Source organism: Plecotus auritus (genome assembly GCF_963455305.1).
Source record: "Plecotus auritus genome assembly, chromosome: 2".
In the NCBI taxonomy this organism is placed as follows: Eukaryota; Metazoa; Chordata; class Mammalia; order Chiroptera; family Vespertilionidae; genus Plecotus; species Plecotus auritus.
The window spans coordinates 73,608,857-74,185,572 of record NC_137771.1 but is presented as its reverse complement, the minus strand read 5'-3'; the positions used below and the strand labels follow the sequence as shown (position 1 = coordinate 74,185,572).

General features: G+C 40.6%; 5 protein-coding genes and 4 pseudogenes across 25 annotated transcripts in view; 4 read left to right on the top strand and 5 right to left on the bottom strand.

Annotated features, from left to right (window-relative positions):
* The window catches only part of FNBP1L (formin binding protein 1 like), a 141,880-nt gene extending 45,924 nt beyond the window's left edge, over window positions 1–95,956 (bottom strand). For 2 of the 4 annotated variants that reach the window (XM_080655666.1, XM_080655665.1), the window contains exons 1-3: window positions 95,462–95,956; window positions 32,629–32,744; window positions 259–312 (exon numbers count right to left, since the gene is read on the bottom strand). In XM_080655666.1, the coding sequence (XP_080511792.1) occupies window positions 259–312; window positions 32,629–32,744; window positions 95,462–95,485 (194 nt within the window). In that variant the 5' untranslated portion in view covers window positions 95,486–95,956. The remainder of the gene's footprint in view (window positions 1–258; window positions 313–32,628; window positions 32,745–95,461) is intronic. The other 2 variants (XM_080655664.1, XM_080655663.1) reach the window with 1 other exon arrangement.
* Window positions 95,957–105,198: 9,242 nt separating this feature from the next.
* Window positions 105,199–105,664, top strand: LOC308242557 (ubiquitin-ribosomal protein eS31 fusion protein-like; annotated as a pseudogene). The gene has a single exon. The product of its transcript is annotated as a ubiquitin-ribosomal protein eS31 fusion protein-like (transcript).
* A 43,493-nt stretch (window positions 105,665–149,157) lies between these two features.
* On the bottom strand, window positions 149,158–173,426 carry DR1 (down-regulator of transcription 1). The gene is made up of 3 exons (XM_080658167.1): window positions 172,500–173,426; window positions 159,828–159,991; window positions 149,158–151,233 (listed from the first exon to the last, which is right to left on the bottom strand). The coding sequence occupies exons 1-3, from the start codon at window positions 172,717–172,719 to the stop codon at window positions 151,087–151,089; spliced, it is 531 nt and encodes a 176-aa protein (XP_080514293.1). The 5' UTR covers window positions 172,720–173,426; the 3' UTR covers window positions 149,158–151,086.
* Window positions 173,427–256,595: 83,169 nt separating this feature from the next.
* On the bottom strand, window positions 256,596–381,873 carry CCDC18 (coiled-coil domain containing 18). 12 transcript variants are annotated; one of them, XM_080658133.1, is made up of 30 exons: window positions 381,637–381,871; window positions 380,852–381,028; window positions 378,469–378,604; window positions 377,779–377,953; window positions 365,364–365,525; window positions 364,017–364,123; window positions 360,386–360,514; window positions 350,218–350,314; window positions 347,609–347,730; window positions 346,410–346,701; window positions 341,127–341,251; window positions 339,687–339,847; window positions 333,743–333,966; window positions 331,848–331,958; window positions 331,242–331,373; window positions 325,361–325,495; window positions 325,126–325,203; window positions 320,100–320,216; window positions 316,432–316,599; window positions 312,642–312,784; window positions 304,504–304,667; window positions 304,067–304,280; window positions 299,363–299,462; window positions 294,557–294,673; window positions 292,958–293,101; window positions 291,218–291,421; window positions 283,308–283,445; window positions 274,518–274,718; window positions 269,463–269,930; window positions 256,596–256,745 (listed from the first exon to the last, which is right to left on the bottom strand). In XM_080658133.1, exons 3-30 carry the CDS (start codon window positions 378,600–378,602, stop codon window positions 256,731–256,733), a joined length of 4,377 nt encoding a protein of 1,458 aa, XP_080514259.1. In that variant the 5' UTR covers window positions 378,603–378,604; window positions 380,852–381,028; window positions 381,637–381,871; the 3' UTR covers window positions 256,596–256,730. The 12 variants fall into 12 exon arrangements, with proteins under 12 accessions (XP_080514259.1, XP_080514265.1, XP_080514263.1 ...); XM_080658139.1 differs by having other exon boundaries at window positions 333,743–333,963; XM_080658137.1 differs by having other exon boundaries at window positions 381,668–381,832.
* On the bottom strand, window positions 278,044–281,814 carry LOC308242589 (archaemetzincin-2-like; annotated as a pseudogene). Its single transcript has 2 exons — window positions 281,791–281,814; window positions 278,044–278,682 (listed from the first exon to the last, which is right to left on the bottom strand). The product of its transcript is annotated as an archaemetzincin-2-like (transcript).
* Window positions 328,631–330,679, top strand: LOC308242588 (prohibitin 1-like; annotated as a pseudogene). The gene is made up of 2 exons: window positions 328,631–328,654; window positions 329,779–330,679. The product of its transcript is annotated as a prohibitin 1-like (transcript).
* A 245-nt stretch (window positions 381,874–382,118) lies between the features above and the next one.
* Window positions 382,119–400,821, top strand: TMED5 (transmembrane p24 trafficking protein 5). Its single transcript, XM_080656966.1, has 4 exons — window positions 382,119–382,489; window positions 393,688–393,785; window positions 397,230–397,413; window positions 400,475–400,821. The coding sequence occupies exons 1-4, from the start codon at window positions 382,301–382,303 to the stop codon at window positions 400,691–400,693; spliced, it is 690 nt and encodes a 229-aa protein (XP_080513092.1). The 5' UTR covers window positions 382,119–382,300; the 3' UTR covers window positions 400,694–400,821.
* A 19,270-nt stretch (window positions 400,822–420,091) lies between these two features.
* On the bottom strand, window positions 420,092–500,337 carry MTF2 (metal response element binding transcription factor 2). Of its 3 annotated transcripts, none has more exons than XM_080655659.1 (15): window positions 500,019–500,337; window positions 453,987–454,185; window positions 453,791–453,872; window positions 446,382–446,477; window positions 446,068–446,168; window positions 445,531–445,679; window positions 443,448–443,543; window positions 442,508–442,576; window positions 441,054–441,177; window positions 430,984–431,051; window positions 428,926–429,096; window positions 425,047–425,152; window positions 424,869–424,921; window positions 424,652–424,756; window positions 420,092–422,780 (listed from the first exon to the last, which is right to left on the bottom strand). In XM_080655659.1, exons 1-15 carry the CDS (start codon window positions 500,021–500,023, stop codon window positions 422,423–422,425), a joined length of 1,782 nt encoding a protein of 593 aa, XP_080511785.1. In that variant the 5' UTR covers window positions 500,024–500,337; the 3' UTR covers window positions 420,092–422,422. The 3 variants fall into 3 exon arrangements, with proteins under 3 accessions (XP_080511785.1, XP_080511786.1, XP_080511787.1); XM_080655660.1 differs by having other exon boundaries at window positions 453,987–454,100; window positions 500,019–500,271; XM_080655661.1 differs by lacking the exon at window positions 420,092–422,780 and adding an exon at window positions 423,003–423,029.
* Window positions 466,289–468,255, top strand: LOC308242587 (RAF proto-oncogene serine/threonine-protein kinase-like; annotated as a pseudogene). The gene has a single exon. The product of its transcript is annotated as an RAF proto-oncogene serine/threonine-protein kinase-like (transcript).
* Window positions 500,338–576,716: the final 76,379 nt, after the last annotated feature.

Here is a 576,716-nt window from a genome sequence, read left to right as displayed (position 1 = left end):
AAATTACTCAAGTGAGGTCTTAGTCTACATCTTACTTGGAAACCCACACATCAACTATTCTAGATAAGTATTATCAAGTCTCAATATGAAAGTATTTATTCTTATAGAAATAATAGTAATTCCCTTGCATAAACATTGATTTTTTTAAGACAAACTTTACAAGATCTTTATGAAAAGCTAACAGGATATTTACTTTACCAAAAAAAAAAGTGTTTTTAAAAATTTTAATATGCAATAATAAACAGGTATATAATTTACCTTGGTTCTTCATCTTTGGAGGAACGTTTGGGACAGTACTTCTTAACCAAATTTCTATAGAAAAAAGATTTTTTAAAATTTATAAGACATATTGTTGTTGAAATTGAAGTATTCTAAAGGTTTCCAATTTCATTAAAGAATTTAATGATATAAAACAATTAAGAGCAACATATCTACTACATGAACATATTTGATCACTGCTTATAATTTTAAAAATACACCTGTAGAAAAAAAATCTCTGTGTTTATATAAGTATAACAAGTTGGTTGATTATGCTATTAAATAAAAAAAGAGCCCTGGCCAGGGTGGTTCAGTTGGTTGGCATCCTCCCTGGGACTGAAAGACTGTCCATTCAAGTCCCAGTCAGGGCACATGTCTGGGTTGCAGGCTCAATCCCAGGTAGAGGGCATGCAGGGTGGGGTAAAAGTAGGTTCACAGTTGTTCATATGGCAATACAATAATTAATAAATAATAACAAGAATAAATTGTGTTTCGTGTACTCACAATTGGATACCTACTTTTGCCCCACACCCTGTATGCAAGTGTGAAGTATTTGGGTTGCTCCTGAAATAAAAATATGTTAGACAATTCATCTCTCTGTCCCCTTACTAGCAGTTTCCCTGGGCTATTTCTTTTCCCCAGAAACTTTTCCTCTCTTTTTCCAGAGATTCTCCAAGTAACCAACTATAATAGCAGTTTGTACATAAGGCATGCTTTTTAACTGGGTGTTATAAAACAGGAATTAATTGAAAGGAAGTTTTATATGCATACAATACATATTATAGAAATTATAATAGATGTCATAGACATGCTGGTACTTTTGATGTGTTTCATCCATGTTTTCTAAGTACCTTAGGATCGTGCACTCTGGAATACAGAGAATTAACATTGTTTCTTCAGTGGTCTGAGAAGGCTCCTAAATGTAATGAGCTTCTCCAAAGATTACCATGTTATTTATATACTAGAGGCCCGGTGCACAAAATTCGGTGCATGAAATTCGTACACGGGGAGGAAGAAGGGGGTTCCCCTCAGTCGAGCCTGCACTCTCCCCAATCTGGGACCCCTCAAGGGATGTCCGGCTGCCGGTTTAGGCCTGATTCCAGGGATCAGGCCTAAACCGGCAGCCGGACATCCCTCTCACAATCTGGACTGCTGGCTCCTAACTGCTCACCTGCCTGATTGCCCCTAACTGCCCCCCTCTGCTGGCCTGATCACCCCCAACTGCCCCCCTCTGCTGGCCTGGTCGCCCCCAAATGCCCCCTTCTGTCAGCCTGGTCGCCCCCAACTGCCCTCCCCTCTGCTGCCCTGGTCCCCCCACACAGCCTGCCATTCAGTCATTTGGTTGTCCCTCACTAACACCCTGCCAGCCTGGTCGCCCCACGCAGCCTGCTGTTCAGTTGTCAGTCCAGTTGTTTCAGTCGTGATGACCCCTGGCCTTTTATATATTAGGATACCAGTATAAGATATCTCAAAAAAATTTAAAGGTTGAAAATCATCTCTATAGATTTCCAACCTATCAACATTTTGAGGCACTCTGAGTTCTAATTACTATTTAAAAGGTGATCAATATATTTATTTGTAAAATGGGATATAAATCATACTATCTATATCTTCTAGCAGAAGGGTAATATTAGATACATGAGACTAGATAATACCTCTTTTTTAAAGCCCTCCCTGAATCTAACAGTTATTAGGCTTAGGAATTGCCAGGCCCCTATTTGTGGGCCTCAGTTAAGTGATCCAGAGATAGAAAACTGAATCTAGCTGGGCCAAAGAGTTCTCTTCCTGGAGTTTTTAAGTCTTTGGACTTGATTCAGCTTTGAGGCCAGTAAGAGAGCTGAATCTGAGACATAAACCTTGCACTGTTGGTGACTACGTTTTCTGCCAAATGAAGAAAGCCAGCCTCTACTGAAAGAATAAAGCCAACCCACCAAAAGAAGCCAAAAGAAGAAAGAAGTAGACAACAACAGCAAAGGGCTCTGGCTGTGTTTCAGACACTGGCTTTTTTCTCTGTGACCCAGCTGTACCAGGCCTTTCAACAGCTTGACTATTCAACTTCTTAAGCTCAATTAAAAAATCAAATCCATTAAAAGAAATCAAATCAAATAAAATTTTCCTATTAATAAATTTCCCATTATGTTTATACTAGCTCACATTGGGTTTTCCATCACTTACAGCCACATATCTTCTCTCATATAGTGGAAAATTAAATGTAAAAGAGATCCACACATAGGCACCACTCCTGCTCACAGCCTCTGTGCCTTGCTCTGCTCCAACATGCCCTACAGAGACCAAGCAGTACATGGAGTCTCTGACTGCTATTTTCCAGATTCATGCTGAAAAGGATGGTTAATAGCTACAAACTCTCCAAGACTGAGTTCCTAACCTTCATGAAGATAGAACTGGCTAACCTTCACAAAGAACCAGATGGACCTGTGACTTTGATGTCATGATGAAGAAATTGGGCCTCAACTGTGATGGGCAGCTAGATTTCCAAGAATTTCTTAATATTATTAGCAGCCTGGTAGAACCTGCCATGACTCTTTTACCCATCCCCAGCAATATATTTCAGGAGACCTGGGAGCTAGCCTCTGACCCACCTGCCCTTTCCTTCCAGCCTCCAGGTCATCATCTCCTCAGACCACACATACCTGAGCCCAGCATACCCACCAGCCCATGCAGGCCCCTCCTATGGCTAGTAATAAAACATTATCGGTTTCTAAACATACACACACATCAGCTCTCCACATACAAAAGAATGAAGGTGTACCCTTCTCCTTACCTCACACCACATATAGAGATTAAATCAAAACCTAAGAACTAATACTATAAAACTCTTAAAAGAAAACACAGGAGGAAAGCTTCATGACAGGATTTGTCAATGTTTTCTTAAATACAACACCAAGAGCACAGGCAACAAAATAAATAAATAAATATTGTTAAATTGGACATCAAAATTTAAGACTTCTGTGCATAAAAGTCCACAATCAACAGAGTAGCAAGAAAACCTATCAAATTGGAGAAAGGATTTACAAATTACATATCTGAAAAGGGATTGAAATCCAAAATATATATAGAACACCTAAAATTCAATAACAACAAATAATCTGATTTAAAAATGGGCAATGAACTTAAATATAATTTCTCCAAAGATATACAAATGCCAACAACCATGAAAAAAATTATCAGTATCACTAATCACCAGAGATAAATGCAAATTAGAACCACAATGAGATCTCCTACATCCATTAGGATGGCTACAAAAAAGAAAATAACAAGTGTTGGCTGGTATGTGGACAAATTGAAACTCTTGTTCATTACTGGTAGGGATGCAAATTAGTTCAGCCACTGCAGAAAACAGTATATAGTTCTTCAAAAAATTAAACACAGAATTATGATCCAACAATTCCTCTTCTGGGTATGTACACAAAATAGTTGAAAGCAGAAACTCAAACACACACACATTTGTACACTCATGTTCACAGCATCATTATCCACAACTAGAGGCCCAGTGCACAAAATTCGTGCACGGGTGCAGTCCCTAGGCCTGGCTGGCAATCAAAGCATGAGTGTCTGGTGTGGAAGGGCAAGTCCCAGCTGACCTCTGGGCCCTGAGCAGCACCTGGGCCCCGAGGCCCCCGTGAGTCCCCCCTCCACCTGAGTCATGACGCCCGAGTCCTCACATGGAGTTGCAGTGAGCCAAGCCAGACGCCATGGGCCAGGGCACAGCGTGGGCCTCTGGGCTGCCCAGAGGCATGGCACAGAAGCCAGGCCGGCCTTGCAGACTGGCTCCTCCATGAACCCACAGGGAGCCTGACCAGCCCCTGCAGTCCCAACAGCGGCCTGGCTCACCCACATGGTGAGCAGCATGGGTGCAGGGCGGGCTCCTCGCAGGCACCCGGCACCTGAGCGTGGGGGCTTCCCCGGCGCGCGAGTGCTGGCGTCTTGGGGAGTGTAGCAGGCGGAGTGAGAGCAAGCTCAGCAGACACCCTGCATTCTCACCACACCTCCATTCCCGTCACCCCCGCCCCCAGGTATCCAGCAAGAGGTCGCAGCCCCCCACCCAGGTGCCATGGGAGGTTGGTCGTCGCCACCCATTCCCGGTACCCTGTCCCAGCCCAGGGCCTGGCCAGGATCAGGAGATCAGGGCCTGCCAGCTGCTGTCTGCGGGACAATTCATTGGAGCCAGGCCCCCCGCCGACCGGCTCCCTCGGCACCTGGAAACCTGGCGGCGGCCCCGCTCCCTGCCGCCACCACTGGTCACCATCTGCGGGATGATCAGCAGGGTGATCGGGCCCCTGCTCGCACCTACCTTGGCCTGGCACCACCTGCTCACCTGCTCCACCATCATGCCGTCACCCCATTCTCATCAGGGCCCATCGGGGCAGGCAGCACCTCCACTGCTGCCCACTGCCAGCGCTGCTTCGCCAACGCCTGCCATGTTCCGCACTGCCCTCTGGCGGTCAGCGCACATCATAGCAAGCGGTTGAACACCTGGACTCTTGGTCGAATGACCACCAGAGAGGACAATTTGTATATTAGGCTTTTATATAGGACTAGAGGCCCGGTGCATAAAATTCGTGCATGGGGGCAGGGGTGTCCATCAGCCCGGCCTGTGCCCTCTCGCAATCCAGGGCCCTCAGGTAGGGTCCCTAGGCCTAGCCAGCAATCAGGGCCTATCGGGGCTGTCCTTCCACTGGCTGCCGCAGCTGGCCCCGCCCCTGCCGCTGCCACTGCTTGCCATTTTTTCAGCGCTGTCCCCTCTGCGGGTGACAGGCGTTAGGTGCGATTGCTTGGCTGGCCTGGGCCTCCCTCTGCGGGGCAATCGCTGGCCGTCCCCACACACCCACCACAGCGCCACTAGCCGGTTAGCTTAGGCCTCCCTCTATGGCTGCTGGCCTGGGCCTCCCTCTGCGGGTGATCAATTGTGGAGACCCCCATTGATTGCCTCGCAGAGGGTGGCCTCGGCCTCCCTCTGCAGGGTGATCGTGGAGGGATGGCAGGGCCCCTCCAACCAATCACATTGCACCTGCCTTGGCTGGCCTGGCACCAGTGCATGTCAGAGCATGGTTGTCCGGAAAGTCGTCTGGATGGTTGTTCTGCTGTTTGGTCATTCAGTCTATTTGCATATTACGCTTTTATTATTATAGATATATATGTAGTATTTTTTGTTTATTCATCTGTTGATGGACATTTCGGTTGTTTCTGCCTTTTGGCTATTCTATATAATAAAAGCCTAATATGCAAACATTCCCTCGGTCCGTCGTTCGACCGAGACACCAGGAGTTCGACTGCTCGCTATGATGTGTACTGACCACCAGGTGTGGCATGGTACATGGTGGGCATCAGCGATGTGGCACCCAAGTGGGGGGCTGCAACCTCTCGCCGGCTACCTGAGGCATGGGGCCGGGGACGGAGGTGCAGTGAGAGAGCGGGGTGTCTGCCGAGCTCGCTCTCATTCCCCCTGCTAGCCTCCCCTGGGACTCCAGAGCTCGCACGCCGGGGAAGCCCCCATGCACAGGTACCGGGCGCCCACAAAGAGCCCACCCCGCACCCATGCGGCATCTTCCAGGTGAGCCTGGCCACTGTTGTTGGACCACAGGGGCCGGTTGGGCTCCCCATGGGTTCACGCAGGAGCCCGTCTGCAAGGCCAGCCGGGAAAGAGCGCGCTGCCTTCCCAACTTCCATGCGGTGCCACTGAGCAGCCTAGAGGCCCATGCTGTGCCCCAGCCCGTAGCATCGGCTGCACTCACTACATCTCCACATGGGGACTCAAGCACTGTGACTCAGGTGGAGGGGGGCGCGTGAGGGCCCAGGGGCCCAGGTGCTGCCCAAGGCCTAGAGGTCAGCTGGGACCTGCCCTTCCATGCTAGACACTCACACTTCGATGGCCAGCCAGGGACTGCACCCATGCACGAATTTCGTGGACCGGACCTCTAGTAATGGAATAAAAAGGAAGGAAATTCTGACACATGCCCAAACATGGACAAACTCTTAAAACATTATGTTTAGTGAAATGTCAGTCACAATAATAATAATAATAATATCTACATATATAAAAGCGTAATAGGCAAATCGACCAGATGGCGGAACGACCAGTTTCTATGATGCACACTGACCACCGGGGGTAGATGCTCAGTGCAGGAGCTGCCCCCAGCCCACAGGCCCTGATCGCCCAATGGGCAACCCCTTGGTCCCTCCCCCTGGGCTGGCAGGCTCCGATCGCCCAATGGGAATGGGGAACCGGGGTGGATGGTGGAAGATGCGGGTGGTTCCAGGCCAAGGTAAGTGCAATCGCCCCGCCGGTCGCCACACACACAGAGGGTGACTGGCATCGGTGGCAGGAGGTGGAGCCAGCTGCTGGCAGCCTGGGAAGATTGGCCCTGATCATAAGCCAGGCCTAGAGACCCTACCCGTGCATGAATTTCATGCACCGGGCCTCCAGTCTTATATAATAAAAGCCCAATATGCAAATTGTCTCCTCGGACAGTCATTTGACTAAGGAGTTCCACTGGGAGACCTGGGAGTTCGACTGCTCGCTATGATGTGTGCTGACCGCCAGGAGGTGGCGCCGAACATGGCAGGCGTCAGCGACACCTGGCAGCAGGCGGCAGTGGAGGCACTGCTGGCCCAGATGGGCCCCTATGAGAGCGGGACCACGGTGGGATGGTGCAGCAGGTGAGCGGGCGGCGCCAGGCCAAGGCGCGTGCAAGCAGGGGCCCGCCTTCCCACACCAGACGCTCGCACTTCAATTGTGGCCAGGCCTAGGGACTGCACCATGCATGATTTTCGTGCACCAGGCCTCTAGTAATAATAATAATGTATAATTTCACATATGAGTTACCTAGAGCAAACAAATTCATAAAAACAGAAAGTAGAATTGCTGGGGGCTGAAGGAAGAAGAAAAGGGGAAGTTGTTATTTAATAGGTACAAAGCTTCAGTTTTTCAAGATGATTAAGTTCTGGAGATTGGTTGTATAACAGTATTAATATACTTAATGTGACTGAAATGTACACTTAAAAATGATCGTAGGCAAATTTAATGTTAGGTATATTCTACCACAATTTTTAAAAGTTAACTGTTTTTAAAAAATGGGTTACTACAAGTGATATTAGATTTGTTTTTTAAAGGGACAGGCTTCATCCCCAATTGCTATACTTTTACCAATGGCAGATGCTGAAATAGACAGATGATAAGAAGAAATAAAAGGAGTTAAGTATTTATGCCTGAAAAACCTAGGAGAAGAAAACCAAACAAACATCTATGGACAGGAAGATAAACAAAGCTAATATCTATTCTCATTTCTTAAATGCCAGTTCCCAATTTTGCCTTATCTTTAGCATGTCAAAAGCTACACTGTACCTAAAATGTAAATGGGATTATGCATATATAGTATCAGCTTCCTAGTCTATACTCAAAGAGTATATGGGACAATTCACTGCTACTTAGGATGTGACAGGCATAACAATGTGGTTTCTAGGCAACTGCAGATCTTTCAGAAGAATATTTTCAGCCCTAGCTGGTTTGGCTCAGTGGATAGAGCGTTAGTATGTGGACTGAAAGGTCCTGGGTTCGATTCTGGTCAAGGGCATCGAACTCTTCCTCTCTTAGAGAGAGAGGAAGGGAGAGGGATAGAGAGTAAAAAACAATGATGAGACAGAAACATCTCACTGCAGGCTCAATCCCCGGCCCCAGTTGGGGTACATGTGGGAGGCAACCAGTTGATGTGTTTCTCTCACATCATGTTTCTCTCTTTGTTTCTCCCCCTCCCTTCCACCCTCTTTCTAAAAATCAATGGAAATATGTCCTTGAGTGAGGATTAACAACAAAAACAAAAGAATATTTTTAGGTATGTTCAAGGAAACAGAAATTTTGTTCTGAAAATTGATAACTTCTTGATCGGGGTTGATCTCCAGTGGGGGCCCTGCAGGAGGCAGCCAATCAATGATTCTCTCTCATCATTGCTGTTTCTCTCCTTCTCTCTTTCTCTCTCCCTTCCTCTCTGAAATCAATAAATATATATATATTTTTTAAATGATAACTTCTGTTTTACTTCTAAATATATTCTTAAAGAGAACTATATAACACCTTCACAGTACTAGAATCAACTAAGCAGCTAAATCTGTCTGATTTGCCTATATTTTATATACATACTAGAGGCCTGATGCACAAAATGTGTGCAAGGGGCTCGGCCCTCACAGCCACGGCAGCTTGCCTTGGCCCTTGTAGCAGCCCTAGCTTCGTCCGGAAGGTTGTCCAGAAGGACGTCCAGAAGGTTGTTCGGCTGTCAGGTCTAATTAGCATATTATGCTTTTATTATTATAGATAAAATGATGAAATAAACATTTACCTCATTTTACTAACGGCTACACAATTGAAATGGCTACAAAAAATAATTTGGAAATAAAACCATTCAAAGCATTATGAGAGAAGAAATTAACTAAGTGATCTATCTATACAGCCAATACCATTTAACAACCAAATTATGTTTTTTAGCTGTTTAAACAATATTGTCTTTAAGGCCTTTTCATTGGAAAGCTGGCTATCAAAATATTTAATACAATTGATTAGAAACTATTTTCTTTTGTAAGAACTTTATGTTTGCCTGGCCCATGCGGTTCAATTCCCAATTAGGGCACATGCCTGGGTTGCAGGCTTGATCACCAGTTGGGGGGCAGGCAGAAGGCAGCCAATCAATGTTTCTGTTTCATCAATGTTTCTAACTCTCTATTCCTCTCCCTTCTTCTCTCTCTAAAAAATCATTATAAACGTATTTATTCTTTTAAAAGAGCTTTATGTTTTTTACTTGTTAGGTTCTGCTTCATCATCTAACCTAAGAAAACATACACAACAATCAGGAATAGGCTTTGCAATTCTTTTTTTTTTTTTTTTTTTTTTTTTAAATATATTTTATTGATATTTTACAGAGAGGAAGGGAGAGGGACAGAGAGCTAGAAACATCGATGAGAGAGAAACATCGATCAGCTGCCTCCTGCACACCTCCCACTGGGGATGTGCCCGCAACCAAGGTACATGCCCTTGACCGGAATCAAACCCGGGACCCCTCAGTCCGCAGGCCGACGCTCTATCCGCTGAGCCAAACCGGTTTCGGCGCTTTGCAATTCTTGATGCAGTGATGGGCTTGAGTGTCTTTACTAGTAAAGTGGTAGAGTTCGCTGGTTGAATCATTACACAAAAGTTTTCTGTTGGATGCTGACTACAAGACAGGTACTCTACGGGCCATAGAAATATCATGGTAACAAAGATCATCAAATTATTGTGAAAATTAAATGAGACAGTGGCATATATAAACTGAAGATGACACTCAAAAGCCAGTTGTTGCAAATGTAGATAAAAAGACAGCTAAAATATTCTAATAACTATATGAAGTCCAATCTAAACATATCATAAAGGTATAGAGCTATATGACATTAAAGAAAGGTATAGTTATATGGCATTAAAGAAAGGTTCTCTAATTACCATGCTCTTTGTTTCCTCAAGAGAAAATATCTGAGTTAGAAGAATATTAAAGGCAAGAACCAGAGAGAAGTAAAGTAACATTAGGCCATTCCTAATTCCAATTTAGAATAGGTTATAGGTTATAGGAATAATGAAAGTAAAAAGTATTTTTTTTTAATTCTCATAATTAAAAATTGAACACTTTATAAATGAGGCTTTAAAACACCCAGAAGTATTCTTAATATCTCTTAAGAAGAAAATTAAAATAAATAGGGCTTCTTGAAAGGTTCATTGCCCGGTCGGTGTGGCTCAGTGGCTGAGCATCGACCTATGAACCAGGAGGACACAGTTTGATTCCCAGTCAGGGCATATGCCCATTTGTGGGCTTAGTCCCCAGGATAGGACAAGCAGGAGGCAGTCGATCAATGATTATCTCTCTCTCCCTCTCCCTTCCTCTCTGAAATCAAGAAAAATATACATTTTTTAAAAGGTTCATTTTTACATTCCCTCCTGAGAAAAAACATTTTCTTAAAAGAAAGGATTTCTAAAGTATTAACAATTTTTAATATGTTCTTATCTTTATGGAAAACATACAACTAGATCTAAATTTATGGAGAACATAATTTACATTTTAATCAAATTTCTAAAATTGATATATTATAAACAGATGTGTTAGAAAATGTTATGAAGTTTTTAGATAACTTATTCTTTCCTGTAGTAAAATATTCTAGACATCCAAAAATGCCTCTGTGTAACTAGACACTAATGATAGGGGGAAAAATCCTCTTGAGGATTATTCATTGTTCCTATGCTGAGAGGCATGTAAAAATACCAAGAGCTCAGGCTATGCCGGATTTGAATTTAGCTAGCTGTATCTTCACCTCTCTGTAACTCAGTTTCCTAATATATAAAACAATACTGACATACATTAAACTAAAAAGTTTTGGCACAGCAAAGCAAATCATTAACAAAACAAAAACACAACCTACTGATTGGGAGAAAATATTCAACAATGATGTATCTGGTAAGAGGATAATACCTAAAATTTAAAAGAACTCATAAAACTCCATACCAAACAACAACAATAAAACAATACAATTAAAAATGGACAGAGGACCTGAATAGACACATCTCCAAAGAGGACAGAGAGGACAGAGAGATGGCCAATAGACTTATGAAAAGACTAGTGACCCAGTGCACGGATACGTGCACATTGAAAGGAAATTAATTAGAAGGTGGCCGGCGGGGAGGGACTGGGTGAGACTGGCTGGACATGCCCTGGAGCCACCCTCCCACAGTCACTCCCCAGCCAGCCGCACCTGGGATGGCTCCGTGGATTGAAAGGCCATGGCTCGAAAGGCATCTGCGGAGTGAGCGGGGTCCCTCTAGCAGGTGGGGTCCCTTGGCCTGGCCTGCGGTGATCAGGCCAAAACTGGCTCTCCGACATCCCCCAAGTGGTCCTGGAGTACAAGAGGGCAGTCTGCAAAGTTGCTGTCATACAGGGTGTGAAAGGCAAACGCACGTGTGCAGTAAACCAGATTTGGGGCCGACAGTGCCCCAGCAACAACATAACCCACAGCCGAAGGTGAAATTCTGCAGCCCCACGAGGAATCGGGCTCCCTCCTCTCTGGTTTCAGGATGTGTCACCTGAGAACTGCCGCTGCCAAGTCACTGCAGCTCCGCAGCTCCTGCATTGAGCGCCTGCCCCCTTTTGGTCAGTGTGCATCATAGCTACCAGTAGGACGGAGGGAGGGACACTTAGCATATTAGCCTTTTATATATATAGATGCTCAACATCACTAATTAGAGAAATGCAAATTAAACCACAATGAGATATCACCTCACACTCAACAAGTGTTGGTGAGGATGCAGAGAAAAAGGAACCCTCGTGCATTGTGGGAATTCAGATTGGTACAGTCACTAGGGAAAACAGTATGAAAGTTCCTCAAAAGATTAAAAATGGAACTGCCTTATGACCCAGTGATTCCACTTCTGGGAATTTATCCCAAAAAATCTGAAACACTAATTCAAAACAACATATGCACCCTATTTTCATTGCTGTGTTACTGACAATAGCCAAGAGAAGGCTGTAACCCAAGTGCCCATCAATAGATGAATGGATAAATAAATTGTAGTACATATGTACAATGGAATATTACTCAGCCATTAAAAATTAAAAAAAGAATGAGGCCTAGCTAATTTGGCTCCATGGATACCATGGATAGAGTGTCAGCCTACGGAATGAAAGGTCCTGGGTTCGATTCTGATCAAGGGCACATGCTCAGGTTGTGGGCTCAATCCCCAGTAGGGGGCATGCAGGAGACAGTCAATCAATAATTCTCTCTCATCATTGACATTTCTCCCTCTCTCTTCCTCTCTGAAATCAATAAAAATATATGAGGGGGGGGATGAAATCTTACCATTTGTGAGAACATGAATGGACCTAGAGGGTATTCTATTAAGTGAAATAAGTCAGACAGAAAAAGTCAAATACTCTATTATTTCACGTATGTGTAGAATCTAAATTAAAAAAAAAGAACAAATAAAACAGACTTACAGACGCAGAGAATTAACTGATAGTTGTCAGAGTGGAGGGGTTTGGGGGATGGTTAAAAAGGTGAAGAGATTAAGAAGTACAAATTGGTAATTACGAAATAGTCATGGGAATGTAAAATACATGGAATAGAGTCAATAATGTTGTAATAACTATGTACGGTGCCAGGTGGGAGCTTAAATTATCGGGGAGATCACTTTGTAAACTATATAATTTTCTAACCACTATGCTGTATGACTGAAACTAATATAAAGTAATATTGAATGTCAACTGAAATTGAAAAATAAAATTAAAAAAAAATTTAAGAACCTTTTTGCAAAACATAGTGACATTTTATTGGGTTTTATGAAAAAGAAATGTATAAATATGTGTACAAAACACTCAGAATACCATTGAAACATTAAATGCTATACAAGTATTAAGCAAATACCAAAAAAGTGCTTGCTCTACGTCAAGCATTGTTCTAGAAGCTAGAAATAAGCAGCATACAAAATAAGCAAAAATCTCTTTCCCCTGTGGAGTTTACATTTTGGTAGGGGGATTATATTCTAGAATTAAGAGGCAAAAATTATTCAGTCAATAAATCATCTGATTTGAACACCTAGACAGGCACCCAGGCAGGCTGAGTAACAATCTAATAGGAACTGATGGAAATGAAAGCGTTTCCACAGAATCAAATTCTTTGAAGAAATTTAATCTAAACTCCAAAATATAGGGAACAGTACCTCCTGTCTATATTCAAATGCCACTATTAGGGTTTAATACATTAAGCAGTTGATCAAAAAACTCAGGGGAGACCATAGTAGTAGAGAGTTAAACAATGACAGACCAAAGAATAAAAGCTTCTTTCTGCACAGCAAAAGAAACCATAAACAAAACAACAAGAAAGCCCACTGCATGGGAGAACATATTTGCCAATGCTATTTCAGATAAGGGTTTAATCTCCAAAATTTACAGAGAACTCATACAACTTAACAAAAGGAAGATAAACAATCCAATCAAAAAATGGGCAAAGGACCTAAGTAGAGACTTTTCAAAAGAGGTCATACAGCCAAAACCGGTTTGGCTCAGTGGATAGAGCGTCGGCCTGCGGACTGAAAGGTCCCAGGTTCGATTCCGGTCAAGGGCACGTAACTTGGTTGCGGGCACATCCCCAGTAGGAGGTGTGCAGGAGGCAGCTGATCGATGTTTCTCTCTCATCGATGTTTCTAACTCTCTATCCCTCTTCCTTCCTCTCTGTAAAAAATCAATAAAATAAAAAAAAATAAAAAAAGAGGTCATACAGAAGGCCAGGAGACATATGAAAACATGCTCAAAGTCACTAATCATCCGAGAGATGCAGATCAAAATGACAATGCAGTACCATCTCACACCGGTCAGAATGGCTATCATCAACAAATCAACATATGACAAGTGCTGGTGAGGATGCAGAGAAAAAGGAACCCTCGTGCACTGGTGGTGGGAATGCAGACTGGGGCAGCCACTGTGGAGAACAGTATGGAGTTTCCTCAAAAAACTAAAAATGGAACTCCCATTTGACCCAGGGATCCCACTTCTAGGAATATATCCCAAGAAACTAGAAACACCAATCAGAAAGGATATATGCATCCATATGTTCATAGCAGCACAATTTACAATAGTTAAGATTTGGAAACAGCCTAAGTGCCCATCAGCAGATGAGTGGATTAAAAAACTGTGGTACATCTACAAAATGGAATACTACACTGCAGTAAAAAGGGAGTTCTTACCATTTGCAACAACATGGATGGAGATGGAGAGCATTATGCTAAGTGAAATAAGCCAGGCAGAGAAAGATAAATATCACATGATCTCACTCATTTATGGACTATAATGAACAACATAAACTAATGAACAAAAACAGATCCAGAGACAGAGACAGAGAAGCATCGATCAGACATCAAACTTTAGAGGGAAGGTAGGGGAGGGTGGGGGTAAGGGGCAGAGATCAACAACAGGACTTGTATGCATGCATATAAGCCTAACCAATGGACACAGACATCAGAGGGGTGAGGGCATGAGTGGGAGGGTGGGGGGTAAAGGGGGGATAAGGACACATATGTAATACCTTAATCAATAAATAAAAATTTAAAAAAAGAACCCAGGGAACTCACCTTTGTATTCACTTTCTGAAAATGGGAATTACTTTTTTTTTAAATTATCTTAAGTTTTACATATGTCTCCTTTTTCCCCAATTGACGCCCCCACCAACCATTCCCATCCCGGGCAAGCCCCCACCGCCCCAGTGTCTGTGTCCATTGGTTATAGTAATATGCATGCATACAAATCCTTTGGTTGCTCTCTAACCCACCCCCGCCCCACCTCCCCTGCCATTTGTCTCTGGATCTTTTTTTTTTTTAATATATTTTATTGATTTTTTACAGAGAGGAAGGGAAAGGGAAAGAGAGTTAGAAACATCAATCAGCTGCCTCCTGCACATCCCCTACTGGGGATGTGCTCGCAACCAAGGTACATGCCCTTGACCAGAATCAAACCTGGGACCCTTCAGTCCGCAGGCTGACACTCTATCCACTGAGCCAAACCAGTTAGGGCTGGATCTCTTTTTGTTCATCAAATTATGTTGATCATTATATCCCACAGATGAGTGAGATCACGTGGTATTTATCTTTCTCTGACTGTTTTATTTCACTTAGCATGATGCTCTCCAGTTCCATCCATGCTGTTGCAAATGGTTAAGAACTTCTTTTTTACAGCAGCATCGTATTTCATTGTGTAGATGTACCACTGTTTTTTAATCCACTCATCTGCTGATGGGCACTTAGGCTGTTTCCAAATCTTAACTACTGTAAATTGTGCTGCTATTAACATAGGGGTGCATATATCCTTTCTGATTGGTGTTTCTAGTTTCTTGGGATATATTCCTAGAAGTGGGATCACTGGGTAAAATGGGAGTTCCATTTTTAGTTTTTTGAGGAAACTCCATACTGCTCTCCACAGTGGCTGCCCCAGTCTGCATTCCCACCACCAGTGCACGAGGGTTCCTTTTTCTCTGCATCCTCGCCAGCACTTTGTTGTTGATGACAGCCATTCTGACAGGTTTGAGATGGTACTGCATTGTCGTTTTGATTTGCATCTCTCAGAAGATTAGTGACTTTGAGCATGTTTTCATATGTCTCTTGGCCTTCCTTATGTCCTCGGTTGAAAAGTATCTATTTAGGTCTGTTGCCCATTTTTTGATTGAGTTGTTTATCTTTCTTTTGTTAAGTTGTATGAGTTCTCAGTAAATGTTGGAGATTAAACCATTATCGGTGATAACATTGGCAAATATGTTCTCCCATGCAGTGGGCTTTCTTGTTGTTTTGTTGATGGTTTCTTTTGCTGTACAGAAGCTTTTTATTTTGATGTAGTCCCATTTGTTTATTTTCTCTTTAGTTTCCATTGCCCTGGGTAGAATCAACATCATTAAAATGTCCATACTACCTAAAGCAATCGATAGATTCAATGCACTCCCCATTAAAATACCATCGGCTTTATTTCACAGACCTAGAACGAACTCTCCAAAAATTCATCTGGAATAAAAAAAAGACCCCAAATAGCCGCAGCAATCCTGAGAAAGAACAAAGTTGGATCTCAAAACCATATATCAAGCTGTATTACAAAGCCACTGTTCTCAAAACTGCCTGGTTTTAGCACAAGAACAGACATATAGATCAATGGAATATAACAGAGAACCCAGAAATTGATCCAAACCACTATGCCCAATTAATATTTGACAAAGGAGGCAAGAACATACAATGGAGTCAAGACAGTCTCTTCAATAAATGGTGTTGAGAAAATTGGACAGATACATGCAAAAAAAATGAAACTAGACCACAACTTACACCATACACAAAAATAAACTAAAAATGGATAAAGGACTTAAACATAAAACAGGAAACCATAAAAATATTAGAGGAATCCACAGGCAGCAAAATCTCAGACATATGCCCTGGGTTCTTCTGAGACTAAAGAGTGACACAGAAACAGAAAATTCTGATAAAGAGGCATGAGAAAGTAAAGGCTAAATAGAAAATAGAGACTGGTATTGCTTGGCTTATTCTATATCTAAGCCTACCCCTAGATATATGGAAAAGCTTTTAGTAGAACAACCATCTCATCACAATGATGTATCATTGACCCTTGAACAATGGAGGTTTGAACTGTAAGGGTCAACTGAACAAAGTCTTCATATAAGTAAACTGGCACAATAAATGGTCAACTGTGTATGATAGAAAGCAGTACTTGGTCAAAGGTACAGATTATGGGCAGAAATCCCAATTTCTGAACTAAACCAAGTATTAGATTTACAGATAACTCAATTATTTTACTCATTCAATTTATATTCACTCAGCTCTAGAGATACCATCTATGTTGCCAGGCTTGGCAAGGGTATAGAACTGAACAAAACATCAAAAGCTACTTGGAAAGGGGAATTCAAGAGGGCAGCAGAGAAAGTGGATGCTATACTCACCTCCTCCCAGAACCAACATGGAATTACACTAAATTATAGAACAATCATCCTGAATAACCACCTGAAGAGAGAAGTCTTATAACCAAGGATTTACAGAAGAAACCACATCCAGACCGGTAGGAAGGGTGGAGACACAAAAAGGGCTGGCCCTGCTCCTACAAGCAGCTGTTGAAGTTCCTGAGGTATACCTCAGCTGCAGGGGTCCTCCTGAGAACCATGAGGTCTAAACCCCAAGCTTAGCTCCCCAGCCCAGAACACCAGAGCTGGGAAGAGGTGCTCACATAATATCTGGCTGTGCAAAGCAACGGGATTTCTTTCTGCCAGGAAGAGGCAGGATTCACTGGAGAAAAAGGCACCCTCTTTAAAGGGCCATTGCAAAATATCTCATTTTTAGCCACTCACCCCAAGCTCCCATGGAGGGAGGGCAGAGCGGACTAGAATTGCTTGAGGACAATCTGAGGTTTGTGTCTCTTAGGGGGGGTTGGAGGGGGGGCTGGGGCGGCCCGAAGGAGCCACCAGAATCCCTGTGCTGAATCATTCTCCCATACCACAGACGCCATCTCTCTTGGGTGGAGCACTCTCCTCCAGGTGGCATGGAGGGAGGGGGGACCTTAAACTGTGAAGTGTAAGCCCTGAGGAATACAGCCAGAGGCTCTTTCAGTGACTGAACTTGACAGGCAGCCAGCAGGCAGAGGCAGATAGAGCCAGATCTCATCAGGGTGCCTTGGGACTTTTGCTTACCAGCCGCCAGGTCCCCTGCTGCTAAAAGCCAGCCTTGGTGCACAGTAGAGGCAGGCACAAACTGTGGATCACAGGTAACTCCAAACAGGTTGCCAAGAGCCAATAACAGGCCAAGTCTTACATTGGCCTGCACCACAGTCCCTCCCAAGAGGGCAAGAACCAACACACCCAATGACTAGCTTTGGACAAAATCAGAACAAGATCCAGTAAGTTTCACAAGTAGCATATCCAAAGGGAGATCTCAGCAGGCAGCAGACCTTGATGAGGTGAATTCTGACTCCTGTGGTCAGCACCTGCACAATAGCTCACACACCATGGTCAGGGTTGTACCTCACAGTCAGCCAACCTGAGGGTCGATTCCACACAGGAATGGGCCAATAGCAATAATGACTCAATTACAACAGGAGGACCCACATAACCCACCACATGGGACATTCCTGGAGCATCCAGCTCAGGTGACCACGGAGACTGCACCACTGGACCCTACAGGACACCTATTACATAAGGCCACCCCACCAAGATTGGGAGTCCTAGCAGATCTATCTAATACCTGGCACACAGAAACAAACACAAAGAGGCAGCAGAAATTGGGAGACAAAGAAACAGACCCCAAATGAAAGAAGAGGAGAAATCTCCAGAAATTTGAAGGAATCATGCTACCTGATATCTAACTTTACAAGGACACAGTAATCAAAACCATATGGTACTGGCATAAAAACAGACACATAGGTCAATGGAATAGAGAGCCCAGAAATAAAACCATGCCTGATAGTCAATTAATACTTGACAAAAGAGGCAAAAACATACAATGGGGTAAATATAGTCTATTCAATATAAGGTGCTGGGAATATTGGACAGATACATGCAAAAAAAAAAGAAAAAGAAAAAGAAAAGAAAGAAACTAGACCACCCTTTTATACCATACACAAGCATAAACTCAAAATGGATTAAATACTTAAATGTGAGACTCAAAAATCATAAAAATCCTAGAAGAAAACATAGGCAATAAAATCTTGGACATTTCTTGTAGCAATATTTTTTGTAATATATCTCCTTAGGCAAGTGACACAAAAGGAAAAATAAACAAATGGGACTACATCAAACTAAAAAGTTTTTGCATAGCAAAGGAAACCATCAATAAAATGAAAAGACATCTCACTAAATGGGAGAACATATTTGCCAACCATACATCTGATAAGGGAATAAGAACTTATAAAACTCAATACCAAAAACCAGAGAGAGGGAATAATGGCGGCGGAATAGACAGACGTGTTCCGAGCCTTGTCCCGGAGCAGAAAGAAAGAATAGCTGAGGATCGCACAAGGAGTGTTTGTTGGCTGGTTGGGAGACAGCTGAATTCCAGAAGGAGGTGGGGGACTGCTGAACGGGGTTCCCCTGACCTGGCAGCACCAACTGTGGCTGGGTCCCCTCCCGGAGCTGCGGGGTTGGACGCGGAGTCTGCGCCATCTTGATCCGGAAAGTGGAGCTTATCTGAAGCCTGAGAATCCACAACGGCGGCACCCCAGGAACAGCTGCGAGCCCCAGAACAACGCTCCCCAACTGGCACAAGCACACGGGTTCAGAGGAGCTCTACACTCCACCACGGAAAGGTCAGATTTCGCCTGGGATAAGGTGAGGTCTCTGGTCCCGGCAGGAGAGAGGAACGCGCGTTTTGCGGGAGCTGGAGGACCAGGGAAGTCTGTGCCTAGAAAAATCCGTGGCTGTAGGGGCTGGCGTGATCTGTGATTGTGGAAAGGGGTCCTCAGAGCTGCTAAGAGAAGGGCACTCTAAAAAGCAACCCATTTTGATCTGAAGTGCAGGGACACCCTAAGAATTTCAGGCAGTCCAGACTTACGCGCAGCCCCTGCGTTCCCTGGGTGCCTGGGCTTACGCGGAGTCCCGGAGTACGCACAACTGGGCTTTTTCCTCTTGAAATTCTTGCTTCTGATTACTAAGCCCAATACATAGGATCACCCAGTTGGGGACACCCTGGGAGACTGCAGGGGAAGGTTGTTTTTCTGGAACCTGGGGATCGGAGCGGGGAGTGACCATCAGAGAGTCAGCTCTGAGGCAGACCACTCCCACAGGCCGGTGACGAGTGCCACAGGGAAAGAAGGCTCTAACACTGCCTAGAGAGGCCATAGATAGACCCGGAAGTTAATCCAGAAACACTGCCACCCAGGGGCTGAATCACAAATCGACTCTTGTGTAATCAAAAATAAAGGAATACGAGAAATTAAGACACACCGCCTGCTTAAAATCAGGACTGGCTTACAACACCGAAGAGCAGTGGATCGCAGGGAACTGCAATACTGTCTGGACTGAGAAACAGGCGTGCCAAACAGAAAAACAGAGGAAGTGAATGACCTTCACTACTTCACATTTTATTTTTACCTTTTATTTTTTTATTTATTTTATTTTTTTTTATTTTCATTTTTTGCATCTTTTAATCAAGAAACTTTTTTTTTCTTTTTTCATCACTTGATTTTACCTTTTTAATGATTACATTTTTATTTTCAATCCGTATTATTACTACTGCTATTTTATCTTTTTTTTTTTTTTTAAAGTGTCATTTTATTTTCTCTTCATTTTATTTTGGGATTAGGGTTCTACATTCTATTTTTATCTTTCCTTTAGCATCGTTTTACTCTATCTCAACTCTACCTTTAGGCCATCACTCTCTTCCTAACCTCCCCCTTTTCAGTGTCCTGTTTATATTACCCTTTTACTGCTTTAGATTTTCCCTATTCTTTCTGTTTACCCCTTGTTAAAATTTCACCCTACTTACATATCTAATCTCCAATCCTCTGCTCCAAGTCCACATACACCTCTCCCTTCGCTGTCTGAGCTATCCATAAACTTGTCCTTCTCTCTGTCCTTTTGTTGTTGTTTGCTTGAATGTAGATTATATCCAATTTTTATGCTTTTTTGTGTGATTGTTTTGCTTATTCTTCTTTTGTTTATTTTTTTGTTTGTTTTGTGCTTCAGCTTTCCCTTGCCTCACTCCATATTAGTTGGTGTGGTAGTTTGTACTAATCCCCAGGCACTTGTTGCTGGCATTTGCTGGGATTAGTGATTGTTCTATTGGAGTTTTATCCCCAATATATATAGTCTGTTCCCCTTTCTCTCTTAGTCACTTTCTTGTCTCTCTTACTTTTTTTTTTTTCTCTTTACTTTCCCTTTTCCCAATTTCATTTTCACACTCCTTTTTTCTTTTTTTCTTTCTTTCTTTCCTTTTTCCTCTTCTTCTTTCTCTCCTATCACCTAATTTGCCTTTCTCTGGTGGTCACCTTTATTGGAGGTTATTAATATCGTGAATACATTCCTGTTCAGTGCCTTGTGAGTTGTACCTGGTAGTGCTGTATTTTGTGCCTTTAAATCAACCCAGGAGAGAGAGAACTACATAACCAGACACCCAGAGAAGAGAGACCATGGGGAGACAAAGAAGCAGCCCGCATATGAAAGAAAAGCAGGCATCACCAGAAAAGGAAGTAAACGAAATGGAGGCAAGCAACCTTCCAGAAAAAGAATTCAGAGAAATGGTCATAAGGTGGCTGAAAAGAATGGAAGACAAATTCGACAATATGAGCAAGAACCAAGAGGAAATGAAGAAGAACCAAGAAGAAATGAAAAATGACATCGCGGCTGTAAAGAACTCAATAGAAAGCATCAAGAGTAGACTAGAAGAAGCAGAGGACCGCATCAGTGAGCTAGAAGACAAGATGGAAAAAAATACCCAAGAAAAGCAACTTCTAGAAAAAAAAATTAAAAGGCAGGAGGAGAGTCTAAGGGAACTTTGGGACAACACGAAACAAAACAACATCCGCATAATAGGGGTTCCAGAAGGAAAGGAAGCTGAGCAAGGAATAGAAAACCTCTTTGAAGAAATAATGACAGAAAATTTCCCAGATATAGGGAAGAAAAAACACACACAAATCCAAGAAGCTCACAGAGTCCCAAGCAAAATGAACCCCAAAAGACCGACACCAAGGCACATTATAATTAAATTGGCAAACACCAATGACAAAGTAAGAATCTTAAAAGCAGCAAGAGAGAGACAGAAAGTTACATACAAAGGAACCCCCATCAGACTAGCAACTGATTTCTCAACAGAAACTCATCAGGCCAGAAGGGAATGGAATGAAATATACAAAGTCATGCAAAGGAAGGGTCTGAATCCAAGAATACTGTACCCAGCAAGGCTGTCAATCAAAATTGAAGGTGAAATCAGGAGCTTCACAGACAAAAAAGGACTAAGGGAATTTATTACCACCAAACCAGCAATGCAAGAAATGCTAAAGGGTCTGCTGTAAAAAAAAAAGAAAGAAAGAAAGAAAGAAAGAAACAGGAAGCGAAGAAGTAACACAGGGGTAAAGAATAGGAATGGCAACAAATAAGTACCTATCAATAATAACTTTAAATGTAAATGGATTAAATGCCCCAATCAAAAGACATAGGGTAACAGATTGGATAAGAAAACACGACCCATATATCTCCTGTCTACAAGAAACCCACCTCAGAAAAAAAGACGCACACAGACTGAGGGTGAAGGGATGGAAAAAGGTTTTCCAGGCAAATGGAACTGAAAAAAAAGCTGGGGTAGCAATACTTATTTCTGACAAATTAGATCTCAAACTGAAGGCCATAACAAGAGATAAGGAAGGCCACTTCATAATACTAAAGGGAGCAATCCAACAAGAAGAAATAACTCTGGTAAACATATATGCACCCAATACAGGAGCACCCAAATACATAAAAAAACTCCTGGAGGATATCAAGGGAGAGATTGACAGCAATACAATCATAGTAGGGGACTTTAATACCCCACTATCACCACTGGACAAATCCTCTAAACAAAACATCAGCAAAGAAACATCAATCCTAAATGACTCACTAGACCAGATGGAATTAATTGACATCTTCAGAACATTTCACCCCAAAGCCACAGAATATACATTCTTCTCAAGTGCACATGGGACATTTTCAAAGATAGACCATATGTTGGGACATAGGCAAAGTCTCTTCAAATTCAAGAAGATAGAAATCATATCAAGCATCTTCTCAGACCACAGTGGCATAAAACTGGAAATCAACTACAATAAAAACAACCCAAAGAAATCAAACACATGGAGACTAAACAGCATGCTATTAAACCATGACTGGGTTACCAGAGAGATCAAAGAAGAAATAAAAAACATCATGACAACAAATGACAATGAAAACACTACAATCCAAAATCTATGGGACACAGCGAAAGCAGTCCTGAGAGGGAAGTTCATAGCTCTACAAGCCTACTGCAAAAAACAAGAAACAGGGGTAATAAATTACCTAACCCAACAACTCAAAGAGTTAGAAAAAGAGCAACAAGAAAAGCCCAGTGTAAGCAGAAGGAAGGAAGTAATAAAGATCAGAGCACAGATAAACGACATAGAGACCAAAGAAACAATACAAAAGATCAACAAAACCAAGAGCTGGTTCTTTGAAAGGATAAACAAGATTGATGAGCCTCTAGCCAGGCTCACCAAGAAGCAAAGAGAGAGGACCCAAATAAACAAGATCAGAAATGAAAGAGGTGAAATAACAACAGATCCCTCCGAAATACAAAGGATTGTTAAAAAATACTACGAACAACTCTATTCCAACAAACTGGACAACCTGGAGGAAATGGACATATTCCTAGAAAAATATAACCTTCCAAAACTCAATCAGGAAGAATCTAAACAGCTCAACATGCCAGTAACTATGGAAGAAATTGAAGCAGTCATCAAAGAGCTTCCAGCAAACAAAAGCCCGGGGCCAGACGGCTTCACAGGAGAGTTCTACCAAACATTCAAGGAAGAACTAAAACCTATCCTCCTCAGACTATTCCAAAAAATTCAAGAGGAAGGAACACTTCCAAGCTCCTTCTATGAAGCCAGCATCACCCTAATACCAAAACCAGATAAAGACAACACAATGAAGGAGAATTACAGGCCAATATCCCTCATGAATGTAGATGCCAAAATCCTCAATAAAATTCTAGCAAATAGGATCCAGCAGTACATCAGAAAGATCATACACCATGACCAAGTAGGATTTATCCCAGGAATGCAAGGATGGTTCAATATCCGCAAATCAATAAATGTGATACATCACATAAACAAATTGAGAGATAAAAATCACATAGTCATATCAATTGATGCAGAAAAAGCATTTGACAAAATCCAACACCCTTTCTTGATAAAAACTCTCAACAAGGTGGGAATAGAAGGATCATACCTCAACATAATAAAAGCTATATATGATAAACCCACAGCTAACATCATACTCAATGGGCAAAAACTAAAACCATTTCCCCTAAGAACAGGAACAAGACAGGGATGCCCACTCTCACCACTCCTGTTTGACATAGTACTGGAAGTATTAGCCACTGCAATTAGACAAGAAGAAGAAATAAAAGGCATCCAAATTGGAAAAGAAGAAGTAAAGCTGTCCTTATTTGCAGATGACATGATATTGTACATAAAAAACCCGAAAGACTCCATCAAAAAACTAACAGACTTAATAAATGAATTCGGCAATGTAGCAGGATACAAAATTAACACCAAGAAATCTATGGCATTTCTATACACCAACAATGAACTTACAGAAAGAGAGACTAAAAAAGCAATCCCATTTTCCATCGCACCAAAAAAATTAAGATACTTAGGAATAAACCTAACCAAGGAGGTAAAAGACCTATATGCGGAAAACTACAGGACACTGAAAAAAGAGATAGAGGAAGATGTAAACAGATGGAAGAACATACCATGTTCATGGATTGGTAGAATCAACATCATTAAAATGTCCATACTACCCAAAGCAATCTATAGATTCAATGCACTCCCCATTAAAATACCAACGGCGTATTTCACAGACCTAGAAAGAACTCTCCAAAAATTCATCTGGAATAAAAAAAGACCCCGAATAGCCACAGCAATCCTGAGAAAGAAGAATAAAGTAGGAGGGATCTCAATACCAGATTTCAAGCTGTATTACAAAGCCACTGTCCTCAAAACAGCCTGGTACTGGCACAAGAACAGACATATAGATCAATGGAACAGAATAGAGAATCCAGATATCGACCCAAACCAATATGCGCATTTAATATTTGACAAAGGAGGCATGAGCATACAATGGAGTCAAGACAGTCTCTTTAATAAATGGTGTTGGGAAAATTGGACAGATACATGCAAAAAAATGAAACTAGATCACCAACTTACACCATACACAAAAATAAACTCAAAATGGGTACAGGACTTAAATATAAGACGGGAAACCATAAAAATACTAGAGGAATCCACAGGCAGCAAAATCTCAGACATATGCCAAAAGAACTTTTTCAGTGATACTGCCCCTAGGGCAATGGAAGCCAAACAGAAAATAAACAAATGGGACTACATCAAAATAAAAAGCTTTTGCACAGCAAAAGAAACCATCAACAAAACAACAAGAAACCCCACTGTATGGGAGAACATATTTGCAAATGGTATCACTGATAAAGGTTTAATTTCCAACATCTACAGGCAGCTTATACAACTTAATAAAAGGAAGATAAAGGATCCAATAAAAAAATGGGCAACGGACCTAAATAGAATCTTTTCAAAAGAAGACAGAAGGAAGGCCAAGAGACACATGAAAACATGCTCAAAGTCACTAATTATCCGAGAGATGCAAATCAAAACAACAATGCGATACCATCTCACACCTGTCAGAATGGCTATCATCAACAAATCAACAAACGACAAGTGTTGGCGAGGATGCGGAGAAAAAGGAACCCTCGTGCACTGCTGGTGGGAATGCAGACTGGTGCAGCCACTGTGGAGAACAGTATGGAGTTTCCTCAAAAAACTGAAAATGGAACTCCCATTTGACCCAGTAATCCCACTCCTAGGAATATATCCTAAGAAACCAGAAACACCAATCAGAAAGGATATATGCACCCCTATGTTCATAGCAGCACAATTTACGATAGCTAAGATTTGGAAACAGCCTAGGTGCCCATCAGCAGATGACTGGATCAGAAAACTATGGTACATCTACACAATGGAATACTATGCTGCCGTAAAAAAGAAGGAATTACTACCATTTGTAGACACTTGGATGGAATTAGAGAACATTATGCTAAGTGAAATAAGCCAGTCAATGAAAGAAAAATACCACATGATCCCACTCATTTGGGGATAATGAAAAACATTATAAACTGATGAACAAAAAGATAGTTACAGAGGCAGTAAAGCATCAAACAGACTGTCAAATTACAGGGGTAAGGTTAGGGAGAGGTGGGGGAAATAAGAGATCAACTGAAGGACTTATATGCATGTATATAAGAGTAACCAACGGATGCAAAACATTGGGGGGTGAGGGCATGTATGGGAGTGGGGTGGGGGTGGGGGGCAATGGTAAGATATGTACACATATAATACCTTAATAAAAATTTGAAAAAAAAAAAAATACCAAAAACCAAACAATCCAATTGAAAAATGGGCAAAGGACCTGAATAGGCACTTTTCCAAAGAGGACATTCAGATGCCCAATAGACATATGAAAAAATGCTCCAAGTCACTAATCATTAGAGAAATGCAAACTGGAAACACAATGAGATATCACCTCACACCTGTCAAAATGGCTATCATCAATAAATCAGCAAACAAGTGTTGGTAAGGATGTGGAGAAAGGGAAAGTTAGTGCACTGTTGGTGCAAAGGTAGATTGGTGCAGGCACTGTGGAAAGTAGTATGAAGATACCTCAAAAAATTTAAAAATAGAACTACTGTATGACCCAGCACTTCCACTTCTGGGAATTTATCCAAAGAAACCTGAAACACTAATTTCAAAGAATATATGCACCCCTATGTTCACTGCAGTGTTATTTACAACAGCCAAGATTTGGAAGTAGCCGAAATCTTGGAAGTATCCCATCAGCAGATGAGTGGATAAAACAGCTATGGTACATTTACATAATGGAATACCACTTGGCCATAAAAAAAGAAGGAAATCTTACCCTTTGAGACAGCATGGATGAACCTTGAGAGTATTATGCTAAGTGAAATAAGCCAGTCAGAGAAAGACAAGTACCATATGATTTCACTCATAATGTGGAATCTAATGAACAAAATGAATTATCAAGCAAAATAGTGGCAGACTCATGGACAGAGAGCAGGCTGACAGCTATCGGGGGTGGGAGGGTGAAGGGGTGGAGGGATTGAGCAAAGAAGAATTTAAAAAAGAGAAAAAACTAAAAAATAAAGGTATTTGGAAAGATTTCTGCTCTTGTTAAGATAAGAGTAGCTTTTAAGGTTTCTATCGTCCAATCTATTTCTCTTCTAGTATACCACACTGCCACATATTTAAACCAGAAAGACATGATCTGGGGTGGCAGTAGGGAATATCATTTCACATAACAATCTTTACGATAGCACTTAATACCATAATTATTTTTACTAAAAAATAAAGTGACGCCTATGTATAAAGAACTTTTTTTTAACTTAGAAATTTTAGTTTATCTCTGCCATACAAATATAATAAATTTATTAAAGGAATGACTGAGTTCAGTTTTTTATGTCTACAAACATAAAACACTCTACCAAGTTATCTTAAATCAGTTTATCATCAATCAAAATGGACATGACTCAATTGTGTATAGCTATGTCTTTAAACATAATTAGATGCTTTATTTTCTATTTATTACCATCCTCAAACCACTACCAAAAATCAAGGTAAAATTAAACCAAAGCCATCAAAATAGACAAGTAGATGAGAAGAAAATAAACTGGGAACACCAAAGGCTGAAAAACTTTAATATCTTGTAATACAGGGTGGGGCAAAAGTAGGTTTACAATTGTTTATGTGGAAAATAATACAATAATAAATAATAATACAAGAATAAACTCGGAGTTTCCCATACTCACAATTGTAAACCTTTTGCCCCACCTTGTATGTTTAAAATGTAAATGTTTAACATTCTGAATACAGATATTATTTAAGAGGAAAAATAGCTGCCTCGCATGAAAGAAATTGTCCTCTGCGTAGTATAAACAGGAGGGAGTTAACCAAAAGAATCTTTTCCATTAAAGAAGAGGAAATAAACAAGGGAAACCTCTTCCCTTTGGACAAAAAAAAAAAAAAGGTACAAATCACTGATCTAGAGCATCTGTGCATAATAAACTCTACTTTCTCACCACAAAATTATATTTTTCATATAATATAATTGCAGATTCTAGCCACCTCTGCTTCAGTGAAGTGGTGCTCAAATATTTTTTTGCAAGTAAATGAAAATTATAATGATTGTTATCAGTCACAAAACAGAGAGAAAGGCAAACAAGTCTGTCACTTGATTAGAGTCCTATTACTTTGGTAAAAGCTTGGCCATCCTGAAACCCTGAAGCCTGAGTTATTCTGGACAGTTAAATATTCCAGACTGCTGAAATTTTACCTTCTAAATTACCAATTTGTTCTTTTATAATTTGTTGTAAGATTCTCTATTGAAGTATGCCACATTCTTTGCTTAAAAACAAATGTTTTAAACTACAAAAATAACACAATTGTTTAAAAGACTTCAATAATTCAAAAGTGTAAATAAAAAAAGTTCCTTCCCTTACCATCCCCCACTCCGATTCCCCAGGGGTAACTGCTATAAAACAATTTGGGTGTATCCTGTACTTCTTGAGAATACATACAAATTTTATACATAATTTGTATTCAAAAACTACAGTAAGCAAGCAGATTTGCTATACATTCAGTTCTAAAACTTGCTTTTTACAATAATAGATTACTAGTAAATAGCCTTTTAAGTTTAAATATACTAGTATACCTGATTTATTTAAACTGCATATTCCACAGTATTTTTCATCATTCCCTTACTGACAGGTACTTTAGACTGGAAACTCTTTTTAATCTGTTAATATTTTCATCTTTTTTTTTTTAATATATTTTATTTATATTTTACAGAGAGGAAGGGAGAGGGATAGAGAGTTAGAAACATCGATGAGAGAGAGACATCGATCAGCTGCCTCCTGCACACCTCCCACTGGGGATGTGCCCGCAACCAAGGTACATGCTCTTGACCGGAATCGAACACGGGACCCTTCAGTCCGCAGGCCGACGCTCTATCCACTGAGCCAAACCGGTTTCGGCTATTTTCATCTTTTTTATTGTCATTTCACACTGCCATCACTGTATTGCCTAAAGTATTTCTTCTCCTCACTTCTACTGGAAGAGTTAGAATCCCAAGAACTTACTGTGCTAGAATTGGGATCAAATTTAAAATTAAATGAAGAAAAATTTTTGTTGTTCACATGTGAATACAATTTTGATTGCTATTTTAACTTTACAGAGGTCCTTAATGCTTCTAGATTCTTGAGGGGTAAAGTTCCAAGAGTGTAACTTCTGGACAGGTGAAATATCATCACTATTATTATTAATACTAGAGGTCCGGTGAACGAAATTCATGCACGGGGGGTGTGTCCCTCAACCCAGCCTGCACCCTCTCCAATCTGGGACCCCTCGAGGGATGTCCAACTGCCCGTTTAGGCCTGATCCCGGTAGGATCGGGCCTAAATGGGCAGTCGGACATCCCTCTCACAATCCAGGACTGCTGGCTCCCAACTGCTCGCCTGCCTGCCTGCCTGCCTGCCTGCCTTCCTGCCTTCCTGATTACCCCTAACCGCTTCTGCCTGCCAGCCTGATCACCCCCTAACCACTCCCCTGCCAGCCTGATGGATGCCTAACTGCTCCCCTGCCAGTCTGATTGCCCCTAACTGCCCTCCCCTGCAGGTCTGGTCACCCCTAACTGCCCGCCCTGCAGGCCTAGTCCCCCCGAACTGCTCTCCCCTGCAGGCCTGGGTCCCCCCCAACTGCCCTTCCCTGCAGGCCCAGTCGCCCCCAACTTCCCTCCTCTGCCAGCCTGGTCACCCCTAACTGCCCTCCCCTGCAGGCTTGATCGCCCCCAACTGCTCTCCCCTGCAGGCCTGGGTCCCCCCCAACTGCCCTTCCCTGCAGGCCCAGTCGCCCCCAACTTCCCTCCTCTGCTGGCCTGGTCACCCCTAACTGCCCTCCCCTGCAGGCTTGATCGCCCCCAACTGCCCTCCCTTGCAGGCCTGGTCCCTCCCAACTGCCCTCCCCTGCTGGCCTGATCACCCACAACTGCCCTACCTTGCAGGCCTGGTCCCTCCCAACTGCCCTCCCCTGCTGGCCTGATCGCCCACAACTGCCCTCCCTTGCAGGCCTGGTCCCTCCCAACTGCCCTCCCCTGCTGGCCATCTTGTGGTGGCCATCTTGTGTCCACATGGGGGCAGCCATCTCTGACCACATGGGGACAGCCATCTTGAGTGTTGGAGTGATGGTCAATCTGCATATTACTCTTTAATTAGAATAGAGGCCTGGTGCACGGGTGGGGGCCAGCTGGTTTGCCCTGAAGGATGTCCCGAATCAGGGTGGGGGTTCCCTTGGGGCATGGGGCAGCCTGGGCAAGGGGCCTGTGGTGTTTTGCAGGCCAGCCATGCCCCTTGGTGACCCAAGCAGAGGCCCTGGTATCTGGGATTTATTTATCTTCTATAATTGAAACTTTGTAGCCTGGAGCGGAGCCAAGCCTCCTCCTTGCTCCACGGTTGCAGCCATTTTTGTTTGGATTTATTTATCTTCTATAATTGAAACTTTGTAGCCTTGAGTGGAGGCCTGGGCCTGCCTGGGTGTGCGGAAACCTTGGTTTTCTCCTTTGCCGGGGAAACCCAAGCCTCCTGCTCACTCCATGGCCGCAGCCATCCTGGTTGGGTTAATTTGCATAGTCACTCCTGATTGGCTGGTGGGCGTGGCTTGTGGGTGTGGCAGAGTGATTGTTAACTTGCATATTACTCTTTTATTAGATAGGAGGAGGATACTAATAAGCTCTCTGTTTATATTCTCAAATGGGAAATACCTGCTTTAAAAAAACAAACAGAGGAAGCCAATGGATGAAGAAATTAACATGATGCCACTCTTTCAGTAAATGTCCTAATAGTATGTGCATCATTATAAAAACATCTACATATATAAAAGGCTAATATGCTAACTGTCCCTCCTACCATCCAACCAGTCTCTATGAAGCACACTGACCACCAGGGGGAAGACGCAGGAGCTGCCAAGCTGCAGTGACTTGGCAGAGGCAGTCCTCGGGTGACACATCCTGAAACCAGAGAGGAGGGAGCCCGATTCCTCACTGGGCTGCACAATTCCACCTTCGGCTGTGGGTTATGTTGTTGCTGGGGCACTATCGACCCCAAATCTGGTTTACTGCACACTTGCGTTTGCGTTCCAAACCCTGAACAACAGCAACTTTGCAGAGTGCCCTCTCTCACTCCTAGACCCCTCAGGGGATGTCGGAGAGACAGTTTCGGCCCAATCCCCGCTGGCCACGCCGAGGGACCCCACCTGCCAGAAGGACCCCACAGATGCCCATCGAGCCACAGCACCACCCAAGGTGCGGCTGGCTCCAGGGCATGTCTGGCCAGTTTTTCCCAGTCCCAGCCCCACCCCCCACCCCCACCCCCACCACCTCCTAATTAATTTCCTTTCAATATGCACAAATCCATGCACCGGGTCACTAGTTATTAATAATCTATTCATCATACTTGTCTAATTTCATCCCTAAACTAAGTCGGTTGATTGTATAAACCACTACTATGGTAGTTTATCATGTGGTTTCTCATGCAACTATCAATCCCTTCCTTCTGCTATCCACTATCTTAAATTTCTCTTGGGTAACTAGCCCTCCCCCATCATTAGCTACAAATCATTCTAATTATTCTCACCCCAGTGAATTGTTCAGGATAAGCATATAACCTAAACAGGGTTAGCATGACAAAAGGAGAAACCTTTGCTGGGACTTCTGGAAAAAAGAAACTAATACAAGCTTGCACTCTGCTTTCCTTCTATCACCCTCTTCTCCCTTCCTCCACTTTTTTCCTTCCCCCACCCCTATCCTCTCTCCTTCCCCAAATGCACAACAGAGGGGGAAAAAATCATTCCTCACCAGGATGTAAGGATATAAAGATATGAAATCTAGAGCTAAGAGGGCAAAAGTGATGGTACTACTGAATGGAACCTGAGGATAAAGGCAGCAAAGGGGAGGTAGAATCCAAAACTGGAACCTGGCCACATTTGACCTCAGAATCAAAATATGCCTGGAATTTTTAGTCATGTGCTCCTGTTTAGGTTGGATTTTCTGTCAGTTGAAATATAAAGAATCCTAACCCCTATCCCTAGAACCTTATACTGCTTTGTGTCTAGTCTTCAGACTTCAAGTACCATTTCTATTAAATAAGTTCCAGCAAAACTACTTGTCAAATTGTGGTCCGACAATGATCTTCTGCTATAACAAAATGTTGAAATTAATTCCATTTGTTTTAAGACTAAAATTTTCCCTTTAAAACTTTTATCTTCTGGCACATATTCCAAAATCAATAACATATATGATTTTTGACAGAAAGAAACTCAGCTAAGCATATTCAATTTCTAAGTCATAGAAACTTTAAAAAAATGAGAAACTGAAGAAATCTTCAATAGAAAGATTACGAAAGCAAAAAACTACGAAGGAATAAAACTGTAAAGAATAGAATTTATACCAGAAATTTTTTTTTCTACTGGCATTTTGCTTCCTGACTTTAGGATTTTAAGTATCTTTTGGAAAGAAGCTACTTATGATTTAATTAAATTGGTAATTACCTAATTCAATCTACTTCAGTGAAAAACAGAATTTAACTTCTAGTATAACACATTTACCTAATATCCAACTATTTTTATTTTATTTATTTTTTTGTTAATCCTCACCTGAGGATATTTTTTCCATTGATTTTTAGAGAGAGTGGAAGGAAGGGAGGGAGGGAGTGGGGTTGGGGGAGAGAGAGAGAGAGAAACATGAATATGAGAGAGACATCAATTGGTTGCCTCCAACACATGCCCCAACTGGGACCGAACCTACAACCCAGAGACGTGTCCTTGACTGGGAATCAAATCCGTGACACTTCGGTGAGTGGGCCAACACTCTAACCACTTGAACCACATTGGCCAGGGCACACACAACTATTTTCACATGTAAGTTCACTTCTGAGAATTGAAAAAAATTTTAACTTACCTCAATTGTTTCGCATAGTTCTGTTCAATTTCTATCCTCTCTTTAACAAATTTGGCATATCTTTCCAAGAAGTCAATTCCCCATTGTGTATGCTTGTCTAAGCTGTCGAACTGATCCTAGAAAAGGAAGGTAACATCACAGTAAAAAATCTAATTTTATCCACAAATGCTTTAACCAGCTTCTAATATTCATCCAGAGAAGCAATGAAGTAAAAGAGTGAAAACCTAGGCTCTTCTGTGGGTCCCCACCCACTGCATCCTTTAAGACCTAAACAGAATGAAAATAGCATGAGTCATGCTACTTTATGGCTGAAGGCCTTTACACATGTGGTTCTCCCTAGCTGCAACACCCAACCCTAGTCACCTTTTTGCACTCTTATTCCTCTGTTGAGCGTCAGTTCAGATACTCTATCCTCCAGAAAATGGCCCTAAACTCATAGACTGGGATAAGGGGCCTTTGTCTGGGTCCCAAGGCTCACTAAAAATTCCTTTATTTTTCACTTGACATACTATATTGAGGGCAAGAACCATGTATTACTCAACTCTGAGTTACCAAGATATTAGCACCATGGTTTGCCTGGTACCACAGCAGGCATTCAATGAAAATTAGCTGAACAGAATCAAATTATTATCTGTGTTCATATTCTGGGCTCTGTACTTATCAGATGTCTGACCTTAGGCAAGTTACCAAGGCTGTTTGAACTTTTTCCATCTTAATATGGGAGTCCCATCACCAACCTCAACAGGATTATAGTGATGTCATTAAATGTTCTGAAATGCAGTACACACAATATAATACTGTACTAATAAATCTTACAAGGTCCCTTCAATTCTCAAAAAATTCCCTTCTACCTGTTGCCTAAGAAACCATCATTTCCTATCCCTTAAGAATAATCTCCAAATTAATAACATGGTGCTGTCTCCCTCACCCACAACGCAAGTCTAAAATGCTGATAAAAGATTCAAATATCATTTCTTTCTATATTCTAGTTTTTCTTTCCTAAATCACCCATGGTTTAATCACATTTGTTATTTACCCATGAATTTCCAAGTCTTTGCTTTTTGTCTCTTTCCCTATCCTTATTTCCTTAAATCATATTAAAATTCCACTGGTAAAAGTAAATACTCTCTAAACAGCAGCAATACAATTAATCTGCCTATTACAGTTTGGTATTACCACTCTAATTCTATTCTTTCATACAATTTTTTCAATATCACCTGCTTCCCAAGTAGACTTGAAAATAGCAAGAGGATGCACTGCTCAGTAAACTTAATATGGAATTCTCTTTCAAATTTAAAAACCCCAGCAAAAAAAAAAAAAAAAAAAAAAAAAGAATAGTCTGAAGTTGAAATAATCATCCTTCATTTTTCTGAAATGTTCAGTTTCTTGCTAATCATTTTCCTCATCAAATTTTATATTATACTTCTCTATCTTCTAGATGAAATCTCCAAATTTATTACAACCCTCTCCTCTATCAGTAAAAAATATGAACAAATACTTCTATTAGAGAGAGACAAAATGGCGGCGAAATAGACGGACGTGTCCTGAGCCTTGTCCCGGAGCAAATAGAGTGAGCAGCTGAAACAAGTGGAATTCAGCCCAAATTGGCAAAGGAGACGCAGCTGCCCAGGACACTGCAACCATGTGAACAGCAGACACATGAGCAGCCCGCTCCTGTCCAAGGAGGAGCAGCCCCGCGAGCAACCTGCCACAGGCCTAAGAGCAGCAGCTTCATGTGACCTGCTCCTGTCCAAGGAGCAGCAGCTGTATGAGCAGCAAGTTCCCCCATCTGAGGAGCAGCAACCACGGGAGCAACTTGCCCCATCCGAGGAGCAGCAGCCGCTTGAGCAGCCCACCCACTACTGAGGAGCGGCAGTCCCACGCAGCCAGCCTTCCTCTGAGGAGCAGCAGCTGCGCGCAGCTCACACCCTGTACCTGTCCGAAAAGCAGCAGTTGTGCCACATGAGCAGTCAACCACCTTCCAAGGAGCAGCAGCTGTAAAAACAGCGCACCCCCTTCCGAGGAGCAGCAGCTGTGTGAGTAGACTGTCCCTTTCCGAGGAACAGCAGCCGCACGAACCACCTGCTCCCATCCGAGGAGCAGCAGTTGTGTGAGCCACCTGCCCCCATCCGAGGAGCAGCGCCTGTGTGAGCAGCCCACCCCCTTCTGAGGAGCAGCAGCCACACGAGCAGCATCCCCGCATCTGAGGAGCAGCAGCCACATAAGCAGACCGCCCACATCCAAGGAGCAGCATCCCTGTGCAGTCTGCACTGGTCCGAGGAGCAGCACCCACACGCAGCCTGCACCTGTCCGACGAGAAGGAGCCGGGTGAGCAGCCCATCCCTGTCTGAGGAGCATCAACAGCACGAGCAGCTCACTCCCACGCGAGGAGCAGCAGCTGCATGAGCAGACCGCCCCCCATCCGAGGAGAAGAAGCTGCACAAGCAACCCGCACAAGGAGCAGCAGCCCTGCAAGCAACAGGCCCCTGTCCAAGGAGCAGCGGCATCACGAGTAGTCCGTAACACCTGAGGAACAGCAGCAGCACGCAGCCAGCCCCCATCTAAAGAACAGCAGCCACGCAAGCAGTCCGCCCCTACCCAAGGAGCAGCAGCCACGTGAGCAGCTGGCCCCCATCCAAGGAGCAGCGGACACAAGCAACCCATCCCCATCCGAGGAGCAGCAACCTCATAATCAGCCCACCCCCGTCCAAGGAACAGCAGCTATATGAGCAGCCTCCCCCACCACCCAGAGGAGGCAACACTGTTGCGAACAGCACCCACCAGAGGAGCCGCTGCCAACTGAGAAGTAGCTGCTACCGTAACTGCCCAAGGAGCAACCACAGCCAGAGAAGCCACTGCCACCCAAGGAGCAACCCCTGCACAGCTCGACATTTAGATCAGTCGGTGAGACCCAAAATGGGTAGACAAAGATACCCCCAAAGTAAAGAAAAGGAGGACTCACCAGAAAAGCAGCTAAGTGACACAGAGGCATGCAATATGTCAGAAAAAGAATTCAGACTAAGGGTCATAGAGTTCGTAAACCGGATGGAAGAAAAAATCCATACCTTATGTAAGAATCATGAAGAAATGGATGAAAAAAATCAACAACTTATGTAAGAATCAAGAAGAAATGAAGAGTAATATAGCTGCAATAAAAAACACCATGGAAAGTTTCAACAGTAGACTAGGAGAAGCGGAGGACTGAATTACTGAACTAGAAGACAGGCAAGCAAAACACAACCAAACTGAATTGCAACTGGAGAAAAAAATTAAAAGACTGGAGGAGAGCCTAAGGGAGCTATGGGAAAACATGAAACGAAGCAACATACGAATAATAGGGGTGCCAGAACAACAGGAAGAGAAACAAGGGTTAGAAGAACAATTTGAAGAAATAATGTCAGAAAACTTCCCTGATGTGGCAAAGAAAAAAGTCACACAAGCACAGAGAGTCCCAAACAGGATGAACCCAAAAAGAGCCACACCAAGACACATCATAATTACGATGGCAAATATTGAGGACAAAGAGAGAATCTTAAAGGCTGCAAGAGAGAGACAGAAAGTTACATGCAAGGGAGCTCCCATTAGATTATTAAATGATTTCTCAACAGAAACACATCAGGCCAGAAAAGAATGGAAGGAAATTTACAAAGTGATGCAAACCAAGGGACTGAATCCAAGAATACTCTATCCAGCAAGGTTATCATTCAACATTGAAGGGGAAATAAGGAGCTTCACAGACAAAAAAAAAAAAAAAAAATGGTAAGGGAGTTTACCACCACCAAGCCAGCAATGCAAGAAATGCTAAAGGGACTGGTGTAAAAAGAAGAAATACAAAGGAAAGAAGGAACACAGACACAAAAAATAAAAACGGCTACAAATAAGTGCCTTTCAATAATAACTTTAAACGTAAACAGACTAAATGCTCCAATCAAAAGACATCGAGTGGGTGAATGGATAAAAAAACACGACCCATATATATGCTGTCTACAAGAGACACACCTCAGAAAAAGGGACTCAGACAGACTGAAAGTGAAGGGATGAAAAAACATCTTTCAGGCAAATAGAAATGAAAAAAAAAAAGCTGGGGTAGCAGTCCTTATTTCTGACGAAATAGACCTCAAAGTAAAGGCCATAACAACAGATAAGGAAGGCCACTTCATAACAATAAAGGGATCATTACAACAAGAGGATATAACCCTGATAAACATATATGCACCCAATGCAGAAGCACCCAAATACATAAAAAACCTCCTGGAAGATATCAAGGGAGAAATTGACAACAATACAATCATAGTAGGGGACTTTAATACACCACTGACATCACTGGATAAATCCACTGGACAAAAAATCAGCAAACAAACAGCAATTCTAAATGACTCACTAGATCAGATGGACCTAATTGACATCTTCAGAGCATTTCACCACAAAGCCACAAAATATACGTTCTTCTCAAGTGCACATGGGATATTTTAAAAAATAGACCACATATTGGATCACAAACAAAGTCTCCCTAAATTCAAAAAGACTGAAATCATATCAAGCATTTTCTCAGACCACAATGGCATAATATTAGAAATAAACTACGATAAAAACATTCCAAAAAACTCAAACATGTGGAAGCTGAATAGCATGCTATTAAACAATGATTGTGTTATCTATGAGATCAAAGAAGAAATTAAAAACATCCTGGAGACTAATGACAATAACACAACAATGCAAATACTATGGGACACAATGCAAGCAGTCCTGAGAGGGAAGTTTATAGCTCTACAGGCCTATTGCAAAAAAAAAAAAAAAGAAGAAAAAGAAAAAATGGTAATAAATCATCAAACTCAACAACTGAAAGAATTAGAAAGAGAGTAACAAGAAAATCCCGCAGTGAGCAGAAGGAAGGAAATAATAAAGATCAGAGCAGAAATGAGTGACATAGAGAACAAAAAAAAAAAAAAACAATACAAAAGATCAATGCAACCAAGAGCTGGTTCTTCGAAAGGATAAACAAGATTGATGAACCTCTAGCCAGGCTCACCAAGAAGCAAAGAGAGAGGACCCAAATAAACAAAATCAGAAATGGAAGAGAAGAAATAACAACAGACCCCACCAAAATACAAAGGATTGTTAAAAAATACTACCAACAACTTTATTCCAACAAATTGGACAACCTGGAGGAAATGGACATATTCCTAGAAAAATATAACGTTCCAAAATTCAATCAGGAAGAATCTAAACATCTCAATAGGCCAATAACTATGGAAGAAATTGAAGCAGTATCAAAAAGCTTCCAGCAAACAAAAGCCCGGGGCCAGATGGCTTCACAGGTGAGTTTTACCAAACATTCAAGGAAGAACTAAAACCTATCCTCCTCAGACTATTCCAAAAAATTCAAGAGGAAGGAACACTTCCAAGCTCCTTCTATGAAGCCAGCATCACCCTAATACCAAACCAGATAAAGACAACACAATGAAAGAGAATTACAGGACAATATCCCTCATGAACGTAGATGCAAAAATCCTCAACAAAATTCTAGCAAATCGGATCCAACAGTACATTAGAAAGATCATACACCATGACCAAGTAGGATTTATCCCAGGAATGCAAGGATGGTACAATAGCCACAAGTCAATAAATGTGATACATCACATAAACAAATTGAGAGATAAAAATCACATAGTCATATCAATTGCTGCAGAAAAAGAATTTGACAAAATCCAACACCCTTTCTTGATAAAAACTCTCAGCAAGGTGGGAATAGGAGGATCATAACTCAACATAATAAAAGCCATATATGACAAACCCACAGTTAACATCATACTCAATGGGCAAAAACTAAAACCATTTCCCCTAAGAACAGGAACAAGACAGGGATGCCAACTCGCACCAATCCTGTTAGACATAGTACTGGAAGTATTAGCCATTGCAATTAGACAAGAAGAAGAAATAAAAGGCATCCAAATTGGAAAACAAGAAGTAAAAGTGTCCTTATTTGCAGATGACATGATATTGTACATAAAAAAACCGAAAGATTCCATCTAAAAACTACTGGACTTAATAAATGAATTCGGCAATGTAGCAGGATACAAAATTAACGCCAAGAAATCTATGGCATTTCTATACACCAATAATGAACTTACAGAAAGAGACTAAAAAAGGAATCCCAACCAAAACCGGTTTGGCTCAGTGGATAGAGCGTCGGCCTGCGGACTGAAGGGTCCCGGGTTCGATTCCGGTCAAGGGCATGTACCTTGGTTGCGGGCACATCTCCAGTAGGAGGTGTGCAGGAGGCAGCTGATCGATGTTTCTCTCTCATCGATGTTTCTAACTCTCTATCCCTCTCCCTTCCTCTCTGTAAAATATCAATAAAATATATATTTTAAAAAAAAAAAAGGAATCCCATTTACCATCGCACCAAAAAAATTAAGATACCTAGGAATAAACTTAACTAAGGAGGTAAAAGACCTATACGTGGAAAACTACACAACACTGAAAAAAGAGATAGAAGAAGACATAAACAGATGGAAGAACATACCATGTTCATGGATTGGTAGAATCAACATCATCAAAACGTCCATACTACCCAAAGCAATCTATAGATTCAATGCACTCCCCATTAAAATACCAACGGCATATTTCACAGACCTAGAAAGAACTCTCCAAAAATTCATCTGGAATAAAAAAAGACCCCAAATAGCCACAGCAATCCTGAGAAAAGAAGAATAAAGTAGGAGGGATCTCAATACCAGATTTCAAGCTGTATTACAAAGCCACTGTTCTCAAAACTGCCTGGTACTGGCACAAGAACAGACATATAGATCAATGGAATAGAATAGAGAATCCAGAAATCGACCCAAACCACTATGCTCAATTAATATTTGACAAAGGAGGCATGAACATACAATGGAGTCAAGACAGTCTCTTCAATAAATGGTGTTGGGAAAATTGGACAGATATATGCAAAAAAATGAAACTAGATCACCAACTTACACCATACACAAAAATAAATTCAAAATGGATACAGGACTTAAACATACAACGAGAAACCATAAAAATACTAGAGGAATCCACAGCCAGGAAAATCTCTGACATATGCCGAAGCAATTTCTTCACTGATACTGCTCCTAGGGCAATGGAAACTAAAGAGAAAATAAACAAATGGGACTACATCAAAATAAAAAAGCTTTTGCACAGCAAAGGAAACCATCAATAAAACAACAAGAAAGCCCACTGCATGGGAGAACATATTTGCCAATGATATCAACAATAAGGGTTTAATCCAGCCGTGGGCAAACTATGGCCCGCGGGCCAGATGCGGCTGTTCTATCCGGTTCTCTTGCTCTCCCCTCCGCTCCTTTACTTTGAATTTATATTAGTTCACACAAACACTCCATCCATGCTTTTGTTCCGGCCCTCCGGTCCAGTTTAAGAACCATTGTGGCCCTCGAGTCAAAAAGTTTGCCCACTGGTTTAATCTCCAACATTTACAGGGAACTCATGCAGCTTAACAAAAAGAAGATAAACAACCCAATCAAAAAATGGGCAACTGATCTAAATAGACACTTTTCAAAAGAAGACAGAAGGAAGGCCAAGAGACATATGAAAACCTGCTCAAAGTCACTAATCATCAGAGAGATGCAAATCAAAACAACAATGCGGTACCATCTCACACCTGTCAGAATGGCTATTATCAACAAGTCAACAAATGACAAGTGCTGGTGAGGATGCGGAGAAAAAGGAACCCTCGTGCATTGCTGGTGGGAATGCAGACTGGTGCAGCCACTGTGGAGAACAGTATGGAGTTTCCTCAAAAAACTAAAAATGGAACTCCCATTTGACCCAGTGATCCCACTCCTAGGAATATATCCCAAGAAACTAGAAACACGAATCAGAAAGGGTATATGTACCCCCTTTGTTAATAGCAGCACAATTCACCATAGCTAACATTTGGAAACAGCCTAAGTGTCCATCAGCAGAGGAGTGGATTAAAAAACAGTGGTACATCTACACAATGGAATACTACACTGCGGTAAAAAAGAAGAAATTCTTACCATTTGCAACAACATGGATGGAGATGGAGAGCATTATGCTAAGTGAAATAAGCCAGGCAGGGAAAGATAAATATCACATGATCTCACTCATTTGTGGAATATAATGAACAACATAAACTGATGAACAAAAATAGATCCAGAGACAGAGAAACATCAATCAGAACATCAAACCTCAGGGAAGGTAGGGGACAGTGGGGGTAAGAGGGAGAGATCAACCAAAGGACTTATATGCATGCATATAAGCCTAATCAATGGACACAGACAACAGGGAAGTGGGGGCATGAATGGGAGGTGGGGGGTAATGGGGGAATAAGGACACATATGTAATACCTTAATAAATTAAGAAATTTAAAAAAACCCTTCTATTATAAGTATACTAGAGGCCCGGTGCATGACATTTGTTCACTGGGGAGAGATGGGGGGTCTCTCAGCCTGGCTTGTGCCCTCTGGCAGTCCGGGACCCCTCAGGGGATGTCCGTCTAACCCGCAGGCGGACATCCCTTGAGGGGTCCTTAGCCCTGCCACGCAGGCAAGAGAGGCTCCCGCCACCACCGCTGCACTCGCCAGCCGTGAGCCCGGCTTTTGGCTGAGCAGTGCTCCTCCTGTGGGAGCACACTGACCACCAGGGGACAGCTCATGTGTTAAGCGTCTGCCCCCTGGTGGTCAGTGCGTGTCATGGCAACCAGTCGTTCTGCAGTTCAATTTGCATATTAGTGTTTTATTATATAGGATTTCTAAATTATATACACTATACTATTAAATTATAAATAATGAAATCCACAAAAAAATGAAGTAAACATTATTTTTAAACCTCATTTTAAACATTATTTTTACTTATTTAACAAACAAAAGCCTCCCTGCCATGACTTTTTAAAATACTAACAACAATTTAGTGAGAGCAATGAGTGACTATGACTCATTATTTCTAAAATCTTGGTTTAATTCTTAAAGGCAAAACAATCCGAAGGCCTTGGCTTTAAACGGTGATATTTAGTTTCTAGTGGTTGTCACAGGCTGGGAAACAAATGACACCTCACAGAAACATAAAGAGCTAAGTGGAAAAGTTCACTGTTGACTGCATTTTCCAATTCCTTTATCAACCTTATCCACCAATGTGGAAAGGTTTATGTTCAAATTTGTTAAAATATGCTAGTAAATGTCCGTGATGTCAGTCTGTGATTTTTACAAACTAATCAGAAAACATGGCATCTTTACATTTTTAATAAATATGTTCAAACTCCACTAATACTGACTGTGATATAATTTTATGTGTCGATTTGGCTAGAGCACGCTGCCCAGATACCTGGTGAAATATTATCCTGGGCCCAGCGGCATGGCTCAGTGGTTAAGCATCAAAACCTAGGAACCAGGGGGTCATGCTTCGATTCCCAGTCAGGGCACATGCCCGGGTTCTGGCTCAATCCCCAGTGTGGGGCTTGCAGGAGGCAGCCAATTGATGATTCCCTCCCTCTCATCATATCTCTCTCTCTCTCTCTCTCTCTCTCTCTCTCTCTCTCTCTCTCTCTCTGTATGTATATGTATGTGTATATATATATATATATATATATACACATACACACACACACACACACACACACACACACACACACACATATATATATATATATATATATATCTCTTTCTCTCTCTCTCTCTCTCTCTTTTCTTCTCTGAAATAAAAATATGTTTAAAACATGTATGTATTATCCTGAATGTTTCTGTGAAGGTATTTTTTAGATGAGATTAATATTTAAATTGGTGGATTTGGAATAAAGCAGATTACTCTCCATAATGTAGGTGGGTCACCATCCAATCAGCTGAAGGCCTTACTAGAACAAAGACCTTTCCCCTGCAAGAAGCAATACTGCCAGGTGACTGCCTTTAGGCTGGAACTGCAACTCTTCCCTGGACCTACACTGCAGAGTCTGGATTTGCCTTGTGAAAATGGGCAACCCAAACTTTATAAATCAATATCTCTCTGTCTATTTACACACACTCATATACACACACAGAACTCTGTTGGTTGTTTCTCTGGAAAACTCTAATACATGAACTTTAAAACAAGTAAAAAATTTCTGTACAAGTGTTTTAAGTGTGCAGATATAATATTTGTAGGTGACACATTTTCAGCAACAATATTATATAATGCTGGATGCATTTCCAAACATTCATCATCAAAATCCTTTCTGCGTAGCTCAAGTTTCTTTGGAAAAGCAACTATCCGCTCGCTATTAAAAGTTCCCTTTTATCTTGAAGGAACAAATTTAATTTTCTCAAAAATACCTGCTAGGAAAGCATATTACTAACAATCACTTATTAAAGAAAAGGTCAACAAATTTGGAACAGCCAGGAGATAAAGAGCAAACCTGTGTGAAACAAAGATTTTCAATGGTCCGTCCCCATTTCATTTGGGAATACTGTAAAAAGTCTATTTACTGAGAGGGTTAACTTGAAATGCAGGCAGAGAGGGCAGGAGTCCAGTGGGGAAAAAGGCAGGTGGGACATAGGCAGGGGCAGACATGACCACAGGAACCAACCAAGCAGAAACAATAAAATGTTTCTGGACTCAAAGTGGGAGGCATGGGAAAACAAGGGAAGGCCTGCAGCAACAAGGTGAACAAATGCATAGAAACAGAGAAAGTTTAGCATAGGAACAGAGAAAGAACACATAGAAACAGGGCAAGTTCAGGTCCGTTACTGGGCAAAAACAACTGAGGGAATCAATCAGGTGACAACACAGGTAGACCTAGAGCAGGCTTGTAGCAAATATATACCCCTAGTCTACAAGGCTTTAACGGGCAGCCCATTATTGGGTCCTCCTCCCCTCGCAGGGAGTCTGAATCTGCTTGTAATAAATTTTCCACACTTTTGATTAAATCTTCTGGTCTGCGGAGCTCATTCTTTGGTATTGTGAGACACGACCCTGGGAAAACACCTTGGCTCACCATTCTAGTTATCACTACTATATCTTAAAGGTTATTTTTATAAAAGTAACCATAATAAAAATATGCTGTAATAGTCTCTGGACTTCTGGTTTTAATTTTCTTTGATTATCTATAAGTAAGTGAATAAATTGCAACCATATCCCAATTTCCTTTTTAAAATTCCAGTCAACATATGCTTTCTTCATGGTTATTTTTTTTTTTTCATAAAACACTGTCATTTACTGTTGAGAATAAATATTCTTTTTTAAAAATACATATATCTTTATTGATTTCAGAGAAGGGAGAGGGAGACAGAGATAGAAACATCAATGATGAGAGAGAACCATTGATTGGTTGCCTTCTACATGCCCCACACTGGGGACCTAGCCTGCAACCCAGGCATGTGCCCTGACTGGGAATTGAACCATAACCTCCTGGTTGATAGGTTGAAGCTCAACCAGCCAGCAATACTGGCCAGGTGAGAATAAATATTCTTCAACACAACTTTCCTTTAGTGGTTCACAGGAAAGTTCTAAATATACTTCATTATTGAAACAGAATCTAGCAATTATTATAAGGTGAGATGTTAGAAACATCTGTACTTTAATCAAACTGTATAGCAACTTTCCAACATAATTTTCCCTAAAAGAATTTTTTTTCTTTTATATATATTTTTATTAAGGTATTATATGTGTACATATCTTACCATTGCCCCCCCCCACCCCACTCTAAGAAATTTCTTTAGGGGTGTTATCAATGAGACTTCTAAACAATATTTGTTGAGAACATTAGTTTGTCACCATGTTGTTTTACATATATTACTTTTACAACAAAAGAGCAGGTGTCTTTCTTTTTCTTTTTCTTTTAAATTCTTTATTGTTTCAAGTATTGCATAAGTCTCCTTTTTCCCCCATTGACCTCTCCCCAACCACCCCCACGCCCCAGCACATGCCCTCACCCCCCTACTGTCTGTCCATTGGTTATGCTCATATGCATGCATACAAGTCCTTTGATCTTCTTATTTCCCCCGCTCCCCCTCACCCCCCACCTTCCCTCATAGGTTGGACAGTCTGTTCAATGCTTCCATGACTCTGGTTCTACTTTTGTTCATCAGTTTATGTTGTTCATTATATTCCACAAATGAGTGAGATCATATGATATTTATCTTTCTCTGATAGACTTATTTCGCTTAGCATAATGCTCCAGTTCCATCCATGCTATTACAAATGGTAATAATTCCTTCTCTTTTAAAAAAAAATGTATTTTATTGATTTTTTACAGAGAGGAAAGTAGAGTGATAGAGAGTGAGAAACATCGATGAGAGAGAAACATCAATTCAGCTGCCTCTTGCACACTCCCCACTGGGGATGTGCCCGCAACCAAAGTACATGCCCTTGACCGGAATCGAACCTGGGACCCTTCAGTCCGCAGGCCGACGCTCTATCCACTGAGCCAAACCGGTTAGGGCAATAATTCCTCCTCTTTTACAGCAGTGTAGTATTCCATTGTGTAGATGTACCAGTGTTTTCTTATCCACTCATTTACTGATGGGCACTTAGGCTGTTTCCAAATCTTAGCTATTGTAAATTGTGCTGCTATGAATATAGGGGTGCATATATGCTTTCTGATTGGTGTTTCTGTTTTCTTGGGATATATTCCTAGAAGTGGGATCCCTGGGTCAAATGGAAGTTCCATTTTTAATTTTTTGAGGAAACACCATACTGTTTTCCACAGTGGCTGCACCAGTGGAACCCAGCAGTGCAAGAGGGTTCCTTTTTCTCTGCATCCTCACAAGCACTTGTTGTTTGTTGATTTGTTGACAAACAAACTTGTCGTTTGTTGAGTTCTGACAGGTGTGAGATGGTACCTCATTGCTGTTTTGATTTGCATCTCTTGGATGATTAGTGACTTTGAGCATGTTTTCATGTGTCTCTTGGCCTTCTGTATGTCCCTCTTTCGAAAAGTGTCTACTTAAGTCCTTTGCCCATTTTTTGATTGGATTGTTTATCTTCCTTTGAGCAAGTGTATTTCTAACAACATGCTGTCTTTCACTAAGCTGGAAATTTCAAGAGGATTACAGCACACTCATGTTCATAGCAGCATTATTCACAATAAACAAAAGGTGAAAGCAGCTGATGTGTTCATCAACAGATGAACCAACTAAATATGGTATATACATAACAAACTATTACTCAACCTTAAAAAGACTATTCTGACACATGCTACAACATGGATGAACTTTGAAGACATTATGCTAAGTGAAATAATCCAATCACAGAGGACAAATACTGTATGATTCCATTCATATGAACTACCTAAAGTAGTCAAAAGCACCTAGAGACAGAAAGTAAAAAGTTGGGAATCTCAGAGGGAAGGCAGGGGAGAGTGGGTGGGTGGAAGGTAATCAACCAAAGACCTTGTATGCATATATGCATAGTCCATGTACACAGACAAAAGGATGGCACTAGAGGGGGTCAATGGAGGGAATTGGGGACATATGTAATACTTTCAACAATAAAGAGTTATTTTTAAAAAAAGAAGAAGTAAAAAGAAGGTCCCAAGGGCTGAGGGGAGAATGAGTTACTGTTTAATACAGTGGTCACCAACCATTCGGACCTCACAGACCACCAGTGGTCCATAGACCACCGGTTGGCAACCACTGGTTTAATGGGTAGAATTTCCATTTGTTAAGATGAAAAAAGTTCTGGAGATGCATGGTGATGATGACTGCCCAACACCATGAATATACTTAATGTCACTGAACGGTACACTTAAAATGGTTTTATGTTATCTATATTCACCACAATAAGGGGGGACGCTCCCAAACATTAATAAAATCAGTTAAATTTAATATATTATTATCACATGATTTTAAACATCACTAAAAAACTGCAGATGCATGATCTAAATTTTATTTTTCAAACTCTTGCCAACTATGATGGCTTCATATTACTATTATCTGATATCATAGGACACAAAATATATTCAGGGCAAACTTCATTACTAATAGTAACAGATCAGTGGCCATATTTTAAGTTACTTCTCAATTTCCTGAGGGAAGTCCACCTCTAAATGATTATATAGTCACTGTATTTCTTTTCTTGATAAACAAACATTGTTTGTATTTTCTCAAACATATTAAGATGAGAAGCATCAGGCTTGCCATTTCCTATTATTTGCCTAGGTGCACATTATATTTAATCAGTGGTATCTTTACAGGAAAATTTAAGTCAAAGACAAGACTCCAGTGTCAATTCATATGTAAAATACTAGTAAAGTGGCACATTTCTTATATTTAGATAACATATATAAATCAAAGTTATAAGCTCTTTTCTCCTCTGATTTCAGTGGATCACCTTATGTGCTCTCCTTTTAAGATGCCTGCTAGGCCGGTGTGGCTCAGTAGTTGAGCATCTTCCTATGAACCAGAAGGTCACAGTTCATTTCCCAGTCAGGGCACATTCCCGGATTGCGGGGTTTGATCCCCAGTGTGGGACGTGTGGGAGGTAGCCAATTGATGATTCTCTCTCATTGATATTTCTATCTCTCTTTCCCTTCCACTCTGAAATCAATAAAAATATATTTAAAAAATTAAAAAAATAATTAAAAAAGAAATATAAGGCTGAAAAAAATGGATGGTTACTGGGGAGCTTTGATAAAAGAACAAATTAAAAATATCAAAGCTAGAAATTGGCTAATACAAACACACCCTTAATTCTTAAACTCCCAGCCTTTCTTTAGTGGGCATACCATTAGTGATCAAAATAACATCTCCAGTAGAATGAGAGAAGATGCCTGGAGACTGAGGAATTATTTTTACCATCACAAAATAAAGCAGAAAGCTCTTAAATAAAAAATAAGAATCACAATCATTAAACCTTAGGTCTTCAAAGGTAATAGCCTCCAATCCCTTTAGTTTCAAAGCCTGAAATCGTATTTCTCCCTACTCCATGCCAGCCAATACTTCGGACTGTGAAAAATGTCAGGGGAGACTCAAGACAAACTAAAGTAAAACGAAGCAATCTTCTGAGAAGATCTATGGATTAGAAATAAGTAAGAACGTTAGGTCGTCAAAATAGGCAACTTACCCTTACCCCATTCTCTCTGCCTTTCACACTGCTCTTATTTCTATGGAATGATTCCAGATTACTGTCTAGGTCCAACTTCTTCCATTTCATTGCCTTGATTATTCCCTCAGTTCCTTTTCCAACACATTCATTCTAACCACAGTTTCTGTGAAATATATCTCCCATTTTATCGTCTCATATTTAAATTTAAGAAAGTTCTTATTTTCTGTTTCCTTTAGAATTATTTTTTAAATTTGTAAAGTGTTTAAAGTTATTTTACCTTATTCATTTGGGGACATAAGAAAAACATTTTAAATTAAAGCTGGCATTTTTTTAAAAAAAAATTAAAGCTGGCATAAAAATAACTATGTATTTTAAAAGTTATAATTTTTTTTAGAAGTCACTATTTAATATTCAATCCTTGTGTTTCTAAATACTTTGACACAGCCTTGCATCCAAATGAAGTCCCAATAAGGTATTTTTGGTATAACACCAAAGGTCGCAACTGTTTAAAAAAATACTTTCTTCACTAAAAAGCAGAATAATGACTTTGCTGTCCTAGTTTGGTCTTACTCTATGTCTCTGCTTTGCTGCCAAAGTTTCTCCAACACTTCTGAATACCGAAGTGCTGCCAAAGACATTTTTAAGATCTAACACAAATGACTTTTCTCAGTCTTTGATTCATATGGGACTGTAGAAACTTTCTTTGTGTTTAAGTTTCATGGAACCAAGAAATCAATTTACAACTCAGGATCAACAACATCTACCGCCAAAGTAAATTGAGGAATATTTTAAGTTTTAAAAAGTCAACTTATTAATTACTTGCATGTTTCCTCATGGTTTTGCTTTTTTTTAAAGACAGATGCAAACTTGTATATTTAAGAAACTCACTTGCTATCTTAACTTTTCATTAAAATTTTAATTAAATTCTAAATTAAGCTTTTAGTTACTTCAAAATCTATCCAGGTGCTCCTTCCAATATCCTACTGCATATTATTTTTATTTCTCTTCCCATGACTTTCTCCTCTACTCTACCACCATTGTCATTAGCAATAACTACAAGGAGGTGTTAGAGGCTTAAGGGGGGAAGGGGGGAGTGATGGGGGGGGTTTCCCTTCCCTCTTTTGCATTTATAATTTAAATCATAAGCACCAAATATATGACAAGACAAAAATAATACAATTCTTCAACTTCTCCAAGTATGGTTATAAATGAATACACAAAAGGTCTTACTCAATAGAGCCATGTCTCTTTAAGGCAATGATTTAGCAGGTCATAATAGATTACACATACAGAATGAAAAATAACATAAGAAGATGATGGTGAAACTATGAGAATGTGCCTCTCAAATTTCTAACCACAGGAAGCAGAGCTGACAGGGCTGCAGTTGCTCCCACATAGTGACTGAGAAAGGCAGGGATACAAAGACAGATCTGGTTCAGGGAGTCCAAGGACTCTTCTGACAAGTGAATCTGGCTCAAGGTCTCCCCAAAAGCCTTGCCAAACTCTCCTTAAAATTTCCCTGCAACCAAAGATACTCCTACTCAATCTTCCTTCCTCCCTCTCTTCCTCCATCAAGGTCAGACTTGGCTTGTGGTCTTATAGCTTTTTCTGCCTCTGGCTCCCTCTCCATTTCCTCTCTCAGGTATTACCTCTAATGAGTTCTTGGTTTAATCCCATTTGGGTGGCTATTTCTCAGAGAACCCAAATTAGCACATCTGAAATTTCTTTAAATGCAACAAATTTAACTTAAATCTTTGGGAACAAAACCCCATCTCTGCAAATCAAAGGGGTACTTTATACCATGTTTCTAATAAGGTTAACAAACAAAATGTCACTGGATAAAGCAAGAGGGAGGATATACAAATTTGAATACAATGTAACTGCTTCCAGTCCTCTACCTTGCTCTTATTCTCAAACAGCAACAAGCTAAAAGTCCTTCAGAAAGTAAGATAGGAAATGAACCAACACAAACAAGATCATTTGGGACCTTCTCTCTTCAGTTAAGTGTCACTTAGGTACAATTCTTCACCATCTCTACTTTTGTGCTTTTTTTCTGATAGTACAACAAACTAAATAACATTTTCACAAACCTTACCCAGGCGTCCTCAAACTACGGCCCACGGGCCACATGCAGCCCACCGAGGACATTTATCCGGCCCGCCGGGTGCGGCTGCCTGTCCTGTTTAGCAGCTGACTCATCCCGGGTCCGCAGTGCGCATAGGAATTTGTTCACAGTTTTTTTTTAAACTATAGTCCAGCCCTCCAACGGTCTGAGGGATAGTGAACTGGCCCCCTGTTTAAAAAGTTTGAGGACCCCTGCAGGCTTACATTGTATTTTATGTTATTAAAACTTTTGGATCTCACTTGTCCCACTATGGCAGGGCTTTAATGAATGTGCTAAAAAAAGAATTTGAAGTCAAGGTTAGAGTTCTACTGTAGGTGTGTAAAGTTACCTTTTAATTCATTAAAAATCTAAAATCAAAAAATTAAATTTACTATTATTCAAAGTCATGTGCTCTTTTGTAAAGTAGAAATTAAATGGAGATATAATTCCAAATATGAAGCTACAATAAAACAAAGATATTTCTAAACACAGAATTTAGAAGTTGATTAGTTAGGTCAACCGATGCCCATGATTTTTTTCCCTTTTTAAAAAATTTTTAACCTGTAGAGGTTTTACTAATCCTTACAATGTCATTTTTTAAATTGTAATGAAATACACATAACATAAAATCTACCATCTTAACCATTTTCAAGAGTACAGTTCAGTAACAAGTACATTCACACTGCTGTGTAACCATAACAACTATCCATCTCCATGATTCTTTTCATCTTGTAAAGCTGAAACTTTGTACTCATTAAAAAATAACTCCTGGTGCTCTCCTCCCTTCAGCCCCTGGCAAACACCATTCTACTTTCTGTCTGTAATTTTTACTACAATCATGTATTGTTTAAAGATAGAGATACATTCTGAGAAATGTGTCATTAGGTGACTTCATCACTGTGCAAACATCATAGAGTGCACTTACACAAACTTAGATGATGTAGCCTACTATACACCTAGGCTCTATGGTACAGCCTATTGCTCACAGGCTACAAACCTGTACAGCCATTACTATACTGAATACTTCCAGCAATTATAACACAATGGTAAGCATTATGTATCTAAACATATCTTAAAGTCGAAAATGTACAATAAAAATAGTGTGAAAGATAAAAAATGGTACACGTGTATAGGGTACTTACCATGAATTGAGCCTGCAGAATTGAGAGTTAATCTGGGTAAGTATATGAGTGGTGAGCAAATGTGAAGGCCTAGGACATCCTATATAATAAAAGTCTAATATGCTAAGTGTCCAGTCATCTGGTCGGCCATTCAACCAATCAAAGCGCAATATGCTAATGATATGCTAAGGCCGCTCAACTGCTCACTATGATGTGGACTGACCACCAGGGCACAGACAGTGGACCGGTCGACCAATCACTATGATGTGCACTGACCACCAGGGGGAAGATGCTCCGACCAGTAGGTGAGCTTGCTGCTAGAGTCCGGCCAATCGACTGAGAGAGATGGGCCAGAAACACCCTGGAGCCCTCCCACAGTCCCTCCCCGGCTAGCAAACCTCCCACATCCCTCCACAGCCTTGATCGTGCACCAGTGGGGTCCCTCAGCCTGGCCTGTGCCCTCTCGCAATCCAGGACCCCTCAGGGGATGTCGGCGAGCCAGTTTCAGCCCAATCCCACAGATTAGGCCAAGGGACCTCACTGGTGCACGAATTCATGCACTGGGCCTCTAGTTACTTTATAAACACTGTTCCACAAGCCCTGTCCCTCCATCCCTCCAACAGGCTCAGAAACAGAACATTGAAGCTGTCAACACTGCTCCATGAAGAGGGATGTGGGCTGGAGTGAATGGAAATATCGAGGAGAAACTGGCTGGGCAAGGTTTAGATCACACTGTAATAGTGACTATCAGAGGGAGGGAGGGAAAGTTGACCTGAGGATCAGTAGGAATAAGAAATCAAGATGGAGACATAAAGGAATACAGGGGATTGTCATGGCAGTGTCGTTTTGGCTACTGCATTTTGGAGCAGTGGTCAGATTAAGGAACTTGTGTGGTATTCATTTTAAAAAGGGATGGGAGTTTAACGTGAAGAAGATACAGAACTGGGGACTCAATTATTTTGACTTTGGAAAGTTTTTTTGGTTCCATTGATCCTATCTGGCAGAAAAATCTCTCTCTAGCATTGAATTGATGGGAAAAAATAAAACTTATCTATGCTTCATATCATTCTAAGCACAGAGACAGACAGTCTCCACACTGTCAGGGAAAGCTTTTACAGAAGTGGCAGTGGTCCTTAATACTTGTTAAGGTGGCTCCTGGGGACCTGTGCCCTTGTATAGGATCTTAGGTCCTCAACAAAGTTTATAGCAGTGTACTCTGAAGACCATCATGCTAGAACTGGAAGGGCTGTAGTGCCCTCTGCATATGTAGTGCTGGTGGGACAGGGCTCCTCTGTGCTAAACAGGTCAGTGGCTGATTAGAATGTAATCTGTGCACTCAAAATTGAGGTGCTCTGAGAGGAAATCTATTCCCAAACCCCACAAATATTGCTACGGTCGGAGAAAAACAAGAAATTCCTCCTGAACCACATAATCTCCTATTTCTTATAGAAAACTCAGCCCAGCCAGTGTGGATCAGTGGTTAAACATCGACCTATGAACCAGGAGGTCATGGATTGATTCCCAGTCAGGGTACAGGTCTGGGTTTTGGTCTCAATCCCCAGTAGGGGCATGCAGGAGGCAGGCGGATCAATTACTCTCTTTCATCACTGATATTTCTATCTTTCTTTCCCTCCCCCTTCCTCTCTCTGAAAAAAATTTTTTAAAAAAATCAGCTCCAGCCCTGACCGGTTTGGCTCAGTGGATAGAGCGTCAGCATGCAGACTGAAAGGTCCCAGGTTCGATTCCGGTCAAGGGCACGTAACTTGGTTGCGGGCACATCCCCAGTAGGAGGTGTGCAAGAGGCAGCTGATCGATGTTTCTCTCTCATCGATGTTTCTAACTCTCTATCCCTCTTCCTTCCTCTCTGTAAAAAATCAATAAACTATATTAAAAAAAAAATCAGCTCCATAATAATCTTATGGGGAAATCGTTTAAAATGTGCTCCATCATTATGTGGCACATGACTACTCTGAGTGCCTTATATATAAATGGAATCATACAGTATTTTCTTTCTTTTTGCGACTGGGTTAACTTAGCATAATGTCCTCAAGGTTCTTCCATACTGTAACATCTGTCAGAATTTTCTTCCTTTTTAAGGCTGAATAGTATTCCATTGTATGTGTATACCAGTGTGCTTATCCATTCATCTGTCAATGGACATAAGTTGTTTTTACCTCCTGGCTATCTATACTAATAAAAGGGTAATATGCTAATTAGACTGGATAGATCAGACGTCTTCCAGACGTCCTTCCAGACAAAGCCGGGGAAGCTGCAAGGGCCAAGGACAGGCAGCCGCAACGGCTGCACAGCAGCCGGCAGTGGCAGCAGCAGCGGGGTGATGGGGGCGGTGCCTTCCCCTGATCAGCCCAGTTGCCTCCCACAGAGGGAGGCCAGACCATTGGTAGGACATCCCCTGAGGGCTCCCAGACTGTGAGAGGGGGCAGGCCAGGGTGAGGGACCCCCCCCCCCCACCCAGTGCACGAATTTTTGTGCACCGGGCCTCTTGTCCTATATAATAAAGGGTAATATGCAAATTGATCCTAACAGCTGAACGACCAGGACCAACCGGTCGCTATGACACACACTGACCCCCAGGGGGCAGACGCTAAACCAGGAGCTGCTCCCTGGTGGTCAGTGCACTTTCACAGGGTGAGCGCTGCTCAACCAGAAGCCGGCTCATGGCCAGCCAGCACAGTGGTGGTGTCGGGAGCCTCCCCCACCTCCGCAGCAGCGCTAAGGATGTCAGACTAATGGCTTAGGCCAGGAATGGGCAAACTTTTTGACTCGAGGGCCACAATGGGTTCTTAAACTGGACCGGAGGGCCGGAACAAAAGCATGGATGGAGTGTTTGTGTGAAGTAATGAAATTCAAAGTAAAGGAGCGGAGGGGAGAGCAAGAGAACCGGATAGAACAGCCAGATCCGGCCCGTGGGCCGTAGTTTGCCCACGGCTGGCTTAGGCCCACTCCCCACAGGCCTAAGCTATTGTCAGACATCCCCTGAGGGCTCCTGGGTTGCCAGAGGGATGTCTTACTGCCAGCTTAGACCCGATCTCCCAGGAAGCCATCAGTCAGACATCCCCTGAGGGGTCCCAGACTGCAAGAGGGCATAGGCTGGGCTGAGGGACCCCTCCAGAGTGCATGAATTTTCGTGCACCAGGCCTCTTAATTGTGAATAATGCTATGGACACAGATGTGCAAATATCTCTTCAAAACCCTGCTTTGAATTCTTTTGTTTATATATCAGAAGTTGAGTTGCCAGATCATACATAATAATGCTATGGTTAATTTTTGAGGAACTTCCATACTGTTTTTTGCAGTGTCTACCATTTTATATTCCCACCAACTATGCACAAGGGTTCCAATTTCTCCACATCCTTGTCAACACTTATTACCTTCTGTTTTTCTTACAGCCACCCCAATGATCTGTCATTTTGATTTGCATTTCTGTAATGAGTAGCAATCTTGAACATCTTTTCATGTATTATTGGCCATTTGTATATCTTCTTTGAAGAAATATCTATGCAAGTCCCTTGCCCACTTTTTAATGGGTTGGTTTTTTTGTTTGTTGAGTTGTGGGAATTATTTATATGTTCTGGATGCTACTCTCTATTCAGATATATGACTTGCAAATATTTTCTCCCATTCTGTTCGTTGCATTTTCAATATGCTAGTATTATAGTGTACTTCAATGCATAAAAATTTAAATTTATTTATTTAAAGTTTATTTTCTATTGTGGGCTATGCTTTTGGTATCAAATATAAGAAATCACTGCCATGAAACTTTTCCCTTATATTTTTGTCTAAGAGTTTTATAACTTTAGCTATTACATTTAGATCTTTGATTTATTGCTCATTTCGAGTTAATTTTTATGCATGTTGAAGGTAAAGGTTCATCTTCATTCTTTTACATGTGAATATCCAATTTTCCCAACACCATTAGTTGAGAAGATTCCATTAAATGGTATTGATACTTTGTTCAAAATCATTTGATCATATATGTGAGGGTTTATTCTAGGCTTTCTATTGTGCACCATACATTAACTTTGTAATAAGTTTGACATCAGAAAGAGTGAGTTCTCCAACTATGTTCTTCTTTTTTCAAGATTATTTTTGCTATTCAGTGTCCCTTGGGGAACCATATGAATTTTAGAACTGATTTTTTTCTATTCTGCAAAAAATTTCATTGGAATTTTAAATTACATTGAATCTGTAGATCACTTTGGGTAGTATTAAGATCTTAACAATATTAAGTCTTTTTCAATCCATGAACATGGATGTCTTTTTCATTTACTTGTGTCCTTTTTCTTTCAACAGTGTTTTGCAGTTTATGATAGATAAGTCTTTCACCTTCTTGGTCTGGTCATTTATTCAAATATTTTATTAATTTTTATGTAATTATAAATGGTACTGTTTTCTTAATTTCCTTTCAGATTGATTTTTGCATGCTGATTTTGTACCCTCCAGTTTTACTGAATTTATTAGTTCTAAGTTTTGTGTGTTTCTTACCTTAAGATTGCATGATCTGCAAACAGAGATAATTTTACTTCTTCTGAGGAAAAACTGAAGAAATAAAATTGAGTCATTACAGTCAAGCTGCTAAATTATTAAAATTAAGTAGTCTGAGCCATGAGAAAACAATTCCATTCTTGCTTTAACTAGTCTGGGAACTTAAACTTTTTAACTCTTCAGTTGTGCCTGTAGATACACAGATATATAAATCCTACAGATAAACCTCTGATAATCCTTTGAACAAAAAGCATGTTCATGTAGCTAGACCACCTGACATCCATCATCCATATCGCCTGACATATGACTGATAACCATTTTGAACTAACCCAAGGGCTAAAAATGCAGAGCTGATTTCTACTCAAGAATGTGACTTTTACTATAAAAACTTTCAGCTTTTCTTTTTTCTTTGGAACACTCAGGATATTGCCTAGTTGCCTTCCCAATTTGCAAATTCAAAGAACCTTAAATAAATCTTTATCATTTATTTCTAGCCAAAGCCTCCTGGATCTTTTGTGCTCAGTAGACACTTTCAGATTTGGATATCTTTTATCTCTTTTCTTGCATAATTGCTCTGGCTAGGTAGAATTTTGATAGAGAAAATTTGCTGACTTCTATGCTGAATAGAAGTGGCAAGAGCAGGCACCCTATGTTGCTCTTAGAGGAAAAGCTTTCAATCTTTCACCATTGAGTATGATAGCTATGGGTAAGCAGATAAATTTTAAATTGGGTCCTAAAAGATAGGTAGAATATAGACACCTACATATAAGAAAGAAGGGCATTCCAGGAAAAAGAAACTACAAATTAAAAGCAGAAAGAAAAATATTTTCCAACGCTTCTGTTAAAATCAGCCAAGATCAAAAAAGACAGCATCACCTAAGTCCATACTGTTCATTTTCTAAAAAGTAACAAAGGTGGCTATCAAAAATAAGTATGTTGCCCAGCCTGTGTGGCTCAGTGGTTGAGCGGCAACCTATGAACCAGATCATGGTTTAATTTCCAGTCAGGGAATGTGCCCAGATTGTGGGCTCAAGTCCTGTTGTGGGGCATGCAGAAGGCAGCTAATCAAGGATTCTCTCTCATCATTAATGTTTCTATCTCTCTCTCCCTCTCCCTTCCTCTCTGAAATCAATAAAAATACATATTTTTAAAAATAAGTATGTTATTGTCCAATTCTCTCTGTCCTTGTCAATCAAATTATATGATACATTAAGTTGCAGAAATCCTTTGTGTTACAAATCTACAAATGAACAAGACGTATATTACTAACTAGTGATAAAACCCTGTGGGATGCAAGAGCATGAACTCTTTGCTGTTAGCAAATGCCCTAAGTTCAATAGAGAGACTATCCTTTTCAAAAGTAGCCACCTTTTTAAGAAAAAAAAAAAATCTGGTTTATTTCCAAAATAATTTCACTAGGTAGTTCTTTGATAAGTCACACTGGAGGGGTTTTGGGGGGTTTTTTTTTGTTGTTTTTTTTTGCTACAAATTTCTAAGAACAGATCATGTATAAAGCTTGATATAAAATATTTCCAAAAAGATGACAAATTTTTAAAATACTTATTCCATATACTTCCAAAACAACTTTATTCATTAAAGTTCTCTTTTCTCTAAATACTTAAATCTAAAGCATAGTTTATGCAGTTCATTTTTTAATTTTCTTTTTTATTGTAAAATATATCAAACCTACAGGAGTGTATGGAATAAATATGCACAGTTTCTATTACAAAACTATTTTCTGTATTTATTTCATTTAATGCTAAAATACTAATTTTAGTGCCATTATTATTTATTTTGGCATTTACTTCAATTACTATTGAAATGTTAATTTCAATAACAGTGTTTTAAAGTGTTCAGAATTCGTAACTACTTTTTAAAAATATCAGTAAAACTTGCCCTGGCCAGTGTGCTCAGTGGTTAGTATCAGCCCATGCACCAAAGGCTCACTGGGTTTGATTCCCTTCTCTTTCTCCCTCCCTCCGCCTCTCTCTCTCTCTCTCTAATATCCTCATTCTATTTCAGGAGATATAGTAGCTCTACCTAATACACAGAAACAAATGGAAGCAGCCAAAATATGGAGAAAAAGAAACATGTCACAAATGAAAAAAACAGAAGAAATCTCCAGAGAAAGAACTAAATGAAATGGAAGCAAGCAGACTACTAGACCAGTGGTCCGCAAACCACGGCTCACGAGCCACATGCGCTCGTTGGCCCCTTGAGTGTGGCTCTTCCACAAAATACCACGGCTTGGGCGAGTCTATTTTGAAGAAGTGGCGTTAGAAGAAGTTTAAGTTTAAAAAATTTGGCTCTCAAAAGAAATTTCAATCGTTGTACTATTGATATTTGGCTCTATTGACTAATGAGTTTGCCAACCACTGTACTAGACAGAGTTAAAAACAATGGTTATAAGGTTGCTCAAGGATCTTAATGACAGCTTCAAGGGACTTAGTGAGAATTTCAAGGATATTAGAATTTCAAAGAAATTAGTGAGAACATCAAAAACATGAAAAAGGACCAGTCAGAAATGAAGGATACACTAACTAAAATGAAAAATAGTTTACTGGGAATCAACAGTAAAGGATGCTGAGAATCAAATCAGCAATTTGGAATATGAGGCAGTAAAAATCACCCAATCAGAAAAGCAAAAAAGAAAAAAGAATCCAAAAATTTTAAGATAGTATAAGGAGTCTCTGGGACAACTTCAAGCGTACCAATATTTGCATCATGGTGGTGCCAGAAGGAGAAGAGAGAGAACAAGATATTGAAAACCTATTTGAAGAAATAATGATAGAAAACTTCCCGTACCTGGTGAAAGAAATAGACATAAGTCCAAGAAGCACAAGGAGTCTCAAACAAGAGGAATCCAAAAGGTCCATACCAAGACACATCATAATTAAAATGCCAAAGATTAAAGACAAGTGAGAATCTTAAAGGCAGCAAGAGAAAAACAGTTAGTTACCTACAAGGGAGTGCCCATATGACTGTCAGCTGATTTCTCAACAGAAAATTTGCAGGCCAGAAGGGAGTGGCAAGAAATATTCAAAGTGATGAACAGCAAGGATCTACAACCAATAGCACTCTACCGAGCAAAGCTATCATTTAAAATTGAAGGTCAGATAAAAAGCTTCACAGACAAGAAAAACCTAAAGGAGTTTATCACCACCAAACCAGTACTACATGAAATGTTGAAAGGTATTCTTTAAGAAGAGAAAGAAAAAAATAAAAGATAAAAAATATGAACAATAAAATGGCAATAAATACATATTTATCAACTGAATCTAAAAATCAAAATAAACAAGGAATCTAATGAACAAAATAAACTAATGAATAAAATAGAACCAGAAACATGGAAACATGAAGCAGACTGACAAATCTTGGGGGGTGAGGGATGGGGGGGAGGGGGGAAATTAACCAAAGAATTTATATGCATATATGCATTACCCATGGACATAACAATAGGGTGGTGAAAGCCTGGAGTGGGTTGGGAACCAGGTGTAGGGGGACAATGGGGAGAAAAAGGGGGACATCTGTAATACTCTCAACAATAAAGATTTTAAAATAAAAAAATAAAATCTCCTCAGATGAGGATTAACAAAAAATTTTTAAAAATCAGTAAAACTAAAGCATTTAAAATATATATTATAAATATAAAATTAGATATATTAAATGGCAAATACAAATTTATAAAATATGAATATGAACATACATGGTTATTTTAACATAATCTAGCATATGTAATAAAATATTCTATAATAAAACTAAATTGATGGCCATTTAATTACAAAACCTAAAAATAAAATAAAGTTTCATTTGACCTTTTCTTGAAAAGTAATATTCCACTGAAAGACCTAGTAGCATCTTTTTTATTGTGCATATTCTTAGGCAAAATTCTCCAGTATATGCTAATACACTCTCTGTTGGAAGGCACAGTTAGAAGATAACTATAAACTAGGACCACATATTTTCCTCTGATGCTTTACCCTTCAAGTAATCTCATCTCTTGCAATCTTCGGAGGAAATCTTTTCAACAGTCTTCTGTTTTCTTAACAGAGACTAAGATCTTTTTTACTGATAGAGATCTATAGCTTTTAGTTCAAACCAGCATTTTTGGTTTGGTCTTTATCTCCTTTAGTTTCAGCATGGATAGATGCAGGTTCCAACACAGTGACCTATATCATTTTTAGTACTTTTCATGTTCATATTCTACTTATTCAGAAAGTCTATGAATTAAATTATAATTATTCTTGCTATAGAGCTACGCTTTATCAATTTTTCTCCTTTCTCTTGAAAATTATGAAGTTACAGAAGAGTGAACTTTGTTTAGTTTGAAATTCTAATGTAGAATATACGTATAACTAGCTGGGCACATCTCAAGATGCAAATGATTCAGGTTTTTTAAATTCCAAAATAAATGCATTATATTAACAAAAATAGTAGTATATCAATACATTAAAATAGCACATGGTACAGCAGATCAAAGATCAATACTGCAATAACAATGCATGAAGAGCATGTTCACTTAAAGCATCTATTCAGCTTTTAGTAGACAATAAGCTCTTAGTATCTATTTATAATTCTTTGTATCTCCCATCTACCTCAGTATCATTTACTAGTTCTTGATCTCTGAGCTTCAGTTTCCACAGCTGTAAAACTGAACTCTAAAGTAAGAATATTAAATGAAATTTAAATAAGTATTCAATGCAGTGCTTAACACTGGTGGCCATTATTCATTCATTTAATTAAACAAGTGAATACATGTTGAGTTCGGCACTTGGGATACAATGTGAGTAAAAATATACTTAGTGGGAAGGAGAGTTATTAATCAAATAAAACACAATTTCTCTTTAATTTTATTGGCTAGTACTCCCAGAATAACATTAAATACAGTAATGATAGTTAAGTTTTTAGCGGTCAGATTCATATATCTGAACCTGGATCAACATACAGGTGTTATGTCTTCACAGCAACGTCAACATATGAATGCTGTATATCAAGAAAATTAAAGAATAATTGTTCTCAGTAGCAGTCCTTTAAAATAACGTGCTCTGAGAACAATTAAAGTGATTTTATTGATCCAAGATAAATTTGCATACTATCAGAACATATCTGTTGTGTGAAATAAGATACGTTATGTATGCTATCTAACATCTTCCTTGTTTAATTCTACAATTTCATGATAGCATGATAGCATCCATATTGATGTTCCCATCATCCCACCTGTCCCTCTCATTTCCCAGATCTTTGCAATTTTGGGATCCTACTGATTTTTATGTTTGTCTCACGTTAGCCTCTCTATTCAGCACTGCTCTGCTTCCCAAATCTCAAACTTGAGCTCACGGTCATTCAGAGGTTACTTAAGGATAAAGCTAGGACTACTACTTTAAGTCTAGTTTTCTTTATACTATACTCTTTTGCCCTGGCTCAGAATCCCTGGTCATCTTTCCTTGTAGTCCTTGCTACCTACTATCCTGGACCACTTCCTGTCACTGTTCCTCGGCCCTCATACCAATAACACAGTATCATTTTCCTGGAGCTGACATTTTTTTATCCTTTGTCCTGAGAACAGAGAACATGAGTAGCAAAAAAGAGAATCGAGAACAGAGACAGTCTTTATGTATATAAATTCACATTTTAATATAAAAATTACCTAGAACAGTGTTAATAAGCATTGTTTTGCACAGTCTCTCTTTGATTACTTAACTTTCTAACCCCCCTGGGCTCATTTTTCTTTTTACTCTAGTCTCTTTCCCTTTCCCGTGTTTTATACTCTTGATCAACTGCATGATCACAATTTTAAATATGAAATCTAATCATAGGCCTTTATAGCTAGAAAGGACTTCAAAGATTAGCTTCTCTATTTACAGATGAGAAAACTGAAGCCTAGAGATTAAGTTATTTGCCCACGGTAACAGAGCTGAATCAAGTATCCAGATGTCTTAGTTTTTCCTGTTTTGCTCCTTCAAATCAGTACTCTTAGTTAAGTAAGTGCTCTAGGACTGTACTTACTATTTAGAGAGCAAATGGGCTTCCTGGCTCTAATCTAATCTGAAAAGATACTTAGTTGTTGGTGTATTCATGGGAATAACTCCAAAGAGTGAGCTCATACTATTCTTAGCATATAATTATGGTTTAAATACTGAGGTAATTTAGCTATATCTGTATATGCTCTATTATATTTTGGAAGAAGCAAAACTGACGCAGACAGAACTTTTGTGGTTCATTTTCAGAAGCACTATTGGAAAACCTTAATATTTATAATTAAGAAATTAGAATTAATGTTGGTATTAAAGTAAACTTTTATATGACATACAGAAGTATTATACATTAATCAGAAGAGTCTCTAGGATTCAAAGCAGGAATATTCAGCAAATATGTACATGACTTAGCTATTCTTTATTCTTTCTTGTATGCAATACAGTACTGGTGGGATGCACTGGGTAAAAGAGAAATGGTCAAGTAAATGAATTATCTTGTACATTAACATAAACAGGGCACTATTAATAATACACTTTAAATTTACATTGCCTCTCTGTCCTTTCATATTTGGTCTATGTCAGTGGTCGGCAAACTCACTAGTCAACAGAGCCAAATATCAACAGTACAATTGAAATTTCTTTTGAGAGCCAAATATTTTAAACTTAAACTATATAGGTAGGTACATTGTTATTAACTTAATTAGGGTACTCCTAAGCTGGCCTTTGCTAAAAACGTCCTCAATCTGATTGAGGTACACTCAAGGGGCCAAAGAGCCGCATGTGGCTCACGAGCCGCGGTTTGCCAACCACTGGTCTATGTGATTCTTATTTCAGCATCAGTAACTACCTTGTGAGCAGGTAGAATAGCTGCTACTAGCTGTCATTTCCATATACTATTACTATGCATAGTATTCTGAATGAATACACAATTTCAGACTTTTTGAAAGAACTTCACATTAAGACTGATTCTTTTTTACTCCTAAAACAACACTGGAGTAAATCTTATACTATACATGAAGATGTACTTACAAGTATTATATCTATGAAATGAAAGGAAGACTATTAAAATTCTTACCTAGACATTTAATGTCTATAGCAAAATCATTTTAAAAAATAATGGTTTGCTGCCAAAACCGGTTTGGCTCAGTGGATAGAGCGTCGGCCTGTGGACTGAAGGGTCCCGGGTTCGATTCCGGTCAAGGGCATGTACCTTGGTTGCGGGCACATCCCCAGTGGGAGGTGTGCAGGAGGCAGCTGATCGATGTTTCTCTCTCATCGATGTTTCTAGCTCTCTGTCCCTCTCCCTTCCTCTCTGTAAAATATCAATAAAATATATTTTAAAAAATAAATAAATAAATAATGGTTTGCTAATGTGAAATAAATCATATTAGGATAGTAAAAGGGCCTTTCTTTTTCTTTGTTGTGGCCTTCCACAATTTATGAGAAGCAGCTGGTAATTAAACCCGAAGATTGTTAACTTTGTTTCAAACAGCCCCTGTTCAAACTGCAAGAGAATATAAGTTACTCTCAAGGCTACATTCTTGCATGCATACTCCTCCTCCCTGCTATTTTTACAATTCAGGGATAATTTGCACCAAGAAGTCTCTAGTTAGTTCCCTTCCCCCGTCCTCTTCAAACAAGACTCTTTTGAACTCTTCTTAACTTTTTACTATAAGCATGTTTTAGAGACTTTGGAAAAATACTAATAAGACACCTCCCTAAGACATCTGCCTGGATTGTCTCCTGAAGAACTAACAAAGACAAGCCCCCTGATGTCTCCTCAATTTCAGCCAAAAAATCCTCCTCCCTTCCTTGTCACCTAGCAATAGCAGCCAAGGCTTAAAAAGGGGGCCCAGCTTTTGTTCTTTGCCTTTGTATTGATTAGCAATGCACTGGCCCTTTCCCTTGAGGAACATAAACTTCCTCTTTCCATCTATCTCTTCTTTTAGTTGTGAACTAGAGGCCTGGTGCATGTATTTCGTGCCCACGGGGGGGGGGGGGGGGACGTGGAGGGGGGCCTCAGCCCAGCCTGCACCCTCTCCAATCAGGACCCCTCAGGGGATGTCTGACTGCCAGCATCCCTCTAACAAGGCATCCCTCTAACAATCCGGGACCACTGGTTCCTAACTGCTCACCTGCCTGCCTGCCTGATCACCCCTAACTACCCCCCCAATGGCCTGGTCACCCCCAACTGGCCCCCCTGTTGGCCTGGTCACCCCCAACTGCCTCCCCGGCCAGCCTGGTCACCCCTAACTTCCCCCCCCCCCGCTGGCCTGGTCACCCCTTACTGACCCCCCTGCCAACCTGGTTGCCCCCAACAACCCCCCCAGCCTGGTCGCTCTTCACTGCCCCCCCCTGCTGGCCTGGTCACCCATAACTTCCCCCCCTGCTGGCTTGGTCGCCCCACGCAGCCTGCTGTTTGGTCATTTGGTCGCCCCTCACTGCCCCCCCCCCCCCCCGCCAGCCTGGCCGCCCCACACAGCCTGCTGCTCAGTCATTTGGTCGGCCCTCACTAACCCCCTGCTGGCCTGGTCGCCCCACGCAGCCTGTTCGGTCATCCGTTCAGTTGTTTTGGTTGTGACAGTCGCTTAGGCTTTTATATATATAAATTCTTTCACAGCCCACGTCACGGGCCAAAAACCCTAACACATCATATATTTGGAATAACAATAAAAAGATATATTAGGAAAAAAGTATACACATGGAAGAATTTTAGCAGCTAAGAAGAGATGGAAATAAGGCAAACAAAAATATTTCAGTGTAACAATGTGTTTTTCTGGTAGATTTATATGCAAATGAAATAGACTGAAATTTTACATATAGACTAACACTTTCCCTTTTTTTTCTTTTTTCAATGTATTTTCCTGTCTATTTCCAAAAAGGATTGAGGAGAATTACTAACAATTATATCAAATTAGACCATTTATTCATAGCTAGCAAGTAAATATAGTAAGGTACTTAAAAAGTATTATAAGTGGACATCAGTCTGTTACTTTTTGTTGTATTGCCAGCTCAGAAGAAAAATGTTTTGAATCTCAATTTATCTTGATTTTTTACTATGCCTTCATCTTAGCACAGGAATATAATTACAAGTTTGTAAGTGTGACTTAATAAAACTGGTTAAAAATTTTTGACTGCTCTTCTTTCATCCCACAATTAATGGGCCATTAGTTTCCTTAATTTTTCCTCTTAAACATTCTTAAATATTTCAAGTATCCATACTGTTCCTTTCTAATGATGTTAAAACCAAATGAGTATTGATAAGGCCAATAGTGGTAATAAACATTAGGTTTGTGGTATACCTTCACTAAAATATCCAGGGAGTATATCCAACAAAAGAATGTCTGAGATTTTTAGCAAAAAATAATAATAATAATTAACACACATGGACCTCTGAGGCATATCTAATTGCTTTTATGAAATTAAGAAGTGCCAGCCTGTTCGATACCCAGGTTGCAGGAGGCAACCAATCAATGTTTCTCTCTCTCCCTTTTCCTTCCCCTCTCTTTAAAAAATCAATGAAAACATAGAAAGTAGAAAGAAATTAAGAAGTATATTCTACAATATGGAGGGGCACTTACAAAAGGGGAAGTTTCAAGCTGCTTATTGGTTATGCACTTCCACTGCAGCATTTATGTGGAGAGTTTCCATGGTAACAAAAGTAATATTAATAACATCATACATACATTGGAGGTAGTGATCAGGATTATGAATTTTTTTTCACAATTCTACCTTAACCATTATTTCCACTTGTGCCAACTGGAAAGAGAGTCTGGAAATTTTATTATGCGCAAACGCTGAAGAAATTTAATAAGTTGCTCCCTTAAGTTGGGTTTCAAAATTAGAAGGCCATTAAAGACCCAACTTGCAGGACCCTCAAGGTTATCAGTAAGAAAATATAAAGTATGGAGAAACTTTATATGCATTATCCCATTTAATCTTCAACCACAACCCTATTATATACAGAGAAATGGGTTCTCAGAGGTTAAGTGATTTGAAAGGTACAGAATTAGAAGTCTTTCCAGTTGACACTGCAGGAAAAAGACAAAAGCTACTATTGATTTGTCAAGGTATTCAGACTTAGGTTGGCAAATGCATGAAGCAAGTGGCTACTAGACGTTTATTCATTTCTCCTTGTGAATTGTCCTGAGTTCAGTAAAACCATAACTGTGAAAAACTGCAGTGCTTTGAAGGGAAAATAAAAAGATTTAAAAGTGTTACAAATTTTGACGAATGATTCAATGGCAATGGCAGTCTTTGGAAAGCAAACCTCAGGATATATCTGAATCATCAAGTGTCTTTCCTGTCAGTGTGACTGTATGAATCAAAGAAAATCTGAGTCAAAATTAAACTTCCCATAAGAAATAGGATTTCTGAGATTTTTTGAAAAGCTATATAAATCTCAGAACTCCCCAGGAATTTCTGAATGGCTAAATTCTGTGTAATTTTTGCATCCACTTTGCTTGAAAGTACATTTCTCTTTCATAAAATTGTTGAAATAAAAGCTGAAAGTTGCACTAGCTAAATCTTAGCATGGATTTGGGCCCTAATATAATGCTGTAGTTCTTGATGATAGTTAAACCTATGAAAAGTACTGACTCTCTCACTTTTCTATGAATAGAGTTGATTGCATTTTACTGCTTTTAAAATTACTAAAAATTCCTTTATTTGACTGACAGTCTAAATGCCATCATTATTATTAACAAATTAATAACCTATACTCATTACTTTTTTTAACATGAGGTGGGGGAGCTTGAATGCCCCTGCAATAGTGTCCAAGTTATAAAGCATAGGACATAGTATGAAGCTATCTGCGATGGAAAGCAAGAAGAGTGAACAGCCAAGTAAACTGGCCCCTCGGATTTGTTACTTGACCTGGCTGTTAAGTGGCTAGGCTAAGGCAAGGAGCTCCTGGACTTTTGAATTTCACAGACCAGTACAATTTCAAATTAAATTTTGGAGACTGACAAAAAAATTGTCAACCTTGTGTTTGTTTTAACCTCTTTACTTTAAAAAATAAAGTACATCAATTACTGCCTCCACTCACCATCATTTTATAAAACAAGCAATTTAATACAACCCCCCAAGAAAAGATAAAATCTCAGACAATATAAGATAGTTCTTTCAATTAGCATAATTAGTATCTTATTTTTTTAAAAACCACCACATATTTATTTTATGCAATATTAGTGGAATATTTGTTGTGGGACCTGCATCTGAGAATTAATAGTCCAAAGCAAAGATTCCAAACATTGATCCTTAGATAAGAAACACCTAAGGAGCTTTAAAAATAATGAATCCTGGGCTTCCTTCCAGATCTATGGACTCAATCTCCGGGGTTAGATGCCCAGGAATTTTGAGGTAGAGTTGAGTTTGGGGACAATGATCCATAGTACATATAAATTTTAGAATGATTTAGGCAGTTCTTGGTAACAGTGATGTTAAATCTAGTCCACCTGGGCAAAAAAAGTTCCAGGTAGAGTGTTTTAGGAAATCAAGTAGAGTTGTGCTTGGGGTTCAGATGTCTATTTATTTGCAGATGTACTAAGAACAGTAGATCTCACCTCAAAGGATAAAGTGTACTAAGAACAGTGGTTATGTCAGGATCTGGAGTGTTGGTAGGAACTAGGAACGTAGTAAGGCCACAGTTCTCCAGGGGGATTAAGATACTAAACAGGCAAGATAACCAGTAAGAAACTAAAGCAATACATAGGTTTTTACCTGGGACCACCATGGCATATGCAGTGTTGTTAGAGTTAATAACTCTCATAGCACAGGTTTGGAGAATATGATATATTCTAAACCCTGTGACTTTAAATATCTGTAAGAATAAGCTAAGAGAGTGCTTGGCACAGTATTTATGCATAATAAATGCTCAATAAATGTGTTGGATAAAGTCAATTTTACTTCAGAACTATTTTTAAAACTGTACTTTTCTTCTCTTGGAAAAGATTTTAAAATTTAGGAAAATGTACACAGTTAACCATAGGATAGAGTAATAGGTTTAATGTCACACACATGATTTCAGCACAGGAACCTTTTCCTTGCTGAAAAAAACATTCAAAATAAAAGTAAATAATACACATCTCTTTGTCAGTCATCAAGAGAACAATATTGTGTATGATTTTTTTAAGTCCCCAACATTTGAATACAGTTGACATTAAGTTTTCAATAGCAGATTTACTTTCCAAATGTTTTTCTTGTTGATTTATATATTAACTAGAGGCCTGGTGCACAAAATTCGTGCACTTGTGGGGGGGGTGTCCCCTCAGCCCGGCCTGCACCCTCTCACAATCCGGGAGCCCGTGGGGGATAGCCGGCAGTCGGACATCCTTAGCGCTGCTGCAGAGGCAGGAGAGACTCTTACCACTGCCGCTGTGCCCAGCTCAGGGCTTCTGGCTGAGTGGTGCTCCTGCTGTGGGAGCACACTGACCACCAGGGGGCAGTTCCTGCATTTAGCATCTGCCCCCTGGTGGTCAGTGTGCATCATAGCAACCGGTTGTTCCGCCATTCAGTTGATTTGCATATTAGCCTTTTATTATATAGGATTTTTTTTTTTTCAGTTTACACCTGTTCATTTTGAGAGACCTCATTGGCAGATGAAGGGTAATCAAAGACTGAACATTTGGGCAGGGCTGGGCTGGAAGGGGTCATGGGAAAAAAGGGGGACATCTGTAATACTTTCAATAAAAATAAATTTTAAAAAAATAAATAAATAAAAGTCAGGCAGAGAAAGAAAAAAACGAACCTAGATTGAACATTTGCTACCAGTGACACATACAGGAGATAGACTAACACAGTAGTCTAGAGTTCAGCTCCTATAGCCAGACTATCCGGGTTTGAATCCCACTCCCACCTCCTATTGGCTCTTCAACCTTGTCCAAACTACTTAGTCTGTGTGTCTCACTTTTGTCATCTGTAAAGTAGAGGATAATAATAATACCTACATAGTACAGTTTTTATTAAAAGTAAATGAACATGTGTAAAGTATATATAGTAAATGATATGTTACTTTTACTAATTTGGAACAATCAAGTACTAACATAGAATGAACAAGCAAGCTGTATCACACATTGAATATATCAAAAATCCTGATCTTATCCTACATAATAAAAGGCTAATATGCAAATTGTCCACTCGACCGGGAGTTTGATAGGGAGTTCAACCAGGGGGCAGGGCTGGCCGGCCAACCACCCATGGCCCTTCCCCCCGGCCAGCCCAGCACGATCGGCCCCAATCAGCCTTATTGGGGTGGGCCGGCCAGACCCCACCCATGTATGAATTCATGCACCGGGCCTCTAGTTTTAAGTTTGAAAGATTTTTTTTAAGGTGGCATGTGCCCCAATTCTTAATTTAAAAATGCTATCAGATGAGGTTAATGGTGGAAAAAGCAAGCTATCATGGCCTGAACATCTATACACGTTCTTAGTGGATATGCCAAAAATGCAAGGCCTTGACTGCTCTTTACTGGAGGACCTTTTGATTTTTAACTTTTCAAAGGAGTTTTGTGTTGCCTGGCCAGTATGGCTTAGAAGTTGAGCATCGACCTATAAACCTGGGTGTGTGTGGGGGGGAGGTGTGCAGGAAGCAGCTGATCAATGATTCTCTCTCATCATTAATATTTCTATCTCTCTCCTCCCTTCCTCTCTAAAATTAATAAAAATGTATTTTTAAAAAGAAAGAAAAAAAGGAGTTTTGTGTTGTCATCTATGATATAAATTTTTGAGAAGGAATGATTGTCCTTCCTTAAAACTATAGGTACAGATTATAGATTAGATGCTGCTAACCCTCTTACAAGGCATAGGTCTGCTCCCTATCTGCTTCAACAAAGAATTTTCCAGCCCAAATGTTAATACAGCCAAGGTTAAGAAACCCTGGTCTATGCTTCTTCTGAAAAGTACATTAGTAATACAGAGACTAGAAGCCCAGAAACTATTTGAAAACTACGTAGAACAGGAATGCTCTGAAGAACTGACCTGGGTGGGAAGAGAAGGTGAAAGAAGCCAGGTATGTCCTTTATCAGCCCTCAAAGACTTAAAAGACACATACATAATCAAGATGAAGCCAAGAGTGTTTTAAGTTAAACTTTAAAGGATGAAAAATGGGGGTGATGAGATTCTGGGTAGCATGCTAAAAAGATGACAGCTGCCAAAACCTGAAACAGGAATGAGCACTGAATGTTAAGAAACACTAGTTAAGAGAGACTCTTGACCCCCATGATGAACATTTTTGGTACAAGGAAAAAGAATCTGAGCATTTTAACAGTTTTAAAATTGTAATATATCCAGGTAATATTTAATGTTTCTGCCTCAGATAAAGCTTATGGGGACTGGGGGGAAATGTTATTTATAAACACGACAACAGGCCCAAAATGGAGTCACTTATGCTAATCCCCACATCACCAAACCAAGACTTTTGGCTCTACCAGAAATGGAATCTTAAACCAGTCAATCAGGAATCGCCTGATCAGCATTAGTCAGGTAACCTGCCTGAAAGACCCTAGCCATCCCCTAAAAGAGAGTGACCTTGCAATAACCAGTCAGCTTCCTGTCTAGCATAACTTATTTGTTCCTGCTCCCTTCTGCCTATGGAAGTCTCATACTGTACAGCTCACTGGAACTCCTTTCTATGTGCTAGATTGGATGCTGCCTGGTTGAAGAACCACTAAAGACAGTAAGATCTTTAAAATTTACTCCGTTTTTTAAAAGAAAAAAGAACTCTTTGGCATTCTTTAATGTACTGAATAAAAGTAATCTTAGTACAGTTAGCACTCTGTAGGAAGTCTGATTACTTAGTTACTGCTGAGGAGCCAAAGCAGATACTTCTTTTCATGAAAGTCTTAGAAATAAAAATAACCAATAAGAATTAAGTCCCCATTTCTAATATAACATCAAAGTTGAGAGGGTCAGTGTTGAGTAGTCTACTCAATCTATAATATCACTTTCTTGTCAGCATGATTAACTCCTTTGTCCTTCTCTCATTTTGCTGTACTTCTAATAAAATCCCAACCCTGGTTATTTCCAGTTGTCTACTTCCTCTATGTGCCCATAATCCAGTTAGCTGAAGGTGGTTAGAGAAAAATAGCCATCCATACTGCTGGGTCTTATTTTTTAATTTTTGGGCACAAACTCATGATAGCTTTTAGGGTTGTCCTTCAATCCTATTACGTTTTCCTGGTCTGTTCACTGTCCCACTCTTCATAATGACTATTTGCTACTTCCATCTTTCCTTTTCCTCATTCTTAGCTATTGATTTAGATTTTATTGACAGGGAAAATTGAAGCAATCTATAAATAACTGCCATATCTTCCCATCATTAAACCATCATCCTGTATTCTGCCTCCCCTGTTCCATTGGTCCCTGCTCCTAAGATCAACTCCTTCATATATGCACTTCTGAATTATACCTTCTCCTGTGTTATAGTTTTCCCTTTCCTCTAGATCTTTTTCATTCATAAACATCATCCTATAACATCATTGATGCCAAAAAAAAAAAAAAAATACGACAAAAGCAAGAAAGTCACACCCTAGCCAGTTTGGCTCAGTGGATAGAGCATCAGCTTGCGGACTGAAGCGTCCTGCGTTTGATTCCGGTCAAGGGCACATGCTCAAGTTGCAGGCTCGATCCCCAGTAAGAGGTATGCAGGAGGCAGCTGATCAATGATTCCCTCTCATCATTGATCTTTCTCTCCCTCTCCCTTCCTCTCTGAAATAAAAAAATATATATATTTTAAATATATATGTATATATATGGGGGGGTCCTCACCACAAAATGCTCTAGTGTATATTTTCTATAAAGACATTCTCCTACATAACAAAAACATAACCATCAAAGTAAGTAAATTAGCCCTAACCGGTTTGGCTCAGTGGATAGAGTGTCAGCCTGCGGACTGAAGGGTCCAAGGTTCAATTCCGGTAAAGGGTATGTACCTTGGTTGCGGGCACATCCCCAGTAGTAGGTGTGCAGGAGGCAGCTCATCAATGTTTCTAACTCTCTATCCCTCTCCCTTCCTCTCTGTAAAAAATCAATATATTAAAAAATAAAATACTTTTTAAAAAATAAGTAAATTAGCATGATACAATAATATAATTCTCAGACCCCAATCAAGTTTTCTTAATTGGTCCAACAATGTCCTTTACAACAACAGGACTAGGTCTAGAATGATATATTACAATTATTGTCATGTTTCTTTATTCTCCTTCAATCTGTAAAATTTCCTATCTTTCCTTATCTTTTATGATTTAGACCCGTTTGCAGGTTTCAAGCCAGTTATTTTATAGAATGACCATCAATTTGTTTGTCTGATCTTTCCCCAGGATTAGGATGCATGATTTCCAGCATTTTTTTTAATATATTTTATTGATTTTTTACAAAGAGCAAGGGAGAGGGATAGAGAGTTAGAAACATCGATGAGAGAGAAACATCGATCAGCCGCCTCCTGCACACCGGCCACTGGGGATGTGCCCACAACCAAGGTACACGCCCTTGACCGGAATCGAACCTGGGACCCTTCAATCCGCAGGCCGACGCTCTATCCACTGAGCCAAACCGGTTTCGGCGATTTCCAGCATTTTTTGACAGGAAATGATTCGGTGTCCTTCTCTTTGCATCCAACCAGGTGGCACATAACTTCAAGTAGTCCCATTACTGCTGATGCTAACTGATCACTTGATTAAAGTGGCAACTGGCAGGCTTCTCCAGTGTAAAGTTATTACTTCCCCTTTGTGATTAACTATGAAGCTATGAAATATCTTCTTCCTCATCGAACTTTCAACTTATTCATTTATTTTTTTTATATCAGTATGGACTCATGGGTTCCTATTTCATCCATGGATTATCATTCATAATCATTACTATATATTTTTATGCTCAAATTGTCTCACATTTGGCCAGGGGGAGCCCCATTAAGCTGGTATCTGTTCTTCACATGTCCTTATCATTCTTTGAGCACTTCCTTACTTTCTGACACAAGATATTTCAGGCTCATCTTAAACTTTTCTTGCCCTAGAAATCAGCTATTGTCTTCAAGTAATTCTGGTTCCTTTTACTGGAGAAAAATATTTAGAAGCCAAAATTTGATCACTCATTGCTATTGGTGACCACTACTCCAAGGCCCTCTAGATTACATGTATACACACATACACTTGATAAGTAGGTAGGTAGACAGATATATATATATACACTAGAGGCCCGGTGCATGAAAATTCATGCACTGGTGTGGGGAGTCCCTCAGCCCAGCCTGCCCCCTCTCACCGTCAGGGAGCACTCAGGGGCGGGAGGCGACCCAGCGATCAGGGGAAGGCGACGCCCCCATCACATCTCTGCTGCTGCCACTGCCAGCAGCGCAAGCCTTGGCCAGCCTTGGTTACCTGAGCCTCGGGCCAGCCCTGGGCGGCTGGGCCGCCGCCATCCAAGGCTTGCCTGCACCTCAGCCAGCCCTGCTTGCCTGAGCCTCAGTCAGTGGGGGGTACAGGAGGACCCAAGGCCCCTAGCGGGGCTGACGAGACCCTGACAGCAGGCACACGGAGCAGGTCTGATGGTCAATATGCATATTACCTCTTTATAATATAGGATTCACATACACACACACACACACATATCCATCAGTTCACACCAATATCTCTAATTCTAATCTAACACCACCTTTCGATTTTTGTATTTCTCCAAAGTGAAAAACCTGGCTCCCTTTATCCTTAACATATTTATTTACTCATTTAAATGATTCCCACTATGCAACCAATCCCCCATTGCTGCTGCTGCTACTGCTGCTGCTGCTACTCCCAATCTTCCTGGCTGTACTTCGTCATAGTGACTTTTTAGACTGCTGCTGCCACCCACTTCTCTGACACACTGCATTGGGCAGATACCACTACGCCCTCTATGACTCTCCCCCTCACTCCACCTGGGCTGCGCTACCCTGAATCTGGCTGCTCTCCTGCATGAATGTCCTCATCATTCCACTTGGGCATTCAATATATTACCAGAGGTTATTATTGCCACTGTCCCCACCCTCCCACATAGTCATCCTCCTCATCCTACTTACGTTCTAACACGCCACACTGAGCATGCCATCCCCTCAAATGGAGATTCCTAACCCCACTCAGACTCTGACTTAATATTACAGGTCACCCTTCTGCACACAAACCCTCCTCAAGACTCAGGTTCTAATGTTCTGCTCTAAACCATCACAGCTTCCAACCCAGTGAGGAAACGAACCTTGTCCAGCCTCACCTGATATTGTTCAGAAGTTAGAGGGAGAAGGAAAAGCTCCTGACATTCGCCTTAGATTCTATTTTATAGTCCCCAACTATCACTTCCCCACTTACCCCTAACTGGAAGAATTCTTAATTCATACAGTTTCCTAATTCTAGAACCAAATTGAATTTGTGTGTGTTCTAGACATCTTCAAAAATAAAGTTTCGCCCAACCGGTGTGGGTCAGTGGTTAAGCACAGACCTATGAACCAGGAGGTCAGAGTTCAGTTTCGGGTCGGGGTACATGCCAGGCTGCGGCTTGATCTCCAGTAGGGGGCATGCAATAGGCAGCTGATCAATGATTCTCTCTCATCATTGATGTTTCTATCTCTTTCTCCCTTTCCCTTCCTCTCTGAAATCAATAAAAATATTTTTAAACAATAATAACAAAGTTTCTCACAATTAAATAATTAGGTTATCTGTGTCTATCAATGGTACTTAGAATTATAAAAAGCATTTAATCTAATTATAGAAACAAAAGGTAGGATGTTAAAAACATGTTATTATCTTAATACATCTTTAGCTTTCTAGGATAAAAATGCTTTAACCACAAAATGCACTAATGTAGGATATGGTTACAGTAAGATGTCTAAAATAGAAATATGAGTTTTTCAATTTAGAGCAAAGTATTTGCTGTCCATCTGCCTTTATTGCTCAGGAAGACTATGATTCTCAGTTTTACAGTGCATGATCTCTTCCTTTAAATTCACTTCTATTTCTATTTAGAGCATTTTTCCTTTGCTCTACTCCCATGTCTGAGAAGCAGTAATAGCTCTGTACTATGATTTATTTTTGTGTTAAATAGTATTTAAAAATCTGATAAGAGCTAGAAAAGCTTTATAGCATCAAGTGCCCAGAGAAGTTTGTAAATGAACATATGCAGCCTGTTATTTTGTAGATTAACATCTTTTCCTATCATGTATTTAAGATAAAAATCTTAGTTGGTGGTAACATAAATAAACTTAAATGGGTTTACATTTGCCTCAGAATTTTTATTCCAACAGATAATTCAACAGTTGTTGCTTATAAATAATTTGTAGTGAGACAGCATATTCTCATATTTATACATGTGTTTCAGACTCATTCATTCATTTTTCATTTATTCCCCAAGGATACACTCATCCTATCTAATAAAAGAGTAATATGCAAATTAACCATCACTCCGCTACACCCACAAGCCACGCCCACAAGCCAATCAGGAGCGAATATGCAAATAAACCCAACCAAGATGGCTACGGCCACAGAGAGCAGGAGGGAGGCTTGGGTTTCCCCGGCAATGGAGGAAGCCAAGCTTTCCGCCTGCCCTTGCCGGCCCAGGCCTCCACTCAAGGCTACAAAGTTTCAATGATAGAAGATACATAAATCCAAACAGAAATGGCGGCAGCCACGGAGCTGGAAAGAGCAGGAGGCTAGGGTTGCCCCCCAGTGATGGAGGAAGCCAAGCTTTCCGCACACCCTGGCTGGCCCAGGCCTCCGCTTAACGCTACAAAGTTTCAATTATAGAAGATACATAAATCCCAAAAGAAATGGCTGCCGCCACAAAGCAAGCAGAAGGCTTGGCTCCGCTCCAGGCTACAAAGTTTCAATTGTAGAAGATAAGTAAACCCCAGATACCAGGGCCTCCGCTTGGGTCGCTGGGGGGCGTGGCCGGCCTGCAAACCACCACAGGCCCCTCGAATAGGCCGCCCCACGCCCCAAGGGAACCCCCACCCTGATCCGGGACACCCTTCAGGGCAAACCAGCTGGCCTGCACCCACGCACCAGGCCTCTATCCTATCTAATAAAAGAGTGATATGCAGATTGACCATCACTCCAACACACAAGATGGCTGCCCCCAGGTGGTCAAAGATCCTGGCCCCATGTGGACACAAGATGGCCACCACAAGATGGCCAGCAGGGGAGTGCAGTTGGGAGGGACCAGGCCCGTAAGGGAAGGCAGTTGGGGGCGATCAAGCCTGCAGGGGAGGGCAGTTAGGGGTGACCAAGCTGGCAGAGGAGGGAAGTTGGGGGCGATCAGGCCTGCAGGGAAAGGCAGTTGGGAGGGACCCAGGCCTGCAGGGGAGAGCAGTTGGGGGGGACCAGGCCTGCAGGGGAGGGCAGTTAGGGGTGACCAGGCCTGCAGGGGAGGGCAGTTAGGGGAAAACAGGCTGGCAGGGGAGCAGTTAGGCATCAATCAGGCTGGCAGGGGAGTGGTTAGGGGGTGATCAGGCTGGCAGGCAGAAGTGGTTAGGGGCAATCAGGAAGGCAAGGCAGGCAAGCAGTTGGGAGCCAGCAGTACTGGATTGTGAGAGGGATGTCCGACTGCCCGCTTAAGGGCAGTCGGACATCCCTCGAGCAGTCCCAGATTGGAGAGGGTGCAGGCTGGGCTGAGGGACACCTCCCCCAGCCCCCGTGCAGAAATTTTGTGCACTGGGCCTCTAGTCCTGTATAATAAAAGCCTAATATGCTAATTGTCTGACCGTTCATCTGACCGTTTGACCAGTCGCTATGATGTGCACTGACCACCAGGGGACAGACGCTCAAACCAGCTTGCTGCTGGGGTCTGTGAATGGGACTGGGCCAGACAGGCCAGATGGGCCGGACACGCCCTAGAGCCCTCCCACGGTCCCTCCCCAGCCCCAATCGTGCACCAATGGGGTCCCTTGGCCTGGCCTGCGCCCTCTCGCAGGACAGGCCAAGGGACCTCACCGGTGCATGAATCCATGCACCACACCTCTAGTCTTATATAACAGTAAACCATCTACTTCTCTTCATCTTCCCTGGTATCACTCTATTCCAAGCTACCTTTCTTAGGATACTGTAGTAGCCTTTTTACTGGTCTCTCCCTGTCCTTTCTAGCTGTCCTCTAATCTATTTTTCACATTGTAGCTTGAGTGAGCTTTTCAAAATGCAAGTGATCATGTTGGGCAATAGAGTGCAATTGTTAAGAGCAATAATTCTGGAGCCAGGCTGCCAGGGTTCAAATCTAGACTGCCATTTATCAGCTGTATCACCTTGGACAAGACACTTAACCCCTCCACCTCAGTTTTCTCATCTATGAAGTGGAGATGTCAATATGTATATCTTAAGTGGGTGTAAGGATTTAAATGAACTAATAAATTAAGTACTCTGCGAATAAGAGCCTGACTCATCAACCAACATGTCTTTATCCGTATTTGTTTTGTTTCATTCATACTGGTGGGATTTTTGTTGTATTTGGTTTTTCCCATTTGAAAAAGGACCTCACACCCTGATGTTTGAGGGCCTTTGCACATGCTATACCCCAAATTCACTCTTCTGTCCTCTCACACACACCTGTTGCCTACTAGCTCCTAATCCTTTTTCAGATCTCTGTTAACATCCTTTCCACAGGGAAACCCTCCCTGAACCCAGTGGTGGGTTAGGTTTTTAGGTTGATATCATCTTAAAGAACTTTGATCCTGTCTTTCATTCCTTTGTGTGACTATTTGATTAATAGAGCTCCTTTCTATCATGCCTGTTTTTTGCTCACATTATATCCTTAGTGCTTAGCTCAACACTCAATCATTTACTGAATTAAATGAATGAATAATAGCTATCATCTGTGCCAGGTATTGTGTTGAGTTTTTTATATATTATCTCATTTTGTCTTACCTGATGGTAGGTATTAATAACTACTATTTTACAAATGTAAAAAGTAAAGTTCAGGGTTTAAGAGCTACTAAATGACACGAGGCCAGGTGGGAGACTTACAGTCTACTAAGAAATAAATAAATGCTTTAAGTGAACCCTGAGGAAATTACATACTATTTGTGCATTAGTATTACGTTGGTGTTTGATCTGATATGTCACATGATGTTTTAATGCACTAACATATTAACACAATTAAACAAGAAAAAGAATGTAGAGGTATAAATATTGCAAAAAGAGAAGGCAGAGTATCACTACTTGCAGATCTGATACCCACAGTACCTGGAAAATTCAACAAAATGACTGAAAAACTACTACACACCAAAAAAGAATAATTCAGTGGGGTAGTAAGATACAGAATTAATATGGAAAAATTAGTCACTTTAATATATTTAACTACCACCCAGCTGGTGTAGCTCAGTGGCTAAGCGTCGACCCATGCACCAAGAGCTCACCAGTTGGATTCCTGGTCAGAGCACATGCCCGGGTTATGTGCTCAATCCCCAGTGGGGATCAGCCCTGCCTCTCTCTTTCTCCGAGAGGTCAGCAGTTCAGCCCTCGCCCACCCAAGCCTGCTGTGAGTACAGCCTAGCATTCGGTTGTCTCTTCGGTCGTTTTGGACATTACAGACCCTGGCTCTTTATATATAGATATCTTTATTAAACTCTCCTCATTTAACCCTTTTGAGTACGCTATTTCCTATCAGAGCACTGACTAATCCAATGTCCACTGCGCAAAACTGAAGACAAGACATTCTGATAAGTGTGGCAATTTCTATAAGGCAGCACCAGACATAGTGCTTCCTACAAAGTAAGTCATTCACTAATATCTGTTGAATACAAGAATGACCCCAATGAAGGGTTTAGAAATTGTTGGGTAAATCAGATTCCATTACAGGCACTTAAAAAAAAAAAGGAGGAGGGTTTGAAGGCACAAAAACCTGGGTTCAAGTTTAGCTTTGTGTGACTAAAGTTAACCTTTCTTATTAGTTTCATCTTCTGTAAAATAAGACTATCACCACTTACTTCATTGAATTGGCATGAAAATAAAATAACACCTACCAAAGTGCCATGCATACAGACACATTCCAAATTCTAAGTTCCTCTCTTTTGCAAATTCAACTCTTTCAAAAAGATGTTTGGCCAGAATTATATAAAATGCCTCAAAATTACTTGTTCACTTACTTCTTAAGACTTTTGTTTAAAATGACATAACACAGTAAGATAAAATAATTTTAAAGAGATGAGGAAAATGATAAAGAGATAAAAATAAGATACCAAGAATGAATCTATAAACAAAATGCAGAAAAAAATACCAAATACTTGCTAACAGTTTACCAGAAATCTGACTGTAAATTTATTAACAGCAAGTTCAAACTAGGAAATGCAAATACTGTAATCATAGCAAACAGTTTCTACACAGTAAAAAAACTTAAGAGAAAGTTCTCCCAGGAGCCTCACAGAGAACAAAGTCCTCATGGTAAACTGACCACTTGTTAGGACCTTCAAAAATATAACTTCTGCACATACACTGAGGGCTAGGTTCTCAACAAAAGCAATTCGATAAAGGTAGTCTAACATCCACAGTAAGAATGAAGGCTCTGAATACAGAAAGACCTGGGTTTATATCCTCGTTCTACCATCTACTACAAAGTAGTTTCAGATAAGACACAACCTTTCTGAGCCCTCCAGAGTGAGATACACTGACTCAAATACACTAAGTATTCAGCGAGCATTAGATTATTCCTAGTAGTATACTAAAAGCAATTCAATTGGAATAGAAAAAGGATATGATGCACTCCAAGTAGAAGGCATTTTCTAATGTCCTGATTTAACCTAAGTATAGATTTTAGAACATGAAAGCAATGGTTCTCAAACCTTGGTATTATCAGAATCATCTGTGGTTATTTTTCAAAAATACAAATTCCTGGGTCTCATTGCCAGAGAGAGCCTCATTCAAGAGGTTAGAGTAGGCTTGGGAGAGTTTGTTTTGTTCTTACTGCTTTTTAATTCCTGAGATGATTCTAATTATCATCCAGATTTGAGGATTGCTAATAAACAACATTTCTCAGCCAGTGTTAACCACAGTCACCAAAGAAATCTTATAAAATTCCATATGGCTGACCAGCCAACAGCCCCAGAACTTAATGAATCAGAATCTGCAAACCACGCTGGCCAAGTGACCAAAAGCTAACTGAAATAAGAGAGGAGTTACTGTTGTTGTTCGATTAAAGGGTATAAAAATCTACAAAATAGCCCTGGTCAGGTGGCCCAGTTGGTTGGAGTGTCGTCCCATACACCAAAAAGGCTGTGTGTTCAATTTCAGATCAGGGTACATACCTATGTTGTGGGTTCAATCTCCAGTCCAGTTGAGAATGGGAGGCAACTGATCGATGTTTCTCCCTCTCTCTAAAATCAATAAACATATGCTCAGTGAAGATTTAAAAATATCTACAAAATAAGTCAATAACCTCTGGACTATCAGAAGTTGAATGTAGGGATGATCAACATTTTACCTAACAAAGAAACAATTAAGATAAAAAAAAAAACTAGGTTCTCGGACTCTCAGGCAGAGACTCCGGACCCGGGGAAGGCGGAGGACTGAAAGCGCGCAAGCGCCAGTGCGCACAAAGGCTGCAGAGGTTGCCACAGGCTTTCCCTAGTGGAAGGGAGTCGGAGATTCCTGACTCCACTGGGCCCCAGTTCTGACTGCACTGAACCCCGGTTCCAGGCGAGCCCCTGGGGACCCATGCTCTTGTGGGGGGAGTCTGGACTCTCGGGCAGAGACTCCGGAGCCGGGGAAGGCGGAGGACTGAAAGCGCGCGCGCACGTGCGCTAGTGTGCACAAAGGCTGCGGAGGTTGCCACAGGCTTTCCCTAGTGGAAGGGAGTCGGAGGTTCCTGACTGCACTGAACCCCGGTTCCAGGCGAGCCCCTGGGGACCCACGCTCTTGTGGGGGGAGTCTGGACTCTCGGGCAGAGACTCAGGAGCCAGGGAAGGTGGAGGTCTGAAGGCGCGCACATGAGCGCAAGGGTAAGGCTGAAAGGAAGCCAAGACTGAGACTCCACCCCATCCAAGCTGAGCACAGAGGCTATTGCAATTTGGCAAGTCTAATCCTATAAGGCTGTCTCCAGCACCGAACTTCTCCCAGCATAGACACAGCTGATCCTTACAGCCAACTGGCCTGGAGGTCAATTCTTCCCAGTGATACCAACAACAATCAAGACTTAATTACAACAAGGCTGTACACACAGTCCACAAAGGGGTGCACCAAGAGTGTCCACCTCAGGTTAACTGGGGAGGCAGACCCACTGGGCCATATTGGAAACCTACCACACAAATCTACCTTACCAACTCAGGGAAACAATGAAAATGCGGCGTCCAAGAATCAGATCACAAACGAAAGAAATGGAGGAAAACAAACGACTGGATATAGAATTCAAAACCACGGTTATAAGGCTTTTTAAGAATATCCTAGAAAAGGCCGATAAATATAACGAGACCCTCGAAGATATGAAAAAGGACCAACTAGAAATTAAACATACACTGAGTGAAATAAAAAATATTATACAGAGACCCAAAAACAGACAAGAGGAACACAAAAATCAAGTCAAAGAATTGAAACACAAAGAAGCAAAAAACACTCAACCGAAAAAGCAAAAAGCAAAAAAAAAAATCCTAAAAGTTGAAGATAGTGTAAGAAGACTCTGGGACAACTTCAAGCGTACCAACATCAGAATTATGGGGGTGCCAGAACAAGAGAGAGAGCAAGATACTGAAAACCTATTTGAAGAAATAATCACCGAAAACTTCCCCCACCTGGTGAAAGAAATAGACTTACAAATCCAGGAAGCCCACAGAACCCCAAACAAAAGGAATCCAAAGAGGACCACACCAAGACACATTATAATTAAAATGCCAAGAGCAAAAGACAAAGAGAGAATATTAAAAGCAGCAAGAGAAAAACAGTTAATTACCTACAAGGGAGCACCCATACGACTGTCAGCTGATTTCTCAACAGAAACTATGCAGGCCAGACGGGAGTGGCAAGAAATTTTCAATGTGATGAATAGCAAGAACCTACAACCAAGATTACTCTACCCAGCAAAACTATTATTCAGAATTGAAGGGAAGATAAAGAGCTTCACAGATAAGAAAAAGCTAAAGGAGTTCATCACTGCCAAACCAGTATTATATGAAATGCTGAAAGGTATTCTTAAAGAAGAGGAAGAAGAAAAAAGTAAAGAGAAAAATTATGAACAACAAATACATATCTATCAACAAGTGAACCTAAAAATCAAGTGAATTAAAAACCCGAGGAACAGAATAATCTGGTGAATATAATAGAATCAGGGGCATAGAAAGGGAGTGGACAGATAATTCTCAGGGGGAAAAGAGTATGGGGGGGTTCATAAAGTGACTGGACAAAAATCATACACCTATGGATGAGGACAGTGGGGGGGAGGTAAGGGCAGAAGGTGGGGTAGGAACTGGGAGGGGAGCTATGGGGGGAAAAAGGAGAAATAATTGTAATATGAATAAAGATTTATTAATAAAAAAAAAAAACTAGGTTCTCAATCTGGATAATAAAGTCAAACAACTAAGAGGGGAAAAAATGGAACTTCTATTAACATAACTAACATTCTATCTATAAATGAGTAAATAAGTGCCACTGCAACATTTCTAATCTTGCATCACTAAAAAAGAATATTGCTATTATTCTTCTTAGAATAAAACTGAAGAACCAAAATATCTTCATTACAAGCATTAATTAAATTCTGCAATAAAATTTAGAATTCAAAAGGTCATATATCAATTATGCAGAAGGCTTTCATTATTTTTAAATATCTCCTAAACCTCAACTCTCCTGGCCTTTCATAGCTGAAATACTTTAGTAACATAAGAAAGCCTCTATCTAGATAATGAAAAGCGCTGCCATCAGCCCTAGCCAGTTTGGGTCAGTGGATAGAGGGTCAGCCCTCGACTGAAGGGCCTGGGTCGAGTCCCTTCAAGGCATGTACCTTGGTTGCAGGCTTGATCTCCAGCCCTGATCAGAGCCCATGTGGGAGGCAACCAATCGATGTATCTCTCTCACATGGATGTTTCTCTGTCTCCACCCCTCCCCTTCCACTCTCTCTAAAATTCAATGGGAAAAAAAAAAAAAAAAACGAAACACAATGAAGTACCACTTTATAACCACTATGATGGTTATAATCAAAGTCAGATGATACCAAGTTCTGGAAAGGATGTAAAGAAATCAGAACCTGCCGAAACCGGTTTGGCTCAGTGGATAGAGCGTTGGCCTGCGGACTGAAAGGTCCCGGGTTCGATTCCGGTCAAGGGCATGTACCTTGGTTGCAGGCACATCCTCAGTGGGAGGTGTGCAGGAGGCGGCTGATTGATGTTTCTTTCTCATCGATGTTTCTAGCTCTCTATCCCTCTCCCTTCCTCTCTGTGAAATATCAATAAAATATATTTAAAAAAAAAAAAAGAAAGAAAGAAATCAGAACCATATACTGCTGGTGGGTATATAAAATGCAGAACAGTCTGGGAGTTCCTCAAACAGTTAAATATAGTTACCATATGACCCAGCAATTACACTCTTAAGTATATGCCCAAGAGAAATAAAAACATATGTCCACACAAAAACTTATCCACAAATGTTCACAGCAGTATTATTCACAATAGTCAATAGCAGAAACAACCCAAATATCCATCAACTGATGAATGAGTTAATAAAATGCAGTATATGCATAAAAGGAAGCATTATTCAGTACAAAAATAGAATTACTAATATACTCTATGCTACAACATGGATGAATCTTGAAAACATCATGCTTATTGAAAATTGCCAGCCCTGGCTGGCGGGCTCAGTGGTTAGAGCATCGGCCCAAGCACTGAAGGGTCATAAGTTCAATTCCCAGTCAAGGACATGTACCAGGGTTGCAGGTTCGATCCCTGGCTCATGTGGGAGGCAACCAATCGATGTCTCTCTCTCACATCGATGTTTCTCTCTCTCCCCATTCCTCCCCTCTCTTCCTCTCTCTCTAAAAAGCAGTGGAAAAAATATCCTCAGATAAGGATTTTTTAAAAAGAAAGAAAAATGCCAATCACAGCTCTCTGCTCCTTCTGTTCAACAGACAGCCACATCTTCCTGCACAGGGCCATCCGTAACTCTGAGACAGGATGGTGAAGGTCAGAGTGAATAGAAATGGCCCTATTGAGTGCCTGGTCACCAGGGCTGCTTTTAACTCTGGCACAGTGGATGTTGTCACCATCAATGACCTCTTCATTGACCTCAACTACATGGTCTACATGTTCCAGTATGATTCTACTCATGACAAGTTCAAAGGCACAATTGAGGCTGAGAATGGGAAGCTTGTCATCAATACAAAGTCCGTCTCCATCTTCCAGGAGCAAGATCCCACAAATATCAAATGGGGTGATGCTGGTGCTAAGTATGTTGTGGAGTCCACTGCTGTCTTCACTACCACGGAGAAGGCTGGAGCTTACTTGAAGTGGGGATCTAAGAGGGTCATCATCTCTGCCCATTCTGCAGATGCCTCCATGATTGTGATGGGTGTGAACCTTAAAAAGTATGACAACTGCCTCAAGATTGTCAACAATGAATGCTTCCTGCATCACCAACTGCTTGTCCCCTCCTGGCCAAGGTCATCCATGACAACTTTGGCATTGTAGAGGGGCTCCTGGCCACAATCCATATCATCACTGCCACCCAGAAGACCATGGATGGCCCCTCTGGGAAGCTATGGCATGATGACTGAGGGGCTGCCCAGAACATCATCCCTATTTCTACTAGTGCTACCAAGGCTGTGAGCAAGGTCATCCCTGAGTTGAATGGGAAACTCACTGGCATGGTCCTCCGTGTCGCCACCACCAATGCGTTGGTTGTGGATCTGACCTGCCACCTGGAGAAAGTTGCCAAATATGATGACATCAAGAGGGTAGCAGGTATCAGAAGGCCCCCTCAAATGCATCTTGGGCTATAGTGTGAACTAAGTTGTCTCCTGCGACTTTAACAGTGACACCCACTCCTCTATCTTCGATGCTGGGGCTGGCATTGTCCTCAAAGACCACTTTGTCAAGCTCATTTCCTGGTATGACAATGAATTTGGCTACAGCAACAGGGTGGTGGACCTTATGGTCCACATGGTCTCCAAGGAGTAAGAGCCCCCTGGACCACCAGCCTCAGCGAGAGGAAGAGAGGCCCTCAGCTTCTGGGGAATCCTTGCCCCAAATCAATCCTCCAACACACTGAGAATCTCCTGACCTCCAGTGTCCATGCCAGATCTGCTAAATAAGGGGAGGGGCTTAGGGAGTCCTACCTTGTTGTACACCATCAATAAAGTTCACTGTACCAAAAAAGAAAAAGAAAAATGCCAGTCACACATACCGTATGATTCCATTTATATGAAATGTCCAGAATAAGCACATATTTTGAGGAAGACTAGTGGTTTCCTAAAGCTAGTGTTGGAGGAGAAAGGGAAATAGAGTGTGACTCCTAATAGGTACTGGCTATCTTTTTAGGGCAATAAAAAGTCACAGAAAAAAGACCAGTGGTCAGGGTTAGGAAGGAGGGAGGAATGAGTAGGTAGAGCACAGAAGACATTTAGGGCAGTGAAAAATTACTCTGTATAATATTGTAATGGTAACTATATGTCATTACACATTTGTCTAAACCCATGGAAAGTATAACGCCAAGAATGAACCCTAATGTAAATTATGGACTTTGGGTGATAATGATGTATCAATGTAGGTTAATCAATTATAACTCTGGTGTAGGATGTAGATAATGGGGGCAGGAGACATATGGGAAATCTCTGCCTTCTGCTCAATTTGTGAACTTAAAACTGCTCTTTAAAAAGTAAATGAAAAAAAATCATTGGTTGGAGTGGTGAGAGATGAGCAGGTATAGGCAAAAGGGAGTAAATTTTTTTATTGTAGTAAAATCATCAACACAAAATTTACCATCTTAACCATTTTAAGTTTACAATTCAATGATATTAAGTACATTCATATTGTTGTACAACCATCAACCATCATCCATGAGCAGAATTCTTTTCATCTTCAAAACTGTAACTCTATACCCATTCATCAGTAACTCATTCCCCCTTCTCCCAGCCCCCAGCAACTGCCATTCTACTTTCTATGAATTTGACTACTCTAGGTACCTTCTATAAATGGAATCATCCAGTATTTGTCTTTTCGTGACTGGTTTAATTTCATAATTTTGAATAATGTCTTCAAGGTTCATCCATATTTGCAGCATATGCCAGTATTTCCCTAATTTTTTAAGCCTTAATAATATTCCATTGTATCTACACACCATTTTGATTATCCATTTATATGTTGACAAATTTCTGGGTTACTTCTACCTTCTGGCTACTGTGAATAATGCTATGGACATAGATGTACAAATATCTCTTTAAAACTCTGCTTTCAGGCCACAGAGGATTTTTAAGAGATGAAGCTATTCTATATGATCTTGGAATGGTAGACACATGGCATTATACATATCAAAACCTACAGAACTTCACAGCTCAAAGAATAAATCTTAAGGCATGCAACTTTTTAAAAAATCATTGAGAAAGTAAAAGGATCCCAAGAAAGAATACAGATTATGTTAAGAAAATATAACTATATTACAAACGCATGGAACACCTCACTTAGGAGGATGAGGGAAATGTTGCTGACCTAAGAAACTTTGAAAATGAGGATTATGTAAGACTAAAAGAAAAAGGAGCTACAATTAAGTACTGTACTCTAGTTGATAATGTTGGTTCCCAGGGACTATAAGTTAATAACTTTGATATTGCTATAAATATATACTGAAAAGGAACAAGTAAGCAACTGGATATCAGTTGAAGGGAATTAAGAATGGGACTTTGCCCAGCCGGTGTGGCTCAATGGTTGACCGTTGACCTATAAACGATTCAATTCCTGGTCAGGGCACATGCCCGGATTGCAGGCTCCATCCCCACTGGGTGTTGTGCAGGAGGCAGCCAATCAAAGATTGTCTCTCATCATTGATGTTTCAATCTCTCTCCCCGTCTCCCTTCCTCTCTGAGGTCAATAAAATATATATACAGGCAGTCCTCGGGTTATAAACTGGTGAATATAATAGAATCAGGGGCATAGAAAAGGAGTGGACTGACAATTCTCGGGGGAAAGGGGTGTGGGGAGTGCGGGAAGAGACTGGACAAAAAGCATACACCTATGGATGAGGACAGTGAGGGGGAGGTAAGGGCAGAGGGTGGGGAGGGAACCGGGTGGAGGGGAGCTATGGGGGGCGAAAAGAGGAACAATTGTAATAATCTGAACAATAAAGGTTTAAAAAAATAATAAAATAAAATGCTGGAAACACACACACAAAAAAAATAATGTATCACTATTGGTTCATTAATTGTAACAAATTACATTAAATTGTAACCGTCCTAATGTATCAATTTAAAGAGGGGGAGGAGAGAAAAGTAAGTGCTCTTAACTCTCTGGAGGCAATTTTATAGCTTGGTATTTGTTATATTTAGGTGACTAAGAGACCTGGGTAATTATAGGATATCTTTATTGTTTCCAACATGCAGCAAATCTTTCCACTTGCAAAATAAACTTCTGGACTTATTTTAGGACCCTTTCATCAGTCCCTGCAGTGCCTTCACTCAGTCTGGGGTAAGGTCAACTTCACCACATCCTGTCCAACTGGACACTTGCTCAAAACTCTCATCTGTTCTGGCAGGTGACACCAGCATGGTATGGTGTATCAAGCAAGCAGCAGCCCACAGATTCCAGCGAAGACACATAAACCCTTCACGACCAGGCCTCTTGAAATGATGATAGACTGTGTTAGACCCCTAAAGGCCTCGTCTCTAAAATATCTGCTCTGTCCCTTATATTATGGCCTTTTCTTAACTCCTATGCTATCATTCACATATACAGAGAAGATATATCCGTATCTTCCACAAAGCCATCATTAACTCATTGGGGACAGAAACTATAAATGCTATGTTTTGGGGTGCATTCTTCCTTTCTAATAGAATCCTGATTTTGTGCAAGTGGCAAAGTGCCCAACTTTGAACAGTGAGACCTAAGGAGAAGTTTGTTGTGGAGAGTCTAAGAAAGCTTTAGCCTTCCCAATAAACACACAGATACAGCTGATGTTCCTCTCCCCTTCTCCTCGCCCTTCCCCCACCCCCCACCCCATAAATACAGATATAATGGTTGGAGCTGCACCACCTGGCAACCCTGAGGGAAAGTCCAAAACAGCTGCACAGATGCTGAACCTGTTAGTGTTGAGTTCATAAACCCATACCAGTGACTGCCAACTTCCAAATTTCTTGTTATATAAGACAAATAAATTATTTTCTTAAGTACCTGTTTTTTAAAAAAATCAAGTGCGGCTCCCAACACCATAAACAGCCATGATAAATGTGACTTCAAAAGAAATACTTCAAAAGAAAGACTATAGTACACCTCAGAAAGAATAGTACATCTCCTTTCACAACAGGACTGGGAAAGAGGTAGGGGATCTGAACAATTCCAGGGTAAAAATCACACAAAATTCCTTAAAAGGACTAAAAATTTTATGCAGGTAGACCTTAATCCTGGTAAACATCTTTTCAGGTCCTGGGGTCACTAAATATGCAAGGAAAGCCTCTAACACGAAAGACAGAAACCAAAACTCACAAGGGGGGGGGGGGGGGGCGGGAGGAGGAGGGGAGAAGCACCTTGGAGGCTATAGGTATTATTTAAGAATAAAAAAACTAAACACAAAAAAATGAAAAAATAAAAACTGTATTTGAGACCTAAATAGACACTTCTCCAAAGTAGACATACAATCCTACCCTGGGATCCTGAGTCAAGGCGTAACTAATAATAAGTATTTTTATTCCATGAGAAACTTAGTCCATAAATCAGCCAATAATACTAGTAATTAAAGCAACACTGGGGGGATCAAAACTGCATTTTCGCAATGAACACCTCTCAACCTCAGAAAAAAACACTGAAACTAAACTGATATAAAAATATTAAGTCATAGTTAAGAGGCAAAGGGGGGAAATGGTATAAAACAAATTGCAGGAATAACATGTTAAAAAATAAAAATGATTTCAGAACCAGTAACATATTATTAAAGGAATCAACATACTTCTAATATTCTTGCAGAGGTAATCAAATCAATACAACTTTCATCTCCTGAAACCCAGGGATTCCACCTAGTACTACCGAAGGATTCAGAAGCGATAATCCCTTCTGCTTAACAAAGATTCCCTTCTGTGGATTTTTAAAGGTCTAAAAGTTGAGTTCATTACATGCTAATGCATAACTATGCATTCTCTCTCTTTCTCTGAGTTCATTATATGCTAATGCATAACTATTCTCCCTGTCTCTCTCTCTCTCACACACACACACACACATACACTTCATGAATTTGAATAAAGCATTCCCCCAGATGAACCTCTTAGCCTGGTCCCATTGTACACTCCATCACTACTTTCTTTCAGGCATCCTACACTCAAATTCAAGCCAACCCTAACCACTATACTTAATCAGTCCAGCAAACATTTACTGAAGATCCTGGTAGTGTTAGGCTCTATGCCATGCAGTGTGCTGAGCTGAGGATACAGCAATGATTCAGACAATGAATAAGCAATGAGTAAGACATGATCTCTGCCCTCTAGGAACTTCTCAGGAATCCCCATATACAAACCCTCCCTATTCCAAATATCTTTTTGGTATGTCTGATATACTGTACATAGCCTGAACTAATATGTAGAATAGTTTTTGCTTTCTAGAAAACAAAACTTTTATATAACCTTTTCTTACTAGTTTTTAAATGCTGTAGGGATGAGTATTTCCCCCAAAACAGAATTTTTCATTTTTGATATTGGGCCGAAAATGTGTAAGGACTATAGATTATTAAATAAGACACCAGCCGAAACCGGTTTGGCTCGGTGGATGGAGCGTCGGCCTGCGGATTGAAGGGTCCCAGGTTCGATTCCGGTCAAGGGCATGTACCTTGGTTGCGGGCACGTCCCCAGTGGGAGGTGTGCAGGAGGCAGCTGATCGATGTTTCTCTCTCATCGATGTTTCTGGCTCTCTATCCCTCTCCCTTCCTCTCTGTGAAATATCAATAAAATATATTAAAAAAATAAATAAATAAATAAATAAATAAATAAATAAATAAATAAGACACCAGTCCCAGCCAGTTTGGCTCAGTGGATAGAGCCTTAGCCCACAGATTGAATGGTTCCGGGTTCAATTCCGGTCAAGGGCATGTACCTCAGTTGTAGGCTTGAGGCAACCAATCTATGTTTCTCTCTGTCTCTCCCCTCCATTCTCCCTAAAAATCCATGGAAAAATAAAAATTATTTTTTAAAAAAATAAATAAGATACCACTTGTAGGTACACATTGAAGATGCTCATAATTATAAACTATTACTATTCTCTTGTCCTATGTTCTGCCTGCAAACATGAGTTAATATATAGGAAAAAGTAGGTAGAGTAGGTTTTAAGTTTCCAGCCAAACCCACATTTTACAGACTGGGGGAAGGAAAAAGAGTAAATGTTTTAAGATAAAGGCAGGGAAGGGAAATGGAAATGAGAGTTTTATGGAAGTAGCAATGCAGATGAGATACTGGTTAGTGGTAGCTCTCCAGCTCCCACCTTATTATAGTCAGAAGAGAATGGTGTCATAAAAAGGTTTCTTGAAACTCTCACCCTCAAATAACAACATCTGTAATACATTTGTAATGTTGAACATGGCAATTTCTACCAACAAAAGGAAGGTATACCATGACCATTTTCCAAAGATTTGAATGTGTAAGAAATAACAATAATATAAGGTGGTAGTCCCATAAGAAAGCTAGCATCCAGAGTGTCTGGAGGGAGGGAGTTGATAGAAACTGGTTAACAGAGACATTCTGTACAGTAATATCAATGAAGCGAAGAATTTGGAGTTAAAAGAGTAATATCATCTCAAAATAACTCTAGGGCTATAATAAGCCTTCATAAATCTCACCATGCATTGCACAATGCTTCCCTATAAAAACACAAAACTTTTATTTTTTAAATTAAACTGAATTCCTACAGCAGTTTCATAGTCTTTAAAAAAGCAATACAGCCCTAACCAGTTTGGCTCAGTGGATAGAGCGTTGGCCTGTGGACTGAAGGGTCCCAGGTTCGATTCTGGTCAAGGGCATGTACCTTCATTGCGGGCACATCCCCAGTAGGAAGTGTGCAGGAGGCTGCTGATTGATGTTTCTCTCTCATCAATGTTTCTAACTCTCTATCCCTCTCCCTTCCTCTCTGTAAAAAAATCAATAAAATATATTTTAAAATATATATTTAAAAGCAATACAGTTCACATTGATAAAGAAGTTTTTTTTTGTCAACCTCCTTTAGATAAGTGCATTCTAAAAAATTTGAAGTAAAATTAAGTGAATATTACAGACGTGGTCTAACCATTATAGAATACAATAGGACCCAATTCCTTTGTTCTAGACAAATCTATTAATGTGGCCTAACATTCCACCAGTTATTTTGGCAGACAAATCCCCAAAGTTATCAGTCAGATACATTCACAAGAAGAACTACTTTTAGGTCAGTTCATCCTTCTCCAAACAGTAAAAATTTTTTTTTAAATATATTTTTATTAATTTTTTACAGAGAGGAAGAGAGAGGAGAGGGATAGAGAGCTAGAAACATCAATGAGAGAGAAACATCAACCAGCTGCCTCCTGCACACCCCCCACTGGGGATGTGCCCGCAACCAAGGTACGTGCCCCTGACCGGAATCGAACCTGGGACCCTTGAGTCCGCAGGCCGACGCTCTATCCACTGAGCCAAACCGGTTTCGGCCAAACAGTAAAAATTTTTAACCCAAGTACTAAAACTTAGCTTTATCATTCTGCTTTCATCTTGTTTAGACCTTCATGAACTGTTATGTAGACCACCTATTTTATCATCACCTGCAAAGCTTTGGTACCACAAAGACTTCTTCCAGGATGTACTTTTAATCAGCAACCAATATTGTAGGTAATGCAAGGAGCTGTTAATTCAATTGGGCAAACATGCACGCTTGTCCTACAAGCATTGTTTTAGCCAGTGAAAACAAAGAAAACTAACTGTGCCTACACTCAAAAACTCAAAAGTCTAGCCCGGCTGGTGTGGCTCAGTGGTTGAACGTCAACCTATGAACCAGGAAGTCACGGTTTGATTCCCGGTGCAGGCTCGATCCCCAGTGTGAGGCGTGCAGGAGGCAGACAATCAATGATTCTCTCTCATCATTGATGTTTCTATCTCTCCCTCTCCCTTCCTCTCTGAAATCAATAAAAATGTTTTTTTAAAAAAACCTCAAAAGTCTAGTACACTTACAATATAAGTGTTAAAAAGAAGTGCTATATAAAGTGCTATGAGGACAAAGATAAGAAATAATTAAAGGGTTAAGACTGGGGTGTTATTTAAAAAATCCTCTGAATCTACGATCCAATCTACATTTTCAATTTCTTCCGAAAAGTCATGAGCGTTCTTAAATACACTTCACTAACAATACAACAAAAATAATGATGGTATTTAAATTATACACTCTTAAAACTAAGAGCCAAAAATCTCAGACCAGGAAACTAAGTCATAAAAAAAAAGGTTTATTAAGCCCCTATATATTAAGTTAGATACTTAAACCTACTCTCTAACTTCCAGGCTAGTCACCTCCTTTCCCTTGGGGGGCAAATTTACAAATAAATCATGATATGAATATGATGTGCTCCGCCACATTTTTTCTTATCTATATATACACTCATAACTGTACATGGACTTTTTTTGTTGTTGAACTTTAACTGGCTTCTCAAAAACAATTAAAAAGCCATTTCCTAATAAGTAAACTTTCTGACTAAACACAGGACTTCTCCAATTTCTAATTTTCTTATTTGTAAGCAGAGCTAATAATTACAACATCTGTGCTTTGTGGAGTCATTAATACATATTTGGATTATTTTTAATTCAATCATTCTTCCTGTGATAATAAAGAAATCAACACAATAAACAATGCTTAAGATGCTACCTAATAATTACATTGCATCCTGAAGAAAGGAAGACACTGCCCACTCTGTTTGCTATTACCCAGAACACAGAACAGTATCCACCTTATTTAAAGACTCATTCAGAACACTAGAAATTCCTTAAAACACAGCTCAAATTTATTATCAGTTCATTCATATCCCTTCACAACTACACATCAAAAGTCTGACACAACCCACTTGGCCTATCACTATTAGTTCTGTCCCATAGAATCAGTATTAGAGTGGCTAATGTATTACTTTTTTGTTTTGTTTTTCATTTTAATTTACTACTTTATTCTCAATTTTAACATGAGACTTAAGAAGCATTAAGACAGCAATACAACTACAATGAATATTATAAGAAACTTAGCCCAGCTGGTGTTGCTCAGTGGTTGTAGACCTATGAACCAGGAGGTCACAGTTCAATTCCTGTTAGGGCACATGCCCGGATTGCATGCTCAATGCCCGTTGGGGGGTGTGCAGGAGGTAGCCAATCAAAGATTCTTTCTCATCTTTGATGTTTCTCTTTCTCTCCCTCTCCATTCCTCTCTGAAATCAATAAAAATGTATTTTTAAAAGAAAGAAACTTAAGTTTGAGTGCATAACTACATATCATTTTTTCTAACATGGTCTCTCAACAATTAAACCTTCCTGACAGTAATGCAATCCTAAACATGAAAACTGGTTTTTAAATTTGAAATTTCAACAGAAATTTCCCAACCTCAAATTCCTCAATGGCAAGAGCACAGTATAGTTATTTGTTACAATCCACTGGAAGCACAATATCCTTTTTTCAAAACTGAGAACAATAAAAACAGGAAGTCTAGCCAAATTTTTCTAAGGTCTCTTCTGGTCCCAATAGTTCTCTACACCTACTTCTACTTATGGAAGGTTTAAGCATCCATTTGATATTAGTTGATTCCACATTATTTAGTTCCTAATAAATGTTTCCCTCAAATCCTCAAACCACTAAAAAAATTTAAAACATGGAGATTAAATTTTAAGAGAAAATTTTTAAATATTTTTTAAATTTCCAAAAAAGATACTAGAACAGAAATTCCCATCTCTTCTACAGTTTACCTTTTCAGATTGATATTAAAATGCTGAAAATACATAACTAAATGATAGAAGAAAGTGGGGGGGTCGGTAATTGCTTCTGAATGTATATTCTTAAATTTTAAAAATGTTTTAACTTTATTTTTTAGAGAGATGGAGAGGAAAGACGAGGGGGTTGGGGAGACAAGACAGACAGAGAGAGATAACCTACAGGGGGATCAAACCCACAATCTTAAGTATGTGCCCTTACTGGGAATCAAATCCACCCCCTTTATGGTGTATAAGGGACAACGCTTTAACCAACTTAGCCACACTGACAAAGGCTAAAAAAAGTTTAAAACTGCATTTTAGTGTTCACTAAAATATTACATTGTGTCTCCTTAAAACTGTTTTTCTATAAATGTGATACAAAGTGATTTTTTTAAACAAATTAAGAGTTAAGTCTACATGATATCCCTCCACTGTTTTCCTTTGTGTACTTTTAAAAATCTGAAACTTGGTCATTCAATTATATAAAAATAAAAGTATTTTCTAATTATAAAAAATGGAAAATAAAACTATACCCATCTCCTGTAATTGATGGCATACTATAATATCGAAGGTACCAAACACACACTATAATCAATTATAGAATGTACAACACCAAAAGGAAAAGACCAGTAACACCTGAGAATCTAACCAAAGTAAAGGTAATTCCTTTAGCCTACAAGTTTCCCCAATATAAGAAAAATTAATGCTATCTAAGAAACGAAATGAAGAGGCTCCTGAGGTGTTTTCTCCTGGGTGGTGTTTACAGGCTAAGCACTTATCCACAACGTAACAGGGGCTTCCAGGGCTAGCTCAGCAGGTGTTCAACCAGATGCTTCTAAAGTCTCTTCCAGTTCTAAGATTCCTAACCTGAAAATGTAAAATAATAATAATAATAATATAAAACATCTGTCCCTTCAATTTACCAACCTGCCCTCATTTCAATCCTAAATGCACGTATGGATACTAAAAAGTTCTTTCTCCCCTTTCTCTGCAGTGATTTCACGAGATCCTCGTTAACAAAAGGCACGGAAAATATGCACAGGTGGGATAATAGGGGCGTGGCTGAGGCGGGCGGCTCCCGGGACGGCGCCCCCACGCCCCGTTCCTCGCCGCACCTGAGCAATCACGGCCCTCCACACCTCCACCCCCTCGCGGGGGCGTCGCGAGCGAAATCTGCGACCTATTACGGTCCACTCGCACCTTGGCCAGACACGGGGCATTGTCTGGAGGTTACAGCGCCCGAGAAAGGCGATGAAGAAAGAGACAAAAAAGAGGGAAAACCTGCAAGAATACAGAACACCGTTAGGGGAAGTAAAGCCCTCGGGAGAGGTACGCTCCTCTGGGAAAAACTGGCTTCCCTGGCCATCACTCAATTTAATTCAGATCCCAAAAGCCGCCCCCTCGGCCCCAGGTAGCGGGCGAGGTGGCCCGGCGGCAGTCCCCGGAGCTGCGGGGTCCGGAGCTCGCGGACGGGCGACGGAGCCGGGCTGTGGGCCGGGCCTGACTGGCCGGAGGCCGGGCTCCGAACAAAGCCGCGCGACTCCCCTACCTGGGCGCGAGCGGCGGGCGGCTCCCCGCGCGGCCCGGCCCGGCGACGCCCTCGCCCCGGGGACCCCCGCCCGTGCGAGGGGCAGCAGCGCGGGCCCCCTCCCCGCCCGCGACCAGCGCCCCTTCGGGACAATGGGGACCCCTCCCCCGCCTCCAGGCGGGGAGATACAAAGGCTGAGCAGCGCGGCCGGCGCGCGGCCAGGCGCCGGGAAAGTGAAGGCGGAGGAGGGCGAGGGCGCGGGAGCCCACGGGCCGCTCCCCCGCCGTCCAGGGCGCTGCCCCGGCCCACCGGCCGGCGGGGGCTCGGGGGGAGCGCGGACGCGCAGCCCCTCCGACCCCGGCCGAGAGGGCTGCACACAAAGGGGAGCGAACCCCCAACTCCAGCGCCAGGGGCGGGGCCGCCCGCTGGGCTCCGGCCGCCGACAGTCCGCGGCACCCACCCCGCCCGCGCCCTCGGGGCCGGGGCCGCGCGCCCCTCTCCACTCACCCACAGCTCCGTGCCCCAGCTCATGGTGGAACCTGCTGCGACCCGGCCGTCTGGCTGCCCGCTCTCCGTCCGTCGGCTCCGCCGTCAGTCTGCACGCCCTCCACTAGCTGGCCGGCGGGCTCGCGGCTGCTGCTCTGCCTCCGAAGGTGCCGCCACCGCCAGGCTCCCCAGTGAGTGAGAGAGAGTGGACGGGAGCTGCGCCGCCAACGCCGCGTCCCCGCCTCCCGGAGCCGGCAGGGAGGGGGCCGAGCCGAGGGAGGCGGGACGCGAGAGGGGAGGGGGCGGGGAGAGGGGAGGGGGCGGGCGCGGTGCACCCTGGGATCGGGGCGGACCCGCGCTCTCCGGCCGCCGCGGGCGGGGTCCTGCGGGTCAGCCACCTGCCCGGCTCCGTGTGGGGTCCCTCCCGCCCGCACCTCGGGTCGCGGACAGCCTCTCCGCCGATGCCGCTCGGATCCCCGTGTCCAGGTTGGAAAGGGAGAGAAGGAAACGACACCCACCGCCCTTCTCTGCCCCGAGCCACTTTAGAGGAGGCAGCTCCAGGCACCCGCCCTTCCTGCCTCTTCTCCCCTTGGGAGAAACCCTGGCAAGGAAACCTCTTCCAAATCCTTGGGTTTAGACCGTGGAGAGTTGTGTTGACTATATAAGAAAAACGTCTTTATGGTTAAGGTGATCTTGGGAATCACTAAAATGTGTAGCGGTTGAGTATCAACTGTGAATGCAATGTGCCCCTGATTCTATTTTTAATAAAACATTTTCATTTTATAAGCTCTGTCGGGAAATCATAAAAAGAGGCGGATCTTTCAGCATTCTTTGGATGTTGCCATGACACGAGAGGGGAGACAGGGACAATGGTGTCAAGCTCTCACCTGCAGAAATGAGAACGCAGCTTGCCCGTTTTCTGAAATGGGCACCTTGTGGTTGGGGATGGATTGCAAGGGCGCCAGATGCCTCCCCAGTGGTGCAAAGAACCTATTCAGACTTCACATATCTCTCATTCAGAGTGTCAGAACCTTGGAGGAAGGTCCACCATTTCCTTCTTCCTTTGTGGAGTTGCTCCCCAGCCTTTCTGAGCAATCATTAACTGCAGTCAGCAAGTTTGGATGTGCTGTTAGATATCTAACCTTAACAACTCCCTAACATGCTTTAGCATTAATTGCTCGTCTTCTAGACACACACACTTTCAATCCAGTCACTAGTAGAATACTCCTCAGTGTGTCATGATAGATAGCAGAGTGTCTTAAGTTCTTCCTAAAAAGGAATCCTCATACACTGCTCGTGGGAATGTAAATTGGTACAGCCACTATGGAAAACAGTATGGATGGTCCTCCCACAATTAAGAATAGAGCTACTGTATGGTCCAGCACTTCCCCTTCTGAGTGTCTGCCCCCCAAATTGTTTAACACATCTATAATAATAAAAGGGTAATATGCTAATTAGACCAGATGTCATTCCAGGCGAAGCAGGCAGCCGGAACAAAGCCGGTCCCAGGTGCCAGAGGGAAGCCAGTGCCAGCAGCAGGAGAAGGAAGGCCTACTCTTGCACAAATTTCGTGCATCGGGCCTCTAGTTTATTCATAAAGATGTATGTACTCCTATGTTTATGGTAGTCAAGTGTCCTTCGATGGATGATTAAAGAAGATGTGGTAGGGTGGAATACTACTCAGCCATAAGAAAGGATGAAATACTGCCATTTGTGACAACATGGATCTTGAGAGTATCATGCTAAGTTAAATAAGTCAGACATGCCCTGGCCGGTTTGGCTCAGTGGATAGAGCATTGGCCGGCAGACTGAAGGGTCCTGGGTTTGATTCCAGTCAAGGGCATGTACCTTGGTCGCGGGCACATCCCCATTAGGGGGTGTGCAGGAGGCAGCTGATCGATGTTTCTAACTCTCTATCCCTCTCCCTTTCTCTCTGTAAAAGATCAATTAAAAAAAATAATAAGTCAGACAGAAAAGGACAAGAACCATATGCTTTCACATGTGGGATATAAAACAGCAACAAACCAACTAACAAAACAAACTCATAGACACAAACAACAACTTGGTGTTTACCAGAAGGAAGGGTGGGTGGGGAGAGAATGAAAAGGGCAAAGCGGGTCAAATACAAGGTGAGGAGGGAGACTATATTTTGGGTGGTGAGGACATAGTACAATATACAGATGATGTATTATAGAATTGGCCCTTGAAACTTTTGTTAATTAACCAATGTCACCCCAATAAATTTTTAAAATAAAAAAGTAAATAAGAAAAAGACAATCTCCCTGCCAGCGTGTCTGCATTTGAAACTCCTCCCCTAGGGCCTGCTCAGGTGCCCCAATGTCTTCACTTCAACCTTTGTCCCTGCATAGCTGTGCTCCCTCTTGGGGTTGAGGCAAATAGCCTGAGCCCTCCTGACAGTCCAGCTAACACTCTTGCTCAGTTCTTTGTTGCCCTTCTCTGAGATGAGCTTGAGCATACAAATACCCTCTTCCAAATGGGTTATGGCCAAATTTTAAATGATTAAATATGCCAATATTTTTCTGCATTTCTTCTATTTCACATAGAATTTCTTTATGGTTATTTGTATCACCTGACACTGCTGTCCACCTCTGCTCTCCCTTCCTCTCACTCCTAGACATCATGAAAGTAATTAGCAATTACAAGTAACATTAGTAATGGAAAATATATTTATTAAATGGATGTATCATTATTTAGAACCATTCCAAAACTAATGTTAAACCAAAACCTTAGAGACCAAAGGTTTTCCTGAAAGTGTTTATTGAGCCATATGCTAGCCAGAGAAAGAGCCAGGTCCTGTGGCATGCACGCTAAGCCACTAGCATCAGGGCTAGATGGAGAAGACAAACGGTCCACAGTCCTGCGGTTGACCGGGACTTTTTTATACTGTGGGTTTGAGGAAGAACAATGTAAGTTGTGTGAAAGAATTTATATTGGCCATCTATTATGCGGGAGGGGAAGGTGAAGCTGGGAAAGTACTGGGATAGTGATTGGTTGCTTCTGGATTGGGTGTGTGCAACAGTCGGGAAAGTTCAAGGGTAAGCAGAATGCCATGGCATCTAGCAGTCCCCTATTCTTTCTAGATAACTGCTGAGATAACTGCTTGAGAGTTGATTCAAAGTTTCAACATACATCCAGGAATGTGTGCAGTCTTTTGTTAGCTTTGGCCTGCAGGCTGCAGATGAACTATTCTGACTCACCCACCCTATGGCCTGCTGTAATTTAGAATACCTCAGGTTTTTGTTTTTCTTTCTTGTCTCTAAAATTTATTGAACCTGAATATTGTCATAAAACTTAAGACATATGAAGTACAATTTAAACCTAAATTACATACCTTCCCTTCAAAAAGTAAAATAATGTACTATACATATTAAAGATTATCCTCAACCATACACAATTTACACAATACCCAAATGGAACAGAAAGTCTTATCTCCTAAATGAACATTATATATATATATATATATATATATATATATATATATATACACACACACACACACACACACATATACATATATGTGTGTGTGTATATATATATATATATATATATATATATATATACATTTTATTGATTTCAGAGAGGAAAGGAGAAGGAGAGAGAGATAGAAACATCAATAATGAGAGAGAATCATTGATCCGCTGCCTCCTGCACACCCCCCACTGGGCATGTGCCCTTGACCAGAATTGAACCCGGTGCTCCATCCACTGAGCCAAACCAGCCAGGGCTAGATGAACATTCTTCTTCCAAAGTTTCTAAACAGAACTCCACACTTAGAACAGTTAATTTCTCTGTAAAAAGTTAGGTCTTGGGACACCAAACTCAGATAAAAATTTCTGCTATCCTACATAACTAAGATTTAAGTATAAATCATATAACCAACTTAAATTAATATCTTTTAAATATTTCTATATTAAAATTCACTATTTCAATAAAATCTTTAAGCAAATTGATTAGAAAGTGAAAGCTAGCACAACGAAAGAATAAATATGTTTTATAGTATATTTTGTCACAACAAACAAATTAATCAGATTTCAAAGTATTTCTTTTTATAGTAAACCCGTAAAATATTATAGGGGCATCCAGAAGGGTTTTGCACACACATACATACACATATATAGTCACATACACAAATATATATAATCAGTATGGCAGTTTATAAGACTGTTGATTTTTTACATAATCAGAATCTATTGGGTATGAAATTATATTTATTTATATATATGACTTATTCTTTACAGACCCATGACAAGGCATTTTGGGAGCAGTGCAAACACATCATTTTTATTTCTAAAAAATGTAAAACAGCACTTCCTGTTCCGTCCTGGGATCCACCTTGAGAACTGGGGACAAAAGGAACCATTTATCCAACTTGGATTCTGGAACTTATCCCTGCCAGGAATACAGAAGATGAAGAGCAAAGAAGGAAGTGAAGAGAGGCCAACAACTTCACAGTGACAGCAGAGGGATGCTATCAGGGTAGCAAGATTAGAGTGTCTCCTCTCCTCCTGCCCCCGCCCCAAAGAAAAAGCAGGCAAAGGGTGTGATGACCTGTTCCGCATGGCATGGCAGTCATCTTACAGCCAATGAGAAATAGATGGCTTTTGTTTTTTCAACAAAGCAAATATTTCTCCCACATCAGACTGAAATGCACCTCCCCGGCATGTGCCTAGAATTCGTATACGGAAGAGTGACCTAAAAACGTGACTAAATTCATTTCAGCCTGTCAATCAAAGATTGTCATCTTGACCTCAGGAGCCACTCAGTGAGAGCCATTTCCTAGAATTCTCATGATTCTAAAAAGTCTCCCCTTAGGTTACTTGGAAAATGAGTTCAAAAACCTTCCTGTCTACAATGATTCCAAATGAGTGGGGTCATTTTCCAAGTATTTATTTGCCTAATTGTGTATGGCTAGTTTTCATACTTGTTTGCTTCCTTTTAACACAATTTTTTGAATGCCCACCAAATGCCAAATATCATTATTGCAAGGCCCTGGGGATACTACAGTGTCCCAAATGTATATTCACAGCTTCCTGAAATTCCTGATCTAGTGGAGGATAAAGACAAGTCTACAGGGGAACTATAATATACTGCAAGCAACTATGTGATGGGAGACAAACGCCCATATGGGCTTGCTTTTTGCTTTCTGATCCTTCATTCATTAAAAGCCAGCAAGTACCTGGAGAATGCAAAATCATTTCATGATTAGCTACAACCAATTTATAAGAATAGCAAGGTGAAATTGCTATTCTAATTTGTATAACACATCCAAAGCCAATCGTCAAATATGTTTAAACTTTCTGCTTCCTAGGATGATCTGCTCATTGTTCTCTACACATATAGATGGTATGAAATTGCCCACACTTAAAATGTTTTAAAAATATCGTTTGAGTGGTTCACCTCCCTGACTTATAAAAAAAGAAAAGAAAAGAAAGAATTAAAAACTACAACCCAATTTTCTTTTTTTTTTTAATAAATCTTTGTTGTTCAGATTATTACAATTGTTCCTCTTTTTTTCCCCCTATAGCTCACCTCCACCCGGTTCCCACCCCACCCTCTGCCCTTACTCCCCCTCACTGTCCTCATCCATAGGTGTACAATTTTTGTCCAGTCTCTTCCCACACTCCCCACACCCCTTTCCCCTGAGAATTGTCAGTCCACTCCCTTTCTATGCCCCTGATTCTATTATATTCACCAGTTTATTCTGTTCATCAGATTTTTTATTCACTTCATTTTTAGATTCACTTATTGATAGATATGTATTTGTTCATAATTTTTATCTTTACCTTTTTCTTCTTCTTCCTTTTCTTAAAGAATACCTTTCAGCATTTCATATAATACTGGTTTGGCAGTGATGAACTCCTTTAGCTTTTTCTTATCTGTGAAGCTCTTTATCTGCCCTTCAATTCTGAATGATAGCTTTGCTGGGTAGAGTAATCTTGGTTGTAGGCTCTTTCTATTCATCACTTTGAATATTTCTTGCCACTCTCTTCTGGCCTGCATAGTTTCTGTTGAGAAATCAGCTGACAATCATATGGGTGCTCCCTTGTAGGTAATTAACTGTTTTTCTCTTGCTGCTTTTAATATTCTCTCTTTGTCTTTTGCTCTTGGCATTTTAATTATGATGTGTCTTGGTGTGGTCCTCTTTGGATTCCTCTTGTTTGGGGTTCTGTGCGCTTCCTGGACTTGTAAGTCTATTTCTTTCTTCAGGTGGGGGAAGTTTTCTGTCATTATTTCTTCAAATAGGTTTTCAGTATCTTGCTCTCTCTCTTCTTCTGGCACCCCCATAAGTCAGATGTTGTACACTTGAAGTTGTCCCAGAGGCTCCTTACACTATCTTCATATTTTTGGATTCTTTTTTCTTTTTGCTTTTCCGGTTGGGTGTTTTTTTGCTTCTTTGTATTTCAAATCTTTGACTTGATTCTTGCGACCCTCTAGTCTGCTGTTGGATCTTTGTATAATATTTTTTATTTTAGTCAGTGTATGCTTAATTTCTAGTTGGTCCTTTTTCATGTTCTTGAGGGTCTCACTAAATTTATCGGCCTTTTCTAGAAAATTCTTGAAAAACCTTATAACTGTGGTTTTGACCTCTATATCCAGTCATTTGCTTTCCTCCATTTCTTTCATTTGTGACCTATTTCTTTGTCTGCATTTTGGCTGCTTCCCTGAGTTGATAGAGTGGCTTTGTGTGCTAGGTGTCCTATAGGGCCCAGTGGCTCAGCCTCCCCAGTTACCTGAGGTGGACACTCTTGGTGCACCCCTTTGTGGGCTGTGTGCACAGTCTTGTTGTAGTTAAGCCTTGATTGTTGTTGGTTATCACTGGGAGGAATTGACCTCCAGGCCAATTGGCTGTGAGGATCAGCTGTGTCTACGATGGGAGAACTTCTGTGCTGGAGACACCCTTATGGGGTAAGACTTGCTTCAGTGGGGCTTTTGTGCTCACTGAGTCTGCCCCTGAGTGTGTCCCTTATGGATCTGAGGAGTTGTAATCTGGATGGTCCCACTCTGACCACTGGGTACACTGGCTCTTGGATCTCCAAGGAGGTGCTAATTTAGCCTCTGCCTGAGGCCACCCAGCAGGAGCTATGGAGAGATCTGCAGATTCCTTTTTTTTGTTTGGGTTTTGAAGGTGACCAGATGAGGTCCAGCTGTGAAGCAATGCAAGCTGCTGCGGGGCCTTGGGCCTTATTTTGATGTTCTGGGTCTCACTGACTCAGCTATAGTTTGTTAGGTAAGTTTAGAATTCAAAGGACCAGGCCATTCATATGCAAAAGCCTCTGCACTCAGCTTGGATGGGGCAGAGTCTCAGGGCAGAGCAAACAGCAATGGCTGACCTTCAGCCCTGCCCTAAGAGGCCCCTGGGTCTCAGTGTCCCACAGTAATCGCTGCAAGCACCTCTGAGAAAAAGCCGCCCTCGAGTTCCGCCCGCTGCCAGACAGTCTAGTTTCTCCCTGTATGAATCTGGGTCCCCAGAGTCTCACCCGGAACTGGAGTTCAGAGCAGTCAGGAGCTTGTGTCTCCCTGTGGATTGAAAAAGCCAGCTGCGTCCTCAGTTGCCAGCCCTTTCCGCGCTCACCTCTGTACCTCTGCACTTCTGCAGCTCCTGTGAGTCTCAGTGTGCTTTTCTCTTTCCTTCTATTGTAGAATTTCCACTCAGCCAGCCTCCCTGTGGTTCCGGATGATGTCCGTTTTGTCTTTTAGTTGTAGTTTTGAAATTGTTGTGCAAGGCAGCAGTTCAGGTGTTTACCTATGCCGCCATCTTGGTTTCTCCCACAACCCAATTTTCAAAATCAGTCCACACAAATATCATGCTTAAAGATGTCCCTTATGATGTTACTTATAATACAAGAAATTGGGAAGTCCATTAATAGTAGAATTGTTAAGTAACAATTACATAACAATTAAAGAAATATAAAACACTTTCACTGACTTGCAAAAGAAATGCTTCTGATGCTAGGAAAAGGCAGAGCACAAAATAAAATTTTATTTTATTTATTTATTTTATTTATGGAAGTTTTTTGTTTTTTTTTTAATCGTCACCCAAGGATATTTTTCCATTGATTTTTAGAGAGAGAGTGGAAGAGAGAGGGACAGACAGACAGAAATAACAGCTTGACAGAAACACGTTGATTGGTTGCCTCCTGCAAGCACACCAGGGCCCGGCCTGGGGAGGAGCCTGCAACCAAGATACCTGCCCTTGAGCAGAATCAAACTCAGGACCCTTTGGTCCGCAGGCCAATGCTCTATTCACTGAGCCACACTGGCTAAGGCTAAAATGTTATTTTAAATTTTTTATTTTTAAAAATAAAGTATAACAAAGACACCAGAATGTGAACAAAGGTCCCTCTGCGACATTGAGGTAGCAATGATTCAGCAAATGAGCTTAGGTGTCAGAGACTTTCAGATCAAATCCTGGCTTCACCACTTTCTGTTTGACTTGCTTTGAGAAAATTAGTATTCTCTCTGAACCTTGCTTTCCTTTTCTGAAAAATTAAGGCTCATGGCAATAAATGCCTCGTAGGACTGTTGTAAGAAACTTTTTAAAAATATATTTTTATTGATTTCAGAGAGGAAGGGAGAGGGAGAGACAGATAGAAACATCAATGATGTGACAAAATCATTGATTGGCAGCCACCTGCACACTCCCCACTGGGGATCGAGCCCACAACCTGGGCATGTGCCCTTGACCAGAATCGAACCTGGGACCCTTCAGTCCACAGGCCGAAGCTAGGGCATAAGAGATTTTTAAAAATAATCCAAGTAAAGAATACATAATAAATGTTTAACAACGAAAAAAGGTAAAACATAACAGCATCTTGAAAGCAAAATCTCTTTAGTATAACAGCAATCTATTATTAATTTATTCCAGGTGCTATCTCCAATCATATTTTGCATCATTAAGTGATACAAACTTCTGCCAAACCAATTATCTCATACCTTTTTGCTACTTTACCTATTTTGGCAACCTACTACTACATAGTTTCTATTTCATGTTATATATTTTATAAGGTACTCAACATTAAGAGAGAATCGAGGAAATATTATTCTAGCTTTCTCCACATATTTTGACAATGGAGCCATCTAGTGAGTAAAATTGAAAGAGTTCAAATTGCACAGGCTCATTAGCAATTTTTAAAATTATTAGTATGTATCTTTTTATTAATTATGGGAAATAAACTTTTACTTAAACTCTCTCTTCAGACATATGTTTGAACTCTAGGATATGCCATCGAAATGCTACATTTTCTTGAAGTTTTATCATGTACTGATTCAAATGTAAGTCTCTTATAATTTCTTTGTTATAAACATTTAGCAGATTAGCCTTCCAGTTTCATTGTTTTTCTGCATACTAGTAAGTTCCCTCATTAAGTCAGACTGTGAAACATAGTTGTTCACTGCTGCCTTCTGGAATATAGAATAATTTACTAGTCCAAATACATCTACCTCCAACAATAAATCGAACTCTTAAAATTAAATTTTTGCAAAAGTTTATTCTATATATAAAGTTAGTAATTTCTGAAGCACTTTTTTGAAAAGTATTTCCAAAGAAAAAAATGAAGCTCTACATAAACTTATTTGAAGTGTAGAAAGCTTTTTTAAACATATATGTATCAATGTCTCATCTATAAATGGTTACCAATCAAACAGAATTTCCACTATTGAGAGGAAAACAATCTCTAGCATAAATAATAGCAACTCCTTTTTTTTTTTTTTTTTCAATCTGCCATCTGCCGTCCAAAATGCAGATTTTTGAGAAAACCCTTACGGGGAAGACCATCACGGTTGAACCCTCAGATACAATAGAAAATGTAAAGGCCAAGATCCAGGATAAGAAAGGAATTCCTCCTGATCAGCAAAGCCTTATCTGTTGCTGGCAAGCAACTGTAAGACAGAAGTACTTGGTCTGACTACAACATTCAGAAGGAGTCCACTCCATCTTGTGTTGAGACTTTATGGTGGTGCTAAGAAAAGGAAGAAGTCTTACACCACATATAGATGGTATGAGATTGCCCACAGAAGAATAAGCCTAAGAGAAAGAAGGTTGACATACCACAAAGTGGATGAGAATGGCACAATCAGTCACCTTCGTTGGGAGTGGCCTTCCGATGAATGTGGTGCTGGAGTGTCATGGCCACCCACTTTGGCAGACATTACTATGGCAAATGTTGTCTGACCTATTGCTTCAACAAACCAGAAGACAAGTAATTGTATATGGATTAAAGAAGACATGAACTAAAAACAATAAAAAGCAATAGCAACTCCTTTTTTGTCATTCAAATATCTTAGGCCATTAAAATTCAAACTATACTATCGGTGTCCACAGATAGAATTATCTCCATAGGTAGGCCAGAATCAAGCGAAAACTATTTTAAGAAGATTTTAATGCTTCAAACGGAGCACCAGAATGGACACAGGGTCATACTAGATTCCTGACCCACGGCAGCCAAGTGAAGAATGCGCTGGCCAGTTAACAGACATCACTGCTTCCTGCATCGCCAGTTTTCCTAACCAAGAACTGGGAGCAATTCAAGCCTTTAAGAGCATAGTTAATCAGGGGTCTTCAAACTTTTTTTTTTAAAAAAAAATAAATCTTTATTCAGATTATTACAATTATTTATCCTTTTTCCCCCCATAGCTCCCCTCCACCCCTTTCCCACCCCACCTTCTGCCCTTACCTCCCCCCCACTGTCCTGATCCATAGGTGTATGATTTTTGTCCATTCTCTTCATGAACCCCCCATACCCCTTTCCCCCTGAGAATTATCAGTCACTCCCTTTCTATGCCCCTGATTCTATTATATTCACCAGATTATTCTGCTACTCAGGTTTTTAATTCACTTGATTTTTAGGTTCGCTTGTTGATAGATATGTATTTGTTGTTCATAATTTTTCTCTTTATTTTTTCTTCTTCCTCTTCTTTAAGAATACCTTTCAGCATTTCATATAATACTGGTTTGGTGGTGATGAACTCCTTCAGCTTTTTCTTATCTGTGAAGCTCTTTATCTGCCCTTCAATTCTGAATGATAGCTTTGCTGGGTAATCTTGGTTGTAGGTTCTTGCTATTCATCACATTGAAAATTTCTTGCCACTCCCGTCTGGCCTGCATAGTTTCTGTTGAGAAGTCAGCTGACAGTCGTATGGGTGCTCCCTTGTAGGTAATTAACTGTTTTTCTCTTGCTGCTTTTAATATTCTCTCTTTGTGTTTTGCTCTTGGCATTTTGATTATGATGTGTCTTGGTGTGGTCCTCTTTGGATTCCTTTTGTTTGGGGTTCTGTGGGCTTCCTGGACTTGTAAGTCTATTTCTTTCACCAGGTGGGGGAAGTTTTCTGTCATTATTTCTTCAAATAGGTTTTCAGTATCTTGCTCTCTCTCTTCTTCTGGCACCCCCATAATTCTGATGTTGGTACGCTTGAAGTTGTCCCAGAGTCTTCTTACATTATCTTCAACTTTTTGGATTTTTTTTTTTGCTTTTTGCTTTTTCAGTTGAGTGTTTTTTGCTTCTTTGTATTTCAATTCTTTGACTTGATTCTTGTGTTCCTCTATTCTGTTTCTGGGTCTCTGTATAATATTTTTTATTTCAGTCAGTGTATGTTTAATTTCTAGTTGGTCCTTTTTCATATCTTCGAGGGTCTCGTTATATTTATCGGCCTTTTCTAGGATATTCTTAAAAAGTCTTATAACCGTGGTTTTGAATTCTATATCCAGTCGTTTGTTTTCCTCCATTTCTTTCGTTTGTGATCTGATTCTTTGACCCCGCATTTTCACTGATTCCCTGAGTTGGTAAGGTAGATATTTGTGCTAGGTTTCCAATATGGCCCAGTGGGTCTGCTTCCCCAGTTAACCTGAGGTGGACACTCTTGGTGCACCCCTTTGTGGACTGTGTGTACAGCCTTGTTGTAATTAAGTCTTTATTGTTGTTGGTATCACTGGGAAGAATTGACCTCCAGGCCAGTTGGCTGTGAGGATCAGCTGTGTCTATGCTGGGAGAAGTTCGGTGTTGGAGACAGCCTTATAGGATTAGACTTGCCAAATTGCAATAGCCTCTGTGCTCAGCTTGGATGGGGTGGAGCCTCAGTCTTGGCTTCCTGTCAGCCCCGCCCCTGCGCGCACGTGCGCTTTCAGTCCTCCGCCTTCCCCAGCTCGAGTCTCCGCCTGAGAGTCCAGACTCCCCCCACAAGAGCGTGGGTCCCCAGGGGCTCGCCTGGAACCGGGGTTCACTGCAGTCAGAACTGGGGCACAGTGCCGTCAGGAGCCTCTGACTCCCCTCCACCAGGGAAAGCCCGCGGCAACCTCCGCAGCCCTTGTGCGCACTGGCGCGGGCGCGCTTTCAGTCCTCTGCCTTCCCCAGCTCCCGAGTCTCCGCCCGAGAGTCCAGACTCCCCCCACAAGAGCGTGGGTCCCCAGGGGCTCGCCTGGAACTGGGGTTCACTGCAGTCAGAACTGGGGCTCAGTGCAGTCAGAATCCTCTGACTCCCTTCCACTAGGGAAAGCCTATGGCAACCTCCGCAGCCTTTGTGCGCACTGGCCCGCGTGCGCCTTCAGACTTCTGCCTTTCCCAGCTCGAGTCTCCGCCCGAGAGTCCAGACTCCCCCCGTAAGAGCGTGGGTCCCCAGGGGTTCGCCCGGAACTGGGGTTCAGTGCAGTCAGAACTGGGGTTCAGTGTGGTCGGAGGCTTCCTTCCCCCTTCCGCCAGAGGAAGTCAGCCAGGCTCTCAGCCGCCCTTCCTCTCTGCGTGCACAAAGCCCCTTTGCCGTACCTCCAATTCTCTGTGAGCTATTCTCTTTCCTTCTAGTTGTAGAATTTTCACGCAGCCAGCCTTCCTGTGGTTCTGGATGGTGTCCGTTCTGTCTTTTAGTTGTAGTTTTGAAATTGTTGTGCGAGGCAGCAGTTTAGGTGTTTACCTATGCCGCCATCTTGGTTTCTCTCCCGTCTTCAAACTTTTTAAACAGGGGGCCAGTTCACTGTCCCTCAGACCGTTGGAGGGCCGGACTATAGTTAAAAAAAAACAACTATGAACAAATTCCTATGTGCACTGCGGGCCCAGGACGAGTCGGCTGCTAAGCAGGACAGGCAGCGGCACCCGGCGGGCCGGATAAATGTCCTCGGCGGGCCGCATGTCGCCCACGGGCCATAGTTTGAGGACGCCTGGCGGTGGTTCACTGAAGAAAAAGAGAGAAAACCACTTACTATTAATTATGTCTTTGTGGATTCTACTCTCCGTTATTGAATCCAGTTAAAGCATTTCTATAATTGCTCTAATGAAACTTGGCAAAAAGTAAAGGAAATTCCATGTAAATTAAATGGAATAGATCTGTTTAAAGAGTCAACTCATTTCCACCCCTCTATGATGATAGGTTCTTTCCCACCAGTTATTATAGAACTGTGCAACTTTAAAAGCATTTAGGTATTTATTTATGTTTATTTCTCTTTAGGGCCAGGAGACCAGGTACAATAAAAGCTACAGATTTTCTCAGGTGTTTATTATACCTTCCCAAACTCATTCAAAATTTCTATTAATTACAAATTTTAAGTATTACTTTCTTTGTTTTGTGGGGGCTTTTTTAGGGGGGGTGAAGGGGTTGTGATGACAAATTTCAAGATATACACATCAATTAGCAGAAAGAACACCTAGCTATTTTCTTTGTATGAAATCCAATCAGGTGTATCATATGCACTTACAGAAATAAAACCAGCTTTTACAGGCTCACAAAAAACAATTGTTAAATTTTCAGGAATTTTGCAAACATTTTAAAAAATAGAGCTTTATCACAGTGCGAGTATTTACACCATGAAAATTGGCAAGTGCTACAAAGCAGGGTAACAGTGAAAGAAACGAAAATATACCTTTAGCTACTAAAAGAGATCAATTCTGAAATGGAATGATAAAATTTAATTTTATTGAATTTATTCAGATGTATTTGGAATATTCAGGATCCAACAGGATCATAATATTTTCATTTCCAATGATCATACCCTTTATGGTAATCCTTGCTTCTAGTGTCTTCATATTAAGATTCTAATGTGTGTAAGTCTTGTCATTTAATATTTATTATGTATTTTACTTAAAAAGTCATAATCATAATTTTCCATCCTCCATGTCAGGATTTTACACTACCTATAAGTCAATGCTTTATAATTATTTTGTTGATAATAAAGATGAGTCAAATCAGTGGTCGGCAAACTCATTAGTCAACAGAGAGGCAAACCGTGGCTCACGAGCTGCATGTGGCTCACGAGCCGCAGTTTGCCGAGTTAAATAATCTCATCTTTAAGTAATGAAAACTTGTCTCATCTCTAGGCTGGTTCTCTTTATCCTTGTCCAAATCTAGTTAAGATTTTAATGCTCATTTTAAATATCAAAACAGTTCAGACTTTAGGTATTTTTAATTCTTTGGAAGTAAAATAATCTTTATGTAAATTCAATATATTTTTTATTTTCATCACCACTTCATTATAACAAAACAGCTTTATCCCATTAGATGAAATAGCAAGGTAAAGCCACTTAATTGAAAAAAGACCACAGATTATTTGGCTTTAGTGTGAAGAGCCTGGTCCTGCCATTGTAATCTAAGTCATCTGTACTACAAGGCATTCTAAAGAGAATTAATTGGAATAGCTTCCACTGAATCAAAATTTTCTGTATGGTTGCCATATTTAGAAAATAAAAATAGAGAACTCCTAGTTAAATTTTAATTTCAGATATTGCAAATAACACATGAGACATACTTATACTGAAAAATTGTTTGCTTTTTTATGTGAAATTCAATTCAACTGGACATCCTGTGTTTTATCTGGCAACACTCAATTCTCAGGGTGATCTTAGATTAAATATTCTATCAGTGGTCGGCAAACTCATTAGTCAACAGAGCCAAATATCAACAGTACAATGATTGAAATTTCTTTTGAGAGCCAAATTTTTTAAACTTAAACTTCTTCTAACGTCACTTCTTCAAAATAGACTTGCCCAGGCCGTGGTATTTTGTGGAAGAGCCACATTCAAGGGGCCAAAGAGCCGCATGTGGCTCGCGAGCCGCGGTTTGCCAACCACTGCTCTAGGTCAAGGACACTAAACCAAATGAATTAAGACCAGGGGCTTCAGGGGGTTGGTGAACACCTAAAATTGGATGTAAAAGACTTGTGTGTATAGCTTTTCTGGGGAACAAAAGCATAGGTTTTAACAAAGAGTCTGTTTCAAAATCTTTTGGAAAGCTTGTAAAAAATTTGTGCCTGACAAAGCTGACAACAGCGCTGCAGAATGCTATTACTTTTGTTTCACAGGGGGAGGAACTTTTGACTATGCATTTATGTGCACAGAATACCTCTGGAAGGCCACCCAAGAAACTGGAAGTCATGGTTACCTCTGGAGAGGGAAACTAGAAGACTGGAATGAAAAGAAGTCTTAGTTTTCACTATTACTCTTTTGTACCATTTAATTTTATGACATTATCCATGTTTTGTCTATTTAAAAATACAAAACTAACAACAGTGCCTAAGCCTCACTTTAGGCCTCTTAAGTCAGAATTTCTAAGGTTTTAGTGTTTGGGCCACAATGTGTGTTATGTCTATTTGGTTCTTTTTTTTTTTTTTTTTAACGCCGTAGTGCATTTTGAATATACATCAAAATCACTCACACACTGTTCTGTGGCATTTGCCGAAATACACACACACACACACACACACACACACGCACGCACACACACACACACTACACACACATATACACACATACACACACACACACACACACACACACATACATACATAATGCCCCGTATTTCCCAGGGAAGACCCATAAAATGAATTAGTCACTTCAGCTATACTGGAGTAGTTCTGTGTAGAACTGACATGGAGTGATTCAAACCAGATCACACTCAGGGGTGGTGAGACAGGAAATTGCTCAGTGTTTAAGTTGAAGGCTCAGGAGAGTGGTCCCCTAATTAATGTTTGTGGCCACTATATTATGCCACAGAGCATTTGATTATATAGTTGTTTATCCCTCTATTTAATAACCTGCCTTTTCGGCACTTCTAGTGGGTGGGGCCAGGATTAGCAATGACCTGACACTCCAGGAAATTGTCCCTTGTGTTCTGGCATCATAGGAATTTGCCTGCCTGGTTCAAGGAGATAGCCCCACCTGTTCACAATTTACCTCATCCTATCCACTACCCAGCAGGTATCATATCATCAGTGTTCAAGGAATGACTGCAATTCCTCGTGACTAGACCTGCCAACAGGAAACATGCACCCAGCTGAGTTAGAGCACTACCTGGGTCATTTTTCTGAAGTCACTCTGAAAAAGTGTCTCACCTTTACACATGCTTCCCTTCATTTCAGCCAAACTGTCAGGAAAGAACTTCTCATAGGCAAACATACAACTGAGAAAAAAACGTTTTTTTAATTCCCTTTTCTAGTGTTCTATTTCTGGTCAGTTGTATCTATTGTGCCACAAATCACATGACTGTACTACAATGTATGCAACGCATTGCGTTTCAGTCACACAAAAAACTCTGGACATTATGAACCTGTGTCCTAGAAAATAGAGTCTGATATTCCTCTTTCTCTTTTAAAAAAATTTTTATTATATATATATATATATATATATACACATATATATTTAAGTCTTTATTGTTGAAAGTATTACATACTTATATGTCCCCTTTTTCCCCCATTGACCCCTTCTAGCCTGCCTCTGCCTTTTGCCCCAGGCCTTCACCACATTCCCTTTTTTTAAAATATGTTTTTATTTGATTTTAGAGAGACAGAGAGAGAAAGAGAGAAACATGGTTAAGAATAAGTGTTTATTTCACTTATTCTTTGGAGGATAGTAGTCCAAAATATCACTTGATAATCCTAAATATTTTCTTGGTTGCAAGGACCCAGGATGATAAGCCTAAAATCCTTAAGTTGGTTATTTTTAAGAAAAAGAAATGTTACAGAATTGTGAATTTTGTGTTTCCTAATGTCAGCATGCAAGAACCTTTACAATATGGCCTCAACCTCTCCTCCCATCTCCTACCTCTCCCTGCCATTGTTCCTAAACTCCAGCCATACCCCACTGCACAGGGTTCCATGACTGCCCAGGCGCTCGCTCATGCCTCTGTGGGTGTGCTCCTCTCCATCTGCTTAACTCTTCCCAAGGATGACTGAGACGTCACCCATGAATCTCACTCTTCTTTTCCCTCCTAACTCTGAATTTGGTGCTGCTTTCTATCTTCTTATCATTCGTGGTATCCACCTCTCATTAGACAGCAATTCAAATAGTATTTTAACTTGTCTCCTTTGAGACAGACACAGAATAGATACTTAATATTTAATAAATTAATATCAAATGTTCTCAGATAATAAATAAAAATTCACGTTCTACATAGCTTTAAAGTGATGTAGGTAAATCATATTTCTGGGATTGATTTTCAGATTCTTTTACCTCAAACACCTACTTTCTCATTTTTAGCTTATTTGCTTTCAAGTTACTAATAAACTAGAATTAAAATATGACTTAAGCCCTAGCTGGTTTGGCTCAGTGGATAGAGCATCAGCCCAGGGACTAAAGGGTCCCAGGTTCAATTACAGTCCAGGCACATGCCCAGGTTGCGGGATCGAACCCCATTAGGGCGCGTGCAGGAGGCAGCCAATCAATGATTCTCATCATTGATGTTTCTATCTCTCTTTCCTTCTCCCTTCCTCTCTGACATCAATTAAAAACAAAGATTAAAAGAAAAAAATTATAAAAAATATGACTTAAGAGGAATCTTAAAATGAAAATTATTTATGAAATAATGTTTTTTTAAATATATTTTATTGATTTTTTTTTACAGAGAGGAAAGAAGAGGGATAGAGAGTCAGAAACATCAATGAGAGAAAAACATTGATCAGCCGCCTCCTGCACACTCCCAACTGGGGATGTGCCCGCAACCAAGGTACATGCCCTTGATCGGAATCAAACCTGGGACCCTTCAGTCTGCAGGCCGATGCTCTTTCCACTGAGCCAACCCGGTTAGGGTTGAAATAATGTTCTTAATTGTACTCTTTTTTGTACAGAAAAATAATTAGCAATGGCTATTTTAGATGTCTAAAAAAAAAAAAAATTCTTCCTCCCCAAACCGGTCTGTACAGGCCTTCCTCACTTTACGCAAGAGATACTTCAACCAAATAAAGTCAATTTAAAAAAATAAAATTTAAATTTAAAAAATGCACAGAAAATATTTTGTTTTTTTAATTTAATTTAATTTAATTGTTTAAGGTATTACAAATAGTAGTACATATGTCTTTTTTTTTCTTCACACTGACCTCCCCCTGGCCTCCCCTACCCCTCAGCACTTGCCATCCTCCCCCCACTCCCCAGTGTCTTGCGTCTGTTGATTGTGCTTATATGCATGCAAACAAGTTCTTCGGTAGATCTCTTACCCCCACAGCTCTCCCCTACATTCCCACTGTAGTTTGACAGTCTGTTTGATGCTTCTTTGCCTCTGTCTATTTTTGTTCAACAGTTTGTAATGTTCTTTATTATCCATAAATGAGTGAGATCATGTGGTATTTATCTTTCACTGACTGGCTTATTTCACTTAGCATAGTGCTCTCCAGATTCATCCATGCTGTTGCAAATGATAAGAATTCCTTCTTTTTGAGGAAACCAAGATGGCGGCATAGGTAAACACCTGAACTTGCTGCCTCCCACAACCACTTCAAAACTATAACTAAAAGACAAAATGGATATCATCCAGAACCACAGGAAGGCTGGCTAAGTGGAAATTCTACAACTAGAAGGGAAGAGAAAAGCACACTGAGACTCAGAGGAGCTGCGGAAGTAAAGTGCAGAGGTACAGGGGCGCGCCCACAGAGAGGGCTGGCAACTGAGTACGCGGCTGGCTTTCTCAATCTGCAGGGAGACACAAGCTCCCGACTGCTCTGAACTCCAGTTCCGGGTGAGACTCTGGGGACCCAGACTCATTCAGGGAGAAACTAGACTGTCTGGCAGCGGGCAGAACTCGAGGGTGGCTTTTTCTCAGAGGTGCTTGCAGCGATTACTGATTACGGTGGGACACTGAGACCCAGGGGCCTCTTAGGGCAGGGCTGATGGGAAGTCATTGCTGTTTGCTCTGCCCTGAGACTCTGCCCCATCCAAGCTGAGTGCAGAGGCTTTTGCATATGAATGGCCTGGTCCTTTGAATTCTAAACTTACCTAACAAACTGCAGCTGAGTCAGTGAGACCCAGAACATCAAAATAAGGCCCAAGGCCCCGCAGCAGCTTGTATTGCTTCACAGCTGGGCCTCATCTGGGCACCTCCAAACACCAAACAAAGAAAAGGAATCTGCAGATCTCTCCATAGCTCCTGCTGGGTGGCTTCAGGCAGAGGCTAAATTAGCACCTCCTTGGAGTTCCAAGAGCCAGTGTACCCAGGGGTCAGAGTGGGACCATCCAGATTACAACTCCTCAGATCCATAAGGGACACACTCAGGGGGCAGACTCAGTGAGCACAAAAGCCCCACTGAAGCAAGTCCTGCCCCATAAGGGTGTCTCCAGCACAGAAGTTCTCCCATCGTAGACACAGCTGATCCTCACAGCCAATTGGCCTGGAGGTCAATTCCTCCCAGTGATAACCAACAACAATCAAGGCTTAACTACAACAAGACTGTGCACACAGCCCACAAAGGGGTGCACCAAGAGTGTCCACCTCAGGTAACTGGGGAGGCTGAGCCACTGGGCCCTATAGGACACCTACCACACAAAGCCACTCTCTCAACTCAGGGAAGCAAACAAAATGCAGAGACAAAGAAACAGGTCACAAATGAAAGAAATGGAGGAAAGCAAACTACTGGATATAGAGTTCAAAACCATAGTTATAAGGTTTTTCAAGAATTTTCTAGAAACCGCCAATAAATTTAGTGAGTCCCTCGAGGATATGAAAAAGGACCAACTAGAAATTAAGCATACATTGACTGAAATAAAAAATAATATGCAGAGATCCAACAGCAGACTAGAGGGTCACAAGAATCAAGTCTAATATTTGAAATACAAAGAAGCAAAAAAACACCCAAATGGAAAAGCAAAAAGAAAAAAGAATCCAAAAATATGAAGATAGTGTAAGGAGCCTCTGGGACAACTTTAAGCGTACCAATATCTGAATTATGGAGGTGCCAGAAGAAGAGAGAGAGCAAGATATTGAAAACCTATTTGAAGAAATAATGACAGAAAACTTCCCCCACCTGAAGAAAGAAATAGACTTACAAGTCCAGGAAGTGCAGATAACCCCAAACAAAAGGAATCCAAAGAGGACCACACCAAGACACATCATAATTAAAATGCCAAGGGCAAAAGACAAAGAGAGAATCTTAAAAGCAGCAAGAGAAAAACAGTTAATTACCTACAAGGGAGCACCCATACGAATGTCAGCTGATTTCTCAACAGAAACTATGCAGGCCAGATGGGAGTGGCAAGAAATATTCAAAGTGATGAATAGCAAGAACCTACAACCAAGATTACTCTACCCAGCAAAGCTATCATTTAGAATTGAAGGTCAGATAAAGAGCTTCACAGATAAGAAAAAGCTAAAGGAGTTCATCACCACCAAACCAGTATTATATGAAATGCTGAAAGGTATTCTTTAAGAGGAAGAAGAAGAAAAAGGTAAAGATAAAAATTATGAACAACAAATACATATCTATCAACAAGTGAATCTAAAAATGAAGTGAATAAAAAATCTGATGAACAGAATAAACTGGTGAATATAATAGAATCAGGGGCATAGAAAGGGAGTGGACTGACAATTCTCGGGGGGAAAGGGGTGTGGGGGTGCGGGAAGAGACTGGAAAAAAATCGTACACCTATGGATGAGAACAGTGTTGGGGGGTAAGGGCATGGGGTGGGGTGGGAACCGGGTGGAGGGGAGCTATGGGTGGGGGGGAGGGGGGAAGGAACAATTGTAATAATCTGAACAACAAAGATTTATTAAGATATGAAAAGTAAAATAAAATGCACAGAAATTTTTGTAGATTTAAAAAATTAATAAATCCCCTCAAAGCTCTTTTGAAATTGCACATTAAAAATGTCATCACTTGCCGAAACCGGTTTGGCTCAGTGGATAGAGCGTTGGCCTGCGGACTGAAGGGTTCCGGGTTCGATTCCGGTCAGGGGCACGTACCTTGGTTGCGGGCACATCCCCAGTAGGAGTTGTGCAGGAGGCAGCTGATCGATGTTTCTCTCTCATCGATGTTTCTAACTCTCTATCCCTCTCCCTTCCTCTCTGTAAAATATCAATAAAATATATTTTTAAAAAAATGTCATCACTTAGTTATAATTTTTTAAATTGTTCAGAAATCCAGGTTAAAAGAAACTCTTTAAAAATTAATAAGAGGAATTCAAAAAGACCAAAGTAAGCATGCCTTTTTTTTAAAAAAAAAAAATCTTTATTGATTTCAGAGAGGAAGGGAGAGGGAAAGAGAGATAGAAACATCAATGATGAGAATCATTGATTGGCTGCCTCCTGCACCTCCCCCAATGGGGTTCAAGCCCACAACCCATGCATGTGCCCTTAACCGGAATCGAACCCGGGACCCCTCAGTCCGCAGGCTGATGCTCTATCCAATGAGCCAAAACAGCTAGGCTAGCATGACTTATATTCCTGGCCAAAAAAAAAAAATCCTCAGAGGTGAGTCAAGTACTTATTAAAGAGTGAATAATCCACAAAAAAGAAGCAAGCTTAAGGCTGATTTTATTTTGTAATATATTTTTATTGATTTCAGAGAAGAAGGGAGAGGGAGAGAAAGATGGAAACAATGATGAGAGAGAATCAATGATTGGTTGCCTTCTGCACTCCCCACACTGGGGCTGAAGCCCGCAACCTGGGCATGTGCCCTGACCAGGAATCGAACTGTGACCTCCTGGTTCATAGGTCGATGCTCAACCACTGAGACACGCTGGCCAGACAGGATTCATGTTTTTTGTGAGTTTTTTTCCATCTTTTACCATGCCCACTACGAAGAGGTAGCAGTAGGAACACTTGATTATATATTATTGTGTTTGTTCGCTAAAGGTTGAATGTGTTCATGTTCTCCCAGCTTGAAAGTAACATCCTCAGAGGTTTGGATCAGGTCAGTCACAAGGCAGATTAATACAAGCTTTGAGGTTGATTAATTGATTTTAAAGTGTCAGCAGGATCATCGCTAAACCTACATAATCTGCTTGACTTCAGGCAAATTGTTTATCCTTTACTTTAAATTCCCCCAAGAAAGAAGAGTTTTAAACTCTCCAGAAAATGTAATACATTTTGGATAATGATAAAACTATTCCATTATAATAAAATGTGTTTGGGTTTTAGACCATCAACTGTCTACATATTAAGTAATTTTAATGGGATTTTTATTGGCTTTTAAAAAAAAAAAAAAAAACTCTACCAAATAATGAACTTTGCTAAATATGGACATGTTCTCCTTTACACAAACCTGACACAGCTTTTAAAAGTCTGAACATAAAACCCCTGTTCACAGTACAAAGTAGGAAAGCTACAGCCTCTTTAACCAGCCGTGCGACATCACCTGGATGCCCACATGGGAAAAAATGAATCTTTAACCCTACCTCATACGATACACAATATTCAATTCCAGGTGGATTTCAGCTCTAACTGTGAAAATTATTATAGTGAAACTTCTATAACAAAACATACGAAATTATCTTCATGACTTGCTGTAGGGAGAAATTTTTTAAACAATATACAAAAAGTACTAACCATAAAGGAAAAAAATTGATAAATTAGAGGACATTAAAGTTCATCAAAAAGTGCTTTTCAGAGAATGGAAAGGCAAGTCCAGAATGGGAGAATAAATTAGCAATACTTATACCCAACAAAGGACTCATATCTAGAATATGTAAAGAACTCCTAATAAGATAGACCATATGATAGAAAATCAGCAAAATGCAAGAATCAGCACTTCACATAAGAAAATATTCAAATACAGTAGTCTACAAATATATTAAAAAGTTATAAAACTTATTAGCTATCATAGAAATGCACATTAAAGCCCTTAATGAAATATTGCTACAGGTCCATCAGAATGGCTCAAATAAAAAGATTGGCAATGCCAAGTGTTGGTAAAAAATATGGAACAATGGACATTCTCACACACTGCTGGTGAAAATTACAATTGTTACAATGTTGAAGAATTATTTGGCATTATAACATACTATATGACCCCCAAATTCTACACACACACACACACACACACACACACACACACACACATTCAGCCCTAGGTCGGGGTGTTCAGTGGTTAGAGCATTGGCCTGCGCACAGAAGGGTCTTGGCTTCGATTCCCAGTTGAGGGCACGTACCTGGGTTGCAGGTTCAATCCCTGACCCAGTCAGGTATGTGTGGGAGGCAACCAATCGATGTGTCTCTCACATCCATGTCTCTCACTCCCACTTTCTCTAAAAATCAATGGGAAAAATATTGGGTGAGGATTAACAACAACAACAAAAAGTAATACATTCATATGTGCACCAAAAAGGCATGTGCAAGGATGTTCATAGCAGCAATTATTTGTAATAGCTAAATACTGGAAACAATATCTATAAGAAAAGTAACAAAAAATAGAGTGAAACAAGCCAGACACGAAAATATATAATACATAAATACATTTATAAAACTTCTCAAAACAGGAAAACCTAAATTATAATATTAGAAGTGAGGATAATGTTCATCCCTGGGGAGAAAGATGGGGGTAATGATTGGGAGGGAGCATAAGGGGGTCTTCTGAGAAAATGGTAATGTTCTTCTGAGATAATAGTAATGTTCTTCCATTTTGTCTGGGTGATGCTTACACATGTTTTTTGTTTTTTGTTTTTATTTTTTTTTTTGTTTTTCTTTAGTGATTTTTTTTTTACAGAGGGGAAGGAAGAGGGAAAGAGAGTCAGAAACATCAATCAGCTGCCTCCTGCACACCTCCTACCAGGGATGTGCCCGCAACCAAGGTACATGCCCTTAACCAGAATCAAACCTGGGACCTTTTAGTCCGCAGGCCAATGCTCTATCCACTGAGCCAAACCGGTCAGGGCATGTTTTTGCTTTTTGATGATATTTCAAACTGGTGGCACTTAGATTTGTGCATTTTTTAAATATATATTTTTATTTATTTCAGAGAGGAAGGGAGAGGGAGAGAAACATCAATGATGAGAAGCATTGATCAGCCGCCTCCCGCAGGCCCCCTACTGGTGATCGAGCCCATAACCCGGGCATGTGCCCCTGACCGAAATCGAACCTGGGACCCTTTAGTCCGCCGGACTATACTCTATCCACTGAGCCAAACCGGCTAGGGCAGATTTGTGCATTTTGTACACATGTTATACTTAAAAAGGAACTGATCTCTTCAGGGTACTTATTTACCTTGTAAAATAGCTCGTTTCCAAAAGGAAGGTTGGATAATTTATAATGTCTTTCAATATTCACAAAACTTTTCAGAAACATGCCTATGGAATAACATAAACTGTACCTGCAAACCATTAAACATCAGGTAAGGAGTTTAATCAATGCATTAGTTTTGACTGCCATCTAATGGCAACAATGCTGCACTACACAGAAACAAACAACCTTTCCCCACAGTGAGCAAAATTTGCAGAACTGCTTTTCTGTAGAATTTATCACCTGCAAATATTAGGTAAATATTTGGATGCGATATAAATATCAGCTGCAAGATTAGTACATGTAAATATTTAGACATGTTATAAACATTATGGCATTCAGTTAGGATTGTTAAATCTGAAATAAAATAAAATAGAATTTTCCATTTATTTGTATAAGAAGTTCATGATCCTATTATCACTTTTATTCTTTCTCCACCATATTTTACAGTCCTTACAGATTATATCCACTTAGTGCAGCAAATATCAGGCAAGAATACAATATATATTCCTGTTACCATGAAAATCCAAAATGAGAAATAGATTTAGCATGTATAATTCAATGCCTTAAAAACAGTATAAGCAGAGAAACCAAGATGGCGGCATAGGTAAACACCTGAACTTGCTGCCTCCCACAACCACTTCAAAACTACAACTAAAAGACAAAATGGACATCATCCAGAACCACAGGAAGGCTGGCTGAGTGGAAATTCTACAACTAGGAGGGAAGAGAAAAGCACACTGAGACTAAGAGGAGCTGCGGAAGTAAAGTGCTGAGGTACAGAGGCGCGCGCGTGGAAAGGACTGGCAATTGAGGACGTGGTTGTCTTTTTCAATCGGGAGGGAGACACAAGCTCCTGACTGCACTGAACTCCAGTTCCGGGCAAGACTCTGGGGACCCAGACTCATATGGGGGGGAAACTGGACTGTCTGGCATTGGGCTGGAACAGGAGGGTGGCTTTTTCTCAGAGGTGCTTGCAGCGATTACCGTGGGACACTGAGACCCAGGGGCCTCTTAGGGCAGGGCTGAAGGTCAGCCATTGCTGTTTGCTCCGTCCTGTTGATTCCCTGAGACCCCGCCCCACCCAATTTACAACCCACCGCAGCTGTGCACAGAGGCTTTTGAATATGAATGGCCTGGCCCTTTGCAATCTAAAATTACCTAACAAACTGCAGTAGGGTCAGAGAGCCCCAGAACTTTCAAAAGAAGGCCCAAGACCCCACAGCAGCTTGTATTGCTTCACAGCTGGGCCTCATCTGGGCACCTCCAAACACCAAACAAAGAAGAGGAATCTGCAGATCTCTCCATAGCTCCTGCTGGGTGGCCTCAGGCAGAGGCTAAATTAGCACCTCCTTGGAGTTCCAAGAGCCAGTGTACCCAGGGGTCAGAGTGGGACCATCCAGATTAGAACTCCTCAGATCCATAAGGGACACACTCAGGGGGCAGACTCAGTGAGCACAAAAGCCCCACTGAAGCAAGTCCTGCCCCATAAGGGTGTCTCCAGCACAGAAGTTCTCCCATCGTAGACACAGCTGATCCTCACAGCCAATTAGCCTGGAGGTCAATTTCCCCCAGTGATACCAACAACAATCAAGGCTTAACTACAACAAGACTGTGCACACAGCCCACAAAGGGGTGCACCAAGAGTGTCCACCTCAGGTAACTGGGGAGGCTGAGCCACTGGGCCCTATAGGACACCTAGCACACAAAGCCACTCTCTCAACTCAGGGAAGCAGCCAAAATGTGGAGACAAAGAAACAGGTCACAAATGAAAGAAATGGAGGAAAACAAACTACTGAATATAGAGTTCAAAACCATGGTTATAAGGTTTTTCAAGAATTTTCTAGAAACCGCCAATAAATTTAGTGAGTCCCTCGAGGATATGAAAAAGGACCAACTAAAAATTAAGCATACACTGACTGAAATAAAGAATAATATACAGAAATCCAACAGCAGACTAGAGGATTGCAAGAATCAAGTCAAAGATTTGAAATATGAAGAAGCAAAAAACACTCAACCAAAAAAGCAAAAAGAAAAAAGAATCCAAAAATATGAAGATAGTGTAAGAAGCCTCTGGGACAACTTTAAGCGTACCAACATCAGAATTATGGGGGTGCCAGAAGAAGAGAGAGAGCAAGATATTGAAAACCTATTTGAAGAAATAATGACAGAAAACTTCCCCTACCTGGTGAAAGAAATACACTTACAAGTCCAGGAAGCACAGATAACCCCAAACAAAAGGAATCCAAAGAGGACCACACCAAGACACATCATAATTAAAATGCCAAGGGCAAAAGACAAAGAGAGAATCTTAAAAGCAGCAAGAGAAAAACAGTTAGTTACCTACAAGGAAGTACCCATACGATTGTCAGCTGATTTCTCAACAGAAACTATGCAGGCCAGACGGGAGTGGCAAGAAATATTCAAAGTGATGAATAGCAAGAACCTACAACCAAGATTACTCTACCCAGCAAAGCTATCATTTAGAATTGAAGGTCAGATAAAGAGCTTCACAGATAAGAAAAAGCTAGAGGAGTTCATCACCGCCAAACCAGTATTATATGAAATGCTGAAGGGTATTATGTAAGAAGAGGAGAAGAAGAAAAAGGTAAAGATAAAAATTATGAACAACAAATACATAGCTATCAACAAGTGAATAAAAAAATAAAGTGAATAAAAAATCTGAAAATCAAGTGAATAAAAAATCTGATGAACAGAATAAACTGGTGAATATAATAGAATCAGGGGCATAGAAAAAGAGTGGACTGACAATTCTCGGGGGGGAAGGCGTTTGGGGGTGCGGGAAGAGATTGGACAAAAATTGTACACCTATGGATGAGGACAGTTAGGGGGGCGTAAGGGCATAGGGTGCGGTGGGAACTAGGTGGAGGGGAGCTATGGGGGGGAAAAAGAGGAACAACTGTAATAATCTGAACAATAAAGATTTATTTTAAAAAATAAAAATAAAAGCCAAAGACCTTCCAGGAGGTCCAAGTATAAAAACAAAAAAACAAACAAACGAAAACAGTATAAGCGATGCTCAGTACAAAGCATTGAATAATGTACTGCTTAAAGGAGTCTACTTTGATTGTAGCTTTTCCATGGATTTTTAGAGCAAGGCCTATGTGACATGTTACTAAAGTCTATCCTAGAAGTAACATGCACTACAACTAAAAGAGAAATATAAAGAGAAAGGTATATAATTCAAAGGCAAGAATTCTAGGTGAGAATATGCACTTTTGAGCCTCAGGTATTGACTAGATACTTTTTAAAGCAAAGAATATTTTTTCTAGGCAGAACCCTCTGAACAAATCTTTAGATAGATAACTAGCAACCTTTTTGGTGGAAAACTAAAAAATGGAAAGTTGGAGAAGAGGAAGTTTTAGTTATATTTATCCTAGCACCCTACTCCTTATCAAATCTAGTTTGATTACCAACTAGTCAAGATGAATGGAGTTTTATCCTCCAGCAAAATGCCTTAATCCTTTATAATTAATCCAAACAGAACTAATCAATTGGTTTTTGTTTGTATTAACAGCTTTATTGAGGCATAGCTGACATATAATAAACTGTATATATTTTAATATGTAAATTTATTAAACCATCACAACAATCAAGATAATGAATATATTCATCAACCCCAAAGTGCCCATGTGACCCTTTGTAACCCAAACCTTCCCCACCATCCTGCTCCATCCCTAGGCTATCACTGATTTGCTTCTGTTCATTGTAGATAAATTTGTGTTCTAGAATTTTATATAAATGGATCATGATGTATGTACTCTTTTATTGTCTAGCTCCTTTTACTCAGTGTAATTATTTTAATTCATCTATGTTGTTGTTGCATAAATAATTAATACCTTTTTGTTGTTGAGTAGTGATCCATTTTGTGGGTATAGCACAATTGGCTTATTCTTTCACTTGTTGATGAACATTTAGATTATTTTTTATTTTGCAAATAAACGTTGTAAATATCTACACTAATAAAAGAGAAACATGCAAATTGACCATCACTCTACTACGCCCACTAGCCAATCAGAGCAAGTATGCAAATTAAACCAACAAAGATGGAGGTTAATTTGCATATGCAGGCGCAGAGCGGAGACTGAAGACAACGTAGAAGGAAGAGGGAGGGAAAGCGGACAGCGGGGCTGCGGCAGCCTCGGTGGGCTTCGCTCCCTTCTCCACTTCGCTCAGGCCGCAGGAAGTCCTATTCTTGCAGGAATCTTCCTGAAAGGGCCTCTAGTTATGAATAAAGCCACTCTAAACATATGTGTAAAAATATTTATATGAATATACTTTCATCTGGGGGGATGATTATTTAAAAGTGTTTGCCAGAATGATGATGACCCACTAAAGTTGTTCATGTCCTGATCCCTGAAACCTGGGTATGTTACCTTATATGGCAAAATGTACTTTGCTGATATGATTAAGAATCTTGAGATGGGGAAAGATTATCCTAATTAGTGGGCCTAATGTCATCACAAGCATTCTTGAGAGGGACGCAGTAACGTTAGAAGATGAAGTGGCAATGGAGCAGAGGGACAGAGAACGAGATGGGAAAATGCTATGCTGCTTGCTTTGAAGATGGAGGATGGGGCCATGAGCCAGGGAGTGCAGGCAGCCCAAGAAGCTAAATTAATTCTTGCCTGGAGCCTCCAGAAGATAGTAGAGTTCTTGTATATCCATCATCCAGTTTCAGTTTCCCTAATTTTACATCATTGCAGTGCCTTTGTCAAATCTAAGAAACCAATGTTGGTACACTGCTATTAACTAAACTACACACTCCATTCAGAGTTCACTGGTTTTTCCTTTACTGTCCTCTTTCTCTTTTCCAAGACCCATCCAAGATATCACACTCCATTTAGTTGTCATTTCCTCTTAGTCTTTTCTGTGAATTGTGCAAACATTCTTTGTTTTTGACAACTGTGGCAATTTTGAGGTAAGACATTTTTGTAGAACGTCTCTCAATTTGGAATTATCTAAGGTTTTTCTAATAATTAAACTAGGGTTATGTGTTTTTGGAAAGCATACCCCAGAAGTAAAGCACTGTCTCATTAGATCATATCATGGTGTACATGATATCTACTGGTGATGTTATCCTTAGTCCTTTGGTTAGTTTGGTAGCTGCCAGGTTTTTCCATTGTGAAGTTACCTGTTTTTTTTTTTTTTTTCATTCCATACTCTATTCTTTGGAAATGAGATGCTAAATCCAGCCCACACCCCAAGCAGGGAAGGCGGTGAGTAAGGTCCACTTCCTGAAGGGGGCAGTATTTCCATAAATTATTTGGAATTCTGTTGGAAACATTCATCTTTTCTCCCTTATTTATTTATTTCAATAACTTATCTATGTCAGTATAGACTCAAACATGTGTTATATACTTTGGGCTATAATACAATACCACATTATTTTGTTGCTCATATTGTTTCTTCAGTTTGATTCTTGGGTCACTTTAACATGCTCCATTATTTATTTCTTTTTTGAGCATTTCCATACTTTCTGGTACTACAAGATGCTCTAGGCTCATCTTGTGTTTCTCTGCCCCAACCCTCAAATCAGCCATTTCTCAAGGAGCCCTGATTCCTTTTAGTAGAGAATGGTATTTAGAAACTAAGATCTGAGTGTTAAGAGTGCTCATTGCTACTAGTTCTTGCTCATTTTAAAGTTAATGTTGTAAAATTTTTCATTATATTATTTTAAATAATTGTAAAAGACATATATTCTATGGCATTTTATTTTTTTATTTTTATTTTTTGAGATTTTATTTTTATTTTTTATTTTTTTTAAATAAATCTTTATTCAGATTATTACAATTATTTCTCCTTTTTCCCCCCATAGCTCCCCTCCACCCATTTCCCACCCCACCTTCTGCCCTTACCTCCCCCCCACTGTCCTCATCCATAGGTGTATGATTTTTGTCCATTCTCTTCATGAACCCCCCATACCCCTTCCCCCTGAGAATTATCAGTCCACTCCCTATCTATGCCCCTGATTCTATTATATTCACCAGATTATTCTGTTCCTCAGGTTTTTAATTCACTTGATTTTTAGGTTCGCTTGTTGATAGATATGTATTTGTTGTTCATAATTTTTCTCTTTACTTTTTCCTTCTTCCTCTTCTTTAAGAATACCTTTCAGCATTTCATATAATACTGGTTTGGTGGTGATGAACTCCTTCAGCTTTTTCTTATCTGTGAAGCTCTTTATCTGCCCTTCAATTCTGAATGATAGCTTTGCTGGGTAGAGTAATCTTGGTTGTAGGTTCTTGCTATTCATCACATTGAAAATTTCTTGCCACTGGCCTGCATAATTTCTGTTGAGAAGTCAGCTGACAGTCGTATGGGTGCTCCCTTGTAGGTAATTAACTGTTTTTCTCTTGCTGCTTCTAAGATTCTCTCTTTGTCTTTTGCTCTTGGCATTTTAATTATGATGTGTCTTGGTGTGGTCCTCTTTGGATTCCTTTTGTTTGGGGTTCTGTGGGCTTCCTGGACTTGTAAGTCTATTTCTTTCACCAGGTGGGGGAAATTTTCGGTCATTATTTCTTCAAATAGGTTTTCAGTATCTTGCTCTCTCTCTTCTTCTGGCACCCCCATAATTCTGATGTTGGTACGCTTGAAGTTGTCCCAGAGTCTTCTTACATTATCTTCAACTTTTTGGATTTTTTTTTTTTGCTTTTTGCTTTTTCGGTTGAGTGTTTTTTGCTTCTTTGTATTTCAATTCTTTGACTTGATTCTTGTGTTCCTCTATTCTGTTTCTGGGTCTCTGTATAATATTTTTTATTTCAGTCAGTGTATGTTTAATTTCTAGTTGGTCCTTTTTCATATCTTCGAGGGTCTCGTTATATTTATCGGCCTTTTCTAGGATATTCTTAAAAAGTCTTATCACCGTGGTTTTGAATTCTATATCCAGTCATTTGTTTTCCTCCATTTCTTTCGTTTGTGATCTGATTCTTTGACCCCGCATTTTCACTGATTCCCTGAGTTGGTAAGGTAGATATTTGTGCTAGGTTTCCAATATGGCCCAGTGGGTCTGCTTTCCCAGTTAACCTGAGGTGGACACTCTTGGTGCACCCCTTTGTGGACTCTGTGTACAGCCTTGTTGTAATTAAGTCTTTATTGTTGTTGGTATCACTGGGAAGAATTGACCGCCGGGCCAGTTGGCTGTAAGGATCAGCTGTGTCTATGCTGGGAGAAGTTCGGTGCTGGAGACAGCCTTATAGGATTAGACTTGCTAAATTGCAATAGCCTCTGTGCTCAGCTTGGATGGGGTGGAGTCTCAGTCTTGGCTTCCTGTCAGCCTTGCCCTTGCGCGCATGTGCGCTTTCAGTCCTCCGCCTTCCCCAGCTCGAGTCTCCGCCTGAGAGTCCAGACTCCCCCCACAAGAGCGTGGATCCCCAGGGGCTCGCCTGGAACTGGGGTTCACTGCAGTCAGAACTGGGGCTCAGTGCAGTCAGGATCCTCTGACTCCCTTCCACTAGGGAAAGCCTGTGGCAACCTCCGCAGCCTTTGTGCGCACTGGCCCGCGTGCGCCTTCAGACTTCTGCCTTTCCCAGCTCGAGTCTCCGCCCGAGAGTCCAGACTCCCCCCGTAAGAGCGTGGGTCCCCAGGGGTTCGCCCGGAACTGGGGTTCAGTGCAGTCAGAACTGGGGTTCAGTGCGGTCGGAGGCTTCCTTCCCCCTTCCGCCAGAGAAAGTCAGCCAGGCTCTCAGCCGCCCTTCCTCTCTGCGCGCACAAAGCCCCTTTGCCGTACCTCCAATTCTCTGTGAGCTATTCTCTTTCCTTCTAGTTGTAGAATTTTCACTCAGCCAGCTTTCCTGTGGTTCTGGATGGTGTCCGTTCTGTCTTTTAGTTGTAGTTTTGAAATTGTTGTGCGAGGCAGCAGTTTAGGTGTTTACCTATGCCGCCATCTTGGTTTCTCTATTCTATGGCATTTTAAATAACAGCATTTAAAAATATGCCTGTGATTTTGTTCTTTTAATTGTACAGAAAAAAATGAATCTGCGTATCTTAGCAATTTGATATCTACAATTATGTCACAGACTGATTAGATGTTTACCCAACCTACCTCCTCTTCTTCATGGGCACAAAGTATCCCTTGAAGTTAGATGTGGCCATCGAGACTGAATTCTGGATAACAGAATGCGAATGGAAGTGATTTATGTCCCTTCCAAACCTGGCCCATGAAGACTACCGATGTATGATCTGCATGCTGCTCTCTCTCTTCCCCATCTACCAGCTGGAGGTTGAGTGACTACACTGAGCAAAGATCTCCCTCCTCCAACAACTGCCCTCACATTACAACCTCTCTCCCCACCAACTATTAGATTTTTATGTAAGTTAGAAATTTATACTTAAGACCCTAAGATTTAGTGGTTTGTCTGCTTTAGGAGGTAAGAGTCCCTTAACTAATATAAAATGAAAATCACCCATTTAAAAAATGTATGAACAAATTCTTCTGTGTAACAAAAAGAAATTATAGATTACTTTTTGTCTTTGAACTCATTACTATTCCACTTCTCCTACAGTTCATTATCCTAATATATTTTATGATTGAAGGACTTTCATGGGTTTACCCTATCATACTCTTCTGCAATAAAAATAAGCACATAACATTTCATTATAAAAAGCATGTTTCCTCTGATCATAAGGCTCTAAGTATTTAAAAATTTTTCTTTTGTATATATTTATCATTCTAATAATATCAGTATAAAACTTAAGATAATAAAACTATATTATACATTTTCATGAATAATTATTAAACATGCAAGTCCAATTATATTAAAAATGCATTGTTTAATGAGTTGGATAAGCCTATTTTCATTTCTTTCTGTTGATAAATATAACTTACTTCTAGAATGAGAGAGGATTCAACATCAATCCTATTCCTGGTTTTGTTATAATAGATTTAAGCACTAAGAACCCCGTTTGCATAAATAAGTAGTTGGGAATGGAAAGTCTTGTCATAGCAATGTCACTAAATTCTTTGAACTTCTGAGTTATGTAAAAAAAAATCACATAATGATCTATCATCAAAAATCATTTTTACTGATTTCTTGCAGACAACTCAATTAGGCTCTCCTTTAAATTATTTTAAAGAAAAACAATTAAGGCCACCTGACTTGCAAAAGGATTTGCTACCTGTCATTCACTCTCTCCCCATCAACACTATTCAAATTTCCTCTTTTTATCACATGGAAAATTTTAACACCCGAGGAAATGAATCTAGAAGAATTTGAGATGTGAGAAAGGTTTATTTTTGTAAAATGGGAAAAGAACAATGGTGAAAGGGGAAATGGAGCATATAAAAAGCCTAAAAGTCTAATGGACTAATTGGGTATAGTAGATATTCCTGATCTAGGCAGGAAAAGTTTGAGATTCAGTGACTCGTTGACCCCGAGGTTAAGTGTCTTAATAGTGTATCATCAGATGCATGCATGTGAGTATCAGAGTCCAGGAAAGCAAGAGTCCAAATCCAGGAGGGTCAGTAAAGGCAAGAACTGAAGGATTCAGCTGGTGAGTGGTATTATGTGTCCCACTAAGAAAAGGAAGTGGCACACAGATGCTGGGAGGTTCAATTACATAGGAAGGTTGTGGGGAGAGGGGACTCCTGACACACTAGGCTGGTGAGGCCACAGCTCCCTGGGCTGTTGGGCCATCTGTAAAATGTGTTTGATCCGGTTCATTGATTGGCTCTATCCCAAAAGAGCAATACAAGGGTAGCTTCCAGATCCCAGCCATCTTGGCTACTGTGAAAACACTTTTAGGCCAACCTATGACTAGAAAGAATAGCTTAAGGAGAAGTATTTTAAAACTAAAAATATTTTTGATAGATATTCTCTAAAATGAAATTATTTATATCCAATTACTCCAGGCAGCCCAATAGTTTCATTATTTAATTTCATTACTTAGATGTACAATGAAAATGCTTTTACTACAAAATATTTACACAATGTTAGTGCATTTAACTCCCATATACCCAACAACAATTTAAATATTTATTGTTTTATCATTTTGTTTCATCTGTCCCTTTTATAATTTTTCAGTGCCAAAGTATTTTAAGGCAAATCTCAGACAGCATTTCATCCTCCTGTATTTCAGTATATTTTAAAAAAAATTTTTTTATTGATTTTTTAGAGAGAGGGAGGGAGAGTGACACAGAGAGAAACATTGACGTGAGAGTAGAACAACTATCGGCCGCCTCCTGCAGGCCCCCTACCAGGGATTAAGCCCGCAACCTGGGCTTAATTTGAACCAGTAACCTTTTGGTGCATGCAATGATGCCCAATCAATTGAGCCACACCAGGCTAAGCTCAGTTTACATTTTAAGAGAAAGGTCATGTTTTTACATGACCACAATACTGCCATCGCACTGTAGCAATTGGTGTCACTGATTTCTGTCTTATCACCGTGGCCATTATCATTTCAGTGTATGTTCTTTGCCTGAGGGCTTTCTCTGGCCACCAGAGCCTGTTCTGCCTGCACAGAGCAGGCCAGAATGGCCAGGGAATTCCCCACCCATTCCCCACCCTCCCTCCTGATGGGAGTTGGTGTGTAAGTACTCAGTTCCCTTGGCATGGGGGCGTGGAGATGAGCTCTGTGGTGTATTCTACAGCATTTCCCAAAGAAGGCCAGTGAGATTAAGCTCCACTTGCCCACAGTGGTTAACCTGCTTAATTGTGTTGCTTTTATTGGTTTTCATTTCTTCCTCATCTCACTTCCTCCTCCTCTTCCATTGTTCCCTGGGATCCCCTCTCAAATATACTTAGTACACAGTTGGTCGAAACTTTAAGAAAAAGGACCCCCCGCCCCTTTCTTTTGGGAAGGGTCAGGTCTGTTCTTATTTAATACTAGAGGCCTGGTGCATGACATTCGTGCACTCAGGAGTGGGGGTTCCCTCAGCCTGGCCTGAGCCCTTTCACAGTCCAGGAGCCCTCGGACGTCCTTAGTGCTGCTGTGGAGGTAGGAGAGGCTCCCGCCACCACTGCTCTACTCGCCAGCCATCAGCCCGGCTGTGGCTGAGCAGCACTCCCCCTGTGGGAGTGCACTGACCACCAGGGGGCAGTTCCTGCGTTGAGCGTCTGCCCCCTGGTGGTCAGTGCACGTCATGGCGACCAGTCGTTCCACTGTTTGGTCAATTTGCATATTACCCTTTTATTATATAGGATCATACAAGGGGACAATAAAAGCAAAGGTATTTATTCTTGTTACTGACACAGTAGTATTGTGTACTTACTAGGTTATTGTTCCTCAGAAGAAATGCAAGTTTTAGATAATCATAAATAGTTTGTTGAGTTTATACATAATATGCTTAGTTGTGGAAAGTTCATGATTTAAACTTTTTTTTTTATATATATATTTTATTGATATTTTTACAGAGAGGAAGGGAGAGGGATAGAAAGCTAAAAACGTCGATGAGAGAGAAACATCGATCAGCTGCCTCCTGCACACCCCCCACTGGGGATGTGCCCGCAGCCAAGGTACATGCCCTTGACCGGAATCGAACCCGGGACCCCTCAGTCCGCAGGCCGACGCTCTATCCGCTGAGCCAAACCGGTTTCGGCCATGATTTAAACTTTTAATTGAATTAAGATCTTTTTTGTTATAACCTTATTAATGTACATAGATATTTCCTTGTATCCAAATGGCCTCTACGAAGAATTATCCAATTCAGACAGCATAGGCCAGGGGTGGGCAAACTTTTTGACTCGAGGGCCACAATGGATTCTTAAACTGGACCGGAGGGCTGGAACAAAAGCATGGATGGAGTGTTTGTGTGAACTAATATAAATTCAAAGTAAAGGAACGGAGGGGAGAGCCAGAGAACCGGATAGAACAGCCGGTTCCGGCCCACGGGCCGTAGTTTGCCCAAGGCTGGCATAGGCACTGCATTCCATTGGCTTCACTTGGATTTTTTGTTTTCTTCTTCTCTGTCCCCTACAGCCTGGCCCACTCTCAGTGTCACTTTGCCTCATGGCATAGCGTATCATGGGTAGGATTGGCCAGGATGAAGAGAATGGCAGCATAAATAGCCTCCTCTCACCTACTCCCACTTGTCATCAAAGCATCAGCCGTGATCCTTATCCTATTTCCTCAAAATGAAAGACCTACCCTTAGCATATGTGCTTAGATTTGCCTTTTCCTATAAAAGATATAAATAAAAAAGAAAAAGTAGGGAAGCAAAAGCGGTAACTTTATGAACAGTTTCTACCAGAAATCAGGTAACTTAGTAAAACCTGAGAACAGGATTTCTCAACCTTAGCACGATTGACATTTTGGGTCAGTTCATTCTTTGTTGTGAGAGGCTATCCTGTGCCTTGTGTGCAGCACCCTAGCTTACACCAGTTAGGTGCCAGAAGCACATCCTCCCCACCTTGTGACAACCCCAAAATGCCTCCAGGCATTGACAAATGTCCCCTGAGGGGCAAATCACTCCTATTGAGAACCCCTGCCTTAGAACATCTAAGTATTTACTTTTAGGATAGGGTATTGGGGAAAGACTGGACTGAACCTCTTTGGGAATGAAAATGTGGTATCAATGGAAAAAGACAAAAAGAAATAAATTGCTTTGGAGAGAATAGGCCCAGGATTAAAATGTATTTTCTAGCCCTAGCCAGTTTGGCTCAGTGGATAGAGCGTCAGCCTGTGGACCAAAGGGTCCCGGTTTCATTCAATCAAGGGCAAGTACCTGGTTGTAAGCCCTGGCCCGGGCCCTGGTTGAGATGCATGCAGGAGAATCAATCGATGTGTTTCTCTCGCATCAATTTTTCTCTGTTTTTCCCCTTCTCTTCCACTCTCTCTAAAAGATCAATGGAAAAATATCCTTGGGTGAGGATCAACCAAAAAATAAAAATAAAAATGTATTTTCCACAAAGTCAGATCTTAAAGGTGGCTCTCGACTTTACATCTGCTGATCCATTCACCCTCTAAGATCCCAGTCCAATTCTTAAAAATCTCAGTGCTTTCACCTAGAGATCCTAGCCACACCCAGTTTAAGATAAATCTGGTATACTGTATTATTACTATACACATTTTTTAACAGCATGCTATTTTTTTAAATTGTTTTTATGTGGTTAAATATAAAATTTACCATTGTAATAATTTTTAAGTGTCTGTTCAGTGGCATTAGATACATTGATATTGTGTAGCCATCACCACTTTCTCCAGAATTTTTTCATTATCCCAAACTGAAACACTGCACTCATTAACTCCCCATTCTTCTCTCTCCCCCAGCTCCTGGTAACCACTATTCTACTTTCTGTCTCTGAATGAGGCTATTCTAGGTACCGCATGTAAGTGGAATCATGCAGTATGTGTCCTTTTGCATCTGGCTTATTAGCATAATACTTTCAAGGTTCATCCATGTTGTAGCATCTATCAGAACATCATTTGTTTTTAAGGCTGAATAGTGTTCTTAGTATGTATAGGCCATATTTTCTTTACCTATTCATTTGCCAGTGAATAAGTTGCTTCCACCTTTAAGCTATCTATATATATAAAAGCCTAAGCAACTGTTATGACCGAATGACTGGAATGACCAGTCGACCAGTCGCTGTGATGCGCACTAACCACCAGAGGGTTATGCTCAATGCAGGAGCTGCCCCCTGTTGGTCAATGTGCTCCCACAGCCAGCTTCCCACAGCCCCTCCCTCCGGCCAGCCAACCTCCCGCAGCCCCTCCCCCCCGGCCAGCCAGCCGGCCCCCACATCAGCCCTGATGGGAGAGGGCTGGCTGGCCAACCTCCTGCAGCCCCTCCCCCATCCAGCTGGCCCCCCGATAGGCTCCAATTGCCGGCCAGGCCGAGGGACTCCACCTGTGCACGAATTCATGCACCAGGCCTCTAGTTGTGAATAATACTGTTAGGAACATGGGTGTACAAATACTGTTTGGTCCCTAACAAGCATGTCTTTCTGAGTGTACAGATTTATATATTGAGAACTGAAACAAGGAAAGCAGTATGATATGAATCTATATAATAAAAGCTTAAGTTTTTAATATATCACAGAACAATCAGAATGACCAGTCACTATGATGTGCACTGACCACTAGGGGGCAGACGCTCAACACAGGAGCTGCCCCCTGGTGGTCAGTGCACTCCCACAGGGAGAGCACTGCTCAGCCAGAAGCTGGGCTCACAGCTGGCGAGCGCAGCGGCAGTGGCGGGAGCCTCTCCTGCCTCTGTGGCAGTGCTAAGGAGCAGCGAACTGAGTGGTAAGGAGCAGTGAGCAGGCAGGCAGTAAGGAGCAAGGGGTCCTGGACTGCGAGAGGGATGTCCAACTGCTGGCTTAGGCCTGCTCCCTGTGGGGGGGCGGGCCAAAGCTGGCAGGCAGACATCCCCTGAGGGGTCCTGGACTGTGAGAGGGTGCAGGCCAGGCTGAGGGCCTCCCCTCCCCCAGTGCACGAATTTTGTGCACTGAGCTTCTAGTGTATATATAAAGACATTATATAATCCTACATAATAGGCTAATATGCAAATTGTCCCCTCAGGAGTTTGACCACTCGCTATGACGTGTGCTGACCACCAGGGGGCGGCATGGAGTGGAGGACGGTCCCAATTGGCCCTGATCGCCGGCCAGGCCTAGGGACCCTACCCGTGCACAAATTTCGTGCACCAGGCCTCTAGTATATAATAAATGTGACATGAACAAAAGTGATCAACACTTTGTACTAGATCTTTAATATGTTATTTCATTTCTTCCTCACCTCTGTGGGGTAGTTATTGATAGTCTAGGGTGGCAGACTGGTAATAGATATACCATTAAAGATAAAGACATACACAATGCAATATTTTCTTTATAAAATTTCCTCTTATGCATAATGTAGTGAGTTGGAAAATAATATAGTCCATGGCTATTTCCTTTCAATTTCATATTATCTAATAAGTTTGCTTTTGTATACTTTATATGAATAGCACTTGTTTATCAGTGACATGGAATTAGTGGAGCTAGAAGAAGGAGATCTGACTAAAAAACTTTTTAGTTGAATTGAGAAGGGTTTTTTGGGAGAGGGGTTTGTGTGTTTTTGTTTTTATATGTTTTTATTAATTTCAGAGAAGAAGGGAGAGGGAGAGAGATAGGAACATCATTAATGAGAGAGAATCATCAATTGGCTGCCTCCTGCATGCCCCCTATTGAGGATCAAGCCTGCAACCCAGGTATGTGCCCGGGCCTGGAATCAAAACATGACCTCCTGGTTCATAGGTCAATGTTCAACCACTGAACAGCATTGGCTGGGCTGAATTGAGAAGATTTTATTGGGGACTTATGGATGGAGGGAGAGAGTTAGTATCAGAAAGGATATATCTAGTGATGGAAGAAGAAATTATGCTTGCTGTTAAGGCAGCTAAAGATCCTCAACTACTAGGGGAAAATATGGCAGACTCAAAATTGTTTCGCTATGGAAGTATCTTCTAAATAAGTTTGCTTCCTTTATTGTGCCTATAAAAGATACATTAACTTTATATTTATGTAATTAATAAACTTCTAGGATCCATGTAGTAAGGTGTAGTAATATAGTTAAAAAGAGATGATAATAATAGTTATTTCAGAAGCAGTTATTTGGTGTCTTACACAGCATAGGGTGTTTGATAAGTCTAATAGTATTAGATTAAGATATGCTATTGAAATATACATATAATAGTAGCCCTTATAAAATTTGGTCTGTCTATTATAAACACTTTCCAAATAAACAGAAGTTAAGAGAAATTAAGTAATACAATAACCTCTAGCAATTGGAGGCATTAGAATTTGAACCCCAATCTAAGTAGTTCTAAGGACTATGTTTTTTTTCTACTACGTTCTGCTTCTCCCCCAAAAGTACTCTGAAAACACTGGGATGAATCTTTATGCCTTTATTTGAAGGTTATTTAAAAAATTATAAGCCTGCCTGAGGATAGCAAAATTGTGTGCTACTGCAAGATAATTGTAGACCTCACTCTAAGGAAGCAAAGGTAATGTCTGGTAATATTTTTAGCTTTCTATTTCTGCCCACTGTTGCCCAAATGAGTCACTAGTCTCTCAGTGTTATGCAGAATATGAACTATAGTTATAGAAGCTATTTCATAAAGTTGATTTATTGCATAAGCTTTATATGTGACTTTTTTTGCAGTCAAAATGCTTGAAAGCTTATTGAAAAAAAAAAAGGGACCTGGAACAATATCTCACCCCCCTCAATCCAGGGGGATTTTTGGAAGGCTTGAGTTGGAGTTATAGCCCAGTGGAGAAACAAGTGACCCTTATAGTCTCATCTGATATATCGAACACAAGATAAATTATTTTGCATTAAGAAAACAAAAACCTTCAAATCTATCCCCTTCCCCCAATTCCTCCTGTATTACAGCTGAGAAAACACACACACACACACAAACACACACACACACACACACACACACACACACTGGCCTGGAATTAGGTTCTAGAATTTCATCCTATCCAAATGTTGCAGAGTTTTGGATTTTGGGTGGAGTGAGCTCTCAAAAACCAAGGCCAAATCAAAATTTTTAATTGCAAGACCCCTATTTCTTCATAACCTAATAACAAACTATTATGCAAATAGGAATCAGGATTTGGTAGCTGTGACCCATTATTTTTTGGTGTTTTTTACATTTATCAGGATAACATTGGTCAACATGAACATTAGGTTTAGCTGACATCTAGAGCCTTCCCAGATGTCCCCAATGCATAGTAAGTAATCCCTCTGAGCAGTCTATGCCTGTAGTATTTCTATTTTTGTAACTCTCATTCCTTATTACAATTTGCTTACATTTTTGTCTGTGAGAGTATCTTAGGGGAAAGTAGTAATGATGTCATCTCTATCTCTAGTAACTTATATAGGGTGTGGCAAAAGTAGGTTTATGGTTCATATGGCTAACAATCTAGACTAATAAAAGAGTAAGATGCAAATTGGCCGTACCTTCGCGACACCCACCAGCCAATCAGGAGTGAGTATGCAAATTAAACATATGCAAATTAACCCAACAAAGATGGTGGGTTAATTTGCATATGTAGGCACCAAGCGGCCAGGGGTGGGATGCTTGCGTCGTTGCCATGGTAATGGCGCAGGCGTTCCACACAGCCCCAGCTGCTCCGGACCTCTGGGCAGCGTGGGAAGGCAGAAAGGCGGCTCCAGGATGGAGCAAAAAGGCAGCTCCAGCCGGAGTGAAGGCGGTGCCAGCAGCCAGGGGAAGGAAGGACCATTCTTGCATGAATCTTTGTGCATCGGGCCTCTAGTACAATAATAATATAGGAATAAACTGTTTTGCATACTCACAACTGTAAACCTATTTTGCCCCACCCTGTATAGAATGGTTTTTGCAATTGAACTTACAAGTATCTGCTTGTGGTCAGTACTGATTTAGCCTGGTGTTCCATATCATCTGTTCCAGAATTTCAATGTAGGGCCTAAAACAAGGGCGACGCTTAGTGAATATTCAATGGTGATACTAATAGAAAGGAGAAAAATTGCATTTCAAGTACTCTATTTAGGAAGAAAGGACCACATATGAATCATTTAGTAAAAATTTTCAGGAAAATTGGTATTTACTCCTGAAAATTTTAAACTTCTCTGGAAAAAATAATTTTCCCAATATAGCATACTCTTTGGTTCTAGGAATGCCAGATAAAATGTTACACCATATAATTAGAAAAAATGGAAGTTACTTGAGGTATTTTAAGTAAGGAGAGATTTAATATAGGAAATTCAAATTTTTGGAAAGGCTGGTGGAGCAAAAGGAGGTGTTGTTGCCCAGTGATGCGGACAATAGGAAGGTGCATCTTCTCGTGGAACCTTCATTTGCAGAATTCAGCTCATGCAAAAACCCTTACTGCCCATGGCTTAAAGGAATTGTGCTCCTCTGGCCCCATGCTCCCAGTGCATGTTTGGCTACCTGAGTGCCATTGGACCTACTGCAACAAGAAGGTGCAAAACTCTTCTGGTGCCACCACTACCTGGCCTAAAAGATAGTTTCTATGTCCCTTTAGCTTTCCAATCTCTTGCACATGCCTGCAGTTGGCAGAACCCTAAGCAGGAACCTTGCTGGTAACGGAGTCTGAGGAAATTTCAGGTTTCCCAGCCACTGCAATACAGTAACAGGGTGGGAATGATGCTGAACACTTCACTATCTGGAACACACATTATAAACATAGCTTACAAGAAGAATATTGGTAATTATAGCTGCCATCAAAGTTCTGCCCAGACGGGAGTTTTAGGATAGAATAGTTTCCATCTCATGCTTTTAAATATTTAATATAATACATAAGAGCTTTTTAAAACGATTGTCTAGAATTGGTTCTGCTTTTAGAGTACTAGGTGACCTTATTGAGTTTTTGGCCTTAGTTTTCTTACTGGTAAATTGGAAAACTTAACTGATTTGGCAGACTTTCAAAGGAACAGTAGTAGAAGCTCTTTAAGCCTGTTAGATAGGGGGAAAAATATGTGTACATACAAATGTGTGTGTGTAAATGGGTAGTAAATTATGTGACAAAAAGAATACTGTCCTTTGTGAAAACTGATTTTTTTTTTCTGCCCAGTAACTGTATGATTTTAGTCGTATATTGGCCAAAAGTTGAAATACAGTTCCACTAAAGTTCATTAGGCATTGGCACTGTGCTGAGAACTAGAAACACAAAGATACACATTATGTACTCCAATTCAGTCAATATTTATTAAACATCTATCCACTAGGTACTGGGACTACCAAAATGAATAAGGCCAGATTCTTTCCTAGGAGATCCTCATAATCCACGGGTAAAGACTGATAAGAAAATACTGCAAGATTATGATGTGTTGATAAGAAATTGGCAGTAATGACCAAAAAAATTGGTGAAATTTTAAAATTTTATTCACAATAAGGAAGTTGGAGTCTACTTAAAATTGCTCAAGAAGATGCTATGTAGAGGGGGGAAATACTGAATCTGGAATAAAAAGATCTCAGGCAGTTAGAACTAAGGGGTTTTGGTCTTTAAATGTATGTAAAATGCTCACTTTGGGAAATGCTGAAAAGTAGTTTTAAAAGTCATATATAATCTCACCAGAAAGACAATCACTGGTAACATTTTGATGTATTCCTTTCTAGTCCAAGAGCACCTTTAAAATATATATAAATAAAACCCCCAAATGGAAGCATGTAAGTGCACAAGGTATGAGAGAGAGAGAATCCATTTGGGCCAGGTATTTCACAACCATCTACCCAGTCACTCAATCAGAAGCATCCAACTACTGTCAGAGTAATCCTGAAACTAATTTAATCATTCCTTTGAAAGAAATCCTTCAATTGCTCCCCTTAGATTTTAAGATTGAGTGTCATTTTCTTATTTTAGCATACATGGTCCTTTACTATCTAGCTCCCATTCACCTCACTAGCTAGACTTCTCTCCTGCTACCCCGAAGGTCGGTGCATGTCTGGGAGGCAACCAATAGATGTGTCTCTCTCATCAATATTTTTCTCTGTCCCCCCCCTTCCCGCCCCCACTTCCACTCTCTCTTAAAAAAATAAAACAAGCCCTAGCCGGTTTTGCTCAGTGGATAGAGCGTCAGGCTGTGTACTGAAGAGTCCTGGGTTTGATTCCAGTCAAGAGCATGTGCCTGGGTTGCAGGCTCCATCCCTAGAAGGGCAGTGTAGGAGGCAGCTGATTGATGATGTTTCTCATCAACATTTCTCTCTATCCCTCTCTTTTCCTCTCTGTCTCTAAAAATCAACAAAAACATACTAAAAAGAGCAAAAATACTCACAGGTTGCTTTTCAAGATGCTGCAATCTATTCGGTTCACCCACTGCACCATGTACAGTATCTCTAACAGCATTTGTCATGCTGTCCTGAAATTATTGGCATTTTTATCTCTTATTCAACTCAACAAGTATTCCTTGAGATTAGGGATTATATATCTTAAAGTTCCTGCTTCTATCACAATACCCATCATTATAAATAATCCTATATAATAAAGAGGTAATATGCAAATTGACCTGCACGCCCCCACAAGATGGCTGCCTACGACCAGGCTGGCAGGGAGGTTAGTGAGGAACGACCAAACAACTGAACAAGCAGGCTGTATGGGGCGACCAGGTCGGCAGGAGGGTTAGTGAGGGACGACTAAACAACTGAAGAGCAGGCTGCGTGGGGTGATCAGGCCAGCGGGGGGGGGGGGGGGGGGGGCGCGCAGTTAGGGGCAATCAGGCCAGCACGCAGAGGCAGTGAGGGGTGATCAGGCCGGGGGGGTAGGGAGGCAGTTAGGGGTGACCAGGCAGGCAGGCAGGTGAGCAATTAGGAGCCAGCGGTCCAGGATTGTGAGAGGGATGTCCGACTGCCGGTTTAGGCCTGATCTCCGGGATCGGGCCTAAACCGGCAGTCGGACATCCCCCAAGGGGTCCCGGATTGGAGAGGGTGCAGGCTGGGCTGAGGGGACACCCCCCATGCATAAATTTTGTGCACCCGGCCTCTAGTGTTGTTATAAATAACTAGGAGCCCAGCGTTTGAAATCACGCGGCGCTGCCCTGCCTTGACACCCGAATCCTCCGCGCAGAGCTCCAGCACGCCTGGCCCAGCCCCCAACCCCTCTGGCCTTCTCTGGCCGCTTCAAGCCCCGCCCTCAGTCCCTCAAGTTGCCTTGGGCTGGTCCCGCCTTCTCCGGGCACCTCTCCGCTTCGGCCCCATCTCCGGAGCAACGTGGCGGCTCCACCCCATCATGGCACCAGAGGAGAGCGTGGAAGCTTCCTGCCTGCTGCGCTGTGCTCCTTCCCCTGGCAGGTGGGTGGCGGGGCGCTCTGAGTGCGAGCAGTGGGTGGCGAAGGACTGGTGAGGGGGCCGCTACGGGCTTTCACCCTCGCCCTCCCCGGCACAGGATGGTCCCACCTCCTCCAGGTGCCGCTCCGCTTCTGCCCCATCTCCGGAGCAACGCCCCACCGCGCACGCACAGGCAGCCTCCTGCAATCAGTCGTTACGCATTACGGTATCCTGACCATTAGCATATTAGCTCTTTATTATTATGATGGTTGAAGGAATTAATGTAAATTAGTATAAAAAGGGGCTGGTAAAGATTTTTTTACTTAGTAATCTTAAGGAAACACATTTAGGGATTGTAACATGTTGTTAGTTGCCTACTCAACTGCCATTTCCCTTATTTTTTGTTATGAAAACCCAAGTTTCAGTGTAGCAGTATAAACCCAGGATATAAGCCACCAGTTTATGGTCATTTGTTACAGCAGCCTCAGGAAATAATACAAACTGGAAGTCAGTTCTTCTGTTGGTTACAAGCCAAAGATAATACCACACATAATTACCCTGTGTGTGTCTGTGTGTTGATCACTTTTAAAATCTATTTTCTTAACAACTTTCAGGTACAGTTGAACCTTGAACAACAGGAGGGTTAGAAATCTGTGGGTGACTTTTGATTCCCCCAAAATTTCAGTTGTCTCTTGGAACCCACAGGGGATTTAGTTCCAGACCACTCATAGATACCAAAATCCTTGCACCCTGAGTCCCTTATATAAAATGGTGTGGAATAATGGATACAATTGGCCCTCTGCATCTGCGGCTTCCCAACCAAGGCTCAAAAATATTGTCTTCAATCCAAGATTGGTTGAATCTGTGGATGCAAAACACACTGAAAGTTTCTAAAGCTAACTTCCATTACAGGAAATAGAGGAGATAAAGGAACACAAGGAAGTAAACAGACAAGTCCACAATGTGGGTGATTCAACAAGGCAACTAATCTGGTCTCTGCAATCAAGTCAATGGCATGAAAAAAGAGGTGAGGGAGAAGAGAGTAGGCTAGATTAAAAGAGGCTTTAAGCCCTAACCCAGTGGTTGGCAAACTCATTAGTCAACAGAGCCAAATATCAACAGTAGAACGATTGAAATTTCTTTTGAGAGCCAAATTTTTTAAACTTAAACTTCTTCTAATGCCCCTTCTTCAAAATAGACTCGCCCATGCCATGGTATTTTGTGGAAGAGCCACACTCAACGGGCCAAAGAGCCGCATGTGGCTCGTGAGCCACAGTTTGCCGATCACGGCCCTAACCGGTTTGGCTCAGTGGATAGAGCGTCAGCCTGTGGACTGAAGGGTCCCAGGTTCGATTCCGGTCAAGGGCATGTACCTTGGTTGCGGGCATATCCCCAGTAGGTAGTGTGCAGGAGGCAGCTGATCAATGTTCTAACTCTCTATCCCTGTCCCTTTCTCTCTGTAAATGAATGAATGAATGAATGAATGAATAAATAAATAAATAAGGCTTTAAGAAACAACCAAATGCAATATGTTTAAAAATCTGATTTCAACAAACCAACTATTTAAAAGATAGCTTTGAGAGGAGAAACCAAGATGGCGGCATAGGTAAACACCTAAACTGCTGCCTCGCACAACAATTTCAAAACTACAACTAAAAGACAGAACGGACACCATCCAGAACCACAGGAAAGCTGGCTGAGTGAAAATTCTACAACTAGAAGGAAAGAGAATAGCTCACAGAGAATTGGAGATACGGCAAAGGGGCTTTGTGCGCGCAGAGCGGAAGGGCGGCTGAGAGCCTGGCTGACTTTCTCTGGCGGAAGGGGGAAGGAAGCCTCCGACCGCACTGAACCCCAGTTCTGACTGCACTGAACCCCAGTTCCGGGCAAACCCCTGGGGACCCACGCTCTTACGTGGGGAGTCTGGACTCTCGGGCGGAGACTCGAGCTGGGAAAGGCAGAAGTCTGAAGGCGCACGCGGGCCAGTGCGCACAAAGGCTGCGGAGGTTGCCACAGGCATTCCCTAGTGGAAGGGAGTCAGAGGATCCTGACTGCACTGAGCCCCAGTTCTGACTGCAGTGAACCCCAGTTCCAGGCGAGCCCCTGGGGACCCACGCTCTTGTGGGGGGAGTCTGGACTCTCAGGCGGAGACTCGAGCTGGGGAAGGCGGAGGACTGAAAGCGCACATGCGCGCAAGGGCAAGGCTGACAGGAAGCCAAGACTGAGACTCCACCCCATCCAAGCTGAGCACAGAGGCTATTGCAATTTAGCAAGTCTAATCCTATAAGGCTGTCTCCAGCACCGAACTTCTCCCAGCATAGACACAGCTGATCCTTACAGCCAACTGGCCCGGAGATCAATTCTTCCCAGTGATACCAACAACAATAAAGACTTAATTACAACAAGGCTGTACACACAGTCCACAAAGGGGTGCACCAAGAGTGTCCACCTCAGGTTAACTGGGGAAGCAGACCCACTGGGCCATATTGGAAACCTAGCACAAATATCTACCTTACCAACTCAGGGAATCAGTGAAAATGCGGGGTCAAAGAATCAGATCACAAACGAAAGAAATGGAGGAAAACAAACGACTGGATATAGAATTCAAAACCACGGTTATAAGACTTTTTAAGAATATCCTAGAAAAGGCCGATAAATATAACGAGACCCTCGAAGATATGAAAAAGGACCAACTAGAAATTAAACATACACTGACTGAAATAAAAAATATTATACAGAGACCCAGAAACAGAATAGAGGAACACAAGAATCAAGTCAAAGAATTGAAATACAAAGAAGCAAAAAACACTCAACCGAAAAAGCAAAAAGCAAAAAAAAAAAAAAAATCCAAAAAGTTGAAGATAATGTAAGAAGACTCTGGGACAACTTCAAGCGTACCAACATCAGAATTATGGGGGTGCCAGAAGAAGAGAGAGAGCAAGATACTGAAAACCTATTTGAAGAAATAATGACAGAAAACTTCCCCCACCTGGTGAAAGAAATAGACTTACAAGTCCAGGAAGCCCACAGAACCCCAAACAAAAGGAATCCAAAGAGGACCACACCAAGACACATCATAATTAAAATGCCAAGAGCAAAAGACAAAGAGAGAATCTTAAAAGCAGCAAGAGAAAAACAGTTAATTACCTACAAGGGAGCACCCATACAACTGTCAGCTGACTTCTCAACAGAAACTATGCAGGCCAGACGGGAGTGGCAAGAAATTTTCAATGTGATGAATAGCAAGAACCTACAACCAAGATTACTCTACCCAGCAAAGCTATCATTCAGAATTGAAGGGCAGATAAAGAGCTTCACAGATAAGAAAAAGCTGAAGGAGTTCATCACCACCAAACCAGTATTATATGAAATGCTGAAAGGTATTCTTAAAGAAGAGGAAGAAGAAAAAAGTAAAGAGAAAAATTATGAACAACAAATACATATCTATCAACAAGCGAACCTAAAAATCAAGTGAATTAAAAACCTGAGGAACAGAATAATCTGGTGAATATAATAGAATCAGGGGCATAGATAGGGAGTGGACTGATAATTCTCAGGGGGAAAGGGGTATGGGGGGTTCATGAAGAGAATGGACAAAAATCATACACCTATGGATGAGGACAGTGGGGGGGAGGTAAGGGCAGAAGGTGGGGTGGGAAATGGGTGGAGGGGAGCTATGGGGGGAAAAAGGAGAAATAATTGTAATAATCTGAATAAAGATTTATTTAAAAATAAATAAATAAAAGATAGCTTTGATTCAGTCAGGGAAATCTGAATATTAAACCTGGGTATTAGATGACACCAAGGACTTACTGTAAGTTTGGTGAAGTGGGTTTCTCACTGAGTTCTCCCACAGGCTGAGACAAAGATTCAATTGCAAGTACCCCGAAAATAAAACATCCTCCGAAAATAAGACCTACTTACAGGTTTCCTTCTGAGTGAAATATAAGGCATCCCCCGAAAATAAGGCCCCCAGGCTCTGTCTCAGAATGAAAATTAATTTACCGTAAACTGGTTGCTAGGGCCGCCCCGACTGGCGTCTAGCAACCAGTGACGTTACGCGGAGTCCTGATGTCACTGCTGTGTGGAGGCGGAGTGGAAGTCAGAGTGAGCGTTGAGCGTGGGGCGGGAGAGAGGAGACTTTCACAGATGCGTGTAGAACAGGAGGATTAGAGCGGATGGGATGCGGCGAAGGTGGTGAGTGCTGGTCTGTCTCTGGTGACACTACCTGATGCTCGCGGCCGCCTTCATGATGACTGAAGGTTCTCAGTCAGTGGCAGACCCTGCTCCAGCCCAGATCCAGGCTACAGCAAGCCCAGTGACAGTCCCCAGGCAGGCCCCAGGGGGTAAATGTCTGATAAAGGGGTAGGGGGGATGTCTGGTGAAGGTGTTCAGTGGCACAGGGGTGGGGGGAGGGGGATCACTTAAAATGACACAGGAGGATCAGAGGGGGCAATCAAAATGACACAGGAGGATCAAAAGGGGTTACTAAAATGGTAATCCCCCCTCTGATTCTCCTGTGCCATTTTGATTCCCCCCTCTGATCCCCTCCGTGTCATTTTGAGTGATCCCCCTCCCCCAACCTTGATACCCCAATTCCTTTTTTTTTTACCTCTAGAAATGAGCGCAAAAAGTAAAAGCTACTCCGTGGAGTACAAGAAAGGAATCGTGGAAGACTCTTGGGGCCAAAATCTTACTGCTTTCTGCAAAGAGAAGATGTTGAGTATTCGATTGGCCCGAAAATGGCGAGCAGAGTATGGTAACCTCATTGAACAAGTGGACAAGGGAAATGCTAAAAAGCACAAGTGTGGATCGGGTCGGCAACCATTATTTTCCGAGCTGGAAGACCTGATCTGTGAATGGGTTGTTGACAGGAGAGCAAAGGCTTTGGTTGTGAATAGGGCTCAGATTCAAGAATTTGCCCTTGCAATGGCACCGCAGTTTGACATAGCCCCCGAAGACTTCAAAGCATCACAACACTGGCTGGATAATTTCCTTCAGCGAAGTGAACTGTCTTTAAGAAGATCTACAACATTGTTTAGGTTGGAAGATACTCAAGTTATTAAGCAAGCACTTGCATTCAAGTCCTTCATTGATGATGCTGACTTCTCTAAATACAATCTTTCCAACATGATTGCTATGGACGAAACTGCAGTGTTTATGGGCCAATCATCTCAAACAATTGAACAGCGGGGTGCCTCCTTAGCGTACATTCCCTCCACTGCTTACGAAAGTGCACGTGTTTCCTGTATTTTGGCAATTCATCTGGATGGCACTAAAATCCCACCTTTAATCATTTCTAAGGGCAAGAAGGAAAAGATTGAACGTGTTTGGGGCATTTTTATTCTTGAAACTGAAAAAGCCTGGGCCACACAAGCAGTTATAAGGAAGTGGGTCGATTTAATGCTGCCGCTTATTATGTGAGGGAGCCAAAGAGGTCTGCTAGTCTGGGATGCAGCCAGCACTCACCGCGCTAAAGACATGAAGACATTTCTTCACCAAAGAAAAATAGATCAGATAATGATTCCCGCAGGAATGACGGCCTATCTCCAGACTCTTCATATTGCAATAAACAAGCCATTCAAAGACAATTTGTACATGGAAATTAATGACTACATTGAAAATAGAATGGAGAGAAATCAGCGTGGAAACTTTGTGAAACCTAAACTGCAAGAAGTTGTGACTTGGGTGAAGAATTCATGGGAGAAAATCACTGACAGTTGCATTGCAAATGCACTGCGAGCAGGCTACCTTGACAAGAAGTACTCATTTAAAGACAGTGCTATTGCTAAACATGAGAGATTTGGTCCACTGATTCTGAAAGAAATGGAGTTACAAGAAATTCACCAGGAAATTCAGGAATTGGATTGTTATGATGATGTTCCAGAAGATGATGACATGATTGTCATTGAATAAATGAGTAAATTCTTGATACTGTAGGATTCAGTTTGTCTGGTTTGTGTTGACAACTACCATACTACCATACCGTATACAGGTAATAAATTTCCTTTATTTTCATTTAACAATAAATGTGTACCATATTCTTCTTCATGGAAAAATAAGACATCCCCTGAAAATAAGACCTAGCGTGTCTTTGGGGGCAAAAATTAATATAAGACACTGTCTTATTTTTGGGAAACACGGTAGGGGACCATAGGGGACATTTTATTATTGAGCACAGTCATAATTATTATTATTATTATTATTATTATATTATATTACTATTTTTATTAAACTTCCCCCTACTGATAAGTGGGGGGGGGGGGGGGTGGAGGCAAAATAACTAAAAAAAAAAAAATAAAGAACATATCTGCTGTAGCAAGTATAACTTATTTGGTATAATTTTGGTATTTTGAGAAATCCATAAACATTCTTAGGCTACTAAACAATTAGTAATTCATTATTATGGTACACATTAAAATGGTGTCTTCTCACAAACATTTTGGAAAAGTGACAAGTACACACTAAAACTGAATATATGGCCCTAACTGGTTTGGCTCAGTGGATAGAGCGTCGGCCTGTGGACTGAAGGGTCCTAGGTTCAATTCTGGTCAAGGGCATGTACCTTGGTTGCGGGCACATCCCCAGTAGGGGGTGTGCAGGAGTCAGCTGATTGATGTTTCTTTCTCATCGTTGTTTCTAACTCTCTATCCCTCCCCCTTCCTCTCTGTAAAAAATAAATAAAATATATTTAAAAAAACCCACTGAATATATGCATACCCATGACCCAATAATTCCACTCCCAGGTATGTATCAATAGAAATGCATATATATACTCACCAAAAGACATAACAATGTTCTTCACAGCATTATTTATAATAGTTCAGAACTAGATATTCTTAAAGTGCCCACCAATGGTAGAATGAATAAATTTTGGATATAATAAATGGATAAATTAACGGAATACTATTCAGCAATTAAGATCAACATCAAATATATGCTTCAATATAAATGAATCTCACTCTTGAGGTTGAATAATGGTCTCTAAAGATATCCAGTACCTAATCCCTGGAAGCTGTGAATGTTATCTTTTATGGCAAAAAACGACTTTGCAGCCCTAGGCTGTTTGACTCAGTGGAAAGAGAGTTTCAGCATGCAGACTGAAGAGCCCCAGCCGGTGTGTATGTGTTTGTGTGTGGGGGGGGGGGGGGGGGGGGCGGGGAGGGAAAAGGGAAGTGTGGGCGCCAACCAATCGATGTCTCTCTCTCTCATAGATGTTTCTCTGTCTCTCCCCCTCTCTCTTAAAAAAAAAAAAAATCAATGGAAAGAATATCCTGGGGTGAGGATTAACAAAACAAAATGAAGACTTTGCAGATGTGATTTAAATTATGGATTGTGAAATAGGCAGATTATCATCCAGGCGGGCCCTAAATGTGGAGACAGGAAGATTTGACTATAAAAGTGATGTTGAAAGCAGAGGCTTTGAACATAGAGGAAGGGGCCACAAGCCAAGGAAGACAGGCAATCATCATAAACTGAAAAAGGCAAGAAAACAGATTTTCCACTTACCACCTCAATTCAGCAACCAAATCTGGTTTTATACACTGACTTTGGCCTAATGAAACTGACTTTGGACCTTTGATCTCCAGGACTGCAAAAAAATAAATCTGTGTTGTTTTACATCACTAAGTCTGTGGTAATCTGTTACAGTGGCATAAGGAAACCAGTACACTTACAAATTATAATGAGCAAAAAACCTGTATATTACATGATTGCATTAATCTATGGTTTTATTAGTCTGAATAGTAGTTAATTCTGAGGAGGAAGAAGAAGACAATGTTAAGATAGGAGCAAGAGGCCCTAACCGGTTTGGCTCAGTGGATAGAGCGTCGGCCTGCAGACAGAAAGGTCCCAGGTTCAATTCCGGTCAAAGGCATGTACCTTGGTTGCGGGCACATCCCCAGTAGGAGGTGTGCAGGAGGCAGCTGATCAATGTTTCTCTCTCATTGATGTTTCTAACTCTCTATCCCTCTTCCTTCCTCTCTGTAAAAAATCAATAAAATATGTTTAAAAAAAAAAAAGATAGGAGCAAGAGGAAGGCTCTCGGATGCTCATAATGCTCTGTTGTCTGGGTCTGAGGGTTAGCAATGAGAATGCTTAATTTGTGAAAAACCTTACTTGTGAATTCCTCTATATGTATGGTATGTTCAGTTTTAAAATTGGTACCTTTTCAACATTTAAAAATCTGATAATCTGCTGGGAAAAAACCCAACAAGATTTATATTCAAGGAGGTGGGGCAAACACTTACTAAAGAATAACTTTATTTCTCAAGAATACTAAAGATGTTTCTCTCTCTAAAAGATTTTTTAAAATATCAACAGACAAAATAGTGACTTTTAAATGTTAAAAAAAAGCTAAAAGTAAAACATTGCTTACTTAACTTTTGATATCTAGAACCTAGGACTGTAAATTACAAAAATACAGTAAAACCACATTTTCTTAAATAACGGTAAACAAAGGAGAAAGTCAGGTACTACTTACTTAATGATCAAAATGTGTTTTGGGCCTAAGATTCTTGAAACTAGTAAAAATGTTAGTAACAGAAATCTCCTGTCATTTGTCTGTATAGATCATTAAATATAAAAACAATTTATAAAACACATCAGAATTTTATTGCTTGAAGAATACAGCATATGAAATCACAAGAATGTCCAAATGCAAAATCACTAGGCTTCAAACATATAATACATTATCAGATGCAGTAAAATATTAATTAACCTGAACTCTGCATCAGAAAAAAAAGGTGTGGAAAAATATCTAAGTTGTTTACTTAAGAAACAGATACACTTAAAATAGCAAGTATAAGGATGTTACAGTACAAATTAGAAAAGCCAACACTTATTAACTTACTGTGTCTTAGACTAGACTACCTTTGGTACTTAAACTTTAAAAAAACACACAATCCCTTCTATGTTGTCCAAAGCACATCATAGATACAATGTCAACTTCAACTTAAAACATTCTGCAAAATTAACCTTTTTTGTGGCATGGAGAAGTGTATTTAATAAATGTATAACAATATTTCACTTTTCCTAAAAGTGCAAAATATGATCATTAAGAAATCTAATACTTGTAAACGTTATTTAGCTCTCCAATTAAAATTGAAATCCTGACAGCCACAAATTATCCTTGGGCTTGGTGAATATAGAAATTTAAATAGTTTGGCAACTGACAAAGGAATTTAGATTAGATTACCTCATACAATCTTAAGTGGCCTTTTCCATTGTTTCCAAAATACAAACAAGATGCCATTTCTTCAACACACTGGATTCCTATATAAATCACCGTCATACTTTATTTATGAGAACCAAATTAAAGCTTCCTCCCTTTTAATGAGCAGGTTGAAACTACTTTTTATGTTTCATATAGGGCTGATTAGTTATGACATGCTTTTTAAAACAAAACAAATCAATTTTTAAAGCTATCACTCTAAGATGGAGATGATGTCATTTCAAAAGGAAGCATTGGACACTGTAGGCCATCTAGTAAAAAAAATGTAAGAATAATGTGAAAAACAAACAAGTAAACTATAAGTTAAATTACAAAAAAACCCTCTTTTACAGCAAGCATGCCCATTAACTTTCCTTTCCCCCAGCAAAGGTTTGAATATTCATTAACCTCAGTTAAACCAATAGAACCTAAGCAATTGTTTCACAAGTTCCAATAAACATGGATGGACTAAGCAAGTAATACTACTGACAATTAATGGAGTGAAATAGTAAGAATCATGACAGTCCTCAAAATTGGGCAGTCTTTGAAATGTAATAGTGTAGCTTAAGATGAATTATGCCATAATAAAACCATAGGTTTTACCTCTACATAAAACAAAAATGAAATAAAAAACATGACCCACCAAATTTATACACTACTATGGAACATACCCTTCCTAGTTTTTGAATGTCTTGTTTTGAAATTCTTTCAAATAAGTATATTTATCCGAGCATATGTGTGTGTGTATGTATCTATGTACATAGATATATACACACACACACACACATATATGTAGCCTATATATATATACTCATTTTAAAAGACAAAAAAACACATACTACAGAAATGAACTCGTTCTTTTTAACCAATCTGGTCTAATGCCTACTGTATTACACAGCACCCCCTCCCCCAATAATTTAATATTCCCAATTTTTAGTTTAGTTAAAAGGGCAGAGGAAATGAAAATACAGATTTAGAGTTTCTGTATAAATTTCACTGTATTTTTATAAAGTTGAAGTTTTCTGTAACACTGTTTATTGATCAATAAAGGACTCACTGCTATCTAAAATCTCATAAACACCATTAAAAATTCAAAATTGATATTATACTGAACCTTAAATTTTCAATTGTTCAAAGAGACAGTTTTCACATGAATAGCACACAATAGATGAAAATCAATAGCAGACATCCCTAGGGTACCAGTGGCAAGTCCATCAAGATGCATACAAAATTACAGATAAGCATTTCTTTCACTGTTTTCTTGTGCAGGGAAAACATTTATAGAGGAAACAGAGCCTCAGCTGGTGAATTTCAGATATCATCATCATCTTCTTCATCCTGAGAAGATCCTGCCTGGTTAGATGCACTGGCTGAGGCAGCAGCGAGCTGCGCTTGTTGGGCAGCTTGCTGCATTTGAAGCCATTCCTGCTGGGCCAGTTCTGCTTGTTGCTGTCTAGCCTAAACACCAAAAACATAAGAACAAGTAATTTTTTAAAAACCCATAGAATACACACTTTAGTTAATTGCAAACTTAGTCATTATCAAATTTAGATATTTCCCAACCACTATATAACTGTTGTACATCTGGAGAACAGGAACTCTTTGAGATTGGTTCTCTTATAGATAGTCCCCCCTCTATGTCACATAATTTATGCTTTGGTTCAATTGAAGAAGCTGAAAATGTAGACAGGAAAATCACAATATTCTCTCTTTGATTCTTTTACCTGTATTTCTCTTTTTCTTTTGTTTCACTTGATTCTTCTGTCCTCTCAACTTACAATTTAAAAAAAATTTTTTTATTGATTTCAGAGAGGAATGGAGAGGGAGAGAGAGACAGAAACATCAATGATGAGAGAGAGTCATTGATTGCCTGCCTTCTGCATGCACCACACTGGGGATCGAGCCCACAACCTGGGCACGTGCTCTGACCGGGAACTGAACCGTGACCTCCTGGTTCATAGGTCAACACTCAACCACTGAGCCACGCTAGCTGGGCTCAACTTACCATTTTAATGTAAACATTTTGTAATCTACAAATTTCTTTCTTTAGTTTAAAAGTTCTCTACTACAGTGCCCCCAACTATTGGGGAAAAGTACTATACATGAATGCAATAGCTATCTTGATATTTCTTTTGAGTTTCTATCACAGCTAGTGATATATACATCTCTTTTTCTGTCCCTCTCCTTCCTCTATTAATATACACAAGCACACACACTACATACACAAAACACATATGCACACCCTTCCCATATGTGGAAAGACACTTACCAAGAACTCAATTTAAATGGGATAGTTAGCCCTAGCCGGTTTGGCTCAGTGAATAGAGTCAGCCTGCGGACCAAAGGGTCCCAGGTTTGATTCCGGTCAACGACATGTACTTTGGTTGTGGGCTCCTCCCTGACCCTGGCCCTGGTTGAGGTTCATGCAGGAGGCAACCAATTGATGCGTTTCTCTCACATCGATGTTTCTCTCTGTCTTTCCCTCTCTCTTCCACTCTCCCTAAAAATCAATAGGAAAATATCCTCGGATGAGGATTAAGAACAACAACAACAACAACGCGATACTTAAAATCTATTCATTTGACATATCTATCCTCTATAAAAACCACAGGATTTTAGAAACCAAGATGTATATGCAGCACATGCATTGTTGCCAACAGCTAAGGCTCCTTCCCAATTTAATTTTATCCATTAGCAGAAAAACCACATGAAGAAGGGAAAAAAATAAATGTTATTGAAAAGATCATATAATTTCCCATTAAATGCTACCAAACAAAATGCTATTTCTCCCTCTATGACTTTTCTCATAATTGTTTCTTAAGCCTGGCTCATAGCCTTCTTACACATGGCTAATTCCCAGTCATCATTTAAAACACAAATCAGTTGGTCTTTCTTGACCCTTCTAGATCATATTTTGTCCTCTATTTCATATGCCATAATTCTCTTTGCATTTCCATACTTTGTTCTCTAATTACCCAAGCAAATATCTATTTTCTCCACTACACTTTAGAATAAAGACTTTTTTCATATTCACTGATTATATACATATTGGTAATGTGTATATATATATATTTTGTTAGTCCTCACCCTGGATGTTTTTCCATTTTTCTTTTAGAGATAGTGGAAGAGAGAAACATCAATGTGAGAGAAACACATCAACTGATTGTCTCCTGCATGCACATCGACCAGGGCCCGGGCTGGGGAGGAGCCTGCAACCAAGGTATGTACCCTTGACTGGAATCGAATGCAGGACCCTTTGGTCTGCAGGCCAATGTTCTATCTACTGAGTCAAACTGGCTAGGGTGGTAATGTGTATATTTTCTTGAGTGAATGTTTTGTGGGAAAACAATGACCAACATAACCTCTATACTTCTAACTTTTCTTAATAATCTATCATGAACTTATTATCCAAACATTTCTAGAGTAGAATTCTAATCAGTTCATTGTTATACTTTTAAAAATAATTTAATTGTTACCATTTAAGTCCAAATTTCTCAGCCTGTAGTTCAAGGTCCTCCAAATTACTGCATGACCCAATCTATCCCTCTAATCCTTTTTTGTAACATGCACCTTGTACTCAAAAACAAAACAAAAAAACAAGCCTAGAACATATGTTTCCCAAACATACACCATCCCTCACATTTTCACTATCTTTACTCATGTTGACATTCATTCTATTTGAAATTTCTTGATTTTCACCTACTAAAATTCCACTCTTCCTTCAAGTCAAACCGAAATGCTATTTTTCCACTAAATTTTTTTCCTATTCCTCCAGTATCAATCAGGATCTAATCAGGAGATAAAAGTAACACTAGTTAGGAAAACAGAAAGAATGTAACATGAAGGATTATTAACCAAGTATAAAGTTGGTAATTAGGTAAATGAAAAGGCAAGAAAAATACCCACTAAAGTATAATGTAGTTGGCAACTATAGAGAGCAGTCACCAACCTTAAAATGAGGGGGGAAAGGGAAAAGGCTGGAATTTTTAAAACTTGGGAGCTTAGAGGAGCAACCCATGGAAGTGAAGTTCAGATCTCTGAAGAAGGGGCATTGATTGGAGGAGGGCTCCAAAGTTTGAGACTCACATCCTTGATGAAGATGAATATTCAGGCTGTTTATTTAAGAATTAGAAACACAGCAAACTAGATTCAATTTGTGCTACAGGGAAAAACTGATGTAGCCAGAATGAAGCAGCATTGCTAGGTTGTACAAAGAAACTCGAAATTAATAGGAAGTAAAAGAACGAAGCCCAAGTGCTGCCTTCCTCCTCCAGCCTAGCAATCTCCCTAACTGGCAATGAGAGTCTAATAGTAGTCAGCTAGAAAAGCAGAAATATGGTTTGTAGAGCACTAAGCCCTGTCACAGAGCATAGAAAGGGAGGTTTCAGTCTGAGACAACTGCTTAGTAATTGGCAAACTCACATATCACAAAACTGAATATGACATCTCTGTACCTGGGATCTCTTTATATCTTCCTCATGAGACTGGTCAGCCTCACATACAGTTGTTAGTGTAGGAAATTACAAACCAGGTATACTAATAACTACTTTTCCCATTTTTGTGAATATGGAAAATAGGTATTCTAACACACAGGCATATTTACTTCTATGGCAGGAATACTCAGAGTTCAAAACAGACTAAGAGTGCTTCACGAAAAACATTTTAAAAGTTCGTAAGAAAATTGTAGGGCAAAACAAATGTGTGAATTTATCAAGAATGCTCTGTGTGGCCTAATCAACTACAAATATGTATAATTTCATAGCATTGAAAAAATTCAAATATTATCAAGTCTCTACACAGGTTTTATTGCAAAGGTGCATGGTCTCAAAGTTTATTCAATATCTGTAAAGACATGTACTGGTTATACTAAAAATTTAACTGATATGAGGTATCATGCCCTCATGTCAGCTCCCATACTTTTCTCCCTAAACATAAAAGCAGTCCTATGCCTTTAAAATTATTATTGATTGATAAATTTTATTTGTATTCATTCCCACAAATTAAAATTTCCAATGGTATTCTAATTTCCTTTTACCTTCTTGCCTCTTACCCAATCCATCCCAACTATTTTCATCCTAAAATGGGAGTGTGAAAGAGGTAAGTAGGCATATACTTCCAAATTCATTTCTTCTTTTGGAAATTGTCATTATGTTTTGAGATTCTCACTCTCACATACTAATCTTGATTTTTAATGTTTCCCCCTTTCCAAATATTTGCTACTAGCAGTGAAAGACAGCTTAAAATGAGGCTTTATGTATTTCAAATAAAGTCAAAAGGTGAAGTAAAATATAAGTGATGAAAAAGATGCTGTATTTACTTATCAGTTCCTTTCAGATTTAGAACTTAAGTACTTTATGCTCTGAGGAAGAAGTACTAGGCAGCTGCTATAATTTTACCTCTCTGCTAATTTTCCTCATTAGAGCAAAGAATCATCACCCATATATCAGAGCAAAGAATCATCACCCATATATCAGAGCAAGAAAAAAGGTGATAAGGAAGGGGAAATAAAAAACAGATGACAAGGAGAGGGAGGTGAAGACAGATATGGCAGGCAGTCAATTATTTCTTTCATTCATATTTTTGCCTGGAAAGGATAAAGCATATTCCACTTAAAAATTTCAAAATAGCCCTAACCAGTTTGGCTCAGTGGATAGAGCGTCAGCCTGCGGACTCAAGGGTCCCAGGTTCGATTCCGGTCAAGGGCATGTACCTTGGTTGCGGGCACATACCCAGTGGAGGGTGTGCAGGAGGCAGCTGATTGATGTTTCTCTCTCATCGATGTTTCTAACTCTCCCTCTCTCTTCCTCTCTGTAAAAAATCAATAAAATATATTTAAAAAAATTTTTTCAAAACAAATTTAAGTAAACAAAAGGATGGTTAAAACATTAGCATGGTATTATAGAAAGAGCACAGGTTTTAAAGTCAGAAGATATGAGTTTTAATTGAGAATCCAATACTTTCTAATTGTATGAACTTACTGGTTTTATTTAACTCAATCCTCCCTAATAAACTAAACTCCATAATGATAGAAACTATGTTTTTTTTGTATAATGGTATAAGCCTAGCACCTAGCTCTATGCCTGGTAAATTGTAAGGTCATTAGTAAATATCTGCAGAACAAATGAATAATTTCATGCAAGTTTCTCCATCTCTGAGTCTGTTTCTTAATGTATAAATGGATATAATAACATTTATATTATACATAAAAACTCTACCAAGTATGTAAAGTGTCTAGCAGAGCATGTTTTTCCTTTCATCAAATATTTAACTTGGCACCCTTCAGTGGTTCTCAACCTTTCTAATGCCATGACCCTCTAATACAGTTCCTCATGTTGTGGTGACCCCCAACCATAAAATTATTTTCGTTGCTACTTCATAACTGTAATTTATGACCCACAGGTTGAGAACCGCTAGCAGGGTCGCCTAAGACCATCGGAAAACAAATATTTTTGCGGCCCAGCCAATATAACGCTATGTAAGAAACGTTTTAATAAAAATTTCATAACTTAACTTTTACAATATCCTGGTATACATAATTATTAATAACGAATTACAACGTTTGCTAATGGCTGATTACTATAATTGTATTGCATTCATTTCCCTTATGCACCTTAAGTGCAGGTGCACCATTTCTCTCCACTAATACTAGCAGTGAATATTTATTTTAGCATCCGACTGCCACATCATTAGTCTTATACTGACTTGTTTGGTGTGTGCAACAGGAAATATTTTGCTTTCGGAGACCAAAAAAAATATGTTTATTTGCGTTACGCTTATTAATTTGGGCAGTTATTCAGTGTCTGGTAAGGTAATGTTCAAGAAAAAAATATTAATTTTTATTAAAGTTTTCTATTATTTTATGTTAACAATTACTCATTTATTTCAGCCCTTTGTATTCAGCATATCTCTATCAAAATAAACCTATGTTTCTATGAAAATTGAAGCTTTTGTTTTTTTATGGCCCACATAAACTTAAACCTTGTTTATATGGCCTGTGTTAGCCTTTGAGTTTGACATGCTTGTTCTAGAGCAGTGGTCGGCAAACTCATTAGTCAACAGAGCCAAATATCAACAATACAACGACTGAAATTTCTTTTGAGAGCCAAATTTTTAAACTTAAACTTCTTCTAACGCCACTTCTTCAAAATAGACTCGCCCAGGCCATGGTATTTTGTGGAAAAGCCACATTCAAGGGGCCAAAGAGCCGCATGTGGCTCGCGAGCCGCAGTTTGCCGACCACGGTTCTAGAGTAAGAGGAAAGGGTAGAGAAAGAGAAAGAAATAGCGATGTGAAAGAGAAACACTGATTGGTTGCCTCCCAAACTCGTCCCATCTGGGGATCGAACCCGAAACCTAGGTAGGTGCCCTGACTGGGAATTGAACTTGCCACCATTTAGTGCACGGGATGATGATCCAGCCAACTGAGCCACCTGGCTCTGGCTAATGTTTTTTTTAATCATTACTCCTTTGTTACCTTACATTCATATGGATTATAATACCGTTTGTGTTCACGCCTGCCTCAAAGGCTCGTCCTCTTTAGTACTTATAGATTTTACCAATATAATGGTATGTAAGAAACCATGGTAAAATCTTTAAATACTATAGGTTGTTCTGAGGATTAAATAAAGTAATACAGTTAAATTACTTGGCAATATGATTAATACATGGTTAGAACTCAATAAATATGTAGTAAGCTTTTATTCTCTTATTAGTTTAAATCAGTGGTTCCCAACATGGGGCACACACCCCACAGGGGGGCAATTTGATATTTAAGGGGGGGTCAACTGGAGAATGAGTTATTAACAGTGAATTTCTTATGGTTCTAGAGGCCTCATATCTATACTAATCTATATTAATAAAAGCCTAGGTGGCCCTTGCGTGTGACATCGTCACAAGATAGCCGCTACAAGATGGCCACGTGCACAGCAGAAGCAGGGCCCAGTGGCCGCTCTGTGCGGTGAGGTCTGGGGATTCTGAGGCCCCGTGTGGCACGAAGGAGGCAGGTCCCGGCAGAGGAGGCAGGTCACGGCAGGGGAGGGCAGTTGTGAGCGATCGGGCCAGCAGGGGAGGGCAGTTGTGGGCGATCGGGCCAGCAGGGGAGTAGTTAGGGGGAGATCAGGCTGGTAGGCAGGCGAGAGGTTAGGAGCCAGCGGTCCCAGATTATGAGAGGGATCCCAGATTGGAGAAGGTGCAGGCCAGGCTGAGGGACCCCCCACCCCGCCTGTGCACGAATTTTGTGCAGCGGGCCTCTAGTATAGTATATAAACATACATTGTGACATATTTATGCACTTCAGTTCTCTGTATTTTAAAACTTTATTTGCTATTTTTTCCATATATATACTAGAGGCCCGGTGCAAGAAATTTGTGCACGTGGGGCAAGTGTCCCTCAGCCCAGCCTGCACCCTCTCCAATCTGGAACCCCTTGGAGGATGTCCGACTGCCAGCAGTCAGACATCCCTCTCACAATCCGCGACTGCTGGCTCCTAACCACTTGCCTGCCTACCTGTCTTATTGCCCCTAACCACTCTGCCTGCCAGGCTGATTGACACCTAACCACTTCCCTGCCAGCATGATCGTCCCCAACTGCCCTCCCCTGCTGGCCCGATACCTCCAACTGCCCTTCCCTGCTGGCCTGATCACTGCCAACTGCCTTCTCCTGCGGGGCTGAGGGGACTGGGGGACTCCGGCTGGATGAGGCAGGGCTGAGGGGACTGAGGCTGGATGAGGCAGGGCTGAGGGGACTGGGGGAATGAAGCTGGATGAGGCGCACAGTGCCTGCCGGCCCCCTAGCAGGACTGAGGGAACTGGGGGACTCGGGCTGGATGAGGCGGGGCAGTCAATTAGCATATTCCCTCTTTATTGGCTGTGGGTGCTGCCATCTTTGTGAGGGCATTACAGTCAATTAGCATATTCCCTCTTTATTAGATAGGAACAATTTCTTAGTGATTTCTTCCTCAGTACTTCAACTGTCCTTTCATTCTTTTACTTTTGTGCCATATTCTTTGGAAGCTTGTTTAGACCAAGTTAATGGCCTTTAGGCTTCCTCCATGTGAATAGAAATTCACTTTTTGAATAATAAGTATTATATGTCACGGGGGGGGGGGGGGGCTTAGGATTTTAGAGATGCTTAGATAGGGCATGGCCAAAAAAAGGTTGGGAACCACTGGTTCAAATGTTGACTGGTGTCTAGTGCCTGATAACACTTAAAATTCAAATGCTTTTGGTATAAACCAAGTTGGTTGTTATTGATTGCAAAGAGCTCAGCTATGGTACTAATCTGGAATAGCTTACCTAAAATGATACTTCCCAATTCCAATGGTAACTACCGTAACTGGTAGGAAATCTATTCAACCCAAAACTGCCTTACAATTTCAAATGAGAGGCCAGGTCTTAGTAGGGAAAAAAACAGCCTAACCTTCTCCCCTGCTTTTAAAAAAATATTAGTATTTGGGTGCTAATCTTTCACAGTCTGGGTATTAGACCTGTACCAAGCAAGAGAAGTTTTCTTCCTTTTTCTGCTCCACTGGCACACTTCAAAAATTTTTTAAGATTAGAATGTTTTAAAGGTATATTAAAGATCTAATTTAAGTGCAAAGTAGATATTAATCACATTTTCTTTATATGCCACTCATCATAGATTTTAAAAAGAGTATTTTCTCATCAGCCCATCATTTTATTTATTTATTTATTTTTTCAGCCCATCATTTTAAATCTTAAAAATGTTTAGGTCTACTTTTCATGCTTTGAATAGTCATTCTGTCTGAAAAAAAAAAAAATCAGAGTAAAATCTCAGTAGTTATTTAGAGTTGTTTTTTTTAGAAAACAGGTTGCTGCAAATATTTACCTTTACATGAAGTAAATAACTGGCCAAATAGACTCAAACTGGCCATGTCTACTAAATATCAGACCCCATGATTAAGTAAGTAATCAGCCACAGAAAGAAAATCCTGCGAGGTAAGTTGATTTAGGAAATTATTTCAGAAACCAGTCTGATTTCTATTAGCAAACAGCATAGGATTCAGATGACAATAATTTAAAATGAATTACTTACTTTTGCAAACAATTCCTGTTGCTGTCTCAATAACTCTTCTTCAGGAATGCCAAGGTTTTCCAAACGAGAACTGGCCTTTCTTCTTTTTAATGCTACAGTCTTGCATTCTTGTAAAACTTCTTTTACTTCACTGATATAAGAGCCAAAGCCCAAACTTTCTAGGGCTAGGGAAATAAAAATATGAAAGAATGATAGTATAAGCTTCTACATATGAAACTTTAAGTTTTTGTTTTGTTTTTGAGGAGGAGGTGGTTGTTTTCTAATAATTTTACCTATCTTTCAGTTGCACAGCAATTATCTAGATGACTATGATAAAGTATTTTGTCAAACTTCTTAATATTAGATTGCAAATTAGCTAAAACTTAAGAACAGGCCTTCCCTTTTCCCTTTCTTGCTGACTAAAAACCAAAGCATTTCCTGTAAGAAAAAAAAAAAGTCAAATGTAAGAACATGTGGTTTTAGTAACAAAACATTTTTCCTATGCCACTCATAGTAAATCAAACACCATTAAGTCAGTCACTTTCTCAAAGAAGACCAGAAAAGCAAATATTTGAAATATATTTGTTAATAACATTTTTTGTGCCATTTGGCTTAGAAAGAGTAGGCTTTGATAACACATGTTCTAAATTTCAGTAGGATAGAATAAAAGAGTAGATAAGTTCTTTTGTCCAATATACCAGCAGGAACTATTTTAAGCAAAGACACTCAAACTGCGAAGTTTAAGAAATACTGGTGGAAATAACTTATGAAATTCAGCATTTATATTGAGCCAATGAATTTCCCTTGAAAATAAAACTTAACAGGAAGCATTCTTAAAACATTTCATGTGGTGTGGCAGAAAAACTGGGATAAAGGACAAGTATAAGGATAAAAGAAGCATTTAACAAAAAATTCTTTTTTCAAAGCCTAATGAGGCAGGCAATTGAGGCTGTCTGGTTCCTTTAGCCAGGCAGTCCCTTAACCTTCTCTTTCACGGGAGGGAGGAAGGGGGAGAAGAGAATGGGGGCTTTTTTTTTTTCACATTTTGAAATAAATTTTTTACAAGAAAATACACTCTCTAAATGCTTTCTGTAACTCAGAAAGACAAGGCATGAAATTTCCTTTTGGCTCATAGTGTTTAGAATTACATTGTATAGTGCTACATGTTGATCAAAGCCCTAAAGACATATTTTGTTTTCTGAGCCAATGATGAAATAGAAGTAGTGAAAAACACAGTAAATAAACTTAATTTAGTTCATCAGTTCTTGTAGTCTTTTAACAATTATGATGAACCAGGCTGCCCTCAATAAATATGCTCTAAATTCTACCTTCAGGGATTTGCTCTTCAGGGAGGATATCAAATATACCTTTACAAATCCACATTCCCATGTCAACTGTGGTTTTTTTAAGGCATTTTAAATGATTTCAACTTTAACTACTTCAATTAAACTAATTTCATAATTCTTCTATAAAAATAATCTGATGGGGGGGGAAACCAAGCTGGCAGCATAGGTAAACACCTAAACTGCTGCCTCGCACAACAATTTCAAAACTACAACTAAAAGACAGAACAGACATCATCCAGAACCACAGGAAGGCTGGCTGAGTGGAAATTCTACAACTAGAAGGAAAGAGAAAAGCTCACAGAGAATCAGAGGAGCGGCAAAGAGCTGAGGTACAGAGACGCGCACAGAGAGGAAGGGCGCCTGAGTGCCTGGCTGACTTTCTCTGGCGGGAGGGGGAAGAAAGCCCCCAACTGCACTGAACCCCAGTTCCGGGCAAAACCACATGGACCCAGGCTCATACAGGGGGAGTCTGGACTGTCAAGTAGACAGAAAGGCACATGGAGACTCGGAGAACCAGGGGAGCCGCGGGGGAGAGGGGTCTGGAGGTGCGCACGCGCACGAGTGCTCGCAGAGAAGGCTGAATGCAGAGGTTGCTGCAGGCATCCCCTAGCAGAAGGGAGTCGGAAGCTCCTGACTGCACTGAACCCTAGTTCTGACTGCACTGAACCCCAGTTCCGGGCAAGACCCTGGGGACCCACGCTCTTACGGGGGAATCTGGACTGTCAGGTGGAAAATCAGGGGAGCCGCGGAAGGCAGAGGTCTCGAGGTGCGTGCACAAGGGCAAGGCTGATGGGAAGCCAAGACTGTCTGCTCCGCCCTGCGACTCTGCCCCATCCAAGCTGAGGACAGAGGCTTTTGCAATTTTGCAAGTCTAATCCTATAAGGCTGTCTCCAGCACCGAACTTCTCCCAGCATAGACACAGCTGATCCTGACAGCCAGTTGGCCTGGAGGTCAATTCCTCCCAATGATACCAACAACAATCAAGACTTAACTACAACAAGGCTGTACACACAGTCCACAAATGGGTGCACCAAGAGTGTCCAAGGTTAACTGGTGCACCAAGGTTAACTGGGGAGGCCGACCCACTGGGCCATATAGGAAACCTAGCACACAAAGCTACCCTACCAACTCAGGGAAGCAGTGAAAATGCAAAGACAAAGAAACAGATCACAAATGAAAGAAATGGAGGGAAACAAACAACTGGATATAGAATTCAAAACCACGGTTATAAGGCTTTTCAAGAATATCCTAGAAAAGGCCGATAAATTTAGCGAGACCCTCGAAGATATGAAAAAGGACCAACTAGAAATTAAACATACACTGACTGAAATAAAAAATATTATACAGAGACCCAGAAACAGAATAGAGGAACACAAGAATCAAGTCAAAGAATTGAAATACAAAGAAGCAAAAAACACTCAACCGAAAAAGCAAAATGAAAAAAGAATCCAAAAAGTTGAAGATAGTGTAAGAAGCCTCTGGGACAACTTCAAGTGTACCAACATCAGAATTATGGGGGTGCCAGAAGAAGACAGAGAGCAAGATACTGAAAACCTATTTGAAGAAATAATGACAGAAAACTTCCCCTACCTGGTGAAAGAAATAGACTTACAAGTCCAGGAAGCACACAGAACCCCAAACAAAATGAATCCAAAGAGGACCACACCAAGACACATCATAATCAAAATGCCAAGAGCAAAACACAAAGAGAGAATATTAAAAGCAGCAAGAGAAAAACAGTTAATTACCTACAAGGGAGCACCCATACGATTTTCAGCTGATTTCTCAACAGAAATTATGCAGGCCAGACAGGTGTGGCAAGAAATATTCAAAGTGATGAATAGCAAGAACCTACAACCAAGACTATTCTACCCAGCAAAGCTATCATTCAGAATTGAAGGGCAGATAAAGAGCTTCACAGATAAGAAAAAGCTAAAGGAGTTCATCACCACCAAACCAGTATCATATGAAATGCTGAAAGGTATTCTTTAAGAAGAGGAAGAAGAAAAAAGATAAAAATTATGAACAACAAATACATATCTATCAACAAGTGAACCTAAAAATCAAGTGAATTAAAAATCTGAGGAACAAAATAAACTGGTGAATATAATAGAATCAGGGGCATAAAAGGGAGTGGACTGATAATTCTCAGGGGGAAAGGGTATGGGGGGTGCAAGAAGAGACTGGACAAAAATAGTACACCTATGGATAAGGACAGTGGGGGGAGGTAAGGGCAGAGGGTGGGGCAGGAACTGGGTGGAGGGGAGCTATGGGGGAAAAAAGGAGAAAGAATTGTAATAATCTGAACAATAAAGATTTATTAAATTAAAAAATAAATAAAAATAATCTGATGGCCCTAGCTTGTTTGGCTCAGTGGATAGTGTTGGCCTGTGGACTGAAGGGTCCTGGGTTAGATTCTGGTCAAGGGCACATGCCTGGGTTTGGGCTTTATCCCCAGTAGGTAGCGTGCAGGAGGCAGTCCATCGATGATTCTCTCTCATCATTGATGTTTCTATCTCTCTCTACCTCTCCCTTCCTCTCTGAAAACAATAAAAACATATTTAAATAAATAAATAAATAAAAATAACCTGATACCATAAAGTAGAGTCTATTACTTGAATTTTAACTAAGGCAACTTTCCGACCCTACCTTGCCACCCCAAAAACTTCAGTAACACATTATTCTGAGTTTTGTATATCAAATTAACTGCTGTATAATTCTTGGCCTCAGGAAGCTTGGGGTATAGTGAAAAACTAAGTGAAGATTAGGCAGCCTTCATTTTTCACTTGAACTAATAGTTTACTTTTTAAGTGTCAAAGCTAGATGCCAACATTTTTATCTTTTTTCGTTTTAAAAAAAATAGTTTTTATTGATTTTTAGAGAGGGAGGGAGGGAGAGGGCGAAGGAGAGAGAAACATCAATGTAAGAACAGAACCTTGCCGAAACCGGTTTGGCTCAGTGGATAGAGCGTCGGCCTGCGGACTGAAAGGTCCCAGGTTCGATTCCGGTCAAGGGCATGTACCTTGGTTGCGGGCACATCTCCAGTGGGAGGTGTGCAGGAGGCAGCTGATCGATGTTTCTCTCTCATCGATGTTTCTAGCTCTCTATCCCTCTCCCTTCCTCTCTGTAAAATATCAATAAAATATATTAAAAAAAAAAAAAAAAAAAAAAAAGAACAGAACCTTGATTGGTTGCCTCCTGCATGCCCCCTACCGGGAACTGAACCAACAAACCTTTCAGAGCACAGGACCACGCCCAACCAACTGAGCCACACTGGCAAGAGCCTTTTTTCTCCTTTTAAGGCACAAGCAATGGCAGTGTATTTTCAATAATATTGGCTGGAGACAAAATCAAAAGAAACCAAGTGAATGGTTTATGATATCCTGCCACATTCTAAAGAACATCTTACCACCTTAGCCCTACATCAAAGACCTCCAGGATCTAGCTCCACCAACCTTTCCAGCTTTACTTCGCCATTACTAAATTCCTGCATACTTCTACTAAATCTGTCTGCTCGGTGTTTCCCAGCAGACACCAGTTTTCCACATTTATGTTGATGGTAATGCAGTCAAGGCCTAGATCAAACTCCATCTTCAAACTAAGCTTGCCTGATCCTCCTAGACAGAGTATTCTTCTCCTTTTGAAATCAGATAGACATAGAATTTAAAACTTAGTTGTCACTGCATTTGTATTGCATAATCTTGGATACGTTACTTAATATCTCTAAGCTTCAGTTTTCCATCTCTAAAATGAGAATGGTATTTATTCCATATCTTTCTACAACCAGAAGCAGTATAGTGGTTAAGCATGCAGGCCCTAAATCTGCCAGGGCCTGACCCCCAGCTCTCATATTAGCTGTGTGACCCTACATAACTTCCTTCACCTTTGCCCTTAAAATAAGAATAACAGTATCTACATGTCATCAGATTAGACTGCTGTGAAGAATAAATAAATAGATATAAAGAGCTTAGAACAGAGGTTGGCCCGTTGATAAAGCAAAATAAAATATTCACTATTATATCTGCATTAGTTCTAGGGTTGTAGGAATCAACCAAATAACTAATCTAAAGGATTTAACACACTGTCTACTACCTAAGAGTAGTTTAACTGACTTGGACTATGTATTATTATTCTTTATTTTTTCTCTTACATTTAAAAGAGTCCCCTAATAAGGATATAGGACCTAAATATACAGTTATGCATTATCACACCTATGTTCAAGTTGAACAAGGATATTTATAATATAAAATATTAAATTTACAAAATTAACAAATCAACACAATGGAGAGATACCTCTTTGAAACGTCATAAATTACCAGACTAGACATTTAAAAAAATTCATTCCAAACTACCTTTAACCACGGAGGGTTTGGGTTAAAAATTAACAAAAACAACTCACCTTTAAAAACATCTAAGGTTGAGAACACTGCTTTAAAAAAAATTGCAAGTAAGTCCTAGGTTAATATTTAATATTTATTATTCAATGAGCTGCTATATACAAATATTGTACTCACAATAAAACAGTTTAACAGGAGCAGCTATAAATTTAAAAACTGAATTTACTTTTAGCAAATATTTAAATATATTTAGGATACTATATTAATAACTGGATACAGTATCTTCTAAACCGGGAGATACTTTACATCATTTCTTATCATGTAACAGTAATCATTCCCATTTTACACAAAGTAGAATCCTAAAGGAATTAGGGCAGTGGTCGGCAAACTCATTAGTCAACAGAGCCAAATATCAACAGTACAACAATTGAAATTTCTTTTGAGAGCCAAATTTTTTAAACTTAAACTTCTTCTAACGCCACTTCTTCAAAATAGACTCACCCAGGCCGTGGTATTTTGTGGAAGAGCCACACTCGAGGGGCCAAAGAGCCACATGTGGCTTGCGAGCCGCAGTTTGCCGACCACTGAGTTAGGGGAATGGCTCTTAAGAAGGGTTACAATTTATGGTTATAAGCAGGCTGTTCAATGTACAACAGTACCATATCTAAGGAAGGTCATCCTATCTAATAAAAGAGAAATATGCAAATTGACCGTACCTCTGCTACACCCTCAAGCCACGCCCACCGATCAGGAGCGAGTATGCAAATTAACCCAACCAAGATGGCTGCAGCCATGGAGCGAGCAGGAGGCTTGGGTTTCCCTGGCAATGGAGAAAGCCAAGCTTCCTGCACACCCTGGCCGGCCCAGGCCTCCGCTCAAGGCTACAAGTTTCAATTATAGAAGATAAATAAATCCCAACAAAAATGGTTGTGGCCACGGAGCGAGCAGGAGGCTTGGTTTTCCCCAGCGATGGAGGAAGCCAAACTTCCTGGCCAGCCCTGGCCTCCACTCAAGGCTACAAAGTTTCAATTATAGAAGATAAATAAATCCCAGACACCAGGGCCTCCGCTTGGGTCACTGGGGGGCATGGCCAGCCTGCAAACCACCACAGGCCCCTCGCCCAGGCCGCCCCACATCCTAAGGGAACCCCCATCCTGATACAGGACACCCTTCAGGGCAAACCAGCTGGCCCCCACCCATGCACCAGGCCTCTATCCTATCTAATGAAAGAGTAATATGCAAATTGACCATCACTCCAACACACAAGATGGCTGCCCCATGTGGTCAAATATGGCTGCCCCCATGTGGACACAAGATGGCCAGCAGAGGAGGGCAGTTGGGAGGGATCAGGCCTGCAGGGGAGGGCAGTTGCGGATGATCCGGCTAGCAGGGGAGGGCAGTTGGGAGGAACCAGGCCTGCAAGGGAGAGCAGTTGGGGACAAGCCTGTAGGGGAGGGCAGTTAGGGGTGACCAGGCTGGCAGAGGAGGGAAGTTGGGCCTGCAGGGAAGGGCAGTTGGGGGGGCGACCCAGGCCTGCAGGGGAGGGCAGTTAGGGGTGACCAGGCCTGCAGGGGAGGGCAGTTAGGGGTGACCAGGCCTGCAGGGGAGGGCAATTAGGGGTGACCAGGCCTGCAGGGGAGGACAGTTAGGGGCAATCAGACTGGCAGAGGAGCAGTTAGGCATCAACCAGGCTGGCAGGGGAGTGGTTGGGGGTGATCAGGCTGGCAGGCAGAAGCGGTTAGGGGCAATCAGGCAGGTAGGCAGGCGAGCAGTTGGGAGCCAGCAGTCCTGGATTGTGAGAGGGATGTCCGGCTGCCCGTTTAGGCCCAATCCTACCGGGGCAGTCGGACATCCCTTGAGGGGTCCCAGACTGGAGAGGGTGCAGGCTGAGCTGAGGGACACACACACACCCCCATGCACTAATTTCGTGCACTGGGCCTCTAGTTAGGTATAAACAGAATAGATTTGTATGTTTATAAAATAGTGTTATAATTTACATGTTAAAATCTGTGCCTTTTCTAGCAGATGGTGATAACGGTTTTTAAGGTAGGTATATCATTTTCTAATATGTACAAAGGGACTTTATGGAATGTTAATGGTCCTGGCTCTAAGGATCTCAGAGTAAAATCCAAAAAATAATAATAATCTTTAAAAAATTTGTGGGTAAAACACACACATCATTTGTTCCTCAGAGGTCTGGCTACTACCCTCTGTTATTTATCTTAAAACTATGCCCAGGAAAGTACATGGTATATTAGGGGGAAAAAAATCACTTAGCACACTTTTCAATTTGAAAGACATATGTTAATAAGATACCCACTTAGAAAAAAAAGTAAAAACTTCCACCGCCAATAATACTTATAATACAGCTTATCTTATTTCAATCCTGAAAAGTTTAATTTTAACAAAAATTTGTTTGAATTACTTTATACTTCACAACATAATGCATGTTTTTCATTTAAAAAACATAACAACATTCTCTGATTTTTGTATTTTATTTTGTTTGTACGTTGCGGGGAGGAGTGTCTGTGTAATGTAATTCACTTAAAATACATTAAAAGGATGTAGCCAAATCGACATTTTGGCTCACAAGCCAGGCAAGGTTTCTGAAGACCCTTAAGAACTATGTCCTCTATGGTATCATAACTCCTGGAAATCTGAGACAATGAGAATGATGGCAGAGCAGGCATTAAGTATCATTCACCTTTATATCCTTAGCAGTATCTAGCACAGTGCCAAGTACATAGTAGTATTCAAAAGTAATTGCTGGGTGGCAGAAAAAAACAAAACATATACTAGTATCAATTTTAAGAAAAATAATAAAATCCTAACTTGAAAAAATAATGATTATATACTGTGCAACGCAAATTACATGTTGTCTCTTAGGAAAAAAATATCCGCATGGACGATTATTTAGGCAATATAGTATCATTCTCATTTTCATTATTATTACAACTTCTCTGCAATTACTCAGGTCCCCTGATTTCAAAACTCCTTCACATCCACTTTCCAAAATAGACTGTGGTTTAGACTTTAGAGCAAAGCTACTCAAAGTGTGGTCTGTTTATGCCAGAATTGCTTGTAATGGTCTGTGATGAGTTAAGTATGGAAAAATCAAAGTAAGCATTTAAGAAACTTCATAGCAAAACTGTAACTTTGTGGTGATAGATGTGTTAACTAACCTAATTGTGGTAATCATTTCAAAATATATACATATATCAAATCGTTACATTGTACAACTTAAACTATGCAACGTTATAGTCAATTATATCTCAACAAAAGGGAAAAAAAAGAACCTTTATAGCAATTTGACAGAGTAATTTTATGTCTATTGACTCTAACAACAAAAAATAAATTTTTTATTTATACCTTTTTTCTTATTTTTCTAGTGATCCATTTTTATTGTATTTTACAAAAGTACCAGTATGAACCTTGGCTGGTTTGCTCAGTGGTTAGACCACTGGCCTATGGATGGAAGGGTTGTGGGTTCCATTCCCAGTCAAGGGGATGTACCTCCACTCTGGGTTCCGGTTCAATCCCCAGCCTTGCTGGGGCATGTGCAGGAGGCAACCAATTGATGTGTCTCTCTCACATCAATATTTCTCTCTCTCTTTCCTCCACACCCCTCCTCCCTCCCTTCCACTCTGAAAATCAATGGAAAAAATATCCTCAGGTGAGGATTAAAAACAAACAAACAACAACAACAACAAAACCCCACAGAAAAGTACCAGTATGAGAGGGACTAGAATTTTTAAAAAGACACTCAACATAGCTTACAGCAACTCAAATGCTGAAGAAGCAAATCCTCAAACTTTTACTACTTTCAGTTTCTATTCTCATAAATGTGAAAAAAATGTAGCAAGAGATTAAAAATGCAGAAAGAAAATATTATCACTTAAAATATTCTTACACTCTGGCTTTACAAAAGGTATGATGTATGGTTAAACATAACAGACTTTCAGCTTTATATTTTAACTAGAGGCCCGGTGCACAAAATTCACGCATGGGTAGGGTCCCCAGCCTGGCTGGCGATCAGGGCCTATCAGGGCCTATCAGGGCCTTCTGGCTGCCGGCTGGGGCCTTCCTTTGTTCCGTGCCACCCCCCTGGTGGTCAGCGCACATCATAGCAAGCAATCAAACTCCCAGTCTTCCAGTCAAACTCCCAAGGGGACACTTGGCATATTAGCCTTTTATATATATAGAAGATCAGAAATACTACATGAATTTTTAAAATTATTATTGTAGCATATTTCATAAGATTCTCAACCTTGACTGATTCTCAATAATTGCAAGTTATACCTGAAACTATTAAGTATTATTTATACATAAATGGGGAAACACTTAAGAAATTTCCCAAAGGTGAAAAACTTTCCATTGTAGAACTTGCAACTCTTGACTCTCAATGTCTATTCTTTCCATAATGTAACAGAACATGTTAGAACTCATTGAAGAATTTGTTCATTGAAACCAGCAATGGAATATGAGGAGCACCTTACAATTCCCTCTATTTGTGTATCTGTGATCTTCAATACCAAGTCTACTTTCTAAACTCAAAATAAGCAAGACATTTAGGAAAATATTTTAATATAACTTTATAGTTATAGTATTTTAAGTTATAGTATTTCACATATTTACATAATTTCAATAAAATTACTTCAACTTTACTTGAGTCTTACAGAACTGACTCAAGCAAAGTAGCAAGTGAACAAGTGAGATGTCCTGAAGCAGTCTAGTTCATTAAACTTATTAAAATTCCAAACTTAAAACAATTATGCTACTTTAAAATGTATATTACTATTCCACTTAGATATATCTTACATTCCTAAATAATCAGTGCTGACAGAAAGTGTAAAAAAATGTGTCTACCGTGACTTACCTAGCTTTCCAGTTAGTCTGTAAAAATGCACTTAAAACACCTAAAATATATACACATTAAACGTTTCTTTAAAAAAAATGTAACCACTTAAGCAAAAAATATATATTTAAAATGATTAAGAAATCTGAAACTAATATGAGATTATAAATGTATAAAATGTAAACATCTAACTGGGGAAAATTTTGGGCAAAAATGTAGGTCCTTATCCACTAAACAATGTCAATGTTACAAGAAGAAATAGGTAAATTTATAAGACTATAACAGGTCCATACATGATTTTTAAAAAATTAATACATCATATTCAGTACGCAAAGGAAAATGTTTTCATTGGAACTTTCTGACTTATGTGGTAAACTGAATTTATCATATTCCAAAGTTGAGGCATTTAACATACTGCTTGCTACAGCTGCACTTTTATTCCATCATGTCAATCAGAAATCTAAATATATCCTAGAAAAGAATAAACTCTACCCAAGAAGAGGTTGTAATGTGTTATTAGATTTTTGGAATGATCCCCACTTCTGTGGTGTAAAACAAATGTTTAAGGAGATCCTTTAAAATTTTTTTTGCAATTTTCATTAGAAAGGCAATGTTGATAAAAGATCATTTTTCTTTTTTTATGTGTTGGATAATCTTGTGAAGGACTTTTGACAACAATTGCACATACAATATAAAAATAAAAACACAAGAGGGAAAATAGACAATTTGACTTTCCTTAACTTGCCAGGGTATCCAGCACACCAAACAAATAGAAAAAAAATAGTTGCTTAAAAATGGAATATGATTTTTCCTAGGGATCTATTTTCTCCTTATATACTAAAGTGGAAATGGCAGAGTATATTTTAAATCTACCTCCCACACGTATCATTTAATCCTCTTGTCAATATTGACAGTAAAATACTGGAGTATATGAGCAGATGTGTTCTCTACTTCAGAATAACAGGAAAGTCACCCTTTAAAAAGTGAAATTATAACAATAAAATGGCAGGCAGCCACTTGTCTACCGAAATGATTAAAATTAACCATTAAACTTATTACTTCTTTTCTGACTTCAAAAGCAATCAAGAAATTGACAGGATTTTAATTGGATTATTATAAGGGGCAAGCTATCACTTCAAATTGAACGCAACTTTTGCATAAGAGTATATGTAAGTACTTCCCAAGACATTATGACCAGTAAATGTCTCTCCATCCCTGAAACAATCAGAATATGATCTCTCAAATCCCTATTACTTTTCAATTTAAGAGAGAAGAAACTGTTGAAACTTTCAGAAATGTTGTTCAATATAAGTTTAAGTGTATACAATTAAACAGTAATGGCAGCAGGAAAAAATAGGGAAATGTTCCATGAAAAAACATCTCTTACAATCTATTAATACAAGCTTTAAAAATGTATCTCCATAGAACAAAGGAAGCTATATAGAAGGAAAATTAAAGAAAAGTAAGAGAAAAAGAAAGAAAAGAGAGGGGGGAAAAAAGAATATTCACCCTTTCTTACAGAATAGAACTGGAGTTCTTTGGTAACTTCTTGATTAATGGTAGGACCATCAAACAACTTTCAAAGCAGGAAATATACTCTTTCATTCACCACCAATAAACTTCACAACATTCGTGTGAAGAATTTTTTTACTCATGCGGTTAGAAAATTCAACTTTTCCTCTACATTGGTAAAGAGATTAGTGGGAAAGGGGTGCTGTCCCCACTCATTCTTGAGGTTCCTGTCTTAATTTTAATTTTCCGAGGGATCCCTTCTGGGTTCCTTTCTCCGTTGTCATGATCTACTGATCTACGTTTCACTTTAGGCCGGCAATTTCTCACTTGTCAAGTCTAGGTTCCACTTTAGGCAGGCAAAATTCTTGTTCTTGCTTCGGCTTACCTGGTTGTATGCAAACTGAGACTAATACTTTACCTTTGGGTATGTTAGCTGACCCAAAAGCTTGCAGTCCTTATTTGTACTCGCTGGATGAAAAGTACCACGGGAAAACTACCTAGGGATTTTCTCCGGCTCCGGCTACCTCCATGCCCGCGTGGCCTTTTCATTTTCCAGTACCGAGCAGGGAAGAGGAATGAGGGCTTTGACGTGAACGGGTCACGCGACTGTCATTTAAACAAAATCCCACACCTAACACTTACCTTGAATGACATGCTCTGGAGAAATGGTCTTCTTTTCCGATTTGTTGCAAATCTCATTGGCTTCAGAAGATATAAGGTGAATGAATTCAGTGCAGCAGTTCACCACCAGCTCCCGGGCATCGTTGGCCACCCGAACATTGGGGAGAGTCTCTTTGATCATCTTATTGATAGCAGCTCTGGGTATAGTCAGATCATCATCGTTGCCAGATGAGGAAGCCATCGTCTCTTCCTATCTCTCGCGCCTCGACTTTAAAAAACTCCCCACTTCTGGTCCACTACTCCACAAAGGTTTTTCAAAAGGCCGCCCTCGGAGTGATCCAGGGGCGCTGTGAGAAGAGGTGCAGAAAATGAAGGGGGGAGGGCTGGCACCGGAGGACGAGGTACACCCTGTGTGAGATTCAGGGCGAGGTTGGGAGGAAAATCGGGGGGCTGAGGGTTCTGGGGCCAGCACTGCCCAAGTCGGGAAGGGAAAGTGAGGTGGTTGGGGATTTGAGCACCAGGAACCACCTCCGTGTATCCCCAGAGAGGAGGGCGCTGTCGCCCAACCGGTCTCCAGCGGCGCCGGAGCACAGGAAGGTCCAGGGACACAGGCTTCGCTGCGGTACCGAGCGGACACACAGCGGGCTGGGCACTAACGAGCCGGAGCCGCCGCGGCCGCCGCCGCCAGCAGCCGTTGCCGCTGCCTCGGCCAAACCATCCTTCGGACACCACGCCGCCGCCTCACAACATGTCGGCCGCGGCCGCTGCCAGAACCCGGGCGGGCGCCTGGAAGCAACTAGGGATAGAGTCAGGCACAAGGGAAACGGCACTGGGGGCCGCCGTGGCCGTTTAGCCCGAACGCAGATCGTGGAAGCCGAAACCGCGGCAACGGTGGTCCCTCAAGAGGCCAGAGAAGGTTTGTGGGAAGCCTTTCCCGACACCCTTTGCGCTACCGGAAGCCTCTCCTCCAGGCCCCCTCCCTTCCCGATCAAGTTCCGGGAGTGACGGAGCCCTTCCCCCACCCGCGCCTTCCCGCCCATCCGCGCGGCCCCCACTTCCTCCTGCCGCGGTCCCGGCACGCGCTCTGGTCCCGCGCCTTCCCGGGGGCCGTGGCCGGGCGGGCGCGCGCCTCGCGGTCCCGGCGCCCCGAGCACGCGCCTGTTGGCGACTGCCGCGTGGGACAGAGCTTGGCGGGCGGTAGGGGTCAAACAGCTGACGCCTCAAACCGTCTCCTAGCCACGTTCCGGGACAAAGGGGCGCTGGCTTTCGTTAAAAGAACTCTCTTTGCTGTTCCTCAAAGAGCCCGAATTGGGATTGAACAGGAATAAGGCCTGGACTCTAGAATGAGCTGTGGGGAAAGCCCGTGTGTCTCCTGTCTGCACGGTCCATGCGGAAAGCTTTTGATGGTACCTAGAAGACGTGATTGGGGTCAAAGCTTCCTGTGGTCCTCCACACAGTTTCGTTTTATGGGAAACAAAGCATGCAGAGCAGTGACTTGCCCTCCCATGGCTAATCCGGAAACTAGAAATGTGATACAAATGGAAATGATGTGTACCGTGCAATGAGCCATATGAAGAGGTTCCAACTTGGCCATTATACATGGTGTGTTGCGCGTAGGCTTCTGGAGGGGAAAGTATGTGAAAGTATCTAAGCAGCTCTGAGTTTTGCTTCTGTCCAGGGTGTCTAGCAATGTCAACGCGTATTAAGTTCTTCACAAAAACTGCATTATTTTTTTAAAAATTAAGTTTGTCATGCTGTTATTTGCAGGAAGAGCCTATGTTATAAATCAGTTTTGGCACTATTAGTTAATTAGATACTTTGTTCCTGATACATTGGACAGCACCACGCTTATTTGAAATGTTTTCTTAAACTAGTTTAACAAAGACTTTAGATGTATCTCCAGAAGATCTTGGTTAATTATACTGTTTTGTTTTTGTCTTTATTTTTTAAAAATATATTCTATTGATTTTTTTTACAGAGAGGAAGGGAGAGGGATAGAGAGTTAGAAACATCAATGAGAGAGAAACATCCATCAGCTGCCTCCTGCACACCCCCTACTGGGGATGTGCCCGCAACCAAGGTATGTGCCCTTGACCGGAATCGAACCTGGGACTTTTAAGTCCTCAGGCCGATGCTCTAGCCACTGAGCCAAACCGGTTAGGGCTGTCTTTATTTTTAAAACTTTTATTTTTTTATTTTTATTGATTTCAGAGAGGAAGGGAGAGGGAGAGAGAGATAGAAGCATCAATGATGAGAATCACAGATTGGCTGCCTCCTGCACACCCCCTACTGGGGATGGGGCAGCAACCCAGGCATGTGCCCTTGAGCAGAATTGAACCCAGGACCCTTCAGTCCATAGGCCAAGGTTCTATCCACTTAGCCAAACCAGCTAGGGCTTGTTTTTGTTTTTCATTTAGCATTTTCTCCAGTACACTTGCCAGTTCTTTAATTTCTAAAGTGCAAACTCTGTTCAATGCTACTAAGTTTAACCAAACCCAAAATTTTTTGATGAAAAAAACATTAAAATTTTCTTCAAAATAGGCATGCCCAGGTTTTCAGCTAAATTTACAATAATTTATAACATTTGTAATTTGAAGCTTAACATTTTAAAAAAAGCAAATAATACTGTCCTTTTTGTTCATTTGTCATTGCTAATACACCAGTTGCTAGTTTGTGGTAATATAAATTTTAAAAATAACTTACAGCCCGGCTGGTGTGGCTCAGTGATTGAGCATCTACCTATGAACCAGAAGGTCACAGTTCAATTCCAGATCAGGGCACATGCCTGGGTTGCAGGCTTGATCCCCCCATAGGGGGCGTGCAAGAGGCAGCCGATCAATAATTCTCTCTCATCAATGTTTCTATCTCTCCCTCTCCCTTTCTCTCTGAAATCAATAAAAAAAATATATTTTTAAAATATACTTTTATTTATTTCAGAGAGGAATGGAGAAGGAGAGAGAGAGAGAAACATCAATGATGAGAGAGAATCATTGATAGGCTGCCTCCTGTACGCCCCTTACTGGGGATCGAGCCCACAACCCAGGCATGTGCCCTTGATCGGAATCAAACCCAGGACCTTTCAGTGCGCAGGCTGACCACTCTATCCACTGAGCCAAACCAGCTAGGCCCTAGCTGCTAGGGCAATAAAAATATATTTTAAAATAAATGAATAACTTACATCTATTATATACTTTTTTTGCAATTAGCACTGTGCTAAGTACTTTTATTTAAGTACTTAAGTATTATCTCATTTAATCCTCAGAGCAACCTTACTTGATAGATACTGTTTTAATCTCCATTTTATAGATAAGAAAGGTAAAGCTGGGAAAAGCTAGGTAACTTCCCTAAAGTCAATATAGCAGTCAAGCCCGGCTGGTGTGGTTCAGTGGTTGAGCATTGACCCATGAACCAAGAGGTCCCTGGTTTGATTCCCAGTCTGGGCATATGCTAGGGTTGCAGGCTTGATCCCCAGTAGGGGGCATGCAGGAGGCAGCCTATCGATGCTTCTCTCCCACTGATGTTTCTATCTCTCTCACTTCCTCACTCTCTAAAGATCAATAAAACATATTTTAAAAAATATAGCCTCCCCCCCCCCCCCCCGCAACCCCGCATGCAGCACACAATAGATACCTGACATTCCTGTTGTGGAGAACACATCCCTTGTGCCCATATGGCTATGGCTATAGCCATGTGGGCCTCCACACGTGAACTATTAGACTTTAATTAGTTTGGATGTTAAACAACTCCCGACTGTAACATGGAAAGGAAGCTCTGGACCCTGGCCTGCTCCTAGAACCCTAGCTGTACCTTTTCCAGAACTGGCTTCTCCCAATAAACTTTGGTTCCATTAAGTACACACACACACACACACACACACACACACATACACTAGAGGCCCGGTGCATGAAATTTGTGCACTTGTGGGGGGTCTCCCTCAGCCTGAATTGTGAGAGGGTGCAGGCCAGGCTGAGGAACCCCACCAGTGCACAATCGGGGCCGGGGAAGGACCACTGGAGGGCTCCAGGGTGTGTCCGGCCCACCTCAGTCCCAATCAGCTGGACCCCAGCAGCAAGCTAACCTGCCAGTCAGAGCTTCTGCCCCCTGGTGGCCAGTACACATAATAACAACTGGTCGACCAGGTGACTGTCCCCTGGTGGTCAGTGCACGTCATAGCGAGTGGTTGAGCAGCCTTAGCATATCATTAGCATATTACACTTTGGTTGAACAGACGACTGGACAGTTAGCATATTAGGCTTTTATTATATAGGATATATGTATACTAGAGACCTGATGCACAAAATTTGTGCAAGAGTAGGCCTTCGCAGCCACGGCAGCTGCCTGGATCCCTCCCTTGCAGCCGCAGTGGCTGCCTCGATCCCGCAGCTGTAGCCCTGGCTTTGTCCGGAAGGTCATCTGGAAGGACGTCCAGTCTAATTAGCATATTATGCTTTTATTTTATATATATACATATATATATATATTTTTTTTTTTCCCCAAGATAGTCCAGGTTCTGTTGCAAGGACAAATAACCCCCAAATGGTCATTTCATTCTATGGGTTCATGCTGAGTCTGCAAGAGGATGTATCATACAGTAATCATTAAAGAATCCATTGAAGCTGTTGGGAAGAAGTAGTGAAGGAGGTGCCCTGAAATATAGACTTTTGAAAGACGAGAGAAAGGAAGGTAATATTTGGTGTTCAAAGTAACAATATGAAGTTGTGGAGAGAGAAATTGTTCTAGGAACAGTGAGGAGAGCGCCTTAATAGAAGTAAAGCATTTGTGTTTATAGTAGTGAGAGAGAAATATGAGAGCCAAATACATGAGGCAGCAGAAGTCATGAGTTAATAGAAGCTGAGAGATATAGAGAGGGAGAGGAGAGAGATGTCAGTAGGTTGTAACAAGAGCAATAGAAGCAAAGTGAGAAGCTTTAGGCCTCAAAAAAATCATATTAGCCCTAGCCAGTCTGGCTCAGTGGATAGAGCGTCTTCCTGTGGACTGAAGGGTCCCAGGTTCGATTCCGGTCAAGGGCACATGCTGGGGTTGCGGGCTCAATCCCCAGTGGGGGGCGTGCAGGAGGCAGCCGATCAATAATTCTCACTCATCATTGATGTTTCTACCTGTCTTTCCCTCTCCCTTCTTCTCTGAAATCAATAAAAATATATATAGTTTTTTAAATATCGTATCAGAGAAATTCAACAAAACTGGATCACTAGAGTATTGGTGTATTCTGCTTTTGAAAGAGACAATAGGCAATCATGAAACAGTCTCCTGTGCTGTACTTCCTGTGCATCTTCATAATATTCTTCTAAAATTCCCATTGTTATTTTATTTTATTTTATTTTTTTTTACAACTTGAAAGAGCCCAACTTATTCAAGGGCTTTAGCTTCAGCTCTGGGTGTGATCCCTACTCTGCCACTTAACTAACTTGGGCAGGGTATTTAAGCTGTGTCTTGTTTTACTCTTCTATAACATAAGGATAAGAAGATCTACTTCACAGAGGTATTTTTAAGTTCAAATGATATAATGTATATAAAGGATTTAGCCCAGGTCCTAGACCTAGCCTGTTGGCTCAGTGGATAGAGTGTCGGCCTGCGGACTGAAGGGTCCCGAGTTTGATTCCGGTTAAGGGCACATGCTTAATCCCCAGTAGGGGGCATGCAGGAGGCAGCTTAATCCCCAGTAGGGGGGCATGCAGGGGATGTACATTGGTTGCGGGCACATCCCCAGTGGGAGGTGTGCAGGAGGCAGCTGATCGATGTTTCTCTCACATCGATGTTTCTAGCTCTCTATCCCTCTCTCCTCCTCTCTGTAAAATATCAATAAAATATATTTTAAAAAAATAATAATTCTCTCTCATCATTGATGTTTCTATTTCTCTCCCTCTCCTTTCCTCTCTGAAATCAATTTTTTAAAAAAGTATTTAGCTCAGAATTTAAACGCTAAGTAAATAGTGGTGGTTGTTTTAAAATAATCGTTATTATACTGGTAATTATTACTCCTAAGGGTGGAATAAAGGGATTGAAAAGAAAAGTGATTCCAGAAACTATTTCAGAAGGTATTGGAAGTACCTGATAGTTTGGATCCCAATTAGTCAAAGATACAGATGAGTCAAATACATTTATAAGATTTTTATCCTCAAAAACTGGAATTAGGGAATAAGGTAGTGTCAAAACCAGCAAAATTGAAAGGGAGCTGTTTAGAGAAGTGCTTGCATTTGCATGTTTCAGTTTGAGGCAATAGTAGGCACTTAAGAAAGTGACATAGGCAGTAGAAAAAGATAGGCAGCATCTGATCCCTACATTCATTCAACATCCAAGTGTCTGCTGTCCTAAGCATGGTGTGGGAGAAATAAAGATAAGTGTGACATCCTTCTCATTTTCAAAGACCCTACAACCTGTTGGGAGAATCCTATATAATAAAGAGGTAATATGCAAATTGACCCTCATGCCATCACAAGATGGCTGCATCTACAGTGAAGGCGGGGTTCCATAACACAAGATGGCTGTGCCCACAGCGCAGTCAGGGTTCCCGTAATGAGGTGTAATGAGTGATCAGCAGGGACCTGAGGCTGTGTGGTGCCAGGCCAGGGCAGGAGACCTGAGGCTGTGCCCCCTGCCCAGTGGGGCTTGACGGGGGACCTCAAGGCATGCCCCAGCCCCAGTGCCGGGCCGGGGAACCTCAGGCCACGCCCCCCACCCTGGCGCCAGGCCGGAGGACCTGAGGGTGTGCCAGGGGATCTGACGCTGTGCCCCCTGCCCAGCATGTGCCAGGAGACCTGAGGCTGCACCCCTCACCTGGCAGGGCTTGACAGAGGACCTGACGCTGCACCTCCCACCCAGCGCCGGGCCAGGGGACCTGAGGTTGCGCCCCCTGCCCGGCAGGGCTTGACAGGGGTGGGGTCGGCCAGGTCTGGATCTCACCCAATGGGGGTGGGGCCAGCTGGGTCTGGGTCTCGCACGATTTAAAGGGGCGCGCAGGTGGGCGGGGACTTGACTCTGGGTCCCACGGCATGCCCCAGACTCTGGCAAAAGGAAGATTTTCATATACATTTTATTAATTTTCTTTCATCTCTGACACTTCTATTATGGAGAAAGGGCAAATAGCAATATTAAAATATTTCCTCTAATTAATTCCCTTTTAATGCGCACGAATTTTGTGCACCGGGCCACTAGTCACAATATAAACCAGAAGGAAATAACATACTGTGATAAACATAAGCTAAGAGTGTGCAGAGGAAGGATTAATTTACACACCAATTGTGAGGTACAGAGGGCTTTAGGGAGGACTCAACATTTTAACTGAGCCTTAAAGATTGAGTAGAGCCCTGGTCAGGTAGCTCAGTTGGTTCAAATGTCATCCCAATATGCCAAGGTTGCCAGTTTGATCCCCCCTCAGGGCACATACAAGAATCAACCAATGAATACATAAATACGTGGAAAAACACATCAATGTCTCTCTCGCAAATCAGTAAAAAAAGATTGAGTAGAATTTTGATAGAGAAGGAAAGAATATGCAACTTTAATCTTGTGACCAAGAACAAGTTACTTAATTTATCTATTTCAGTCTTTTTATCTATACAATGGAGATGCCCTTTGTGCTAATTTGATGGATTTATAAGATATTGGCTATTATTATCTACACTAATAAAAGAGAAACATACATATTAACCATCACTCTGCTATGCCAACCCACACCCATCAGGATCGAGTATGCAAATTAACCCAACCAAGATGGTGGCCGGCCACAGAGCTGGAGCAAGCAGGAGGCTTGGGTTGCCCTGGCAATGGAGGAAGCCAAGCTTCCCGCCTGCCCTGGCCGGCCCTGTCCTCCGCTCAAGGCTACAAAGTTTCAATTATAGAAGATAAATAAATCCTAGATACTTGCTTCCAGCTGGCTCTGGCCTCCACTCAAGGAGGCACTGGAAAAAAAAAAAAAAGAAAAAAAGGAGGGGCTGGACCTTGGGTCGCCAGGGGGTGATTAGGCCAGGATGGGACAGCAGGGACCGTTGGGGGTAAGCAGACCAGCAGGGTGGCCAGTTGGGGATGAGCAGGCCGTCAGTGGGGATCAGTTGGAGGTGATCAGGACAGTGGGGGGGGGTTAGTTTGGAGTGAGCAGGCCAGCAGGGGGGCAGTTGGGGGCGAGCAGGCCAGCGGGGGGGCAGTTGGGGGTGATCAGGCTGGTGGGGCGGCATTTGGGGGCGAGCAGGCCAGCAGTGGGGGGCAGTTGGGGGCGAGCAGGCCAGCAGGCGGAGTGGTTAGGGGCAATCAGGCAGGCAGGCAGGGGAGCGGCTAGAGCCAGCAGTTCCGGATTGTGAGAGGGATGTCCGACTGCCGGTTTAGGCCTGATCCCTGTAAACCGGCAGTAGGACATCCTTTGAGGGGTCCCAGATTGGAGAGGGTGAAGGCCAGGCTGAGGAACATCCCCCCGGCCCCTGTGCACGAATTTTGTGCACCGGGCCACTAGTTAATTCAGTAAAAACTTATTGAGTATATTGTAGCAGGCATTGCATGTACAAGATAGACATAATTCATGCTCATGGATCTTTCAATAAAAAGGATCTATAGTGAGCCATAAAATAAAAATAGTAATGTGTGGCCACACATCTACCTCTCTCGTCTTATCTTATGAACATAACAATGATTGTGAACTGAAGAGGATAGATCAGGAAAGAAAACAAGTCTGGAATAATCAAAGTTTTAAAAGAAAGAGTTTTGTCTGGTTTTCTTTTTACTTTTTTAAAATATATTTTTATTGATTAGAGAGAGGAAGGGAGAATGAGAGGGAGATAGGAACATCAATGATAAGAGAGAATCATTAATCGCTGTCTCCCACATGCCCCACACTGGGGATTGAGCCCACAACCTGGGCATGTGCCCTGACCAGGAATTGAACCGTGATTTTCTGGTTCATAGGTCAGTGTTCAACCACCCCCACGGATGCGTGGGCTTGCCTGATTTTCTTAAGCATAGGATGTAAGTCTGGATTTTACAAGAAAAGTGGAGGGAATATCAAAAGATTCTTATCACAGAATAGGATGTTAGTTGGTGAATTGAGAAATGATCTGTGAGAGACCTGTGGAGATGGAATGTAGATATTCTCAATATGCTGTAGAAAGCATGATTAAAGGGAATGAAGGAAGAAACATTAAAAGAAAATTATCTGCATGTGCTGATTAGAGAACAGCCACACTTTGTAATATGAACCAAGAGATAAAAGCAAATTTGTCGGGGGGGGGGGGGAGGGGGGAAATCAGCCTTTTTTCAGGCTAAATTCCCTGCCACCTGGCTTGTTTTCTTCACTGTAAATGAGCACTGGGAAAAGAACAGGCCTTAGGAATTCTGCCCAAGCAATTTACAGACCCTTTTCTTGGTAATCACTCTGTAGCTCTTTTTTTCAGTCAGGTTCACAGGATTTAATCTTGTAGGTAAATAGTGTGATAGCAAATATTATTTTTAAAAGTGTCTTAGAATGTCTGTAGGAAAAGAAACAGTGATTATATCTATGTATCTCAATTAGAGTGACCTAACATAAAATTCTGCAGATTTTCCCTATGAGCATGATTTTGTAATTTGACCTAAATAACTGTCAGAGTTAAGGCCAATATTTGCCATAATAAGATAGTACATAGATTACTTGACCAATTATAATATTTTCAGGAGTACCAAATGATAAGTGGCTTAATTGTGGCTAAATCACAGGCAAAGTGGATGAGAAAAGTCATTGTTGCCAAGTAAATCCCAGTTTACAAGGTTCATCATCAAACCTATCATCTTTACTAAAACTAAATGTAAAGTTATTGTTTAGATCAGAAATAAATATTTTCTTGATTTTTGTTGTTGTTTAAGATAAAGGGACATCTAAAGCACAAAGATACATCCAGCATTCTGTGTTTGCAGTTTCAATTTATTTTAAAAAATATATATTTTATTGATTTCAGAAAGGAAGGGAGAGGGAGAGAGAGAAATAGAAACATCAGTGATGAGAGAGAATCATTGATCAGCTGCCTCCTGCACACCCCCTACTGGGGATTGAGCCCACAACCTGGGTATGTTCCCTGACTGGGTATTGAACCGTGACCTACTGGTTCATAGGTCGACACTCAAACACTGATCCATGCCAGCTGGGCATTAGTTTCAATTTAAAGGATAGCAAAGTTCATTTCAATTTCCATGGTGTAATTATTTTGACTATATTGGAAAAACATAAACCAAAAAATTTAACTTTTAGCTCCATACCTGGTTACAAAAAGTTTGTCATGTATATGAAATTTGTGAGCATTTTAAATTCATAAATAATGTATAGCTTCTGAATGATAAAAATGTACATTTATGTATATATCATACATCATCCATATAGCTTATTGACTTATTGAGCAAAATATGATAATAAAATGTGCCATTACAGCCCAGAAACATAGCGATAAAATATTTAGATCAGAATATCTAACAATACAAATCTGTTAGTAATATTGTTATAAAATATTTATAACATTCTTTGATTTAAAAAAAGCCAGAAAGAGCAACTTCAGGAGAAACCAAGATGGCGCCATAGGTAAGCACCTAAACTGCTGCCTCGCACAACAATTTCAAAACTACAACTAAAGACAGAACGGACACCATCCAGAACCACAGGAAAGCTGGCTGAGTGAAAATTCTACAACTAGAAGGAAAGAGAAAAGCTCACAGAGAATTGGAGGTACGGCAAAGAGTCTTTGTGCGCGCAGAGGGAAGGGCAGCTGAGAGCCTGGCTGACTTTCTCTGGCGGAAGGGGGAAGGAAGCCCCCGACCGCACTGAACCCCATTTCTGACTGCACTGAACCCCAGTCCCGGGCGAAACCCTGTGGACCCAGGCTCATACAGGGGGAGTCTGGACTGTCAGGTAGAGAGAAAGGCACCCGGAGACTCAGAGACCTGGGGGAGACCCGGGGGTACCCCGGCGTGTGCCAGTGTGTGCAAAGGCTGCGGAGGTTGCCACAGGCTTTCCCTAGCAGAAGGGAGTGGGAAGCTCCTGACTGCACTGAACCCCAGTTCTGACTGCACTGAACCCCAGTTCCGGGCGAGCCCCTGGGGACCCACGCTCTTATGGGGGGAGTCTGGACTCTCGGGCAGAGACTAGGGAGCCGGGAAGGCAGAGGTCTGAAGGATCATGCGTGCCAGTGCGCACAAAGGCTGCGGAGGTTGCCACAGGCTTTCCCTAGTGGAAGGGAGTCAGAGGCTCCTGACTGCACTGAGCCCCAGTTCTGACTGCACTGAACCCCAGTTCCAGGTGAGCCCCTGGGGACCCACGCTCTTGTGGGGGGAGTCTGGACTCTTGGGCGGAGACTCGGGAGCCGGGGAAGGCAGAGGTCTGCGCGTGCGCGCAAGGGCAAGGCTGCCGGGAAGCCAAGACTGTCTGCTCCGCCCTGAGACTCCACCCCATCCAAGCTGAGCACAGAGGCTATTGCAATTTGGCAAGTCTAATCCTATAAGGCTGTCTCCAGCACCGAACTTCTCCCAGCATAGACACAGCTGATCCTTACAGCCAACTGGCCTGGAGGTCAATTCCTCCCAGTGATACCAACAGAAATCAAGACTTAATTACAACAAGGCTGTACACACAGTCCACAAAGGGGTGCACCAAGAGTGTCCACCTCAGGTTAACTGGGGAGGCCGACCCTCTGGGCCATATAGGAAACCTAGCACACAAATTTACCCTACCAACTCAGGGAAGCAGTGAAAATGCGGCGTCAAAGAAACAGATCACAAAAGAAAGAAATGGAGGAAAACAAATGACTGGATATAGAATTCAAAACCACGGTTATAAGGCTCTTCAAGAATATCCTAGAAAAAGCCGATAAATATAATGAGACCCTCGAAGATATGAAAAAGGACCAACTAGAAATTAAACATACACTGACTGAAATAAAAAATATTATACAGAGACCCAAAAACAGACTAGAGGAACGCAAGAATCAAGTCAAAGAATTGAAATACAAAGAAGCAAAAAACACTCAACCGAAAAAGCAAAAAGAAAGAAGAATCCAAAAAGTTGAAAATAGTGTAAGAAGACTCTGGGACAACTTCAAGCGTACCAACATCAGAATTATGGGGGTGCCAGAACAAGAGAGAGAGCAAGATACTGAAAACCTATTTGAAGAAATAATGACCGAAAACTTCCCCCACCTGGTGAAAGAAATAGACTTACAAGTCCAGGAAGCCCACAGAACCCCAAACAAAAGGAATCCAAAGAGGACCACACCAAGACACATCATAATTAAAATGCCAAGAGCAAAAGACAAAGAGAGAATATTAAAAGCAGCAAGAGAAAAACAGTTAATTACCTACAAGGGAGCACCCATACGACTGTCAGCTGATTTCTCAACAGAAACTATGCAGGCCAGACGGGAGTGGCAAGAAATTTTCAAAGTGATGAATAGCAAGAACCTACAACCAAGACTACTCTACCCAGCAAAGCTATCATTCAGAATTGAAGGACAGATAAAGAGCTTCACAGATAAGAAAAAGCTAAAGGAGTTCATCACCACCAAACCAGTATTATATGAAATGCTGAAAGGTATTCTTAAAGAAGAGGAAGAAGAAAAAAGTAAAGATAAAAATTATGAACAACAAGTACATATCTATCAACAAGTGAACCTAAAAATCAAGTGAACTAAAAACCTGAGGAACAGAATAATCTGGTGAATATAATAGAATCAGGGGCATAGAAAGGGAGTGGACTGATAATTCTCAGGGGGAAAGGGGTATGGGGGGGTTCAGGAAGAGACTGGACAAAAATCATACACCTATGGATGAGGACAGTGGGGGGAGGTAAGGGCAGAAGGTGGGGTGGGAACCGGGTGGAGGGGAGCTATGGGGGGAAAAAGGAGAAACAACTGTAATAATCTGAATAAAGATTTATTTTTAAAAAAATAATAATAAATAAATAAATAAATAAATAAATAAATAAAGCCAGAGGTTCATTCAGTATCTTTCTGGCATTTGAACTGACATCTCTTCATCTTCTTCACAATTGCTGATTGAGAGGGTAAATGGTTAGATATGTCAGACAGGTTTGTATTTTCACATTAAAATTCAAAGTTCTTCAGTCCCAAGTAAGTAGATTTAAAAGTAGCATTTCTGATTGGGAGAAAAATACAAATAATACTATAAGTGAAGGAGCCACTAGCCAATGGTTTGAAAGAAAAAAAATACACCATGTGCCAAAATAAATTCCTTGTGGATTAAAGAGATTAATGGAGCCCATCCAGTGTGGCTCAGTGGTTGAGAATTGACCCATGAACCAGGAGATCTCGGTTTGATTCACAGTCAGGGCACATGCCTGGGTTGTAGGCTCAATCCCCAATGGGGGGTGTGCAGGAGGCAGCCAATTGATGATTCTCTCTCTCATCATTAATGTCTCTATCTCTCCTTCTCACTTCTTCTCTCTAAAATCAATAAAAACATATCTTAAAAAAAAGAATTTCCTATAAAAATGAAGCCATAAAATTAGTAAAAGAAAATATAGAGAAACTAGGAGCCCGGTGCCTGACATTCGTGCACGGCGGGGGGGGGGGGGGGGGGGGGCGGTCCCTCAACCCAGCCTGCCCCCTCTCACAGACGGGGAGCCCTCAGAAGATGTCCTACTGATGACTTACTGTGGGAGGCGACCGGGCTGATCAGGGGAAGGCACCAGCCCAATCTACCCACTGCTGCAGCCACTGCCAGCCAACACAGCCGCCACGGTCTTTTCATCAACACAGACTCCAGTCCCTTCATCATGAAAAATGACAACTTTCTTTAGGCATTTTCAAGATGTGTCTTTCATAGGATATAACATATCTTTCTTTCTTTTTTTTTTAAATCCTCACCTGAGGATATGTTTCCATTGATTTTTAGAGAGTGTGTAAGAGAGAGGGAGAGACAGAGAGAAACATCAATGTGAGAGGGACACTTTGATTGGTTGCCTCCTGCATGAGCCCTGACCTGGGCCCCAGCCAGGGAGGAGACTGTAACCTAGGTACATGCCCTTGATCAGAATAGAACCTGGACCCTGCGGTCGGCAGCTGAGGCTCTATCCACTGAGCCAAACTGGCTAGGGCAGGATATGACATTTCTTAGCCCTCTAGCAGCGGACCTTCATTTTTTCCTCCAGGAGTGTGGTGGAAAAACCCTAGATCACCTTCTTGGATTCTTATAACCCAAGTTACCAAGAACACTGCAAGTGGGGGCATACAGGGAGCTTAGCCAATGAGCGGTCAGAAAAGGTGTTTATGCTCAAACTGGTTTCGCTCAGTGGATAGCATGTCATCCTGCAGACGGAAGGGTCCCAGGTTTGATTCCTGTTAAGGGCATGTACCTTGGTTGGGGGACATCCCCAGTGGGGAGTGTGCAGGAGGCAGCTGATCGATGTTTCTCTCTCATCAATGTTTCTGACTGTCTATCCCTCTCCCTTCTTCTCTGTAAAAAATCAATAAAATATATTTTTTATAAAAAGAAAAGGTTTTTCCTCTGCAGCTCATGTGCAGAGGACCCCCTGCATTGTGTCCACTGGGCTAGGGGTGTGTCCCTGTGGCCCAGGGGGGCATGCCCCCGAGGCTGGCAGCCAGCCCCATGTTGTGGGCGTGGGACTGGGGGCATGGACCTGGGCCGCCACTTGGTGCCAGCACAAATGCAAGCGGCCGCCCTGCCCCCAGCCGCTTGGCACCTGCGACTGTAGGCCTGGAGTGGCCAGGGGCATTCTGGGACACCGGCCACTCAGGGCCTACGCGCAGGCCTACAGGCTAGAAGCGGCCTGGGTCCCAAGGATGTTCCTGGGACCCAGGCTGCTTGGCACCTGCATATGCAAATTGACCCTCCATCTTTGTTGGGTTAATTTGCATACGCACTCTTGATTGGCTGGTGAGCATAGCGGAGGTATGGTCAATTTACATGTTTCTCTTTTATTATATAGGATACTTATATAATCTTGGGAGCAGGAATTATATTTCATGAAATGTAAACCAAAAGGATGATTTTTAAAATACATATAAAAAATTGCCCTGGCTGGTTTGGCTCAGTGGATAGAGTGTCGGCCTGTGGACTAAAGGGTTCCAGGTTCGATTCTGGCCAAGGGCACATGCTGGGGTTGCGGGCTCGATCCCCCCAGTAGGGGGCATGCAGGAGGCAGTCAATCAATGATTCTCTCTCATCATTGATGTTTCTATCTTTCTGTCCCTCTCCCTTCCTCTCTGAAATCAATAAAAATATATTTAAAAAACAAAAAACTAAAAAGTGATTTAAAAAGCACCAAAAAAAAAAAAATTAAATGGCAAATATCAAACTGAAAGGGGACAAAATCATGAGAAAAAAAAATTAAAAGACAAATGCCAAACGTGGGAAAAAGGGACAAAAGGGTAAGAAGTCATACAAAACAATAAGAAAAGATAAATAGCCAAATAGAAAAATGGGCAAAGGACTTCTGCAGGTAAGTCAAAAAAGAAGGAATAAAAAAGGTTAATAAAGATTTTTTTTCATTTTTATCAGTAATAAAAATGCAAATTAAAACACTACCTTTGTGTATCTAATTGGTGTTAGAGAGGGTACTACATCTCCATTGCTCTTTGATAAAATGTCTGAAAAGTATATTCCTTTTAACCAGCCATGCCACTTCCAAATAATGCTAAGGAAATAATTAATGATGTGTGCCATAAGATGTTTACTGCGATTTCCTCCCTTGCTTTCCTCCTCTTCTCTTTCTATCCTCTTTATCCTTTTTGGTTTATCTGTGCTTTGGTGAAAAAGGGAAAATATTAAAATGTCCAACAAAAAGGGGACTGATTATATTAAGTATGATAAATTCATTCAACAAAACACCCACACTATTCAACCAATAAAAATGATACCATAGTAAATGTATTTGAAAAGATGCTCACAATATATTGTTAAGAAGGAAAATCAAAATTCAGAGCAAGAGGTATCGCGGGAGGGTCTTTTCTTTCTTTCGCCCTCTCTCCCTCCCCAGCCCCCCTACACACCTACATTCACATATACACTTACTGGAAATAATTGGAAAAACATAAACCATGGGTAAGGGAGATTACTGGATTGTTAAATGTTCTTCTTATTGCCTGTCATTATTTTCTAACTTTACTACAATGAACAGGAATTACTTTTTTGATACGTAAAAGTACTTTTAAAAATATATTTTTATTGAATTCAGAAAGGAAGAGAGAGAGGGAGAGATAGAAACATCAATGATGAGAGAGAATCATTGACTGGCTGCCTCCTGCACACCCCACACTGGGGACCGAGCCCCAGAACCTGGGGAATCTGCCCTGACTGGAAATTGAACCATGAACTCCTGGTTCATAGGTTGACACTCAACTACTGAGCCACGCCAGCCAGGCTTAACTTCAAAATCTTGATAATTGTGACACAAAATTGGGAAGAAAAAAATTTTTTTTTATTTTTTAAATAAATCTTTATTCAGATTATTACAATTGTTTCTCCTTTCCCCCCCCCCCATAGCTCCCCTCCACCCGGTTCCCACCCCACCTTCTGCCCTTACCTCCCCCCACTGTCCTCATCCATAGGTGTATGATTTTTGTTCAGTCTCTTCATGAACCCCCCATACCACTTTCCCCCTGAGAGTTATCAGTCCACTCCCTTTCTATGCCCCTGATTCTATTATATTCACCAGATTATTCTGTTCCTCAGGTTTTTAATTCACTTGATTTTTAGGTTCACTTGTTGATAGATATGTATTTGTTGTTCATAATTTTTATCTTTACTTTTTTCTTCTTCCTCTTCTTTAAGAATACCTTTCAGCATTTCATATAATACTGGTTTGGTGGTGATGAACTCCTTTAGCTTTTTCTTATCTGTGAAGCTCTTTATCTGTCCTTCAATTCTGAATGATAGCTTTGCTGGGTAGAGTAATCTTGGTTGTAGGTTCTTGCTATTCATCACATTGAAAATTTCTTGCCACTCCCGTCTGGCCTGCATAGTTTCTGTTGAGAAATCAGCTGACAGTCGTATGGGTGCTCCCTTGTAGGTAATTAACTGTTTTTCTCTTGCTGCTTTTAAGATTCTCTCTTTGTCTTTTGCTCTTGGCATTTTAATTATGATGTGTCTTGGTGTGGTCCTCTTTGGATTCCTTTTGTTTGGGGTTCTGTGGGCTTCCTGGACTTGTAAGTCTATTTCTTTCACCAGGTGGGGGAAGTTTTCTGTCATTATTTCTTCAAATAGGTTTTCAGTATCTTGCTCTCTCTCTTCTTCTGGCACCCCCATAATTCTGATGTTGGTATGCTTGAAGTTGTCCCAGAGTCTTCTTACACTATCTTCAACTTTTTGGATTTTTTTTTTTGCTTTTTGCTTTTTCGGTTGAGTGTTTTTTGCTTCTTTGTATTTCAATTCTTTGACTTGATTCTTGTGTTCCTCTAGTCTGTTTTTGGGTCTCTGTATAATATTTTTTATTTCAGTCAGTGTATGTTTAATTTCTAGTTGGTCCTTTTTCATATCTTCGAGGGTCTCATTATATTTATCGGCCTTTTCTAGGATATTCTTGAAGAGCCTTATAACCGTGGTTTTGAATTCTATATCCAGTCATTTGTTTTCCTCCATTTCTTTCTTTTGTGATCTGTTTCTTTGACGCCGCATTTTCACTGCTTCCCTGAGTTGGTAGGGTAAATTTGTGTGCTAGGTTTCCTATATGGCCCAGAGGGTCGGCCTCCCCAGTTAACCTGAGGTGGACACTCTTGGTGCACCCCTTTGTGGACTGTGTGTACAGCCTTGTTGTAATTAAGTCTTGATTTCTGTTGGTATCACTGGGAGGAATTGACCTCCAGGCCAGTTGGCTGTAATGATCAGCTGTGTCTATGCTGGGAGAAGTTCGGTGCTGGAGATAGCCTTATAGGATTAGACTTGCCAAATTGCAATAGCCTCTGTGCTCGGCTTGGATGGGGTGGAGTCTCAGGGCGGAGCAGACAGTCTTGGCTTCCCGGCAGCCTTGCCCTTGCGCGCACGCGCAGACCTCTGCCTTCCCCGGCTCCCGAGTCTCCGCCCAAGAGTCCAGACTCCCCCCACAAGAGCGTGGGTCCCCAGGGGCTCACCTGGAACTGGGGTTCAGTGCAGTCAGAACTGGGGCTCAGTGCAGTCAGGAGCCTCTGACTCCCTTCCACTAGGGAAAGCCTGTGGCAACCTCCACAGCCTTTGTGCGCACTGGCACGCATGATCCTTCAGACCTCTGCCTTCCCGGCTCCCGAGTCTCTGCCCGAGAGTCCAGACTCCCCCCGTAAGAGCGTGGGTCCCCAGGGGCTCGCCCGGAACTGGGGTTCAGTGCAGTCAGAACTGGGGTTCAGTGCGGTTGGGGGCTTCCTTCCCCCTTCCGCCAGAGAAAGTTAGCCAGGCTCTCAGCCGCCCTTCCTCTCTGCGCGCACAAAGACCCTTTGCCGTACCTCCAATTCTCTCTGAGCTTTTCTCTTTCCTTCTAGTTGTAGAATTTTCACTCAGCCAGCTTTCCTGTGGTTCTGGATGTTGTCCGTTCTTTCAGTTGTAGTTTTGAAATTGTTGTGCGAGGCAGCAGTTTAGGTGCTTACCTATGCCGCCATCTTGGTTTCTCCGAAAAAAAATTTTTTAATCCTAAAATGCTATAGAATTGACAGATCATTTTTCATTTCATAAAGTATTATTTATAATCACTATTCTTATTGTTTCTATGGCAGTGTTTTATACACATAATGGCTGAGGTTAGGAATTTGTGTTCTGAAAAACATTGGAACATTAAATCTGAAGTAAACAATGATTTCCTCCTTTAATTATAACAAAGATGTTGGAAGAAGTAGAAGGCAAAAGGTTCTGTGTTACTATGGGGATTATTAAGTTCTCTATGGTACAAACCAGCCCATTCCAGTGTCAGGGTCAATGACTCACTAGCTCACAGGGAAGTCAATAGCACTGAAAAGTGCATGCCTACTGTCTGCACAGAGAACTTCTGTAAAATATTATTCAGGGAAATAAAAGAAAACCAATCTAAGTTAGTATTTTTAAAATGCTAATTGGCAGTATTTAAGATATATGAGAAGAAAAATTCTTATCCCAGGTCACTCCAGAACTGTTATATACAGATTAAGAATTGATATAGATACTAATTAAAGTAAAATAGTAAAAACACTTCTATTAGTACTTCAATTACTTAAAACATATTTATTTATTAATGTTAGAGAGAGAGAGAGGAAGGGGGAGAGAGAGAGAGAGAGAGAGAAGGAAACATCAGCTTGTTACTCCACCTGTCCATGCACTCATTGGTTGCTTCCTGTATGTGACCTGATGGGGATTGAACCCAAAACCCTAGCACATCAGGAGGATGCTTTAACCAACTGAGCTACCTAGCCAGGACCCTTCAATTACTTTTTAAAACAGTATTTCTTAAAATAATCTCAAGGTAGTCTTATAATTTATTAATTTTAAGGATCTATGTTAAACTCTGGGGCCAATCAAGGGGTCCTACACTCTAGTGGGAAAGCCAAGACAGCCATTCATTCATTAGTCATTCATTCATTCAGCAAAATTTACTGAGAAGCTACCATGTGCCAAGCAATGTGTGGGGGTATTAAGCATTAAAGAATACCTAAACATGCTCTGCCATCTTCTAGGGCAGCCGTGGGCAAACTACGGCCCGCGGGCCAGATCCGGCCCGTTCAGCTGTTCTATCCGGCCCGCGGAGCCTAAAGAGCGGAGGGTTCTCTTGCTCTCCCCTCCGCTCCTTCACCAGCAGCAGTGTTAACATGGCAACGTCGGGAAACACGGCCGCAGCTCCTTCTTCTGAGTGGGCGGATTTATATCCGCCCATTCAGTAGAAGGAACACCCTCTCAATCTTCCAGAGGCTCCTTGTAATGCCCGCGGACGCATCCCGACATCACCCTGGGAATGCGCAGACACGTTATCATGGTGATGTAGGGAGACACGCCCCTGGAGAGCACAGTATCAGGGCCTTTCTGAGGTAAGTTTAAGAGCTCTACTCAAACACAATTTTTTCCTGTTCCCACATTCTGTACATCACAATGACTTGTTAATAAAACAACAAAGACTTTCAGCTTTTAGGGCTTGTATCCACTGCAGTTTTTTTTCCCACTGCGGACGCGCGCAGCAGGGAAAAAGACACACAGAGGACATGTCACACTAGCCATGCTGCGGCTGCATTTTTTTGCTGATACGGATGCGGTATCAGTAACGCTACCGTGGCCACTAACCGCATTTACTGTTTACACATTTTGTTCTTTTCTATTTGTTTTAGTTTTAAATTATTTTATTATATTTAAGTTTAATTTGAAAGGCTTTTGTACCTTTCCTTTGTTAGGCAATTTTATTTTGCCTTTGCCATCTTCAATATAAGGTATGTTATTGTGCTATGAGTCCTCCATTTTTTGAAGTTTCAAATTATAATAATTAGTGTTTACATTCTTCTTGTTAAAATGTTTGAAATGAATAAAACTATTGAAATAAATAAAAAAAAGACCATACCCTTTTATGTAATGATGTTTACTTTGAATTTATATTAGTTCACACAAACACTCCATCCATGCTTTTGTTCCGGCCCTCCGGTCCAGTTTAAGAACCCATTGTGGCCCTCGAGTCAAAAAGTTTGCCCACCCCTGTTCTAGGGTATTGTTCTCATTTACATGTCCTAATTGGGTTTGAATTCCAGCCTGTGGGAAAGGAGAAAGAGAGGCACTGGAGGACAAGCAGTTTCTTATAAGTAAACTAGAGGCCCGGTGCATGAAATTCATGCATGTGGTGGGGAGGGGGAGGAGGGTCCCTCAGCCCAGCCTGCACCCTCCACAATCTGGGACCCCTCGGGAATGCCCGACTGCCAGATCAGGCCTAAACCAGCAGTCGACATCTCACTCGCAATCTGGGAACACTTGCCTGCCTGCCTGATCACCCCTAACCCCTCTGCCTGCCTGCCTGATTGCCCTAACCACTCGCTTGCCTGCCTGATGCCCCTAACTGCTGGCCTGTCTGCCTGATCGCCCCTAACCCCTCTGCCTGCCTGCCTGGTTGCCCCTAACCGCCTCTGCCTTGGCCCCCACCGCCACGGCTTCATAAGGAAGGACATCTGGAATGATGTCCAGTCTAATTAGCATATTACGCTTTTATTATTATAGATGATATGGAAGTTGCGATTCTCATGATGTAATGCTAAGAACTGGTTTCATGACCACACTTTGTGGCAAGAGATGCTGGGAAATGTAGACAACCTGAGTAGCCATGTACTCAGTTAAAACTCAATTATTATAAAAAGAAAGGTATTTGGGGACAACTAGTTGTCTGCTGTACTGATATGTAGGCATACACTGGGGTGGAGGTGTAATTAGGTTTAATTTCTTGGAAAGAATTTTGGCAATATGCATCAAGAGCCAGGACAACATACCTGTGCTTTGGCTTAAGAAAAATTTTTCCTATGAAAATAAATATGTGCATGAAGATTTTGTTGTAGGAATGCTTGTTGCAGAGTGCCATTAAATAGCAGAAAAACTGAAAACCATCTAAATACTTCATTGCTTACTGTGGAGGAACACCTTATTCCTGTCCCTGAGTACAAAGTGATAATGTCAGCACAGCTACTGGGCCAAGAACCATGATGTTTATAGGTCACCACTCCATGCTTTATCTATAGCCATCAGACTTGTGCCTACTCTATGCCTCTCCCTGCTCTAGAATTTTTACATACTCTATTTTATTGAATCAACCCTGCAAGGCAGGTGTTAATTTATAAATGAATGGAGGTTTGAAGAACTTAAGGAACTTAAGGTTAAACAGCAAATAAATGATGTGGTTAGATTCTAATTCAGTTCTGTCCAGTTCTCCCCACTCTGCTTCATACATTGTTCTCTGACTTGCCCAGAAGGATTGCTGATAGGAGCACACTGCTAAGGAAAGCACAGTGCACACACCACTGGGTGACTCTGGAGGAACACTCTCACTGGACAGTTTGTGATGACAGAATGCCCAGACCTCGGGATTCATCAGGATGTTTAAATTTACAAGGAGGAGGTACCATCTTGAACTATTTTAGGTAGAAAATGGGAAATTAGAAGACAGTAAGGGTGTTTCATTGAACTGCAGGCAGGAATGTAAGCAACCAGGTGTCAGTACTGACTTAGAACAGGAAGGTCAGCGGAACTCAGAGAAAGCACTATTTCTCGCTTCATTGTATTCCTCAGCATCTGGCTTTCCCAGTTAGTCAAACCATATGGCAGGTGGCAGTCACAGTTCCCAAATTTACTTTTATAAGATCGAGCCACGTGGGAAGACTCATTCTTTCTCTTCAAATTCCCTGGGAAAGGAATCTGCACAGCTTGAATCAACAGCCTATCCCCAGTCCAATCACTGTGGCCAAGGGCTGGGTAAAGTTGTACACAATTCTGCCGTAGGTGTGGGACAGGTTCATTGTAAGCCGTCAAGATGTTTCAGAATGTATACACTGCACAAGGGCAGTGGTAGATAGATCTATAGCTCCTGGCAGGAATGGCCTCCTTCCTTGGGGAAGGCAAATGAGCTCAGAGGCAGGCAGACATGTGACTGTCTGCAGTTACACATACCTTCTTAATAGGTCTCTTGACCTTGTTGGAGGTCAGACTAAAAGAGTTGAGAGAGCCCTGACCGTTTGGCTCAGTGGATAGAGCATTGGCCTGTGGACTGAAGCGTCCCAGGTTTGATTCTGGTCAGGGGCATGTACCTTGGTTGCAGGCACATCCCCAGTGGGGGGTGTGCAGGAGGCAGCTGATCGATGTTTCTGTCTCATCGATGTTTCTAACTCTCTATCTCTCTCCTTCCCTCTCTGTAAAAAATCAATAAAATATATTTTTAAAAAAAGAATTGAGAGAGGTATTGGTGTCATTGTTGTTTTCTGTGACTAAATTACCTAGAAAAATAAGCAGCTATCTTTCTCTACAAGAGACAATGATCCAGTTTGTTCAAAAGAATTGATTTCACCACCCAAATATCTTGCCCAACTGATTTACTCATCTGCCATACTTGGTAATAAGTTTAAGTGCTTATAAATGGGCTGGTTGAAATAATCTATTCACTGAAAAAGATAGAAGTGTATTCTGGAATTTTTAGTACCACTTATTGGTAAGTAGTAAGGGTTTGTTTGTTGTTTTTCCCAGAAACATCTGGCATTCTTACAATGCACATGAGTCAAAAATAGCACTGGGAGGAAGACAGAGGATAGAAGAGACTTAGGGAGGGAAAAGACTGGGATACATTTGTGGCATATTGAAAAAAAAATCCAAAAAGTACTCTATTTGGAGAATATACATAAATAATTCATTTTGAAAATTATACCACCAATAAATAGGTTGTGTGACATTAATGGGTATGGAAAATAAGAGGTAAAACCTTATAAGCCAGAAAATCGCTACAACCTAGAAAGATACTGAGTAGTATTACACAAGAAGTTATGTGACAGCCATTTTCTGTCAAATGAGGGCAAAGAATTTTCAACCTAGACTCCAATTTGAAAGTTATTCTTTTTACATAAAGAGTTTAAAAGACCTTCTCCTCTTTACTCTGTGGGAGGAACGAACACTTCGGAGAGAGACAGTGGCCACACCCCAAGAATTGGCAGAAGGCATTTTGCAGAGAGAATTGAACCGTCCTTAGCAATACCATTGATAAGAACTTGATACACAAACACTTAGGTTTCATTTTAATTTTAATTTTTTATTTTTTTAAATAAATCTTTATTCAGATTATTACAATTATTTCTCCTTTTCCCCCCCATAGCTCCCCTCCACCCAGTTCCCACCCCACCTTCTGCCCTTACCTCCCCACCAATGTCCTCATCCACAGGCGTATGATTTTTGTCCAGTCACTTCATGAACCCCCCCATACCCATTTCCCCCTGAGAATTATCAGTCCACTCCCTTTCTATGCCCCTGATACTATTATATTCACCAGATTATTCTGTTCCTCAGGTTTTTAATTCACTTGATTTTTAGGTTCACTTGTTGATAGATATGTATTTGTTGTTCATAATTTTTCTCTTTACTTTTTTCTTCTTCCTCTTCTTTAAGAATACCTTTCAGCATTTCATATAATACTGGTTTGGTGGTGATGAACTCCTTCAGCTTTTTCTTATCTGTGAAGCTCTTTATCTGCCCTTCAATTCTGAATGATAGCTTTGCTGGGTAGAGTAATCTTGGTTGTAGGTTCTTGCTATTCATCACATTGAAAATTTCTTGCCACTCCCGTCTGGCCTGCATAGTTTCTGTTGAGAAATCAGCTGACAGTCATATGGGTGCTCCCTTGTAGGTAATTAACTGTTTTTCTCTTGCTGCTTTTAATATTCTCTCCTTGTCTTTTGCTCTTGGCATTTTAATTATGATGTGTCTTGGTGTGGTCCTCTTTGGATTCCTTTTGTTTGGGGTTCTGTGCGCTTCCTGGACTTGTAAGTCTATTTCTTTCACCAGGTGGGGGAAGTTTTCTGTCATTATTTCTTCAAATAGGTTTTCAGTATCTTGCTCTCTCTCTTGTTCTGGCACCCCCATAATTCTGATGTTGGTACGCTTGAAGTTGTCCCAGAGTCTTCTTACACTATCTTCAACTTTTTGGATTTTTTTTTTTGCTTTTTGCTTTTTCGGTTGAGTGTTTTTTGCTTCTTTGTATTTCAATTCTTTGACTTGATTTTTGTGTTCCTCTAGTCTGTTTTTGGGTCTCTGTATAATATTTTTTATTTCAGTCAGTGTATGTTTAATTTCTAGTTGGTCCTTTTTCATATCTTCGAGGGTCTCGTTATATTTATCGGCCTTTTCTAGGATATTCTTAAAAAGCCTTATAACCGTGGTTTTGAATTCTATATCCAGTCATTTGTTTTCCTCCATTTCTTTCGTTTGTGATCTGATTCTTTGAGGCCGCATTTTCACTGCTTCCCTGAGTTGGTAAGGTAGATTTGTGTGCTAGGTTTCCAATATGGCCCAGTGGGTCTGCCTCCCCAGTTAACCTGAGGTGGACACTCTTGGTGCACCCCTTTGTGGACTGTGTGTACAGCCTTGTTGTAATTAAGTCTTGATTGTTGTTGGTATCACTGGGAAGAATTGACCTCCAGGCCAGTTGGCTGTAAGGATCAGCTGTGTCTATGCTGGGAGAAGTTCGGTGCTGGAGACAGCCTTATAGGATTAGACTTGCCAAATTGCAATAGCCTCTGTGCTCAGCTTGGATGGGGTAGAGTCTCAGTCTTGGCTTCCAGTCAGCCTTACCCTTGCGCGCACGTGTGCACCTTCAGACCTCCGCCTTCCCTGGCTCCTGAGTCTCCGCCCGAGAGTCCAGACTCCCCCGACAAGAGCGTGGGTTCCCAGGGACTCACCTGGAACCGGGGTTCAGTGCAGTCAGAACTGGGGCCCAGTGCAGTCAGGAACCTCCGACTCCCTTCCACTAGGGAAAGCCTGTGGCAACCTCCGCAGCCTTTGTTCGCACTGGCACGCGCGCTTTCAGTCCTCCGCCTTCCCCGGCTCCTGAGTCTCCCCCTGAGAGTCCAGACTCCCCCCGTAAGAGCGTGGGTCCCCAGGGGCTCACCCGGAACTGGGGTTCAGTGCAGTCAGAACTGGGGTTCAGTGCGGTCGGGGGCTTCCTTCCCCCTTCCGCCAGAGAAAGTCAGCCTGGCTCTCAGCCACCCTTCCTCTCTGCGCGCACAAAGACCCTTTGCCGTACCTCCAATTCTCTGTGAGCTTTTCTCTTTCCTTCTAGTTGTAGAATTTTCACTCAGCCAGCTTTCCTGTGGTTCTCTAGGTTTCATTTTAAATGTCTCTTCTTTCAGGAAGCCTTTTCTCAGCCCCTTAGAAGAGGTTAAAAGCTCCTGCTCTGAACTTCCACAGGGTTGCAGACAGCATGGGATATACACAAATACATTATAATTTATCTGAAATTCAAATTTAACTGCATATCCTGCATTTTATCTGACAACTGTTTCTATACTTCATCTTTTCTTTTTTAAGCACTTACCACAATCCATTGTGACTGCCTATTAAAGAGAGTAAGCTCTGGAAGAGCCGAGGCTATTTTTATCTGGCTTACTCTGCATCTCTAAGGCCAAGCATGGTGCTGGTCATGTAACAGGCATTTGATAAATGAAAAAAAAAAAGTTAATGCAAATGAATACAAAGTGGAGAGTAAGCATTTTTGTGGATGTTTATAAAAACTCAGATTCAACAAGGTACACATCTTGAGATAAAACCTGAGTGGATTACACAGAAAAGGATTTATGGAATCTGGATTTGATTAATACAAGAAAAGAAGACATATTAAACTAGAGATAAGTCCCTAGTTTTACTGGCTTCTCATCAAAAAGAAATATAAATCCCCCCACTGAATATTAATTATGGTTAATGAACTGTTTATTGTTCTCACTCCATAATGGGGACTCAGTCTTGTTTAGCTATTTCCAGTCATTGTTATAAAAGGCCCTCCTGGAACTGTGAGATGTGAGCAGAGGAGGCTGAGTCAGACACACCTAAATGACTCTGTGGAAGGGATTCTGCAGCCCAGAGTAGGAGGACCTGGGAGCAGCTGACAGTAAGCCTCTTTATTTCAGTGTGGCATGTTACACATTTCACTTGCAAGAGGAGAGTGCCAGGCTGTTTCTCAGCTTTCTGAGTGGACAGTGGAGCCAAATGAATTGCTTCTGATTTCTAAAGATATTTAAGGTATATTTACACATCATGTAATTCCAGGCACTCAAACTTTGTTTATGCTGTGTTCTCTCCCTAAGCAGAACTTTCCCTGCATCTGTGGTTAAATTCAGCTCTCTGACTACTGCCTGCCTGCATCCCCCAGCTGACCCACTTTATTTATTTATTTATTATTTTAAAATATATTTTTATTTATTTCAGAGAGGAAGAGATAGAAACATCAATAATGAGGGAGAATCATTGATTGGCTGCCTCCTGCATGCCCCACACTGGGGATCAAGCCCACAACCTGGGCATGTGCCCTTGACTGGAATCAAGCATGATGCTCTATCCACTGGCTAGGTTTTGGTTTGTTTGTTGTTGTTGTTTTTTGGAATTGAACTTGGAGTGTTCTTTTATTTATTTATTTTTTTCCTTTTTTGATTGTTTAAAGTATTACATATAGTAGTACATATATCTCCTATTTTTACCCCCATTGACCTTCCCCCAGCCTCCTCTAACCCCTGTCGCATGCCCTCATCCCATCCCCCTCAGTGTCTTGTGTCCATTGGTTGTGCTTATATGCATGCACACAAGTCCTTTGGTTGATCTTTAGCCCCCACTTCCCAACACTCCCCAGCCTTCCCGCTGTAATTTGACAGTCCGTTCGGTACTTTACTGCCTCTGTATCTATCTTTTTGTTCATCAGGTTATAATGTTCTTTATTTTCCATAAATGAGTGAGATCATGTGGTATTTTTCTTTCATTGCCTGGCTTATTTCACTTAACATAATGCTCTCCAGGTCCATCCATGCTGCTGCAAATGGTAAGAATTCCTACTTTTTTATAGCAGCATTGTATACCATTGTGTAGATGTACCATAGTTTTCCAATCCACTCATCTGCTGATGGGCATTTAGGCTGTTTCTAAATCTTAGCTATGGTGAATTGTGCTGCTATGCACATAGGGGTGATATATCCTTTCTGATTGGTGTTTCTAGTTTCTTGCGATATAATCCTAGAAGTGGGATTACTGGGTCAAATGGGAGTTCCATTTTTAGTTTTTTGAGGAAACTCCATACTGTTCTCCACAGTGGCTGCATCAGTCTGCATTCCCACCAGCAGTGCACGAGGGTTCCTCTTTCTCCGCATCCTCACCAGCACTTGTCGTTTGTTGAGTTGTTGATGATAGTCCATTCTGATAGGTGTGAGATGGTACTGCATTGTCGTTTTGATTTGCATCTCTAGGATAATTAGTGACTTTGAGCATGTTTTCATGTGTCTCTTGGCCTTCCTTCTGTCTTCTTTCGAAAAGATTCTATTGAGGTCGGTTGCCCATTTTTTTATTGGATCATTTATCTTCCTTTTATTAAGTTGTATAAGCTGCCTGTAGATGTTGGAAATTAAACCTTTATCAGTGATACCATTTGCAAATATGTTCTCCCATACAGTGGGGTTTCTTGTTGTTTTGTTGATGGTTTCTTTTGCTGTGCAAACGCTTTTTATTTTGATGTAGTCCCATTTGTTTATTTTCTCTTTGGCTTCCATTGCCCTAGGGGCAGTATCGCTGAAAAAGTTCTTTTGGCACATGTCTGAGATTTTGTTGCCTGTGGATTCCTCTAGTATTTTTATGGTTTCCCGTCTTATATTTAAGTCCTGTATCCATTTTAAGTTTATATTTGTGTATGGTGTAAGTTGGTGATCTAGTTTCATTTTTTTGCATGTATCTGTCCAATTTTCCCAACAATATTTATTAAAGAGACTGTCTTGACTCCATTGTATGTTCATGCCTTCTTTGTCAAATATTAATTGAGCATAGTAGTTTGGGTCAATATCTGGGTTCTCTATTCTATTCCATTGGTCTATATGTCTGTTCTTGTGCCAGTACCAGGCTGTTTTGAGAACAGTGGCTTTGTAATACAGCTTGAAATCTGGTATTGAGATCCCACCTACATTGTTCTTCTTTCTCAGGATTGCTGTGGCTATTCGGGGTCTTTTTTTATTCCGACGAAATTTTGGAGAATTCCTTCTAGGTCTGTGAAATATGCCGTTTTTATTTTAATGCGGAGTGCATTTAATCTATAGATTGCTTTGGGTAGTATGGACATTTTAATGATGTTGATTCTACCAATTCATGAACATGGTATGTTCTTCCATCTGTTTATGTCTTCCTCTATCTCTTTTTTCAGTGTCCTGTAGTTTTCTGCCTATAGGTCTTTTACTTCCTTAGTTAAGTTTATTCCTAGGTATCTTAATTTTTTTGGTGCGATGGTAAATGGGATTGCTTTTTTAGTCTCCCTTTCTGTAAGTTCACTATTGGTGTATAGAAATGCCATAGGTTTCTTGGCATTAATTTTGTATCCTGCTACATTGCTGAATTCATTTATTAAGTCTAATAGTTTTTTGATGGAGTCTTTAGGGTTTTTTTATGTACAATATCATGTCATCTGCAAATAAAAACAGCTTTACTTCTTTTTTTCCAATTCGGATGTCTTTTATTTCTTCTTCTTGTCTAATTGCAATGGCTAATACTTCCAGTATTATGTTGAACAGGAGTGGTGAGAGTGGCCATCCCTGTCTTGTTCCTTTTCTTAGGGGAAATGGTTTTAGTTTTTGCCCATTGAGTATGATGTTGGCTGTGGGATTGTCATATATGGCTTTTATTATGTTGAGGTATGATCCTTCTATTCCAACCTTGCTGAGAGTTTTTATCAAGAAAGGGTGTTGGATTTTGTCAAATGCTTTTTCTGCATCAATTGATATGACTATGTGATTTTTATCTCTCAATTTGTTTATGTGATGTATCTGCAATTTGTTTATGTACAATAAACAAATCTCAATTTGTTTATGTACAATATCCACAAATCAATAAGTTGATTTGTGGATATTGTACCATCCTTGCATCCCCGGGATAAATCCTACTTGGTCATGGTGTATGATCTTTCTGATGTACTGATGGATCCAATTTGCTAGAATTTTGTTGAGGATTTTAGCATTTATGTTCATGAGGGATATTGGCCTGCAATTCTCTTTCATTGTGTTGTCTTTATCTGGTTTTGGTATTAGGGTGATGCTGGCTTCATAGAATGAGCTTGAAAGAGTTCCTTCTTCTTCAATTTTTTGGAATAGTCTGAGGAGGATAGGTTTTAGTTCTTCCTTGAATGTTTGGTAAAACTCCCCTGTGAGCCGAAACCAGTTTGGCTCAGTGGATAGAGCGTCAGCCTGCGGATGAAGGGTCCCGGGTTCGATTCCGGTTAAGGGCATGTACCTGGGTTGCGGGCACATCCCCAGTGGGAGGTGTGCAGGAGGCAGCTGATCGATGTTTCTCTCTCATCGATGTTTCTACTTTCTATCCCTCTCCCTTCCTCTCTGTAAAATATCAATAAAATATATTAAAAAAAAAAAACTCCCCTGTGAAGCCATCAGGCCCTGGGCTATTGTTTGCTGAAAGCTTTTTGATTACTGCTTCAATTTCTTCCATAGTTATTGGCCTATTGAGATGTTTAGATTCTTCCTGATTGAGTTTTGGAAGGTTGTATTTTTCTAGGAATATGTCCATTTCCTCCAGGTTGTCCAGTTTGTTGGAAGAGAGTTGTTCATAGTATTTTTTAACAATCCTTTGTATTTCGGTGGGGTCTGTTGTTATTTCTCCTCTTTCATTTCTGATTTTGTTTATTTGGGTCCTCTCTCTTTGCTTCTTGGTGAGCCTGGCTAGAGGCTCATCAATCTTGTTTATCTTTTCAAAGAACCAGCTTTTGGTTTTGTTGATCTTTTGTATTGTTTTCTTGGTCTCTATATTGTTTATCTCCGCTCTGATCTTTATTATTTCCTTCCTTCTGCTTACACTGGGCTCTTCTTGTTGCTCTCTTTCTAACTCCTTGAGTTGTAGGGTTAGGTAATTTATTACCATTGTTTCTTGTTTTTTGAAGTAGGCTTGTAGAGCTATGAACTTCCCTCTCAAGACTGCTTTCGCTGTGTACCATAGATTTTGGATTGTTGTGTTTTCATTGTTGTTTGTTGCCATGATGTTTTTTATTTCTTCTTTGATCTCTCTGGTAACTCACTCATTGTTTAATAGCATGCTATTTAGTCTCCATGTGTTTGATTTTTTTGGATTGTTTTTATTGTAGTTGATTTCCAGTTTTATGCCACTGTGATCTGAGAAGATGCTTGATATGATTTCTATCTTCTTGAATTTGAGGAGACTTTGCCTGTGACCCAATATAAGGTCTATCTTTGAAATTGACCCATGTGCACTTGAGAAGAATGTATATTCTGTGGCTTTGGGGTGAAATGTTCTGAAGATGTCAATTAATTCCATCTGGTCTAGTGTGTCATTTATGATTGATGTTTCTTTGCTGATTTTTTGTTTAGAGGATTTGTCCAATGGTGATAGTGGGGTATTAAAGTCTCCTACTATGATTGTATTGCTGTCAATATCTCCCTTGATATCTTCCAGGAGTTTTTTTTTTATGTATTTGGCTGCTCCTGTAATGGGTGCATATATGTTTACCAGAGTTATTTCTTCTTGTTGGATTGCTCCCTTTAGTATTATGAAGTGGCCTTCCTTATCTCTTTTTATGTCATTCACTTTGAGATCTAATCTGTCAGATATAAGTATTGCTACCCCCACTTTTTTTTCATTTCCATTTGCCTGAAAGATATTTTTCCATCCCTTCACTCTCAGTCTGTGTTTGTCTTTTTTTCTGAGGTGAGTTTCTTGTAGACAGCATATATATGGGTCATGTTTTCTTATCCAATCTGTTACCCTATGTCTTTTGATTGAGGCATTTAATCCATTTACATTTAAAGTTATTATTCATAGGTACTTGTCGCCATTTTTATTCTTTACCCCTGTGTTCCTTCTTTGCTTCCTATTTCTTTTTTTTACAGTAGACCCTTTAGCATTTCTTGCATTGCTCTTTTGGTGGTAATAAACTCCCTTAGTCCTTTTTTGTCTGTGAAGCTCCTGATTTCACCTTCAATTTTGATTGATAGCCTTGCTGGGTACAGTATTCTTAGATTCAGACCCTTCCTTTGCATAACTTTGTATATTTCATTCCATTCCCTTCTGGCCTGATGAGTTTCTGTTGAGATATCAGTCGCTAGTCTAATGAGGGATCCTTTGTAGGTAACTTTCTGTCTCTCTCTGGCCACTTTTAAGATTCTTTGTCGTTGGTGTTTGCCAATTTAATTATAATGTGCCTTGGCGTCGGTCTTTTGGGGTTCATTTTGCTTGGGACTCTGTGAGCTTCTTGGATTTGTGTGGTTTTTTTCTTCCCCATATCAGGGAAGTTTTTTGTCATTATTTCTTCAAACAGGTTTTCTATTCCTTGCTCAGTTTCCTCTCCTTCAGGAACCCCTATTATGCGGATGTTGTTTTGTTTCGTGTTGTCCCAAAGTTCCCTTAGGCCAGCCGTGGGCAAACTGCGGCCTGCGGGCCGGATCAGCCGAAAGAGTGGAGGGTTCTCTTGCTCTCCCCTCCGCTCCTTTACTTTGAATTTATATTAGTTCACACAAACACTCCATCCATGCTTTTGTTCCGGTGCTCCGGTCCAGTTTAAGAACCCATTGTGGCCCTCGAGTCAAAAAGTTTGCCCTCCCCTGCCTTAGGCTCTCCTCCTGCTTTTTAATTTTTTTTTTCTAGAAGCTGCTCTATTTGGATATTTTTTTCTACCTTGTCTTCTAGCTTACTTATGCGGTCCTCTGCTTCTTCTAGTCTACTCTTGATGCTTTCTATTGAGTTCTTTACAGCAGCAATGTAATCTTTATTTCTTCTTGATTCTTCTTCATTTCCTCTTGGTTCTTACACATATTGTCGAATTTGTCTTCCATTCTTTTCATCCACCTTATGACCATTTCTCTGAATTCTTTCTCTGAAAGGTTGCTTGCCTCCATTTCATTTACTTCCTTTTCTGGTGATGCCTGCTTTTCTTTCATATGCGGGCTGTTTCTTTGTCTCCCCATGTTCTCTCTTCTCCACGTGTCTGGTTAAGTAGTTCTCTCTCTCCTGCATTAATTTGAAGGCACAAAATACAATACAACAAGGCACAAAGCACAAGGCACTGAACAGAAATGTATTCATGATATTAATAACCCCAAATAAAGGTGGCCACCAGAGAAAGGCGAATTAGGGGATAAGAAGGAAAAAAGAAGAGGAGAAAAAAAGGAGTGCAAAAAAGAAATTGGAAAAAGGAAAAAAATATAAGAGAGAAAAGAGAGAGAATAAGAAAAAAGAGGGGAAAAAACTATATATATGGGGAGAAAACTCCAATATAACAGCCACTAATCCCAACACATGTCAGCAACAAGTACCTGGAGATGAATGCAAACTACAAACAGCAACTAATATCAAGTAAGACGAGGGAAAACAGAAGCAAAAAATAAACGAAAACAAAACAAAAAAAAACAAAAAGCAAAACAATTTCACAAACAAGCATAAAAAATCGATATAATCAACAATCAAGGAAAAAACAACAAAAGGACAGAGAGAGAAAAAAATTTGTGGATAGTGAAGAAAGAGAAGAGAGAGGTGTGTATGTACTTAGCACAGGGGGATTGGAAATTAGATATATAAGTAGGGTGAAAAGAAGGGTAAAAAGAAGAAATAGGGAAAATCTAAAGCAGGAATATGGTAAGAGAAACAGGACAACAAAAGAGGAAAAGTGAGGAAGAGAGTGATAGCGTAAAGATAAAGTTGAGATAGAGTAAAATGATGCTAAAGGAAAGATGAAAATAGAATGTAGAACACTAATCCCAAAGTAAAATAAAGAGAAAATAAAATGACAATTTATTTAAAATAAAGGTAAAATAGTAGTAGTAATAATACTGATTGAAAATAAAAATGTAATAATTAAAAAGGTAAAATCAAGTGAGGAAAAAAGAAAAAAATTTAGTTTAAGTAAAAGATGAAAAAATAAAAATAAAATGTGCAGTAGTGAAGGTCATTCACTTCCTCTACTGTTCTGTTTGGCATGCCTGTTTCCTAGTCAGGACAGTATTGAAGTTCCCTGCATTCCACTGCTCCTCAGTGTTGTAAGCCAGTCCTGATTTTTAAGCAGGCAGTTTATTTGTGTTTACACAAGAGTCAATTTATGATTCAACCCCTGGGTGGCAGTGTTTCTGGATTGACCTCCAGATCTATAGGTCCTCTCTAGCTAGTGTTTAGATTTTGTTTTCCCTGTGGCATTTAATACCTGTTTGGGGGAGTGGGTTGCCCCAGAGCTGGTTCTCTGACGGTTATTCCCTGCTCTGATCCCCAAGTTCCAGAAAAACAACTTTCCCTTGCAGTCTCTTAGAGTGTCCCCAAATTGGGTGATCCTATGTATTGAGCTTAGCAATCAGAAGCAAGGATTTAAAGAGAGAAAAAAAAAGAGCCAGAGTTAAGTGTGGGAACTCTGGGGCTGCATGCAAGTCTGTGCAGTATTTTTTCCCCTTGGGTCTAAGCAGCTGGCACACTTTTAAAAATTTTAGGCTGTCCTTTTGCGCCCATGTCAAAATGGGTTGCTTTTTAGAGTTCCCTTCTGTTAGCAGCTCTGTGGACCCCCTTCCACATTCACGAATCACGCCAGCCCCATCAGCCACGGATTTTTCTAGGCGCAGACTTCCCCAGGTCTCCAGCTCCTGTGTGCTTGTTTCTCTCTCCTGCCAGGACCACAGACCTCATGTTATCCCAGGTGAAATCTGACCTTTCTGTGGTGGAGTGTAGAGCTCCTCTGAATCCGCGTGCTTGCGCCAATTGGGGACTGGTGTTCTTGGGTTCGCAGCTGTTCGGTGGGTGCTGTAGTTGTAGATTCCCCTGGCTTTTTAGGCTCCCGATAACATCCACTTTTCCTTCAAGATGGCGTGGTCTCCGCGTCCGAGCCAGTCGCTCCGGGAGGGAATCCAGCAACAGTGGGGGCTGCCCGATCAGGGGAGCTCCGTCCGTCAGTCCCGCACAGTCTCCTGGAGTATAGCTGTCCCTCAACTCACCAACAAACACTCCCTGTGTGACCACACACTCTCCCTTTGTTTTCTCACTCACACACTATCTTGTAGTCTGCTCTTCCCGTCGGAAGCCATCTTCGATTCGTTCTAGGTGGGGTTTTTTTGTTGTTATTGTTTTTTCCTCCCACTTTAATACATATCCCTTGGCTGCCCACAGTCATACTGCATTTCCTTAATCCATTCATGTCCCCACTATTTCATGCCCTCTCCTCTCCCACACTCATTCTCAATGGATGATCTTACTTCCTATTTCACTATAAAAGGAGAAGCCCTGAGAAGAAAATTGGCAGAAAAAGGAAAACCCACAATATTCTTTTGGGGCCTGATTCTTGGACCTCTTCACTCATTTTCCCTCCACCCTAACTCTTATCAGACTCCTGGTCATTTTGGCTCTAATCTGTTGAGTCAAAGTTATTCTGATATAGTAACAAAAGAAGTGGAGAACTAATAATGAAAATCATGATGTATTTGTAGATGAGGTCCCCATGTTTCTAAGAGATTTTTCTAACTATTTCTAGGCACCAAGGTGGCTACTGCTTTCATTAAGAAGTATGGCAGATGAGAAAGAAAAACAAAGTTGGAGGAATCACAATACCAGATTTCAAGTTATACTACAAAGCCACCGTAATCAAAACAGCCTTATACTGGCACAAGAACAGGCATATGGATCAATGGAACAGAACAGAGAACCCAGAAATCGACCCAAGCCATTACACTCAATTAATATTTGACAAAGGAGGCAAGAGCATACAATGGAGTCATGAGAGTCACTTCAATAAATGGTGTTGGGAAAATGGACAGATACATGCACAAAAATGAAACTAGACCACCAATTTACACCACATACAAGAATAAACTCAAAACGGATAAAAGATTTAAATGTAAGTCATGAAAACCATAAAAATCCTAGAAGAAACCATAGGCAGCAAAATCTCAGATATCTCTTATAGCAATATGTTTACAGATACATCTCCTAACGCAAAGGAAACTAAGGAGAAAATAAACAAATGGGACTAAATCAAAATAAAAAGCTTCTGCACAGCAAAAGAAACCATCAACAAAATGAAGAGAGCCCTAGCTGGTTTGGCTCAGTGGATAAAGCATTGGCTTGTGGACTGAAGGGTCCCGGGTTCGATTCTGGTCAGGGGCACATGCCCAGTTTGCGGGCTTGATCCCCAGTGTGGGGTGTGCAGGAGGCAGCCGATCAATGATTCTCTCTCATTACTGATGTTGCTATGCCTCTCTCCCTCTCCCTTCCTCTCTGAAATCAATAAAAAATATATTAAAAAAACAACAACAAAAAAAGAGACCCCACTGTATGGGAGAACATATTTGGCAATGATATATCTGATAAAGGGTTAATATCCAAAATATATAAGGAACTCATACAATTTAACAAAAGGAAGAAAAACCAATTAAAAAATGGGCAAAGGACCTAAATAGACAGTTCTCCAAAGAGGCCAAGAGACATATGAAAAATGCTCAAAGTCACTAATCATCCAAGAGATGCAAATCAAAATGACAATGAGGTACCACCTCATACCTGTCAGAATGGCCACTATCAATAAATCAACAAATGACAAGTACTAGCGAGGATGTGGAAAAAAGGGAACCCTAGTACACTGCGGTGGAAATGCAGACTGGTACAACCATTATAAAAAATAGTATGGAGTTTCCTCAAAAAATTAAATATGGAACTGCCATTTGACCCAGTGATCCCACTTCTAGGAATATATCCTAAGAAACCCAAAACACCAATCAGAAAGAATGTATGCAGCCCTATGTTCATAGCAACACAATTTATAATAGCTAAGATCTGGAAACAGCCCAAGTACCCAACAGTAGATGAGTGAATAAAAAAGCTGTGGTACATTTATACTATGGAATACTATGCAGCAGTAAAAAAGAAGGATCTCTTACCCTTTGAGACAGCATGAAGGTACCTAGAGAGTATCATGCTAAGTGAAATAAGTCAGTCAGAGAAAGACAATTATCACATGATCTCACTCATATGTGGAATCTAAGTAACAAAATAAACAGATGAACAGAGTGGATCCAGAGACTTGGAAGCATAGAACAGAGTGTGGAATCTCAGAAGGCGGGGGAAGGTGGGTGGGTGGGAGGTAATCAACCAAAGATCTTGTACGCATATATGCATAACCCATGGACACAGATAATAGGGTGCTGAAGGCCTAGGGCGGGGGGGGGGGGCAGGAGGGGGTCAATGGGGGGAAAAGGGGGGCATATGTAATACTGTATTTTTCCGTGTATAAGACGCCCCCATGTATAAGATGTCCCCCACTTTGCCAACCCAAAATTAAGTAATCAATATTTTAAACATAAAACAGAACACATTTTTATTTAGTAATTACCGCAGGTAATGTTTACATACCAGTACTATGCTATTATGCAGCATATCACTTTATTCAGCCTCTGTTGCATCACTGCTCTCTTCTTCATCACTATTAGTTCCAGACATATAAAGTTCTTCAACTTCTATTGTATCACTGCTGTCTTCTGAGTCACTATGTATGTGAGATCATCCTCATAAACCGGTGGCATTTTCTGATCTAACTTTGTTCGTGTTCGTATGGCCAACCCTTCCCTCCTCATGAAATTGAAGCGCCATTTTGCCTTTCCTATAAAATCAACAATGTTCATTTCACTTGCAAACATTCTTGCCTGACATTGAATAAGCTTGGTTGACACACAGAAGCCACTCTGGCGCTTAAGCCTCTGCTCCAAGTCTGCCCATTTTGCTGGTTTTCCTCTTAAGGCCTTCTTCTTTTTTGGCATCTTATGGAGTTGTTCTTCCTGTTTTCTCCACTGTCTGATCATACTAGTACAATCAGTGGGAGGAGGTCTAAATTGTCTCTCTGCAGCTCTATTTTCATTCTCTTTTGCATAGCTGAGTACATTCAGTTTGAATTTTGTAGAGTAAGACAATCGCTTACTGGTATTTATCTTTTTATTTTTTTGACATCTTTATGGGCTCAGAACGCTCCCATCCCTGTTGCATCTGCACACTCTCCACTCCACCTCCAATTACAGCATCAGCTGATGTCCATAACAATAAGGCTCATGATTGGAGGAAGCCTGTTTGACAAGGTATGGGCAGCTATGCACCCACGTGGCTCCCTCCTCGGCTGACTTCTGTGTATAAGATGCCCTCGATTTTCAGTCTAACGATTTTAGAAAAAAAATAGCATCTTATACACAATAAAATATGGTATTTCAACAATAAAGATTGAAAAAAAAAAAAAAAGTATGGCATAGCCCAGTGGTGTGGCTCAGTGGTTGACTGTCGACCTATGAACCAGGAGGTCACAGTTTGATTCCCAGTCAGGGCATATGTCCAGGTTGCAGGCTCGATCCCCAGTGTGGGGCAATTCTCTCTCACCATTAATGTTTCTATCTCTCTCTCCCTCTCCCTTCCTTTCTGAAATCAATAAAAAATGTATTTTAAATAGAAGTATGGCAGAATTATTATTCTCATTCACCTTGCTCCTGACAGCCTCAGACAGAGCTCTGGCTGAAAAGGTCCCAGGTGGTCAATCCAGATGCTGTCCTAGAACTATCAGATAGCCTCCTTTATACTATAAGACACTGAACATCCACTTAGGCAGTGGATTTCAGACTTTTTTGTTGTTCATTTTCCACAATAAGAAATATATTTTACATTGAGACATAGTACACACACATAAACACAGTCCATATATGACTGAAACAAAAGTTTTACTAGATAGCACTTATCTTTACAATGTGAAATGCACTCACATTTTCCAATTTAGTTTTTCAAATGCTGATTGTAAAATAATAAATATATTTCATTACTCACTAATGAGTCAAAGCCCATGGTTTGGAAAGTACTTCATTAGGGCTAGAGATGTTAATAGAAAAAATCTTTAGGATTTCATGAACAAATGGATGGCATTAATCTAAAATCCAATCAACTATAACATCCCCCTTCTCTCCTCCTAAGGCAGTGGTTGGCAAACTGTGGCTCTCGAGCCACATGTGGCTCTTTGGCCCCTTGAGTGTGGCTCTTCTACAAAATACCACGACCTGGGCGAGTCTATTTTGAAGAAGTGGCGTTAGAAGAAGTTTAAGTTTAAAAAATTTGGCTCTCAAAAGAAATTTCTATCGTTGCACTGTTGATATTTGGCTCTGTTGACTAATGAGATTGCCGACCACTGCCCTAAGGAGAGGCCACATGATTAACCACTTAGCTAAGAATAAATGACTTATGACTATTCGTCTTTGTGGTAAGAAGCAAAGCTGACATCAGAACAAAAGGTAAAATCAATCAGGAAAAGGAACTGGCTCCTTCCTATTTTCCTTTTTTTCTCTCCAGCAGCACAAACACCACTATTTAAATAACTTCTGCATTAGACAGGGCTGAAAATAAAGCCCTGGGTTGGAATAAGGGTATAAATTGCTTTCTAATCCTAAAACCTTATTCCTTCAATAAGTATTTACTATTTGCATAGTATATATGCCAGCCACTATACCAGGATAGAGAGACCCAACAGTGAACAAAATACTAGTAAACAACACTGATACTGTTGAGAAGCTAACATTCAAGAGGAGACAGATAACAAACAAACAAACAAACAAAAAGAATAAAACTAAGTTATGAAGGAAATAAAGTTCAACGATAGAGAATAGCGTGACTTACTATTTTCCTTATCTGTTATTATTAGTTATAGTACTACTACTATTGCTGTAAAAGTGGTGGTGATATGATCATTATTATTACAATAGGGAGGTAAGGAAAGGCCCACCTGGGAAGGTGACATTTAATCTGAAACCTGAATAATGAGGAGGAGCCAGCTATGGACTGAACCAGGAGAACAGCCTCTCCAGGCAGTGGAAGAACAAGTCCAAAGGTCCTAATTCAGGAAATAGCTTGCTAGCTCCTAGCAACTGGCAGAGGACTGGTATCATTGGAGCAGAGGAGGGCCAATTAGGACCTTGGAAGCCAGAGTATGGAGTTTGGATTCTGATTTATGTCCAATGGGTAGCCACTGTTATCGTCATAATTAGCTAGTTAACATTAATACAGGAAGAAAGCAAAGGGGAGGCCAGATATTATAAGCATGGTAATCTATCTGGACAGCTTCACACTCTCCAGGGAACCACAGTCCATTCCCTGCAGATCACTGGGGGAAGGGATTGAACAAAGAGGGAGATGGGCACATGGGCAGTGAAGTTAGGGTGACATAGACTTTCCTGTCAGTCTAGCCTGGGAAACAATGGATTGGCTAGTGGGTGGACCCCATCAGAAGTGTGCAGAATCTTGGAGAATTAATTGGTTAGTTTGAAGAAACTCTTGGTTAAAATCCCCGAAGAGTTCCTTGCTCTTGTTCCCTCTTGTTAATGCTTGCTCTCTCTTGTTCCATGACCCACACTCACAGTGCACTCGCTTGTTCTCTCTTTTTTTTTTTTTAAATATATTTTATTGATTTTTTACAGAGAGGAAGGGAGAGGGATAGAGAGTTAGAAACATCAATGAGAGAGGAACATCGATCAGCTGCCTCCTGCACACCTCCCACTGGGGATGTGCCCACAACCAAGGTACGTGCCCTTGACTGGAATCGAACCTGGGACCTTTCAGTCCGCAGGCTGACGCTCTATCCACTGAGCCAAACCGGTTTTGGCTCGCTTGTTCTCTTTCATAGCCACATGGCCTTAAGCAGCCATATGGTCCATGGCCATGTGGACCCTACATGCAATGGACTGCAGCTGGAAATACAAGCTAAACTAGCCAGATGTTGGACTGGACTGGACTTTAATATGGAGCAGAAACTCTGGGCAGTGGCCTTAATTCTAGCCCTGCTGAAGGCAAGATTGGACTTCTTCCATGGAGAGATAGACACGGATGGGACTTTTGAGGGGAACCCCATTAATTTTACATCATTAATAAAGCATTAATGAAACCCCATCTTCCTGTGGGTGACTCAGGAAATTCTTTTCCCTGTGGCACTCTAAATTTCCATTTCCAACAATAACACCATCAATTTATTTATTTATTTATTTATTTATTTTATTTCAGAGCGGAAGGGAGAGGAAGAGAGAGATAGAAACATGAATGATGAGACCCAAAAATTGGAGAAACCAAGATGGCGGCATAGGTAAGCACCTAAACTGCTGCCCCGCACAACAATTTCAAAACTACAACTAAAAGACAGAACGGACACCATCCAGAACCACAGGAAAGCTGGCTGAGTGGAAATTCTACAACTAGAAAAAAAGAGGAAAGCTCAAGGTGAAGGAGCAGCAAAGAGCTGAGGTACAGAGAAACGCGCGCAGAGAGGAAGGGAGGCGGAGTGCCTGGCTGGCTTTCTCTGGCAGAAGGGGGAAGGAAGCCCCCAACTGCACTGAACCCCAGTTCCGACTGCACTGAACCTCAGTTCCGGGCGAAACTCTGTGGACCCAGGCTCATACAGGGGGAGTTTGGACTGTCAGGTAGAGAGAAAGGCACCCGGAGACTCGGAGACTCAGGGGAGCCGCAGCGGCAGGGGTCTGGAGGCGCAAGTGCGGAGAAAGCTGAATGCGGAGGTTGCCACAGGCATTCCCTAGAGGAAGGGAGTTGGAAGCTCCTGACTGCACTGAACCCTAGTTCCGACTGCACTGAACCCCAATTCTGGGCGAGCCCTTGGGGACCCATGCTCTTAACGAGGGAATCTGGACTGTCAGGCGGAAACTCAGGGGAGTCGTGGAAGGCAGAGGTCTGGAGGCGTGCGTGGAAGGGCAGGGCTGACGGGAAGCCAAGACTGTCTGCTCCGCCCTGAGACTCCACCCCTTCCAAGCTGAGCTCAGAGGCTTTTGCAATCTGGCAAGGCTAATCCTATAAGGCTGTCTCCAGCACCGAACTTCTCCCAGTATAGACACAGCTGATCCTCACAGCCAACTGGCCTGCAGGTCAATTCCTCCCAGTGATACCAACAACAATCAAGACTTAACTACAACAAGGCTGTACACACAGTCCACAAAGGGGTGCACCAAGAGTGTCCACCTCAGGTTAACTGGGGAGGCCAACCCACTGGGCCATATAGGAAACCTAGCACACAAATCTACCCTACCAACTCAGCAAAGCAGTGAAAAATGGGGAGACGAAGAAACAGATCACAAATGAAAGAAATGGAGGAAGGAAAAAACCAAGATGGCGGCATAGGTAAACACCTAAACTGCTGCCTCGCACAACAATTTCAAAACTACAACTAAAAGACAGAACGGACACCATCCAGAACCGCAGGAAAGCTGACTGAGTGAAAATTCTACAACTAGAAGGAAGGAGAAAAGCTCACAGAGAATTGGAGGTACGGCAAAGGGTCTTTGTGCGCGCAGAGAGGAAGGGCGGCGGAGTGCCTGGCTGGCTTACTCTGGCGGAAGGGGGAAGGGAGCCCCCGACCGCATTGAACCCCAGTTCTGACTGCACTGAACACCTATTCCGGGCGAGCCCCTGGGGACCCACGCTCTTGTGGGGGGAGTCTGGATTCTCGGGCGGAGACTCGGGAGCCGGGAAAGGCGGAAGACTGAAAGTCCGCTCGCGCCAGTGCGCACAAAGGCTGCGGAGGCTGCCACAGGCTTTCCCTAGCGGAAGGGAGTGAGAGGCTCCTGACGGCACAAAACCCCAGTTCTGACTGAAGTGAGCCCCAGTTCTGACTGCAGTGAACCCCAGTTCCAGGCGAGCCCCCGGGGACCCACGCTCTTGTAGGGGGAGTCTGGACTCTCGGGCGGAGACTCGGGAGCCGGGGAAGGCGGAAGACTGAAAGTCCGCTCGCGCCAGTGCGCACAAAGGCTGCGGAGGCTGCCACAGGCTTTCCCTAGCGGAAGGGAGTGAGAGGCTCCTGACGGCACAAAACCCCAGTTCTGACTGAAGTGAGCCCCAGTTCTGACTGCAGTGAACCCCAGTTCCAGGCGAGCCCCCGGGGACCCACGCTCTTGTGGGGGGAGTCTGGACTCTCGGGCGGAGACTCGGGAGCCGGGAAAGGTGGAAGACTGAAAGTCCGCTCGCGCCAGTGCGCACAAAGGCTGCGGAGGCTGCCACAGGCTTTCCCTAGCGGAAGGGAGTGAGAGGCTCCTGACGGCACAAAACCCCAGTTCTGACTGAAGTGAGCCCCAGTTCTGACTGCAGTGAACCCCAGTTCCAGGCGAGCCCCCGGGGACCCACGCTCTTGTGGGGGGAGTCTGGTCTCTCGGGCGGAGAATCGGGAGCCGGGAAGGCAGAGGACTGAAGGCACTCACGTGCTCGCAAGGGCAAGGCTGATGGGAAGCCAAGACTGAGACTCCACCCCATCCAAGCTGAGCACAGAGGCTATTGCAATTTGGCAAGTCTAATCCTATAAGGCTGTCTCCAGCACCGGACTTCTCCCAGCATAGACACAGCTGATCCTTACAGCCAACTGGCCTGGAGGTCAATTCTTCCCAGTGATACCAACAACAATAAAGACTTAATTACAACAAGGCTATACACACAGTCCACAAAGGTGTGCACCAAGAGTGTCCACCTCAGGTTAACTGGGGAGGCAGACCCACTGGGCCAAATTGGAAACCTAGCACACAAATCTACCAACTCAGGGAAGCAGTGAAAATGCGGCGTCTAAGAATCAGATCACAAACGAAAGAAATGGAGGAAAACAAACGACTGGATATAGAATTCAAAACCACGGTTATAAGGCTTTTTAAGAATATCCTAGAAAAGGCCGATAAATACAACGAGACCCTCGAAGAGATGAAAAAGGACCAACTAGAAATTAAACATACACTGACTGAAATAAAAAATATTATACAGAGACCCAAAAACAGACAAGAGGAACACAAAAATCAAGTCAAAGAATTGAAATACAAAGAAGCAAAAAACACTCAACCGAAAAAGCAAAAAGCAAAAAAAAAAAATCCAAAAAGTTGAAGATAATGTAAGACGACTCTGGGACAACTTCAAGCGTACCAACATCAGAATTATGGGGGTGCCAGAAGAAGAGAGAGAGCAAGATACTGAAAACCTATTTGAAGAAATAATGACCGAAAACTTCCCCCACCTGGTGAAAGAAATAGACTTACAAGTCCAGGAAGCCCACAGAACCCCAAACAAAAGGAATCCAAAGAGGACTACACCAAGACACATCATAATTAAAATGCCAAGAGCAAAAGACAAAGAGAGAATATTAAAAGCAGCAAGAGAAAAACAGTTAGTTACCTACAAGGGAGCACCCATACGACTGTCAGCTGACTTTTCAACAGAAACTATGCAGGCCAGACGGGAGTGGCAAGAAATTTTCAATGTGATGAATAGCAAGAACCTACAACCAAGATTACTCTACCCAGCAAAGCTATCATTCAGAATTGAAGGGCAGATAAAGAGTTTCACAGACAAGAAAAAGCTAAAGGAGTTCATCACCACCAAACCAGTATTATATGAAATGCTGAAAGGTATTCTTAAAGAAGAGGAAGAAGAAAAAAGTAAAGAGAAAAATTATGAACAACAAATACATATCTATCAACAAGTGAACCTAAAAATCAAGTGAATTAAAAACCTGAGGAACAGAATAATCTGGTGAATATAATAGAATCAGGGGCATAGAAAGGGAGTGGACTGATAATTCTCAGGGGGAAAGGGGTATGGGGGGGTTCATAAAGAGACTGGACAAAAATCATACACCTATGGATGAGGACAGTGGGGGGTAGGTAAGGGCAGAAGGTGGGGTGGGAAATGGCTGGAGGGGAGCTATGGGGGAAAAAGGAGAAATAATTGTAATAATCTGAATAAAGATTTATTTAAAAAAAAAAAAAAGAAAGAAATGGAGGAAAACAAACGACTGGATATAGAATTCAAAACCACGGTTATAAGACTCTTCAAGAATATCCTAGAAAAGGCCGATAAATATAACGAGACCCTCGAAGATATGAAAAAGGACCAACTAGAAATTAAACATACACTGAAATAAAAAATATTATACAGAGACCCAACAACAGACTAGAGGAACATAAGAATCAAGTCAAAGATTTGAAATACAAAGAAGCAAAAAACACTCAACCGAAAAAGCAAAAAGCAAAAAAAAAAATCCAAAAAGTTGAAGATAGTGTAAGACGACTCTGGGACAACTTCAAGCGTACCAACATCAGAATTATGGGGGTGCCAGAAGAAGAGAGAGAGCAAGATACTGAAAACCTATTTGAAGAAATAATGACTGAAAACTTCCCCCACCTGGTGAAAGAAATAGACTTACAAGTCCAGGAAGCGCACAGAACCCCAAACAAAAGGAATCCAAAGAGGACCACACCAAGACACATCATAATTAAAATGCCAAGAGCAAAAGACAAGGAGAGAATATTAAAAGCAGCAAGAGAAAAACAGTTAATTACCTACAAGGGAGCACCCATATGACTGTCAGCTGATTTCTCAACAGAAACTATGCAGGCCAGACGGGAGTGGCAAGAAATATTCTAAGAGATGAATAGCAAGAACCTATAACCAAGACTACTCTATCCAGCAAAGCTATTATTCAGAATGGAAGGTCAGATAAAGAGTTTCACAAATAAGAAAAAGCTAAAGGAGTTCATCACCACCAAGCCAGTATTATATGAAATGCTGAAAGGTATTCTTTAAGAAGAACAGAATAAACTGGTGAATATAATAGAAGCAGGGGCATAGAAAGGGAGTGGACTGATAATTCTCAGGGGTAAAGGGGTATGGGGCGTGCAGGAAGAGACTGGACAAAAATCATAAACCTATGGATAAGGACAGTGTGGGGGAGGTAAGGGCAAAGGGTGGGGTGGGAACCAGGTGGAGGGGAGCTATGGGGGGAAAAAGGAGAAACAATTGTAATAATCTGAACAATAAAGATTTATTAAATTAAAAAAAATAAAATAAAAATAAAATAAAAACAAAAAGAAAAGAAAAGAAACATGAATGATGAGAGAGAATCATTGATCAGCTGCCTCTTGCATGTCCCACACTGGGGATTGAGCCCACAAGCTGGCCATGTGCCCTGACCAGGAATCAAACCATGACCTCCCAGTTCATAGGTCAACACTCAAAAGCTGAGCCATGCCAGCCATGCCCATCAATAGAATTTAAACAAGGAAATGACATATAATTTTATTTTATTTTTTAACTAGAGACCCAGTGCACAAAATTCGAGCATGGGGGTGGGGGTCCACTCAGCCCAGCCTGCACCCTCTCCAATCCGGGACCCCTTGGGGGATTGGGCCTAAACCGGCAGTTGGACATCCCTCTCACAATCCAGGACGGCTGGCTCCTAACTGCTCACCTGCCTGCCTAACTGATCGCCCCTAACTGCCCCCCGCCCCACCAGCCTGATCACCCCTAACCACCTCTGCCTGCCGGCCTGATTGCCCCTAACTGCCCACCCCTGCCGGCCTGGTCTCCCCTCACTGCCACCACCCACCCACCCTGTTGGCCTGGTCACCCCACGCAACCTGCTCTTCAGTTGTTTGGTTGTCCCTCACTAACCCCCTTGCTGGCCTTGTCACCCCACACAGCCTGCTGTTCAGTCATTACTGTGATGGTGTCCTGGAAAATTTGCATATTCCTCTATTATTAGTATAGATTCTTTACTGTTTAAAGTATTACATGAGTCTCCTTTTTCCCCCCATTGACCTCTCCCCTACCACCCCTTCCCCCAAGCCCAAGCCCTCACCACCCCTACTGTCTGTGTCCATTGGTTTTGCTCATATGCATGCATACAAGTCCTTTGGTTGATCTCTTACCCCCTCACCACCCACCTTCCCTCATAGTTGTACAGTCTATTCAATGCTTCAATGACTCTGTTTCTGTTTTTGTTCATCAGTTTATGTTGTTCATTATATTCCACAAATGAGTGAGATCATGTGATATTTATCTTTCTCTGACTGGCTTATTTCACTTAGCATAATGTTCTCCAGTTCCATCCATGCTGTTGCAAATGGTAAGAGTTCCTTCTTTTTTACAGCAGCGTAGTATTCCATTGTGCAGGTGTACCACAGTTTTCTAATCCACTCATCTGCTGATGGGCACTTAGACTGTTTCCAAATCTTAGCTATTATAAATTGTGCTGCTATGAACATAGGGTATATATCCTTGACATGATATGATTTTAAAGAACACTGAATATTGTGTAGAGAATGTTAGAGATAGGGAAGAGTGGAAGTAGGGAAATTGGTTTAGGTGTCCAAGCAAGAAATTATGGGGCTTGGATTATGGTGTTGGCAAACTCTAAAACCCTGTTTTGTTTGCAATTAATTGGCGCAATAAGAAAGTAGTTCTGAATACTGATTTGGAAGTGTTGCCTATTTTGCCTCCTAAGCACACATTTTCCTATCTTTGTTAAATAATTTCTATCTAAAGGCCCCAAACTTTGTGTGTGTGTGTGTGTGTGTGTGTGTGTGTGTGTGTGTGTGTGTGTGTAGGAGTTGGTTGAGGGTGGAAGGACTGTAGTAAATGGAAACTGATTGGAAAGAAGAGGCTGAGGCCACACTGCTGTGTAGAATAAGGCAGAGGCACATACTGTAGCTCCTGGGAACTCCATCAAGCTTGGGAAGTGTTACAGATGCTGTATAGTCGTCTCTTGGTCAAAGTGGGGAAAGAAAGATATATTTGTTTGCTTTGGAAAGTCTAAGATATCAGAGCAAGAGGATATTATTTGCATGAGGGTCTCGAAGCCTCAAAGCCTCTTGGAAAAAAATGATTATACTTCCTAAAGCAAGTGAGAAGAAAGAGACTTTTTCTAACAATTGTGGTGGAATGGATAGGGATGCTAGGGAGGGCAGGAAATTCATCTGATGGTAGCAGAAAACCAAGAGATGTGTCTATCTGTCTGTGAGGAATTACTATGACACCGATTAAGGCAGTGGTTCTCAACCTTTCTAAAGCCGCGACCCTTTAATACAGTTCCTCATGTTGTGGTGACCCCCAACCACAAAATTATTTTCGTTGCTGCTTCGTAACTGTAATTTTGCTACTGTTAATGAACCGTAATGTAAATATCTGTGTTTTCCGATGGTCTTAGGCTTTACAGCAGCGGTTCTCAACCTGTGGGTCGCGACTTGAGTATGTGTTTGACAAGAGCAGTGGTATTTGGCTTAGGAAGGAAATCAGGTTGAGAACTGCTAGCAGCGTCGCCTAAGACCATCGGAAAACACAGATATTTACATTACGGTTCATTAACAGTAGCAAAATTACAGTTACGAAGCAGCAACGAAAATAATTTTGTGGTTGGGGGTCACCACAACATGAGGAATTGTTTTAAAGGGTCGCGGCATTAGAAAGGTTGAGAACCACTGGATTAAGGCTTCTCTGGCCTCATCGCTGAAGAAACTTGTTTTAAGTCCTTAACAAAAAGAATAGTGAAGCCTTTGCTGGTTTGGCTCAGTGGATAGAACATCAGCCTGTGGACTGAAGGGTCCTGGGTTTGATTCCAGACAAGGGCACATGCCCAGGTTGTGGGCTCGATCTCCAGTAGGGGATCTGCAGGAGGCAGGTGATCAATGATTCTCTCTCATCATTAATGTTTCTTTCTTTGTCCCTCTCCCTTCCTCTCTGAAATCAATAAAAAATGTATATATTTTTTTGAAAAAGAAAAGAATAGTGAAGCTGGAAAAAAAAAAAAAAAGGCTGCCTCTTGGAGGCTTAAATTGCTTTAGCCTGAGGGCTACTTTACAGCTAAAGAGCTGTCTTAATCACCAGCAGAAAGAGGAAGGAAATCCCCACCAATTGTGAGCCGTGCCCCAACAGGACTAGGGAAGACTGGTGCAGTCCTACCTGGAGCCCTGGCAGAAGGCTGATCCTAGAGTAGCAAGAAAATAGTTCTCAGGGCCTGAGAATAAGAGAAACTTAGGAAGGAAATCAGAATGAGAACTTAGAGCCAAATACCACTGCTCTTGTCAAACACATACTCAAAAGCCCCCAAGCACAGCCTGGGAAAATGAAGGTTACATTTGGTGGGATGGAGTGAGAATCAGTGTAGCCTAAATCAAGCTGTGGAATCTTCTTTGCAGATTTACAAGAATTAATTAAATAAATATTTAGTCTCGAAATAGTTTACATCCAGATCTGCCTAGAGGAAAGAAAATAGATCAGGGAAACTTCCAGCCCCCCAACTGCTGCTCAACATGAGAGAACCAGTCACACATTCAGAGAGAGATTGTGTTCTTTCCTCTCACACGTGGTTGACCAAATGTGGCAACTCTAAAAAGAAGCTCCCTGCCTGGCTGGTGTGTCTCAGTGGTTGAGCGTCGACCTATGAACCAGGAATTCATGATTCAGTTCCCTGTCAGGGAACACATGTGGATTGTGGGCTCGATCCCCATAGTGTAGGGGTGGGCAAACTTTTTGACTCGAGGGCCACAATGGGTTCTTAAACTGGACCGGAGGGCCGGAACAAAAGCATGGATGGAGTGTTTGTGTGAACTAATATAAATTCAAAGTAAACATCATTACATAAAAGGGTACGGTCTTTTTTTTTTTATTTCAATAGTTTTATTCATTTCAAACATTTTAACAAGAAGAATGTAAACACTAATTATTATAATTTGAAACTTCAAAAAATGGAGGAATCATAGCACAATAACATACCTTATATTGAAGATGGCAAAGGCAAAATAAAATTGCCTAACAAAGGAAAGGTACAAAAGCCTTTCAAATTAAACTTAAATATAATAAAATAATTTAAAACTAAAACAAATAGAAAAGAACAAAATGTGTAAACAGTAAATGCGGTTAGTGGCCACGGTAGCGTTACTGATACCGCATCCGTATCAGCAAAAAAATGCAGCCGCAGCATGGCTAGTGTGACATGTCCTCTGTGTGTCTTTTTCCCTGCTGCGCGCATCCGCAGTGGGAAAAAAAAACTGCAGTGGATACAAGCCCTAAAAGCTGAAAGTCTTTGTTGTTTTATTAACAAGTCGTTGTGATGTACAGAATGTGGGAACAGGAAAAAATTGTGTTTGAGTAGAGCTCTTAAACTTACCTCAGAAAGGCCCTGATACTGTGCTCTCCAGGGGCGTGTCTCCCTACATCACCATGATAACGTGTCTGCGCATTCCCAGGGTGATGTCGGGAGGTGTCTGCGGGCATTACAAGGAGCCTCTGGAAGATTGAGAGGCTGTTCCTTCTACTGAATGGGCGGATATAAATCCGCCCATTCAGAAGAAGGAGCTGCGGCCGTGTTTCCCGACGTTGCCATGTTAACACTGCTGCTGGTGAAGGAGCGGAGGGGAGAGCAAGAGAACCCTCCGCTCTTTAGGCTCCGCGGGCCGGATAGAACAGCCGAACGGGCCGGATCCAGCCCGCGGGCCATAGTTTGCCCACGGCTGCCAAAGTGGAATGTGCAGGAGGCAGCCGATCAGTGATTCTCTCTCATCATTGATGTTTCTATCTCTCCCTCTCCCTTCCTCTCTGAAATCAACAGAAATATATTTTTAAAAAGAAAAAGAAGCTCCCTAATCAAGATTTCAGATCAGCCCTGGCCCGGAGTGCTAAGTGATTAGAGCACCAAAGGATCATGGGTTCGATTCCAGTCAAGGACATGTACCTGGATTGCAGGTTACCCATCCAGGTTGGGGCATGTGTGGGAGGCACTAATTGATGTGGCCTCTCTCTCCCCCCACCCCCCTTTCATTCTCTCTAAAATCAATGGAAAATATATTCTCCAGTGAGAATTAAAAAAAAAAAAAAAGTTTCAGATCAGGTGCAGGCTAAAAGAGGTTTCAGCAATGTTTACTTTCTTCGAGCACTTGGTCTTGCAGCCCTTGTGCAGGCTAGTTGTGAGGTCTCTACATGGGTATACCTGGCTGCTCACCAGTTCCTACTGCATGTTGATGTCCACCCCGGTTCTTTAGCTACTTGTAAAAAGCATATAGATTTTTCCAAAAAGGCAAGTCAGAAGCCCTCTGAAGTGACTGACATGCCATATTACATTGAAACACATTTGGCTTTCTAAAATGTCTCCGTAATGAATCATACACATTGCTTTCCATTTTTGGAATAGACAAGAACTAGTTCGGCATGTCCAGCAGGCTCATCTGGCTTCCAAAATCTGTGCTGCTGTGTATGTATGTGCATTTCTCTAAGGAAAAGTAATTAACAGTGCTTTCATCTGTCAGAAGTAGTTCTTTGTTTAATTATTCTTTCAACACCTTCACAAATCCACATCTAGTTCACAGCAACATTCTGGAGGAGCAGTATATGTGAGCCAATAAAAATGAACTAATGAAAAAGTGTTACAAAATCACTTTAAGAAAACATTAAAAAGTTGAATAAGAAAATAAATTTTGCAGCCAAGATATACCGTAAATACAACAAGAAATACATACAAGGAAAGTATGCCCTTTTAATCTTTGTAAAATATGTAGACTTTGCCAATGGGAAAGAGAGATAGAAGCATGAATATCAAGACATGAATCAAATTCTTGCAAAACACCAAGACTTTATGATGGGAAACCAAGAAGTGTGGACATGGGCATGTGAAAGGACTTACTTAAGGCTATAATGAAAGGCCATGACAACAGAAGGCACTGACATTTGTGCTTCCCTACACAGTCTGGTCCTGTGTTGTCAGGCCAGATATAGCAGATTCTTTAAAGAGAGGGAAGAAAACAAAAACAATGGGTTTAGGGAAATAAATCCTAAGCCAGAAGTGTAAATAATGTGTGATAGGTGTTTTTGAAAGCCAATGCTATCTAAAAGGGTAAAAAAATAAAAGTCTTTGTTCCTAAAATTATTTTTAAGAAATATTAACTAGAACAACATATTGAATTAAACAACTATTAATATTTGTTTGGCTTTTAAAAAATATATTTTTATTTATTTCAGAAAGGAAAGGAGAGGGAGAGAGAGAGAGAGAAACATCAATGATGAGAGAGAATCATTGATCAGCTGCCTCCTGCACACCCCACACTGGGTACTAATTCCCAGTCAGGGTTGTGGGCATGTGCCCTGACCGGGAATTGAACCGTGACCTCCTGGTTCATAGGTCGACATTCAACCACTGATCCACGCAGTCTGGGTGGTGTTTGGTGTTGTGTTTAAAAAAAAAAAATTGAAGAGACTCTGGAATTGATTCATTACCCTTCCAAAATCCCTGCCTTACCTATTTCTATCAGCCAAACACTTTATGTCCCATACCTTGTAGAAGAGGGCTTTCCTTCCTCTCCCTACCTTCTCTCAACCTACTTGTAGAATAAGGAACTAGCCAATTTAAACAAACATTTATTGTGTATCTATTTTGTGGCCTACAATGTACTAAGTACTAGAAAATCAGCTGTGAATAAGACAGACAGTAATAGTGCCCCCAAGGAGTTTAGGTTCTAATGATGGAAGACAGGCAAGAAACATATGAAAAAGAAATGAATAAGCACTTCGGGTGCTAATACATGTTATGAAGAAGCTATAATAGGATATTGAAATGAAGGTGACTGGGGAAATGTGGTACGACTTTAGTTGCAGTACTCAGGGAAGGCCTCTCTGAAAAAGTGACATTTGGGTCATATTTTACCATCGAAATGATGAAAAGGAGGAACCACATGAAGATTTGGAGGAGCTCTCCAAGCAGAATGAGCAGTAGGTAGAATGGCCCAAGACAGGGACCAGCTTAGTGTGTACAGGGCACTGAGAGAAGATCAAAGGAGTTGGAGCTCAGGGAACAAGGGGAAGAATGGAGGGAGATGAGAGCTGAGAGGCCGAGGGAGCAAGATTTGGTGGGCTTCACACACCCCAACAAGAAGTATATAGGTTGTTCTGATTGCAATGGGAAGTCTTTAGATGGTTTTAAGCAGGAAATTTATATTATTTGATTTACACTTTATAGAGATTACTCTGGCTGGTAGGTGGATGGAGGAAGGGCAAGGGTCAAGGGTGCAGCAGGGAGATCAGTGAGAGGTGAGGGATGATGCTGGCATTGACTTAGATGAGAAAAGCGAAGATGGAGAGAAGTGGTTGGGTTCAGAATATATTTTAGCCGAAACCGGTTTGGCTCAGTGGATAGAGCGTCAGCCTGCGGACTGAAGGGTCCCGGGTTCGATTCCGGTCAAGGGCATGTACCTTGGTTGCGGGCACATCCCCAGTGGGGAGTGTGCAGGAGGCAGCTGATCGATGTTTCTCTCTCATCGATGTTTCTAACTCTCTATCCCTCTCCCTTCCTCTCTGTAAAAAATCAATAAAATATATTTAAAAAAAAAAAAAAGAATATATTTTAGAAGGTGGAGCAAATATGAATTTGAAGTAGGTATGTACTGATGGACTAAATACGCTGTATGAGGAAAAGAGAAGAACCAAGTAGGGCTCTTAGGTATGTGTCCTGAGCAACTTGGAGTATATTTGCATTATTTACTAACATCAGGAAGGCTGGGGGAAACAGATTTAGGGTAGTATAGAAGTCAGTAGCTTTATTTGGCCATGTTAAATTTGTGATGTTTACTAGACATCCCAGTAGATATGTTGAATTGAGGGTTGGACACACAAGTATGGAGCTCCGGTGACAATTTTGGGTCTAGAGATATAAACTTGAAAGCCATTGGTATATGAAGGTCTATGAGCAGCAGGACTAGATGAGATCACCTAGGGAGATAGTACATATAGAGAGAGCTGAGGACAGAGTTCTGGATACTCTAATATTTAGTTCAGTGGAGGTAGTGTCTCTTATGTCCAAAGCAAGTCTTTCATATGTTCTCTGATTTTATTCAACTCACCCCTTTTGTAGCAGGTTAAGAATGGCTGTAAATGCTTTGACACTCATCTCACTAAGAGGTGGCATCCATATTCCCTTCCCTTCTATATGGGCTGCATCACTAGGGCCAGTGACTTGTTTAACCAATAGAATTCATCAGAAGTGAAATTCTGGGACCTAAGAGACTACGTCATAAGAAGTCTTGCAGCTTCTTTCCAGAACAGCTGGAATATTCTCTTTGGAAGCCTGAACTATCAGATAAGAAGGCTAGTCACCCAGAGACTTCCCTACGACAGGCCACCTGTAGGTGCTCTGTTTGACATTCTCAGCTGAGCCCTACCTTCTGGTCACCCTTTCCAAGGTCTTGGTTAGGGTGTTTCAGAAGAAATTTGGCTACTTCTTCTTTAACTAATTAGTTCACTTATTAATTTGCTCATGATCACATAATCTATGCTGGCTCAGCTGGGACGCTGAGACAGCTGAGCTGGGTTTCTCTTTCTCCATGTAGTTTCAGGGTCTCTCGCTCTCTCTCTCTCTCTCTCTCTCTCTCTCTCTCTCTCTCATCACCTCTCTCTATGGCTTCATGAAGTCTCAGCAGCAGGGTACCCAGACTTCTTCCCTGGTGGTTTAAGGCTCCCAATAGCACAGAATGGAATCTGCTAGGTCTCCTTACAGTTGAGGCCTGGAAGTAGCACAGTGTCACTTTTGCTATACATTATTGGTTGAAGCAAGTCACAGGCTTAGTCCAGATTTAAGGAAAAGGGACTACCCAAGTGTGTGACCACTGGGAGATGTGGTTCACTAGGGGCCATAATGTAACAGACTGACAGGGAAAATAAGGAAGAAAAAATAGAATAAAGCTGGAGATGTTGGAAGCAGGAATGTTAGGTTAGGATATAATATGTATACCACAAGGCATGCTCACTCTTTTTTAATTGATTTTAAAGAAAGAGAGAGAGAGAGAGAGAGTTATTGTTCCACTGATTTATGCATTCATTGGTTGCTTCTAGTAAGTTCCCTGACCGAAGATTCAACCTGCAACCTTGGAGTATCGTGATGACACTCTAACCAAATGAGCTACTTGGCCAGGGCTAAGGCATGTTTACTTTTTAAAGGTGAACTACAAATTGGACTCTGGGCATTTCCCAGCAGCCAAGAAGACCAGTTAGGATTAAATGAGTTACTAAAGAATACCAAGCAGCCCTGTTACACAATAAAGTAACATTATTAACATAATGAATCACAATAATAATAATAACAACAACAATAATAATTATTGCAGTAGTCTAAATGATAATGAAGACAGGACTAATACAGATTAAGACTAAGATACAAAAAGGGAGAAATATTTGGCTTCTAATTAGATGTCAAAAGTAAGAGAGGATTATTTTTTTTAAATAAATCTTTATTCAGATTATTACAATTATTTCTCCTTTTTCCCCCCATAGCTCCCCTCCACCCAGTTCCCACCCCACCTTCTGCCCTTACCTCCCCCCCACTGTCCTCATCCATAGGTGTATGATTTTTGTCCAGTCACTTCATGAACCCCCCCATACCCCTTTCCCCCTGAGAATTATCAGTCCACTCCCTTTCTATGCCCCTGATTCTATTATATTCACCAGATTATTCTGTTCCTCAGGTTTTTAATTCACTTGATTTTTAGGTTCACTTGTTGATAGATATGTATTTGTTGTTCATAATTTTTCTCTTTACTTTTTTCTTCTTCCTCTTCTTTAAGAATACCTTTCAGCATTTCATATAATACTGGTTTGGTGGTGATGAACTCCTTTAGCTTTTTCTTATCTGTGAAGCTCTTTATCTGCCCTTCAATTCTGAATGATAGCTTTGCTGGGTAGAGTAATCTTGGTTGTAGGTTCTTGCTATTCATTACATTGAAAATTTCTTGCCACTCCCGTCTGGCCTGCATAGTTTCTGTTGAGAAGTCAGCTGACAGTCGTATGGGTGCTCCCTTGTAGGTAATTAACTGTTTTTCTCTTGCTGCTTTTAATATTCTCTCTTTGTCTTTTGCTCTTGGCATTTTAATTATGATGTGTCTTGGTGTGGTCCTCTTTGGATTCCTTTTGTTTGGGGTTCTGTGCGCTTCCTGGACTTGTAAGTCTATTTCTTTCACCAGGTGGGGGAAGTTTTCTGTCATTATTTCTTCAAATAGGTTTTCAGTATCTTGCTCTCTCTCTTCTTCTGGCACCCCCATAATTCTGATGTTGGTACGCTTGAAGTTGTCCCAGAGTCGTCTTACACTATCTTCAACTTTTTGGATTTTTTTTTTTTGCTTTTTGCTTTTTCGGTTGAGTGTTTTTTGCTTCTTTGTGTTTCAATTCTTTGACTTGATTTTTGTGTTCCTCTTGTCTGTTTTTGGGTCTCTGTATAATATTTTTTATTTCAGTTAGTGTATGTTTAATTTCTAGTTGGTCCTTTTTCATATCTTCGAGGGTCTCGTTATATTTATCGGCCTTTTCTAGGATATTCTTAAAAAGCCTGATAACCGTGGTTTTGAATTCTATATCCAGTCGTTTGTTTTCCTCCATTTCTTTCGTTTGTGATCTGATTCTTTGAGGCCGCATTTTCACTGCTTCCCTGAGTTGGTAAGGTAGATCTGTGTGCTAGGTTTCCAATATGGCCCAGTGGGTCTGCCTCCCCAGTTAACCTGAGGTGGACACTCTTGGTGCACCCCTTTGTGGACTGTGTGTACAGCCTTGTTGTAATTAAGTCTTGATTTCTGTTGGTATCACTGGGAGGAATTGACCTCCAGGCCAGTTGGCTGTAAGGATCAGCTGTGTCTATGCTGGGAGAAGTTCGGTGCTGGAGACAGCCTTATAGGATTAGACTTGCCAAATTGCAATAGCCTCTGTGCTCAGCTTGGATGGGGTGGAGTCTCAGTCTTGGCTTCCTGTCAGCCTTACCCTTGCGCGCACGTGCGCGCCTTCAGACCTCCACCTTCCCTGGCTCCTGAGTCTCTGCCCGAGAGTCCAGACTCCCCCACAAGAGCGTGGGTCCCCAGGGGCTCGCCTGGAACCGGGGTTCAGTGCAGTCAGGAACCTCCGACTCCCTTCCACTAGGGAAAGCCTGTGGCAACCTCCGCAGCCTTTGTGCGCACTGGCACGCACGCGCGCGCTTTCAGTCCTCCGCTTTCCCCGGCTCCCGAGTCTCTGCCCGAGAGTCCAGACTCCCCCCACAAGAGCGTGGGTCCCCAGGGGCTCGTCTGGAACCGGGGTTCAGTGCAGTCAGAACTGGGGCCCAGTGGAGTCAGGAGTCTCCGACTCCCTTCCACTAGGGAAAGCCTGTGGCAACCTCCACAGCCTTTGTGCGCACTGGCGTGCGCGTGCGCGCGCGCGCTTTCAGTCCTCCACCTTCCCCGGCTTGGAGTCTCCGCCCGAGAGTACAGACTCCCCCCACAAGAGCGTGGGTCCCCAGGGGCTCGCCTGGAACTGGGGTTCAGTGCAGTCAGAACTGGGGTTCAGTGCGGTCGGGGGCTTCCTTCCCCCTTCCGCCAGAGAAAGTCAGCCAGACTCTCAGCCGCCCTTCCTCTCTGCGCGCACAAAGACCCTTTGCCGTACCTCCAATTCTCTGTGAGCTTTTCTCTTTCCTTCTAGTTGTAGAATTTTCACTCAGCCAGCTTTCCTGTGGTTCTGGATGGTGTCCGTTCTGTCTTTTAGTTGTAGTTTTGAAATTGTTGTGTGAGGCAGCAGTTTAGGTGCTTACCTATGCCACCATCTTGGTTTCTCTCAAGAGAGGATTATTATTAATTTTATTACATGTAGAATTTCTTTGGAATTATGTAGAAAGCTGTCTTTATTTTTAAGAGATGTATACTGAAGTTTTAGGAATTAGTCATCATGATCTGTATAACCCAATAATAAATAATAAAGAAGATAAAATAAGAACAGCCTTGTCCAGTTTTCTCAGTGGTTAGAGCACTGGCCCACAGACTGAAGGGTTGCGTATTCAATTCCATGTCAAGAGCACGTACCTGGGTTGCAGGTTCCCCGGTCCCAGTAGGGGTCCATGTGGGAGGCAACCAACCGATGTGTCTATCTCACAGAGATCTCTCTCTCCCCACTTCCTCCCTTTCTTCCATTTTCTATAGAAATCAATGGAAAAATATTCTCGGGTGGGGATTAAAAAATAATAATAAAAAAAGAAAAGAAATAAGAACAGCATACTGTATGTAAGAAGTTCTAAGTACTATGGAAAAATAGAGCATGATTAGGAAGATTGGGAGTGCAAAGATGGGGAGCAAGTGCAATTTTAAACACTGTAGTTAAGGTCAGCATCATTGAGCAGAAGACAACTGAACAAAGACTGGAAAGATTTGAGGGAATATATATATATATATATATATATATATATATATATATATATAGTAGAAGGGTAATATGCTAATTAGGCCAGACGTCATTCCGGACATCCTTCCAGATGAAGCCAGGGCCAGAAGGAAGCCTGGATCCCGGGTGCCTCCCGGTGGCCGGAGGGAAGCCCAGGTCCCAGGTGCCAGAGGGAAGCTGGTACCGGCAGCCAGGGGAAAGAAGGCCTACTCTTGCACAAATTTTGTGCATCGGGCCTCTAGTATATAGATAATTTGGAAAGAGCATTTGAGGCAGAGGAAACAAGTGCAAAGGCATGGGTGTATTTGGTGTGTTCACATTCTAGAAATAGCAAAGAGACCAATGTGAGTGAAGCAGAGTGAGCCAGCAGGGGAGCAGGAAGATAATCAGAAAAGTAATAACAGGCCAGATCACATAGGCCCTGGGAGGAATTTGGCTTTTACGTGAATGAAATGGGGAATCTGATCAGAGGAATGACATCTGAATTTTGTTTTGAAAGGGTCATTATGACATCTGGGTTGAGAAGGGACAGTAGGGAGAACAAGGATGGAAGCAAGGAGACAAGTTAAGAGGCAACTGCAATAATCCAAGTGACTGATGATGGTTTTTTAATCAGTATTGTACAACTCAATGTGAAGAGCAAAGCTATAAATGTTCTAAGACAGGGTGGGGAACGTTTTTTCTGCCAAGGGCCATTTGGATATTTATAACATCATTTGCTTAATATAATTCACTTAATATGAATTTATGTTGCTATGAAAAATGCTCCTAGATTTATTGAATTTCGAGTCCTGCCTGCAGTTGCCTTGGCAGGGCCAGACCAAATGATAGAGAGCTGAATCAAGTACAGGATGATTCCTTTTAGCCTCAACAGTTCCTTTATTGGAAAGGTCCTAATAACAGGACCAATTAATACATTTTGACACATCATCAGAGTATCCCCAACAAACACTGAAAAAAAGTTACTCAGGTACCAAATTTAGGAGGCAGATTTTTAGAAAAATCCTCACCTGAGGAGAGAGGATATTTTTCCATTGATATTTATTTATTTATTTATTTATTTATTCATTCATTCATTCCATTGATTTTTAGAGAGAGTGGAAGGGGGAAGAGAGGAGAGAGAGAGAGAGAGAAATAGAGAGAGAGAGGGAACATTGCTGTGAGACACATCGATTGGCTGCCTCTGCAGGCCCCTGACCTGGGGCCAGGATCAAACCTGCAATCCAGGTACGTGCCCTTGACTGGGAATCCAACTCGAGATGCTAGGGTGCATAGGTTGACATTCTAACCACTGAACTATGCAGGCTAGGGCAAGAGGTAGGTTTTTATTCTTGTTGTTAATCCTCACCCAAGGATATTTTTCCATTGATTTTTAGAGAGAATGGAAAGGAAGGGGAGAGAAACATCAATGTGAGAGAGACACATCAATTGGTTGGCTCCGCACGCACCCCAACCTGGGCCTGGGATCTAGCCTGCAACCTCGGTAAGTGCCCTTGACTAGAATCAAGCCTGGGACCCTAATAGACAAATTTTTAAATGCCCACTCCACCCATAGCTCCTTCTTGTTGGCACTAGATCATGTGAACCCATAATTCTCACTTCACCTCTGCCATTACCAATTTGACACAGGTTAACAGCTGCTCTAAGCTAGGCCCATCTCATTCCCACTCCCAGGAATATGGAATTGGTGGTGGGGAAATCTCTGAAGACAGGGCACAAATTGAATGAACTATCTTTTGGGATAAGAAATGTTCTAAGTACTTTATAGAAGCTGGTCAATAACTTTCTGAGAAGAAATTCCTTTCAATAGCATAAACTAACACAGATCTAGGATTCATACAGGCTGTTCTTCAATTCTTTAGATAATTGACTCAACTGTAAAATCTAGTAAATGCCATTACTATGGTTTAGTTGAGCTACAGAAGAAAGGAAAAAATGATCTTCCCTTAAGATAAAACTTAGTACATTTCAAATATAGATTTATTTCTCAAGTTCTGGAAGGTTCAGTGTCTAGTTAGGGCCTACTTTGTATAGACAGCTGTCTTTCACTATAATCTTACATGGCAGAAGGGGTAAGCGGTGTTTCTTATAAGGACATTAATCCCATTCATGAGAACTCTGCCCTCATGCCCTGATCACCTCCTAAAACCTCCACCTCAGAATACCATCACCTTGGGGGTTAGTATTTCAACACTGAATTTTGGGGGGACATAAACATTCATTCCATTGTAGATTAATAGGAAGGATAATAATTCAGCAGATCTGGCCCCAGTAAATTTAAGCTACAAAAAGAGAAGTATGCAAAAGATGAAACAAGATGAAAGAAATTAACCTAGTTTCATTGACAGAATGGTAGAACTCCAAAGAAAAGTGACAATGCAATAAGAGCCTGGAGAAAACCTCTACAATAAGGGAGTCTAAGAAACTCCCAAACCACAGACAGTTAAGATTGGATGAATCATGTCTATTTTGAAAGAGATAAATGTCATATTGAAGGCCCTCAAAGGCTATGATAACAGGCTATCGCCTTCTGGTAAATGCTGAATGAACTAAAAATAGTAGTGAAAACTACCCAGTACTTAACAAGCATCACAGAGTTCATGATGCCAGGAAAGCTAAAATACAGTGGAGGTAAAACAAGACATTGAACACGCTTCTTCCACCCATGGAGGAGACCTGAGGCCCTACTGGACATGTCCTGAGTTCAAAGTGGGGTTTTGGCTTCTGAGAGCCAGTCTTGTGGCTATGAGCAGGGCCTTGGAAGGCAGCTGGCCCTACCACATACTATCCATGTGACTTTCACAAACATTTCTAACCATCTGTTTCCTCATGTTAATAATAACAGTCCCTGCATTGTGACTACATTGTGGTTCTCACAATTAAGTGACATAACACATTAGAAGGTTTAGCAAAGTTCCTGGCACACATACTAAACATTAAAAATACTAGCTCTGTGCCCAGCCAGTGTAGCTCAGTGGTTGAGCATTGACCTATGAATCAGGAGGTCACGGTTTAATTCCAGGTCAGGGCACATGCCTGGGTTGTGGGCTCGATCCCAAATGGTGGGTGTGCAGGAGGCAGCCAATCAGTGACTCTCTCTCATCATTGATGTTTCTATCTCTCCCTTTCCCTTCCTCTCTGAAATAAATAAAAAATCCTATATAATAAAGAAGTAATATGCAAATTGACCATCACTCCAACACACAAGATGGCCATCCCCATGTGGTCAAAGATGGCTAAACCCCATGTGGACACAAGATGGCCGCCACAAGATGGCCAGCAGGGGAGGGAAGTTGGGGGCGACCAGGCCTGCAAGGGAGGGCAGTTAGGGGTGACAGGGCCAGCAGGGGAGGGCAGTTGGGGGCGACCAGGCCAGCAAGGGAGGGCAGTTAGAGGTGACCAAGCCGGCAGGGGAGGGCAGTTAGGGGCAACCAGGCCTGCAAGGGAGGACAGTTAGGGGTGTCAGGGCCAGCAGGGGAGGACAGTTGGGGGAGACCAGGCAAGCAGGGGAGGGCAGTTAGGGGCAACCGGGCCAGCAGGGGAGCAGTTAAGCGTTGATCAGGCTGGCAGGGGAGTGGTTAGGGGGTGATCAGGCTGGCAGGCAGAAGTGGTTAGGGGCAATCAGGCAGGCAGGCAGGTGAGCGGTTGGAAGCCAGCAGTCCTGAATTGTGAGAGGGATGTCAGACATCCCTTGAGGGGTCCCAGACTGGAGAGGGTGCAGGTTGGGCTGAAGGACACACACCCCTGTGCACGAATTTCATGCACCGGGCCTCTAGTATATATATATTTTTTAAAAAACTAGCTTTGTTATTTCTGAGTCAGTCACAAAACAGACAGTGAAGTCTGGTGCCCAAGTGCATGTGGTAGGAAGAAAAGGGAGAGCCAAGATAGGAAACCAAGAGGGCTTGGGACTCAAGGAGTCAGTGCCTAATGGATGGCAGCTTCCATGAGAATCACAGTTTGAGGGAGAACTTCCCAGAGGAATAGGAGCTGCTGTTCTAGAAAGACTAAACAAGCCTTCCAGGACATGTGGTCCTGTCCAAAATGTCAACCGAGACATTTGGTCAACACCAAAAGATCCTTGAAATTTGGTTCTGTCCTAAACATCCATGCCAAATGGTCCTTGATGTTTGGGCCTGTCCAAAATTTCCACAATTAGAAAACATTTCTGGGTTCAAATAGCCCATAATGTTTATTTCTACTTTGGGTTTACAGAATGAAGCCAGAAAAAATACTATCATGTTTGCTTGGTCCAATAATTGTGTTGTGGCTGTATTGTCAATAATAAACCTTCTTGCCCTGGCCAGGTGGCACAGTTGGATGGAGAGGCATCCTGTGCACCAAAATGTCGTGGGTTCAATTCCCAGTCAGGGCACATACCTAGGTTGCAGGTTCAATCCCTGGTCAGGGCTTGTACAGGAGGCAACTGATTAATGTTTCTCTCTCACATTGATGTTTCTATCTCTCTCCATTGCTCTCTCTCCTAAAAATCAATAAAAACATATCCTCATAAGAAGATTAATAAAAACCACACAAACCTTTCTTGCCTTGGCAGCCTAGCTGGTAATGACTCATGGGGTGAGGTAGGTGGGTCTAATAAGAAAATGGGATTTATGTGAACTATGGATCAAATGTTGCCATTGACATTTTGGATAGGACCAAATGTCCACTAATCCAAAACAACAAACTGTCCATAATAATTGAGTCCATGTTATTCTAGGTCTAAAGCTTGTGCTCTTAATTACTGTATTATCCCATCTTAAGATTTTACTTGGGATAGTATAATCAATAAAGTTGAACACACAAAAAATATGTGTGAAGAAACCAAGATGGCGGCATAGGTAAGCACCTAAACTGCTGCCTTGCACAACAATTTCAAAACTACAACTAAAAGACAGAACGGACACCATCCAGAACCACAGGAAAGCTGGCTGAGTGGAAATTCTACAACTAGAAGGAAAGAGAAAAGCTCACAGAGAATTGGAGGTACGGCAAAGGGTCTTTGTGCGCACAGAGAGGAAGGGCGGCTGAGAGCCTGGCTGACTTTCTCTGGCGGGGAGGGGGAAGGAAGCCCCCCGACTGCACTGAACCCCAGTTCCGACTGCACTAAACCCCAGTTCCGGGCAAAACCCCGTGGACCCAGGCTCATACAGGGGGAGTCTGGACTGTCAGGTAGAGAGAAAGGCTTCCGGAGACTCAAAGACCCGGGGGAGCCCCAGCGGGCAGGGGTCTGGAGGCGCGCGCTCCAGTGTGCACAAAGACGGCGGAGGTTGCCACAGGCTTTCTCTAGCAGAAGGGAGTCGGAAGCTCCTGACTGCACTGAACCCCAGTTCTGACTGCACTGAACCCCAGTTCCAGGCAAGCCCCTGGTGACCCACGCTCTTGTGGGGGGAATCTGGACTCTCGGGCGGAGACTTGGGAGCCGGGGAAGGCAGAGGTCTGAAGGCTTGCGCGTGCGCGCAAGGGCAAGGCTGACGGGAAGCCAAGACTATCTTATCCGCCCTCAGACTCCACCTCATCCAAGCTGAGCACAGGCTTTTGCAATTTGGCAAGTCTAATCCTATAAGCTTGTCTCCAGCACCGAACTTATCCCAGTGTAGACACAGCTGATCCTCACAGCCAACTGGCCTGGAGGTCAATTCCTCCCAGTGATACCAACAACAATCAAGACTTAACTACAACAAGGCTGTACACACAGTCCACAAAGGGGTGCACCAAGAGTATCCACCTCAGGTTAACTGGGGAGGCCGACCCACTGGGCCATATAGGAAACCTAGCACACAAATCTACCCTACCAACTCAGGGAAGCAGTGAAAATGCGGCGTCAAAGAAACAGATCACAAACAAAAGAAATGGAGGAAAACAAACGACTGGATATAGAATTCAAAACCACGGTTATAACGCTTTTCAAGAATATCCTAGAAAAGGCCGATAAATATAACGAGACCCTCGAAGATATGAAAAAGGACCAACTAGAAATTAAACATACACTGACTGAAATAAAAAATATTATACAGAGACCCAACAACAGACTAGAGGAACACAAGAATCAAGTCAAAGAATTGAAATACAAAGAAGCAAAAAACACTCAACCGAAAAAGCAAAAAGAAAAAAAAATCCAAAAAGTTGAAGATAGTGTAAGAAGCCTCTGGGACAACTTTAAGCGTACCAACATCAGAATTATGGGGGTGCCAGAACAAGAGAGAGAGCAAGATACTGAAAACCTATTTGAAGAAATAATGACTGAAAACTTCCCCCACCTGGTGAAAGAAATAGACTTACAAGTCCAGGAAGCGCACAGAACCCCAAACAAAAGGAATCCAAAGAGGACCACACCAAGACACATCATAATTAAAATGCCAAGAGCAAAAGACAAAGAGAGAATATTAAAAGCAGCAAGAGAAAAACAGTTAATTACCTACAAGGGAGCACCCATATGACTGTCAGCTGACTTCTCAACAGAAACTATGCAGGCCAGACAGGAGTGGCAAGAAATTTTCAATGTGATGAATAGCAAGAACCTACAACCAAGATTACTCTACCCAGCAAAGCTATCATTCAGAATTGAAGGGCAGATAAAGAGCTTCACAGATAAGAAAAAGCTGAAGGAGTTCATCACCACCAAACCAGTATTATATGAAATGCTGAAAGGTATTCTTAAAGAAGAGGAAGAAGAAAAAAGTAAAGAGAAAAATTATGAACAACAAATACATATCCATCAAAAAGTGTGAATTAAAAACCTGAGGAACAGAATAATCTGGTGAATATAATAGAATCAGGGGCATAGAAAGGGAGTGGACTGATAATTCTCAGGGGGGAAGGGGTATGGGGAGGTTTAGGAAGAGACTGGACAAAAATCATACACCTATGGATGAGGACAGTGGGGGGGAGGTAAGGGCAGAAGGTGGGGTGTGAACCGGGTGGAGGGGAGCTATGGGGGGAAAAAGGAGAAACAATTGTAATAATCTGAATAAAGATTTAATTTAAAAAAATATGTGTGAAGAAAACTAAAATATAAATTTGTGAAATAATTTCATAATTAAATACTATGTGGGGCTTATGTTTCAAAGAATTTTCATTCTAACAAAATTTCCCTCTATTAGGACCTTTCTATAAACAGTAACAACAAGCTCATGCCCTGTTCTTTCACCTGCTCTGTTACTTTCCCCTAAACTGCATCTTATTCACCTTAGAATCCACAGGCAGAGAGTAGAGGCTCAATAAATGTTTACTTAGTAAACCCAAAATGTGGCCCATAAAACCATATTTTTGAATATAATACCTCTAAATGTAGTTTATAATCACATAATGAAATATTACTTAGCAACAAAAAGGAATGAGCTACTGATGCATTAAACAGAATGAATCTCAAAAGCATTATCAAAAAAGGGCTATATTGTATGATTTCATCCTGGTTAAAAAAAACTATAGGCACAGAAAATGAATCAGTAGTAGACAGGGGATGGGAAGGTGCTTGACCACAAAGAGGCAAGAAGAAAATTTGAGATGATGGAAATGTTCTCTATCTTCATTGTGGTGGTGGTTACATGACTGTATACCTGTGTCAAAACCCCATAGAACTGTGTATGCAAAAGGGTAAATTTTACTTATAAATTATGCCATAATAAACCTGACAAAAAATAAAGACCCTAAGATCATGATATATGATACTCTTTGGTAATTTCCTTAACATACACCCAATAATTTTGAGGTGATTATCAGTATTTCACAGAAGTCATGAAAGCAATTTTCCTGTTATTAACAAGTCTGAAACATCATCTAACTATAGCTTCGCAAAGATAAATAACCCTAACTACTCATTTGCTATTGTTTTTTTGCAAAGAACATGTTGTATAAGCCTGAAAAGGGGGTGAGAAATGAGATACAGGCCATAATTTTGTAGAATTCCATGAAGCTAAAAAGTGGAAAAGAGGTGAAACACAAGGTATCTTGTACAAAAGGTATTTAGTTTAACTCTTTAAATATACAAGATCTGAACAATTAAAATGTAATCGTTAATTTTCAAGGTACATAAAAAGTATCCAGGAATTAGATAGCTGCTTATCTTTATGGATGATTTCCTCGTTTGGTTATCTCTGTCACAGTCATATCACTGAGGGTTGTTATACGATGGCTTTCATGATTTCCCATTCATTCATCCAATTTTTCATTTAATAACTGTTTGGTGAAAATCTCTATATGCCAGACACTGGGGATGCAGGAGTGAGTAACACACGAGAGCCCTGCCCTTTGCCTTATACTCTAGTTAGAAGCGAGACCAGAAATGTGAACAAATAAATACCTTAAGGTGATGGTAAGTCTTATGAAAAATACAACAGGGTAATGGGGCATGGGATGACTTTGGGGTGGGCAGAATACTTTGGATAGAGTGGTGAGGGGATCTGAGGAGACATTTGCACAGAGAACTCTGGAAAGTGAGTGATGAATGAAGAGTCAGCCATGAGAAGAGTATTCCAGGCAGCATAGCCACAAAAGAGCAAAAACCTGAGATAGAAATGTGTGAGGGCTCCTCATGTGGTCAGAAGGCAGTGAACAAGGTGAGAGTGTCAGCAGATGAGTCTAGAAAGCAATGCAGGCCTCGGAGGCCTTGAAAAGGAGCTTCAGTTTTATTCTAATGGAAATGGGAAATTATCAGAGGGTTATAATATTCTTTTTAAAAGCATCTCTGACTTCTCTAGTGGTGGGCAAGAAGATCAACTTAGAGAACAGATGGCCATTGCAGTAATCCAGGCAAGAGATGAGGGTGGCTTGGATCAAGGTGGCAGCAGTCATGGTGGAAAGAGGTCTTATAGAGGCTCCACTTTGCAGATAGGGATAACAAGACTTGCTGATGGATTGGATGCGGGTGGTGAGAGAAAGCACTGGGGGCATGGGGATGCTGTACCCAAGATCAAGAAAACTGGGACAGCCCGGCCGGTGTGGCTCAGTGGTGTGTCAACCTATGAATCAGGAGGTCACAGTTTGATTCCTGGTCAGGGCACATGCCCGGGTTGCAGGTTTGCTCCCCAGTAGGGGGCGTGCAGGAGGCAGATGATCATTGACTCTCTCTCATCATTGATGTTTCTATCTCTCTCTCCCTCTCCCTTCCTCCCTGAAATCAATAAAAATATATTTTAAAAAAATAGGATAGGAAAAAATTTTTGGAGGGTGAACAATAATTCTGTTTTGGTCTTGTTATTTTTGAGATGCATTAAAGAGATAAAAGTGGAGAGGTAAGAAAGCAGTTAAATATTCAAGTGTGGAGATCTGAGGAAGAGATCAGAGTTGAACACATAATTATATAATTCATCAGTATGTATGTAGATTATATTTAAAGCAATGAGACTGGATATAATTACCTATGGAGTGAACTTAGGTGAGGAAGAAAAGATGTCCCAGATGGTGACCTGGGGCACTTTAATACTTACAGGTGGAGTAAGGGGAGAAGTGACCCAGAAGAAACTCCAGTGTCATAGAAGGAAAACTGAGAGCACATGGAAATGGAAACCAACAAAAGGATGTGGTTTAAATAGAAGGAAATGTTCATCTCTGTCAAATCCTGCAGAAAGGTCAAATTAGAGAGGACTGAGAATTGCCATTGTATTTGGCAAGGTGAAGTCATTGGTAACAGATTTGATGAAGTGATGAACATGATTGGAGTGAGCTGAACAGAGAAAAAGAAGTAGAGGGAGCAAGTATAGGCAATTGTTGACAAGACTCACCTTGAAAGGATGCTGAGATACAGGGTAGAAGCTGGCAAGGATAGGGACTGTGGGGAGAGTTTACTTAAGGGCAATACTAAGGTATGATGCAGAAAGGGGGCAGATCACGGAAGGAGTGAAATCCTCAAGCAAGCAGGCCTGATATCCAGAGCCCTAGAGAGAAGAGGGTATGATTCACATTGTGAAAGGAGGGAGACATGCATTCAGTTAGGAAGGTTAGTAGATCTGATGGTGAGAAAACTAGGTAATTACTGCTGGATGGCGTCTGTTCCTTTAGTGAAGCATGAGTGAGATCACTACTTGAAAATGAAGGATGATGAAGTATTGTAGGTTTAAGGAGAAAGGAGATGTGAAATAACTTGGAGCGTCAGAGGCAATGTTGTATTCATATTTGCATCCTACCTAGCACTGTTTCTAGAACATCAGAGGCACTAAAAAATGTTGGAGAAGTTAAAAATCACAATAGAGCCCTAGCTGGTTTGGCTCAGTGGATAGAGCATCAGCCTGACGACTGAAGGGTCCAGGGTTCGATTCCAGTCAAGGCACATGTCTGGGTTGTGGGTTCTATCCTCAGTAGGGGGCATGCAGGAGGCAGCCAATCAATGACTCTCTCTGATCATTGATGTTTATACCTCTCCCTCTCCCTTCCTCTCTGAAATCAATAAAAAATATATATATATTTTAAAAATCACAATAGAAAGGAAGAACTGACCCATGGACACAGACAGTGGAGTGGTGAGGGCCAGGAGGGGAGACAGGAAGAGGGCTGGAAGAGGTTAAGGGGGGGGGAGGGGAAGGAGGACCTATGTAATACTTTCAACAATAAAGATTTTTTTAAAAAAGGAAGAACTGTGATATGTATTAAAGCTTACAAGAGTGCCCAGCTGGTGTGGCTCAGGGGTTGAGCATTGGCCCATGAACCAAGACATCACAGTCCAATTCCCAGTCATGGCACATGCCTGGGTTTGCGGGCTCAATCCCCAGTAGGGGGCGTGCAGGAGGCAGCCGATCAATGTTTCTCATTACTGATGTTTCTCTCTCTCTCTCCCTCTCCCTTCCTCTCTCTAAAACTCAATAAAAAACATTTTTTAAAAATGAAAGTTTGTAAGACTGACATATTTGTAGAGTACTTTGGTTTACAAATGGTATAGGGTCTAATTTATAGAATAAATTCTAGAATACTAGAGGAAGGAGGCATCCTTGCAAAAGGTAATTTAGGACAAGATTACTACTTTACACTTTCCCACTATGCTAATCTTTTTTTAGTTTTTTTTTAATTTAATCTTTATTGTTCAAAGTATTACATGTCCTCTCCTCCTCTCCCCCTCTCCATTGACCCCTTCTAGCCTGCCCTCATCCCCTGTCTCAGGCCTTCACCACCCTACTGTCTGTGTCCATGGGTTATGTATATATGCATGCAAGTTCTTTGGTTGATCTCTTCCCACCCACCTACCCATCTCCGTCTTCCCTCTGAGATTCCACAGTCTGTCCCATGCTTCAATTTCTGTGGATACTATACTAATCTTTTTAAGGGTGAGGGGATTCTGTCTTTTTGTTGTTGTTGTTGTTAATCCTCACTGGAGGATATATTTTCCATTGCTTTTTTAAAAACTATGTTTTTATTGATTTTTACAGAGAGAGGAAGGGAGAGAGAGAGACAGCAACACTGATGAAATGAGAGAGAAATGCAGTGATGGGCTGCCTCCTGCATGCCCCCCACTGGGGATTGAGCCTGCAACCCGGGCTGACCAGGAATCGAACGGGTGACCTGTTGGTTTCTGGGTCGATGCTCAACAGCTGAGCCACACTGGCTGGGCCCCATTGATATATATATATATTTTAGAGAGCGTGGAAAGAAGGGGGAGAAACATCAATGTGAGAGACACATCAATTGGTTGCCTCCCACATGCACCTGGACTGGGGCCAGGGATTGAGCCTGAAACTGAGGTATGTGCCCTTAACTGGAATCAAATCTGCGCCCCTTCAGTCCAAGGGCTGACATTCCAACCACTGAGCAAAACGGGCTGGGTTGGATTCTGTCTTTTCATCTTTACATTCTCAGGATGTACATAGAATAGTACTGGCATAAAGTAAGTGCACAATAATGCTTTTTAAAATATAAATACATGACTATAAACATGTGGAGCTTTTAATCCCAAAAGGATTATGTACTTCAGGGATTAAAAGCTATAGTGGATTATAAAGTTAAATGGATGCTTTAGGGCCATTATTTCTTTTTTTTAAATTAAATTTATTGGAGTGACATTGGTCAATAGGATCATATAGGTTTCAGGTAAAGATATCTATGATACAAGATATGTATATTGCACTGTGTGCCCACCACCCAAAGTTAAATCATCTTCTATTACCATAAATTAGGCCCTCTTTACCTCCACCCCTTTTTCTCTGTTTGTATTTATGAGTTTCAGTTTTATATCCCAAAATGAGTGAGATCATATGGTCCTTAGCTTTTTCTGACTTGTTTCACTTAGCATAATATTCTCAAGGTCCATCCATGTTCTCCCAAGTGGCAGTATTTCAACTTTTCGTATGGCTGAGTAGTATTCCACTGTGTACATGTACCACATCTTCTTCATCCAGTCCTCTATTGCAGGACACTTTGGTTGTCTCCATGTCTTGGCCACTGTGAATAATGCTATAATGAACATAGGGGTGCATATATCTTTGCAAATACATGTTTTTCAGTTTTTCAGGTATATACTCAGGAGAGGGATTGCTGGTTTATAGTAACTCTATCCTTACTTTTTTTTTTAAATATATTTTATTGATTTTTTACAGAGAGGAAGGGAGAGGGATAGAGAGTTAGAAACATCGATGAGAGAGAAACATCGATCAGATGCCTCCTGCACACCCCCTACTGGGGATATGCCCGCAACCAAAGTACATGCCCTTGACCGGAATCGAACCAGGGACCCTTTAGTCCGCAGGCCGACGCTCTATCCACTGAGCCAAACCGGTCAGGGCTATCCTTACTTTTTTGAGGAATTGCCAGACTGTTTTCCGTAGTGGCTGTACCAGTACATTCTCACCAGCAGTGAATGAAGGTTCCCTTTTCTCCACAACCTCTCCAACACTTATTACTTGTCTTGTTGTTGATAGCAATTCTAACAGTTGTGACGTGGTTTCACATTGTAGTTTTGGTTTGCATTTCCCTAATTGCTAGTGAAGTTGAACATCTTTCCATTACCTATTGGCCATTTGTATGCTTTCTTGGGAGAGGTGTCTGTTCAGGTCCCCTGCTCATTTTTTAATTGGGTTGTTTGTTTGGTGTTGAGTTTTATGATTTCTTTATATATTTTGGATATTAAACCTTCGCTGGAGCTATTGTTTGCAAATATCATTTCTCATTCTGGTATAGTCAGTTAGACAGACATGAGCAGAGCAAGGACGATAGGCCAGTTACAGAAACTCACCAGGGCAGAAAGCCTTGGATGCCTGGCTGCTGGGGTGATATCCAGCATCTAGTAGGGTTCAGGAATCTGGAGAAGGCACTGCATGTAAATTAATAAAGAGACTAGCAATATAATATAAATTTGTAATCCATGGGGGAGCCAGAGGAAGGCTTAGCTTCAGTAACCAAGTTCTCTGAATCTCTGGACCCCTTACTCTTTAGTAACACAAATTGCCCTAAAGCAAAGCAGATATATATATATCAAAGGTAAGGTTTAGTATACAGTAGGCATTGTCAGATTGGGGGAACTGCCTTCTGCTGTTCAGGTGTTTGGCCAGCAGGAGGCAATAACATGTAGATTAAAATGCCCTCAGCTGTCTGGTAACAGGCAATAATATATGCAGATCTATCTTCAGGTTTGGGGAAATGCCTTCAGCCATTCCAGTAGGCAATAATATGTATCTTCAGCCCTGCTGAAGCCTCAAGGTTCCATCAACCTTTTGATGAAACTTCTTGCATTTATGACCTACTGGAATTAGCCTCCAGCACCTGGCAAGGGGCACAACTGGGAAAACAAGAACCTCACTCCCAGGATAACCTTTCTTTTCCTAGCACAGTGGTCGGCAAACTGCGGCTCGAGAACCACATGCGGGTCTTTGGCCCCTTGAGTGTAGCTCTTCCACAAAATACCATGGCCTGGGCAAGTCTATTTTGAAGAAGTGGCGTTAGAAGAAGTTTAAGTTTAAAAAATTTGGCTCTCAAAATAAATTTCAATCGTTGCACTGTTGATATTCAGCTTTGTTGACTAATGAGTTTGCCGACCACTGTCCTAGCATATTGCTGGTCATGCGGTTTGGAACCCTGACTTTTCATATTACTAGTCATGCAGTTTAGACCCCTCTGACCTTTTCCTCCCTTAAGATAGTATCTAGGCCTCAGGTGTATTTCAGCTCCAGGCCCAGAAAAGCAGCAAAACAAGACAAGTGACACTGTGGCTGCTTTAGGACCAGCTGCATTGACTAATGACTTCCTGCCCTGGAGACAACCAATCAGTGGTGACCATGACCCTGAAAAAGCACACCTGGAAAGCTGATGAATATTCTATTGAAATCCTCCACTGAGACCTCCCCTAAGATTTCCACCTGCAAGGGAGAAATAAATACCCTCAGGTTGAAGGACCCAGGAGCAAACCTGCGCCATTCTCTTCCCCCTAAGGGACCCCACGAGACTTGCAACCAGAGTAGGAATAGGCAGCGGCAGCTCAACCGGACCTACTGCCCTGAACCTGTCTCCAAGGCCCTCTTTTCTCTGACTTCCCAGTGAGCCAAAGCAGCCCAGCCTAGGCTCTCCCGTTGCTTCTTTGTTTCGCTGTCCTAAGCATATTTTTGCTGCAGCCAATAAATTCTTACTTACTTTGCTACACTTTGTCTCTTGAATGAAATCTTTCCTTTAAGACAGGAAGCGAGGTCTCTTTTCTCCTGGTAATAATTCGGCTGGCTGCCTCTTTGTTTTGTTGTATGTAACATTATTTTAAGAACGAAAAACGGATTTTGAGTCACACACTTATATATGGGCATCTCTTATATTTGCTTTGATCCGTTTCTATATTGTAATTCATTTTGTCTTGTTCAGCTAACACTGCATTGTGAACTACTAGTATATCCTCAAACCCTTCAGAACCACCCGTCCTGTTGACTCTCCTCCTCCAGGAGAGATTTCTGTCTGTGAGGTTGGTGAAGTACCACCCCCCCTGTGCCTGCTGTGGAAGACCAGCCCCAAAGGAGGGTTTCACTAAGCAGGCAGATTCTGTCTCCACTTGACTCCTATGTTAGGCTTCTCTTACCCCTAGAATTGTGTATAGCATGGCCTCCCCATTTCTTGTAACATTGGAGTAAAATGCTTGAAAAAGTAATATAAAGAGGAAAAATGTGCTTGGGAATACACGAGGGAAGGTAGAAACAGAGAAAGGGGGGAAGAGAAATCTGCTCAATTTGAAGTCAGTTAATATAATTACAGTCATTCAGTTGAACAATAAAAGAAGACGATAAACTTCACAGATGCAGAAATCAAAACAGAACAAAACCATGGCAGAGGGGCAGAAAAACTGAGAAAGCATGCACCCCTCCAGTGGTCACTTTGCCTTGTAATGATCAAACAAGCTATTTTTACACTGGGAAAACTACGTGTGCCCATAGATAGCTCTGGTTTCAGGTTTATATATCACTTCAAGTCACAACAAAGAGAGAATATATACATATTTATTAAGGTTTTTACCAAGAACACTTGGCTTTTCTGATTAGAAACAGCTCAGGAGAAGGGGGAATGTGAGGTCGGAAACCATTAATCAGTCATTGTGTAAGTGGCTGGCGCCCTCTGGTGGCAATTTAGATTCCTTGTATGTGGATCCTAAAATGCATTTCTGAGGAGGAAAAATCTTTTAAGAAAAACCAAACCAAACAAAAAAAACCCCTCATTTTAATGTCCTGAAGTTTTCTTCAGTATACTCTGTCAGCAAAGCTGGGGAAAATAGAATATTTGTCTGTAACATAATTACGTTTTTAGAAAAGCTTCTTTGACAAAATAAAATGGCAGTGAAAAAGACAATAGCAATGAGTCCTTTGAGAGCAGTTTTCTCCTGCCCATTTGCCAACATCTTTACCCAACTTTAGAGAATTTGCACAAGGGAATTTAAGCCCCGAAAATGGGTCAATAAGATGCTAATTGCTACTTACATATTAACCAATGTACTTGGAAAAGCATTCAACCAGAAGGCCTTTCCTTATAGTTTATATGTAAAGACTATCCTTTTATTTATGCTAAGATAGCCCTCTGCAAAGCTTGACATGTGTGTGTGTGTGTGTGTGTGTGTGTGTGTGTGAATTTGCTGTTTAATACAATGTTAAGCATCATAGAAAAAAATCTTCACTTTGATGCTTTACTATGTTTTTACTGATCAGTAAAGAGTAGGCATGTTTGATACAGCTATAACAATACAAAATGATCTTGAGGTAACCATGTCATAAGTTGTTTGACAGCATAAGGATTGAGGTATTTGATAGGCAAAAGCAAGCTGGTATTGACAAGATTCTTTCAACGACAGATCACACTGTTGGTACTGTAGAGGAGGGACCAGATCAGGGAGAGGAAGAAAGACCAGTTAGGAGGCTGCTTGGATAGTCCAAGGGAAAGGTGATGCAAGCCTAGATTAGTAAAGCAGAGAGGACGGAAAAGACAGGCTAGATTGAAGATATTTCTGAAAGGGAATATTTATTAGTGACTGAATATGAGAGGGGTGAGAGGGAGGAATTGGAAATAACTCTGAGAGCCAACTTGGAAAAATGGATGGATAGTGACACCATCAACTAAAAACAGGAATGTAGACTGGGCCCAGAGTGTTTTGTTTATCCAGGTATATGATAAATAATAATATGGAAGAAAAAGGAGTCACATACTAAACTTGACAAGCTCAGAGAAGGCCTGCATGGCAGGCCTTACAAACTCAGAGACCAAGGTAACCTCACAGGTTGTGGTCTGAATGTAAAATTTCTAACTAAAAGTGGGTCCTGGTGGCTAGTCATGTCCTAAGCCTGTAGATTCCTTGACAAAAGTCAATCTTTAACTTTGAAATTGTCTACTGTCTTTGTGTATCTAAGAAAATACATCTTTGAAATATCAGAGTAACCTTCTTTTCCAGACCCCTTGAAGGCACAACACCCCTGGAGCAGGAGACCACATTGCTATCCTGTTGCCCATATATCATCTCTCTGTGCTTTAAATGTTATCCTTTGGTGGCAATCAAAAACTAATACAAACATCAAATAAACATGAAACTTCTCTCCATAGAGGTTCTTTTTTATTATTGATTCCAGAGAGGAAGGGAGAGAGAGATAGAAGCATCAATGATGAGAGAGAATCATTGATCGGCTGCCTCCTGCACGCCCCACAACCCGGGCATGTGCCCTGACCAGTAATCGAACTATATCCTCCTGATTCATAGTTCAACGCTCAACCACTGAGCCACCCCAGCCAGGCTCCACGTAGGTTCTTAAAATAGGGTCTTGCTGAAACTGAGGGTCCTTATAACTTAGAATAAATTTAGCTTTAGATCCTAGGCTAGAAATCCTCTCTCTATATATACAGTATATACCCCTCTTAGAGCTAGCCTTTTCCCTGGATATCAGCAACCTCCAAGGGAGCAGAAGACAATAGCCAGGACCTGACTAATGGTCACAAGGGCTGGACCCCTGGCAGACTACAGATAACATCCTGACCTAAGTTACATTTCAGTGCCTGAGCACTAAGGTGGAATGAACCCCTACTACTTTTCCATGAAATCAGACAGAGGATGACAGAGCAGACTTCAGAGCTGTCCTCAAGAACTGAAGAAATGGTTTATTACTTCACCTCTAACCAGTCAGCTCCCAGCCACAACCCCAAACCCCCTAGGCCTCAGCATTTTGTGATCTTGCCCTACATAATCTGTGACCTACACACCATCTGGAAGTCACGTCTTTAGACCATAAGCTCCCTGTTCTCCAGATTGGCCAATTCAATATCCTATATAATAAAAAGAGTAATATGCAAATTAACCACCACTCCGCTACACCCACAAGCCATGCCCACAAGCCAATCAGGAGCAAATATGCAAATAAACCAAACCAAGATGGCTACGGCCACAGAGAGCAGGAGGGAGGCTTGGGTTTCCCCGGCAATGGAGGAAGCCAAGCTTTCCGCCTGCCCTTGCCGGCCTAGGCCTCCACTCAAGGCTACAAAGTTTCAATGATAGAAGATACATAAACCCAAACAGAAATGGCAGCAGCCAGGGAGCTGGAAAGAACAGGAGGCTAGGGTTGCCCCTGGTGATGGAGGAAGCCAAGCTTTCTGCACACCCTGGCCAGCCCAGGCCTCCGCTTAAGGCTACAAAGTTTCAATTATAGAAGATACATAAATCCCAAAAGAAATGGATGCCGCCTCGGAGCAAGCAGAAGGCTTGGCTCCGCTCCAGGCTACAAAGTTTCAATTGTAGAAGATAACTAAACTCCAGATACCAGGGCCTCCGCTTGGGTCGCCAGGGGGCGTGGCCAGCCTGCAATCCACCACAGGCCCCTCGCCCAGGCCGCCTCACGCCCCAAGGGAACCCCCACCCTGATCCAGGACACCCTTCAGGGCAAACCAGCTGGCCCCCACCCGTGCACCAGGCCTCTATCCTATCTAATAAAAGAGTAATATGCAGATTGACCATCACTCCAACACACAAGATGGCTGCCCCCATGTGGTCAAAGATCCTGCCCCCATGTGGACACAAGATGGCCACCACAAGATGGCCAGCAAGGGACGGCAGTTGGGAGGGACCAGGCCTGCAAGGGAGGGCAGTTGGGGGCGATCAAGCCTGTAGGGGAGGGCAGTTAGGGGTGACCAGGCCTGCAGGGGAGGGCAGTTAGGGGCAAACAGGCTTGCAGGGGAGCAGTTAGGCATCAATCAGGCTGGCAGGGTAGTGGTTAGGGGGTGATCAGGCTGGCAGGCAGAAGTGGTTAGGGGCAATCAGGAAGGCAGGCAGGTGAGCAGTTGGGAGCCAGCAGTCCTGAATTGTGAGAGGGATGTCCGACTGCCCGTTTAGGCCCGATCCCACCGGGCAGTCGGACATCCCTTGAGGGGTCCCAAATTGGAGAGGGTGCAGGCTGGGCTGAGGGATACCTCCTCCCCCGTGCACGAATTTCGTGCACCGGGCCTCTAGTTAAACCATATTTCTCTCTATACTGCAAATTCCTGCTTGTACATTTCTTTGGGCCAGTGCTCACAGACAGACAGACTCAAACATTGGGGTCCTGGTAATTTTTGGTGACTCAGATGGTACCATTTTGGCCTGTAGATTTGTCAGCCCCACCTACCAGCCACCTAGATGCATTTGATCTGGAGGCTGGAGCAGGGACAATTCCCGGTGACCATGTGCTGTTGATCTATGGAACTTCTCATTCACAACAGGAGAAACGAAAAGGTCAGGATATCCTGTTTGGTTGTCTTGATATCTACTGGTGAGTAGCCTCTCGGGTGACAACCCCAGAAATTCCCCCTATTACGCTTGATCAGGTCCTCAAGGGACTCAACTTGGCCTGGGGCTCACCTTACTGGTTGTACTAGAGAAGGGACCCCGAGAGGTTACAATTAGCAATCAGGATTGATTACTAGAACTGTATCTGTTATTAAGTCTATGTCTCATCACATGGCAATGGGGGCCAATTCCAACCACATCTCAACAGACCTTAAAAGAGTAAGCTGTGGAATCTTGACCTCATATAAAATCAAGACTGTATTTGCCTCATCTTGACCAAACTGAGCAGACCTTGTGTTTCCCAACTTTGAGGGAATAATAAACAGGGTCCCAGGTGTAGCAGGAATTTTGAGCCACCTGACCCTACTGTCTTAATTGTTGTGTACAAATTATCACCAGACAGACTTTAGAAGGATATAAGGGTTGAAAATACAGTTTTTGAAGGAATCAAGGATAGTATAGTTTTGTCCTAAAAAAGGTTGGTAAACTCTGAACAGATAGAAAAGGATAAAACAAAGGACTAAGGAAGTGGTAGAAGTCTGTAGAAAGTAATCATAAGAAAAGATATTGCCATGAGGAACCTTATGTCTAACTTGGTCCCCCAGCCCCAGCTGGTTTGGCTCAGTGGATACTGTGTCGGCCTGAGGACCAAAGGGTTGCAGGCTCGATTCCGGTCAAGGGCACATACCTTGGTTGCAGGCTCTATCCTTGACTTCAATCGGGCCATGTGTGGGAGGCAACCAATTGATGTGTCTCTCTCACACTGACGTTTCTCTCTGTCTCTCTCTCTCCCTTCCACTCTCTCTAAAAATCAATGGAAAAATATCCTCCAGGTGATGCATCTTTTGTAAGATGCATCCCCCTGGGTGCATCTTACAAAAACTGGGCCATGTTCAGCTCTGACCCACTGAAGAGAAAAAGAATGCCCTTTCTTTGCCAGGTGGCATGGCTGCAATATACTTTAAGATCAGGCAAACACTGGCCAGAAAATGGGTCCTTAAATTATACTACCATCCTGAAACTTGACTTATTTTGTAAAAGAGAGGAAAAAATGGAATGAAATCCCCTATGTAGAAGCATTTATGCTCTTATATCAGAATAAGTCTACTCAAATGAAATGTAAAATTATGGTACAGCAAACAGGTAAGCCAGTTAGGCCAGTTCCGCTGGAGTCACCTGAGAATGAGGATTCTCAGGTGACTCCTTACTCCAGGGTAATGCCCCATGGCTGCCTCTGTTTCACTACCATTGGTGGAGATGTAGTGCAGCTCTTCCCCCATAACCTCCAGCCAGAGAGAAGGCTCTACAAGACCTGAGAATGGCCTTCCCCTCTCACACCCAAAGGGACACTAGATTTGGTTAAGAGTTTCCTCCAATCCAGGTAGGACAATTCCAATTAAGACAGGTGCCAATAGGGGGTCTTGATGTCAATGGGCTACTGGCAGGGGTGGTCTGGATGTACACTCTCTTTACGACTTCAGCCCTTTTTTTTTTTTTTTTTAAATATATTTTATTGATTTTTTACAGAGAGGAAGGAAGAGGGATAGTCAGAAACATCGATGAGAGAGAAACATCGATCAGCTGCCTCTTGCACACCCCCTACTGGGGATGTGCCCGCAACCAAGGTACATGCCCTTGACCGGAATCGAACCTGGGACCCTTCAGTCCACATGCCGACGCTCTATCCACTGAGCCAAACCGGTTTTGGCAACTTCAGCCCTTTTTAATGGGAAGAATAATATGCCTGTCTATAGGGAAAATACAATAAAGACAGAAAGCCTTCACCTCCCATAACCCTAATTGGATAGACATCTGACATTTGTTTAATACCCTTCTCATAGCTGAGGAAGGAAGGGTTGTCTTAGATAAGGCCAGAGAAGAGGTTAGTTGCCTTTATAATGAGACACCCCAGAACCCAGGATGGAGCAATGGTTTCAGTTGCCATCCCCACTACCCATCCACAATGGAATGTCTATAATGGGGACCAAACTTGACCATTACCAAGAATGTATCCTAGTGAGATTAAGGAAGGAAGTGCCCAAACAGAGGAGTTTCAATAAAGTCCAGCAGTTAAAGCAATAACCAGATGAGAATACTTTGGAATTCTTAGAAAGGATCTTTGAGGCATATTGCCAATATACTGATGTGGGCTGAGGGCCCCTGAGAATAAAGGTTGTAAACATATCCTTCATTGCACAAAGTGCCCCTGACATTCAGAAAAAAGCTTCAGGAGGTGGAGGGTGCCTTTGGAATGCCTATGTCACAGCCAATAGAAATTGCTTGTAAAATCTTAAATAGCAGAGATCAGGCCTCAGAGAAACAGGAACAAAGGACAAAGCAGCAACAGACCAGCCTGCTGGCTGCTGCACTGACCTCTGGAGGGCCTCCAAAGACAGAACAAGGTAAGGTCCCAGGGAACAAGGGCTTAGCACATAAAGGACACCCAGAAGTAGGCCCCAGACAGTGTGCCTACTGCAAACAAGAAGGCCATTGGAAAAGAGAGTGCCCAACCCTAAGCCACAGACAAGATGGGAGAAGGCAAAGGACATTACAGATGCCACAACCTCCGAGAGTGACAGGGCCCAGGGGCTCCATTCAATCCAGGTGGCTCCTTCACCATCACCCACACAAAATCCCAGTTTCTCTAACAGTGGGAAAGAAATTAATTGACTTTTGAATTTTAACACTGGATCTATATATTCTGTACTAAATACTCCTCTGAAAAAACACTTGTTGACTGCAGTGTTGAGGGAGCCACTACAGAAGCAGTTCCTCTAACAAAAAGAAAAAAGAACCAAAAAATTGAGATAACAGTGTTGACAAAGATGTAGAAAAAGGGGAACCCTTGTGCACTGTTGGTGGGAATGAAGATTGGTGCAGCCACTGTGGAAAGTGGTATGGAGTTACCTCAAAAAATTAAAAATGGAACTGCCTTATGACTCAGAGATTCCACTTCTGGGAATACATCTGAAGAAACCCAAAACACTAATTCAAAATAATATATGCACCTCTGTGTTCATTGCAGTGTTATTTACAATAGCCAAGATTTGGAAGCAGCCAAGTGTCCAACAGAAATATCTCTTTTCATGAAATATCCTTGTTAAATTTTGGTATCATTGTTATGTTAGCCCCATAAAATAATCTGTGAATTTCCCCTTCCTCCACTGTTTTATAAAAAAGCTTCTGTAAGATTGATATTACTTCTACATTAAATGTTTGCTAGACTTCTCTAGTAAAATTATTTGGGCCTGAAGAATTATTCAGCTCAGCATGATCACCACTCCACTTAGGCTTTATCTCCCTCCACTATAAATGTATCTGGGGGAGCTTGCCCAATCTGAGAGTTTAGGCATATGATAGGGCTAACCTTGAATGTTTCCCTCCTTTTAAGCATTATAGACTGCCTGTAGTTCAATGTCTAAAGAACTGCCTTACATATTTTGTCCAGTTTTATGATTGTGTAGGACATGAGAATAAAACCAATAACAAGTATCCTGTCATGGCTAGAAGTATAGGTTATCTACTCAAAGTCCATATTCTTAGCCACTTTTGTAAATTACCACTTTAATGGGATTCTATATAAAGAAAAATGATAAATGTAAGTAAGTTCTTAAAAATGTGGGAAAACATCATTAGGGATTAGGGAATGAGAAAGCTGGAAGAATCAAATTGTCAGAGAATGGGAAAGTTGGAATGTAAGGTTTCATAGATGAAACATATGATAAATTCTTGATACAGCCACAAATATGGATGGCTGAAACAATAATCTAATCTCATTTTGCAGAAAGGGTATTTTTTTTTAAGTTTTCTTAAAATATATTTTTATTGATTTCAGAGAGTAAGGGAGAGGAAGAGATAGAAACATCAATGATGAGAGAGAATCATTGATCGCTGCCTCCTGCACGTCCCCTACTGGGGATCAAGCCTGCAACCCAGGCATGTGCCCTTGATCAGAATTTAACCCAGGACCCTTCAGTCCGGAGGCCAACGCTCTATCCACTGAGCCAAACCAGTTAGGGCGAGAAGAGTATTCTGATAGCCATCAGATGGTGATCTTTGATGGCAAGAACTGGGTGAAAGATGATGGAAAATAAGCACAGCATATAAACAAAAATAGAAACAGAAAAGCAGGAAAAGAAAACTTTGAGGAAACATAATGAGTATTAGATAAATTTAAATTTTTCTTAAAAAAAAACCACCTGCAGACTACCTAGAGAATTTTCTGGGTAGGCAAGTGCAAATATAAATCTATTGCAAGAAAGAGATGGAGATATAAATCTGGAGGTTATTACCACAAAGATTCTTAATGAAGCAATAGGCCTGAATGTGATTATCTAAAAAGAACATAGATCTTTAGAAGAAAAAAGGTCCAACATAAAAATCTAGGGAATCCTAATATTTTAGAGGCAGGCAGACAAGCAGACTAGTGGATGTTCAGAGAACTAAAGGCAATATAAAGAAGAAATCTGGAATGGCAGTTAAGAGCAGGGATTCTGGAATCAAATACTTGGCTCAAATCCCAGATAGTATACTGATAAAGCTATATGGCCATATGAAAAATTACTTAACCCATCTGTGCCTATTTTCTGTAACAATACAGAAGTGATAAATAATAGTATTTGCCTGATGAGAGACAAATCACGATGGCTCTGGAGGCTCATTCAGCCCCCAATCCCCTGCCCTCTCAAACTGTTACTAGCAAATATCAACAAGTTTAAATTAGTTCAACTCTTTCTAATAAGGCTACTAACCCTACAAGGAAGTTTCCACTGGTGCACAGTTTGCCCTGCCCCAACCTAATAAATACGTAGAATATTATGGAGGCAGGGTTCCTCTCTACCTCAAATTTGGTCATGGTGCATGCAGAATATGACTAACCTAAAGTGTAGAATAAGCGTTTGGGGATTATGTATACTCTCCTTCTACTCTCCATGTTAAGCTTTTCCTCAACAAACTATACCATGTGATACTATAGTGCTGTGTTGCATGACCTCCTTACAAGATATTTCCTCATAAGGTTGTTGTGAAGATTAAATAAATTAATAATTGTAAAGTGTTTACAATACTGCCTAGCATACAGTAAGCATTATGTAATGGTTAGCTCTTTGTTTTTAAAAGGAGAGTCAGGAAGGACTAGCAGTGTTCTAGAGTCAAATAAAGAGATATCAAGGGAGAGGTGGGAAACAAGGTCAAATGTTATAAAAAATTAAAGAACAAAAATAAAACACTGAGTATGGCCACAGAGTAGTAAGAGTCAAAGTCAGATTATATTAGGTTAAGGACTGAGTGGGAATTAAAGAGTAAGACAGGGAGTACAGACTAGTTTTTCCATAAAACTTGCTTGCAAAAGAAAAGACAAAGTACATTAGCTTAAGTAAACAGCTAGGAATACTGCGGTGTCTCAGAATGCAAAGTCAATAGGGTGGCTAGGTCTCACAAACATGTGGAACCAGGGACCATTAGTATTCTGTTTCTTGTTTCTCTCTGCAGGTGAGCTTCGTCTTCTCTCCTCCTTTTACCAGATTACTTGCATTGCTTATTTGGTCCATGGTAGGAAACATGACTATTGAGAGTCTGGAGCCTTGCATTTTGCAGTCCAGGCACACAATTGATTTTTTTGTTTTCAGTGCCAGTTTCCAAAGTCTTTAAAAAGGACTCTGGTCCTACTTAAATTAAGTGTCTAATTCTGGTTGAATCAACTGTAGCCAGTGATTAGAGAGGTTAATGAATTAGAGCATTCATGCTATTCCTATTGCAACTGTATGAATCCAGTGGGATATAGAAAAGACAAAATAATAAGTATGCACTATAAGGAGACAACATTTTTTTGAGGGGTAGGTAGTGTAAAGGTGGGGTTTTTGGTGGTGGTGTTTTTAGGCCAGGTAAGGGATTTTGAACATGTTTATATGAATGGAAGCAGTTAAAGGATTGGGATGAAAAGTAAAGGATAAGAAGTAGGTTACTTAATTGAATAAATTCCTAGGTTAGGTAAAGGGAAAGAATAGAATTTAGTGCACAAGTAGCCTTGTAGAAAAATAAGCCTTTCTGAGATAGGAAGGAAGAAAATAAGAATGCACACTGGCATATGAAGGTCTAGGAACGTGAAGGAAATTGAGGAAGATTTGACCTGAAGATCTCCTGTGAAGTATGTGGCTAAGTTATCTTGAGAGTGTGGGAGATACGTAAAAGGGGTGCTTGAAAAGAATAATAAATATTAATATAGCTGTACTGAAGAAGAGAAAGGAAGCTAAAAGGAAGAGGTTAAAATTTGTCAAAAACTGTTAGTCCTGGCTGGGTGGTTCAGTTGGTTGTAGCATCGTCCCATGTACTTATGAATTAAATATTTTGCCTAAAGACATCAAATCTGAACTCTTGAGAGGTTTGTAAATTCAAATGTTTAAATGTCATCTTAATTTTGCTGCATTATTTTTATTCTACCAAAAAGCTAACTTGTGTAAATGGAGTCACTAACCCAACTGATATGCTTACAACATACCAATTTCTTTGTAACACATACTTGTGTCATTATGTTAAATAATTCCACCTGTAAAACAGGAATAATAATAGTATCTACTTCATATGATTATCATATGGATTAAATGAGTTAACAAATATAAACTGCTAGAATAGTGCCTGAAAAATGGCAAATACTCAACAGAAGACTGCCATTATTATCACAAGTACTAACCTGTGGCAGAATGACTTTTAAATTCATAATATTTATTTTAAAAATAAAACATTACTAGAAAAATAAACAACACTAAGATAGTCTGATATAAAAAATATAAATGACTCAATGTACTTATGCATTTTAACAATAACCCTATATAATAAAAGCCTAATATGCAAATTGACCAAACGGCAGAATGATCAGTGGAACAACCAGTTGCTATGACATGCACTGACCACCAGGGGGCAGACGCTCAATGCAGGAGCTTCCCCCAGCCCACAGGCCCCAGGCCAGCCAAGGTGGGTGCCAGTGGGAGGCCCCTTCGATTGCCCTGCTAGTTGCCCCGCAGAGGGAGGCAACGGGCAGCAGCGGGGGGCGGGGCCAGCAAGCAGGCGGCGCCAGGCTGGCCAAGGCGGTGGCAGTGGGGGCCACCCCAACCCCCGATTGCCCCGCCAGTCGCCCCACAGATCAGCCCTGATCGCCGGCCAGGCCTAGGGACCCTACCCGTGCACGAATTTCATGCACCTGGCCTCTAGTTTCCACATAAAAAACAAAGACAAAGTAGAAAATTTAAGCCAAAAATAATGAATTAATTTTCACAAAAAAATGTAAGTAAGCTTTAAAAGAAAGAACTTTCTTTAAAAATATTGAAATATAAAATTTATTCAAAAGCAATAAAATAACAGCTTCTATGAAGTATGAGCTACATACAATAATGAAACACAGCACTGTACCATAAGTCGCATTTTTTCACCACATCAACATCTTCTTTTCATTATAAATTTTCTCCCTGGAATAATACAAAATAATAGATTAATATTGACATATTCTTATATTGATTTAGCATTAAAAATCCACTAAAACCATCAGAAGCATAATTTAAAGCAAGACTGGGAATACTAAGTTAATTGAAAAAATGAATAATAACAAGTCAATAATGGATCACATGGATGTAAAGCAAATAATTCTGGTTAAGGATGGGGAAGGAGCGCAAGGTTGCAAGGTTAAACTAAATTGATTTAAAACACAAAAATGGGGACATAATAAAAATAAGATACTTAGCCACTGGTGTCACATAGTTCAAATGAGGGCATGATAAGAAAGACCAAAGGCTACACGAAGAAAGTCAATGAAAAATAAAAAATAAAAAATAAAAATAGAGCAGGAAAGAAAAAAAAAGAGATAAAGTTTGCCCAAAGAAGTAGCATAACATAAAGTAGAAAAATAGAGGGAAAGGGCCCAGGAGATTCTAAAAATGCAGGTCAAATATTCTTATCATACCTTGGCCTTTCCTTGGGCGAGGAACTTGAAATGTTATTATGTCTCTAGCTCCTATCGCACTCCTGCCTCATCTTGTTTTTTTCCCCCATCTTTTTTTTCCCTGTAGCTGATTTTTTCAATTCTTATTTTTCATTTTATTGCATAGCATACAGACCATATTTTGTAAACTACTTTTCCTTTCTGGGAATAAGATGGAAATAATAAGAAATAATCCTATATAATAAAACCCTAATATGCAAATTGACCAAACTGTGGAACAACCAGTCGCTATGATGCACACTGACCACAAGGGGGAGCACCGCTCAGCCAGAAGCCGGGCTCACGGCTGGCAAGCGCAGCGGCAGTGGTGGGAGCCTCTCCCGCCTCTGTTGCAGGCGGGCGGTAAGGAGTGAGGGGTCCTGGACTGCGAGAGCCCTGGAATGCGAGAGGGATGTCTGACTGCTGGCTTAGTCCCAATCCCCAGGTGGACATCCCCCAAGGGGTCCCAGACTGTGAGAGGGCACAGGCCGGGCTGAGGGATCCCCCCCCCCCCCCCCGGCCAGTGCATGAATCCGTGCACTGGGCCTCTAGTACTTCTTATAACTTCCAAATAAACTATGACTTGGCTAATCAATCAACAACACTTTCACTGCTCTAATCTAAAACAAAAGTTCTTTACTGGAAGTCTTTGAATTCCTTGAAATTGTGTATGTGTAATATTTTGTGAGTTCTGAAGCTTTTGTCAGAGTCTGAAAGCAGAATACTGCTGTTAGAGGTTTTATTGTGAATGAAGTTGCCAACATAGCTAAGTGTCAGGAAATTTAGTATATGGGCTGCAACAGAAGAAAGGGAGCTAACACTTACTAAGCACTTCTCACATACCAATGTCTATATTCTGCTGTACCAGTGGATTTTAAGACTGCACTCTCTCTGGAGTGGGACTCCATTAAGGCCAATTGATGCCTAAGCACCGTCCAACAATGCCTCCTGGCCCTTCCATTGCTTACAATAATGAGTTTAAGGTCCAAATCGGCAGTTGAGTTAAATGGTATCAGACTTGGCCAGCTGGTTTTACTCTCTATAGAAGTGAAACTTGCACCATGAGTCAGAAACAAATATTTAATAGCTGATGACACCTCAAACCAAGCTTTTAAACTTTACATTCACCATTCCAAAGAAAAAGGTGTTTTTTAAAATATATTTTTATTAATTTCAGAGAGGAAGGGAGAGGGAGAGATAGAAACATCAATGATGAAAGAGAATCATTGATCGGCTGCCTCCTGCACTCCCCTTACTGGGGATCAAAACCACAACCCAGGCATGTGCCCTTGACCAGAATCGAACCTGGGATCATTGGCCTGGGATCATCTGCAGGCCAATGCTCTATCCACTGAGCCAAACTGGAAGTCATGAAACAGGGTGAGCACGTAGCTGGGTAAAAATCAGACACAACCCTCCCTCAACCAGAGAAGTTATCTTTGCATCTGATTGACATATTTGGAATTCTTTATAACACTTCATTTAAATAATAGTTTACTTGGCTTAAAAGAGTTTAAAAATTATTCTTGTAAATTGGAGACCAATGCAGTTATACTTTAGTAGTGGGTGAATAAGCTGAGGACCAGAACTAGCCTGTAGATCATGGGAAGGGAGAGGGAGAGAGAGATAGAAACATCAATGATGAAAGAGAATCACGGATGGGCTGCCTCCTGCACGCCCCTTACTGGGATCAAGATCGCAACCCAGGCATGTTCCCTTGACCGGAATCAAACCTGGTATCATTTAGTTCACAGGCCGAAGCTCTATTCACTGAGCCAAACTGGCTAGGGCAGAAAAAGATTTTTTAACATGACAGGTAAAGATAATTTTAAATATATCATGTAAAATTTACAAGGCAGTTCACATTTATTAATGCAATGTATATGTAAATGACCATAAACAGTAAAACCATAGCAAGTCAAAGTTTCAATAGTAGCAGTTCTCACTCTGAATTTTCTTACCTTCCATAAAAAAAACACACACAAAAAACCAACAGTGAAATTAAAAAAGAAACAATGGAGGCCTTACAGAAAAGCATTGAAAAGATGCCTTTCATTACCTTTCCCTTAAGATTAATGTATAACACAAGTAATGAGTATCAGAGAATTGAAGAAAACCCTCAGATGAGCATTTGTCAAGCATAAGTCCCAGAATGGGTTCCAAAGGAGCCCTGAAGTGAGTTCTGAGCAACCCAAAGAGCCCATTCCTTCTATCTAAGACAAGATTAAGTCAATATAGGTCATGCAATTTGAGGCTCATGAGCCATGAGAGTCCCATGTGAGCTTAAAGAAATGAGTAGTTGCCCTAGATGGTTTGGCTCAGTGGATAGAGTGTCAGCCTGCGGACTGAAGGGTCCCAGGTTCGATTCCGGTCAAGGGCACATGCCAAGGTTGCAGGCTTAGTCCCCGGTGTGGGGTGTGCAGGAGGCAGCCGATCAATCATTCTCTCTTATCATCGATGTTTCTATCTTTCCCTCTCTCCCTTCCTCTCTGAAATCAATAAAAATTTTTAAAAAAGGAAGAAATGAGTAGTAACTATGGTTAATGCAAATTTAAAACTCAGTAGAGTATCACTACAATAAACAACCATATGTATACTAGAGACCCAGTGCACAAAATTTGTGCACGAGGGGAAGGGGTCCTCTCAGCCCAGCCTGCACCCTCTCCAATCCGGGACCCCTTGGGGAATGTCCAACTGCCAGTTTCGACCCGATCCTAAACCAGCAGTTGGACATCCCTCTCACAATCCGGGACCGCTGGCTCCTAACTGCTCACCTGCCTGCCTGCCTGATTGTCCCTAACTGCCTCTGCCTGCCAGCCTGACCGCCCCTAACTTCTCCCCGCACTGATCTGGTTGCCCCCAACTGCCCCCCCCCCCGATGCCGGCCTAGTCGCCCCATGCAGCCTGCTGGTCAGTTGTTTGGTTGTCCCTCGCTAACCCCCCTGCCAGCCTTGTTGCCCCACACAGCCTGCTGTTTGGTTGTTACTGTGAGGGCATCATGACCAATTTGCATATTACCCTTTTATTAGTATAGATTATTAGTATAGATAGAATTTAACTTTGGCTGAATTTTCTTAGGAAATGTCTACAGTAGTTTGCATATTTTTATTGATTTCAGAGAGAAAGGAAGAGGAAAGGAGAGATAGAAACAATCAATGATGAGAATCACTAATCAGCTGCCTCCTGCACACCCCACACTGGGGATTGAGCCCACAACCCAGGCATGTGCCCTGACCGAGAATTGAACCCTGACTTCCTGGTTCATAGGTCGATGCCCTACCACTGAGCCACACCAGGCAGGCTCTTCCCTGATCCTAAACCTACAATAAATGATACTCTATGTCTTAAATGATACTCTTTCTTCTTATTTCACTAAGACAATAAAGGCAATCAATAAATAAATTCCTTCCTTCCCACCAAATCTTCCACTGTACGTGTTTCTGTATCCATATAGTCTGCCTTCTTTCCCACTGCAGTGGATGAACTGCTTTCTTTATTCAAGGCCAATTCTGCTTCTCTACTGGGTCCTATCTTCTTCAGCCTACCTTAAGAATTTTATTCCTTCTACTCTGTCTTGTATCAATTTCCCTGTCTACTGGATCATTCCCACTAACATATAAAACGCTGGTTTACCGCCCTGATCAGTGTGGGGCTCAATTGGTTGGTGTCATCCTATGCACCAAAAGGTTGCTGGTTCAATTCTTGGTCAGGGCATATGCTTGTGTTGGGGCTCGGTCCCTGGTAAGGAGCATGCAGGAGGCAGCTAATCTCACATAGATGCTTCTCTCTCTCTCTCTCTCTCTCTCTCTCTCTCTCTCTCTCTCTCTCTCTCTCTTCCCCCCTTCCTTTCTCTCTCTAAAAATAAATAAAATAAAAAATACAGTCAAGTTGCAGGATAAAAATAAATACATAAAAATCCATTGTGTTCCCATACACTAACAATAACATTTTAGAAAAAGAAATGAGGAAAAAAAAAACAATTCCTGGGTTAGAGAGCAACCAAAGGACTTGTATGCATGCATATTAGCATAACCAATGGACACAGACACTGGGGCAGTGGGGGCTTGCCCAGGGTGGGAATGGCTTTGGGGGGAGGGGGTCAAGAGGGGGGAAAAGGAGACATATGTAAAACTTTAGACAATTAAAAAAAAACACAAAAAACAGAATGGCCTTTTTTATTAAAAACAAAACAAAACACAATTCCTTTTGCAAATGCAACAAAGAGAATAAAATACCTAGAAATAAACTTAACAAGGATGTGAAGGATCTATATACTGAAAACTACAAGACATTATTTAAAAAAATTGAAGAAAACACAAAGAAATGGATATTTTGTGTTCATTAAAATAATCAATGTAGTTAAAATGGCCATATCAACCCTAGCCGGTTTGGATCAGTGGATAGAGCGTTGGCCTGCAGACCAAAGGATACTAGCTTCAATTCCAGTCAAGTGCACGTACATCAGTTGCAGGCTCCTCTCCTGCCCTAGGAATTGGCCAGGGCTCATGCAGGAGGCAACCAATCGATATGCTTCTCTTACTGTCTTTCCCTCTCTCTTCCACTCTCTCTAAAAATCAATAGAAAAATATCCTCAGGTGAGGACTAAATAAATAAATAAATAAATAAATAAATAAATAAAATGGCCATACCACCCAAAGCAATATACTGATTTAATGCAATCCCCATCAAAATCCCAATGAGATTTTTTAAAATAAAACACAAAATCCTCAGATTTGTATGGAACCACAAAAGACTCTGAACAACCAAAGCAATCCTGAAAAATAAGACAAAGTCAGAGGATCACTCTCCCTGACTTCAAATATACTACAAAGCAACAATAATCAAAACAGCATGATACTGTGGCAGAAAACAGATGCACAGACCAATGGAACAGAATGAGAGTCCAGAAATAAACCCACATGTATATGGGCAAATAATTTTTGATAAAGGAGCCAAAAACATACAATGGTGGAAAGAAAGCCTCTTCCATAAATGGTGCTGGGAAACCTGGAAAGCCACATGCAAAAGAATAAAACTAGACTGCTATTTGTCACTATACACAAAAATTAACTCAAAATGGATCAAAGACCTAAATATGAGACCCTAAACAATAAATTACATAGAAAAAAAACAGGGGATTTTATGAATTTGACCTCAAAGGCAAGAGAAGTAAAAACCACATAATAAATGAATGGGACTATATCAAACTAAAAAGCTCTGCACAGTAAAAGAAACCATCAACAAAACAAAATGGTAACCAACCAAATCAGAGAAAATATCTGCAAATAACACTTCTGATAAGGGGTTATCCAAAATATATAAAAAACTCATACAGCTCAACAACAAAAAACGAACAATCCAAATAAAAAATAGGCAGAGGACCTGAATAGATTATTCTCCCGAGAAAACTCACAAATAGACAATAGATGTATGAAAAGATGCTCAACTCCACTAGCTATTAGGGAAATGCAAATCAAAACTACAATGAGATACCATCTCACACCTGTAAGAATCACTACTGTCAACAAGACAAGTAATAACAAGTGTTCGAGAGGTTGTGCAGAAAAAGAAACCCTCATCCACTGCTGGTGGAAATGTAAATTGGTACAACCACTATGGAAAAGTGTGAAGGTTCCTCAAAAAATTAAGGATATCCTATATAATAAAAGAGAAATATGCAAATTAGGCCAGGACATCACGACCAGCTCATGGCCGGCTCAGAGCATGCCCCTAGCCCCAGCGGACACACACCACACACCAGGGCTGGAGGCGGGCTCCGAGTGGCTGTGGCCCCAGCCCCGGTGCCACCCAGCTCCGAGGCCACTCCCGCCAGGGGGTTCGTGGGCAGGCACGATGCGCCACCTGTCCTGGGAGCCTTCCTGCCCTGGGAGCAAGGTCCCTGGCGGGAGTGCGGCGCCGCCCAGCTCTGAGGTCACTCCCCCTGGGGGTTCGTGGGCAGGCATGCTGTGCCGCCTGCCCTGGGAGCAAGGTCCCGGGCAGGAGTGTGTGCCACCCATCTTCAAGGCCACTCCCACCGGGGGTTCGCAGGCAGGCCCGCCACGCCGGCTGCCCTGGGAGCAAGGCCCCCAGTGGACCCACGGACCCGCCTAGGGGGTGTGCTCCGAGCCACTGTGGCCAGACTGTGGCTTAGGCCCGCTCCCCACGGACATCAGAAGGACACTCACCCAGTGCACAAATTTCGTGCACCGGGCCTCTAGTAGTTAACATATGACCCAGCAATCCCTCTTCTGGGTATCTACCTGAAAAATGTGAAAACATGTATTCATAAAGATATACATACCTCTATGTTCAGTGCAACATTATTCATGGAGACCAAGACATGGAAACAATTTTTCTAGTATCCTTCAATATGATTGGATAAAAAAAAATGTGGTACAGCCCTGGCAGCTGTGCTAAATGGTTAGAGCATCAGCCTGTGCACTTGAGGGTCTTGGGCTCAATTCCTGGTCAAGGGCATGTACCCGAGTTGCAGATATGATCCCCACTGTGTGGGAGGCAACCAATTGATGTGTCTCACATCGATGTTTCTCTCTCTCTCTCACTCCTCTCTCTCTCTCCACCCTCCCCACCCTTTCATTCTTTCTAAAAAAAAAAAAAAAAAGGAAAAAATCAATGGAAAATACAGTATATCCTCACTCCTCAGGTGAGAATTAAAAAAAAAAAAAAAGATGATGTGGTACATATATACAATGGAATACTACTCAGCCGTAAGAAAAGATGAAACACTGCCATTTGCAACAACCTGGATGGATCTTGAGAATATGATGCTAAGCAAAATAAGTTAAGTCACACAGAAAAAGTTAAGAACATTCACATGTGGGATATAAAACTAAAAGCAACAAATGAACAAGCAATCCAAACAAACAAAAACTAATAGACACAAACAATAATATGGAGTTTAGCAGCAGCAAAGGAGGGAGAGGAAGTAAAGGGTAAAGGAGGTTAAATATACAGTGGAACCTCATTTCTCTAACTTAATTCATTCTGGAAGGCTGTTCAAGAAGTGATTTATTCGAAAACCGAATAATTTTTTCCATTAGAAATAATGTAAATTGAATTAACACATTCCAGACTCCTAAATGATTCCCTATTTTAACCTTTCTTATATACAGTGCATGTCTAATGTACTGCTTAATTTATAGATAAACACTTCTTTTCTTAAATTTATTGAACGACTTCCTACTAGCCTTAAAGGAATTTTTCACATATTCACTCTGTTTCTGAAATGCTATCACCAGCTAACTGCTTTTAGTTTATCCAATCAACTATTTTCCTACCTCTTCAATTACCTATGATTGCTGTTTTGTGAGCACTTTCACACCCTTAGCAACATTAGCACTCTTGATGGCCTCTTTATGTTTTCAAATTGTGCTAACCCTCTATTTCACCAGCAACAAAAGCCCTGTTGCCTGAGAGACACGTTTTGAGGCATCAGCACGAAAGGGTTGTTAGCTGAGACATTTTTTCTGTGAACAACTTGGGTAGAGAATCGAATTGTTCGAGATGGGAGACGTTAGAGAAAGAAGATTTGACTTTGGGTGGTGAACACACAATGCAATATACAGATGATGCATTATAAAACTGTACACTTGAAACCTGTATAATTTTATTAATGTCACCCCAATAAATTTAATAAAAAAATGAAAAAAAATGATAACTTCAGCCTCAAACTAATCACTCATTTGTCATCTCCACCTAGACATCTAATAGAAATCTCAAATGTAATATATCTAAAATCAAACTCTTGATTATGTCTATGCATCCAAATCTGCTCATCTCCTAGTATTCCCCATCTCAGTAAATGCTAAGATACTCTGGCCAAATTCTTTGACCTCTATTTCATTCAAAACCTACATTAAATCCTGTTGGTTCTACTTTCAAAATATATCCAGAAATTGAATCATTCTCAACAGTTCTACATCTCTCCTCCTGCCTATCCAAAATCATCTCTTGCCTGGATTATTACAAGTAGCCTCCCAGATAGTGTGTGTGTGTGTGTGTGTGTGTGTGTGTGTGTGTGTGTGTGTGTGTGTGTGTGTGTGTGTGTTTTACTAGTTTTTGCTTTTGTTTCTTTACCATCCATTCTTTGTAAAGCAGCCAGAGTAATCCTTTAAAAACATAAATCAGATCATATCATGTCCTTAAGCAGAACCCTTCAATGGCTTCCCATCACACTTCGAATAAAATCCAAACTTCTTACAGGAACTATAAGACCCCTAGCGTTCCCCACAGAATTATCTCTTACCTTATCATCTACTACTCTCCCTCTTGTTTGCACCAAACCAGCCACACACATCCTAGCTGATTTTTGAATGTGAGGCATGCTACCACCTCAGCATTTTAGTACCTGTTGTTCCCTTTCCTCCAATGCTCTTCTTCCAGATACTGAGATAGTTTACTTCCTTATTTCCTACAGGACTCTGATCAAATGTCAGAGGCCTGTCTTGATCACTTTATCTAAAATAGTACCCGTCACAAGGTATCCTCTTATCAACTTTTCTTCATAACACTTACTTTACCTAGCATTAGAACATATGCCTATTTAGTTGTTTATTGATGATCTCCCCACTAAAATGTAAGTTCTGTTTGGACAGGTTCTTAGTCATTTTTGTTTATTTCCATAATCCCAATGCGATTATATAGTAGTTATTCAATAAATTCTAAATGAAGTGAATTTATGATATACAGTAAACACAACTGTAATCTTAAAGGCTAAATGAAAACAAATTTTATCAGTTTCTATAGAAGACTGTCTTGTTTATTATACCACAATTTCATAATGTGTAAATTTTGTTTTACACACAATATTATTACATTTATATAGTTTTCTACATGTAAATAGTAAATTAAGCTTTTTTAAAAACATTATATTTTTATTTCAGAGAGGAAGGGAGAAGGAGAGAAAGATAGAAACATCAATGATGAGAGAGAATCATTGATCAGCTGCCTCCTGCACACCCCCACTGGGATGGAGCCCGCAACACAGGCATGTGCCCCTGACCAGAATCAAACCCAGGACCCCTCAGTCCACAGGCCGACACTCTATCCACTGAGCCAAACCAGCTAGGGCTAAGCTATTTTAAATGTGAGAAAGGGTATGTAGAAATGAAAAGAAACTATAACACTGTCTTTAATCCATTCTAAAAACACTTTTCAAATTGTTTAGGCTACCAAACCTATTTTATGTTTGAAAATGAGGCAAATGGGCACTTTAAAAAAGCTAGGTAATATTACCAAGAAGAGATTATTTACTTCCATATGCAAACTATAGATTAAATGCTTATAAACAATGTTGAATGCAGTAGGTATATAGTTGCTTATTCAGTATGATATGTTCAAAGAATAATGGGAGTAGATAAATCATGTGAATGAGATATTCTGAGCCACTGTGGAAGTTTATGATCAAAACAAAGGTTACCTTAATCTTTACTAGAATGGTTTCCAGGAAGTCTAGAAACAAACTAATTTTGGAGCTCCAAGAACATTTTCCAATATTCTTGAGTTAAAAATACTTTCCTAACATGAGGTAGAATAAGTCCTTTAAGCAAATATAAGGATTGTATTTAATAAAAAATATAGGTGGGAGAATCAAGATGGCAGCATAGGTAAACACATATACTTGCTGCCTCTCACAACCATATCAAAACCGCAATTGAACGGCAGAACAACTAGCACCCAGAACCGCAGGAAAGCTGGCTGAGTGGAAATTCCACAACTAGAGAGGTGAAGAAAGCGCATTGAGACTGGTAAGAGGTGCAGAGGCGCAGAAAGTGCTGGCACCTGGATGTGCTGCTCTTTTAATCGGGAGGGAGATACAAGCTCCCACTTGCTCTGAACTCCAGTTCTGGGCGAGACTCTGGGGGACCCAGACACATACGGGGAGAAACTGGACTGTCTGGCATCGGGATAGGAAGGCGAGGGCAGCTTTCTCTTAGAGGGGCTTGTAGCAATCATTGTTCCTGCACGGGGGCTGGGGATGCGGAGAACCAGGGACTTCTCTGGTTCAGGGCTAACTGGCAGCCATTGCTGTTTTCTCTGCCCCAGTGATTCCCAGAGACCCGGCCCCACCCAATTAACAACCCCACCCAAGCTGTGTGCATTGGCTTTTGCATATGAATGGCCTGTCCTTTCACCTAAAACAAACTACAGTTGGCTCAGAGAGCCCCAGAGCTTCCAAAAGAAGGCCCAAAGCCTGGCCAGCCTTGCTTCACAGCTGGGCCTCCTCTGTGCACTTCCAAACCCCATACAAAGAGGAGGGATCTACAGATGTCTCTGTAGTTCTGGCTGGGCGGCTCCAGACAGTGGCTGACCTTCACCTCCTTAGAGATCCAAGAGCCAGTGTACCCAGTGGTCAGAGTGAAACCATACCGGATTACAACTCTTCATATCCATAAGAGACACAATCAAGGGGCAGACTCAGTGAGCACCAGAGCCCCACTGAAGCAAGTCCTGCCCCATAAGGGTGTTTCCTGCGCAACAGATCTTCCAGTGTATACACAGCTGGTCATCACAGCCAATTGGCCTGGAGGTCAATTCCTCCCAGTGATACCAACAACAATCAAGGCTCAACTACAACAAGACTGTGCACACAGTCCACAAAGGGGTGCACCAAGAGCGTCCACCTCAGATGACTGGGGAGGCTGAGCTACTGGGCCCTATAGGACATCTAACACATAATGCCACTCTATCAACACAGGGAAGCAGCCAAAATGCAGAGACAAAGAAACACATCACAAATGAAAGAAATGGAGGAAAGCAAACTACTGGATACAGAGTTCAAAACCACAGTTATAAGATTACTCAAGAATCTTCTAGAAACCTCCGAGGAACTTAGTGAGACCTTCAAGGATCTTAGTGAGAATGCCAAAATTATGGAAAAGGACTAGTCAGAAATTAAGCATACACTGACTGAAATAAAGAATAATATATAGGTGTTCAACAGTAGACTAGAGGATCCCAAGAATCAAGTCAAAGATTTGAAATACAAGGAAGCAAAAAACACCCAACCAGAAGAGCAAAAAGATAAAAGAATCCAAAAATATGAAGATAGTGTAAGGAGCCTCTGGGACAACTTCAAGCGTATAACATCCAACTTATGGGGGTGCCAGAAGAAGAGAGAGAGCAAGATATTGAAAGCCTATTTGAAGAAATAATGACAGAAAATTTCCCCTACCTGGTGAGAGAAATAGACTTACAAGTCCAAGAAGCACAGAGAACCCCAAAGCAGAGGAACCCAAAGAGGACCACACCAAGACACATCATAATTAAAATGCCAAGGGCAAAAGACAGAGAATCTTAAGAGCAGCAAGAGAAAAACAGTTAGTTACCTAGAAGGGAGTACCCATACGACTGTCAGCTGATTTCTCAACAGAAACTTTGCAGACCAGAATGGAGTGGCAGGAAATATTCAAAGTGATGAATAGCAAGAACCTACAACCAAGATTATTCTACCCAGCAAAGCTATCATTTAGAATTGAAGGTCAGATAAAAAGCTTCACAGACAAGAAAAATCAAAAGGAGTTCATCACCACCAAACCAGTATTATATGAAATGCTGAAGGGTATTCTTCAAGAAGAGGAAGAAGAAAAAGGTAAAGATAAAAATTATGAACAACAAAGTGACAACAAATACATATCTATCAACAAGTGAATCTAAAATTCAAGTGAATAAAAAATCTGATGAACAGAATAAACTGGTGAATATAATAGAATCAGGGGCATAGAAAGGAAGTGGACTGACAATTCTCTGCCCCGGTGATTCCCAGAGACCCGGGGAGGTGGGGGGGGGGGAGTGCGGGGGGGTGCGGGAAGAGATTGGACAAAAATCTTACACCTATGGACAAGGACGGAGTGGGGAGTGCAGTTAAGGGTATGGGGTGGGGTGGGAACCGGGTGGAGGGGAGCTAAGGGGGGAATAAAGAGGAACAACTGTAATAATCTGAACAATAAAGATTTATTTTAAAAAAATATATAGGCTATTTTTTAAAAATTACTTTTCAAAGCGAAATTTTTAACTCTACTTTTCAGTTGTAAAAGCATTCCAAACTTACAGTGAATTTTTTGTACTTTCAATATTTTGTACATCATCTAATGGCATGCTTCATTTAAACATATGGATTTTCTACAAGTAATAAAATGATATTCAATGGAGACAAATCATTATAACTTCTAATGTATAAGATACATACCTGAGTTAAACCAGCACCTGTTTGCATTGAAGACTTTTTAAATAGTCTCACTTCTTTGTTTATGTATCTTAGCATTCCACTAAGAGTACTGAAGTCATTATTTTCAGAACTGTCATCTTCTAGGTCATATGTGAGAGGTTTAAATGAGTCAGAATGGGTGTAAGTCAGATCCTTCTGGCTTTCTTCTAATGTTGAATGTTGTCCTAATCGCATTTTTTTAAAGTCCTGTAGTAATTCTGCAGAAAGATCTTCGTCACTATGAGTTTTGAAACTAAGGTCACTGGCACTAATGGAGCGACGTAGTTTTCTACACTTGAGAAAAGCTGTGTGAGCATGTTTAGTAGATTCTGGATCTTGAATGCCAGGCATATTTCCTACTGGAGATGTGAAGGAGGCTGGTAGAAACTTGACATCTTCTGACTTTTCATGTCCAGAAATTTTGGCTTGTAATCTGGTTAATTCTGACTCCTATAGAAAAATTGTACATAGAAGGAGCTCAATACCCTTTGTTAAATAAAATCAGACTCTTAGAAGTCATCTAAGTCAACATTCATCCCAGTATAAAAATTCCTTTTATAACAACTTAACAGGGTTTTCCCAGCTCTGTTTCAACCCTTTTGGACAATTATATAAGTTCACTTGAAATATGTTTAAACTACACTAAAGAATTCCATAAAAACTAGATTTTCCTTAAATAATTTTTTTCTGCTTAGTGTTAATGACAATATCATTCTCTAGTCAAGACTAAAATATTCATCTAAAAATTTCTCTGCAAAAGTGTAAAGATACACAATCTTTTGTTCATCTAATATATACACAAAAACCCACAACTCCCTTCAGAATTTCTAATAGGAAATAAATGTATATTAGCTACTCTGCTTTATATGTCCTCATTATAAGAAAGCTTTATTATGGTAGAAAATTTTCAGAGAAAAACCTTTAAGAAAATGATTAAATATGATAAATCAATCCTTATTAAATAAACTTTTCATATCTATTATTTTTCCATGTCCTACATTTGGGTCTTCTGACCCAATTTTGGGATCCTAAGAATGAGGTTGCATACTTTGAAAAATCATAAAGCCTAAAGAAAGGGAAGAAAATACATTTTCGTTTTAAAAGTTAAATGATATGTGTAGTAGTCTCCTGTTCAAATACATTCTTTTTCTTATGGGTATCCATAAGAGATAAATTTCTAAATCAGTTATTTTTAATTTGATACTTTCTGTTTTTTCTAAAAATACTGTGCTTATAACTGTCATTACCACAGTGTGCATTACAAAATGCAAGTTTAATATGCATATATCAGTTCTTTGATATCTTTATACTACTTCATCTAGAAAAACTTTGTAAGTGGCTGGTGTGCTAAATTTTTTATAGTAAGTCCTGGGTTCACATTCTTATCATTACAATTAATAAAGTAGCTATAGAGTTGATACATATACGGCTATGTGGGAAGTTTTTTTTAAAAAAACCTCTTGTGTGTTATCTAGCCATAATTGAAAAATGCAGTATCTCACCTGACTTTAACACCTGACTTTTATAATAAAATGTAGTGTACTGAATACATTGACCATCATTCAACTTTTTCTTAAGACTCAAAGAAGGTCCCTGTTGTAATCATTATTGTAATGTGCCATAATATAATGATGCCTTTAGGGTTCTCAGAAAATGGTCTTAGCTTTGCTCTCACTCCAGTTGCCCTAAACAACTAGACACTTTTACCCTAGCCGGTTTGGCTCAGTGGACAGAGCATCAGCCTGCGGACTGAAAGGTTCCGGGTTCGATTGCTGTCAAGGGCACATGCCTGGGTTGCGGGCTCAATCCCCAGTAGGGGACATGCAGGAGGCAGCCGATCAATGATTCTCTCTCATCATTGATGTTTCTATCTCTCTCTCCCTCTCCCTTACTCTCTGAAACCAATAAAAAACTGTTTAAAACAACAATAACAACAAACAAACAAAAAAAACCTAGGCACTTTTTAGGGTACTTAAAGGAAATAAGATGAGCCCTAGCCGGTTTGGCTCAGTGGGTAGAGCATAGGCCTGCAAAATGAAAGGTCCCAGGTTCGATTCCGGTCAAGGGCACATTATCTGGGTTGTGGGCTTGATCCCCAGTGGGGGACTTGCAGGAGGCAGCCGATCCACCATGATTCTCTCTCATCATGGATGTTTCTATCTCTCTCTCCCTCTTCCTTCCTCTCTGAAATCAATAAAAATATATATTTTTTAAAAAAAGGAAATAAGATGGAAAGATTAATTGTGTCAAACACTGTTTATCTTCTCTCTTCTCTTTCTGTTCTCTGTATTTAATGCTGCTACTAATGGAATTGCTTTCAATTATTTATAGCTACTTCTTTATTTTTTTAATTTGTTATATTATTTTCTTAATATATTTTTTATTTTTTATAGTATTACAGATATCTCCTGTTTTGCCCCCCTGACTCCCTCCTCCCAGCCCCTAGCCACCCCTTAGGTAGCTACTTGTAATTGTTACAGTTACGCCAGCTTTTACTCTTCTATTAACTCTTCTTATTTCTTTCTCTCCTATGAGCCAGTTGACACTGACTTTGAGAGCTAATGTCAGAAAATAAAGGAATTCGCCCTGGACTGTGTGTCTAAGTCAGTGGTCGGCAAACTCATTAGTCAACAGAGCCAAATATCAACAGTACAACGATTGAAATTTCTTTTGAGAGCCAAATTTTTTAAACTTAAACTTCTTCTAACGCCACTTCTTCAGAATAGACTCGCCCAGGCCGTGGTATTTTGTGGAAGAGCCACATTCAAGGGGCCAAAGAGCTGCATGTGGCTCGCGAGCCGCAGTTTGCCGACCACTGGTCTAAGTGGTTAGCGCGTGGGCCTGCGCACCAAAGGGTCACAGGTTTAATTCCCAGTCAAGGGCATGTACCTTGCTTGCAGGTTTCCTCTCCAGCCCTGGTTGGGGTTTGGAGGGAACCAGTCAATGTGTCTCTCTCATATCCATGTTTTTCTTTCTCTCTACCCCTTCCTCCCTCCCTTCCACTCTCTCTGAAAAGCAATGGAAAAAATATCCTCATGTGAGGATTAACAAAAAAATAATAAGAGAAAACAACGACTGGTAATATTTGCTAATTATGGTACACGTTCTACGATCTCTATATGTATAGTTAATTTTAGAATTGCTGATATTTACCCAGTATTTTGGTAATTTTCAAAGTAGTTGAACTTAAGGAACTTCTGGATAATAAATAAGTGCAATCTAATTGTATTTATCTCATTGGTAATATCTAACAAATGAGCACAAATAAGTACTGTGACAAGGAATACATAATGCAGAATCTTCAATTTTTAGTCGATTTTTCCCAATGAAGTTTTATAATTTTGTATAACTGTTATTAATCCCCACAATATTAGATATATTAATGTTTCAATAAAAGCAGAAAGAGCCTGGCCAGTGTGGCTCAGTGGTTGAACATCAACCCATAATCTAAGAGTTCACCGGTTTGATTCCCAGTCAGGGCACATGACTGGGTTGCAGGCTCAATCCCCAATAGGGGGCTTGCAGGAGGCAGCCAATCGATCTTTCTCATCGATGTTTCTATCTCTATCCCTCTCCCTTCCTCTCTCTCTAAAAATCAATAAAAACATACTTTAAAAAATCCAGGAAGAGTGTTCAACCGAAACATAATTTTAGATTGTCTATTCAGCTTTCTTCTAGTACTGTGAATATCAAGGCATCCTATATAATAAAAGGCTAATATGCGAATAGACTGAAGGGCGGAACAACTGGACAACCGAAAAACCGGTCGCTATGATGTGTGCTGACCACCAGAAGGTGCGCGCAGAACATGGCGGGCGTCAGCAGCAGGTGGCAGAGTGCAGACACGGTGGGTGTCGGCCGCGGTGGGATGGTGGAGCAGGTGAGCGCAAGCGCCAGACCAAGGTGGGGCGCCGGTCGCTGTCATCGGGGTGAGCCTCTGGTGGTTACTGAAAATACTTTGCTCCCGTGCGCTGCAGTCCCACCTGGTGCTTGCACCACTGCCGGCGCCAGCCCCATTCGCACCTGCTGCCGGCGCTGGAGCCTCCACTTGCACCTGCTGCTGGCGCCTGGCGCTGGTCCTGATCACTTGGCGTCGTCAGTGGGTGCAAGTGGCGGCTGCCAGCTCCGATCGCCCCTGAGGGCTTCTCCACCTCCCCCTGCTCCTGAGGGTCAATTGGGGCAGCAGCTGCCACTCACACCTGCTGATGGCGCCAGCCCCACCTGCACCCACTGCTGGTGCCAGCCCCAATTGCTCCGTGCCATCAGCAGGTGTGAGTGGGGCCAGCGCCGTCAGCACGTGGAAGCAGTGGCAGCAGAAGGGGGGCTGCCAGCAGACAGGGGACCGGGGGCCATGGCAGGAGGGGCCAGGCAGGGGCATGGAGAATGGGCCAAGACCTGCCCCTTTGCCCACCACAGCCTCATGGCCTACAGTTCCTTTCAGGGTGCACGAATTTGTGCACTAGGCCCCTAGTATTATGTAAGAGATTTACGTGCTTAGCTTAGTAACTAGAAATATTTCTAAGGTATTATTTAATTAAGATTTTTGGCTTTTCAATAATTTTCATTTTGCTATAAAATGATTTATTTTTATAACTACCAATTAGATTATTCTTTTTTTCAAGGTCTTAAAAAACTGACCATGTTAATCATACACATTGGCAGTTTTGAACTAACATTAAAATTTTTATCTCTATGCATCAATACTAATATTAATTCCAAATTCCAGAATAAACTGCCATGATCAGAAGGGTAAAGAAATAGAAATAGGCTATTTGAAAAAACGACATATATACTCAAGTCAAGTAAAAACTGCAGAATGGCATTCTGGAAAGCATTTTTCTCAGCCTGTTGGGGTCTTGCTTCAATTCCCGCTCAAGGACACGATATTTTCTCTGTCTTTCCCTCTCCATTCCATTCTCTTTAAAAATCAATGGCAAAAATATCCTCAAGTGAGGATTAACAACAAGAAAAAATTTTCTACAGGTTTGCCATTCCTACAGCAACATATGCTTTATACACTTTTATATGTTTACTTACTTTAATAAGTAATGCTTCATTTGTAGCTTCAATTACTTCATTCCGGTCTTGGACTTGTTGATGCAAACTGCTTACAGTGTCCTGAGCTTCTTCTAATTCTAATTTTGCCTTCTCTAACTGTTCATTTAGTTGCTGAACAGAAGTCTTCTGAGAGTCAGCAGAAATCTTCCACTTTGCATGGTTCTCTTGATGTGAAATCATCTATAGTCCCAACATTGAAAAGGAAAAGAAGAAAATAGGGTGGTGTTGGTTTCAATAACATTCTAATACTTTTCACTTCCACCTAAATGAAAGTAAATTGTTCTTAAATACAAATACCTGATTTCTCAACAGATAATATACTCAAAGAAAAAGAGAGAAGGAACTATAATCTCAAATTTACTTAAGAACCAAATAAAATGGACTGGTTTTGGATCCTGATTTGAACACATCACCATAAAGACATTTTTGTGACAATTGGGGAAATCTGAACAATGACTAGGTAGTTGATGATATTAAGGAATTACTATCAATTTTTAGGTGTGATAATGATATTATAGTTATAACTAGAGGCCCGGTGCACGAAATTCGTGCACAGGGGGGGGGGTGTCCCTCAGCCCAGCCTGCACCCTCTCCAATCTGGGACTCCTTGAGGGCAGTCGGACATCCCTCTCACAATCCAGGACTGCTGGATTCTAACTGCTCCCCTGCCTGCCTTCCTGATTGCCCCTAACCGCTTCTGCTTGCCAGCCTGATCACCCCCTAACCACTCCCCTGCCAGCCTGATTGATGCCTAACTGCTCCCCTGCCAGCCTGTTTGGCCCTAACTGCCCTCCCCTGCAGGCCTGGGTCCCTCCCAACTGCCTTTCCCTGCAGGCCTGGTCGCCCCCAACTTCCCTCCTCTGCCAGCTTGGTCACCCCTAACTGCCCTCCCCTGCAGGCTTGATCACCCCCAACTGCCCTCCCTTGCAGGCCTGGTCCCTCCCAACTGCCCTCCCTTGCTGGCCATCTTGTGGTGGCCATCTGTGTCCACATGGGGGCAGGATCTTTGACCACATGGGGGCAGCCATCTTGTGTGTTGGAGTGATGGTCAATCTGCATATTACTCTTTTATTAGATAGGATAGAGGCATGGTGCACAGGTGGGGGCCAGCTGGTTTGCCCTGAAGGGTGTCCTGGATCAGGGTGGGGGTTCCCTTGGGGTGTGGAGGGGCCTGGGCGAGGGGCCTGTGGTGGTTTGCAGGCCGGCCACGCCCCCTGGTGACCCAAGTGGAGGCCCTGGTACCTGGGATTTATTTATCTTCTACAATTGAAACTTTGTAGCCTGGAGCAGAGCCAAGCCTTCTGCTTGCTCGGTGCAGTCATTTCTCTTGGGATTTATGTATCTTCTATCACTAAAACTTTGTAGCCTTGAGTGGAGGCCTAGGCCGGCAAGGGCTGGCGGAAAGCTTGGCTTCCTCCATTGCCGGGGAAACCCAAGCCTCCCTCCTGCTCTCTGTGGCCATAGCCATCTTGGTTGGGTTTATTTGCATATTCGCTCCTGATTGGCTTGTGGGCGTGGCTTGTGGGTGTAGCAGAGTGGTGGTTAATTTGCATATTACTCTTTTATTAGATAGGATTTTAAAAAATAACCCTTATCTTTTAGAGATAGTTATTGAAATATTTACTGATGAAACAATGATATCTGGGATTTGCATCCAAACAATAGCTGGTATGTGGAAGGGGAAGGGAAGTGATTGAGATTAAAGATATAGTGACCAACATACTTCCCAGTTTGCTTAGGTCTCTCTGGGTTTTATGCCTTGGTGTCTTGGTTAGTTAATAACAGCATCCCTTTTCATTCTCAAAAGTATTCCCTTTTAGATGAAATAAACGGTCAACATACTGATATATGAAATCAAATTGGCCAAGCCAAGAGTTGTTAATTATTGAAGTTGAATAATAAAGATGGTAGGATTTATACCATTCTCTCTACTTTTGAATGTTTAAAATTTCCACAGTAAAAAGTTTTTTAAAATCTCACTTTCATAAAAAAATCAGTTTTTAAAAAATATATTTTTATTGATTTCAGAATGGAAGGAGAGTCTCTGAGAGAGAAACATCAATGATGAGAGAGAACAATTGCTTGGCTGCCTCCTGCACACCCTCTACTGGTGATTAGCCTGCAACCGAGGCATGTGCTCTCACCCAGAATCTAACCGTGACCTCCACGGTTGTATGTAGGTCGACGCTCAACCACCGAGCCACGTAGGCAGGGCCATAAAAAAATTAGTTTTGCTGGTTTGACTCAATGGATAAAGCATCGGCCTGCAGACACTCTTCCTCTTTGAAATCAATAAACAAATATATTTTTTAGATGCCAACAAATATTATTTTAAAAATTAGTTTTGCAATAATTATTATTTTTATTATTTTATAAGACAGAGTTTATTTTTAGAAAGTCACATAAGTAGACGAAGTGAGCAGCAGAAGAAATGGGCTTCAGGAAATGTTACAGAGGCAAAAGAAAGGCCCTTGAAGCTTAGGAGAGAGAAGCAAGGAAATCATGCCTGGGGTAAGGGGGTGGGGAAAGGCAAGGTGAGCGGGCTCCTTAGAGAATGAGGCTTGCAATTATTATTAAGTGACTTTTCTGACAATTCTAAAGCCTGTATTTTAAAAAATACTTACTTTTTATCCCTTTTTCTAACTCTGTTACTTTAATGACATACTCTCTCATTTTTATATTCAATCAAACACACTTTAGAAATAAATCTTTGTCAAGTAATACATAGAAGAAAAACATTATTTTTTATTAGCCATGCAAGTTTTTATTTTAATTACTCCTATTTGAAGTTCCTTATTTTGGAGAATAGCAATGGCATTTTATTATCCACTCTTTCCATTCCTTAAAGGCTTCAATAAAGGTTTTGGCAAGTTCACTTATCTTCATGACTGTTTCAGAGTGACTCTAGGTGCGTCAGCAGGTTCATCATCAATCCACCTCACCAGCCCTTTGTAACTTTCTATAATGTTGAAGCCAATAGTACACTGCAACTTGGGTAAATAGATAGGGCAAAGGTTTAGGGGTGCTAGTCAGCTTCTTTCAAGTGGCTGGAGCTTTGCATTAGGTATGCAAGCCACTGTCAGTGTTTAAGTCCAAATGTGTCTCAAATTTCATGGGTTTAAGATTTACAGGATTGAGCCCTAGCCGGTTTGGCTCAGTGATTAGAGTGTTCGCACTCAGACTGAAGGGTTGCAGGTTTGATTCTGGTCAAGGGCACATACCTCAGTTGCAGGATCGATCCCTAGCCTTGGTCTGGGCACATGGGGGAGGCAACCAATCGATGTGTCTCTCCCCCTCCCTTCCACGCTAAAAATCAATGGAAAAAATATCCTGGGGTAAGGATTAACAACAACAACAAAAGACTTACAGGATTGAGCAGCAAAACACAAGTCACTTCAGGAATGTAAGTTATCAAAAGTTGAACAAAAAGAAATAAAAGACAAAAAGAAAAAAGTTCAACAGTCACTTGAAGGTGTTTTCTGCAGCTCTTCACTTTGACTTCATACTATGAGCTATAAAAAGCTGTCATACCTGGCAAAGCTGAATGTCCTACACCATCTATCAAAGAGGCCTATCCAAAAACAAAATTCCAGGAGTTTCTGGAGTGCAGATCAACCACTGTCATTCCCACGAAAGCATCTTTATGTTTTGTCTTCTTTAAGAACTTCAGAATATGCCCTGCATGGATTAGTAGGCTCTTTGTGCTATCAATGACTCTAAAGGAACACCCCGTTGCAGAGACAGGAACTGGTTCTAGAAGTTTTACTGTCAAGCCATAAAAAATGCTCCACAGTAGCCCTTGAGCCATTTAATATATTCTTTACTGATAATTCTGGTCTTTCCAAGAGATCCAGTGCACTGTATATAAAAACTGTTTCTCTAGAGAGGGTGTCCTTCTTTAAGGATAACTGAAAGAGTGTCCAAAGTCTTGGGGAGTCTCTAAATGGGAGGTGATCCAATCTAATTGCAAATGCAAGATAAGGGGTCCAAAGAAATCACTGTACGTCTGGAAGACTGTTCATCAAACGCTGCTGCCCAGACCTCATTTCTCATACTGTGATACAAGTGCTGGGTTCTTCGAGATGAGAGCTGTTTTTAGTGTCTGTTCAGATAATGAGAAGTCTCTTCTATTGACATCTTGCTTCTATGTAGTGCTTTCATCCTTCTGTTGAATGGGGTTTACAAGGACGGGCATTCTGGGCCTGGCCAAAAACGTGTTGTACTGTGTAACTTCACCCTTTGCAGGCTTCGACATCACCCATAATGGTACCTATATTACATGTTATTATGTCATACATATAAAAAATTAGTACCAAATACTACACAGCAATACTAGAACCAAATTTTACAATTCATTTTATGTACTATCTGCTTATAAATAATTTCAGGTTGCTTACAAAAATAAAAGCTAAAAAATGGGTAATTAAAAATAAAAGCAGAATAGAGACCATATGATAAGTGTAATGAATAGGCACTAGCAAACATTTGTGATGGACTAATTATTACTGAGGGTCACTAAGTTGAGCAGCTAATATCAAATAATTATGCTAAATACAATAGTATTCACATTTGTCTTTAGAAACTAAAGGTTGTAATCTCTTGGATTTACAAATATGTTTTGTTTGGCAGACACAATGTTTTCAAAGAGATCTGAATCTAAATGCATTTAAGCAAGACATGGTGACCACAATCCAACCAATCCTTCACAAAGATGTTACCAAACTCTTTTTAAAATGGTGTATTGTTTTTATTTATTTATTTTTAAATTAATCTTTATTGTTCAGATTACAGAGGTCACTCTTTTCCCCCCCTCAGAGCTCCCATCCACCCGGTTCAAACCCAGGCCCTCACCACCCTAATGTCTGGGTCCATAAGTAATGCATACATGCAAGATCTTTGTCTAATCTCTTCCCGCACCCTCCCACACCCCCTTCCCTCTGAGAATCGTCAGTCTGTTCTATTTCCATGCCCCTCATTCTATTCCATTCACCAGTTTATTCTGTTCATCAGATTTTTTATTCTTTTGATTTTTTAGATTCAATTGTTGATAGATATGTATTTGTTGCCACTTTGTTGTTCATATTTTTTATCTTTACCTTTTTCTTCTTCCTCTTCTTAAATAATACCTTCAATATCCTATATAATAAAACCCTAATATGCAAATCAACTGAATGGCGAAATGACCGGTTGCTATCACACACACTGACCACCGGGGGGGCAGACGCTTAATGCAGGAGCTGCCACCTGGTGGTTGGTGCGCTCCCACAGGGGGAGCGCTGCTCAGCCAGAATCTGGCCTCATGGCTGGCAAGCGCAGTGGCAGTGGTGGGAGTCTCTCCCACTTCTGTGGCAGTGCTAAGGATACCGACTGCCGGCTTAGGATATCCCTGAGGGTTCCTGGACTGCGAGAGGGCACAGGCCAGGCTGAGGGATGCCCCCCAGTGAACGAATGTCATGCACCGGGCCTCTACTTTCATATAATACTGGTTTGGTGGTGATGAACACCTTTAGCTTTTTTTTCTCTGTGAAGATCTTTATCTGCCCTTCAATTCTAAATGATAGCTTTGCTGGGTAGAATAATCTTGGTTGTAGGTTCTTGCTATTCATCACTTTGAATATTTCTTGCCACTCCCTTCTGGCCTGCAAAGTTTCTGTTGAGAAATCAGCTGACAATCATATGGGCACTCCCTTGTAGGTACCTAATTGCTTTTCTCTTGCTGCTTTTAAGATTCACTCTTTGTCTTTTGCCCTTGGCATTTTAATTATGATGTGTCTTGGTGTGGTCCTCTTTGGGTTCCTCTGCTTTGGGGTTCTCTGTGCTTCTTGGACTTGTAAGTCTATTTCTTTCATCAGGTAGAGGAAATTTACTGTCATTATTTCTTCAAATAGGTTTTCAATATCTTGCTCTCTCTCTTCTTCTGGCACCCCCATAAGTCAGATGTTGTATGCTTGAAGTTGTCCCGGAGGCTCCTTACACTATCTTCATATTTTTGGATTCTTTTATCTTTTTGCTCTTCTGGTTGGGTGTTTTTTGCTTCCTTGTATTTCAAATCTTTGACTTGATTCTTGGGATCCTCTAGTCTACTGTTGAACACCTATATATTATTCTTTATTTCAGTCAGTGTATGCTTAATTTCTGACTGGTCCTTTTCTATTTTTTTGGCATTCTCACTAAGATCCTTGAAAGTCTCACTAAGTCCCTTGGAGGTTTCTACAAGATTCTTGAGTAACCTTATAACTGTGTTTTGAACTCTATATCCAGTAGTTCGCTTTCTTCCATTTCTTTCATTTGTGACATATTTATTTGTCTCCACATTTTGGCTGCTTCCCTGTGTTTGTTTCTATGTATTGGGTAGCTGCTAAGTCTCCTTGAGTTGTAGTAGGTGTCCTATAGGGCCCAGTGGCTCAGCCTCCCCAATCACCTGAGGTGGACAATCTAGGTGCAACCCTGTGGGCTGTGTGCACAGTCTTGTTGTAGTTGAGCCTTGATTGCTGTTGGTGTCACTGGGAGGAACTGACCTCCAGGCCAATTGGCTGTGGGGTCCAGCTGCGACTACAATGGAAGAGCTGCTGTACAGGAGACACCCTTTTGGGGCAGGTCTTGCTTCAGTGGGGCTTTGGTGCTCACTGAGTCTGCCCCTTGAGTGTGTCACTTATGGATGTGAAGAGTTATAATCTGGTATGGTCTCACACTGACCACTGGGTACACTGACTCTTGAGTCTCCAGGGAGGTGCAAAGTCAGCCACTGCCTGGGGCCACCCAGCAGAACTACAGAGAGATCTGCAGATTCCTCCTCTTTGTATCAGGTTTGGGAGTGACCAAATGAGGCCCAGCTGTGAAGCAAGGCAGGCTGCTGCTGGTGCTGGGTCTTGGACCTTTTATTGATAGCTTTATGGCTCCCTGACCCAGCTGCAGCTTATTGACAGGCCATTCATATGCAAAGGCTGCTGCCCACAGCTTGGGTGGGGTTGTAAATTGGGTGAGGCGGGGTCTCAGGGAATCACCAGGGTGTAGCAAACAGCAATGGCTGCCAGTCAGCCCTGCACCTGGGAGGTCCCAGCAGGGGAACAATGACCGCTGCGAGCACCTCCGTCTGGAAGAAAGCTGCCCCCCAGTTCCTGCCCCAATGCCAAACAGTCCAGTTTCTCCTCCTATGTGTCTGGGTCCCCCAGAGCTTTGCCCGTGTGAGAATAAACAAGTCACCTTTTCTGCCAAAGAACAGTTTAGACAGCCACCATGTTGGGTGCATGACTTGCAACTCCCTGGGGGCCACCATCGTGAAACCGCAAAGGCCAACCCCTCCCTTTGAATTAGCCAATCGCAAAAGACTGTGCGCCTGAGCTCCAATCAAGAGTGAGGGACTGGTCACGTGTGTCGGGGATTCTAAAGCCGAGCAGACCACCTGCTTGGTGTGCGTGTGCTTCCAGACCATGTGCTACGCACCCTTCTATGTAGAAGTAAAGATATTTGCTTTGCTGCCTGGCTCCCGAGTATGTTTTGTGTTCTACCAGGACCCCTTAATTTGGGGGATCACCTTCTTACACCCGGTAATGGTGCTAAGAGGAAGTGGGAGCTTGTAAGTTCAGTTCATGGTGCCAGCCTTTTAAGAGGAGCAGCTGGGTTTCCAGCAGCCTGTGTGTCACTCAGCCCCAATCCGCACTGGTTTTTACAGTCCATAGTTCTTACTGCCCGTAGGGACTTCTTTTCCCAGCTCTTGGATCCTGGGTTGGGCATCTGGTGCGGGGCTGGGATTCCTAGCTCCTCCGGGCACCCTCTGCAGAGGTGATCTCCCTGCCGATTAAAAAAGCGGCACACATGGGTGCCAGACCAGCCCGTTCCACACCTCCCCACCTCCTACCAGTCTCAGTGTGCTTTCTTCTTTACCTCTCTATTGTATACTTCCACTTAGCCAGCTTTCCCGTGGTTCTGGATGATAGTTGGTCTGTATTTTAATTGTAATTTTGATGTGGTTGTGGGAGGCAGCATGTACAGGCATTTGCCTACACTGCCATTTTGGTTCTCCACCAAACTCTTTTGAAAGGTGTTTAATATAAATGTATTTGCAAGTCTTGCCATTAGAAAAATGCTTTATTAGAACTTCATTAAGTATTTTATTTAGCTCCTGCACATACATTTTAGATAACATCTTCAGATGTAGTTTTTAAAAGGACAAGAAACGCTCTTCTAATTGATAATACTGCCTATTTTTATAAAGGTTCAGACATACTAACAGATAAAAAGCAAAGTACCGGTATCAAGTTCTGGTATTGCCTCTCTATCTAACTTAATATCAGAACAAATGTTGGAAATTACAAAGCATTATAAATTCACGTCACATTAAATTGCTTATATTGGATTTTAAATACACCAGTTAGTTTTGGTAAGTGCTATCTTATAACCAATGATGATGATGATGATGAACCATGCTCTGGTGTAAGAACTTTAATTATATTAATTCACTTAATCCTCTACATAGCTCTATGAGATAGATACTATTATTTTATCCATTTTAGACTGAGGTATTAATTGTCCAAGGTCACATAAGTGCTAAGTGATGAGCTGAGATTCGTAACCAGGTACCTGGCTCAAGAATTCAAGCTCTTAACCCCACAGCATATAGCTCACTGGATATGAAGTAAAAGTTATATGTTTAGGCTATCAGAAATAAAACCACAGCATATTATTCTATTATGAACATTTAAGAGCTAGGTCCAGATAGGTCAACCCACTTCTGCAGGGAGTAATGAAACAAATTAAATTTTTCTTTACCTCCATATGGTAAGCTTCTTTGAGAGATTCTAGTTCTGCTGACAATTTCTTGATTTCTGCTTGCATTCTTGCTTCTAAATGAGCTTCACGTACTTGAGAGGCCCCCAATTCTTCAGCTAAATGGTTTCCATGAGCTTCCTTAAAAATGACATATTAAGTAAAGGCTATATAATTTGTTTATCTGGTTACTATAGCTAAGCCAATCCAGTGCATTTATGGAAGTACTTTAATCTTTTAACATTATAAACTCATATACTAAGTTAACTTATTAAATGGTAGACTTTAAAATCTATACATTTAAAAGACTACTAATGGGAGTACATTAGTATATTGTTCATTATTATAAGTGCACTAATAAATGCTTTCTGTAAAACAAATTAATAACCACAGTAAGCTGAACTTTGGCAGAAAATAGTCTACTCTTTTTTTATATATACATATTTATTTTTTTATTGATTTCAGAGAGGAAGGGAGAAGGAAAGATAGAAATATCAATGATCAGAAAATCGTTGATTGGCTGCCTCCTGCACACCCCATACTGGGGATCGAGCCCACAATCCAATCGAACCCAGGACCCTTCGGTCCACAGATCAATGCTCTATCCACTGTGCAAAACTGGCTAGGGCAAAAATAAGTATGCCCATTCAATTTTGTTTACCAGAAGTGCTATTTGCTTATCAAGAGTCAGTTGTGTAATTATCCAAATCTATTTATGCTAGTTGTGCTTGTGACTGTAATTTTATTATACACTAGAGGTCCGGTGCACGAAATTTGTACACGTGCTGCACCCTCCCCAAGCTGGGACCCCTTGAGGGATGTTCGACTGCCCGTTTACAGGGATCGGGCCATGGGGGTGTGGCCAGCCTGGGTGAGGGGCTGAGGGCTGTTTGCAGGCTGGCCACACCTCCCGGTGACCCAAGCTCCCAGCCCCTCCTTTCTTCCTTTTTTTTTTCCAGTGCCTCCTTGAGCGGAGGCCAGGGCAGGCCAGGGCGGGCCGGAAGCTTGGCTTCCTCCATCACTGGGGGCAATCCAAGCCTCCTGCTCACTCCAGCTCTGTGGCCGCTTCCATCTTTGTTGAGTTAATTTGCATACTTGCTCCTGATTGGCTGGTGGGTGTAGTGGAGTGATGGTCAATTTGCATGTTTCTCTTTTATTAGTGCAGATTATGAAGAATGATGAAATATATATGCAAAAGGAAAACTCTTTTTGTGTTTTGTTCTGAAATATGTTTCCATTGATTTTGGAGAGAGAGAGAGGAAGAGAGAGGGATAGAGAGATAGAAACATCATGGATTGGCTACCTCTTGCATTGGGGATCAAGCTGCAACCCAGGCATGCGACCTGACTGGGAACTGAACCAGTGACCATCTGGTTCATGGGTTGACGCTCAACCACTGACCACAGCAGCCAGGCAAAAGGAAAGTTTTTATATGAAAACTAAGTTACATGCTTTAAAGCACCCAATAAATGAATCACAAACTTTTTCTAGCCATATAGAAGCAGTCAAGTAGCTGTAAAATATTGTGGGAAACCTCATAAAAAATATGAGATGATATACTTGGATTGATTTTCAAATTTTTTTTTTTTTAATTCTTCCACTTTGGTTTTTTTTAATGTCTTAATTTTCAACTACAGTTGACATTCAATTTCATTTACATTAGTTTAAGGTGTGCAGCATAGTGGTTAGACATTTATCTAATTTACAAAGTGATCCCTCTAATAATTCTAACACCCACCCAGCATCATATATGATTATTACAATATTATTGACTATATTCCTTATGTTGTACTTTACATTCCTGCAACTATTTGGTAACTACCAATTTGTACTTCTTAATCCTTTTATCTTTTTTCACAGAGCTCCCCAACCCCTCTTCCATCTGGCAACCATCAGTTTGTTCTCTGTATCTATAAGTCTGTTTTTGTTTTGTTTGTTCATTTATTTTGTTCTTTAGATTCCATACATAAGTGAAATCATATGGTATTTGTCTTTCTCTGTCTCTTCTTTCACTTTAAGTTGGAAACTACTAAGGGGTGGAGAACATCAGGCCCATGGGCCCTGTATAAGGCCAATGAAATTATTTGGTCTGGCCCTGCTAAGGTTTTAATTAAATGTTTGACCAAATATAGCAGGCTAATTTTTAAGTTGATAATTTTGTATGGCCCTGGAATGACATTATAAATATCCAAATGGACATGGGCAGAAAAAACGTTCTCCATCTCTATTGATGGAATGAGTATGATTTATGCAAGAAAAAACAGGTAGAATTCTAATCAAATAAGCCTACCCATACACAAAGAACCAAGATTTGGTCCCACATTAAAAGATTAACATATGAATGTATATTTAGAGTTTGGGGTTAAAATACAATATTTTAAATTGACATTTTTAATTTCACACATTCACTCACTTTTGATTAACTGATTTTATCAGATAAAATCAATTCTACTATACTTAGATACTATTGATAAAGGTAGAAGTGAGATAAAAGTAGATAGTTTCCCTTCTGGTAGACTCTCAAATGCCTTATTATTTTAACAAATACTCCTTAAATATTTTGTATTAGTCTAACCATCTAGAAATGTGAATTTAAAAAATCACTAGGTTAACCAAAATTAAACATAAAAATACTTTCACTCAATTCTTATATTGAATTAGTAACCATAATAGAAAGTAAAAATAAAAATAAATTTTTAAATCACAAGAACTTTTCTAGAATACCAATAAATATATTTTTCTCAAAGTGTAAGTAATTAAGTGTATCAATCTAAATATTTTTAAAAAAATATGTTTCCATTCATTTTTTTAAGAAAGAGAGAAGGGGGAGAGAAGGAGGGAGCTAAAAAGAGAGAGAGAAACATCAATGTCAGAGAGAAACGATCAGCTGCCTCCTGCATGTACCCCACAGGACATGGAGCCCACAATCCGGGCATGTGCCCTGACTGGGAATCGGACCAGCAACCATTAATGGTGCACAGGACAATGCCCAACCAACTAAGCCACACCAGCCAGGGCTAATGTTCTTGCTTTTTATTTTATTTTATTTATTTATTTATTGAAATTTTTTTGTTAATCCTCACCCAAGGATATTTTTCCATTGATTTTTAGAAATCATTTGGTCTGGCCCTGACAAGGCATTAATTAAATGTTTGACTAAATATAGTAGGCTAATTTCAGAGTGGAAGGGAGAGGAAGAAACAGAGAAAAAGGAAGATCAATGTGAGAGGGAAACATGGATTGGTTGCCTCCCTCACGTGCCCCAACCAGGCCAGGGATCGAACCTGAAACCAAAGTATGTGCCCTTGGCTGGAATCAAACCCAGGACTCTTCAGTCCATGAGCCAACGCTCTATCCACTGAGCCAAACCAGCTAGAGCTGTTCTTGCTTTTTAAAAGCACAATACCACCCCAAGTGTTCAGGACTGCAAGTTTCATAATAGTTATAAATTTAAATAATCAGTTTTCACTTATAGGAGTGGCTACAAATATAAACTCTTTCACTCAAAAAAGATTAGCTTTATTTTGCCTTTAAAGTAATAGCTTACCCCTGACTGGTGTGGCTCAGTTGGTTGGGCATTGTCCTGTGCACTGAAAGGTTGCTGGTTTGATTCCCGGTCAGGGCAGATGCCCAGGTTTGTGAGCTTGACCCGGGTGAGAAGGAGGCAGCCAATCAATGTTCTGCTCTCACATCAATGTTTCTCTCTCTCTTTCTCTGTCCCTCTCCCTTCCTCTCTCTCTGGAAAAAAAAAGAAAAAAACTAAAAAAAAAGTGTTAGCTTAAACTCACTTGAAAGTCTAAAAGTGCTTTAATAACTCAATTTATTCAAAACTAATTAGATTGGCCAAAACTCAGTTCTGAGGAACTTCCTAACTACATTAAAAAGCTATCCTGCCCTAGCTGGTTTGGCTCAGTGGATAGAGCGCCCGCCTGCGGACAGAAAGGGTCCTGGGTTTGATTCTAGTCAAGAGCACATGCCCGGATTGTGGGCTCAATCCCCAGTAGGGGGCGTGCAAGAAGCAGCTGATCAATGATTCTCTCTCATTATTGATGTTTCTATCTCTCCCTCTCCCTTCCTCTCTGAAATCAATAAATATATATATATATTAAAAAGCTATCCAGTGTTCGGCAAACTCATTAGTCAACAGAGCCAAATATCAACAGTACAATGATTGAAATTTCTTTTGAGAGCCAAATTTTTTAAACTTAAACTTCTTCTAATGCCACTTCTTCAAAATAAACTCGCCCAGGCCGTGGTATTTTGTGGAAGAGCCACACTCAAGGGGCCAAAGAGCCGCATGTGGCTCACGAGCTGCAGTTTGCCGACCACGGAGCTATGTTAAGTATAACACTTTCTTTCTTTTAAATAACATAAAATTTGCCATTTTATTGAGTTCTTTACAGCAGCGATGTCATTTTTCATTTCTTCTTGGTTCTTCTTCATTTCCTCTTGGTTCTTGCTCATATTGTCGAATTTGTCTTCCATTCTTTTCAGCCACCTTATGACCATTTCTCTGAATTCTTTTTCTGGAAGGTTGCTTGCTTCCATTTCGTTTACTTCCTTTTCTGGTGATGCCTGCTTTTCTTTCATATGCGGGCTGTGTCTTTGTCTCCCCATGGTCTCTCTTCTCTGGGTGTCTGGTTATGTAGTTCTCTCTCTCCTGCGTCGATTTAAAGGCACAAAATACAGCACTACCAGGTACAACACACAAGGCACTGAACAGAAATGTATTCACGATATTAACAACCTCCAATAAAGGTGACCACCAGAGAAAGGCAAATCAGGGGATAGTAGAGAAAGAAGAAGAGGAAAAAGAAAGAAAGAAGAAGAAGAAAAAAAAAGGGGGTGTCAAAATGAAATTGGGAAAAGGGAAAAAAAGAAGAAAAAAAAGTAAGAGAGACAAGAAAGAGACTAAGAGAGAAAGGGAAACAGACTATATATATTGGGGATAAAACTCCAATAGAACAATCACTTATCCCAGCAAATGCCAGCAACAAGTACCTGGGGATTAATACAAACTACAACACCAACTAATATTGAGTGAGGCAAGGGAAAACAGAAGCACTAAACAAACAAAAAAATAAACAAAAGAAGAATAAGCAAAACAATCTCACAAAAAAGCATAAAAATTCGATATAATCTACATTCAAATGAACAACAACAAAAGGACAGAGAGAAGAACAATTTTTTGGATAGTTAAGACAGCGAAGAGAGAGGTGTGTATGGACTTGGAGCAGGGGATTGGAGATTAGATATATAAGTAGGGTGAAATTTTAAAAGGGGGTAAACAGAAAGAATAGGGAAAATCTAAAGCAGGAAAGGGGTAAGATAAACAGGACACTGAAAAGGGAAAAGTGAGGAAGAGAGTGATGGAATAAAGGTAGATTTGAGATAGAGTAAAATGATGCTAAAGGAAAGATAAAAATAGAATGTAGAACATTAATCCCAAAACAAAATGAAGAGAAAATAAAATGACACTTAAAAAAAAAAAAAAAGATAAAATAGCAGTAGTAATAATACGGATTGAAAATAAAAATGTAATAATTAAAAAGGTAAAATCAAGTGAGGAAAAAAATTAGTTTCTTGAGTAAAAGATGCAAAAAATGAGAATAAAAAAATAAAAAATAAAAATAAAATGTGGAGTAGTGAAGGTCATTCACTTCCTCTGTTGTTCTGTTTGGCACGCCTGTTTCTCAGTCCGGACAGTATTGCAGTTCCCTGCATTCCACTGCTCTTCAGTGATGTAAGCCAGTCCTGATTTTAAGCAGGCGGTGTGTCTTAATTCGTATTCCTTTATTTTTGATTACACAAGAGTCAATTTGTGATTCAGCCCCTGGGTGGCAGTGTTTCTGGATTGACTTCCGGGTTTATCTATGGCCTCTCTAGGGAGTGTTAGAGCCTTCTTTCCCTGTGGCACTCACTACCGGTTTGTGGGAGTGGGCTGCCTCAGAGCTGGCTCTCGGATGGTCACTCCCCGCTCCGATCCCCAGGTTCCAGAAAAACAACTTTCCCCTGCAGTCTCCCAGGGTGTCCCCAACTGGGTGAAACTATGAATTGGGCTTAGTAATCAGAAGCAAGAATTTCAAGAGGAATAAGCCCAAGTGTGCGCACTCCGTGGCTGCGCGTAAGTCTAGCACACCCCTGAAATTCTTAGGGTGTCCCTGCACTTCAGATCAAAATGGGTTGCTTTTTAGAGAGCCCTTCTGTTAGCAGCTCTGAGGACCCCCTTCCACATTCACAGATCACGCCAGCCCCAGCAGCCACCGATTTTTCTAGGCACAGACTTCCCTGGTCCTCCAGCTCCCGCAAAACGCGCGTTCCTCTCTCGCGCTGGGACCAGAGACCTCACCTTATCCTAGGCGAAATCTGACCTTTCCATGGTGGAGTGTAGAGCTCCTCTGAACCCGTGTGTTTGCGCCAATTGGGGAGTGTTGTTCTGGGGCTCGCAGCTGTTCCGTGGGTGCCGCAGTTGTGGATTCTCAGGCTTCTGATAAGCTCCACTTTCCAATTCCAGATGGCAGCGACTCCGCGTCCAAGCCCGCAGCTCCCGGAGGGGACCCAGCCGCAGTGGGAGCTGCCAGGTCAGGGGAACCCCGTCTAGCAGTCTCCCACCTTCTTCTGGAGTTCAGCTGTCCCCCAACTTGCCAACAAACACTCCTAGTGCGACCCTCAGCTGTTCTTTCTTTCTGCTCCGGGACAAGGCTCGGAACACGTCTGTCTATTCCGCCGCCATTTTTTTAAAATTTGCCATTTTAAACATTTTTATTGTTATTAATCCTCACCTGAGGATGTATTTTTTTTAAAAAAAAAATATTTTTATTGATTTCAGAGAGAAAGGGAGAGGGAAAGAAAGATAGAAACATCAATGATAAGAGAGAATCATTGATTGGCTGACTCCTGCACACCCCCTATTGGGGATAGAGCCCAAAACCCAAGTTCCAGAAGCTAAAACCAACAGTAATTAGCATTAATGCAGAAGACCCATTGCAAGGCCAATGGACTTTGATATTCAGCCTGGCTGAAAATCAGCATAATATTGCCCTAACGGTTAGGGAATTGCCTTCAGCCATTGAGCCCACAGCAGGGCAATATTAGAGAGACATGGATGTGAGAGAGACACATCGATTGGTTGCCTCCCACACATGCCCCAATGGGCATGTGCAACCGAGGTACGTGCCCTTGACTAGAATAGAACCCACGACCCTTCAGTCTGCTGGCTGACAATCTATCTACTGAGCCAAACTAGCTAGGGCACTTTAAACATATTAAGTGTACATTTCAGTAGCATTAGGTATATTCACATTGTTGTGCAACACTAACTTTTGCAAGAACTGAATTATACCAAACCAGAGAGGGTTGGACCTGCATTACCACCGTTTGTCCACCATCCAGAACTGAAATATTGCTGACATGTACACATAAGGAACTGTTTAATATTGAAATTGGGACTCAAAAGAACTGTTGGCCCAGAAAGAAACTCACTACAGACTGATTCATTTGCCTCTCAACATAACCATTATTGCTTGTCTCATTTTCGGTTCTTATAAGTGTATTTCTAGTATCACATGATCTCACTCATCTAGGGGAAATAATGCACAACATAAACTGGTGAATAAAAACAGACCCGGAGACAGGGAAGCATCGATCAGACTGTCAAACCTCAGAGGAAGGTAGGGGAGGGTGGGGGTAAGGGGGAGAGATCAACCAAAGGACTTGTATGCATGCATATAAGCCTAACCAGTGGTCACCAACAACAGGGGGCTGGGGGCATGCGTGGGGAGGGGTTTGGGATGGGAATGGGGGGATGAGGACTAATATGTGATACCTTAATCAATAAAGAAATTAATAAAAAAAAGTGAATGGTAAAATATTAATATTTTCAATAAGGTAAAACTATTAAAAATAGGGATTACCTTCTCTTTAGAGAGTTGCTTTATTTCCTCCAGTTCTGTTGAGAGCTTTTCTATTTCTCTCTGTGCTTGGATTTGTTGGTGACGAGCATCTACCAATTCTGTATGAGAGTTCTGCATCTGCTCCCGGGTTAGCCTCAATTCTTGCTCCAAATCTATGGTTTCCTTATACTGAGTTGCAATGTACTGTTCCTGCTCTTTCATAACCTGAAATACACAGGATATATTTACATTCAAAATGAAATGATACAAATAACTTACTTCTTATTTTGATTTCTCTTTTAATAAGTGACTTCACCCCTTCCACCAAATAAAATTTAACATACAATGAATATCATCTACTGTGAAATTGATATTCAGAAAATGTTTTTATTTTTAATAATAAGAAACTGAAAAAAGTACTGTAATAAATCTGGGAATGACTGGTATATTTTGTATAACTTTAATATGCCAACTGTGTAATCCTTTATCATTATGAATATAACATGACAGAATACATAATAACATAAAGAGAAAAAAGAAGTTAATATTTGATTACCCATGTCAAAGATAGAGAATATATTGGCATGAATAATAAAACCCAACATTAATTCACACAGCTGGATTAGAGCCATTACCTTATTCCCTGTAAAAGTAAAGTGTGTCACTGAGACTGCTACTCTCTCTGAAATACTTTTACATTACTCAGTTAAGTCCCTAGTAAAGTTTGTTTCTTAGAGAAAAAAAAAATCAGTGAAAAGTAAGTAAGTTCTAAATTAGCTTGGTTCGATGATAGGGAATGACAATTGACCTTACGGCTGATAAGAAGAAAAGAAACCTGTACAAATTACTAGGATGCTAATGTCTGGAATGGGGGCCCAGGACCCAACTCTGTTGTATGTCAATATAAATCTCATGTAAATATTTTTTACCCATCCTTGTTAGGGAACACAAAATGACTGGGCTAGTAATAATTTTTCCCCACTGGGGCCCAAACTTGTTCTCAGAAACCATGCTTGATTTATGTATGTAATTCAACTAATATTTATTCATGCTTACTATGTGTTACATGCTGTTCTAAGTGTTGATAGGAGAGTGAACAAAGGAGACAAAGTGTCCATTCTTATGGAGTTCATATTCTACTGGAGAAGACAGATAATCAGTGAGAATCAATGAGTCAAACACAATAAAGAGCGATACTCAAAGTTTTAAAGTAGAGTATAATATTTAAAAACAAGAGAAAGTTACATCCACAAGTGCTCTTAGAAGCAATTTCAGTTTTTATTTATTATTTAAATTTTTATTGATTTCAGAGAGGAAGGGAGAGGAAGAGAGAAATAGAAACATCAACGATAAGAGAGAATCATTGTTCAGCTGCCTCCTGCACACTCCCTACTGGGGATCAAGCCTGCAACACTGGCATGTGCCCTGACCGGGAATGGAACCGTGACCTCATGGTTCATGGGTCAACACTCAACCACTGAGCAACACTGGCTGGGCGCAATTTCAGTTTTTAAAAAGCTAGTGGGTTATGGTTCATGACTCAACACACATGCAAACTGATGATACTTCATCTGGAAACTCAGTAGAACATAAGAATAAAAGACTTAATGAAAGAAACTAATAGGTATTGGGCCCAAATAATTAGCCTAAAAATATTTATGACACAGTTTTTGTATACTAAAACCTAACAGTTTAAAACATAAAGATTTATATGGCTCTTCAGGTAATACATGTTCCTTAGGAGAAAAATAATTTGCTTACACTATCCATTTCTTTCATCTTTTGTTGTGTTCGTTCAGTTTCTTTTTTCAGTTGATTGATCTCCTGTTCATTTTGTAGTGTTATAAATTCTTTTTCTCGGAGCTGTTCTTTGGCATTTTGCAATTTTTCATTCAAACTTTCTATCTGAATTTTAAACAGAACAATATTAATGTAACTAAGGAAAAATAATTCTTTAATCATAACTACAATTCAAGTAAGTCAAGCTTTAAACACATATATCTAAAACAGAAAAATATAAATGTGTTTTTAAGACAACCATAACTTACACATAAACATCAGAATTCTTATGCCTAATAAGAAGTTTATATGTATAACTAAAATATGCTAAAAGAGATTAAGGTCTCAATCATATTTGGATAAGAAAGGAAAATTAGGGTACATTAAAACAAATATTACATGGCATTACAAATAATTTTATAAGTAATGTGTGCATAAGGAAAAATATATAGTTAGTATAAAAGTCCCCTTCCCACTGTGTTCCTTCCTTAGCCACAAACAGTTAACAAAATTACTTCCAAATCCTTCCAGAGATATTTTATACATATTCAGACATGCATACATTATGATAAGTATGTGGACACAATGATCCAAGAAAAACTATATTCAAAATAACATTAAGAGAGTAGTCACAGTGGGGGAAATGTTACATGTCAGTCATAGGGTACAAAGTTTCAGTTATGTAGGATGAATAAGTTCTGGAGATCTAATACATAGCATTTTGACTATAGATAGTAATACTGTATTGCATACTTGAAATTTACTAAAAGAACAGATCTTAAGTGTTGTCACCAAAATAAAAACAAAACAAAAAAAACACCAAAAACCTATAAGTAATTAGCTTGATTGTGGTAATTATTTTGCAATGTATATCAAATATCACGTTGCACACCCTAAATAAATGCAATTTTTATTTGTCAATTATACCTCCAAAAGCTAGGGGGAAATATTAAGAGGAGAAAAGAAATATAAAGTAGCATGTACAAGGTGATTAAAATTCTATAGTATTTTTTTGCCCTAGCCAGTTTTGCTCAATGGATAGTGTCAGCCTGCTGACTGAAAGGTCCTGGGTTCGATTCTGGTCAAGGGCACATGCCTGGGTTGCGGGCTCGATCCCCAGTAGGGGCATGCAGGAGGCAGCCGATCAATGATTTTCTGTCATCATTGATGTTTCTATCTCTCTCCCTTCCTCTCTGAAATCAATAAAAATATTTTTTTTAAAAATAAAAAATAGCCCTAACCGGTTTGGCACAGTGGATAGAGCGTCGGCCTGCGGACTCAAGGGTCCCAGGTTTGATTCCAGTCAAGGGCATGTACCTTGGTTGCGGGCACATACCCAGTGGGGAGTGTGCAGGAGGCAGCTGATCGATGTTTCTCTCTCATCGATGTTTCTAACTCTCTATCCCTCTCCCTTCCTCTCTGTAAAAAATCAATAAAATATATTTTAAGAAAAAAATAAAATAAAATTATATAGTATTTTAATATATATTCTGTTAAAAAGCCATGCTATATGAATAATGAATACTTACAGAAAGTAGTTATTTTTAAAACAATTTAAAATATGTAATTTTTATAATTTACCTGTTTGTTGCATTCTTTAAGTTCCAATTCTGATTTCTCCAGAGTACCCTCTAATTTAATAATTTTCTGTTCCATTTCTCCTCTGTGCTCACGTATAGTCATATCCAAATGTGTAACCTAAATAGGAAAATAGCACTAAACTGTCATTCAATTTAATTCTGATGTGAAAAATTGTGTGCTTAGAATGTGTTTTAGAGTTATTTATAGTGGGTATAACTGAAACAAACTCATCTCAAATAAATTATTTAAAAGAATAAGAAAAATAATAATTGCTTACTAATACTGGATCTTGAGCCCCACATATATTATAGAAACTTAAAGAAAAAATATTATGCTCATAAATGACAAAATGATTCAGATTTCATTTGATGTTAGATAAAAGCTACTAAATACAACATAACAAAAATTGTGAAATGCAGCAAAAACAATGCTTAGAGGAAAATTTATAGCACTAAATGCATATACTATATTAGAAAAGAGCCCAGACAATGTTCCTCAGTGTTTGAGCTTTGACCTGTGAACCAGGACATCATGGTTTGATTCTGTCAGGGCACATGCCTGGGTTCCAGTAGAGGCATGCAGGAGGCAGCCAATCAATGATTCTCTCTCACTGATATTTCTCTCTCTCTCTCCCTTTCCTATCCTCTCTCTGAAATCATTATTTTTTTTTAAAGAAGATCTAAAAACAATAGTCTAATCTTCACCTTGTGAAACTAGAAAAATAAGAGCAAATTAAATCCTAAGTAGAAGAAAAGAAAAAATAATAATTAGAGCAGAAATCAACGCAATTAAAATTAGGAAATCAATAGAGAAAAATCAACAAAACCAAAAGCTGGTTCTTTGAAAAAATATCAATAAAACTGATAAGCATCTAGCTAAGCTAACTAGAAAACAAAAGAAGCACATAAATTGCTAATATCAGAAAAGAAAATGGGACCCAACTGGCATGTCTCAGTGGTTGAGCATCGACCTATGAACCAGGAGGCCACAGTTCAATTCCTGGTTAGGGCATATGCCTGAGTTGCAGGCTTGATACTCAGTGTGGGGTGTGCAGGAGGCAGCTGATCGATGATTCTATTTCATCCTTGATGTTTCTATCTCTCTCTCCCTCTCCCTTCCTCTCTGAAATCAATAAAAATATATTTAAAAAGAAATAAAAATGGGGACATTATTCTAAATCTCATGGACATAAAAAGAATAAAGGAATACTATGAACAACCCTCTGGTCATGAATTTAATTAAACTAGATGAAAATAATGAAGTACTTGAAAGATGCAATCTGCCAAAACTCACACAAAAAGAAATAGACAATCTAAATAAGTCTATAGCTATTAAAGATATTGAATCAATAATTACTAATAATAACTTTCCAAAACAAAGTACCAAGCCCATATGGGTTCATTGGTGAATTCTATCATACATTTAAGGAAGAAATAAATTATAATAATCCTCTACAATCTCATTCAAAAGATAGAAGAGGAAAAACTTCCTAATTCATTCTGTGAGGCCAGCATTACCCTAATCTTATCTAATAAAGAGGGAATATGCTAATTGACCCTCACACTGACGCAAAGATGGCGGCGCCCACAGCCAATAAGCGAATCTTAAAAGCAGCAAAAGAAAAGCAGTTAGTTACCTACAAGGGAGTACCATATGACTGTCAGGTGATTTCTTAACAGAAACTTTGCAGGCCAGAAGGGAGTGGCAAGAAATATTCAAAGTGATGAATAGCAAGAACCTACAACCAAGATTACTCTACCCAGCAAAGCTATCATTTAGAGTTGAAAGTCAGACACAGAGCTTCAGAGATAAGAAAAAGCTAAAGGAGTTCATCACCACCAAACCAGTATTATATGAATTACTGAAGGGTATTCTTTAAGAAGAGGAAGAAGAAGAAAAAGGTAAAGATAAAAATTTATGAACAATGAAGTGACAACAAATACATATCTATCAACAAGTGAATCTAAAAATCAAGTGAATAAAAAATCTGATGAACAGAATAAACTGGTGAATGTAACAGAATCAGGGGCATGGAAAGGGAGTGGACTGACAATTCTTCGGGGGGAAGGGTGTGTAGGGGGTGCAGGAAGAGATTGGACAAAGATCTTACACCTGTGAATGAGGACAGTGGGGGGGAGGAGACCCTAGGGGGGTGGGAACTGGGTGGAGGGGAGCTATGAGGGGAAAAAAGAGGAACATCTGTAATAATCTGAACAATAAAGATTAAAAAAAAAACTAAACTAAAAAAAAGAAAAAGAAAAAAAGATAATATAGAAGAAAACCTAGATGACCTTGGGTACAGCTATAACTTTTTAGATAAAACACCAAAGCACAATCCATAAAAGAAATTATTGATGATCCAGACTTTATTAAAATGAAAAACTTCTATTCTGTGAAAGTTAATGTCAAAAGAATGAGAAAAGCTACACACTGAGAGAAAATATTTGCAAAAGACAAATTTGATAAAGACTGGTATCCAAGATATACTAGTACAAAGAACTTTTAACACTCAACAGTAAAGAAACAAACAACCTGCCTTAGTCAATATGGCTCAGTTAGTTGGGCTTTGCCCAATGCACTGAAAGGTTCCCAGTTTGATTCCCAGTCAGGGCACATGCCCAGGTTGTGGGCTCAACCCCAGGAAGGGGGTGTGCAGGAGGCAGCCAATGGATGTTTGGCTCTCACAACGATGTTTTTCTCTCTCTCCCTTTCCCTTCCTCTCTGTCTAATAATTTTAAAAATATAGACAAACAATTCAATTAAAAAATAAGACACCTTACCAAAGAAGATAAACTGGTGGAAAGTAAGCATAGGAAATGATGCTCCATATCATGTCATTAGGGAAAATACAAATTAAAACAACAAGGAAACAACACTATATACCTATAAGGATGGTAAAAGTCTCAAACACTAACACTAATGCTAATCAGCATGGGTAGCAATAGGAACTCATATTTGTTACTGGTGAGTATGCAAAATGTTACAGCCACTTTGGAAGGCAGTTTGGAAGTGTCTTATTAAACATACTCTTACAATATGATCCAGCAATCATGCTCCTTGGTATTTACCCAAAGGAACTGAAAACATGTCAACACAAAAAAGCTACACACCAATGTTTATAGCAGCTTTATTTATAACTAGAAGCCCGGTGCATGAAATTCATGCTTGGCGGGGGGGTCCCCTCAGCCCAGCTTGCACCCTCTCCAATCCGGGACCACTTGGGGGATGTCCAACTGCCGGTTTAGGCCCGATCCCAGGACTGCTGGCTCCTAACTGCTCATCTGCCTGCCTGCCTGCCTGATCACCCCCAACTACCTCCCCTGCCAGCCTGATCACGCCTAACTGCCTCTGCCTGCCGGCCTGATTGCCCCTAACTGCCCCCCCTGCTGGCCTGGTCGCCCCCAACTGCCCCCCCCCCCGCCAGCCTGGTCGCCCCTTACTGCTTCCCCCCCCCGGCCTGGTCACCCCCAACTGTCCCCCTCTGCCACCCTGGTTGTCCCTAACTGCCCCCCCCCAGCCTGGTCACCCCTTACTGCTGCCCCTGCCGGCCTAGTTGCCCCTAACTGTCCCCCTCTGCCACCCTGGTTGCCCCCAACTGCCGGCCTATCACCCCTTACTGCCCCCCCTGCTGGCCTGGTCACTCCTTAATGCCCCCCCTTGCCGGCCTGGTCGCCCCCAACTGCCCCCCATGTAGGCTTGTCACTCCTTACTGACCCCCTGCCAGCCTGGTCGCCCCCAACTGTCCCCCCACTGGCCTAGTCACCCCAACTGCCCCCCCTGCTGGCCTGGTCGCCCCACGCAGCCTGCTGGTCAGTTGTTTGGTCGTCCCTCACTAACCCCCCTGCCGGCCTTGTTGCCCCATGCAGCCTGCTGTTCAGTTGTTAATGTGACGGTGTCCCAGACAATTTGCATATTCCTCTATTATTAGTATAGATTGCCAGAACTTGGAAACAGGCAAGATGGCCTTCAATAGGCGAATGAATAAATAAGCTGCAGTATATCCAGAATATGGAATCAGTGTTAAAAAAGAAATAAACCATCAAGGTATGAAAAGACATGGAGGAATCTTAAATGTTTATTACTAGCTGAAGGAAACCAATCTGAAAAGGCTATATACTCTGTTTCAATTTATGTATATGACATTCTGAAAAAAGCAAAACTACTGAGACAATAAAAAGATCAGTGGTTGCCAGGAATGGGGGAAGAAAAGGGAGGGATGAACAGGTGAATCATAGAGGATTTTCAGTGTAGTGAAAATACTATAATTCCTCCCAGAGAATGTGCAACTCCAAGAGTAAACTAGAATGTAAACTGATGTATCAATGTAGGTTCACAACTGTAACAAATGTACTACCTCTGGTGGGGAAGTTTGATAATGGGGAAGGTTGTGCACATGTGGGCGTATATGAGAAATCTGTGTATGTTCTTGCTCAATCTTGCTGTGAACCTAAAACTACCCTAAAGTCTTCGAAAAAGATGCTGGTAAGTAATACCTTCTGAATATTTTTGCTCCTCCAACAAACAATAGCAAATAACTCCTTTAATCCCATTTTTTCCAATATACAGTAATATAAGAGATCAAAATGTTCAGAATACTAAGCTAAACTTCATTCTCAAAAATCCTTTTGCTGTAAAAATAGCAAGATAAAGAAAAATGATATATTTCTAATTTTTCAAAAATATTTATGTGCACAAAAAACAAGTATGTTATAAAAATGTCCATTTATCAAAAAGTGTGACCTCTGAAACATAGTGTGATTGTATTTTAACAGGAAATTTCATTAAAATATAATTAAGAAAACCAACTTGAGCTGCTCTTTGCTTTAGCTCCCAATTTCTCTCCTTAAGTGCCTGATCCATTTCAAGGAGCTCCTGCTTTTTGTCTTCAATCTCCATCTTGCAGTCTCTGTAATTTAACAAAGGAAAAAGATCAAAGCAAATAGTGGAAATATTATAGTGTTTAAAAATTAAGTCAACTGGGTCACCTTTCCTGTAGTAAAAAGTAATTGTATATATCCTTTTTTTATATTGAAAGGGCTCAAACTAAAGTAATAATGTGTAAGAAAAATGATTGATATCAACATAATTAGTTTAATATAGTGTTAAAAAGACAAAAGTTAATTTAAACTCTACTATTGTAAACAGTTTAAGCTAAATGTTAAAGCACTCCCAGGAAATAAGATTGAATCAGTATAAGAATTTAAAAACTATATCCATATTTTTTCATCTATAGATCAAGGGAATGTTTGGAAGTCTTTTCTATTTAACAGCTGTGAGTTTATTACAATTGAATGAGGCATTTATCTCATGGTTGGCATTCTTGATATCCACAGGTCAAGAAATGACCATTGTGTTTCTCATGGGAATTTTACTCAAAATGATGCCTTACATATAGTGATGTAATGAAGTCAACTATAGAAATAATTTTTATAAATATAAATGTATTTTATGCAATATATATTTTATAAATATATATTTTATAAGTTATCATCCTAAAACCCCAACTTATATATTTTAATACTTCTACCAGTCTGATGCCTATGATCAGAGAATTTTAATTTGAACTCTTAAGTTATAACATGACAAAGTCTGAAAATGTTGTATTGATTTTGAAAATCTTCAAATGTTTCCCAGTTTTAAATATGAAACAATATTGAATAAAGGTACACATTTTAAAAAACAGGTTCTGAACTTCTTTAGTGAGCTGTTTATTATTCTCCTAAGTGTCAAAAGTTGTAAAATACAAGGCTAAACTAATATTCGAAAAGTAACATGAAACCTATATGTTCATGTTGACAAATGTCACCCCAATAAAATTTAATAAAAGAAAATAAAAGTAATAGGAAATGAATTCTAAAGATAACTCTAACTGCTGTCCATGCAAATAATTGAGCTTCCAAAATTCAGCTATTAGATAGAATTTTAGATTTCATTATTACTTCTTTTATCCATTCACTCACTTAACTATTTAGAAAATATTTGTTGGATGCTTCCTATATGTCAGGATTCTATGTACTGTAGACTTAATAGTCAACAAGATTGATGTTCTTCATCACATGGAGCTTATATTTAGTAGGTCCAGGAGAGAAGATGAACTATAAATACCAAACAACTCAACAAGAAAAATATAACAATACCAAGTGCTATGTTAGAGCATTAAACAGTGATGAAATAGTGACTGGGTGGCTATTTTAGAGCAGGTGGTCAGGGAAGGGTTCTCTGAGGTAAGTATGTCAAACCTGCAGCCCATGGGCTGCATGTGGCCCACAACGAATATTTTTACAGCCCAGCCAATATAACGGTATGTAAGAAACATTTTAATAAAAATTTGGTAACTTAATTTTTACAATATCCTGGTATACATAATAATTCATAATGAACTACAACTTTCACTAATGACTAATTACTATAATTGTGTTGCATTCATTTCCCTTACACATCTTACTTGCAGGCATACCATTTCTCTCCACTAATACTAGCAGCAAATATTTTAGCAGCCAATTGCCACGTCCTTAGTCTTGTACTGACTTGTTTGGTGTGCACAACAGGAAATATTTCACTTTCAGAGAACAAGAAAAATAGGTTTATTTGCATTACGCTTATTAATTTGTGTGGTTATTCAGTGTCTGGTAAGTAAATGTTCGAGAAAAAGTATTAATTTTTATTAAAATGTTCTATGATTTTATGTTAACGATTACTCATTTATTTCAGCCCTTTGTATTTAGCATGTCTCTATAGAAATAACCCCACGTTTCTATGAAAATTGAAGCTTTTGTTTTTTTGCGGCCCACATAAACTTAAACCTTGTTTATTTGGCCCATGTTAGCCTCTGAGTTTGACATGCTTTCTCTGAGGTAATGTAAAGGGCAAGAAGCTGGCCACAGAACTGTTGTTTCAAGCCAAAGAAACAGCTATGGCAAAGTTGGAAGATGGGAAAAAACTTGGTAAGTTTTAAGTAAAATAAAAAGGCCAGGAATAAGAATAGTGTGAAATGAGGCCAGAGAAGTAGACCAGAATCTTGTCATGTAGGGTTTTATATTCCAGAATAAGGACCTTGGATTTTTTTTAAATTGTAGTTAAAATACATATAAGATTTACCATTTCAATCACTTCAAAGTATATAATTCAGTTACATTAAGTACCTTCACAATGTTGTGTTACTATCGCCATTATTTCCAATACTTTTTCATCACTTCAAATGAAAATTCCATACCCATTTGCAGGGGTTTTTTTGCAGTTATTTTCTATTCCCCTTCCCCCTAGTTCTTGGCAACCACTAATCTGCCTTCTATCTCTATAGATTTGTTAATTCTGGATATTTCATATAAATGGAATTATGCACTATGTACTGGTTTCTTTCATTCAGCATAATGTATTCAAGATTCATCATGTTATAGCATGTATCAGTACTTTATTTTCATGGTTGAATAATATTCCTGCCTAGCTGGTTTGGCTCAGTGGATAGAGCATCGGCCTGTGGATCAAAGGGTCTTGGGTTCAATTCCATTCAAGGGCATGTACCTTGGTTGCAGGCTCCTCCCTGGCCCTGGCCCTTTGGCCTGTGCAGGAGGCAACCAATTGATGTATTTCTCTCATACCGATATTTCTGTCTTTCCCTCTCTCTTCCACTCTCTCTAAAAATCAATGGAAAAATATCCTTGGGTGAGGATTAAAAAAAAATTAAAATTAAAAAAACATATATATATGTATGTGTGTGTGTATATATATATATATATATATATATATATATACACACACACACACACATACATATATATATATGTATAAATAATATTCCTTGTATGGATACACCACATTTTGTTTATCCATTCAACTACTGATGGGCATTTGGGTTGTTTCCACTTAGCGGCTATAGTGAAGAGATGCTATGAACATTTGTTTGAACACAATTTGAACATTTGTTTGAGCACAATTTTTGTTTGAACACCTGTTTGCAATTATTTTAGGGACATACCTAGGAGTGAAATTACTGAGTTATATAATAATTCTATGTTTAACTTATTGAGAGTATGCCAAACTATTTTGTGCAGCAGCTATACCATTTTAGTTTCCCACCAACAATGTATGAGGGTTCCAATTTCTCCACCCACTTGTTAATACTTGCTATTTTCTGTTTTCGTTTTTGTTTGTTTGTTTTTATTATGGCCACACATTACAGTATGAAGTGGTATCTCATTGTGGTTTTGATTTACATTTCCCAAGTAGCCTGGGTTTTTTTCTGAAGCTTTTGGGAAGCCATTAGAAGGTTTAAGTAGGGGAGTAATATATTCTGATGGATATTTTAAATCATAACTTAAATCCATTCTGTGGAGAAGGAATTGTGGGAGGGTCAAGAATTTAAACTGGGAAACCAGGTGGGAAGTCATGGCAATAGACCAGGTGAGAGATGATGATGGCTTGTGCTAAGGCAGTGATTAAAAAAGTCAAGAAATCAATAGATTTCAGAATATATTTTAGAAACAGAGTTGAGATGACTAGCTAATAGATTAAATGAAAAAAGGGAGAGAAAGATATAAAATAATCATATATTTCTGGTATGAGCTATTATATGATACTGAGAGGAAGGGCAGGAGAAAAAAAGAGTGCTGTTTTGGCCAAGCTTAAGAAGCCTCTTAAAAATATCTAAGTGGAAAAAACAAGTAAGTCTTAGATATTTGAGTCTGGAGTTTGGATAATAAATTATTTCTGGAGATATGGATTTGAAAATCTGACACATACTATTTAAAAGTACATGAAGTTTACTAAAAAGTAGTTTGTGGATAGAAAAGAGACAGGAGCCCTATAATAAATAATGAGTTACATTTAAGTTTCTGGGTCCTCTTGCTGCTCTCTATCCTGTTCTTTCATTCCATATTTCACATTCTGGGATATAATTCTGTTTTCCTTTTCAGAATCTATTTCCCACACTCTGGCTCTGGTCTGGCTCTCCAATCCCACTTACCATAGATGTGGTAAATTTAGCTGCTAATCTAAGAATCTATTTAGAGTTGGACAGACTTGTGTTTAATTTCCTTCTCTGAACTCTCTGACTTTGGGGATTTTACTTAATTTTCTCAGGCTTCAGTTTTCTCAAGTGTGAAAAGGTTATGTATGTTGTAAAGAAATTAGTAAGATCACGTATAAAGTCCCTGGCATAGCACTGGCACAAAATAAGGGCTTTATACAAAGAACAATATTGTTATTGTTAATATTACTTTGCTCTTAACCACTGCTATATGATGGTCCAATCATTTTCTACCACTATAGAGTACAGAAGTGGGCCAACGTAAAATGGTCCACAGATCAAGAATAAATTATTAGCGAATAGCAACTACTGAATTTATTACATAGAGAATGGGACAGGCTAAGCAGGAAGAGCCACAGTAAACCAGTTGAGAAATTTAGACATCTAGAATTCAGCAATAATTGGGTTATTGTATGACCCAAGGATTCAGAATAATAAAGTGAAATACTTGTAATTGTGATATCATTTCTTAGTATTTAACTCACCTAAGTTCAGCTGTGAGATCCTTTATAGTGGTGTATTTTTCCTCTAATGATAATTGAGCCTTCTGTAGCACATCTCTCAATTCCTGGAGTTGTCTTAAAGTACTTTTTAATTCTCCATGAGCATTTTGCAGTTCAGTCTCTAGTACTTCCCGTTTCTGCAAGGCTTCTGTTAGTTCAGTTTCAGTGTGATGCTGTAACTTTTCTAACTCCTTCACTGTTAAGACAAGAGAATATTTTTAGAACTACATATAAACCATTTATTTTTAAGAACTTAGTAAATAATTATAATTAAGAATATTCAATTTTATTCATCTATCAGAGGCAAGATATTGACTATACATTATCCCTTTCAACCCTATCATCCCAAATTCTTAATAAAGTCCACTTCTTTAAATATAAATATGCAGGCAGCTAAGCTCAGCTAACTTGTTGCTTACCAGCATTTGTTTTCTTATCTAGTTCTATCCTTGTCTGTTCTAAGATCATGTCTAACTGAGAGAGATGCATTGCTTTATTTTCTCCATCTCGTTTTAGGTGCATTATTTCTTTTTCCATTGCAGACAGCTCTTCTTTGTACTGATCCATCTCAAGTTTTACTTGCCTAATTAAAAACAAAAAATAAAACAAATGATAATTTGGAAACTTAAAATCCAACTGACTTGTCTCTGACTAAACAAGAACTGCAAGTTATATAAGGGCAAATATCAACAAAATGTCTAGTCAGAATCTTAAATCACCTATGATATTGTTTAAAATGCTCCAACTAAATACAACTGTACCACCTAGTAATATTTAGCAAGGCTAGCATTCTTTTCAATCTAACTACAGTTAATTTTTATAAAGCTTTATATGGATTGAGAATATCCATAGAGAGGTGCTTCATTCATCTGTAATTTCTATTATTTGCAACACAGAAAATAAAGAAGCCAACCATCAAAATATTCACCGTAAGACTATACTACTCACAGGAGAAACAAGTTAGTCATTTTTACTTAGACATTTCTTAATAATGTTATCTTTTTAACTTTGAAAGGGACTAAAAATTCTTAAGCTAGTGCAACTTCCTTGCTTTACAGATGACTGAAAATGAAAGATTAAGTGAATTAATTGTCTAGGACAGCAATTTTCAACCTTTTTTTAAATCTGCTGGCACACATAAACTAATTACTAAAATCTACGGCACAGCAACAATATGTTTTGCCAATCTGACAAAAAAATAGGTATAATTTTTATTAACTCACATGGGCAGCTATTGTTGTGTTGGCTGTTGTTATTTTTTTATTTGACAATCTAGGGGAAAAGAGGTCAGTGCTCCTGACTAAATAGTCAGGTATTGCATGTTTTAAAAATTATTGTGGCACACTGGTTAAAAATCACTGGTCTAGGATAATACAAATAGTTATCAATTGTGAAAGTTTACTAACTTTCAGGTAGTCCTGGACTTAATTTCACTACAGAAGTTCAAAGTTTGGCTACCTATCAGCTAATGAACATGGTGAGAGGAAGTTTTAAGTCTATTTGCTGTTAATTCCAAAGTGATATTTACTAATTAAATAATGTCATTCACAATAGTGGGCAGAGTTGATGTTCCTTTACATCAGCATTTTTTTGTTGTAGTTCTTTTGGTCTTTGACATTTCATAAACTGAGTTTGCAAGTTAGAGCATTTGTTTTCTAAATGCAACTTAGATGAAACTGTATTTGTTCAAGAGGTTTTTTCAATGTCCATAAATGAACCTGAGGAAAACTAAAAAACTCCTAAAACAATTTGCACAATTATGTAGGCACATGCTATGTCTTTATATAGAAAATATCCATATCCTCAAATATGTCCATGGCCCAACAAAATTAAGAACTATTAGATTAGACAAGTGCTGATGACCCTTTTACATGTCTAAAATCCTAGCTAAAGCTTGACTAATTTCTTTTCTCATGTTAGAGTGGATATAAAACATAATTTTTAAAAAATAATCAAAAGAGGTTGGTATACAGTAGTAAGAGGTAACACCTTGTCAGCAAAGAAGTTGGGGAAAAGTTATTATTATTATTTATTTCTCCTCACCTGAATATATTTTTCCATTGATTTTAGAGAAATTGGAAAAGAGGGAAGGAGGGAGAGAAGGAGAGGGTGTAAGGGGCGAGGAGAGAGTAAAAGAAGCAGAGAGGGAGAGAGGGAGATATATATACACACACATACAGAAAGAGAGAAAAACATCGGTTGGTTGCCTCCTGCACATGTCCCAACTGGGGCTGGGGATTGAACCTGAAGCCCAGGTATGTGCCCTTGGCTGGGAATCAAACTAGCAACCCTGCTGGATGACACTCTAACCACTTAGCTACACCAGGCAAGGCTTAAAAGATTTTTTATTGATTTTTTTAGAGAGAGAGGAAGGGAGAAGGACAGAGAAACACTGATGTTTGAGAGCGCAACATTGATTGGCTGCCTACTGCATGCTCCTTACTGGGGATCAAGCCTGCAACCTAGGCATGCACCCTGACCAGGAATTGAACAGGCAACTCTTCTGTGCATAGGACGACACCCAACCAACTAAGCCATACCAGGAGGGCAGGGAAAAATTATTTTTTAAAAATTCAAGAACTCAAAAAGCACAGCTTTCTACAGATATTTTATAAAAAATAAACAGAGCTCTATACTCCTTAAGGTTTCATCAGGTTACCATGATATAACTAATGAATATAATGATAACCCTAGTCACCCAGAGAAGGTAAAAACGACAAGAAAATACACATTTTGGAAAATTTCTATAAAATTTTGTTTTGTTTCAAAGTTTCAGTGTTTGATAAAGATAAATTTCACTTATTTCTCTATTTATGAGCAACTATGCATTATCTCCTGATGCTATGTAAATGAGGCATTACTATAATATTATATAATAAGTATTTAAAGGCTTAAGATTTTTAACTATCCTATCTAATAAAGAGGGAATATACAAATTGACCATCACACTGTCACAAAGATGGCAGCGCCCATAGCCACAAGATGGTGGCACCCAGTCCTCTGAGCCCTGCCAGAGTCTCCCAGTCCTTTCAGTCCTGCCGGGGGGGCGTGGCAGGCACGCGGTGCAGCCGGACCCGCCCTCAGCCCCCCAGCCGCCCAGGGCCAGCCAGAGGCGCAGGCAAGCCTCGGATGGCGGTTGCCCAGCTGCCCAGGGCCAGCCAGAGGCGCAGGCAAGCCTTGGTTGGAGGCTGCCCAGCCGCCACCTGAGGGGCAGGCAAGCCTTGGATGTCGGCTGCCCAGCTGCCCAGGGCCGCCCAAGGCTCAGGTAATCAGGGCCAGCCGAGGCTTGCGCTGCCGGCAGTGGCAGCAGCAGAGGTGTGATGGGGGTGTCACCTTCCCCTGATCACTGGGTCGCCTCCCGCCCCTGAGGGCTCCCGACTGTGAGAGGGGGCAGGCCGGACTGAGGGACCCCCCCCTCTAGCACATGAATTTTCATGCACCAGACCTCTAGTTATATAAATAATCTAATACCAATATTTTCCCCATAACTTTCAAAATTTATAACAGACTTTAATCCTAAGAGTTTTGCCAGAAATATTTCACATTACAGGCATAGAGTTATTATGGACAATCAAGTCTGAGATTGGAAACAGGGCCAAAGGAAGGATTATGCAAAAATAAAACTAAACTTTTAGAATATAGCAGCTGAGACTCTCTGGCTTCTTCAAACGTAAAAAGATTTTTAAATGGCTATGGAGGCAGTCTGAGAAATCTAACAAGTGCTCCATGAACCTCAGCACTAAGACAGTAGGGTTAGGACATTTACATATAATACCAAAAGAACCTTCCAGTGTGGTGTAACAGAAAACACTTAGTTTTAGAGCACATCTAAATTATGCATCTCATACCCTAACTTCTTTGAGTTTCAGCTTTTTTTTTTTTTTACTTAGATTCATAATTTCCAAAAGTTATTTAGAAATGATCTTAAAAAAACAATCTTTATTGTTAAAATATTACAGATGCCTTCCCCCCACCCCGAGTTATTGCTCTGGCTGGTGTGGCTCAGTTGGTTGGATGTCATCATGTACACCGAAAGGTTGCAGGTTTGATTTCTGGTCAGGGCACATGCCTAATTGAAGGCTCAATCCCTGCAAGGGGGGCATGCAGGAGGCAGCTGATCAATTTTTCATTCTCACATCGATATTTCTCTCTGTCTTTTTCCCTATCCCTTCCTCTCTCTCTAAAAATCAATTAAAAATCAAAATAAATAAATAAATATTGGGATAATAAAACCCAATAGGGCTGTTTTGAAGACTGAGTTAATGTGTTTACCTAGCACAGTGGTCGGCAAACCGCGGCTTGCGAGCCACATGTGGCTCTTTGGCCCCTTGAATGTGGCTCTTCCACAAAATACCACAGCCTGGGTGAGTCTATTTTGAAGAAGTGGCGTTAGAAGAAGTTTAAGTTTAAAAAATTTGGCTCTCAAAAGAAATTTCAATCGTTGTACTGTTGATATTTGGCTCTATTGACTAATGAGTTTGCCGACCACTGACCTAGCACACTGCCTAGCACAGAATATCTATACTAATAAAAGCCTAGGTGGTCCTCACGCCCTTGTGCGTGATGTCACAAGATGGCCCCCACAAGATGGCTGCCACAAAGGTAGTCACCAAAAGATGGCCACCACAAGATGGCCACGTGCACAGTGGAGGCGGGGCCCAGCAGCTGCTCCACGCATTGAGGTCTGGGGGATCCCACGGCTCTGCACAGCACGAAGGAGGCTGGTCCCAGCATCTCTGCCGCCTCGCACGGAGGAGGTGGGTCCCAGCGGAGGAAGCAAGTCGCAGCAGGGGAGGGCAGTTGTGGGCAATCAGGCCGGCAGGGGAGGGCAGTTGGGGGCGATCAGGCCGGCAGGGGAGCAGTTAGGCGTCAATCAGGCTGGCAGGGGAGCAGTTAGAGGGCGATCAGGCTGGCAGGCAGAAGCGGTTAGGGGAAATCAGGTAGGCAGGCAGGTGAGCAGTTAGGAGCCAGTGGTCCCGGATTGTGAGAGGGATGTCCGACTGCTGGGCATCCCCTAAGGAGTCCCAGATTGGAGAGGGTGCAGGCCGGGCTGAGGGACACCCCACGTCCCCCTCCCCATGCACGAATTTTGTGCACAGGGCCTCTAGTATTCAATAAATAAGTTTCCTCTCTTTTTATCTGAAGATATTTTATTGCTAAAAAAGATTCAAGGAGATACATAACATATATATTTTAACTCTAATATCTTTTGGGAGAGAAAAACAATTTTATGAGTTGCAATTCTAGAAGTAAAAGAAGTACTAGTGAGAGAAGAGAAACAGAGAAAACCCTGCTTCATGAAGAGATTTCTTGGAACTAGGGTGCTTCTTTCTTACGAAGTTTAATTATCTAGTTTATAAGCTTCCTCTTAGTATTTAGGACTTACTTTTCCTATGAATGTGCCTATAGCTATAACCATAAAGAGTTTTTGTCTAGAAGTCAAATTGTAGGGGTGAGAAAAGAAAGAAACAATTACTTCAATTTTCTCAGTGAAACAGAAAGCAACATTGGGGAGGGGTTGTATGGATTTTGAAAGAAAAGGCAAAGGTATAGAAGAGTATTGCCAGATAGCATTAAGGGAACACTTAAGGTTTAACATTATAATTTCAAAGTAAGACTGGTCAGTGTGGTTAGATTTTCTCAAGCCTTTGTAAAGATGCAAACATGAATTAGTCTGAGTTGGTTTTAGGCTGTGTACCACAAAGTAAGAGAGAGGTAAGGGAATTGTGGTTATATGCAAATCAGTGATTTTAATGACTAATAAGAATTTAAGCTGGGTAAAGAGAGAAGAGAGAACATTAGGGAATGAGACAGTGATGGAACTGATGGATTAGGGTTCCTGATAAGACCAAAGAATTGTTGAATTTGGGGTATTAAAAGAGAATGAGGAGTTCTAGTCGGTTTGGCTCAGTGGATAGAGCGTCGGCCTGCGGAACAAAGGGTCCCAGGTTCGATTCCAATCAAGGGCAAGTACCTTAGTTGCAGGCTCCTCCCTGGCCACGGGCTCGTGCAGGAGGCAACCAATTGATGTATTTCTCACACATTAATATTTCTCTCTGTCTTTCCCTCTCTTTTCTACTCTCTCTAAAAATCAATGGAAAGATATCCTCAGGTGAGGATTTAAAAAAAGAGAGAAAATGAGGATAATATGGGGTAGATACATAATATTCAGATTATGTTGAAATACTAATGACAAAATAGAGGATGAATCATGTGAGTGAGTGGCTGAGGTATGATAGAGATCAGGATCATAAGAGAAGAACTTTTTAAAATGAGGCTAAGGTGTCAGAGGATCAGCTAGATATACTATACTGAAATCTCCAAGAATAATGACAGCAGTGATTAATCTTTGTGAGGAATTTTAAAGAGCAACAATAAGTCAGGTGGCCTGTACGTGTCAGCAGCAGCGAGAGATGATATGAACTGATGTCATGAAGTTCATGGACTATGGTACACTATTGCATATCTTGGTCCTATGGTAAAAGAACTGTGGGGAAAGTTTTTTACTTTAGAGGGCTGCAGGGAAAGAAGTAATATCCTCAGGGGAGGATCAGATTTCTATTACAAGAAAAGAAAAGAAGTTGAGGATATAGATGTGTCACAGGATGGATTGTGAATTCCAGAGGACACAATGTAAGTCTTTCAGAAAGTGGAATGAGGTGGGAGAAGGGAAGATAATACATGGAGAGGTTACTAAGGAAGATAAGGGTTGACCTGAAAATCTATAGCTTCTAGTGGTATTTTGCATAACCTAGGATAAAGTTATAATGTGATTAATCTTTGAGGAATTAAGGTACACACTGGTGGTGCGGCTGTGTTAGTGGACAGACACCTGAAGAAAGACAGTCTGAAGAACTGTGGTCCTAGTTTGAAAAATAGGATACCCTCTTGACCCTGTTGAGAGAGTTGAGGACATCTGGGGAAGCAAGTTGCTACGCAAGGCACAAAGGCCCTGTCTTTACTCCTGTCGGTAGGGGAGAAGAAGCCTGGTGACATGTGGTTTTAGTTCAAGAGTATAATTAACTCTCACTTCCTATCGGTAGAATGGTGGGCTAATTATAAGTGTATCATTAATTAAGTCAACTCTTTTTTTTAATATATTTTATTGATGTTTAATATATTTTTATTTATTTCAGAGAGGAAGGGAGAAGGAGAGAGAGATAGAAACATCAATGATGAGAGAGCATCATTGATTGGCTGCTTCCTGCATGCCCCCCACTGGGGATGGAGCCTGTGGGCATGTGCCCTGGGTCGACGCTCAACTGCTGAGCTACACCCAGCTGGGCTATTTTATTGATTTTTTACAGAGAGGAAAGGAGAGGGATAGAGAGTTAGCAACATCGATTAGAGAGAAACATCAATTCAGCTGCCTCTTGCACACTCCCTACTGGGGATGTGCCCGCAACCAAGGTACATGCCCTTGACTGGAATCGAACCTGGGACCCTTCAGTCCGCAGGCCGACGCTCTATCCACTGAGCCAAACCGGTTAGGGCAATTAAGTCAACTCTTGTTGACAAAGTAGAAGAGGTCTGGGGAAGCTGGGTATAGCTTTCAGTTCATGGGTCCGTTTCTTTACTAACTGATGCCTAGACCCAGCCTAGCCAAATTAAATTAGAATCTTTAGAGGTGGGACCTAGGCATCAGTACTTTGTAAAGCTACTCAGGTGATTTTATTTATTTTATATTTTAAATATATTTTTATTGGTTTCAGAGAAGAAGGGAGAGGGAGAGTGATAGAAACATAAATGATGAGAGAGAATCACTGATCAGCTTCCTCCTGCATGCCTGCTGTGGCGATTGAGCCCACAAACCAGGTTTGACCAGGAATCAAACCGTGACCTCTTGGTTCATGGGTGGATCCTCAACCACTAAGCCACACCGGCCAGGCTCCTCAGGTGATTTTACTGTTCAATCAAAGTTCAGTCAAGGCCCTGACCGGTTTGGCTCAGTGGATAGAGCGTCAGCCTGCGGACTGAAAGGTCCCAGGTTTGATTCTGGTCAAGGGCATGTACCTTGGTTGTGGGCACATCCCCAGTGGGGGGTGTGCAAGAGGCAGCTGATCGATGTTTCTCTCTCATTGATGTTTCTAACTCTCTGTCCCTCTCCCTTCCTCTCTGTAAAAAAATCAATAAAATATATTAAAAAAAAAAAAAGTTCAGTCAAGGTGGAGAACCACTGCTTTATTTTTATTAAGTTACTCCCTCCCATAGATAACTCAACCCCATTCTTGTGTATGAGTACACATCTTTGCCTGAAAATTTTAGTATTTTCCACAATTTAATTCACTACAACAATTGCTAAGTGCCTATGAGGTATAAGGAATTATGCTAATTGTTGTAGGAGCCCCATTAAAATAAACCAGATATTATCTTGGTCTTAAGGAACTTACAATAGGAGGGTTATGAGGGAGGTGCAAATAAAACACTATAGGAACACAGGCAGTAAATAAATTACTGCCTCAAGCAAAAGCTTCCCTGAGCATTTTCTGATAGTGAAACTCAGATACTACTGATGTTGAAAGAGGAAGATAAATGAAAACTATCATATTCATTTTACCTTGCAGTACCAGTAAGCTCGATAACTTTCTGTCTTTTCAAATCTGCTTCATGTGTGGCTGCATCACATTTCTCCTCCATTTTTCTCAACTTTTCAGTGGAATTTTCCCTTTGTTTTTGAAGCTCTTGTTCCAGTTTTGATACCTTGTAAAGCAGGTTTCAGTAAGTATTTTAAATTCAGTCACAGCTCAACATTCTTCAGAAGAAAAATATTTATGTATGTGTGTATATATATATATATATATATATATATATATAGCCTAGCCTATCATTCAGTTTCAAGATGTATTATAAAAATCAAAGTATAGACCAGGAATTACAGCAGGTCCTTGAATAATGTCATTTCATTCAATGTCGTTTCATTATAATACTGATGAGGTACATAGGAACCTAACGCATTTATATCAGTTAGCCTACACTAAAATTGGTTTCATTATTTGTCATTTCACTTAAAGTCATGGAATTTATCAACAATGTCAAATGAGGACTTACTGTAATGTTTTGAAATATAAAAGTAAAACAATTTTAATAATTTATTTCATTCCTATACATATTTATAGGAATGGCCACATCATAATACTAAAATAAGACTTACAAGAATTGAACAAGCCCGGCCAGTGTCGCTCAGTGGTTGAGTGTCAACCCATGAACCAAGACATCCCAAGTTCAATTAACTTTGAGCCAATGACTTTAATATCCTCCCTGATCTTCTAAAACCTCTCTATGAAGAACTAAATTCAGAGTATAAATTAATACCCACTCAGGGCACAATCCAGGCTCAATCCCCAGTAGGGGGTGATGTAAGAGGCAGCCAATCTATATTTTCATCTCTCTATCCCTTTCTCTTCCTCCCTCTCTAAAATCAATAAAAACATATATATTTTTTAAATTGAACAAAATAATGGTAAATATTCTCCTTCTCATTATCCCCATTTGAAATGTTTTTTCTTCTCTTGTCAAATCATGTTCCTTTCCTTCTTCACAAATTGGCTCATTCAGTGAAGGATTACAAGATTCCCATCTACCCTCAAACATTATAACCTGCATTTACTCCCAACATGAATTGCATTTACTCCTATTCATTCTTCCTTCTGTTCTTACAGTGAAGGAGGTATTCTTTCTCCTATACAAGTCAAATTACTTCGTAGGTATTCTGGGTTCAATTCCTCAGAACCTCATACTATTTTTTAAATGTTTTTATTGATTTTAGAGAGAAAGAGAGAAGGAAGGAAAAGGGGGAGAGAGGGAGAGGGAGGAGAAGGAGGGAAGGAGGAAGGAAGGGAGGGGGAGAGAGAGAGAGAGAGAGGGCATTGATCGGGCCCTTCCCATAAGATCCCCGACTGGGGACTGAACCTGCAACCTGGGCATGTGCCCTGACCGGGAATTGAAGCAGTGATCTCTTTTTTTTTTTTTTTTTTTTTAAATATATTTTATTGATTTTTTTACAGAGAGGAAGGGAGAGGGATAGAGAGTTAGAAACATCAATGAGAGAGAAACATCGATCAGCTGCCTTCTGCGCACCTCCCACTGGAGATGTGCCCGCAACCAAGGTACATGCCCTTGACCGGAATCGAACCCAGGACCCTTCAGTCCGCAGGCTGACGCTCTATCCACTGAGCCAAACCGGTTTCGGCGAAGCAGTGATCTCTTGTTTCATGAGTTGATGCTCAACTAATTGAGCCACACTGGCCAGGGGGGTCCTCATACTATTCACTATCTCTATTCTCTGCTTTATCTTCAATCTCTCTTTCTTCTGGTTTCTTTTTTATCAGAATTTAAACATGTTCAAGACAAGGCCTTCTACAGTAAAATATCATCCTTCTTACCTCTACCTCCCTCCAACTACCACCCTTTCTTCCTCTGCATAGCCCAACTTCTCAGTTTCTTATGCTTGTATCATTCTCACTTTTCCTTCATTCCTCAACCCATAGTAATCTGGCCATTCTACAGAAACTATGCTAATTCCAATGGATATTTTGCAACGCTCAATTTACTTGGCATTGATTCCAATAGTCCATGATACCAACTATCATTTCTTATCATGAAATACTTACTTTTGCTTCCATGTACTACATCCCTCACAAATCTGTCCAAGCCAATCTCCTCACTCCTCATTCTACATTCTCTTCCTAGTAAATCTCAGCTACTCCATGTTTTTTTCAATGAACATTTACATGATTCTGATCTCAAAGTTAATCTCTGGCCAATGACTTTAATATCCTCCCTGATCTTCTAAAACCTCTCAATGAAGAACTAAATTCAGAATATAAATCATTAATACCCACTTAAGTTTCAAGAATTAAATTAAAACAATACCCAGGTAAAAAGGGAAGGGAAGCATGAAAAATCTATCTACTCTGTGCTTAATTAGATAGCACACTCATAAGCAGATAAAAATCTAAAGATGAGTGATAATCTGAAAGAATATAGCACAGAATCTATGCATAATGGAACAGAAATGCAAGTTAGGAAAATATTTACCAAATATTGAAGAAATTTTTATATATAAACTCCTTTAGACCCTCAAAGAAAGAGAACACAAAAATCTCTTAAAATAAAGATCATGAAGAAATAAAATCACCAAATGAAAAACACAAAAGAACCGGCAGACTTAGGAAGGAAAAACAGAAGAAAACTATAAGGCCATTAGAGAAATAAAAACAACTCCAGAAGGAACAAGAATTATAATCAATCTTGCAAAACCCAGATCGATGACAAGGTATCTAGGAAGTGGGAATCTAACACAGATAAGATGAAGAAATACTTCAGAATAAAGCTGTATATCAGGCATATCAAGCAATAGGTCTACACTTTAACAAAAGAGATGGAGAGTCACAGGAGTGATGTCTCTAGAAAAGAAAATATATAATATCTGCCTGAAATGTCTGAATCTATTGAGAGGAAATTCTTTAATTCCATTCAAGAGGCTGAGGATGAATTCAGAATACATAGATAAAGTCATAAAGGTGAGGTGTAGTGAGATTACACAGAACCATCATTTTCTCATTTATATGTTTCTCTAAAGTTTGAAAAGGGAAAAAGAACAAAAGATGTGAAACACAGTATCTGTCTGAATAATTCAGATAAATTTGGTAATGAATGAAAGAGCAAAGATTAGCCGAAACCGGTTTGGCTCAGTGGATAGAGCGTTGGCCTGCGGACTGAAAGGTCCCAGGTTCGATTCCGGTCAAGGGCAGGTACCTTGGTTGCGGGCACATCCCCAGTAAGGGGTGTGCAGGAGGCAGCTGATCGATGTTTCTCTCTCATCGATGTTTCTAACTCTCTATCCCTCTCCCTTCCTCTCTGTAAAAAATCAATAAAATATATTTTAAAAAGAAAAAAAGAAAGAGCAAAGATTAGGTTCTAGTATAAGTTTTCTGAGGATACTTTCTTTGAAATAATAATTTATTTTTAGAAGTGGTATCCTTTGTGATTTTTCTTTTAGTGCATTGCTTTGGCATTTCTTTGGGGATTATCACAAATCCTAATCCAAAAACAAGAAATTGGAAGGCCTGATGATTCATATAGGAATTATATTCAGATCCAAGAAGAAAGAAGACATTGAAGAAGAAGCCTAGATTATAAGTAAGTTTTATGGAATGACAAAATGTGCCCATCATCACATTACACAGGAATAGAACTTATTCATTTTACGATGTTAATTAGAATATTTCTTATAATATGAAATCTTTGATATTGAACACCAATTTATATAACTAACAAAAATGTATTATCAATTGTAAAAATTTCTATTTCATACAAGTAAAATTATTTTGGCCAATAATATATACCTGTTTTTCAAGTTTAGTTTGAATGTCTTCCAGCTCTCCATTTCTTATTGTCTCTTGTTGTAACATTTGCTGCTGTTGCTGAAGAGTATGTTGTAGAATAACATTTTGCTCAGAGGTCTCTTGAAGACTGTGGTTTTTTATCTTTAGCTCTTTCTGCAAACAATATACCTAACAAATATATACATTTCTCATTATAATGACATGCTTCAAATAAAAAACACAAAATGTCAAAGCTGTCTGCCTTGTTAGAGAATTATCACACTTGCCATGTGGGACAATTATATTTATGGCTACAGGTTATTATGTGGAGAAGCAGGGTCCATCTTTCTGATGAGGAGATATGCTTATAGGGTTGGCCCTTAGATGGTGTCTGGGAATGTGGATTTTGACATTCCCTAAGAGATAAAATTGCTTTGTCTGGCTAGGACATTAGGACATTGAATCATGCTTTCCTTTTGAAATTTTGATACTTGTTTCTGTTCCTGAGTGATCAGCCGTCCCATAAAAAATATTGATCTTTGAGTCATAAGCAGGCTTCCCTGGACAAAAATACTGTAGACATTACCATATTTCACTGCTACAGAAAGAAGCATGTCTATGTGACCCTTCCCAGAAGGAAGAGAACATAGGAGGCCATGAGTTTTGTCATACTCCTATCGATGTATCTTTTTCCCTTGGTAAAAATAAATTATAGCCACAAAAGCACTGCACAAGCATTACATGCTATTTATTACATTATTGTTGCTATTATTGCTATTATTTGTAAGATTATATCCTAGCAATGCACTTTTGAATATTCATGGTCCAAAAAACACATAAAGGAATGACAATACAAACTAAGAAATCATACCTATTCACTCCAAATATTTAAAGACTTGAATATTGCATTCCTGCAAACTGCTTTAAAAGATACCTTTGAAGTGATCTGAAAGAACTTATACTGAGAGGGGTGAAAATGCCCTTTGTCCTAGTTTTCCAAATTCTAAAAAAATCTGCCAAAATATTATTGTTAAATTTGAATAAACAATGCAGAATAATTTAATGTATATTTTATAATATTCTTCACTTGCTCCCAAAAGAAGGTGGTTAAATAAATGACCTTGATATGCTGAGCTCCTTCATATCACTTTGATGTAAAGTGATACAATCAGAAGAAACCAAGATGGCGGCATAGGTAAACACCTAAACTGCTGTCTCGCACAACAATTTCAAAAATACAACTAAAAGACAAAACGGACATCATCCAGAACCACAGGAAGGCTGGCTGAGTGGAAATTCTACAACTAGAAGGAAAGAGAAAAGCACAATGAGACTCAGAGGAGCTGCAGGAGGCAGAGGTACTGAGACGCGCGCCCGGAGAGGGCTGGCAACTGAGTGCGCGGCTGGCTTTCTCAAGCGGGAGGGAGACAAAAGCTCCCGACTGCACTGAACTCCAGTTCGGGCGAGACTCTGGGGACCCAGACTCATATGGGGTGAAACTGGACTGTCAGGAAAGAGAAAAGCACACTGAGACTCAGAAGAACTGCGGAAGGCAGAGGTACAGAGTCGCGTGCGCACAGAGGGCGGACAACGGAGTGCATGACCGGCTTTCTCAAGCGGGAGGGAGACAAAAGCTCCCAACTGCACTGAACTCCAGTTCCAGGTGAGACTCTGGGGACCCAGACTCATTTGGGGAGAAACTGGACTGTCTGGCAGCAGGCAGAACTCGAGGGCGGCTTTCTCTCAGAGGTGCTTGCAGCGATTACCACGGGACACTGAGACACAGGGGCCTATTAGGGCAGGGCTGACGGGAAACCAATGGTGTCTGATCCACCCTGAGACTCCGCCCCACTCAAGCTGAGCACAGAGGCTTTTGCAAGTCTTCTCCCATAAGGGTGTCTCCAGCACAGAAGTTCTCCCAGTGTAGACACAACTGATCCTCACAGCTAATGGGCCTGGAGGTCACTTCCTCCCAGTGATACCAACAACAATCAAGGCTTAACTATAACAATACTGTGCACACAGCCCACAAAGGGGTGCACCAAGAGTGTCCACCTCAGGTAACTGGGGAGGCTGAGCCACTGGGCCCTATAGGACACCTAGCACACAAAGCCACTCTATCAACTCATGGAAGCAGCAAAAATGCGGAGACAAAGAAACACATCACAAATGAAAGAAATAGAGGAAAGCAAATGACTGGATATAGAGTTCAAAACCACGGTTATAAGGTTTTTCAAGAATTTTCTATAAAAGGCTGATAAATTTAGTGAGACCCTTGAGGATATGAAAAAAGACCAACTAGAAATTAAGCATACACTGACTGAAATAAAAAATATTATACAGAGATCTAACAGCAGAGTAGATGATCACAAGAATCAAGTCAAAGATTTGAAATACAAAGAAGCAAAAAACACTCAATCAGAAAAGCAAAAAGAAAAAAAGAATCCAAATATATGAAGATAGTGTAAGGAGCCTCTGGGACAACTTCAAGTGTACCAACATCAGAATTATGGGGGTGCCAGAAGAAGAGAGAGAGCAAGATACTGAAAACCTATTTGAAGAAATAATGACCGAAAACTTTCCCCACCTGGTGAAAGAAAGAGACTTACAAGTCCAGGAAGCACAGAGAACCCCAAACAAAAGGAATCCAGAGAGGACCACACCAAGACACATCATAAGTAAAATGCCAAGAGCAAAAGACAAAGAGAGAATATTAAAAGAAGAAAGAGAAAAACAGTTAGTTACCTACAAGGGAGCATCCATATGACTGTCAGTTGATTTCTCAACAGAAACTATGCAGGCCAGAAAGGAGTGGCAAGAAATACTCAAAGTGAAGAATAGCAAGAACCTACAACCAAGATTACTCTACCCAGCAAAGCTATCATTCAGAATTGAAGGGCAGATAAAGAGCTTCACAGATAAGAAAAAGCTGAAGGAGTTCATCACCACCAAACCAGTATTATATGAAATGCTGAACGGTATTCTTTAAGAAGAGGAAGAAGAAGAAAAAGGTAAAGATAAAAATTATGAACAACAAATACATATCTATCAACAAGTGAATCTAAAACTGAAGTGAATAAAAAATCTGATGAACAGAATAAACTGGTGAATATAACAGAATCAGGGGCATAGAAAGGGAGTGGACTGACAATTCTCGGGGGTAAGGGGTGTGGGGTGCGGGAAAAGACTGGACAAAAATCGTACACCTATGGATGAGGACAGTGGGGGGGAGGCGGGTAAGGGCAGAGGATGGGGTGTGAACCGGGTGGAGGGGAGCTATGGGGGAAAAAAGAGGAACAATTGTAATAATCTGAACAATAAAGATTTATTAAATTAAAAAAAATAAAAATAACGTGATACAACCAGACTGGCTGGTGTGGTTCAGTGGTTGAGTATTGACCTATGAACCAGAAGGTCACGGTTCAATTCCTGATCAGGGCACATGCCCAGGTCGCGGGCTTGATCCTCATTGTGGGGTGTGCAGAAGGCAGCAAATCAATGATTTTCTCTCATCATTGATGCTTCTATCTCTCTCTCCCTCTCCCTTCCTCTCTGAAATCAATAAAAGTATTTATTGCTAAAAATATTTTAAAAAATAGATGTACCTGTAAAGTTTTTTGAAAATAAACAATATCTCAAAAAGAAGTCACTTGACAAATATTCTATATGTAAAGAAAATATTCATTTACCTCTTCAGATTTCTTCTTTAGCTGTTTCTCAAACTTTTCCTTATTTCCTTCCAATTGATTCAAATGCAAGGCAAGTTCTTCCTTACAAATTTCCAATGCTGAATCTAACTGTCTGACCTAAGCAGCAAAAATTCGAAACAGGAAAATCAACTCATATTAATAAGTGTTTATTATATGCTCAACATTTTATAGATTTATGTCCTAATGTTAATTCACTGCTTCGAACAGTGAATATATAGTCAAACTTAGAACATAAAATATTATTACAGAAGAGATTTATTTAAAAACTAATTTTTTCATTGCAAACTAGGAAACCAGAGAATGGAGTTGAAGAATAAATAGGACATGAACAAGTGAAAAAGGTCATTCCAGGAAGAGGGAGTATGTTCAGAGTTAAGTCACTGTAAAAGGGAATGGTGAGAAGCTGGTAGGAACTCAGCGTATCAAGAGTATGAATTTGTTAGAGATGTGTATTTGGGAGATAAGGCTGGCAAGATAGAGGGGCCAGCCATCAAGAACCTGTAAAACAAACACTCTAAAAAGGTAAGCAGTATTTGAGCCTACTCTTTAAGTTCCCTTGATCAAGAAAAATAGCAAAGTAAGTACAAACTGTTATATTGTGCTAATGCTGAAGTCAATAAGAAAGTGAAAATGTTTTTGTCAGCTAGGGAAAAAATAACTTAGGAGAAGGCTGCTTTTGCTTTGAATCAGTGAAAATAGCTTTAGAAAGGCAGCAATGTAACTTGGTTCAAGGGTTTTATAGTTGCAAATGCTTAATATAAAGAGAAAATTAGCAACAAGTAACCCAAATCAACAAATTTATTTTTTGAAAAATTAGTTCAAGAGCCAGTTTGCATACATGCTCCATAGCCTATATGCTAATAAGATTCTTATCTTGCTTCTTTCTTTTCCTTTTAGTAATTTTGAGCTTCTCGGGTGTTTTCTCTCACTCTCAGTATATTTTATTGATTTCAGAGAGGAAGGGAGAGGGAGAGATAGAAACATCAAATATAAGAGAGATCATTGATCAGCTGCCTCCTGCACGCCCCTCACTGGGGATCAAGACCACAACCCAGGCATGTGCCCTGACAGGGAATCGAACTAATAGGCTTCTTGGTGCCTGGGTCGATGCTTAACCACTGAGCAACACCGGCTAGGAATCTCTCTCTCAATGTTGATAGCATACTATTGTGAAAGAAATCTAAAGATAAGCAGAAAAAGAAAAAAATGTTCCATCGGATACTATTCTATATCATGAAATTGTCCTTACAATTCTTATTTCTAAAAAGAAAATCTTGACACAGATTTCAAAGATTGTCCCTAGAGCTTGTGAATGTAATCATTAACAGCTAAAAAGCTTGTAATTTTGAAGATTATCTTTGTTAATAAACTGTTGCTCTCATAATAATTTTTAATTAACATTTCTTTATGGAAGTTATAAATATTTGCAAATTTTCTTTCTTAAGCATGAGAATGAGCATTGGTACTTGTGTCATCTTATACAGAATGAGAAAAATAAAATCTATGACTGTCAGAATATCACTACATTGATAACTGATAAGTAGTAAAAACTCATTCAGGCAAGATTCATCACTAAATGTTAAAAACCAATGGTTATAAAGTTGTTGAGGAGCAAGGCCTTTACATGGTCTCCAAGAATCACTGCACATTTTTGTGTATTAATTATAAAAGAAAAAAACAATTAAATCTGGCAGTAATCACCTTAAATAAAGTGTAAAGATTGGTAATGCCAATAATGGAGTGATCAGGCATTATGTACCTCCTGATGTGAAGCAGTGGGAGGAACACAGTATAACCCATGTGGTGTTCTAGTTGACTTAGACTTTTCAAAATATTCAGTGTTATGAAGAATAGGAGACAGTGAGTTTAGGGGAATCTAAAGAACCAAATGCAACACATGAACTATAATTAAATCCTAGACTGGGAAAAAGAAAAGGAACAAAGCAAAAGCAGTGTAAATCAAGGTTTTACTGGGTATACAAACCCCCTGGACACCCCACTGAAATAAAGAGTCTAATTCAGAAACAAGGCCAGGACTAGGGTGATGCAAAGAAGGTGCCTAGAGCTTAAAATTTAAGGAGGCACTGACCCTTCCATTTGTATGACCCTAAGAGTAAGCATCTCCTTAAATTTTGCCCTAGAGGCCTTTCCCTTGCTTCACCGTAGTCCCATATTTGTTCTATAGGTCTGTGGCACAGCAGATATTCTGCAAGTCAAACAAGTTCCAGGTGATGCTAATGCTGCTAGTCAACATTTGAGCATACTTTGAGCAACAAGGCTATAAAAACATTTTTAAATAATTGGGAAATTTTCAGTATGAACTGTGTATTGAATGATGTTATTGAATTATTGTTTACGTTCTCTGGCATGTACAGGTGGTGTGATCCTGAAGGAGAAAGTTCCTGTTAATAGGAGATGTAACTTTAATTATTAAAGGTGCAAAGTGTTATGACATCAGCAACCTCTCAGGTAATCTGTCAAAAAGGAAGTGTGTGAGCAGGGGGAAGGAATACTGGGTGGATGCAAACACAAGGGTGTTTATGCATGTGTGTACAGAGAAAGATGAAGTGACTATAGCTAGCATTTAACAAACAGTGACTCTACAAAGATGTTCTCCCTACTATTATTTCAATATTTTTGTAGAATGAAATTTAAAAATTAATAAACCAATTAAAACTAATAAATAATAAAAACCAAACATCTACTACTCCATTAGATTTCTTATTTTTGAACAGAGCTTGAGAGTTTGAATCTCATATAAATAAACATCATTACTGTATACAAAATACTTACTGCTCTGATGAACCAAAAACCTACTCAGGGGTACAACCTGGGGGCAACTGGATGGGAATTCTACACTCCCTTTCTTCAACAAAAGCACCTAAGCTCTTCTTCACCCTCCCCCACCCTACTTATGACTTTCTTTTTTGGGGGGAGGATCTAGAGTGGAAACTACAAACAAAACAATACATAAATAAAATCTAAATCTAATAAACACTCAATTTTCTATTTAATAGCAGGCTAAAATATTGTTTTAATTTACTGATTTTCTTATTACTTGTTTAGAACTTTCCCATCAATTTTCTAGCTCTCATTAAGCTAGAAGCTGTATCATACTTTTCTAAGTGATACATTTTTAAACTGGGCCCTGGCTGAGTAGCTCAGCTGGTTGAAGCATTGTCCCAATACGCTAGGGTTGCAGGTCCAATCCCAGGTCAGTACACATACAAGAATGCATAAGTAAATGGAAGAACAGACGGATGTCTGTCTGTCTTTCTGTCTCTCCCTTCCTCTCTCTCTCTCTCTCTAAAAATCAATCAATCAATCAATCAATCAATAATTTAAGCCCTAGCTGGTTTGGCTCAGTGCATAGAGCATCAGCCTGCGGACTAAAGGGTCCCAGTTCTGATTCTGGTCAGGGGCACATGCCCAGGTTGTGGGCTCGATCCCCAGTAGGGGGCATATTCTCTCTCATCATTGATGTTTCTATCTCTCTCTCCTTCTCCCTTCCTCTCTGAAATCAATAAAAAAAAAAGAATTATTCAGTATAGCTTCAGTTATAAGAATTTTGTTTCTAATTTTGACTTTCCCCTCGATGACAGTAAAACTATTAAAGGTACCAAGGGAATAAAACCCAACATCATAATTCATTCTTTTGTTGATTTCCTTCCTGTCTCTTATCTGGCTATTAATATGTAGAAATAACTTACCAGATGATGGGCTAGATGTGTTAGGTGGTTTAAAGAAAAACAGGAATTAAGTGGCAATATAAATTTTATTTAATAAAATTATTTCATGCCCACAACCTTTGTACAGTAGTGATTTTTAATATTAATTATCTTAGAGGTTAGTTTTACATGAATAAATGAATTGACATGGCATGAAATGTTAAAAGTTTTAGAAAATACTATAGGAAAGTTATGGATAAACACATAATTGTGTTTACATGGGTATACAAGGTCACAAAATGGATTAAAAACAGAGTACTAGGTAAAAGTACTACACAACACCGATTTTTAAAATTCCTTTATATTCAAGCCATATATGACAGAATAAAGGTAGCAGTATGTTTGGATCTATTTTTAATACTAAAAATGCAACTGAGAAAATACTAAATACATAGTAATTATGTATTAAATTATGAGTAACTGAGAATATGCTAAGCATTTTATGTACCTCATTAATTTGAATCTCACACTATTGTTATTCTTATTTTACAGATAAAAAAATTAAAGTTCAGAGAGCATAAAAAACCTAGCTAAGGTTATGTCAGTTAGTAAATCGTGAAGCCAGAACTGAAACCTAAGTCAATTTAGCTCCGAAGCCCATGCTTTTAAGCATGAAGATATATTAGCCACAAAAGTGTATTTTATCTGGAAATTCTGAATTTACCCCCTAATTAATCTTAGAACAGGTAGAAAGAAATAAAAGTGGACTGCTTATAGTTTCATCTCCCTTCACTTTCACTGTTAATTCTTTACTAGTAATATTAATAAGTAGCTAATGTTAAAAAAATTAATGTTAAAAAAATAATGGAGGTTAGATAATATAAAAAAGTAAAAAGATCAAAACTCACATTGAAGAAAATATACTTACAGAAGCTAAGTTCATTGACCAGGTAAAATCTTTACCTCTTAATTGATTTTTATATTAACAATTTTTACAATTTATAGAAAAAAGTGGAAAAAAACACAGGAATGTCTCCATTAAGAAAAAAAATTTTAAAGCATTTTTATTATCCTCACCTAAGAATATATTTATTGATTTTTTAAGAGAGAGCAGAAGGGAAAAAGAGAGAAAGAGATCCATGTGAGAAGAAACATCAATCGATTGCCTCCCAAACACACCCCAACCAGGGATCAAACCCGACACCTAGTTATGTACCCTGACCAGGAATTGAACCACAATCCTCTGGTGTATGGGACAATGCTCCAACTAACTGAGCTACCAGTCAGGGCTAAGAAAAAAAATTTTTTTTAATTTCTTTAAGTATTAGCATCCTAACCTTGATTGTTTCTTCAGATACTTGGTTCTGTAATGCTTTCAAAGCTTCATCTTTCTTCATATTTTCCTTTTCCATTTCCTGAAAACACAGATTGATAAGCAAAAATATAAGTATGCTTATAAATATTTTAGTATTACTAACGTGCTGTTTAACAATTGATAAAGGTATGTTCAGAAACATAAACTTAAAATATCACTCAGCTTTTAAACAGCATTTTTTATAAAGATGGTTTTACCCTTTTGCTTTCTGTCAACAGTCTGTCTAGTGACTCAAGATGATGCTGTTTGCATATTATGTCTTGCTGCAACATGGTCATAGTCTTTTCTTGCTCTTTAAATTGCTGGTCTTTTTTCTCTAGTTGAGATTCAAGCTTAACATAAAAATAAGATTTATTAATTTTTATGTCTAATTTTTTAAATTTTAAAACATTTAAATATACAAAAAGAAATATAATACTCATATGTTAAATGACTACTGAAATTACATAGATTTTTGCATTTTACCAAATTTCCTTTAGTTTCCCTCCTTGTAGAGAAGAAATGAAACCACATGCCCATGTCTTATACCTTTACTCCTTCACTAATACTAGACTGAAATTGAACTGTATCATTCTGTGGTGTGTTTCATGCTTACACATTTTTTGTGCTTTTAATATATGCATTTAATGCTATAAGCTTCCCAGAGCTGCTCTAGCTGCACCCCACAATTTTCATGTTGTTTTCATTTTCATTCAGTGTAAATTGTTTAAATTAACCTTGAGACTTACTCTTTGATCCATGGACTATTTAGAAGTGTGTTGCTTAGCTTCAAGTATTTGGGGACTTTTCAGATATCTTAATGGTTTCTAGTTTAATTCCATTAAAGTCAGAGAACATTCTAGGTATGATTTCAATTTTTACATTTGATAAAGTTTATTTTGACCTAGAGTATGGCATACCTTAGTGCACATTTCATGAAGGTGCACTGGAGAAGAATGTATATTCTATTGTTGGGTGAAACCCTTATATAATAAAAGGGTAATATGCAAATAGACCGAACGGCAGAACAACCGAACCAAAGCGTAATATGCTAATGATATGCTAAGGCTGCTCAACCGCTCGCCATGACGTGTGCTGACCACCAGGGGGCAGATGCTCTGACCGGTAGGTTAGCTTGCTGCTGGAGTCTGGCCAATCAGGACTGAGCAAGATGGGCCGGACATGCCCTAGAGCCCTCCTGCGGCTCCTCCCCAGCCTGATAGTATACTTGTGGGGTCCCTCAGCCTAGCCTGAGCCCTCTTGCAATCCAGGACCCCTCAGGGGATGTTGAAGAGGCGGTTTCAGCCCGATCCCGCAGGCCACTCCCTTGGGAGTGCGCCAGATGCAGGGCTCATGGCTGGTGAGCGCTGCTGTGGCAGCACGAGCCTATCCCCATCAGGACTGATTGGGCTCAAGCTCATGGCAGGCACAGTGGGGCGGGGATGAGTGGAGCAGCAGGTAGGAACTGCAGGTGGCATTGGACTGTGGGTTTCAGCCTGATCCCTTCAGGCCACCCAGAGGGACCCCACCTGTGCACTAATTCGTGCACCAGGCCTCTAGTATTCTACAAATGTCAATTAGGCTAAGTTGATAGACAGTGGTGTTCAGGTGAGTTCTATATCCTTGCTGGTTTTTTAAAAATGGTGTTTTTTTTTTTATTATTGATTTTAAAGAGAAAGGAAGGGAGAGGGAGAGATAGAAATCAATGATGAGAGAGAATCATCAATTGGCCGCCTCAGGCATGCCCCCTATCAGGGATCAAGCTCATAACCTGGGCATGTGCCCTGACTGGGAATTGAACTGGTGGTCTTTGGTTCAACCACTGAGCCACACTGGCCGGGCTATCCTTGCTGATTTTTATGGCTACTTATTCTGTTGATTACATAAAATAGTGTTGATGTCTCCAACTATAATTTTGGATTAATTTCTTTCTCCTTTTAGACTTCTTCACATTTACTCCATGTATTTTCAAATTCCTTTATTAGGTACCTACACATTTAAGACTGTTTGAGCCTTTTATCATTATGTAATGTTCCTCTTTTTCAATTGCAATTTTTTTTCTTTTGACATCTACTTTGATATTTATATAGCCACTGCAGCTTCCTTTTCTTTGCCTGGGACATCTTTTTCCAACCTTTTATATTTAACCTATCTACTACATCTTTATATTTAATACTAGAGGCCCAGTTATGCACATTTGTGCACTGGGGGGAGGGTCCCTCAGCCCGGCCTGCGCCCTCTCGCAGTCAGGAAGCCCTCGGGGAGTGGGCCTAAGCTGGCAGTTGGACATCCCCCAAGGGGTCCTTAGTACTGCTGTGGAGGCAGGAGAGGCTCCTGCCACCGCCGCAGTGCTCCCCCTATGGGAGCACAGTGACCACCAGAGGGCAGCTCCTGTGTTAAGCATCTGCCCCATGGTGATCAGTGCGCATCATAGCAACCGGTCATTCTGTTGTCCAGTCAATTTGCATATTAGGGTTTTATTATATAGGATGGATTTCTTGAAGAGCATATATATTTGAGTCAATTTTTTAAATCCAATCTCACATCTTTTATTTGGTGTATTTAGAACAATTATATCTAAAGTAATATTTTAGCCCTGGCCTGTTAGCTCAGTTAGTGTCGTCCCCATATACCTAGGTTGCACGTTCAATCTCCAGTCAGGACACATACAAGAAACAATTAATGAATGTATAAATTAGTGGAGCAACAAATTGATGCCTCTCTCTCTCTCACTCTCTAAAATCAATAAATTAAAAAATAAAGTAGTATTTGATAAGACTGGATTTACCAAGTTAACTGCCACAATATTTTGAATTTAATTAAAAAAGGTCCGTTGCTTGCGTCTATAGACACTTATGGTGTACAAATGGTTAAACATATCATTTCATTATTAGTTTTCTCTTTGAATCCTGTTTTCCTTCCTGTTTCTACTGACCAGTCTTCTTTTAAATATATGAATATTTTCAGAATTCTATTTTATCTATTGGCTCTTTACTATGTCATTTTTAGTGGTTTCGCTAAGATTATAATATACATATTTAATTCTTCATACTTTACTGAGAATTAAATTTTGCCACTTGAAGTAAAATGTAGAAGCTTTATATAAATATACATCCCTTAACCTCCTCTCTTATGTTGTAGTTGTCCAATGTATTACACCATCATATATTAAAACCTCAATAGACAATACTATAATTTTTTTCTTGAGATGTCATAAAACCTTAAGAAAAATAGTGCATTGTATCTAACCAAATAGTTACTGTTTTTGTTGTTCTTCCCTCACTCCTGAGGTTCCAAGTTTCCTTATGGTATTATTTCTTTTTGCTTGAAGAACCTTATTTTAGAACAAGTACACTGGTGGCAAAATCTCTAAACTGTCCTCCATTTAAGAATGTCTTCATATTCCTTAAATAATATCTTTGCTGGACATAGAATTCTATGGTTGATGGATTTTTCTTTCAGCCTTAATGTTTTCTCTTCTAATCTTCATGGTTCTTGATGAGAAATCTACAGTAATTTTAATCTTTGTTCCTCTATATGCAATGTGTTATTTCTCTCGATGCTTTTAAGATATTTTTGTTTTTGGTTTTCAGCAAGAACTTTGATGTATTTTAAAGTTGTTTTCTTTAACCTGTTTGAGCTTGTTAATTTGTAAACTTATTTCCTTCTATCTTATTTATTATTATTTTAAAATATATTTTTATTTATTTCAGAAAGGAAGGGAAAGGAAGAGAGATAGAAACATCAATGATGAGAGAGAATCATTGATAAGCTGCCTCCTGCATGCCCCAACTAGGGATTGAGCCCGCAACCTGGGCATGGGCCCTTGACCAGAATCAAACCCGGGACCCTTCATTCTGCAGGCCAATGCTCTATCCACTGAGCCAAACCAGCTAGGGCTTTATTTTATTTTTAAATACGTTTTTATTGATTTCAGAGAGAGGAAGGGAGAGGGAGAGAGATAGAAACATCAATGATGAGAGAGAATATGCCTCCTACTGGGGATTGAGCCCACAACCTGGGCATGTGCCCTGAGCAGGAATCGAACAGTGACCTCCTGGTTCATGGGTTGATGCTCAACCACTAAGCCACATAGGTTGAGCTATTTCCTTCAATAAAATTGTGAAGTTCTCAGTCATTATTTCTTCAAATATTTTTTGTACCAATCTTATTCTTTTCTCTGGGACTCTGACATGAATGTTAGACCTTATGATATTGTCCCAAAGGTCCCTTGAGGTTCTGTTCATTTTCTTCCAAATGTTTCTTTCTCTCTGTTGCTCAGACTGAATAATGTCTATTGCTCCATATTTCAAGCTCATATTTTTTTCCTCATTAGCTCCATTCTGCTATTAAGCATATATAAATGATATATTTTTTACTTAGCTTTGGGTTCTTGGTCTCACACCTTTTTCTTTACTTTTGTTTTTACTATTTACTTTCCACCTACAGTTAAGAGTGCTTCTATTCTCAACCAATCTTCAAGCAACTGATATCTCTAGTGGAAAAAAATCTACAGAATCACTTAGTTTGGTAATGTGAAAAAATAATGATTGGGGTGTGGGTAGGGGCTGGGAGAAGAGGGGGAAGGGGGGCAGAAATTGGAGATATCTGTACTACTATCAACAATAAAAAATAGAGCCTTGTGGAGGTCAGAGTAGAAGCAGGTGTGAGTGGGTCCAGCAGGAGACATGGCTGCCAAACTGAATCCATTGGCAAGTTTGGCCTGGCTTTAGTCGTTGCAGGAGGCGTGAACTCAGCCTTGTATAATGTGGATGCTGGGCAGAGCTGTCATCTTCGACCGGTTCCGTGGTGTGCAGGACATCGTGGTGGGGGAAGGGACTCACTTCCTCATCCCCTGGGTACAGAAACCGATTATCTTCGACTGCCGCTTGTGACCCCGTAATGTGCCAGTCATCAGGGGTAGCAAAGATTTATAGAACGTCAACATCACCCTGCGTATCCTCTTCCGCCCGGTCGCTAGCCAGCTCCCCCGCATCTTCACCAGCATCGGAGAGGACTATGACGAGTGTGTGCTGCCATCCATCAACACAGAGATCCTCAAGTCAGTGGTGGCTCGCTTTGACGCTGGAGAACTCATCACCCAGAGAGAGCTGGTTTCCAGGCAGGTGAGCGACGACCTTACGGATGACGTGTCCTTGACGCATCTGACCTTCGGGAAGGAGTTCACAGAAGCAGTAGAAGCCAAACAGGTGGCCCAGCAGGAAGCGGAAAGGGCCAGATTTGTGGTGGAAAAGGCCGAGCAGCAGAAGGCAGCCATCATCTCTGCTGAGGGTGATTCCAAAGCGGCCGAGCTGATCGCAAACTCGCTTGCTACTGCAGGCGACGGCCTGATTGAGCTGCGCAAGCTGGAAGCCGCAGAGTACATCGCCTACCAGCTCTCCTGCTCTCGGAACATCACCTGCCTGCCGCTGGGCAGTCGGTGCTCCTGCAGCTTCCCCAGTGAGGCCTGCCCTGCCCGCACCTGCTCGGGCCCCATGGGCCACAGCCCCGAGGATTTCTTAACATCAAGTTCCTTCTGCCCCTACCTCAGAATCACTGTGAAATTTCATGATTGGCTTAACGTGAAGGAAATAAAAGTAAAATCACTTCAGATCTCTTAAAAAAAAAAAACAAAAAAAAAAACAATAAAAAATATATTTAAATTGAAAAAAAAAAAAGATTAAAAGTGAAATGGCAGGAGTGCTATATAGGAAAGCATTTAAAAATGATCCAGGCCTGGCTGGGATAGCTCAGTGGTTGAGTGTTGACCCATGTACCAAGAGGTCACTAGTTCAATTCCTGGTCAGGGTACATGTCCAGTTTGCAGGCTTGATCCCCAGTAGGGACTATGCAGGAAGCAGCCGATCGATGTTTCTCTTTCTTTTTCTCTCTCTCTAAAAATCAATTTTAAAAAATCTGTTGTTCTTTATTTTAAAAAAAAGATTCAGAACTAATGGGATTCTAACTATAGTACTTGCCAATAACTTTTCTATGTCTTTATTTCCTCATATATTAAAAAAAGGAAGTTAGACTAGTAATGTTAAGGTCATTTTTAGCATCCATATTCTATATCTACTTGCAAAAATATTAATGTCTTACTCTTTCAATCTGCTTTTCCATTTCTTTATGCTGTTCAAGATGAATTTTCTTCGCCTTTTCAAAAGCTAAACAAATTTTCTCATGTTCTGTGTTGATATTGGTTTCTAGACTTCTTATCTTTTCATTCTTTTCCTAGGAATACAAAAACACTTGAAAAGAATTTAATTGAGAGGTAGTTTTACATAAGAATATATTAGTAAAGCATTATATTTGTGATACTCTATTCTTTAAAGATTCATTGTGGCTAATAAATCAAACTTCAAAAATATTTAAATACTTATTAAAAAGACAAAATGGTTATTTTAAAAACTGTATCAAAATGAGAAAATTAAACTACTTAAGAAAAAACTGCGAATATCAAAGAACTACTACTATTTCCTTCAACTCAACTAGGATGAAAAATGAGAAAATGTACATAACACTTGCATATATATTAACCTAAAGATATGAAAACAAAAAAGGGATAATGGGAGGAGTTTAGAATGTATACTTTCCTATATGGTATATTTTATAATAATATTACTAAAACGAATATGCTGTCACGAATTAAGTGCCTTAAAGTCACGGTGAATTTGTAGCCATAAAAAAAAAAAAGGTATTTTTTACCATAAGCTCCTGTTCAAGTTCCGCATTTTTTGCAGCAATAGAGGAATAAGCAACTATTTTTTCCTCCAGCTGTTTCTCTAGAGTTAAAAGTTGAGAACATTTCTTTGTCATCTAAAAACAGATCAAAATGAAAAATTATTTTAAAAACCTACTTTAAAAAATGAGTTACAATTTAGAAGAAAAACGAATAATGGAGGGTAGATCAGAGATACAATGCAGCTTGTTTCATCTATGTAATACTTAAGTAATTTAATTCAGACCTTCTATGACTAAGTAGGATTGCACCTTAACCCATTTCTTAAAAGAAGCTATTAAAAACTAAATTTAGCCCTAACCAGTTTGGCTCAGTTGATAGAGTGTCGGCCTGTGGATTGAAGGGTCCCAGGTTTGATTCCGGTCAAGGGCATGTACCTTGGTTGCAGGCACATCCCCAGTAGGGGGTGTGCAGGAGGCAGCTGATCAATGTTTCTCTCTCATCGATGTTTCTAACTCTCTATCCCTCTCCCTTCCTCTCTGTAAAAAATCAATAAAATATATTTTAAAAAAACAAAAAAAACTAAAACCTACACTAATAAAAGAGAAACATGCAAATTGACCGTCGCTTCACAACGCCCACCAGCCAATCAGGAGTGAGTATGCAAATTAACCCGACAAAGCTGGCTGAGACCCCACCCCCCAGTCGCTCCGGGCCTCTGGGCAGTATGTATGCAGTTGCAGAGCAGCCAGGTGGGGCGGGACGCCTGCTATGAGGGGGAGAATGGGGGTTGCAGAGGGAGCTACAGGAGCGGCGCTCCGGCTGAGCGAAAACTGAAGGCTCCAGCCGGAGCGAAGACTGAAGGTGGCGGCCAGAGTGAAGGCCTGGGTCCTGGGTGCTGGAGGAAAACCAGTGCCAGCAGCCAGGGGATGAAAGGCTTATTGCACGAATCTTCGTGCAATGGGCCTCTAGTTAGTATAATAAAATGTTAACAATAGTTATTTCTGATGGTAGAATTGTCAATAACTTATTTTTCCTTTGTCCCTTTCTGTATTTTCAACAAGACTGTACTAATTTTATAATTTTTTAAGAAAGTTATTAATCTTAGTACTTGATAATTTTCTAAGTAAGCTAAAGCTACAATTACAGACTGACTAAATCTCCTTTTCCATTACTTAAGCAAGCTCCTATCCCACAGGTCTTTTTCTTGGCTACAAACTTAAGATGAGAATTCAGACATTTAAAAAGTGCCCCCAGAGATAGCTGCAACCCCTGGTTTGAAGGATGAGTACAACAAACACATGTGATCTGGGTCTACAATTACCTAATGAGTTATCCTTGTTCTGACCTCAGTTGAATGAAGATCAGATATTCAAAAAAACTCACATTATCCCCTTTTCAGAATGTAATCCATAGCATATCTGTACCAGATTCATATGCAGTTTTTTTTAACAATGCACATCCCTGAGTATAACTTAGTATCTACTGAATCAAAATCACTAGGATCTAGAAATCTGCATGTTTACCAGGAGTCTCAGGTGGTTCTGCTGTTTGCAAAAATTTGAAATCCTCTATTACCACTATTTTTCTTCCACTTGCATAATCCAAACACTTTACTTGTACATGTGTATTATCCACATTAAGTTATACTTAGAAGAAATGAGAGTAGAGCGCAGTATAAATTCCATCAAATTTTAGATCTTTTTGCACCCTAAAGTGTATTTTCCTACTTTTACCATAGGTTATAAAGCAAATGTTTCCAAACAGAATTTTAGAAAGAATTTATAACTTATGTGGCACCATTAATATTTTTAACTGTATAAAACTGGACTTAAACATACAATTTTTAATAAAAACCTTCAATAATATACTTTTTCTTGTATAAAAATGTAGCCCATATAAACTGTTAATTCAAGCTTACTTCACTTTCAAGTTTGCTAGAGTTTGAAGCTTTCTCTAGCAGCTCTTCTTGAATCAGCTGAAACTGACTAGTTCTGTGGGCCATGTTAACTTTCAAATCAGAATTTTCAGCTTCTATTTGCATCAACTTAGTACGGAGTTCTTCTATTCCAGAAGCAAGTTTTTGCCTCTCTCTTTCATATTGCTTGCTCACGGTATGTTGATCTTGATCTTTTATACTTTCTGCTAGTAAAAATAAAAGGAAAATTGTTCAGTATAAACTTCAAGAAAAAAACCTATTGCAATGTTAAAAGATTTAATCATAAAGATTAGTTTCTGATCTAAAGAATAGTAAAGAGAATGGAGGATGAGATATATATTAAGAAAAATATAATGAAGCGAACATGGTAAGAACAGTACTTTCTAACTTAAATACATAATAGAGTGGGAATAAGTTCTTCCGTATCACTCACTTTTATAGACTATTCCTTCATACCAGAAAAACTATTCCTTTGTACCAGGAAGAGCCCTTCTCTGCCCATTTTTTGGATAGAAATCATTATTAAAAAATAAAATCATTGGGGAGAAACCAAGATGGCGGCATAGGTAAACACCTGAACATGCTGCCTCACACAACCACTTCAAAACTACAACTAAAAGACAAAACAGACATCATCCAGAACCATAGGAAGGATGGTTGAGTGGAAATTCAACAACTAAAAGAAAAGAGAAAAGCACACTGAGACTCAGAGGAAGTGCGGAAGTAAAGTGTGGAGGTACGGAGGTGTACAAGGGCTGGCAACTGAATAAATAGTTGTCTTTTTCAATTGGGAGGGAGACACAAGCTCCCGACTGCTCTGAACTCCAGTTCCGGGCGAGACTCTGGGGACCCAGACTCATACGGGGAGAAAGTGGACTGTCTGGCATCCACTGTATGGTATCGTGCTCAGGCTGGAACACGAGGACAGCTTTCTCTCAGAGGTGTTTGCAGCGATTACCATGGGACACTGAGACCCGGGGGCCTCTGAGGGGAGGGCTGAGGGTCAGCCATTGCTGTTTGCTCCACCCTGCTGATTCCCTGAAACCCAGCCCCACCCAGTTTACAACCCCACCCCAGCTGTGCGCAGAGGCTTTTGCATATGAATGGCCTGGCCCTTTGCAATCTAAAATTACCTAACAAACTGCAGCTGGGTCAGAGAGCCCAAGGCTCAACAGCAGCTTGCACTGCTTCAGAGCTGGGCCTCATCAGGACACCTCCAAACCCCAAACAAAGAAGAGGAATCTGCAGATCTCTCCAAGCTCCTGCTGGGTGGCCTCAGGCAGAGGCTAAATTTGCACCTCCTTGGAGACCCAAGAGCGAGTGTACCCAGTAGTCAGAGTGGGACCATCCAGATTACAACTCCTCAGATCCATAAGGGACACACTCAGGGAGCAGACTCAGTGAGCACCAAAGCCCCACTGAAACAAGTCTTTCCCCATAAGGGTGTCTCCAGCACAGAAGTTCTCCCAGTGCAGACACAGCTGATCCTCACAGCCAATGGGCCTGGAGGTCAATTCCTCCCAGTGATACCAACAACAATCAAGGCTTAACTATAACAATACTGTGCACACAGCCAACAAAGTGGTGCACCAAGAGTGTCCACCTCAGGTAATTGGAGAGGCTGACCCACTGGGCCCTATAGGACACTTAGCACACAAGGCCACTCTATCGACTCAGGGAAGCAGCCAAAATGAGGAGACAAAAAACATGTCACAAATGAAAGAAATGGAAGAAAGCAAACTACGTGATATAGAGTTCAAAACCATGGTTATAAGGTTACTCAAGAATCTTCTAGAAACTGCCGATAAATTTAGTGAGACCCTTGAGGATATGAAAAAGGACCAACTAGAAATTAAGCATATACTGACTGAAATAAAGAATAATATACAGAGATCCAACAGCAGACTAGAGGATCACAAGAATCAAGTCAAAGATTTGAAATACAAAGAAGCAAAAAACACCCAACCGGAAAAGCAAAAAGAAAAAAGAATCCAAAAAGTTGAAAATAGTTTAAGGAGCCTCTGGCACAACTTCAAGCGTACCAACATAAGAATTATGAGGGTGCCAGAAGAAGACAAAGAGCAAGATATTGAAAACCTATTTGAAGAAATAATGACAGAAAACTTCCCCTACCTGGTGAAAGAAATAGACTTACAAGTCCAGGAAGCGCACAGAACCCCAAACAAAAGGAATCCAAAGAGGACCACACCAAGACACATCATAATTAAAATGCCAAGAGCAAAAGACAAAGAGAGAATATTAAAAGCAGCAAGAGAAAAACAGTTATCTACAAGGGAGCACCCATACGACTGTCAGTTGATTTCTCAACAGAAACTATGCAGGCCAGAAAGGAGTGGCAAGAAATATTCAAAGTGATGAACAGCAAGAACCTACAACCAAGATTACTCTACCCAGCAAAGCTATCATTCAGAGTTGAAGGGCAGATAAAGAGCTTCACAGACAAGAAAAAGCTAAAGGAGTTCATCACCACCAAACCAGTATTATATGAAATGCTGAAGGGTATTCTTTAAGAAGAGGAAGAAGAAGAAAAAGGTAAAGTTAAAAATTATGAACAACAAATACATATCTATCAACAAGTGAATCTAAAAATCAAGTGAATAAAAAATCTGATGAACAGAATAAACTGGTGAATATAATAGAATCAGGGGCATAGAAAGGGAGTGGACTGACAATGCTCGGGGGGAAAGGGGTGTGGGGGGTGCGGGAAGAGACTGGACAAAAATCATACACCTATGGATGAGGACAGTGGAGGGTGGGGTAAGGGCAGAGGGTGGGGTGGGAATCGGGTGGAGGGGAGCTATGTGGGGGGAAGAGGAACAACTATAATAATCTTAACAATAAAGATTTATTTTTTAAAAAATCATTGTTTTAAAAACAATACAACAAAACCCTTGTCATGTCTCCTTAAACTGAAGTTAATCATAAAATTATTTGGATAACCTGAGATCATTATAAATATTTTAATATAAATGCAGATTCAAAAGCTGAAAACAGTGACTCCCAGTCCAAACTAACTGATGAGAATTCAGTGATGCATTTTAAAACTGAGGGTTACCAGAGGCAGTTGTTTGAGTATACCCTTTCTCCATTATAAACATACAAACCTATCCTCACACCTCAAGGCCACGGGAGCTTCAGAATTACTTTATAAAGGCATAATGTAAATGATTGCATGAAAACACACACAGATGTGGAAACAAGTAGAGATGTACTATGACTTTAAGGGTTGTGTAAGTAGCCATTTCCTATCAATTCTCCATCTTGCTAATATTTCACTTTCTACACTAGCTATCTATCATTGGCTCTATTCTTCTTTGATGTCAGAGATTTTATGACATATATTTATCACCACCTCTAAAAACTAGCATTCCTTCTGCTAATCCATCTTTCTTCTTTCTATTCTCTCTAGTAACTTAGATATCTAGTTTTCTCTGCTGTCATTTCTGCTGCTAGGAGCCCATTGCATTTGAAGATAGATTGTGATACATTATAACTGTACATGTTAACCACTAAGGCAACCACTTAAAAAAAAAGGTATACTTAGTTAATTAGTAGTGGAGATTTTTAAAAATGGAATACTAAAAAGGCAAGAAAGATGAACAAAGGCCAATAGAACAAATAGTAAACAAATACTAAGATGGTAGATGTTAACCCAAAATGGAATACTAAGAAGGCAAAGATGAACAAAGGCCAATACAGTAAACAGTAAACAAATACCAAGATGGTAGGGAGAAACCAAGAGGGTGGCATAGGTAAACACCTAAACTGCTGCCTTGCACAACAATTTTAAAACTACAACTGAAAGACAAAACAGACATCATCCAGAACCACAGGAAGGCTGGCTGAGTGGAAATTCTACAACTAGAAGGAAAAAGAAAAGCACACTGAGACTCACAGGAGCTGCAGAAGGCAGGGGTACGGAGGCGCGCGTGGAGAGGTCTGGCAACTGAGTACGTGGCTGGCTTTCTCAATCAGGAGGGAAACAAAAGGTCCTGACGGCTCTGAACTCCAGTTCCGGGCGATACTCTGGGAACCCAGACTCATTCGGGGAGAAAATGGACTGTCTGGCAGCGGGCAGAACTCAAGGGCGGCTTTCTCTCAGAGGTGCTTGCAGCGATTATCGCGGGACACTGAGACCCAGGGGCCTCATAGGGCAGGGCTGACAGGAAGCCAAGGCTGTCTGCTCCACCCTGAAACTCTGCCCCATCCAAGCTGAGCACAGAGGCTTTTGCAAGCCTTGTCTCATAAGTGTGTCTCCAGCACAGAAGTTCTCCCAGTGTAGACACAGCTGATCCTCACAGCCAATGGGCCTGGAGGTCACTTCCTCTCAGTGATACCAACAACAATCAAGGGTTAACTACAAGACTGTGCACACAGCCAACAAAGGGGTGCACCAAGAGTGTCCACCTCAGGTAACTGGGGAGGCTGAGCCACTGGGCCCTAAAGGACACCTAGCACACAAAGCCACTCTGTCAACTCAGGGAAGCAGCCAAAATGCGGAGACAAAGAAACACATCACAAATGAAAGAAATGGAGGAAAACAAACGACTGGATATAGAGTTCAAAACCACGGTTATAAGGTTTTTCAAGAATTTCCCAGAAAAGGCCGATAAATTTAGCAAGACCCTCGAGGATATGAAAAAGGACCAACTAGAAATTAAGCATACACTGACTGAAATAAAAAATATTATACAGAGATCTAACAGCAGAGTAGAGGATCGCAAGAATCAAGTCAAAGATCTGAAACACAAAGAAGCAAAAAACACTCAACCGGAAAAGCAAAAAGAAAAAAGAATCCAAAAATATGAAGATAGTGTAAGGAGCCTCTGGGACAACTTCAAGCGTACCAACATCCGAATTATGGGGGTGCCAGGAGAAGAGAGAGAGCATAACCAATGGACACAGACACTGGGGCGGTGGGGGCTTGCCTTGGTGGCAATGGCTGTGGGAGGGGTCAATTGGGAGAAAAGAAGACATATGTAAAACTTTAGACAATAAATAATAATAATAATAATAATCATTAATAAATAAAAATAAACTTTAAGAAAAGTTGGAAAAAAGAAAAGAAAATTAAATGTAAAGTAAACTGGGAAGGAATAAAAAATACTGATTGTGGTGATTGTAACAAAGGTATATAAACATGAAAAACAAACAAATTGTATCAAGTATTTGTTTTAGGGGAATATTTTATTGTAAGGAAGTTTTACTTTAATAAAGTACTTTTTTGGGGGGGGGGGTGTTAATCCTCACCCGAGGATAGTTTTTCATTGATTTTTAGGGAGAGTGAAAGAGAAAGGGAAAGACAGAGAGAAACATCAATGAGAGAGAAACATCAGTGTGAGAGAACACATCGATTGGCTGCCTCCAGCATGAGCCTTGACCTGGGGCCAGGCAGGGGAGGAGCCTGCAACCAAGGTACATGCCCTTGACAGGAATCGAACCTGGGACCCTTGGATCCACAGGCTGACACTCTATCAGCTGAGCCAAATGGGCTAGGGCTGAAGTAGATTTTTAAAAAATATATAATTTTATTGATTTCAAAGAGGAAGGGAGAGGGAGAGAGATTGAAACATCAATGATGAGAGAGAATCACCAATTGGCCGCCTCCCACATGCCCCCCACTGGGGTCCAAGACTAAAACCTAGGCATGTGCCCCTAATAGGAATCGAACCCAGGACCCTCCAAGTCCTCTGAGCCAAACCGGCCAGGGCTAAAGTACATTTTCAAAGAATGATGCAAAGTTTAAGAATTTTGAAATAATTTTTGCTGTCTTATCAATCCATAACTAGTAATAACAGATTATTTAATATGTTTGATAATAGTTGGTAAACCATTTATTTTTTAAAAACTATCACAGAGAACTCTGATCATAATTTATTTTAAAAATTCAATAAAGTATACTCACCTACTTGACTAGTTCCTAGTTTTACAGGTTCTGTTTCTAAACTATGTAATTTGCCATTTTCTTTGTTGTCATTACGAGAAATAAGACTCTGAGATAATTGATTTGCAGTTAGATTTGCCTGAAGCTTTTGAATTTCTGCCTCTTTTATTGCAAGCTTAATCCTAGCACAGAGAAAAGAAGCCAAAAAATATTAGAAAGGTTCTATAAAAATATCTCATGCTATTTTTTACCTTTCAAGATGGGAAAAATTTAAAACTGGTATTAGTCAACTATTGGGCAGGATATGCAAATTCTTTTCTAAGACTGATTGGACTATAAACTGGTTCAGCTACTTTAGAAACTTAGTGATACCTAGTAAAATTGAAAATGTACACGCTATGACTCAGATTTTCACTTTTAGGAATATACACTAGAGAAACTCACCTACATTGTAGTTAACATGTATAAGTGTGTACTTTATAGCACTATATGGAATAGACAGGAACTAGAAACACAGTAACTATATAATAAAAGAGTAATATGCACATTGACCATCACTCCAACACACAAGATGGCCACCCCCATGTGGTCAAAGATGGCTGCCCCCATGTGGACAAAAGATGGCCACCACAAGATGGCCAGCAGGAGAGGGCAGATATGGGCGATCAGGCCAGCAGGGGCGGGCAGTTAGGGGCGACCAGGCTGGCAAGGGAGGGCAGTTAGGGGTTACCAAGCCACCAGGGGAGCAGTTAGGTGTCCATCAGGCTGGCAGGGGAATGGTTAGGGGGTGATCAGGCTGGCAGGCAGAAGCGATTATGGGCAATCAGGCAGACAGGCAGGCGAGCGGTTGGGAGCCAGCAGTCCTGGATTGTGAGAGGGATCCCAGATTGGAAAGGGTGCAGGCTAGGCTGAGGGACACACACCCCGCCCCCCGTGCACTAATTTCGTGCGCCGGGCCTCTAGTAGATAAATAAATAGTGACATAGTTATAGGATAGACTCTTATACAGCTATAGAAACTAAATTAACCACATTAATCCATGCACTAATCAATCACTCTACCTACTTCAACATGGATGAATTTAAAAAATGATAGAGTGAAAAATCAAAATTATAAACAATATAACTATATACTTTATTTCTGAGTGTAAACATATACAAAATGGATTGAAGAATATGTACCCAATTCATGATGATGGATACTAAGGAGGAGAATGGGACTAGTGGTAAGAATCAAAATGTATAATATATTCTGTAATGTTTTATTTTTTATTTAAATAACCAGATTTGAAACAAATATCACAAAACATTAAGAATCAATTCTTTGTTGTGGAAACAGATATTTGTTATAATACTCTGGACTTTTAGTATATTTTTCAACATTTCAATTAATGATCTTAATTTAATTACCAGTTTTTAAAAACATTGTATTTTCTACAACTTCAGAACCTAAAAACCATACCTCAATTCCGAAATCATCATTTTATTTGTCTCACAGCAGCCAATGTAGTTGTCTTCCTTGTTTGACAAACTACTCATCTGGTGCTTAGAAAGAGATGATTTAAAACCAAGCATTTCTCTTTTTAACTGTAAGTATAAAAATAAACATATAAATTTATAATATATGTGATATAATTTTTTTTATTCAGAACTCCAAGTCTGAGAAATTGTGTGAATTTAATAGCAACAACCTGACATTAATCAACAGAACATATAAATAAATTATGAAATAGAAAGATAATGGTAAAATTACAAGAGTTAAATAAACCTGCATGATGTAAATCATTATGGAAACATTACATAAAAAACAGTAGTACATGTAGTATGTTTTTAGCCATGTAGTATTTTTTAAAATGTACTAAGCTATACACAGTATATGTATATATATATATATATTTTTTTTTTCTAGATGCATCTGTTTGTGGCAATATTTAAAATATGGACAAGGCCTTGGCTGGTGTGGTTCAGTGGTTGAGCATCAACCTATCAATGAGATAATGGTTTGATTCCTGGTCAGGGCAAATGCCCGGGTTGCAGGCTAGATCTTCAGTAGGGGGCATGCAGGAGCCAGCCAATCAATGATCCTCTCTCATAACTGATATTTCTTTCTTTTTTTTCTTTTTAAATGTATTTTTATTGGTTTCAGAGAGTAAGGGAGAAGGAGAGAGAGATAGAAACATCAATGATGAGAGAGAGTCATTGATTGGCTGCCTCCTGCACACCCCCTACTGAGGATCGAGCCTGGAACCTGGGCATGTGCCCTTGACCGAAATCAAACCTGGGGATTCTTCAGTCCGCAGGCCAATACTCTATCCACTGAGCCAAACCAGCTAGGGCTCATCATTGATGTTTCTATCTCTCTGTCCCTTCCTCTCTGAAATCAATAAAAATATTGTTTTAAAAAACAGCAACATTTAAAATATGGACAAGAAGGCCCTGGCCAGTGTGACTCAGTTGGTTGGACAACATCCTGTATACCAAAAGGTTGCCATTTGATTCCTGGACAGAGTACATGCCCAGGGTTGTAGGCTCGATCCCTGATAGGGGTTGTTCAGGAGGCAGCCAATTAATGTTTCACTCTTCATATCCACGTTTCTCTCTCCCTCTCCCTTCCTCTCTCAAAAATCAATAAAATTTTTTTTTGAAAATATGGACAAGAAGGATACACATGAACTTCAAAATAGTCACTACCTCTAAGAGAGAGAGAATTAGATGTGATAGGTATATAAAGAGGCTTCATTTACCTGTAAAATTTTATTCTAAAAAAAAATTGAAGTGGATATTCAAAATGTTATCCACATTTAGCAAATGCTATGCTACACTGGTCTCTGTACTTTTCTGTGTGCTTGAATAACACAGAATTTTTAAATTAGTTGTAAAAAGGGTCAAGGTAAACACTATGACCATTACCTTTAAATTATAACCAAATCACACTATCTAGAAGGAAAAAACTCACATTTCCAAACTATGTTATTCTTAGCACTGCATGAAACACAGGATCAAGTATATTATTATCACACTACCTTTAAAATCTCATATTAAATAAATCTTGATACTGAGTCAAATTAGAATATAACTTTAAGATGAATGCTATCTGCATATGATTACTATTAGATTGATAAAGCAAACTGGTGCATTAAAAACCTAAGCAGCCGAAACCGGTTTGGCTCAGTGGATAGAGCGTCGGCCTGTGGACTGAAGGGTCCGGGTTCGATTCCGGTCAAGGGCATGTACCTTGGTTGCGGGCACATCCCCAGTGGGAGGTGTGCAGGAGGCAGCTGATCGATGTTTCTCTCTCATCGATGTTTCTAGCTCTCTATCCCTCTCCCTTCCTCTCTGTGAAATATCAATAAAATATATATATAAAAAAAACAAAAACCTAAGCAAATAATCAATAATTAGCATCCTAGGAAAGTAGAAATAGCAGAGGCTGGGATCCAAGAATTATACATTCAGTTTCAATTCTGCTATAAGTTATTAACCTCTTTGGGTAGCTATTTCTTCACCAATAAAACAATGGTTTTGAATCAGATACTTTCTAAGGTCCCTCGTAGCTTCATAATTCCATGACAGTTTAAAATTGTTAAGAGGCTACCATCCATACATATGTGAAACCAACCACGACACATTTATCAATAGCTTTCTCCTGATCTCACCATTATTTTACACTTATCAGAAACAAATTTCTGATACAGGTATAACTTACCTTCTTCCTAATCTCACTTATAACTATGATCATATACATATATAACTTAAAGAGAAAAAGTGGTTGGCTACATTATAAAAACATTTTCATGTTCTGTACCATTCAGTCAGTATATAAGAAGTTGCTCAACATTAATCATTAGGGAAATGCAAATTAAAACCACAATGTAATAACACCTCATACACACTAAGGTAGATATAATAAAAAAGAATAAACAATAACAAATATTGGCAAGGATGCGGAAAAATAGGACCCCTCATGCATTGCTGGTAAGGATATAAAATGGTGCAGCCACATTAAAAAACATTTTGGAATAAATTTACTATATGACTCAGCATTTCTATTCCTAATCAAAAGAAATGAAAACATATCCACACAAAGACTTACATGCAGATGTTCATAGCAGCATTACTCATAATAGTCCCAAAGTAGAAAATCCAAATGTCCATCTTTTGGTGAACAGATAAATAAAATGTGGCATATCCACATAATGGGTAATAGTCAACAATAAAAAGAAATGAAATACTGACATATGTCACAATGAATGATCTTCCAAAACATTAAGAATGCAAAAGAACAGATGCAAAAAGAGACCATGGTTAATTTAATTTATAAGAAATGTCCAGAAAAGACAAATCTCTACATGCAGAAAGTAGATGAGTGGGATAGGGTTTAAAAATGGAGGCAGAGTAAGTGGATGCTGTATGGACATGATCCCAGGAACAAATTGGAATTACAACTAAAATACAGTAAAACTTCCTGAATAATCAATGGAAAATTCACAGGAGAGAACCCTGATACCCGAGGACCGAAAGTGGAGACTGCATAGACTGGTAGGAGGGGTGGAGGCACAAAAGGGCTAGCTGGGCGCCCACAGACAGCAACTGAAGTCCCAGAGAGATATCTCAGCTGGCGGGGAGTGCCACTGAGAACTCTGGGATCTAATCCCCAAGCTGGGCTCCCCAGCAGAGAGCACCAAAATGAGGAGAGTACCCACAAAACATCTGGCTATGAAAAGCAGCTGAAATTCAGGCACCCTCTTAAAGGGTCAATGCACAAAATTCTCTGTGGAGCTACCCGTCTTGTGCTCCAGCAGAGAGGAGGTGAAGTAGACTGGAGCTATGAGAGCAGAAGTCAGGACTGGAGACTTAGGGGGATAGAGTTCAGAAGGCAGACACCCCAAGTTTCCTGGGCTGTCATTCCCTCACGCGGGACATCTTTCCCAGACATCTGCCTTGCCTGGGGGGAAAACAGTTGACACATCCTATTGGAAAACACCTTGCCCTGAGACCACTTAAGAGATTAAAAATAACAATTAGCCTCCAGGCAGAAGCAACCAGCCCACCCTGTTGAAAAAAAACTCTCACCATACCTGAGGACAAATGCTATCAGTCTGTAGGCAGAGGCCGTCTCTGGAGGCTTTGAGTGTTTGCCTGATCCAAATAGTCAGAAACAGCATTTAAGACTGTCCTGCACTAGAGATTGAGAGGTGTAGAGCAGCGGTCGCCAACCTTCTGGACCTCATGGACTACCAGTGATCTGTGGACCACTGGTTGGTGATCGCTGGTATAGAGCAGTGGTCGGCAAACTCATTAGTCAACAGAGCCAAATATCAACAGTACAACGATTGAAATTTCTTTTGAGAGCCAAATTTTTTAAACTTAAACTTCTTCTAACGCCACTTCTTCGAAATAGACTCTCCCAGGCCATGGTGTTTTGTGGAAGAGCCACACTCAGGGGCCAAAGAGCCGCATGTGGCTCGCGAGCCGCGGTTTGCTGACCACTGGTATAGAGAATCTACCTAATGCATAGTCACAAACCCACACAGACAGACAAAATGAGGAGACAAAGAAACAACCCCCAAATGAAAGAACCAGAGAATTTTCCAAAAGAAGAGATAAATGAAGCAGAGATAAGAAATTTATCTGAAACAGAGTTCAAAGTAATGATGGTAAAGATGCTCAACAGCATCTGAAAAAGAAAGTAGATGAGTGGTTCCCTAGCAGTAAGGGTGGGTACAAAAACTAATTATAAATGGCACAAGGGATCTTTGGGAGATGAAAAAAATGTTTGAAAACTGGATTGTGGTGACTGTTCTTGTAAATTTACTAAAAATCATTGACCAATACACTTAAAATGGGTAAATTTGGTGGTATATAAATGTCACCTTAAGAAAGCTGTTTTTTGTGGAAAACAGTATGGAGTTTCCTCGAAAAATTAAGGATGGAACTCCCATTTGACCCAGTAATCCCACTTCTAGGAATATATCCTATGAAATCAGAAACACCAATCAGAAAGGATATACGCAACCCTATGTTCATAGCAGCACAATTTACAATAGCTAGGATTTGGAAACAGCCTAAGTGCCCATCAGCATATGAGTTGATTAAAAAAACTGTGGTACATCTATACAATGGAATAGTACACTGCTGTAAAAAAGAAAGAACTCTTACCATTTGCAACAGCATGGATGGACCTGGAAAGCATTATGCTAAGCAAAATAAGCCAGCCGGAGAAAGATAGATATCATATGATCTCACTCATTTGTGGAATATAATAAACAAAAATAGATCCAGACACAGAAGCATCAAACAGACTGTCAAACCTCAGAAGGAAGGCGGGGCGGGGGGGGGAGGGAGGGTAAGAGGTCAACCAAGGACGTGTATGCATGCATATAAGCAAAACCAATGGACACAGACAGTAGGGGGATAAAGGCATGTGCTGGGGTGTGGGAATGGCTGGGGAGAGGTCAATGGAGGAAGAAGGAGACATATGTAATACTTTAAACAATAAAGAATTCAAATAAAAAAAATTTTTAAAGTTGTTTTTAAAAAATTCTGTGCCATTCTTATATATGACATCTGAGAGACTGAGAAAGGCTGAAATAGAAGTAAAAAAAAAAATAGGAATTACACAGAAAAGAAATTGATGTCTGAAAGTATAGACATCTAAGAAAAAAACAGAAGCTAATAAATCAACCACAAATGATGGTTTCTTATAAAGCACTTCAGTAAAATTCTTCTTTTCACACATACTTACCGGCAATTGGGACATAATTTTATCCAAATGTCTCAGTTCCACTCTTGAACTTTCTATTTCTTGCTGACATACATCCAGTCGCTCATTCTGTGTTGCAATACGGACCTTTAATTCTCTGTTTTCATTTATTAGAGAAAATTTTTCTCGAAGTATTTCATCTTTGTCCTCTAACTCACTCTCTAGCTTCAAAATACTTTGTCTAGATTCAGATAGTTGTGCCATTACTTCTGAATTTTTCATTGCCATGATTCTTATTTTTTCTTTTCCATCGTTATTTTCTTCTTTTAACTGCCTATGAAGAAAAAAAGCACAAAAATAAAAAAATGTTCATTTTTAATAATGATATTTAATCTCATATAAAATATTTTAAAGCTTAATTCTGAAATAAAAATATCTGCTCACATTTGCCATGTGCCTACTTTCTGCATGCCAGGTACTCACAACTTTATGTGGTAGCACTATTATTACTTCCAGTTTATATTCGGGGAAATTGAGGCACAAAAACGTTATGAAACTTGCCCGGTGTCTCACAGTAAGTAGTAGGGCAATATAACCCCATTATCTCAGAAGCATTTCTGTTCCTTTTTAAAAGTGTGAAACAGGAGATCTAACTCCAAAACCCTGACACAACTTTTTGCAGCTTTAAGAAAGTTTTAGATCATGTAAGGAACAATCATGAAGTATCAGCCACAACTCCACAAGGTAAAGTTTAATCAACCATTAACTAATTACAAAGCATTAATACTTTCAAATACATATACCTATAAATACATGTCAAACATTATGACAATCTAATCTTTATAATTGTTATTGTATTTAATCAGTTCTCTTTTTCACATTTTTAAGGTCTCTAAAGGGAGAAGGCTGGACTAGGTGATTCTTCATTATTTGAAGAATACATATTTTACTAACTAGCTAATGTGGTCACACTATAAGAACATTAAGTGTGTGTTAATTTTCTCTAAATATTTGCAAAACAAAAATTTTGATCATATTACTCTATATCTGCAAGTATATCAACATACATTTTATTCATTTAAAATCCTCACTTCATTATACCTAGAAAACAATTTGTCATAAAGCCTATCTTTCTACATAATTGAAGTCCACAATTAAAATATACAAAATATTCTATTCCAAAATGTTTCAATTTCTTCATTTCCCCACAAAAATCCTTTTTCTACAACAGGATACTGTACCTTAATTTCTCTTTTAGAATTTCGAGGTCACTTTTATATAGACCACACTTTTCCTGTAGCCTTTTATTTTCTTTTTCACAGTTAATTAGATTTTTCTCTAATATTTCTTCTTCAGCTTGGACCTAAAAACAATAATTTGTTTTAAGTGCACACACTAATGCTGTCATAGGTTTTAGGTTTTTTTAAACTAAAAAGTAGTGACTTTTGAAATAATCAGGAGAGTGGAATAAGTATTCCACCCATTTAAGTCGCCAACCTTATAGTAAAGGGAGCAAAGTGAACTTCCTGGACAGGGAATGGGATTCTAACTACCTGTTCAGAAATGGTTTAGAGCCTATGACAGAGGGGCAATAGCAAGAGTGTTCTGGCCTCACATGGACAAGTCAAATAACTCATGCAGGAATTCTGCATGAAGTTACTAAAGGCTAACTTTAGTGCAAAGGTTCCAGAGAAGTAATTTTTGAAACTGTAGCCACAAAATACTCCCAATGAAATCACAGTCCAAAATTTAAAACAAAAGCCATGTACCCAGGATGGAACAGTGGGAGTGGAGGACTGGGCAGATCTTCCCAACTTCCTTTGTTACATCTACCTAACTACAGGGCTCTGCTGAGCAGTTTGACCTCCAAGGCTTTCAAACAGTGACCTAATAATTCACATTTAATATTTTGGTATCAAATGGGACTTTGATTTAATTTTTATAATAATATTTCTTTTTTCTACCCTTCTACCTTTCTTTAATCAGAATCATTAACTTCCTGCTTCAATTATCTCAAGATGGAAGTCTCTCATATCAGTATCAGTTGACCAGACCTCTCTTCTGAGCTCAACAATTGAACATCTAACATGTGGCCTTCCTCCAAACAGGTTTTATTATTATGTGGTATTACTTGAAGATAGCAAATAAATGTAATAAAGCCATTATATTACTATGAAGAATCTGTTCAGGAATCTTCCCTTTGAGAGGCAGAAGTGAGTCCCTCTCAGGGTGGTAGATGCAGGGAGATCAACATAATCTACTCTGCCTTTATTTTCATTGAGGTGATGGGAATAAATTTCCTGCTTCTATTTCTATAGCTCCAACTTCTGCTCACTCACCCCATCTTTCTCTATATTTTATTTCTTCTCTTGTCTCCACTCTTTTCTCTGTTTGGATAAAAAAGTTTCAGCTCATTATAAAAAAATTGTCCATCAATTAGTTAAGGAACATCATCCTTAACTAATATTTATAAATTCTTTATTTCAAAGATTTTATTATGAATGAGATAAAAATTACTCCCTGCTTTAATCATCCTATCTAATAAAAGTAATATGCAAAAAGACCGTCACTCCAACACACAAGATGGCTGTCCCCATGTGGTCAAAGATCCTGCCCCCATGTGGACACAAGATGGCCGCCAAAAGATGGCTGGCAGGGGAGGGCAGTTGGGAGGGACCAGGCCTGCAAGGGAGGACAGTTTGGGGCGACCAGGCCTGCAGGGTAGGGCAGTTGGGGGGGGACAAGGCCTGTAGGGAAGGGCAGTTAGGGGCGACCAGGCTGGCAAGGGAGGGCAGTTAGGGGTGACCAGGCCTGCAGGGGAGGGCAGTTGGGGGGTACCAGGCCTGCAGGGGAGGGCAGTTGGGGGAGACAAGGCCTGTAGGGGAGGGCAGTTGGGGGCAACCAGCCCTAAAGGGGAGGGCAGTTGGGGGGGACCAGGCCTGTAGGGGAGGGCAGTTGGGGGCAACCAGCCCTAAAGGGGAGGGCAGTTGGGGGGGACCAGGCCTGCAGGGAAGGGCAGTTGGGGGGGTACCAGGCCTGCAGGGGAGGGCAGTTGGAAGCGAGCAGGCCAGCAGGGGAGGTCTGTTAGGGGTGACTAGGCCTGCAAGGAAGGCAGTTGGAGGTGACCAGGCTGGCAGGGGAGAGCAGTTAGGGGCAACCAGGCTGGCAAGGGAGGGCAGTTAGGGGCGACCAGGCTTACAAGGGAGGGCAGTTAGGGGTGACCGGGCCAGCAGGTGAGGGCAGTTGGGGTGACCAGGCCTGCAGGGGAGGACAGTTAGGGGCAAGCAGGCTGGCAAGGGAGGGTAGTTAGGGGTGACTGGCCAACTGGGGAGGGCAGTTGGGGGTGACCAGGCCTGCAAGGGAGGACAGTTGGGGGTGACCAGGCCTGCAAGGGAGGACAGTTAGGGGCGACCAGGCTGGCAGTGGAGGGCAGTTAGGGTGACCAGGCCGGCAGAGGAGGGCAGTTAGGGGCAATCGGGCGGGCAGGGGAGCAGTTAGGCGTCGATCAGGCTGGCAGGGGAGTGGTTAGGGGGTGATCTGGCTGGCAGGCAAAAGCAGGGGCAATCAGACAGGCAGGCAGGCGAGCGGTTGGGAGCCAGAAGTCCTGGATTGTGAAAGGGATATCCGACTGCCCATTTAGGCCCGATCCCTAACCGGCAGTCGAATATCCCCCGAGGAGTCCCAGATTGGAGAGGTTGCAGGCTGGGCTGAGGGACTGCGCCCAGCCCCCCACCCCGTGCACGAATTTCATGCACCGGGCCTCTAGTAAATACATATAATCTATTTATGTCTCTATTTTTACAATATGGACTGTAATACTAAACACTGACTTTGTACAACTGTCTCTTACCTTTTCCAGCTTTTCAGCCACTTTTTCTTTATAATGTTGGAAAGCTTTACTCAGCTCTTCAGCATTATATAGAGCTTCATTCCTTTGTCGTTCAGCTCTAAAATTTTAAAAAAATAATTAATAAAAGCAAAGGATGCTCTGCACTGAATAGTTAAGTTCCAAAGTAACCTATATTTTAATTTTGAGGAATAATTACAGAGAAAAAGATTTCTCTGTACTAAAAAAAAAAAGAGTATTAAGCTTAAACTGCAAATAAAAAATGAAGATTAATAATTTCCTTACTATAAGATATCAATATAAAAAATAAAATATAACAAAATGTTTATAAACATACTTTAAATCATACATACATTCTTATGTGTTGGCAATATTATTCCCTCAATCCAGAAGATAGATAAGTAGCCTGAGGCTGTATGATAAATTGTCATTTCACTGCCTAGTATATTAAAAATACTCAGTAAATCCTGTGACCTTTACAAAGACCAGGTAAATTTTCAAAAAGGTACTTCAAGCAACAGTAACTTTTATTGATACAGATATAAAAATCTGAACAAAATCCAATCACTACCAAGCACTGTCTTAAGCCCAACTATGCTGCCTCACCTCTTAGCTGACCCTGACCTTTCATCATACTTCTCACACCGAATTGAGACTATTGGGCTGGAACTTGGTCAATTTCCTATCCACATCTAAAACTTTCCTAGCCCTGACCAAGTAGCTCAGTTGGTTAGAGCATTGCCCCAACACGCCAAGGTTGTGGGTTTGATCCCCGGTCCGGGCACACATAAGAATCAACCAATGAATGTGTAAACAAGAACAAACTCATGTTTCTCTCTCTGTTACTATCTCTAAAACCAATAAGTAAAATATAAAAAAACCCACACAAAACTTTTCTATATTTAAACCCATTCTCATCACATTGTTTCCAGTGTAAGGGAAGTGTAGTGACTCTTCTTCAATGTGATTTCCTTTATCAATACTCTGGATCTTAGCTCTTTCCCTTGAGGAACTTACTCTGTCTTCTGTATTTTAGCCTCTTCTCTATTGGCTTACAAACTCAAGTGAAAGTATCCCTTATTTCCTAAATATGTGGTTCTTAAGTCTGAATAGCAACTGTGAATACTGGAGATGTCTATTTGGTTTCAAAGTTTCAGATATAAAAATAGAAAGTGTTTAAACAATAATAGATTTATCTGAAAATCTAAGAAAATACATTCTATTCCTTAATTCGCAAAGCTAGAATTCAGAGAGCAAAGGATTCCTGTATTTCTCACTTAACAAAACAAAACCCCCCATAGATATTGTGCTTTTCCTCTGTCATCCTTTTCAAGTCAAAGTTACCCACTTTATAGATATCTACTCCTCTATACCACCAATTTTTTTAAAAAAGTCATATTTCAGCCACACAGAACTGTCTGGATATATATTATATATGCATGTACTCACAACCCACACTTAATGAATCTTAAATCTGCTATTTTTGCTTCATAGAGACTTAGTTGCTTATTTATTTATTTACTAGAGGCCCAGTGCACAACATTTGTGCACAACATTTGTGCACTGGGTAGGGGAGGTCCCTCAGCCTGGCCTGCGTCCTCTCGCAGTCCAGGACCCCTCAGGGGATGTCCAACTGCCAGCTTAGGCCTGCTCCCCAGGGTCCTAGCAGCTGCCAGCTGCCAGCTGGGTACTCCCTCCCTTCCCCCTGCTACCTGCCACCACCACCGCCACTGGCCAGGACCTCCCTCCCTTCCCCCCGGCCAGCCCGCCCCTGGCTGAACTCCTGGAAGAACTCTGGTCGAGGGAACAATTTGCATACTACACTTTTATTATATAGGAGTTTTAATCCTTATCTGAGAACATGCTTTCACTGATTTGATTTTATTTTTGTTACTTCTCACCTGAGGATATTTTCCCATTGATTTTTTAGGGAGAGTGGAAGAGAGAGAGAAAGACAGAGAGAAACATCGATGTAAGAGAAACACATCGATTGGTTGCCTCCTGCATGAGCCCTGAACAGGGGCCTGGGCCAAGTAAGAGCCTGAAACCAAGGTATGTTCCCTTGACTGGAAATGAATCTGGGACACTTTGGTCCGCAGGCCAACGGTCTATCCACTGAGCCAAGCCAGCAAGGGCACTTTTATTGATTCTAGAGAGAAGAAGGAAGAGAGAGAGAGAGAGAGAGAGAGAGAGAAACATCAATCAGTTGCTTCCTGCACTCACCTGATAGGATCGGACCCACAACCTGCCCTGACCAGGAATTGAACATACCACCTTTTGGTGTATGGGACGACACTCCAATCAACTGAGCCACACAGGCCAGGGCAGACTTGTTTATTTTAAGCAAACAAAGACATTACAGAGTTGAGGTCCTGTCCCTGTGAGTCTTTTCAAAATCCCATTCCCCTGACTTCTTCCACAAAGGTAACCCTAGAATCACTGTTTTTTTAAATTACAAAACATTTTGGAAGAGGGTGGAGGCAGAAAGGGGTCCTAATATATGGTGGCAGGAGAAGATTTGACTTTGGGTGGTGGGCACACGGTGCAATATACAGATCTTGTAACATAGAAACGCACACCTGAAACCTATATGTTCATGGTGACAAATGTCACCACAATAAATTTAATAAAAATAAAAGCACTAAGATGTAACATTAAAAAAAAATTTTTGTATATTCATATGTTAACCTAAGTCCACAAATAGTATCTTGTAATTCATCTATTCTAAGAGGCAGATTGTTTTCACATTTTTAACTTCTCTAAGATTGATATGTATTTTACAATTGATGGTATCTCAATTTCATGGTGATATTTTTTCTTAGTGATTATTAAAAAATGGTATACCTTAAAATCTGTGTAATCTTACATTTGATAAAATATCAGTCTTTTTTCATGTTTTTATACTTTATACAAATGGCATCACACCGCCTGTATCCTACTGCAAATTGCTTTTGTTCAATATCATTCAAGACCTATCTATATTCACCTATATGACTACAATTCATTTAAAAAAATCTATTACATAATATTCCATGTATAAAAATACTGTAATTTATTTACCCATTTCACAGTTGATAGACATTGAGGCTTTTTCTCAGCTAATACAAACAACATTGCAGTGAGCATCACAATGCATAGCTTCTTGGCAATATGTGTGAGAATTTCTTTAAGATAAATAACTAGGAGCAAAATTGCTAGATTTTTTCCAAAAGTTATTTCAAAATTGAAGGTACTATATAGGTGAACGTTCAACTTTATTAAATCTTTTTTTAAAATTTTCACAGGAGAATATTTAGAGAAAGTGGAAGGAAGGGAGGGAGGAAGGGAGGGGGAGGGAGGAAGAGAGGGGGAGGGAGGGAGGGAGGGAGAGAGAGAAAGAGAGAGGGAGGGAGGGAGGAAGAGAGAGAGAGAGAGAGAGAGAGAGAGAGAGAGAGAGAGAGAGAGAGAGAGAGAGAACATCAATGTTAGAGACACACAGAGATTGGTTGTTTCCCACATGCGCTCCAACCAGGGCTGAGGATCAAACCTCCAACCTAGGTACGTGCCCTTGACTGGGAATCGAACCCAAGACCGTTCTGTGTGGGGGCTGATGCTCTAACCATGTAGCCACACCAGGCCTGGCCAATCAGGTTCGCTGCCTCCCCACCTCCCCATCTCCTCCTTCCCTCACTGCCCATGCACTGACACGGCACAGTTCCCCCGCCTCCCCGCCTCCTCCTTCCCTCACTCCCTCAGTGCCCCGCTGCCGCCACTGGTCACCCACCATGTTCTGTGCCGCCCCCTGGGGGTCAGCACACATCACAGTGAGCGATCAAACTCCCATTCTCCCGGTTAAACTCCTGAGAGGACACTTTGCGTATTAGCCTTAAATATATCTATATATATCTATATATACATATATAGATATATATAGATATATACAGATATAGAGATATATATATATTTATATTTATATATTTATATGTTTATATATTTATATATATTTACATATACACACACACACACACATACATACATACATACATACATACATACATACATACATACATACCAGAGGCCCGGTGCACGAAATTTGTGGATGAAGGGGTGTGTCCCTCAGCCCAGCCTGCACCCTCTCCAATCTGGGATCCCTCTCACAATCCAGGACTGCTGGTTCCCAATTGCTCACCTGCCTGCCTTCCTGATTGCCCCTAACCGCTTCTGCCTGCCAGCCTGATCACCCCCTAACCACTCCCCTGCCAGCCTGATTGATGCCTAACTGCTCCCCTGCCAGCCTGGTCATTCCTAACTGCCCTCCCCTGCAGGCCTGGTCACCCCTAACTGCCCTACCCTGCTGACCATCTTGTGTCCACATGGGGGCAGCCATCTTTGATCACATGGGGGCAGCCATCTTGTGTGTTAGAGTGATGGTCAATTTGCATATTACTCTTTTATTAGATAGGAGGATAGAGGCCTGGTACAGGAAATTCATGCACGGGGGTGGGGAGGGACCCTCAGCCTAGCCTGCAAGGATGCCAGCATCCCATGCCCCAGCCGGCCTCTGGCCAGAGGCCCGTCCGCCCACCCTCCATCCTTCCGCGGGCTGGGGCGCACGAGACACTGGAGGTCATCACCGGGGCAAAGCCGCCAGTGTCTAGCGCCCCAGCCGATATGGGTGCCGCCATCTTCGTGGCAGAGTGACAGTTAATTTCATTTTACCCTTTTATTAGATAGGACTAAAGACCTGGTGCACGAAATTCATGCACGAGAAAGCGGTGTCCCTCAGCCCAGCCTGTACCCTCTCCAATCCGGGACCTTTCGGGAGATGTTTTGACTGCCGGACATCCCTCTCACAATCCGGGACTGCTGGCTCCTAACTTCTCACCTGCCTGCCGGCCTGATTGCCCCTAACTGCCCTCCCCTGTTTGCCTGGTTGCCCCTAACTGCCACTGCCTCGGTCCCCACCAACGTGGCTTTGTGCAGACGGACATCATAATGGATGTCTGGAAGACGTCCAGTCTAATAGCATATTACCCTTTTATTAGTATAGATTATACAACATAAGCTTTAAGGTAGAATTGCATTAGTAGAAATGAAGAGACATTTCATTAAAAAATGCATATTGGTTTGATATGATTCAAATCCACTTGTTTACAACAAAAATCAAGTCTTTAAGAATAGGATTGCTTGTCCTAGCTGGTTTGGCTCAGTGGCTAGAGCTTCAGCCTCGATTCTGGTCAAGAGCACATGCCTGGGTTGCGGGCTCGATCCCCAGTAGGGCACGAGCAAGAGGCAGCCAATCAATGATTCTCCCTCATCATTGATGTTTCTATCTCTCTCCCTCTCCCTTCCTCTCTAAAATCAATAAAAATCTATTTAAAAAAATAAAAGAATAAGATTGCTTTGCTATCAAAGCCAAGTAAGGTGTATCATTCACTGTCCCTGATGAAGTCTGAGCAGCTCAGCTGCTAAGCGACTTTGCTGGGTTCTTATCAAATAAAATTCGTGGAGAAGCAACTAAACCCACCATGCATTTAGGCTATGAAGACTCAAAGTTGGGGAGGACAGAGTGTTTCTGGGGAAGGAGACAGTGAGGGTCAGTGGCTGGGAGGCAGCGAAGACGTGGGAATGCCCAGTGCCTGGATGTACCCGAGGGTCTGGAATATGCAAATCTGCTGGGGGCGGGGTCAGGCCCAGCACTCCGAGAGGTCAGGTCTGGAGGAAGGGCAGGGGTGTGGTTCCAGGGAATCCCCTTTCTGCGAGGCTCCTCCTCCTCTCCTTAATCCCCTAACCCAGTGGTCGGCAAACTGTGGCTCGCGAGCCATATGCAGCTCTTTGGCCCCTTGAGTGTGACTCTTCCACAAAATACCACGGCCTGGGCGAGTCTATTTTGAAGAAGTGGTGTTAGAAGTTTAAGTTTAAAAAATTTGGCTCTCAAAAGAAATTTCAATCGTTGTACTGTTGATATTTGGCTCTGTTGACTAATGAGTTTGCTGACCACTGCCCTAACCTGTCCATTTAGATAAAGTGGGTGGGAAGCAGGTACGCAATTCCTGGGCGGGACACCCCTCAGTCCCGGATCTCTCTGGGGTGGGGGAGGGGTGTTTGTATTGGTTTATTTGATTCTTCTTACACGTTGAAGGGGGTGGCAGGGGAGTGTCTGCCAGACATGGTTTCCTTCTGCTTGCTCACCAGAGCTACCTCGTGTGATGCCTTTTCCCTTCCTTCCCCGCTGCCCCGAGCTAACACGCCTGAGATCGCCAGGGATGAAACTGGGGCCCCTGTTGTATTGCGTGGAGATTGCACTCCACAGGAACCTGCCTGATCCAGGGAGGATTGGCATCATTCACTGTTGGGAAGGCTCGATTTAAACCAAGCCTCTGCTTGCTGCCACTTAGATAGGTGCCGGCTGAGCCGTTTGCAGAGGGTTTATCATCCCTCCTGGCTGTTTCCTTGGAAACCACAAATTCAAGATAGCAGAGCCGGGGCTGCACGCTTCTCAGCGCCAGCTCTCCTTAGTCAGCTGCTGAATTTACCTGAAGGATGTAGAATAATTTGTAAATGATACTCAAGTGTGTACAATTAGGTCAAAGCATTATGCAATTTTTTCCTATTAATTTGTACGATTGAGGGTCCTGAGTATTTGAGGATGTCAGCTGTCACAGAGCATAATTTTTTTTAAATATATTTTATTGATTTTTTACAGAGAGGAAGGGAGAGGGTTAGAGAGTTAGAAACATCGATGAGAGAGAAACATTGATCAGCTGCCTCCTGCACACCCCCTACTGGGGATGTGCCCGCAACCAAGGTACATGCCCTTGACCAGAATCGAACCTGGGACCCTTCAGTCTGCAGGCTGATGCTTTATCCACTGAGCCAAACCGGTCAGGGCCAGAGCATAGTGATTTTAACTATGAATGTAACCAAAGTCTCCAGTGACTCTTTCAGCCGGGCGGCCTCCGGGCCGGGCACAGCGTGGCTGCTCACACCCCTGCCAGTGGCCACTTCTGCCGAGGGCTGTTCCTAGGCCAGGCGGCACACTGTACCTGTTCGCAACCCCCAGCTCGGGCAGCCTCTGGGCTGGGCAGCACCACGCGCACCCCTGCTGGTGGCCACTTTCACCGGGAGCCGCTCCCAGGCCACGCGGTGAGGCTTGCCTGCTCGCGACCCCCGGCCGGGCAGCCTCAAGGCTGGTTGGCGCCCCCACCAGTGGCCACTTCTGCCGGGGGCTGCTCCTGCGCTGCACCTGACCGGTTGTGACTAATTAGCATATCTGGGGTAATTAGCATATCCCTCTTTTATTATATAAGACTAGGGGCCCAGTGCATAAATTCGTGCACCTTGAAAGGAATTGTGGGCCACGAGGCTGCAGTGGGCACAGGGGCAGGTCTTGGCCCATCCTCCACACTCCCACCCGGCCCCTCCCCCCATAGCCCCCGGTCCTCTGTCTGCCAGCAGCCCCACTCCCACCACCACCGCTCCCATGTGCTGACAACGTGGAGTGACTGGGGCCGGCGCCAGCAGCGGGTGCAAGTGAGGCCTGCACCGTCAGTGGGTGCGAGCAGCTGCTGCTGCCCCAATTGCCCCTCAGGAGCAGGGGGAGGTGGAGAAGCCCTCAGCGGCAACTGGGGCCGGCTGCCGCTGCTTGCACCCACTGACAGCACCAAGTGATCGCGACCAGCACCAGGTGCCAGCAGCAGGTGCGAGTGGCTGCTCCAGTGCTGGCGCCAGCTGTGGATGCGAGTGGGGCGGGTGCGAGTGGTGGCTCCGGCGCTGGCAGCGGCTGCTAGTGGGGCCATTGGTGGCAGTGGGTGTGAGAGGTGGCTGTTGGCCCTAATCGCCCCCAGGAGCAGGAGGAGGTGGAGAAGCCCTGAGGGGCGATTGGGGCCAGCAGCTGCCACTCGCACCTGCTGACAGTGCCGAGTGATTGGGACAGGCGCCAGGCTCTGGCAGTGGGTGTGAGCGGCAGCTCCAGCGGCGGCAGCAGGTGCAAGCGGGGCTGGCGTCGGCAGCAGATGCGAGCACCCGGCTGGACTGTGGCGCACAGGAGCAAAGAATTTTCAGTGACCACCAGAGGCTTGCCCCGATGACAGTGACCAGCGCCCCACCATGGTCTGGCGCCCCCGCTCACCTGCTCCACCATCCCGCTGCGGCCGATGCCCAACATGTTCCGTGCTCTGCTGCCTGCTGCTAATGCCCACCATGTTCCGCGCGCACCCCCTGGTGGTCAGCGCACATCATAGTGACCAGTTGTTCGGTTGTTTTGCTGTTCGGTCTATTTGCATATTAGGGTTTTATATATATAGACTAGTAGATAGATGCCTTTGCACATGCTGTCCAAACTGTGGCCATCCCCACTTATTCACCTTGTGAAAGCAAAGTCAATACCTGACCCTAAGAATCATATTAAGTTTTATAGAGAGAACTAGTTGCTCTTCCTTTGTATTTTTTCTTAGCTATATTAGAAAGCTAGTTTTCATAATATTACCTCACTATAATAACCATATGCAAAAAGCTTATCTGAATAAGTCTGAATTTCAGAATATTTAACCATACAGTTTATTAATTACTTTTCAAAAAATATATATATATTTTTTTAATACATTTTATTGATTTTTTACAGAGAGGAACAGAGAGTTAGAAACATCGATGAAAGAGAAACATCGATCAGCTGCCTCCTGCACACCCCCCACTGAGGATATGCCCGCAACCAAGGTACATGCCTTTGACCGGAATCGAACCTGGGACCCTTGAGTCCGCAGGCTGACGCTCTATCCACTGAGCCAAACCAGTTAGGGCTAAAATATATTTTTATTGATTTCAGAGAGGAAGGGAGAGACAGAGAGAGATAGAAACATCAATAATGAGAATCATTCATTGGCTGCCTCCTTCACGCCCCCTACTGGGGATCAAGCCAGGGGATTGAGCCCACAAACCGGGCACGTGCCCTGATTGGAATCGAATTGTGACCTCTTGGCTCATAGGTCGACACTCAACCACTGAGCCACGCCTGGCGGGCTTTAACCATACAGGTTACACTCACGATAGGTACATTTGTTAGTGTTTATTATTTAAGAGGCACCTAACATTTCTTTTTTCATTTAATCCTTATATCAAGATAACATCATCTCAATTTAAGATGAGCAAACTTAGATTCAAGAAGGACAGATAAATTTTCCGAAGGTAACAAAGCCACTGAGAGGTAAAATCTGGCTATTTAACTCCAAAACCTAAACATTACCACTAAGTAATACTGACTACGAAATATATATTGTAACTGAAACTAGACTACCCAAATGCTGCTAGGTTTCGAGAGGTTTAAATAAAAATGTAAACAAATATTTAATCTATTTATGAGAAATTTTCAAAATATACTTTCTTTGTAATGTTATTTACACTGTAGTACAAATTTTAAAAATATTTTAATGTGCCCTAGCCGGTTTGGCTCAGTGGATAGAGCGCCGGCCTGCGGACTGAGAGATCCCAGGTTCAATTCCGGTCAAGGGCATGTACCTGGGTTGCGAGCATATCCCCAGTGGGAGGTGTGCAGGAGGCAGCTGATCGATGTTTCTCTCTCATCGATGTTTCTAACTATCTCTCTCCCTTCCTCTCTGTAAAAAACCAATAAAATATATTTAAAAATATATATATTTTAATGTAAAAGATAAAAATACAGATTATAATTTTACTTTATGTAAAAGTTGTCATAATTACATTATTATATTGTAAAATCTCATTGATTTAAACTAAAATTTTTAGTTTAAAAGTTAATTGACATTCAAAGTTAATGGTTCCCGGGTCAAGGCTACCTACAAAACTTTATTTTAAAACATGGTTTAAATAAAATAGATATTTTTATAGTACTCACGTATTCCTTAAGGAAGACCCAAAGACACATTCTCATGAATTTTATATAAGTCATGCAACTTAATTTCAGAAATAAGTAAATGTCATTACATTGATCATCATTATCAGGCCCTTAGGAACTAATCCCAATCAAGAATGCTAATAGCATAAAATTCACAGATGAAAATTTTAATGGAAAATGAAAACAAAAATGGACCAAAAAATTTAAGTTATTCGACTGACAAATTTCTGAAAAATTTTCACTTCAAAACTTAGCTAGAATTTTAAATAGGTATTTTTTTTCCCCCTTACAAAAAAAGAAATTACTTGCTTTAAAAACACATACCTCTTTCCTTGTTTAGTTTGTTCAAGTAAATCCACCTTCAACTTTATACATTCCTCTTGGAACTTCTGCAAACTCTGTTCCTTTTCAATCACCATTTTCTGACTCTGCTCTAATTTATCTTCTGCCTCTCTATAAATAAAGGTTATTTTTAAAGGTTATTAAAGAGATTATGCCAGTATGCAAAAATAGTTCAACATTAGGAATTCTGTTAGTTTAAATGAGAATTAAGAGAAATGAATATTTCATTAGAGATAGAGAAAAGGCATATTTATCATTTGCCATCTAGGAGTTTTAGTAAGGAATAAAAGAATACTTCCATCAAATTATATATATACAGTTTACTAGTATATCCTATTTCACGGTCAGATACTAAAAGCATTATCATATAGTTTAGAGACTGGATAAGAATGACTGTTATCACCGCTATATTCAATGATTTTTTTCCTGACAGGTGCAAAAAAGCAAATATGAAAATATAATAAGTATAAATACATAAAAGAAAAGACAAAATTTTCTTTTTTTGCTGATAATATCATTAGCTACCTAGAAAATCCAAGAGAATCAAATGGCAAATTATTAGACTTAATAAAATATGACAAACACTCCAATCTATCCTATATAATAAATAGGTAATATGCAAATTGACCATCACACCCTCGCACAAGATGGCCACCCCCATGTGGTCACAAGACGGCCACCACAAGATGGCCGGCAGGGGAGGGCAGTTGTGGGCGATCAGGCCAGCAGGGGAGGGCAGTTAGGAGTGACCAGGCCAGCAGGGGAGGGCAGTTGAGGGGGACCGGGCCTGCAGGAGAGGGTGGTTGGGAGCGACCAGGCCTGCAGGGGAGAGAGGGCAGTTGAGGGGGGACCAGGCCTGCAAGGGAGGGCAGTTAGGGGTGATCAGGCTGGCAGGGGAGGACAGTTAGGGGTGACCAGGCTGGCAGGGGAGGGCAGTTGGGAGGGACCAGGCCTGCAGGGGAGGGCAGGTGGGGGTGACCGGGCCGGCAGGGGAGGGCATTTGGGGACAATCGGGCTGACAGGGGAGGGCAGTTGGGGGCAATCACGCCGGCAGGGGAGCAGTTAGGCATCGATCAGGCTGGCAGGGGAGTGGTTAGGGGGTGATCAGGCTGGCAGGCAGAAGCGGTTAGGGGCAATCAGGCAAGCAGGCAGGCAAGCGGTTGGAAGCCAGCAGTCCTGGATTGTGAGAGGGATGTCCAACTGCCCGTTTAGGCCCAATCTCTAACCAGCAGTCAGACATCCCCCGACAGGTCCCAGATTGGAGAGGGTGCAGACTGGGCTGAGGGACCCCCTTCCCCCCAGTGCATGAATTTTGTGCACCGAGCCTCTAGTCTATATATATAAAAGGTTAATTGACTGACTGTATGTCCCTCCTACCAGCCAGTACATATGACGACCACTGGCAATTTAAGAATAAACATTGACTCACACATGTGCGATACATAGAAAGCTCTCAGTTGTTCTGATTCTAAGAATTGATTTGTCCCAGTCTGATACTGGCCTCCCATTTAAATTAATTCAAAGACAGTTTCCCATGATGCCAGCATTTGCGATGACTATTAATAAATCACAAGGACAAACTCTAGACACAGTAGGCATATTCCTACCTGAACTCGTTTTCAGACATGGTCAGTTATTTGTTGCTTTCTCTCGAGTTCGAAGAGCACATGACATTAAAGTTAAAGTTGTAAATACTTCATCACAAGGGAAATTAGTCAAGCACTCTGAAAGTGTTTTTACTCTTAATGTGGTATACAGGGAGATATTAGAATAAGTTTAATCACTATATTAGTCATTGTTTTTATCAATGTTGTTTTTATATCATGTTTTTATTGTTTTTATATCATGTTTTTGCTGTTTTTATATCATGTTTTTATTGTTTTTATATCATGTCTTTGTTATTATATCATGTTATTGTTTATTAATCAATTTATATATTATTTTCATATACATTTTACTAATTTTCTTTCATCTCTGACACCTCTATTATAGAGAAATGGCAAATAGTAATATTAAAATATTTCTTCTAATTAATTTCCTTTCAATGTGCATGAATCAGTGCCAGGCCACTAGTTACAAAATAAAAGCAGTAGCTTTCCCATATACTATCAGTAAACAAAACAAGAACAAATTCACAACCAAAAATATACAATACCTAGGACTAAACATAATATATGAGTTACAAAGAAATTTTAAAATTTCTAATGGTCATGAAAGACAACTTTAGCGTACATCTGAATCATCTATAGGACATGTTACAACATAAAACTGTGCCCTGGTTGCGTGGTTCAGTTGGTTGGAGCATTGTCCCATACACCAAAAAGGTTTCAGGTTTAATTCCCTATCAGGGAACATACCTAAGTTGAGAGTTCAGTCCCTGGTTGGGGCACGTGTGGGAGGCAACCCATCGATGTTTCTCTCTCTATATCTCTCCCTCTCCATTCCTCTCTCTCTAAAATCAATAAAAGCAGCATGTCCTCGGGTGAGGATTAATAAATACACAAATAAAGATGACTTATCCTCATATTAAAAAACAACAACAGCCCTAACAGGTTTGGCTCAGTGGATAGAGCGTCGGCCTGTCAACAAGGGTCCCAGGTTTGATTCCAGTCAAGGGCATGTACCTTGGTTACGGGTAATTCCCCAGTAGGAGGTGTGCAGGAGGCAGCTGATCGATGTTTCTCTCTCATCGATGTTTCTAACTCTCTGTAAAAAAATCAATAAAATACATTTAAAAACAACAACAACTAAACATAAGATTGCTAGGTCCCACCTCTCACAGTTTGTGATTCAGTAAGTATGCGATAGGACCTGATATTTGTATTTCTAACAAGTTCCCAAATAATGCTAATACTGCTGGTTCCAGAACTACACTTTAAGAATCACTAAAATAATGTGCTATTTAGTATGTATATATTTCTTATTTCAAAGCAGAAGAGAAAAAATTATAAATTGCCTGATTCCATATATTTTCTTTCTTGAACTCCAATGAAGAGATAGAGAAAAGGCATATTTATCATTTAACATTTAGGAGTTTTAGCAAGGAATAAAAGAATACTTCCATCAAATTATATACACAGCTATGTAAGGCAAGAAATGAACAAGTTAATATTTAATAAAAGCATATAAATAAGTATCTCAGCCTAGATCTAGTCTTTTTTTTTTTTAGTCCCCATTACTGCATGAATCCTGAAGCCAAGAGGAGCTATGATGTACTTAACACAGATTCAACACATTCTAACATAGTCCATAGTCCAGCACAGATTTTTCCGGGCAGATGACAAGATTTAACATGATATATAAAAAAGCAGAAGTAGGAAATAAAAATTTTTTGTTGTTGTTAATCCTTACGCGAGGATATTTTTCCATTAATTTTTAGAGAAAGTGGAAGGGAAAGGGAGAGACAGAGAAGCATTGATGTTACAGAGACACATTGATTGGTTGCTTCCTGCACTCGCCCCAACTACGGCCGGGATGGAGCCTGCAACGGAGGTATGTGCCCTTGATCGCAATCAAACCCGAGACCCTTCAGTCTGTGAGCCAACACTCTATCCACTGAGCCAAACCCGCTAGGGCAGAATAAAAATTTTAAAGCTATAAATAGTATACTTACCTCAAAACTTTATCTTGGGCTGAAACTTCTGCTTCCAAATTTATAATCTGTTCTTCTAAGATTGGCACATTGGCTGCCTGTTGTTGAGCAGATTCAAGCATGGAGACCTAAAACAAACAAACAAAGTAGTTCTAGATGGTGGAACTCAGTGATCTTTCTCATTCTTTTTTTCCATTTTTAAAGTTTTCTTTAAAAATAAAAGTTTTCAACAAAGAGAATGTATTGCCCTGGCTAGTGTCACTAAGTGGTTAGAGTGTTAGCCCAGATCGTGGGTTTGATTCCCAGTCAAGGGCATGTACCTGGGTTTCAGGTTGATCCCAGCCCCAGTACAGGTATGTGCCAGAGGCAACCAATCAATGTGTCTCTCTCACATCGATGTGTCTCTCTGTCTCTCTCTGTCTCTCTCTCTCTCCTCCCTTCCCTTCCTCACTTCCACTCTCTAAAAAAATCAATGGAAAAAAATATCCTCAGGTAAGCACTAACAACAACAAAAGAGAAGGTATTACTTTAACAAGTAAGAAGAGCCCTAGCCGGTTTGGCTCAGTGGACAGAGCGCCCGCCTGCAGAGTGAAGGGTCCCAGGTTCAATTCCGGCCAAGGGCACAGGCCCAGGTTGTGGGCTCAATCCCCAGGGGGGCCATGCAGGAGGCAGCTGATCAATGATTCTCTCTTATCGTTGTTGTTTCTATCTCTCTCTCCCTCTCCCTTCCCCTCTGAAATCAATAAAGAAATAAAAAAATAAACAAGAAGATAAATAAGCTATATTTCCTTAAAGAAATAAAAACACACAAATTTGTAATCTTAAGATTTTAAGCTTGCTCTCCCTCTCAGGAGCACAGCCAAGCCTTTCCCCTACCCCTCTTCTTCCCCCACAGGCATGCATCTCCTAAACTCTAAGGGACCCCTAAGAGGCTTGCAACCAGGGTAGAAATGGGCAGCAGCAGTTTGTCCCAGGCAAACCCCCTAAACCTGTCTCCACGGCCCCCTTTTCTCTGACTTCTTAGTGAGCCAAAGCAGCCCAACCTAGCTTATTTCACTATGTAGTCCTTCCGTTAGCCTAGGCCCTTTGTTTCATTTTTCCCAGCTTAATAAATGTCCTCTAAAATAAAACTTAAAAAAAGATTTAAAGAAGCTCTGACTTATCTAAATGCACAGATTATACAAGTTTCTCTGAATCATTTTCAGATACTCAATTCATATAAAATTGGTTCCATATATATTGATACTATATTATAATAAAAATTATTCATAACACATTAAAGCAATACAAGAATATTTTTCCAAATATAAATCTTCATGTAATTATAATGATTTTCTGTTAGCATAGTCACCATTTTAAGAAACATACTTTTGCTCTTGACTGTGTTAATTCAAAGTGGACAGATTCTATCTTAGTCATTAAAGAATGATTCTGTGAGACCAAACAGGCATTCTGTTGTCTAAGTTTATTAAGTTTCTCTCGAAGACTTTTCATCTCCTGATCCATAGCGTTAGAAGATGAAAAAGATATCTGAAAAATCAAAAAAGAACAATCTTTTATTATTTCATGAAGCATTACATGTTATTAATGGGAAATAATGAATAATTATCTATAAAATAACTAAGTAGCTCAGAAAATGAATTAAGATATTTAGTGAGTGTTGGTAAGGAGCTGTGGAACAATCAGTTCCCTCTCCATCACTGCTGGAGGACATGTGCATAAACAAGTACAACTTGGAACTTTGGAAAAGTTCTTGGTATTATCCACTAAGGCTAAATATGCTAAGATTTGACAGTTTTACTCTGGGTATAAATCTGACAGAAACTTTTATATTTTTGCACCTGAAGATATAAAAATATTCATAGCTACATTGTCCATAAGAGACAAGTGAAAGAACCCAAATGTTCCCCAACAATAAAATGAATATTGAATAAACTGCATACATATTTCTATTACACTTTTGAATATATATTTTATAATAAATTATTTTAATTTTCATAAGGGTTAAGATTTTCAAAACCTGATTTAATTATTATTATTACTTTAAAGCTATTTTTGAAAGGGCACAAGCATTTTAATTTATTATTATTTTTTAATACATTTTTATTGATTTCAGAGAGGAAGGGAGAGGGAGATAGAAACATCAATGATGAGAGAGAATCATTGATCAGCTGCCTCCTGCACGCCCCCTACTGGGGATTGAGACTGCAACCCAGGCATGTGCCCTTGACTGGAATCGAACCCGGGACCCTTCAGTCCACAGGGCTGATGCTCTATCCACCGAGCCAAACCAGCTAGGGCCTGATTTAATTATTTTTAATAACATATTATACAATTCAAAAGTGAAAACTATGGAAAAGAAAAAGCACACACCTAAGTCTCATTCCCACTTTAGTAGTTACATAACCAATGTTTTAATAAATTTTTAACACCACTCATACATCAAAAAATATGAAACAGCTTACATAGGAATTATTAATTAACTTATAATTTAAGTAAACCTAGCCTTCAGGTGTTTTCACATGCATATACAAGCAATACAAATTATCCATGCAAAAAAACTACATACTATATACAGCCAGCCCTTCATATCTGCTGATTCTGCATCTACAGATTCAACCAACCACAGATATTTGAAGGCCACCATCTTGATTCCAAGTTCCCTACACGTAATGCCCCCGTGAAGCCACAGAAACTGTCCCTCCTACAGAACAAGAGTTGCCACAGCACCAGGTTCAGACAGGGTCTGGAACAGAAACTGACAATGATGAATCAGTACCAGAGCTTGAGGAACAAGATTCCATACAGGCAACCATACAACAAGCCCAGCTGGCAGCAGCACCTGCTGAAATCAGTGAAGAACCAGTCAGGAAGGAAAAGAGAGCCAGAGTGAAAAGAAAAGAAGGCACGGAAGTCTATGTCCAAACTGGGTCTTGGACATAGGTTACAGGGGTTATTAGGAACAATATCCGGAAATCTAAGAAAATCCTTTGTCATCATAAAACCAGATGTCATCCTTTTTGGAGAGATTTCAGAGGAATGGTGGCATGAGAGTGCACCTTTTCCTCTCCCCCTAAAATTTCAATAAGTTAACCAACTATAATGCAACAAAGAAATCCCTGCTCAATACAGACACATGTCTGAGAGACCAGCACACTGAAACACCTAAACGTGGGCAACTGGGAACAAACGGAGAGATGAGAAGGGAGGAAAATGCAGATGGCCTGTAGACACAGTCCTGTAGCTAGGAGCTCCTGGCTCAGCTGGCAGAGAGAGGAGAGAAAGCCTGTGGTAGCAAGCAGGTGCTTCCTTTGGTCAGAAGGAACAGAAAGCTGTAGGGGCAGTCAATCAAGGTAAGCAGACTGGAGCAAACAGTGACTGAGCTAGCAGACGCCTGTCAGAGCACAAGGTTCTGCCAGGCGGCTCTCCACTGTCTGGCTGAGCGGTGGTGTTTCAGACAAAGAAACAAAGCCACAGAGCCCTGCCTCTGCCATTTGGATTCCCAAAACTCACTTCCCATTGCCCATGGAGTCGGGTCCAGGAGCATATTATATGTAAAGCAACAGCTGTTGCGGTTGAACCACTGTTTCCCACTGTGATTGATCCATGGGAGGGATACTTGGGGTAGGACCCTCAGAGATCAGGGGTCTTCATTACGGTGAGGGCAAAAAAAACCCCACCCTCAAGCAGCGTGGCTGTACTGTCTTACAGAAGCTGTGGAGATTCAAGACTTGGAGAACACAGAGGCGGTGGGGGGGTGGGGGAGGATCTTGTGATTCAGCGCCATCTACTGGAAATTAGTAGAAAGACCTCTTCAGAGATAAATGCATAAGCAAAGGAGGACAGCAAATACTATGAGAACCACAGTAACAAGGATGACCAGAAAGAAAATGAAAAATCCCCAGAAAGCAAGCTGGGGCACATGGAAATATGTGATAAAAAATGGCATATTTCAGGATTGCAGTTCTGAAAATACTCAATGAGATGCAAAAAAAATACTGACAGGTAATTCAGCACACTCAGAAAACAAATCAAGGGGAAAAAATGAGTATTTTACCAAGGAAATAAAATTTTATAAAATAACCAATCAGAAATCCTGAAAATGAAGCATGCAATTAAAGATATTAAGAGTAAACTACTGAACATAGGTAATATAATCAAGGAGATAGAGGAAAGAACTAGTGATATTGAAGATAGTAATCAAGAAATGATGCAGAGGGAAGAAGAGAGAGACCTGAGAATAAAGAAAAATGAAAGAGTTCTATGAAACCTATCTGATTCCATCAGAAAAAAAGCAATATTAGAATTATAGGGATTGTAGAGGAGGAATACAGGGAGCATGGAATGGAGAGTCTATTAAAACAGTGGATGAGAGAGAGGTAAATTCTCTAATCCAAGAGGCAAACAGAACACCTAGTTACCTCTCCAAGGCACTTGGTAGTGAAGCTGTCAAAAATTAATGACAAAAAGAAAAAAATTAATGACAAAGAAAAAATTCTCAAAGCAGCCAGGGAAAAGAAAGAAGTAATCTACAAAGGAAAACCAATCAGAATTTAATCCCATTTCTCACCAGAAACTCTACAAGCCAGAAGAGAGTGGAACCAAATATTCAAATGTCTGAAAAAGAGAAATTACCAGCCACCAATAATATATACAGCAAAATTATCCTTTAAATATTTAGGAGAAATACTGACGTTCCCAGACATACAGAAGCTGAGGGATTTTATCACCAGAAAACCTCCATTGCAGGAAATATTCAAGGGATTTATCTACCTGAAACAAAAAACATAAGGTCACAACACTACAAGTAAGATCACAAAAAAAACTTACAGCATAAACAGGGATAATCTGTGACAACAAAACATAAAAGGAGGGGAGAAAGGTCTGAATTAGCAAAGGAAGACGAAGATCAAATACACTCAAAAGAAAAAAAAATGTGGTATATATGCAACTTCATTTTTTACAAACCTAATGGTAACCACACACAAAAATCCCCAAACCAGGACATAGAGCTTAAAAAAGAAGAAACAGAGGAAAGATGTATAGAATACCACCAAACAAAAACAACAGACAGAAACATAAAGGAAAGGAACCAATGGAAGCCCAGAGCTACCAGAAAACAAAAGATTAAATGGCTATAGGAAATCCTCATACATCAAGAATTACCCTAAATGTATATGGTCTGAATTCACCAATAAAGAGGCACAGAGTAGCAGAGTGTATAAAAAAACAAAACCCAATCAATGCTGCCTATAATAGACATATCTAAGATGTAAAGACAAAGGTAGATTCAAAGTAAAAGGGTGGAAAATGATTCTCCAAGCAAACCACATCCACAGAAAAGCAGGTCTATCCATACATATATCTGACAAAATAGATTTCAAGATAACAAAGATGGTAAGAGACAAAGATGGACACTTTATAATGATAAAGGGAACACTACATCAACAAAGCATAACACTTCTTAACATATATGCACCAACCAAGGAGCACTGCAATATATAAAACAACCACTAGACCAAATGGACATAATTGACATTTATAGAACCTTTCATTCCAGAATATCAGATTATACATTCTTCTCTAGTGTACATGGAACATTCTCAAGGATGGACCATATGTTGGGTCACAAAGCTGGCATCAACCAATTCAAGAAGATTGAAATTATACTAAGCATATTCTCTGACCACGATGCCTTGAAATTAGAAATCAACTGCAAAAATGAAGTAAAAAACCACACAAATACATGAAGATTAAACAACATACTACTAAAAAATGACAGGGCCAAAGAATAAATAAAAGATGAGATCAAAAGATATATAGAGACAAATGAGAATGACAATACAACATATCAAAACCTCTGGGATACAGAGAAAGCAGTAATAAGAGGGAAGTTTATATCATTACAGACCTATCTCAAGAAACAAGAGGGGAGAAACCAAGATGGTGGCATAGGTAAGCACCTAAACTGCTGCCCCGCACAACAACTTCAAAACTACAGCTAAAAGATAGAGCGGACACCATCCAGAACCACAGGAAAGCTGGCTGAGTGGAAATTCTACAACTAGAAGGAAAGAGGAAAGCTCACGGAGAAGAAGCGGCAAAGAGCTGAGGTACAGAGACACGCGCACGCAGAGAGGAAGGGCGGCGGAGTGCCTGGCTGGCTTTCTCTGGCGGGAGTGGGAAAGAAGCCCCCAACTGCACTGAACCCCAGTTCCGACTGCACTGAACCTCAGTTCCGGGCGAAACCCTGTGGACCCATGCTCATACAGGGGGAGTTTGGACTGTCAGGTAGAGAGAAAGGCACTCGGAGACTCGGAGACTCAGGGGAGCCACGGCGACAGGGGTCTGGAGGCGCGAGTGCACACAAAGACTGACTGCGGAGGTTACCACAGGCTATCCCTAGCGGAAGGGAGTCGGAAGCTCCTGACTGCACTGAACCCCAGTTCCAACTGCACTGAACCGCAGTTCCGGGCAAGCCCCTGGGGACCCACACTCTTAACGGGGGAAATCTGGACTGTAAGGCGAAAACTCGGGAACCGCGGAAGGCAGAGGTCTGGAGACTCGCACGCAAGGGCAGGGCTGACGGGAAGCCAAGACTGTCTGCTCCGCCCTGAGACTCCACCCCGAAACTCCACCCCTTCCAAGTTAAGTACAGAGGCTTTTGCAATCTGGCAAGGCTAATCCTATAAGGCTGTCTCCAGCACCGAAAATCTCCCAGTGTAGACATAGCTGATCCTCACAGCCAACTGGCCTGCAGGTCAATTCCTCCCAGTGATACCAGCAACAATCAAGACTTAACTACAACAAGGCTGTACACACAGTACACAAAGGGGTGCACCAATAGTGTCCACCTCAGGTTAACTGGGGAGGCCGACCCACTGGGCCATATAGGAAACCTAGCACACAAAGCTACCCTACCAACTCAGGGAAGCAGTGAAAAATGGGGAGACGAAGATACAGATCACAAACGAAAGAAATGGAGGAAAACAAATGACTGGATATAGAATTCAAAACCACGGTTATAAGGCTCTTCAAGAATATCCTAGAAAAGGCCAATAAATATAACGAGACCCTCGAAGATATGAAAAAGGACCAACTAGAAATTAAACATACACTGACTGAAATAAAAAATATTATACAGAGACCCAACAGCAGACTAGAGGAACACAAGAATCAAGTCAAAGATTTGAAATACAAAGAAGCAAAAAACAACCGGAAAAGCAAAAAAAAAGAAAAAAGAATTCAAAAAGTTGAAGATAGTGTAAGAAGCCTCTGGGACAACTTCAAGCGTACCAACATCAGAATTATGGGGGTGCCAGAACACGAGAGAGAGCAAGATACTGAAAACCTATTGGAAGAAATAATGACTGAAAACTTCCCCCACCTGGTGAAAGAAATAGACTTACAAGTCCAGGAAGCGCACAGAACCCCAAACAAAAGGAATCCAAAGAGGACCACACCAAGACACATCATAATTAAAATGCCAAGAGCAAAAGACAAAGAGAGAATATTAAAAGCAGCAAGAGAAAAACAGTTAATTACCTACAAGGGAGCACCCATACGATTGTCAGCTGATTTCTTAACAGAAACTATGCAGGCCAGACGGGAGTGGCAAGAAATATTCAAAGTGATGAACAGCAAGAACCTACAACCAAGACTACTCTACCCAGCAAAGCTATTATTCAGAATGGAAGGTCAGATAAAGAGCTTCACAGATAAGAAAAAGCTAAAGGAGTTCATCACCACCAAACCAGTATTATATGAAATGCTGAAAGGTATTCTTTAAGAAGAGGAAGAAGAAAAAAGTAAAGATAAAAATTATGAACAACAAATACATATCTATCAACAAGTGAACCTAAAAATCAAGTGAATAAAAAATCTGAGGAACAGAATAAACTGGTGAATATAATAGAATCAGGGGCATAGAAAGGGAGTGGACTGATAATTATCAGGGGGAAAGGGGTATGGGGTGTGCAAGAAGAGACTGGACGAAAATCATACACCTATGGATGAGGACAGTGTGGGGGGAGGTAAGGGCAAAGGGTGGTGTGGGAACCAGGTGGAGGGGAGCTATGGGGGGAAAAAGGAGAAACAATTGTAATAATCTGAACAATAAAGATTTATTAAATTTTAAAAAAATTAAAAAAAAGAAACAAGAGAAATCCCAATAAACAACCTAACATCACATTTTAAAGTACTACGTAGAAAAAGAACAAAAGCAACCCAAAGTCAGCAGAAGAAAGGAAACAGAAAACTTAGAGCAGAATTAAATGAAATAGAGAAAGACTCTACCAAAAAAAAAAAAATCAATAAAGCAAAGGGCTGGTTCTTTGAAAAGATTGATAAAATTGACAAACCCCTGGCTAGATTCACTAAGGAAAAAAGGGAAAAGACCCATATAAACAAAATCAGAAATGAGAGAAAAATTACCACAGATATCACAGATACAGAAAGGATCATACTTTCAAAATATTATGGAAGACTATATACTACCAAATTCAATAACCTAGAAGAAATGGATAAGTTCCTAGAAATATATAACCTTCCTAGACTAAATCATGAAGTATTGGAAAATCTAGACTGTTCAGCAGTGAGGAGATTGAAACAACCATCAAAAACTTCCCAAAACCAAAAGTCCAGGCTTCACCAGTGAATTCTACCAAACATTCAAAGAGGATTTAAAACCTATCCTATCAAACTCTTCCAGAAAATTGAAGAAGAGGCAATGCTTCCTAACATATTCTATGAGTCCAATATAACCCTGATACCAAAACCTAGCAAAGATAACACAAAAAAAAAACTACAGACCGATATCTCTAATGAATACAGATGCAAAAATCCTAACCAAAATACTAGCAAATAGAATACAACAGTATATCCAAAAAATAATACATCATGATCAAGAGGGGTTCATTGCTGGGGCACAAACAAGGATGGTCCAACATGTGCAAATCAATCAACGTAATACACCACATTAACAAAAGAAAGGATAAAAATCATATGATCTTATCAACAGATGCAGAAAAAGCATTTGATAAGATACAACATCCATTTATGATTAAAACACTCAATAAAATAAGAATAGAAGGAAAGTACCTTAACGTAATGAAGGCTATATATGATAAACCCTCAGCTAATATCATACTCGATAGTGTAAAACTGAAAGCTTTTCCTAAGATCAGGAACAAGACAAAGATATCCACTCTCACAACTCTTTTTCAACACTAGAAGCCCAATGCATGAATTCGTGCACGGGTGGGGTCCCTTGGCCTGGCCAGCAATCAGGGCCAATGGGGGCGGGTGGCAGCCAGCCGGGGGGAGGGGCCGCAGGAGGTTGGTCCGCTGGGGGAAGGACCATGGGAGGTTGGCTGGCCGGGGGAAGGGACCGCGGGAGGTTGGCCAGCCACGGGAGGTTGGCCAGCCGCAGGAGGTTGGCTGTGGGAGTGCACTGACCACCAGGGGGCAGTTCCTGCATTGAGCATCTGCCCCCTGGTGGTCAGTGTGCGTCATAGCGACCGGTCAACCAGTCATTCGGTCACTTAGGCTTTTATATATATATAGATAGTGCTGGAAGTCCTAGCCAGAGAAATAAGGAAAGAAAAAGAAATAAAAAGCATCCAAATAGGAAAGGAAGAAGTCAAACTGTCACTTTTTGCAGACGACATGATTCCATATATAGAAAACCTTAAAGATTCCACCAAAAAACTATTAGAAACAATAAACAAATATAGTCAAGTTGCAGGATACAAAATCAATGTGCAAAAATCCATTGCCGCCCTGACCGGTTTGACTCAGTGGATAGAGCATCGGCCTATGGACTGAAAGGTCCCAGGTTCGATTCCTGTCAAGGGCATGTACCTTGGTTGCGGGCACATCCCCAGTAGGGGGTGTGCAGGAGGCAGCTGATCGATGTTTCTCTCTCATCGGTGTTTCTAACTCTCTATCTCTCTCCCTTCATCTCTGTAAAAAAGCAAGAAAAAATATTTTTAAAAAAAATCCACTGCCTTCCTGTATACTAACAACAAAACTTCAGAAAAAGAAGTGAAAAAAAAACAATTCCTTTTGCAATTGCAACCAAAAGAATAAAATACCTAGGAATAAACTTAACAAAAAACGTGAAAGACCTATATACTGAAAATTACAAAGCTTTATTAAAAGAGATTGAAAAGACACAACAAAATGGAAAAATATCCTGTGTTCATGGATTGGAAGAACCAACAAATTTAAAAAAGCCATATTACCCAAAGCAATATACAGATTTAATGCAATCCCCATCAAAATCCCAATTTCATTTTTAAAATAAATAGAACGAGAAATCATCACATTTATGTGGAACCACAAAAAGCTCCAAATAGCTAAAGCAATCCTGAGAAAAAAGAACAAAGCTGGAGGTATCACACTACCAGACTCCAAATTATACTATAGACTACAATAACCAAAACAGCATGGTATTGGCAGAGAAACAAACACACAGATCAATGGAATCAAATAGAGAGTCCAGCTATACAACCACTTTCTATGGACAGATAATTTTTGACAAAAGAGCCAGAAACACATAATGGAGGTATTCAAAGTTCAAGATGAAGCTGTCTCAAACATTCAAGAAAACAGACTCCCAACTGTAGAAGAGGGGAGTGAAGAGGAAGAGGTTGGTTAATAAGTATAGAAGTTAGAAGTTAAGGACATGGAATTGGTCATGTCACAAGCAAATGTGTCAAGAGCAAAGGCAGTACGAGACCTGAAGAACAGTAATGAAATTGTAAATACTATTATGGAATTAACAATGTAATTATCTAAAAAGGAGGACTGTTTTTAGTGTTTTGAAAGAGTTACTGCAGCTTGGTTTGTTTTTTTTTTAAATATATTTTATTGATATTTTACAGAGAGGAAGGGAGAGGGATAGAGAGCTAGAAACATCGATGAGAGAGAAACATCGATCAGCTGCCTCCTGCACACCTCCCACCAGGGATGTGCCCGCAACCAATGTACATGCCCTTGACCGGAATCGAACCCGGGACCCTTGAGTCCACAGGCCGACGCTCTATCCACTGAGCCAAACCGGTTTCGGCACTGCAGTTTGGTTTGAACTTTGTACCATTTCATTAATAAAATTATGGTTTCTTGTGGGGAAAAAATATTTGGGAAAAAAAGTTACTTGGTTGCTAACATGTACTATGTAATTAGGCCTTAATGTTTGTATTTGTACTAAACATGTACAGGGTTTTTTGGTCATTATTCCCTAAACAATACAATATAACAAGTATTTACACAGCATTTACATTGTATTATGTGTTATAAGTAATTTAGAGGTGATTTAAAATATATGGGAGGATATGCATAGGTTATAAGTAACTCTATACAATCTATACTAATAAAAGGATAATATGCTAATCAGACCGGACATCTTCTGGACATCCTTCTGGACAAAGCCATGGTGGCGAGGCTGAGGCAGAGGCAGTTAGGGGTGATCAGGCCAGCAGGGGAGAGCAGTTAGGGGCGATCAGACCAGCAGGAGAGAACAGTTAGGACGATCAGGCTGGCTGGGCAGATCAATTAGGGGCAATCAGGCAGGAGGCAGAAGTGCTTAGGGGAGATCAAGTAGGCAGGGGAGCAGTTAGGGGCATCAGACAAGCAGGCAGAGTGGTTAGGGGCAATCAGGCAGGCAGGCGAGCAGTTAGGAGCCAGAGGTCCCAGATTGTGAGAGATATGTCCAACTGCCAGTTTAGGCCTGATCCCACCAGCAGTCGGACATCCCCTGAGGGGGTCCCGGATTGGAGAGGGTGAAGGCGGGGCTGAGGGGACCCCCCCTACACATGAATTTTGTGCACTGGGCGTCTAGTCTATATAATAAAAGCCTAAGCAACCATTACGGCGGAATGACCAGTCGCTATGATGTGCACTGACCAGCAGGGGGCAGATGCTCAATGCAGGAGCTGCCCCTGGTGATCAGTGCGCTCCCACAGGGGGTGCGCTGCTCAGCCAGAAGCCGGGCTCATGGCTGGCGAGTGCAGCGGCGGTGGCAGGAGCCTTTCCTGCCTCTGCAGCAGTGCTAAGTAAGGAGCAGCTAGCCGAGCAGTAAGGAGCAGCGAGCAGGCAGGCGGTAAGGAACGAGGGGTCCCGGACTGCGAGAGGGATGTCCGTGTGCTGGCTTAGGCCCATTCCTGGCGGGGAGCGGGCCTAAGCCAGCAGGTGGACATCCCCCAAGGGGTCCCAGACTGCGAGAAGGCACAGGCCAGGCTGAGGAAACCTCCCCCCCAACCAGTGCACGCATTTCGTGCACCGGGCCTCTAGTTTTATATAAGGTACATGAACATCTGTGGATTTTGGTATCTGCAGGAGATCCTGGAACCAGTCCCACAAGGATTCCAAGAGATAACTGTATACTGTTCTGAACTTAGCATTTTTTGCTTAAAATATCCTGACAATCTCTCTAAAATCAACTCAGTGAGAAGTTCTTGTATTTTTGTTTCATCAGCTGCAGTGTCCATTGCATGTTTATTCAACCAATCCCCTATTACTGGACAGCTGAGAACTATTTCTAATCTGTTAAGACAAATAATGCCTCAGTTTGTACTTATGTAAGTGTACCTGTAGGATAATTTTCTAGAAATGGGACTTACCAATCAAGGGTAAACACATTTGTGATTTTGGCAAACATTACCAAATGCCTCTTCATAGGGGCTGAATGATTTTGTATTCCTACCAGCAATGTATAAAAGTATTTTACCAACAAAATAGTATCAAACATCTGGATGTTTAATAATCTGTTAGGTAAGAATTGGTACTTAAGTAGAGTTTCATTATTAATTTCTCTTATTATGAGTGGGACTGAACATCTTTTCATTTGTTTGGAGATCATACTAATTTCCTTTCCTATACATGTCTTTTGACTATTTTTCTATTGGGTTGTTGATCTTTTCTTCTTTTTAGGAGTTCTTTATGTATTAAAGAGATTAGCCCTTTGTCTTTAATAGGCATTACTAATATTTCCCCCCCTCCAATTTGTCATTTGTCTTTTGATTTTGCTTAGGGTAAAACATAATGATTTCAACTAAGGCATAAATATAAAAAAAATAATAATCAGCTACTTGAATTACGATAGAAATAAAAATTTCCAGAATGACATAAACTTTGTAGATATAGAATTTGAATTCATTTTCCAAAATGTAGGCTCAGTCATACAGCTTCATTAAGCAGCTTCCTCACAAAAAGAAAACCTCTCAATTGTTGGCTTTCTGAAGTGGTGAGAGAAAATTTTTATCAAAAATGACATGATGTGCATATGCAACCAAATGTATATATTCATACTGACCGTGGGGTAAAAAAGAACAGGAAGAAAAGTGCAAAGGGAGAGAAAAAGGTTTAGTAAGAAGAGGGTTAAACACCATGAGATAGATAAAATGACTGAATAAGTAAAAGGGAGAGAGAGAGTTAAGTTCCAGACCAGGGAAGATATCTAAGGTCATCCACAAAATTTAGGGATAATGAAAGGCAAATAATGCCATGCTATAGCACCCTGATCCAGGTTAAACAGTAAGTATACTTTAACCACTTAATAAATAATTGATTACAGAAGTTTAAAAATAGAATGATACACCAAATTAACTACTTTCCTCTTAAGACAAAACAAGAACCATTATATTTAAATTCAGCAAGTCTTGAGCACGGTGATAAAAGACTTTGGAAAAAAGGCATTTAAAGAAAAAACTCAAAGAACAAAGTATTTTAAGTAGGTAAAAAACAAAACCATTTTTAAGTAGAGAGGTCTAAAAACTATAACCTTATCTCTTGGCTGTTTTTGAAAATCAGTACTGCTACTGGGCACTTTACAAATTTTTTTATAAGGTGAGTAATTCAAAAGTCCAAGCTGGCTAGGTTGAGAAAGATCTTCCAGAATCAGCCTTTCAGACCTTGAGGGATTAAAGGCATAATCGGAATTTTCACTTGGACTAACACTAGAGAAAAAAAGAAAAGATGCATTTTAGTTCTTTGAGAGTTTAAGTATCCACTCCAAATTTCTATACATTAAATAAGGAATAAAGAAAAGCTTTGAAATGCTGCTGGAAATTGGATTCACACTTAAGAACTTAAGGCAATGCTTCAACTGAAATTTTAAATAAAACATAATTAATTTTAAACTAGCAATCTGTGTATTTCTAGAGCTTGTATGCTAGAATTACTCAAGTTTCAAAAAGCAATCATAATAATAGATGAATAAAGCCCCAAATATATATTTCATAGTGTGTCCACATATATATATATATATATATATATATATATATATATTGCTTTCTTAATATGTAAATGATTCTCTAATATTTCTATTTTCTCCTAAACTGAGTTATATTCAAAATTATAGAATATTATTTCCTATTACAGAAACATTAGAAACACAATAATGAAATTCAGACATTTTACATTATCAAATTAAGTCATACGCTGAATTCTATATGTGATTTTATTTACTTACCTGGATAACTCTTCCCCTAAACTCTGCAAACTCCATTCTGTTATTTTTAGCTCATGTCTTAAGGAAGCAACATGTGCAAGCAAACTTTCTTCTTCATTGTCTTTCTTATAGTAGTTTGACGTATTAGATTCCATTTCTTAAAAAAAAGAAATGAATTTCTCGTACCTTGCCAAAAAGAACTTGTGGTGTCAGTCAAAATACTCTCACATTAATGGAGTTTAATTATTTTTCTATTTCGAAAGTTGTGAAAACTTTCATGGTAATTTAAAAGAAATTAAAACAAAAAATAATTAATTTCTCTGAAGTGTAAAGCTGTAATGGGAAGTTCTATAGAATTTAAATGAATCAATTTTCATTATAGCCAGGATCTAGTTATTATAGATCCCCTTTTCTAAATAATTGTGCGAATTAAGTATTTTTATTCCATGTTAAAGATGAAGAATATAAGAACAAGACAGATTAAATAATATACTCAAGGTCACACAAACAGTAAGTAATGGAACCAAGATTTGAACATAAGTCCTCAGGATCCAAAGATGTTTTAATTGTCACACTGCAATTTTCTTATTATAGATCAATTTCAATATGAGGTATTTAAAATTACATAATCACATTACAAGCTCTGGATATCTGATAAAATTGGTATCATTACAGTCATTCATATTTTCTGAAAGGTAATTTATTACCAAATAAAGATTATCTGCTTCTCTCATTCACAATGGTTATAAATTTTAAAAAGCACACACATTCACATCACAACCACAGAGATCAAAATGATCTTTGGTGGGTTAACTCATGGAAATCTATATAATCCTATCTAATAAAAGAGTAATATGCAAATTGACCATCACTCCAACACACAAGATGGCTGCCCCCATGTGGACACAAGATGGCCACCACAAGATGGCCAGCAGGGAAGGGCAGTTGGGAGGGACCAGGCCTGCAAGGGAGGGCAGTTGGGGGTGATCAAGCCTGCAGGGGAGGGCAGTTAGGGGTGACCAAGCTGGCAGAGGAGGGAAGTTGGGGGTGACCAGGCCTGCAGGGAAGGGCAGTTGGGAGGGGACCAAGCCTACAGGGGAGGGCAGTTAGGGGTGATCAGGCCTGCAGGGGAGGACAGTTGGGGGTGACCAGGACTGCAGGGGAGGGCAGTTAGGGGCAAACAGGCTGGCAGGGGAGCAGTTAGGCATCAATCAGGCTGGCAGGGGAGTGGTTAGGGGGTGATCAGGCTGGCAGGCAGAAGCGGTTAGGGGCAATCAGGAAGGCAGGCAGGCGAGCAGTTGGGAGCCAGCAGTCCTGGATTGTGAAAGGGATGTCCTACTGCCCTACCGGGATCGGTCCTAAAGGGGCAGTCGGACATCCCTCAAGGGGTCCCATATTGGAGAGGGTGCAGGCTGGGCTGAGTGACACATACCCCCGTGCACTAATTTTGTGCACCAGGCCTCTACTCTATACAATAAAAGCCTAAGCGACCATTACAGGGGAACAACCAGAACTGGTCGCTATGATGTGCACTGACCACTAGGGGGTAGACGCTCAACACAGGAGCTGCCCCCTGGTGGTCAGTGCACTCCCACAAGGGGAGCACTGCTCAGCCACACGCCAGGCTCATGGCTGGCGAGCACAGCGAAGGTGGCGGGACCTCTTCCCACCTCCACAGCAACACTAAGGAGCAGTGAGCCGAGCAATAAGGAGCAGCGGGCAGGCGGGCGGTAAGGAGCAAGGGCTCCCAGACTACGAGAGGGAGGTCTGACTGCTGGAAACGGGCCAAAGCCGGCAGGTAGACATCCCCCAAGGGGTCCCAACTGCGAGAGGGGGCAGGCCAGGCTGAGGGACCTTCCCCCGGCTCCCCCTGCCACCCCCCACGCCCCTGAAGTGCGCAAATTTCAGGCATCTGGCCTCTAGTATATGAAGAAAAGCTTTTGTTTCTTCAATTTAAGTGCATTTCTAGGGTTATGAAATTCTCTACTAAATATCTTTGCACATAAAAATCGTGATAAGGGGCCACATTTTATTAAGAATTAATACATATAATTAAACACCTATTGTTCATAATTAATACAATTAAATGAAAACTTTATAATCTCTATTACTCCTATCTCTTTCTGTATAATCTTAAAATAACATTCCTCTTTCAGATCCCATTTACCTTTAACATTGTAGCATCCCTCTTTCATCACCCTTCTAGAATTCTGACCACATTTCAAGCTCTAAATGGCTAGGAGTCCTATGAATTATGTTCAGGACTGTAAGGCACTTAGTATTTTCAGTCAATAAATTATTACTAAACCGCCTTTCCTTCCACTCATTCCGTTAAAATATTACATTTATTCCATACTCAAAATTTCTCAGATGTAAGGAGAAAGATTAAAAAGAAAACTCTCACCTTATTGAAATAAACTATGTTAGGAAATTAAATCAGATACTATGTAGTCTTAGAGAAAATCCTTTTTCCCCTTTTGCTTCTATAAATTTTCCTCTGCTTAATTATTAAGAAGACTCCCAAATTCAATGTATCAGGTCCGTCCCCATTCTGCTTTATCTTTTCAACATCTCTAGCTTCCTACAGAATGGTGAAGGAAAAAAGGGTAAATAAAATTTGGGTAAATTCTAAAATGCCATTCCATTATCATGGTTCAACTAAATTAGGTTTTATGTCCAACATCTTCCGTGTACTTTAATGTAAGAATTCTCTAACCCTTCTGAATTATCAATGAATACAGTTGATATTCAAACATTTTCTTTTTCTTAGTGGGCCATTTATTGTCAAATGAAGAGTCGTCCTCCCTTTAGTAGTCACAAAAATCTACCTTCATTGCCTGCACACGTGGAAAAGCACAAGCTACCTACAGGCCCTGACGTCATCTTTTCGCTCTAATAACACTGCGTTTGTAGCTGCTGTTCACCAGCACACCCACCGCAACCAGGATCAAGCGCTCTTCATACCCCCTGTGTGTAATAGGATGGGCTGGAGTCGGAAGAGATTCCTGTATCAAGAACGCTCAATTGGACAGCAGTGATCCTACGTTCATCTGCAGGAATGGGGCAAATATGACATCTTCCTCGCAGAGCTGCGAGCGCCGCGCAGAGCACGTCCGAGGGTGCCAGGAGGGAAAACCACAAACTCCCCCAGGTAGGCCTGTTTCCACCCTCCAAGAAGCAGTCGCTCACCACCCAAGTCGTCGCTGGCAGAGAGACCCACCCGACGACAGCGCCCGCCGCGCTCCTGTCTGCGTTCCGAAGCCTCGGGCCCTCTCGCGGGCCCCGGGCCTGGAACCAGTAGACACAACAGGTAGAGAAACTGAGAACCCAGGCTGCTAAGCGTTCGAACCGCCGCGGGAACCGTTGGGGACGCACCTCCCAGGGCGGGCCCAGCTCCGCCCCCGACCCCCACCTCCCCGCCTCTGCGCGGGGCGACGCAGGAGGCGCGGGGCCTGCCGGGAATCGTGGTCTGACAGCGCGGCCCGGCCGCCTCGCTCGGAACTACATTTCCCACAATTCCTCCCAAGGCGCCCATTGGTGTGCAGGAAGCTATGGGAACCTGCGGCTGTGGGCGTGCGAGGCGGGCGGTGCTCACGCCAGCGGTGAGGGAGCCGGGACCTAGGAGGGTGAGGAAAGGAACTGCTGGCCCCGCCCTCAGTTCCCACCCTTTAGAGGTTGGCGAATGCTCCTCTGTGGGAGTGCTTGCCGCCGCTGCGGCCGCCGCCTGGAGTTTCCTCAGGCTCCAGGTTTCCCTGCCTTGCCAACCACGCGGAGTCCGGGGAGGCAAGCGGAGGCTACGTGCCGATAACCCACACCTCCCACGCCTTTTCCAGCCCGAGATCGCTCGGCAGGGATGGGCAAAAAGATCTGGCTGCCCTTCCCGGTGCTGCTCCTGGCCGCTCTGCCCCCAGCGCTGCTGCCGGGGGTGGCGGGCTTCACACACTCCTTTGACAGCGACTTCACGTTTACCCTTCCGGCCGGCCGGAGGGAGTGTTTCTACCAGCCCATGCCCCTGAAGGCCTCGCTGGAGATCGAGTACCAAGTAAGTGCGGAGGGTGAGCCTGCCTCCGTCCCTTAGCCCGGCTCCTCCGCGTCGTCGCCTCTCGCCCGCTTAGAAACTTTTCGTGGACGCGGGGAGGTAAGGCGGCAGGGGCCACGGAAAGCCGCCACCTTCGCGCAGGCGCGCTCGGCTGGCGCTCGGCCGCCTGGGAACCGAGAAGTTAGGCGGGACCCGGAGTTGGCTGCTCTCTGCCTTTTCCCCTTTCCTCCCGTCGGAGAGAGGCCAGCGCTGCTGATGTCGGTGGTTTTTCTCAGTTTCATAATTCGCCCATCGCTTTGCTAGCCAGTATACGCTCCAATACTGAGAATTTCACAATACAGGACTAATACACGTTCTCCTTTATCATTGGATGAGATGATAATATTTGTTTTATTCACGCCACCACCCTCACCCAAATGCAAATATCATAAGTCTTAACTGTCATTTCTTCAGTTAAGGATTTTTGAATTGGACCATGTGATTATCACTAAATCCGATTTTGGTATAATACTGTGAAAAAGACTATTGATGTATGTAATGGTACATTTTCTTATCAGTTACATATTTTTTAATCAAGTTAGATCTAATTGTATATTAAAGCAATATAACCTTTCGTTTCAGCTTTATAAGCTTTTCTTTTTATCTGCATAATATTATATAGGGAATTGCCTTCATTTATATAGTCCTCTGGTAGAGGGTAATTTCTTAGAAGTCTTGTTAGTTCAACAAAGCTAATTTCGATGTCTCTAGGTAGCACTGCAAAAAGAGATGCGTTGGTGTGGTTCATCTTTTAATTTTTTTTACAAGTTACATAATTTATAATCAGGTGTCACTTTTAAAAAATATATTTTTATTGATTTCACAGAGGAAGGGTGAGGGAGAGAGAGATAGAAGCATCAATGATGAGAGAGAATCACCTGCACACTCCCCACTGTGGGCAAGCTCGCAGCCCAGGCATGTGCCCTTGGCGGGAATTGAACCGGGACCCTTCAGTCCACAGGCCCCTTGCTCTATCCACTGAGCCAAACCAACTAGAACAGGTGTCACTTTTTTTAAGTTGATGTAAGGAATCTTTTTCAGTAACAGGTACTGTAATATAGAGCAAAATAAAGAGTTATGCAGAATTTTCATCCAAAGGGACTTTAGAATTATTTATAGATGTATAAGGTAAGCATAGAGAGTAAATAATCTAAAGTCACATAATTAGCAAAACCAAATCCAGACCTCAACATTTAAAAAATTTCCAGTCTAGTTCAAAAGTTCACTTACTGAACAGTTACTATATGCCAGTAATTGGGGAGGGGGTGGGAAGGGGGTAAAAACAAAAGAAAGAGTCCCTGTTTTCAGGGGGTACTTGAAATATTTAAGGAGTACTGGCTCATAAACAGGTAATTTCAATAAAGTATGGTTAAGTGCTCATAGAGAAGGGCCACTTTTCTGGGGTTTCAGAAAAGGATACCTGAAGAAAATAAATTTGAATCTAGAAAGATGCTTAAGTGAAACGGATGCAAGGAAGAGAGGACATTTCAAAAAAAAGAACAAAATGGGGGGGAGGTAAGAGATCAACCGAAGGACTTGTATGCATGCATATAAGCATAACCAATGGATGCAAGACACTGGGGGGTGAGGGCATGTGCCAGGGGGTAGGGGAAGCAGGGGGAAGGTCAATGTAGGGGGAAAAAAGGAGACATATGTACTACTATTTGTAATACTTTAAACAATAAAATAAAATTTTAAAAAAAGAACAAAATGAATATGCATTTTGCATTCTGAAAATGCATAGTAGGAGTGTTTTGGCTATAGGCAGTATGTAGTGAAAGTTACAAGTGCTGAGGTTTTATTAGACGTCAAGTCTAGAAAGTCTGGAGTGGGAGTAAAAGAAAAAGAGATTAGAGAGGTCCGGAGGCTTTACCATGGATCATGATCTTACCCTTGTGCACCATTTTAAGTAGCTTTGTCTTTATTCTGTGCAAGAGCCATTGAAGATTTAAGCAGCATGGTAACAGAGTCAAAAATGTTTGTCAGATCACTGCACAGTGTGGAAGATGGGTTTAAGTAAGTCAAAATTAGAGGCAAGGAAATCAGTGAAATAGTCTACGTAAGACAACAATTCGTACTATTCAAAAATTCGTCAGTATTTACCCAGGTATTAGGGAGGAAGTCTATTTTAACTACTGACCTCTTATGATTAAGAGCTCTAGCTCTAGAGGTAAAATGCCTGAGTTGAAATCCTCTCAATCACTACCTGTGTGATTTTGTACAAGATTAACCTCTGTCTTCTAAAATAGATAATAGTAATTGCCTCATAGATTTGAAAAAAATGAGTAAATAATTGTTCATAGACCATCTCTGACACATAGTAAATATTAAATGAATGTGTGTGTTTTTTTACATTTACACTAGTGTTATGTAGCTGGCTTGGTTTAGCTTTATACTTTGTATATTTACTTTTTTTAAATTTAATAAATCTTTATTGTTCAGATTATGACAATTGTTCTTTTTTTTTCCCCCATAGCTCCCCTCCACCTGGTTCCCACCCCCCCTCTGCCCTTACCCCCCCCTTCACTGTCCTCATCCATAATTGTACGATTTTTGTCCCGTCTCTTCCTGCACCCGCCAGAACCCTTTCCCCCCGAGAATTGTCAGTCCACTCCCTTTCTGTGCCCCTGATTCTATTATATTTACCAGTTTATTCTGTTCATCAGATTTTTTATTCACTTGATTTTTAGATTCAGTTGTTGATAGATAAGTATTTGTTCTTCATAATTTTTATCTTTACCTTTTTCTTCTTCCTCCTCTTCTTAAAGAATACCTTTCAGCATTTCATATAATACTGGTTTGGTGGTGATGAACTCCTTTCTTTTGCTTACCTGTGAAGCTCTTTATCTGCCCTTCAATTCTGAATGATAGCTTTGCTGGGTAGAATAATCTTGGTTGTAGGTTCTTGCTATTTATCACTTTGAATATTTCTTTATTTATTTTTTTTTTAAATATATATTTTATTGATTTTTCACAGAGAGGAAGGGAGAAGGATAGAGAGTTAGAAACATCGATGAGAGAGAAACATCGATCAGCTGCCTCCTGCACACCTCCCACTGGGGATGTGCCCGCAACCAAGGTACATGCCCTTGACCGGAATCGAACCTGGGACCTTTCAGTCCACAGGCCGACGCTCTATCCACTGAACCAAACCAGTTAGGGCATCATTTTGAATATTTCTTGCCACTCCCATCTGGCCTGCATAGTTTCTGTTGAGAAATCCGCTGACAGTCATATGGGTGCTCCCTTGTAGGTAACTGTTTTTCTCTTGCTGCTTTTAATATTCTCTCTTTGTCTTTTGCTCTTGGCATTTTAATTATGATGTGTCTTGGTGTGGTCCTCTTTGGATTCCTCTTGTTTGGGGTTCTCTGAGCTTCCTGGACTTGTAAGTCTATTTCTTTCACCAGGTGGGGGAAGTTTTCAGTCATTATTTCTTCGAATAGGTTTTCAGTATCTTGCTCTCTCTCTTCTTCTGGCACCCCCATAATTCTGATGTTGGTACGCTTGAAGTTGTCCCAGAGGCTCCTTACACTATCTTCATATTTTTGGATTCTTTTTTCTTCTTTTTTTTTTTTTTAATATATTTTATTGATTTTTTTACAGAGAGGAAGGGAGAGGGATAGAGAGCTAGAAACATCGATGAGAGAGAAAAATCGATCAGCTGCCTCCTGCACACCTCCCACTGGGGATGTGCCCGCAACCAAGATACATGCCCTTGACCGGAATCGAACCCGGGACCCTTCAGTCCACAGGCCAACGCTCCATCCACTGAGCCAAACCGGTTTCGGCTGGATTCTTTTTTCTTTTTGTTTTTCCGGTTGGGTGTTTTTTGATTCTTTGTATTTCAAATCTTTGACTTGATTCTTGCGGTCCTCTAGTCTGCTGTTAGATCTCGGTATAATATTTTTTATTTCAGTCAGTGTATGCTTAATTTCTAGTTGGTCCTTTTTAATATCCTCAAGGGTCTCACTAAATTTATCGGCCTTTTCTGGGAAATTCTTGAAATACCTTATAACCGTGGTTTTGAACTCTATATCCAGTCGTTTGCTTTCCTCTATTTCTTTCATTTGTGATCTGTTTCTTTGTCTCCACATTTTGGCTGCTTCCCTGAGTTGCTTTGTGTGGTAGGTGTCCTCTAGGGCCTAGTGGCTCAGCCTCCCCAGTTACCTGAGGTGGACACTCTTGGTGCACCCCTTTGTGGGCTGTGTGCACAGTCTTTTTTTTTTTTTTTTTTTTAATTAAGGTATTATATGTGTACATATCTTACCATTGCCCCGCCCCACTCCCATACATGCCCTCACCCCCCAATGTTTTGCATCCGTTGGTTATTCTTATATGCATGCATATAAGTCCTGTGTGCACAGTCTTGTTGTAGTTAAGCCTTGATTGTTGTTGGTATCACTGGGAGGAATTGACCTCCAGGCCAATTGGCTGTGAGGATTAGCTGTTTCTACACTGGGAGAACTTCTGTGCTGGAGACACCCTTATGAGAGAAGACTTGCAAAAGCCTCTGTGCTCAGCTTGGATGGGGCGGAGTCTCAGGGAGGAGCAGACAGCATTGGTTTCCTGTGTGCCCTGCCCTAATAGGCCCCTGTGTCTCAGTGTCCCGTGGTAATCGCTGCAAGCACCTCTGAGAGAAAGCCGCCCTCGAGTTCTGCCCACTGCAAGACAGTCCAGTTTCTCCCCAAATGAGTCTGGGTCCCCAGAGTCTCGCCCGGAACTGGAGTTCAGAGCCGTTGGGAGCTTTTGTCTCCCTCCCGCTTGAGAAAGCCAGCCGTGTACTCAGTTGCACGCCCTCTCCGCGCACACGCGCCTCGGTACCTCTGCCTTCCGCAGTTCCTCTGAGTCTCAGTGTGCTTTCCTCTTTCCTGACAGTCCAGTTTCACCCCGTATGAGTCTGGGTCCCCAGAATCTCACCCGGAACTGGAGTTCAGTGCAGTCGGGAGCTTTTGTCTCCCTCCCGCTTGAGAAAGCCAGCCGCGCACTCAGTTGCCAGCCCTCTCCATGCGCATGTCTCAGTACCTCTGCTTCCTGCAGCTCCTCTGAGTCTCAGTGTGCTTTTCTTTTTCCTTCTAGTTGTAGAATTTCCACTCAGCCAGCCTTCCTGTGGTTCTGGACGATGTCCATTTTGTTCTTTAGTTGTATTTTTGAAATTGTTGTGCGAGGCAGCAGTTTAGGTGTTTACCTATGCCGCCATCTTGGTTTCTCCTCCGTTTGCTGTATATTTAGTCTTAAAGGGACTGTTCCCCCAAAGCATTTGCTTTCTCTAAACAATTTAATTGTTTTCATTGAGGAGAAAAGTAAAATCATTTAATGTCTATAAACCTAGACAATGTATGAGGGGCATGTAAGGCAGAGATCATCTTTAGCCCTTTTTTTGCATTTCTCTACTCCATGATAAATTTTCCAATAAGTAAGCTCTGGTTTTTGTGTTAGTGATTAAAATTTCAGGGAATTGATGTTCCAGACACTGCCCTTGAGTTACTATGACAAACTGATGAGCCCTACATTATATTGTTCTCAAAATTTTTTAATGTCAATACATGTATCTTATGAATAATGTAGCTCATTCACTTAAAAATTTAAATCTTTGGCATAGCCGCTGTGCTCAGTGGTTGAGCATCGACCTATGAACCAAGAAGTGATGGTTCGATTCCCTGTCGGGACACATGCCCAGGTTGCAGGCTCGATCCTCAGTGTGGAGCTGCAGGAGGCAGCCAATCAATGATTCTCTCTCATCATTGATGTTTCTAGCTCTCCCTCTTCCTTCCTCCCTGAAATAAATACAAATATATATAAAAAATGTTTTTAAATCTTTATTGAGTGCTTAATTTGTATAAACACTATGCTAGGTGCTATGAATACAATGGTGAGTAAAAATGTAGTCTATGCCCTTATACAGTCCTGTATGGTGACAGACATTAATTAAATTATTACACAAATAAATGTGAAATTATAGCTCTAATAAGTACTATGAAGGTAGGTAAATGCATACAGCTATGAGAGTATTTAAAGGGAAGATTTGATTTCATCTGAGAATTAAGAGACGACAACCCAGAGGAAATGGAGTTCAGATACGTAGAAGAATCAGGCTTACTAGGCATAAGGAGGTGAGTGGAACAAGGTGATGGGTAAAAACACGTGATAGCCCTAGCCGGATTAGCTCTGAAGGGTCCCAGGTTGGATTCCAGTTAAGGGCACATGCCCAGGTTGCGGGCTTCATCCCCAGTGGAGAGCATGCAGGAGGCAGCCGATTGATGATTCTCACTCGTCCTTGATATTTCTCTCTTCCTCTCCTGTCCTCTCTGAAATCAATAAAAATAGATTTTTTTTTAAAAAAGAACACGTGATAAGGCATTGAGGAGTAAGACAGATTATTGAGCCACTGAAACATTATTACCAGAAGAGGATCCAAGATGGTGGCGTAGGAAAACACCTAAACTGCTGCCTCGCACAACCATTTCAAAACTACAACTAAAAGACAAAATGTCTATCACCCAGAACCACGGGAAAGCTGGCTGAGTTGAAGTTCTACAACTAGAAGCAAAGAGAAAAGAGCATTGAGACGTGCACAAGGGCTAAAAAGCTGATGTACGGAGGCGCGCGATCCGGGCTGGTGTCAGGCGTTGCTTTTTTCAACCCGAAGGGAGACAAGCCCCGATTACTCTGAAATCCAGTTTCTGGGGAGACGCGGGGGACCCAAACTCCTACGGGGAGAAGCTGGACTGTGCCATCGGGTCGGAAAGTGAGGGTGGCTTGCTTGCAGAGCTGCGCGCAGGAATAATGGTTTACTGTGCTGGGGTGCGGGACGTGGGGACACGGTGGGAGATGCAGAGCGGCTAAGTGGTAGCCATCACTGTTTGCCACGCCCTAGCCTAGTGACGCCCTGAGACCCCGCCCCGCACAACCTACAAACCCACCCCAGCTCCAAGCAGCGACTTTAGCATATGAATGGCCTGCCCTATCGCAGCTTAACCTAGCAAACTTGCAGCCCGGGTCAGACAGCTCCAAAACCTCCAAACCCCAAGCAAAGAGGAGAAAACTGTAGTTCTCGCTGTAGCTCCTGCTGGGTGGCCTCAGACAGTAGCTGACCTGCACCCCATTGGAGATCCAGAAGCCAGTGTACCTAGTGGTCAGTGTGAGACACCAGATTTCAACTCCTCACATCCATAAGGGACACATTCAAGAGGCAGACTCAGTGAGCACCAAAGCCCCACTGAAACAAGTCCTGCACCATAAGCATGTCTCCAGCGCAGCAGGTCTTCCATTATAGACACAGCGGGTCCTCACAGCCAATTGGCCTGGAGGTCAATTCCTCCCAGTGTACCAACAGCAATCAAGGCTTAACTACACCAAGACTTTGCACTCAGCCCACAAAGGGGTGTACCAAAGGCGTCCACCTCAGGTGATTGGGGAGGCTGAGCTACTGGCCCCTATAGGTCACCTACCACACAAAGCCACTCCATCAACACAGGGAAGCAGCAAAATGTGGAGACAAAGAAACATGTCACGAATGATAGAAATGGAGGAAAGCAAACTACTGGACGACATAGAGTTCAGAACCACATTTATAAGGTTACTCAAGAATCTTCTAAAAACCGCCGAGAAATTTAGTGAGACCTCTGAGGAGCTTAGTGAGACCTTCAAGGACCTTAATGAGAATGCCAAAAAAATGGAAAAGGACCAGTCAGAAATTAAGCATACACTGTGTGAAATAAAGAATATACAGAAACTCAACTATAGATCAACGTACTCCAAGAATCAAACCAAAGATCTGAAATATGAGGAAACAAAAAACACCCAACCAGAAAAACAAAAAGAAAAAATAATCCAAAAATATGATGATAGTGTAAGGAGCCTCTGGGACAACTTTAAGCGTACCAACATCCGAATTTTTGGGGTGCCAGAAGAAGAGAGAGAGAAAAATATTGAAAACCTATTAGAAGAAATAATGACAGAAAACTTTCCCTACCTGGTGAAAGAAATAGACTTAAAAGTTCAGGAAGCGCACAGAACCCCATACAAGAGGAATCCAAAGAGGATCACACCAATACACATCATAATTAAAATGCCAAGGGTGCCAAAACCGGTTTGGCTCAGTGGATAGAGTGTCGGCCTGCGGACTGAGGGGTCCCAGGTTCGATTCCGGTCAAGGGCATGTACCTTGGTTGCGGGCACATCCCCAGTGGGAGGTGTGCAGGAGGCAGCTGATCGATGTTTCTCTCTCATCGATGTTTCTAGCTCTCTATCCCTCTCCCTTCCTCTCTGTAAAATATCAATAAAATATGTTTAAAAAAAAAATGCCAAGGGCAAAAGACAAAGAGAGAATCTTGAAAGCAGCAAGAGAAAAACGGTTAGTTACCTACAAGGGAGTACCCATACGACTGTCAGCTGATTTCTCGGCAGAAACTATGCAGGCCAGATGGGAGTGGCAAGAAATATTCAAAGTGATGAACAGCAAGAACCTACATCCAAGATTACTCTACCCAGTAAAGCTATCATTCAGAGTTGAAGGTCAGATAAAGAGCTTCACAGACAAGAAAAAGCTAAAGGAGTTCATCACCACCAAACCAGGATTACATGAAATGCTGAAGGGTATTCTTTAAGAAGAGGAAGAAGAAGAAAAAGGTAAAGATAAAAATTATGAACAACAAAATGACAACAAATACATACCTACCAACAAGTGAATCTAAAAATCAAGTGAATAAAAAATCTGAAGAACAGAATGGACTGGTGAATATAATAGAATCAGAGACATAGAAAGGGAGTGGACTGACAATTCTCAGGGGGAAGGAGGTATGAGGGGTGCGGGAAGAGATTGGACAAAAATCTTACACCTATGGATGAAGACAGTGGCGGGGGTTAAGGGCATGGGGTGGGGAATCAGGTGGAGGGGAGCTATGGGGGGGGAAAAAGAGGAACACCTGTAATAATCTGAACAATAAAGACTTATTAAAAAATAAAATAAAATAAAAATTGTATGTTCAGACTTACAGGAATTATTGAAAACAAAACAAAAAAAAAGAAACATTATTACCATAGCATACAGACAGGGGAAAGTGGCACTTGCCTGTCATGTTTTATTAAAATCAGTGGGGAGTTTAGATTTGGATTATGGTACTTTTTTAAATAACTAATTTATATTTTAAATATGTATTATATATTTTTAAGTTGGCTTCTGTATTTTTAAAAAATATTTTTTTATTGATTTCAGAGAGGAAGGGAGAGCTAGAAACATCAGTGATGAAGAGAATCATTGATCAGCTGCCTCCTGTATGTCCCACACTGGGGTTTGAGCCTGCAACCCGGGCATGTGCCCTGACGGGAATTGAACAGTCACCTCCTGGTTCATAGGTTGAAGCTTAACCACTTAGCCACGATGTCTGGGCAGCTTCTGTATTCTTAAGTGCCATTTTTAACAATTTTATTAAGCCTGATAGCCACTACCAAAAATATATTTTAAACTTAGCTTTACTGAAATCTTTGCTTAGTTTTGTTATAGGTCATTTTCTGACTTAATGGATATCTTTTTTTTTTTTTTTTCTGTTTTTTGAGGATAGCCTGAGTAATTCTTTTAGTATGCTTTGAGTCCTTGGATATCTGAAAATTGCTTTTACTTTTTGCTTTCACTTCAGTAAGTACTATAATTTTTATTTTTACTCAGGAACATTGAAGACATGGTTCCATTGTGGGTTTTTTGCATCTTCTATGTAAGAATTCTGATGCCAATCCCAATTCTTGTTATTTTTCAGTCTTTACTACTGGTGTTGGAGTTTCTAGGTTGTTCTTTTTAAATCCTTTGGAAGAGTCAGTAGGATTTTTGGATCTTTTTTCATTTATACTGCTTCCCATCTATTAAACCCTTTCAGTCTAATGAATTTTATCTTTTGAAGCAGGGATTTTTATTCTCTTATCTGATGATTTCTTTCCTTAATTTCTCTTGGTTCTCTCGTTTTGAAATGCTTATTAGATGAATAATTTAAAATCTTTAGCTCTGTCCTTCATAAGGGTGTTACCATTTTCCTCATACTTTTCACCGTTACCTTTTCACCTTGTTCTGAGAATTCCTTGGCTCGTTCTAATGCTCTAATTTTTAGCCTTCATCTTTGTTCATTCTGCTAACATTACACTTGTTTATAATGTACATTTAATTGCGAGTTTTGAGTTCAATAGATATTGGTAGCTAGATTTAGCCTTTGCTCAATAGAGTATCTTCCAGAAATTCCTTCCCCTCAAGTCTGTTAACAGGCTTCCTAGGATTTCTGGTGGAGTTATGGATTATTTATATTGTTTTCTTCATTTCATTGGGATTTAAAGAAGAATTGTATTTATTTAATTTGCCATTTGAAGCCAGTTTTTTTTTATCAGTAAGTAGAGCACAGGGGTAGGTAAACTTATATCATTCCATTAAAGCCACAAAGAAAAATAAAGTGGAGTGTTATATAAGAAAAAGAGTAGCCATTGGAGGGAGATTGGTGAGTTCATATTTTCTGGCCATGCCCCTTATTTGTTGTATTATCTTGGGAAAATTCCTTCTCTGTGCCATCATATTTTGTTTTTTATTAAAATGAGAACAATAATAGGACCTACGTTTTAGAGTTGTTGTGAGGAATAAATTAACCCGCATAAAGCACTTAAAAGACCATGTGTGGCATAAACTGTAATTGTGAGCTGCTCTCTTCGCAGCAGCAGCAGCAGAAGGACATTTGGGGATTGTAAAGGAACAGATTGTGTTCATTGGCCAGTAAGTAAGCAGCCTACCTTGAATATATTGTTCATTTTGGGGAATATATGAATGTGTTGAAGAAGTCAGTTGGAGTCAGATCATGGTGGCCTCAAGTTCTAGACTAAGAAGTAGCTAATTCTTACTTTATTCTACAGGGCTTCTCAACTTGAAGGCACTGTTTTAGAAAGGTTATTTCACTGATACCTATAAGGCCTAAATTTCCATGATAGCCAAAAGGAATTGGTAAAAAAGAGACCAGTTCCAAAAATGAATGGAATCGAACTAGATGATCTTTCTGCTCCTTTATAGCCATAATGAATCATTGACTTTCTTACCCCTCTAGGTTTATAAAGAAAGTCTCTTCATCATGTGATCTACTTTATATAATTTATTTTCAGAATTTGTAATATGTGTTCTCTTCTGTATTATTCTACAGGTTTTAGATGGAGCAGGATTAGATATTGATTTCCATCTTGCTTCTCCGGAAGGAAGAACCTTAGTTTTTGAACAAAGAAAATCAGATGGCGTTCACACGTAAGTAATCTCTTAGTTGATTCCTTGAGCCATCTGCAAGGAAAGGAAATTTAGCATATTTGATACTAAATATCAATATTAAATTACTCCATATGAACATTTTATTATTTGTTATTATTTTATATATATACATTTTTTTTCATTAATTTCAGAGAGGAAGGAAGAGGGAGAGAGAGATAGAAACATCCATGATGAAAGAGAATCATGGATCAGCTGTCTCCTGCAAGTCCCCCACTGGGGATGGAGCCCACAACCCGGGCATGTGCCCTTGACCGGAATAGAACCTGGGACCTTTCAGTTCGCAGGCCGACGCTCTATCCACTGAGCCAAACCAGCTAGGGCTATTATTATTTTTATAATCCTCACTCGAGGATCAAACCTACAACCTAGGCAAGTGCCCTGACTAGGAATTAAATCTTAAACCCTTTGGGGTACAGGATGACGTTGCTCCAACCAACTAAGCCACACCAGCCAGGACTCCATATGAACATTTTAAACAGTCCTTTTTATTTTTTTTTAATGTATTTTTATTGATTTTAGAGAGGGGAAGGGAGAGGGACAGAAAGAGAGAAACATCAGGGATGAGAGAGAATCATTGATTGGCTGCCTCCTGCGGGGATGGAGCCTGCAACCCAGGCATGTGCCCTGACTGGGAATTGAACTATGACTTCCTGGTTCAGGGCCAGTGCTCAACCACTGAGCCATAGTGGCAGCCTAAACAGTCCCAGATAGTGGTCTGTCTAAAAAACTAGAATATTTTCCATTAACCTTTTTCTTTTTGTTTAGGCGTTTTGTATTGATCCTGAGTTTTTTCCTTGCTTTGGTTAAATAGATGAGTATTCCCTAAGTATTATATGCAGTCTATTGTGTCATTTTGAACCTACCTTTTTGGCTAGCAGAGGCCTTCCATTTTAACTGTAAATTACACTTCCAGGTAATTTATCATCTCTGCCCATTCTTTTCTTCCTTAAAACAACAGTAAAATACATTTGTGAGTGTAAGTAAAGATTATTTTTTTACTCAGACCTCACTCTTTTTAGATGATTAGAAGACCTGAAAGTAAAAGATGTGACCATAGGAAACCATATAAAAAGAAAATACTTGTTATAACACTTTTAGTTTAAATTTGACAACTGGCCATATATTCTCTTCTTTCATCTCATTTTCCTTTTTCCATCTGTCACTGGTGTTTCCTTGTTCCTATTATTTTACTTCAGCTCTTTCGTTACTCAGTATTGTTGTGTTAAAACTAAACTGAGTTTATAGGAGGAAGAGCAAGTACAGAGAATCTAATATTTGCCATAAACTAGGCTTGCATTTTATATGCTTCTAAATTAATTATTCCAATCCACTGTGAGATAGATTATTTGATTGCCTAATTCCCATTTTACAGACAAGGAGGCTCAGAGAAGTTAAATAAGTCTGCAGGGAGATATATATATATATATATATGTGTGTGTGTGTGTGTGTGTGTATGTATATATATACACACACACACACACACACACACACACACACACGTGCGCACACACGCGCACACACACTGAGTGGCCAGATTATTATGACCTCTGAACGCATAATAATCTGGCCACTCAATGTATATCCTATATAATAAAAGGCTAATATGCACATTGTCCCCTCAACCAGGAGTTCGACCAGCAGGCAGGCCGGCCAACCGCCCATGTCCCCTGGCACAAATGCACAAATTCATATATATATTAATACACACACACACACACACACTCTGAGTGGCCAGATTATTATGCGTTCAGAGATCATAATAATCTTGCCACTCAGTGTATATTAAGCGGAGGCAGGATGGACCAAAATATTTACTTTCTATCATACGATGCTTAGAACATCCCTGGCACATAGTACATGTAAGTACTAGCTATTATTTTAATTATTGGTCTTTATTAACCAAAGTACCTGGCATGGTAATTGATAGTAAATACTGAATACATGTATGAATGAATGAGGGGGGAAATGTCTCAACCATAATTTTTCAAGATACTCATTTCAGAGTGCTTTGTAAAGCAGCTTTTTCCTATGTAGTGCTCAGGAAAAATATTTGCATAAACTATTTATAAAATAGATAAATTATCATTTTAAAAGTCAGTTTATATTGATATGCGTGGGATTAACTATACTTTCTCTTTGATAGGTATATGAACAAGAACTAAAAATTAGTTCACCTTTAAATTTCAGAATATAGAAAATATATAGAGTTTCTCTCAATTTTTATTTCTCTCCAATTTTATGCTTTCTTTTAGAGATAAATTAATATTGACTCTTAGTGGGAAAAGGTATTTTATTGCTTTAGTACATAGAATTGCCTCTCATTAAAACATTGGGAGACAAAAATTAATTTATAAGAGTTTGCATTTATTGAGTTCTTTTGATGTGCCAGCAAACTATTCTAAGCACTTTACATGTATTTGTTTATATATTATTCTTTACCACAATCCTATAAGTTACATGATATTTTTATCATTTTACCAATGAGGAAATTGAGGCCTAGAGCTCTTAAGTAAACTGATGGAAGGTTACACAGCTAGTCAATGGTGAAGCCAGGATCTAAAGCCCAGGCAGTCTAACTCATTTCTTAATCACTACATGAAATTTACAAATCTACTTTGTAAAAATTAGACTTTAATACAAATTTTATCTTTAGCTATATTAACTTTTTAAAGACAACTAAAATCTCAGTTACTGCACTGAAATAGTTTTTTCTTAATTTAAATCTTTAAAATAAATACTGTCCTTCTAGAAGCTGGGGTTAGTAAAAATTTCTCCCAACAGAGCCTTAAAACAGATTAAATAATACCTATTGTCTAGCATTGCCTGTAATGAGGAGTTGTATATAAATGCATTTTTCTAAACAACGGAATTAATCTTACCCTAACTACATTCCAAAGATGTACTTAATTGGTGGGAGGCCTGAAAGAAAGCATTTAGGAAAATCCATCACTGCTTTTGAAAAAAAAAACAACTCACTTTACAAATTAATCTCAATTGAAGGGGAGGTTTGTAGTCATAAATATTTAAGTTCCCTGAGGGGTAGCATGTATCTAGTTTTTAATTCAATTCTTTTCCAAAAATTATGTGAAGATCATTTACCGTAATGCCAAGCACATCTAGATTTCAAGTACAGTACTTGAATATACGGGGGTGGGCAAACATAGATTTACGCTTGTGAGTACTCGAAACAGAGTTGATTTTTGTATTACTTATTGTATTAAACTGTAAACCTATTTTGCCTACCTCTATATATTTCTAGGTTGCCTCTCCCAAAAAATTATCAATTATCTTTTAAATCTAAGGAAGTCTATCAGTAAGCTGTCCAATTATTATTTACTGTTACTTCTTCTATCTGCAGTAGTTTTTCCTTTGATTTGAAATAGAAGTACTGATAATGGAAGACATGTACTTTTTTTAATACAGGGTAGAGACGGAAGTAGGGGACTACATGTTCTGCTTTGATAATACATTCAGCACCATTTCTGAGAAGGTGATTTTCTTTGAATTAATCCTGGATAATATGGGAGAACAGGAGCAAGAACAAGAGGACTGGAAGAAATATATTACTGGCACAGATATGTTGGATATGAAACTAGAAGATATCCTGGTCAGTATGGTCTATTAATAAAGTAATAAAAATTATTAACATCCAGAGGTCTTACTCTGACAGGCACTGAGCTAATTATTTTAACTGCATTATCTCATGTAATCCTTACTTTATCAGGATTATCCCCATTTTCCAATGAGGAAATTGTATCTTAGGGGGATTAGGTAATGTTCCTATCACATAACCAGAGAGAGAGAACTAGAATTTGAATACAGGCTCTTAACTGCAAAACTTCCTTAGAATGTTCACTAACAGAGGAATATAATAATCTGTTGCATACTTGCACTGAGTAATTTGTAAACACTTAAGATATACAGGCATTTTTCCCACATCATAGTTTTTATAACATGGAATTTGATATTATTTGATTAATTTGGGAACACTATTTACGTTACTCAAACCAGACCTAGCAGTTATCAGAAACTAGCACTGCACTCAAGATTGCAAACTTAGGATATGGCTTCTTTTCTTGAACTGCTTTAAGCTTTATTATAAACATGAATAATGAAATGTACATGTATAAGAACTTATTTGCATTTAATAATAGTACTGCCAGTGCTAGAGGGAAAGGTCATAACCCTTCAGCCACACTAGATGTGTAACCAAAGGATAGAACTTACTTGATGATATTTGTAAATAGCATGTGTAACTCCATTTTAGAAATTCTTGCAAGAGAAATAACATAGTTGTTTCAAATTTGAAACTGTAACACTTCTAATACTCTTATCACCTGAACTTTTTTTAAATAATGTGATATTTTTATAAATATATCTGAGTTTTCTTAGGAAAGGAATGATCAAATTATAGCAGAAGAGACATAAATCAGTTAGCTTAAGTTGTATTTTAAGTGGTCCTATCATATGTGTAATTCCTTGGTGACTGAGCTCTCTGAGCCTTGGTTTCCAACCTGGAAAATGGGGACAATACCTCTAGAGCTGTGAGGTTGAAATGTGATACACTGTGTGTATAAGTGCTTTAAACAGTGTCTAGCACATAATAAATGTTAGTTTTCTTATCTTTTCCACTGGTGTTACTGTGAATACAAACTGAAAGGATAAAGTTTGATTGGCGTGAATTTTTACCATGACATTTCAAAAATATATATATTTTTATTGATTTTAGAGAGGAGAGGAGAGGGAGAGACAAATAGAGGCTCAATGATGAGAGAGAATCATGGATTGGCTGTCTCCTGCAGGTCCTACACTGGGCATTAAGCTGGTAACCCGGGTATGTGACCTGACCGGGAATCGAACTGTGATCTCCTAGTTCAGAGGTCGACTCCAACCAGTGAGCCACGCTGGCCGGGCTAACATGACAGTTTTTTTTATCTCATCATGATTTCTTATGTATATTAAACTTAGTTGAATTTTAGAACTAGATGACTTAAATATTACTAATCTAGCTTCAGCTTCCTTCCTTTTCCCTTCCATTCCATTTTTTTAGATAAGGAACTGATCGAAATATACAATTAAAATGGAAATTCTATATCCATATTTCCACTATAGCTCGTGATCGAAATATACAATTAAAATGGAAATTCTATATCCATATTTCCACTATAGTCCAATCTTCCCACCCATTTAAAAAACCTCAAACAAATGAACATATTCTTCCATTTTAAATTTATGTTGCCAACAAGTAAATTTGAACAAAATGCAAGTAGTTACAAATCTTATTAGTACTTCACTGCATTCTCCAGAGATTGATTTTATTCACACAGGTTAAACAAAATGACCAGAAAGTTCCGATTTAAATATGGCTTAAAATACTTAGATTCCTTAAGAAAATAAAGTGTCTTTCAGGAGCTTTTTCCATTTACTCTCCCCAGACTTTGTATCACAATTGCAAACTTGAATAAATAATTTTATATGTGACTAGCATCATTATGCTATTGAAAAGAACTATGGCCCTAACCGGTTTGGCTCAGTGGATAGAGCGTTGGCCTGCGGACTCAAGGGTCCCAGGTTCGATTCCGGTCAAGGGCATGTACCTTGGTTGTGGGCACATCCCCAGTAGGGGGTGTGCAGGAGGCAGCTGGTTGATGTTTCTCTCTCATCAATGTTTCTAACTCTCTCTCCCTCTCCCTTCCTCTCTGTAAAAAAATCAATAAAATATATTTTTTTTTAAAAAAGAAAAGAACTATGCATGCTTTTTTTGAGGAGCTGAACTTCATATTTTCCTGGAAAATATCTGTATTTCTTTACAGATATGCCTATATGATATATTTTGTAGTTTTATAAGATCAGCACAGCAGTCTGGAATTGAATATATTTTTTTACTTAAATAAGGATTTTAAGCAAAGTGCGTCTCTAGAAAAATCTGTTTCTTGGATTTTCTTATATTATTTGAAATCTCAACTAAATTTTACCTTATATTCATATAGTCTATAGTTAGTTTTCATATGATTTCTGATCAGGTGCCTACTATAAAGTAGTTTTTTTCAGAAGATATGCAACTTAGAACAAATCTTGGTAAGTTTGTTTAATGAATGTGATCTTGGAATAAGTTTTTATTAACAATAGGTTGTACTTATTGGGTGTAAAGAATGCACATATAAAGTTGAAATAGTTTTTAATTTCACTAGTTTGTGAGAGAAAAACATTGTGTTTTGCTAAATGCTATATTGAACCAGATAACATTCCAAGAAAAAAAAATTAACATGCAATGCATTAATTATATAAAGGTAAATACCTAAAAACTTATCAGTTCTTTTTTAAAAAACATTTTCTTATAGTTACAAGGGCTGAGAAAAAAATAATGTATGTAAAATTCCTGGCACTGTGCCAACTCAAATATATTTTCATTTTATTTAGTTTCAATTCACAGGTTTGTTCCTGTGTTAAATAGCTATTTATAAATAATAATTTAAATGTATCAGGAGAGCTATGACATAACCTTACAGAAGACTTTTATGTAATCTAAGTAGCATCTGTTCCTTAATTAACATTGTGTTTAGATATGAAATTTATATGAATAGGAAGGGTACTGTAAAACACATTTTAAAATTAACTTAAAATTAATGAAAATTCTTTTATAGTAAAATTATTTTCTTTATCTCCAGGAATCCATCAATAGTATCAAGTCCAGACTAAGCAAAAGTGGTCATATCCAAACTCTGCTTAGAGCATTTGAAGCTCGTGATCGAAATATACAAGAAAGCAACTTTGATAGAGTCAACTTCTGGTCTATGGTTAATTTAGTGGTAATGGTGGTGGTGTCAGCCATTCAAGTTTATATGCTGAAGAGTCTATTTGAAGATAAGAGGAAAAGTAGAACTTAAAACTCCATATCAAAACTCCATATTGAAAAAGAGACAGAAAAATGCAATAAACTGTTACAGTCAAGACCGTTAATAGTATTTCCAAAATGTTTTCAGTTATTACCATAAGTGTGAAACAATTTTAATTTTAATGTGAAAGAAAAGTCTTCACTTTTGTCTGTGCAAGTAATCTTATTGCTCCTGTTATACTTAAGTGCATAGCAAATATTTTGCAGAGTATAGGTATAATTGAATGAAGCCATATTAATAATGGTATTTTCCTAAGTTTAAAAAAATATGCAAATGTGTCATAGGTGATTTAAAGAAATGAACTTTGGGCCTAAATGCAACACCAAACAATTTTTGTTTGTTTGTTTTAAGATTTTTTTTGTTGATTTTTAGAGAGAGGAAGTGAGAGAGGGAAACATCAGTGTGAGAGGAAAACATCAATAGGCTGCCTTCTGCACACCTCCTACCAGGGATCTAGCCCATAACCTGGGCATGTGCCCTAACCAGGAATTGAACCGGCAACCTTTTAGTGCAGGACGCCCAACCAACTGAGCAACACCAGCCAGGGCCTAATAAAGTTGTTGCTGGGTTTTTTTGTTTTTGTTTTTCTGTTAATCCTCACCCGAGGATTATTTTCCATTGATTTTTACAGAGTTTGGGGGGGCAGGCAGGGAGAGAGACACATCGATTGGTTGCTCCTGCACACACCCTGACTGGGGCTGGGGATTGCACCTGCAATCCAGGTAAGTGCCCCTAACCAGTAATCAAACCTGCAACCCTTTGGTGCCTGTGCCAATGCTTTAACCACTGATCCACACTAGCCAGGGCCGAACAATTTTTTATTTATTTTTTATATATATTTTTTTATTGATTTCAGAGAGGAAGGGAGAGATAGAAACATCAGTGTTGAGAGAGAATTACCTGCCTCCTGCACGCCCCCCACTGGGGGGGATCGAGCCTGCAACTTGGGCACGTGCCCTTGACTGGAATCGAACCCAGGACCCTTCAGTCTGCAGGCCGACGCTCTATCCACTCGGCCAAACCAGCGAGGCCAAACAATGTTTTTAAAAGATTCTCTTACCTAGAAGTTTCCTTGTAAATGTAGCAATTACAAATTACCTATAAATTTCCAACATATTGCCCTAACCGGTTTGGCTCAGTAGATAGAGTGTCAGCCTGTGGACTGAAGGGTCCCAGGTTCGATTCTGGTCAAGGGCATGTACCTTGGTTGCGGGCACATCCCCAGTAGGAGGTGTGCAGGAGGCAGCTGATCAATGTTTCTCTCTCATCGATGTTTCTAACTCTCTATCCTTCTCCCTTCCCTCTGTGAAAAATCAATAAAATATATTTTTAAAAAAATTTTTTCCAGCATATTAAGTTATAAATCATCTGAGAATTAACCTAATCGTGGATTGAATATATCTTTAGAAGACACTCAACTTTTGTTTTTACATATGCATCTCTCCTCTAATGTAAATAGAAGCATAGCTGTGAAAAACAGATTTGTGAGACTTTTATAACCAAATATATTTCAATTTAAAATATTAGCAAAAGGTATGTTTTATATACTTATCTTACATCCCCAAAAGCTGACATTGTGATAATTCTTAAAAATGCTAAATCATAATTATTAAAATTAGGACAAATTATCTTTTTGAAATGAAGAGTTAAACGTTGCTAAATCTCCTTTAGGACTTATTCTGTCTAATCCTTAACTAAGGTATAGTATTTTAAAATTAAACGTGAGAGAAATAATTTTGTTTTTATGTTGTCAATAGTGTTATGTTAATTTTAACATGATTATTGAGTTAGATACATTATTACCAGCAGTTGTGAAGGAAATATTGCTAAAAGAATCTGGGCCTAAAATAAATATCGCCTTTTCTGACTTATCAAAATCAGTAAAAAAGAACTAATAAAGTCAATATAAAAAGAATTTAGGTATCTATAACCATATTGATCCAACCTTAATACAAATCATGAGATAATTTCCAGTTAACTAGAAGAAATATTACTTGGCTATAAACTTTTTTACAACTGTTTTATTCTGTTTTGAATTATCTAATAAGTATTCAGGTACATTTTATTAAATATAAGTCCTATTGTAGTTTAGCACTGGGTATATATATTTATTACAAATTTTATTATAACTTTCATAAAATGATTTTTCTGATCATTCAAGTAAAATTTGAAACCCACAGAATCCCAAGTTTGAATATTCCATATATAACTTTATAAATAAAGTCTGTACTGACCTGGCCTACTGCAGTCCGTGGAGTCTTACTCAAATACTAGTAATTTAGCTACATCATTAATTGAATAGCATTTTTAGGTTATACCCATTTGTAGTATTGTTTATAACAAATATGAGTTAGAAGCAATCAACTTCTAAATTTGAATACAGAATCACTGTGTAGGTTAGTACTGCTGGCATTATTAAGCAATAATTGATATCCAGAGAATGTTTTCATTATGATTTATACTCTTGAGTGGTACAAAAAGATTTATTTCCCTCCTTATGCCTCTGGGAGCACAGAAACTTGTTTCCCTACTTTCAAGCTTTTTTAAAATCAGATAAATGCCATGTATGATCAATTACCTTCATTGGCCAAGAAAGTGCTTTAAGTGTCCAGGAATAGTCCCTGTAACACATGCAAAACAAGGGCCAATAAATCATTGCCTCTGAAGAGCCCTCCCCTTCCCCCTCCTGTCAACCTCCTAATGAGAAGCAAACTTAGAGTACTACAAAAACAGTACAACTACTGCATCTTTTCTGTAAAACTGTGATTAAGAATTCTACCTCTTATGGATGGCTAGCTACTATACTGTACTCTTATTCCCTACCTAACAATGAATTCCTTACATCTTGTACATATGATTTGTGCCACTGATGTTAAACCTATATGATTCAGTAACTTCTCACCATGTAACAATGGCTTTATTTGGAAAAGAATTTAGGAATATTGAGGACAATTTTATTTTTATAGACACAAAGTGAAAAGAGATTATTTAAGAAGCATGTTACCTGTATTAGCCAAAAGAAGTAAAATTTATAAGCAAAGGACTAAATTTTGAAATATTTCTAAAGCTATATTATTTGCTTCATGGTTTTTAATGTCAATATTCAATTTCAAAGTTAAAATTATGCTAAAATTGAGTAAGCTATCAACAGCTTTTTGTCTTTCGCTTTTAATTAAATTTAAAATACTGCAATATTTAAGTAAGGCCTAGCATTTCGCTCTGATTTGCATTTGGATAATAAAAGATATGCTTTTCTTTCACGTGGATGTCAAGACATAAAGGGTAAATAATGGTTGAAATAGCATTGAAATAAATTACAAATTCAAAAGTAATTTCATGTTATGTTTATCCTTCTTAAGCATTGCTATTATGTCTTAACATTGACAAAGACTTGAGTTCCTATAATTGTATGCCTCCTCAAATGAAATTTTAAAAGAAATAGATTCAGCATGTAATGGTGTTTCATCTGAAGTGTAATAATGCAGTGTTGTTCAAATTGCCTTATACTTGTGAACAACCATATTGTGAGAAATAAATAATGCACTGAGTGTAATAAAAATTTAACTTCTCTATCAGTTGTTGTAAATGCTGTCTAATCCTTCAAATCTTTACTGATCTCGTCTACTCTCCTTTCCAGTTGAAAACTCATAGTTCACTGCATTTATTACATATCCTACCTTGCATTGGAGTTCTGTTTATATGTATACTTATTTATATATTGCCCAAACATGCATTGTAACTAAAAGGTGCTCAAAATATAGAAGCAAAAATAATCAGTTCTGAAAGTTTGGAATGCTAAATAAGCACTCCTCTATCCCACCACAGGAATTGTTTAGGTCTGGCATACGGCTCCAGAATCTTAACCATCACAATTTGGGATTCTGGTGTCCATTATCCTTGGACCATTTCTGGGTGATTTGGGGAAGTCAGAACTCCTTTGAATCCATTCACTTGTAGAAGTATTTTAAGATCTTAAAACTTAGTTAAAATAGGCTATCAGAGTCCAGTACTTGGGGGTCATTCTCTTCACACCTTCTAGATAAGCCATTCTTCACCCCCAAGCTGGTAGAATTCCTAAGGCACTTTTCTACTTCTACACTCCTATCACTTTCAGGTGTCTGGGCTTCTGGAAGACTTGTGTCATTAGAAACTGGAGTCATACTACATCTACAGTGAGTGTGTGTGTGTGTGTATATACTGAGTGGCCAGATTATTATGATCTCTGAATGCATAATAATCTGGCCACTCAGTGTATATCCTATATAGTAATAGGCTAATATGCAAATTGTCCCCTCAACCAGAAGGCAGGCTGGCCAACCGCCCATGTCACCTCCCCCTGGCCAGGCTGGCCGGACCCCACCCATGAACAAATTCATGCACCGGGCCTCTAATATACACACACACACACACACACACTAGAGGCCCGGTGCATGAAATTCGTGCATGGGAGGGGGGATGTCCCTCAGCCCAGCCTGCACCCTCACCAATCTGGGATCCCTCTCACAACCCAAGACTGCTGGCTCCCAACTGCTCACCTGCCTGCCTTCCTGATTGCCCCTAATAGCTTCGGCCTGCCAGCCTGATCACCCCCTAACCACTCATCTGCCAGCCTGATTGATGCCTAACTGCTCCCCTGCCAGCCTGTTTGCCCCTATCTGCCCTCCCCTGCAGGCCTGGTCACCCCTAACTGCACTCCCCTGCAGGCTTGATCGCCCCCAACTGCCCTCTCTTGCAGGCCTGGTCCCTCCCAACTGCCCTCTCCTACTGGCCTGATCGCCCCCAACTGTCCTCCCTTGCAAGCCTGGTCCCTCCCAACTGCCCTCCCCTGCTGGCCATCTTGTGGTGGCCATCTTGTGTCCACATGGGGGCAGTCATCTTTGACCACATGGGGGCATCCATCTTGTGTTGGAGTGATGGTCAGTTTGCATATTATTCTTTTATTATATAGGATTAGATAAGATAGGATAGAGGCCTGGTGCATGGGTGGGGGCCGGCTGGTTTGCCCTGAAGGGTGTCCCGGATCAGGATGGGGGTTCCCTTGGGGCGTGGGGCGGCCTGGGTGAGGGGCCTGTGGTGGTTTGCAGGCTGCCACACCCCCCGGCGACCCAAGCAGAGACCCTGGTATCTGGGATTTATTTATCTTCTATAATTGAAACTTTGTAGCCTTGAACGGAGGCCAAGGCAGGCCAGGGCTGGGAAGCTTGGCTTCCTCCATTGCCAGGGAAACCCAAGCCTCCTGCTTTCTCTGTGGCCACAGCCATCTTAGTTGGGTTAATTTGCATACTCGCTCCTGATTGGCTGGTTGGCATGGCTTGTGGGTATAGTGGAGGTATGGTCAATTTGCATATTACTCTTTTATTAGATAGGATGGCACAAAATAAAGAATTCAAACCTAAGATGACACATGAAAGGGGGCATACTTTGAGGGGATGGACTCAATCCTTGAACCTGAAAGATGAAGACAAGAAAATGCAGGGCAGGTTAAAAATTTAGAGGTCTTCAATGACTATGAGTCAACAGCAAAATGAACAATGAGAATCAGTTATCTAACAATGAACTCCTTTATATAGAGACTACTTCCCAATCCTGGAAGTTTTCAAGTGGCAATATGATCAGATGTTACAAAAAGGGATTATTTCTACATCTGATATCAAGTGGGAGAATGAACTAATTATAATTAGTTTATCCTTTTTACAGTTATTTAAAATCTGAAAGAACTAGCAATGCCATAAGTAGGAGACATGCCAGAGCTTCAAGAGACATATTTTTAAAGTTATAATTTGCTGGATTCTTGTTTGATACTCAAAAACAAATTGGAAATGAAATTAACACAGTACCATTTACAATCACTCCAAAGAAAACAACATATTTTGGTATAAATCTAACAAAACATGTACAGGATCTATATGCTGAAAATTATCAAATGAAAAAAAAACACACCATAAAAACGGGTTGGAAGTCTCATAGTAAAATGGTCAATTCTTCCTAAATCTATAAATTTAACATATTCCTACAAAAATCCAGCAAGGTTTGTTTTTGTAGACAAACTTATTCTAAAAGATTTATATGTAAAAGCAAAGGACTGCCCTAGCCGGTTTGGCTCAGTGGATACAGCATCAGCCTGTGACTGAAGGGTCCTGAGTTCAATTCCAGTCAAGGGCACATCCCAGGTAGGGGGCATGCAGGAGGCAGTTGATCAATGATTCTCTCACTGATGTTTCTATCTCTCCCTCTCCCTTCCTCTCTGAATCAAGAAAAAAAAAAGTCAGTGCCTCAAACTATGTAACAACATAAAATTAAACTTTAAATAATTCAACTTGACTGATGCAGAAAAGGACTAAGAACAGCTAAGACAATTCTGAAAAAGAATGAAGTCTACCTAAGTTAAGGCTTACTATTTAGAACAGATTCTAGGAATATATCAAAACAAGTCAATTGACTTTTGACAAAGGTGCTAAAGCAATTCAATAGGGAAAAAGCCTTTTAAAGAAATAATGCTGGAGTGATTGGGACAAACGGGTAAAAACAGGAACTTAAATGTGAAAAATCTATAAAGCTTTTCAAATTAAAAAAGAAAAATGGAAATCTTCAGGATCTAGGGGTAAACAAAGAATTTTTACACTTGATACCAAATGCATGACCCATAAAAGGAAAAACGGATAAATTGGACTTCATAAAAAATAAAAACTTGCTCTATGCAAGACCCTGTTAAGGGGATGAAAAAAATTAAGCTGCAGATCGGGAGAAAATATATGCAAACCACATATCTGAAAAAGGGCTAGAATGTATAAAATTCTCAAAGCTCAAGAATAAAAAAAATAGCAAATGACATAGACATTTCACTTAAGAAGATATGTGGCCTGGCTGGTGTGGCTCAGTGGATTGAGCGTCATCCCATGGACCAAGAGGTCCCAGGTTTGATTCCCAGTTGGGGAACATGCCCAGGTTGTGGGCTCAGTCCCCAGTAGGGGGTGTGCAGGAGGCAGCCGATGAATGTATCTCTCTCATGGTTGTTTATCTCTCTCCCTCTCCCTTCCTATCTACAATCAATAAAAACACATTTTAAAATTTTTAAAAAGAAATGTGGATGGCAAATAAGCTTATAAAAAGGATGTTCAACATCATTAGCCATTAGGGAAATTCAAGTTAAAACCACAATGAGACAATAAGATTATCACTACACATCTACCAGGGTGGCTAAAATAAAAGTTACACAACCAAATGCTAGCAAGAATGCAAGAGAAATTGGGCCACTCATACATTGCTAGTGGGTTATAAAATGGGAGAGTCACTCTGGAAAATATTTTGGCAATTTGTTATAAAATTAAACAGGAACTTATCATGCAACACAGCACTTCTACTCTTGGGCACTTATCCCTGAGAAATGACAGCATATGCTCAAATAAAATCCTGGTACATCCACACCATGGAATACTACGCAGCAATAAAAAGGAACAAACTATTGATACATGCAACAATTTGGATGGACCTCAAGGGAATTAGGTTGGGGTGGGGGGGGGAATAACCTTAAAAGGTTACACACTGTTTGATTCCTTTTACATAACATTCTTGAAATAACAAAATTATAGAGATGGAAAACAGATTAGTGGTCACCAGGTATTAAGAAAGGGAATGTGGCTATAAAGGCAGTCTTGTGGTAGAATAATTGTCTTCATTGTGGTAGTTATATAAATCTACGTGATAAAATAACAGAATTATATATACACACACCAATGAGTACTTGTAAAATCGGTAAAATCTGAATAAACTGTGGATTGTACCAATGACAATTTTCTAGACTTGATATTGTACTATATGCAAGATCTTACCATTGGTGGAAACTGAAGAGTACAAAAGGACTCCCTGTACATTTTTTTTGGTGACTATTTGTGAGTTTATAATTATTTCAAAATAAAAATTTAAAACAAAAATGGGCAGATGAATTGTATGTTGGTATATACATATTTCTGAACAAGCCCAGGAATGAGTACAATTTAACTCTAGCTTCATTTTAAACCTAAATATTCTCAGTGAAAAAATGACCATCATTTTCAGTATTACTTCAATTAAGAACTTAATTACTAGTAAAACAGTTAAACACTATTCTTCAGGAAACTTAAGGGTTGAGTAAGCCTGATTGTTTTTACATGAAATATGAAAAGTCCAAAAGTCACCATTTTTCCTTTGTGAAGCAATGCTACATTCTAAAATATTGTCTCCTAATAAGGTTATACTATGATGAAGTGGTTACTAGAACACAGCCATGGGAAGACCACACCTATTGGCCAAGCGTTGCAGAATCATCATTCTGAATCTTAACGGAGAAGCTATCCTTGATGTTTTCAAATGCTGACGTGTTTCAGTGGACAATCAAGGCATAAAGGTATATGGAAAATATTAAACATAGGATAATGTTTTCTTCACCAATAAAGGTAATGAAGTCTTTTTTCTGTAAAGAATCTTAGAATTAAGGAATATACATCACATGCAACTGAAAAGCAACTTATCCTATATAATAAAAGGCTAGTATGCAAATTGTCCCCTCAACCTGGAGTTCGACCAGTTCAATCAGGAGTTCGACCAGGGGGCGGGGCTGGCCAGCCAACTGCCTGCAGCCCCTCCCCCTGGCCAGCCCCACCTGATTGGCCCCAATCAGGGTGGGCCAGCCGGACCCCACCCATACACAAATTCATGCACCGGGCCTCTAGTTAAGTATAATATAAAGTACTGTAAATTCTTAAATGCCAAAGGGACATAAGTTTAAAACCAAATGTGCAGCAACTATTTCACTATTCCTTGGACAAATAGCAAAGGAGAAAAGAATGAACAAAGATCAGTTTGTTTAGACAGGGAAACAAGGAAAGACTATAAAATAGTATGCAGATATCCCATTTATTGTCAAAGGAGAGTATTTCCTTTTTGGCACCCAAGCAAAGATTAGGATGCAATACTTTTATATCCCCATAGTACCTAAATATTCCCAAGACAAAGTTTAATGTTTAGGATAAGAAAAATTTGAACATTGCTATGCCCTGGCCTTTGGAAAACAGAAAGGCAAAGAATCTGCCCTTAAAGAGTTAACAGTTTAACTGGAGAGAGAGAATATTCAAGAATTATCAACTACTAATTTTTCCCAGTCAGCTTTCTCATTCATTGCTCCAGGAAGTTTGGCAAGATCCCTCAAATTTAGGTTGTGTCCATCTTATGTACCATCTATATTTTGTTTTCAAAGTACTGACCACACCATATCATAATTAATATATATAAATCCTCTACTAGACCCTAATCTGAAGGCAGAGAACATGACTATTCTACCCACCACACCCAGTGGTAGGGACAGTATTTGTTGAAACAAAGATGAGGCATACTATTTATTATTAAGAAAAAAGTGAAATTTTAAAACAACATGAATGATCTTTTTCAGTAAAAAACAAACCAAAAAATAGACAAAGTCTAGAAGGCTAAGGCTTATACACCATTTTCTCTGGACTGTAGAACTGGGAGAATTTTCAGAATATTTTAGTTTTGTGTTGTCTGAATTTTTCACTGAGAAATGCTTTTACGTCATAATTAGAAATAGTAAAGCTTTTTAATTTTGGAGAAAAAACAATTGATATAAGACTTCCTCTTGCTTTTCTCATCTACTTCCTCCATCCTTCCTTGTAATTGCCCTTTTCTTCTAAACCACATTTCCATTCTTAGAACTGCTTTACTAATTGTTTGTTGCCAGCTAAAATACAATTTAAGGTTAAGAGGAAAAGCAATACTTTAGGAACAAATTAGCATTATTTCCTCTAAGTTAGATTTAGATGAGGAAAAGGAATATTTTTCATCTCAGATGTGAATAATTTCTATTATAAGAAAATCCAGAATTGGAAGTTACTGCAGTTGCCTTATGAAGGGGATAAATTACTTGATTATAATATTGAGTTTTCAAAGTTTCTTTATTACTGCACTACAGCATATGCTTGCTATTTTCTAAACCTAAAGTTGTATTTTTCAATACCATAGACAAAGTAAATATTGTAATTTTAAAAGGTCAATTTTAGTAACTACACGAAACTTTTTTGTTGTTGTTAATCCTCATCCAAGGATCTTTTTTCCATTGAATTTTAGAGAGTGTGGCAAGGAAGGAGATGCGGGAGAGACTGAGAGAGACAAAGATCAATGTGAGAAACATCCATTGGTTGTCTCCCACACATGCCCCAACCAGGGCCAGGGATCTAACCTGCAACCCAGGTATGTGCCCTTGACCAGAATTGAACCAGTGACCCTCTGGAGCACAGGCCGATGCTCTAACCACTGTGCATGCCGGCCAGGGCTACAATCCGCAATTAATACACCAGCACTTTGAAGTACAGTATGGACTTTTGAATCCAAAACAGAGTATCTACCTGGAAAGCACCATAAAATACTTCCCCTGCTTTGGCTTCAGAATAAGCTTTCAAATAAACCAACACAATCGTTTCTTAATATAAATATAGGTACTAATGCTTAACAAAATACTTTTTTGGTTCAGCTAATAACCTTAAATCTGCTCTAAATTAATTATTCTAATACTATGGTAGCATGTAAGAAAGAAAAATTCACATTTTTACAGAAAATTTTCTGCATACCTGCCACAGAACCACCATGAAGAACCTCAAATCTAAGTCTTGGCTCAAAAACTGGTGATGAGCAAGTTTTTGTTTTGTTTTGTTTTTTATATATTTTTATTGATTTTTTACAGAGAGGAAGAGAGAGGGATAGAGAGTTAGAAACATCGATGAGAGAGAGACATCGATCAGCTGCCTCCTGCACGCCCCCTACTGGGGATGTGCCCGCAACCCAGGTACATGCCCTTGACCGGAATCGAACCCGGGACCCTTCAGTCCGCAGGCCGACGCTCTATCCACTGAGCCAAACCGGTTAGGGCGATGAGCAAGTTTTTAACAATAAAGTGCAGAAGCTCCTGGGAAATTCCTGACAGAGGCTGCAGCTATTAACGTATGTTGATCTATAATCCAGTTCTATTCCATGTCCTACGCCCAAGCATGTTTTATTCCAACCAAGCCTATCTTCCTTCCTGTTCTCTGAACATGTCTGCTCCTCTTCTGTTTCCTCTATTTAATGACATCACTAGCCTCCCAGGTCCTCAAAACTTAAAAAAAACTCCTTACCTACTCAGTCCTCTCCCCAAATCTCTTATGCATTTTTTAAAATATATTTTATTGATATTTTACAGAGAGGAAGGGAGAAGGATAGAGAGTTAGAAACATCGATGAGAGAGAAACATTGATAAGCTGCCTCCTGCACACCCCCCACTGGGGATGTGCCCGCAACCAAGGTACATGCCCTTGACCGGAATCGAACCTGGGACCTTTCAGTCTGCAGGTTGACGCTTTATCCACTGAGCCAAACCAGTTAGGGCTTTTAGGCATTTTTTTTTTTTTAAACTCACCTGAGGATATGTATTTATTGATTTTATAAAGAAAGGTAGAAGGGAGGAAGGGAGGGAGGGAGGAAGGGACAGAGAAACATCAATTGGATGCCTCCCATAAGCACCCCAACCAGGGAATCAAAACCACAGCCTAGGTATGTGCCTGATCAGGAATTGAACCCACTACCTTGTAGTGTACAGGATGATATTCCCACCAACTGAGCCATACGTATGTATTCTTTTCCTTTTTTTTTTATGGGGAGAATGGGAATGCAGTTCCCCACTACCACAGATTATGTAATCTAGTTTGCCACATTTGGAGAAATCACAGGGGTCAGCACACCCAGAATACAATGGGTGAGCCTCACCCTGAGAAAATCACCTTCAAGATCCTGGTATCTTCCATGCCAGTAAGTATCTCCATGTATTCCAAACAAACATTCCTACTGTTTCTACTACCTCAGGTTTACCTAAATTTAGTCTAGTCCTAGCTGGTTTTGCATTACATCATTTCCCTCTAAATCATGCATAACATTCATGGTCGTTTAAATGCCTTCATGAAGTCTTCCCTAATAAATCATTTTTCCCAAATATCCTCTATAGGTAGGCCCTAGGTAAAAGTAATCTCTCCCTTCCCTTAAATCCTCTTGCCGCTGGGACCCCTTTAAATAGCTACACATAGTTATCTTCCCAGTAGAAAACACTAAATGAAGGAGGCAATCATATCTATTTCCCACCCCACCCCCACCCCCAGCCCAGTGTTTTAACAACAGGCCCTCACATATTGATATATTCTCAACTCCAGGCCTATTCTTACCTTGCTCCCTCATTCTGAACGAAGATTTTCTCTCCTTTAGCTGCTGTTTAGGTTAATCCATCCTTGAAAATACAACCTAAAACATACTTCAGTCAAAATTAATCTCATTTCTCCAGGGATATACTAGTACCATATATTTGGATACCTTTAGTCATACACTGTTTTCAAATACTGCTTAATTTTCATGTCCTAACTCCCCAAGACTGTACCATTCTCTAAACTATAACCCTTAAATTGTTCCCCCCAATTCCATTTATTTGTGCTGTTCCTTATCCCACTCTATTTTTGCCAGTCAAAATCCTATTGTCCTTCAAACCCAAATTTAAATGAGATTCTCTTTAATAAGTCCTTCCCTAATGCCTCTTAGGTTTATTCTACATTCTTATGGAACCTTGTAGCAATATTCCATGGCACTTATCACATTTCAACTCAAATTTAGTTGTGTTTGTGTCCACCAGAATTTAAAATTTCAGAGCAGGGCTCCTAATATTTCATTTCCCCTTTAACAGCAACTCACAGGTATTCGAAACATGATTGCTACATTTTATTTATTTTTTTTAATATACTTCTTTATTGATTTCAGAGAGGGAGAGGGATAGAGAGAAACATCAATGATGAGAATCATTGATCGGCTGCCTCCTGCACACCCCCTATTGGGGATCGAGCCCACAACCTGGGCATGTGCCCTTGGCGGGAATCGAGCCTGGGACCCTTCAGTCCGCAGGCCTGCGCTCTATCCACTGAGCCAAACCGGCTAGGGCTGATTGCTACATTTTAATAAACAACACAAAATGGCTTGTAAAACCATTTTCAGAAACTGAAACATACAAAAAAAAAAAAATCCTGTAATACTAAAGTGAATTGTGTCCCCCCAAAAGATAGGTCTATCTTTTTGTTTTTAAATCCTCATCCGAGGATATTTTTCCATTTATTTTTAGAGAGTGGAAGAGAGAGGGAAGACAAAGAGAAACATTGGAGGAGCCTGCAACCAAGTTACATGCCCCAAGGTATGTGCCCTTGACCGGAATCAAACCTGGAACCCTTTGGTCCACAGGCCGACACTCTATCCTCTGAGCCAATGGACCTTATTGGAAATACGATATTTGTGGATATGATTAAGTTAACTGTCTTGAAGCAAGATCATCTTGGACTTAGGTTGATCTTCCTCCCTCCCTCCCTTCCTCCCTTCTACCTTTCTTTATAAAATCAATAAATACATATCCTTAATCCAATGACGGGTATCTATATACTGGTAAAAGGAGAGGGAGATTTAACACAGAGTAAAGATGTGTGAATTGGAGACAGAAAATGGAGTCATGCTAGCCCTGGCTGGGTAGCTCGGTTGGTTGGAGCATCATCTCGTATGCCAAAAGATTGTGGGTTTGACTCCAGGTCAGGGCACATACCTAGGTTACGGGTTTGACCCATGTCTGGGCATGTACAGGAGGCAACTGATCGATGTTTCTCACTCACATAGATGTTTCTGTCTCTCCACTTCCCCACCTCTTTCAAAGAGGAGGAGGAGGGGAAGGAGGAGGGGAGGAGGGGGAAGGGGGAAGGGGGAAGGAGGAAGGGGGAGGAGGGGGGAGGAGGAGGGGGAGGGGGAAAAGGAAGAGGAAGAGGAAGGAGGAGGAGGAGGGAGGAAGGTTTTTTTATGGTAGCCCTAGGTAACTAATACAAATAGTTAAACAGTATACCTTTGAAAAATTCAGAAAAATAAATTTCTTATCTTCACAAATAAGAGCAAAAATGAGGTTAAGGAATAAACAAATTTGTTTTTTGTACCTAAAACCATATTTTACTTAAACTTATACAAAGTGGATTTTGTTTATAAGTAAGCAGTGGCTTATGTTAAACTGAATTCAGTGGAACCTCTAAATATAAAATGTTTTATTTTCAAAGTATACAGTTTTGAAAGTTGTAAAACCACAGTTATACTCATATATAATTTTTTAAAATTATGCTATTTTAAAGAGTAATAATGGTGAACAGATGAAGTACTACTTTATTGGTATTTCACTACAATATAAATCTTAATGTCATTCTTAATGGAGGTTTGTAATATCAACGTAATTTGATATTAGGTAAGGGTCAATATTTTGTTTATTTTTATAAAGAATGTAATCCAGTGCTCCACTTTAACCCTTAGACCATATGTCTAAGTTATTCAAGTTTTGCTTTTTAAAAAAAATTTTTTTATTGATTTCAGAGAGGTAGGGAGAGGGAGAGAGAGCTAGAAACACAATGATGCGAGAGAATCATTGATCAGCTGCCTCCTGCATACCCCACACTGGAGGTCAAACTTGCAATCTGGGCATGAGCCCTGACTGGGAATCGAACAGTGACCTCTAATTTCATAGGTCGATGCTCAATCACTGAGCACAAGTTTTGCTTTTTTAAGTCAGAGTATGCTTAAGGAACACACAAATAATTTCAATGAGTGGAAATGAATAATAAATCCCTCTAATTGCAAAAATATAAATGATTGTGTATTTTGTTAATTTTGCTTATCTATAACATGGGTATCTTCAATTAGCAAATAAGATTTGATTGTAATATGGCTGACAACATACATATTTTCTCTAGAAGGGGCCCACAAATAAGTATACATTACATTTTCAAGCACATGAGTCTTTATGTTAAATACTACTTTTTAATAAAAGTACAAATTTAATTTTAAAATATTTAAAAATTTTCAAAAATTATTTCAAAAAATATCAAGAGTTTGACCTTACTAAAACATTTTAAATTATACCTTCCACATACATGCAATAATCAGCACAGGTAACTTAATTTTACACATTTCCCTGAATTATTTAGCTAAGATCAAACATTATTATATAAATTTGGTAAAACTACTATTTTCTTAGAAATTATGATCCTCTGAGGATTGTCATTTTAAATTTAATTGCAGTCACTCAATTTCAATACTTACAGTACTAAAAATTAAATTAATATTATCAATCCTTATGTTCATTTAATCTATATGGTCATGGTAATTAGCACTGAATTATTGCTCTCATTGACACACACCATCTCCTCTCTATTCCTTTTAGGCTATGTTTATGATTATTAAATACATGTAATAAAACCATGTCAATATGCTATTCTGCAAATGATAATATCCTTATATGACAAATCCATATTAGACAAAAATACTATCTTCTCTTTCCCATAATATACAGATGGCATGAGCAAACTCCGAAGTCTTGGATAAGTCAATGGCTTTTCCTATCAAAACTCTTTCCAACGAGCTTCATTTCCTAAAACTTCCATGTCTCCTCAAGGAAAAGTTTTACTTCATGGATATTTTCAAAAGGGACAGAAATTCTCACAAAATCTTGTTTTTGTCTCAAATTTTGCATAGGAAAATCTCCTGATATTCCACTAATTCTGTATAGGAAATTCTGTATTAAAGGTAAAATATGTTTGAGGTCAATAATTAGTTAAAATACCACTAATTATAATCCTTCACTAAGTATATATTATTAATACTGCATATTGCTATTAGCATTTAACTTCAATTTACAACTTAATTTTGAATATATTTTAATGTAATTGACTTATATAAAGGGTAATGTAGCTAAGATTACATAAGCAAATTATCAATTTATATAAAAACATAGCAATGTAATTTCTAAAAATCATTTCAAAAATGGTATTTCTCCAGCAAAAGTAAAACATTTAAAAAACTTAATTTCTTATAAAAAATTTAAGTGAGCTTAATTTTAACTTCTTAATATGAAAAAATGACTGTTAACTACCTGCTAGACATTCATTCAAATACTGTCAACATTTTTTCCTTTCAGACTTGACATAATCAATGATGGGTTGAATAACCTTGGCTGAACTAAATAACAAAATATAAACTAATTTTATTCAATTCTCCAAGCCCAAGTCACACACAAAGGCACCAAGGATCAAACATAAACATCTGCAAGGGAGTTCAATGGAAGCCAATAAACATGCACAGGCCACCTGACAATATGACTTCAACACTGAACGAAGTCCTCCAAAACATAGCTATCCATTTGCCAGTTTCATAGCTGATCTTGCACATATTCTGTGTGTGTTCCATGAACTCAATGTCAGTGCTGCTCTTGTGATACTCAAGAAACTCAATGATACCATCAAACCAATATTATAACAAATGTTAAAGGGACTTATTTAAGAAAAAAAAAGGATAAAAAATATGAATAAAAAGGCAATAACTAAATCTTTATCAACAATTACTTTAAATGTAAATGGTTAAATGCTCCAATCAAAATACAGTTTAGCTGAATGGATAAGGAGACAAGACCCTTATATATGCTGCCTGCCAGAGACTCACTTCAGATCAAAGGACACACAGGCTGAAAGTAAAGGGATGGAAAAAGATAGTTCATGAAAGAAAAAAGCAAAAAACAAACAAAACAAAAACTGGGGTAGCACTACTTATACCAGACAAAACAGACCTTAAAACAAAGGCTACAATAAGAGACAAAGAAATTCCACTTTTGGGTATTGATCTGAAGAAAACCAAAACACTAATTCAAAAAAACATGTGCATCCACATGTTCACTGCAGCAAAATTTACCATAGCCAAGATATGGAAGTAACCTAAGTGTCCATCAACAGATGAATGGATAAAAAAGTGGTACATATATATACACCACTGAGTATTATGCTAAGTAAACTAAGTCAGACAGAGTAAACTAAGTCAATCATACCATATGATTTCACTTATATGTGGAATCAAAAAACAAAATAAACAAAGCAGAAAAACTAATAGAACATTATGATGGCTTCCAGATGGGAGGTCGGTAGGAGGAAGGGGAAAAAAGGGGGAAGGTATTAAGAAACAAATCGGTAGTTATAAAAAAGTCATGGGGATGTAAATTATAGCACAGGGAATATAATCAGTAATATTATAATAATTATGTATAATGTCAGATGGGTACTAGATTTATCATTGATCACTTCATAAGTTATATAAATGCCTAATCACTAGCCTGAAACTAATATAATATTGTATGCCAATCATAATTAAAACATTAAAAATTATTTAAAAAACAAACAAACAAACAAACAAACAATGCGTCCAGGACAATAAGGACCCAACGTATACTATGTTTTTTTAGGGTGCTCTAAAATTTACCTTTTCTTCTACTGCTTTTAAACCTAATTTTACTTTAGGGAATCTACTTGCCTTATCTTTTATTTTTGTCCATAATAAATATTAGTATACTTTCTCTATGAATACCGTACTTACATTAAGCTCAAACCAACTCATGTTTCCTCATTGGGCCAGATAAATCCTTGGCCATTCTGGTTGACCAATGATCCAAGAGGACATTAAAAAAAGGCTTTCTAATTTAATAAAAAAAACCCCACAAACATGAAGGTAATTAAATACTAAGGAATAACATTTTTGTTGAGTAAAGTTAAACTCTGGAGGGTCACAAACCATTTACTAGGATTTTCTTGCCCCCTCCCCCCCCCATGAACCAATTTGTGCCAGTTTAGGGACTATATTATACTCATTGAGAAAGCATGTTACAGAATTAAAAAAAAAAAAAAAAAAGGATTGACTACTAAAGGAACAGAAATTAGACTAATGATAATGACGAAATATATTTGTTTTATCCAATATGTACATCTTATCATTTTTTGAGGTTTTGTTCATTTGTTTGCTTGCTTAAATCTAATGGAAATTTTTTCTGAATAGATATCACACTCCTTGAAGATGCTATAAAAGTGTGGAGTTGTGCCCTAACCGGTTTGGCTCAGTGGATAGAGCATCGGCCTGCAGACTGAAGGGTCCCAGGTTCGATCACGGTCAAGGGCATGTACCTGGGTTGCGGGCACATCCCCAGTAGGGGGCGTGCAGGAGGCAGCTGATCGATGTCTCTCTCTCATCGATGTTTCTAACTCTCTATCCCTCTCTCTTCCTATCCGTAAAAAATCAATAAAATATATTTTAAAAAAAAAGTGTGGAGTTGTTACTAAACATCCAGCTTCAATACTCATCATGTCCAAGGGGAGCAAGCAAAGAGGGATTTTGTTGGATAAAAGGGAGGGGGAGGGAGAGAGAAAAAAGTGAGCCAGTTCATTTGCAGTATTATTCTATTTTCAAATATAAAGTCAGCAAAATATATTAATCTAGTTATTTCTCCAAGATACTTTGATATTAAGATAAATATTGTGCCATACTTGCTCCTATCTATTGGTTATTCAGAGAGCCAGATTGCTTTCACAGCTTCCCCAATCTCCAAATTGCTATCAGTTAGACATCTGGTTTCTTAACTACTATTAATTAGAAAAGAATCCATGATCAGATAAAAGTCTCACTTTACATTTAACTGTCAAGTTTTTATTTTCCTGAGGAAAGGACATGACTGATTAACTGCCACAGAAGAAACAAAAGGAGATTTTGGGGAGTGTGTATTCATAGAGATACTCAAATATCATTAAAGAGGAAAATATCCCCTTAAAAGAAGGCTTCTCTTCTATTTCCCAAAGTTGCACAGACATCTTCCTTTGCCATCACATCCTCATTCAAACAACTCTAGAACCACATTATAAAACAGTCTGCTGTAACAATGGAAGTCAGATTATGTTCCAATAAAAACTTATTAGTATCTAGTAGAAACTCAATCAAGTAGCCCAAAAAAACAGAATTAGTTATAGTCCCCAACACTGATAATAGAAATCTTCTGTATACACAATAGAAACCAAACATGCCTAGTTGGACATACCTTGCAAATGAAAAAAGGAGAGGTACCCCCATCAACTCATATATCCGTGAACATTCACTTCTATTGAACATTTAGTAATAAAATATACCTAGCAAAAGAACTGATTTCATTACCCCTACATTAGAATTTCTAAAATAACTCTGATAGCTCATGTTCTGATCTTGTTTGATCACCTAAAAGCCTGAGAACCCATATTTACTATTTATTACAAGGGTATTTATAAAAATGTATTTGTTTGAAACAAAAGAATTAATTGAGTATGATGTATTATTTGTACATCTTTTCTTTCTATAGCCTAGGTAGGGAAGAAGCTTTTTAGGAAAAAAATAAAAAATCCTTTTATATGAACCCTGACACCTTTGTTGTAAGTAAGAAAAAAAACATAGTTGAAAGTCTGTTTTTTTTTTTTTAATTTTGGGGACAGGGTAGAGATTTATATCCTTCAAGTATAAAGAATGCAAGCTGGCTTAACAGGTAAGTTTTTAAGGATCGTTTAAGATGAACATGCAATAATTATTATTGTTTGGGGGGCAAGAGAAAAATGAAAGCAAAGTTTTATAAAGATTGATTCAAGTGAACATATATATTTACAATGGAATTGGAAAATCCTTAGCTCCCTGGGCTACATAAAAGTAGTCATCTATTGCACCAGTGTGTATTTTTAAGCAAATACAGAAGCAAAACTCATTAGCTATTTAAAAAATACACACATTTAATGTTGGTCTGTTTTAATTCTAAGTAAAGCAATTCCAAAAATACAAACTGAACATCAGAGCCATGTGAACCACCATGATAAAATAAAACATTCATTCACAATAATTACGTCTAAAGACAGTTCAGCTTAATAAATCATCTTCCAAGTATGCCAAAGAGTTTCTAAAAATACTGCTGGTGTTCAGTTAGAATTAAAGGACTTTGGGGAAAATGAAATAATATGATACAGGTGGAGTGAGTAAGGTTACACGGAATTTACATTTTCCATTACCCCTAGATATAAACAAACATTCAAAATCAACACAAACTCTGTGTGTTATTCAAAATATTGCAGTGCAGGAAAGGCAACTTTAAATTAATAGCTAGGGGGAAATCAAGTTTTGGTGGAGGTAAACAGAAGTGACAGTTTTAATTCACACTTTTGTAAAGCTCATCTATACCTGGCCAACCAGGAACCAAATGCAGGACAACAATGTTCTCTGCTTCTTTTGGCTATAGTATGACAAGAAAAGGTCATCTTTTGAAGATGTTTAAAGAAATAAAGCAACTTTCATTATAAACAGTCAAATAATCAATCAATGGAATAAATAAGTACTAACCCACATTTTTACCGCTCTGTAATCACTACACTTTACATATTTTTCATTTTGGCAGCAAATTCCCCAATTTTTAGGCTAAAATCCACCAATCACTTTTAAGAATAAAATGAATAGCTACCAAAAAAAGAATATTCTTCTGTTTACTCTTTGGCTAAAAAAGAACAAACAAACGAAACAAAAATAAACAGAAGACAACTCTAACACTGGTGATAAAAGAAACTGTTTCTTTTTACATGTAAAATAAAATTATCAATTTAAATCTTGGTACATTTTATAAAAACAAGAGGTAATGTTGTAAAAAAACAGCACTAGCCGTGGCAGGCAACATACTGTTTGTTAACCCTGTGCAATAAAATACTTTGTTCATACTACACTTATTCAACATGACTAACAGTTACTACAGACATTTCAGGAATCTTCACAGGACTCCTATAGACTTACTGTTAAAACTGAGAGACATTTACAATCATAATGTGCCGTGAAAACTTGAAAACGTTACTTCTAGTAGGAGATAATGTTCATATTATTTGAATTTGTTTTAGGTACTGAACAGCTGAGTTACAAGGACTGAAAGAGAAAAGCATTCTAAAAGCCCATGAACAATGTTGTCCACACCCTTCTTCAGAGCACACTAAACTTGTTTGACACATTTCTCTTCATACATAGTAAGCAACAGCACCCAATAAAAGCCTGAGAAGAAATGCTGCTGTGTAAATACTGCAACTATTCCTGAAAAAAGAATTATGGGATATATACTCCAAAGCTGCCCATTCCCATAATTTGTATTGCATAGGTCACATAATCACACACATATACATACACACCTGTGTGTATATATATATATGCACATGCAAAGAATATATTAAGACGACAATGAAGTCTAGTCACAGAGCAATTTACAGGCTCAATATATATTTTTACACTTTGCTTGAAAGAAAATTTCAATATTTTACAGTCTTTTAGTAGGCATTATATACACTGCACTTTATGAAATCTAAAAGATATTGAAATAAATTTTTTCCAACATTTTGGTAACAAAACAGACATTTTTTTCAAATACTTGTGCTATCTAACTACAGGATCTGTTTGCTCTGATAACCACTCATCACAAAAACTGATTCAATGGAATAATTAGAAAAATTATCTAACACCATGCATGGGTTTGAATCATTTTTAATATCCTATCCTAGGAACATTCTACAAAACTTAAGATTTAAAAAATTAAGTCTCTGTTTGATTTTTAAAAGATATCTTTTTATGACAATATCCATAACATTGACAGGTACACATTAAGGCTAGTATCATCTCCTTTTGTGAAATTTTTTGACATTTTTTATTTTTTTAAGAAAGATAGTAAAAGCCAGACTCCTTTAGGGCTTTGAACTGTACCTACAGAAAATGAGAGTGCAGTGAACATAATGTTCAGTCCTACAGTCAGGATGCAGTTGCTCCTTCCCATTCCACAAGATACTGCACCTTTCCATCAAGTGTCACCCGACGAGCCAACACTCGGTATTTTTCACCACATGCTATTCTACCTGCAGCACCAAAATAACTGGTAATGGAGTTTTTTAGATGAGTGAGTTGTAACTCCTGATCTGCTAAGTTATTCAAAATCTCTGTGTTGAGTTCATCAAATTGGTAATCCTCTTTGCCTTCATCGTCTTTTACAATTTCTGAGTTCTGAGTCTGGAGTGCTCTTCTTGGAAGACGACCCCTTCTCCTCCGTAAATGAGGGATCGAAGCAGGCCAAGATCTTCCTGTACGAGTTCTTTTTCTGGAGTCAGATAAACTATGAAAGAAAAAAAGACCATAATTATCCACTAAGTTTATAAAGTATCCTCCGCCCATACTATGTGTTTTCTCTGATTATTTTTTTCTATCACTCTGTTATAAGTATATATCCTGGTGACATAAAAATTAGCCAAACCAAAACAATAAATGCTATATAAATGGATTATCACTCGCCTTCATTAGATTCCATCACCTTCTTGGGGCTGACCTTTGAAGAGCTTTTCTTCCTTAACTATGTTCTATTAAGCTTAAAAGAATCAAAGGAAATTTTTGGATTATGAGGCCGAGTCAAATTCTTACCAAAAGGACCTATTAGTAAGTCAGGTTTTGTCAACACTCTTATCATTAGCATCCCTCATCCCCCAGAAAGCCAGTTCATTCATTCAATGCAGCAAATATACAATAAGTACCTATTATGTACAAGACACTGTTCCATGTGCTTAAACAGATGGTAAAATTAGAATAAAGGATGCCTTATTACCAGTTCTAAGCCTAGTAAAGTAAGAAAATGAACTGGAATAAGCATAAACTAGAAGTCAAGCAATCCTGAGTATAGCTCTTGTTATATTGGCCAAATTCAAATCTCTTATCTTCTGTGTTCTCTTAAGAGAAAAGATTAAGTGAACTAGATCATCTTTGAGGTCCTTTTCTGCTCAGAAATTCAACGACTTTATGAACTTATAACAAAGGGAGAACAGAGCACAACTGCTAAATTCAGACTTTATAATCACACTAGTTAACATACCAGCTGTTATACTTGCTAAACATGCTATCTTAGACTGTTACTTAAAACCCTCTAAGTCTCAGTTTCCTTATCTGTAAAATGGAAATAACAGGACCTACAACTCAAAAGACTGTTGTAAGAATTAAAGAAGACAATATATGTAAAAGGCTTAGCACAATGCTTGATAAGAGGCAAAAAAATAGGTTATCTTATTGTTCATGATTCATTTAAAAATGTTACATTTTAAGCCTTCAAATACTTAGAATTTTATATAATTTACACAAGTAGTTTTTTAATTGTGAACAAAAATTAAACAAAGAGAAGTATAAAACTTGGAAGCTCAGAACTCTGATCCCAAGTAAACAAAACTTTTCATAACTGATGAGTCATACTTTATGGAAAAGTTTTTCTTCTGAAGAGTTTATGTAAAACATTAAAGAAATCTGCTATTGATAAAAATACTGAGTTTAAAAATCCTTTTACTAACAAAAGAACTTATGTTTCAGGCTTTATCCCCAGTAGAAGGCAAGAGGCAGCCAATCAATGCTTCTCTCTCCTTCTCCCTTTCTCTCTCTTAAAAAAAAAAAAAGTAAATAAAAATATATTAAAAAAATATTTTAAAAAAAAGCATAAAAAGGTCTCACAGAAAAGAGCACAGCCTATAAACATTTGTGTGCCTCTTTTCTCAGTGCACACAGCCAATTTTCTAAAAAATTTGAATGTCTGTGCTCTGAAAAGCAAAATTATTCAAATAAATATTAATAACCTAAAGTATCGGACATGCCAAAACCGGTTTGGCTCAGTGGATAGAGCGTCAGCCTGCGGACTGAAAGGTCCCAGGTTCAATTCCGGTCAAGGGCATGTAACTTGGTTGTGGGCACATCCCCAGTAGGAGGTGTGCAAGAGGCAGCTGATCGATGTTTCTCTCTCATCGATGTTTCTGACTATCACTCTTCCTTCCTCTCTGTAAAAAATCAATAAAATATATTTTAAAAAAAAAAGTATCGGACATACTGGTTGCTTCTCAAAAGGTGAAAAACATACTTGTATCACTTTCAATTGGAAAATATGTCATTAATCATCACTTCACAAAGAAAAAGAGACTACAGGAAAATTAACAAAGAATAAGAACATAAAATATCTACCCATAATGCCTGGCAATGCTAGGCGAGGTAGTTTCTTTTGCACTGGAAGCACCCGTGAAATCCACATCTGAGGTATTAGATGAATGTGCAGGTCCCTCAGTTCTCCTGAGACAAAAGAATTTAAATGGTAAAACGACTATATTACATAACAATAGAAATACTAATTCCCCCCCCAAAAGAAAGTTCTTAGGATAGGAGAAAATAACTTTCTATTTACCCTATAGAACAAGGTAAATCCAAGGTAGGATTTTCTGAAATTGATTCCTTATCCTGGAAAATAAAAAAATATATATACTTAAAAAGCATGATTCTAAAGTAAGCTGAAAAGATACTAGTTTCTCAGTCATTTCAAGCATCTTTCCTCTCTGAGAACATATACATACTAGTCCTCTTACCAAAGATGGCTCAGCAGTTTTCTGAATCATTTTTCTTGTATATGGACCAGGTGGACGACCTACAGATTTTTTCTTTCCTTTTTTTTCTATGCCATTGCTTACTTCCCTGAAAAATAAAATCATTATATATTTAATCTCTGCATAAAGAGAACAACAATAACAACAAAAACAATGGATAATATACAGTCACATCTCTATGTAATAATTAGGTTATGCTTATTTTTATATTAATGATAATATAAAAACAAAATTAAATAGAAGTTGAATCTATAAGTTTGGTCAAGTGCATTAATAGTACATTCTAATTTAAATAAGTATTTATTGACTTAAAAGAATTCACATATGAAAGGTTTAAGAAAGTTCTCTTTAATACACTTGTGAAAAATATATACCACCTAAAAAAATTTTTTTTTAAAGAAGAAACAGACAACTATTTCAAATGGAAAAGTTCAAAACTCCTGAAAGTTTCATTACATAGGTTAGGTTGTTACTAGGTGGGTACCTGGGGGATGTTTCAAGGATTTACTACTAAAAGTAATTAGGAATTCAGTAGTTAACCCCACAGAGTCAGGAAGTAACTATGTTAAAATATACTAACTATAAATAGAGGTTACCTTTAGATGTATATACCTAAATTTTATATATATTATTATCATCATTCAGGAATGAATATACATATTCATTCCTGAATGATGATAATCAGAAAGAGAATGAAGCCCAGGGTGGGAGAGGGTAAAGTAAGTGAGTCATTCAAAGGGCAAAATTAGAAAGATCTAGAAAACCATTTTTGAGACATAAAGGTAAATATCAAGCAATAGCAAGGAAAAAAGCAATAGTTAAGGACACCTTCTAATTAATACAAGGGAAGAAGAAAAGGGCAACTATCAATATACAAAACATCTATTTCACTTATTCAACATTATCTACCATATAAAGGGGATATTAGATAATAGGAATATCAAGATGTTCCCTGTGCTAATGGGTTAACAATATAGTTAGAAAGTGACAAATGTACATATAAGCAAGCTAATTAAATGGGTTAAGTGCTATAAGAAAGTTATCCAGGAAAATTCAATTAAAAGCAACAACAAAAAATGAACAATACTATAGATACAGATGGAAAGAGGTGAATGAAGAAAAGTAGTAAAGACTACCTCTCCAGACATCAAATTAAGATTGGAGAATAAATGTGGAAGTACAAGTAAGGAAGCTAGAGGAACAAACCATAACTGCAATCAAAAGTCTCAAGGCTAAGATGGATAGGGCATACGCTTTCTTTTTTGAAGATGATCAACATAACATTTCTAAAGGACCGAGCCCTGACCAAGGAAAGTACTCTCACATTAAAAGGACCACTTCATACTTAGGGCCCAGAAGTAACTAAAAATGCCTTTAAAGTACGTTGAACCATTACCCAGTAGCATCAAATGAAAACCTTATAGCTACCACAGATGGAGTGTCCTATCAAAATCATGATAGGAATGAGAAAGTTCGTGCAAACCTTTTTCAATATTCATCATATGGACAATTGCTAGCAAAGGATTAATAATAAAATTTGTAAGTGATAGTATTTTTTCCTTAAAAAACAACAACACAACAACCTTGAAGTAGCATCTACTTTATTACAAACTCAAATGGATATGAAGCACTGCCAACCCTCTGGAATTACATTTTCTTATTCTCCAAAATGACTATCTCATACTTTTATTTGCTCCTTAAATTTCTCAGCTATCTTTGCCTCATTATTTCACTGAGAAAATAGAAGCTATTCAGCAATAACTTTAGTCATCTTCCAAATGGCAAATCTACAATAAAACCAGCATCTGTACCTATCTTCTCTTTTTTCACTCCATTTCAACAGAAAGATGTAAGTTCTCCTACCAAAGGCTACTCCCACATTTGGGCCCTAAAATCCCTTTCCTTTTGGCTTCTCAAAGACTTTACAATATCTTTAATTACCTCCCCTATCTCCTATACCAATCCCTTCTCCACTGGATCATTCCTACTAGCACACAGAAACAGGTTCCAATTATCTTCTATTAAAAAAAAATCACTTGATTACTCCCTCCTCTTCGGCTTCCATTCCATTATCTATTTCCCTTCACAGTAAAACTACTTCCAAGAGTTGAGGACACATACCCTTTCCACTTTCTCTCTTTTCATTCAGAATCCTTAAAGATTATTTCCTTTGTTTTTATTATCATCATTATTTTGAATCTCCCTATGTTCCTTATTTGCAGGAAAAAAAAACAGTTTTGATATGTCAATTGGACAGTGCCAGATTCAATCACATTTTAACATATTTCAATCTAATTTCTATCTTTACCTCTCAAAAAAAAATTTGTTTTTGTCAAGGTCACTAATAAAAGAATGCTATCTTATCCAACATTTTTCTCTCATCTTAACCCAGTTCTTAAAACATTCAATACTATTTAACACATTAATCTTTCTTGAAACAGTACCCTTCTTTGGTTTTCGTGACACTAAACTTTTCTGATTTCCTATTTCATTGATCATCCCTTTTTGTCTTCTTCATTTATTTCACCTCTTCCCAAATCTCTAAATGGTATCAGAGCATTGTTCTGGGCCATATTCTCTTCTTTCCTCTTGCTCCCTAGGTAATTTCATTCATTCTCATGGCTTCAAAATTTATATCATGTGCCCTGAACTCTCCTGAGCACTCAATTGCCTATATCTAACATCATCACCTGGTAAGAATCTCAAAATCAATGAGTATGAAACAGAAGAATGCTTCATTCACCTTGCCAAATTCTGTTCCTTCAGATCTTGGAAACAGATAACACCACTCACCAATTGCTCAAGCCAGAAATCTGGGCATTTGTTTGATTTCATTCCTCCCTTTCTTTCATAAATTTAATTCATTCACATAGCCAATAAATTCTTCTAATAGTTCTCCTGAATCTATTTTCGCTCTCCATTAGACTGTTACCACCTACCACTATACAAGCAGGCATCATCTATCTCTTACCTAGACAACTTCAAGAGTCTTAATTTCATTTTCTCTTGCTTCTATTCTTACCTCTATACCTATCCATTCTCCAAATAGCATCCAAAGAGGTACTTTCAAAGGATAGTCCAATCTGCTTACATCTTTAAATAGTTCCCCATTATTCATAGAAAACAACCCAAAGTCCTCATGAAACCTACAAGATTTTATATGATCATGCCCTATGCAACCTTCCCAACATTTTGAAGCTACTCTCTACCCCTCATTCTTACCCCAAAATCCTTCTGGGAGTTCTTAGAACATGCCTCACAGTTTTCACACTTGTTATTTCTCCTACCTGGAGTATTCATCCCTTTGTTCTTCAAATTATTAGGTCATTTTTATTCTTTAAGTCTCACTTAAATAGGCCTTCCTTAAGCCTCCTTCTTAAGTAGACCCGATCCATCCCAGTACAGTCTAAATCTGTGTGTTATTTCCTAAATGGCACTAGCATGTTCTGTAATTATTTTACTTTTATCACCCTTCTTCCTCACTATAATGTAAACCCCATCAGGGCAGAAAGGAAGTCTGTCCTGTTTGTTATTATATCCCTGCACTTAATAAGATGCTTGCTAAATGGAATTAATGAATAAAAGGAAAATAAACAAATAAATAAATAAATAGGCCAGCACTTAAATTATTTGCTAACCAAATCAACAGTGCTTATTCCTGGAAAGCCTAAGATCTGAAATAAATGAATAAACATCTATTATTAACTCTTTGTACCTTGTCTAAGCAAAAAGTTATACACAGTAAAACAAATCAGGGTAACTACCACTTGTATTTTCAAATATACTAATGAGACTAAACAACACACATTTTTAGTTACAAATAAGCTAAAGAGAAAAACTAAGCCACAGATCAACTTTTACCTTGAATCAGACATAGGTTTGGATGCCTTTCTGCCTTTAATTTTAAATTCATGAGATGTTCCTTCAGGTTCTTTCTCTGCTTTGAAAGCCACATTTGGTGGCACAGGAGGAACACGAATTCGCAACCCAAACAAATGCTTCTTCTTCTTTATTTCTTTCCCAGACATAAACCTAAATTTTTAAAAAAATTAACTAAAGATTTAAAAACTGAACACATATACATGGCAGACCCTAACTCAACTTTCAAATATAAAGTCTTCATACATGAAGTCCACCCAATACTACAAAAACTACCTTTTCCCTTGCTTTCTTTGATTCTTATCTGCCCAGAACCAGTCTACAGTAGGATATGATGGAAGAATAGGGAGGGAGGATAGCATCAGAAGGATGAGAGATGTGTACATGTCCACCTTTCTTTTTGAAACATGGCATCTAACTTTTTAGAGGAAAGAAGAGTACAGAGTTGTGTCTTCTTAGTCTAGTATGTTTTTCCATATTTTAGTGTCATCTGTTCAAAAATATCTAAAAAAAAAGGTGTAGGACAATAAGAATTTCATTTGAGAGTATATCTGTGAGAAACTCTGGTCAGAAAATAATAAGTAATAGCATTGTTAAAGAAAGTGTAGGAGACCAATCCCAGAAGCCCAGAAAATACAAAGAATATCTAGTGTGTCAGATCTGAAATTAGAAATAACCTGGAGCAGAGAAATGTTATTTCAGTGTGGGCTTGGATCTCTGAATAATATGCCATGAAAAATAAGAGCCTTTAGGGTCCTTATTCCAAAACACCCCAATCTATCTTAGCTCTGCCTGCCTAGCAACAAGAACCACTATCAAATACTTGGACTGTTCTTCCACTTTTATGTAGGATTGAAAAAGAGAAGCTCCCATTTCTGCTATAATAGGAACACATGTATTTCTGGCACCCTAAACTGGATTACAGAATTCCCTGTCCCATAAAGTATTTTTACCAACACAGTAACTGCTCATGTACTTTATGGCTTTATGAGCTGGCCTAAAGATCTAGCTACTAGTAATTATAACTTTTTTTAAAATAAGGAAATGCTCTCAAGTACAAAAACAGCAAACTTGTTATAAAAATTGTATAATGTAATTCAATAGTTAGAACCAGCATATACATTTAAAAATTATTTCTATGTATTTTGAAAATATGTTAAAGAAATATAGATATGCTGGATTTTTTAAAAAGGAAAGATTAGATTAAAAATATCAAATAATATCACTTAATTATAAAAAACTTAGACCACTGCCCGACCAGCATGGCTCAGTGGTTGAGCATTGACTTATGAACCAGGAGGTAATGGTTTGATTCTTGGTCAGGGCACATGCTCAGGTTGTAGCTCGATCCCCAGTACGGGGCGTACAGGAGGCAGCCGATCAATAATTCTCTCTCATTATTGATGCTTTTCTCTCTCTCTCTCTCTCTCTCTCTCTCTCTCTCTCTCTCTCTCTCTCTCTCTCTCCCTCTCCCTCTCCCTCTCCCTCTCCCTCTCCCTCTCTCCCTCCCTCTCCCTTCCTCTCTGAAATCAATTAGACCACTGATACTACTTTTCTATAACTGAGGCAATAACTAATCTTAATACCATAAAAGATCTCATTTAAAAACCCATATTCTCTACAATATATTCCCCTACCTTGTACAAATTCCCACCAGCTACCAAGATTTTATTTTACACCTTAATCAATTAAAAAAATAAATAAATAAATTGATTAAGGTAAAAAAAAAAGATTTTCTTTTACTTTAGGTAGATTGCATTATAAAAATAAATCATTACTGGTTGCACTTTTTCAAATTGACCAGGCCAAATTCCCCTGAGATATTCATATGCCACCTCCCATTCCCCATTCCCATAGGATTGCTCTTCCCTTCTCCAATCCTTGAGAATCAATGCATTACTCTGCGAATAGGACATTAGAAATTTTTAAACTGTATGTACTAGTTCTATACACAAATCCCACAATTCTTAAACAATGCCATTATTCCTTATACTGAATAAATGTCTCCCTCATAGGGAAACATAAAATAAATCAACTTACATGGTCTTGTAATCATTTAATGCCTCCAGAACATGCTCATATCTTTCAGATTTTGGTGTGTCTGCCAGCTGTGAAGTATCAAGAAACAATTTAACGTAGTATAATTTCATCAATTAGTAATATACAGGTGCTAGATAGAGGCAATATAATGTAGAAGAAAAGGGTAGTGATTGATGGTCAGAAGATCTAATTCCAGGTCTTAATGACGAGCTGCTCTGTGATCTAAGTTGATTAACCTCTCAGGGCTTATTTTCTTACCTATAAAAAGGAGAATATAAATCCTGCACTAATTACTTTACTAGTAATTGCAGATTAAGTGATATATCTGAAAGAACTATAAACTGTGTAACATCACAAAAATGGGATTATACTAGTTATTATTACATTTATTTTAATTTTATAACCTGGGGGAAAATGTATTTGAATTTACTTTAATTTCAACCATGAAAGCTGCTAATAGATATTAATTAGATATGAATAAGGAGTATAAAAAGTAATGAGAAACATAACATTTTATTTCCCAGTACTTTTAACATTAGTAAACTAATAATTTCTATACTTTAAAAACTGTGAAATTTAAGGACTTTATTTTTATAACAATTATAGACTTTAGCCAGCCCTAAAATCCAATTGCCTCAGTAATTTTTATTATCTCAAACCATTTAAAAATCTAAATATTAAATTCTAGAAAATATTCTATTTTGTTTCAAAAGGGCTTCCTGTAGTCATTTGTCTCATCTACAAAGTTAAAATAGCAGAAAAATTCTGAATCATAAAAGTACCATCTTCAATTAAAGTCACAAAACCTTAAAAAATAAAAAAGGTTTCCAAAACATCACAGCTGACTTTCAAAATTCTGCCAATTATCTTCTTTACCAGGTAAAACTCCTAAATCTCAGAACTGCTTCAAATAGAGAGAGCAAACAAATCTGCCACATAGAAGGCTGGAGGTCGAAGAGACATAAAGTCATCTACTCCAACTCTTAATTACTTAACAGATATACAGATTAAATGAACTGCTCAAATTCACATGGGTGGTTAATGAGAGAGCTATAACCTGAACCCAAGTGACAATAAGTCCATTCACCATTCATTGAGAGCCAATTCTGTGCAATGTGTTGGGTGCTAAAAGGGGAGGGAAGCAGTTTCGTGCTCATTCCTCCATATTACTCTATCACTTTCTCCTATTGTAATCTGTGAAGTGTCCAACAATAAAAAATTTCTATTAAAGTAAAAATAACAGAATCAAACTTTAAAGCTTGAAAGAGACCCTGGATGTCAAGCTTCTATCGATATACTACAATCTCTTTTATAGTACTGACTAGAGGCCCGGTAAATGAAAATTCATGCACTGGAGTGGGGCGGGGGGGTCCGTCAGCCTGGCCTGCCCCTTCTCACAGTGCAGGAGCTCTCAGGGGCAGGAGGTGACCCAACGATCAGGGGAAGGCGATGCCCCCATCACACCTCTGCTGCTGCCACTGCCAGCAGCACAAGTCTCAGCCGGCCCTGGGCAGCTGGTCAGCCACCATCCGAGGCCTGCCTGTGCCTCAGGCCAGCCCAGGGTGGCTGGGGGGCTGAGGGGACTGGGTACTCCAGAGGCAGGTGCGCGGAGCAGCCGTACCTGCCTGGGGGTGGGCCCAGCTGTGCCGTGCGCCTGCTGCCCTGGTGGGGCTGAGGGGACTGGGCGCCGCCATCTTGCGACTGTGGGTGCCACCATCTTTGAGATTGTGACAGTCAATTAGCATATTCCCTCCTTATTGGCTGTAGGCGCCATCTTTGTGAGGGTGTGAAGGTCAATTAGCATATTCCCTCTTTATTAGCTGGGATAGTCATTCAACCTTACTTTTACCGCTGATTAGGCACCTACTGAGAGCCCATTCCATAAGTGCGTGAAACTTTCCTTCTGGGAACTCTTCTAGTCCCTCTTTTACAAGATAGTTCTTCAAATATTTGACAGCATGTCTAAGTATAAGATTACGTTAAAGTTTTTAGCAGCAACATCACATGATTATTTCATATTAAGCTTTGGCTAACTAATTCCATCCTCTTCCTCATTTCTACCTCCGTCCCTACCCTAACTCTAAAATCTGATCAGATGCCCTAACTGGTATGGCTCAATGGCTAGAGCATCATCAGCCTATGGACTGAAGGGTGCCAGATTCAATTCCGGTCAAGAGCACATGCCTAGGTTGCGGGCTCAATTCCCAGTAGGCAGCGTACAGGAGGCAGCAACCAATGATTCTCTCTCATCATTTATGTTTCTATCTCTCCCTCTTCCCTTTTTCTCTGAAATCAATAAAAATATATTTTAAAAATAAATAAAATAAAATCTGATCAGATGAACTTCTATCAAGTCAAGTATTTCCTATTATACCTGCTTCTTCTGTACTGTTTGTGTATTTAAACCTAAAAGAACTTTATAACTGTTGTTAATCTGATTTTGTTTGCAGCTCAGTGTTCAAAATTATTTTTTCTCCTGATTCTGTCATATTGAGGGTAGAGACAAAGACACACCCTCAAGAACAGACTTTCCCTCAAGAGTATTTCCAAGCCAAGGCCCTGGCCAGGTTGTTCAGTTGGTTAGAACGTCATCCTCATCTGCCAAGTTGCGGGCATGATCTCTGGTAAGGACACATACAGGAAGTAACCAATGAATGCACAATTAAGTGGAACAACAAATCTAAGTTTTTCTCTGTCTCTCTCTCCCCCCCCTCTTTCCCTTTCTCTCTCTAAAATCATTAAATATATATATTCTTCCCAAGACTTTGCTTTTATTACTATCATTTGATTAGTTACAAATCCATTTAATTTTTATTTTTTTTAATTTTTTAAATATATTTTATTGATTTTTTACAGAGAGGAAGGGAGAGGGATAGAGAGCTAGAAACATCGATGAGAGAGAAACATCGATCAGCTGCCTCCTGCACACCCCCCACTGGGGATGTGCCCGCAACCAAGGTACATGCCCTTGACTGGAATCGAACCTGGGACCCTTCAGTCCACAGGCCAACGCTCTATCCACTGAGCCAAACTGGTCAGGGCTAATTTTTACTTTAACTAGTTCACATTTCATTGTCTAATATGAAATTGTGTTGCACTATGGTATACCATGCCATACCAGTTTTACTAACCTTAATAAAAAAGAATCCAGAGTATTTAACATGATTTATTGTAATAAATCAGTGTTATTTTCCTACTGCTTCTTAAACCATGCACTTGAAAAATCTGCTCTACAATTTGGCTGACAACCAACAAGTGACTTTCTAATTTCTCAATTCCACTCCTTTTTTCTTTTTGAAAATCATAATGAAGCCTCATTTTTTCTTTTAATACTTATTCTCTATAGCTCTCAAATTTTATCTCTAACTTCCTTCAGCACTCCTGGACTATAATTGCATAGAACAGTATTTCAATTTGCATAATGAGGTCAAGGGATCCCATTCTGTGTTCTGAAAACTAAGAGTGTGACTGCAGTTTAAATATAATAATCTGTATTAGAAGACACCAATCTCACACTGTGCTTTTACTTTCAGGGTTGTATATTTCCATACAACATAAATGACATTATGCATAGCTACAACTCTTTCCACCATTCAATTATTCATGTTGAATTCCCTGCCACATAGGCTTAAGCATGACAAACAGCTTAAGTAATTTGTCTACAGACTAATAGATAACACTCAAGGCCCCATGTGTTTTTAACTAGATTTCTTATTATACCAGCTCTATCGTACTACATTTTCCATTAGCCAAAACATCATTTCTGCCATAGTATTTCATTTGAGTTTTATCTATGCTTTTCCCCTTATATCCCTCAAAAGTGAGATAGCACTCTACACATTGTTAAGAGCATAGTTAACAGAAAAGTGGGTTGTCCTTTCAGAACTAGGAGTTCAAATCACATTAGGAATCAAAGACAAATGATAACAGACAGATTCTACAAAGTATTGATATCTCATTTTAACTCCCAAAAGAAATCTGCTTACAACAGTGATACATCATTCTAAATAAAAACCTTAAGCAACCTTTATTTGGGGTCCTAAATGGTATATTACACATTTTTACTAATCCAAAGAAAACATTCCAAAACAGTTTCTCAAACAGCTATACTCAATCTATGAAATCATTAACTCACTACTTCTCAAAGATATAAAAAATTTACATAAGAAAACATATCAAATTATATGTTGTATATGTTCCAAAAGTTTCAGCTTCTCTTCACAGCAATCCTGAAAATAACCAACTGAAAAAATAGATATGCTACATAAATGTTAAATTTGCCTTTTCACTATGAAAGAAATTTAATGATTTCGAAACTTCTTTTTGTTATTAAAAGAAGTCACGGGCCCTGACCAGTGTGGCCTGGTTAGAGCATCTTCTGTGCATCTAAAGGTGGTGGCGGGTTCAATTCCCAGCCACGGAACAGACCCAGGTCCCAGGTTTGATAACTGGTAGGGGCATGTGCCGGAGGCAGCCAATTGATGTTTTGCTATCACATCAATGTTTCTCTCTCCCTTTCTCTCTCTAAAATCAATTTTAAAAAAAAAGTTCACAGTACTACTTTATACCAAATAAAAAAAGATGCACAAAATACTAAACAGACATAACTGATTCAATATAAAATTGCTCCAAATAACTAGAAATGTAAATAATTATTTATTAGGCTTCTCAAACATAGAAATACCATTTGACTTTAGCCAGAGTCATCATATGTTATAATTTATAAATATTTTTTTAATATATTTTATTGATTTTTTACAGAGGAAGAGATAGGGATAGAGAGTTAGAAACATCGATGAAAGAGAAACATCGATCAGCTGCCTCCTGCACACCTCCTATTGGGGATGTGCCAGCAACCAAGGTACATGCCCTTGACCGGAATCAAACCTGGGACCTTTCAGTCCGCAGACCGATGCTCTATCCACTGAGCCAAACTGGTTAGGGCCATATGTTATAATTTAGCTCGGCAATCTGTATGTATGAAACCCTAATATGCAAATAGACCAAATGGCATAACTGAACAACTGGTTGCTATGACGTGTGCTGACCACCAGTGGATGCATGCAGAACATGGGGGGCATCGGCAGCAGGTGGCAGAGCGCAGAACATGGAGGGCATTGGCCGTAGTGGGATGGTGGAACAGGTGAGCGGGGGTGCCAGACCAAGGTGGGGCGCCGATCACTGTCATCAGGGCGAGCCTCTGGTGGTTACTGAAAATTCTTTGCTCCCGCGCTCCGCGGTCCCTCACACCTGCTGCCAGCACCAGAGCCGCTGCTCACACCCACTGCTGGCGCCTGGTGCTGGCCCTGATCGCTTGGCGCCATCAGTGGGTGCAAGTGGCGGCTGCCGGCCCCAATCACCCCTGAGGGCTTCTCCACCTCCCCTGCTCCTGAGGAGCGACTGGGGCCGGCAGCCGCCTCTTGCACTAGCTGCTGGTGCTGGAGCTGCTGCTCGCACCCACTGCCAGTGCGCGGCACTGGTCCCGACTGCCCCTGCGGACTTCTCCACCTAACCGTGCTCCTGAGGGTCAACTGGGGCAGCAGCTGCCACTCGCACAGGCTGCTGGTGCTGGCAACAATTGCTCCGTGCTGTCAGTGGGTGCGAGCAAAGCTGGCACCATTAGTGCATGGGAGCGGCGGCAGTGGGAGTGGGGCTGCTGGCAGGAGTGGGGCTGCCAGCAGACAGGAAAGTGGGGGCCACAGTGGGAGGGGCTCGGTGGGGGTGTGGAGGATGGGCCAAGACCCGCCCCTGTGCCCACTGCAGTCTTGCGGCCCACAGTTCCTTTCAAGGTGCACGAATTCATGCACTGGGCCCCTAGTGTTAAATATGAGAATAAGTGTTCTCCACTCCCCTCTGAGATTCATCAGTCTGTTCCATGTTACCATGCCTGTGGTTTCCGCTCCTGCATTGAGCGTCTGCCCCCGATGGTCAGTGTGCATCATAGCTACCGGTCGGACAGTTGGCCGGTCGCTTAGGCTTTTATATATATACTAGAGGCCTGATGCACAGAATTCATGCAAAAGTAGGCCTTCCTTCCCCCAACTGCCAGCACTAGCTTTCCTCCAGCACCCGGGCTTCCCTCGCAGACCCAGCTTCGTCCGGAAGGTCGTCTGGTCTAATTAGCATATTACGCTTTTATTATTATAGACTAGAGGCCTGGTGCATGAAATTCGTGCACTTGGAGGGGTCCCTCAGCCCAGCCTACACCCTCTCACTGTCTGGGAGCCCTTGGGGGATGTCTGACTGATGGCTTAGACCTACTCCCCCCTGGTGCTGGCAGCCGGGGGAAGGAAGGCCCCTGGGGAAGCGGGCCTAAGCTGTCAGTTGGACATCCTTAGCGCTGCCACGGAGGCATGAGAGGCTCCCGACACCACCGCTGTACTCGCTAGCCGTGAGCCCGGCTTCTGACTGAGCAGTGCTCCCCTGTGGGAGCGCACTGACCACCAGAGGCAGCTCCTGCATTGAGCGTCTGCCCCATGGTGGTCAGTGCATGTCATAGTGACCAGATGTTCTGCTGTTTGGTCAATTTGCATATTTGCCTTTTATGCCTGTGGGATCAGACCGAAACTGGCTCTCCGACATCCCCCAAGGGGTCCGGATTGCAAGAGGGCGCAGGCCAGGCCAAGGGACCCCACCAGTGCACGATTGGGGCCAGAGAGGGATGCAGGAGGTTGGCCACCCAGGGAGAGACTACAGGAGGATTCCAGGGCATGTCCAGCCCATCTTGCTCAGTCCCAATTGGCCGGACCCCAGCAGTAAGCTGACCTACTGGTCAAAGCATCTGCCCCCTCATGGCCAGTGCACATCATAGCAACTGGTCGACAGGTCAACTATCTGATCCCTGGTGGTCAGTGCACGTCATAGCAAGTGGTTGAGCAGCCTTAGCATATCATTAGCATATTATGCTTTGATTGGTTGAACGGATGACCGGACAACCGGACACAGCATTATTAGGCTTTTATTATATAGGATAGATGTAGAAAATTAACCTGAAGTTCCATCTGTAAATAACCAGACTGAGGACATATGACTAATCTAAGAAGTCTGAACATTTTTTTTAATGTAGAAAAAGAGCAATAAGAAATGATTCAAAAGTCACTTGTTCTGGTAATTTGATAGCTCAAAAAAATGCTCCTCAGAAAAGTAAAATTTTTGTTGTAAAGTTTTTATTTGATTGTAATCAAGTTTTCCTTAAATTTTAAATAAAAAGTTTTTTCTATATTGTTAAATAAAAAATGGAAATTTCTTATTTCTAAGACATTATCTCATAAACTGCAGAAACTGAAAATATGTATCTATTGCTGAAATAAATTTCTTCTGATATGTATCAGAAGTTCAGCTAGAACTGAGTACCTGAAATTCATTAACTGAACTCATTTTTTAAAAATAGCCTAATTTCGCCGAAACCGGTTTGGCTCAGTGGATAGAGCGTCGGCCTGCGGACTGAAGTGTCCCGGGTTCGATTCCGGTCAAGGGCATGTACCTTGGTTGCGGGCACATCCCCAGTAGGGGGTGTGCAGGAGGCAGCTGATCGATGTCTCTCTCTCATCGATGTTTCTAACTCTCTATCCCTCTCCCTTCCTCTCTGTAAAAAGTCAATAAAATATATTAAAAAAAAAAATAGCCTAATTTTTATTTTTATTTTTTTCTACTTTCAACCTCTTACCTACGATGTAAATATTATTTTAATAAAAAAATATAGCATTTAAAATTAAAAAAACAACTTGAATTTTATATGTACGCTCACTGTCTACATCGGGGATGGGGAACGTCCAGCCTAAGGGCTGTATAAGGCCCGCGAAATCATTTGGTCTGGCCCTGCCAAGGCATTAGCAGTAAGTTAATTAAATGTCTGACCAAATATAGCAGGCTAAAATTTAAGCTGATAATTTTGTATGGCCCACAAATGATGTTATAAATATCCAAATGGCCCTTGGCAGCAAAAAGGTTTCCCACCCCTGGACTCTACATGAAGTAACTACTGCAGTATTTAATCATGTAAAACATGAAATGTACTAACAGGAAATCAGATGTATCTGCATATAAACTGTTGAAGAAACAAGGCTAGAATAAAAGCATTTTTTTAGGGGGCGGGGGGAGTAAATCAAAGTGCTTCCAATATTGAAACAGAATAAAAGCATTTTAAATAAATGTATTAGAACATAAGATATTAAGATGACTATTAAGAACACTCTAGCCCTGGCCAGTGTAGTTCAGTGGTCAGAGTGTCAGCTATGTACTGAAGGGTCTTGGGTTTAATTCCCAGTCAAGGGTATATACCTGGGTTGCAAGCTCAATCTAGGCCGCAGCCGGAGTGCGTTTCTTTCTATTCCTCCCCTCTCCCCCAACTACCTTCCACTCTCTCCAAAAATTAATGGGAAAAATATCCTCAGGTAAGAATTAACCAAAATAAAAAAGAACACTACAGTTACTAGTGCCATACACATACTTTTTTCTTTTATACTAATCAGTTTATTAAAATTTATCAAATTTACAAATCACTCATTTTCTCTTAAACTTCAAAAAAACAAGCATTTAACAAACTTAACTAAACTTATATTTAAATTTCTAACAATCAAAACATCTTAGTTCAATTGATTTTAATATCCTTAGATTTAAAATCTAAATATTCTACAAGTGTTTTATTTTATGCCACTGATCTACCACCAACTAACTTTTAATTTTTTTAGCCTTTTAATTATTTTTATTATTCAAAAAAGCTTCATTTTTAAAATGTATTTAGTTTTCTGACTCTGTGTTTGTGCCTTCAACACTTTCACAATGAATTTCTGCTCCTCAATAAGGAAAGCACACTTGATCCTGTCACACACATTTAGCACACGTGGATCCAACCGTAAGCCCTGCTGACATGTTTTTTCGTTTTGGACAACCTCATTAGAACTTTAGGTCTCACAGCATGAACTCCTCTAAGTCAGCCTGGGCACACGCCACATGCAGATTTTGGTGCTTTCCCAAACTTCTTGGTATAAAGGTAAACAATTCTGTTACCTGGGGTTCGGGACAGCCTAGTTCTGTTAGAGGCTGTATTGTAGGACAGTCTCCAACAGTGTATCAAACGCTGGACCGTGGTGAATGCCTGAAGTCACCATCCCCAGAAGAGCCCACCAACTAACTTTTAAATAAATGTGCACTATGCTCTCTGGGATGCCCCATAAAACCCCCAATATAACAACAAAACCCTTAAGGTCCTATTTGATATGAACCTTATAAACTGCCACATGTCTAAAGGCTTCAAATATAGAAATTCTTCCTAAATTTCAAAGCAGTTTACTCAATTTTTACCTCAAAATGTAATGTGTGACTAAAATTCATTCATCTCATTCCACATATTATAAAACAATTTTTATTTAACCTAGGAATACTTAATATCCATATTTCAATAATTATAACTAAATGCTAAATACCAGATAACTACTAAAGTTATTCTAGTTACTTTCTTCTTGTGCTATTCTTTGGTTTCAAAATCTTCTTCAATGTATGTGCATTAACTTTTATATTGTTTTAAAAAAATCCTTTGTAAATCAGCATGAGTGGTTATATTTTGCAAATGAAAAGCAGAATGAGATGTCTGAATGAGGGAGAAAATCTCCAACTCAGGTAGCTTCACTCTAACTCATTCTTTTAACACTATTAATGGGTCCTACCATTCCCAGAAATCAAAGATTTATAAGCAAGTACCAACAAGAGATATGTAAAGAAGAGTGTTAGTTACATCTCTAAAGTTGATGGAAAACATAGGAGGAGGAACCATAAGTAAGGTAACCAATAATAAGGATTTCTCCCTCCCTTCTATCTTTAACTACAATGATTCTCACTTCAGAATATGGAAGATTATTACTTCCTCCTCCTACATTTTTTCCCCTACTCATCAGGCAACAAAAAGGAGGATGAGAAGGCTGGTCTTGATATCCTTACTGGAGTTATTTCTCCCTGAATTAAAAATAAAATTCTACTTTAGATGAGTGGCTTATACATGTGTCTTAGTTGCTTTTAACAAAAACAGAAAAAGACATCAAGTAGCTAATGAAGTCTGCTCTAAAACCACTTACCTCTCCAGGGTGCAATCTATCCCAGTTTTCATTAATGTATGTCATAAGCTCAAGTTCAGAATCAAAGTATTTCTTCTTGTGAATAACACTTAGGTTGTAAAGGCATAAGTGTGCTATATCTACCCTGGAATCCAAAGTAATCAAAATATACAAAAAACAATGTTTTTGGTTATTGTTAAGAAATCACACAATTTTTTATAACACCAGTAATTTTAAAAATCCAATGTAAAGTATTTAGGTGAACGGAAGGTCAATAGCCTAAGTCATATTCATAATATAATAAATTATCACATTGAAAATAATTGGAAAGCATTAACTAAATATTTACTTATCCTAAACTAACTATAAACTAAAAAAATATTTGCATAATTTCTTAAAATGCATTAAAAAAGAATCTAATTTCAAAAAAAACTTACAATAAAATATTGTTTTTACTACTATATATAAGCTACTGCATAGATCATACTTTATTAGACTTTGCCTGATTCACAAGTGTTATCTTTTCCTAAAATATGCAAAACATTTAATAAAAATGTCTAAGTACTTACTACATAGTACTCCTAAGTGTCAGTTTTGCTTTCAAAGTTTTGAAGTTACCTTACCTGCAGTCAACTGCAGTTCAAAAATATGAAATGGAAAATTCCAGAAATAAACAATTTCTAAGTTTCAAACTGTGCGCTGTTCTGAGCAGCATAACAACATCTTGTGCCATCCCACTCTGTCCCCCTTGGGTTGTGAGTCATCCTTTTGTTCAGTGGATCCAGGCTGTATACACAACCCTGCCCATTAGTCACTTAGTAGCCATCCTGGTTATCAGATGGATTGTGACAGTATCTCAGTGCTTGTGTTCAAGTAACCCTTATTTTACTAAATAATGAACACAAAGCTCAAGAGTAGTGATGATGGCAATTTGCCAAAGAGAAGCTGTAAAGTGTATTTATGTATGTATAGGAAAAATCATAGTATATAACAAGGTTAGATTCTATCCACAGTTTCAGGTATTCACTTGGAGTCTTGGGCATATTTCCCACGGGTAATGGGGAACTACCATATAAATATTTTATCATTAAATCTCCCATATTCATCATACTTCCCATGCCCAAAAATTGCTACGCAGAAGCAGAAATTGGCATATTTGTAATAAGAACTTTCTTCTATCGTATGCTATTCTGAAGGCCCAAAAGAACTAGAAAGATAAATAAGAGTTTTGAAGATCTGAAGAGTATTTTAAAAAGTCATTAGAAAATGAATGGCCATATTACTTCATCAATATAATTAGCTAATCCTTGGTGAAGATGACATCAGGTTTAAGAATAAACAATGGAAAATAAATAAAGCTATACATAAAGATGATCAAGTTTTCACTTAAGGCAAGTAAATATATCTATAGTTTTATCCTATAGGTTTAAGAATATGGCTCTCTTTTGTTCCTTAACAGAAATGTCCTCACTTACCACTGTAATGGTAGACGTTTGAGGTATTCAGGTCCAGAACTGCAGACCGAGCAAATAAACGTATAAAACCTAAGGAAAAAGGAAAAGTTGTTATTATTGTGTAATCAAGGGTATAAACTATTTTAACAATTAAAGCTAATATTCAGCAAATAGATATCCTACAATTGACATAAGGATTCATAGAGCAAAATATAATTTGAATTATGACACTGTGATTTAAAGAATTTCTTTTCCAGAAATGACAAATAATGAAATCTTCAGAGTTCACACACAGATTCATATACAGGCATAGTTTACTAAAGGCTTGTGTGTAACAGGAATTGTGGTGGCTACTGGATCTACATTGTTATGTTTAATGCTTAAAACTAATAAGTCCAGAGAGACATGCTGACCTTCCTAAGCTCAGAAAGATGGCATAAATTAATGGCTTAAGCCAAGATTTAAAACCAGACTTTTTTATGCCAAGTTTAGTGTTCTATCTTTGTCTTCCTAGAATTTTCTCTTATAGTCTACATTCTCCTAATCCAGAAAGCACATTAAGTCTACTTTTAGAAATTCTTTAGGTCTAAGGTATAAATTGTGTGTATCAAGGTTCTTTGTCCTTTTCCAATGTTCTGTCATAGGCTCTCTTTGAGGTTCTTTAAAGGAAGATACCAATGAGAATAGTTTAGAACACAGTGGGACAGTACAAGCAAATGTAATTACTAATCAAATACTGAAAAGCCTTTTGGAATAATACCCAAAAGCATAAAAATTATGTGTACTTTTAAATTACATATAATTTAAATATATTACTCAATATTTTCCCTCAAAGGCGACTCCTTTACAAATCACTATTAAAACTAATTCTAGAAATCAAAAACTGCAAATATAACCACAATAAAAAAGCTAAATAAAATTTTTAAAAAATCAAACAGTAAAGTCCAAATGCCCTTCTCACCTGTCTCCAAATAACATTGGCTTTTGAAGGCATTGCACACAAGCCTCGTGAAACCACTGCTTACATTTGCAGCACTGTAGCATCTTTAAATACCAGCTAAGAGAAAAAAGTTAAGATTAAAATTACTACCTTTTGATGATGTAGTTTTTTTTTTTTAAGTGGCACTGTGCTTATAGGATCACATTTCTACTACACGTAGCGCTAAATTTTTTCTTTCTCAAAAATGTCATTCATATTAACCATTTCATCTCTCTCTTATTCATGAGCATTTATAAGCTCTAGAAAGATACATCTATTTCTAGTCAACAAGTGCCTGGTTCCTACACTAGTCAAGGATCTATGTCAAAACACAATCCTGGGATTTTTTTCACAATGACTCTATACGCTAAGAGAAATAAGTTCCAGAGGTCACTGACGCGTATGGGTGTTTGCCCCATATCACTGTGTTTCTATTATTCTTGTCTATTAAAATAGAAACAAGTATAGTTATGCATGGCATAATTTCGGGCAACAACAGACCACATATATCACAGTGACATACCATATAACCTAGGTGTATACCATCTAGGTTTGTATACTGTGTGATGTTCACACAATGATGAAATCGCTTAATGATGCATTCAGAAAGTATTCCCATCATTAAATGGCACATGACTATATAGCAATTTAATGTAACTGATCAACATAATTATACATCTAATCTAAGACTCTACCAGGTGGTAAAGGCTTTGTGATTTTGTTCTGTTTTAAAGAGCTGAAGATGCTAAAACTCAACCTTCAACTGAGGATATCCTTTCTTTTCAGTTACTACATGGTTTTGATATATTGATATCCTTATTTGCCACCCAAATAATGTGTTTCTCCCAATAATTCTGTTGCTCAACAAGTCAGCCCCACATAAATTTTAAGCTACATATACACAAAGGTAAGAAGACTGATACTAAGTAAGGTCATTCATTCAACAAAGACTAATAAATAAACTATGTTCCAGTGCTTGTGTTCAAGTAATTATTCTGCTAGTTGCTGAAGTTAGAGCTGTTAGCAATATCAGTTCATGTAGTCATGGTACAGAACAATGAATGATCTATCTCATAAAATAATGTCTATAATAGTTTCCACCTACTTTGAATAATGCTTTAAACTAAATGCTGGTTATAAATGAGTTCATTGTACCTATTTTAGAAGTGATTTTTAAAAACTACAGTTTCTTAAATGTGCAGGTGACCAAAAACTAAGAAGTATTATAAAAATGTTAAATCACAAAAAGTCCCTAAGATCAGAGATGAGGCAGAATACAGAACTAAAATTGCATTAATTTATATATTCATTTATTCATGTTTTCATCATTGATTACCTATATGTCCCAGTCTTCTCCTAGACAGCATCATCTTAAGAGAAGCAGTCTCATAAGACACACAAAAAAATAATTATAATTTAAATAGTTAAATCAAAAGAATAAGATGAGATGACTAAGGAAAGGTAATACAATCTCTCTTTGCAACTACAGAAGTATAATGTCCAGAACTCTAATAGTCCCATTATTTTCTGTCAGACTATTCTTGGAAACAGTGAATTTTCTAATCCTAACACCGTATTTCAAGAATAACTTTTAAAAACTATGAACAAGAAATGCAGTTTGGAAGTCATGTCATAAAGAATTTTTTATGGCAATGGAGATTTTAGCCTGGAAAAGAGAACATTATTGGTATGTAAGTCATGGGAGTAAGAAATGTGATTGCTTATTCACATTTATAAAATTGAAATATTTTAAGAGTTACCTCCTCAGAAAGATAAGAGTATTTGTTTAGTTCCAAAGAGCAGAACTAGGACCACTGATCAGAAGTTAAAGGAAAATTCCTAAACATTCTTAGTTAGAATGGATTCATTTCTTTAGCAAATATTTAATTAAGAAGATGAATAAAACTACAGCCTCTAGTTCCCCTCCCTCAATTTTCTTTACTGATACTTCCATGAATTTACAATTCACTATTACTCTCACACCAAAATCAGTAACAAAAATAAAGTTGACAATATAAACAAATAAAAATTACTTAAAGGGTATTAAATAACGATATGTACTTACTCTCCAGGGCCTCCACAATAGCAGTAACATTGCTGGACATTGGTCTTATGACCTGCATCCCATTCAAGGTCTGCCACACTATAGGGTAATGTCTGCTTCATGACTTGCAATGCTTTGGCATTTGGTCCTTTCTTAAGCGCACCACCCCTCTATATTAGAGGGAAAAGATTATTTAAAAGAGTGAAGGATAAAATTTTAAATACAATTCTATAACTTAAAAATGCTTCTGAAACTTCTGAAGACATTTCCATTCTAAATTTCTTACGATATCACAAAACTGCTTGACTAATAATAATCTTTCCTAATTAGCTTTTCTTTCAAATTACTGCCCCAATTCCAAGACCACAATCAGAAAATAAGTGCAAAAATAGCTGCAAGTCACTTAAGCATCATTAGTTAAACAATAACCAGCACCTCTTTCTATCCAGCATTGACTGCTCATTTCATTCAAATAAACTTTCAACGTACACAATCATTATGTTGATAATGCCTTATTAATTCCATTTAGGGCTTTAGCCCAAAACACTTAAAAGATACCTTTGTTGTTGTTGCAAAAACACACTGTCGACAGAGCCATTTTTCATCTGAATCAATCACACTGGAATCAATGTGAGGTGTGTGACACAACTGATGATATCCTTAATATCAAAAAAAGCATAAAGCAAATTTTATTTTATTAATAAATACTGTAATACAATTTAAATGCATTAGTATTTTCTTTTCCTACATTAATATAATTACAACTGATGAGTAAATTTATCGTTAACAGCTTCAAATTAACATTGCAGAGTAATTTTTAATCATTAATCTTCACAAACTTTTCCACAAGATTAAAAGAAATCAATGTTTACCTTGGCCACACTTATCACATATAACCATTTCATTGGGAGCTTCTGAATACTCTTCCTGACATATTGTACAGACCATTTCCCCACTTCCAGTGGCTCCTGAAATATTTAAATAATTTTATTATTTGTTTATAATAATAAAGTGTTCCATTTAACAAAACTACTTTTTGACTCAGTGAGTAGCCTATATTGGCAATGTTTGTTCACTAGATCATAATGATTTCTTTCCAAGCCAAAGTACTATATACAAATGCTATCTCTCTGCTCCCTGTCTGTGTTTTGACCTCTAACTGATTTCTGTCTACATTCATAACTTAACCTGCTTTTTGGCAGAGGGCATAATTTAAACTGCTCTCAGGCAGGATCCCTTATCATTCATTTTTAATATTCCCATTCTCCTGGGGGGTTGTTTTGTCAACACTAGAACTACTCTCCAAAACACACATCTCTACCTAGGTATATGCATGTGTTCACTTACCCTACACTGCCTAACATCATGAGACCAAAGAAAAAGCACAAGGAAGATGTATCAATGACTCCTTTTTCTCTGGGTTTGGAACATTTCTTTTTATTTACTAATTTATGAAAGAGGTTGAACACCAATTATTTAATTTCCAGCTTCTGAAATATGGAAATATGGTTGGTGCCAATAATATACCCTAACAAAATCCCACTGCAATAAAATCTGGGGGTTCCACAGTTATTAATTATACATTTTACCTGAATAGATAAATTATTTCTTTCTTAAGTATTTTTATTCTAAAACACTTTTATTCTAAAAGCAATTTTATTCTATAAATTTTAAAATATGATTTTATCACACTAACACATTTCCAACATTCTCTATTCATCTATTTAAATATACATAGTTAAAATATTAATACACATGCTTTATTCAAATAGCAACAATAAAAAAAATTTCAATTTTGTGCTCTGATGCAAGCATTGTTAGGCTCCTGACATATACTACTTTATTTAATTATACAACTTTCAGATAAATATCCTCCCTAAACAGAAGACATGAGGTTCAGAAAGATAAAGTAACAGATCCAAGGACCTTCAGTCAGAAAGTATCAAGAGTAGGATTCAAACCTAGATATGCTAGAGTCCATACTCTACATTATGAGATGCTTCTTTTCATTAATACTATTTAATATTCCTTCTATCAAAAGCATTTTTTAGCCTTGGCTGGTTTGACTCAGTGGATAGTCGGCCTACGGACTGAAGGGGCCCAGGTTTGATTCTGGTCAAGGGCCCATGCCCGGGTTGCAGGCTCTATCCCCAGTTGGGGGCATGCAGGAGGCAGTCGATCAATGACTCTCTCATCATTGATGTTTCTATTTCTCTATCCCTCTCCCTTACTCTGTGAAATAAATAAAAATATGTTTTTAAAAAAGCATTTTTTACACTGCAGTTTTCAAAATTGTAACTTCAAATCTATACTAATCTAGACTAATAAAAGAGAAACATGTAAATTGACCATACTTTCACGACACCCACCAGCTAATCAGGAGTGAGTATGCAAATTAACCCAACAAAGCTGACAGGTTAATTTGCATATGCAGGCACCAAGTGGCCAGGGGCGGAACACCTGGGTCGTTGCCATGGCGTTCCATACTGCCCCAGCAGCTCCGGGCCAGTAAGAAGGCAGAAAGGCAGCTCCGGGCCACAGCAAAGGTGGTGCCGGCAGCCAGAAGAAAGAACGCCCATTCTTGCACGAATCTTTGTGCATCGAGTCTCTAGTAAAAGGATATTATGCTAATTAGACTGGATAGACCAGACATCCTTCTGGACAAAGCCACAGTAGCAGGCGGTTAGGGGCGATCAGGCTGGCAGGGGAGCAGTTAGGGGCAATCAGGCAGGCAGGCAGAAGCGGTTAGGGGCGATCAGGCAGGCAGGCAGGCAAAGTGGTTAGGGACAATCAGGCAGGCAGGCAGGCAGGCAAGTGAGTGGTTAGGAGCCAGTGGTCCCAGATTGCAAGAGGGTGCAGACCGGGCTGAGGAACCCGACCCCCGTACACGAATTTTGTGCACAGGGCCTCTAGTAACTACATAATATTCCATCCAGGGAAACAACCAAATTTACTTCATTATACCCTCTATTCTTTTTTTTTTTTAATAAATCTTTATTGTTCAGATTATTACAGGTGTTCCTCTTTTTTCCCCCCCCATAGCTCCCCTCCACCTGATTCCCCACTCCACCCCATGCCCTTACCCCCCGTCACTGTCTTCATCCATAGGTGTAAGATTTTTGTCCAATCTCTTCCCGCACCCCTCATACCTCCTTCCCCCTGAGAATTGTCAGTCCACTCCCTTTCTATGTCCCTGATTCTATTATATTCACCAGTCCATTCTGTTCTTCAGATTTTTTATTCACTTGATTTTTAGATTCACTTGTTGGTAGGTATGTATTTGATGTCATTTTGTTGTTCATAATTTTTATCTTTACCTTTTTCTTCTTCTTCCTCTTCTTAAAGAATACCCTTCAGCATTTCATGTAATCCTGGTTTGGTGGTGGTGAACTCCTTTAGTTTTTTCTTGTCTGTGAAGCTCTTTATCTGACCTTCAACTCTGAATGATAGCTTTGCTGGGTAGAGTAATCTTGGTTGTAGGTTCTTGCTGTTCATCACTTTGAATATTTCTTGCCACTCTCTTCTGGCCTGCATAGTTTCTGTTGAGAAATCAGCTGACAGTCATATGGGTGCTCCCTTGTAGGTAACTAACCGTTTTTCTCTTGCTGCTTTCAAGATTCTCTCTTTGTCTTTTGCCCTTGGCATTTTAATTATGATATGTCTTGGTGTGGTCCTCTTTGGATTCCTCTTGTATGGGGTTCTGTGCACTTCCTGGACTTGTAAGTCTATTTCTTTCACCAGGTAGGGAAAGTTTTCTGTCATTATTTCTTCTAATAGGTTTTCAATATTTTTCTCTCTCTTCTTCTGGCACCCCAAAAATTCGGATGTTGGTACGCTTAAAGTTATCCCAGAGGCTCCTTACGCTATCTTCATATTTTTGGATTATTTTTTTTGTTTTTTGGTTGGGTGTTTTTTGCTTCCTCATATTTCAGATCTTTGGTTTGATTCTTGGGGTACGTTGATCTACAGTTGAGTTTCTGTATATTCTTTATTTCACACAGTGTATGCTTAATTTCTGACTGGTCCTTTTCCATTTTTTTGGCATTCTCATTAAGGTCCTTGAAGGTCTCACTAAGCTCCTCGGAGGTCTCATCAAGTTTCTCGGCGGTTTTTAGAAGATTCTTGAGTAACCTTATAAATGTGGTTCTGAACTCTATGTCATCCAGTAGTTTGCTTTCCTCCATTTTTCAATCGTGACATGTTTCTTTGTCTCCACATTTTGCTGCTTCCCTGTGTTGATGGAGTGGCTTTCAGTGTAGGTGACCTATAGGGGCCAGTAGCTCAGCCTCCCCAATCACCTGAGGTGGACGCTCTTGGTACACCCCTTTGTGGGTTGAGTGCAAAGTCTTGGTGTAGTTAAACCTTGATTGCTATTGGTACACTGGGAGGAATTGACCTCCAGGCCAATTGGCTGTGAGGACCCGCTGTGTCTATAGTGGAAGAACTGCTGCGCTGGAGACATGCTTATGGTGCAGAACTTGTTTCAGTGGGGCTTTGGTGCTCACTGAGTCTGCCTCTTGAATGTGTCCCTTATGGATGTGAGGAGTTGAAATCTGGTGTCTCACACTGACCACTAGGTACACTGGCTTCTGGATCTCCAATGGGGTGCAGGTCAGCTACTGTCTGAGGCCACCCAGCAGGAGCTACAGCGAGAACTACAGTTTTCTCCTCTTTGCTTGGGGTTTGGAGGTTTTGGAGCTGTCTGGCCCGGGCTGCAAGTTTGCTAGGTTAAGCTGCGATAGGGCAGGCCATTCATATGCTAAAGTCGCTGCTTGGAGCTTGGGTGGGTTTGTAGGTTGTGCGGGGCGGAGTCTCAGGGCATCACTAGGCTAGGGCGTGGCAAACAGCGATGGCTGCCTGTTAGCCGGCTCTGCGTCTCCGACCGTGTCCCCACGTCCCGCGCCCCAGCGCAGTAAACCATTATTCCTGTGTGCAGTTCTGCAAGCAAGCCACCCTCACTTTCCAACCCAATAGCAGACAGTCCAGCTTCTCCCCATAGGAGTTTGGGTCCCCCGCGTCTCCCCAGAAAATGGATTTCAGAGTAATCGGGGGCTTGTCTCCCTTCGGGTTGAAAAAAGCAATGCCTGCCGCCAGCCCTGATCTGCGTCTCCGTACTTCAGCTTTTCAGCACTTGTGCACGTCTCAATTCTCTTTTCTCTTTGCTTCTAGTTGTAGAACTTCCACTCAGCCAGCTTTCCCGTGGTTCCGGGTGATAGACGTTTTGTCTTTTAGTTGTAGATTTGAAATTGTTGTGCAAGGCAGCAGTTTAGGTGTTTACCTACGCCACCATCTTGGATCCTCTTCTACACCCTCTATTCTTACAGACATGTTACCAAATTTCTTGTTTGTTCATTTTTTTGCATTTTTCCTTGTCTGTTTTGGTCTCTTGTGCTCTCTATCCTCCTGCTTTCCCAGGGTTTGTTTTCTTCCCGGCACAGTTGGCTAAATATGGCCTCCGCACATCTTCTGATTTTTGGCTAGAATCAGGAGAGCAACAAGACTGATCCTGGGACCTCTCTGTCCAAATCTGTTAATTCCCTGGAAAAGAACCAACAGTCCTAGATTGGGGTAGGTGCTTAATCTGACTCCCACTGCAACCAGGTGGACTGGTATAGGGGAAGGCAGTTCCTCAGAAAAGCCAGTGCTAATTCAAGCCATTTCATCTTCGATATCTCAAAATTTTTGTTATTATTAAAATAAAACTACAGTAAATATTTCTCATCTAATTTTTTTACTTTTGAATTATTTATTTAGAATAAACGGCTAAAATGAGTCTGCTGTATAAATTAGAGTATAAAACATTTTTATGCGTTTAATGCTGCTGTTTCAATATCCAAAATAGAAATTTACACTGTCATCAGCAGTGTAATATTTCCACAGAAACCATAATAGTATTTAGGTATTAAGATTAAAAATCCTTTTAAATTCATTTAATGGTTTTAACATGTTATCTCCCTGTTGTAATGCACATTTGTTTGATTACTAACATGACTATAAATTCTTATTTATGTAAATTTTTCAAAGGAATCTTATTACATGAGTGAAATTATGCTAATTTATTCAGTTATTTTGCTAGTATCTGTTATTAACAGGTTTCTTATAGAAAGAAAACTACTAAAGCTACTCTCCACAATGAAATCTGTCATAATGCAATTTTCAGGTTCACTTCCTCATTTTATAGCAACTCCAAGTTACATGTGTGCTACTTTTTGGATATTACAAAGTTAATGGCCAAAGAGTAACCTTGGTAATTCTAAGGATAGTAAAAGCAGCCAGTGAGAAAAGAACCACCACAGACTACACTAACTGATGCACTGGTGGGGCACATGTAGGACAAGACCCTCACTTTCATGACAACTTTCTATCCCTATGTACCACTCACTGGTCTTCGGAAAGAAGGAATGGAGGGAGGGAGGAGACAAAAGACTGAGAAACCTATATTTTAACTCACAGGAACCTTGAAAAGGTAGAAAAGTTGAAAGGGATACATAGCTAATAGAAGGTAACAGAAGCAGTATATGTATTTCGGACCCACCGTAGACAGAGTAACGTTTACAAACTTAAAAAAGAGAAATTCCTAATGCAGGTATTAAGATCTGCTCAGTATCACTACTGTTGAAGACATCCTATCCTCCTATTGCTTTTCTCACTGACCCATCCATTCCAGATTCAAAACATACAACACACAGTAACCTATCATAAAGTTGCACTTGGGAATCTAATACAAAACCCAATCGCTAAATACTTTAGAAAGGTATCCTTCTATTCTTCAGGGAAAGAGAATTTACATCTCCTTTCTACAACAGGAAATAGAAAACACAGGTCTTTGTGCAGGCCTACTTACCTAGTAAAAGCAAAACCAAAAGTGCTGCTTTAGCCCTGGCTGGTATGGTTCAATCAGTCGGAACGTCTGTCCCATACACCAGAAGGTGGTGGGTTTGATTCACCGTCAGGGCGTGTGCGGGAGGCAACCAGTGGATGTTTCTCTCTCCCTTCCTCTCTCTCTAAAATAAATAACAACAACAACAATAAAAACTGTTACTTTTTTTTTTTTTAATCCTCACCCACGGATATTTTCTCATTGATTTTTAGAGAGAGTGGAAGAGAGAGGGAAGGACAGAGAGAAATATCGATGTGAGAGAAACACATCGACTGGGTGCCTCCTGCATGAGCCCCAACCAGGGCTCAGACTCCTGCAACCTAGGTACCCACCCTTGACCGGAATCGAACCAAAGACCCTTCTATCCCCAGGCCAACACTCTATCCACTGAGCCAAACCAGCTAGGGCAAAACTTACTTTTTTTTTTAAAGTGTTGCATTAGTGTGCAGATAAAGTACTCAGATTTTAATAATCATACTTTTTAAAAATAAATAAAGCACCTTCCATGAAAGAGATACCTAGAAAAATACCTTTATTTAGTAGATTCAAATGACACACAGCAATTATAGTTTGTAAAAATAGAAAGTATAAGAAATGTACCTATAACCAAACCGAGGTATACCTATACTAATTTTCCCATATAAACATTAAAAAATAATTGATCATTTTAAACCATTTTTATTAATGAATATTTCTAGTACTCAGCCTTTTAATATGTTCTAATTCCCCCAAGCATCTGACAAAAAGTATGTCCTCAATACCTATTAGCCCTTTACAGTACTTTGTACTAACATAAGCAAGTAACAGTTAAAATGAAGCCCAAACTGTTTCTTGTAAGTTCTTTGAAGGGTTCTAACAATAGTGACACACCTGTCTTCTAGTAGTTAGTAGTCTACCTCTACCCTAACAGAGTGATTCTTTTTTTTTTTTTTTGGAGTTTTTAATATAGATCAGCAATTTTCAACTAGAGTGCTGCAAGAATTTTTAAAATGTGCAATACCTAACTATTTAGTCAGGGCACTGACCTCTTTTGCCTTAGATTGTCAAATAAAAAATGACAACAGCCAACACAACAATATCTGTCTGGTATGAATGAATCAAAATTATACCTTCTTTTTCTGGGGGGGGGTCAGATTGGCAAAATATATATTTTTTGATGTGCTGCAGAATTTTAGTAATTAGCTTATGTGTGCTAGGAGATCAAAAAGATTGAAAATCACTGATATAGATTATTAACTTCCTGAAGACTGCAAAGGTAAAGTTGATTTTTTTTAGCCTCTCCTTAAAAGTGGTTCTGAGATATTTTAATATTACTGCTGAACAGATAACACCCAAAAATGACAAGTTGGAAAATATCAAATTTTAGTATAAATCATGTTCAAGAGAAACAGTAGCACCTGCCTGTTTGGATGTCCTTCCAGAGAACCCAGGATTTAGAACTGTCTTCAAAGATGATGAAGCAGCTCTGTTTCAATATGTTTATCTGAAATACAGAGGAATACTGGTTTTTAAAATAAAAGACACAGAGTTAAATTTAAATTCAAAATTATTAAACGTTTACTGCAAAAACTGCAAAAGATTTATTAAGGTAACTTGCCTTTTTGATAGTTCCAAGATAAAACAAGCCATCTGACCATCTAGCTAGGACATCCTGACCCTCTTCAAATTTACATGCTGGCTTTTTGACTTTATATCCATCCTGTAAAGACAGCTTGGTCAAGGATGTTGGGGTCTTTTGGTTTCGACGTAAAGGAGACCGCTTGTGGACCAGTGAATTACCTGCCCCTGTAGAGTCTCTGTTTCAGAAAATAAAAGATAGCCATAAGATTAACTTACTGATAGAGCTTATTTTATTCCACTGATATCATATATTAAAATTTTTTATTTATTAAAAACCTTAAATGGAGGTAAAATATAACAACCTCAATGTCACATATACCTTCCAAGAAACAAAGAGGTTTAACACAAAATGATAGCAGTTTCAATATTCATTAAGTGCCTATCCAAGGTGAGGCCACGATTCAGCAACCACTCCAAGATAAATAAAGGCAGCTATCATCAAAATATCAGCTCCAACTTGAAGTGGACAGGTCATGGTCATGAGCAAAAGATGCTTTGAATATCATAATTGTGTTTAGATAAAAAAAAGTTACATGGCACAATGTCACAAGCACTTGATAAAGAACAAAAATGGTTATGCCACATGTAGTTAAAACACACTAACCAGTGACAACTTTGGGGTAGCTGGGTATATTCAACTCATTGGAAGGGTAGTCATGACCTCCCTCTGGAGAATCACTACAGAAATGATCCTTGTTTATTGACAGGAATGTATCAGAATCCATCAAATATACAAAAAGGAAATTTAAAATAAAAATTGGGAACCACCAATTCCACAAAATCACAATCAAATGAGAAGTATGTTATAAGATAATTTACTTTTTTTTTAAAAACAAGACCCCCAAGCCGAAACCGGTTTGGCTCAGTGGATAGAGCGTCGGCCTGCGGACTGAAGGGTCCCGGGTTCGATTCCGGTCAAGGGCATGTACCTTGGTTGCGGGCACATCCCCAAGTGGGAGGTGTGCAGGAGGCAGCTGATCGATGTTTCTCTCTCATCGATGTTTCTAGCTCTCTATCCCTCTCCCTTCCTCTCTGTAAAATATCAATAAAATATATTTTAAAAAAAAACAAAAAAAAAACAAGACCCCCAAGTTAAATATTCTAAAACAATATAATTTATGTATTAGTTATTCCATAAGCAGCATAGCATACCACCATCAATCTTTTTTATTTTTTGGTTAATCCTCACTCAAGATATTTTTTTCCACTGATTTTTCAAGAGAGTGAGAGGGGAAGAGGGAGATAGGCAGGGGGAGAGGGAGAGAGAGAAACATCAATGTGAGAGAGAGACATGGACTGGTGGCCTCCCACATGAGCCCAAACAGGGCCAGAGATCGAAGCTGAAACCCAGGTACTTGCTTGCCCCTGACCGGGAATCAAACCCATGACCATCAGTGTACAGGCTGATGCTCTAACCACTGAACACACTGGCCAGGGCCCACCATCAACCTTCTTAAAGGTAAAGCAGAGTTTATTGTTTCACTTCCTAATTTAGATTATTATTTACTAATTAAACAAACAACATGTAAAACTAGGTAGATAGCAATTCAAAAATAGACAGCATAAAAGTTAAGTAAAAATAAGTGACGAAGAAAAAAAGTTTTAACACCTAAGAATTAGGAATACCTAATTTCAATACCTGCGAATATTCAAATTCTGGAAAATTTTGTCATAAGGTAAAATGTGGATAAACCTTGAAAACATTATGCAAAGCAAAATAAGCCATATGAAAAGGACAAATATTATATAATTCTACATATATGATATAACAAGTAGTAAAATTCATAGAGACAGAGTAGAATGGTGACTGCCAGGGGCTGAAACAAAGGAGGCATGGGGATTTAGTATTTATTTAAAGTGTATAAAGTTTCAGTTTGAAAGGTATACATTTTAAAGATTTGTTATCTACCCAAATTTCCCAAATTTGCTGAAAAATATTAATCTACACATCCAAGAAGCTCAACAAACTCAAAGTAGAATAAATAAAAAGATCTCTATACCCAGACATACCATAGTAAAAATGCTGAAAGAGAAAGAGAAAATCTTAAGAGCAGCAAGAAAATTATTCAGCATCTACAAGGAAACCCCACAATGTAAGTTCTCATCAGAAACAATGAAGGCCAGAAGGCAGTGAGATCACATATTCAAAGTGCTGAAAGAAAAACTGTCAACCAAGAATATTGTATTCAGCAAACCTGTCTTTCAAAAATAAAAGTGAATAAAAATACTCCCATTAAGCAAAAACTGAGAGAATTTGTTGCTAGCAAAGCACCTTACTAGAAATACTAAAGGAAATTCTTAGAATTGGAAGCAAGTAAATTAAAATAAAAATTCAAATACACATAAATACAAGAAAACAAAGAACACTGGTAAAGATAATTAGATATACAGTATAAGTGATATTTCCTCTAATATAAGTATATGAAACAATCCTATATAATAAAACCCTAATATGCAAATCAACCAAACGACAGAATGACCGGTTGTTATGACATGCACTGACCACCAGGGGGAGTGCATCTCAGCCAGAAGCCAGTGGCAGGAGCCTCTCCCGCCTCCACTGCAGGTGGGCGGTAAGGAGTGGGGGATCCCAGACTGCAAGAGGGCACAGGCCAGGCTGAGGGACCCCCCTCTAGTACATACGTAATTTTATTGTTAGGCCTATAACATATAGAAATGTAACATAATTGACAGTAACAGCACAAAGGAGGTAGTGGGAACTAAATTATTTTAAAGAAATGACACCAGCTGGTAACTCCAACCCACAGATACAAATGAAGAAAACCGAAAGTGTTAAATAAGAAAGTAAATATAAGTGAAGTGAGTATGTCACTTTAGGAAATAATCTGCCATATACTGAAGGTACTCATTGTTAAATTAAAAATAAGGCATGTTACAGAGCATTATGCAAAGTATACATACTTTTGAGGTCAAACACTTTTAAAATTAGATAAACTAAAAATCCATAGAACAGCTAAGTCAAATTTTAAAAGGAAGAACAAAAAGAAGACTTGCCCTACCAGACACTGACATATTCCAGAGAAAAACAGTTCCAGAAAAAAGGGAACAGACAATAAAACCAATGCAACAGAATAGGTATCTCCAAAACAGATTCATTTAGCCCTGGCCGGGTAGCTGCCTGAGTTGGTTAGAGCATCATCCCAATATAGCAAGGTTGTGGGTATGATCCCCAATCAGAGCACATACAAGAATCAATCAATGAATGCATAAACAAATGGGACAACAAATCGATAATGATGTGTCTCCTGCCGCCCCTTTCCTTTCCCTGCCCCTCTCTCTTAACCAATTTAAAAAAACAAACCACAGATTCATCTGTGGTAAGTTGATAAATTATGAAACTGATATCACAAATCAGTACAGAAAGGATGTATTATTTAGTAAACAGTATTTGGGAAACTGGCTATCTTAAATAAAGAAGAAATTGTATCCCTAATTTACATTTCTCTCTCTCTCTCTCTCTCTCTCTCTCTCTCTCTCTCTCTCTCTCTCTCTCTCTCTCTCCAGATGGATTAAAGACATAAAAGTAAAATGTAAAACCTGAAATCTATCTTGAAAATGTAGACTACTGTTGTGATCTTGGAAGTGGAGCACACATTCAACATAGAAATAGGTTGCAAATGTGTTGATGAAAACAGAAGCAGAACAAACTTTATAGCACAATTATCATCTAGGCCAGTGATCGGCAAACTCAAAATAGTCAACAGAGCCAAATATCAACAGTACAACGACTGAAATTTCTTTTGAGAGCCCAATTTTTTAAACTTAAACTATATAGGTAGGTACGTTGTTATTAACTTAATTAGGGTACTCCTAAGCTGGCCTTTGCTAAAAACTTAAGGGGCCAAAGAGCCACATGTGGCTCGCGAGCCGCAGTTTGCTGGTCACTGATCTAGGCAAACTGAAAACATGCATATATAACCCCATATATTTTACAAGGACATACAAAATGTATATTAAATATATTCAACTGAGTTTTTAAGACATTTACAATGTAAAATCATGTTGTATTTAGTGGCATACTTTATTAAATTACCACCTTCACCAAATATTCCCCAAGTCAAGAGCGACAGTTTCTTTCGTTTAGTCTAGGGTCGGGGAGTAGAGTCGTTGTAATGAAGTGCAGAGAACAGTGAGGGCGGCAAGCCTTATGGGCAGGATCCTGCTGTGAACCTCTGCCCTCTGCACCCATGGATGATCTTACACTGGCTACATACAAGGTACAAGGTATCAGGTGATGAGGGAATAAGTGTTTTACCTCTGTTATTTGATTGTGTCTTTAGTAAAAAGAACTCAGCTACCAAACTGCCCATTTTTTTTTACACCACAATCCTAATTAGAAACTTGATATTTTATAGGAACTGTCTAATAAGATAGAAATTACATATATGAATTAATGTGAATAAAGTATCTGTGCTCTTGTGTCTTCAAGTATTTTAAGTTATAATTAACTGTCTCCTTGCCTATCAAATTAACATGTAGGAGTTTCTGTTAAAGCTATTTACAGAAAGGGTGGAAACTCCTTGTTAACTGGCATTGTCCTTGATTGCTATATTTTAAGTTAATTCTCTTTGAACCCAATGAAAGTGCATTTTACGAGTAAAAAATAAATATATTCAAGTGGATATGTTAAGGTGATTGGTAGATTAAAGCAGGGAATCTGAGGACTGGGGAAAACTGGACATCTCCTGATCATAGACTTGGGATGATGTACACTTTTTCCAATGTTTCTAAGATCTGGTTCAATATAGCCACTCTTCATAGCACACAATACAGGTGACAGAGTAGCAAGAGTATCAGAATAGCAAGTCAAATCTGCTTTTACTATTTGACAACACACACATACAGACTTTTTTTTTTATCAAGACTGCTATTATCATTAGAGAAGTATTTTCTTCGTCACTGCTACTGATATCCATTGGAAGACGTTGCCTAGACAAAGAAATTCTTCCTTCTTGGTTGATCACTCCCACAATAAATATGACTCTGACTCAAGAACTTGGGGATTAGATGCATTATTCAAATAGTGTTGCTTTTTTTTCTTCCCTAGCCAATCCCCAATTTATTCCTCAAGCTAACTAAGAAATAAAGTACCTGAATATTACTTGTGAGACCATGGACAGTTTATTTCATCTGTCTGAGATAATCTCGGAGGACAACTATCAGGCTAATATTTAAAAACATGAGTTAAGGATTTGACACACTATAATTTCTCAGTAAGAAGGAAAAAAATATCAAAAAATTCAGCTCACTTTCAGGTTAATTATTTTTTCCTTCACAATAGTCAAGGTCCTATCTTCAGGGCCCAAGATTTTTGGTAGGACAGATTCAGCTAGACCTTCCTTCTTCTTCTTTTTTTTTAAAAAAATATATTTTTATTGATTTCAGAGAGATAGGAGCATCAATGATGAGAAAGAATCACTGATCAGCTGCCTCCTGCAACCCCCACTGGAGATGGAGCCAGCAACGCAGGCAGGTGCCTTGACCGGGAATCGAACCCGTGACTTCCTGATTCATAGGTCGATGCTCAACCACTGATCCACACCGGCCCGGACAGACCTTTCTTCTTAAAACTCCTTTCCCTGATTCAGGTCCACCCACCATGTTCAGGTTAGAAGTTCTCTTGGTTTGCTATAGTTCTCCCATCATTATACTTCTCACACTGTGCTCTACTTGCCTACTTACTTATCTTTACATATTCCCCACCCTTTAAACAGTTTGTATTCTGAGAGAGGAAAAGACTGTCCCATTTTGTTTATCATTACTTTCCCAGTACATAGCACTATGCCCAGAATGGAGTAGGAACACAATAATCAATGAATAACTAGCATTTAATTTAATTAAAGACAGAAACTAAGAGTCAAATGCTACTACCTCAACATAGCACCAACCTCCCTAGTAGGAACTTTCATCCCTCTATTATGTTGCTGAGGGGTTCCCTCATCTTCTCTGACAACCCCAATCAGCCATCAAAGATCTACCACAAGCCCATCTCTAGTATAACTGCCACTACCATTGAACTCACAAAATATAATTTGGCAGTAAAAGAAGGAAAGGATGGAAAACCTACTCCCACACACAATGCCACCTCCCACTGGAACACTCCTCTCACTCTGATTTAACCCAATCCACAAAGTCAAAGGACTATGCGATAGCAAATTAAGACCAGCATTACTAAGAGAGAAATGGAAGAAACAAAACCTATTCTGCTATCCAAATCCTCCAAGCATCACAGGTCCTGACCTCATCTCTTAAAAAACAAAAACTACGAGAGAAACCAAGATGGCGGCATAGGTAAGCACTTAAACTGCTGCCTCGCACAACAATTTCAAAACTACAACTAAAAGACAGAACGGACACCATGCAGAACCACAGGAAAGCTGGCTGAGTGAAAATTTTACAACTAGAAGGAAAGAGAAAAGCTCACAGAGAATTGGAGGTACAGCAAAGGGTCTTTGTGCGCGCAGAGAGGAAGGGCGGCTGAGAGCCTGGCTGACTTTCTCTGGCGGAAGGGGGAAGGAAGCCCCCGACCTCACTGAAACCCAGTTCTGACTGCACTGAACCCCAGTTCCGGGTGAGCCCCTGGGGACCCACACTCTTGTGGGGGGAGTCTGGACTCTCGGGCGGAGACTCAGGAGCTGGGGAAGGCAGAAGTCTGAAGGCGCGCGCGTGCCAGTGCGCACAAAGGCTGCAGAGGTTGCCACAGGCTTTCCCTAGTGGAAGGGAGTCAGAGGCTCCTGACTGCACTGAGCCCCAGTTCTGACTGCACTGGACCCCAGTTCCAGGCAAGCCCCTGGGGACCCACGCTCTTGTGGGGTGAGTCTGGACTCTCGGGCGGAGACCCGGGAGCCGGGGAAGGCAGAGGTCTGCGCGTGCGCGCAAGGGCAAGGCTGCCGGGAAGCCAAGACTGTCTGCTCCGCCCTGAGACTCCACCCCATCCAAGCCGAGCACAGAGGCTATTGCAATTTGGCAAGTCTAATCCTATAAGGCTGTCTCCAGCACCGAACTTCTCCCAGCATAGACGCAGCTGATCCTTACAGCCAACTGGCCTAGAGGTCAATTCCTCCCAGTGATACCAACAACAATCAAGACTTAACTACAACAAGGCTGTACACACAGTCCACAAAGGGGTGCACCAAGAGTGTCCACCTCAGGTTAACTGGGGAGGCCGACCCACTGGGCCATATAGGAAACCTAGCACACAAATTTACCCTACCAACTCAGGGAAGCAGTGAAAATGTGGTGTCAAAGAAACAGATCACAAATGAAAGAAATGGAGGAAAACAAACGACTGGATATAGAATTCAAAACCACGGTTATAAGGCTTTTCAAGAATATCCTAGAAAAGGCCGATAAATATAACGAGACCCTCGAAGATATGAAAAAGGACCAACTAGAAATTAAACATACACTGACTGAAATAAAAAATATTATACAGAGACCCAAAAACAGACTAGAGGAACACAAAAATCAAGTCAAAGAATTGAAATACAAAGAAGCAAAAAACACTCAACCGAAAAAGCAAAAAGCAAAAAAAAAATCCAAAAAGTTGAAGAAAGTGTAAAAAGACTCTGGGACAACTTCAAGCGTACCAACATCAGAATTATGGGGGTGCCAGAAGAAGAGAGAGAGCAAGATACTGAAAACCTATTTGAAGAAATAATGACCGAAAACTTCCCCCACCTGGTGAAAGAAATAGACTTACAAGTCCAGGAAGCACACAGAACCCCAAACAAACGGAATCCAAAGAGGACCACACCAAGACACATCATAATTAAAATGCCAAGAGCAAAAGACAAAGAGAGAATATTAAAAGCAGCAAGAGAAAAACAGTTAGTTACCTACAAGGGAGCACCCATACGACTGTCAGCTGATTTCTCAACAGAAACTATGCAGGCCAGACGGGAGTGGCAAGAAATTTTCAATGTGATGAATAGCAAAAAACTACAACCAAGATTACTCTACCAGCAAAGCTATCATTCAGAATTGAAGGGCAGATAAAGAGCTTCACAGATAAGAAAAAGCTGAAGGAGTTCATCACCACCAAACCAGTATTATATGAAACGCTGAAAGGTATTCTTAAAGAAGAGGAAGAAGAAAAAAGTAAAGATAAAAATTATGAACAACAAATACATATCTATCAACAAGTGAACCTAAAAATCAAGTGAATTAAAAACCTGAGGAACAGAATAATCTGGTGAATATAATAGAATCAGGGGCATAGAAAGGGAGTGGACTGATAATTCTCAGGGGGAAAGGGGTATGGGGGGTTCATGAAGAGACTGGACAAAAATCATACACCTATGGATGAGGACAGTGGGGGGGAGGTAAGGGCAGAAGGTGGGGTGGGAACTGGGTGGAGGGGAGCTATGGGGAGGAAAAGGAGAAACAATTGTAATAATCTGAATAAAGATTTATTAAAATAAAAAAAAATTAATTTAAAAAAAAAAAAACTACCATCTTTCCCAGAAATTCTTCCCTTTCCTGGGAAAAGCAGCACATATGTGGGTATGAAGTATATAATGTACACTAACAATTGTGCCATTTTTGGTGGGACCTTTCATATGACCAAATTTATAAGGCCAGAGATTAAAAATGGCAGCAGAGTGAGTGGATACTGCACGGACACACTCGCAGAAACAAACTGGAATTACAACTCAAATACAGAAAAACTTCCTGAATAACCAACGGAAAACTCGCTGGAGAGAACCTTGATACCCAAGAACCGAAAGTGGAGACCACATGGAGGGGGAGAGGTGCGAAAGGGCTGGCTGGGTGCCCACAGACAGCAACTGAAGTTCCGGAGAGATATATCTCAGCTGTGGGGGGTTGCCACTGAGAACTCAGGGATCTAATCTCCAAGCTGGGCCTCCCAGCAGAGAGCTCCAGAACTAGAAGGGTACTCACATAACACCTGTGAAAAGCAGCAGGGTTGCTGTCTGCCAGGGAGCGACAGATGGAAATTCAGGCACCTTCTTAAAGGGGCCAAAATTCCCTGTGGAGCCACCCACCTTGTGCTCCAGCAGAGGGAGGGCAGAGTGGACTGGAGCTGTGTGAGTGGAAGCCAGGATTGGGGACACAGGGGTTAGAGATCGGAAGGCAGTGTAGAAAACACAGATAGTATTTCTGGACTCTCCTATGCTGAGTCATTCCGTCATGCAGTGGAGGACATCTTTCCCACACAGACATTTGCCTTGCCTGGGGGAACAGTTGACCCACACCAAGCATGTCAAACTCGAAGCCAGAAGGCCGCATGCAGCCCACAACGAATATTTTTATGGCCCAGCCAATATAACAGTATGTAAGAAATCTTTTAATAAAAATTTTCCTAACTTAATTTTTACAATATTCAGTTATACATAACTAGAAGCCCGATGCACGAAGATTCGTGCTAGAATGGGCCTTCCTTTCCCTGGCTGCCGGCACCGCCTTTCCATTCCAGCCTAGCCCCGGAGCTGCCTCTTTTCGCTCCGGCCCCACCCAGAGGCCCTGAGATACCAGGGGTAGGGCGGAATGCCTGGGTCATTACCATGGCAATGATGCAAGTGTCCCGCTGCCCCCAGTTGCTTGGTGCCAGTGTATGCAAATTAACCTCCATCTTTGTTGGGTTGCTTTGCATACTCACTCTGATTGGCTGTGGGTGTAGCAGAGGTCAGGTCAATTTACATGTTTGTCTATTATTAGGTAAGATTATTAATAACGAACTACAATGTTCGCTAATGACTGATTACTATAATCGTGTTGCATCCATTTCCCTTACACGCCTTACGCACTGGCGAATTTCTCTCCACTAATACTAGCAGCAAATATTTTAGCAGCCGATTGCCAAATCATTAGTCTTGGACTGGATTGTTTGGTGTGCGCAACAGGAAATATTTCACTTTCAGAGAATAAGAAAAATAGGCTTATTTGCGTTATGCTTATTAATTTGCGTTGTGCAGTTATTCGGTGTCTGGTAAGTTAATGTTCTAATGTTCAAGAAAAAATATTAATTTTTATTAAAATGTTCTATTATTGCCCTAACTGGGTTGTCTCAGTGGATAGAGCATCGGCCTGCGGACTGAAGGGTCCCAGGTTCAATTCTGATCAAGGGCATGTACCTTGGTTGTGGGCACATCCAGGAGGCAGCTGATCGATGTTTCTCTCTAATCGATGTTTCTAACTCTCTATCCCTCTCCCTTCCTCTCTGTAAAAAATCAATAAAATATATATTTTTAAAAAAATGTTTTATTTTGTTAATGATTATTCATTTATTTCAGCCCTTTTTATTCAGCATGTATCTATTGACATAAACCTACATTTCTATGAAAATTAAAGCTTTTGTTTTTTTGCGGCCCATATAAACTTAAACCTTGTTTATTTGGCCGTGTTAGCCTTTGAGTTTGACAAGCTTGACCCACACTACTGGAAAACACCTTGCCCTGAGGCCATTTAAGAGACTAAAAACAACAACCTCCAAGCAGAAGCAACTGCCACACCCTGCTGAAAAAAACTCTCGCCACTCCTGAGGATGATTGCCTGGAGTAATTCAAGAGGAATCTTATCGGTATATAGGCAGAGGTCCTCTCTGGAGGCTTTGAGTCTTTGTCTGATCTAATTCATCAGAAAGAGCATTTGACACTGTCCTGCATAGAGATTGAGAGGCATAGAGGATCTACCTAATAGTCACGAACCCAAACAAGCAGCCAAAATGAAGAGACAAAGAAACAACCCCCAAATGAAAGAACAAAAGAATTTTCCAGAAGAGATAAAGAGATAAGAAATTTATCTGAAACAGAGTTCACAGTAAGGATGACCAAGATGCTCAACAGCATGAGAAAAGATATAGTAACTATGAAAACAGAAATAAAGAATGACATAGCACAAATAAAGAACACATTGAAAGGAATACACAGCAGATTATGGGAAGCTGAGGATCAAATCAATGAATTAGAAGACAGGGTTGAAAAAAAACCACTCAATCAGAGAACCAGAAAGAAAAAAACAGTTAAAAAACAGGACAGGCATAGCCTGTTTGGCTCAGTGGATAGAGTGTTGGCCTGTGGACTGAAGGGTCCCAGGTTCGGTTCCGTTTAAGGGCATATGCCTAGGTTGTGGGCTCAATCCCCAGAGGGGGACGTGCAGGAGGCAGCCCATCGGTGGTTCTCTCTCATCATTGATGTTTCTACCTCTCTTCCTCTCTGAAATCAATCCTATCTAATAAAGAAGGAATGTGCTAATTGACCCTCACACCATCACAAAGATGGAAGCGCTAACACCTATAAGGAGGGAATATGCTAATTGACTGCCATGCCCTCAAAGATGGCGGCACCCATAGCCAATAAGGAGGGAATATATTGACTGCCCTGCCCTCAAAGATAGCAGTGCCCACAGCCAATAAGGAGGGAATATGCTAAATGACTGCCATGCCCTCCAAGATGGTGGCGCCCACAGCTACGAGATGGTGGTGCCCTGTCCCCTCAGCCCCGCCAGGGTGGCAGGCGCGTGGCAAGGCCAGGCCAGCCCCAGGTGGTCCCGGCCGCTCCGCGCACCTGCCTCTGGAGTCCCCCAGTCCCCTCATCCCCCCAGCCGCCCAGGGCCGGCCCGAGGCACGGGCAAGCCTCAGATGTCGGCTGCCTAACTGCCCAGGGCCAGCCCGAGGCGCAGGCAAGCCTCGGGTGGCGGCTGCACAGCTGCCCAGGGCCACCCGAGGCTCAGGTAACCAGGGCCGCCCGAGGCTTGCGCTGCTGGCAGTGGCAGCAGCAGAGGTGTAATGGGGCGTCACCTTCCCCTGATCGCCGGGTCGCCTCCCGCCCCTGAGGGCTCCCGGACTGTGAGAGGGGACAGGCCAGACTGAGGAACGCCCCCTCCAGTGCATGAATTTTAATGCACTGGGCCTCTAGTTAAAATATATATTTAAAAAAAAACACCAAAAGAAAAACCACAGGAGGACACTTCTTCATTGCAGGCGCTGGAGTCGCCATCTTAGATGGCAGGAGTAAGATGAGAAGGAGTGTGAGACGGGAAGGGTTCCCTGCCACTCTCCTTGGGCCCCAAAGAGGGCCAGCTGGCCGGGCTTTGGGGCGTGTGCCCTGAGGCGGGGAGCACGAGTGTGATTTTGAGGGACCTGTCCCCTGGGCTTGGGATGCACCGAATGTGACCGCCTCCCTCTCCCTAATCCAGCGTCGGGAGGAAGAGCGGGCCAGATGCTGCCACCAGACAGACCACGGACACGGAGGCAGCCTGGCTCCTTCAAGTTTAAGTATTGTGTAAGTTGCATCAATGGAGCACATACAGGGGGCCTAGAAGACGATCAGCAACGGTTTTGGATTCAAAGATGCAATGTTTGATGGCCCCACCTGCATTTCCCAATAATTCAGCAGTTTGGCTATCAGTGCTGAGCATCAGATGATAGCAAATTTATGGACTCTTCTAAGACAAGCAATACTATCGTGTTATCTTGCCAAACAAGCAAAGAACGGTGGTCAATGTATGAAATGGAATGAGTTTGCATGACTGCCTTATGAAAAGCACTCAAGGTGAGGGGCCTGCAACCAGAATGCTGCACAGTGTTCAGACTTCTCCACAAACACAAACACAGCATTAGAATGGAATACTGATGCTGCCTCCTTGATTGCAGAAGAACTTCAAGTAGACTTGCTGGATCACGTTCCTCTCAGAAGACCTTCCTGAAGCTTGCCTTCTGTGACATGTGTCAGAAGTTCCTACTAAATGGATTTCAATGTCAGACTTGTGGCTACAAATTTCACGAGCATCGTAGCACAAAGTATCTACTATATGTGTGGACTAGAGTAATGTCAGACAACTCTTATTGTTTCCAAATTCCACTATCACCATTAGTCCCAGCACTGCCTTCTTTGACAATGTATTGGATGCGAGAGTTTGTTTTCCAGATGCCTGCTAGTTCCCAGCACAGATACTCCACACCCCATACCTTTACATTCAACACCTCCAGCCCCTCCTCTGAAGGTTCCCTCTCCTAGAAGCAGAGGTCGACATCCCCACCTAATGTTCACATGGTCAGCACTACCCTACCTGTGGACAGCAGGATGATTGAGGATGCAATCCGAAGTCACAGTGAACCAGCCTCACCTTCAGCCTTGTTCAGCATCCCCAGCAATATGAGCACAATGGGCTGATCACAGCCCAAACCCTTGTGCCAGCACAGAGAGAGAGCAGGCACCAGGATCTGGGACCCAGGAGAAAACAAAATTAGGCCTCTTGGACAGAGAGATTCAAGTTATTACTGGGAAACAGAAGCCAGTGAAGTGATGCTCTCCACTCGGACTGGGTCAGGCTCCTTTGGAACTGTTTATAAGGACAAGTGGCATGGAGATGTTGCAGTAAAGATCCTGAAGGTTATTGACCCCATGCCAGAGCAGTTTCAGGCCTTCAGGAATGAGGTGGCTGTCTTGCGCAAAACACATGAACATCCTGCTCTTTATGGGATACATGACGAAGGACAACCTGGCGATTGTGACCCAATGGTGTGAGGGCAACAGTCTCTACAAACACGTGCATGTCTAAGAGACCAAGTTCCAGATGCTCCAGTTGATTAACATTGTCCGGCAGACAGCTCAGGGAATGGACTACTTGCATGCAAAGAACATCATCCACAGAGACATGAAATCCAACAATATATTTCTCCATGAAGGCCTGATGGTGAAAATTGGTGATTTTGGTTTGGCAACAGTGAAGTTGCGTTGGGAGTGGTTCTCAGCAGGTTGAACAACCCACCGGCTCTATCCTGTAGATGGCCCAAGAGGTGATCCGAATGCAGGCTAATAACCCGTTCAGCTTACAGTCTGACGTCCACTCCTATGGCATTGTGCTGTATGAGCTCATGACAGGGGAGCTACCTTACTCCCATATCAACAACCGAGATAAGATCATTTTCATGGTGGGTCAAGGGTATGCCTCCCCAGACCTTAGTAAACTATACAAGAACTGCCCCAAAGCAATGAAGCGGCTTGTAGCTGACTGTGTGAAGAAGGTTAAGGAACAGAGGTATTTTTGTCCCCCAGATCCTCTCTTCCATTGAGCTGCTCAAACACTCTCTACTGAAAGTCAACTGGAGCGCTTCTGAGCCATCCCTGAATCAGGCAGCCCACACCAAGGATATCAATGCCTGCACACTGACCATGTCCCCTAGACCAGGTGTCACCAACCAGTGGTCCGTGGACCACTGGTGGTCTATGAGGTCCAAAAGATTGGCAACCGCTGCCTAGACTGCCTGTCTTCTAGTTTACTTTGCACCTATAGTCAGGCCATCAGGGGAGGAAGAGAAGTCAGCAGGCATCATCTTTCTGCTCCCTTTCTATGGGAGCAGAGAGGCTGTTTTCAGAGAAGCTGCTGCTAAGGACCTTCTACTCACAGGGCTTACTTCATGTTACCTTCTTTTCTACCCTTTCTGGTCCTGGGAGAAGGAAGCCATTTACAATGCTGGTTTCTCCTGCTCCCTACCTGCATCATCCATGCTCATGAGCTGAGCCTTCTCTAGATTCACCAGTGGCTGCTGATGGCAATATGATCTGGGAACCCGGCCATTGGCTAGACAAGTATTTTTAGGGCAAGAAAAAGCACTTGGAGGGAAAATGAAGGTAGGCAAACCAGCAATGATGGGGTAACATGTGTATTTTGAGTATCAGCTCCTATGAAGAATGCTTATCACAGGAAGGACTTTTTCTTGAGATAGTGGTGAATAGTGTGGCACCAAACAGGTAGTTTTGCACATAATGCACCAAACAGCCAGGACTATCAAGACCATGGCTGCCTAAAGGAGTGCTTTGGTACTATGGAACTTGAGTTTGGGAACCCTTCCTTTTTTCATGGAGGTCTCCAGTGCACTGGGATAGTTTTCCAGAAGAGGTGCCTGGCCTACCCTTCCAAGTCTCAGCTCTGTCAGGGAGCAGTCTTCCATCATGCTGAATTTTGTCTTCTAGGAGTTGCCTCTATGGGGTGGGGCCATTGACCAGCCTTGTCTCTCAACAGTCATGTCACGTGTATGTAAGGAAGCCATGAATACAAATTTTCTTGATTTTGTTTTTATTGCACCTGACAAAATACAGTTATCTGATGGTTCCTCAATTATGTTATTTTAATAAAATAAATGTAAACAACAACAACACACACACAAAAACAGGAGGATAACTTAAGGGAGCAGTGGGACAACATGAAACATAACAATATTCGAATAGCAGGTGAGCCAGAAGAGGCAGAAAGGGAGAAAGGGATAGAGAATGTGTTTGAAGAAATAATGGCAGAAAAGTTTCCTAACTTGGTAAAGGAAAAAGTCACACAAGTTCAGGAGGCACAGAGAACCCCAAGCAAGAAGAACCCAAACAGGTCCACGCCCAGACACATCATAATTAAAATGCCAAAAATTAAAGACAAAGAGAAAATCTTAATGGCAGCAAGAGAAAACTGTTACCTACAAAGGAGCTCCCATAAGGCTGACACCTGATTTCTCATCAGAAACTCTACAGGTCAGAGGAAATGGCATGAAGTACTCAAGGTAATGGAAAGCAAGGATCTAAACCCAAGATTACCATATCCAGCAAGGCTATCATTCAAAATAGATGGTCAAATACAAATAAAGAGCTTCCCAGAGAAAAAAAAGGCTAAAAGAGTACATCACCACCAAGCCAGCATTATAAGAAATGTAAAGGGACTGCTGTAATGAGAAGAAGAAACAGAGAGAGACCTAGGCATACAGAATTAAAATGGCAATAAATAAGTACCTATCAATAATAACTCTAAATGTCAATGGACTGAATGCTCCAATCAAAAGGCTGAATGGATACAAAAACATGACCTAACTATCCTAATATATAAAAAGCCAGGGGTCTGAACACCCTGCTGACTTCACTTGATAGATCTTCCAGACAAAAACTTAAGAAGGAACAGTGACTCTAAAAGACACACTGGATCAGATGAATTTAATTGACATTTACAGAACATTTCGCCCCAAAGCAGCAGGATATACATTCTTCTCAAGTGCACCTGGATCATTCGCAAAGAGAGACCACATGTGAGGACACAAAACAAGTCTATAAGTTCAAGAAGATCAAAATCATATCAACCATCCTCTCAGATCACAGTGGAATGAAATTAGAAATCAACTACAGTAAAAACACCTCAAAACGTTCAAACACATGAAGGCTAAATAGCATGTTATTAAACAATGAATGGGTTACCAACGAGATCAATAAAGAAATAAAAAACTTCCTGGAAACAAATGACAACCAGCACTCAACAACCCAAAATCTCTGGGACACAGCAAAAGCAGTCAGGAGAGAGAAGTTCATAGCATTACAGGCGTACCTCAAAAAGCAAAAATCAACAATAAACTATTTAACCCTACAACTTAGAAGACATTGTTTCTTTCCTGAGCGCCTCCCCCCACCCCCCGACATTAAGTCAGCAGACAGAGGCCATATCAACCTGGCTATCACTGTTCCTCCTGCCCTGGTGATTCCCTGAGATCCTGCCCCACCCAACTTGCTGGTCCACCAAAGCTGTTTCAAGTGGCTTTTCCATTTGAATAGACTCTCTTGGTTCATGTAGTGGACTTTCTTAAAATCTCTCAAACAAGTAGCATCTGGCCCCAGCATCCCTCAAATCTCTCACTAAGTGGCCCCAGACCCAGCAACCAGCCTTGTTTTGCAGCTTGGCCTCTCCTGGGCAGCTTCAAACCCAGCACAAGTAGCATTCACCTGCAGATTGCTTTGTAGCTCATGCTGGGTGGCCCTGAGCAGAACAAGGTGATGGCTGACCTTAGCCTGCACCTCCCAGGAAGCCCCAAAGGCAGTGCACCCAGTGGACAGCTTCAGACCACAACAAAGCACCACCCATCCATCTCCACAAGTGACACACTCAAGGGGAGGACTCAGCAGGCACCAGAGTCCCACTAAAGTAAGTCACCCTCCGTGGGTGGACCCCTGCAAAGCTGATCCTCCACAGTGGTCACAGCCAGTCCTTGCAGCCAATCAGCCTGCAGGTAATCCCTCCCATTGGCATGCCAAAAGCAAGCAAGGCTCAACTACAATGGGGAGGCTGTGTCACTCAACTCTACAGTGCACCTACTACATTAGGCAACTCTTCCAAGCTCAGGAGATGTAGCAGCTCTACCTAATACATACAAACAAACACAGAAAAGCTGCCAAAATGAGTAGACAAAGAAACATGTCCCAAATGAAAGAACAGAACAAAACTCCAGAAAAAGAACTAAACAAAATGGGAGATAAGCAAAATATTAGATGCAGAGTTCAAAACACTGGTTATAAGGGTAGATGAACTAAGTAAGAGCGTCAATGGCATAAAAAGGAGGTGAAAACCATAAAGAGCCAGTCAGAAATTAAGGATACACTAACTGAAATGAATAACGTATAGGGGATCAACTAGAGTAGATGAAGCCAAGAATCAAAACAGCTAAGAATCAGAAATAAAAGAGAAGAGGCTACAACTAATATAACAGAAATACAAAAAGAATCATAAGAGACTATGAACAATTATACATCAACAATGCACACCAACCTAAAAGAAATAAATTTCCAGAAACAAGTAACCTATCAGGATTGAATCATGAAGAAATAGAAAATCTGAATAAACATTACCAGTAAGGAGACTGAATCTGTAATTTAAAAAACTACTAAGGATCAAAAGTCTAGGACACAATATATACACTGGAGAATTCTCCCAGAAAGTGAAAGAGTACCAATCCAGAAAACAGAAGGGGAGAGAACACTGCCAAACTCATTTTATGAGGCCTGCATTACCCTGACACCAAAACCATACAAGGTCTCTACAAGAAAAGAAAATTAGAGGCCAGTATTGCTGATGAACATAGATGTAAAAATTCTCAACAAAATATTAGCAAAATAAGTTCAACAATACAGTAAAAGGATCACCATGATCAAGTGGGCTTTATTCCAGGGATACCAGAATGGTTCAACATCCACAAATCAATCATTGTGTTATACCACATGGACACAATCATCTCAATAGATGCAAAAAAGCATTTGACAAAGTTCAATATCCATTTATGATAGGGAGCATACCTCAACATAATAAAGGCTATATATAAGCCCAGAACTAACATCATACTCAATGATGAGAAACTGAAAGCTCTTCCTCTAAGATCAGGAACAATACAAGGATGCCGAATCTTACCACTTTAAAAATATATATATATATTTGTATTGATTTCAGAGAGGAAGAGAGATAGAAACATCAAGGACAAGAATCATTAATCGGCTGCCTCCTGAATACTTCCTACTGGGGATCGAACACACAACCTGGGCATGTGGCCTGACTGAGACTCAATCGAACTGTGATCTCCTGGTTCATGTGTCAAGGCTCAACCACTGGGCCACACCAGCTGGCCCACTCTCACCATATTCAACATATATATAAAACCCTAAAGACTCCACACAAAAAAACTATTAGAATAAACAAAAGTTGCAGGATACAAAATCAATATATAAAAATCTGTTGTGGCCCTAACCGGTTTGGCTCAGTGGATAGAGCGTCGTCCTGCGGACTGAAGGGTCCCAGGTTCGATTCCAGTCAAGGGCATGTACCTTGGTTGTGGGCACATCCCCAGTAGGGGGTGTGCAGGAGGCAACTGATCAGTGTTGCTCTCTCATCAATGTTTCTAACTCTCTATCCCTCTCCCTTCCTCTCTGTAAAAAATCAATAAAATATATTTTTTTTAAAAAATCTGTTGCCCTAACTGGTTTGGCTCAGTGGATAGGAGCGTCGGCCTGCGGACTGAAGGGTCCCAGGTTCGATTCCAGTCAAGGGCATGTACCTTGGTTGCGGGCACATCCCCAGTAGGGGGTGTGCAGGAGGCAGCTGATTGATGTTTCTCTCTCATCGATGTTTCTAACTATCCCTCTCCCTTCCTCTCTGTAAAAAAATCAATAAAATATATTTAAAAAAAAAAATCTGTTGTGTTGCTACACACTAGTAATTATCAGAAAGAGAAATTAAGTAAACAATTCCATTTACAATTATACCCCTCCCCCTAAAAAAAATGCCTGAGAAAAAATTAACCACTGAGTTAAAAAAAAAAAAACACAAACCTATACACTGAAAACTGTTAAGACATTGATAAAAGAAAATTGAAGATGACACAAACAAAAATATATTCCACGCTTATGGACTGAAAGAACTGATCCTGTTAAAATGTCCATATTATTGCGCTAGCACAGGGTGGCTGAGATGGTTGAGAGTCATCCTATGCACCGAAAGGTCACTTGTTCAATTCCCTCTCAGGGCACATTCTCAGGTTGTGGGTTTGATCCCCCTGTCAGGATACATGTGGGAGGCAATCCTATCTAATAAGAGTAATATGCAAATTAACCATCACTCCGCTATACCCACAAGCCACACCCACCAGCCAATCAGGAGCGAATATGCAAATAAACCCAACCAAGATGGCTACGGCCACAGAGAGCAGGAGGAAGGCTTGGGTTTCCCCGGCAATGGAGGAAGCCAAGCTTTCCGCCTGCCCTTGCTGGCCTAGGCCTCCACTCAAGGCTACAAAGTTTCAGTGATAGAAGATACATAAATCCAAGCAGAAATGGCAGCAGCCATGGAGCTGGAAAGAGCAGGAGGCTAGGGTTTCCCCTGGAGATGGAGGAAGCCAAGCTTTCCGCACACCCTGGAAGGACCAGGCCTCACTTAAGGCTACAAAGTTTCAATTATAGAAGATACATAAATCCCAATAGAAATGGCTGCCACCATGGAGCAAGCAGAAGGCTTGGCTCCCCTCCAGGATACAAAGTTTCAATAGTAGAAGATAATAAATAAACCCCAGATACCAGGGCCACTGCTTGGGTCGCCAGGGGGCGTGGCCGGCCTGCAAACCACCACAGGCCCCTCCCCCAGGCCACCCCACGCCCCAAGGGAACCCCACCCTGATCCGGGACACCCTTCAGGGCAAACCAGCTGGCTCCCACCCATGCACCAGGCCTCTATCCTATCTAATAAAAGAGTAATATGCAGATTGATCATCATTCCAACACACAAGATGGCTGCCCCCATGTGGACACAAGATGGCCACCATAAGATGGCCAGCAAGGGAGGGCAGTTGGGAGGGAACAGGCCTGCAAGGGAGGGCAGTTGTGGGCTATCAGGCCAGCAGGGGAGGGCAGTTGGGAAGGAACAGGCCTGCAAGGGAGGGCAGTTGGGGGTGATCAAGCCGGCAGAGGAGGGAAGTTGGGGGCGACCAGGCCTGCAGCGAAAGGCAGTTGGGAGGGACCCAGGCCTGCAGGGGAGAGCAGTTGGGGGGGACTAGTCCTGCAGGGGAGGGCAGTTAGGGGTGGGTGACCAGGCCTGCAGGGGAGGGCAGTTAGGAGCATACAGGCTGGCAGGGGAGTGGTTAGGGGGTTATCAGGCTGGCAGGCAGAAGCAGTTAGGGGCAATCAGGAAGGCAGGCAGGCAAGCAGTTGGGAGCCAGCAGTCCTGGATTGTGAGAGGGATGTCCGATTGCCCGTTTAAGCCCGATCCCGGTGGGCCGGGCCTCTAGTAGATTATATTTGGCAATTTCCAAAAGAAAGATTTGGGGAAAAAGAATTATAGGTTAGCCCTAACCAGTTTGGCTCAGTGGATAGAGCGTTGGCCTGCAGACTGAAAGGTCCCAGGTTTGATTCCGGTCAAGGGCATGTACCTTGGTTGCGGGCACATCCCCAGTAGGGGGTGTGCAGGAGGCAGCTAATGGATGTTTCTTTCTCATTGATGTTTCTAACTCCCTATTCCTCTCCCTTCCTCTCTGTAAAAAAATCAATAAAATATATTTTAAAAAAAAGAATTATAGGTTATAATATAGAACAAGGGTCCTAGCTGGTTTGGCTCAGTGGATAGAGCATCGGCTTGCAAACTGAAGGGTCCCAGATTCGATTCCAGTCAAGGGCACATGCCTGGGTTGTGGGCTTGATCCCCAGTAGGAGGCGTGCTGGAGGCAACTGATCAATGATTCTCTCTCATCATTGATGTTTCTGTCTCTCCCTCTCCCTTCCTCTCTGAAATAAAAAAGTTTTTTTTAATCAAATCATATTTTTAAAAAATAATAGTTATAAAACAAGAGTTCTTTGATAGAGACTATTGTAGAGTACAACTACTTTGATAGAATTACTTAGAAGAATTAGCTATGCCAAGAATGGAGGAGTGGGGAGGTAAAGATTGCCCAAGCACTTTAGGCCTGATAGAGATACCAAAAAAGGGGAGCAAAGAATATAAAAGGCAGACACGAGATGCAAGGGAGTCAACACAGCAGAAAAGCAAAGGGAAATGTGAAGGCAACCCCCAAGATAACATATGTGCTGGAAGTCTAGAGAGCAACAAGTCCAGATTACAGAAAAACTCCAGAAGAGCTCCAGGACAGTAAGTATCTCTTTAAAAAATATAACTGATATATCATATGACATTGACAGTATGAAAAACCACACTGCAAGACATTTTACAGATCAGGGGGGAAATATGTGAAAATTTCAATGTTAAATATGAGTCAATTTTTAAACCCAATTGTATAAGAAAGAAATGTAATACTAGAAATAACAACTAAAAATATAAAGCAAATATTTTACACTGTTCTAAGTACTTTGAATGCATTAAATCATTTAACCTTCAATGTTACTTTCATATATTCTATATGGCTTATATGTAAAATTTTATATAATCATACAAGGAAATGGGGTTTGAAATATTTTGTGTGAGCATATTGAAAGAATGGAGAAGAAACTATGTGGGAAACTCCTCATCTAACTAGTAATCTAACATTACTAGTATAGAAGAAAATATCTAAAACTGCTGAATCAAGATATAGCAATGTTTTAATTAAGAAATACAGCCAACAGGCGTAGCTCAGTGCTTGAGCGCTAACCTATGTACCAAAAGGTCACAATTCAATTCCTTGTCAAGGCACATGCCTGAGCTGCAGGCTCAATCCCCAGTGTAGGGCATGCAGGAGGCAGCAGATCAATGATTCTCTCTCATCACTGATGTTTCATCTCTCTCTCCCTCTCCCTTCCTCTCTGAAATCAACACAAATATATATAAAAAAAGAAATACAAAAACATTAGCTAAGAGTGAAAAGTAGCTGCCTTTAAGAAGAATGGAGGGAACAGATAAGACGCTGCATCTGGTTTTTTATTTGGACATTCAATATTATTTTGTAGTTTCAGGTAAAGCATAGTGGTTAGACAATCATATCTCTATCTATACATATAAAAAGCCAATGTCCATGACGACCGTGACAACCAAACGAATGGTTACCATGAGGTGCACTGAGCACCTCTCAGTCCCTCTCCCCAAGCCCGTGAGCAGTGCAGGACTGGGGACTGGCAAGCGGGCTGAACGGTTCACAGGATCCGATGGATCAGCGATGGTGAACAGCAGAATCGGGGTGGGTGGTGGGAGGACCAGGCTGGCTGTCAGGCCATTGAGATCACCAGCTCATCCCCGGCTGCTCAGGGGCTCAGGCCTGTGGGAAAGCGGGAACCGGTGACTTCACCTCCATGCATGTGCACTGGGTTCGCCACTGATGGAACATGCTGCCTGCTTGGGGCCACTCACGCCGGGGCGGGTAGGTCGCGGGTACACCCCACAGCTTCCGTCAGTACCTCAAACCCCAACAGCAGCAGTGGTGGTGGTGGCGCCCGCGTGAGCGGCCCCAAGCAGACTATGTGTTCCATCAGCGACCGTCTGGCACACACACATGGAGGTGAAGTTGCTGGCACCCACTTTCCCCCAGGCCTGAGCCCCTAAGCAACCGGGGATGAGCTAGTGATCCCAATGGCCTGACAGCCCAGCAGCAGAGGCGGCATTCGGCTTGGGGACTGGTGAATGGGCAGAAGATGGCCCTGATCGCAGGAGGCTAAGCCCTAGGGACCCTACCCTCATTATTTCGTGTGCTGGGCCTCTAACATATATATATATATATATATATATATATATATATATATATATATATATATATATATATATATATAAAAGCCTAAGCGACCATTATGACCAATCGACCAAATGACCAGTCACTATGACATGCACTGACCACCAGGGGGCAGACGCTCAAAGCAGGAACTGCCCCCTGGTGGTTAGTGCGCGCCCACAGCCAACCTCCTGCAGCTGGCCAACCTCCCGCAGTCCCTCCCCCTGGCCGGCCAGCCCCGATTGCCCAATCGGCCCCCATTGCTGGCCAGGCCAAGGGACCCCACCCGTGCACAAATTCGTGCACCAGGCCTCTAGTACTCAATAAACTGTGTTCCCAATATTTCCAGGACCCACCTGGCACCATACATAGCTATTACAATATTATTGACTATTATTTCCTATGCTGTACTTTATATCCCCATGATTATCATTCTCAATCCCTTCACTTTTTTTCACCCAGTTCCCAACCCCTCTCCCCTCTGGCAACCATCAGTCTGTTCTCTGTAGCTACAAGTCTATTTAGGTGTTGTTTCTTGGTTTATGGTGTTCTTTAGATTCCAAAAATAAGTGAAATCATATGGTATTTATCTTTCTCTGACTGACATATTTCACCTAGCTTAATACCCTTTAGGTCCATTCATGCTGTCAAAAATTGTAAGGTTTCATTCTTTTTTATGGCTGAGTAATATTCCATTGTATATATGTACCACAGCTTTTTTATTATCCACTGATCTAGTGATGGGTGCTTGGGTTGCTTCTATAGCTTGGCTATTGTAAAAAATGCTGCCATGAACATAGGGGTGCATATATTCTTTCAAATTAGTGTTTTGGTTTTCTTTGAATATATACCCAGAAGAGAAATCACTGAGTCATAAGACATCTGCATTTTTAATTTTTTGAGGAACTTTCCATAGTGGCTCACCAATCTGCATTCCCACCAACAATGCATGAGGACTTGTAAGGACACTGCACCTTTTGGTTAAAAGTTTTATAATTTTACAACTACTTCATTTTTGATAAATATTCAAAATTAACTTTTAAATGATGGAAAATGATGAAAGTGAAAACCAGCCTTGGTAACATCAGTTTCCATAGCAGTGTTTCCCAAAGGGCATCCTCTTAAATAATAGTTCTCATTTCACAGGATTACCTTGGAGCCTTTAATATAGGGTGGAGAAAAAGTAGATTTACAGTTGTGTTGTGAGTATCCAAAAGTTTATCTTTGCATTATTATTTATTAATTATTGTATTATTTTCCATACAAACAACTGTAAACCTGCTTTTGCCTAACATGGTTTTTCCCTAACATTGGACCGTAAGAACTACCCACTCTCTCCTGTCTTAAGGCAGTGGTTGTCAAATGTAATTAAGTCCACAGATCAGTACAAAGAAAAACAAGAACAATGTTGAGTTTTTAACTAAGATTAATCAACTTAAAAAGCAATTCCATATTTTGAGAGCATGTCCTTACATTCTTAGAGTTAAAATATCTTCTCTTTTATAAAATAAGGGTGATAAGTGGCAATTTTTAATAACCTTACTTTCCAAAATAAAAAGGTGGCAAGCCTATGTCAGCACACTACTTTTATCCCACAAAAAAAAGTTAATGGTTCATAAAAGTCAAATCTGGGAATCTTTGGAAAATTCATTTGAATGATAAGAAAAAAGAATCCTCTTAGGAAAAACAACCCAGAAAGAGTATCATTAAAAAAAAGGAACCTAAGAAAAAGGAGGTAGTATATCAAATGTACCTAATAGGTTAGGTAAAATGAGCAATAAAAACTGTTTATTGAAGTTAATAATCCTAAAGTCACCTATGACCACTGGGTTCAAATGCCAGACCACATGGGGTTTATAAGTGAAGACTAACAGGGTAAGTTTAGCTTGCTCTTTCTAAATGCTTACCTCCTCAAAAAGGTCAAAGGAGGTTTTAGAGTGGGAATAATTTGAGAATTAATACAAGCTACTAGTTACAAGAATGGAGAAGTTGTTGGAACTAGGAGGAAAATAACCTAACCACAAATATTCATATTCTAAAAAATTTACTCTTACTTTCATACACTGGTATCTAAACAGAATCAATTTTCTAGAAATTTTACCTAAATAACTCAATGTCAACAAGTGGAATTTGCATTTCAAATTACAATGGAAAGAAAATATTCTGATCATCACTAGGATATCTAAAACTTTTCATAGTGTCTGGCATAAGGTAGATACTTTTCTCTCTTGAATAAATTAATGAACGCCTATACTTAACAAGACAGACATATTAGTAAGTAAATCCTCCATCTATCAAGCAAATATCACTATCCTACGAATGCACATATTCTAAAACACACAACTCCAAATTTGTTTGTGTATTTAAATGTAGAATTAAAAAGCCAAAAACCTAATTTCACCTCACTTCAAGATTGACACTAAAAGTAGAACCAAATTTGCCACCCTAGCCTCAGGTTTAGCCTGAGCCCTCTAGAATTAAAATTAACTTAGCCATCTAACAGGTCAAGCAATGACAGAGGTGTATACAGTTTCAGTAAATGTAGCTTTGGCTTTTATCATGGAATTACAGAATAAAATAGTTTGATTGAACATTTCTGTATGTTTAGACTTTTGCAACACGTACACAGGATTTATGTAATCACAAAAAGATTTTTTAAATATATTTTTTTATTGATTTCAGAGAGGAAGGGAGAGGGAGAGATTTGATCAGTGGCCTCCTGCATGCCCCTCACTGGGAACCGAGCCCACAACCCAGGCATGTGCCCTTGACCACAACTGAATCCAAGACCCTTCAATCCGCAGGCCGACGCTCTATCCACTGAGCCAATCCAGCTAGGGCACAAAAAGATTTTTATAAACTATAAAAAATCATAAGTCATAACTTTTAAAACATAGTAAACAACATTGATAAATATAATTTATCAAGTATCCAGTCATCTTAACTATTTGTGCAAACTGAAAACAGAATGTCTCCACAATAATATTTAATACTAGCTACTAATAATTAGTTTGGAAATCCCTGATGGCATATTAGTTGTAAGATGATTAGTTACCTTGCAGGTGCACTAAACAGGTCACTACAGATTTAAAACACCAAAAACCAACAATGCTAACAATATACATAAAACCATAGTTAACTTCAAGTTAATTATATACATTCATGTTCACGTCCAGAACGACTAAGATTGATTGCAATAACATAAATGAAACTCACTAACAATTCAGGCAAATGTGAACTGAATGACAATTTCAGAATTTTCATTATAATCCTGCAGAATTTGATCCTAAGACCAGGGAAGAAGAAATAACGGAACTGAGGTATCTTTTTTAAAAAATATATTTTTTACTGATTTCAGAAAGGAAGGGAGAATAACCTCACAGGGTGATCTGATCATAAATTCCTAACTGGGCAGGTCATGCACGCCCCCTACTAGGGATCGAGCCTGCAACCCAGGCATGTATCCTTGACTGGAATCGAACCCAGGACCCTTCAGTAGGCAGGCCAACACTTTATCCACTGAGCCAAACCAGCCAGGACCTGAGGTATCTTTGCTGCAAGCCATTAACTCTGTCCTAGAGTTAAGCAGATCCAGTTCCTAAAAGAAACATATGAACTGATCATGGGTAGTAGAGCAGATAGATTAAAAGGGCTTGAAAAAACTTTTCACCTTACCACATACTACTTCACTTTCTCAAGAGCATTCATATCTCATTTTCTCCTAATAATAATGTCATAGGACAGAAGGGGAGACTATTATTACCTTTAACAAATAAAAAATCTGTAACTCAGAAGTCAAATCACTTCCTTAAAGCTCTAAAGAATGCTCTAAAAAAAAATCCCAAAACCCTTGACTCCTAATATGGTAAACTCTAATAGGTCACATTATCTGATACAATCTAAATTATTCTAGATATTTGTCATTTTGGATCCCAATTATGAACTGGTCACAAAATACAATGGGAAGATCAAGAATATTTTCAGACTTAACAAGTGGTGAAATCAAGTCATTCGTTGGCATTTTTTCTTGTCCACAGTACATTTAGCCACAAGACATTATAAGTCTAAGTTTAAGTGATGAAACACATTTAACTCTATTAAGTGACAAAATGCATTCCTAGAGATGGTTCAACTTGGTTGCTTAGTTTCCTGAGCTAGAAATAGCTGTCTATCCTGACTGTTTTGCTGTTGTTGTTAATCCTCACCCAAGGATATTTTTCCATTGATTTTTAGGGAGAGTGGAAGAGAGAGGAAAGACAGAGAGAAACATCAATGTGAAACACATCAATTGGTTGCCTCCTATATGAGCCCTGACCAGGCCCTGGGCTGGGGAGGAGCCTGCACCAAGGTACATGCCCTTAACCATGTACCTTGGTTAAGGGACCCTTTGGTCCACAGCCGACGCTCTATCCACTGAGCCAAACTGGCTAGGGCCTATCCCTGATTTTGACACAATGAAAAGCTTAGGGACAACTGTCTAGTTTACTTTTTCCAAAGCTCTGCATTTAAAAGTCTCATACAGATAAATAAAAAAACAAACAAAAAAATAGCCACACACACAACTGTATATATAGTTCAAACACCAACAAAACTGGAACATTAAGATATTTATTAGGCTGGAAATACTGTAAGTATCACATGTTAGTTTTCTCCTTCCATACGACTGTCACATCTTTGCATCTCCAGATCTAGCCATACAGGCCTCCTTTCAATCTTCAAAAACAAAGATCTTTCCCAGTCAAGACATTCATACATATTGTACCTCCTACAAAAACTGCCTTCCCCACTCCTCCATTCTTTGCATAGCTAATTCTTCTAAGTAATTCTATTAAAGTAGTTGTACTCTGCAATAGTCGCTATCAAAGAACTCTTGTTCTTTATTATAACTTATAATTCACCCATATATATCAGATGTACCCCTTTAAAACAATGAACCTTCTCCTATGCAGCCATGAAACTATTATCATAGCCACCAAATTTAACATTAATATTATTGTCTGATGTACAGCCCAAATTCTCCAATTTGATACAAAAAATGTTCTTTAAAGCTTTTTTCAAAATCCAGGAACCAGTCAAGGTTCACGCTTTGCATTTGTCATGTATCTTTTGTCTCCTTCAATATCAGCTGTATCATCCTTGTTTGGAGGTATTTTTATTAAATACTAGAGCCTGATGCACGAAATTCGTGTAAGGGGCTCGGCCCTCACAACCCCGGCTTCATCCCAGAAGGACGTCCGGAAGGTGGTTCAGCTGTCTGGTCTAATTAGCATATTATGCTTTTATTATTATAGACTAGACATTTTTTGAAATCAGCTATCTTGTTAGCATGCTACACATATTAAATCTGTCTTACTGTTTCCTCATGATTAAAAGTTAGGTTAAACAATTTTAGCAAAAAATTACATAGATGCTGTGTTTATTTGTCTTTGCGCTAGTGTGTCCTTCCTCCAAAAATAATACATACTCCAAAAGGGCAGTGAACCTGTCTTATGGTGTTCAACAATGTATCTCTAGCATTTTAAACTATATGTCCCATAGAAGATCCTCAATAACATTTGTTCAACAAATAAGTAAATTAATTCTTCGTAGCATATAGAACCAAAGTGCAGTATTTTCTTTAAGATGGACAACCAATATATATTTGTTGATATTAACTCACAATTAAGAGATAATGTCATTAGGATCCAAAACCATATTATGTGAATGTTTTGAAATTTAGTATAAATGTATTTTTAGTACTAGGTAAGTGCTCTTAACCAGAACTGCATAAATTATTATTCTATCTATTTAATGGAGAATTCATAAATTGCTATCAAAATGTCGCAGCGTGCCCTGACTGGTTTGGCTCAGTGGATAGAGCGTCCGCCTGCGGACTGAAGGGTCCCAGGTTCGATTCCAGTCAAGGGCATGTACCTTGGTTGCGGGCACATCCCCAGTGGGAGGTGTGCAGGAGGCAGCTGATCGATGTCTCTCCCATCGATGTTTCTAACTCTCTATCCCTCTCCCTTTCTCTCTGTAAAAAATCAATAAAATATATTTAAAAAAAAAAAAATGTCGCAGCGTGGCTCAGTGTTTGAGTGTCAACCTATGGCAGAAGATCAGGGTTCGATTCCCAGTTAGGGCACATGCCCAGGTTGCAGGCTTCATCCCCAGTGTGGGGCGTGCAGGAGGCAGCCAATCAATAAATCTCTCTCATCATTGATATTTCTCTCTCTCTCTCTCTCTCCCTTCCTCTCTGAAATCAATAGAAACACATTTTTTTAAAAAGTCACAGACTGTGAATAGAGGGATTCAAGTACCCATAAAAAGAACCTTAGACCTAGCCAGTTTGGCTCAGTGGATAGAGCGTTGACCTGCGGACTGAATGGTCCCGAGTTCAATTCCCGTCAAGGGCACATGCCTGGGTTGTGGTCTCCATCCCCAGTAGGAGGCGTGCAGGAGGCAGCCAATCCATGATTCTCATTATTGATGTTTCTCTCCCTCTCCCTTCCTCTCTGAAATCAATAAAAATATATTTTTTTAAAAAAGAACCTTAAACTAACGTGAGGAGACAAGAAGAAATGATGCTGTCTTTTTCTCAATGAAAACAGGTTTCTTTTGTTTCTATATGATTAAAGCATCTTAATATTATAAACCGTAATTCTTAAAAAAAACAAGACACAAAAAACTCTCCTAGGAATAGTAAACTGGTACATACGCCAGACACTCCTCAAAGAGCGGAAAGTTTAATGGTTACAACCTAGTCTCCTGGCCTCAGGAAAAAAGAAAACTGACTATATCATTCAAAAAGTTTAGGTGCTATAACTAAACATATATACAAAGAAATTAATGCACGAATAAAACTTTTAAAAGTATTATAATCATTTCTGCTATGTACACACCTTCAGGCAGAGGAACTTGATGGCAGTTCTGTTGGGGCACTCAATTCCACTCTTAAGGTTGGGTTATAGTTCAGAAAAAGCAGAGGCTACAAATATGAAATTCCTCAACTTCCTCCCCACTTTTCCCCCTAAATCTATCCACAAAAGTATGTATCTAATTCACTTCGTTAAGGAGAACATGGTTGTTCTTCAGTATTAGAGAGTTCTCACATTAAGGATTTCACTTTATCGCCCTAGCTGGTTTGGCTCAGTGGATAGAATCAGCCTGCAGGCTGAAGGGTCCTGGGTTCCAGTTAAGGGCACATGCCCGGGTTGCAGGAGATAGCCGATCAATGATTCTCTCTCATTATTGATGTTTCTATCTCTCTCTCCCTCTCCCTTCCTCTCTAAAATCAATAAAAATATATTTTTAAAAAATAATTTCACTTTATCATTTTTCTCCTTTCCTTTCCTTTCCTTTTTATTTATTGACTTGAGTGATAAAAACACCGATTCGTTGTTCCACCTATCTATGCATTCATTGTGTCAAGATTAATATGCAAAAATTAATTATATTTCTATACACTAGCAATAAACAATCTAAAAACGAAATTGAGAAAAAATTTCCATTTGCAATCGCATAAAAAAGTACAAAATACTTAGGAATAAATCAAAAAGTCTCAGACTGTGGCCCAGCTGGCGTGGCTCAGTGTAAGGCGTTAAGGCTTGTACAATGAAAACTACATAACAACAGAGAAAGGAATTAAATTCAATAAGACCTACAGGTTTGGAAAGACATGTTCATGGATATTAACATTAAGATGGCACCACTTCCCAAATCGGTCTACGGACTCAATGCAATTATCTATCAAAATCCCAGCTGACATTTTTTGTAGAAACTGACAGACTGATCCTAAAATTCATATAGAAAAGTAAACCCATAATAGCCAAATAAATATTGAAAAGAAAAAAAAAAAAAAAAAAGGCCGAGATCGGTTTGGCTCAGTGGATAGAGCGTCGGCCTGCGGACTGAAGGGTCCCGGGTTCGATTCCGGTCAAGGGCATGTACCTTGGTTGCGGGCACATCTCCAGTGGGAGGTGTGCAGGAGGCAGCTGATCGATGTTTCTCTCTCATCGATGTTTCTGACTCTCTATCCCTCTCCCTTCCTCTCTGTAAGGAATCAATAAAATATATTAAAAAAAAAAAAAAAAAAAAAAAAAAAAGAAGAACAAAACCGGAGGACTTACACTTTCCATTTCAAAATTTTATACAAAGCAACAGTAATCAAGATGTTATGATATAGACATTAAGGACACAAAAATTGTTGAAATTAAATTGAGAATCCAGAATCAAACCCTTACACTTATGGTCAATTGATCTTTGGAGATTATCAAAACAACTCAGTCAGAAAGAAGAGTCTCTTACATTTACACAATGGAATACTATGCAGCAGTAAAAAAGAAGAATCTCTTACCCTTTGAGACAGCATGGAGGAACCTGAAGAGTATTATGCTAAGTGAAAGAAGTTAGAGAAAGACAAATATCACATAATCTCACTTATACCTGGAATCTAATAAACCAAATAAATTGACAAAATAATTCCAAACACATGGAAGCATGCAACAGACTGAGGATCTTTAGAGGCAATGGGGGGGGGGGGGGGGGGGGAGAGGGTGAAGGCGAGATCAAACAAAGAACTTATATGCATACTAGAGGTCCAGTGCACTAATTTGTGCACCAGTGGAGTCCCTGTGGGAGCAGGCCTAAGCCATCAGTCGGACATCCCCCAAGAGCTCCCAGACTGCAAGAGGGCACAGGCTAGGCCGGGGGATCCCCCCCACCCCACCCCGAGTGCACGATTGGGGCCAGGGAGGGATGCAGGAGGTTGGCCAGTCAGGGAGGGATTGCAGGAGGGGTCCAGGGCGTGTCCAGCCCATCTCACTCAGTCCTGATTGGCCGTACCACAGCAGCAAGCTAACCTTCCGGTCAAAGTGTCTGCCCCCTGGTGGTCAGTGCATGTCATAGCGAGTGGTTGAGCATCCTTAGCATATCATTAGCATATTACGCTTTGATTGATTGAACGGATGACTGGACACTTAGCATATTAGGCTTTTATTATATAGGACAGGATTATGATACAGGTTCTGAACAATCCATGGACACAACAATAGTGGGGTGAAGACCTGGGGAGGGAAAGGGAGTAGCGAGGAGGGGGGACCAATGAGGGGGAAATAGGGGAACATATGTGATATTTTCAACAATAAAGATAAAATTTTAAAAAGTCTTTTTAACAAATGGTTCTGGGAAAATGTTATTCACATGTAAAAGAAGCTGGACACCTTCTTCACACCATATGCAAAAATTAACTCAAAATGGATCACAGGCTAAAGGTAAGAGCTAAAACTATTTAATTTTTTTAAAATCATAGGAGTAAATCTTTGTGACACTGTTTAAAGCAATGCTTTCCTTAGATTTATCAAAAGCACAAGCAAAATAAGAAAAAGGGATAAACTGAACTTCATCAAAATTAAAAACTTTTGTGCTTCAAAAGACACCACCAAGTGAAAACCCAACCCACAGAATGGGAGAAAATAACTGCAAATCATACATATGATAAGGGATTTGTATCCAAAATATATAAAGAATGTTTACAATTCAACACAAGATAAATAATCCAATTTTTTAAACAGGCAAAGGACATAAATAGGCAATTCACCAAAGAAGGCATACAAAAGACTAATGACTACAAGGAAAAGATGCTCAACATCATTAGCCATCAGGGTAATGCAAATCAAAACCACAATGAGATTACCACAGCACACCCACTAGGATGATTGTAACAAAAAAGACAGACACAGTACTGGCAAGGATGTAGAGGAATTAGAATCCTCTCATTTGCTGGTACAAGCTCTTTGGAAAACTGACAGTTCCTCAAAACGTTAAACACAGAGGTATCATATGACACATAGCAATTCCACTAAGATATGTACCCAAGAGAAATGGAAACACATGCCCACACAAACCCTGTACATGAATGTTCATAGCAGCATTATTTATAATAGCCAAAAAGTGGAAACAACTGTTCATCAACTGATGAGTAAATAAACAAAATGTAGGATATCTTTACCAAATATATTTTGGGCATAAAAAGGAATGAAGTTCATATACATGCTACATCATGGATATGAATGAAGCCAAACACAAAAGACCACAAATTATATAATTCTATTTATATGAAATGCCCAGGATAGGCAAAATATAAAAACATAAGTAGATTAGTGATTGTCAGGAACTAGAGGAGGAGGAGGGAGGAATGGGAAATGAATGGTAATTGGTATGGGGTTTCTTTTTGGGGTAATAAAATGTTCTAAAACTAGATAGTAGTGATGATCACACACTCTATGATTTTTCTTAAAAAATACACTGAATTGGCCAAAACCGGTTTGGCTCAGTGGATAGAGCGTCGGCCTGCGGACTCAAGGGTCCCGGGTTCGATTCCGGTCAAGGGCACGTACATTGGTTGCGGGCACATCCCCAGTGGGAGGTGTGCAGGAGGCAGCTGATCGATGTTTCTCTCTCATCGATGTTTCTAGCTCTCTATCCCTCTCCCTTCCTCTCTGTAAAATATCAATAAAATATATTTAAAAAAAAAAAAATACACTGAATTGGCCCGGCTGGTGTGGCTCAGTGGTTGAGTGTTGATCTATGAATCAGGAGGTCATGGTTCGATTTTGGGGCAGGGCACATGCTCAGGTTGTGAGCTCGATCCCATATGGGCATGCAAGAGGCAGCCAATCAATGATTCTCTCTCATCATTGATGTTTCTATCTCTCCCTCTCTTCCTCTCTGAAATGAATTTAAAAAAAAATTTTTTAACCCACTGAATTGTATACGTTAAAAGGGTGAATTATAATGGCATATGAAATATCTCATTAAAGCTGTTCTATTTTTTTTTAAGTGATTCAAAAAAAAGCACTTTTAATAGAAAGAAGTTCTTGGAATACCTTAACCCAATGTACTTCATCTCTTCTTTTTATATTTGTACAAGAATGATAGATAAAAACTGTCTTTCAATCAGTATAAAATGAAAATTCTACATGATAAGCATGTATCCCAGCTTAATTAGTAGGGTTTTTTCTTTCTTAGTGATACATCAAATAATGTTACATCTTGCAAGTGATGGCATCTTTATTTGATGAAATAGTGTTTCTTATACAGTTGTTAATAAGTACCTTGGAAAAAACATTTTTCATTTTAGGCAATTACTTTAACGTGTACTAAAAATATATTGAATCCTAAATTGATGGTTGTTTCTTAGAATAAAGCTAAATGAGTTAATTCCAAGTTAATATACAGAAACAGTAAGTAAATAATAGAGATGATACTCAGATATGGCAAAAAAACAGTGTAGTTTAGGAAACACATTTGACAACAAAAGAAAAAAGTCTAAAACCCTTCAAAATATAAAATGTTTTCACAAACTAACCTCTCAAACAATCCTCATTCCCACTACCTAATACTCCAATCATGATAATTCATTATTTCTCATTATTCCTATGAGATGAGGTTGTCAAGAAACAGACCATAAAGGGCTTTGTCTGAAGCTTATCTTATAAACAAATATTTTTCAATCTTTTTTTCCACCATGGCCCAATGATCCTGAAAATTCCCATTAATAACAGTAATTTACCACAGCATTAGTTCATCTTTCATTTCCTCTCTTTCCCTCCTCCTCTTTTTTTTTTTTTTTTTTTTTTTTTTTTTTTAAGAGAGAGAGAGAAAGGAGGAAAGGAAAAAGAGGAATGCGGGACAGAGAGAGGGAAAGGAACATCAATTTGTTGTTCCACTTATTTGTATATTGTTGGTTGATTTTTGTATGTGCCCTGACCAGGGATGGAACCCACAACCTTGGCATATCAGGATGAAAATCTAACCAGCTCAGCTACCTGGCCAGGGCTCCCTTCCCTCCTTTTTTGAGGATGGGGAAGGAACTATTTTCATTTATTTTTATTTTTGTTGTTAATCCTCACCCAAGGATCTTTTTCCCATTGACTTTTAGAGGGAGTGGAAGGGAGGGAGGGACGTAGAAGAGAGAGAAACATCTATGTTAGAGAGACACATGGATTGGTTGCCTCCTGCATCCCAACCAGTGTCCTTGACCAGGAATCACAGGCTCAGGCTCTATCCACTGAACTACACCAGCCAGGGCAGGAAGGAACTATTTTTAAATCTATTTCCCCACGTTTCTGAGATGCCACCATTCATCCATAGCATCTCAAGAACTGGAGGCCTCCTCTATGTCTAACATCATTAGTATGACCAGCAGCTGACCCCGGAAGAAAAATATCCTCAGGTGAGGATTAATAACAAACAAACAAAAAAGGCTCTCAACACAGAGATAATTCAGAGGAGAAAAAAATTTTTTGATCCATGTGTATATTTTCATTTATAAAAATGTCAACTTTGCATACTGCTCTGTAAGATGCCTTATTTTTAATTTAAAAACATATTTCCAAAAATAAATTTCTATAGCATCTTTTTATTTATTTTTGCTATTTAATATATTTTAATTGAACTACAAATGACATATTACATTACATTAGCTTCAGGGGTACTACATAATGAGTCTATAATTGTATCCTATGTAATAAAAGGCTAATATGCAAATCGACCAAACGGCAGAACAACTGGTTGCTATGATGTGCACTGACCACCGGGGCGGGGGGGGGGGGCAGATGCTCAATGCAGGAGCTGCCCCCCAGTGGTCAGTGCACTCCCACAGGGGAGCACCACTCAGCCAGAAGCCAGGCTCACGGCTGGTGAGTGCAGTGGTGGTGGCGGGAACCTTAGCACAGCAGAACCTTAGGGGCTCCTAGACTGCGAGAGGGCACAGGCAGGGCTGAGGGACCAGCCCCCGCCTCCGAGTGTATGAATTTTGTGCACCGGGCCTCTAATATCTATATAATAAAAGCCTAAGCAACCATTACGGCGGAACAACCAGAACGATTAGACACTATGATGTGCACTCACCACCAGGGGCCAGACAACGCAGGAGCTGCACCCTGGTGGTCAGTGCACTCCCACAGGGAGAGCGCCGCTCAGCCAGAAGCCAGGCTCACGGCTGGTGAGCACAGTGGTGGTAGCAGGAGCCTCTCCCGCTTCCACAGTAGCACTAAGGAACAAACAGCGAGTCAAACTGTAAGAAGCAGTGAGCAGGTGAGCGGTAAGCAGCAAGGGGTCCTGGACTGCAACAGGGATGTCCGACTGCCGGCTTAGGCCCGCTCCCCATCCCAGACTGCGAGAGGGTGCAGGCCAGGCTGAGGGACCTCCCCGCCACTGCACAAATTTTGTGCACCAGGCCTATAGTAAGTATATAGATACATAGAAGTGTACAATATAATCAGTACCTTACTTGAAGGAAAATAAGAGCATTTATCCTATAAACCAGAGTTTAACTCTGCTCTATGTTTACATTCTAATAAATCACAAAATATCCCTATGCTTGGTCCTAGCACATTTCAACAAGATTATTTTATCTTTCCTTCTGAAAGAGACAGACACAGGAATCAAGCAGGAGCCGGACGCCACGGGCCGGGAGTGCACATCACATCTCCACATGGGGATTGGGCACGGTGACTCAGGTGGAGTGGGGAGCACAGGGACCCAGGGGCCCAGAGGTCAGCTGGGACCTGCCCTTCCACACCAGAAGCTCGTGCTTCGATCGCTGGCCAGGGCTAGGGACCGCACCCGTGCACAAATTTCGTGCACCGGGCCTCTAGTATTACATAAACATCACCATAAATCCAGGAATATTAAAAGTGGGAGTGAGGGCGGGGAGAGAGAGAAAGAGAAAGATCAGTGTAGAGGCACATCAATTGGTTGCATCCTGGACAAGCCCTAACCAGGGCATGATGGAACCTGCAACCCAGGTATATGCCCTTGACCGGGAATCTAACCCTTGACCCTTCTGAGAATGGGCCAACAATCTAACCACTTAGCAACACAGGCCAGGACTAATAAGTCTTTCTTAACCTCTATCACCAGCTACAAATTTATTTCTTCTGATGAGAACTTTTAAGATTTACTATTAGCAACTTTTAACTATGTAAAACAGCATTAGCCAAAACCGGTTTGACTCAGTGGATAGAGCGTCGGCCTGCGGAACTGAAGGGTCCCGGGTTCGATTCCGGTCAAGGGCATGTACCTTGGTTGCAGGCACATCTCCAGTAGGAGGTGTGCAGGAGGCAGCTGATCGATGTTTCTCTCTCATCGATGTTTCTAACTCTCTATCCCTCTCCCTTCCTCTCTGTAAAATATCAATAAAATATATTTTAAAAAATTCTTAAAAAAAAAAAACACAGCATTAACTACTAGAGGTCCAGTGCACAAAATTCGTGCACTGGAGTGGGGGGTGTCCCCCAGCCTGGCCTGTGCCCTCTCACAGTGCAGGAGCCCTGCAATCGGTCACCCCAAAGAGGTAGGCCCCACCCACCCATCCAGAGCTCCTTGATGGATTGCCCCAAAGAGGTAGGCCGGAGCCGCGGAACCCCCAGCCTCGCCGCACAAGCCTCAGTGTCAAGCCTCCGCCTACCCGTGTGCACCTGCTGTGCACGCAGCCTCGGTGATTGCTCGTTATCGCGTGAGGGTGCCACAGCGTGAGGGCGTCATGATCACACAGGCTTTTATTAATAGGATAGTCACCATGCTATACATTACATCTACATGACTATTTTATAACTGAAGTTTGTACTTTTTGACCCGCTTTAACCATTTTGTCAGCACTGTCACCACTCCCCCTACTCTGGCAATCAGCAATCTATTTTCTGCGTCTGAGCTCAGGTTTTTCTTGGTTGTTGTTGTTTTTGATTCCACATGAAAATAAAATCATACAGTATATGTCTTTCTTTGTCTGACTTACTTCTCTTAATCATAATGTCCTCAAAGCCCATCCATGTTGTCTGGGTGTTACGAAGTTTTTTAATTTAAATTTTCTATGATTGTATGAATAGAAAAATGTTTGTATTAGTAATACTTTAAATGGGAGCTGAAGGAGTTGAAAGTTTTTTCAAGGAGCTCATCTACAAACATCTAGATGATATAAGGTAAGATAAATAAATGGCTATTGCTGTGTTTTTAAATAGGAAAAGTCTTGACCACATTTCTGATATGAAAGGAAAGTATCAAAAGGTAACTGAAAACACAAGTCAAAGAAATAGATTCTTAAATATAAGGAAAAGACTAGCCTTGAATCAGAGAAAGTACATTTCTTCTGATGTAAGGAAGAGTGCATTAATACTTAAATTGGTAGACTTGAAGATAGCAAGTAGAAGCAGTTTATGTCTGAGAGTCTCAAATTTGTTCTATGAAGAAGCCCCCCCCCCAAAAAAAAATGCTTAAAAAGAAGCCAGGAATTTTAACTATGCTGCAATGCATGAAATAACCATAACTCCCCATAGAAACAGTGGACTAGATTAGCAGGTCTTGAGGTATGGTTCCTAGAGACCTACAAGGTCATAGCTAGTTTCAAAATAATACTAAGACATTATTTACCTTTTTCACTCTCATCCTCCCAAAAGTGTAGAGTGGCATATTGAGGCTAAACATGTGATGATTTCACTCTGAAGACTTATGGTATATACACATATGTACTTTTTCTATTTTAAGTTTCTATTTTAAATTCTAATGCAGTAAATATTGATAGAGATAATCCACATAAAACTTCTTGTGGTAGTCAATAATTAAGAGTGTAATCTGGTCCTGAAACCAAAAAGTTTACGAATCACTGCACTAGAAATACTATAAAAATGTTCTTAATTTCTTAGATCTTTGCAAATAACCACTTTTATTTATTCCTCTCTAATGAGCATCAATAACACTGAGATGACAACATATATCTTCAGCCTGTTTGGGGGAAAGAAAAATCTAAGTGATGGATTTAAACAACTGTCAAAAATGGAAAAGAACTGAAATCTAGAGAAAAATGGAAAAAAAGGACACTCAGGAGAAACAACTTTGGGAAGATTCTATCCCCTTCACAATTCTCATCATTAACTTAATGGAAAAAGTGCCCATTGTTTTCATTATAACCTAAATCTTATTTTAGCTTTAGAAAGTACCTGGAAGGTCACTTACTTCCTAGCTAATGTGGAAAAATGGCTTCTTATAATATCCCTAAATAAGATGCTCATCTAGCCTCTGCTTAAACACATCCCTGAAAGGAGAATTCTCTATCTCACAACACCTAAATGCAATTTTATAAAACATCTAGTAGTCCACAAGGTTCCCACACTACAAAGTTCCTTTAGACCTACTTTATTAATCATCAATTTTAAATAAAGGTGATTGAAACTACTAAAATATTTGTTAAGTATGAAAATCATGTCTATTATTAGTCTTTCCTCTATATAGTTCATAGTTATCTATAATAATAAAAGCATAATATGCTAATTAGACAGGCTGTCTTTCCAGATAACCTTCCAAACAAAGCCAGGGCTGTGAGGGAAGCCCGGGTCCCAGGTGCCTGCAGGCTGTTGGAGGGGGAAGCCCGGGTCCCAGGTGCCTGCCGGCGGCCGAGGGAAGCCCAGGTCCTGGGTGCCAGAGGGAAGCCATTGCCAGCAGCCAGGGGAAGGAAGGCCTACTCTTGCACGAATTTCATGCGTCAGGCCTCTAGTCCTATATAATAAAAGGCTAATATGCAAATCAACTGAATGGCGAATGACTGGTCACTATGACGTGCACTGACCACCTGGGGGCAGACACTCAATGCAGGAGCTGCCCCCTGCTGGTCAGTGTGCTCCCACAGGGGGAGCACCGCTCAGCCAGAAGCTGGGCTCACAGCTGGAGAGTGCAGCGGTGGTGGCAGGAGTCTCTCTCGCCTCCACAGCAGCGCTAAGGATGTCCAGCTGCTGGCTTAGGCCCACTTCTCGCGGGGAGCGGGCCTAAGCTGTCATTCAGACATCTCCCAAGGGCTCCTGGACTGCAATAGGGCACAGGCCTAGCTGTGGGAGACCCTCCCCTCCGCCCAAGTGCACAAATTTCGTGCACTGTGCCTCTAGTGTTTTAATAAGAACTCATAAGTTTAAAACTGCTCTCAGCAGGTCACAAATGACTTCCTTACTGCTAAATACAATGAACTTCAGTCTGACCTGCACTCTCAGCAGCATTGTGGTGGCTGATCACTCCTTCCTCTCAACATTCTTCCATTGGCTTCCATTAGGACACACCCTTCTGCTTTTCCTTCTAGCTCTCTGATTTCTTCTCGGTATCTTTTGTAGTGCTTTTTCTGCCTGTCCTTGAAAATTTTCTGTTCTACAAGGATTATTCTCAGACCTTTTCTCACTCCACTTACTCTCAGTGTATGAATCTATTCACTCTATAGTTTCTATTGCATCTATCAGCTATTAGCTTCTAAATTTATAGCTTCACAAATGTCTTCCCTTTATATCTAATTATTACTGAACATCTCAGTTTGGATTTTCCACAACCAACTCAAATTCCTCAGGTCCAAAAGTGAGCTCATAATCTTCCATTCCAAACCTGCTCCTCTTCTTGAGTTCTCAGCTTCTCTAAATGTCAACCACCAGTTGTTCAAAGTCGGGATACTTGGGAAGCAACCCAAGTGTCCATCAACAGATGAGTGGATGAAAAAAATCTGTGATACATACATACAACAGAATGTTATTCGGCCATAAAAAAAGAATGAAATCACCATTTGTGACAGCATGAATGAATCTAGAGGGTATTATGCTAAGTGAAATAAGTCAGTCAGAGAAACACAAATACTGTATTATCCGACTTGCACGTGGAATCTAAAGAACAAAATAAATGAACAAACAAAATTGAAACAAACTCAGACACAAGAACAGACTGGTGGTTGCCAGAGGGAAAGGGACTTGGGGGACTGGGTGAAAGAGGTAAAGGGATTAAGTACAAACAGGTAGTTACAAAGGAGTCACAGGGAAGTGAAGTGCAACTTAGGTCAATAATATTATGATAACTATGTATGGGACCAAGTGGGTACTGGAAATATCAGGGGGAACACCTTGCAAAGTATATGACTCTCTAACCACTATGCTGTACACCTGAAACTAATACAAAATAATATTAAATGTAAACTGTAATTGAAAAATAAAGTTTAAATTTCTTTTTAAAAAAATTTAAAAGCCCTGTCTGGCATACTATGGTTAGAGCGTCTCAGGTTCAATTCCAGTCAAGTACACATATCTGGATTGTCAGTTCATTCCGCTGGACTGGGTGGGTACAGGCCAATCTATGCATGGGTCTCTCACATCGATGTTCCCCTCTCTCTCTCTCTCTCTCTCTCTCTCTCTCTCTCAACTGTTTGGCAATTCCTCAAAATGTTAAACACAGAGGTATTATCTGACCCAGCTATTCCACTTAGAAATGTACCCAAGAGAAATGGAAACACATGTTCACATAAACCCTGTACACAAATGTTCATAGCATTATTTATTATAGCCAAAAAGTAAAAACAAACCAAATGGCAATCAACTAATGAATAAACAAAATGCAGTATGAAATATATTTTGGTCATAAACAGGAATGAAGTATAAACACATGCTACAACATGGATGTACCTTAAAACACTATGCTAAGTGAAAAAAGCCAGTCACAAAAGGCCAAAAATTATATTATCCACTTATATGAAATGTTCAGAATAGGCAAAATATAAACACAGAAAATAATTTATTACACAGAAAATAGATTAGTGGTTGCCATAAGTATTGGGGAAGGGGCGAATAAAGAATGACTGTAGATACAGATTTTAATTTTAGAGTAATGAAAATGTTCTGAAGTTAGATAATGGTGATGGTTGCACAACTCTGTGAATACATTAAAAAAAATTTCACTCAATTGTAGCTTAAAATGTAATATACATATGAATTATCTATATATATAAAAGCCTAAGCGACCAGATGACTGGCTGGTAGTTATGACTCACACTGACAACCAGGGGAAAGATGCTCAACGCAGGAGCTGCCCTCTGGTGGTCAGTGTGCTCCCACAGCAGGAGCACCACTGCTCAACTGATCGTTGGGTGCCAGAAGCCGGGCTCACGGCTGGCGAGTACCACTGCAGCGGCGTGAGCCTCTCCCACCTCCGTGGCAGCCCTACCAGCAGCCTGCGGGGATCAGGCTGGAAACAACAGCCTGACATTCCCTGAGGGGTCCCGGATTGCAAGAGGGCGCAGGCCAGGCCGAGGGACCCCACTGGTGCACGAATCCGTGCACTGGACCTTTAGTGTACATATAAACATGGTATGTGCTAATACATCTAACTAAAGCTATTATTTTAAAAGTGTACAGTTAGGATTTGTGCATTTCGCCCGACTGGCATGGCTCAGTGGTTGAGCGTCGACATATGAACCAGGAGGTCACAGTTTGATTCCAGGTTCGATTTTAGTTGGAGAACTTACCCAGGTTGCGGGCTCAATCCCCAGTGGGGTGTGTGCAGGAGGCAGCCAATCAATGATTCTCTCTCATCAATGATGTTTCTATCTCTCTTTCCCTCTTCCTTCCTCTCTGAAATCAAAATATGTTTTAAAAAAAGATTTGTGCATTTCAATATGTGTAAATTTTACCTTAGAAAAACTTTAAAATAGAAAACATGGAGTAAAATGGAGGAATGAGTAGAGGTATTGATGAAATAAGCCTGGGCACAAAAAAAGGTTGTTATACTATTTGCGTTTTCTTTGTATATGTTTGAAATTTTCAAAAAGTTGTTAACTTATGTGTCAAAATAACAAAGTAAAATTTTTAAATATAAACTTTCCTAACATCCATTTTCACTGTTTTTCAACAAAAGAAACAGAATCTTAGATCTCTTAAAAAGACCAGAGAAGTTGCTATCTTCATTATTCTTTTGTAATGTTTTATGAAAACAGATATATGACAGAAGATATGATGTGTAGCAAAAATGAAAAAGACTTTATCTTAAAAATGTACAAAGAGCCAAAACCGGTTTGGCTCAGTGGATAGAGCGTCGGCCTGCGGACTGAAAGGTCCCAGGTTCGATTCCGGTCAAGGGCACGTAACTTGGCTGCGGGCACATCCCCAGTAGGAGGTGTGCAGGAGGCAGCTGATCGATGTTTCTCTCTCATCGATGTTTCTAACTCTCTATCCCTCTTCCTTCCTCTCTGTAAAAAATCAATAAAATATATATTTTAAAAAAAAATGTACAAAGAGAATTTCAACCTCCTTAGATAAAAGATGGTTTCCATGGTTAATGGATGTGCTAATTCCTAATCAATGGGTGCAATAACACTTAATATTGTGGTGTCCAATACAGCAGCCACTAGCTACTTATTAGTTTTGTTTTTAAATATATTTTTAATGATTTTCAGAGAGGGGGAGAGAGAGAGAGAGAGAGCAGCATCAATGATGAGAATCATTTTAGTTTTGTTTTTAAATATATTTTTAATGATTTTCAGAGAGGGGGAGAGAGAGAGAGAGAGCAGCATCAATGATGAGAATCATTGATCGACTGTCTCCTGCACAACCACTCCTGGGGATTGAGCCCACAAACCAAGCATGTGCCCTGACTGGGAATTGAACTGTGACCTCCTCGTTCATTGGTCAACACTCAACTACTGAGCCACACTGGTCGGACTCAAATTTTAGTTTTAATTAAATTATAAATTCGGTTCTCAGCCCTGGCCGAGTGGCTCAGTTGGTTGGAGTGCTGTCCTGTGCTCCAAAGGGTTGCAGGTTTGATTCCCAGTTGGGGCACATGCCTAGGTTGAGGGTTCAATCCCTGGTCAGGGCATGCACCGAAGGCAACCAATAGATGTTTCTCTCTCACATTGATGTTTCTCTCTGTCTCTCTCTCTAACCATGACCTCAGATGAGGATTAAAATAAATAAGTAAACAAATAAATAAAGTTCTCAGCCTCACCTAATAATTAATTAAACTAAATTATAAATTCAGTTTCTAGTGTTCAACATCCACAAGTGGCTATTGGCAACCATAATAGGTAGAGCAAATAAAGATCATTCAGTGCAGAAAGTTGTATTGGAGAGTACTCCTAATACATAAAAACACACACAGGGAAACTTCCACATTCCAATTTGGGGTTGTTATACTGTATCAATAAATAAATCCTGGAAAACAGTAGAAACAAAGCATAAAAATATCAAACAAGGAATAGCATTTGTGGAAGTTTAGACTAACTAAAACAGCAAATTTTACTTTCAGAACCACCAAGCTACAGATGGCAATGGCAACTCCTAAGAGGCAAATTTCCCATACGTTAAAATAGATTATCACTATACTGCCAGTTTCCTAAAGTCAGATGTAAAGATTATGATGAAATATAAATTGAACAAATTATCCTTTCAGTCAAGGATCTAATAAAAAGGTATATTTATAAACCATGACATCAAAGCACCCATAGCAAATATACAGAATAAAATCCCTTTCCAAACTGAGCTCTGAGGCAACAGGCACACTTAAAAGGAGTATTAAATATATTTTGTTTCATCAGAAAAAAAAGTTCATTTCTGCACTTTCAGTTCTAAAATTGTGTGTGCTTACATCCTAATAGGTATAGATTTCCGTTAATGTCCATTAACATGATATGCAATATCAGGAAACAGGTGCACTCTAAATTCAAATATTTTAGAATATTTTTAGTACCTTAAAAGAAACTGAAGGTGAGCACATTGAAAATGTGAATTATACATTTTTTTTTAAATTAAGGAACCTAAAAACAACAAAAAAGTTTGCCTTGTATCCCCTCTCAAGCTATCACTGCAAATGCTTGCAGTGTGAATAACATTCTAAATATCAACAATAGGATGCTCTATGTTAAGAAATTTAAGATCAACTCTTTCCTTGCCAAAACTACTGGGCACCTAAAACTTTAAGTCAAAATGGCTCCAATTAAAGCATTTCAAACCTTTAAAAAGGTCACTTAAGGATTTAAGTATTTGCTTTGGCCACATTAAATACTTTTAAATTCACTGTCTTTGTAATCCACTGCCAAAAAAGGAATTCTAGAGAGAGAATGAAAACATGGAAATTGAAACCAGCCTGTAGGCAAGGTATACAGGAGGGTCACATGGAATCAATCTGAAGGAGAAAGTTACTACTGCCGGAGCATCTGGAGACAAATTAAATCAGGCATATTTACATATTTCTAGTTATGCACTGACCTCACATACTTTCTTACGTTATACATAGACCTACCTAGGTTTTCACATCTAAATTAGTAAATAGGTTCTACCTTTAACTAAAGTTAAATGCTTTGAAGAATAGAATAACATTCCATATCCTTTTTTCCATTGTTCACGAACCCTCACTGTTCGTCAAATCACCCCGATAAATCCATCTGTTCCCTCTAGTTGCTTCCAAACAAAAATTCTAGCAACCAAGGATGCCAGATTGTAAAACACAGAGTTAAGAGTTCTGGCACTACCAAAATATGTTAAGAAATCTTGGCAAATTAGTCAAAATCTCTCAAACCATAATTACCCTCAGTTGTAAAAATGAATCAGTAATACCAATCTGCATCCGAGCAGGAATCTGAGGTAGATTCAATTACACAGAACAACTGTCTCAGATTGTTGGTGTGCTCCAAGTGTAAGGTACCTCTTCCCCATCTCACACTTGCACTTCTTCCCTTCAAAGCTTTCAGGGTTTGTTCCCAGGCTCCACTTAGTGTTCCCCTTATCCTCGTATCCATCCTGCCCTTCTATTGTACCCCCTTACTCCAATTCCATGCAATCCCACCACCCTCCCGTCCCAGGCAGCCCCTCCACTTAGCACCCCACATCTCCCTCAGTCCGTATTTCCTAACGACTCCTCCCCCAGTTCCCCTCCCTTCATCACCAGGTTCATCCTGCCCCTCCAACCGTCTGCTGCCCCCAGGTTCCTTCCTGCCCCTCCAAACACTGTTTCCCCGTCTCAACGTTTCATCTAGTTCCTCCACCCGACTTCCCTAACGCCCAGCTCCCTCCCATAGTCTCTATGTTCTCCAACGCCAATTGACTACTCCTTCCCATCCATTCTTTTCATCCTATACATGAATGCAAAGCACCCACATACACAGACTGCAGCCGCCACCCCCACCTCGATCCTCCATCTTTCCCTTTTATACTTGCTTCCTTTCTTCTCTCCCTCCCCCTCGCCACCAATCTCCTCCGGAAGAGCCTGGTTCCCCAGGCCAAGGTCTCTCACCTCATTCGGTCACTTCAGTGGTGCCAACCGCTTCATACAGGAAAAAACAACCAATCACGTCCCCGTGGGCGCTTCCCCTGCGAGTCCGAGCACTTACTGGGCACCCTCCCCAACGGGCACCCCGCACATACACACGCACAAACCAAGGTCCTGAGGACGAGCGATGGGGGTAAGAGCGAGCGTTCTCACACCGGCCTTAAACACAGCCCACTTCGCTACAGCCCTTCGCCATTTTGGTTTCCCGCGGACTACCGGTGCATTGTGGGAGCGCGGAGCGACTCTGGGGCCGAATGGCAGCCCGGCAGGGCCGCGCGGAGGCGGGGACTGCACGGCGAGCGCGGAAGGACACCGCGCCCTGCGTCTCCAACCGACGCTGAACAAAGAAGGACTCTTTAATGTTGCGGTGGCCTAAGTCATTCCGCCGCCGGTGTTAACACAATAGTGAGCGCTGCGCTCCCGGCCGCTGGCGGTGTTTCCGTGGCGTCTCCGGTAGAGGAAAGCGTCGTGTCCCGTATACACATTCTTCTCCTGAGAAATGGGACATTGCTCGCTGCACCTTGCCGGGCCGATTTCCTTTCCGTGGAGAAAACTTTACGTTTCTTCTGTCTTCACTCTGAAGCCGGCGGAAGACCCAGGATGTCACAATTAAATTTATTCGGCGATGATTGACCAGCCCCAAATTCCTTCTAATCGGGAGCTGCTTATATAGAAGATTTTTGGACTTTTCCCCACTGACGATGAAAGGTTTTTCTGTTTATCTGCCTTGCAATCGTTCCTAATTGTGATGAAATCTGAGAATAATCCCGTGCAAAGTGGTTTATTTTAGGAATACAAACTTTTTCATACAAGGGCAGACCTGCCAATGTACTGCTGCGGACCGGGGTCCCAAGTGACAAAGTGCACGCTTGTCTCTCCCTCTAACTTAGATACAACCCAGCTCCTCCTAGCAGCCACGCGTGGTCCCTTTGTTTATAAATTTGTCAAAATATTTTGTAAATTGATTTATGCTTTTGTCTCATATTACATCACAGGGATAATTAATACCATGCTTTTTTTTTCTCTCTCTCTCTCTGCAAAAATACCTCTTGTGGCCTGAACTTAGTTTGCTCATATTTCAAAAGGGATTCCCTCAGCCTCTGATCTCAGGATTTAGCAAACAAACATTCATTTTATCGACACCATTAAATATTTAACATATTTTAGTCATACCCTTCCACTCTTTTGCTTCTCCTGACTAATAGTCCTAATTAGATGTTAAGTCTGTCTTCTTACTAGATCCTCAGCCTATTTGCTGCTTTTCAAGTTTCACTTTCTCTGAATTCTATTATAACAATTTTTCATAAATTCGGCTTCAATGCCCTTCACACTTTTGGTTGAGGAGAGTTTTAACTTAAAGTAGATGCAGTCCAAAAATAAAAATGTTACACAAATAGGTATATTTGCTGTGCAACTAAGCCTAATGATAGAACATCAGTTTGGGAGAACATTCCGTGGAAGTTCTCCATGTTTCTCTCAAGTGGTCATCAAGCCTCCCTTTCAACATCTTCATTGGTTCAATACCTCAGAGGCGGTCTTTAATCTTTAGAAAATTCTCCCTTATATAGATGTACAATCTGCCTTCCTATAATTTCTATTAGCCACACAGAAGTATTCTAATCCCTTAAACATTAGAGAAGTCACTGATCCCTATTTTTTTTAAAAGCTTGTTTTTTTTTGTGTAAACATATGACTGCAAAAGTGCCATCATTTAATTTAAGGAAACCAGGTGTTCAGGGGGATCAAAGGCACTAAGGGAGTCACAGTAATATACAAAGAATACCTGTTACTGTGGTTTTATACATTTTTTAACTAAGCAACATGCAAAGGATTAAGCCTTGAAGAAGGAACAAATATCAAGTCTCTCAGAAGTGCAAAGAAAATCACTCCAGTCAGAGTCAACTGTGCCCTTTATTCTTACTATTTATCTGTGAGAGTCATTAGAGTTCACAAAAATTATGCTTGTTCTGTCTTCCCGACACGTAGTAAAATAGCACTCCCTTGCACCCTTGAAGTTAGGCATGGCCATGTAACTTGCTTTTACCAATAAAACGGGAGGGTAAGTGATACCACTTCCTAGGAAAATTTTTAAGAGGCAGAGGCACAGTCCCCTCCCCGCTGCTGTGGTGACCGTGGAAGCAAGTGTTGATGTAAAACATCTGTCACTGTGAGTCCCTAAGTGACAATAAGCAGAGATTAGAGTTGTGCAACCATCACCACAATCCAGTTTTAGAACATTTCCACAACCCCAAAAATAGTATGCCCATTTTTAGTCAATCCTGTTCCCACTCCCAACCCCAGGCAATCTGCTGTTTCAATAGATTCGCGTTTTCTGGGCATTTCATATAAATGGACTCATATAATATGTAGTCTTTTGGTTTGGCTTCTTTCACCCAAACAGTGTTTTTGCGGTTCATCCATGATGCGCCATGTGTCAGTTCTTTATATTGCTGAGTAGTACTCTATTGTATGAATGTACCATATTTTGTTTAGCTGTTCACCAATTGATGCATATTTGCATTGTTTCCAATTGTGGGGCTATTATAAATAATGCTTCTATGAACATTTGTGTACAAGTCTTTGTGTAGATATTTGTTTTTATTTTGCTTGGGTAGATTCCTGGAAGTGGAATTGCTTCATTGCATGGTAAGTTTATGATTAACTTTTTAGGATACTGCTGAACACTTTTCCAAAATTCAAGCAATGTGTAAGTGTTCTTATTACTCCACATCCTGACCAATACATATTTGTTATTGTCTGTATTTTTTATTTTACTCACTTTAATGGGAGGGAGGTGGTTTTTTCATTGTGTTTTCAATATATATTTCCCTAATGGCTAATGATGTTGAGCATGTTTTCATGTGCTTATTAGCTCTTCTTAGATCTTCTTTGGTAAAGCATATATTAAAATCCTTTACCCATTTTTTAACTGGGCTGTTTGTCATATTATCAAGTTATGAGCTCTTTGTATATCCTGAATACAAGTCCTTTATCAAATACATGATTTGCAAATATTTTCTCCCAGTCTATAGCTTATCTTTTCATTTTCTTAATAGTATCTTTTGAAGCACAAAGTTTTTAAAATTTTGATGAAATCAAATTTATTTTTTTAATGCGATAATGCTTTAAAAAATGTTTTTTAATTTGTTGTTAATCCTCACCCGAGGATACTTTTCCTTATTTTTAGAGAGAATGGAAGGGAGGGGGAGAGACAGAGAGAAACACCGATGTGAGAGAGACACATGTATTGGTTGCCTCCCACACACACCCTGACCAAGCCTGCAATTGAGGACATGCCCTTGACTGGAATCAAACCCAGGACCCTTCAATCTGTGGGCTGACACTCTATCCACTGAGCCAAACCAGCTAGTGCAATGCCATACGCTTTTGATATATCTAAGAACTCTTGGCTTGACTCAAGATCACAGAGATTTTCTATTATGTTTTCTTCTAAAATTTTTATAGGTTTAACTCTTTAAGTATATGATCCATTTTGGAGTATATTGTGGGGTTTGGGGTATACTGTGAGGTATTCATCTTTTTTGCATGTGGATATTCAATTGGAGAAATAAATTTTGATGTGTTAAGCCACTGCAATTTGGAGTTATCTGCCACCCAGCATATTTTAGTCTGCTCTGACTAATATAATCTAGATATGTTAATATATAACAGAACTCAGAAATAGCATTGAATTCTCTTCCATAATCAGAAGCAAAAATGACAAATATGAAAATTTGAGCAGAACTTTCAAAACATTAGGTAATTCTTACCCTGGCCAGGTGCCTCAGTTGGTTGGAGAGTCGTCCCGTACAAAAAGGTTTAATTCCTGGTCAGGGTGCATACCTAGGTTTTGGGTTTGATCCTCAGTAGGGGTGCATATAGGAGGCAACTGATCAACATTTCTCTCTCTCCCTTCCTCTCTAAAATCAGTGAATGTGCCCTAGCCGGTTTGGCTCAGTAGATAGAGCATCAGCCTGCGGACTAAAAGGTCCCAGGTTCGATTCCGGCCAAGGGCATATGCCCAGGTTGCGGGCTCGATCCCCTCCAGTAGGGGGCATGTAGGAGGCAGCCAATCAATGATTCTCTCTCATCTTTGATGTTTCTATCTCTCTATCTCCCTTCCTCTCTGAAAGCAATAAAAATAAAAAATAAAAATAAAATCAGTGAATGTATCCTCAGGTGAGGATTAAGAAAAACATTAGGTAATTCTCAAACTTTATCATTGAAAAGTCACATATTTCAGTGATAAAATATATTTATAATCCTACAAGCTCTCAATTATTAGCTACTAGAGGCCTGGTGCACGAAATTCATGCACAGGTGCGGTCCCTAGGCCTGGCTGGCAATGGAAGCACAAGCATCTGGCATGGAAGGGCAGGTCCCAGCTGATCTCTGGGCAGCACCTGGGCAGCACCTGGGCCCCTGGGCCCCCGTGTGGTCCCCTCTGCCTGAGTCATCAGCCCCCGCCCAGCTCCCTTAGTACCTGGGAGCCCTTCAGCAGTCCCACCCTCCCACCACCACTGTTGGTCGCCATCTGCGAGGCGATCAGCAGGGTGATCGGGCCCCACTCACACCTGCCTTGGCCTAGCATCACTGGCTCACCTGCTCCACCATCTAATCACAGTCCCACTCTTGTCAGGGCCCATCAGGGCCGGCAGTGCCTCCACTGCCGCCCGCTGCCAGCACTGTGACGCTGACGCCCACCATGTTCCCCGCCACCCCCTGGTGGTCAGCGCACATCATAGTGAGCAGTCAAATTCTTGGTCGAGAGGACAATTTGCATATTAGGCTTTTATTATATAGGATAACTCTTGTGCAAAAGTACAAGAAGACCTTTAATGTTCGTTGTGCAGAGATAGAAATGCAAATAATCAGACAAGTCAGAGAAATCAAAGAAAGACATTCTGAGTCCTTACAGAGTTTGCTTTCACTGGTCTGAAAAGGGAAATAGATCTGAAACATTAAAAAAAAAAAAAAAAAGTGCCAAAACCGGTTTGGCTCAGTGGATAGAGCGTCAGCCTGCGGACTGAAGGGTCCCAGGTTCGATTCCGGTCAAGGGCACGTAACTTGGTTGCGGGCACATCCCCAGTAGGAGGTGTGCAAGAGGCAGCTGATCGATGTTTCTCGCTCATCGATGTTTCTAGCTCTCTATCCCTCTCCCTTCCTTTCTGTAAAAAATCAATAAAAATATATATATATATAAAAAAAAAAGTTTCCATAATAAATCAAAAAGATTTGTTAAAATTCCTTTCCTTTTTATCCAAAGCTTAAACACCCATATATAGCATGAACCTGCTTTTAAACCCAGTTATTTGTTGTAAAAAGTATATATAGTAAATTTGGACTTCATATAATACCTCTTAAAATATAGTGTGCCCATTATCAATTTATTGCCTATCACTTCCAAATCTACACTTCATTACTTGCTTTTTGAAAATAAATATGGGCCCTTTAAATTTTTTCCTTCGCCAACTGGCAGAATGTTAAGCTTTGTCAGTGGAGAGACCATCTATAATAATAAAAGGGTAATATGCTAATTAGACCGAACATTCTTCTGGACAAAGCTGGGGCCAGAGGGAAGCCAGCCCTGGTCCCTGGTTCCTGTGGGCGGCCGGAGGGAAGCCAGCCAGGGTTCCAGATGCCAGAGGGAAGCTGGTGCGGGCAGCTGGGGGAAGGAAGGCCTACTCTTGCACAAATTTTGTGCATCGGGCCTCTAGTATGTTCTATATGTGAAGAATTGTGGTATACACTACTCAGCACAGATACAAGCATTAATAAGCAATATATCTACAAAGTGGATTGGAGGGCTTAGAGTCTGGACACAGTGACTTTAACAACTAACTAAGATACAATGCAAATGTATAGAGGTGTAAAAGGGTATGAGCTATCCTAGGAATGAGAAAAACATTTAGCAGAACCTAGGGTGAAGGAAAAAACAAGCACAGAAAAATGACTGTGTCTTATGGTGAGAGGACTCCTATGAGAAGTGGTATCGGTCAAGACTATTTTTATTACTAGGGTCATGATTGCAACCTAAACAAGCCTTGGAAGGGCAGAAACCCTTACTTTGGTGTTGCCTGGAAACAGGGATTAGAAAGATATCAGGATCCTCCATATTTCTCTCTCTCTTTCTCTCTCTCTGTTTTGTTTCTGCTCTCTCTGAATGGTGTTTTCAGTCCCTCCTTCTGAATCTGGCCTTCTCTATTTAGTGGGAAGCATTTCAGCAAAGTTATATTTTACTATAGGAACCAGTAGTTAAGAAAAGGGAATTTTTTGCCCTAACCGTTTGATTCCGGTCAAGGGCATATACCTTGGTTGCAGGCACATCCCCAGTAGGGGGTGTGCAGGAGGCAGCTGATTGATATTTCTCTCTCATTGATATTTCTTTTTTTTTTTAAATATATATATTTTATTGATTTTACAGAGAGGAAGGAAGAGGGATAGAGAGAAACATCGATGAGAGAGAAACATCGATCAGCTGCCTCCTGCACACCTCCTACTGGGGATGTGCCCGCAACCAAGGTACATGCCCTTGACCGGAATCGAACCTGGGACCTCTCAGTCCGCAAGCCGACGCTCTATCCACTGAGCCAAACCGGTTAGGGCCTCTCTCATTGATATTTCTAACTCTCTATCCCTCTCCCTTCCTCTCTGTAAAAAATCAATAAAATATATTTTTTTAAAAAAGGGGAATTTTTCTCCTCTACTTTCTTCCCTCATCTCCACTCACCACCTTTAGAGTTCTAGCCTAAATAAATAAATAAATCAAAAGAAAATATTCTGATGGGCTATGCTTGGGTCACATACCCAACCTGGACCAGATGTTACAAGCAAGAAGAGGAGATATTATGTTCAACAAAAATTGGGTCAATGTGCCCTGGCTGGGTGGCTTGGTTGGTTGAAGTGTCATCCAGTACATCAAAAGGTTGTGGGTTTGATCACAACCTTTGGAGGCAAGTACAGGAGACAACTGATCAATGTTTCTCTCTCACATTGACATTTCTCTGTCTCTCTCTCTCCCTCCCTCCCTCTCTCTTTTTTTTCCTCCCCTCTCTCCCCTCTCTCTAAAAATCAATGGAAGTATCCTCAGGTGATCAATGCTCAATCCTGTAGTCAAAGAAATGGAGTCTTTTATTAACTGCCACCACAAGAAACACATAATTGGAGTTGGAGGGAAAGTGTTTTCCCAAAGAAAGGGTTGCTATTCTGGACTGCCAAAATACTTTGAATCCACTAACATGAGGTGAGGTTTGAACTTCCACCACCACCACCACCACCATCATCATCATCACAATAACATTCATTGAATGTTTGCCCTCTTCTAAGCCGTGTGAAAAGTATTTTACATATGTTATTTTCTTTAGTCTTCCCAACACCTTATGTAGAAGAAATTATTTCTATGTTACAGAATGACTGAGGTAAAGAGAGGATAAGCAAATTGTCCAGTCACACAACAGTAAGTGTATATTTTAATTCAATTTTGTTTGACTCTGGATATTACTCTTTAACCACGATCCCATGTAGAACTAGAAGAACCATCAGAGGCTTTAAAATGAATCCATCCTTTAGAAATATATCTCGTGGTGGTGTGGAAATTAAATTCAAGAGGGGAAAAGCTGCAAAGAAAGAGGCCACTGCACCTGTCCAGGTGGCTGATGGTGAAAGCCTGAACAAAGAGAAGAGACTCCAGAGACAGTTCGAAGGAGATATCAACAAAACTTAGCAGTCATTGGAAGAGATAGGTGAAAGAGTGAATTGATTTAAGGATAATCTTTGAGGTTCATGGCTTTACTGAGATGAGAAATGACACCCGTGTTTCTTTGTTTCTTCTTCCCTCTTTCCTTTCTTTCTTCCCTGCTTCATTTTAACAAAGATTAGAGGTGGCTTGTGTTGAAATTAACCAAGATAGAAAAAAGATGTAGAACAATTTGAGTGAAAATCTAATAAAATAAGTTCTGAACAAGTTGAGTTTAAGGTGCCCATGGAATATTAAAATGAGTGTGTCCAGTAGGCAGCTGAAATTGCACCTGGAGCTCAAGAAAGGAGAGGGCTGATATCAAGTGGAAACTATACATCTAACCAAGAAGCCTTCGTACCCCAATCCAGTTTGCTTTACTAGTGCTCTTTCCTGACTCTCCCATGTCAGCAGAAAGGCTTGGCATAAATAGTAATTATAACTGAAGCAGAATATGTTAAATTACATAATCTTAAGTATTACAATTTAATTTCACAAAATTTGCTCATTAAACTGGAGTATTCGAAGGACTGCTGACAAAGGAAGATAGGAATAAGTAAATAGGGTCCATTTATGGATCTTGTTTCACCAGTTAATGAATGTAGTTAACTGTTATCTCTATGTGGTAAGATTTTTTTCTTCTTTGTGTTCCTCTCTGTTTCCTAATTTTTCTATCTTGTGATATTTAAAAGGTTATTTAAAACTCACTCAGTGCAGTGATATAGGTGTCTGGTCCAGTAACCCATTAGAAAATTTAGATGTTATCAGGTAGGGACATAATGAAAGCTTCCAGGCTCTCAAAACATGGGCTCGTGGGGGAGCTCTCCAGGGTACTGGACTGCCTTTTCTGAAATTCTGATCAATAAACCCAATCCTTGTGTCTCTCTTCTGACCTATTTGCCCTTGGTCTACCCTGAATCATGCCCTTCTGATCAGCTGACTTGACTCTCTCAACTATGTCTTAACTGGCAACTTAATTCTTTGGATGAGTTCCCAACAGCCTTTAACTGTTAACCTTATGATGATGCCTTCAAAACCTATAGAACCAATAATCTTCTTCCCACTCAAATTAATCCATCCATTTCTACTACTATTAGCCTCCATTAACATATCTACACTAATAAAAGAGAAACATGCAAATTGACCGTACCTCCACTACGCCCACAAGCCATGCCCACCAGCCAATCAGGAGCAAGTATGCAAATTAACCCAAGCAAGATGGCTGCAGCCACGGAGTGAGCAGGAGGCTTGGTTTCCCCGGCAATGGAGGAAGCCAAGCTTCCCACCCTGGCCTCCACTCAAGGCTCCAAAGTTTCAATTATAGAAGATAAATAAATCCCAGATACCAGGGCCTCCACTTGGGTTGCCAGAGGGCGTGGCCAGCCTGCAAACCACCACAGGCCCCTCGCCCAGGCCACCCCATGCCCCAAGGGAACCCCCACCCTGATCCGGGACACCCTTCAGAGCAAACCAGCCAGCCCCCACCTGTGCACCAGGCCTCTATCCTATCCTATCTAATAAAAGAGTTATATGCAAATTGACCATCACTCCAACACACAAGATGGCTGCCCCCATGTGGTCAAAGATGGCTGCCCCCATGTGGACACAAGATGGCCACCACAAGATGGCCAGCAAGGGAGGGCAGTTGGGAGGGACCAGGCCTGCAAGGGAGGGCAGTTGGGGGTGATCAAGTCTGCAGGGGAGGGCAGTTAGGGGTGACCAAGCTGTCAGAGGAGGGAAGTTGGGGGCCACCGGGCCTGCAGGGAAGGGCAGTTGAGGGGGACCAGGCCTGCTGGGGAGGGCAGTTAGGGGTGACCAGGCCTGCAGGGGAGGGAAGTTAGGGGTGACCAGGCCTGCAGGGAAGGGCAGTTAGGGGCAATCAGGCTGGCAGGAGAGTGGTTAGGGGGTGATCAGGCTGGCAGGCAGAAGCAGTTAGGGGAAATCAGGAAGTCAGGCAGGTGAGCAGTTGGGAGCCAGCAGTCCTGGATTGTGAGAGGGATGTCTGACTGCCCGCTTAGGCCTGATCCAGGATTGGCAGTTGGACATCCCTCAAGGGGTCCCAGATTGGAGAGGGTGCAGGCTGGGCTGAGGGACACACACCCCCGTGCACAAATTTCGTGCACTGGGCCTCTAGTTTAATAAATAATACTGAGTGTAAACAACATGTAAAACTTCCAGAAAACACAGGAGAAAATCTATATGACTTGGGTTTGGCTATTTGTTTTTAGATGCAACACCAAAACCATGCTCTGTGACTTAAAAAATTGATGTTGGACTTTATGAAAATTAATTTTACTATGTGAAAGACACCATTAGAGAATGAAAAGAAAGCCAAAGATTGGAAGAAAATATTTGCAAAACACATATCCAGTGAAGTACTTATATCCAAAATACTCAAAGAAATCTTAAAACTCAACAATAAGAAAACAACCTGATTAAAAATGGGCAAAAGACCTGAACTGACACCTCACCAAAAAATATATACAATTGGCAAATAAAGCATATGAAAATATGCCAGCCCAGGCAGCATGGCTCAGTGGTTGAGCATCAACCTATGAACCAGGAGGTCATGGTTTGATTTCCAGTCAGGGCACATGCCAGAGTTGTGGGCTTAATCCCCTGTGGGGGATACACAGCCAATCAATTATTCTCTTTCATCATTACTGTTTTTATCTCTCTCTCCCTCTCCTTTCCTCTCTGAAATCAATAAAAATATATTTTTAAAAGAAAATATGCCAGATATTCTATCATTAAATTGAATATTATAATAGTGGCACTCTACTACACACCTATTACAATGGCTAAAATAAAAAATACTGACAATGTTGGTGAAGATGTAATACAACAGGAACTTTCATCATTGCTGGAGAATGATGGAAGCACTTTGGAAGACAGTTCAGCAGTTTCTTATGACTAGGTATAGTCTTAACATCTGATCCAGCAATCACACTTTTTGGTATTTACACAAGTAAATATGTCCACACAAAAATTTGCACATGAATGTTTACATATATTTTTTATGTTTGTAGCTAAACTGGAAGGAACAAACATGTTCTTCAATAGGTGAATGGACAAACTGTGGTACATCCATACAATGGCATATTACTCAACTAGTGGCCCGGTGCACAAAATTCGTGCATGGGGGGGGGGTCCCCTCAGCCCGGCCTGCACCCTCTCCAATCTGGGACCCCTTGGGGGATGTCCGACTGCCGGCAGTCAGACATCCCTCTCGCAATCCAGGACCACTGGCTCCTAACCACTCACCTGCCTGCCTGCCTGATTGCCCCTAACCACTCTGCCTGCTGGCCTGCTCACCCCCAACTGCCCCCCCTGCTGGCCTGCTCATCCCCAAATGCCCCCCCTGCTGGCCTGCTTGCCCCCAACTGCTCCCCCCGCTCGCTGGCCTGATCACCCCCAACTGCCCTCCCCTTCTGTACTATCTATCTGCTCAAATTTTCTGTAAAACTAAAATGCCTGAAAATTAAATATATTAATAAAGTTATCATTGCGTGTCCATTATACATCAGCATTGCACCAAGAACTAGTGTTACTGGCCCTCTTGGCATTTATAATGTAATGTGTAGGGGTATTCAAACTAATGAAATCAAGTAACACAAATAAGTACATAATTATATATTGCTGTGAATGAAAGCCTCATAGGGCTATGAGAGCTTATACCTAGTCTGGAGGGTTAGGAAAGTCTTCCCTAAGAGAGAGATATTAGAACTCTGACCTGAAAGATGAATAGGAGTTAACTAGTTATGTGGTTTTGTTTGTTTTTTTCATAATACAGGGGTTCACCCCTTTTTATTTTTGACTGAAAATATATGCCAAGGAGGAGCCACAAGGCACAGCCAAGAGTAAGGCTGCAGACCTCTTTCTACCCTAGCTTCAGCCATATGATGATCACATTAAGGGTAAGAGTCCCATCCCCAAGCAGAACTCTGAATGCGAACATTCCCAACCAGCTGCAAGACAGAGCAAGTGCTACCTGAGCTCATGCCGCCAGGTGATGCAGGGTGCAGACAGCCACAGGCTCCACAAGCTTGGCTCTTCTCTTCCCCCGAGATAAAGTCCTCAGCAACCAAGCTAAGGGGTATTCTTCCTCTTAAGGCAGCCAGGCCTATGATTGGAAGACCAGGTGGTGTTTATGGAGACCCAGGGAATTTCTGATTTTGATGAATCACTATATTCCCACATATGGAGCATTAAAAGCCCTGGTGCCACAAAGGCCTGCACTGCCCAGCCCCCGCTTTTCATGGCAGCAAAGCCAGGCTCCTGCCTTACTGCTCCATTCAGCCACCCTTCTCCACTGGGTCCCATGATGCCTTAAAAGAAAAAGTGTATATCATGAGTGGATGGCAGACAAGTATATTTAGTGGCCTTACTCAACACTCCTGGACCATCAACATGGACCTAGATCTTGTCCAGCTTCCAGCTCCTCACCAACCCCATCCTGTTTCCTCTGTTAGGTCAGAGTTAGGGTGTGGTGGGGTTTGTTAGGAGGGAGAGCATTACTGACAAAGGGTAAGTAAGGTCCTGTCATGAGGTGCAATGTGTACACAACTTAAGGAAGGCCTGTGTGGCTGGAGCACAGAAAGCAGAGTGAAGAGTTAGGGGTTACACTGCAGAGGACCCTGTGGGCTATAAAAAAGTTCACATTCTTAACCTAATAATCACTGGAAAGACATTGATGGATTTTAAGCAGGGTATTGACATGATTGTATTTGAAAAAGAGCTCTGTTGTTACTTGCTAGAGAAAAGATGACAGGGTCTCTCAACCTCAGCACTATTGACATTTTTGCAATGAATAATACTTTATTGTGGGAGATTGTCCTGTACATTGTAGGATGTTTATCAGCCTTTCTGACATCTTCACGTTAGATGTAGTGTACACCCTCCATGTTGAGACAGCTATAGTCTCCAGACATCATCAAATGTCCCAAGAGGCAAAATCATTCCTAGCTGAGAATCACTGAATTGGAGGAAGAGCAAGAGGGAATGATGGGGACCATTTGGCAGTTTTTACATTATTCTAGGTAGACATTATGGTAGTTTAGACTTGAGGTGGAAAAGGAAGGAAGTGAACTAATTAGGGTTAGGGTTAGAGTTAGGATTAGGGATTAGGGATTAGAGAAATGTTTACAAAGTAAAGTCAACACTATAGGTTGCTGAATTGAAATGGTAGGAAAAAGTGGGGAAAATTAAGGAAAATGAGTAATTCTGACCTAAGCATATGGACAGGTAGTAGTACCATGTGGTAAAATTCTCAGTAGGGCCTAGATTTTGAGCCAATGTAAAAATATAATCAGATTTTTTAAGGTATTGAAATATTTAGGTATAATTTTGCATGTAGTAGGAACATAATTCATTAGAGGCCAAAGGGCAGACTGTGGTAGTTAATTACATTAGTGATTCCCAGAGAACCATGCATCCTTGTATACATGCCCCAGTGCAGTTCCTCCACTTGAATCTGAGCTGGCTTTGTGACCTTTAGCTAATAGATTGTGGCAAAGGCAACATTCTTGGGCTTCTGAGGCCAGGTATTATAAAGGTCTGGCAGCTCCCACATTTGTGCTCTACGAGAACCAGTGGGCATTTAAGAAGTCTAAGTGCTCTGAGACCACCATGCTATGAAAAGCCCAAGCTTGTTATTTGGGCAGGCCATGTGGAAGCCCTTGCCAAGTCCCAGCTGAGCTTCCTATTGACAGTCAGTGCCAACTTGCCAACCACCTTACTTAAGGCCTCCAGCTCCAGTCGAGCCACCCCCACTGATGCCACGTGAAGCTGATGCACTGTTCCTATCAAGCCCTGGCCAGTTTGCAGAATTATGAGCAAATAAGTTGTTTTAGGCCAGTAAGTTTGAGATGCTTTATTACATAGCAATGGATCACTGCAACAGCTGGCCACTCTAAGGTTCAGTTTCACCCACTGTAAGTTAGAAATAGTAATATACCTACCTCATATTTGTTGTCACCTTCTCTGACTGCCCTATATGAACAGAAGCTCTCAGTCATGCTGCTCCCTTTTTTTGCTTCATAGCACTCATCACCACTTGAAAACATATTTTTATTTGTCTTCCACACTAGATTATAAACTCTGTGAAAGTCAAGACTTCTTTATTCATTGTGATTTCCCAAGTGCCTAGAAGAATGTCCACTCACAAATATTTGTTGAATGAGTAAATAAATAAATGAATGTTGTTGCTCATGCATGTTCATTTTTCACTAAGGAGATGTGGAAAATTTTCTGTATTTTACCTAAGGCCTAAACCTTTTCAGGTATCACTTCTTAGCACAGCATGTTTGGTTGGTTGACTAGACAGTAAAATTATTTTGCTCTGCTATAAGGAAATTTTAGGGTACAAACAATATGAAAGTAGGCAGACTACAGTTGCAGAGCAACTTAAATTCAACCAATTTAGACTGATTTTATTTTTTAAAATATATCTTTATTGATTTTAGAGAGGAAGGGAGAGGGAGAGAGAGAGAGAAATATCAATGATGAGAGAGCATTATTGGTTGGCTGCATCCTGCATGCCACACAGGGGATCAAGCCTACAACCCGGGAATCAAACCGTGACCTTCTGGTTCATAGGTGGACACTCAACCACTGAGCCTCACCGGCTGGGCTGATTTTATTTATTAAGCTTTACAAGCTAATTCTTCAGCTTTTATTCCTCCAGATGATTCACAACTATGTCCCAGATCTTTAAGATATTCAGTTGGCTTTAAACTTCACCCTTTAGTTCAGCCTATAACACTCTTAGACACAACCAGCCAACCACAAAATCAGTAGTTTCTTTAGCTGGGTTTGGCCAGAACACTTCTTCCTGCAGATACATCAATTTAGCTCTTAAAATGCTTCTCTTCTACTCTTCTGCTTTGAAAACATTTGTTAAGGTTATATCTAATAGATTTGATCAGTGTAATCTGTAATCTGATCCAATTTTTTAAAAAGTTTCTCCATTTCTTTTCCCAGTTTACCTCTGCTGATTTACATATCTGGAGCCCTAGGGACAGGCTTGCCAGCCACCTGCCTATGAAAACATTGGGGAGTGGGCACTGTCATCCCTTGAACCTAAAAGAGCTGTCTTTGACCTAGGCAAGTAGATCCTTTTGTACTGGAGAGTGTTATGATGCATGCAGACCACCACAGACATCTGCAGACTATATTTGGGATATTGAATGGAATGTGGCAACTTGCTAACAGCTGCAGTATTGTGTGCTGACCTTTTTAGCCTTTTTATCAGGGGTTCTGATAAAGAGCCTTCATAAAATACCACTGGATTGCTCTGGGTTTTGGTCAAGTGTTATAGTGTATAGGCTGTTGTCCATCATATTTGCATAAAAATAACCAAAAATTAATTCAAAAATGTAAACATAAGAGCTAAAACTATAAAACTCTTAGGAGAAAACCTATGCTATGACCTTGGATTAGACAATGGTTTCTTAGATATGACACCAATAGCACAAGCAAAGAAAAAATAGATAAATGGGACAACATTGAAATGAAAAAAATATTTACTTCAAAGGACACTATCAAGAAAGTGAAAAGACAACCTGTAGAATGGGAGAAAATATTTGCAAATCATATATCTAATAAGGACTTTTATCCTGCACATATAAAGAACTCTTATAACTCAAACAGACAAATAACATAATTAAAATGGACAAAGGATCTGAATAGAAATATCTCCAAAGAAAATCTACAAATGGCCAATAAGCACATCAAAATATACTCAACATTATTAACCATCAGGCCTCCTATTTCAACTGGCAACAACTTTGAAGGGTCATCCTAATTTCACAGCTTTTCATGGAGTACAACTGAGATGTTGTGGTTGCATTGCAGTCAAATTCTCATTCTGCCCAATTTGTACTTCTTCCCTTCCCCCATAGGTGTTGATTTCAAGAGACCACATAATAAACTTTCTGCATGCTAATTTCCATCTCATAGTCTGCTTCCCAGAGAATCTAATTTGTGACAAACCCTCTGTCTTTAGCAAAAGCTCAAGTACCTAGTAGAAACAGATATATGAGAGCTACTCCAGGCCAGAAAATGGATTATAACTATAGCGATAAAAAGATAGCCATACCAAGGACTCTAGCTCAGTGAGTTTCTATTCTAAACCAGAGTCAGAAAATGCATGGTCTTTATTCTATGCCCAATGCAGGGCTAACCTTGGGAAGAGGGGGCCCAACTCTCTGGGGTTTTCTGCTATCACTAGGCTAGCTCTGATCGCCACTTCATTTGTAGTTACTAGATTAATTTCTTATTTAAATATCCATAGCCCAGGCAGGGTAGCTCAGGTAGTTAGAGCATCATCCCAATGTGCCAAGGTTACAGGTTTGATCCCCAGTCAAGGCATATACAAGAATCAACAAATGAATGCATAAGTAAGTGGAACAACAAAATCTATGTGTCTCTCTAAAAATCAATAAATTAAAACTTTTTGAAAAATGCATATATTTTCTATGAGGAACTTGTTAACATTGAGTTAATATTTATTAAATTGACCATATTTTATCAAATAAATAATTTAGAAATTGCACTGTAGATTTATTGTCTTCATGTGCTGTCTTCTCTGCATTAAGGCCTGATTTTTTTTACTCTACATAAAAAACAAGCACCCTAGCTGGTTTGGCTCAGTGGGTAGAGCATCGGCCTGTGGACTGAAGCATCTGGGTTCGTTTCTGGTCAAGGGCATATGCCCAGGTTGTGGGCTCAATCCCCAGTAGGGGGCATGCAGGAGGCAGCCGATCAATTATTCTCTCTCATCATTGATGTTTCTATCTCTCTCTCCCTCTCCTTTCCTCTCTGAAATCAATTAAAAAATATTTTTTAAAAAGGGAGGTAGGCCCTGGCCAGTGTGACTCAGTGGATAGAGTGTTGGGCATGTGCACTGAAGGGTCACAGGTTAGATTCCTGGTCAAGGGCATGTACCTGGGTTGCAGGTTTGATCCCTGGTTGGGGTGCGTGTGGGAGGCAACCAACCAATGTGTCTCTCTCACAAGGATGTTTCGCTCTTTCTCTTCCCCTCCCTCCTTCCCTTCCACTCCTCTCTAAAAATCAATGGGAAAAAAATATCCTCAGGTGAGGATTAACAACAACAACAAAAAAACAAGAAACAACTGAACAAAAGAAACAAGGGCTAGGAACAGTGATAGGTTTTGTCACTTTTATTTCTGCAAGGTTTTGAAGTTGACACAGGGACTTTGACCCTAGGGTTCAACACAGATCACACATTTTCCCCAATAAATGCCAAGCCAACTGTTGTGAGAAATGGGGATAATATAACTTTCATAACCAGCCTTCCTCTCTCAGGGATAGGAGGATAATCTAAGACCAGCTTTGAGGGAGGGTGGAGGTTGAGAAAAACCAGTGCAACAATAAGGAACTGCTTTTCCAAGCCCAAAGGGACAAGCTGAGCCTGGCACAGGTCTGTGTTTATATCCCAGGGATGTCTAGACAGGAGGTATCTGAAAATACCTTTGTTATCTTTGATTTCTACCATCTGTACAATGTCTGATGTTTGTTACATGAATGACCGGATGTGAGATGAATGAGGCTGTTCATCCATGACGTGGATGTTACTCCATGGAGCATGTTAGTTACTCCAGAGTCTAGAACAGAATTTCACAAAAAGTGATCTGAGGATGGAAAGAATCTATATTTTCAGTCTAAAAAACTTAAAGTGACACTTTCCTTCAAACAAGCCAGGCAAATTCATCTGGCCCTTCCTCGATTCTACTATTTATTTCTAGAGATGAAGTGTGAAGAATAGGACAGAATGTTTTATTTGTGGATATATAATTTGTTGAAGGGTGGGATAGGGTGTGCAATTTACTTTTCCATTTAATTTTTGGTAATGCCCAATCTTTTATTAATTTGTTGGCTGTAACAGTTTGAAAATTACTATCCTAAAGGAATAATGAATAATGACTTACCATTATCCTCTAAATATATTTTAAATAAATGTCATCTTGCATTTGTTCATGCCAAAACTCATCTGACATGTTTTCACCCACCTTAACAATAGCTTCTTTAATTTATCCTCATACGTTTGGTTTTCATCACAAAGAAAAGATGTTTCATCTACATGTCACTTTCCCTCTTTAAGTCTCATTTTTTAAAATCTGTAAAATAGGATAATGATATATTACTCATAAGATTGTTGGAAACATTAAGTAAGAAATCCATGCAAAATGCCTGACATAATGTCTGATATAATGTGTAGTGGTTTAAGAATGTAAATTCTTCTTCCCTCTCCTGCTGGGTTCCTTGACAATGGAACATTTCCACTGTTTCATTTTTTGTTCTCAAAACTCCTTGATGAACTGTATATATATTCAAGGGTTACTAGAGCCAAGCATATGTATATGAACATTCAGAATTAGATAATTATACTAACATTGACCTAATACTTTCAGATCATATTAAAGTCAGGTCAGCTTAACTAAGGTTAAGCATTAATCAATATAACAATTTATCAGGCTACTTTCTCTCTCCAAGTTTAGACAAGTTTTTATTAAAGTACTCAACACAAAACTTCAATTATAATGATATTTAGAAACACATAAAACATAAATAAATAATATCAATTATGTCTAAACATAATCCCTGTGGAGGGCATCGAGGGGATAAATGGTGATGGAAAAAATAAAATTAAAATAAAAGTAGATAAGTAAATAATAATCCCCCTGTATACTCCATGTGCTTTCCCTTTGCTTTTTTTTTTTTTTTTTTTTTTAAACCTGGTGAAGAACATTATGATTATGGAGAAGCTGACAATCAAACTTTTTAAAAAAATATTTCTTATTGATTTCAGAGAGGAAGGGAGAGAGATAGAAACATCAATGATGACAGAGAATCATGGATCAATTGCCTCCTGCACGCCCCCTACTTGGGAGGAAATTGAGCCCGCCACCCAGGCACGTGCCCTTGGCTGGAATAGAACCCGGGACCCTTCAGTCCACAGGCAGACACTCTATCCACTGAGCCACACCGGCCAGGGCAACAATTAAACTTTTTAAAAAATTAAATTTATTGGGGTGACATTGATTAATAGGGTTGTATAGGTTTTAAGTATACATTTCTATGATACATGATCTGTATATTGCAGTGTGTGACAATCATCAAACATTTTTTTAATATTTTAAGGGGTTTCCCTTTTTTAAAAAAAATATATTTTATTGATTTTTTTTACAGAGAGGAAGGGAAAGGCATAGAGAGCCAGAAACATCAATGAGAGAGAAACATCGATCAGCTGCCTCCTGCACAACCCCTACTGGGGATGTGCCCACAACCAAGGTACACGTCCTCAACCGGAATCGAACCTGGGACCTTTCAGTCCGCAGGCTGACGCTCTATCCACTGAGCCAAACCGGTTAGGGCTCAAATATTTTTTTTAAATATTTTTTTATTGATTTCAGAGAGGAAGGGAGAGGGAGAGAGAGATAGAAACAATAATGATGAGAGAGAATCATTGATCTGCTGCCTCCTGCATGCCCCCTACTGGGGATTGAGCCCACAACCCCGGCATGTGCCCTTGACCGGAATCGAACCCAGGACTCTTCAGTCTGCAGGCCAACGCTCTATCCACTGAGCCAAACCAGCTTAGGTGACCATCAAACTTTTTAAAATGAGTTTTCAAACTTTGTGGCTGGAATTTGATCATTTGGTACTCATTATGCTTTGGCTGCTATTAAAATGTCTAAAAAGTTATAAACTGTAAAGATTTCCCATATCCTATGCTCAGATTTTTTAGGTTGCATCTATAAATCTCAGGAAATTTTGCTTTTAAATTGTTTAGTTTGTTTTTAAATCTTTAGTTCTTGAAAAAAACTTTAAACAAGTTACTAGTATACTGTACATGATTGAAAAGAAACAGTAGAGTAGAAACAGAAAGGGATGTCGTAAATATCAGTCAACAGCGATGGTTGATAAATTCTGGGAACTCTAGTCTATATAACTTTATTATTGAACTCTTTAGTCTGAGTTCAGTTCAATTCAGATATTTTGTCAAATGAGTGGTATTATTTCTACCCAGATCTCATTCTTACTTTCCCGAGCTTTCACTTTGACTACGTAGTGAACTCAGTGTGGGTGATGAGTATATTAGATTTCACAATAATGTCAAAATTATTGGGCTGAATTTTGTTTTAGAGCACCAAGTGTTGTGGTATTTACTTCTTTTTTTAAAAAAAATTTTTTTTTAATTTATTTCATCTAGAACACTCTATTCCTTAGCTTTAGTTTTACTTCCAGGGTCTGTTTTGCTATCTCCACATTCTGAGTTCTGGATCCTAGTCACTGTATGATTAAGGGCTTTTCTGTTTTTTCTCTTCTCTTTCACTGCATATTCTTGTCCTAAGTTTCACAGAGTCTTCTTTAAATCCGATTCCTCTAATTTTCTTTGGCTGTGTAACTTATCCAAGTGCAGTTTCATTTCCATTCCCCAGAGAGGGGAAAGATAAGGGCGCCCAGTACAGTTTCTAAATCCTCCTGGGCTTCATGAGTTTGTTTCACTATCATCTGTTACCTCTAATTCTTTCACAGAATTTGAGGAAAACAGTCCCAACTTGTTGTTCAGGTTCCACTCCACCAGCCTTGTTCTACTTCTTCATAAATATCAATAACATCTCCCATTTTCAGCTCCAGTTCATCATTTTATGGAATGTACCCAGAGTGAACTTAACACTGATGCTTCTTGATCTCCTTCTTAATGCTTTTAGTTTGTGGATGTGGCTGAACTCCTCCAGCTGGGAGTCCATCGGTGCTTATTCTTTGTATAAGACTTGCTACATTCCCATGCCTTTCCCCTTTGATGGGCAAATTGTCATCTTGGATTCTATCTTTTTCTTAATTTCCTTAACAAAATTATCAGAAAACATTTTTCTTCTCCTATTTAGGTCTCCTTCTAGTCATCCTCCTGTAGTTTTTTTTTTTTTTTTTTTTTTTTTTTTTTTTTTTTTTTACACTCCTGAAGATTTACCTAACTCACATAGTTGATTCATCATTATGTACAGCATCATAATTGAACTCCACAATCCAGCCAGCCGTGCTGGAGGCCCCTGGAGGAGAAGGCCAGCACCTGGTATTTACTTCTGTTTAATCAACTATAGTATACAATGTCAAAACAATACCTGAGAACCAATAGCTCTTAGGGTGAAACTATCCATGTACAGATGGCGACCAGAATGATCAATTGAACTCTAGATGTATAAATACTGTAAGTACATATTCAAGTTGTGAATGGAATAAGGATGCCCATAGTATTAACCTACTTTCAACAAGCTGTGCAAATAAAGGGAAACATAATATGTCCTATACATTTTCCACAATCTCCATTGCTGTAACATGAGAAATGGCTTTTTAAAGGATAGAAATCCTCAATTACTCTTAGCCCACAAAAGTCCATCAGTTTACAGCTGGATGCTTCTATCCATTCAGAATATTTGGTACTCTTATGGACAATAGCCTCACGGTTTAAGTTAATATATTTTATGTCCTTGGGACTAAAATGCTTTTAAGCCATGAAATTACTTTTGCTTTGGCCTTAATTTTACTTCTAAATACTTCTGTAAAAGGGTAATTGTTTTTTACATATATTTTCATTGTAATAAAACATTAAAATTTTCCTCCGTATTTTCACAAAAGCAAAAATCATTTGTACAAGTCAATAGTTGTCTCTAACAGATATATTGTTTCCAATTACAAAATATTGGTGTTATTTCTAGAGAAACATAAAAAGTATAAAGCATAAAATAAAAATTACTCAAAATCAATGTAGAGATAAATATTATTAATATTTGTGTGTCCACAAGCCATTACGCTCAATTAATATTTGACAAAGGAGGCATGAACATACAATGGAGTCCAAGACAGTCTCTTCAATAAATGGTGTTGGGAAAATTGGACAGATACATGCAAAAAAATTAAACTAGACCACCAACTTACACCACACACAAGAATAAACTCAAAATGGATAAAAGACTTAAATGTAAGTCATGAAACCATAAAAATCCTAGAAGAAACTATAGGCAGCAAAATCTCAGACATCTCTCACAGCAATATGTTTACGGATACATCTCCTAGGGCAAAGAAAACCAAGGAGATAATAAACAAATGGGACTATATCAAAATAAAAAGCTTTTGCACAGCAAAAGAAAATGTCAACAAAATGAAAAGGAAGCCCACTGTATGGGAGAACATATTTGGCAATGATACATCTGATAAAAGGTTAATGTCGAAAAAATATAAGGAACTCATACAACTTAACAAAAGGAAGACTAACAATGCAATTAAAAAATGGGCAAAGGACCTAAATAGACATTTCTCGAAAGTGGACATACAGAGGGCTAAGAGACATGAAAAAATACTCAAAGTCACTGATCATCAGAGAGATGCAAATTAAAACAACAATGAGGTATCACCTCATAGTCGTCAGAATGGCTACCATCAACAAATGGCGAGGATGTGGAGAAAAGGGAACCCCAGTACATTACTGGTGGGAATGCAGACTGGTGCAGCTATTATGGAAAACATTATGGGGTTTCCTCAAAAAATTAAATATGGAACTGCCATTTGACCCAGTGATCCCACTTCTAGGATTATATCCTAAGAAACCTGGAGCACCAATCAGAAAGAATGTATGCACCCCTATGTTCATAGCAGCACAATTTACAATAGCTAAGATCAGGGACCAGCCCAAGTGCCCATCAGTAGATGAGTCCATTTATACCATGGAATACTATGCAGCAGTAAAAAAGAAGGGTCTCTTACCCTTTGAGACAGCATGGAGGGACCTGGAGAGTATTATTCTAAGCGAAATAAGTAAGTTGAGAAAGACAAGTATCACATGATCTCTCTCATATGTGGAATCTAATGAACAAAATAAATTGGTAAACAAAATAGATCCAGAGATATAGAAGCATAGAACAGACTGCGGAATCTCAGAGGGAAGGCAGGGGAGGGTGGGTAGGTGGGAAGTGATCAACCAAAGAACTTGTATGCATATATGCATAACCCATGGATACAGACAATAGGGTAGTGAAGGCCTGGGGTAGGGGGTGGGGGCAGGCTAGAAGGGGTCAATGGGGGGACATATGTAATACTTTCAACAATAAAGATTTAATTTAAAAATATATTTAGATGTCTATATTCCCATAAAAACTACTTCCTTTTTTTAAAGATTCAAATATACCCATAAACTACATTTTTAAAAAGAAAGTAGTGTGTCATCCATGGTTCGTATTTAAATTGGAAATAGAAAATACTAGAAGTGTGACTAGGTGATTATGTGAATTTTTTATTTTCTAGTACCTATTTTGGAGCCTAATGATAAATAGCTCCATGAAACCCAGAATTGAAGACATTCTTAAGAAAAGTTCTTTGATTAAAAAACAACAATTTAAATATGACTAATTATAAAGTATCACCATAAAGAACAATAAAAGATGAATAAATTCATCAAGATGCATCTCTAAAGTGAGAAAGAGCATCAAGAAGCATAATAAAAAGCCCATGTAATTATAAGACCCGAAGAGTGAACCCTAATGTAAATTATGGACTTTAATAAATGATAATGTATCAATGTTGGTTTATCAATTTTAACACATATATCACACCAAAGCATCTATACTAATAAAAGAGTAATATGCTAATTAGATTGGGAGACCTTCTGGAGACCTTCTGGACGTCCTTCCGGACAAAGCCAGGGGCTTGGCTGGCCTGCAAACCACCCCCAGGCCCTCGCCCAGCCACCCCACCCCCAGCAGGGACCCCACCCCATCAGGGGGCTGGTCAGCCTTCAAACCGCTCCAGGCCCCTCACCTAGGTGGCTTGCTCCCTAGCAGGGACTCCCACCCCAATGGGGGTGTGGATGGCCTGCAAATGGCTCTCAGCCCCTCACCCAGGCCAAACTGCCCCCAGCAGAGAACCCCACCCCAATGGAGGTGTGGCCAGCCTGCAAACGGCCCTCAATCCCTCGCCCAGGCTGGCTCCCCCCCCACAGCAGAGACCCCCACACACTGATGGGGGCATGGCTGGCCTACAAACTGCCCCAGCCCCTTGCCCAGGCTGGCACTGCCCCCAGTGGGGACTCCCACCCCGATGGGGGCGTGGCCAGCCTGCAAACCCCCGGCAGCCCCTGGCCCAGTCTGGCCCCATCCCCCAAGGGGATCCCCACTATCTGATCCGGGACCCCCACCCTGATCTGGGACCCCCTTCAGGGCAGACCAGCTGGCCCCCTCCCGTGCACCAGGCCTCTATCTTCTATACTAATAAAAGGGTAATATGCTAATTAGACTGGACATCCTTCCAGACAAGGATGGTGAGGCCAAGGCAGAGGCAGTTAGGGGTGATCAGGCTGGCAGGGGAGAGCAGTTAGGGCAATCAGGCCGTCAGGGGAGAGCCGTTGCAGTGGTTCTCAACCTTTCTAATGCCGCAACCCTTTAATACAGTTCCTCATGTTGTGGTTACACCCAACCATAAAATTATTTTTGTTGCTACTTCATAACTGTAATTTTGCTACTGTTAATAGAGAACTGCTGGCTCTATAGCAGATGTTCTCAACCTGTGGGTCACGACCCACAGGTTGAGAACTGCTAGCAGGGTCGCCTAAGACCATCGGAAAACACAGATATTTACATTATGATTCATAACAGTAGCAAAATTACAGTTATGAAGTAGCAACAAAAATAATTTTATGGTTGGGGTTCACCACAACATGAGGAACTGTATTAAAGGGTCGTGGCATTAGAAAGGTTGAGAACCACTGAGTTAGGGGGATCAGGCTGACAGAGGAGAGCAGTTAGGGTGATCAGGCTGGCAGGGGAGAGCAGTTAGGGCAATCAGGCTGGCAGAAGAGGACAGTTAGGGGTATCAGATCGGTGGGGGAGAATAGTTAGGGGGAAGGGGTTGGCAGGGGAGAGCAGGTAGGGGGATCAGGCCAGCAGGGGAGGGTAGTTAGGGGGATCAGGCTGTCAGGGAAGGGCAGTTAGGGGGATCAGGCCAGCAGGCAGGTGAGCGGTTAGGAGCCAGCGCTCCCGAATTGTGAGAGGGATGTCCGACTGCCAGTCCAGGCCCGATCCCGGCAGTTGGACAACCCCCAAGGGGTCCTGGATTAGAGAGGGTGCAGGCCGGGCTGAGGGACACCCCTCTCCCATGCATGAATTTCGTGAACCGGGCCTCTAGTGATATTAATAATAGGGGAAATTAAGGTGGGGAGGGAGTATATGGGAACTCTCTATACTTTCTACTCAATTTTTCTGTAAGCCTTAAACTGCTCTAAAAAAATAAAACCCATTCATTTTTTAAACTAAAAAAAGAAATAAAATAATAAGAATATTCAAACCTTAATACTTTTTGTTGTTAATCCTCACTGGAGGATATTTTTCCCATTGATTTTTAGAGAGAGTGGAAGGGAGGGAGGAAAGGGGAGAAAGAGAGAGAAATATATATAGAGAGAAGGAACAGCAATGCAAGAGAGACACATTGATTTGTTGCCTCCTGCATTGCACGGGCCCCGACTGGGACCCTAGATTGAACCTGCAACCCAGGTATGTGCCCTTGATAGGGAATCAAACCCGTGACTATTCAGTGCTTGGGCCAACGCCCCTGAGACACACTGGCCAGGGCAAACCTCAATACCTTTCTGATGAACTTTCTGTCTACATGTTTGCTGATTTCTCTTTCTCTGCTGAGTCCTTAAATAAAAACCACAACACTTCTTCTTTAGTTCTTTTCCTTTTCATTTTCCTCCCTAGAGAAAACAGCTAGGCCTCAGTTGTATTTCAGCTCCAGGTCCAGATAAGCAACAAAATCAGCCATGGCTAATGTCAGGACCAACTGCACTGAATAATGACCCCCTGCCCTGGTGCCACCCAATCAATCCGTGGAGACCACAACCCTGTAAGGACACACCTGGAAAATTGCTGAATATGCTATTGAGATCTTCCCCTGGGATCTCTCCTAAAATCTCCACCCTTACTACCCTTAGGATGGAGGACCCTGTGTGCTCTCCCTCCTGGGAGCATGCCCATGCCTTTCGCTTTTCCTTCCTCCTCACCCCTCCCTGCCAGGCACATTACCATTACCTTCCTCACTCCCAAGCTCCAAGGGCCGGTCCTTTACCTTCATAACTTGTTTCCTAAGCCAATTTTTTCTAGGAATTACTTTTTCTACCTCTGTAATTTACCCAACAAATGTTCTCTTACAGTTTGGTTCTTGTTCTGAACTCTTTCCTAGCCAGAACCCAAATACTGAGGTTGCTGAACGCAGGTTTGGTCTGACCTCACTGGTCAGACAGCTGGTGCCCTTCCTATCACCTACAACATATATACATTTACCTATAGACTTAAAAAAACACACATATTTTTAAAAATTGATTTCAGAAAGGAAGGGAGAGGAAGAGAGAGATAGAAACACCAATGATGAGAATCATCAATCGGCTGCCTCCTTCACGGTCCCTACTGGGGACTGAGCTGGGAATCAAACCTTGATCTAGTTCATTGGTGGACATTCATCCACTGAGCCACGCCAACAGGGCTACCTATTATAGAATGATAAATCACACAACTTTTTAAATGGTTACCTGTGGGAGAAAGAAGCAGTAGGACAGAGGAGACAGGAATAAAGATGTGTTTAATTATACCTTGCTTTTTGTAGTTTAGACTCCGGAACTATGTAAATATTTAATATAATTATAAAACAAAATGAATTTTTTAAAATCTCTAAAAATTGGAAGCAAAATGAAACAAAGTTATATATTTGGTTGGTGGCATAATCACACAGACAGGAACTATCCCAAGTGACTTTAAAATATAGTAATTTGCGCATTCCTATTGGTATATACTCTAAGGAAAAAAAGAATTGCAAAAACAAAAGAAGTTAAAAAAAAAACCCACACAAAACCTTAAACTTTCTTGGTATTCATTTTGTTGATGGAGGTGTTGGTGTATCCTGAGATTATTGTGAGTGCATTGTGGGTTAAAGCAAATAAGCAATTGCATTGGCATCATTGAGAACTGGGATTTTTGCCAGAGGAGAACGGAGACATACATGTAAAAGAAAAGAGGAAAATCCCTGCTGTGCTGAATTTGAATTGTCAATATCACTAAGAACTTATAAAGTATTTTATCTTTAAATACATACTTCCTATCTCTACCCTTTGAAACGGTCTGTAAACAATGACAAACCAGAAGTAATGAGCAACTGTAGTGCCCAGTTTGTAGGCCGTATGTACCATTTCTCACTGAAAGAAGTCCTAGGAGAAATGGCTGATTCCAACTAAGGCAGAAAATAGAAAAGAAAACCTTGCGATATTTGGTAATGCCAGAAATCAAGAAGGCAACCAAAGACCACTGGGGTCACGGCAAAAGAACTCAGAAGCCAGCTGGCCAAAAATATAATAGTTTAATTTTTAATAAGTTATTAATAAAGAAAACAATTACAATGAGTTGAAAAACATAAACTTTATTTAGATTCATGAATTCATAGTGAATGCTAGGTTACCAACACATTATTTTCAAAACCAATACATAAGGAAAATAAGCAAGCCATTTATTCTGCCTTTCCTATATGGACTCTATCAAATGGTTGATGAGAGAAAATTTCTTATGATAGAAATATTCTATCTAAAAATGCAGAAGGATTGATAGAATGTCATCATTTTACAATCCATTATGAATTAATGGTTGTAGGCCTTGATCATGGCTGCTAACATTACAAAAAGAGAGATAACCAAACATTGTGTGTCTTTTGATGTAAATGCCTAACACTACATATGAAGCAGTCTTTCAAAAAAAATTTGTTTTTAAGACCTACCTAAATTTAATCAAACATAACTTAGACCTAAACTATCAATTTGTAGGAAATACAGAGGATAAAAGAATAAATTAAACAATATCATAGGGAAAACATGGCAAAATTCAGACTGTGGAAAAAATAGGACAAAAAATGTTTTCTTCAACAAATAAATTTCAAGTTGAGAGAGAGGAAGGAAACCTATAGCTTAAAAAAGACTGCCCGCCGTGACTCAGTCGTTGAGTGTGGACTTATGAACCAGGAGGTCACCGTTGAGTGTGGACTTATGTGCCCTCTCTGGGAATCAAACTGTTACCTCCTGGTTCATAGGTTGGTGCTCAACCACGGAGCCCCTGCAGGTCGGAAAGGTGAGACCCTGCGGGCTTGAAGAGGAGGTAAGCAGGTCAAGAGGGGAGTGAAGTAGGGTATTATTAGTATTGGAGATATTTGAGCACATTATTGATGGAGATAGAGGTGCCAATAAAGATAGAGAACTTGAAAATACAGAAAATTGAGGATAGTTGATGAAGCAAGGCCTTGTTTTAATAGTAGATTGAGCTCACCTATTTCTCAAAAATGTTTTAGAAATTAATTTCTCCCTAGCAAACAACTCTTTAAATATTCTACCCTTCAAAGATCTCATGCACTACTAATCAACTCTCTTAACAATGTCTTCCAAATCAATACTTCCAACTCTGTCCCTTCTCTGCCTTTTGGGCATTTCTATTTACATATCCTGTCATTTCCTCTAACTCAACATGCCCACAAACTAACTTCTCTAACTGGACACTTCCATGTCGATGGGACTGTAATTCCCAAAGTCACCAGTTTGCTAATCCACCATGTCTTCTTTACTCCTTCATTTCCCTTGATACCCCAAGTCCCAGCCAACAAATTCAGTAGATTTTTTTCTGCTATTTTTGTTTTATTCCCATTATCATATTCCTATAATACAACTATTTTTTTTGAGTACTTGCTATGTACCAAACACTGTTCTAGATTCTGGGAATACATCAATGAACAAAAACACAAGAATCACTTTCTTCATGGATTTTTGCATTCTTGTGGAACTCTCTAGAAATTCCATTATCAAGCAGGTAGGTTCTTAGCTGCAATAACCCAACAACTGGAAGATTCCTAAATCATCGATCTTTGGTGATTTTCCCATCTTGATAGTTCAATTAAAATAGAAGTTTTGCCCTAATCAATGAGGTGCAGGTGGCTATATAAAAAGGACACATCACTTAAAATTTTGGCCAAGAATAAACTGATGCATATACTGATTCTAATTATGGAAAGATACCAATCAAATTTAAAAAATGAGGTGAGGGAACTATACTCATCAAAAGTGTGGAGGACATAAAAGATATAGGTGGGTCAGTAAAGCTATTTGCCTTTTTTGATCCCAGGCTAGAAGCTTTACGGGAGGGGGAAATGCTGTGAAGGACACTATTGGACGGATGCTGGAGTAAAGTAGCTGGTATATCAATGTTAAATTGACGAAAGTTGCGAACTGTCCTGCTGTAATGGAAGAGAATGTCTTCAATTTTAGGAAATAAACATTAAAGTATTTAGGGGTGACGAGCTATTAGCTATGCAACTTACTCTCAAATGTCTCCATTTTTTTGTGGAGAGACACTGATAACGCAAATGGGCAAAGTGTTAATATGTGAACAATCAGTGACTCTGGTAAAGCATACATAGGGTTTTTTTGTACTTGCAACTTTCTTGGAATTTTAATTTATTTCTCAATAAAATGTGTTTTTTTTTTTTTTTTTAATAAAATAGAAGTTTTGACTCTTTTCCAGATAAGAGAACAAAGTCCTCTGGCTCCCCCCACCCTGGAGGTTTCTTGCATGACGCTGTAGAGGAAGCAGTTGTCTAGTCCCTTCCTCTGAAAACCCCATCCAATATTTAGACAACTGAATTTCACACCCAGGCAACAGAAAATGAAATTCAAATAGCCCTTACACATATGAAAAGATGTTATCATAACATAATTGAAAATTAAAGCTACTTGAAATAACATCCTGCACCTTTCAGATTGCTAAAATGCAAAAGTGTGACTACAAACTGTTGATAAGATTATGGAAATAAATAAACTATTGTTGGGAATAAAAAACCCACAATCCTTTGAAGTGAATTTGGAAGGCATTTTAATTGCATTTATTCTTTAACCCGACAATCTCACTTCTAGTAAGTCGTCCTAAAAAATATATTTGCATTTTTACAAAATGACAAATTTCCAAGGTTGTCTGTTGAAGAATTATTTGTACTAGTCAAGATTGGAAGCAGCCCATGTGTCCATCTATAGCAGGGTTTCTCATCTCAGTGCTAGTTGATACTTTGGACCAAATACATTCTTTGTTGTGGGGGCATCCTGTGCCTTGTGGGATGTTTAGCAGCATCCCTGGCCTCTGCCCACCAGATGCCAGTAGAATTCTCCCCCTAAAACCAAAATGGCCAGAGACACTGACAAATGTCCCCTGGGCCTGGGGTGGAATTGGACAAAATCTTTCCCACTTCCCTGTTGAAAACAACTGACCTATAGGAACTGATTAAATAAACAATTATAAATCCATAAGTGAAATACCATGCAATTGTAAAAAGAATGAGCAGCTTTCAATGTACTGATATGGAAACTTGATCGAATAATAAAAAATATGGAAACAAGAGAAGAAAGGAAGTTGCTGTTTTGATCACTACATAGACACCAAAGAGAGGCAGGGGTGAGCTTATATCTCCATTATCCATAACACTTTAAAAGTATAAAGGGGTGGGCAAAAGTGGATTTGCAGTTGTGAGTACACAAAGCAGAGTTTATTCTTATAGTATCTTGTCCTATATAATAAAAGCCTAATATGCAAATCAACCAAACGGTGGAACAACCAGTTGCTATGATGCGCACTGACCACCAGGGAGCAGATGCTCAACACAGGAGCTGCCCCCTGGTGGTCAGTGCACTCCCACAGGGGGAGCATCACTCAGCCAGAAGCTGGGCTCACGGCTGGCAAGCACAGCGGGGGTGGCAGGAGCCACTCGTGCCTCTGCTACAGGCGGGTGGTAAGGAGCAAGGGGTCCCAGACTGTGAAAGCCCCGGACTGTGGGGGGATCGGGCCTAAGCCAGCAGGTGGAGATCCCTCGAGGGGTCTCAAACTGCAAGAGGGTGCAGGTTGGGCTGAGAGACCACCGCTCCCCACCCCCCACCCCCCGTGCACGAATCTCATGCACCAGGCCTCTAGTATTATATATTTTCCCATATGAATGACTGTAAACCTACTTTTGCCAACCCCTGTATTTTATAACCTTTTTTAAAAAAAAGTATTTTTTATTGATTTCAGAGAGGAAGGAAGAGGGAGCAAGAGATAAAAACATCAACGATGAGAGAGAATCATTGGTCAGCTGCCTCCTGTATGCCCCCCACCAAGCATTAAGTCCGCAACCTGGGCATGTGCCCTGACAGGGAATCGAACTGAGACCTCCTGGTTCATAGGTTGACACTCAACCACTGAGCCATGCCAGCTGGGCCAACACTTGTATTTTACTTTATTTTTATTATTTTTTTAAATATATTTTTTATTGATTTTTTACAGAGAGGAAGGGAGAGGGATAGAGAGTCAGAAACATCGATGAGAGAGAACCATCCATCAGCTGCCTCCTGCACATCTCCTACTGGGGATATGCCCACAACCAAGGCACATGCCCTTGACCAGAATTGAACCCAGGACCTTTCAGTGCGCAGGCCGATGCTCTATCCACTGAGCCAAACCAGCTAGGGCAACACTTATATTTTAGATAACAAATTTTTAGCAGCATAAAAAGTAAGGCTAAAATTTTCATCAAAATTCTATTGAAGAAATACAGTGAAGCTGCAGAAAGGGAGAGCAAAAAAGATCATTTTATAAGTTATAAAAATATTTCTCATATAAATTAGTGTTTTATAGAAAGTGTTAAAAAAGAGATAGTGTTAGAAGGTTAATTGCACTTGCTTTTAACTGAAGATCTTGTGCCACTGTAAAGAATTGCTCAGAGCTGAAACCGGTTTCGCTCAGTGGATAGAGCGTCGGCCTGCGGACTGAGGGGTCCCGGGTTCGATTCCGGTCAAGGGCATGTGCCTTGGTTGCGGGCATATCCCCAGTGGGAGGTGTGCAGGAGGCAGCTGATCGATGTTTCTCTCTCATCAATGTTTCTGGCTCTCTATCCCTCTCCCTTTCTCTCTGTAAAATATCAATAAAATATATTTTTAAAAAAAAAGAATTGCTCAGAGATCTGTTCTGGAATCTATCTTATCTAATAAAAGAGTAATATGCAAATTAACCACCACTCTGCTACACTCACAAGCCATGCCCACTAGCCAATCAGGAGCATGTATGCAAATTAACCCCAACCAAGATGGCTGCGGCCACGGAGAGAGCAGGAGGGAGGTTTGGGTTTCCCTGGCGATGGAGGAAGCCAAGCTTTCCGCACACCCTGGCTGGCCCAGGCCTCCGCTTAAGGCTACAAAGTTTCAATTATAGAAGATAAATAAATCCCAACAGAAATGGCTGCCGCCCCGGAGCGAGCAGAAGGCTTGGCTCCGCTCCAGGCTACAAAGTTTCAATTGTAGAAGATAAGATAAATAAATCCCAGATACCAGGGCCTCCGCTTGGGTCACCGGGGGGCGTAGCCGGCCTGCAAACCACCACAGGCCCCTCGCCCAGGCTGCCCACGCCCCAAGGGAATCCCCACCCTGATCCGGGACACCCTTCAGGGCAAACCAGCTGGCCCCCACCCATGCACTAGGCCTCTATCCTATCTAATAAAAGAGTAATATGCAGATTGACCATCACTCCAACACACAAGATGGCTGCCCCCATGTGGTCAAAGATCCTGTCCCCATGTGGACACAAGATGGCCACCACAAGATGGCCAGCAGGGGAGGGCCGTTGGGAGGGACCAGGCCTGCAAGGGAGGGCAGTTGTGAGCGATCAGGCCAGCAGGGGAGGGCAGTTGGGAGGGACCAGGCCTGCAAGGGAGGGCAGTTGGGGGCGATCAAGCCTGCAGGGGAGGGCAGTTAGGGGTGACCAGGCCGTCAGAGGAGGGAAGTTGGGGGCAAACAGGCTGGCAGGGGAGCAGTTAGACATCAATCAGGCTGGCAGGGGAGTGGTTAGGGGGTGATCAGACTGGCAGGCAGAAGCGGTTAGGGGCAATCAGGAAGGCAGGCAGGCGAGCAGTTGGGAGCCAGCAGTCCTGGATTGTGAGAGGGATGTCCGACTGCCCGTTTAGACCCGATCCCACTGGACATCCCTCGAGGGGTCCCAGATTGGAGAGGGTGCAGGCTGGGCTGAGGGACAACCCCCCCCCCCCGTGCACAAATTTCGTGCACCGGGCCTCTAGTATATATATAAAAGGCTAATATGCAAGTGTCCCTTCAGCCATCCGCTATGATGTGCACTGACCACCAGGGGGCAGACGCTCAGTGCAGGAGCTGCCATGATGAGCACTGGCTGGCACCATGGACCTGGTGCCCACAAACCAACACTCAGCTTCCCCAAGTGGGACACCGACCCTGCCACCACCCCAGAGTAATGGCCCACCAAATTGTAGCCAACAATGCCAAGACCCCATGGTGCAAAATGCAGCCCACAGCCCAGCCCAGACCAGGAATGGTGGCTGTGGGCGCCTGGATAATGATGTCACATAGCAACATCTGGCTTCCTCTCCCTAGCAACTAGCCTCCTTGGAGTTTCTTCAGCCCAGGAACATGACTTGCTTTATAGCCAGGTGCAAACATTTTACACTTTAACCAAATGTTTGTGAAGTGTTTTCCCGTGCCTCATCTCATTTGATCCTCACAGAAGTCCTGGAGTAGGTAGATAGGTGACTCGGTAGAATGCTATTTTCTTTTCATTAGCTGGAAAATGGAGATTCAGAAAGTTTAGAAACTTGACCCGACTGAAAAGAAGCAAGAAATGGTGGACCTTGAAAATGACTTCAGGTTTTCTCACTATGCAGAATATAGTCAAACACTGCTACAGTTAAATATTTTACCCTTTGTTCTCCTGTGTGATCTACAATAATAATCTGCTTCATGTTGCTATTTACTGCTGTGTTGCTGACAATTACCTGAAAGAGAAGTTGGGGTGTTTCACTGGGCTAGAAAAAGTTTAGCTAAATCAGAAAGCAGGTCTAATTAAGCAAGTTTATTCTATCTATATAATAAAAGCCTAAGCGACCGTTAACGGCGGAACAATAAGAACGACCAGTCACTATGATGCGCACTGACCAACAGGGGGCAGACTCTCAACGCAGGAGCTGCCTCCTGATGGTCAGTGTGCTCCCACAGGGGGAGTGCCGCTCAGCCAGAAGCCGGGCTCACGGCTGGTAAGCGCAGCTGCCACAGCATCAGGAGCCTCTCCCGACTCTGTGGCAGCACTACTGAGCAGTGGCAGCAGACACAGTGGGCCAGGATGAGCGTGAGCGGCACAGTGTCCAGTCCTGATTCAGGCTCCTCCCTGGCCACCTGCTTGGCTCATTGCTACATCCCCTGAGGGCACCCGGACTGTGAGAGGGATGTCCAATTGCCAGCTTAGGCCCGATCTTGGTGCCGTTCTCTGTAGAAGGCAGTCAGTCTGAACAACACAGTGCCTCAGGGAAGTGCAGGGAACTCAGGGTGAGCCTGCCTCTGTGCTTGACTCACCCACTCAATGGTGTTCACAGGACAGACCATGGTGGCCCAGCCTGTGCATGTGCATCAGCTGCTGAAGCTCAAGCAGCAGGCTGTGCAGCAGCAGAAGGTCATCCAGCCACAAGCCAGCATGCGGACATCCCCCAAGGGGTCCCGGACTGAGAGAGGGCACAGGCTGGGCTGAGGGACCCCGCCCCCCCAGTGCACGAATTTCATGCACCATGCCTCTAGTCTATTAATAACTGGTTAGGAAAGTTACATATTTCTAATGGACTTTAACTTTCTTTGAAGATATTTTATTAAAATCCTAAGTCAGACCATAACCAAGCTGCTGCCTTTATGTTGCCAAGAATGTAAAACCATCCTCCCATTGTGATTCAAATAAAATAGCTACCTCATACGAGAATAAAAGATATCCTGCTGATAAAACGTATGTCACTGACATTGTTCCACAAAATCCATCTCTGGGGGGTAAGAGATCAACCAAAGGACTTGTATGCATGCAGATAAGCATAACCAATGGGCATAGACATTAGGGGGGTAAGGGCATGTGGTAGGAGGCAGGAGTGGCCAGGGAGAGGTCAATGGGGGGAAAAGGAGACATATGTAATACCTTCAACAATAAAGAATTTAAATTTTAAAGAATCCATCTTTGATTAATCTTGCAACTGACCTTGGGCCTGTTTATTTCTTCACTCATTCAGCATTATGCTTGAGTGCCTACTGTGCACCAGGCAATATGTTAGGTACTGAGAATATAGCAACAGCCATAAATGATACATTTGTTGCTTTACAAGAATGGGTTTTTAGAATTAGACCCTAAAAACCCCATAAGTATGGAATGTTATAGGAGTATAGAGAGAAAGCACAAAATTAGTTTATAAATTCGCCTTACTTTATTCTTTTTTTTAATTTAATAAATCTTTATTGTTCACATTATTACAATTGTTCCACTTTTTTCCACCCATAGCTCCCTTCCACCCGGTTCCCACCCCACCCTCTGCCCCTACCTCCCCCCACTGTCCTCATCCATAGGTGTATGACCTTTGTCCAGTCTCTTTCCACACCCCCCACACCTCTTTCCCCCCTGAGAATTGTCAGTCCACTCCCTTTCTATGCCCCTGATTCTATTATATTCACCAGTTTATTCTGTTCATCAGATTTTTAATTCACTTGATTTTCAGATTCACTTGTTGATAGATATATATTTGTTATTTGTAATTTTTATCTTTACCTTTTTCCTTCTTCTTCCTCTTCTTAAAGAGTACCTTTCGGCATTTCATATAATACTGGTTTGGTGGTGATGAACTCCTTTAGCTTTTTCTTATCTGTGAAGCTCTTTATCTGATCTTCAATTCTGAATGATAGCTTTGCTGGGTAGAGTAATCTTGGTTGTAGGTTCTTGCTATTCATCACTTTGAATATTTCTTGCCACTCCCAACTGGCCTGCATAATTTCGGTTGAGAAATCAGCTGACAATCATGGGTGCTCCCTTGTAGGTGACTAACTGTTTTTCTCTTGCTGCTTTTAATATTCTCTCTTTGTCTTTTGCTCTTGGCATTTTAATTATGATGTGTCTTGGTGTGGTCCTCTTTGGATTCCTTTTTTTTGTGGTTCTGTGCACTTCCTGGACTTGTAAGTCTATTTCTTTCACCAGGTGGGGCAAGTTTTCTGTCATTATTTCTTCCAATAGGTTTTCAGTATCTTGCTCTCTCTCTTCTTCTGGCACCCCCATAATTCTGATGTTGGTACGCTTGAAGTTGTCCCAGAGGCTCCTTACACTATCTTCAAATTTTTGGATTCTTTTTTCTTTTTGCTTTTCTGGTTGAGTGTTTTTTGCTTCTTTGTATTTCAAATCTTTGACTTGATTCTTGCAATCCTCTAGTCTGCTGTTAGGTCTCTGTATAATATTTTTTATTTCAGTCAGTGTATGTTTAATTTCTAGTTGGTCCTTTTTCATATCCTCAGGGTCTCACTAAATTTATCGGCCTTTTCTAGGAAATTCTTGAAAAACCTTATAACCGTGGTTTTGAACTCTATATCCAGTCATTTGCTTTCCTCCATTTCTTTCATTTGTGATCTGTTTCTTTGTCTCCTCATTTTCGTTGCTTCCCTGAGTTGGTAGAGTAGCTTTGTGTGCTAGGTGTCCTGTATGGCCCAGTGGCTCAGCCTCCCCAGTTACCTGAGGTGGGCACTCTTGGTGCACCCCTTTGTGGACTGTGTATACAGCCTTGTTGTAGTTAAGTCTTGATTGTTGTTGGTATCACTGGGAGGAATTGACCTCCAGGCCAATTGGCTGTGAGGATCAGCTGTGTCTACGCCGGGAGAACTTCTGTGCTGGAGACAGCATTATGAGACAAGACTTGCAAAATTGCAAAAGCCTCTGTGTTTAGCTTGGATGGAGCAGAGACTCAGGGCTGAGCAGACAACCTTGGCTTCCCATCAGCCCTGCCCTATGAGGCCCCTGGGTCTCAGTGTCCCTTGGTTATTGCTGTAAGCACCTCTGAGAGAAAGCCTCCCTCGAGTTTTGCCCACTGCCAGACAGTCCAGTTTCTCCCCCAATGAGTCTGGATTCCCAGATTCTTGCCCGGAAGTGGAGTTCAGCACAGTCGGGGGCTTCCATCTTCCTCCCACTAGAGAAAGCCAGCGGCACACTCAGCAGTCAGTCCTCTCTGTGCGCACTTGCAGGTGTGCCTCCAGACCTCTGCCTTTCGCGACTTCCCTGAGTTTCCATGCGTTCCTCTCTTTTCCCAACAGTCCAGACTCCCCCCGTATGAGTCTGGGACCCCAGGGTTTCACCCGGAACGGGGTTCAGTGCAGCCAGAACTGGGGTTCAGTGCAGTCGGGAGCTTCCGTCTCTCTCCCGCTACAGAAAGCTAGCCAGATACTCAGCCGCCTGTCCTCTCCGCACGCATGTCTCCGTACCTCAGCCTTTTGCAGCTCCTCTGAGTCTCCGTGTGTCCCTCTCTTTCCTTCTAGTTGTAGAATTTCCACTCAGCCAACTTTCCTGTGGTTCTGGATGATGTCTTTTCTGTCTTTTAGCTGTAGTTGTGAAATTGTTGTGCGAGGCAGCAGTTTAGGTGTTCACCTATGCCGCCATCTTGGTTTCTCCTTACATCATTCTTTATATTGCTCATATCATTCCTCATGACTGTAATAACTGTCTTGGTCTTTTGCGGCCTGTACTAGTAGAGTTCAGTTTAGGTTCTACAGAGTTCCACCTCCTTAGAGAAGTCTTTCTGCACCATCCCCAAGACATCATAAATATAATACTTATTGATCATACAATATGTTCTGGGTCCTTATACATTCAATACTTTCATTATCCTCTCATCAATCTTTTGAGGAAGTGGTGATTATGCTCACTTTACAAAGGAGGAATTGAAGCTGAGAAAGAATAATTAGTCTTTCAGTCAAGATGGCAGCACAGGTAACTGCAGTACTTGCATCCTCCAACAACCACATCAAAATTACAACTAGCCTGGCCGGTGTGGTTCAGTGGATGATTGTCGCCCTATGGAACCATGAGGTCATGATTCGATTCCTGGTCAGGGTACATGCCCCAGTTTCGGGCTCAATCCTCAGTGTGGGGTGTGCAGGAAACAGCCTATCAATGATTCTCTCATTGATATTTCTATCTTCCTCTCTGTCTCTCTTTCTCTCTGAAATCAATAAAAAAACATATTTTTTAAAAAATTACAACTAAACTACAGAAGATCTATCGTTCAGAAACACTTGAAATATAGCTGAACAGTAATCCTACGACTAAGGATGTAAAAAAGCCACATCGAGGCCTTGGCCAAGTAGCTTAGTTGGTTAAAGTTTTTCCCGACACACCAAGGTTTCAAGTTTGAATTCCAATCAGAGCACATATAAGAAGCAATGAATGAATGCATAAATGAGTGGAACAACAAATTGATGTTTCTCTCTCTCTAAAAATCAATGAATTTAAAAAAATTTTTTTTATTGATTTCAGAGAGAGGAAGGAAGAGAGAGGTACAAACATCAATGATGAGAGAGAATCACTGATCGGCTGCCTGCCGGGCATGTGCCCTTGACTGGAATCAAACCTAGAACCCTTCAGTCTGCAGGCCAATGCTCTAACCACTGAGCAAAACAAGCCAGGGCAATAAATTTTGTATTTTAAAAAAGAATAAGAAGAAGCCCACTGAGACTGATAGGAGGAGCAAAGGTACAGAATGGGCTGCTCCCACACCCACATGTGGCAGATAAAAATCAGGAAGGAGCCCTGGCTGGTTTGGCTCAGTGGATAGAGCATTGGCCTGTGGACTGAAGGGTCCCAAGTTTGATTCCTGTCAAGGGCACATGCCCGGGTTGCGGGCCTGATCCCCAGTGGGGGATGAGCAGGAGGCAGCTAGCCGATCAATGATTCTCATCATTGATGTTTCTACCTCTCTCTCCCTCTCCCTTCCTCTCTGATATCAATTAAAATATATTAAAAAGAAAACAAATTAATGATACAAATATGAAATGCATTTTATTTACACTTGTAGACCACTTAAGGGCAGAAATGGTCAAGTATAATATCTTGAGCACAGTAGACAACTAACAAATATTTCTTTTTTTTTTTTTAATATACTTTATTGATTTCTTACAGAGAGGAAGGGAGAGGGATAGAGAGTTAGAAACATCGATGAGAGAGAAACATCGATCAGCTGCCTCCCGCACACCCCCCACTGGGGATGTGCCCGCAACCAAGGTACATGCCCTTGACCAGAATCGAACCTGGGACCCTTCAGTCCGCAGGCCGACGCTCTATCCACTGAGCCAAACCGGTTTCGGCTAACAAATATTTCTTGAATTAAATGAATTGAAGCCAGGGCTAGGTACACAATTTACAAAGCCAGTGGAGAAAAAGAAAATGAAAATACAAGTTCCCTTGTTCAAAAAGCAGAAAAAAGTGCCATAAAAAGACCCTGACTAGGATTCCTCAGTGGTTAGAAGCTCGGCCTGTGTGCTGAAGGGTCTCAGGTTTGATTTCAGTTCAAAGGCATGCGCTTGGGTTTCATGTTTGCTCCCTGACAGGTGGCATGCGGGAATGGATGTGTCTCTTTCACATCCATGTTTCTTTCTCTCTCTCCCTCCCTCTTTCCTTCTCTCCCACTCTCTGTGAAAAGCAATGGAAAAAATATCCTCAGGTGAGGATTAACAACAACAACATGGGAGGAGGGAGAAATGGGGGTGGGGAGGGGAATGGGAGATATTTGTAATACTATCAGCAATAAAAAATACATAAAGAACAACAACAACAAAGTACCATAAAAGTACTAAAGTATAATGTTTATATCAATATTATTCATGATAGCCAAAAAGTAGAAACAATTCAAATGTCCATCAACTGATAAATGGATAAGCAAAAGTGGTATATACATACAATGGAATATTATCTATATACTAGGGGCCCAGTGCACGAATTCATGCACCTTGAAAGGAACTGTGGGCCGTGAGGCTGCAGTGGGCACAGGGACACATCCTACACGCCCCCGCACAGCCCCTCCTGCCACAGCCCCCAGTCCCCTGTCAGCCAGCAGCCCCACTCCTGCCACTGCCATTCCCATGCGCTGATGGTGTAGAGTGATTGGGGCAGGTGACAGCAGCAGGTGCAAGTGGGGCCGGTGCCGTAAACAGGTGCAAGTGGTGGCTGCTGCTCCAATTGCCCCTCAGGAGCAGGGGGAGGTGGAGAAGCCCTCAGGGGTGATTGGGGCTGGCAGCCTCCGACGGCACCTCTGATGGCACCGAGCGATTGGGGCTGGTGCTGGGCGCGGGCAGCAGGTGCAAGCAGCGGCTCCGGCATGGACAGCAGGTGTGCATTGGGCCAGTGCTGGCAGCAGGTGCAAGCACCAGCAAAGAATTTTCAGTGACCACCAGAGGCTCGCCCCAATGACAGCGACCGGCGCCCCACCTTGGTCTGGCGCCCCACCCACCTGCTCCACCATCCTGCCGTGGCCGATGCCCACCATGTTCTGTGCTCTGCCACCTGCTGCTGACGCCCACCATGTTCCGCGTGCACCCCCTGGTGGTCAGTGCATGTCATAGCGACTGGTTGCTCGGTTGTTCCACTGTTCAGTCTATTTGCATATTAGGGTTTTATATATCCTATATAATAAAAGGGTAATATGCAAATTAACCATCACTCTATCACAAAGATGGCGGTGCCCATAGCCACTGGCAGTGCCCAGTCCTCTCAGCCCCACTGGAGTCCCCCAGTCCCGGCGGGGGGGGGGGGTGGCTGCTGAGAGCGGGCTGCGTGAGCGGCCTGGCAGAATGCTTGCTTCGTCACCGCGGCAACAAGGCAAGTGTCCCGTGCTCAGCTGCAGATGGGCCTCTGGGCCGCAGAGAGCCTCTGGGCAGTGGGCACGGAGCGGCCAGGCCCCGCAGAGAGCTACTGTCGCACGGATTCACGTGCAGGGCTATTAGTATAGATATAAAAAGCCAGTGACCAGAACGCCATAACGACCAGAACGACCAGTCCCTATGACGCCCACTGCAGCCAGCGAACTGGCCTGATCTGGGGGTGGGGCTGGCGGCCAACCTCCTGTGGCCTCTCCCCCTGGCTTGCCCTGCCCCCAATTGGCCCCGCCCACCCCAATCAGGGGCAGGGCCCGCTGGCCAACCTCCCGCCATCTCCTCATCCCAACAGGCCCGTCCCTGATCTGCCCTGATTGGGGCCAGGCGGCTGAACCCCACCCATGCACGAATTCATGCATTTAGCCTCTAGTTCAGCTATAAAAAGGAATGAGGTACTGATACATGCTATAATGAACCTTGAAAGCAATATGCTAAGTAAAAGAAGCCAGTCACAAAAATAACCCACCACATTTATATGATTCCATTCATATGAAACATCCACAACAGGGAAGTCTATAGCGATGAAAAGCAGGTTAGTGGTTGCCTAGGGCTGGGCAGGACAGAGGAACCAGCAGTGATGAGAGGAGGCTTTTCTTTTTGAGGTGATGAAAATGTTCTAACATTGATTGTAGTAATGGTTGCACCTATCTGTGACTACACTAAAAACCGTTGAATATACACTTCTAATGGGTGAATTGTATGTACTAAAATATAAAGTTTTTTTCCTTTCTGCAATGATATTTTTAATTGGCTATTTAATATCATTTTAAATAAAGAAAAAGTTAAATTTAAATTTTTTTTTAAAATATATTTTATTGATATTTTACAGAGAGGAAGGGAGAGGGATAGAGAGTTAGAAACATCGATGAGAGAGAAACATCGATCAGCTGCCTCCTGCACACCTCCTACTGGGGATGTGCCCGCAACCCAGGTACATGCCCTTGACCGGAATCGAACCCGGGACCTTTCAGTCCGCAGGCCGACGCTCTATCCACTGAGCCAAACCGGTTTCGGCTAAATTTAAATTTTAAGCATGAATTTTAATGTTCATCTTTGTATTGCTCAATGATAGTTTTAAATGCAAATATAAGGGCATTTAACTCATGCAGAATTATCAAAATTACATAATTCATATACAAGAGTGGGCAAAAGTAGGTTTACAATTGTATACAAAGAAATAATACAATAATTAATAAATAAAAATACAAGAATAAACTCTATGTTTTACATACTCACAATTGGAAATCTACTTTTGTCCACCCTGTACTGTAGTTCATGCATGCACATGAATTTCATTTTTTTGTTGTTGTTGTTAATCCTCATCCGAGGATATTTTTTCCCATTGATTTTTAGAGAGAGTGGAAGGGAGGGGGAGAGACAGAGAAAGAGAAATATTAATGTGAGAGATACACATTGATGGGTTGCCTCCTGCACGTGCCCTGACCAGGTCTGGGGATTGAGCCTGCAACTGAGGTACATGTGCCCTTGACCGGAATCAAACCTGGGACCCTTCAGTCCACGATCCTTCAGCCTGAGACTCTAACCATTGAGCAAACCAGCTAGGGCATGAATTTCATTCTTAGCAGAACAGTGGAAAAGTTGCACAAAAGTAACTCAACTGTTTTTATATCACTTCTTGAGATGCACACATTCTACCGGCACTACCTCCAGCTTTCCGATGAATAAGGAAGAGCTGAAAGGAACAGAAGTATGGGTTTCTATCTTTTCCTTTCCTTCTATGTCATCATACTCAGTATAAGTGGTTGGCTAATATAGGTTGGCTTATCCTATCTAATAAAGAGGGAATATGCTAATTGACCCTCACACTGTCGCAAAGATGGCAGCACCCACAGCCAATAAGGAGGGACTATGCTAATTGACTGCCACACCCTCAAAGATGGCAGTGCCCACAGCCAATAAGGAGGGAATATACTAACTGACTGCCACACCCTCAAAGATGGCAGTGCCCACAGCCACAAGATGGTGGTGCCCAGTCCCCTCAGCCCCACTCCGCGCGCCTGCCTCCAGAGTCGCCCAGTCCCCTCAGCCCCCCAGTGGCTCAGGGCTGGCCCAAGGCACAGGCAAGCCTCAGATGTCAGCTGCCCAGCTGCCCAGGGCCGGCCTGAGGTGCAGGCAAGCCTTGGATGGCAGCTGCCCAGACAACGCCTGAGGCACAGGCAAGCCTCAGATGTTGGCTGCCCAGCTGCCCAGGGCTGCCCGAGGCTCAGGTAACCAGGGCCGGCCGAGGCTTGCACTGCTGACAGTGGCAGCAGCAGAGTTGTGATGGGGCGTCACCTTCCCCTGATTGCTGGGTTGTCTCCCGCTCCTGAGGGCTCCTGGACTGTGAGAGGGGGCAGGCCAGGCTGAGGCCCCCCCCCACCCCCGCCCCAGAGCATGAATTTTCATGTACCAGGCCTCTAGTATTAGTAAAAAAGGCTATGATAGGGTTTTAGTCATTTGTGTTTCTTAGGATGCCATTGCTTGCTTTCTGCTTTCAAAGCAAGTTCTGGTTTGAATAGAAAACATGGCCTCTCAGGGCTGTTAGGAATTCACTTAGTTTTGGACAGAACTTTGTACTGCTTTGAATCTTACTGAACTCTCAGGCATTATGGATCTCTACTGGAATTCTGTGTTTCTGGGGAAAATCTTGAAAGTTAATGCAAATTTGGCAGCAAAAAAATATGGAGGACAGTACCAAGTTTTTGGTCTAAATCATGTAAAATAAGTTAAACTTAAATTGCATTCTATTAACCAATATAAGTATATTTCTGTAAGCATAGTTATATTGAAATAAAGTTTTAAAAAGAAAAAAATAGTGATGCTCATGTGCAGGCATCACTATACCATCAGACTTCACTTACAAAATACACTTTCAAAGATAAAATTTTTAAGAATTTCAGGATGGAGACAGCAGTTCATTAAACCAACTCTGATTGCACAGATTGCATGTCCATGAAGCCAATATTGATTGAAATATTTTATTTCTAAACTAGAGGCCTGGTGCATGAAATTCATGCATGGGGGTGGGGGGTGTCCCTCAGCCAAGCCTGCACCCTTTCCAATCTGGGACCCCTCAAGGGATGTCTGACTGCCCGTAGGATCGGGTCTAAATGGGCAGTCGGACATCCCTTTCACAATCCAGGACTGCTGGCTCCCAACTGCTCACCTGCCTGCCTTCCTGATTGCCCCTAACCACTTCTGCCTTCCAGCCTGATCACCCCCTAACCACTCCCCTGCCAGCCTGATTGATGCCTAACTGCTCCCCTGCCAGTCTGATTGCCCCTAACTGCCCTCCCTTGCAGGCCTGGTCACCCCTAACTGCCCTTCCCTGCAGGCCCAGTCGCCCCTAACTTCCCTCCTCTGCTGGCCTGGTCACTCCTAACTGCACTCCCCTGCAGGCTTGATCACCCCAAATTGCCCTCCCTTGCAGGCCTGGTCCCTCCCAACTGCTCTCCCCTGCTGGCCATCTTGTGACAGCCATCTTGTGTCCACATGGGGGCAGCCATCTCTGACCACATGGGGGCAGCCATCTTGTGTGTTGGAGTGATGGCCAATTTGCATATTACTCTTTTATTAGGATGATTTTAAATATATCTTTGGATAAGCAATATATCTGAGGACATGAAATCACAAGTTCCAATCTTTTCTCCACCTGCGTGACTTTGAGCAAATAATGTATTATTCTTCAAGCTCTCAGACTTTAATTGAATGTTTTTATCTTTCCCTTACACTGTCCTGACTTTAAAAAGCTAGAAAAGTGAATTACATTTTGCTCAACAACTCCAGATTGAGTTTAAAGAAAAGTTCAGTGAAAATACATTCCATAATCACCTGGATTTCTAGACACGAATCTAAGTGTGGGACAGATTGTCCTGTTCAAAAGGTTTCTACCCACAAGAGGGACTATGGTTGACTGAGGGAATGGGGGAGGGGTTGAGTAGTGAGATTCTGGGGGCAGCATGGTTGTGGTTTGTTGGGGCACACATCTAGGGCATGCAGCATGGTTCATTGGGGCATGCATCTGGTCTGTATCTGCATCAAATAAACAAGGAGAGGTCTGGGATAAAGGTCATCAGCCTCCCAACCCTCTCTCAGAATAAATGAGTCGAAAGGTAGTTTGTAAATTACAACTGCAGATGCTCAACGATAAATTTTAAATAGCTTTTTATCCATAGCTAATTTAATTGCCTTAATAAATGAAGGTCATCTATACAGATTGCTTAAGGGAAATATTCAAATAGTAAGTTATTTATACTACTTCCTATTTAACCAGAAAAAATACTTTCATCAGGGTTCACGTAGCTAAAGCATGGAACACTTCTGCTATTTTATAACTATTACAGTAATAGGAGATAAAAAATCCTTCCTGAATATAGAATGAGATGAAATAACCTAGTTTTAAAGAAAAGCAGTTTTGCCTGGCTGGTGTATTTCAGTGGTTGAGCAATGACCTATGAATCAGGATTTGATTCCCAGTCAGGGCACATGCCCAAGTCGTGGACTTGATCCCCTGTGTGAGGTAGCCAATTAATGATTCTGTTTCATCATTGATGTTTCTGTTGCTCTCTTCCTCTTTGAAATCAATAAAATATTTTTTTTTTAAAAAAGTAAAGCAGTTTAAACTGGGGTGATGGGCTGCTAAATGTTATTGAATGCAGTAAATTCTACTATCCATTATTCTATTACTAAGAAAAAGTTAACTGACATTTCCCTTTTTAACCCAGTACAATATAATGATTATAATTTCATATATGACCCTGGGCCTCATGTAGTAATTAAAAATGTTAAATGTGTCATTACATTCAATTTTATTTTCATAACATTATATTTCAGTGCTTTGATTTAATTCCCAGAACATTATATTTATAGTGTACATATGGTGTTTGATTATCAAAATATCCCTATTCTCTGACCAAATATACTCTAAATGAAGATTTTATTTACTTATTTTCTAGATTAAGATTTCTAAACTTCTCTATATAATATATTGTTAAAAATGTATTTCGACTCTTTTAAAAAACTGTTTATCATTGTCAAATAAGTGTAATGCATTTGTTTATTCTTCCAGATCCCTGACCTTCTAGGGTTATAAAAATCACTTTCGTTGCCTTCTTGTGTCACAAGCCCCTCTATCGAAACAAAGTGTATTCTTGCAGAAATTGCATGGTGCAGGTGTAAATTTTATCCCTGTGCAGATGGATGATGTACTGCAGTTTGGTAACAGGAGGTGGAAGCATGGGAAATACAATCCCAGACCAATTTTCATGGCATTGTTCAAGCACAGAACAATCCGAGAGCCCACCTGGGACCTTCTACATTAAAAAACACTCAGTGCATGAAAAGATGCACCAACCTAACCTTTTAAAATGATGATACATCTAGCTTTATTTCTTAAAGAAAACCATTTAACTATATAATGCCAAAAAGAGATTTTTAAAACTTTTTCCTCAATTAAATTTTCTGGACATAAAATTGTAGAAATCAAAGAAATGTAAGTTTTTCTTACACCTACTCTCCCTTCCCCTGTATTTGACTTACATGCCTTCCCAAGGCATTGAACTCTGTATCCAGGGACTAACTTTATCAGCGACGACATTAATCCAAGCTTTATCTAAAAGATCCTTTATCTGAAAGAAGTAAATCTTTGTTGCTAATCTAAGAACCTATAAATGATCATTGCCAGCATTGATCACCTGTGATCTGGGAAGCTGTATTGGAAGCAATGAAGCCAAAGACAAACATTTTTTTAATGAACTTGGTAGATTGAGGAAATGCTATGGTTGTGATGTATCCTGAGTTGAGCAGGGCAACTGACAAAAAATTTCCCATTGCTTCCTTATGGGTAAGATGTTCAAGTGTAGGCAGGCAGATGGCATTACAAGTGTCATCATAGCTGGTGGGACTTTGTACCCAAAGGCAATTATTCCCTGACAGCATGGAGGGAATTTTCTAGTAAAGTGTCCTGAGCAGGTCCTTTGACTTGCCCAATTCAAGATTTATATCAGTGATTTAGATCATGATCTTGAAGGGCTTTAAAAATATTTTTTTTTAGAAAGAGGAATGGAGAGAGAGAGAGAGAGAGAGAGAGAGAGAGATTTGTTGTTCCACTTATTTATGCATTTACTGGTTCACTGTTGTATGTGCCCTGTCAGGGATCCAGACCACAACCTTGGAGTGTTGGGATGATACTCTGACCAACTGAGCTATTTAGCCAGTGCTTGAAGGGTTTTTTTTAAAAGCAAAATTTCACTCAAGTAAAATCTTCACAGAAGACAAATATGTATATAAAATAGATGAAAATGGAATGTAGGTCTTTGTTTCCAGAGCTCAGTTAGAGTTCCACTGACCCGGGTTAATAATAAGAGCTAACTTTTATTGGGATTCACTATATAGCAGGCATTGTGCTAAGAACTCTAGAATCTATTATCTCATATAATCATCATCACACTTTTCTCTGAGAAAGAATCCCTTTTTAGTTCCATTTTACAGATAAAGAAACTAAAAGTGGGAGTTATTAAGTTAATTGCTATGTTAATTAATGATTACACAGTGATTAATAATGGTGCTGGGCCTTGACACCAGGTTTCCTGACTCCAAAGCCCAGGCTTTTAACTGCCATGTTTTTAACCTCCTATGAAAGAATGCCTGTTACAGGTGTCAAATGTTGGGCAGTGCAGGGAGGTGAGGGGAATAACAGCGGCACTGGGCTCTCTCAAAGCAGCCCAAACCCCAAAGCACACCGTCCAGCCGATCACACTGAATTGATCTATATCTGCTTTCCCGTCTCTTATCTCCATCTCTTTTCTCCTTCTGCCTCTCTTCCTCTCCCAGCTGCTCATCTGTGACTTCTCTTGTCTGCAGCAACCCTTGATCAAATTTGGCACCTTGTGGTTAAACACAGGCTTCACCCTATGATGTTCCCACTGCTTCTCTGATTGAATCTGACACTTACTTCTGCTTTCTAGGAGCCCACGTATCTGTTTTCAGTTTTGTGATGCCACAGGTGTGGCCACCAGAACAGCAGATGTGGGGCAACTGTTGGTACTGTGAAAAGTAAGTGAACATCAAGTGTATTCTGTTCCCTTTACTTAGAACAAAAACACAAGATAGTTCTCTTTTGAGGTAAAATAAGGTGCTCTAGTTCCCACACTTATATGGGAACTTCTTCCTTCCTAATAATTCACTAGTTTGAGCAAAAGTGTTTCAACATTGCTTTGAAAAGAAAAAGTTGCTTATACTGGTACATAGTCACTAAACGAATACTTGTAAGAAGTGTGAAAACTGCTTATTTTTTCTTTCACAGCATACACACACACACACACACACACACACACACACACACACAGTTAATACCTCAAATGCAGTAGGCAATTAAGATTTGTGTAGAATTCAGTGTATGGAAAGAATCTTTCCGCAACGACCAACAAAAACACATATAAAGAAAAACGTGTGTTTTCAAAGAGAATTTTAAAAGTATTTTCTCCCTGATACTTCCAAAGTCCTCTCCATGATAGGGTCCAAATGAACTATGAGTTCAAAGAATCTGAGTTGCTACAGGAGCCTAGTTTTGGCTCTCATCACATTGGGCTCCTGAAAATAAGCCCCGAAGAAGACCGAGAGATCAAGCAACCGGACGGCACCTACCTCCGTGTCAGCCAGAACTTTCTGTCAGGGGATAATGTTCTTCTTCTTCTTTTTAAAATCCTCATCCAAGGATATGTTAAGAGAGGGGAAAGGGGGAGAAAGAGAGAGAGAGAGAGAGAGATATCTATGTGAGAGTGAAACATCGATCTCTTGCCTCCCGTATGTGCCCGGACCGAGGATCAAATCCTCAACCTGGGTATGTGCCCTGACAGGGAATAAAATCTGCAACCTTATTTATATAGGATGATGCTCCAATCAACTGAGCCACCTGGCCAGGGCAAGGGGATAATGTTCTTTTAAGCACTTCAGCTCCTATGTCCACCATGACATCAAATATTCTATAATTCCCTGGGCCCAGGGAACTGCCCACCTCTCTGGAGAAACTTTAGAAAGCACTGCTATTTTGCTTGCTGAAGGCCCAGATTACATACTTTCTGTCTGGGTTTCAGTCACAAAATCAGTAACATTTCCGGAGCTTGGAACTAATTAAGAGAATATGTAGGAGTCAGACGGTTGGAAGCCAAAATATCCCCTTAATTACTGATAGAGTCTAGTTCGGAGGATGTACTTTAGCAGCAGAACTAGACAGACTGACCCACACACTCATAAAATTCACCAATCAGGTAATTCACTCTGCCTGCCATGCAGTGGTGTGAAAGAAGAAATGGTCTGTGGTAAGAATATATACAGACTGGCCTGACCATCTTCAGTGGTTCTCAACCTTTCTAATGACGCGACCCTGTAATACAGTTCCTCATGTTGTGGTGACCCTCAACCATAAAATTATTTTCGTTGCTACTTCATAACTGTAATTTTGCTACTGTTATGAATTGTAATGTGTTTTCCGATGGTCTTAGGTGACCCTGCTAGCGGTTCACGTGGAACTATTCCTTAAAGAGATCAGTTTGAGGGCCCCTTCCATCCTGGAAGAGCCAGGGGTTCACCCTTGGAAAGGATAGATGCTAATTCCAGGCATGGGATTGCCTGTCCTGCTTGCGGAGCCACGGCCAGGCCAGGCCTGTCTTTGGGGGAGGGGTTATGGGAAGTTTGACCCCTGGATATGTAATCCCACTCAACATAGCCTCTGACTAGAGGATTCATTTCACAGGAAAGAAGGTGTGGGAATGAGTCTGTGACTTTGTTTCTTGTTTGAATGGCGTGGTTTGAAAATAAGGTAGGTTTTCCATTTTTCATTTGGCATTACCTAAGTAGCCATTGTGGAATTGTTACATTAAAAAAAAGAAAATGCTGTCCTAACTGGTTTGGCTCAGTGCATAGAGCGTCAGCCTGTGGACTGAAGGGTCTCAGGTTCAATTCTGGCCAAGGGCATATGCCCGGATTGCGGGCTCGATCCCCAGTAGGGGGCGTGCAGGAGGCAGCCAATCAATGATTCTCATCATTGATGTTTCTATCTCTCTCTCCCTCTTCCTTCCTCTCTGAAATCAATAAAGAAATATATTTTTAAAAAATGCTGTTATGGGCTGAATTGTGTCACTTTCAAAATTCATGTTAAAGTTTTAACCCTTAATACCTCAAAATGTGACTACACTTGGAGATAAGGCCTTTAAAAAGGTAATTAAGGGGGGAAAAAAGGTAAAATGAGGTCATTATGGTGACCTTAATCCAATGGACTGGTGTCCTTATAAAAGGAGATTGGAACACAGACATGCACAGAGAAAAGATGGCCATCTGCAAGCCAAGGAGAGAGACTTCAGAAGAAAACCAACCCTGCCAACACCTTGATCTGGGACTTCCAGCCTCCAGACTGTGAGAAAATCCCTTTCTGTCCTTTAAGCCACCTGGTCTCTGTTATTTGTTACGATAGCCCTAACAAACTAATTTACTTAAGTTAGTAATAATTAGCATTTATACAGGCATTCCTTGGAGATACTGTGGTTTTGGTCCCAGGCCACCACAACAAAGCAATTATCGTAATAAAGTGAGTCGAAATCTTTCTGCTGGTGGAGGGTCTTGCCTTTAATTTGTAAAAAACATGACATCTGTGAAGCACAATAAAGTGAAGCACGATAAAACCAGGTATGCCTGTAACAGGTAATTTTACAATTCACAATTTAGGTTATACACTGAGTGGCCAGATTGTTATGATCTCTGAACGCATAATAATCTGGCCACTCAGTGTATATCCTATATAATAAAAGGCTAATATGCAAATTGTCCCCTTGACCAGGAGTTCGACCAGCAGGCAGGCCAACCAACTGCCCATGTCCATGTCCCCTCCCCCTGGCCAGGCTGGCCGGACCCCACCCATGCATGAATTCACGCACCAGGGCCTCTAATATACATATATATATATATATGTGTGTGTGTGTATCCTCCTATCTAATAAAGAGGGAATATGCTAATTAACCATCACTCCATCACAAAGATGGCTGCACCCACAGCTGAGGCCAAGTTCCCATAAGGAGCCTTAACAAGCAATGAGCAGGAACCTGAGGCTACGCCCTCCCCCGCCCCCGTGGGGCTTGACAGGGGACCTCAAGGTGCGCTTCCCATCCTGGTGCTGGGCTAGGGGACCTCAGGCCACGCCCCCCAACCAGCAGGGCTTGACAGGGGACCTCAGGCCATGCCCCCCACCCAGCGGAGCTTGATGGGGGACCTCAAGGTGTGCTTCCCGTCCTGGTGCTGGGCTAGGGGATCTCAGGCTGCTCCCCTGGCCCCAGCGCCAGGCCAGGGGACCTCAGGCCATGCCCCCCGCCCCAGCACTGAGCCAGGGGACCTGAGGCTGTGCCACCCCCGCCTGGTGGGGCTTAACAGGGGATCTCAGGCCATGCCCCCCACCCAGCAGGGCTTGACAGGGGATCTCAGGCCATGTCCCACACCTGGTGGGGCTTGATGGGGGACCTCAAGGCACACCCCCCCACCCTGGTCTGGGCTGGGGGACCTCAAGCCACGCCCCCCATCCTGGCACCTAGCCAGGGGACCTGAAGCTACGTTCCCTGCCTGGTGGGGCTTGACAAGGGTGGGACTAGCCAAGTCTGGATCTATTCCAATGGGAGGGGGGCTGGCCGGGTCTGGGTCTCACGCGATTTTGAGGCACATGTGGGTGGGCAGGGACTTGACTCTGTGTCCCGTGGTGCGCCCCAGACTCTGACAGGAGGAAGGTTTTCATATACAATTTACTAATTTTCTTTCATGTCTGACACTTCTATTATAGAGAAAGGGCAAATAGCAATATTAAATTATTTCCTCTAATTAATCCCCTTTTAATGTGCATGAATTTCGTGCACCAGGCCACTAGTATATATATATATATATATATATATATATATATATATATATATATATATACACACACTGAGTGGCCAGATTATTATGCATTCAGTGATCATAACAATCTGGCCACTCAGTGTATACATTAATTGAATCTTATCACAACTCTATAAGGTGATTGGTTAAGGTGTTATATGTTTTCAGTTAGGGAACTGAGGACATGAGAATCCCTAAGACCACATAGTGACAAAATTAGGTTTCAACCCAAGTATTTGGACTCCAACTCCTCTCTATCAAGCGGGACCTTCTCTATTTAAAAATTACCAGTGACTAATTCTTTGCTTAGAAAGACATATCAGGTTTCTCTCATTCTGGTCTGCCCTAGCTTTCCTGCCATCTACCATCATTCACCCTCAACCCATGCTGTATCAATGTGGAATTACCACTCTTCATAGATCAAATGCACCTTGCTCTCTCATGCCACTGTGTGAACTGTTTCCCCAGCTGAGATGCTTTTGCTCCTCTCACAACTTAACAAATTACTACACATTCTTCAAAATCCAGGTTAAATATCACCTTCTCTGTGAACCCTACCATGACTTTCTCTCCTCTGTGCTCCATATTTTGCATAGGATTCATTTCTAAGCAAATTAATAGAATGAACTGGCTAGGGCTTTGGAGCCAGGCAGATATATGTAGAGTCAAATCCTCTGTGGTGCTTCATTCAGTCAAATAGCTTTTACTGAGAATGAATTACATGAAATACATTGAGCCATGTTCTAGGAATACAAAGATGACATAGCCATGCTCACTCTGAAAGAAATTCAATCCTAATGCAATCTAGTTGAGGATTCAGACATATACTAAATGCAAATTTAGAGACAATGCACTGCTAGAGATGGACATGAAGCACTAGGCAAGGCACTGTCCCTTCTCTCGGTCAAGGAAGGCTTTCTGAAGGACAAACAGGAATTAGATGAAGGCAGATAGAAAATTTTAGGTAGAGGAATTAAGTGTACAGAGGAGAGGGAGAGAATGGCAACATAACTCTCTAAGCCTCTTGTCTCCTCATCTGCAAATGGGGAGATATACATATCCCTATTTGGGTTGGTGGTCGGGTTAAATGACATATCATAGGTAAATCATGTAGTAAAGTGCCTGACGTTGAGTAAATGTTCAAAATCTTGAGGCTATGATTATCATGTTGTGATTCTTTCTATGTTTCTGTCTCTCCTGCTCAGACATGGGGGTTCTTCGAGGGCCAGAAACAGTCTGATTCACCTTTGTATCATTAACTTCTGGCACTCTGCCTGGCACATAGTGAGTACTCAGTACATATTTATTGGATAAGCTTATGAATGTATAAAGAACTAAGCATGTGTCTCAGAATCTTGTCTAGTCTAAAACAAAAGTAAGAAGGTTAAGAAGGGGACAAAAGAGTAATAGCACCCCTAAAAAATTCTTCAAACTTTTCAAAACTTTCCCTTTTAAAATTAATAGAAAAAAGTGGGGCTTCCTCCTGGGATTTGCCTCCTAATTTATCAGAAATTACCAAACCTGCTACTTTGAAACATCCAGAGAGCAACAGGTCTAGGATGAATTGATTTTGATAGAAAAAGGGGAGGAATAAGTACAGGTCAGATCAATTACAAATCCAAATCCTCTGATCTTTTCCCCTTCAACAATGATCAATACTTTATTAGAGGATTTAAAGGTATACTTAGCATTGAGAAGTTTCTCAATGATATAAGGCTGGAAGACCAATGTCTTTAGAACTCCCTCAGAAAACCAAGATGGTGGCATAGGTAAACACCTAACCTGCTGCCTCGCACAACAATTTCAAAACTACAACTAAAAGACAAAACAGACATCATCCAGAACCACAGGAAGGCTGGCTGAGTGGAAATTCTACAATAGAAGGAAAGAGAAAATCACACTGAGACTCAGAGGAGCTGCAGGAGGCAGAGGTACTGAAATGAACGCAGAGAGGACTGGCAACTGAGCGCGCAGCTGGCTTTCTCAAGCAGAAGGGAGACAAAAGCTCCCAACTGCACTGAACTCCAGTTCCAGGCGAGACTCTGAGGACCCAGACTCATACAGGGAGAAACTGGACTGTCAGGAAAGAGAAAAGCACACTGAGACTCAGAGGAACTGCGGAAGGCAGAGGTACTGAGGCACACATGGAGAGGGCCGGCAACGAGTATGCGGTTGGCTTTCTCAAGCGGGAGGGAGACAAAAGCTCCCAACTGCACTGGACTCCAGTTCCGGGCGAGACTCTGGGGACCCAGACTCATTCAGGTAGAAACTGGACTGTCTGGCAGCAGGCGGAACTTGAAGGCAGCTTTCTCTTAGAGGTGCTTGCAGCAATTAACAAGGGACATTGAGACACAGGGGCCTATTAGGGCAGGGCACACGGGAAACCAATGCTGTCTGCTCCGCCCCGAGACTCCGCCCAATTCAAGCTGAGCACAGAGGCTTTTGCAAGTCTTCTCTCATAAGGGTGTCTCCAGCACAGAAGTTCTCCCAGCACAGACACAGCTGATCCTCACAGCCAATGGGCCTGGAGGTCAATTCCTCCCAGTGATACCAACAACAATCAAGGCTTAACTACAACAAGACTGTGCACACAGCCCACAAAGAGGTGCACCAAGAGTGTCCACCTCAGGTAACTGGGGAGGCTGAGCCACTGGGCCATATAGGACACCTAGCACACAAAGCCACTTTATCAAGTCAGGGAAGCAACCAAAATGCAGAGACAAAGAAACAGATCACAAATGAAAGAAATGGAGGAAAGCAAACGACCGGATATAGAGTTCAAAACCACGGTTATAAGGTTTTTCAACAATTTCCTAGAAAAGGCCAATAAATTTAGCGAGACCCTCGAGGATATGAAAAAAGACCAACTAGAAATTAAGCATACACTGACTGAAATAAAAAATATTATACAGAGATCTAACAGCAGACTAGAGGATCACAAGAATCAAGTCAAAGATTTGAAATACAAAGAAACAAAAAACACTCAACTGGAAAAGCAAAAAGAAAAAAGAATCCAAAAATATGAAGATAGTGTAAGGAGCCTCTGGGACAACTTCAAGCGTACCTACATTAGAATTATGGGGGTGCCAGAAGAAGAGAGAGAGCAAGATACTGAAAACCTATTTGAAGAAATAATGACCGAAAACTTCCCCCACCTCGTGAAAGAAATAGACTTACAAGTCCAGGAAGTGTACAGAACCCCAAATAAAAGGAATCCAAAGAGGACCACACCAAGACACATCATAATTAAAATGCCAAGAGCAAAAGACAAAGAGAGAATATTAAAAGCAGCAAGAGAAAAACAGTTAGTCACCTACAAGGGAGCATCCATATGACTGTCAGTTGCTTTCTCAACAGAAATTATGCAGGCCAGATGGGAGTGGCAAGAAATATTCAAAGTGATGAATAGCAAGAACCTACAACCAAGATTACTCTACCCAGCAAAGCTATCATTCAGAATTGAAGGTCAGATAAAGAGCTTCACAGATAAGAAAAATCTAAAGGAGTTCATCACCACCAAACCAGTATTATATGTAATGCTGAAAGGTATTCTTTAAGAAAAGGAAGAAGAAGAAAAAGGTAAAGATAAAAATTATGAACAACAAATACATATCTATCAATAAGTGAATCTAAAAATGAAGTGAATAAAAAATCTGATGAACAGAATAAACTGGTGAATATAATAGAATCAGGGGCATAGAAAGGGAGTGGACTGACAATGCTCGGGGGGAAAGGGGTGTGGGGGTGCTGGAAGAGACTGGACAAAAATCGTACACCTATGGATGAGGACAGTGGGGGGAGGGGTAAGGGCAGAGGGTGGGGTGGGAACCAGGTGGAGGGGAGCTATGGGGGAAAAAAGAGGAACACCTGTAATAATCTGAACAATAAAGATTTATTTTAAAAAATTGCAGCTTTGCTTTTTAAAGAAAAACATATCGCAAACTTGGAACTTCATGTTTTTACCAGTCACTGTTAGGTCACTTAAAAAAAAAAACTCCCTCTTTTTCCCATTGGCAAGTTTTAAGGGAGGATCCTGGGAACATGGTGAAAAACCTTATTTTAATAAATGTTATAGATATCATGTGTATAAACAGAAGTGTCTAAGTCTTTATTTCAACCATTCTTTTTAGCACCAAATGATTATAAGATAAATAGACATCAGTCTTCAAGGTCAGATTCTCTTGAAACAATCCCAAGCTATTAACTGTGAGAGTAATTAAATTGTAATTTAAGCCCATTTTAAATAGCCTAACAAATCATTGTCCAGCCATGCATTCCTAGGGGAGATGCTGTGCTTCTAGACTCAAATTAAAGATACTCCAGCTGAATGTGTAACCTGAATTTATGCTCTGAATTCCCACATCCATATTCTACTCTCCACTGTTCAACCTATTTCCTTCGGTTTATATGCAGATCCTGCCAAGCAGGTGGTCTATAGCTCGCAATTGACAACACTTACCAGCTGTTAGCTTTACACATTGCTCTAATTTAAATGCATAATTGCTCTCAGTGCACTCAATTTACAGCTCATAAACACCCTCCCCAGTGGTCCCCAAACCTCTTTATCTATGATAGATCATAGTGTCCCTTGGTAGAAAATGAAATAGCTGAATAACCTTATACTTTTTAAATGTTTATAATTATTTATTAGGAAAAAAAACAACCACACCTGAGTGTTTTCTCTTAGTTAATTTTGGAGAGTAGTAAAAAGATCTGTTCACTGCCAAGTCTCCTAGTCCCTTAACATCCTTTTTTAAGTAGAAACACAAGGATGTTGCGCCCTTTACATTTATGGAGAGTCCAGGATGACCAGGGAGAATCAAGGAAACTTAACTACTTTGTGGGCAATGACTATATCATTACAAGCTGTTCCTGTGTCAATGGCATCTAACTAAGGTAAAGAACACAGGTCTGTCAGTGTCATAGTCTGGTGAGAGTCTGTGAAGGCTTTTCTGTCCGCCCTCCCCCTTACCTAAGAACTGGAGTGTTGATTTTGAAAGAGCTCATCTCATTCAACTTCATTGCTTTGTGGCTGAGGACACTGGGCCGGTGAAAGTGCAAGTGGTTTGCCCAGCTAGTGAGTGATAGGGGGCAGGTCCTTGCCTCCTCGGGCAGCATTTGACCACTTGATCACCCTTGTCCCCAGTTTGTTGCCATCCACTGTAGCACGAAAAAGGGCAGAATATTAAGTAAGCCTTTTTAAAGCCTTGCACAAGATACAGAAATGGATATTTTTCAACCAATGATACCCAGGTGTTTCTGCTTTAAACCAAACCACATGTGAAAATAGAGATTTACATATACTAGGCTAAATTACAGAGTGCTTCTTGACTTAATTTAAAAGGCTTTTACTACTGAATTCCCTTAAATATCTAGCTCCCTAGTGAATTTTAAAGTTGGTTTATGTTGGCCTCAAGAACACATCTATTATGTAAATTAAGGTATTTATGCACTCAAACTGATTAGCAAGTGTTTATGAAGTACCTAACAACTGTGCCAGGTGCTGTACGATTTTAAAAAATAGTAAGTACAATATAAGCAGTGTTCCCTATTGACAAAGAGCTTGCATCTTAGTTTTGGGCACAAGACAAATACATGAAACAACTTGAAAACAAAACAGTATGCAATGAAGTGTTAAATTGGACAGTATGGAAAATTTGTAGGATATGGATAATAAAGAAACAAAGGCAAGTGGAAACTTTGTGAGACTTAAACTTATTTGTATGATTTTCTGTTTATTTGGGGGCTAACAAATGGAAACATAAACGAGAAACTTTGTCCTTTACTCCTTTTAAAATACTAGTCATTTAGCTCTGGTGGGAGTTATGTGGGGGGAGGGGGCTTATGGAAGGATTTAATAAAAAAGGAAAAGAGAGAAAGAACTCATGGACATGGACAACAGTGTGGTGATTGTGGGGGGCGGAGGGTGGAGGTGGAAGAGGTATAGGTAGGATAAATGGTGATGGGGAAAAGAATAAAATAAAATAAAAATACTAGTCATTTGGCAGGTTTGCAAGAGTTCTAGTGTCCCCTAGTGGTCAGACATAATAGTACTGTTCATTTGCATTTACTGTTCTGCAACAACTTTAATGCCAAAAACAATGGAGAAGACTTTAATTCAAAACTGCTTTTCAAAGTTTTCTTTGAATAATAGAGGCCACACAGTACAGTGGTTAACACATAATCTCTGGAGCTAGACTGCCTCAATCCAAACTCCAGCTTTGCCACTTACTGGCTCTTTGAGCACAGGCCAGTGCTGCTTAATCCTCCCATGTCTCAGTTCCTGTCTGTAAAATGGGAATAAAAATAGAATCCTCTTGCCCTAACAGGTTTGGCTCAGTGGATAGAGCATCGGCTTGCGGATTGAGGGGTTCCAGGTTTGATTCCGGTCAAGGGCATGCAGCTGATCGTTGATGTTTCTAACTCTCTTTCCCTCTCCCTTCCTCTCCATAAAAAATCAATAAAATCTATTTTTTTTTTTTTTTACAAAGAGAATCCTCTTCATGACATTATTATGAGGACTTACAGGGCTATTACAGAGCACTTAGTCGTTCACATAGTAAGCGTAAAATAAATGTTTGCTAAATAAATTAGAACAAATCACTATAAAGATCATTCTTAACTTGGGACAATTATTTAGCTTTTCTGGGCATAAGGTTACTTAATAAATAATTATGTGTTAGGAGATTTAACAAATAGACTATTTATTTTATTAAGACTTTTCTTTTAGAGCAGTTTAAGTTCACAGGAAAATTGATGGAAAGGTACAGAGATTTCCCATATAACTCCTGCCCCTGCACATGCATAGCCTCTCCCACTATCAACACCCCCCACCAGATAGAACATTTGTTATAACTGATGAGCCTCTTGACGCACCATTAGTACCCAAAGTCCATAGTTTACATATGGTTCACTCTTGGTGTTGTGCATTCTCTGAGTTTGGACAAATTTATCCATTGTTATGGTATCATACAGCGTATTTCACGGCCCTAAAAATCCCCTGTGCTCCACCTATTGATCTCTTCACTCCCCCTAACCCCTGGCAATCACTGATCTTTCGGTTGCCTCCACAGTTTTGCCTTTTCCAGACTGTCAATGAGTTGGAATCATACAGTATGTAGCCTTTTAAGACTGGCTTCTTTCACTTAGTAATATGCATTTAAGGTTCTTCCATATCTTTTCATGGCTAGATAGTTCTTTTTTTTTTTGCAACAAATAGTATTTCATTGTCTGGATGTACCAGTTTATTTATCCATTCACCTACTGAAGAACATGTTGGTTGCTTCCAAGTTTTGCCAATTATTAATAAAGTTACTATAAGCATCTGTGTGCATGTGTTTATATGAACATAGTTTTTTAACTCCTTTGGGTAAATTCCAAGGACTGTGATTGCTGGATCATAGAAGAGTTTGTCTAGTTTTGTAATAAACCAACATCTTCCAAAGTGGCTGTATCATTTTGTTTTTTGTTTTTAAAAATACATATATTTTTATTGATTTCAGAGAGGGAGAGATAGAAATATCAATGATGAGAGACAAACATTGATCGGCTGCCTCCTGTACACCCCACATGGGGATCGAGCTCACAACCTGGGCTTTGCCCGACTGGGAATCGAACTGTGACCTCCTGGTTCATAGGTCCACGCTCAACCACTGAGCCACGTTGGCAGGGCACCATTTTGTATTCTCACCAGCAATGAATGTGAATTCCTGTTGTTTTATATCCTTGTCAGCATTTGGTGTTGTCAGTGTTCTGGATTTTGGCCATTCTAACAGATGTGGTATTACCTCATCATTGTTTTAATTTGCATTTACTAGTACCTGATAACATGATTTGGAGCATCTTTTCATATGTTCATTTACATCTTTTTCAGTCCAGTGTGACTGTATTTTTTAGAACAGTTTTAGATTTATAAAAAAATTGAGAAGATAGTACATAGAATCCCCTATGCCCCAAGCCCAGTTTCTCCTATTATTACATCTTACATTTGTTATAGTCTATGTACAAATATTGATAATCTATTATGAACTAAAGTTCATTGTTTATATAGATTTCCTTAGTTTTTACCTAATGTCCTCTTGCTATTCCAGGATCTCATCTGGGATGCCACATTACACTTCGTATTCATGTCTCCTAGGCTCCTCTTGACTGACAGTTTCTCAGACTTTCCTTGTTTTTGATGAGATGTTGACAGTTTTGAGGAGTACCGATCAAGTATTTTGTAGAATGTCCCTCAATTGGAACATGATGTTTTTCTCTTGATTGGATTGGAGTTATAGGTTTGCAGGAGGAAGATCACAGACACAAAGTGCCATTTTGATCATATACTTTCAACATTTACAACTGTTGGTGTTGACCTTGATTACCTGGCTGATGTAGTTTTCATCAGGTTTCTTTAATGTAAGGTTATTCTATTTTCCCCTTTTCATAATCTTTGGTGGGAAGTTGCTATGTACAGCCCATACTTAGAAAGTAGGGGTTTATGCTTCCTCTCCTTGAGAGCAGAGTATCTAGATAAATTATTTGAAATCCTTCTGCATGGACAATTTGCCTTTTCTCCATTTATTAATATATTCAATCATCACCCTAACCGGTTTGGCTCAGTGGATAGAGCGTCAGCCTGCGGACTGAAGGGTCCCAGGTTTGATTCCGGTCAAGGGCATGTACCTTGGTTGCGGGCACATCCCCAGTAGGAGGTGTGCAAGAGACAGCTGAATCGATGTTTCTCTCTCATCGATGTTTCTAACTCTCTATACCTCTCCTTTCCTCTCTGTAAAAAATCAATAAAATATATTTAAATATATATATATATATTCAATCATCTATTTATATCAATATTGACTCATAGATATTTATTTTATATTTTTGGTTATTATCAATACTACTTTTGTTTTTATTATTTTTGTCCAAATTGTTCCATTTTTTCCTTTGTCATATTCCCATAAATATGATTTTTTTAAAAAAATCACATTTTTACTTTCTGGCATTACAACATGATCCAGGCTCCTCTTATATATTTTCTGCCCCAGTCCTAGAATCAGTCATTTCTCCAAAAAGCCCAAGTTCCTTTCACTGGAGAATGATATTAGGAACAAGATCTGGATGCTAGATATCTTCGTGGTAGGGACGTCATTTCTTTTAGGATGGCTGGGTTAACAGATCTAAGAAATACAGATGCCCCCCCAAAATGTATACACACTTTAACAGCTGATAGCTCAATTTTGAAAATGAAATGTACTTTGATAAACACTGCGTTTATAATTATTCAAAGTGTGTGTATACATTTTTTGGGACACCCTATATATGGGTGTATATTAATTGGTGTATATACACATCATCTATAAATACTTCTGTATGTAACCATATGTATCTATATAAAGCTAAAATGAGTTCTTACTGATGTTTCCAACTCTAATCACTACATGGACAATTCTAGCCTTCTCCCCTTGCTTATCTGTAAATCCTCACTCTAACAATGAGATACTCAGCACCCACTATCTGCTATCCATTTACTCAATTATTCAGCTATAGTACACATATATAACAGTATTAGAATTGTTAGCCCAAACCTCCAAGAGACAATTTATAAACTAGAGTTCTTCTATGCAACTTGTTTTGTCTTGAGTCAGTCTTACAGATTCCACTCATTTTCAACTTTGCTTAAGATCGACATCTTTTCCCCCTACCTCCTTCAGTGAGGTTGTTTCATACATTTTTAATATAGTAGCCTCCTGTCATGGTCTGCTTTTTCTTCCTGGAACTCTCTGACCTCTGAAATGATTTTATTTTAACTTTCATATATTAAGGTTCACTCTCTGTGTTGTACCATTCTATAGGTTTTGATATACATGTGACATTATGTGTCATTAAAATATTATACAGAATAGTTTCATCTCTACAAATGTCAACTGTACTTCACCTCCCCACTCCTTCCCTCCACCCTGAAACCCTGGCAACCAGTGTTCTTTTATTGATTGATTGATTTTTTAAATTTATTTTTATTGTTGAAAGTATTACAGCTGTCCCCCCTTTCCCCCCATTGACCCCCCATCCACCCTGCATCCATCAATGCTACAACCAACTGAGGTACCTGGCCAGGGCACAAACACTCTTTATTATCTCTATAGTTTTGCCTTCTTCAGAACGTCATATAATTGAAGTCATACAGAGTATAACCATTTCGGACTGTCTTATTTCACTTAGCAACATGCATTTAAGATTTCTCCATGTCTTTTCATGTCTTGGTAGTTCATTTCTTTTTATCTATGAATAATATCCACTGGATGGATGTACAATTTATCCAGTCAGACAATACTTTAATAATTTAAGATCCAAAAGAGAAGAAATCATCCCTACCCTGGAGAAGTTTACTGTTATTGGGGTTGGTAACATATAAATAAATCACAGCATGATAACAACTATATAACATGTATAATCAAAGTGCTGTCGGCATCCATCGAAGAAAGTGAATGTCTATGTGGGAATGTGATGAGGTGTAGGTCAGAGAGAAACTGGTATTTGTCTTGGTCCTTGAAGAAAAAGTAGGCACTTCTCAGTGAGAAAGAAGAAGGAAAATGATTGGTAAAAATGAACCTGCTAACAAGTATTGCAAGAAGGTGAGAGATACTGCCTCGGTCTGGGTAACAAGTACATTTTTCTAATCTGCATACATGACCTCAGAGTTGGATTTGCAGGTCAGGAGGAAGAGGTTTTGTGGTGCCTCTTCACTTGGATAGTAACAATGACAATGGTTGTCACTTGTCGAGAACCTACTACCATATACCAGGCAGTGCTATGCACTCTACACAGGTTTTTCCCTCACAGAAATGGACGTATGTGTGTGTGACACACATACATGTAAAGCTATGAAAGGATTCCATCACTCTTCCTGTTGGAAGCTGATACTACTGATGGTGCTTGCTACCCAAGTGTGTGGAGTGGCTGAAGAGACACTATTTTATATGTGTAGAGAAAGACTGCCTTTTGATATCTAATTGCAGCTGCCACTTTCAGCCCGTCCTCACCCAGCTCCTCCTCTCTAGGTCCCAAAGCTTTTTTAAAAAGCCATCTCCAGACCTAGCAGGTTTGGCTCAGTGGTCAGAGCGTCGGCCCATGGACTGAAGGGTTGCGGGTTTCATTCTGGTTAAGGGCACATACCTTGGTTGCAGGCTCAATCCCTGCCGCAGTCGGGGTGCATGTGGGAGGCAAACAATTGGTGTCTCTCTCACATCGATGTTTCTCTCTCTCTGTCTCTCCCTTTCCCTCCACTCTTTCTCTCTAAAAAAAAAAAAAAAAAGAAAAGAAAAGAAAAGAAAAGAAAAAGGAAAAAATATCCTTGGGTGAGGATTAACAACAATAACGACAAAAGCCATCTCATTAGCCCAGTCTGTGTGGCTCAATGGTTGAGAGTTGTCCCATGAACCAGAAGATCACAGTTCAGTTCCTGGTCAGGGCACGTGCTCCAGTAGGGGTCATGCAGGAGGCAGCTGATTGATGATTCTCATCATAGATGTTTCTATCTCTTTCTCCCCCTTCCTCTCTCTGAAATCAATAAAAGCATGAAAAGCGATCTCATTATCTGCTGCAGCCCATGGGCATGGCCACCTCCTCTGTCTTATCCAGGAATCAGGCTTCAAGAGCACCTCATTTTCTTCTCCACTTCTATAAGTTTATATTTACCCAAACAATTCCAGAACCTGGGGTCAGAATTGGAAGACACAAGCTTTGTTTTTATGGAAGTAGCAAAATGAGGCAAGTTTCTCTTAACTCTTTTCCAAAAAATTTTTTAAAAATATATTTCTTTATTGATTTCAGAGAGGAAGAGGGAGAGATAGAAACATCAATGATGAGAGAGAATCATTGATCGGCTGCCTCCTGCACGCCCCCTACTGGGGATCGAGCCCACAACCTGGGCATGTGCCCTTGGCCAGAATCGAACCTGGGACTCTTCAGCCTGCAGGCCGACTCTATCCACTGAGCCAAACTGGCCAGGACTCCAAATTTGTTGATCTGTATTTAGGCTGTCTGCTTCCTACTCAGAAGTTCAAAACTAAACTCTTCTCCCTCAAGCTTAATCTGTAATCTATGGCAGAGCCTTGAGACTGGGCCAACACTCCATGGAGGCCATCAGAACAACACTGTTTTGGAATAAAGTTCTTTAGAGCAAAGAGCTATGTAAAATGTAGAAAATGGGAGAGTAAGAGTTGCCTCAGTTCCAACTCTCTTTGATCATCGTGAGTTTTGTCACTGGAAGATGGCATGCCAATTTGTACCAAAAAGCAAATTACCAGTTGGAGATAATCTTTGATGAAAACTTGGCAACCCTATTGACATTGCAGATCTTTTTCATATTTCAGCCAATGAAACCCTCCATGGAATGTGGATTGAGTGACATATCACATAGCTAAAAATAAAGCAGTGGCTAATTTGATACCCACGACTAGATGACAAAAAAGGAACCTACCAAGTGACTATAATTATTATTTCCAACATTTTAAATGCTGGTAATTGAGTTTCCTGTATTCATTTCCTAAAATGTAAACTTTTCCAAAAAACTAAACTCAAATTTGTTGTAAAATAAATTTCAAGATCTAAGGAAGTCACAATTGCACAAATATAAACAGATGTCCTTATCTGCATTGGGTTAGTATTTAGTTTATGGTCCTTATAATTATATCAGTATTGTAATCATATCTTTCCCTTTTGTTAAAATGTTATTTTAGTCAAGTTAAACCAGAGGTAGTGTGTACAACCAGTTCTGCAACTGGACTGAAGCATCCTGAGGGTAGGTGTGTGTTTCAAGTGCCCTTACACCTTCCATGCAGCAGAGGCTTCTGGATGTCCTCCAATATTCATGGTACTACACCCCTAGTTTTTAAGTGGGCCGAATGGCCACTCAGAATAAAAGCCACATTTCCTCAGCCTTCCTTACAGATAGGTGTGGCCCAGTAATTAAATTCAGACAAAATACCTGTAAGCATAGATGTTATCTAGCAACCTCCAGGAAATTTCCTTAGTTTAGCTTTCCTCACTATTCCTTCCTTCTTCCTACTGGCTGGCTGGTAGATCTGATGACTCGAGGTGAGCAGCTATCTTGGACCATGAAGTGATCTTTGAAGAGAGGCCAGGCCTGGCAGAGCAACTTCATGAAGCAAAATCACCACTCTGGTTCTGGCCTACCTCACTCTGGACTTGTCTGGGGGATAAACTTCTATCTTGTTCAAGACACTGTCACTTGCAACTGAACATAATTCTAAACAATAAATCCTAAAATCTCTAGCATATTCTAGCATATCATCAGAGTAGAATATATAGTAATAGAAGTTTATGAAATAAATATTGTAAATATTGGGGTATACATTATTTTTGTTGGCCCAGAAGTTCATGGGCAGAAACAGGAAAATAAAGAGGTTATCCCAAGGTCAGCAGGAAATGAGGTCAAGGAGCTCAAACAACCAGGAGACCAGCAAGTGCCAGACAAGTAAGGGAGATTCAAAGCTAAGGCTCAGTGAAAGAAGACATGACTTAGGCTGGGGGTTAGAGGGGTGTAGAAACATCTGTCTCTGGCCTGGAGGATAATGAGCAAGGGTCTATGTCAGAGGTTCTCTGGGGGCAATTTTGCTCCATAGGGGACAGTGGCAATATCTAGAGACATTTTTGGTTGTTACAACTGGTTGGGAGAGGGGTGATGCTGTGGGCATCTAGTGTGTAGAAGCCATGGATGTTGCTAAGATTCTACCATTAGTCCTGGTCAGGCATCTCAGTTGGTTGGAGTGTCGTCTTGATATGCCAAAGTTTCCAGTTCAATCCCAGGTCAGGGCACATACAAGAATCAGCCAAGGAATACAAAAATAAGTGGAACAACAAATCTCTCTTATTCTCTCTCTCTCTCTCTCTCTCTCTCTCTCTCTCTCTCAAAATCAACTAATAAAAAATTTAAATCCTATCATGCACAGGATAACCCCTATAACAAAGAATTATCTGGCCCAAAATGTCGACAATGCTGTAAGAAACACTGGCCTAGCTGACTAGAGTTATATAGGTGGGACCCCAAACTCCAGTTACTCTTGGAGTTCAGGACAGAGGTAATATGGATCATTTAGCCAGCCTGGATAACAGCTTGGAAATAGACAATCCAGACTTTCATGTTCAGCATCATTAAACAGACTTTGTGACTAAACTGAGTACCTACAAATTGTGCACAGAATATTAAATAGCTTATACCTCAAAGTTCCTCCCACAACATAAAGATAATTGCACCCTACCTAAGGCTGAGACTGTGACATACCTACAAGCCATTAAGGAGAGTATGGGATATAAAATAGATAAATATTGGGGTCCTAAGATCTCAGATAGAGAAGGCTCCCCCCATTCCAAATGTGGGGAAAGGAATGAAATTGACAAGCAGCTTTGCCTTTGATGTACGTCATCTGTGTGTAAATGTGCGAAATTGTCCCCACGTTCCCAATGCCAGGGCGACTGAGAGGGCAGATCTAGTCTTGATTCTACAATTGACTTCCTGTTTGAACTGAAGTAACCTTCTGGTTTTTCCAGGTGCTGGTTTTCCTTACAGTGTGAAGGTCAAAATTATCATCAGTTGGAGGAGAGGCCTGAGGGAAAAAGAGAGGAAGAGCCGGTTGATTGAACTGCTCAGGCTAAGAGGCATTATGTATATCATCAGTCAGCTCACTTAAATCTCACACTATCTCTGTTGGCTCAAGGATGACAGTACTGTGGAAATAAAGTCCTATTTATAGTTCTGCATCTATGTTAGCATACATACATTTGTCTCACATATTAATTAGAGTATAATAATTACTTTTGTTTCTCAAAAACCTTTTTGCCTAATTGCATTAAATATTTATTGAATGCTTATTATACACAAAGCCCTATGCTTGGTGTATGTGGTTCCTGTCCACAAAAGGCTTTCCTTCCCGTGGGAAAGCAGACATTCACACAAATAAACTACAATACAAGGTGGAAAGTCATATGCCATAAAAGGATATAGCATGTTATAGGTACATAGGGAATGGAATAACCAACATTGTTGGAAGCAATAAGTTCAGTCATACATTATTTTGTTTTTAATAAATAGTTTTTGAACTTCTGCTATATGCCAGGCAATCTGCTAAATGTTGGAGATTTAAAAATGAATGAGCCCCAAGAGCCCTTAGTTGAGTGGTTAAGAGATGCATATTGAGAAATAGCATTTGAGCAACATAATGTTGAAAGTTGTGCATAATCCCTTCAAAGGTCAGATATGAAGGAGGGGTTGTGGGGGTTATTTCGGGCAAAAGATGAGCAAAAGCTTGGGATTCCAAATCAGCCTCTATGTAGTTCTTCATCACTACCCAAATCTCAATTCCCACCCATAACCACACCCGTTATACTTTAGTTTAAGAGGGGCTTTCACCCTGAGTCTACTCTGTAATATCTTCCATGAGGAGTTGGGTTTTTTGTTTGTTTGTTGAGAGAGAGAGAGAGAGAGAGAGAGAGAGAGAGAGAGAGAGAGAGAGATGAATGAGAAATGTCAATGGGTTGCCTCCCATATGCGACCAGGAATCAAACTCATGACCTTTCGGTGCACAGGACAATGCTCCAAACAACTGAGCCACACGGGCCTGGTCAAGGAGGAGTTTTGTTGTTGTTTTAATGGATGTGCAATATTTCTCCCATTAGCAACTCTATAGGTTATTTCTGATTGGAAACTATTATTAAAATGATACACTGAACATCCTTACACATGTGTCTTTGTGTACTTTGTGAATATTTCTATGGACTAAAGTTTTAAATTGGGGTAATAACAAACTCATTTCAAGGATGAGTCACCAATTGACAGGGATCCCAGATTCCTAGGGAATTGAAGGGTGTGTGAGAGAGCACTGAGATCTGAGAGAAAAGGGCAGAAAGAAAAGATGGAAGGCTCTGAAGACGAACACCTGCCTCATAATTTTGTCTAATGGCAGTTCTGCCTATAATGTCAAAACTGGGATTTTCCAGTAGTCTTTTCTACTTCCAGTATTCTGCCTAATGAGTCCCATTTCTATCTGGGTATGCCAAGTGTTACACTAGCACTTACTAACAGATAAGAAGTGTCACCAAATTTTAAAGTAAATTATGGGAGAAAATCTTAAGATTGAGGAAAATATTTCCATTAACTTTGGTGAGTTTGTGGAAGTGCAGATCATGTTACTCTTCTGGTTCTGGTTTGCTAAAGATGTGGTAAGAGCACTAGCACAGAGAAGAGGGGACTGTAAGAAAGCCATTGCTGCTCAAAAATACTCCCCCTCCCTTATTAAATCCTACCAGGAAAGTCAACAATTCAGCCCTTTTAAAGAAATTTAGATATAGTTCACATACCATAAAATTCACCATTCAAAAATGTACAATTCAGTGGCTTTTTAGTTTATTTACAAGGTTGTACAATCATTGCTACTATCTAATTCCAGAACAGTTTCATCACCCCAAAAAGAAACCCTGAACCCATCGGCAGTCCCTGTCCATCTCCTCTCCCCCAGCCCCTAATCTACTTTAAGCCACTATGGTTTGCTTATTCTGGACATTTTGTATAAATGGAAGCATACAATCTGTAGTCTTCTGTGACTGGTGTCTTTCAGTTAGCATTAAGTTTTTAAGGTTCATCCATGTTGTAGCATTTATCAGAACTTCATTCCTATTTTATGGCCAAATAATATTCTGGTGGATGGATAACCAAATTTTAAAATCCATTCATCAGTTGTTTATACTTTTTGGCTATTATGAATAATGCTGCTATGAACATTTTGTGTACAAGTTTTGGTGTGGACATAGTTCTTCAATTCTCTTGGTTACACACCAAAGAATAGAATTGCTTGGTCATAAAAAGGTTCACTCTTAAGGCCAGGCCTCAAGGGAAGCTTTTTTTTTTTTTTTTAACAGACTTTATATATTTTTAAATATATTTTTATTGATTTCAGAGAGGAAGGAAGAGAGAGATATAGAAACATCAATGATGAGAGAGAATCATTGATCAGCTGCCTCCTGCACAACCCCACTGGGGATCGAGCCGGGCATGTGCCCTTGACCAAAATTGAACGTGGGACCCTTCAGCCCACAGGCCAACACTCTATCCACTGAGCCAAACCAGCTCGGGCTAGACTTTATATTCTTTTAGAGTAGTCTTAGGCTCACAAAAAATTCAATGATTTTTTACACAATGATTTCTCTTTATACCGCTTGTCCTCACACATGCACAACCTTCCTCATTATCTACATGGGGAAGCTTTAAATTGCCCATGTCTCAATGTGAATTGCTTCCCGTTACAAACCCCATTACTCTCTCCTTGCACCTTGGAGAGGAATTTTATTTAGGAAGCAGGGGTTGGGGAGAGGATAATTTTAGAACTTAGGGCAATGTGGGGTAAACTTTACATTAGAACTCTTTTTATCTTAACAGAACTCCCATCCTCTCACAGTTTTGCCAATAGACAAAGACTGATATTTTTCCCCCTAAGTTCCAAGCCAAAAAATCCTGAGCATGGAAGCTAATTCACTTGGCTTAGGATTTGACCTAGCTTTGACTAGGCTATGAAAAACTCTGGCCAGGGCATGAAATACTCTGGTTGACTCAGTTTTGGTCATGTATACACTGAGTGGCCAGATTATTTTATACACACACACACACACACACATATATATATATATATACACACACACACACACACACACACACACACACACACACACACATATATATAATAGATGTGTGTGTATATATATATATATATATATATATATATACACTAGAGGCCCAGTGCACGAAATTTGTGCATGGGGGTGTGTGTCCCTCAGCCAAGCCTGCACCCTCTCCAATCTGGGACCCCTCGAGGGATATCCGACTGCCCGTTTAATGTACGAAGCCATCTTCACATTGAGGAGGTCCTGGTATTCCAGGCAGTCGGACATCCCTCTCACAATCCAGGACTGCTGGCTCCCAACTACTCGCCTGCCTGCCTTCCTGATTGCCCCTAACTGCTTCTGCCTGCCAGCCTGATCACCCCTTAACCACTCCCCTGCCAGCCTGTTTTCCCCTAACTGCCCTCCCCTGCAGGCCTGGTCACCCCTAACTGCCCTCCCCTGCAGGCCTGGTCCCCCACAACTGCTCTCCCCTGCAGGCCTGGTCCCTCCTAACTGCCCTCCCCTGCTGGCCATCTTGTGGTGGCCATCTTATGTCCACATGGGGGCAGGATCTTTGACCACATGGGGGCAGCCATCTTGTGTGTTGGAGTGATGGTCAATCTGCATATTACTCTTTTATTAGATAGGATAGAGGCCTGGTGCACGGGTGGGGGCCAGCTGGTTTGCCCTGAAGGGTGTCCCGGATCAGGGTGGGGGTTCCCCTGGGGCATGAGGCGGCCTGGGGGAGGGGCCTGTGGTGGTTTGCAGGCTGGCCATGCCCCCTGGTGACCCAAGCGGAGGCCCTGGTATCTGGGGTTTATTTATCTTCTACAATTGAAACTTTGTAGCCTGGAGCGGAGCCAAGCCTTCTGCTTGCTCCGTGGCGGCAGCCATTTCTGTTGGGATTTATGTATCTTCTATAATTGAAACTTTGTAGCCTTAAGTGGAGGCCTGGGCCGGCCAGGGTGTGAGGAAAGCTTGGCTTCTCCATTGCCGGGGGCAACCCTAGCCTCCTGCTCTTTCCAGCTCCATGGCTGTCGCCATTTCTGTTTGGATTTACGTATATTCTATCATTGAAACTTTGTAGCCTTGAGTGGAGGCCTAGGCCAGCAAGGGCAGGTGGAAAGCTTGGCTTCCTCCATTGCCGGGGAAACCCAAGCCTCCCTCCTGCTCTCTGTGGCCATAGCCATCTTGGTTGAGTTTATTTGCATATTTGCTGCTGATTGGCTAGTGGGCGTGGCTTGTGGGTGTAGCAGAGTGATGGTTAATTTGCATATTACTCTTTTATTAGATAGGATGGAGATATATATATATATATATATATATATATATATATATATATATATGAGGCCTGGTGCATGAATTTGTGTATGGGTGGGGCCCAGCCAGCCTGGCCAGGGGGAGGGGACATGGGTAGTTGGCCGGCCTGCCTGCTGGACGAACTCCTGGTCAAGGGGACAATTTGCATATTAGCCTTTTATTATATAGGATATACACTGAGTGGCCAGATTATTATGCATTCAGAGATCATAATAATCTGGCCACTCAGTGTATATAGAATGATACTCATCAAATTTTAAATAATGGTTACTTCTGGGAATTAAGAGGGAAAACATTCAAAAGGGAATTTAGCACTAATTTAATGTTCTAATTTAAAATACATTGAATATGGCCCTGGCCAGCATGGCTCCGTGGTTAGAGTGTTGGCCCGCACACCTAAGAGTCATGGGTTGGATTTCCAGTCAAGGGCACGTACCTAGGTTGCAGATTTGATGTTGGGGCATATTATGTGTCTCTCTCACTTCTCTCTCTCTCTCTCTCTCTCTCTCTCTCTCTCTCTCCCCTCTCTCCCTCCCTCCTTTCCACTCTTTTTAAGAATCAATGGAAAAATATCCTTGGGTGAAGATTTAAAAAAATACTTTGAGTATGTATACATAGTATATATATTTTAAAAGTGTGTACATATGAGAGAGAGAGAGAAATATTTTTAAAATAGTATAAACATGAAAAAAGACTGGAAGCAATGATTTTAAATGGTAGAAGTGTGGCTGATTATTTTCCTCTTTATTCTCTTATTTAATTTTTCAACTCAACCTCACTAAGTAAAACCTAATATAAAAACAGAATTAATAATGAAAATGGAAGAATTAAACTACCGCTAAGAAGGCTTTTACTGAAATAAATTGATGGAATAGCTTAATCACTATTTTCTGCAACACCAACTCACATTCTTGTGCTTCTAGTTTCCAGGCCTAGGATTTATCTTTTCTTTCTTTTTTTAAACCATTTTCTTTTTAATGCAGTGCTGATGTTCTGAAAACCTGTAGAAAGATGAAAGTATGACCTTGTGCCATGCCTCTACTTTCCAAAGGCATTTTAGATTCAGAACTGATTGAATATTATCTCTAACCAGCAAAGTGATTCAGTTCTTTGAAAAAATAGAATTTTAATGTCTCTTTCTATTAATATCTTGCATTTTTAATATGCTTTGTAGAGTAGATTATTCTTAGAATCCACAAAATCTATGATAAAACTTATTTGATCACAAAAGACTCTGCTGGTTCCAGTAAATGCTCGGCACCCCTTGTTAGAACTCGGCATTTTAGCAGTCTCATGGCTGATGCTGAGTTACGGAATTACCAAGGGCAAGGATTTATGTCTGCTTTGTTCATTGCTACAAATTCCCTAGTTCCTAGCACAATAGGTAGGTAGCATAGAAAGTGCTCAGTAAATGTTTGTTGAATAAATAAATGGATTTGAAGCATTTAAAGCTTTCCTTACTTGTGTATTGCTTTTAAAAAAATATCTCAATCTTATTTATTTATTTGTTTTTAATATATTTTTATTGATTTCAGAAAGGAAGGGAGAGGGAGAGAGCGATAGAAACATCAGTGATGAAAAAGAATAGTTGATCGGCTGCCTCCTGCATGGCCCATATTGGGGATCGAGCCTGCAATCCGGACATATGCCCTAATCAAGAATCGAATAGTGACCTTCTGGTCTCATAGGTTGATGCTCAACCACTGAGCCATGCCAGCTGGACTGTTGGTTTGCTGTTAATCCTGACCCAAGGATATTTTTTCCATTGATTGATTTATTTTTTTTTTTTTAGGGAGGGAGGAGGGGGAGAAAGAGAGAGAGAAAAACATGGATGTGAGAGAGAGATCCATGTTGCCTCTCACATGTGCCCTGACCTGGGCTGGAATTGAAACTGCAACCCAGGTATGTGCCCTTGACCAGAAATCGAATCCAAGATCTTTTGGCTGACGTAACCACTGAGCGACATCAGCCAGGACAATCTTATTTTATTTTATTTTTTAGACAGGGAGAGGTAGGTGGAGAGAAAGACCAGTATCTGTTGTTGTACTTATTTATGCATTCCTTGGTTGATTGTTGTACGTGCCCTGATAGGGATCCAAACCACAACCTTGGAGTGTTGGGATGGCACTCTGACCAACTGCGCTCTCTGGCCAGGGCTTTGTATTGCTTAATTTAAGATGCAGTCTACTCATGAATGCATGGCACAGAATGACAGATCTCAGAAGGAAGGGAGGTCGAGGGGCAGGAAGAGATTAACTGAAGTACATATATGCACATATGCATAATCCATGGACACAGACAATTGTGTGGAGAAGACCTGATGTGGGGCAGTGGCCGGGTGGAGGTGGGGACAAGGGGGTAACAGGGGGACATCTGTAATACTGTCAAAAATAAAATTTAAAAATTTTAAAATCTCAAAAAAAAGAGAGAGAGAGAGAGATTTGGTCTCCTTTATCTCCAGGTGAGAGCCTGTAATAAATATACCTAATAATGCAGCAGGAAGTGGGAGACTGGACTGATCAGACTTGGGTGTGTGCTGGAGGCAGCCGATCGATGTTTCTCTTTCACATCGATGTGTTGTTTTTTTTTCTCTCTCTCTCTCTCTCTAAAAATCAATTTTAAAGTTTTTTTTTTTTTTTTAAATGGAAGAAGTGAAATGTTTGGAGAAATCCCTCCAACCATCCTTAGCTATTACTCAGGATATAATTGTAAATTCTGATGAAAATAACCTTTAGGGACCTAGCTTTTGCAAATCTTATAGCAAGATCTTCTAAAATACAGTTTGAGAAGTAAAGATAGTTAATAGTGAAGGTCAAAGGAATTCAGTTTTCATCCTGCCCAAGTGTCGGCTGCTTTCTGCAACCTAGGCAACGCCTTGGAGCTTAAAGGTATTAGAACCAGGGAACTTCGCCCCATCATAAATCTGAGCTACCCAGGCTTTGTACCTTTGTTTTCCCTAGTACCCAAGTTACAGCAAATTTGTTTTTCTAAGCACGTTGTCTCTTTAAAATCTATGACAAATCATGGAAAAGTCATCATCCTTGCTTAAAATTTAGCTGGTCAGCATATTTTCCATCTATGACCCAGTAAAAAAGGTTAGCCAGGTATCTTATTTCTTTGGCCTCTAAAATGTTAGGATCCTGGAACAGGCTTTTAACATTTGCCTTAGTGGCTCTGGTTCCCACTGCAAGTTAACAATGATTATCTGTGGTCCGGCAGTTCCCTTGGCATTACACCAAACACAGGAGCAAGAAAGCACACTCTCAGTCAGAGAGGTTTAACATCTAAGCCAGACGGTAAGCTCTGAATCCAAATTTGCTTCTCCTCCATACCTTTTCTCTCCCTTGAGAAAAAATGTCAGCTGGCAGGTTCTTTGGTTTCCTAGCTCCAGAAAGCGATTTGAGCCCAGCAATTCCCAAAAATGTCACATTTTCAAGTCAGTATAAACATCGATCTGTTTTCTTAAGTAGAATATTTGTCTCCAAGTTAAAAGAAATGAAGTATATATTTTTCTCTACTTAGAATGTTGGCTATCAAATATTGTCTTGGGGCAGGACTGCAGCCCGAGATTAATAATGTAGAATGTTCAATAGTAGGTTGTGAGGTGCATGCAAAGAAAGTGGAAAGCTGTTCCTTCTCTCAGTTACTCTTCCTACTCCAGCTCTGTCTCTGCCACCCCAGCCCTACCCGTAACAGTCTTTCCATTGAGAAAGCTGAGGAGAGGAGGGGAGGGAAGGCAGTATAAACAACTTGGGAAATCTTAGTTTCTGAACACTTTAACAATGTTCAATAACAACAAAAAAATGTTGATTAGCAGCTTTTAAAGTGCCTGGCCAGTGTGGCTCAGTGCTTGAGCGTCGACCTATGAACCAGGAGGTCACAGTTCGATTCCTGGGTTGTGGGCTCTATCCTCTGTGTATGGCATGCAGGAGACAACCAATCAATGATTCTTTCTCATCATTGATGTTTCTATCTCTCTCTCCCTCTCCCTTCTGCTCTGAAATCAATAAAAATACATTAAAAAAAATTTTTTAAAGATATGAGCTTCGCCCTAACCGGTTTGGCTCGGTGGGTAGAGCGTCGGTCTGCGTACTGAAGGGTCCCAGGTTTGATTCTGGTCAAGGGCATGAACCTTGGTTTCGGGCACATCCCCAGTAGGGAGTGTGCGGGAGGCAGCTGATTGATGTTTCTCTCTCATCAATGTTTCTAACTCTATCCCTCTCCCTTCCTCTCTATAAAAAAACCAATAAAATATATATATATAAAAAAAAGATATGAGCTTCAAAAATATGCCTTAGAAGCTAAAGGTAACTTACTTTTGCTTTTAGTTTTACAAATTAAGACTAGGGAGCAGACAATTCTATTTAACAAAAATAACATTAATTTAAATAATCCAGTTGTAAAGTATAATCATTTAAGGTTGAGGGAAGGAGAATGAAGAGGTGAAGGGAGAAATAGAGAAATTACCTCAATTGATTGTCAAGTTCCTGAGAAGTTCAGATTTAATGTATTCATGTTAGTGTTAAAATATTAATACCATGTTTTTGCATTAAGATTTTAAATTTATAATTCCTTTAATATAGCTCATATTTTCCTTTAACAGTTAATTTTGAGTATTTTTAAAGCAAATAATTTAAATAATTAAAATAATTAAAATAAAAATGTATTTATTGAAGGTGTACAACATGATTTTATTTTTATTTATATACATTATTGATTTCAGAGGGAGAGGAAGAGATAGATATAAACATCAATGATGAAAGAGAATCATTGATTGGCTGCCTCCTGCACTCCCACACTGGGGATGGAGCCCACAACCTGGGCATGTGCCCTTGACTGGAATCAAACCCGGGACCTTTTTGTCTGCAGGCTGACACTCTATCCGCTGAGCCAAATAGGCTAAGGCTTGAATGATTTTATATACATAGTGAAATGATTACTATAGTCAAGCCAGTTAACATACCATCTCCTCACATAGTCATTTTTTTGTGTGCAAGGAATGCATCTGAAATCTATACACCTAGCATATTTCCAGTGTTCAAAACAGTATTATTAAGTACCAGAGGCCCAGTGCATGAATACATGCATGGGTGGGGTCCCTTGGCCTGGCCGGTGATTGGAGCCAATTAGGGCTGTCTCGCCCAGTCCCTATCAGGGCCGATGTTGGGGGTCGGGGAGCGCCAGCCAGGAGGAGGGACTGTGGTAGGTTGGCTGTGGGAGCACACTGACTACCAGGGGGCAGCTCCTGCATTGAGTGCCTGCCCCCTGGTGGTCAGTGCACGTCATAGTGACTGGTCGACGGGTCATTCGGTCAACTGGTTGTAATGGTGGCTTAGGCTTTTATATATATAGACTAGAGGCCCAGTGCACGAAATTCGTGCATGGGTTGGGGGCGGTCCCTCAGCCCAGCCTGCACCCTCTCCAATCCAGGACCCTTCGGGGGATGTCTGATGGCCTCTCGCAATCCAGGACTGCTGGCTCCTAACCGCTCGCCTGCCTGATCACCCCTAATCCCTCTGCCTGCCTGCCTGATCACCCCTAACTGCTCCCCTCCTGGCCTAATCGCCCCTAACCGCCTCTGCCTCGCCCTGCACCCAGGACCCAGGATTCCCTCCTCTGGCCAGCCGCAGGCACCCAGGACCTGGGCCAGCTTCGCCCGGGCCAGCCGCAGCCGCAGGGGACCGTGAGCGGGAAGCTTGTCCCTCTCCTGGGCTGCAGTCTGGCTGGTCCCCATTCCTCTCTCCCCAGTGCTGAGTGTCTGAGCCATTAAGGCGTGATGGCGTGAGGGTGTGATGACCATTTGCATATTAGCTCTTTATTATATAGGATAGGCACCATGCTTGTGCTTTAGATCTCCAGAATTATTCATGTTATGGAACTATTAATTTTGTGTCGTTTGACCAAAATCTCCCCATTCCTATTTACCCTCTTCCCAGCCCATGGTAACCACTCTGCTTCTATGAGTTCAAATTTTATTAATTTCATATACACTGAGTAGCCAAATTATTATGATCTCTGAACACATAATAATCTGGCCACTCAGTGTATATATATGTATATATTAGAGGCCTGGTGCATGAATTCATGCATGGGTGGGGTCTGGCCAGCCTGACCAGGGGGAGGGGACATGGGTGGTTGGTTGGCTGGCCTGCCTGCTGGTCGAACTCCTGGTCGAGGGGACAATTTGCATATTAGC

Bases quoted from the DNA above. Each gene is read 5' to 3' on its own strand.
- MTF2 (XM_080655659.1), bottom strand. The intron at 446,478-453,790 runs GCAGGTGCTACT...TAAATATTTCAG, and splicing joins CTGGAAGGACATCCAAACAG to GAGCCACTGGAAGTGGGGAA. The intron at 441,178-442,507 runs GTAAGTGAGGAC...TTTGGATTCCAG, and splicing joins AAACGTCTACCATTACAGTG to GGTAGATATAGCACACTTAT.
- DR1 (XM_080658167.1), bottom strand. From the start codon at position 172,719: ATGGCTTCCTCATCTGGCAACGATGATGATCTGACTATACCCAGAGCT. The intron at 159,992-172,499 runs GTAAGTGTTAGG...TTATTTCCCTAG, and splicing joins TCCAGAGCATGTCATTCAAG to CCCTAGAAAGTTTGGGCTTT. The intron at 151,234-159,827 runs GTAAGTAATTCA...TTTGGTGTTTAG, and splicing joins AACAGGAATTGTTTGCAAAA to GCTAGACAGCAACAAGCAGA.
- TMED5 (XM_080656966.1), top strand. From the start codon at position 382,301: ATGGGCAAAAAGATCTGGCTGCCCTTCCCGGTGCTGCTCCTGGCCGCT. The intron at 382,490-393,687 runs GTAAGTGCGGAG...ATTATTCTACAG, and splicing joins CGCTGGAGATCGAGTACCAA to GTTTTAGATGGAGCAGGATT. The intron at 397,414-400,474 runs GTCAGTATGGTC...CTTTATCTCCAG, and splicing joins TGAAACTAGAAGATATCCTG to GAATCCATCAATAGTATCAA.
- CCDC18 (XM_080658133.1), bottom strand. From the start codon at position 378,602: ATGGAATCTAATACGTCAAACTACTATAAGAAAGACAATGAAGAAGAA. The intron at 341,252-346,409 runs GTAAGTATGTGT...TTATACTTACAG, and splicing joins AAATTATGTCCCAATTGCCG to TTAAAAAGAGAAATGCTTGG. The intron at 331,374-331,847 runs GTAAAAAATACC...TTGTATTCCTAG, and splicing joins AACTTGAACAGGAGCTTATG to GAAAAGAATGAAAAGATAAG.